General features: G+C 41.8%; 3 protein-coding genes and 2 long non-coding RNA genes across 5 annotated transcripts; 3 read left to right on the plus strand and 2 right to left on the minus strand.

Moving 5' to 3' along the window:
- The first annotated feature begins 83,914 nt into the window (after positions 1 to 83,914).
- fbrsl1 (fibrosin-like 1) lies at positions 83,915 to 424,352 on the plus strand. Its single transcript, XM_051950361.1, is given in 21 exon segments — positions 83,915 to 84,251; positions 198,496 to 198,720; positions 256,049 to 256,150; positions 260,564 to 260,599; positions 312,182 to 312,211; positions 328,195 to 328,224; positions 388,147 to 388,195; positions 407,328 to 407,748; positions 408,545 to 408,804; positions 410,693 to 410,943; positions 414,459 to 414,509; positions 414,709 to 414,804; positions 416,379 to 416,450; positions 416,701 to 416,730; positions 417,033 to 417,104; positions 417,872 to 418,004; positions 418,764 to 418,847; positions 420,075 to 420,158; positions 420,961 to 421,231; positions 421,864 to 423,106; positions 423,108 to 424,352. Coding segments are annotated over 21 exon segments (3,903 nt in total). The 5' UTR covers positions 83,915 to 83,945; the 3' UTR covers positions 423,165 to 424,352.
- On the plus strand, positions 227,889 to 229,416 carry LOC127534643 (uncharacterized). Its single transcript, XR_007942872.1, has 3 exons — positions 227,889 to 228,171; positions 228,900 to 229,008; positions 229,168 to 229,416. It is a non-coding gene; the product is annotated as an uncharacterized LOC127534643 (long non-coding RNA).
- On the minus strand, positions 234,860 to 259,076 carry LOC127534644 (uncharacterized). Its single transcript, XR_007942873.1, has 3 exons — positions 258,935 to 259,076; positions 258,143 to 258,236; positions 234,860 to 235,628 (listed from the first exon to the last, which is right to left on the minus strand). It is a non-coding gene; the product is annotated as an uncharacterized LOC127534644 (long non-coding RNA).
- Positions 424,353 to 454,715: 30,363 nt separating the features above from the next.
- On the plus strand, positions 454,716 to 470,510 carry chfr (checkpoint with forkhead and ring finger domains, E3 ubiquitin protein ligase). The gene is made up of 18 exons (XM_022192817.2): positions 454,716 to 454,859; positions 455,755 to 455,875; positions 456,585 to 456,684; positions 456,969 to 457,078; positions 457,175 to 457,234; positions 457,337 to 457,534; positions 460,251 to 460,334; positions 460,486 to 460,660; positions 461,396 to 461,550; positions 461,671 to 461,833; positions 463,008 to 463,207; positions 463,448 to 463,564; positions 463,859 to 463,942; positions 464,550 to 464,620; positions 465,763 to 465,850; positions 465,954 to 466,061; positions 466,187 to 466,259; positions 467,495 to 470,510. Exons 2-18 carry the CDS (start codon positions 455,770 to 455,772, stop codon positions 467,535 to 467,537), a joined length of 1,935 nt encoding a protein of 644 aa, XP_022048509.1. The 5' UTR covers positions 454,716 to 454,859; positions 455,755 to 455,769; the 3' UTR covers positions 467,538 to 470,510.
- A 331-nt stretch (positions 470,511 to 470,841) lies between these two features.
- Positions 470,842 to 498,155, minus strand: si:dkey-112e17.1 (uncharacterized). Its single transcript, XM_022192816.2, has 7 exons — positions 497,947 to 498,155; positions 485,177 to 486,141; positions 482,519 to 482,570; positions 479,313 to 479,430; positions 477,680 to 477,822; positions 472,849 to 473,091; positions 470,842 to 472,280 (listed from the first exon to the last, which is right to left on the minus strand). Exons 1-7 carry the CDS (start codon positions 498,025 to 498,027, stop codon positions 471,594 to 471,596), a joined length of 2,289 nt encoding a protein of 762 aa, XP_022048508.1. The 5' UTR covers positions 498,028 to 498,155; the 3' UTR covers positions 470,842 to 471,593.
- Between the last annotated feature and the right edge of the window lie 3,870 nt (positions 498,156 to 502,025).

Raw genomic sequence — 502,025 nt, forward strand, 5'->3', positions numbered from 1 at the left:
ATATACACATATCTGTGCTTTGCAATCAAACAACCGCCTCTCCTCATAGAGCTGAAACACACACACAAACACGCACGGCACTGCTTTCTCTGTGATTGGGAAAAAAAAACAAAGGGATCTCTATTGTTTTTTGCCTTTGAGTCTTATTTCCACATATATGATCACTCAGAGGAGACAATGTGTCTATTATGTGATGAGTGTGGAATAAGCAGAGAAGATCTACTTTCTTTTTTGTCTTTTATGAATGCAATTTAGTCTACAAACGGTATATGATTACCAACTAAGGGGCTAATATAACCACTGGAGACACCAGAGCAGATTTACATGCAAACATGCTTCCTCACATTGTCCCCATTTGACCTTCTCCATTACTGAGAATAACACAATGCAAGAGAGGCGCAAAAGACAATTCCATAGCCTTCAGCTGCCTTGCACTTGTTGTAAACAAATTTAGGAACACAGGGACAATATAAAATGCTCGTTACAGAGCAAAATGTTCCTTTTCCACTGCTTGTCCTTGTATGACCAATCTGCTACAGAGAATGAACAAGATGTTGACAAGAGAGCATAACAACATATTTTTCAGAGAAACAATAATATATCGGTGCTTGTCCCAACAATAAAACAGTTTGTTTTAGATCTCATAAATCCATCCTGACACAACATGTTGTTTCCTTGTGGTAAAATGCGAGCTCGTTGCTATTTCTCATTCATTCTCATTGCGATCAATGACAGCTCACTTGCATCAGCCAATTTTCCCCCCCCTCGTTTGGCAGGTTTAGTAGGTTGTAATTTTAAGCTCTGGCAACAGCTGATACAATTTTGTTTTGTTGACAATGGAGATTGAACAATGAAGTACTTCTGGTGAGTGGAAGCAGGGTGGAGGGACTCAGTGCTGCACCATGTTAAAGAGGAAGCAGATCATATCTAGCTTCTTGTCATTCTTGATTGGCATTAGGGAGCAACAGTGGTAGCACTAAGTTTTTCACTGGTGACCGGCTCTTTCTAACTCCTTAAAACATCAGTTCAGCATTTCTGAGCATCACTTCTAATTTCTTGCAGGTGTCAATTTTGCCAACTTTATTGGCAAATGTCTCTGTTAGCGAGGGGTGTCTTGATGAAAACACTGATTGTGTTTAGTTGGGCCCCAGTATCCCAGTTATGAAGCTCACAGAGAAGTTCATATCTCTGTATACATGAAAAATGACATTTTCACCTTGAAACTGATCCACAAATCTCGAAATCAGACAGTCAGGGTGTCACACTTAACAAACCTCAGGAACCAGTCCTGTCAACTTGCAGGATGGGACTGTCAGTATCTTCCCCAGAATCAGTTTCTGGTTTGAACATGTATGGCTGAAGGTGAGCTGGAATAGCAGAGCAATGGTGGGTGGAGAAACAGGCTTAGACCTGGTAGATCGGCAGTGTAGAGTTACATATAAGTCATTTTCAGGCATGAATGTGTTGATGATACACAGAGATGGGTTAAATCGATGCTTGAAGGTGAACCTAAATTGATTCTATTCTGGCTACTGAAAATAAGGCCACTTAGGTTTATAGCAGGTTTAGCACCATTAAAAGCCAACGTTGAGTTACAGGTTTGATTTATCCACCTTGTGACAAAGGATGACAGGATCAGGCAGGTTTTATAGACAGTGGAGCAATTAGCCAATCAAAGGCCACCATGCTCTGATTCTCTGCAGAGGAGCGCTCTAATTCCATGTTTGTGGAAGGTTCAGAAGAAGTGTTTATATCAAAAGTTCTCTTTTATTCATGTGCTAACATAATTGCACAAAGGTGTTCTAATCATCAATTAGCCTTTCAATGCGATTATTAGCTAACACAATGTAGCATTAGAACACAGGAGTTTTTATTTAATTTTATCTTCACTGAAAAAAACTGCTTTTCTTTCAAAAATAAGGACATTTCTAAGTGACAGCAAACTTTTCAACTATAGTATATACATATGTATGTATAGATGTTTTAGGTGTGTTGGCTGTGTCCCCTTTTCTTCAGTGTGCATGCATTTTCCAAAGCACACACACACATACAGCTTTGTTTTACTAAAGTGAAAGAGCAAAAAGGAACATCTTGTCTGCTTTCTAGTGCATTCTAAGTGATGTCCCTTGGAGGCTAAAATCTTATTCACCAGTTGTCATAACACACTTTATTGCCGGAAATGGAAGACAAGAGCAACAGGTAATATTAAACATGCCCCCCACTTTGACTAGTATGAGACTGTCAATGCCACTGCCACCACATGACAGGGGAGCCTTGGATGAAGATTTGCCACCGTGACTGGTGGAGTGGAAAGAAAATTTCCATGTAAGACAGGAATCCTTTTACCGGCTTTGTGCCACAGCTCAACCGTTCATAAGAACAGAGGAAGCAACAACACGAGCACCAGTTCTGTTTCTGTAGTTGTTAGCCATCAAAAACCAGGATAAGCCAGCATAACTGGCTTTTTAAAAGCCTCAATAAGGGCTTATCTAGGTTCTTGGAAATTATGTTACATACTCAAAAACAATAACAGAATTCTTTAAAAACCCCATCATTACTAGAGATATTTAACCCTTAAAAAGCCGGGACCGAGTATACTCGGTTCACGCTTACTCGTACACACAGCCGAAACCGAACATTCTCGGCTCAACACGTGTGACTTGTTTATGATTGCTAATTAACGTAAAATATGAACACACCCCTATGTTTGGTAAGATATAAACATTGGCCCCAAATTTGCTTATTTCAAACGATAAAGCCGTATGAGCCGTCGTAATGAAGCCGCAATTACGAAGCTCTTATCGGGGCCGCGTACCGGCCGAAATTCAATATGGCGAACGTTTACGACGATGCGACCTCGCAAGACTTGATCGATATTTTATAGATTGGGTGGTTTTAGTATATGTTTTAGGATATGTACTTCTCCAGAAACATGGCCTTGTAACGGTTAAGTCTATATAAACCCAGTCTATGTCCCTGAATGACTTCTTTCTATTGGACTCATTTGGGGGGAAAAAAAAGTCAAAAGACTGAAATTAAATTCCCAGGCAAATCATTTGCTTCTGGTCCTGGTAATAAGTCATAAAAAACTTTGTGACTAGTTCGTCGTACAATAGTAATATGGGAAACTGCAAGATCAGATGGGTATTTTGAGAGTTCACTCACTGCAAACGGATGGTCAGAGCACCGCTGGGATGTTGCAGGAAACTCGAGTTTAGCTGCCTGAACTAACTCACAGGGTGTGTTTTGCTTAATGATCGACCAGAGATATGGAAGTAACACTCTGTGGCTACAATAAGTGGGAAGCTAATTAGCTGGAAATGCCAACTGCTGCAACTTGCATCAGAGAAGATAAACACTTCTTTGTTTTGCCAATAAAAGACACCACTTTTACAACTCTTTAAATGTGGAGAAGTCCAAAGCTTGACAGGCCTCCTGTGTCTAAGGAATCTATGATCGGACTTTAAGAAGATCATAGGCTGCAACTTGCCCCATGTAGGCACGTATGGTGTTTAGCTAGAGTTATGTTGTGTGTGCACAAGTTATAATAACCTATAGTCAGTGGACAGAATAAGAGCCTTAGAGGAGACATCAAGTGGAAACAGATGAAAAAGGAAATGCTGAAATACATTTGTACTACTGCTGGGAAGTAAGCTGTTTTCATCCCTTGCTGAATGTATACTGATCCTGGTATCACTTACTGCTCTGTGTCTTATTACTGAGCAGGGGCTGAAAATGAGTTGCAACTCCACAGAAGCAAGATTTGAAAGCTACCAAGGAAATACCGTGGCAAAAACATTAGTATCGATCAGCTACCTGCTTCCTCTGCAGATATTTTACAATCAGTTTGTGTTACTGAGAAAGGGGAGACCAACTGTTCTGCTACAGGGAGACCTTTCAGGCACTGCACATTATTAAATGACATATATAGAACAGGACTCTGTGGGGTGGTGAAACTTCCAGGTCTGTGGTTCTGATGTTACAGATACGCCAGGCGGGCTTTGCCAGCCGAGTGGAGGAGAATAGCTGCTCATCATCTCGCGTCCTGGCCTCCTTTCTACAACTTGAGCTCAGACCAGCCAATCCCTGCAGTCTAATTGGCCTACTTTAACATTTACCTTCCTGTGGTAGCCACTGTGTTGCTGTGTGCACAGTCCGGCTCCTGTGAGGCATTACTCGATGATAGTAGATCCAAAAATGAGGATTTTTAGACGAGACAACCCCTCAAAACAATCCCCCTAACCTTTATTTCTCTGCCTGTAGTAGCTCCACTATCATTCCGGGGTATGTTAAATCCAAAAGAATATTGATTTGCTTTTTCCCTTTTTAACACTGCATTACTCGTTTCTGTTTGAATCTTTTTTGAATTGTCTTGGGTTTTCTGCTGGTTTTATCCTCATAAGAGGTGAACTCTGTATTTATGAATGAACTTAGCTGTAGGAAAGACATGGGGGAAAGATGATGCTTCCCTGGGGCGACGTGCAGAGAGGCTGTGTGTCTGTGCATCTGTCATGCTGCCAGCTGCTGCTCGAGATCAGCTAGATTGCAGTAATTGGTCTGGTCCTTTTTGATTTGTGCTTCCAGTATTTTTAGTCATGTATCAACCTTGTCTCCTGACATCATAAAGTAGATCTTGAAATGATGCTGCAGCTCCCACATAAGCTTGTGAAATTCTTAAGGCTCTTAAATCTTTTCTCTCTTGAGAAATGCAGTAAGAATCATCGCTGCTTTGTAGAGCTGCATTCATTACAAAATGCCAATTCATTTACAAACAATCCAAATATTATAGTTAATGATAATGTCTGCATGGCATTGCTTGTAGACTGGTCATATAAAAACACATAGAAACCTGAATGATATATTGCATTAGGCCACCTGTTGATCAGGATAACACTGGTCCAAGTAACTATGAATTCTTTGCATATTTTGCATGTGGTTCCCAGTGGATAAATCTTACTGGCTGTGTACTGACTTTCCCTCTGGTGCCACCAGCAGATTAACATTTTTGTTTTTTTGTGAAATGTCGACAGTGTTAGATAGATTGCTATGAAATCTGGTGCAGATACCCATGGTCCATTAACGGTGAATCACAATGATTACTGGTGATCTCCTGGGTGTTCTTCTTCCTGTCACTAGTAATTTTAAATTAAAGGTCTTCATAACTTCTTCTTGACATTTGGAGACATGAATTTCCCCTTAAGATGAACCAAGATCTTTTATCATTGGTTGAAAAGATATTCTTTTCTAGGATACTTTAATTTATAAGTTGTACCCTGTGTTTACCCTAGCTGGCATTATAATGCTAACACACTAAACTGGAGACCAATTTATGCATCTTGCAACCATGTGTCCCAAAGCGTCTGCATCATCCACCCGTGTTCAGGAGGTTACACGCAGATCCCCAAGAAGGTGTCCATGTGAGCCCAAAATTATGTCTGCACGGTAAGCTTTATTTGTAGAAGAGGTTGAGATTCTCAGTCATCCACACCGTAACAATCCATCATTAAAAGAGTTGTAAGTGAAGTAGTTGCTGCTGACCTTTAGAAGTGCTTTGATTTGTCCACAGTGGGAAGCTGTAAATTTGCTTAAATTCCTGTGTTATGTTCACTCACTGTGCTTGGCACACATCAGGAATAATAACATTGACATCACGCTGCAGCCCAAAGAGCTGTGTTCATTTTCTGCATTTTCTGTGTTTGCTGTGGAGGGCAATGTGACATCTGCACACAAACACGTAGCTATTGTAGTATGAATAAAATGTGTGCATTCAATATTTGCTGTCTGATGCCCCATTCAGTGTCTGCATCAGTCATGCAGAAACCATAAGATAGTCAATCTGTATGTTCATGTTAGCTTCATTATTTTGAACATCTTGGCTTGCTAACAAGCACTACTGTAAAAAAAAAAGCATGGAAAAAGACAAACAGTGATTATGAGGCTATAATAGGCTGCACAGACTAAACTTAGTGGGATGGATTGGTTGGCTTTAGTATAATTATTTAACAAAATATATGTGTGTGTGTGTGTGTGTGTGTGTATTGTTTGATTGTTTCCTGAATGAATGGACTTTTTTTTTTTTCTGAACTCACAAAATAAAAAATTATTTTATTGCAATGTAATCTTGTAATTGAATTCTACTGTAATTCATTCATTCATTCAAAATCCACACTGTCTCCTGCAGCTCTTCCCTCATCTTTCCCACCGTATAAGCAGGTACTTCAAACACATGAAGATAGTCAAATCAAAATTCCTTTGAACTTTCTGTCCCAAGTGAAAATCCTAGTTTAACCCACTGTACCACCATACCTTCTTGTCACCATGGATTTTATTGCTACTTTTACTGTCTTACCTGCTCTGGGCAAATACAAAAGTGATCGTTTAAAATCTCCTATCAGGGGCTACATTTTCTATTGCCTGAAACAGACTTAAGAGGAGATGTAGAAGTCTCGTTTTCTCTCAGGCCACTTGAATTATAATATGCTGACAAGTTACTATGGAATTTTTGCCATGTAATGCCATAGAAAACTGCCTACCCCAGATTTAATTTGCTTGCTGAGCACTGGAGTAAAATAGCTAAAATAGCAGCTAATCACATGGCTGAATATAGCTGTGGTTCAACACATGGAGACAGATTTTTAGGCAACGGTTTACCATTCAACATCTTTTTGTCCCCTTAGAGACACACACTGGAGTTAGGTCAAAGACCATGCCCGGTGCCCAGGGCCAAATTGAATTACTATGATTGCCTAGTCTTTTATAATTAATTTGCAAAGGGTTTAAGGGCCTTAATAGCTGTGAGGAGCACAGGCTTGAAGGACAAACACTAATTAAAAGTTGCCAAGGATCCGGAGTATGCCATGGTGCTGGATGACTTTTCTGTTAGAAAGAGCTGATTATAATTCTGCACTGGGCCTCCACTGCCTCTGCTATCATGAGGGCTCACACTTCCCTCCATAGACAACCGGGTATGTCTCATGAGTCAGGTTTAAAACGCGTACTGAATGGAAGATGGGCATACTTTGACCCATAAAGCTGATGTGGAAGGGTTTCCAGTTTAGGGCTTGAATAGGTGATCCTTCATATGGCAGGATGCTGGGAATGTGGAATTTAGCAACACACAAGCTTGAGTTTTACATGAGGCATTTACTAAATGCTCTTGTGCTGCTGCAATGAGCCCAGTACTAGAATTAGCATAAATTCCTGGATCGCATTGACGCCAGCTGAAAGGGTGGAGTGTTAAAACCAGGGTGACTCTTACAAGATCTAACTTTGTCCTGAATGTGCTAGAAAAGAGTCAGAAGAAAGTTTCAGGTTATGACAAGACTGACAAACTGCAGTGCCAACATCTTTTCTGCCTTATCTGATATGTGGTTGCAATTTATTGGTCTTACATGAAAAAACAGGCAGACAGGTGACATAAATACAGGTCAAAAGCAACAAACAGAAGTTACTGCATATATATACAACAAAACCTTTCCCTGGGATACTGCAGTATATTTCCAAAATGCCAGGAGGATGCTAAGATTTAGGCAAGCTGTTGGTCCAGTGAAATGTTCTCATATATATTCTTTGTCTGACTCAGAGTCCCAGAGCTCACAGTTATAAAATATAACTTAGCTTACATCTTCACCGCAGGAACAGATTGCCAAGCTAATGAAAAACTCCCACGGCAGTGTAGATTAACTTCTTCTAGGGTTTTGTAGAAGTCAAGTCCTCAATTGCTTTTCTGCTGCTGGAACTCTATCTCTTTCTTTTCTTCCTCTGTATTTCCTCCTGTTTTTCCCTCTCTTTTCACCTGTAGAGTAGCTGCTGCTGTCTCCAAGGGGAACAAAAACAACTTCTTGAGTCAATTGAAGCAAAGAGGAAATTAACAACTACTGGCTGGCTGGTTTTATTGTTTTGTTTGGAGACAAATGTGGCTATATCCTTGCTGGAGAATGGAAGGCTTGCTTTTCCAGAGCTCTCTCTGATTCACTTTGTGTTTTTACACGTACATCGCGGCCATTGTTCAGCTTTTTTTCCCCATGTCTGATCATTGAAGTTTCTTTTGGTAGAAACCAGCGGTCAGGCAGCCTGGAAGAACTTCTGAAGGTACAGTTTGAATTTTATTGCACCATATGCAAAGTCTGAAATCATTCAAATGCTCCAAGGGTAAAGAGGTGTAAAATACCTTTTGGAAACCCTTTTTAACCCATCATACACCGAGCTGCCACAACATTAAAAACAATGACAAGCAAAATGAATTATACTGATTATGGAATTACAATGGTGTCAGTCAGTGGGATATATCAAGAGAACAGTCAGTTCCTGAAGCTGACATTTTGAAGGCAGGAAAAAACAGGCAGCATAAGTATGTGAGCGATCAAATTGTGGTGGGTAAGCAACTAGGTCCAAAATGGCAGCTCTTGTGGGGTGTGCTAATTGTGTCCAGTGATTAATACTTGTCAAAAGTTCTCCAAGGAAGGATAGCCAAGAAACTGACAACCAGGGTCATGGGAAGTCAATTGAGGCACCAAGTCATATGGTCTGATTCCAACAAAAGGCTTCTGTAGCATAAATAGCTGAAACCCTTTATGCTTGCTATGATAGAAAGGTATTAGAACACACAGTGGATGACAGCTGTCTGCATATGGAGCTGTGTAACGGCAACATGTCCATACTGATCCCTGTCCGCCACCAAAAGTGTCTACAATGGGTACATGAGCATCACCAGTGGACTATGGATCAATGGCAGAAGGTTACATCATGTAATGAATCACATTGTTTTTCACATCGTGTGAACAGCCAGATTTGACACGTACCACCCACATAAACACAGTTGCAGACCACGTACACTCATCTATGACAACAGTATTAACTGAAGGCAGTCACTTCTTTCAGCAGGATGATGCTTCCTGCCACACTACACGCACTGACAAAGACTTCAAGGTGTTGACTTGGTCTCCTAATTACTCAGATCTCAGTCCAATCAAAAATCTATAGTAAATGCTTAAAAAGTAAACATGATGCTTGGACATCCCACCTCACAACTCACAGGAGTTACAGGATTTCTGCTGCTAGTGTCTTGATATCTGATACACAGAACACCTTCAAAGGTCTTGCTAAGCTCATGACTCAATGGGTCGGAGCTGTTTTGGCATGAAAGAAACAGACACAATTTTAGGCAGATGGTTTTAATTTTGTGGCTGATTGGTGAATGTCATAACAGAACTTGTGTTTTGGGAACTTCATCACTACTCAGTGGCATTTGAACTGGCTTTGTTGCAGTGAGGAGTGAAGTTACACGTTGACTAACCAAGTAAATTAGTTAAACCCACCCAGTGTTGTTGCAAGTGGTTTTGAAAAAGATGTCTATAACTGAGACTAGTTGCCCTGATGGCAGAAAGTTTGATTTTAAATATACAATAATTAAATCTGAGTTCTTATGTAGCAGCTTCTGATGAGCTGGTTGATGATAAGTTCTGTTGATTCAGGGTATTTTATCACAATGGACTCACACTCCATGGTATAATCAGCTTTGCTAAGATATTTATCATTTATAAGCCTGCTGCTGACATATTATAATCAACATGTTTTTCATCAATTTCCTTTATTCGATGTCCCCTGTCATCACTGTCATCTTAACAAGAAGAGGCGTCAGCCTCAGGAAGGCTTATTCACAGCCTAATCGAGTGAAGCCAGTTGAGATCATTTGAGGCTAACCACACTTTCACACAATGAGGTTTTGATGAGCTCAAATCAATGGTGGGCAGGGGAGAGAGTGTTGCATGTAGTCCTCATTAATTCAGTCTTCATACATCCCAGATGCTTGAGTCAGAATAAGAGGAACAGGGAGGCTATTGATCTTTCTTGGGCATTTGGCCAGACAACACAGCATGTCTGCATTTTCAGTTTAAAGAAACACACACACACACACACACACACACACACACACACACACACACACACACACACACACACACACACACACACACACACACACACACACACACACACACACACACACACACACACACACCGCAACTTACCTATGTTAAAGGAGAGCAGGCTTGCAACATCACTATGCATACTCCAAGTTTATATATGTGAAAATAAAGAAGAATAACAAAGAAATTTTTTGCAAAGAAACGCCGTCTTGTGGTTTTGCAACACGACGCTGCTTTACGTTCTTTGATTCTGCGAAATGCTTTATGTTACTTAACTCATGAGTGCTGAATGACGGACGTGCAAAAGGTTGAAGTTTCCTGCCCGGAGTCGCAAGAGACAGAGACAGCTACGCAGACAGCCCAAGAAGAAGCACTTTTACCGAAAAGAGGGGGTACATCTGTGATTTGGTTACATTTTGGGTTCAAGAGGTCCAACACGGAGCAGAAGACGGCCATATGCAAACTATGCTACAAGACTATTCCCGCACCCGATGCCAACACAACAAACCTCTTCTATCACCTAAAGAAGGATGAATGCCTGCAGCTGGAGGGCTGAATGGGCACAGCCGGGAACCTGTGCAGGCGGCAGCAGTGACCCGTTGGAGTTTGACAGCCTCCATTTGCCGTTCAGACTCACAGTGAGCTCCGTTACAGGAGAAAACACCAACAAAACTCTGGGAAACAAACACAAACTAATGCAAATAAAAACATGAACACACCATGTCATAGTTTAGGTTTGCTGTCATGCATGAGATCGTCTTCAAAAGTCAACTTTCGTGTATTTTAGGTTGTGTTTTCTGATAAGGGGCTTCCTTGTTTGTCACATGATGATGGCGTAGAGTCAGCTGACCACAGAGAGGAAGTTTAGGCGGTAAAAAAGTTAAGACATTTGTGTCATATTTTATTTATAGATTTTACATTTTTTTGTTAAACCTTTGCATAAAAATATGCATTTAAAAAAAACTATAAATCAACACATGTATTGATCCAGGTGTTAACTGTAAAAAAGGATCAAAACTGTAAATAATGTCCACATCTAAAAGCCGAATTATTAAATCCAAATAATTATTAAATGACTTACATATATTTGCCATTTTTTAAAAGCATGATGTATATGGAACATTTTTAAAAATGTACATGATTGTTTAAACTGTTATTTTACAGATTTCCCCATGGTTTGATTTAGTTAATTGCCGATAATATCTTGTAAAACCTCTGAAAAAGTATTAAATGACACTTAGAATGCACATATATATGTGTACATTACAAAATAAGTAATTTCTTGCAACATTTTGCCATGTTACACTATTTATCCCATAGTTAAATCAGCAAAACATTGGGAATTTAACCAATATTAGTGATCATTTTAAAGAAAGATTACCAGTATGAATGGATAAAAAGTAGAAAAATATTTTAAAACTGTGATTTTTCCTGTTCAGTCTAATTAAAGATAATAGTAAACATGTAATAAAATCTTAGAAAATAACAAATGACATGCTGACTGTGAAGAAAAAAACTATAACATCATATTTGCATAACTGTCATAACATCAACATCAAAGTCTGTATTTTTACATGGAGTAAAAGTAGAAAACTAAGAAGTAATACTAAGTCATAAAATATTACATACGATCACAAAATACTGCACATTATACTGTACATGAAAGTTAAATATGTTCCATGTGGTTAAAATATTTCCCCCAAAATTGAAAAATTACACATTTTACACATTAGACTGTGCAAATTGTTGCATTGTGGGTAATGTAGGCGTTGGGTTTTGACAAGGAAGAAAGACGTGTAGGATAAAAAAATAAGATATCTCTGGTTCAGCTTTATGGACTTTGGTTCTTTATTTTAAAAATCTCTCAATCATGAGCACAAAAATATTGCAGAAGTCTGTATTTTCATGATCAAATTTAGATTTTGGAGACTACAAGTGATGAACAAAACTGCCACAAAATACAAGAAAATGTAGACTTTTCCTAGCAGTAGCTGCGACTAATCACATACAGTAGATAAAGTCACATATAATCATAATACATGAGGTCAGAGTTTTATGAGGAAAACATGGTGGATTAATGTGTTTCTTTTTAATGTTATTGCTGAGAACTGACATTCTTTGATTTGCAGACATCAGTATATCTGCAAATAAGCTTTAATCCACATCACTGAAATAAAACAAGTGAATTAAAATACAATTAGAATAGAACAGTAAAAAGTAACGCTGGTAATTAAACTGAGGACATAAGTAACATGGAGGATATGCAGAAACATGAAGAATTTTTTTTTTTAATTTTAGGGATTTTTTGGGTAGGGGTATGGGATGAATAGAGGAGGTGATAGAGGAAAGGGGTGATGGGGTGAGGTAGAGAGAAGATAGGGTGAGGTTGAAGAGATGAAGAGGTAAAGTGCAGCTCACTGTACCTCCACCGCTCCTCTCGTCTCTGCGACTGCCGTTGCGGGCCCCCTTACATCACCTTCATTCGCACACATACCATAGACTGCATTTAGCACATGCAAAACCTCTATTGGCTGGATGCTGTTATCGTCCTCCAAGTGCAGATTGTAAATATTTGACTCAAATAACTGAGATGTTGACTTACTGTAGCACTTTTGGGTCTGAAATATTTTTCATGGGAGATTTAAATATTGATTGGATGTCCAAAAGCTGTTCAATGAGAGTAAAATTATGTGATACTACGACTGCAAATGGTCTTATACAATTAGTTAAAGTCCCAACAAGAATTTTCTCGAGAAATGATGATGTACTGCACTGTAATTATTATACTAACATCCAAAGTATGCATCAAAAATTAAACTGGCTAACGGTTCAGGACAGACTTAAACATTCTATACCGTGTTTGTGTAGGAAGGTTTTTCTGACAAAAACTCCTCTGACACTTTATCAAAAACTAATGTTAAGCTCTGACATACACTCCTATCCAACCAGACATGCCTTTGCAAACAAATTTACCTAAAATATCAAACAACTATATAAAAAGAACCTTTGCTTGGAGAGGCATGAAAGAATGGAATTTACTTCCCAAAGAAATTACATCAATTGAAAATGATTTAAAATTCAAAAGTGCACTGAAAAGGTTTCTTTCTGCAATATAATCACCAGCTCTGTGTTGAAATGCATGTCTGAACGAAGAACTGTTATTTGCTATTGTAATTTTCAGTGTCATTTTATGATGACACTTTGTTTATTTAAACTACAGTATGATTTAAATGTGAAATATTTTATTGTCTGATTGATTAATTGATTGATTTAAATGTGAAATATTTTATTGTTTGATTAATTGAGTGATTGTATTTTTAGAATTGTATGTCATTGTAATTTTTTTTAGGACCCCAGGAAGAATAGCTGCAGCTTACGCTGTCGCTAATGGGGATCCAAATGAATAAACATAAACATAGACTGTATATAAAGTCTATGACACATACACACACAGACACACACAAACCCTCATCAAGTAATGACCTCGTCTAAACATTCCATCTACACAGTGAAATACAATTTTATTATCTGCACTCGGTTGGTTGTAACTACTGGCTACAAAGTACAAACTCAAACTTGCATACTGAAATGATGATTTGCATAACCCAGGGGGTAAGAAGGATTCATATTACTGTACAATAGGTTTTGAAATTTGGAAAGGACATAATTTAGATCTTGTTCGTGCTCTCAGAATAGCATTCAGATGACTTCACAGGCTCTGAGCCAAACCAGGAAACCACAGATACGTCTTTCTGTTAGCACTGGAGAGGAAGAATAAGATGCTACATAGAATGCTCCCTTTGGAAGAAAATTCATTACTTGAAACTCATTATTATTTTCTAGCCTTAAAATACAGAGCTTCCAGGCTGTGAAGGCATTAGCTCAATATTAGCCAGCCACAACAAAAGAAGATCTTTTCTTTCTGTCCACAGTGCGAGTATCTTTCTAATGTACAATAGTCTGGTTCTTTAAAGCTTTTCTTGCTGGCTCTTCACACATCTGCACAAGGCTATGCCAGCGAGAGGAACTATTTAATTTACCGCGGGCCTTAAGATAATATTTACATAAGCAGTGTTGAAAAGAAACCTTCCAAGCCCGAAGGTTATTAACGGCAATTATGCCTCATAAATCCATGCCCTTCCCTTGCCAAACATACTTATGGCCCCGCGGCTCTTATTTGAAGTTTGCGTGCTTGATCGTAGAGAAGGGAACCATGTAGATATACAGATTAAGAGTCAGCAACATCCACCCACTTACCGGCTTAAAAGAGGACAGTGTTCCTGGGTGTATTCAGGCACATCAAAGCCTGGTTGTGCTATGAATGGAGTGATGCATTGTCTGAGCGATGGGATGTGACAGCGCAGATACAGACTGTCACTGACATGCCTTCCATCCTGGATTACCAGTGAGTCAGGCTGCGAGGAGTTTGCTTCTCGACTGCGCCTCTGGAAGGAAGCCAAGCTAAAATAACTTGCCCACCCTTGACACTCAGTACCCTGTAACATACTTCACTGTATGTTTATTTGCACTGGGGTTCCTGGCTTGGAGAAGGCTTTTCTCTCCTTACAGTTCAGCTTTTTGTACCTGAAGAGATTTTCCTGGAAAGTGTGAAAGTGAGAGACAGGGCTACCTAACAACCTGATTGCCATCCTTCCTCAAGCATTCAGGCTGACAAAAGAAGCACTTTACTCTCTATGTACACTATAGGCCAAAAGTTTGGAAGCAAGATCAAATTTGTGCAAAAAAAGATCATATTTTCATTGTCATACTTTGTCGCAAAATAAACGTGATTATTAAAGAGTCACTCATCAGATTATATTTCTACTATAATTGTCAGGCATTTGGGTTTTTCTTGCTTAGACTTTGCTTTCTTCAAAGTAACTCCCTCTGGCTTTAACAACAGCATAGCATATATAAGGTATACATTCCACAAGTTTTTGAAGGTATGTGCCAGGAACTGCATTCTAAGCCTTCTTAAGTTCATCAATTAGAGACTGCTGATTCGTGGGAAGCACTTTTCTGATTGATTGATCTAATTCGTCCCACACAAGCTCAAGTGGAGAGAGGTCTGGAGACTGAGGAGACCAAACCATCTTTCGAAGATCGCCTTCTTCTTTGTTTTTGTCTAGGTAACCCTGACAGAGCTTGGAAGAATGCTTAGGAACCTTATCTTGTTGCGAAACAAATTTTTGACACAAGTCTTAGTCCAGATGGAACTGCTTGATGCTGGAGGATGAAGTGGTACTGTTCCTTCTTCATGGTACCCTTTACTTCAAACCAATCTCCTACTCTATCGCCTGCAAAACGTCAACCTACCATGGCACTACCACTTTAATGTTTTATTGTGGGTGTTGCCCATGGAGCTTTAAGACGTTCACCGGTTTGTCTGCAGACGTAGATTTAGTGATTTGAACAAAATACTTCAAACTTGCTTTCATCTGTCCTGAGGACTTGTTTCCAGTCATCATAGGTCCAATTTTTGTGTGCTTTTGGCCACTCGTATCTCTTTTTCTTGTTTTTTGGACAAAGTAGTGTTTTTTGCAGATACGCAACCCGTCAGGCCAACCTTTCTCAAATGTCTTTTTGCAGTTGTTAGAGATATGGATTTTGACCTTGTCATGTTGATTCCTGCCCTTATTTGTGGTGCTGTTTTCCGCCAATCTCTCTTACTGGTGACAATGATATGTTTACCCTCTGCTTTTGTAGTAATGCCTTTTCTTCCAGACTTTTTTCTATCATCATAACTTCCAGTTTCTTCTAGTCTCTTCAGGGTGTAGCGAAGTCCTTTGTTGGACACCATGAGGTGTTGTGTAAATTCTCTGGCAGTGTATCCTTTTTTCTTTAATGTACAAATCTTTACTCATGTTACTTTACTCATCTGTTTCTTTCTAGTAATTTCTGTAGTAGTTTGTCAGAGATATTGACACAGTTGAGATTTGTTGGGATTTTTGTATGCAAACTCTCAAAAGCCAAAGAGCCAAAGTAAATAATGCAAACTGTTACTTTTGCACTGACGTTGTGACTCTTGTAAATCTTCTCAACCCTATAACCAAGCCCTTCTTTTCTTTTGTTCAGATTTATTCAGCAATTGTCTGGCAACTTCCGTTTATACCTAAAGGTACATTGAGGAAAATGGTGCACATCAATGAAAGCAAAGTCTGATCATGCAGTAAATACATCCTAAAATCCATGAAATTCCTGCTGGTTTTTAAGAAATGCACTGTGAACAGAAACTTGAAGTTGCTTCCATATGTTTCCCTTGTAGTGTAAACATGTATATAATCTATAATTTCCCACTGGTGAGATAACAGATATAAAGTTCAAATAGTGACCGACAAGTGTTGCACATGAGCAAAACATCTTTACTTACATGGGGAACTTCGGTGCCTCCTTCTCCTGACATGGATAAACCTGAAGGCATGCTAGACGCTCTGTAAGGCTGTACTTAAGCATAATGACCAAAGCTAAAATGGTAATATTTTGTTGATTAGATTTACCATGTTCACCATCTTTGTTTAGCAAGTTTGCATTTGCAAATTAGTGTTAAAGCTGAAGTTGTTGGAGATGTCATGGTGGAAGTCAAATAAACCCTACAGTGGCGCCAGGAATAAAGCCAGGTGTCGCCAGTATCATGAAAGACTTCGAACATTGGTAAGAAATGCTATCCCTGTCAAGATATTTCACTCAAAACTAAAGATGCCCACTACAGCGACGTTTTTAGTCGCAAATGGCGACCTGGCGACCGTCAAAATCGAGCGCTCCATCGAGCTGAACCGCCTATCATGTTTTCTTCATGGAGGCAGCCACTTTGTATGATGTCATCAACCTGCCATGATTCCCGGCGCTCGCGGCGACCTAGCGACCGTCTAAATTGAGCGCTGCAACTACAGGGTGACACTGGAGCCAAAGCCATGAGTCACTAGGATCTAGTTGGCATCAAGCTATTTCACTGAATCAGTAAAACGTAGGACTGATTGTGGAGTTATGGGGAACTCTGAGGATCACTATAGGTACTGGGATTCATCCAGTAGGGTCCTTGAATGTCTCCAGGGAATAAGACATACATGAACAAAAATGTCAACCTCACGGTGGTGTGCAAGAAAAAAAGAAGTCAGAGGATCACCGAAGGAGAAGTAGATGGATGCAGTAAATCTTTTCCCTACATTTCACCATGAACCACAAATGTCAACCTGCTTGTAGCACAAGAGAAAATGCCACCGAGTCACAAAAGTAATTCATCCTCTTGGGACCATGAATTAAAATTTCATGGCAGTCCATCCAATGGTTGTTGAGATAATTCACTCTGGACCAAAGTTGAGGATCAACCAACACTCACAGACTGCCATCCCCAGAGTCCTGCTGCTGACGGGGCTAAAAATCACTGCTTCCCATGAGAGACAACTATTTCTATAAGTCCAGACAGAAACTTTATTGTGTAAATTTGTGATGCTGAAAACATTTTTAATTTCCAAGTTGTGATTTTACGCACACTAGCTTCCACTTCAAAACAATGCGAGCATGATAACAGAAAAACAAGCACATCTGCCTGTACCATATGCTCTGTGTGGATAAGTGTGCTCCGCTCAGAGGTTGTGAAGGTCCTCAGTGTTTGACAAATATTAGCAAAAGAGCTGATAATAAAATACATTAACAGTTGCACTAATTGCACAGCCAAGGGACTGCAAAATCACCGGAAAACAGCAGTGGCAGCAAATTGACGATTACACAGTAAACATTAAAAAGTCCACTATAAGCATTGCATTTCCAGATACTCCACACAGATGTTTAAGGGCTCAATAAGTGAACAAATTCATGATTTATCTTTATTTACATTGTGCTTCTTATAGCAGATGACTGGAAATTATATTGATTTAGTGAATTCACATGATTTAAGTGAAATGATTCATATGTTTAGTTTTTTAAAGATTTTTTGGCATAGGTTTATTTAATTAAAAAAAAGGTAGATAAGAGATGAGACAAACATCACTTCTTCAAATATGCTTCTTTATTTTTCTTTAGTGCATACATGTTTCAAGCAAAACAATATCAACCTATACTTGTTACATGAGTTAATAAACCTTACAGTCGCTCTATACCTTTGTGAAAATCCCTGCAAAAATGTCTTTGGATGCTTTAATTTCATACATATATACACAGCATGACATGCTTCAGAAGTTTGGGTACTTTAGGTTCCTGTGTGCTATTGTTTCAAATCTTGCAATGCACAAAGCCACAAAAACAACACATGCAAGAATGACTGAGTGTAGATATATCTGAATGTGTGTGCACCTGCCTTTGTGCAGCTGCTTTATCAGCCCCACGTAAAGAACAGCACATGTGGACATCGCCTTTTCTCTGACAGCAAACCATGAGTCACTAACTCTGCTACTGTAGATCTTTCTATGCTGCAAGTGTAAAGCCTTGAATTGAGAGCTGATGAATAGGCAGGGAAGGCTCTTATCAGGGGCAGCTGCGAGAGTCATTTATCAGTGGAGAATAATGGAAACCAAAGGAGAAGAGTGGGACGGTCGGCCTATTGCGCCGCTGTATAAAAGGCCCTACATATTCTCAGTGTCCTGGAATAACTCTGTATCTCCATCTTTGTCACTGCTGGCATTGTGCAGCACTTGCCAAACAGGTATCAAGAGCCAAGAATCTGCCACAAGAAGAAAATGTTTCACATCCCCTGAGACAGCCTGTGAAAGGGGTAATTATTCATTTTACATCGTGGTTGTTGATGAAATAATGAACATTTTCTAAATTCTTGACAAGTCAGAGAAAGTGTCTGAATCACTGCCGAGCTGTTTTAATTATAAATTGTAGTACACATGCAGGAATTTATCTCAGTGACACATTGGTAAACTAAAGCTTTGTTGTCTATTGTGAGACTCTGAACAAGAAAAAACAGACTTCATGTACACAACAGGATGAACACCAAATTCTAAAGACCATCGTATACACACTAGGGATGTTGTAGCATATGGAATACATTTTATAAATTCTTCTAAGCAGTGATCTGACAACCAGAAGGTTTTTATTAGATTAAAAACTAGCACCACTTACTGTACATGCCTGAGAGTCTAAATGCAACAACATCTTAGAAACTGTGTGTTAAATGCAAATCACAGTAAAGTTTTGGATTCATTCATGATTCGAACATATTTGAGTGTAAAGCCTCAGCAGACATTGACACATTTGGGGTGTTCATTAAACTTTTAGGAGACTTGGTCTGTTCTTACGTGAAAACACATGACTCAGACATTCCTAGCGGTGAACCTCCACTCTGACAGGGTCCTGTCTCTGGAGCTCAGCAACAGCTCTGAGTAAGGTTTCTCCATTGGCCTCTGGAACAATGCCACCAACACATACCAGACGTGGTTTGCACGTCCCTCACATTGGCTGCTCGCTTGTAATTTGTTGCACAGTTTTCTACACTCAGCCACCAAGCTCAGCACTAAAACAGACCTGTTAGTTGTGCTTATCTCTAAATCCAATCTGACCCACTTTGACATATGATTTAGAATGATCACAGAGTTCAAATAGCTTGATTTTTCTTATGCACTCAAAACATGGAGAAACAAGCTAAAAGTATCAGTAACCAACTAATCATATCATTAATATGTGTTGGTCTCCTTTATGCTGCTAAAACTCCTCTGACCCAGTGGGACATGGACACAGGATGGTGGCAGTGAATTCTGTGGGCCCTGTGGGTTGCAGGGTGGGACCTACTTAGATGAGGTTTATCCTGGGACATCCCACAGATGCTCAATAAGATTTTCAATGCGGGGAGGGTGGAACCCAGGTGAACAGCTTAGCTCTGTCAAGTTACCTGAGCCACTCCTGAGCAGTTTTTGCAGTGTGTCGGGGTACATTGTCCTGCTGAGGGTGTCAACTGGTATCAAGGACTGCTGTTGCCTGGGAGGTTGGAGGGTTGGTTGACCTGCAGTGTTTAGGTGGGTGGTACATGTCAAACATTCACTTGAATGTCAGGAGTCAAAGCTTCCCAGCAGAACGTTGCATTACAACAAGAAGATCGATGTCATTTACTTCACCTGTCAGTGGTCATAATGTTGTGGCTTCTTCTAAATTGTTTTCCACAAAGTAATCCCTTCCTGCTTTAAGATATCTTAGATAAGACTCCACACTGTTGCTTCCTCTAGAATACACAAGTCTATGAAGTCCCAGCTTCTCTCTCCATCTGTCTCATCCCTCCCTGCTGGCTACACCTGGAGCACACCAGCTCACCTACAACTCTGTCCAAACACTGGAAAAACTAATCAATGTTGCACGATGACAGGTTGTAATAGAAGAGTAATTCAGCCATTTGTGCTTAAACTGGAAACTGACTCTGAAAGACTGGTTCCTCAGGTTTGTTTTGTGGAAAACCCCAGAAGTCTGAATCTGTTTTTGAGTCTGTCTTCTGCATACTGCAGTTTCAAGGTGGAAATGCTCTGTCACACTGCTGACAGTTTATTTGGCAGAGTCAATAACCAACTATGCCACTACTCACTATGCCGCTATTTTGTCACCCTTGAGATTTCTATGCAGAAAAAAGAAAATTGTCAGAAGTCCCTGGTTTACACTAGATTTTTCACAATTTGAAAACATCCAGGGAGATGTTTTGTCTTTACAACAGTACCTGATTTACATGTGAAAAACATGTAAAACACTGTCATTTTCATTGCACTTTTTTTTTTTTTTTTTACACAGATACCTGCTGAGTAATCAACCAGTGCAGGACTCTGCTGTGCAACATTTTACATTTTGTGCTTTCAATTGAGGTGATGATATTTTTTAAGATGGTGCGCTTGTAATGTCGACCTTCTATTGATTCAGGAAACTATGCGTGTTTATTGCAGGAGACCGGGATTCAGCATCACAAGAAAACATGTCATGTGTAAATGATGAAACAAGCATTCAAGTCTAAATTTGTCAATTCATGTCCACTATGAAAAGTGTGTTTGAGCTGTAGTTGAAGTACTTTTTGAATTGATCTTATTTAGTTTCTGGTTTGGTGATGGCTGTCTAATTTTCAGCATTCTATCAACTTGAAATTTCTTCCTTAAAACGCCCCGATAACATTGTGCAGCTAACCTTCAAACATGAGGTTTCAGTCAGATTACAGAATCAACAAGAAAAACACTCAGAGAGTGCAGTACGTATCATTTCCGATGGATAAGTCCCGTAGTGGTGGATTTGTAGTAGGATCGCAATCATGTAATCATCAGCAGCTGACGTCGTGTTCACTTGCTGTCATAGTTACAGTGACGCCGTGACGCTATCTTGCAATGTTACAGAAATCTTCAACAAATCCATGGATCCAGACTATAAGCTGCATCACTGGCAAAATCTAATCACTCGGTCCTTGCGTCATTTCTGACCTTCCCTGAAAATCTCATCCAAATCCATTTGTCCGTTTTTGAGTAATGTTGCTAACAGACAGACTAACAGACGGACAAACGTACGTCAATTATCATGTAACTTCGTGCACAAGACCTTCAGGTCGAATTCATCTATCCTAAATTCTGTGTTTGTGCTGCTCAGCATACAGTACTATGCTGCAAATATTTCCTCTTATGAGCTCTACTCTCCTCTGAACTGCAGAGCAAAATAACTGCAGGTCCCAAAGCTTCTTATCACTGAACGTGGTGCCAGTCACATGCTATTGCTTAAGTCAAAAACTGACACATTTCCGAGAAAAATAATGGGCACTGCTTGGTTCATATTTAATGGATTACAGCTTCCGACTTATAATGACAACTATCAGTGTGAGAACTGAGCCTGGCGCTTGTGCATTTAAAATGCATTACATTACAATTCAAGATACACCTCCACCAACCTCATGAAGGAACCAGAGAAAGAAATACCAGAGGCTTCTGTCTTTATTTTATCTTAATTTAAATGAAAAACTATATTTCCACACGGTTTAATAGAAAGTTTGCTTCTTTTTGGTGATTAAAACCAAACATTCTGATACTTTGTTATGAATGCCAAGTCTGCTTTTTCAGTTCTTACACTGGTGCTCCATTACGAATAAGGACCCTGCAAGTGGCACCATTAGACTTGTGCTTTCTCTAGTTTGCTTAATAAACCCTCCTCTGCCATATGATTTAGTGGAATAAACCCACCAAGACAGTCTATCTAAACACCATTAATCAAGGCCCCCATGCACTAGCAAGACAGCTATAAGTGATCACTTAGGTCTTTTCTATAGGAGGCAAAGAGGGGCAGGAGGTGCTCTGTTGTAAAGAGGAGAGCGGTCAGCTGTAGCCTGCACATGATCACACACACAAACATGACACTGAAACATAGCAAGGACAGTCATACACCAAACAGCTTTAGTAGCACAAACTCACCGCAAGTACACGCACACACTTTCTCCCTTCGCAGACATGATCACACAATGCAGGGAGATAATGGCCGCTGGCTGCTGCTGTCGGAGGCCCTGCTGCTTCATTGTTGCAGCCTCAGCAGCTTGTGCTCGGGGCCCCTTGGAGGAGCAGCCTGTCTGGAGGGGACGGCTTTGAGAAAGGCAGCAGAGACAGGCAGAGAGCCGACTGTCCTCACAGCCAGAGCAGCCATGTCCCCACTTTGTGTTCAAACGGGAGTCATTTGTAGCGAGCTGTTTGCATAGCAGGGAGACAATGAACGCCTCTGTCCCCGATCAGACTGTGTCCTCTTATACGGGTCATTCCAGAATTGGAGGACATTCGGGTTTCAAATGTTTTGAAAAGTAAACCTTCTCTTTCACAATTTTCTGCTCCATATTCATCAATAATAGGTAATAAACTATCGAAGGCTAGATTGGCTCAGCGTACACATCAATGGCACCATTTTTACTCCATGTTTTATTTGTTGTTCGCTAACCCTACTCTAATAATTGAAACAGGGTTGCTAATCCATGCTAATGTTAGCTTTTTCTCAGGAGTAGAATCTAGACAGTTAGCTAGCTGTTACTGCTGACCAAGAGGACAAACTGACTGACAGAAAAAAGTAAAGAAAAAGGTAAAAAATATTGATAACATGAATAGGGTTGCATGAGGTAGAGTGAGACATTCAGTTAAAGCTGATAATATGACAAAATTATGAAAAATAGAGGAAGAAAAGAAAAAAGAGAAGACAGAGTTTTGTTTTACCTATTTTTTTAAAAACTGTTTGATGACAGTAATTCCAGCATATCATGTGAATCACTGTTTTCTTCTTCTTTTACCAGCCAAAAAGGTTATGCTAACAGGGTTGTTGTGGGACACACGCTCCATGCATGATAATTATTATTTAAAATGTTGTGTTGATGAAAAAAATGTTCCCATAATTACAAGAGACATCAATGAAAAATGTAATAACAAAAAAAGAGAGATTTGAATTTCATTTTAACTGTTAAATTTGAGATTCAGTTTGGTCACTGGGAGGTGCGACAAAAGAAAATGACATTTTAGGAGGAACTCCAGATTTATTTGGTATTTTTAAAAACATTTGCAAATATCCATCCATCTATTATCTATACACTGCTCGATCCTCATTAGGGTCGCAGGAGGGCTGGAGCCTATCCCAGCTGACTTAGGGTGAAGGCAGGGGACACCCTGGACAGGTCGCCAGTTCATCGCAGGGCTACATATAGAGACAAACAGTCACACTGACATTCACACCTACGGGCAGTTAAAAAACATCAGTTAACCTCAGCATATTTTCAGACTGTGGGAGGAAGCCGGAGTACCTGGAGAAAAAGGAGAAAATGCAAACTCCATGCAGAATGATCCCGGGAAGGTCAGGACACGAACCAGGGAGCTTTTTGCTAACCACTACTCTACTGCGCAGCCCCATTTGCAAACATTCTTTTTTAAATACTTTTTTAAGGGTTTGGTCTCAGGACAAGAAAATGTACACAACAACTGCATGTTTTAGTATTTTGTACATGGATTATTTGAAATTTCATGGCTGGGAATGACTCATATGTGTCTCGAGGCCTGTGGTCAGTATGTTGCAGAGATGGAGCAAAGCTGAGCAGTAAACTTCATCCAGCTATGAACTGGTTCATCAGCCAGTCACATATGTAGTTAACACAGTATCATGAAGGATGTCTAAGTTGGCGCCTCATTGGTGATGCAATATTAAATATTCAAAAGGCTGAGTGTTTCTCCCCCAGTCATTTCTGCTGCAGATGTCAGTCTTTCTGTAAGATGACCATAATAAACACGTTAACACTGGGACAATACACAAACAGGTGTTATTACTGTCAGCAGCTTTGCAGATAACTTAGTTTTGTTTTGTTCTTTTGCTAAAATGCTGCGAGACTCAGACATGACTGCAACACTTCTTTTTCGAACCTCCTGTGCAAGAGTAATAGATGACCCACACACTTGCAGAGGCTGTCATCATGAGGCTATTTTTAAACCTACACCAATGCCCTGTCGGTATCAGATGCTTCAACTAAGCACAGCACAGACACTCATTCTGATAATTAGTTTCAGCACAAACAGAGCAGAAAAGTCTGCAAACTTTTCATCAGCTCCTGCTGTTTGTATTTCTTGACATCAACCGTGTGCTGACATCAGCTGAGAGAGAACCCATACTAGTGTGAGTCATGTTTTTTGGGTTTCTTCTTCTTGGAGATGGGTTACTGCGAGGTAGTCAGAGTCAGCTAGTTACCAGGAGTCAAGCTAGATCGGTGTGTAGTCTAACTATTTGTATGGTGGTTTATGAGACCGTTGCAGACAGTGAAGTGAGCAGTTGTGTTGAATAAAGGAGACTTTTCTCTGCACACTGTAATATCTTGATTTTTAGTTATTACAATATCAAACATCAGAACTGTTTGGGCTTTTTTTCTGTTTCCCTCAGTGCTTTAAACGATTACTTGTGAAATTGGAATTTGTAAGGAGGAGGAGCTCTTGTCTATTGACATTTGCATACCAAACTGCAGACTATTCCTCAGTGGAAAGTAGTTCTAGGTACAAGAAAAGTACACATTGTGCTCTGTAGGCCTGGATTCCAAAGTCAGATGTCTTGGATTAAATCTAACTACCTTAATATGCAGATACCACCAGGGAGAGGCCAGAGCACTCTCATTTTTGATTTATTTTATTTGTGTACTTTCTGGAACTTTTAGTAATCTGCGTGAAGCAACTTGTGAAATAAATAAATCTGCAGAAATAAAAAGGTTCACCCCTTCAAGCGCTGTGCAGTACAATAACACATCTCTCTGAACTTGCAAGTCTTTCTTGCACCCTCAAAATGTACCACCAGAAAACACGTCAATCTTCTTTAGCAACTTTTTAGCAACTTTTATTAATAGAAAAATCACTGGTTCAGTACAGGTTTATTTAGCTTTATCCTGCATACAGCATGTTTCTCTTACTCTCCTTAGTGCAACAGTTTTTCTCTTTCCACAGTCAGGTTTACAGGTGAGTACTATGTTTAAACATAAACATATTACTTGAATTAAGTACACACTGATATAAAACAAGAAAGACATGAAAATTATATGATAAAGTATGTTTGCATCTATATCCAAAATACACTGCAGTGGTTTATCATATGTTATTACTCTGCCAAGGAGACAGAGTCTTGGCGAAGTTATGTGATGATCGTGTTGGTTTCTGTCTGTCTGTCTGTCTGTTAGCAACATTACTCAAAACTGGACTAACGGATTTGGATGAAATTTTCAGGTAAGGTCAGAAATGACACAAGGAGAAAGTGGTTAGATTTTGATAGTGATGCAGCTTATAGTCTCAAATCATACTAGCAACCATTGATTAAATTGTGGGTGTGTTTCTGAGTCCCATCAATTCCCGTTGCCCGCTACATATTTCGGTATCCGTACATAACGTACACATACATAACACATGCCTGTGCTCATCTCAAGGTCATTTTGTTTGTAGGTACATCTATATTAAATGGCCACATTCTACCCTGCTGTGATTTCTGCCACAGTGTTTTTTCAAGATTTCATCCATTGGAAATGAAACAATGACTAAGCAGCCTTGGTGGAGTACTGCGCTCTCTGAATGCTTTTCTTGTTTACTTAAGTGATTATATCAATGGTGCCACTAATACAAATATTACATTTAAGCAACAAAAAATTTTAAAGTCTCTATAACACACATAATGCACCAGGTGTCCCGAAGAAACAGAATTTAGAATAGAATAGAATCACTTTATTCATCCCCAAAGGGAAATTCAGTATATGAAACAAAAATGTGTTCTGCACTTTCTGCAATTTATTTTGAACACGATAATTTTGTCCCCAATTATGTCACTGTAAGAATGTGTGCATCAATTCAGCTGTCAGGGTAGTACAGCGACATAATATCACAATGAGATGTCAGAAGAAATCATGGAAGTAATCAATGAATGCACGTGTGGAAAGTGTGCACAGCCCCTCTTTCAGCTTGAATCCCGCTGCTGAGTTTAATCATGGTAAATCAAAGAAACAGACATTCAGTCTGTGTTTGTTCAGTGAGGTACAATGTTTCTAAGCAGATTTCAAAATTTGCATGTGAGCTGTGAAACTCAAGAACATGAAGCTGAACTGGATAACAGGAGCTGGAGCCTTTAACCCCTGATAACGATGCATTACTTACTAAAGCGTTAAAGTAATGTGGTCATTTTTCCCCAGCTTTTCAATACAAGGTTACCAATCACAGGGCTGCTGTCTCTTGTACAGCTTTAGCTGCCCTAGCCAGGAGTCATCTGGATAAAATTGTCCACACACTAGTATCGATGTTCCTAAAAACATTTATTAAATTATTAACTCATGAGATAGGAATTTAATAAATGCTAATAAATGTCCTTGGAAGCATCTATGCTAGAAAGTAGACCATATTTTTCCAAATTCTGACTATTTGGGTCCAACACCTGGAACTCATCATATGAATGTGAGTGCTTTTGTTTTTTTTGTTTTTTTCCCCCAACTACATTTAGAGCTCACTTGGATTTCAGAGCATGTATCAGCCCTGCAGCTTCACTGTGAGGCTAAGCTATCTGTTGACAGACAGTAAACTGTAGGCCAGACCTGACGTTTTGTGAAAACACTAAATATGTGAAATGTGAGCATAGAGGCTTCAAGATGTGCTCATCTTAAAGTAGTTTAATGAGCATTTAACTAATTGCTTTTGTTGTGAGCAATGACAAATGTAATCATTTAAAACAGTCAGTAAGTCGATTTTTTTATACTGACATTTTTTAAGGTAACTTGCTTAAAGCTTGAAATGTGTGTTTGACGATGTCTGATCCATTAAATATACTTTAAAAACAGGAATAAGACAGATTGGGTGAAAAACATTGAAGCAAAGTATGAGTCTTTGTAGTACTCCATCATTAACACACACACACACACACACACACACACACACACACACACACACACACACACACACACACACACACACACACACACTGTTTCTTTATTACAAGAAACAAAGTTTGCTATCTCGGAATGACACGATAATTAATATGTGATCACAAGGAAAGAGCTTGTTATCTTAAGATAACAAGATAATTAAGCAGTGATTGTGAGATAACAGGGTTGAGAAAATCTGTGCGACCAAGGCAGCTCTCGGCTTCAGCAGATTTAAAAGGTTTCTTGTAATTATGTTGCTCACAAAAGAGGAGAACAACGGATCACAGCTGAATTGAAATAAGATGTTTAAGTTAAAAAGAAACAATTGGACCTGAACAAGTCATGCCATAGTGATAACTTGTATGATATTTGTATCCGCACCGTTATATTTATGATACACTCTGGCAGAATTTTCAAATAGCTGTTTGGAAGCACAAACACTGCTGGAGGAGCGTCTGTGAATAATGCCTGCAGCTCTCGGGTTAAGTATTCTTCTGTAGCTTGTTGTCGCTGAAGAGGTCGGGCAAGAATATTTTGTTTTTACTGTTTACTGCTTTCTACAGCTCTGCATTTCAAGGAGGCAGGTCAGCCATGCTTGTCTGTTATTTACTGGGGAAAAAAGGCCCCGCATATTTGTACACAGCTTAACATCTGCAAGCTTCTCAATACAATCCTGTTGGGTGTGAATTATGTGTCTGTATTAAAGGTATTTTCACAGTAACTGCTGAGGCTGGGGCTGTTGTTACTCTTTCCCTTGATCCATTTAAATGTTGGCTGGAGGACTGGGGATCTTCTGATCAGTCAGGTGAAAAAACAAAGTGCACCTCAGGCCAACGTTTGATCCTCTAGTGCTTATTAGTCCACCAAGGAACGGTGGAGTTATGTGACGATTAACATACGTCTGTCTGTCTGTCTGTCTGTCTGTCTGTCTGTTAGTAACGTTGCTCAAAAAGAGGCGAACGAATTTGGATGAAACTTTCAGGGAAGGTCAGAAATGCCACAAAGACCAAGTGATTAGATTTTGGCAGTGATGCAGCTTAGAGTTTGGATTTGTTAAGGATTTCTGTAGCATTGCGAGATAGCGTCACGGCATCACTGTAACTATGACGACAAGTGAACACTACGTCAGCTGCCTGCTGATGATCACATGACAACGATCCTACTACAAATCAAGCGTTGCAGATTTATCAGGACTTATCCATCAGAAATAATACAAGGAACAAGTGGTTAAACTGTAGGGGTGTTTCAGAGTCCCATCAATTCCTGCTGCCCAGTACTTATTTAGGTAAGGCGATTCGGTATCTGTACATCATGTACACATGCATAACGCACTCCTGTGCTCAGCGCAGGGTCATCGTGTTTGTGGGTGCATCTATGTTAAATGGCCACATTCTATGGTACTGTGATTTCTGCCACAATTTTTTTTTTCAGCATTTCAGCCGTCAGACATAATACAACGACTGAGCAGCCTTGGTGGAGTACTTCACCCTCTGAAAAGTGATATATTCAAGCAAATTACAATAAACTGACATTTTGTGGGCATTTTGTGATTCAAATTAAAAAAAACAGGTGTCTCACGAAGCATTAATCGCACATTCAAATCATTAAAACTGTACTGAGGGGTTTCAGATTAGGTACCAATGGTTAGAATCTTCCCAGGGAGTAACAGATGGCACCTGTCTCATTTAAACTTCTGATATCCAGGGTCTGCTCTTCTCTTTGCTATCAAAGTGTGGTGTCATCATGTCAAGATCTAAGGAGCCCTCTCAGTCTTTTGGAAAAGAGTTTTAGATGCCTCTGAGTCTGACAGTGTATTTAAAACCATCTCCAAATTATGTGAAAGAAATCACTCTGTGGAAACTCATCTACAGGTGGTGTGGATTTCAAACAACCTGCAATTTGTTCCTTTCAAGAGCAAGAGCACAATGCAAAAAGAAGTCTCCAAGAACCACAGAATTCCATCACCGGACTTGCAAGTAACTCTTGCAACTGATGGTGTCAAAGAGCATGTTTGCTGTCTGTTTGGAGCAGGCCTTTTGGAATAATGTGATTGGGACAGATGGGTCACAGTAACAGTAGCCGTGTTTGATCCAGACCAAACACAGCTGTTCAGGAGAAGAACTTCATACCAGCTGCGAAGCACGATGGTGGAAACATCCTGATTTGGACTTGCTTCACTGCTTCTAAGACTGGGTAGCTTGCAGTCATTGATTCTACTTTGAATTCTGCATCATATCAAAGAGTGCTTGAAGATAATGTAGTCCCATCTGTCTGAAAGTTGAAGATGATCCAGATGTGAACCTTTCAACAGGATAAGGATCCTAAACACTCCAGCAAATCTGCTGAACAATATCTCAGAAAGAAGAAATGGGGGGTTATGGAATGGCCAAATCAAAGATTAGTTTTGAATCCCATTGAAATGTTGTGGGGGATTTAAAACTGGCAGTACATGCAAGAAAACCCTTAAACATCTTGGAACTGAGGGAATTTTGCCTGGATGAGAGGCCCAATTTTTTCAACAAGCTGATGACAGAGACTGGAGAACAAAATGTAAAATGCCTACAAGGAGTTACTTCTAAAAAAGAAAAAAAAAAAAAAAGGGAATAGTGACTTCTGTGGATACTTACCTTTTACTCAGACTGCATTCTTTCAATGAATGACTGAGAAAGGTAATTTTCCTTTTTGTGTGGTCCCAGCGCACCTTTATCTGTAAGCACCGCTTCAAAGAGGATCAAATGTTTGCTTGTTCAAATATGCTGAAAAAGCCAACAATTTTCAAGGATGTTCCTATTTTCTGGTTTGAAAATGATGAAAATCGTACACTGATGAGAGGCTTGTGAATGACTCCTCTTCAGTATTTCATTCAGAAACCACACAGCATCAACCAGAAAAGGTCCACTCAACCTTGACTCAGTAAGAGCTTCATATCATGAATAGAAAATGAAGATTACAAAAGTACAAAAGAGACAAACAAGTGTCTGCATCCATTTAGAGCACAGTTCAATAAACCGCAGCAGTTCCACAGGCTGGATTTCATCCACAACATTAAGATAATCTTTATTACTGGCTGTATCCCATATACTTTATATCATATGTCTCTATTTCTCACTAAGTAAATGTTTTCCCTGCTTTGATAAATTTGCTGCATTACCTGCAAAATTCTAACCTCCAGGTGTTTTATAATGAATTACATTTACAAATAACACTGTAATAGGCACATTGAAAAGGAAAAAGCTGCTGTTCTTCACACCATTGTTACTGTTGCTGCTTACATTTAACTTTGCAGGAAACACATCACTCGACTTGTCAACACACCCAAGTGGCAGGAGCCATCACGGAAACCTCACTTTTGTGTGTGTTTAATATTTCATGATGCTGCATGTTGTGTGGTTGTCTGATTTTCTGTTTTGGTTTTAGTCTTATGGTGCTGTTACTGAACCTGTGCACTAAAAGTATTTACATTATTGATTGTGAATGGATTTCCTGCACTTGACTCAGCTATGTTTTCTTCTTTTGGCTACTGGTTTTTCGGCTCTCGCGCTTGTGGTTTCTATAGTGATGATATAGGAGTGCTGGTTCGTGGTGAAAGAATTTTTACCCAGAGTAGTTGAGATCACTTCATATTCAGCTCAGCGTTAGGCAAGATCCATGCTAATACATCCAGAAAAGTCTTCTAGCTGTTTTAGAAATAATCCTCATGCTAAGGCCTTCGACTCTGTTGATTACTGGATCCTCCTTCGCTGGCTCTGTAGCATTGGTCTGTCCAACACCTGCTGTGGCTGGCTTCCCAGCTACCTTACTGACCGTGTCCAGCAGGTGAAGACAGAAAATATCCTGTCCGATCCACTTACCGTTTCCAAAGGTGTACCTCAGGGCTCCATCTTAGGCCCAACCTTGATTTCCATCTACATTAACAATGCTGCAAAAGCTGCTGGCAGTTCCTGGATCCATTTGTATGCCGATTATACCATCTTATACTCAGTTGGTCCTTCACTCCACTCTGCAGCACTTTTCTGTTCAGCCTTACGTTTGTTGAGGAGTCCTTTCACGACCTCATCCGCTGCTTTAACATCAGTAAGACCATCATCTCTGACAGGAGAAATGTTGCATCCAGCGCCCTCACGATCAGCTGTAGAGATGTGGAGTACGTCAGGTCCTATAAATATCTAGGCTTCTGGTTGGATGCATCTCTGTCTGTCGCCTTATACATTATCAAACTTCAGACCAAACTCAAAGCCAGACAAGCTTTCCTCTTCCGTAACAAAACCACTTTCACTCATGCTCATACTCCCGATTCTGAATCATGGCGACATACTTTACAAAATGGTCCCAAGTACCGTGCTCAAAAATTGGACACTCTTTTATCACTCAGCCATCTGCTTTGCCACGAATGCACACTTTCACACTCACCACTGTGATTTCTAGAAATTGGTGAGATGGCCCTCCCTTCATACCCGGTAGTTTCACTACTAGTTTCACTTTGTTTATAAGTCAAATCTGGTCAAGACATTTCCCTAATTAGCTTCTCTTCTTCACCTCGCCCATAATTCATATTGCACTAGGTCTTGTGAATATTTCTACAGTTTTTGGCAGTAGTTCCTTTCACTTTGCAGCCGCTAACGACTGGAACATCTTAACTTGCAACTTTGACTTCACTCACCATCTTCAAGCTTAAACTCCAACAGATTGTAGTTGACTGTTGCTCCTGCTGATCACTTATATATACGCACACACTTTCTTGCACTTCATGCAGAGTTTCTTTACTCAAATGTATATGCTTCCATGCTTCTTACATGTTTACTTTTGTTGTATGTTATGTTTATATGTCTATTTGTGTCTGTAGTTTATATGTGTATTTGTTCCTGCTGGCGCCTCTTGGATAGGTCATGTTTGCAAATGAGAACTGGTTCTCAAACATTTTTACCTGGTAAAATAAATGTTAAAAAAAAACAGGCAAGGGTTGAACAATTTTTACAACCACTAATTGTCGATATATTAGATATGGTGTCTGACTAACAGTCTGATGGGATCAGCCAAGTGTCGTAGCACATAGCAACAACACTGGCATATTGATTTTCTATTATTTTTTAATATACAATGGAAAAAAAATCCTACTTTTTAGTTATTTTCTTCTCATTTTCTCAATTTCACATCTCCTCCTATCTGTGCATACTGAATCAAACATGTTCTTGAATTGTTGGTATCGTAAACATGAAATTTTCAGTTAACTGTAATAATTTGTTCATAACACAATACTGTGGAATCTTGGAGACCCAGCTGTTCAAAGAAAAATATTTTAAGCATGTAAGATGCCATTACACTTTTTCACAATGACCAGCTCCTCACCCTAGAAAGGAGACTTCTGCTTTTTGGCAAAAAAATGCATTTACGTTAGCCTCCTTCGGAGCTTTTCTGGTCAGAGAACATGGTCCATATAGCTTGGATAACTACTATGCTGAAATTTGGGCCTTTTTGCACACTTGTGACTTCAACTGCCATGTCTTATTAGTGCACGCTTTGAATTGCAGGTTAATTATTAATGAGCTAAAACCTCAAGGAAGTAAAAAACTTTTGTTTTTTGACAAAAGTACAAATTCAAAAAACTACCTTTGTTGTATACATACACTATCATTTAAAACTTTGGGGTCACCCAAACAATTTCATGTTCAATTCCATGAAAACTCACACTTTTATTCATGTGTTAACATAATTGCGCAAGGGTTTTCAAATTATCCGTTAGCCTTTAAACACCATTAGCTAACACAATGTAGCATTAGAACACAGGACTGATGGTTGCTGGAAATGTTCCTCTGTACCCCTATGGAGATATTCCGTTAAAAATCAGCCATTTCCAGCTAGAATAGTAATTTGCCACATTAACAACGTCTAGACTGTATTTCTGATTAATTTTATGCTATCTTCATTTTTTTTAAAAAAAACAAATTTTCTTTAAAAAATAAGGACATTTCCAAGTGACCCCAAACTTTTGAATGGTAGTGTATCATATGACCATTAACACACCCTGTGCATGCTGATGCTGTACGGCTTTCTTAGCATGGACAACAAGCTCAGACATACCTGTAATTTGTTATATTGGATCAGCCACTGGTAACTTATTTTAAAGGTTAATGTTTAAGTTTTTCTCTGCAAAACGATCACATAATAGGAGTGTGACTGATCAGGGAATGACACATTGTGACAGATAAGACCCATCCAGAAAGCAAACATGGCTGTTTGCATCATCATTTCAAAAAGTCTCCATTTTAGCAGTTCTACAACAGTGGAGGAGTTTGAGTTTGACTCAGTGTAAATGTACCAGAAGTTACACACGTGGACAAAATTGTTGGTACCCCTCAGTTAAAGAAGGAAAAACCCACAATTCTCACTGAAATCACTTGAAACTCACAAAAGTAACAATAAATAAAAATTTATTGAAAATTAAATAATCAAAAACAGCCATTACTTTTGAATTGTTGATTAACATAATTATTTAAAAAAACAAACTAATGAAACAGGCCTGGACAAAAATGATGGTACCTCTATAAAAGATTGAAAACTATTTGACCAGAGTGACATGATTAACTCAGGTGTGTCATTTAATTGACATCACAGGTGTTTCCAAACTCATAATCAGTCAGTCTGCCTATTTAAAGGGAGACAAGTAGTCACCCTGCTGTTTGGTGAAAAGGTGTGTACCACACTGAACATGGACAACAGAAAGCGAAGGAGAGAATTGTCCCAGGACATCCGAAAAAAAATTATAGACAAACATCTTAAAGGTAAAGGCTATAAGACCATCTCTAAACAGCTTGAAGTTCCTGTGACAACAGTGGCTCATATTATTCAGAAGTTCAAGACCCACGGGACAGTAGCCAACCTCCCTGGACGTGGCCGCAAGAGGAAAATTGATGACAAATTGAAGAGACGGATCGTTGGAATTGTATCCAAAGAGCCCAGAGCAACCTCAAAAGAAATTAAAGGTGAACTCCAAGGCCAAGGTACATCAGTGTCAGATCGCACCATTCGTCGTTGTTTGAGCCAAAGTGGACTTCATGGGAGACGACCAAGGAGGACACCACGGCTGAAAAAAAGTCATAAAAAAGCGAGACTGGAATTTGCAAAAATGCATGTTGACAAGCCACAAAGCTTCTGGGAGAATGTCCTTTGGACAGATGAGACCAAACTGGAGCTTTTTGGTAAGGCACATCAACTCTATGTTCATAGACTCAAAAACCAAGCATACGAAGAAAAGAACACTGTCCCTACGGTGAAACATGGAGGAGGCTCAGTAATGTTTTGGGGCTGCTTTGCTGCATCTGGCACAGGGTGTCTTGAAAGTGTGCAAGGTACGATGAAATCTGAAGACTATCAAGGCATTCTGAGAGAAATGTGCTGCCTAGTGTCAGAAAGCTTGGTCTCAGTCGCAGGTCATGGGTCTTCCAACAGGACAACCATCCAAAACACACAGCCAAAAACACCCAAGAATGGCTGAGAGAAAAGCGTTGGACTATTCTAAAGTGGCCTTCTATGAGCCCAGATCTGAATCCCATTGAACATATGTGGAAGGAGCTGAAACATGCCATTTGGAGAAGACACCCATCAAACCTGAGACAACTGGAGCTGTTTGCTCATGAGGAGTGGGCCAAAATACCTGTTGACAGCTGCAGAACGCTCATTGACAAATACAGAAATCGTTTAATTGCAGTGATTGCCTCAAAAGGTTGTGCAACAAAATATTAAGTTATGGGTACCATCATTTTTGTCCAGCCCTATTTCATTAGTTTGTTTTTTTAAATAATTATGTTAATCAACAATTCAAAAGTGATGGCTGATTTTGATTATTTAATTTTCAATAAATTTTTATTTATTGTTACTTTTGTGAGTTTCAAGTGATTTCAGTGAGAATTGTGGGTTTTTCCTTCTTTAACTGAGGGGTACCAACAATTTTGTCCACGTGTGTATGTGTTAAAATGAAAACATAGCAGTTGGCATGTATCTTGAGACAAACAGAGCATGTAGCTATAGAACAGCTTGCTTCTATTCCATGAATAAAACTGAAGCAGCTCATGTCTTAACATCCAGTTTACAACTGCATCCTAAACTCAAACTCACATTCACTTGTTGCTTATCAGTACTGCATTTGAAAGCCAGTATTTTCTGCCCTCAGGAGCCAGGAGTCTTGTGGTTACAACTCCAAAAACATTATCAGGTTGACCTTGCTTGCACCCTTCCAGCAGTCTGGCTCGTTTAAAAGCACATCGAGGAACTGGGCTTGATGGAGCGAAGGAGAAACTCAGAGGAAAAGAGCGACTGTTCAGGCTGGGCTTCAGATCACCAAGAATAATAGACCTGCTAAACTCCTCGCTGTCGCTCTTGAAGTGCTCGGATTCATCATCTCAATCATCATTATTATCGCTATCATCACCACTCGGCTCTGACTGAGCTGAGGAAGATTCCTCATGGGTTTCTCTTTCATTCATGGTCTCGGAGTGCCAAAGCTCTGCTGCCTGGAGTTCTCCAGCTGATTGCCGTTCACAAGACTCCCAACTGTCTGCAGCAGTGTGCTGAATTAGAGGCTTTCACTCATTCCTGTGTGTGTAGAAACTTATTGAAAGGAGCTATAGAAATTAGCATGCAGTGCCAGCTCTTTGAAAACGATGCATGGTTTCATTCCAAGGTACATAGTTTCACATTAATATTTCATCGTATCAGCAGAATGTGTTTAAATCTTATGTTACACTACAGATTTACATACAGCTTTGGTTGTACTATTTCTAATAAACAGACGCGCCAACAGAGTCACAGGAAATGCTCAGATAAAAGTCGTAATATGTCAGAGTCCAACAGAGAATCTCCTCAGTTTCTCCTCTCTCTGTTTCACAAGTGGCGTCTCAAAGTGACCCATTTCTCTCTGCAGGCTGAGCTTGTCTCTGTGAAGAGCAGAGAATATACAGCAGTGTATGAATAAAAAATTGGAAGATAAGGAAGAGGTCTTTCTCAGACACTCTGAGGGCTTATCTTGAAACTACAAAACGAGCTAACTCAGGCCCACTCTCACTCAATATTTCTGCCTGTCATTAAAGTACTTCATTCGATTTTGTGGCTAATATTCTTTGACAGTTCATAAATTTTGGGATGAAATGATGACTTCATTGTCCATTAAAACCTAATCTAGGTTTCATGAAGGATTTAATGTGAAACTTTTTATCTGCGGCCTCCTTGGAACGACTTAGTTTGTGTTGAAATGCATTTGTTGCAACTGGAAGACCCACTTCAACGAAATAACGTCTCATAAATGAAATAGTTGTGCTTGTATACGTACTTACGCATTCATGTATGAGCGACATATCCATAAAACGACACACTGACAGCATGTTCACGCAGACACACTTTCAATTATGATAAATACTCCACTAAAAACTGATGTTATGGTCCAAGTTACTGCCCATGCATCACTTATCGCATGTGCACTCAGCCTTTTGAAGTAGAGCTATTTGATTCTAATTCAAATGCAATACTTTTGCAAGCAGGCACCCAATAATTCATTGGTATATTAAACAGATATACTGCATTCCCATGCTTAACCCACTCCACCTCCCCTCGACTGAACGCCATTAACAGAACAACCACCTCCACCCTCGGTCGAATAAACCCTGTGTGTTTTGCTAAAGTCATCATTTACTCTGATTAGCACAGCTCCCCGCCGGAGCACGGCACCGTGATTTGCACTTAATAATTCCTCGCTCCTCTTGCTTCAGCTGTAACACTTTGCGAGGGCAGGGGCGACAGGACGGGTGTCATTGTGGGTTTTAATGGAGATCCCATGGCCATGAAAAACTATACACACCTCTCACCACACCAATTATACCGTCCAAAGGAATGAATGATGAAGCGCGTCAGGAGCCGTTTTCCCACACGGAGAGCAAGAAATGCCGAGACACATGCCTCAGCACTGCATGTATGAGCACATGTTCCTTCTTGCAATGAATTAAGAGCAGGTTGGTCAGCCGGCCAGGCTGCATTTTAATGGATCTCGAGCTGACGTTTTATACAGCTCATACACAATAGGCCCAGTGTGGCTGTAATACGCCCACAGGGGGCTATTTTTCAGCACCACTGGTCCTGTGAACTGTGTACATAGAGAGACTGTATATTACATGATAAAAATAAGAGTATTTTGGTCTGCGGTCATTCCTGCTGCAGTTGTGTATATTATGCTATGTTCCCATTGTGGCATAAAGAAGCCCACACTGGGATGTTACTCAACCGCAGCAGCAAACTGCAGGATGTGAAAGGAGCTGGACTGTGTACAACAAAAACTCCTCCACTATCATTTCACAAAGCTTTTTATTTAATGTGTTTTCAGGGTTGGAAATGCTATTAAATGTACACACGTGGACAAAATTGTTGGTACCCCTCAGTTAAAGAAGGAAAAACCCACAATTCTCACTGAAATCACTTGAAACTCACAAAAGTAACAATAAATAAAAATTTATTGAAAATTAAATAATCAAAATCAGCCATCACTTTTGAATTGTTGATTAACATAATTATTTAAAAAAACAAACTAATGAAATAGGGCTGGACAAAAATGATGGTACCCATAACTTAATATTTTGTTGCACAACCTTTTGAGGCAATCACTGCAATTAAACGATTTCTGTATTTGTCAATGAGCGTTCTGCAGCTGTCAACAGGTATTTTGGCCCACTCCTCATGAGCAAACAGCTCCAGTTGTCTCAGGTTTGATGGGTGTCTTCTCCAAATGGCGTGTTTCAGCTCCTTCCACATATGTTCAATGGGATTCAGATCTGGGCTCATAGAAGGCCACTTTAGAATAGTCCAACGCTTTTCTCTCAGCCATTCTTGGGTGTTTTTGGCTGTGTGTTTTGGATGGTTGTCCTGTTGGAAGACCCATGACCTGCGACTGAGACCAAGCTTTCTGACACTAGGCAGCACATTTCTCTCCAGAATGCCTTGATAGTCTTCAGATTTCATCGTACCTTGCACACTTTCAAGACACCCTGTGCCAGATGCAGCAAAGCAGCCCCAAAACATTACTGAGCCTCCTCCATGTTTCACCGTAGGGACAGTGTTCTTTTCTTCGTATGCTTGGTTTTTGAGTCTATGAACATAGAGTTGATGTGCCTTACCAAAAAGCTCCAGTTTGGTCTCATCTGTCCAAAGGACATTCTCCCAGAAGCTTTGTGGCTTGTCAACATGCATTTTTGCAAATTCCAGTCTCGCTTTTTTATGACTTTTTTTCAGCCGTGGTGTCCTCCTTGGTCGTCTCCCATGAAGTCCACTTTGGCTCAAACAACGACGAATGGTGCGATCTGACACTGATGTACCTTGGCCTTGGAGTTCACCTTTAATTTCTTTTGAGGTTGCTCTGGGCTCTTTGGATACAATTCCAACGATCCGTCTCTTCAATTTGTCATCAATTTTCCTCTTGCGGCCACGTCCAGGGAGGTTGGCTACTGTCCCGTGGGTCTTGAACTTCTGAATAATATGAGCCACTGTTGTCACAGGAACTTCAAGCTGTTTAGAGATGGTCTTATAGCCTTTACCTTTAAGATGTTTGTCTATAATTTTTTTTCGGATGTCCTGGGACAATTCTCTCCTTCGCTTTCTGTTGTCCATGTTCAGTGTGGTACACACCTTTTCACCAAACAGCAGGGTGACTACTTGTCTCCCTTTAAATAGGCAGACTGACTGATTATGAGTTTGGAAACACCTGTGATGTCAATTAAATGACACACCTGAGTTAATCATGTCACTCTGGTCAAATAGTTTTCAATCTTTTATAGAGGTACCATCATTTTTGTCCAGGCCTGTTTCATTAGTTTGTTTTTTTAAATAATTATGTTAATCAACAATTCAAAAGTAATGGCTGTTTTTGATTATTTAATTTTCAATAAATTTTTATTTATTGTTACTTTTGTGAGTTTCAAGTGATTTCAGTGAGAATTGTGGGTTTTTCCTTCTTTAACTGAGGGGTACCAACAATTTTGTCCACGTGTGTATTTCACACTTCAAATAAACTGGAAATCAAATGAGAGTTTGAACTCCTCAGAGTAAAGCTAGCATTTTCTCCCAGGGTTGCATGAAGGTGGAACAGGAGGGTGAGGCCACAGTCTTGGTCAGTTGATCCACCACTTTGCTTAGCATTGAAACGTTTAAACAACTATTGAAACAGCATGGAATCTTTGACCTTTCCTCTACTTCAACCTCTCTGCCTCAGTCGGTTTTCTCCAGGTTCTCCTTTTTCCTTCCACGGTCCCAGATATGCATGGTGGGTTTATCCAGACAGTCCACTGTGAACTTGGACTAAACAGAGATTCTTGTAACTGGTTTGCAGCACGCAGCTCAAACCTATTCATCTTGCTCTTCTGTTAGATCATGTCAAACCTGTTGCAAACAGTCTTGCTGTCTGCTTTGATAGAAGCACACCACAAAGCTTGTGCAATCAGGTTTTTATCATCTTAGAAATATCTCCAAAGCACGATCTGTCTAAACTTTTAAAGCCCCACAGACAACTGTACATTTATTTCATCATGCTTTGATTACTGAAGCAGCCTTTTTACCTGTCTGAATCAGACAGTTATCGATTGACTCCAGACTATACAGACCTCAGCTGCTGGGCTTTCAAGCAGAACCAAGAAACACAAGCACATCGCTCCTGTTTTACTCTGTGAACAGTGGCTGCTTTTAGGACAGATTTTGGTATTTTACTGATTACATGACCTCTCCTAGTGATATCTCTTTAGTACCTTATGTACTTTGAGATCCTTGAGCAGAGGTCTTTTGTCTGCTCCAGGGTCCCAGCCGATAACGGAAGGGGACAGGGCCCCGAGGCTCTGGAACAATCTGCCCGAGGATATCATGTCGGCTGAGTCACTGATGTCTTTTAAGTCTCTTCTTAAAAACATGCTTTTATCAGAGAGCCTTTCTTGGTTTTATTTAACTTTTGGTTTCCTTTGAATTGTCTTTTATATCTTTCAATTAAGTTTATACATTTTTGCAAACCGTGTTGGTTTTTGTGGTGCGTGTTTTCAACTGTTAAACCTCCTGTACATCTTTGAGCACTGAATATCAGCACAGGTGGCAGCGAAACCAAATTATTGATTTGTGCATATTTCTGAGACACAGGCAATTTTGACAAAACGGTAGAATTTGATGCTGTGGGAAAGAGAACTTTTTGACTGAGAGAGTAAAATTTTTCTGAAAACTCTGACTTGGCATTAAAATTGCAGAAGTAGCAGCAAAAGCAAGCATGGATGTCTCACAGCAGCCCATGTCCATGTTCTACAAGAAAAGCACTCAGAGAGCGCAGTACTCCTCCAAGGCTGCTCAGTTGTCGTCTCATTTCTGACGGCTGAAATCTTGAAGAAATTCTGGCAGAAATCACAGCAGGATAGAATGTGACCATTTAATATAGATGTACCAACAAACAAAATGACCTTGCACTGAGCACAGGCGTGTGGTTATGCATGTGAACGTTATGTATGGATACCAAATTGCGTGACCTAAATGTGTAGCAAGTGGTGGGAATTGATGGGACTCGGAAACAGCCGATTATTTAATCAAGGATTCCTTATAACATTCATGAGGATTATTAGACCGCTAAGGTTGTTTTGTTGTAGGATCGCAATCTTGTGATCATCAGCAGGCAGCTGTCGTAGTGTTCATTCGTTGTCATAGTTACGATGACACTGTGCCTCTATCTCACAATGATACAGAAATCTTTAACAAATCCATGGATCCAGACTATAAGCTGCACCACTGCCAAAATCTAATCAGATGATCCTTGTGTCATTTCTGACCTTCCCTGAAAATTTCGTTCAAATCTGTTAGACACTTTTTGAGTAATGTTGCCAACAGACAGACAGACAGACAAACATATGCCAATCGTCACATAACTGCACCTCCTTGATAGCGTGATAACAGTGTTACAGTGAACAGTCCAATATTTTCAACACATCTAGACACTTTGTTCAATTGCAATCCATTTTAGTGATTGTTATTTTTTTAAGTGCATAAATAAATGCATGTTTGTGTCTTTCCATTTAGTTTCTGCATTCATTAAGAAAACCCGAATCTCCAGTAATGAGTAGAAAACAGCAGCACCATATAATTGGCAGCTGCCATCTTGAGTTGCCCAAATGATGTGAATGCTTCCAAATGCTCCCCATCATTACCTTCCTTCCCATGTGACGCAACTGCGGCACATGCACAGCCTCACAGAGCTTCTAATGCTCCATGTCGTGTCACCCTCTGCACCAGTATAAAACTGCAGTAAAGAGCACTTTGTGTCAGAACTGGCTGCATTTGTTCTGCCGCTAACAACAAAGCTCCACAGTGTGAACTCGGCATTAGGCAGTGATGAAACAGAATTGCTTTTTAAACGCAGCTGTAGCCACTTTTGCCAACTTGGAGAGTTGGGTGCTTCATTTAATCACTTTACGGGCTCTGCAAATGTAGTAACCCTTTTATGAGAAGCAGTATATTATCAGTGTGTTAATTCCAAAAGCATTTACTGACAAAGCTCTGCGGCAATCCACTTCACATTTTGTATGCAGTGGAGTTGCCCAGATGTCTCTACAAAGACCAGAGCGCATGTAGCTGAAGTGTGAATAGAGGATGGTGATATGAACGAAGAGTAGAAAGAGGTGGTGCTTACTTTACCTACAACTCTCTGGCTTCTGTTTTAAAGAAAAATGCACAATAGTACTTTCCATGTTGTGATGTAGTTACACAGCACAACATTAATGCAGTCCTTTTCTCTCCTTTTTCACTGCTGTTGCTCACAGATAAGCTGTGTGTCCGAGCAGCTAAAAAACAAAACATCTGATAACAGAGGCATCACAGGATTTGTGTAAAATGCTGGACAAAAGGCAGCGATGTGATCTGTGACCTGAGAACAGCTCAGGGTTTCATACTTGTTTCTGGCACTCCGGACCGCAGAGCAGCTGCCAAGTGCTCTGCATTGGCCTCATTGTAAATATTAAGAGTTAATTCCCTCTGTAAAAGGCAGCTGTAAACCATCTGCACTGCTGTTAATCACAGAGGAATTGCCCCGCCAAGAATCTCCACTTGCCTTATTCAAATTGCAGCGCACAAGCCGCAAATATTCACGGGTTGCGAGCACATATGGACACGCACTCAAAGTTTAGATTCACTGCTTAATGTCCTTGGCAGGCAACGGTAGGCATCTCTCCAACTCCACGGGGTGTATTTTAAAGATATACACACAGAAGCACAGAAGTCAGGAGAGGTGTATTTATGATGTGTGATTTAATTAGCTGCCTCTTAAAGCTCGTAGATAATACATGGGGTTGGACTTTGGGCAGAGAGACAGAGAGAGAAGACACAGAGGAAGGCAGAGAGAGATACTCAGAAGGTGTGGAAGTCCATTGTGTCAGCGTTTTATCACAGCTGAGTAGCTGGAGGTTCAGAGGTCAATCCCATTCTGCTCTCAGCCACAGCCACCTTGCCATCCTGACAGAGCTATCTAAAGCAACATTGACTAAATCAGCCATCAGCCAACGCTGCAGAAGCTCTTAAATGGCTAATGGAGCCGCCAGACCAGCTGGGAATACAAACCAATGGATTTATTGAACATTCAGCATACAGCACTGCCAGCAATACAGACTTTACACATACACTGTGGGTTTCATTTACTGTGCTACACTTTTGAATATTTTTAGCTGTATTCTGTCGATGCAAACTGGTACTGCAAACCTGAAAATGTAGAAGTAACAGAAATCTGAAAACCCATTCCTTTTAAGGAAAGAAAAAAAACACCAGAGTAAAAAACTTTTTTTTAATCTTGTAAATGTGTCCATAAGGTGTTTTTTCTATATGCTGGAAAACTAAACATGAGCAACAAAAGCAGTTAATTTCACGGCCATATATTTATTCCATCAAGGAGGTGGAGCCTCGGCGGAGTTACGTGACTATTGGCGTTGGTTTGTCTGTTTATCTGTTCGCAACTTTTCTCAAAAACAAAATAACGGTTTTAGATGAAATTTTCAGGGAAGGTCATAAATTACACATGGACCAAGTGTTCAGATTTTGGCTTCGATGTGGCTTATAGTCTGGATCCACAGATTTGTTAAAGATTTCTGTATTGTTGCGAGTGAACACTACGCCAGCTGCCTGCTGACGATCACATGACTGTGATCCTACTAGAAATTGACCGCTGCAGACCGCAATTTTTTCAAGATTTCATCCGTCTGAAATGATGAAATGACTGAGCAGCCTTGGCGGAGTACTGCGGTCTCTGAGTGCTGTTCTTGTTTCACCTTGAAACTGCAGCGTACCAGTTCCCACTTTCAGGATTTCACATGTAACAAATCTAAAGAGCAAATTCTGTCAGTTTGCAGAGCAAGTCTCTCTAGATGATTGTACTTCAGAATTGGTTCCAGTTTAAACATGTGTGACTGAATTGCTCCAATATAACAACTAGTCACTGTGCAGTGTAGAGCAGTTTTATAGTGTTTAAAGAGAGTCACGCTGCAGAAAGAGACAAAAGTGAAGTTACAGCTAAGAACTTTTAAGGCAGGTAGGGAATACTTTCATGAAAAATAATCTTCTAAATATTGAACTTTGACATATAAAGAGGGATATTGAGAGGTGTAATCAATGACCAGAGAGGAACTTTAACCAGATTCTGAAAAACACGTTGTTCTGTTTTAAGGCTGTGTGTGCTTTTAAGATTTGTTAAGTTTTAAGTTGTATCGTTCATTCGTTTAATGTTTGCCATTTTCTTCCTGTTACATTGACCTTTTCGAGGTTGTAGTTTTCCCTTGAAAGTGATGCAGAGTTAAATTACAGCAAGCTGAAAGAAAACAGAGGGCTCTGAGAGCCTGTCCTCAAACAAAAAACGACCACATAGGTCGTCTGTACACGCCCGTATTACGACCCAGTGTTACGTTTTGACGTATGCGACCTCTAGCGGTTGAGTAAATATCAACACTCTGGAGTCGCAGGTGAAACGCCATCATGAACAAACTTTTATCTAACACTATTCCTGTCCCTATCCCTAACCCTATCCTTAACCATAACCCTAAAAACGTGTTGGGAAAGTGAGAAAAAAAACGTTTTGCGACGGAAAAGCCGTTTCGCGAATTAAATCCCTTAATGCGTTCGTTTTCCCCGTAGGGCCGCAAACGTTCATATGACCGCATAGGTCGTATTCCGGTGCACGGTGCAAACGACCGATGCGGTCGTATGAATTGGAGGACTTGTTGGGCTCTGATGACATAAGATGTTCAGTACACGGTTATCCTGACGGAAAGAACTGTATTGCAAAGTTTGCTGATTTTTTTTTGTAAATAATACTATGAGTCTAATTCATCTTAAACCTTGTTTATTGTGTGTTTTGTTGCTTTTTTGAGGTTATGGAGGTGGAAAGTCTCGATGCGATAGTCACTGCTGCTGAATTATTTCTGACATCACAAGTGTATTATTAGCATTATTTCAGTATTTCATTAATATTGGTATCCCATGACACAAGAATGAGCATATATTTTCCTTATATCCAATGGATTATATTATCTTCAAGTAAATACCCCATGTCTACGTGAGCCTGAGGGGGCACCAAGTCTAGATGTCACACTAATGCTAATCAAACAACAACTAACAGCATGCCAAGATCAGTTTGCAACTTTAAATTGAATACATATAAATAACTGAACCAAGAGCCGATTGAGCACAGGCACACATCAGTTTTAGAAAGAAGGTGAGAATAAGAATCGATGCCACTATAATAATCAGTATTGACACCAAAATCGATAAAATCTAAATCATCCCTGTTCCTGTAGATGTGCATGGAATCAAGTGGCAGCTCGGTCGGTCTAGGCAAATGACAAAAGGTGATTTGATTTACATAATTATGCATTTCGGTATTTCACTTTCAAATAACAAACTAGGATCAAAGCAGCGTTATTGGAGGTTTATCACTATTTGAGCTGGGCTTTTATGTCACCCCATTAACAGCAAATAAGCCTAAGAAGCACTGGCTTAAATCTGTGGAAAACCAGGGAATTATGACATTCACCGTATTCTTTTGCAATGCAAAAAAAAAAAAAAAAAAAAAAGAGAGAGAGAGAGAGAAAAGATGTGGGGAAAAAGACAACAAAATAAAAAAATAATACATGTGTGGACAACGCTAGTAAAAAAAAAAAACATTAAAGAATTAACATCTAAACAAACTCCCTACTGGTATTTCAGAACATCCAATTAAAATAACAATGAACTATGCAGGCCTGTGGGATAATACTAATACCATAACAATAATAAGTCCTACAGATAGCTTGATTATCAGACTTGATTTTGATTTTCAGCTTGATTATTTGCACTGCCTGTATATTGAGAAGAGCCCAGTGTGCATACCTCTATTTGTCTACCCTGTAGCTGTCCTGAAGCTTCCCTTCTGCAAGCTTAACATAAAAGTCAGCACATGACAAGCTGTACATCTCATTCTGTAGTGCGCTGAAAAATCGCTGCACCTATTCCATAATGGTCTCTGTGCCCGACATGGGAAAAGCCTTTTCCCTCGGCCGACGTGTCCGCGCTGTCTTTTACAGTACAGGACGTACTCTGTAAAGTCCCTCCAGTCCCGCAGTCCTGTGTGAGGAGAAAACCCAGGAGTTGTCATGGCAGCTGAACTGAGGCAGGAATGCACATTACCATACCAGAGAGAGAAAGAGGGAGAGGGAAATGTTGTGAAATGATATCATTTTGCTGCAACCGGAGCTGCTTTGAGTTTTTATTGGCATGACATTCAATCACATTAGGGAGGCAAATTGAGACTTTTAAGCGAAATGAGAATGACAGAAATAAATACGCCATAGCGGGGAAACACTAGAATTTAATGAATGTTGAATAAATTTGCGAACGTTATTGTTGGTTTTTGTTTAACGGCCTGTTGTTTTTGATACTACCTCACACACGCAGGCTTAAATAGTAGCAAAGTGACCTACGTGGAGCAGAGGGGGGGAAAGGGAGTGAAGGACGGCAGGCGACAGAGATGTGTGAGCACACTGAGGAGTCTGTTACTCTGAGGGCTTGTGCAGGAGAAGGCCGGCGCTGTGAATGCAGCGGAATGACAGGCAGGGATTAGAGAGGAGGTGGTGCCATTGAAAGGCAAGCTGATCCAGGGAGCCGAGCTGACACTTGAACACAGCCAGCTGACAAGACCAGCCAGCCCTGCTGCAGTCCTGCCGAGGCAGCTCCCCCCCCGTACACGCAACCCCTCACCCTCCAGGGACCGGGGGAGGAGGGGGGCTGCACTGGTTCATTAGTCATGACTGTGGAGACAGATGACGCAATGAAACAGAATTAATGGTCCGTGTACGATTTATCAGTTAAAGGTTATGATTCGGGATCCAAATTAAAAAAATGTAAATTCTGGCACATTACTCTGAAACCTCAGCGGGGACGTTTTTCATTTTAACACCACGAAACAATGACAGAAGAAAGAACACGGGCTGGAACTGCCTCTAATTGGTCAGTGAGTTATGAAGTGTTTCTCAGACAGAAAAGTATCAAATACCAATTTTTGTGTCTCTGTAATCAGGCATAAATATTCAACAGTAATTATACAATAACGGTGCATAAGAATTCAGCTTCACAGAACGCAGTGTGGAGGATGTGGACGAATTTAAGCTTATGTGAGGAAACAGAAGCGAACAAATTACAGCCCCTGCATCTGTCAAAGATAAAATCAGTGAAACAACATCTTCATGTGGTTAATGTGCTTCCTGTTGAAACAAAGTGCTGCGGTGCCGCTCGCACGAAAGTCACTGGAGATGTTTTTGTTTTATTACTGTCCCCCAACACAGTGAACTGAGAGGAGATGTTTCATGTGGATAAACTGTCACAGCAGTCATAAAGTGTGACAGAATGGCCTAATAAAGCAAAAAGGGAGGGAAAAAATGATGCTACCAGTAAAATGTGTTGACATAACAGTCACAGATGCGACTCAGCATATGCACTGCAAACTGCAGAGAGGAGCCGAATGTGTATGCAGCATAGGTGTCTCAAAGCTAAAGCATCATCAATACAAGAACTGGAATAACCTTGTGTGAGGATGCAACCCACTCACCAAACAGCATTCTGAGAGAAAAACACAGCCTTTGGTGCCTGAGGCAAACACATCTCCATATCCTCACTTTCTGCTGCTCTATATAAACAACAGTAGTTACTGAATTGGCACTGAACATTGACATGAGATGTAGATCATGCACTGGAAAATCATTTAACCTAAATGTGCTTGCTGTGGAGGGTAGCTGTGAATAGGTCAGTGTCACTGTTAGAATAGTTTGTGTGCCAAACATTTTGTGCAATTTAAGTATGTACAACGGTTAACGATTTTTTGTAACTAACATTATGTAACATGAAGAACATGACCTTTGATTTATGCTGGCAAACCCAACATAACATTGTAGAGTTAACTAGCATCAGCATGATTGTTGCATTACTTATTAAACCGACAGAGGGTGAAAAGGCCAGTCTGTCACTGCTCCCAGTTAGACTGAAACTCCATCACTCCTGCCCTGAGACAATATAAGCTAAATTCTGTATCATAATGTCCTCTCCTCTTTTAGCCAGTCCATCTCTTTTCAAAAAGTGTCCGCAGGAGGCAGCATGATATGTTTGTAAATGGATGTTAAGCAAGCTGTTACAAATCTGCGAGGTCAAGGGCTGGCTGTGCTGATGCCTGTCACACTCACAGACTGAACAGCTGGAAAATACTCCGGTCTCGCCATTACTTCTGAGCATTCGCATAGGCATAATTGTTTAACTATCTGAACTTGGGAGGCTCGGCTCATAATGTCGGCAGTATTTTAATCAGATATGCGACTCTTGAACGCACGACTCCCCACAAGGCTCGCAGAAGGCTCTGCTTTCCGGGAGTTACTTTGATTAATGCCCCTGACAAGTCAGCCCATTATTATGAATTAAAACGGCACAATTGCATGTGTCATATTATCTCCAGAGGCAGAAGGGACAAAGCCGGTGGCTTCTTGTGCAGGAGGCTGATTAGGAAGCACAAACACCTCTCGCCTCCTGCTGCGCTGCGTTGGGGATTGGTTTGACACTTTGATCCAAGAGCTCTCTCAAACACATAAACACACGCACACAGGCATATACACATGTTACTGTGAATGTCTCTGTGATGGGCTGAGGTTTCATGGGAATCAAAGTGGAGTTTCATTTAAAACCCAAAAACCAACCACAAATGCGATGCTCCCTGTGAGCACGATATGTACTGAATTCAGCTATATCCGCTGTATGTGTAACTGCATCTACATTATCGACTGTAGCTGATGGCAGCAATGCATATGTATAACTGCTTTATATGCATTACAAATGTATGCATGTTTACATTGATCTGGAGTGCTCACAAATCCACAGAACTCACCAGCCACAGCTGCACATAGCATTAAACAAGTGCAACATGCAGGGAGAAAAGAGCACTTCCAATGATCCATCAATTCCCATTGGTTTGGTGAGGGGGGGATTTATTGACTGGCAGAGTAAATTCAAGGCTTACTCACTGTCAACACAACCCAAGAGGCAGTCTGCTGGAAAATCTAGTGCTGTGGTGCCAGGTCGCTCCACATAATTCCCCTGTAGGGCTGCTGTCTGTGATGAGCCGTGCTCAGTGTGGTTGTGTGGCTGCTGAAAGGCCTGTCATTACAGCTGCACCCTGTGGCAAGGCAGCCAGATCCAATCCAAATAAGATCCCCTTTGACAAGTAGCTGCCCCACCTAAACCCACTTATCAGCCTTTAGGATTTTGTTAATATGTTATATGTAGGCAGGAATTAAACTAGCCATCAAACTATTTACTGTACATCAGCGTCTGCCAACACTGTTTTTTTTTTGTTTTTTTTGCAATCAGCCGAGAGCACTTCTTTGAAATGATGTCGTTGCATCGTTTAGCTGATTGCTTTTACACAGTTTCTGAATGAAAGCCCATAATTTCTCCCTTACTTTACTTCCACGTTGTGTGGATTCCACACACTGAATGGTAAGGCTATTATTAATGTCAGCAGCATTAGTCATAGCCCTGTCATTGTTATAATCCTATCATTTTATTGTCTGCATTAAACTGTTATGAGGTGTCAGCGGATCAGAGGCTTGTAATTCTACTCATTAAGTTTCAGAAAAAAATCAATTCATTCAACCACACACTGTATACTTTGGCTGCACTGTGTATTTGTATGGAGTCTTTTTGATAAAGTCGAACACATTTTGTTTCTGCATCAATTTGATATTGCCTGCTAATATAAATGTTTGTCTCTGATTATTTATTAAACCGCCAAAACTCAATTCTGTGCATTAATTTTACATATTAAGAACATGTTTTCCATTAAAAGAATCCCTTCCAGCGTAGATTTAACTCTGCATCATTGCCTGCTGTTGAGTGTGCATATCTATAAATTCCCAGCTTATACTGAGGTCTGACGTATTTTAATACACTGCTTGTCCAAAAAAAGTCGCCACCTGGATTTAACTCACCAAATAATTAAGAGCTTTCTATTGGATAATTACTGCAGTGGTGAATATGTTTCAGCTACAACAACTTATTTAACCCTAGCTGATGCAGTGAGGAGCTTCTCATTTCTGAAACAACCATGTAGGAAGACATATCCTGTGGTCATGGAAAAGATGTTAATCTGAAGGGTCAAATTATTGGCCTGCATCAAGCAGAGAAAACAACTAGGGAGACTTCTGACACTACTAAAACCAGGCTGAGAACTGTCCAACGCATTATTAAAACCTGGAAAGATAGTGGTGAACCATCATCTTTGAGGAAGAAATGTGGATGGAACAAATTTTTAGATGACCGTAGGAAATCAACAGTAGAACTCACAGCTGTTTAGTAGTAAAAATAAGAGCATTTCCACATGCACAATGTGAAGAAAACTCAAAGGATTGGCACTAAACAACTGTAGCTCTAAGAAACCCACTAATCAGTGAGACTAATCTGATAAAGAGGTTTCAGTTTGCTAGGTAGCATAAAGACTGGAGCAATGAAAGAAGGTCATGAGGTCTGATGAGTCCAGATTTACCCTGTTCCAAAGTGATGGGGGCATGAGGGTAAGAAGAGAAGCGGATGAAGTGATGCACTCATCATGGCTAGTGTCTACTAGCCTGTGGGGGTTAGGGTTATGATCTGGGGTTGGTCAGATTCAACAACATTGTTCCCAAAGAATGAGGTCAGCTGACTATCTGAATATACTGACTGACCAGGTCTTTATATCAATGGAGATTTTCTTCTCTGATGGCACGAGCATGTTCCAAGATGACGATGCCAGGATTGTGGATTCACATTGTGAATGAGTGGATCAGGGAGCATGAGACGTCATTTTCACACATGCATTGGCTCCACAGAGTCCAGACCTCAGCCCCATTGAGAATCTTTCTGGAGAAGACTTTGTGCACTGGTTCAACTCTCCCATCATCAATAAAAGATCTTGACAGAAAATTAATCCAACTCTGGACAGAAATCAATTCTGTGACATTGCAGAAGCTTATCTAAATGATGCCACAGTGAATGAGTTCCATACTCAGACTTAAAGGTAGTCCAACAAAATATTAGAATGTGTGAATTTTTTTGGGACAGGCAGTGTATTTTAATACTATAGCTTAGTAAATGTTGCCTAATGCAAACAATTGGAATGTGCTACATGGTAGAAACTATTTTCATCCTTAGCTGATTTGTGCTATTTTGATTAATCATGGAAAGTACAAAATGTCCAACACATGAAAACAGTACAAAAACACAATTTCTGAAAGCCCAAACTGACATCTTCAAACGTCTTGCATTTTGCATGTCAAACAGTCCAAAACCCAAAGTCTATTCCAGTCAGTGTGACACAGATTTCATCATCTCTCCAAATCTGCAGGACTTCATATAAACGCTTCCATGAACGCCCACGTGCAGCCCAAAATTTGTCCTTTTGCAGACAGCCTGTGTGCTGACTACACTCCAGGGCCAGTAGTGCACAAGCTCAGCATTAGTGTGCATGCACAGAATATGTCAGTGTCAACCTGCTGTGCATGTATGTTCAAGCAGACGTGAAAGCAATTGCAGTGTGTCTGTTGTGTCTGCAACAGTCTGTGTGTGTGTCCACAAGGAGGAGTAATCAAGGCTTTTGCTTTCCGCATCTGCGAGTATGCAAGGATCCACATCTGTAGCTTAAAATTTGCTACTATGCTACAAGGGCAGCAGTGTGCATTGTCAGCAGTAGTGTTTCATGAGCAGAATATGCGATTTCGGGCCATGCATGTATGAAATAGAGTCCTACCAGTGGACTAGAAAATAGCATAGCAACAATTGTGAGTGCGCAGTGTCTGTTGTGTGTTGGATGAAACTTTGATTGGAAGGCAGAATGAACAAGGCTTAAGGAGCCCAGAACATATCTACAATAATACAAATGATTATTCTTGACCGAAATGACAAAAATGGTATAAAAGTACAGTGACCCACTTATGGAAGAGTGTAGGGTCCAATCACTCATGCATTTAAAGGTTAAAAGGATATTAATCAGCTATCAAAATGAATTTAAATACATGGTGGTGGGTGAATAGCTTCTCATGATACATGTTCAGTTGCAGGTAGTGCCATATGTATCAGCATTTGCCTGTTTTACTTGTTTATTTAATTAAATCAGATATTTTTCTCTACACTGTCATTTATTCTGCTTATCCACATGTTCCCTTGTCTTTTTTCTACCACCGTGTCTTGCTTGTTTGCGACTGACGGTCAACAGGTTTGCTGTAACCATGCGAATGTTCTAGGACTGAAATATGCCTGTTTAATAACTGGAGCTGAATCCCATCTGTTAGCAAATTGTCGACTCAAACATGGCGTGTTTGCATGCAGCATTACATAACCCTGCTGCTCATGCGGCATCACACAGGCCTTTGCTCACTATTCATCCCATTCTGTTGCTTGTATGTACATCTCCATTATTATTTGCTAAATTTTCAGCATAAAGCACCTGAAGCTGGACTTTGGAGATGAAAATTCTGACAGTATTACAGATTTGTATTTGTATTTGCGTGTGATGCATGCATCCACACTAGCGTGAGGTTTGAAGGACAGTTGATTAAGACAACTGAGAAGGCCTGATTCATGTAAACGAACCCGGTCGTCTTTCTTGTGTTATTCTCTGGTCTTCTTCTCCTCTTGTCTTTTCTCTCGCTCACACACTCCCTCTTTGAAATCAATCAGTGATGGTCCCTCCACCCCCCTCACTGATGGATCTATTATTAATGAGAGCCCTTAGCACTAAACTAAATTTAGTGCATAAACTCCACTTGGTGAGCTAGAGAGGGGGATCAATAGGATGGCCGGGGCCACAGCAAGACTCTCATTTAGCTCTTTGTAAATGCAGGATGTGGAAAGGCTGACCCTGAGTGCCTCCTGACTAAAAGAGAGTTCGGGAGAGCGAGCAGTAAAGAGAGCAAGAGGTTCTGACAATACAAGGCAAATTTCAGCGCGGGTCGTTGCTCTTGAATTGCTACCTTGCAGTTAATCTATATATGAGATAGGGGATCGTTGATGGGGTGACGTTTGGTGTAATTAGGTTTATACAGGTTCTGGGTTATTGGCTATTCAGCTTGCAACTTATGCTGCATGAGTCACATCAGAATTTTCAGTCAGCGTGACACTGATAGCACTTGTCTCCTGTCAGGATCATCAAGGCTGTGATTAGTCTCTTTCAGTGTCACCACAGTCTTCAATATTTAATCATGGGCCCATTTCTATGGAAACAATCAATTACCCATGCACAATTTTCTCCATTAGAGAGTGGCAGGAGCATGCAATTGTTGTCTTTATGTTCTCTAGGAACAAGTCAATACACTACTCTCAAAATGGATGCTTAGCAAACACGTGGAAATGAAAAAATGCTGATAAGTGGTTTCATTAGTGGACCACTGACCCACATAGTCACTCCGGAGATGCATGCATGTCAATATATAGAAACAAATAACTTAATTTGCACATCATTTGTGAGACACAGATTTTTCATTAGGTCATCCAGTGTCTTAGTTTGAAATACATCACTATTCAAAAGTTTGGGGTCACCTAGGAAATTTCATGTTTTCTATGAAAACTCACACTTTTCTTCATGTGCTAACATAATTGTATAAAGGTTTTCTAATCATCAATGAGCCTTTCAACGCCACTAGCTAACACAATGTAGCATTAGAACACAGGAGTGATGGTTTCTGGAAATGTTCCTCTGTACCCCTATGGAGATATTCCATTAAAAATCAGCTGTTTCCAGCTAGAATAGTCATTTACCACATTAACAATGTCTAGGCTGGATTTCTTATTGAATTTATGCTATCTTCATAGAAAAAAAAAAAATTTTCTTTCAAAAATACGGACATTTCTAAGTGGCCCCAAACTTTTGAACAGTAGTGTGTGTACAGTAACAGTGTCTTGCTTGGTGCAAGTCAGCCCTTCAATGACGCTCTTGGGTGAAAATCTAGTATTTTGATTTATTAGCATGTACATATCATCATAGTATCATGAGATAAGTGGCCACTGGCATGGCTATGGATTTCCAATGTGACACTGCAATGTATCAATCTTCTAAGTGTCAAAACTGAGTCAGATTTGTATAATAAACCAAAGGAACCAAACCTGTCAACAGGGTGTGGATTTTGGGATCATTATTCTTCTTCAGAATCAGCTTTTGGTTTGAACATGTGTGGCTGAATTCCTCCAATATTACAACTTGCCATTGTGAAGCATAGAGTAGTTTTACAGTGTTTGAGCAGAGTCATAGGTGAGCTGTTATGCTGAGACGCAATCAGTGCTGGAAGGGGGGCAAAAAATGAAAAACACTTACGACTTCTTCCCTCCGACCTTAATCATTTCTCGTGTTTTTTTTAAATGGCTCTTGAAAATCTTAAAATGCATAAACATGACATATAAAATGTGCCTCAAGTGGTGCCACGTGTATAAGCAGCCCCATTACATCACATTACAAGGTAGCAACTTTAGTTCTCCACGTTTTAAAAGAAGCAAGAGAGTAGTTATATTCAAGTCATTTTAAGGCCAGAAGGGATTATTTTAATTCAAGAAAACCCCTAAATATTCAACTCCTACAAGGATGAGTTTTTAACACTTACTGACTGAAATATGGGTTAAGTGAAAATCCTGCCATCATATTTTGACTGCCATCGGCCCATTCTGAATCACTGTTTGACAGCACAAAGCCTCACTGTACCAACGGTGTAAACCATTTTACAACACTAATACCACAACAACAGCAGCAGTAGAAGAAGTAGTTCCACTGTATAATAAGACTGAGCACACAGCAAAACAGTATTTTCTCACTTCTTCAGTCATCTGCAGAGGCACATACTCGTTGAATCTCAATGTGCTGCAAGCTGTTTTCTCCATAAGAGGCCAACAAACAAAATGCTCCAAGCTTTCAGGCTCCATAAGTAAATAAAGGGATGAATGATAAGGAGTTAAGCAAAGCTGCACAAGAGGACGTGAGGTGACTGTTTGTATTGGACAGCTCCCAGGTGTTTAAGTCGGTGAGTATGAAGCAGGGCATTGCCGATAAAGATGTACGCACATAATACACAGGTCTCCTCAGCATGTCTGAAATCCCCGGTGGCCTAAAGACATAAATATGGTTTTTAAAGGGCACTTTATAAGGCACATGTTTACACGGAATCCTATACAGCCCCTGAGCACACACTGCTATTTTCGCCGTGAAAAATATATGATTCTTAAAAGAAAAACTGCAGCCTCTGAACCCTCAGAAAACAATGAGCTATATCAAGATTTGTGGTACCATAAGACCAACAATATCAAGGAAGTAAGATAAAGTCAAAGACAAAGAAATGATAAGCAGTGTAAGAAGGATAAAATAGCCACATAGAAGTGGTTTAACAGACTAATAATATAACTCACAATAGCTATAAAAAGCAAGATAAAAGAGAGTGCTAAAGTCTGCTGGTAACATTACTGAGCAGTATTATGCAAACAACAAGCTGTCTATTAGTCAGGAAGCCGGCTCTATAAAAATGTGTTTTGTAGCAGAGTTTAAATATTCAGCCAGCAGACTGCATACTTAATAGAGTGCTGTTCCAAAGACAAGGTAGAAAACAACAAAGGCTCAATCAGTGCTTGATTTTTAAGCTGGACTGCGGCCTGGCCTGTTGGGGCTGTAGGGAGTTCAAAGCTCATTGATGTGATCCACCACCTGGCCGTGTGAAGCCTTGCATGTAGTTAGCGAAAATGGATTTTAACAGAAACTGGCAACCAGTCCAGAGCAGCAAAATCAGGGTGTTGTGTGAAGCGTGTTTGTTCTTTATTTAAAAAAATATATAAATAAATAGCTTGGCTACAGATTTCTGCACGGCTTCAAGCTGAGTTGCAGCTACTGCATGTGGTCAGGTGTCACATTAGACGAGGCACATGTATGGTTTTTCTCAGTATTGCTGGAAGACAGCTTTGCTCTGATCATTCAAATATTGGAGTGAAAAGAAAAGCAAAGAGGTTGTATCAAAGCTAAAAACAATCAAAAAGGAGTCAAGTTCCAACAAGGGAGGCACACTGGTTCAGTGCTGAGCAATGTCGCCTTGCAGCTTGAAGATCCACAGTTTGAGTCCCGGCCTGGGCCTGGGATCTTTCTGCATGGACTTTGCATGTTCTGTGTATGTGTGGGTTTCTCCAGATACTCCAGCTTCCTCCCACAGTTTAAAACATGCTGAGGTTTATTGGTGTTTCTTGTCCGTAGGAGTGAATGTGACTGTGATTATTTGTCTTCATGTCATCCTGTGATAGACTGATGACCTGTCCAAGGTGTCTCCTGCCTTCACCGTAAGTTAGCTGGGACAGACTTCAACCCAATGTGACCCTGATGAGGATTAAGCGATGTATAGATAACACTGGGGAACACTCATTTTGTTGCATTTAAAAAAAGACATTTCTATAGGCAATTTGAGTGTGCTGATTTCAAATCTGAAGTCGGTTTTTGTCTGCGAGCTACAGATTTTATGCAATTTGACATTTTTATTTATTTTTTAACGTAAAAGAACCCACTTCTGACTGTGTTTTGAACTGTACAAAAAGAGTCTCCATTCAGCAGGACTATAGTAAGGTACACCCAGTTCTTTGAGAAGTCCTGGGATGTCATGGCAGTAAACAAACTGTCTTCTGAAAATAAGGTCACAAAAAGCTGGTCACGCTTTCTGAATACTTTAACAGAGTGATCAACAAGATAATCTTGTAATCTTGATGCGAGAAGCTCTGCTGCTTTCTTTGAAAGACCTAAATCCCGCACTAAATCATTCAGTTCAGCCTGGGGAAGAGGTTTACGCAAGTTCACATTTGTTCAATTTCATTCACCTCAAATTGCATACAAACTAGAGCTTGTAGAGAAAAACTAATTTCAGATTTGAAATCAGTGCCTAAAACTCCTTCAGAATCAGTTAAAATATCCAATGCAACTCAGAGTTACTGAAAAAGTGTTCACCTGTGTAATGGATGGATGGAAGCTCTAAGAAGTGCCTTCATGTTCCTGTTTACATATGACAGTATTGCACAAGATGCCAACATTTGCACGTAGAATTTATTAGTAATTATTTTCATTGTATTATATTTTATTTTATTCAATTTTTTCATTTCATTTTTATTTTATCTTATTTTATTTGTTATTTCAGTTGTGTGAAGGGAACTTGCTCAATAAGAATTTCATTACTCAGGGTAACCACTGTGTTTCTGCTGTGTGTATGACAGTAAAGTTCTTGAATCTTGAATTTTGAATCTTCATAGGATGTTAAGAATCCGTAAACCAATCTGTGGCAGATTCTGAGTCTTTACATTTACTCTGTTCTTGTTGTTTAGGCTTAGAATCTACATCTCGTCTCCACAGACTCAACAGATTCACCGCTTCACACTTGATGACACGATTAAGACGAGGATTGTGCCCTGAATTCCACACTAAATATATGAATTCCAACATGACGCCACTCTCCAATCCAAGGAAAATATGAGCTCCCTACCAAAGGAAACATTGAGGTTGGACCAATGCCTGCAGTCCTTTTCCAGTTTCTGTGTGGCTCAACTCCAGTTGCCTCTTGCCCATCAGAGCCTGTCTCTTGCATTATAGGAAGGTATCAAGATGTAAGCCTCAAGTAGGAATAATCAAAATTCTCTGTAATAAATAAACACATTCTTCACTGGCAGCAGACTAAGACCTTTAATCTGATAATGAAAATCCTACGTCATGTAGTGTGTCCTCTGCCCTGAGCGATGAAATGAATGCATGTCACGACAAGCTTGTCCCGATGGGAAGGCAAGTAGGAAGAAGTGAGTGGGTTCAATGACATGTCTCCACTTCCTCAGATTCAGACAGACTCGCATGAAGTGAATGAAAGTCAGTGTTGCCTTGTGCCCACAGGGGCTGGCGGTAATTACAATGGCGGATGCATCCTTCACCTCTAGCTGGGACCAAAGCATGGAGCACAGCAAGCCTTGCTGAGAGTCAGCATTCAGGGAGGGAAACCTAATTGTGAGACAGGGACTAGGGATGACTTTGGGAATTAAATAAGGGGGGTGAGGTATGAAGATGGAAGAGGGAGGGAGGTTTTTTTTTGTTCAACAAGTGGAAAAATAGCACAGAAAATACCATTTCTAACTTCTGATTGAATGGAAAGGCTGCAGTCCACTCACAAAGATGGCAACAGCGTCTCTAGCAAGTAAAAGCACAAACATAAACAAAAGAATCAAATATTGAAGCACATAACCTGGATTAAAACAATTTAGCTCAGTATTTGTTTAACCCTTCGATACAAGTGGGTCAAAAACGATCCAGTGAGGTCGTTCCATTTAAATTCTCAAGTTACCTTTTTTACTTTTAAGTAAAGAGCTTGAGGAAGTAATACAAATTGTATTACTTCCTCAAGCTCTTTATCACTGAAAATATCATACAAGAGGTGATGCAGTGCACAAGCATGGAGAGACGGAGAGAAACAACAGCTAGAGAAAAAGAATGGAAAAATGTCAACAAAGTGGAGGTTGACATTCTTCTATTGCTGTTCTGTGTAATATTCTACTTTTTTAGTTATGAAAATGTTCAAAATCTGTTATAAAGTGAAAAATAAACACATTTCAAACATGAAATCATTCTTGGATGGACTAAAATATCATACAAACAACAATACAAATATTGTTTTTAACAAAAAATGGCATAAAAACACATTGATTCTTATACATTCTTATACATATACGGTCATTTTTGACCCACTTATGGAAGAGTGTAGGTCCAATCAATAGTGTGTCTAAGGGTTAACTTAGGTTTCTCAGACCTATTTATGTCAGGAATCACACAAAGACACCAACAAATAGATGCCAGTATTTGCCTTATTCTGACTATTCCACCTGTCTAACCCCTGTGCTGCCCACCACCCAGACTGCCCACCCTGTATTTCAACCAGTGTAATATATCAGACTGGAATAAAGGGAGAGATGTGGTGGAAGGGGAATAACTATGCACTTGAGGGAGGAGAGAGAACCAAAGGGAAAGATTCATTTACCTGGCAGTGTATAAAACAGACACAACACAAGAGCTGATAGTAACTGAAATATCAAAGCCAGTAGTCTGCTGGATAGGCTGGGAAGTGGCGGCTGCTGCTGTTTGATCCATCACACAGCCGCTTGTTTTTTTACTAAAAGCTTTGGAGACGCCTCTGGGTGCCAGGGAGAAGTGAAGCGAGGTGGAGAATACATCCAATCTCTCTCTGCCTCCCTCTCTCTCTCTGTCAGTTTGCCTCTTCCTTTCCCTCCTTCTCTGCCTCTCATCTTGTACAAATTGTGAGAACTCCTTTAGGCACAGCGGGATGAGAAAGTATGCATTGCCGGGACAGCATGCGTGAAAGCATTTGCTCGGTCTATGAATGCGTGTCTACCTGTTTTCGCTTACGCTCGGATAAAAGTTAGATCTTTGTCTTGCTTGCTGTTTCACAAGACTCACAGGAGCTTCTTTTGAGACGGAGAGGGGGGGGAGAAAACGCTGAAGAAAGTGGGGAAAACGATTTCTCCATCTTCTCCGTGGCTGATCTCTTGTGCTTGGAGGTGAAGTGCATCTCAGGAGAGAGGAGATCAGCGAGCAGAGCCTGCAGCGGAACAGCCAGGAACTGTCAGCCACCTGGAAGCACACCAAATGGAAGCATCGCCACAAACTGCCATGTCCTCAATCCGTTGGACTCTGCTTGTTGACTGACTTTGAGGATTGCTTTGTTTCACAGACTCTATTTGAAGAGCTAGAAACTTCTCTTTTCATGAAACAGACGCTCAAAGCTGACCCATTATTGATTTTTCTGTTTCATTCAACTTTAATCGCAAAGACAAGATGTATGTACAAGAAAGCTTTAAGCCATGAGGAAAATGAAACGTGGCTTCCACAGTAGGCAGTAATTCCTTACATTTGATCCATTTTACTGATGCTTGAAATCAGGCGCATTTAATGAAGCGCTTGCAGCTCGCTGGGTAATCTGCCTGAAATGTCAAAAAGCTTATATTTAGTGTATCTCAGGCTGTAAGTAAACACTGAACATGAACCCACACGAGTAAACACACACTATAACCATAATCACTTGAGTCGGTGAAATCTTGCAAGGGTTTTGGACATATGAGCGCTCCCCGGGGAGCACTAGCTGAGGGAATCTCATCGGGGAAGCAGCAGAGAGTAACTCGATTTCTCTGTCTTTGTCTTCCTCCCTTCATCATTTCCTCCCACCGGAGATCTCTGAGAGATTAACTACAGATCAGCTGGGAGACAGCAGTGCAGAGACAGCCACTCACTAAATGGCAACAGAGAAAGGCACACTGTGGATGATGCGCGCTGTGTGTATATTTTGTGTGTTTTATAGACTGAGTAATACATGCACTAATAAGTGGGTTGAGGTTGCACACAGTAGATGCCTTGTTGAATGTAGGAAACATGCACAATCGGCTTGTTGGGTTTGGGAAATGCACACAGGACGCCGAGTTGGGTGTTTAGATTTGAGAAATACAGTAGCAGCTACTCAACATTATCCGAGATACAGACGTATCAGAGTCATGGAGATTATTATTGTTGGTTACTTCATATTAGGGCTATGAAAATATCAGATTTTCACTGGTATTAGAAAATGAATTACCCTCAAAATAATAGTCTATAACCATAATGTTATACAGATTAATAGTGTACTAGTTATATACAACATTATCATATGTGTGTTTATGTGTGTATCACAGTTATCGTAAAAAATGCTTAATTCTTCCTCTTCTAATCATTCCTTACTGTCATAGATAAACAGAATGTTGTTATGTTGAGGTGTCATTCACTTGTTTTTGAATTTCACGATCCATGTAGGATGTCTTTGTTTCCAGAATGCTATACAAACTAACGGTGAACTGTGTCAATAAATAAATATAATTTGCATCGTAGGGCCGAATGACTGGGGGAAAATATCGAATTGGGAAATTGGGATTTTTCCAATGATTTGTGACATAACTTTAGTCAAGCTTCAGTTTAGTATCCACTGTGAAATAATGTGTGACGGAGCATTTGCACATGAGATACCATCAAAAAGTACGGCTGTCACACAAGCAGGATGCGGCAAAATTGTGAAACCATGCTGTCAGGAGCGTGAATTCTAAATTACAGCCTTTGTGGTTTCCATCCATCCATTATCTATACGCGACTTAATCCTCCTTAGGTTTTCGGGGGCGGTAGAACGTACCCCAGCTGACTTAGGTTGAAGACAGGGGACATCCAGTCTATCGCAGAGCTACACAGAGAGACAATCACTCTCACCTTCACACCTTCTGTCAACTAGAATCACAATGTTTTTCAACTGTGGGAGGAAGCTGGAGTACCTGGAGAAAACCCTCGCATGCACAGGGAAAAAGATCCCAGGCCCTGGCCTGGATCTTCTAGCTGCAAGGCGATGGTGCTAACCACCGAGCAGCCCTCTCCTTTGTGGTTTGCTAATTTAAAACCAATTCATTGTTCAACCCTTATGTTGCACCAGGACATCCCCAACAGATCCTTTCAATCCCGTGGGTCCTTTCACATCCCACAGATCATCAGTTTTCCATTTGGGTAGTCTGGAGGTCACATTAATGCCTCAAGCTCTTTGTCGTGTTCTTCGAGTTGCTTCTAACAAGTTTCTGAGGTGTGACGTGCACAGCATCCTGCAAGAAGAGGCCTCTTGTTATAGTGCCAGTACAGAGACTCACACGCAGGGCAACAAAGAGATGAAAAGCCAGAGTACAGTTTTATTACATAACACAAACTGTTACAACAAATTATGCAGGCAATATGAAACTGGGAAGTGTAGTAACTAAGAAAACTAAAGAGCGCTTAGGAACAGGGGGCAGAACTACATACAAGACTATGGTCACAGGTTCATCACAACTGGATAACTGACCTGAACCTAATGCTACAAAGCGAGGAAAGCTAATGGAGTAACACAAGAGGCTAGCCGGGTAACTGAACTCCAAAACTGCGAATCTAACACTAGGCAAAAAGGTACACAGTAATACTGGAGAATACCGGAACTAAACACAGAGCCGAACACGGCGGAAACAGTATGGGGAAAATCTAATACTTAGTATGAATGCTAGAAGCACTACAAATGTCAAAACAGCAAGTCAAGTAACTAGAAATATCCTACACCAAAGATTAAACAATAGACTGCAACACTGGGATCGGCGATTGAGCAGGGAACCTAACTGACGATAGAATAGTGGTGGTAGGGAAAGGTGGAGAAGCGAGTAGTGGTGTGCAGCCGGCGTGATGGCGGAAACAAGATAGGTGTTGTGGCTGGGATGAGTTGAACGGGGATTTCCTGGAAGGTCCAAATGAGAGACGTTGAGCAGATGGAGATTTCTGGAGACGGGATTGCAGACAGGCAGGGATCCAGGATTAGACTGTTCAACGGGCCAGCGATGGGTGGTGAACTGCATCTGGTCTTTATGGGAGAGGAAAGTAGGTGGAGTTGATCTTTCCCACCTGGTCATAATCGGCTTGGGATTGCTGACAGGCAGCACTTGTTTCATGTTGCCACACACCACGTTTTATGCTTGTTGCGAGGTCCGTGTGCCTCTGTGCGGACGAATTCGGTCATTTTAGCAGCCACGCCCTCTGACACGCCTCTTCTCAAGCGGAAAATCGTGCACCTCCAGATTTTTCTAACTACGCTGACAGAGGCACATGGAAAACTGACAGAAGAACGGAAGCTCCTAGCAGCAGAAATTCAGAAATACAGGGATTTATACAATTCATCATACAGAGATCATTGCGGTAACCGGGTTATGAACAATTCATGATGTGAAATTAAAACTAACTGTTGAAATGCTACTATTCGGTAAAATGCCATGTTTGAAGTGGTGTAAGCAATGGCAAACTTCTTCTACTCTAGTTTATTACTTGAGTAGCCTAGGTGGAGGTCTGTTTGTGATACACTGCCCCCTGCAGTTTGGCAGCAGACACCGCATGAAGTTTAAAGTCACATACGCTCTCTCCAGTGGATTTCCAAGTGTTTCATTTCAACGCAGCTTGTTTCTGCGGAAAGCGTGACCAAGCCTTAACACCCCTGCCATTAGAAAGTGCTATTGCCATGAGGATGGTGTGCTTGATACGCATTTAAGTAACACCTATATGAATGCCAGGACCCATTGTTTTCCTGCAGAACGTGCAACAACATAATCAATGTTATTCATTTCTCATGTGAATGGTTGGTACTGACTGATGAACACTGATAGTTTTTCCACCAGAATGAGATCCATTTGGACGAGCGTCACACCAGCTCTTTTCTAAAAAGGCTGCAGCAGTTGAAGTTCGGATTTTACAGTAGAAACTGTCATTTATTCACTCAGTTCTCAGTTCAACTGGAGGTGCACTGCCACCTCAGCAGGTTGCCCACCGGTCAGTAGATGCATATTTAACGAGCTGTCTGCACCAATCTTTAGTTAAGGCTCCTCAAAATTTGGATGAAAGTCTGTATTTAGTGTGATGTATAAGACAAGTTCAACAAGCATAAAAATCAGATGAAAGGCTTCCACAGTTGGTATCGGTAAAGAAAGTCATGCTGAACTGACTACTTTGCTCTGGAGCTCTAAATTGAGTACTCCTCACAAATGAGATTCAGTCATTTGAATAGACGTGACATTTACTGTTAAATGAGAGTAGAACAAAATCTGCTTATCTTCTATAGTCTGGATCCTCTACATTTTACACGGATTAAATAATGGCCTTAAACTAATGATTTTAATGGATGCATGCACAGTATTGCAGAAGAAAATCCTTCAGTGTTATACCATCAAGCAAGAGGATAAACACTTTTTCATATTTGCCCAAATGCGTCTGTATCAATTTGCAAAAGAAAGCTGCTTAGCATAAAACCCGCTGTTAGAAACTCCCTCCATCTGTAACGATGAAAATCTACTGTCACACATAATCAGAGATATTACATTTCAGATCTACATAATTAATCAGCAAGTTGGTGAATAACTTATGATCCAAGTCATAAATTATATTGAACTAAGTCCTTACTGGGGTTGAACCCAGGAAGCGACTTCTGTTCTCATATGAAAGTAATATGCCAGGCTGCTGCTGCATGTCTTCATTTATAAACCACATTATCCATAGATTTGCTAGCAGTGTCTGACTCTTCATGCAAATCATCTTGAGGTACTTTTTAATCATCTCTTCATTATAAACATCTTGTATGAGTGCGCACAGTGGAGGCTGTAAGCTGGAGTGATGTGTGCAAACTGCTGCAGAGTCTGTTTCCCTGTTGTTCCAGTTTGCAGACCAGTAGGAGCCCGAGTCCTGCATGTAAATACTTAGGACCTGCATTATGTATGAATACAAATCCGGCTTGTACAAATATTATTTTACAAGCTAACAAAATGCACTCAATATTATGCAAACTTTTATTTTGGATCCACATTTCTCTTGTGTGCCAACTGTACGGGTAAACAAACATGACCTATAATTGTGAGTACAAATAAGCTGCTCGAGTTACTAATGTAGCACATCCAGAAGAAGAATGCAAAGGGCAGCACATCTTTACCGTGTACAGATTCAACATGCAAGATCGCAGAATGAAAACATATTGTCACTGTTTGGGTAATTAATTCGAGGCGACTAGAAATAAAAATCTGTCAAGAGGAAAAGTTGACCCGTAAGAATAAAAAACAAACCGGAGAATGGGACGCCTTCCTGTGAGAAGAAGCAGCATCTAATGCGCCATGTTCCCTCATTTGCCTCGAGTAGATGCATGCATGAAAAGATCCAAGTCTCTTTACATGCAAATCCAGTCTGTGTCTATGAGTGTGTTTTATCTCGGGGGCTGCTGTTTGCTAATCAAGAGCCTTGTGAAAGCCAGGGGAGCGTTATAAGAAGCCGAGTATAATACGCCCGCTCACAGCCTCTCTCTCTATTTGAACACACGCTCATTTTACAGCCTTTTAACTTTCAATCTGCCAGTCGTTGATTTTCTATTCTTCCCACTCGTTTGTTATTCCGCGAGCCTCTCGGTTGCTGTTCGAATGTATGAGCCGTATTAACACTTGAGATAATGCATATCAGCACTGCTCAAAGGGACAGAACAGTATGGCTTTATTTTTTTTGGTCGGAGGGAAGGAGGTGGGTTGTGTTTTTTTGTTTTGGAACAGATGCACACTCTGTACACTCTGCACAGCAACAGTGATCGGCATCAAAGAATAATGATGTACAATCTGTGACAAGATTTATGTCTTGAGTGAAAATTCGTCCACCACTACACAAGGTCCTTGACGGCATCAAGGAGAAAAACATAGCAGAGAAAAAGACACATTCTTTCCTTCAACAAGTGACATGCTATTGGTTCAATATTTAGTGCTTTAATATCAATGAATCCGTGTCTTCAGGTTTTGTTACATTAGACCTCGTACACTGTGGATGCACTTTTACATTCATGACAGGTCAAAGGTTTTAGGATGCCTCAATTTTACCAGTTTTTTATTAGAATTCAAGTAGTTCAGTCCAATGAATAGCTTGAAATGGTACAAAAGTAAGTGGTGACCTGCCAGAGGTTTAAAAAAAAAGATCAGATTACCCAAAACTGCAAAATGATGTACATTTCATAATTATACAAAAAGGCCTTTTTCAGAGAACAAGAAATGTGTTAACAACTTAAAGCTGTTCTGCAGCAACAGAGGTCGATCAAGCCTTGAAAGTTGCCAAATCCTACAAATGTCCCAACTTTTCTTGATTACTTAGAACCCCATCTGTCTGCATAAAAGTAATGTTGGAACACACCGTGGCACCATACCCTCCAGAGCATTATTTGAACAGTGTTGTACTGCAGGAGTACAGTGGTGTGTTACTATAAAAATGGAGAGGAAAAGACAATTAACAATAGAAGAGAGACAGACCATCATAACACTTAAAAATGTAGATCTTTCCGAAAGCCAAACCCACAACAGAATCAGAAGACAAGTTTCTGAGAGTCAACAGCTTGGTGATAGGCGGCTCAAAGAACAACAGCTTCAAGCTTAATAGTGGTCATAGTGAGCTTCTCAGTTTCAGCTGTGAAGAGAAGACTTAGAGTTGCAGGTTTGATAGGTGGAGTTGCAGCAAGAAAGCCTTTGTTAAGATGTTAGAATAAGAAAAAGAGGCTTGCCTGGACCATGAAACACCACCAATGGACTCCTGAAGACTGGAAGAAGGTATTATGGACTGATTAATCAAAATTTAAAATCCTTGGTTCATCACAGAATTTTTGTATGCTGTTGAGTAGGAGAAAGGATGGTTCCTCGGTGTGTGGCATCAACTGTCAAACATGGAGGAGGAAGCGTGATGGTCTGGGGCTGTTTTGCTGGATCTGGGTTCAATGACATACAGAGTGAGGTAACCTGAACCAAAATGGCTACCACAGCATTCTGCAGCACCATGCAGTACCCTCTGGTATGTTCCTAGTTGGTCAGTGGTTCATCCTACAGCAAGATAATGACTCAAAACATCAGTCCAAGCTACGCCGGAACTACCTTAGGAAAAAAGATTGAGATGGTAAGCTTGAAAACATGGAATGGCAGCATAGTCTCCAGACTTAAACGCCATGGAGCTGGTTTGGGATGAACTGGACAGAAGAATGAAAGCAAAGCAACACATTAAGGTGAACTTCTGAGAGAGTTGGGAGGAACTTCCTGAAGAACATTTGATTTCTATTGTGGAAAAAATGCCACAAGTGTGTTCAGCTGTTATATCTGTCAAAAGTGGTGCTCTGATGAGTCAAAGTTTACAATATATTTTGGCTTCTAAATAGATTTTTGGATTATGCTCATTTTGTCTTTTATTATTATAGGATAACGTTACTTTTTATACCAACAAATCGGTAAAGAAAAGACGGTTTTACAGATCTGTTACACCGGTCACCTAATAGAAAGGACACGTCATCACACATCAGATGACGCTCTGAAGAAGACTGCAGATGCAGTCGAAACATGTCAGCAAGGTAAAACCATCTTTTCCTGACTGATTTGTCGGTATAAAAAGTAACGATATCCTATAAAAACAGTTTTTTTAAACTTCATTCATTTATTTGCTCTATGCTTTCATTTAGAGTACAATAAGACATTAACATGCATAATTTCCAATTTAAAAATGTAAAAATTGTGCTGTTCTAAAACGTTTGACCGGTAGTGTATCTGTGAATACTTTGGCACTGAATTCTGTCTTTATACTAATAGCATGTTTAACAGCATAAGTAGTGTTTTTTCTTCAGCAAGTACTAATGGAGGGCTACTGAGGAAGGAATTTACCCCGAAGGGCTACTTACTTGTCAAACCTGTAAGAGTGTGAAGTAAAAAAATGGCCTCTAAGCTCTGTGGATAAATAAAATGAAATAAATGAAAGTTAAACTCCCATGATTTTTCATTGCATGCTCCATAAACAGACCACAGTTCTCAATCATGCGTACTCCAGACCAGGAGGAAGGATATAGGCTCTTCTCTGCTGCTCCCTCATTACACAGAACACAGACAGCCTTGACTTCTGCCTGCCGTCAGCCTGTTTATGCTGCCTTCTATGTTTACTCTCTCTGTTAACATTGTGCTCATTATACTGCGTAGCTGTAGATATGCGTGGAAAACAAGCTGAGAGAAGTGTCTCTTTCTCCCTCTCTCTCTGTCACTCTGTTTTGGTGTCACTCGCTCACTTATTCACGCGTTCTAACAAGCCAGGGTCCTGGGTGGGGGAAGCCCTCCCATGTGACAGTTTGTCACATTGTGTCAGCCTGTTCAGAGCCACTGAGAAAGCATCACCTCTGCTAATGTGGCATTGTGTGACACGGCCTTCGAGGTTGAAAAATCCGCCACTTGTGAACAGTTACGGGGTACATTACCGCATGGCTGCGTGTTTTAGAAACCCTGAGCGAGACCCAAGCAAACGTGAAAAGAGGGAGAATGGGCTTTGTGTGCGCGGGAGGTTTGGGGAGGTGGCTGTTTGGGGACTTGGCACAAGTGATGGCTGCAGTTTGTAGGGGTTTGGTGGCTCGGGTGCTAATTGCAGCGTGACCAGTGGGAATACTTGTCTGTGTCTCACAAAGCACCAGAGAAAAGAGCCGTTGCATATGTAAAAGAAACCACTCACACCCTGTCAATCTTTGCCTACACTCGAGTTACTTACCACTTTATATGCACGTGAACTGGGGTCAAACAATGGAGACCTCCTCTGGTGAAAATCAAGTTTTTTACTTCCCTACAGTGTTATATATATATATATATATATATATATATATATATATATATATATATATATATATGTATATATACACACACACACACACACATATATACACTCAACAAAAAAATAAAACGCAAGACTTTTGTTTTTGCTCCCATTTTTTGTGAGATGAACTCAAAGATCTAAAACTTGTTCCACATTCACAATATCACCATTTCTCTCAGATATTGTTGACAAATCTGTCTAAATCTGTGATAGTGAGCACTTCTCCTTTGCTGAGATAATCCATCCCACCTCACAGGTGTGCCATATCAAGATGCTGATTAGACACCATGATTAGTGCACAGGTGTGCCTTAGACTTGATGTTGTGCATGTTAATATCTTCACAATGGGTTTCCTATTTGGACATGTATGGCTGAATATGTCCGATATTTTACATGTCATTGTGTACAGCAGTTTTCCGGTGTTTGAGCAGAATTATAGGTGAGCTTGTGCGCTTGAGTTACATCGAGCAGTAGATGGTTGGGTGTTAAAAGAAGCATTGACTTCAAAGATCTGCACATTTTAGGGGAAGCAATAGTGTACAGTTCCATCTAAGGCATTTTGAGGCAGGAGGGATTATTTTCATTGAGAAAACTCTTAAATATGTAAGTTTTATACACAGAGATGAGATTTCAGAGGTTTAATTAATGACTAGAGGGGGCCTTTAAAAGAAAAGCTGTGATAGTTTCTGCCTTTTTTGTGTTTCTGCTGAACTGCAGGTCACAGACTCATCCAGTCACTTGTGCACCCTGTCATGCAAATCAAGCAAAATATATTAAAGTACTTTAAAAATTAATATTTTACACAACCCACTCTATTTTGCTTAAGGGAATGCATTGACCTTTAAGTGCACACGCTTGTTAATTAACTAAACTTTGTTTGATAAAGGCTTTCACCTGAGTGTTTGGTGCATTTTAAAATGAAGCAAAACTACAAACAAAGCATAGTTAAAAGAATGCATCAAGGGAGTTATAAGCGCTCCTGTTTTTGCTCAGAGTTAGATGATCATATTCATTAAATAGGAAGCCGGATCCATGAGGCTAGCTTAGTTTAGCACAATGGCTAGAAGAAGGAGAAAACAGGTAGCCAGAGTCTGCCCCACCAGTACCCCTGATATTTAGCAGTATGTGGTTCTGTTCATACAGCAACTGGTACGTGATGCTTTGTTCCACACATCAAGCTACAGAAACTGACAGGGCTCCCATGAATGTCTCGGAAAGTCTGTGATTTCCTATTTTGTATATATTATTGCCACTATATGCAGACTGTTCTGTATCACCGTGTCAGTGTGAACATTTCTGAGTTCTACCGAGCATAGCGAATGGACATAACACAAGATTTCAGCAGTATTTAGATCTTTACACAGTGTTTGGATGTCGTCAATGGAAATCAAAGCATCTACAAAGTCTGACAGCAACAACTTCGATCACAACTCTTTTAAAGATGAAAAATGTTGTTAATATGTATGAATGAGACAGTGTCTTTAATGTGTTTCTGAAAAATAAAGGCACCTTTCCACAAGAACCTACTCGGCCTGACCCAGCTCTACTCGGTTTAGGTCATTTCCATTACAACTGAGTACTACCTCATCGTGGGTGAAGTCATCATAGCATGGCGGCCCAGCCAACGAGACGATGGTATACCTGCTGCTCGGTCTATGGCTTTTTGTCAGATTCAAAGTAAATTAGGAGTGAGAGAAAGCTGAGGGCAGCAGGTTGAAACACTCAGGAGAACAGGAGAGTTTGGGAGGTGATACAGCAGTATCAAACCGGAGACAAGAGGATAAGAACTGGAAGACGTATGAGGGTAAGCTAATGCTAGTTTGCTACAGTTATCATATGTCAGTCTCTTGTACATCCCTGTAATGGCTGCAATTTATTGCTATTAAGTATTAAAATATGTATGCTGTGTAGTGTCGTCACTCCCTGTCCAATCAGTGGCCTGCACTCTGTGGACGTCACATTATTGTCATGACTCAGCACCTCTGGGCAAGTGGGTACTAAAATAGTAGCTGGTACCAAGTACTACGTCTTAATGGAAAACCTCACAAACCGAGTCGAGTTGAACCGAGTAGGCGCTAATGGAAAAGCACCATAAGCATTTCTTTCTATTGAAGCACAACACTGTCATAACCGTAATGACTGACAATCTTCACAGACACATTTGTTTTCTTGGCATGTGTGCAGTAACAGTGCTTACAGTCACATTGATTTGGGTGGATAACTATGGGGGTATTATTTATGGGGGTATTATTGTAGCAAAACTATTTGTCAATGCGAATCGAGAGTTGTCTGTCTGTATTTCAATCCATGTGTCCAAAGTGAGATTTGTCCATGTGTAAAAGAATTTGTCTATGTGAACTGAGATTTGTCAATGCGAACCGGAATCTTCAAAAGTCGTCTGAAAATTTGTCCGTCTGTCAATAGGTTTTCAAAAAATCTGCCAATCTGTATTAAAATTTGTACATGTAATAAGATTTGTCCATGCGTAAAAGGAGTCGTCAATGCATACAAAGACATTCGTAGTTGAAAAATTTACTTATCCCACTACACATCAGCAGAAAATACAGACAAATCACCAGTTGCGAGTCGTTCGGTTTCACAATTGGCTGTTTTATTTTCACGTGACTTTTGCTACACTTCTGCCGTGAGTGAGATTCATATCTGAAAAATGTTTGGGTTTTAGCTCCCTGACCTCAGGCTCACAGGCTTGTCCATGCTGGCTGCCTTCCGCTCTGCTGCCCTGTACCTTGGCAGTTCTCACCGTCTGCAAGGCATCAGGCGGTGCTATGCCCCAGAGTCTTTGAGCGTTCGCGACATTGTTTAGCAGGGTGTCTTCATGAAAGAGTTTGCTCAGCGACCTATAAACTCAGCAAATGTAAGTTGTTCACATGTACCTGCAATATTATATTTTTAGAAGGCTCAGCAATAGCCTGCCTAAATATAAAAACTGCAAAAACATTAACATGTACTCACTGTGTGCGATCGGGGCTCCATCTTGTCCACACCCTGCCCCACAATGTCGCGAACGCTCAAAGACTCTGAGGCATAACGCCGCCTGATGCCTTGCAGACGGCGAGAACTGCCGAGGTACTCCTCACTTCGGACACATGGATTAAAATACAGACAGACAACTCTGGATTCGCATTGACAAATAGTTTTGCTACAATAATACCCCCATATATTTTCTCCATATTTACTCTTTATGATAAGGTACACCAACCATCTCCGGGCTCCAACTTTATATTTCAAGGAACGTAAGAGTGTTAGCGATCTTCTCATCTAAATCAGTCAGTCTATTACCCAAGATGACAAACTATTTCCTCATCATTCAGGAAATGACCAGTCTGGTGACCATTTGCTTTGATTTCCCAGAATCATATACGCCTCCACAGCCTTTTTATTTCCTCAACCTTACCAGGTGCTACAGATTCTGAGTACAGTCGTCTCAGCGATGAACTCAAATGACATCCTCACTTAATCTTTCCCCCAACTGAGAGGAATCGAAGCACGGTTCTGGGGAAATATCGACTGCCTTTGAGGTCTTTTATGAAAAGCTCCGCTGTCACAACATCTGTTGATGCGATTTGGAGAGAACGGGAGCATTGTTACTTTAGCATCAGAGAGGGCACCAGACATGAAGGATCAATAAAAACCATTACGGCATTTTTCTCCAAATGTTGAGCAATGCCTGGAACCACAACAAGAAATGTGGGAATTCTTGACTGAGGGATCCTGGGAGTGAAAAGAGCAGAATAGCGAAAATAGAAAGGGAACAGAAACATATCCCCTCCTGGCTTATAATAATTCAAAGAAACATAGCTTTTTATGATGACATTTAACGTGACATTTATCCACATCAATCTCTTAACTCAATTTATTTCACTAAAATAGCAGGTCACATTGCTAATTTCGCCCTGAATGATGCCTGTAATAAAAGCCCTACTGCCTGTTCAAGGGCTGCCAATAAATTCAGCTCTCTCACCCACACAGCTCTGGGGCCAATCTCTCTGTTTGATTAAACTTTGCTCCCCAGTGGTATGAAATATCCAAAGGCACTTAGATTTACAACCTACTGCGTTAAATTATTGACATCTCACTGCTTTTGCTATCAGTTTCTCGACTAATCCCCTGTTGTTACCTGACTTATTTAAGTTGGTGACTTCCATTTGACTTTCAGTGATAAACTACTGTGGGATGATTCATTACGGCATGTTTACGTTACACATGCACTATCTGATAGGCTCATGCTAAGTCTGCCAGTCTATAAATACATTCCTGTGTTGAACATGAAACAAACAGCTGTTGTCTTTGAAGCAGAGATATGGAGCAGTGACTCTGCGACAGATCTAAATAACACAGGCTGTGCAGATAGCATGCAGGGAGAGATGAAGAGGGGAAGAAAGCACAAAAAGGACGGACAGAAAGAGACAGGAGGAGAGCATAAGAGGGCGAGAGATGAAGGGAGTTGTAAAAGAAGCTCTCAGGCAGGGAGGATGTGTAAGCTCTGTCTGTGGAGTGAGCAGGTTAATTTTTCATGCGGCGGTTTGCAGGGCCCGGCCCAGGCAGTCCTATGGCTGGCCATGGCTTCCCGGGAGAGAGCTTGTTGCTCTGAGGCCCCCAGGCAGGTTTCTTGTTGAGGCTGCCTGTAAATTGCCACCAAACTAGCGAATTACTCCGTGATGTGTCACAGAGGCAGCCCAAAGCCCTATAGGCATAAAACCACGGACTTATGTTTTCCCTCACAGTAATTCCTCGGTGACAGCTAGGGCAGGAAATTGAGATGTCTCAGTTAGAATCCAATGGCTTCCATATTCAAAACAGCTGGTTGTCACTGCTGCTAGAATTTCTGATGGATTGAATAGATGCGCATGCTGCTTGTGGTTTAACAAACAATTGCAAATCATTAGGGGAGAAATATTGAGATTGTTTGTCAGGAAAACTGCAAATTTGAGGCTTTCCTCCTGCTGTAAGCAAGTGCTTGCTCAAAAGGAGTTGTTGTGTTTCTCTGTATATATTGTAATTTTCAGAGGTGATGTGACGCATTTTCTACTTCAACTTAACGTTCTGAAATAAATGTTGATTGCACAATGGAATTTCTTGATAACAGTGACACAATCAGGTTCTTACGTCGGCTCCCTATAAGCCTCGCATTCACTAAATGATAGTTAAAATAACAAACAGAGTAACTGTGCTAAGTCTTCCTGGTAAAAGAAAAAGAGCTTTGCTGTCCTAGGAGGCCAGACAGTGAAGAGGAAAAGTGATAGAAAGTGGGGTAAAACAGGAGGGAATCTTAGACAATCGTTCAGTCGAAGGAGAGAGCTATGGGACTTGAGAAGGTTCAATATCGACATTCACTTGGCATTATTCCTCCTGGATCAGTCGTAACAAAACCTGCCTACTTATTAGTTCAACCTGGTGCTTTACTCTGCCTTTATAGCACTGAGATCATTTCAGGTCCTGTGCTGTTGGTGGTTGTGAGGCTCTGAGGAATAGAAGAAGCAATCTGGTCTTTGAGATAGCGAAAGGTGTTGTGAAATGGTGAAAAGCTTTTTCCAAGCACTTAAACATGTGACCTGCTCTTAGATTACTTATGCTGTGATTTGGTGCCCTATAAGTATATACAGAGTGTCCCTAAAGTCTGGACACACAGGAAATCTCATTAACATTTTTTTTTTGCCTCCATCCTTTACGTTCACTCAGAAGTACCAGTTCAACTCTTTCTTCTTTCAACAAAGCCATATTTAATCTGTGGAGGCAAAAAATTATAGTTAATGAGATTTCCGATATGTCCAGAAACTAAAATTTGAATTGAATTGAAGGAGAAGTGAACTGCCTTGCTAGCAGCTCTGTGTACTGATACACAGCAATGCTCAGTTTCAGTCTAACATGTCATCATTCTAATATATGCTAATAAATAAATACAGTCTATGCTGGGTTTATTCGTGTTGATAAGTGGTCATAGACCAAATCACTGGACAAATTGAAAATTTTGGCCTGATGATGGCCCTGAATAATAGCTAAGGGGATTACAAAGTGATTACTGTTCACCCTGAGGATAACATGGAGGCCTGTACAAAATTTCATGTAAATCCACTAAAAAGCTGTTATTAAAACATTGCACTCACCCAAACAACAACTGCCAGGCTCATGGAGGTATTGGAAAAGAGGTCGAAGATCATCTGTCATGAGGATTCACCATCTGGTTAAAATTCAGCTTTATTCATTTGAGCAGATGCTGAGATTTTCCACAGAACAAGTTCTGTGAATTTGACCTGTTTGTGATGTTTAAGATTTGCCCTCTGTGCACATGTAGATTTTTACATGAAACCATCCGGCAGTTATTGAGACTTTTTTACTAACAGCCAAAAATGTCAGCCAGTTGGTAGCCCAAGAGAAAAAACTCATCTGCCAGTCTGCAGGATTCCCCCTCTGGGCACCATGAACTACTGTAAATTACATGGCAGCCGAGTGAGTAGTTGTTGCTGTTTTACTTTGGAAGAAAATGGTAGATTGACAGGCTGACCGACTGACTAAGCAACTGACAGACTGAGGTTGCTATCATGTCGCTCACGTAGCTAAAAAAAAAAAAAAGAAGTTGTGAGGTGGAGAATCTCACTGGTGAGCATTTGTCTAAGTTAAGATCAAGTCGTCCTTCATCTTTGGGGTCTAATCCACTTCAAAGAATTGCAAACTCTTCCATCAGTTGTAGGTGATTCACAGTGAAGTCTTAGTAATACCCAGAGCAAACAGTATAAGTCAGAGGCATTGGTGGAAGAAGGAGAAGAATTCTTTTATTTCAATAAAAGCATCATTACCTGAATATATACGACCAGACAAAAGTTTGGACACACCTTCTCATTCAGTTGAATGGCAAAGTGTGTCCAAACTCTTGACTGGTAGTGTAAATAAAAGCACTAGCAGCAAAATGTAGGTAATGTATTGAAATAATAGCACTTGTTTGATCTCTGTGACTGATATGAAGCATCAGTGTGTCAACAGTTACTGTTGGAGCTGCTGCAGGCAGAGCTGGTTTGAGCTACTTTCTATACAGTTTTATATTCACTGACAGCAGATAAATCTGAGGGCTTAATCAGAGGAGAAAGAAACAAAAAAAGCAAAGCTCTGATCCACTACACACTGCTTTTTGTAAGACATCAGAAGCCAGAAAGGTTCGAAACCACTGGTTTAATTTTTAACAGTGTGTTGCACTCCAGCAGCGTGTTAAATTATTCATCGCAAAATCTTTTAAAAAGTAACTAAAGCTGTCAAATAGTGGGAGTATAAAGTAGCATAAAGCGGAAATATTTGAGTCAAATGCAAGTACATCAAAATCATACTCGAGTGAATGTACTTTCCACTACTTTTCAGAAACAATTGATGATGTTCTCACACTGTGGTTTACGGAAGATGCAGCCTGATATTCTTGAAACTACATCCATAGTAGACATCACACTTGCTCATACACACAGGTGTGTGTGTGTGTACCTCATCTAGATGTTCAAGCTAAAAACACCGTTTTTCCTATTACAGGGTGTTGTTTTGTTTTTGTTAAATTTTAACAATTCTCAATTAAGTAAATTAATTTTAAAATATGGTACTTAGGCTGTGATGCATCAGTCACCCCTCTGTGGTCTTTCATAATGTCCAACCCAAACCACTATGACTGGTGACAGTAAAAACCTGTTAATAATGAATGATAAATGCTGAAAGGTTCTTGTGCAATCAAACATATCTAAAACATAAATACATACAAAAACAAAGGCAATCCAACAAAGATTTGTGTTGGAGTTTGTGTTATTTCTCCACCAAGGAGGCGGAGCATCAGCAGAGTTATGTGACAATCAGTGTCTGTTTGTCTGTCTGTCAGCAACATTAATCAAAACTGAACAAATGGATTTGGATGAAATTTTCAGGGAAGGTCAGAAATGACACAAGGATCAACTGATTAGATTTTGGCAGTGATGCGGCTTATGATCCGCATCCATGAATGTGGTACAGATCATTGCAAGACAGCGGCACGATGTCACCGTAACTATGACAACAAACGAACGCTACGTCAACTACCTGCTGATAATCTGTGGACGGGTCTGGACTTATCCATGGGAAATGATACAAGTAACAATTGATTAAATTGTGGGGGTGTTTCCGAGTCCCATCAATTCCCTCCGCCCCCTACATATTTACAGGTCATGCAATTTGGTATCCATACATAACGTACAAATGCATAACACACACCTGTGCTCAGTGCAAGGTCATTACGTCTATTTTTAATGGCCACATTCTATGTTGCTGTGACTTTTGATCATCAATAACTAATAAACAAATTCTGCACTTCTACAAAAAATGCTGCATTTCTGACAATGCCATATGAGGAAATAAAGAGCCTTGGTGGAGTACTGAGCTCTCTACGTGCTTTTCTTGTTCTAAATTTTAACACTAAGATCTCCCTTTTCATTTTGAATGTATATCGATGTTGCACGGATTCCAGCTATAACCGCATTCTTTGCCTTACCTGAACCATACTTGCTGCTCATTGTAAGTGACAACTTGAAAAATACTGGCTATGGATGTCAAAAACGAAGAAAAAAAAGTTGGCAACAGTCTAATGTGGGTATTCTTGTCTGCCAAAAAGGTTAAAAGGCCACCCAGCAGAGCAAAAAGCCAGTTCAACTCTGCTTAAAGCATGGCAACAGACAGTTTCCAGAGCTGACGAAGGAAGTTCTAATATAGTGACTGTGCACAAACCATGTTGTGAAACCAGCAGAATTCATTTTCTTTACAACAGTATAGGGATTTGTGCATCTTACAGTTGTCTGGTGTTCTAGTGTGAAATCTTGCTGTATTGATTTCTGTGCGGCTATGTTCTTTACAAAGGATACGGTGTGTACTTCTTTTTTATTGCTTTCTTCGGCTCTCTCGCCTCTCAATCTCATGTCTACACCGCACGCTACACTCTTACAACTATCTCCACGGAAAATAACCTTCGGCGAGAAGCACCTTGACCCCCAACGACATCAAATGAATCCTTATCGTGATGGCAGAAGCAGAGAAAAACAATTCTGCCACTTAAACATCATAAAAGCGTGACAGGCCCCCTCCCCTTAGCTTCCAGTGCAGCCGGGGCTAAGCGTTTCAAAGAGACTAGTGTTTGAATGACTGCGATGTGGGAGCTCAGAGTCTGTAGCTGTGGATTAAGCTCACAGCAAATAGTAGCATGGAAGAAACAGAGGTAATCTCTTCCCTCTCCTCCACGGCCCTCTCACCGTACCTGTTCCCCCTTTTTTTAATCTCCTTACTGAATTAGTTCTTGCAAAGCTGCTCAAACAGAGAGGGGTTTATTCACAGCGGTTACAGCGGTTAAAGTAACATGAAAATGATACCGTCTCAAGTTCCCCAAAGGTCCACTGGCTCGAAGATTGATGTGCTGCTCACCTGGTTATTGTTCTCCAATGCAGCATTCACACGATACACTTGTTGCCTTCTGCAAATGTGGACAGAAACTAGTCAGGAACCTGGAAGTGTAGCCAGCTGTGAGCAAAGGCCAAGTGTAACATTTTGACATTTGCATGTACACAGGCCACAGCGTAACCTCGTGTATATCATAAAAACTTCATCGCCCTCACTAGCTTAGTGCAGTCCCAGGTTTAATCACCTACAGCGCTCTGGATAATTTACCCGGCAGCATGCTCTATTTGCATAAAAGTAGTTTCATTTTGCATTTTGATGTGTTGCTTTCCACTTTCACAGAAGATTCTCGCCACAAAAGAAAATTCCCACACCTGAGCCAACTGCCTAAATATTTCAGTCTGGCTCTCGCAGCTTTTGCTTTCACTGCTTCCTGTGCTGTGAAGATCAAATAATAAGCCAGAGGATTCCTATATGCAACGTTTCACACCGGGCTGAATGCTGTAATTGTTTTTGTTCAGCTCGCACACCTTCATATGAGATCATTACCAGTAAGTCTCTGATATTAAGCGTTCATCCCCATGCGCCCCCATCTGACTCTTACTAATGAGAACTGCAAATAGTCACGCCGTAGTTAATAGGCATCTTTTCTCTTTAGAGATCCAATAGGATGAGCTGTTGCTGCTGACTCAGTCCACTAAAGTGCTTTTTATGAGCGTGGATGCATCATTCAGTGTGGGAATTCACTTCATCTTCCACTTTGCACTTAACACTTCATCATTTTTCCTGTCATTTTAATTGTGTTTTGCAACATGCTTTAATAAATCTGAGTTATAGTACAGCAGCAGTCTAACAGAGGGGTTGTCAGGTACTGCAGTACGTCTCACGAAGTTGTAAAAAGTAATTAAGAGCATTAACTAAAGAGTTACCTGTATGTTACTAAAGTATTTCCATTTTTGACTGCTTTATACTTCAACTTCAGAGACGAATATTGCGCCACTGTATTTTTTCCCTGACTTTAATAATTTTGCAGATTTAGATTAAAAATGAAACTATACTCATCAAATAAATTCTGATGTAATATTATAAATTAAGGTAAAATTGTATTGATTCCTAAGTGGAAAAGAACAAACTAGCCAGCAGATAAACTACACAAAATAGTTATATCACCATTATTACCTGCAAATTTAAGGTGATGAACACATGAAAGTGTCAATAAAAATTATTCTCAAGTATACCATTCTGCACAAAGGAGGCTTTTACTTTTAATATGTAAAGTACACTATTGTTCAAAAGTTTGGTGTCACTGAGAAATATCTTTAGTTTTGAAGGAAAAGCATTTTTTTTCATTGAAGCTGATGTTAAGTTAATCAAAAATCCAGTCTAGACATTGTCATTGTGGTAAATGACTATTCTAGCTGGAAACAGCTGATTTTTAATGGAATATCTCCATAGGGGTACAGAGGAACATTTCCAGCAACCATCACTCCTGTGTTCTAATGCTACATTGTGTTAGCTAATGGTGTTGAAAGGCTAACTGATGGTTAGAAAACACTTGTGCAATTATGTTAGAACATAAATAAAAGTGTGAGTTTTTCACAGAAAGCATGAAAATCCCTGGGTGACCCCAGACTTTTGAATGGTGGTGCATATTTTGATGATTTGCTTCTGTACTTTTTCTTAAGTATACACTGAAATACGGGGCTGCACAGTGAAGTAGTGGTTAACACTTTCGCCTTGCAGCAAGAAGATCCCAGGTCCAAATCCCGGGGTGGGCCTGGGATCTTTCTGCATGGAGTTTGCATGTTCTCCCTGTACATGCGTGGGTTTTCTCCGGGTACTCCAGCTTCCTCCCACAGTCCAAAAATATGCTGAGGTTAATTGGTTATTCTAAATTGTCCGTAGGTGTGAATGTGAGTGTGATTGTTTGTCTGTATATGTAGCCCTGCGACAGACTGGCGACCTGTCCAGGGTGTCCCCTGCCTTCGCCCGAGTCAGCTGGGATAGACTCCAGCACCCCCCGCAACCCTATTGAGGATGAAGCGATGTATAGAGAATGGATGGATGGACACTGAAATGCACAACTGTTACTTGGCATATAGTTTTACAGGGGTTTTTGTCTGTGTTTCACATGTGACTTTAAAATGGTTTCACACATGTAAACCACCAAAATGTTCTAAAACCACATTCCCTGTGTACAAAGTGCATGTTTCACGTGTTCCACATATCTACATGCTTTAAATTTCACATGTGAATTTATGTAGACTTCACACATAAACACCACCATGCATTCCACATATTTCACATGTGCTTATTGACACCCTCTTCCAATATTGGTAATATTTTCAGGTTTTTCAGAAAACACAAGAAAATTTAACCACACCACATTGAACCTTGACGTAATCGCATGATCTGCTCAACTGAGCATGTAGGAGATTTCACCAGCATCATGAGGAGATGATTTAGGCATAACAATAACTTCTGTGAAAAAAAATGACTTCGGCTATTCTTTTAGGAAGGTGACGTTATGTGACGTCTGTGTGTTTCTTTTGTAAGGGCTGGTACCGGTACTTCCACTTAAGCACAACATCTGAGAATTTTTTTCCACCACTGATTCCACCTATTACATTACACCCAGTGTGGCAGCATACTGTACATTCTGTATTAAAGTGAAAATAACCTGAGCAGAGCAAAATTATAACTTTAAACACTGTCGTAACTTAAAGTTCTTATCTTTTGTATAATTACCTCAGAAATGTTCACCTGGAGTATTGCTAAGGAGAGAGCTGAAATATGAGCTATTTTCTTCATGTAACCACTCTAGCAACTCACTACATGTGTAGAGTTGTGAACAAAAGTTTACCTACACTTGTAAAGACCATGTGTATCATGGCAGTCTTGAGCTTCCAATGACTCCTATAACTCCTGATTTTCCATGCTGGAATCACTGAAACACATCTGTCTCGTCACAAAAAACAATCTTGCATTTTGGTACAGAATATGCTTTAAATTTCACATGTGAATTGACATAGACTTCACACATAAACACCACCATGTGTTGGACATATTTCACATGTGATTTTATCATGCTTTCACATTACACAGGTGTAAAGCCACACGTGTTGTTGCTTATGTGAATTCTGTGTGTTTCTTTTGTAAGGGCTGATATTGGTACTTCTACTAAAGTACAACACCTGAGCACTTGTTCCACCACTGGCTCCACCTATTCCATTACACCAGCAGTGTCAAACATGTGGGATGACTTTGTAAAGTGTAAAAATTACAGAGAAGATGTTACCTGCAAATAGTCAGTTTGTAAAACAAAAAATTTAAAATATTTTCTATACCTTGACAAGTTGTTTTGATCATAAAGTAAAATATTGTATGGCTTGTTATTCTATTGTCATTTCTTGTCTAATTTTTGTAATATTTTGTCTGGTTTTTGTTGTTTTTAGTCTTTTTTTTGTCGTTTCTCTTATGTTTTTGTTGTTTTGTTTCTCGTTTTTACTGTTTTGTGTTACCTTTTTGTGTCGCTTCTGTTTTTTGTCTTACTTTTGTCATTTTCTGTTTTGCTATATTTGTTGTTTTGTGTTTAGTTCATTTTGTCATTTTTGTCTTGTCTTTTTTTTTGTCATTTTGTTTCTCACGTTTGTCATTTTGTGTCTCATCTGTGTCATTTGTCTAACTTTTTGTCTTGTTTTTGTCACTGGATCTTTTTTTTGTCGCTTTGTAACTTTTTTGTCTCATTTTTTGTTTTGTTTCATGTCATTTGTCTCATTTTTTTGTCATTTCGTTTCTCGCTTTTGACGTTTTGTGTCTCGTTTTTTTAATTCCTGAAACGTGAAAATTTTCAGAACATGCTTTTTTGCACTGAAACAAAGGGAAAAATTAGAAGTTGTCGTTATTTATTGATTATTATGCTGTGATTTTACTGGTTTGGCCCACTTGAAATCAAATTGGCCTGACTGTGGCCCCTGAACTAAGATGAGTTTGACACTCCAGCATGCCACCCAGCATGACAGCATACTGTATATTCTGTAGTAAAGTGAAGCAGCGAGCTTTGTTTATTAAAGCCCAGAGCAAGAGAACAGAGTTTAAATGAAGCATTATGCAAATACTTAGCAGGTATTTACATACGAGGTACTACTTTCCTGACTTCTTTAGCTGGATATTAGATGCATTGATGGGATAATTTCCTGAGAACATGAACTGCATCTGCAATCAATAAATTATCTGTCTAGTTTATTATAAACTGGACTAATGGTTTCAGTGGTTATACCTTCCTTTAGGGATGATTTTACCGTGAATATATCCTGTATTATAGTGTTTCAAAAACACATGCTGTAGTGTTCAGTACAGCTTTCATCTAGCAGTGTTGTCCCCACACTTTTGCATACTTCGAACCTCTCCAGACCAGTAGCTATAATTTGCACTCAACCTCATGGGAAAAATATTTGTGTATTCATAAGGGTTTGCACGAGTGTCCACTGCGGTGTAGGTGGAGTCAGTGTAACAGTGTAGGGCCGGCGGATCCTATATTGGAAATAATTGTTACACAATGCCGCGATTATATAATGCCATTGCCCTGATTTCTGATGATCGAAAGCAGATAAATTAAGCTGTGTTCACTTTGTGAAGGATTCCCTGGATATCCCCGAGGGACCCCTGGAAGTCCCCCCCACCCACCCACCCCTTTCCACAGACAGGCTGCAGAGTGGGAAGCGACACCAATCCTGACACACAAAAAAGCCTAAACAACATCAAAAAAAGAGAGCCCGTGATGAGGCATATTTCAAATGTTGACTCTGCACCAGTGAAAGCGTGACCTTTATGTGGCAATGAAATGCAGCTTTACACTTTCTGTTGGTGAATTTGGAGAGAGTGTGTGTGTGTGTGTGTGTGGGGGGGGGGGGGGGGCAGCATGTGGACAGAATGAAGAGGCTGATGGATGTGTGTGTGTGTGTGTGTGTGTGTGTGTGTGTGTGTGTGTGTGTGTGTGTGTGTCCTGAATTTTCCACAAGTGCCAACACAAACTGTCAGTGGCATGATGTGGCATCAGCTCTGGCAGACAGACAGACTAAAATAGTGCCTTGTGTGACAAAGTGTGCCCAACAGAGACAGAGGGAGAGAGAAGAGAGAGAGAGAGAGAGAGAGAGAAGAGAGAGAGAGAGAGAATGATTTTCCTTTTCTTCTTTTTTTTTTTTTTTTTTTTTTTTTTACACCAGCTTCCTTCCTATGGTAAATTGTAGGCCAGAGGTGGCGGAAATACGTCAGTTATGTGGGTTCTCTGAAGCTTGACTGCGTCTCTTAATTTCGGATGAAGGGAATGAGAGGGGGGGAGAGGAGATTTTAATCACTCCTGTCGCTTTAAGGACACTTATCAAAGCCTTATTATGCGAATAGAAAATACCACGAGCCACTGAGCAACTGAGCGGCCAAAGGGACGGACTGGAGTGGATTGTATCTTTTTATTATTTACAATGTCTTTTTTCTTGAAGGAAACTCTGCCTTCTCCCAGCTGGAATAGACCGCCTTGTGGAGTTTGATTACGCGCTGGATGCTTGTCTTATTCGGACGGTTCGGGTCATTTGGGGAATATTGCGCATAAGTAGCTCTCAGACTTCCTCCAGCTCCCCTGAAAGCGCAGAGAGGAATATGGCTTAAAACTCATCCGACAGCCACGATCGATCCGTACTTGCTCACCAGGCTGGGTTTTTTTTTTTCTTTTTTTGGTGGGGGGGTTCCGGACGGATAGTATCCCGAGCTCTTGTGTTTGACAGCCTTGGATCATGGATCGGGGTGGTGGAAAACAACAACGGGCAGCGACATGATTTTCTGCGCTGTCTGCGGTATGCAGCGAGCTCCGGGCTTTAACTGCCGCTTCTTATTATTCCGATGCAACAAAAAGTTACAAAGCGGGTGTAATGCGTGGATTTGAACTGTTTGGCCGTTTTGCACCTGCTTTAACGGAGACCGCGTCGACATAGTGCAGATTCGTGACAGAATAACGTTGTGGATTCCGCGTCGCTTTTCTGCTCTCCGTGTGTCTCTCTGTCTCTCTCGCCAGCGTGGGATACTTGAACATTTGCTTATCGTAATGGAGATTGGGGAGGTTTACACTCAAGGTCATTGAGTGTTAGAAGGCTCTATTTGTTATTTACACGCACACACACTCACACACATACAAACACACACACAAACACACACAGCGCTATCTTCGTGTTATAGCGCAGCCGACAGCCCTCGGTCCGCTGTGTGTTATTTGTTATTCCGCGGTGCAGCGAGCGCTCCAGCGTACTGTGGAGTTTTTCTATTTATTATTTTTCTTTTTTTTCCTCCCCCTCGCGACATCGCAAGCTTCCTCCCCTCCCTCCCTCACCCCCTTCTCCCTCACCTCCCCCTCCTCCCCCCCTCTTCTCCGTGCTCTTGATACAAAAAAAAAAAAAAAAAAAAAAACATGGATGGGAAATTGAAGCAGGGTCGCAGATGCCGGTCCAAGCGGGAGAGGGTGCGGAGGTTGCGGGAGGCAGGGAGCAGAGACGCCCGCAGCCCCGACCCCAACTCCTCCTGCTCCGACAGGGAGGGACACCACAGTCCGGGGAGGGACGCCGCCTCCCTGGCCGGTAAAAAGGCGCCGCACCCCGCAGCCGCCGCCAGAGCCCCGCGTCCGCCCCGGCGGAAGAGACGGGAGTCCAGCTCGCAGGAGGAGGATATCATTGATGGATTTGCTATCGCCAGCTTCATCAGCCTGGACCGTCTGGAGGTAAGGAGGAATCATTATCACCTGTATGTGTATGTATGTGTGTGTGTGTGTGTCTCTGAATTCTCCATCTCCTGTCAAAGTGGGGCCCCCCACTCAGTCAGTCACTGATCTACTTGAGATGATGCTAATTAGAGGCTGGCTGTGATCGTGTTCTGGGGGTGTTGCGGGTTCGATCCCCCCCTCAAGGTTGTCCCTGACAGATGCACAGTTAGTTGTTTTTCCCTTCATGGAGCATCAGATCTGTGTTTGTCACCTCTGCACATTACAAGTTTTGTGGCTGAGGAGTTAATCATTGGCAGCATATGGCTGGTTGAGGTAAATAAACAGGTGCTGCTGTGTCACTCCTGTTTGTGTTGCCTTCTAAGAGTGAATCTCCTGACATGCTGCTCTTTGATAAACTGCCTTTTGCACCACTCATCTGCTACAGGCTGATACACCACGTGCTGATAACTCTGTTCCCGTCATTACTGTGTGTAATATGTCAGATGTCAGAGGTATGATTTCAGGGAGAAAGGAGCTCTTCATGTGACATCCTCCTTTATTTATCCCCTCCTTTTATCTCATTACTCTCCAAATGACAAATAAAACATTGCTCCCTGTGGGATGTTTGGCAGACTGACAAGGCAGAAAAGACTTGTTTTTCTCTCATTCTGGGAAAGGTAGCAGCACTACAGAATTCTGAATCACCACCTTTGATAAACATAATGTATTACACATCCACTGAGGTCTGTATATTTTAAGATGATGGCCTCATTTGAAAGCGACACATTTCAATCACAGCCTCCCATGTAGGCTTAACGCTGGTAGTAATCAGTCATGATTGACTCTCGCCTCCTACATTGTGCTTAGTCAGTAGAGTGGTGGAATGCAGATTTGCAGCATGAAATCTTAACCAGTTGTCTGCCCTCGCGTTGGAGCTGATAATCAGTTCTCCACCTCTCATCTGCTAACAAGTTTAACCCGTACGGGTCATCGGTAATTATATCGCTGTTCCATTTAGCTCGGACCTTCATGGAGGGTGTGAAGGCAGTTAGGAGAGGGACGAGGGTGGAAAGAGGATGCTCCCAAAGAAGATGTTTTGTTATCCTGTAATTGACATAAGAAGGATGGCAGCCTAAAAACAACTGGATTAAAACTTAATAATGTCCTATAATGACAGGAACACTGCTGACAGATTGAACTAGAATGGTACTTAAACATGGTGCAGTTGAACATATGTGGATATGTGATTGAATACAGATGTGTAGTAAAGACATTACACCTGTATAGAGAATATAAATAGACATGTATCCTCCTCTTTGAAGTAAAGACAGAGGATTGAATTGAGTCTCAAATGCTGGCTGCTGTCTTGTACATATATGCACTACTGTTCAAAAGTTTGGAGTCACCCAGGAAATTTCATGTTTTCCCTGAAAACTCACACTTTTAATCATGCGCTAACATAATTGCACAAGGGTTTTCTAATCATCAGTTAGCCTTCCAACACCATTAGCTAACACAATCTAGCATTAGAACACAGGAGTGATGGTTGCTGGAAATGTTCCTCTGTACCCCTATGGAGATATTCCATGAAAAATCAGCTGTTTCCGGCTAGAATAATCATTTAACACATTGACAATGTCTAGACCAGGGGCCAAAAGGTCCAATCTGGCCCAGGGGATGCCTTTGTAAACGTGTAAAAATTACAGAAAAGCCATTAACTGCAAGTTTGTAAAGTTGCAAATTGAAAATAATTTCAAGATCTTCTATATCGTTCAGCTACAGACACCTGTGACTAAATGTTTTGTGCCTTCATAGATACACTTTGATCTGTAAGTTGTATTGTGTAAATGACAAACTAAAGCGTAATATTATTGAAATTGCACTCATGTTTTCATCAGAAATTCCGGGTTGTCAATAATGTTTTGTAAAAACTAGTTCATTAAATGTGAACATTTTCAGAATTGTAGTTTTCTGCACTAAAGTCAAGGGAAAAATAGGACTTGTCGTTATTTGTAGGCTACTATGCTTTGATTTTACTGGTCTGGCCCACTTGAGATCAATTTGGGGAACTAAAATGAGTTTGACACCTCTGGTCAAGACTGTATTTTTGATCAATTTAATGTTATCTTGCCTGAAAAAATCTGCTTTTCTTTCAAAAATAAGGACATTTCTAAGTGACCCCAAACTTTTGAGCAGTAGTGTATGTATATATACGTGCATGTGTATGCAAAAACGAGAAAATTATTTAAAAAGAGATCAAATTAAAAGAACAAAGTCAAGACTGATAGCATAGGAGATTTCAGGAACATCATGAAATAGTAGAAATCCCAGTGTTAGTACCAGCTCCAGCAGTGCTTCCCCAAGATAAACTTCTTACATGTTACCAAATGTGCGTAACAGTTGTGTGTCGGTGCCCATTCTTCTCGATTTCCATGAGCGCAGTGCCCTGTGATGCTGTATTTGTGAGTATTTCTGCCCTTTGTGCTGCACGGCCGTCACTCCTGACAGCTGCTGACTGTGGAAGTCTTTGAAGATGTCACAGCAGCAAAGTGCTTCTTCGTGGCTTCTTCTGCCGGCGTGCTGGTGTCTCCGCTGCCCGTCAACGCAGCGTCCTGCCCTTAATGGCTTCTAGGAATATTCTCTTGTGTGTTGGGATGCGGGTCGTTTTAGTTTGCAAGTGTGTTGTTGCCGTGCTTCTAAACTAACTGTTTCTATCTTTGGGTGCTTCATCATAATAAAACATGCTGTCGCTTTGTGTTGGAGAGAGAAGTGAAGCCAGATAATTATCCGGTTTTTGTTTAATTTAACAGCAATAATAGTTTTCTTACTCAAGTGCTAAATCCATGTTGAGTGAGCACAGAGAGAAAAAAACTGTGTGCTCTCCATAGTAGCTTATGTTTCAAGGCTAAGCAAATGAGGCATGATATGGCTCTATGTGAAATGATACTCACATGCCAGCTACTTGTTGGTAATTGGTCTGATTTGCATGCAAATGGACTGCGCTTATTAAATGATGTTGGTGGATCTGGTACAATTACAAGAGCGGATGTGCACGGAGAGGGTTTTTTTTCTCTTTCCCATTGCTTTGCTCCTTGATTTCTGTGCTGAATGAAATAAGTGTGTTGACTTTATACTCATTTCATATACTGTTTGCAGTATGTGACAAGCATAATCACATTTGTTTACCGTTAATAAGCCTGCCTCAGCGTGTGTGAATTGGCCCGTTTGAATTTGCACTGGAAGCATCACATCATCAGTCGTGACTCATGCTTTCACCTACTTACTGTTTGCTTGAGTGGAGCTCGTGACCTGCGCTACCTGTGCTAATTACTCATCGATTATCATGAGGGAGACACGGCAGCCGGGGGAATGGCTCTGACCTATTGCGTCATGCCCTGATAACCAGCTCAGCCTCAGCGGAGCGAGCCTGTGGTCCTCTTGACCTCTTTCTAGTGACGGATGGCGTGTTCATGTCAGGCTACTGTCTCGTTAGCATTCTGCCAACATCCCATCCATTCTCGTTCAACGAGCCCATATGGCCCAAACGCTAATATTTACTCTGATTTAATCATACTTCTTTGAATCTCTCTGTAATCCTTTTTCTGTTCTGTAAAGCACCTCAGGATGAGCATGCTTGACAAAATCCATGTCACCTTTGGGTTACTATGACTTGATTGTCCCATTTTAGTCTGTGCTCAGCTGATGCTGTCTGTTCATAAGAGCCCAAGGTTATGGGTTTCTCCCACAGCACTTTGGCTCTAAACACGCTGGGGCCGCTCGGTGTTGTTGATATTCCATCTCGTGCGCTGATAGGATCAGACTCCCTTGATGAAGGCTTAGGCTGTGCGGTGGTCTCGCCCGCTCCCCCGTCACCCGTTTCATTACAGCCGAAAGCAATTTGCAGCCACAGCCGCATTTGATTACGGCATGTTTATTTGCTTTGAACCCCCTCGCTCCTCATAGGAAAGCCGCTTACTTACCTGTGCAAATCGACTGTACAAACACAGCCGTGCCGTTTTGTCACGGGCACCTTATCGTGATTAGAAAAATGTTAGGGATGATTCAAGCACAGTCAATCTGCTACTGTGGGCTTTTTGAAGGAGGAGAGGAAAACCTAGTATGTCCAGTTTGTGTGGTTTTTCTTCTTTGGTGTGAAGAATTAAACCATGCATGAGTGGGGAAATGTTTCGCTGTTCTCTCTGTGATGATGCTTTCAGAATGATTGGAGAGCTGACTAGAGAGAATAAATTACACCATGTCTTAGAGTGATTCACGTTTGGGAATTTGTTCAATTGCTGGAAGGCCAATTTCCTGGAGATAGAAGGTTTTCACCTGACAGCAGCGCTATAAAACAATTACCCGCTGCGGCTTAAACCCTCCAGAAGTCTCCCTGTGGGTATCGAACAAGTGAGCAGATAATAAAATGACACAATTATCCATCTGTCACAGTATTAATAAGATGTTTGATTTGCTCCATTTGCTCTGTGAGTGACGTCGGAGTGGCAAATCCCCTCTCGTTAATCCACAATCCTTCTGTTCATCTGCTTTAACATGAATTTACAGATTTGTTTGGCTTTTTCGTTCCGCAGCATGAGTTTCTAAATTCACTCTAATGGGGATTTAGTTGATTTAGTGATATTACAACGGTGTCAAGGGCAGGAGGCAAAGAGGTCGGAAATTCTGGCAAACAAAATGGGTTCACATATCAGAGTTCTTGATGGAATCTACAATCTGGTCTTTTTATTTATCCAGGGGCTTGCTCTTTTTTCTGCTCTGGTTCCTACAGATTTACACAGTAATCATCATTTGCTGTTGGCGACTGAGCAGCTCTAAGAGTGCAATATGGGGAAATTAAGTCCTTCGCCCTGGGGGAGCTTGACAGTAGTTGTTAGGGAAGCTGTGAGTTTCGCTGCTTCACTTTCTCCGCCTGCATTTTGGCAGATGGTTTGTGGATCGGAGCCAGCAACATTCCAGTTACAAGTATGTGTGGTTATATTTCATCAAGTGCTGTGATGAAACCCTCAAACAAAGCAGCAGTGAGAAGGATTTTCCGCTACAAATCTACACTTGGGTGTCTCATTGTTAGCACTCAGATAGAACCACCTTTTTAGAAATCATTAGTGAGGCTAACACTTGATTACTAGTGGATATACACTACTGCTCAAAAGTTTGGGGTGACCCAGACAATTTTATGTTTTCCATGAAAACTCACACTTTAGTTCATGTGCTAACATAACTGCACAAGGGTTTTCTAATCATCAGTTATCCTTTCAACACCATTAGCTAACACAATGTAGCATTAGAACACAGAGTGATGGTTGCTGGAAATGTTCCTCTGTACCCCTATGGAGATATTCCATTAAAAATCAGCCGTTTCCTGCTAAAATAGTCATTTACCACATTAGCAATGTCTAGACTGTATTTCTGATTCATTTAATGTTATCGTCATTAAATATTACTGTTTGTAAGAACATTTCTAAGCAACTGCAATCTTTTGAAAAGTAGTGTACATCAGTATTGGTCGGATTCCAGCTATAACCACATTTGTTGCCTTACCTGAACGCCGCTTACTGTAAGTGAGAGCTTGAGAAACGCTGGCTATGGATATAAAAAAACAAAACCAAAAAAAGTTGGCATCAGTCTAATGGTAGTATTCTTGTTTGCCAAAAAGGTTACAAGGCCTCCCAGCAGAACAAAAAACCAGTTCAACTCTGCTTTAAGCATGACAACAGTCGACAAATGAACTTCTAATATAGTGACTGTGCACAAACCATGTTGTGAAACCAGCAGAATTCATTTTCTTTACAACAGTATGGGGATTTGTGCATCTTACAGCTGTCTGGTGTTCTAATGTGAAACCTCGCCATATTGATTTCTAATGTAGCATTAGAACACAGGAGTGATGGTTGCTGGAAACGTTCCTCTGTACCCCTATGCAGATATTCCATTAAAAATCAGCCACTTCCAGCTAGAATTGTCATTGACCTCATTATTAATGTCTACACTGGATTTCTGATTAACTTAATGTTAAACAAAGACATTTCTAAGTGACCCCAAACTTCTGAACGGCAGTGTACATATTGTAATGGTAGCACTTATGCAGAGGACCTACTGACACCTTCTCAGCTGGAGCTCAGGAAATGCTTTCATGAGACCAATGGGTTATATAGGACTTTAAAAAAATCCCACATTTTCTCATCTTTTCCTCGTGGTCAGCCGAGTGTTTCTGCTCTGCCAATTGCCACTTGAGTAGCACCGTGCAAACTGATACCGACACTCGAAGCCACGGCAGTCTTTGCTGTAGTAAGATGTCTTGCTTCCATGGTGAGGCAGCAGATTTGTTGCAGGGGTTGCGGCAATCTTGCTTCGTGTTTTCACTTTCCCCCGACGGTGATAGCGCTGTGCATCATATGCCGGCACTGACAAACAACTCCGGCTTTAATTAACAAGGCAGCCCCCCGAGGCTCCGCTGCTCATTGGCTGACGCATCCCACAGAGAGAGCTTTCTTAATGCCAGTGGGACGTCCCCCGGTCCTGGCTCTCTCTCGCTGTCACACACTGTAGGCGACAGCATGGCAGATAAATGCATGGTCACTTTCGCAGTCCTCACGCTCACAAACATAGGATGGAACCTCCGCCGTGCATCTGTCCAAGCCATCGACCAGTGACCTAAATATATCCTCACAAGGAAGGTTCTAGTGTGTGGTGGGAGAGCGATGATGTGGATGTGGAAACATGGCAATCACCTCCCTCTTTTACTGCTGAACTGCACTTTTATTCTGTTATAAAAGATTTATGGGACACGAAAGGAAAGGCAACAGAAGGAAAACACTCCTTGACAATAAAACAAGTTTGACAACACAACTAACACATATTATATGTGGAAAGTGAATATTTCCATTGAAAGTGGGTAATTTCTAGAACGCCAGTAAAAAGTTTATTCAAGGTGTTCAGTTTGCCTTCATTAGGAAAACAAGCAAATCTTTATTTGTTGAGATGGTGTAACCAGTGATTTTTGCCATTTTTGTTTTAAAAAATTACCTCAAAGATTAATTTAAAACTGAAATTGAAGCCCAATCTGATCAGTTTATGTATTAATCCCGCTAATCATTTCAGTTCTAATGATGCTGATGTACACTACCATTTAAAAGTTGGAGGTCACTTAGAAATGTCATTATTTTTGAGTGAAAAGCAGCTTTTTTAATGAAGATAACATTAGATGAATCAGAAATACATTCTAGATATTGTTAATGTGGTAAATGACTATTGTAACTGGAAACGGCTGATTTTTAATGGAATATCTCCATAGGAGTACAGAGGAACATTTCCAGCAACCATCACTCCTGTGTTCTAATGCTACATTGTGTTAGCTAATGGTGTTGAAAGGCTAACTGATGATTAGAAAACCTTTGTGCAATTATGTTAGCACATGAACTAAAGTGTGAGTTCTCATGGAAAACATGGAATTGTCTGGGTGACTCCAAGCTTTTGACTGATAATGTATGAATGGAGTTCTTCCCATTGTGTTATCAACATAAACTTTAAGATGCTACTGCAGATTTGATCATTTATTTTGGAAACTAAAGTTTTTGACGTGTTGAGGATTCTGAACATGGTTTTCCTGCAAAGCCTTCCTTTTCTTTGAAAAAAGAAATCAAACATTTCAAATGTTAAATCACTTTCCGTCTCATTTAATTTCAGGAACTACACCAGTGAATGGATGTAAACACAGAATTAAATTGATAACTTGAAGATTTTGACCTTCTCAATTTTCCTGGTCTGCGCACAGTGATCCTTTCAAGGAACATATGTGGAACTTTGGCACCGAAGCAGCATAGATTGAAATTACAGGCAGATGGACAAAACATCTACTCTGGTTTATAGGTGGACTGTGGAGCTTTAGGCCACTGGTAATGCTGTGAAGTGATATTGTTACGAGTGATGCCTTGTTGTGTTTGAATCTAAGACCCACACAAGGATTCATGCATCAGGCAATGCAGGGTACATTTCTGCTGCCAGTTCCTTATTGTTCCTCTGATCAACAGTTGGTTGGTTGCAGCACCGTGCAGCAATGTGCCTCTAAAGGCACTAACAGAAGGGCAAGAAAGTAGCCTAGCACATATGGATGTCAACATGGATACTGAGTTAAAAGATTTTCAAAAATCTGCTGGCGTGCGCCACATTTCCTAGACATCAAGGACACACAGTGTATTTCAGATAGAATGCTGGCTTTAAAAGCAGCTTTTGTCTGTTTACAAGAACCCGCCATAGTACTTTTATGAACCTCTTTGCGAAGACGATCGTCGTGACAGTGGGTGAAACTGAGATTTAAATCAAATACTCTTTGATCCAACAATTTGTTTAAAAGAATTCAAATCTGAGCACATTTGATGCCAGCGTTTATTACTTGACAGTTTTGTCTTTAGTGGTAGAGACACATTTTAGTGAGTAGTAAGTAATAAAGAATCTCTGTGATGATCTAATAGCGCTGATCTGTATGTGTATTCTGTTAATTTCTAAGAGTACAAAAGCAGAAGAATTATTGCCGGCTTTCCCTGAAGAGCTCTTTTATGAAGTACTGTCACTTTTGAGGTATTACTCCACAATCTAAATGCAGCAGCGCTACGAAACGTCAGAATAAGTGCCTCTTTGTTTTCAGGTAGCGTGACTGCTGAGCGATGGCTGAAACGTGGAGACGGTGCGACACAGCTGACACATTTTAAGTGGCACATAAAAGCACGTGGGTAGCTTGTTGTAGGCATATATATCCATTTCCTGCCTGTCGTCCTGAGCCGTCTTCCATCTTCCTGTCTCAGTGTTTTCATTGCAGTGAATGACAGGATGTAATTATGCTGTGATTAAGATGCTGTCTCCGAGCCTGCGATGGATTAGGAGCTGCACTGTTAGAAGGTTTCCCCGGTAATTATCCGCTGCTGATTTGTCCCCCCACCCCTCTTTTATTTTTTTTTTTTGCCTTTCCCAACCCTTCTCCAGTTCCTCGACTGCTTGATTAATGTGTGTTATTAAACAATGTTAACAAAAGGCATTTCATTTGAGCAGTTTGAGAAAAAGAAATTATTTGGAGATAACTTCATAGTAATCATATTTGTCATTCAGCTGAGGTATTTTCCAGCCCTGTGATTGTGGTTAATATATAATGGCGTACTTGGCCGCAGACGCTCTGAATGAATGACTAGCTGACGAAGGCTGTGAAGGATTTACAATAAAAATAATGAAACCTAAATAGAGAGGGCACTCTTTAAGTGGCTCATTAAGTAATGACTGTTTCCTTTTCAGCCGTGTCCTTCGCTGACAGAGAGCAAAGAGAGAGCTCTGAAAGCCTGGCTTGCTTCAGCCTTCACATCACTTGAATCCCTTTTCAACATTTTGTTTGCGTGTGAGTGCAGGTCATATTTTCCAGCCTTGGAGACTCAGTGAGCACAAAGGTCTGTTGACTGGTCTTACCGAGTCCTGTGCGCGTGGGGGAAGTATTAAATGTGATGTCAGGAATGCTCTTCTGCACACCAAGGTGAATAGTTACTTCAAAAAAGAAACAAAAAAGCAGTTTTCGTGTGTCAAAGTACCAATTACACTCTCTAAAGTACAGATTAGGGTTGCCATGGTTTTGCAGGTATCAAACCTAAGAAACTAAACCTGCAGGTGGGACTTTCTGTATCATTAACCTTTCTCAGAACAGGTTCCGACTTGAATATGTGTGGCTGCAGCAAACAGTGGAGAAGGAAGTGGGGACTTCATAGATCTGTACATAAAGGAAGCAACAATGTTGAAGCCATTTTTGTCAATGCTGAAACAACTCATGTCTTTTCTTAACTTGATTCATAGTAAAATGTCTTTCTTTTTCAGCATCATTGTGTAATAGTTGTCTTATGAGGCCAATCTTTCTTGCCACTGGTCAGCTGCAATAAGTGCTACAGTTGAGACCATGGGTGTCAAACATACGGCCCGCAGGCCAAAACTGGCCAACCAGAGGGTCCAATCTGGCCTGGATGATTTCGCCAAGAAAAAATTGCCAAGTTGAAAATGAGTACTTACAGTGAAAATATTCAAAGACCTTGAACATTGTGCAATATAATGTGAGTCAGCAGCTTTAGTATGACTGAGTTTGGTTTGGTGGGACTCTATTGTTGATGCACTGTCACAACTTTAGAATCAGAATTCTGAGGCTGAAATGCAGCTCATTAAGACGACGTGTTAGTCAAACATCTGGTCTACTCTATTTACTTTGAGTTAAAGACACCAGCTTATCAGCACAACCATCCATTTGCTTTTATGAGTTAAGTTTTAAAACATGTATTTCGTGTGATTAAAAATCATTCTATATATATCATTGTATGCCTAGTACTATTTCTTTCATTATTTATTACAGTTTCTTTTCATGGCACCCACCATGAGTAGCATTTCTAATGTACTGGATGGAGCATTGACCCTTATAAACGTACTAATGAGCCTATTTGACTGCATTCCAGATAATCCTAGCTCAAACACTGGACACATCTGTTGTTTTGCATGCTTTAGGTTATTTATTACAGTCGAATCCTGACTTGTTTCAGCGTATTTGTTCATTTTATTGCCAGGTACAACTAAATCTAAAACTTTCAGAATTAAATAACACGTGAAAACATCAAATTAAAGCGTTAGCGCATGTTAAAACTCTCTGCAACTGAGACTGATAATTAAAATATTTAACTGTATTCATGCTGCCAGTTACATAATGCAATTTAAGGCTTTTATAGGCCCAGGGAGAATTCTGAAACATGTTAATGCTGGCACAAATCTCAAGTCATAGAAAACAGCGTTCGGATTACAAATCAGCCTGCAGTACATGTGGTCATGTTTTTAAGGAGGGCCTCATTTTCAAAGGCATGACTCACACAGTCGTGACATTGTGCCGAGGCTTTGCATGTTTTCTTAATAGATCGCTCTTGGTGTGAAAGCAATTAGCGTTAACAGTTGTCGACATGCTCTTCTGGTACCAGCACTCACTACCAACACCAGCTCTGAGGGGAATAGTCTTTACAGGCCAAGTCATGCTGACAATAATTGCTCAGCGCTCCGCTCCCTTATCTGAAATAAGATACAGTGATATGTTAGGCTGCAGTTTATTACATTGTTTGTTTGTATGTTGATTGTGTTCGCAGCATTTAGTCTTTTCTACGTGTCTGTGTGTTTTCTGAGTGGGTGCAGGCGAATCCAAATAAGGACTGTTGCTTCAGTGTTTTGTGTGATAGCTTTGGCAGCCGTATAACAAGCCGTGGCCAAGATAATAGAGCTTAGATAAGAGGTTGGTTATGTAATGTGGAATTTCTCTCTACCCCATTGCCACTTCAGCTCCATTCACTGTCTGGATGACATTTGCCTGACAACTCTGGGCTGAGCTGCCACGCTCGGTTTTCCTGTCGAAACGAAGCACCTTGTCGCTCATCCACACTTTGCTCATGGAGTCTGAATCACTGTTTGGCAGGTGGAGTCTATGAGGAGGAGTTTGTCATTGGTGACATACTGCAAGTGAAGGGAGACTAGTTTCACACACATCCACAAGTCCTTTAGACTGAATTAATTCTCCCCGCAGTGCAGTCTTGTTAAGTTTGCTCAGTGGCCTTTGGGCTTAGTGTCTTTTTTCAAGAGTTAGGTCCATCTGTTAGATTGTTATTTTCATTCACTATCTTGTGTCGTTTACATTAGAGGAAAGGTTCTGATTTTTTTAAGTCCATAAATACATATTACTCACATCCAAACTGTACATTGAAAGGACTGTGGGTGGCTGTAATAATCCATGTTCCACACACTGCCTGTGAACCAGTGTTGTAGCGTGCCTACACTGTGTGAAATTGAAGACAAAATCTGCAATCCTGTGCAAAAATACAGTCCATGAGTCCTGGAAAAAACATTTCGTTTTAGCTTGGGTTAGATTGGAGGAGCCAAACAAGTTAAAAGCCTGCTCCCTTTTCTAATAGAAAGTGTTAGGTGACCGACAGATACAGCACTTCTCCGGGTTAGGTGGGTTATCTCTCGTGCTGTAACCACGCTGGATAGTGGTCTGGCTTCACCCATTATCATTTTCTGTGGGGGAAAAAAACAACACTCAGGCTTGTTTGTATTCCTTCAAACCATTCACAATTGTCTTTGGCAGTGCTCCTGCAAAAGAGTGTCAGGAGGGAGAATTGTTTTGGTGGAATCACTGTCCATAAAAGGACTAATTTGGGCACCCAGATAGCTCAACTGGTTGAGCTGGCGACCCATAAACAGGGGGAGCGGCCTTGGTTTGGATCCAGCTCCTTTGCTGCAGGTCTTCTCAGCTACTTTCCCATCTGCCTCTCAACTTAGCCTGTCAAATAAAAGCCAAAAATGACCAAAAACATCACTTAAAAAGGACTAATTCAGTGAAAGAACCAAGCAGGCTTTATTGCACCTTCATCAAAACTTGCCATGACTACTGACTACTAGTCTGAGTCACAAGTTTTTTTTTCAAAGATATGCAAATGTATAAGATATCATCACGATTGGGCTGTACAGTGGATTGGTGGTTTGCACCTTTGCCTTGCAGCTAGAAGATCCCTGGTTCGTGTCAGAACCTGAGCCTGGGATCTTTCTGCATAGAGTTTGCACGTTCTCCCTATACATGCTTGGGTTTTCTCTGGGTACCCCGGCTTCCTCCCACAGTCCAAAAACATGCTGAGGTTAATTGGTGATTCTAAATTGTCCATAGGTGTCAATGTAAGTGTGCTTGTGTGTCTCTATATGTAGCCCTGTGACAGACTATTGACCTGTCCAGACTGTCTCCTGCCTTCACTCTAGGTCAGCTGGGATAGACTCTAGTCCCCTCATGGCCCCAATGAGGATTACTGGATGTAATCACGATCATAAAACATGAAAGAAGTTGATTCTACTGCTGCAGTTTGAAACAAACTGTCCAATCGCCAAGCTTAACATTTAATGTTGTGACCTACTGATGGCAGGTAGAAACTAAAAATTACATCGTTAAGAAAACCAAGGGGGGGCTTGCTCACAGTTTGAGCTCACTCCAGCTCTGATTGGTGCCTCTTAATGGCTTCCTCTCCATGGCAACCGCAGCTGAGGCTAAGTGTTATAGCAGCATGCAAAGACATCCACCATGCCAAACTGTTGGACATCAACCTGGTACAGTATCCAGGTGACTCATGCATTTCCACAAAGACATCCGCACTATTTGGCTAACTTATTTGATCCATTCCAGTACAATATTTCTGTATGTTTCACAGCTAATAGGACGAGAAAGAATGATTATAGCAACACATGTATGTAAGTGTCATATTATTATTTTCTCTCAAATCCCAGCCTGCTGTTTTAGAGTTATTACAGTGATATTTATTATAGCATTAGAAGCAGAGGTAGTCGTATAGTGATTTCTCTCTGGGTTTTAGTGGAGACTGTTTTGTGGTCTTCATGCTGTTTTAGAGGCTTTTCCTCCCTGCCAAGATGAAATTATAGGGGAAACACTAAACCCCTCTGGATTATTTATTATGTGTTCACTTGGCATGAAGAACGTTAATTTAAAATTCATATAAATACAGTATGAGGAATAACTTTTATACAACATGGGTATTACAATTCATATCCCCATAAAGTCATGCATTTGTTCAGGCAGCACTCTACCTGTATGGTTTAGTGTGTTTCTGTAGAAGATATCATCAGTTTTTTACAGGCTCGACCTGATGCCAACTCAGACATCTCTCTATGAATCCTTGGAGCGTCTATGAAAGTCAATGTTGCAGCTGTGTGCTCAGCAGAGTGAATAGGAAGAATGTGTTAGAAAATATAATGGGATATATAATAAGGCATATGTAACACAGTCGCTGCAGTAAAATCTGCAAGGGCAAGACGAGCTCTGTCAGCCAGAGTGATCTAGCTGGCAGATCTGCCAAAGAAAAGTATCGTCGGAATTAGTTTCTGCTCTCTGTGTGAACACCACCTACATCCACTTCCTTTTTTCTTCTTTTAATCCGCAGGTTGTTTACCCATAGATCAAAGGCAGTAAAATGCGTCTGCTCCCCTCTTGCAAACAGGCCACACAGCTCATTTCAGAGGGGCCACTTTGTCAGTGCGTCTGAAACGAGGACACACACCTTAGAACCGGCAGGGCTTTACCCAAGGCGTGGAATGAGATCAAAATTACACACACACACTCACAGTCTCTGAGTCTGAGCACAAGGCCAGTTGTTGAGTCAATAAAGAAAACAGGCAGCGTGTGAGAGCGAGAGAACATAAACAGAACTCTGCCAAGCTACTGTTTGCATTCCACATCTCTCGGCTTCGTAGCACAGCAGCTGCTTTAGCCGCGTGTAGTTTAAATACCACGCTATTCATAGCCACACTTATTTTATGATTTGTTGGCATGGCCTCGAATCAAACAAGCCAGTCAGTGTTATGATACAGATTGTGTAATTATATATCACGCAGCTGATTAAAACCACACTAGGGAGCTGTTAAATGGAGCTTCCTCTAATGAGAGATTGTACATTCATTGTCAGTGTAAATGTAGTTATGAACAGGAGTTAATGGCTGACAATAGAGGATTCTGTATGAAGCCTTAGATTTTTCTGAAAGCGTGAAATGGTTGTATTAATATGTGAACATCAACACAGAGTGTTCTAATGGCTGCAGTAACCTTCACAAACCCCGGATCTGTCTTCTTTTCCTCAGCACTCTAGTTCTCACTTGTAAAGCAGACAATGCATATTGCAGATGTAACGATGTAAACAGAGGCAGCGAGTTCCTCGTTTTCAAAAGTGAAACAGTTACTGATTGTTATTGATGGAGGCACTCGAATAATTGCTTTTCGAGGCTGCCGTCTGCAGCAAGAAGCATTTCTGTGGCATATTCAGCTTATTTTCTGCTATTGTGAATAAAGACAGACCACGCTTAACTCAATTTCCATTTCTCATTATTCCACTGAAAGGATCTGGCTGAGGGGCACATCATCGTGGCGGGTGTATACCAGGGCTGAGCTTAGACTCAACCAGGTTCAAACGGAGGGCATTCTGTGCTTGACCATCATGTCTAACCCTTATTAAAAGTTTGTGTTGGATATTTGCACATCAGCTGGCCAAACATTGAGAGGAGTGGCATGGAAATCATTGTTGGCCTCTGATGGATTTTTGTGGCCATTGTGTGTTCGTCTTCAGCCAAGAGTTTCATATCATCTGTAAACAAAATGCCAGACCTCATCATTAGAGAAGACCACAAGAATACCACAGGATACATAATACAGCTGCCTTATTTATTGTACACTACTGTGCTTGTGTGCTTGTTTGTTTTGTTGTATATCCTTTAGAGCCTGACAAGTTGACCCATTACGGTAATTTGGTGTTCAGCATCAGAACAGGTAGATAAAGAGCCACAGAAGACATTATACATTGGTTTTCCCAGGCTAGGTAGCTGACTCTAGCTACTGTGCAAAAAACTTTAATACTGCCATTTATTACTAGCTGACTAGTATGTTTTTTTAAGATCTTACAACTGATACCAAAAGTACATATGATACCACTTTTTCACACCAAGGCTCACCTTAACTTTGATCTAGGTCTGACTAAATAAAGGATAGTGATGATTGTTTGATAGAATGTTCAATTGTTCAATATCTGCCATCAAAAGACAAAACAAAGAGTTTGGTTCCATGAGCCAGCAGACCCTGCCTGTGGCTGCTCTAAAGGCAGATGGACTTGACATGATGGTACATGGTGGTTGGTGCAGGGTGCTGATCTGGTGCAACCTGGTTCTGGCCCACCACTTAGAACCTTAACCTCAATGCAGTGCTTCATTCTGGTCACCCTCTGTGTGTCTTCGAGTACCCAACCTTTACAAAACACTCTTCCAGTGGACACATATTGTAAGCAGTTTAAAAAATTCTGCAAAATCTACAGTAAAAGTTGGGTTTTTACCTTGTTCACATATCTATATGGGTTTTTTTAATTTGCTAAAAGACATCATGAGTATCATAAGCAGTCAACACCATGGCTGGGCATAATCCAACTTAAAACTGAAGTCTAGTGAAGACAGGTTCAGGTAGTGGGATTCTGACTTTCTGAGTTTCCTACGTGACAAACTTCAGGAACCAAATCAGTCATCTTGCAGGGTGGTGTGTTCTGTACCATTGGCCATGTATACATGAAGTTTTTGAATTCGGAATTACTAATTCGGACTCATTCAACTCATTTGGAATTAAAGTTTTGTGCTTCGCGTTTACATGGAAATATTAATTCCGAATTAAAGTTTACATGGTCCGCACGTTTATTCTCCTTCCTTAATTTCGGAAAGGATTCTGATTGGACAGGGAGCGGACGTGACGTATCCCTGTTTACCGGAAGATAACAAACTCCATTTCTTTTCCCCGACAACATGGAGGAACAACTAATAAGCATGCTTTTCGCTTTTCTTTTTATTGTCATTTTGAAACAGCAACTTGACAATGGCGTACTACTTCAGTCGCAGAACGTTTACGTCGCTACATCATCGCTACGCGAGGAGCTACGCATGCGCAGAATGACCAGAATTAACTAAAGCGGAATTAACTGTATACATGAATAGATCGTACACAGGAATTAGTTTATTCGGACTTAACATCGGAATAAACCAGGTGGTTTATTCTGAATTAAGTTTATTTGGAATTAACTTTTTAATTCGAAATTAAGTGTTTACAAGGAGATTTTAAAGCGGAATTAACTTTAATTCCGAATTAAAGAGGAATTAAAGGCCTCATGTAAACGTGGCAATTGTTGTTCTTCAGAATTGAGTTCTGGTTTGAACATGAATGGCTGAATTACTTTAATTACAACCTGTCATTGTGCAGCATAGAGTGGTTGTCGACTGCTTTAGCAGAATTGCGGGTGAGCTGGTGAGACTGATCTGCTTTGAGAGAGAAAGGTGCTTTATGCTACGTTCTATGGGAAGCATCCTATGAATTTGAGAGTATCCTGCAGTTTTTTTCTTGTTGAATTTATTGAAACTATTATCTCTGTGTGTCTCAATACAAACAGCGGTTACATTCACATATTTTTTTTGCTGGACCTTCAAAAAGAGATCATTAAAAGTTTTCAGTCATGATTGACGTTGACTAAAATGAAACATTTTACCACGATGAATTTTTCTTCCATATTGCTTAGCGCTACTTCGATCATTACATTCAGATTTTCACTCCTCTGAGGTCGCAGTAGGTAGCCAGAACGTGTTGCCTCACTGTAGCAACACGGGGGGTGAGCATCCATTGCTTCCCCCCCAACACACAGTCAAATGAGATCTCAACACTTCACAGATACTTTATCAGCTCATTAATGAGAGACATTGTGGGAATGAATACCTTCCTTCTCTTCCAAGTGGCCTTCCCCAAGGCTCGCTATCAGTTCTCTAAATGTACCACTGCAGACACACAGACAGAGACACAATGAGGGAGGCAGAGAGTTAAAACGCGATGGTGTTGCAGAAAGTAAGAGAGACTATGGGGTGTAGTATTCCAGCTTCCTGCTTAATTGTTTCCTGGCAGCAGAGGTAAGCTTGTTCTCAGAGCATAAATCCTCCTATTTTCATTTATCTGCTCCAGGTGTTGATGAAACAATTCCCCCGCTGGATAATCATATTTCCCCTTCCCGCTTGCCAAGACACTGAAAGGGAGATGGAGTCAGCCCCTCACACACACACCTCCCACCCATCACACACACTGCAAGCTCTCTCAGACTGTGTGTATGTGTGTGTGTCTGTGTGTGTGTGTGAATGGCTCTCCTTGGCGTTTCAATTTGCACAATAATGCAAGAGGTGGAAAACGGTTACACTCGCTGACAGGCTACACTGAAGGGTGTGTGTGTGTGTGTGGATGTGTGTGTGTGTGTGTGCAACCAGAGAACAGAGCAGCCAGTTCATTTGTAAGCCATACATTTAATCAGTCAGTCAGTCAATCAGTCAATCAATAAGTCAACTTGTCAGTGAGGCTGCTAGGTGGTTAGTAAAACAGTTAGTCAATTAATTAAGAGCGTTTTGAAATTAGTCTTCCAATCAGTCATCCAGCGACATCATCACAGGACGCTTTTGAAAGATTTAATTCTCCAATTTGACATTTTTATGAAAAGTGCTACTCAAAACGAAAGTTCCATATTCGGTTTCATGTGACAGTTCAAATGACACCGAAGAAGTAAATGAGTACTTTGAACATGAAACTTGATTTGTATCCTGTAAGTTTCTGCACCTCTGTTGAGTGATATGGCACGAAGCAGCGTTTTATGACTGGCAGAACAAGCCTTTTTTTTTTCGAGTAGCTGCCAGTCATTTGGTGGCCTGTGGCATTGCCTTTATCAGTTCTGAAGCCTGTAAATGTAACTGAGGGTCACATACCTCTGGAGGCCTCCCCCAAGCCTCTGTAGCTGCAGGCAGGAATGTTAAAACCAAGGGAAAGCTCTGCAGTATCTGTGCTGTCATCAAATAGAGATAGTGTCGCGAATCCACATAAAGCTGCAACATGCCTCCCTGCGGTCCTTTATTTTTGGTATAGGACTTCCTTGTGTACTGTTTTAGAGCATATCATTAAGGAAGCAGCAGTGTTATGATTTTAAAGCCTCCACTGGTCCACTCATTTATTAACTCAGGTGCTGGGAGGAAGATCAAAACACAGGCCAAGACCTGGAGAGCTGGAAGGGACTAGCTCAGGTGCTCTATCCACTTGACCTCATGTCATTAACCAGCCGAATCTTACTTACTGGCCCTGCAGCCAGATATATGACAGGAATGTACAGCAGAGAAAAAGGGCAAAGTGAGCTAATGTGTGTTTTTGACCCTCTTCAGCAAAACAGCAGGCATTGTTTGCAGCAGAAGGCACAATGGTGTTTCTGTTCAAAGCGTGTACAAGTGAAAGCTTGTCAGAGCTGAGGAGGGTGAAGAGATAGAGGGGGAGAGAAAAGCACTTGCTCACAAAAGCAACCTGTTTGAGTGCTGGCTGTGGTTATTTAACCTGGAAGCGACTGCTGTTAAGTGAATAAGCTGGGGTTTGAGCAGTCTTACTGTTTGTCATCTTTTCCGTCTCTAAATCTGTCTTTAGTGTTATTAATGGAAAAAGTACACTGAAATATGAAGCTTGTGGTAATAAAATACATGGGCTGACTGTTTGTCTTTCTCCACCAAGCCAGTGAGAGGCATGGCTTAGAGCCGGTGCCTAATTTTGAACCAGGTCTTCACCTTTCGACAGCCAAAGAAGTGACTCACAGCCAGAAAACTGGTTTGAGTGTGCTAGTCAGGCAGTCTTACTTAGAGAGGGTTGAAGTGGGATTATTGACCAACAGAACCAACTAAACCTTTGTAACCGTCATTTTTAGAACACCACAGATCATCATATCATTTTTTGCCTTGCAGCTAGAGGATCCCCGGCCTTCTAGGGATCTTTATGCATGGAGTTTGCATGTTCTTCCAGTGCATGCGTGGGTTTTCTCCAATTCCTCCCACAGTTCAAAAACATGCTGAGGTTAATTGGTACCTCTAAATTGTCTGTAGGTGTGAATATGAGTGTGGTTGTTTGTCTTGATATGTAGCCCTGTGATTGACTGGTGACCCGTCCAGGGTGTCCCCTGCCTTTGCCCTATCCAGCTGGGATAGACTTCAGCCCCCCCACGACCCTAATGAGGATTAAGCGGTGTATAGATCATGGATGGATGGATGGGTTTTCCCTGCTGCTTTGATGTTAAAAATGCTGGCAAACCCAGAGGCATTCACAAACACCAACAGCAATTACAAAGGCAATAAGCAATATTGAAGTCCCTTTCTGATCATAAAACTCATTTCTAAGGATCAAAGTTACATATTAAGATGGTTTCTTTCTGTAAAATAATCCCATCCTGCCTTCAAACAGCTTAGATGTAACTCTACACTGTTGAATCTATGAAGCACCTGCCTCTTTCTCTATGCACCCCTCTCCACTTGTCACTTGAGCACACCAGCTACACCATCGCCTACCACTGTGGTCAAACACTGTAAAACTACTTTGTGCTGCCCAATGACAAGTTGTAATATTGGAGAAATTTAGCCATACATTCTGAAACCAGAAACCGAAGAAAAATATTGATATGGGAAGCCTGCAAATTAACAGGATTGGTTCTGTTGGACTGTTACATTGGAAACCGTGGAAGTCTGAATCCGCATTTTTGAGGCTGTCATCAGTACAGTACAGTTTCAAGGTAACAATACTCAGGCATGGTGATGACTGTGAAGGAAAGAAATAAATTAATTGTCACTGGAGGTGGTTTTTAACATATCAAATGTCAGGGAAAATGAAACGAATGGAGACCTAGTCAGCTTGCAAACAGTAGTTGATGGGAGAGATAAACTCTGGTTATTTGATCAAAGTTCAGCATACACTAGAGGAAATGTCAAAACTGAAATTGGTGCTTGAACAGATGTATCCCTGGGCATAATGATGTGGCTTTGCAGTGGCTCTGTATCCCGTAGAGTGGTTCCTCGGATGTCTGCAAGTTGACCTCCGGACCAGCAGTAACACAGGTTAAAATAAAGCACCTGGTTTGTGTTGGTGGACTCCATTAATTGATTGTACCCTGGTTTGGCCCTTCAGCAGATTCCTCTTTCCTCTCTTGTTCACTATGCTCTTAAAATTTGAAAGGCCAAACAGTGAAAGTGCCGTGTTCGTCTGTTTTTGTTGTTGTTGGAGTCCTTCACTTCCTACACAACATATTGGTCTATTTTGTGGTACACGAACAGTGGTCACTTGAAATCATGCAAACACGTGTTTTCAGTTTAATAGAATTTCTCTTTTCCTTTTCATGTAGCAACAAATCAACCTCATTCTACTCAGAAATGATGCTGCATCATTATACTGCTGTCCACTGTGCTGGGAAAAGAGCTCAGACCACCGCTACTATCACCACCGCTACTGGTGCATCACCTGCTTCTCCATCTGTTTCATCCATCCCTCAGGCACCAGCCATGGTAGCCACATTGTTAGTACTGGAGGCTATCTTTTATCTGCTTTTAACACAGTAGCATCTGTAGGCAACAGAAGTTAATGCACTAAGTTTTTACAGTGGGAAGGGTCGCATCCCATCTGTTCAGTTTCTAAAGGTTTTTAAGTATTATCATTGCTCTGCTGTAGAAAAAGATAACACAAATATCAGCAGGGGTTGCTGAATGTTAACAAATGAAACCAGATAAACAACTTGCAGTGCTCCGTCCCTGGAGAAGGCTATAAAACACAGCAGCAGACTGGAGTTGTTTTAGCTGTTGTTTGAAGCCTGTTTTACCATACATGTACATGCTTAGCTTACAATCACAGTCCTCCATCAACTGTATGCTTTAGGTGACGTCTGGTAATTAGTTAGACAGGCGATACGGGCGACACAACTGATATTCTTTTGGCCATTTCCCTCCAAACAACGTATCTGAAGAGCAATTTGAACACATAAAGGCATTGGACAAAAACGTCTTAACAAGCAGCCAGTTGAATCTTGCACTTCTCAAATTAGCAAGCACTTGAAGTGATATCTGCTGTTTTAATTACCTGCAAAGCTGCCCTCATTTCTAGTTTGTAACAGCAATGCAGACAGTTTACTGATTCACGAGAAAAAAATTCAGGATGTCTTCACAATGTTTTCTTTGGAAGCGATGCAAAATGAAGAAATCCTGATTCCGCCGTCTGGCAGCTGTAGAAGTCAATACAGTGATTTTAGTTTAGTTTGAGTAGATTAATTGTTCAAAATTACCATAAAATTACCATAGCAGGGACCAGTCAAAGCTGCATGGGCAGACTCTTGTGCTTAGGAAAAGCTGCCTGGTTTCTTTACTGCTTGTGTTTGTGGTGGGTCTGAGAGGCAGCCTGTCAAAGTTAATCAGCCTGCAACGAGCAGCTAAAAGCAGACATCCTGACTGCAGTGCCGTTCACACACACACACACACACACACACACACACACACACACACACACACACACACACACACACACACACACACACACACACACACACACACACACACACACGTTTGTACTTCTATCTTAGTGAGGACATCCATAGGCGTAATGCATTTCCTAGAGCCTTACCCTAACCTTAACTATCACAACTGATTGCCTAAACTTAATCCTTACCCTAACCCTAACCAAACCTCAATTCATACCTGTTCTCTAAAAACAAGTCTTCACCCTCAAACATGGCTGTTTCAAAGTGAGGACCGGCCAAAATGTCCTTACTTTGTAAAAATGTCCTCACTTTGATAGTTAAATGCAGAAAATGGTCCTCACAATGTAGCAAGTACAAGAACACACACGCACACGCACACGCACACGCACACACACACACACACACACAAAAGCAGGCAGGCAGACAAACATGCAGCCTCTCACGTACATGTTGATGCTCATGTTCTGCTTGTATAAAGGGAGAAAAAAAGACTTGTTAACAGATTTTTCTTCCGCCGGCAAGTCATTAATGGAGCCTTGCTTAATGGAGGCTCTGACTGAACCTGCGAAGACACAATGCAGCCCTGCAGTCATTGAGCTAGGGCTTCAATAGATTTGGATGCCTGAAGACATTTATTCAAACAAGATGAACCGTTGATCCCTCTGCTTCCTCCCAGGTCCTCTTTATAGTGTAGTGTTGCTACAAGTGGAGGAAAGTGAGAAGGAAAAATCTTTTCTTGTCTGGCTCTTAGTACTTACAGCACCTAGCGTGAAGGAGGAATATACTAATGGTGAAATCACTTCTAGTTTCTTCCTCAGCACAGTGAAGCTATGGAGTTTATAGGGATTGTGCCATATGGACATTATAGCGCCACTCAGCAAGTAAGTTTGGCCACAACATACACTGATTATCCACAAAATTAAAACCACAGATTAATGAAGTGCATAACATTGATCATCTCATTACAAAGCTTGGCTCCTGGTATTCGTGCAAAGGCTAATGTACCACCGCAGACATAGTTTCAGACCCAGCACAAAGGCACTCCCCAACAGCAGAGGCTTGAGGAACATGACCAAGAGCCCACAGGCTTGACCAGCCCTCCAAACTTTGGTCAAACCAAACCCCATCTGGGTACTCACAGGGTCTGCTGTCAACATCAGATGCAAATTTTGCACGCTGCCTTCGTTTTGTCTTCAGTTAAACTGAAGAATTCCCAAACAGTGGAAGTCTTCGGCATCTTGTCTTGTGTTTATGCAACCAAGTGAAGCGTGACGTCAGTGTGGGCAGCCACCCAGCCATTCGGGGGGTAACAAACTCGAATGGATGAGCCGAGATGAGCCGAACACGCCGGGATGAGCTGAAGTGAGCCAAAGTGGGCCGAAGGCGAAGGGAAGAGACGAGCTCCGAATATTCCTATTTTCGTCTGGGGGGGAGTAGGGGGTGATCACATAGACATATGTGTATATGTTTATGTGATCACACAACGGAATGAGCCGATATGGGCAGATGTGGGCCAAAGGCGGAGGGAAGACAGTAACGCCCAATATTCGTTCCGCCCGGTAACATCCGACCAGGGGGGGAATGGGGGCGGGCCAAATATTCGGCTACCAAAATTAATATCCGGATACCTCCGTAGCGAACGAATATTCGAATATTCGTGATATTCGGCTCCAGCCCTAATGGACACCTCCAGAAGTGTCCATGTCTATCAAAGCAATTTTAGTGAGACAAAGTATCTACACAATATGAATTAGTTGGTTTTGAAGTTGTGACTGATTGGTGTACGCATAGATCTGTCTACCATGATAATAGAATATCAGAACAATTGTGGAGATTGCTATGAAATGTTGGACACTCATTTGATCCAGAGGATGAATGGTGGTCCTTTCTACTACCATGACCAGGCTGATGTATAGTTTTGTTGGGGTTTCAATGCTTATTAGCAAATTTTAACGTGCTAAACATTATACCTGCTTAATATTAGCATATTAACATTAGTACTGCAAATGTGTTAACATTCCACTGTGGGCAGTAGTACACAAAGAACAACATGTTAGTTCATTTTTAGTCAGATTTTTATTTTTATTTTTATTTATTTTTTTGCTTTAAAGGGACAGTTTGGTGTCTTGAAATGGATTGTATGAAGTACTTATCAATAGTCAGTGTACCTTTAGTAGATAGTGGTTGGTACACCCCCAGTTTGCAGAAACAGACTAGAGGATCATGATAGAAGCTAAGTAGTGAACTGCAGTGGATAAGGCAGCAGCAAGATGTATTTTAGCCACTAATCTAATAATCAGTATATCCCACATTTAGACTAGTTTCACTGTTGTATCTTGCTGTCACACAGTCATTTCCTGGCCACTCTCAATAGAGCCACCAGACTGGGTTGACAAAAGCAGTTATTTTGTCTTTCAGAAAATGTGAAAATGCGTTTTAATACATTAGTTTTGATTCAAACCTTACATGTTAAAACACCAAATTCATACAATATCAGAAGCAAACTGATCATTTGTGGTGGACCAGCAACTACTGTTTTCTACAAGGTAAAATTACAGCTTTTATCAAGAGTTTGTCGGATGTGAAGCGAGCATACAACTATATAAAAGCTTCAGCGCTCCATCAGAAAGGTAAAGCGGTGAAAACATTCCAAATATAGCATGCACTTAAAATGACATTGGATTTTTTAGAGGGTCAAAATATTGTTTTGCTGCCGTGGGAATCTACAGCAGTTCATTGCTTGGCTTCTGTGCTGGAACCACTGTCTGCTTATTCAAACTGAGGGATCGACATTTACTGTAGGAAATGCACTGTGGATAAGTACCTCATACAACCTCACGTCAAAAACACAAACTCTCTTTTTCAGCTGCTCGGGGTACCAACATTTGCAAAAGGTGTAAAAAGGGGCAATGAAGCAAGCAGTGTGTGTACATGCACAGCGCTGTGGCGTTCATGGCTGTCATTAATCACACGTTCACCTGGAATTGGCAAAGCGGCACACTGTAAATGGTTTTAAATCAGCTGTGGCCTCAGAGCAGGGCAGACATAATTGTTTCCATTAGCTCCAGACTGAGCGCTGCACTGGTGTGTGCTGAGGGAGTGTGCTGATACAGTAGTTCCCCTGCTTGTTCATACATGTCACTGTGCAAGGGCTGAGCAGCATGAACAATAAATAGCTCTAACCTGAGGCCTTGTGTGTTTATATATTCACCTCCGTGTGTGTTTGTGGATAAATCATCAGGTCGGTCTCGGCTCCAGAGGAGCAACCATCCCCCACCAGCTTCTGAAATGTCTCCTTGCGTTGCTGTTAATCAGTCTCTAATTGATATGTAGGCGGGGTGGAGGGAAGACTGGCATCAGCGGATTACACCGATGTAGACGCAGCAGCAGGAGATACGATGAGCCAATGTGATATGCAGATGTTGAGCCAATAATGCTGAAAACAGTAATGAGAGGCATTGCAATAATAGCTAGGAGCCACTCTGTGGACAATCAAACCTCTGCCAAGGCTGAATAATTATACTGTTTGTTTATTATTTGTTATCTGGTTTGACTGCCCAGCAATACATAAACATGATTTTCTTGCTGTTCAGCAGATGATTGGATACTAGACTTTCTCAGCAGCTCATTTGAAAGAACCATGGCCTGTGTAATGGTACAAATCTCAGTTATGGATTGTCCCCAAGAATAATTCTGGGCCAGCAAATTTCAACAAAATGTAATGTGGGCTCTACTTCATATACTGCTTAGGCTGGCTTTAAGTTAATCATTTAGTTCATAAAATGTCAAAATAAAGTGAAAAAATATTACAAAATTCTTGTTTTTTTTTCAAACAATCAAAGGAGGAAATTGAGTTTACATTGACAAACCTGTTACACTCCTAAACTGCATTTTCAGTTACATTTCTAGTTAAACATGTTTCTTCAAGATTCCATTTGTCCCCCATAAAATGGAGGAAATACTACAAATATGTAGTGAAAGAATCTTAATTTAACCCAAACTATATGTTCCTTAACCTCTCATGCCTAAACTTAACCAAGTTTCTATCATGTAGTCATCATTGTGAAAGTGTCAACTAAAGCGTGATATTATTGCTACACCTAACTATGCAGTCTTTACATAGACTTTAACAGAATGTAAGTTTCCTCAAATCGTAATTTGGAATGCAGGTTATTTGTATGGGAACGTAATTCTGTGGAGACAGAGTAGAGTACGATAAAAAGCAGAAAAACAGAGACTAACATTGTGAACAGTGACAGCCGCCCTCAAGCCCAGCAGATGTAGCTGATAAGAGCATACCGATATGGTGGGCTTTTCTTTTTATTGGTTGTGATAATTATTTGTGGTTCGTACTCTTGCCTCACAGCAAAACGGTTTCTATGTGAGGTGCTTGTGTGAGTTTTCTCAGGGTGCTCTGGCTTCCTCCTCCCACAGTCCAAAGACATGCAGGTTCATTGACAGAGGTGATTGTTATATAGGGACTGTGAGGTTTTCTTTTTGTGTCAGCCCTGTGATGGACTAGCAATCTGGGAGTACTCCACCTCTCAAGCAATTTTAGCTCAAATAGGCTTCAGACCCTCACAATTCTCCACAGGATACATCAGGTATAGCTAATGGATGGATTTTTTTTTGTGTGTGTGGTATAAATCATATCTTTCAGTTCAAACTGTCTGATTGCATCAAATCCTCTTATTGGATGGATCAAAAAAGTGTCCAAGAAGAATCTATTTTAGACCTTCTGCTTTAACTCTACTATTAATAAGGTGTATTTTCCAACCCAGCATTGCGCTGATGATACCATCCCTGCCTTGGATTTACCTGTTTTTGATAACCTTAAAACATCTTTTATGAATTTAAACCTTGTTTTTAACTCCAAACAGATCAAATTAATGCATTTTACAGGAGCACAGAGCTTTGATGTTCCTGCTGTGATTTCATATTGGGCAACTTTCTCAAAAATGGAGAAATCTAATTGGATTTTTGAACTGTAACAGTCTAACGAGAGTTTCTCTGAATAACATGAAAAATCTATTATGAAATCCATCTACTATATCTACAGTCGATTATGAGAATATCCTGTCTGATCAGACTGCCACTCTCCAAGCACTGGGCATATTTCAGTGCAACTGGATTCATTTCTCATTTTGATTTATTCATCGCTATCTACTTAGTCAAGTTACAAATGAAAAGCAATGACACTAAATCACAGAACAAGATAGCTATATCAAGTTTTACTTACTGGTAGAACTATTTCTAAATCTGTCTTAAAGCTATATGATAATTTGCTCTGTCAGTGGTTACTGCTCTGTGTGTCTGACTTGTGAGACTATCTCAGTTAGACTTCCTACATTACAATCCGTCTGTCAGTGCTGATTAACATCTACATCTATCTGCCTGACCAGTGGGATTTGAGATATCTGGCTATGGACCAAAGAGCTGGACTGTGGGGGAAAATGTACTGATGAAGTTGCTTGATGAATAATTATAAAAGGCTGTGAAATTAATTAGGAATCATTCTCCTAGAACCACAAATATCCATCCATCCATTGTCTATACACTACTTAATCCTCAGTAGGGTTGCGGAGGGCTGGAGTTTATCCCTGTAGGACGAAGGAAGGGAACAGCCTGGACAGGTGGCCAGTCTATTGCAAAGCAGAACCACAAACATCCACATTATATTACACAGAAGTCTGTTCTGTAGACATAAAATATTCCGACACTGAAATGCTTGAACAGCATTAAGTCCCAGTGCCAACAAGAGACGGGTTCTGCTCAAGGTTTCTTCCTGTTAAAAGGGTCGCCTTAGGGCTTGCTCTGGAGGTTCAGGCATATGGGCTCTGTAAAGCGTCTTGAGGCAATTTGAATTGTAATTGGTGCTCTACAAATAAAACTGAATTAAATTGGATTGAACAAATTATAAGGATGCCTTGTTAATGTCATTCAGCAGTGATTGATTTGAAACACTGTGTTTAACTGCATTATTACCATAGTCTGTCATCACACTTTTTAAAAGGCAAACCCTTAATTGAATACAATGAATGGAATCTCCATTCTGACATCCCAATACATGATATCATAATACACTCACTGAGGCAATCTGTTTCAACTCCCCTAATGTATAGTATGCAAATTGTGCTAATTAAAGCTAATAAATAATGCCTCTTTCAATCCAGCAACATTATTGCTTGTTTTCACCATGCACAAAAGAAATTAATTTGCACATTAATGATCATAAAACTAACAATTTGTATAACACTTCCCGACACTGTCACTTAATGATTTACAGAGAATGAAATGATAAAAATAAAATTCCATTAGATTAGATGAAACTTTAATGATCCTTGTGGGGAAACTGGGTCATCACAGCTGAGGAGAACAAGAAATATGAAGCGTTAAAGACATGAATAGTGAGTAAATCTTTCATGTTGAGATCAACAGCACATTAAAAAGTCAACAGAAAGAATCATCATCTGCAAAACTGAAATCTCAGATTACAGAAAACACCTGAAACATGAGCGTACGCATGTACTGAGACTAATCTGTGTTGTTATTTAGGGGTTTCTGTGGACGGGGAGCTGCTAGTTGTGATGTGGTAAAAGGATCATATTGCTTTATGCTGTTACTGTGATCGCCTCCTCAGTTATGTGGGAGACAAAGAGCAGCACTGATAGCACAGAACAGCCTGGAGTAAATCTTTATAATCCTCGAAGGACAATTTGCTTTACAGCAAGCAGTCATTAACACTCAGCAGAGATGTAACAGGTACACAGCACCTCAAAACAGAAACCAAGGAGCCGGTACGTGTTCCATTAAACCTGTGGGGAACAGCCACTGTAGACATGACTAGTGAAAGTGTTTTCATTATAGAGACTTTGTATTCACACAATCCAGGTCAGGATCTAAATTGTTGCACACATATTACCTTTAAATTACTTTTTTTATATCAAAGAGTAAATAGCGATTATACTATGTGAAGCACACTGATCAACCACAACATTACAACCATTCTTAATATTTTCTATGTCCTACTCATGCCTCCAAAACAGCTCTGACCTGCTGAGGCATGGACTCTGAATGACCTCTTAAGGTGTCCTGTGGTATCAGGCACCAACACGTTAGCAGCAGCTCCTTTAAATCACTGAAGTTATGAGGCAGGACGTGCACGAATCTGGCTTATTTTTGCTGCACATCCAACAGATGCTCGATTGGTTTCAGATCTGGGGAATTTGGGAGGCAATTTAACACCTTCAACTCTTTGTCATGTTTCTCAAACCATTCCTGAACAATGATTGTAGTGTGATAGAAAGCATTTTTCTGCTGAAAGAGGCCACTGCCATCAAGGACTGCTATTGGCTTGAAGAGGTGTGCAAGACCAGGAACAATGTTTAAGTGCGTAGCATTTGTCAAAGTAACCACAGGAATGCAGGCTCCTCTTTTATGAGAGGAAAGTATCTGCTCTTATTTTAACAAATGGAACTACACTTGACGCTTTGTGATTTGTTTCTCTTCATTTTCGCCCAGTTTCAGCCTGACATGTTTGGAATATTTGAAAACTTTCGGGTCTTGACAGAAAGCCACTAATTTTAAGTGTGTGCAGTGTGCTGTCACTGTCTCGTCAAAACATGCTGAGTGTTTACTCTCGACTAGCTTTGTGGTGGTTTTTGGGTAATTTCAGGCTTTGATGTGTTTGATGTTCAGTTGTGGCTTTACTGCACTTTTTCATTTGGATGTCTTGTGATAAAGGCATCATCTCTTTATTACACCTCCTCTGTGCTCCTCAGTAAGGCCGTACTAGCTTTAATGTTGCCATTGTTGGCGGTGTTGCTTTTGTTTCCCACGGTCCAGACTGCTATTTTGGACAAAGATCTCATCTGGTTTGGGATCAGTTTGCAGGCTGATAGCGGTTGCGGTTTTAGTAGCTGAACTTGTTGCTAGCTTGTGTCTGTCAGGTTGACTGACAGCACTCTAAAAAGTGTGGGCTAACAACAGTCTGAAACAGCACACAGACTTCTGTCTTTGTTGCGTTTTAATTACTGAGGCAGAAAAGCAGGAAATGACAGGAAATATTCATCAGGAATCAGTTTTGGAGAAGTTCCAAAATATGGGAGAGCACCGTTTCAAAATCACATCTATCTAGTTCCTGCTCTGTAAACCGCAGCCAAATGCCACTATAAGAAATGTCCTCTTGTAGAATGAGTTTGTACTTTGGCCACATTCAATAAAACACATTACAAGTGTGTTTTCAAGCAAGGAGAAGGTGACAAGTACAGAGTTTAAGGGTTGTATATCACTGGTTTTGGCAGTGCTTGCTTTACCCCATGTCAGGCTTTGGATCTGCAATGCACTTCCATTGGCTGAATGTAACTGGAAGTAGAGACAGAATCTTTTTTGTCAGATATGTGCTGATGTATTTTATCGAACATAATGTAGAGAAAGTTCTTCTTCAGCTGCCAGAGACTCCGTTGTTTATAATCCTCTGCAGCACATGCAGCACAGAATGCATCACAGCTGAGCCGATAGTGGTGCGGAGTCAAGCAGGTATTTCATGCTAACTACTGGGATATACATTGCTGGAAAGTTAATAAGCAATGACCCTGTTGTTTTTTTTCTTTTCAATATAACTCCAGCATGTATATATTGAATAAGACCTGTCATATCAATGTAAGAATTTCTTACTACCTAAAATCTATACTGGCATCAGTGTCAAAGATCAGACTGCAATGAAAACACTAATTTAAAACAAGAATATAAAAAAATGAACTGTGCTGGTTTGTTCTAATGATCCAACATAGATTTTACACTGTGCTTTCCATAATATTTTTCACTTCTTTCATCAGTACTTGTACTTAATTGGTAGCAGATGGTACCTTAATCGGCCACTGCTGGGTACATCGACCCACTTTTTGTAGCCCCGTTTTCATGACTTACTTTCCAGGTTACCCACCACTGTAAAGGTGGGAAGTTGAACAGCAGGATCTAGAAATCTCAAGAAATGAGAACTTCTTGTGCCGCAACACTCGATGCCTTCTGGTGCTGACTGAAATGTGGGCGAACAACTGAGAAATTGTACGATAACTGTAAGGGATCAAAATTTCCTCTCCATTCCTTGTTTCAGTTCATAGTCTTGTCATCCATTCTCTAATCGAATTTATTACTTTTCGCATTTAACGTATGCTATTTTTGGATTGTATTCTTAATTAGTTCTTTTATGGCTGCTTGTGTTCGGGCAGCATTCACCATCTTTAGTGCTACTCTGAAATTACTGGCTTCTCAGACTAATAATGTGGTAATAAAGCTGCTTGGAATGAATACAGAATGCTGCAGAACTTTAGTGATTTAGATGTTAAATCCAGCATGTTGTCCCTCTGTGGATGTAATAGTGTATTCACTGAGCTCAGTAAAATTCTATAGTCAGAGGTGAATGAGATCCCAACAGGATGCAATTATTTCCTCTGGTTTGGGTGTCTTTGTGTTTAAGGATTTGCTGATCTTGCTAATAAATTCCAGTCCACGGTGGAATCATTGGAAACTATGCAGTAGTTTCCAGTTGTATGAAGAAACATTATCCAGTTTTATCCATACTTAGTGTGAATATTTCATCTAGACCCAGACAGTGAAGTCTTAATAAGATATTTTCTCTCCTTTTCCATTTCCCTTTCCTACCTCTTACATACTCTCTCCCTCCATGCTCCCATCTTGCATTCTTCCCTCGAGCGTCCTTGTCAGTGTCACAGTCAACGGATGCTATAGAGAAAAGAGTGGAGGTCAATAGTTTGTCTCCCTGTCTTATAAATAATGTGACTCAGAGGCTGACAGAATGAGTGTGGATGGCAGCAGCAGGGATGAAATGGCTGGAGTATTTTCTAAACTACCAGCACCGCTGCCGCCGCCCCCCTCGCTCTGCAGCTTGACTTGTTTGATCTAGGTGACAAATGCTTGTCTGACCTTGTGCTGTGTTTCTTTTCTGCTTGTTCCCGTTCGGGCGAGTTTCTCTCCCTCTTTTCCTGCGTCACTGCCGGCGTTTTAGCTGAGCAAGGAAGTGTTTTCTTGTCAAAGAGCCATGTAATCGCATTACCGTCCACATGTGTTTCGGTGTAGAAAGTGTGTGTGTGCTGCGTCGGCTGCTGCCGGAACTTCAATGCAGGCAGATTACAGACACAGCAATGCACTTTACATGTGTATTAAGCAGCTCGGGTATGTGAAATGCATGCGTGCTTACGTGCTGACATTCTGTGCATACGTGCATGAACATGTCTGCAAGTGTTTGTGTTTACTGATGCCATGGGGTGCACACGCTCCACTGGGAGTTGTGTGTTCCAGTCCACTGCTAGCTGCTTCAGTCAAGGCCCGAGAGAGTTTTTTTTTGTGTTTTTTTTGCTGTGCTGTAACTGAGCAGCACAGGGGAGGGGAGTTGTGGGGGTGTTAGAGGGGGAGTAGAGATTTCCTGTGTTGCCCATACTGCTCGGGGTGAACGCCAGTGTCAAGCGTTGGGTTACAGCTCAGTGTGGTGGTTGTGAGCAAAGCGCTGCACATTCACCAGCAGCAGTGATTCTGTCTTTACATTTAGCTTGAGAAGTTAAGCCACAATCAGGAAAACTTACAAATGCTACGTATGTGTGAATATGTAGCCATTATGCAACTAACTGCATCTGGTAATGTAGTTATTTATTCAGTTCAAATAGTAAAACTGAGAAAATCCTCACTTTTGAGAAGCTGAAACAAGAAAATGTTTGGAGTTTTAGCTTTTGAACCCACTTATCCTATTATACACTGCCAAGATTTAACTAAGCAAATAGGTAGGAGCCTTCCATTGGATAATTACTGGACTGATGAATATGTTTCAGCTGCAGCAACTTATTTAACCCTAGCTGATGCAGTGAGGAGTTTCTCACTTCTTAAACAACCATGTTGGAAGACATATCCTGTGATCATGCAAAAGATGTTAATCTGTCTCTGAAGGGTCAAATTATTGGTCTGCATAAAAGCAAAGAAAACAACTAAGGAGATTTCTGAAACTACTAAAATCAGATTAAGAACCATTCAAAACATTATTAAAACCTAAAGGATAGTAGTGAACCATCATCTTAGAGGAGCAAATGTGGTTGGTCATGGTCTGATGAGTCCAGATTTACCCTGTTCCAAAGTGATGGGGGCATCAGGGTAAGAAGAGAGGCGGATGAAGTGATGCATTCATCATAACTAGTGTCTACCAGCCTGTAGGGGTTAGGGTTATGATCTGGGGTTGGTTAGATTCACCAACGTTATATTCCCAAAGAATGAGGTCAGCTGACTACCTAAGTATGCTAAAAAAAATACTAGGACTTTCCATTTATGGAGTTTTTCTTCCCTGATGAAATGGACATGTTCCAAGATGATGATGTCAGGATTCATGGGGCTCACATTGAGAATGAGTGGATCAGGGAGCATGAGACGTCATTTTCACACATGGATTGACCTCCACAAAGTCCAGACCTCAGCCCCACTGAGAATCTTTGGGATGTGCTGGAGAAGACTTTACGCAGCAGTCTGACTCTCCCACTCTCAATATAAGATCTTGACAAAAATTAGTGCAACAGAAATAAATGCTATGACTTTGCAGAAGCTTATCGAAACGATGTCACGGCGAATGTGTGCCGTTCTCAGAGCCAAAGGTAGTCCAATGAAGTATTATGACTTTTTTTTTGGACGGGCAGTGTACATTGAAAATATGCAGTCATTTTATGGCAAAGAACTTGTCACTTAGTCATTTAAACACTAAATAAAGAAGCCTGCAATGCAGCGTAACAGCACACCAATACATATCACTGCAAATGTTCAAATGAAGAAACAGTGGATAAAAATATATAAAAGTCTTAACCAGACTTGTGAATAAATGTGCAAATGCTACATTTACACATGTGGCAGCCAGTATTCAGATTCAATCATTGTCAGCAATCTGAAAAAGTGATGGCGGCGGTCTCATTCAATAACAGCTCTGTTAGGCATACCATCATTTTCAGTCGCTGAACACCATCTCAGGAAAAGCTGCCTTGCTTTTCGGAGCGAAGAGCTCCCAAAGCCCAGTTTGGTGTCTGATTGAATGGCTTTTTTCCCTCTCTCTAACATTTCAGTAGCAGGGTTTGAAATGCCACTCCAGCTCCAAATTGACTCTTCAGGGTTCCTCCGCTTTCTTATCTGTCATTCAGCATTAGGCTGAAGGGAGAAATTCAGAAGCTGCGCTCGCTGCCTGGACCCTGGAAAATACAAGTTGCTTAGTGAGGCAAATTATATGTGTCATTTTCATCTATGCAAATGTTATTTAATGAAGAGCTTTATTTTTTGAGGACCTGAGTAAGTAATGTGCTGTTTGTAAATCCTCACAGTGTTGAGCAGTGAGAGCAGATTGTGCTGCTTAAAGAGTCAGTGTCTCTGATAATCACAAGCATTGCTACACTATGGATTTCCTTCATGGTTATGGTCATATATTTTGTGTTTGTAACTGCTGGCTCCTGCTCCGGTTGCTCAGTGTGTATCACATTGCATGATTCACACTGTGCCTCATTTGATTACAGGCGCCAGAAAAAGGGGGTCAGAGGCAGATCTGATGACCATGCACTTCTGAAGCCTCTGCAGCGGTTTGTAGGACATCCGACAGAGTCTCTGCATAAGGCTCTGAATATAATGAATGGTCCAAAGTGTGATTTAAATGGGCTAGCCCTGATCCGTCTAATTGCTCCCCACTCAGTGTAATTACAACTTTGTGTGCACTTCGCCTGGGACTTCACAGTGACAGCAGCTACTGGGGGCTGCAGTTTTAGCATTGTTTCTACTCACGCTTGAATTCTCCATGTTAGGTTAGCAACAAGACGAGCATATTTTAAAGACTGGTTGCTTGATTGTTTGGTGTGCTACATTTCATCATTTTGATAATCTTTAAAAACTTTACAAAGCTACTTGGTCCACTTCATGTGTGGGACAGAAATAGAGATTTAAATAAAAATGGATGTTAATAAGTTTATTTGCCAAAGTAAAAATGATTCAGATTTTTATGGAATACAATTATGCTGCACAATTATTCAAATAATAATCTCGCTCAGCATTTTGGCTTCCCACAATTAAACATAGTTGACAGCAACGTTTTAAAATGTGTCCTCAGCTCATTGAAAATGTTGCATACCAAAGCAAATGCTTCCTAAAGCAGCAGCCAGGTAGCAGGGAGCGATTGAGATGTTTTGGTTTTACTCTGGTAGAGGCGTGATGCCTGCAGTGGCCGCCTGTGCAAAAGATTTCCTGTGCTGTTGCGGCTGCAGGCCAGAGTAGAGGATTAATATACAACAGAGCAGATGGGCAAAATGAAAATCTAATTTCTGGAGCAGAAGCTGAGGAGCCGGTCCCTCGAAACGGATCGTTATCCATTGTTTTGGAAGTGTTTTAGGGCAAATGGTGTTTACCAAGAATAAATAATTTGCAAAAAGTGCAAGAGAGTTGTTTCTGTGTCGCAATGCTACAGAACCAACTCATTCAACCGCCTGAGGAAGCACCGCAAACTGTTGTACCATAAATGTATGAAGGCCAAGAAGAATAACAAACGTAACACACTGAATCCTCTTCTGGTCAACTGAGATATCCATAGCAACAACAGAATGCAGTGTGTCACACACACACACACACACACACACACACACACACACACACACACACACACACACACACACACACACACACACACACACACACACCACACACACACACACACACACACACACACACACACACACACACACATACACTAATTTTTAATGCAAAGAACAGGGATGCAGCACATATCACATATCACAATGCAAACTCATAGATCTTTTCCCCGACCAGACCAAAGTCCTTGTTATCTTCCAAGATATTCCCTATATTCGCCCACAGTCTCTGCTATCCCATATAGATGAATGTAAGACTCAGTGTGCTCAATTTAAAACTGATTTATTTTTTCTCATCAGCAATCCAAAACACAAGCCCACATTCATTTCATTACTTCAAACTGAAAAAATGAGCAATTTGTTAATTTGCTAAATTTAAATTTTACTAAGTACATCTAAAAACACTAAAAATAGTTCATTCATGCATTCTGACACTCTGATCATTTGTATTTCTGTGTGTCAGTGATCTGTGTAAGAGTTGTAAATGTGTGCCTCCATACTTTCTACTGTATTATACAATAGTACTGTATTATAAACATACAGTATGTGGTTGTGTGTTGTAGCTCGGTGACACTGTGACTCTGTTGTGTATGTGTATGTTTATCCAGCTATGGATGAATGCTCCAGCAGGCAGGCCGCATGTGTATTGTCAGCACCGTCCCAGGAGACTTGCTCCAGGCAGGCGGAGTGTTAGTAATAGACTGATTTACCTACATACTGCTGCCTTACTTCCCTGCTGCTCCAGGGAGCCTCTACTGCTTGGCTGACTCTGCAGCCACGCGTGCGTACACACACACACACACACACACACACACACACACACACACACACACACACACACACACACACACACACACACACACACACACACACACACACACACACACACTTTGCAAGAAAGCAGGTGTCAAATACAAGTGGCACCTTTGTCAGTCTGTGTCACCCTGTGGAAATTGTGAGATACAAGGCAAGCATTTAGCGTCCTTAAAGCACTGAAGGTGGTGTCCGTTTGCAAATAAGCTGTTAAAAAAGGATTATTAGAAATGATTATTTTATTGCACCACCTGTTTATAGAGCAATTACTACACCTCAGCCAAAAGCGAGCCTCCTGGCCTTTGCTTTGCAATAAAGACGGAGTATATGTGTATTAAAATTGGGCTTTGAGTAGCTCACTCTTCCTTCATTCGCTTCTCTGGCAGAGCTGCTTTGCTACATTTGAAGTTCATGCACTCTGGGTTATGTTTGTTCCCAGATTAATCTGAGCCCGGTGGCTTTTAAGACGCCGTCAGATCGTTAGTGAAGACTGTGTCATGTATTCACAGCAGGGTGGATGAAACACGTGTCTCAATTTGTCATCGAGAGCCTGCAGCAGCGCCATCAAAGCAGCCTTTCAACGAGTCTGAATCAATCAGTTCGTCTTATCTGATGCCCCTTCACTCAGAAAATAAGAAAGAACTCGACTGATTTTAAGGCTGGATGAGACTGATCTCTCCTACTGAAACCCTCTGCTTAATACACTCTGCATGCATGTCATATACTGAGCTATTCTTCTCCTAATATGAGTTTATTATCCAGGAGATAGAAACACTAACCCACATTCTGCTCAGTCCTCATTCTAATTATAACATGCTACAGAAAGAAGTGCATCAGTTGCCTTAAGCCAGTTGTTAGATCTAATTGTGAACTCGCTATTATATGACCATCCTCAAGTAAAATTTACACGTAAATAAATGATCTGTGGTAGTAATAAATTAGAACTCTTCACATTTTAAACGCTACTCAAATACACTGATGAGCCATAATATTCAAACTGTCTGGCTTTTATTATGTCAGTCCTCCTAGTGCTGCCAAAACAGCTCTGACATGTCAATAGCTGGACTCCACAGAGCTCTGAAGATGTCCTGTAGTATCGGGCACAAGGCATGAGTAGCTGTAATGTGGGGCCTCTGTAGATCCAACTTGTTTTTTCCAGCTCATCCCACAGATGTCTGATTGCATTGAGATCTTTTGAGGACAAGTCAATGCCTTAAACTCTTTGTCAAGATTTCTCAAACTCTATCAAGTATTATTGTTTTCTCAACACAGTGTCAGACAACTGGTCTGTGGAAGATTACTTAGTACATGGATTCAGTTTTCCCAGTTCAGTCATGTGACCACAACTGTTGGCAACTTGATTCCAAATTAGATTTGACTCCCAGAGATTCAAATAGTGTCTCCCATTTCTTAAGAAGAAGTCCTTTAGTTGACATAGTGTTCTGGTCTTTTCTAAGCCACAATCTGAAAAATCAAAGATTTCCACATGAAATATGAGTGCTGTACCCACTTTAATAATATTTGTAGCACAGTGGAGTGGATTATCCTGCTGAAAGAAGCCACTGCCATCAGGGAATACTGTTCCAATGAAGGAGTGTGCGTGGTCTGCAACAATGAATGATGCACACATACTCAGCAGTCCACATGATGTAAAAGAAAAAGCGAGTCATCAGATGAAGCCGCCTTCTTCAGTGTCCCCATAGTCCAGCGCTGACACTCATGTACCCACGGTGGACACTTTTGGTGGTGGATGAAGTCAGCATGAGGACTCTGACTGGTCTGTGGTTACTGTGTTCCGACGCCTCTCTATCATTGCCAGCATTAAAGTTTCTTAGCAGTTTATGTGACAGTAGCAGGACCACACAGGCCAGCCTTTGGCCTCCTTCCTGCATCATTTTGCCTTGGGCAGTCTTGAACCTGTTTCTAGAACACCAGTTGTCCTTCAACGGACCACTTTTGCTTAGGGTTGTCAAAATTAATGGGTTAATGCGGATTAATCCATCTGATTAAAATTTTTTATTGCAATTAACACATCTGCAGCGCAGAATGACTCCCTGAAACGTCTCTGGCAACGCATATCTAGCAGTTTGTCCAAGTGTACGTGCCGTCGCGCAAGCCGCAGTGCATGCGCAAATTGGCAATTGATCTGGTAGTGGCAGAGCCAAGCAGCTCCACCTGGAAGATGGTAAACAGCAGGGCCCGGCTGATAAATCAGCCGGCCAATTAAATTGGTCGATTATAGCGCTTTTCAGAAATAATCCTCATCGCATCGAGTTTTGCCGATTAAGCGCCGATATAGTCTTAATTTCTCTTAAAACAGTAAATGCTGCTAAGTGTCGGAGTCACGCAGAATGACGTAGTGCGATGTTTAAGCTACAGCCAGACAACATTACAGGAGTGGGCTGAACCGACAGGTAAGTTTAAAACAACGTTGTGAAAATAACAGTGACTCAACATGTCTCCCATTTCAGTTAAGAGACAAAGTTAAAGTTAAAATGATTACCATTGCTGTCATGTCGCTCTTAGATTTACTTTGTCAGAAAATGCTATAACATGACTCACAATGTGTTGTTATGGAGGAATATTAGACCATTATATATTTAAAATGCAACTCTGTCAAACATGACATGTTTTACATCTGAGAAAGGCACCTCTGGTTTTTATTTTGGTTCATATGAGTTCTGACTTCATGGCAAAGAAAATAATGAAGCTGGGAAAATGTGATTTAACATTAAAGGGCATCAGAGGGCTGCAGAAATAATGTTTTACAGTAACTTCACTCATGTTGCTTACAGCTGTTATATATGTTATATATTAAACCTACCTCTAATTTGCAGCAACAAGAAGTACAAGACCAGAAGTACTTCATAACTCATTTACAGATTAACTCTTTTTTAAGGTTATATAATCTTGTCCTTTAGTATTTGTTTAACTTTACAACAGCGAAGAATTTTCCAGTTCAAAAACATGCAACAAAGTATTATAAAACAGTAAAATGTTCTGCCTGTAATTCATATCATTGTTGTAAGCGTTAAGGGACCAGAAAAGAAGTTATATATCTATTATATTATCTAAATTAATCGGCCGATTAATCCGTTATCAGAATTTTACTCTACAAAATATTGGATTTTTTTCTTGCTTCTAGCACTTACACTTCAAGAACTCAATGTTTACTTGCTGCCTAATATATTCCACGCTTTGACATATGCCATTGTAATGAGATAATCAATCTTATTTACTTTGCCTGCCAGTGGTATGATAGAAACCAGCTCACTGTCAATAGGTCAACAAGTAAAACCAGCCCAGTTGCAGCAGATTAGCAATGACTCAACAGGGCACAAGGTGAGGTCTGTGGTATTTATTGTACATTTTTTAGGCTTATCTTCTGAATGACAGACGCTTTACCTATGAACTCCACAACTGGCAGCATTTCAACTGCTGCTCTCAAACGTCTGGAAATATTTTTTCCTCCAGCTAAAAAAGGTTTTCTGTTTTGCCAAAGCACGCAGAGCAAACATGCTTAAGTGTGGATGTCAGGACAGTTTCATTTGCCAGCTCCATTATGAGTAGTAGCCTTGGCAGCTGACTTGTTCCAGATAATATGAGTGCACCCAGTAGGTGCTGGTAACTTGCTAATGTTTGGAGGTGGCCCCGTGGGTAGATCTCTAGTCCATTCAGCCAACATAAGCAGCATTTTCTACAGCTTGAATGGAAGTTAAAGGCATCTTTTGAATGGAGCTTCACAACTTGGCTGTGTTAGAAGATCATTACAAGCATTTGTGGATTCTGCTGCCAGAGCTGAGGTCACAATTGCTCGTCAAGTTTGAGCACCATGTTTCACACAGCTCATGTCAGTGGGTTTGCCATGTTGGATTTTAGAGGTTCCTTAAATGGAAAAAAAAAATGCAATGTGACTGGTGGAAAACTTCTGTTTCTTGCACTAAATGGCCACTAGGGATTAATCTATTTGATTTATTGATGGTAAAGCAATTATTCTTAGTCTGTGATGTGTAAACGACATAAATTTTATTGAGTTAAAAGTCCATCTTCTTTCAGTACTGATAGTTTAACTCTTTTCTCATGGAGTTATCACACTTGTGTGAAGTCCAACGATCCGCTCTGGACACATCTGCTCTGTACTCTAAATCAGTTTCTTCCACTCACCGTTTTCCCGACTGAACAGTAGATGCAGCAGTCAGAAGACACGAGGAGCTGATTAGTGGTGAGGAGCTACATTTGTGGTGAGGGCCAGGGGTGACTCAGAGACCATGATCAAAACCAAACAAAGAGAGGTGAGAGCTGCATGTAGGAGGAGATGAGTAAGACGAGATCACAGAAAGGCTAAGAGAGGAGAACAGAGGCACGGTGAGGACAAGAACTTGCTCTTTTTTGAGTCTTAAGTAGATCAATGCTGCAAAAAGGCAGAAAAACAGTGAAATGGTGTTTGTATTGCATCAAATTTAAAGTTTTATTTTAATTATCTTTAATTGCAGTGCTGCAATTTGTAATTTAATGGATGACAAAAACCCAGCAATAAATCTTTGTTGATGATGGTAATGTGGAAACACATTATGTAGATGCAGAGCATTATACTTTAAAATACAGTGTACCACCCAGCCGGAGTTGCAGGGGAGTCAGCAGCCACGTCCTGATCTGTGTGCTCAGTGTTGGGGAGCCCTGCTGCTCGGCTGCCTGCCCCGCAGCCCAACATCTGCTGAGCGCAGGAAGCATTTGAAGGATAATTAAAAGGACTGGCTTCCAACTCATTTCCCGCCTCCCATGGCTAAGCAGCAACATGCTGCTCAACAACAAGAACTGCAATTATTTTGGGAATTAAGACGAGAACACAAATATGAAATGTGAGCAACAAGCGGATGTCTTGGTCTTCTTGTGCTAGTAATAACGGGGGTTTGATTTTTTTCTCTCCTCTTGCTGGTGGGTCTGATTAGTCACCAGTCTATAGAGGTCAGTGTGAAAGCTGTGTTATTTTATATGACAGAGGAACACCGCGCTCTTGTTTAGTGCACTTTGAACATGCATTTGACTCGGGCGTGATTTGTGAGCACAGTCGTAGTGGTCTGTGAAGACAGCTGAAGCTCACGGAAGGCAGTAAATACGTGCATTCTTCACCCCTCACTAGGTCTTTTCAAGGAGATACTCAATAAAGCTTTCCATCACTTTAAAGGGGTTGTTAGCACGTGCTGTGAGACAGCCGAGGAGTGAAATATCACATCACCTGTAATGAGCTTTGAGTTGCCTGGATGACAATAATGAGTTGAAGCGACTATGAAGTGCCGGCTCACACTGAGATGTTAATATAGTCTGGTTCACTAAAGGCTCAAGGCTATGCTTTGTCTTCAGAGCAAACAGCAATAGTAAGAGGCGACATAAAAGTCTGATTTCATTTTTAGAAGGTGGTTAAGACGAGGGATTCATATTGCTTCCTGTAACACTTGAAAGCTGAAACCATTTTTTAAATATATATTTGACATTTTCTGCAGCCATTCTTTATGTGGATTCACATGGTTTGAGGAGATATTATGTCTTATATCTCTGTTAGTCACCAGAGACTTGCTAACTGCTCGCTCCTAAAATTTGAGATCATCCAGTTGTGTTATAATAACCCAGAGCCTGGGTGTGTAAGTGAAGTCTCTCCCAGCCTCTGGCCCTACAGCCTGCCTTCTTTGTGGGACATCAGTCATGTGAATATGGCCCAGAATGGAGAGCCAGCTGTTCTTTTCCTGCCAAGTCATGTGCAAGTCACAAAGCGGCAGCGCCACTTGAAAGAGAAAGCAATAATCAATTTTGCAGAGTTAGCCTCTGAAAGGCTTTTTTTGTTCTCCGGGCCTGACGATTTAGGAGCGAGAGGCCAGCGGTGGCGTTTGTCTTTCTAATGGAATACACTGCGCTCTATTGTCCAAAACCCCATGCTGCATTGCATAAAAGTCTTTTTTTTTGTATTTCTGTATAATCACAGAACATTTGAGAGCTGAAACTTTCCAGTCACATTATGTCTGAGCTTTTTTTGGCATGTCGCTAAAGTGGTTTGTTTACCACCCACTCTTCCAGGTTAAGACACTGGAGAAGAAACTTGCCTGGAACTGAATGAACCTTGACACTCTCATGGAGCATAGATTTTCAGGGGGGCAGCAGAATCCAAAGCTCTTTTGTTAAGCTGGTATCTGTTAGTATTTATGGCTGCCTCAATTGGCTTTTGTTGGCAAACATGGGAGGGTGGGGGGTGATTTGCACACTGGCTTTAAAGTCTTTTGTCAGAGCCAGGAGAGCATCACTCTGCTGCTGGGCTGCAGTGAGTAAGATGGGGTGGAACACAGCTTTTCTATTTCCCCAGGACTTTCTATATAGGCTGAGGATAGTGTCTGGGAGCTTAGAGGAACTGGCTCGAGCTGTATGAGGCTGGTACAAACCTAACAGGCATTTGCTTACCTAACCTCCTTCATATCTGTCTGGTAGACTGTCTTTAGGTAAAGTGCTCTGAAGTGTGATGTGTTTGTCTAGAGAAGAATGACTGAGCAGTGGTCTCTGTGTCAAACAACAGGAAAAAAATATTGCAAACCCACTGTTTAGCTGCTATAAAAACAGTGCCAATGCTAATGAGGACTTCTTTACAGTCCCTCTGTGGTTACTGATTAAACTACTGCAAACTTAACATGTATTATAGTCACATATATGGAGGTTTTTACCATGAAAGTAATCCTTTCCTGCCCTGAAATGGCTCAGATGTAACTCTCCATTGCTGTTTCCTCTATAATGTGCATATCTGAGTAGCCCCTGCCTGTGTCTCCTCTGGCCCCACCCATATTCGCTGCAGCTCAAACACACCAGATCGTGTACGTCTTTGCTCAAACAGTGTTAAACCACTCTGCTCCTTACTCCACTGCTCTAAATCTGTGCCTCTTGGACAGTCATTGGTATCCAGCAGCTTCAAGGTTGAAATCCTCAGCCATGGTGTTGACCGCTACCTTGTTTCTTTTGACTTTGTGTAATTCTTTAATCTAATAATTGGGGGCATACTTGACATTACATAAATCCTTTATTGTTATAAAATCATTAGGACATCAAAATTTAATTACATTTGGGTGTTATATTTGTTGACAAAAGCTGCATAAATGGACAGTTAGGGATATAATTGCTAACTATTATTAGATGAATTCCAACAGTGTTGTCATGTAAGCTGGATGACGATGAAAATATGTAAATGTGATTTTTGTGACAGATATTGGAATGAAATTTAATTTGCAGTCATGCTTCAGTTCAATGCCGAATGTGTAACAGATTTACAGAATGCAGTCGAGCATTACCACGAGATAGCATCAAAATATTAACGGTATTCTAATGCTATTAGAACTTCATATGAATTGCTTTTAATAAGTCATATCATGTCAAACCATCTTTTATTTGCATAGCACCTTTCAAAACACATTGTTACAAATTGCTTTACAGTAAAAGAAATAAAAACAAGAAAACATTTTAGAAACAGTAAGAGCCTGTAGGAACACAGTAATGCAGTAAAATTGTGTAAGTTAAAGCAGAAGTTAAGAAAAAAACAAAGTGAGGTTGCCTGCCTGCCTGAGCTCCTCAGGAGCTTTCTGTAAGCACTCTCTGACAGTGAAATAGGAAGCATTTCACTACTTACAGCTCAGGAACAGTATCTAAGTATTGCAAACTCTGGGTCAGACCTGCTACATGACATGTACACTGTCTTTCAGCTTTTGGGATTTGCTAAGTGCATGTTTGAAGTCGATGAATTGCTCAGTTCTTGTTTGCAGCTCTGCACGCTAGCTTGCTGCTTCAGTCAATGTTTGCCTCAGATTATCAACACAAAATGATTGACGACGTTGAATCCTGCTCAGTCTCATTTCAGAACTTTGTTCATGATAAGCTATTTGATTGTTGCTGTTTTCCAAATCACACTGCACGGTGGTTCGGTGGTTAGAACTGTCGCCTCACAGTCAGAAGATCCTGGTTAGCATCCCAGCCTGGGCCTGGGATCTTTCTGCATGGAGTTTGCACGTTCTCCCTGTGCATGCGTGGGTTTTCTTCGGGTTCTCCAGCTTCCTTCAACAGTCCTAAAACATGCTGAGGTTAACTGGTGATTCTAAATTGTTTGTAGGTGTAAATGTGAGTGTGATTGTTTGTCTCTATGTGTAGCCCTGCGATAGACTGGCGACCTGTCCAGGGTGGCCCCTACCTTCACCCTAAGTCACCTTGGGATAGACTTCAGACCCCCCACGACCCTAGTGAGGATTAAGCAGTGTTCAGATAATGGATGTATGAATGGAAGATTCACTGTTTGGCTTTAACATATGAAGCTACTGGCTCTATTGCAAACAATTTTCACTCTTGATCTATTATTTTGCGAGATATTAACTTAATGCTTTGTGTAGAAATGCCACAAATATTTAGACAAGGCTGTCACTAGTTTTAACAGCTACAGGCATAACATTTCTCATATTTTGATTCAGTTATTATCTATCAACAGTCTGTAACCAGGAGTCTGCAAATGCTTGTTATATGACCTTAAAGAGTAACTAATTGTCTTTTTTTAATGTTTAACTCAGTGATTGATCCAATTAGTTTCACTAAGGCTTAGTTGACAGCTTCAAGCATTTTAATGACCCCACCACATTCATGTTCCATGTTGACTTTCCCCTTTCTGTTTCCACACGCGGACATTTAGCATTCACTGACCCGTGACCAATTGCCTCTATTTAATTACCGTGATCACACATGCAGTGTGTCTTTGGCTGGATGACACAGGGTTCCCCAGGGAACAGCAACAGGATCACATAGGTCAGTGTCGTGTTGAAGGTTGTCTCCCCTCCTCCACTCCTCCAGACAGATGCCTCGCCCCCAGGCCAGCTGGATCCTGTGAACCCGCGACAGACACACACACACACACACACACACACACACACACACACACACACACACACACACACACACACACACACACACACACACACTGCGACCACCTCATATACCAACTTTCTTTGCTATGTCATATTTGCCCTTCCCCACTTTTCACTCTTCCACTCTCCTTGCTGCAATAACACTTGCAATGGGTTCAATTAACACGTGGCTCGACCTCCTCGCCTCGCTGCCATCCCCCAGGAGATAGCTGGGATTGTGCTCGGCCCGAAGATGTCCTCTTAGTGGGATGGAATGAGAATACACTCAGCAGCCCACTATGGCTCCATTCCAGGACGTGCCATGTACAATAAAGCTCGGCGCTGCTCAATATGATGGGCTCTGAGGAAGCCTCTTCGGAATGTAGTAATTGAGAGAGGGGGTGTAGTGGAAAATGTTGCGATTGTAGAGCATGTTTTTTCCTGTAGTGCATGCTCCTTTTGAAAAATGGATCCGCTGGCCAAGAACAAACGCCGCCTCGCAGACCTCCACTTGTTTTCAGCTTCTCTGCGAGAGAGACAGAGTTATTTTCAAAAGCAATTTATTGAAGGCTTTTGACTCTTCTCCCCCTTACCTTCTCTTCCTCTTTACCGTCCGTTATTGGCAGGCATTCTTGTTTCATCGAGCAGACTGTTCTGAAGAATGGCAGTCTCATTTGACATGTAGGCGGACGAGTTTCCATTGAATCACACAGTGCAGTTCACTTCCACTGAGTTTTTATTTCCAGTTAGTTAAACGTATTAAGCCTTGCACAGCCCTCCCTCTCTCCCTGAACCACTGCACTGCCTGTGGATTGTCAAAAGCAAGTCTCTAAATCTGCAAATATATATATACCTCATTCCTTTTGATTCTCCCTCTCGACTGCTGATTTAGTGAAATGCATATTTAATGTCTTGCGTTGAATGGGTTAGCCATCCCTCATCAGGTTCAGAGGCTCAGCTGGTCTTGCTCAGTGATTCTGCTAATCCTCTACCTGCTGAGTTGACCTTTTTATAAACCAAAGGCAGCTTTGCTCAGGCTGGATCTAAATACTAATAATTTCTGCAAGCCTTCTTGTTGGGAGTAACGCTGTGTCCTTATAAGTGAGTGCAACACATTTGTTTATAGAGCTCAAAGAATGAGAACCATATGGTGTTATAATATCTATATTTGGAGAAACATTCTTAAGCAGCACATGCTTGGGGCAAAGAGTTTTGCTTGGTAATCCAAGAGAGCATAACCATCCTCCATCTGTGTGCACCTTGGCAACCACCCACTTAATACCGTTTGGGGGTAAATGACAGATAAACACAACTTTCTCTGCTGTCATATTTGTCTTTCTGCCCACCCAATAAACTGACCTTATCTAAAAGGCATAACATTGTTCAAGTATAAATCTGCCTCTCAAAATACAGAGAAAACAATGCAGGCAATTTTAAGTTCTTTTTTCATAGCTTGACTCGTCTTGATATACACTACCGTTCAAAAGTTCAGGGTCACTTAAAAATCTCCTTATTTTTGAAGAAAGACAGTTGTTTCAATGAAAAATAACATTAAATTAGTCAGAAATGCAGTCTCGACATTGTTAATGTGCTAAATGACTATTCTAGCTGAAAGTGACTGATTTTTAATAGAATATCTCCACAGGGGTACAGAGAAACATTTCCAGCAGCCATCACTCCTGTGTTCTAATGCTACATTCTGTTAGCTAATGGTGGTGAACGGCTAACTGATGATTAGAAAACCCTTGTGCAATTATGCTAGCACATTAATAAAAGTGTGAGTTTTCATGGAAAACAGGAAATTGTCTGGGTGACCCCAAACTTTTTAACGGTAGTGTATAAATGAAGTTATAAAATAATTACTACCAAAAATTATGCTTGACTGATATGTTTTTTCAGGGCTGACACCAGTACTGATTACTGCTAATCAATGAGACCAACAGACTATATGAAACTGATATACTGCACATTTGCAGTAAACATTCTACATTCATTGGCATAATTTAGCACAAACACTAATAGAAAGCTTTGTTGAAAAGCCTTTGCATCTTTCCAGCATGTGTTTAATGAAAAGAGAGCTTTTACAAATGCATCCTCCAGTGTTAATAGGCTGTTTCGAATGATGTGAAACCAATCAGACAGTGCTGTCTGCGGGACATTGTTCATGAACACAGAGTGGTGATGACAGATAAAGAGAGGCAGCTGCATAACACTGAAATTAGGGCATCTATAGATGTATTTATTTGATGAGAAGTCACTTAAAAATGCAATCAAAATGTAGTTAGTCAGATAAATGCTGAATTATCCAATAAGGCGACCTATACAACTGAACTGCATTCTCAGTCACCTTTTTCAGTGTTTGCAACTGTTGCTCCCTGTCCACCATCAAGTAATATATATGATATAGATGAGATAGACTCATCACCTTGGTTACTAAGAAAATGGTGGAGTAGTTTTAAACATGTTGTATTTTCACCCATAAGCACAATATCTTTCCAAACCTAACCAGCTAGTTTTGTTGCCTAAATCCAACCAAACAACTAATGAATGAAACTTTCGTCTAAGAGTAATGCACCGACACACAGTGTCAACATGTCTAATCAGTGAAAGTCCTATTGCTGACTTCCTTCTTATTTAGACTTTGTGGCTCTTCCTATATCACAGTTTTACCCTTTAGAGAGAAAATGCATTTCTTTCAAATTGTAAACGGGAATGCAGTTGTATAGAAACATAGTATCTGCGAGACAGAGTTGAAATAAAAGAAGCACATTGTATTCATTAGGGAAGACAGATTTCAGATGATTATCACAATCCAGTGCAATTACTGCAATAAGAAATGTTTCATGTTCAGTTTTTGTTGAGACTGTGAAGAGAACACAGCCTACACTCTGTATTATACCCATTATTCAGTCAGTGTTTTTCTGGTGACATTTCAACAACAAAATGATCAGCTTTACAGAAGAATTACTTGTTACGGTTGACTTGTACTGCTGAATAATTATATAAGTGTTCATAATATTGCATCTGCACCAACCTCTTATCAACTGTCTCTGGTTCTTTTCCAAGGATGTGTTCAGTGATGGTTGACAGTTGCAGTGAGTGAACTGGACCAAGTGCTTGGGGCAATGTCAAGTTTTTAAATGAGTATACTGGAAATACAACATTTTGAATATCCTTATGCATTTTCTGCTGTTTAGAGGGAGATTAATCCAACCCTACGAATTACATTCACTGTTAGTCATTCAGTGTAACATTAGAAACACTATGCTTTGACTTCACTTCATAGAACTTTAGTCTTCTACCCAGCTGAGGCTATTGTGAAAAAATGTAGTAAATCTTCATGTTTGACTCCCTAACTGAGAGACCAGATTGTTTCCATTGTCAGTATTTTATAAGCATGAATAACTGAATCAAGATTTGATTGTGCAGTGTGGTTAGCCCATTTGCGATTTCTAGAAAGTATCAGCTATTTGGACTCTCAGCAGTGCCACATTCTCTGTCTCCGTAAAAAGTTAAAGGTTAATGCTGCAAAAATAACATGAACTGTTCACGCTCAAAACAGCAGCACAAAGCGGCATGCTGCGCTCGCTGGGCTGGTGGAAAGATAATTATGTAGCCGGGAGCAGTTCTATTACAGTCTCTCTTCAGAGCTAGTATAGGTAGGCATTAAGAGGAGGACTGTGTCTGTCTGCTGAATGAGTCAGCACTGAGTGTTCGGTGACTACCATTCTGTCAGACAGAGCAGCAGAAAGTGTCACACAGGACCATTTCCATCTACCACTTTCTTCTGGGAAAGCATTTGTATGTCACATTTAATACATATGGTGACTGGAAGTGTTATAGTTTGTGTTATACAAGTGTAAGAACAAGATTCAAATGGATGCCAGAGGCTAGACAGAATTTGTCATATGTCACTGATCTGTTGACGTAAGCTTCAGCTTGAAGCAGGTAATCATTTGCTGTGAGTAATGCTTTTGTACTGATGTAAAAAACATGTTGATGTGTTTCGTGTTCCCTTTAGTTTGGGTTAAGCAGGGATTTATCTGCAGGAAGACATGGCCTTAAGCCTTTTTCACACATGAACTTCCTTCTGGTAATTTCAACGCACGTGAACATGTCGGTTTCATGTCTGAATGAGCACTCTGCTTAGCCTAGCCGTGCTAGACAACCCATGGCAACGAATTTAATTCTCTGCCAGGGTGGGTCTAGTTACCCTCGGTAAGCCTCGAGGTTGGATGCTCCTAAAACTGGCCGACAAATCACCTCGAAGTGTAGAGTCAGAAGGCGGGCGTAACTAAGTGACGACCGAGGTGCGACGATTCTAACAGAAACAACCGGAAACAACTAGCCTAGCCGCGCTAGACAACCCACAGCAACGAATTTAATTCTCTGCCAGGGTCGACAACAAAAACGACAACAGTCATTGAGCTCCATTAGCACCGACTCTGAATAATCTTTCTGTTAACATGTCTGTAAAATACTTGAACTTCACCCATTGACTGTATAAATAAGGCTTCACCGAACTACCGCATCCTCTGATTTCCGGCACTCTAGGAACTACGTCAGCCTATTCGTTGCACTGATTGGTTGTACACCTACCCAATTGCTGCAGAGGGATTTGAAAGACAACCTTTTAGCCCGCCTCCCTCCCTGTTGAGAGTTCCTAGACCCTTGTGTCTTCAGAGCTGGGTCTAGCGCGGCTAGGCTACACTCTGCTCACTTTTACCTAAAAGTTATGGTGACAGTCTCACAAGGTTGGACCTATGGGGATACTTGTGCTTTTTTGGGCTAGTTTTCCTGTTCATAGACACTGAGATGAGACTGACAGAGAATCATGTCGATGTCTGTTTTGTTGATGTCACCTAATAACTGTATTGGCATTATTAGACGTAATTAACACTTGAAAACCAAGAATATTATCGTGGGTGTATTCCCATGCTGAAATTGTGCCTTTGCCAACTATATCTGAAGAAAGTTATCGTGCCAATATAATACATGAAAAGCACTCAGAGAATCACAATCATGTGATTGTCAGCAGTCAGTAGTCACTCGTTGTCATAGTTACAGTGACACCGTGTAGCTATCTTTCTATGATACAGAAATCTTAAACAAATCTGGGGATCCAAACTATTAGCACATCACGGCCAAAACCTAATTAGTTAGGCCTTGCGTCATTTCTGACCTTCCCTGAAAACTTCATCCAAATTTGTTAGTCTGTTTTTGAAGAATGTTGCTAACAGACAAACAGACAATCAAACCAACATCAATCATCACGAACCTCTGCTAAGGCTCCGCCTCCTTAGCAGAGTAAAAATACTTACCTGTGGTGTTTGATTTGGTCGATCTGTGGTAGTGAGTAATCTGCTGAACCTGTATATACAGTAAGTACCTGTAAGGGAGCTGTCAAAAACCAGACTGACCTCATATTCTTCTCTAGCAAATTGCCAGGAAGCCAATGTGCTTTGGGATTCGTATTATTAATTGTAGCTATTGTAGTACAAAATACAGACACTGATGTATGTAATGAGTGGAATACATATAATAGGCACTGGAGGGCAGGAGTGGATGAACTCAGCTAGACAGTAACTGTACGAAGATAGGGATGATTTAATTGGACAACTTCATACTTGGCATTCTGTAGGTTGAGAGATCTGACAAAGTTTCATCACAATGATCCAAGAGCGAGAGCACAAATCAGAGAGCTGAAATTTCGCAAGTGCACAGCAGCGGTCTAAGTGCACAGTGCTCTCAAAGTGATACACAGGAAATTTGTGCAGCAACAGTATATCTGAATGCAGACAAACAGCTTTGAAATAAAACAGATTTACACCAGAGCAGGAGCTACTGCAGAGAGAGGGCATGGTTTAGAGGAAAAGTGCTACAAAGTCTCAATAGAAAATGAAGAAATAGTGGTCTCTAATTGAAAGACCGCACTCCTGAATGAAGGCAAGGAAAGTAACTCCATATGTACCTAGGGACATTCCCATATCACTTTCAACACGGCAAGTCTGAACTGCATGCCATCGCATTAATGGATAGCCACTCAGAGGGAATGTACTCTGGCTTGTGTAAAGCGATTTGAGGAAAGTTTTTTTTTCCACATTTAATGGTTTCCGAAACATCACAGGGAGCAAAAGGCGCAGTTTGAGGTCCAAATCAGAAAACACCTTTCTGATTCATTTTGCCATACTCATCCACATCCATTACAACAGCCATAAAAAAATAAACCCTTATTGCAGTAAAGGCTGGAACAGGTCAGAATAATGTGACTCATAATGAATGTAATTCGAGTTTTGACAAAGCATCAACAAGAGCTGGAAGTTGTTGCTTCCAACTGTTTGTAGGAATCTTCCCTCTGAGCTTATCAAATACCTGCAGCATCAGACAGCAGCAGGATCCATGTAGACATCGCCAAAGTGACAGAGTTGTGTGCTTTTACATTTACAGTTTTCTGGCTTATAGTTATTATATCCCTGGCATGGACAAAGGATCAGTCAGGACCTAACAGCAAATTACATTACGTGCTTCAGACTGGTGAGCTGTAACACAGAGTCACAGTATATCAGCTACAGGGGAGTCAAACTCACTTTAGTTCAGCGGCCACATACAGGATCGGCCCAGTAAAATCCCAGCGTAATCACCTATAAATAACCACAACTCCAAATATTTCTCTTTGTTTTAGTGAAATAAAGTACATTCTGAAAATGTTCACATTTAATGAACTATCTTTTAATTGAATTTTTAATGAACAATAAGCGCAATACAATATGATACCTCCGTTTATCATTTACACGTTACACCTTACAGATCATAATGTATCTACAAAGGCACAGAGCATTCAGCCGCAGCTATCTGGAACTAAATAATATAGTAGTTTACTTTATGATCGAAACAACTTGTCAAGATGTAGAAATGATTTTTAATCTATGTTAATTTCCACATCTGTGTAGTAATCCTGACCTCCTGAACTGACTTACTATGAAGGGAAAGGTTAAATTGTCCCCTTGTCTTGCAAATGTATAAAATTTATACAGAAAAAATACATAAAAGTTGTGTCAGTGCATGACTAATAGGCTTCCACCAAACCAAACTCTTTTTTACCGAAGCTGCTGACTGACATTACGCTATATTTTAAATATTTTCATAGTAAGGATTCATTTACACCTTTGTAATTTATACACGTTGCAAAGTCAGCCTTATGTTTGACACCTCTGAGCCACAGGAAACTGATTTGTTACACTCTCCACAGGTTGAGTCTTGAGCTCCATCAGAGCTGTCAGGTTGATTTTACTTAACTGTTTTTCAAGTAGTATTTAGATTATCATCCCATGTGTCCTTTTGCTTAATAGTGCATTATTATGCATCACTCATCGCTTGATGTCTCATCTTGCATGTGTGACAACTATGACACCTCTGTACGACCTGTGTCTCAATGACAGACACTTTAACAGCTCCATGAAGCCAGCGATGCATTCCATGTCTGAAAATGGCTTCAGATATTTAGCAGATGCTCATACTGAGACTAAGTTAAAGCCGTGTGCCACCAACACTGCCGACAGCCAAATTAGACGCTAATATACAACTGAGATTATGTAATAATCAAGTTTTCAGAATCAAATTAAGCACAAGAGCCGACTATTTGCTCGATCCATGGTCTTACACATACAAATTTGCAACCTGTAATTACTTTTTAATTCCGGTTTAAGGCTTGCCTGCACACACACACACACTGAGTGAATGGTTCAAAGAAGCCCAAATGCAGCCTTAATTGAAAGTCTAAACATGTGTCGAGGGATGGATGAGACCAATTGCGATAAACTATTTGCTCCGTCAGTTGCGTCCAGATTCAGCTACCCAAACAGTGTCATCTTTGTTGTGTGTAAAGAGGTTTAAAGAAAGAAAGTTTTATAGCCCTCTACAAGAAAAACACTTAGGAAGAGACAAATATGCTTGGCTGGGAAAAAATGAAATGGTTTAAAATGCCCGAGGACGAATAAAAGCACGCAGAGCCATGTGCGAGTCGATAGCCCTCAACTCTGCTGAATCAGTTATAATTAAAGTTTTGTCAGAGAGGCGGCTGGAAAAAGTGGCCGAAATCTGTCTGCTGTAAACACACAATGAAACAACATTTTTTGCCTCGCCAGCAACGAGAGGCTTGTATGACACTCCCTGTCTATTTTCAACTGATCATTGCACCTAATGTTAATGCCATGTTTCTGACAAATCTCAATCCTCCCACAAAGTATCTGCTCTTCTATAGAGAAGAAGAGGGGGAGAAAAAAGCAGACAGCTGTTGGGTGGAGAGTGTGAAGTCGTTTATCATGGCTGTGGGTGGTGCAGGGGAAGGTGGAGAGGAGTTGGGGGTCGGGAGTTGTCTCCGGGGACTCCTGTGGCGGCTCTGATCTTGTCTCGTAGCAGGCTGGGTTGGGATAATAAAACCTTTACAGCCATTAACCGAGTGAGTCACAGTGGGCTATTCTTAATGCCTGGCTTGTCTGGGGCTCTGCAGATCCAATGAGAGGGACGAGGCTCCACTGCAGCATGTAGACCCACTACCAGCTGAGCCTCTGCAGCCGTCACTCACTGAAATGACTACGACCTCTTGACCCCACCTATGCCGGTTTGTTGTATTTGGCAGTTTGCTTGCCTTGCCTTTTTGAAAAACTGTTAAGGGCTGCGGGGGTTTGCAGCAGCACTAGTTGAGCTACATGCTTAGCTGTCACAGACTTCATATGCTTGACAGAATTGGGTATTTCAGATAACATCAAACCAGGAATGGGGACTTCAGAAAAGTTCATCTGAGTGTGTAATCCATACGAAACGAGACTTATACATGCCTCAAAGTAATGGAATTTCAGTGTGGTTTGAGGGTTTGACATATTTCCAAGTGAGGAGAGAGAGGAAATACTTTGAACAAGCTTCTAATAGAGGAAGACGGAGGAGGGAAGATCGACACAGCTATGCAGTACTATTGAAAACAATTAGTTTTTCAGAAAAAAGAGAAATAACCCAGCAGATAGTGTTTACCAAATAGCCTGACAGCATTACAGTGTTGAAAATGATAACAAACCCAGCATGAGGCAGAGCTATTCTATCATCCAGCCTACTACAGTGTGGACTGCTGAAGCCCCCTCAGTCCTTCACTACCTCCAGGACAGTGACTCATCTTTTCTTGTGTCGTAGGATGCAGCTGTAGTGTTGGTTCATATAAACTAGAGTTTTTCTGGGGTCTGGTGTCCAAAGCCATAGGTTTGTACAAAGTTTCCATTCATATGAGGGGTTTGCAGGATTAGCTAAATAAACAGTTTAACATTACCACCCCTTATAGTTGCCACCAGAATTACTTGCCACTTTAACTAATCATTAATGTTTTGTTTTTGTACATTGGCGGTTAACTGACGAAGATGTTACGCAGCCGCCTACCATTAGCAAGGTGTCACAAACCACCAAGATGGAAAGCTGGGCAGATGACATCTCGTAAAAACAGCACAGGTTGGCAGTATTATGGTCTAGAAAATTAATATGAGGTGATATGTAGGCTGTATCAGAATGAACACAGATCTATGGACTTTAACATGTAAAGTGTCTATTCAGGTGTTGCTTAACTTCTGTTTAGTGTGTTGTATGACAATGTGTAATGCCATGTGAAATTCACGTTTTGTTTTGTTGTTTTACCGCATTATCAGTTGATGGATTTGTTAGTTTTAGTTTGTTTGTTTTTTACTCTGGAAGATATATACGAAGTGAAATAAGCAGTCGTCACCATGACTGAACACTTTCACTTTGAAACTATAGCGTAAAAGTGAAAGTCATATAAATACAGTTTCAGACTTACAGACTTTCATCCATTACAAACCTAAGAAGCCAATCCTATCTACTTGCAGGGTGGAGCTTTCTGTATCATTAGTCTTCTTTATTATTCTTCCAGTTTGAACATGTTTGGCTGAATTATTTCAACATTACAAGCTATTGTGTAGCTTTTTTTTTGGGCTTTTTGCCTCCACTATATAAGACAATGGAGAGACAGACAGGAAACATGGGTAGAAAAGTGGGGGAATGACATGTAGCTTATGGCCATGAGCTGGATTCGAACCCATGGCCACTGCATCGGGGACCAGCCAAGCCATCTGGGCGTCCAACATTGTACAATTTTACTGAGTTTGAGCAGAGTCGTACCTGAGCTGGTGTGTTCAAGCTGTACTTCGCTGCAGACGGATGAATGGAGATAAAGGTGGACTTCACAGATCTACACATTCTGAAGCAAAAGTGTTGAGTTAATCCAAGCTGTTTTATGGTATGAAAGGCTTATTTTCATGGGGAAAAAAATCCTTTTTATGTAGTTTTGATACACACAGATACGATGCTAGGGGTAAAATCCTCATGGGACTTTAAATTGTGATTTGGTTGTTATAAAATGTTCCCAATGGTTCCTAAATACTTCATTTTTAAGCAACGTGTAACCTAATAGAATAAATAGTGTTTAATTGTCACTGTCCTTGAGTTCTTCCTTACTTTAAATTTAAATTTCTGTTTAATCAAAAGTGAAATTATCCGTTGGGAACTTCCATCACCGCTTAATCCTCAGTAGGGTCGTGGGGAGGCTGGAGTCTATCCCAGGTGACTTAGGTCGAAGGCCTGGACAGTCTATCAGTGGTACCGAGGACAATTTAGAGTTACCAAATAAAGCCGGAGTCCCCCGACAAAACCCACACATGCACATGCAGAACATGCAAACTCCATGCAGAAAGATCCCGGGATGCAAACTGGGGATGTTCTCGCTGCAAGGCAAAGGTGCTAACCACCAAGCCACCGTGCAGCCCCCATTGGAAACATCCCGAATTCAAATCTCTTTAAAGATGTGAAGCAGATAATTATTGAACAAACTGAAACTTTTGGTCTCAGTTGGTTGCTCTAAAATGCGACCACTGCATATTCAAATCACTGATATGAACTACAAATGAAAACAATGCACTATTCAGAATTCATTCATAATCAAACAGAGGGCTGAACAATATTGGGAAAAAATGACAAAATGTGATACTTTGTTTTTCTGAAGTACACTGCATATTGCAACATGACAAGACAGCTTAGTATACATAACATTGGCATAACTTTGAAACTGAAAGATAACGTCTTTGGCCAAAGCACTGCAGTCTGATCCCCGTGCTCAGAGCAGCAGCCCTCATAATGTTCACTGCATGGTCTGTTGTTATACAGATTGACATCTCACATCAAGGCCGCAGGAAACCGGTGCTTCTGTCATCTCTGTTGCGATGTTTTTGATCATGGTGTATGATCATTCGGGAAAAATGCTGTTTGCAAACAGCAGCTTTTCAGTTGGAAATCCTCTTTAATAAAGTGAATGCTAACATTAAGGTCTCCACTGTCTGACCAGACCACAAATTCATCGTAGCTGCAGAATATTTCGCTTTTGACAGCATGTTTTTCATACAGCTCTGGGGTTGCAACTTGAGAAAAATGACTGCGTGGTGATGTTACATCCTACTTGTGAAGCGACTGGATTATATTTTTGAGCCCCTCTTTGATAACTTTGTTAATTGGTATCATGTCTTGTGAGGTGAAAAGTTGTCACATGAGTGATTTCTCTCTGCCATTTGGAACTTTGCTCATGATGATGTAACCCTGAGAAAAGCTTTGGATGGCATTAAGCTCTGGCTTTGTACTCTTCATACAGAGCTTTGTGGTGCTGGTTTAAATAGTCAGTCACATTGCCTCGTTTAGTGGCCACAATCACAAAACACTGCTTTTAGAATACCTGTTTTTGGTCAATGTCATCCTTTCTGTAGCTAAAATGTCTTTTTGTTTGCAACCAAACCCTCCATTTCAGTGTTTCCTTGCTCATTTTGCCGTGTGGAGCCTGCATGTTCACAAATTCATTCACATTTACTCGAAAAATTAAGTTAAAAAAACTTGGTGTATCTGGGAACTCCTAAATCTAAATAAATAAATTCTATCAGACAGACTTCCCTTGTAGTTTAATCCTGGAAAATGGGAAGCATGTGAATTTTCTTTTCATGTCAAGCAGTACAAAAAAACACTTATTTAATTGCTTCACTTCCTCTACTGTGACTGTTGCACATCCCAGGGTCCATGCTCAAATTATATATCATGCAGCCCTAATTTATAGTATCTCAACCCAACCTTATGGCCTACTCTACTAGTTACAATCTTGCATACAAGATCTAATTAAGGCTGAGAAAAGCACTCCGATAGCACAGTACACCGCCATGGCTGCTCAGTCGTTGTATTATTTCTGACGGCTGAAATCTTGAAAAGACTGGTGGCAAAAATCACGGCATTATAGAGTACAGCCATTTAATTTAGATGTAACCACAAATAAAATGAACTTACGCTGAGGACAGGTGTGTGTACATTATGTGTGGATACCGAGTCGTGTGACCTAAATATGTAGCGGGCAGCAGGAATTGATGGGATTCAGAATTAAGCTACAATTTATTCACTTGTTCCTTAGCTATCATTTCCGACCGATAAGTCCTGATAAGTCTGCAACGGTCAATTTGTAGTAGAATCGCAATCGTGTGAGCATCAGCCCTCAGCTGAAATAGTGTTCACTTGTTGTCATGGTTACAGTGACGCCGTGCCGCTATCTCACAATGATACGGAAATCTTTAGCAAATCTGTGGATCCAGACTATAAGCTGCATCACTGCTAAAATCTAATCAATTGGTTCTTGTGTCATTTCTGAAAGTTTCATCCAAATCCATTAGTGCGTTTTTGAGTGATGTTGCGAACAGACAGACAGACAGACAGACAGACAGACAGCCGCCGATTATCACATAACTCTGCCGTTCCTTGGCAGAGTAATAATACCACATGTACAGTAGTAGGAATACTTTGCAGTACAGCTCTGGTTGGTACTATGAGCATCGTTAGCAGATGCTTTTCTTTTGGATTCTAATGGGTTAACAGTTGTCTAACTGTGTATACAATCTGATTGAGATGCACATGTATTACACACCACAAAGAGTAGACTTTGGCTCCAGAATGAATGCAAAATAAGAACTTGAATTTTTTTCCCCAGCATTTGGATTTGTAGTTTTGCTCTCTGGCACCACATCAAACATCCCATGAAGCCTCATCTGTATTTATTAAGTAAAATATGCAGGGCTTTATTTAAAGCAAAGAGAAGATAAAATGTTGTGGAAATTTATTTTGAAACCCACTTGGAGTAAGATTCAGAGGCTAACTGGGTGGAAAATGTTTCATTTTATTCTGACAAATAACAATTTGCAAACATAATTTTTTTTTTCTTGGTGTGACACCTCCCAAATGTGACGGATACATTTGTTGAAACAGCACTTAGCTCTGAGCGCTGTGTTTTTACATTATCTCAAAGCTGCAAGTGGCTTTGACAGAAAGACTAATGAGCTATGACTTTGCCCTCTCAGGCATGTTGCCTTAAGAAATGCATGCCCAGTATGTTTTGATAAGATCTTATCTGCTTCAGTTTCTTATCACTCTCATTTCAGCTGATAATCATCAGATCTGTCATTTGGGTTTCTGTCACTGTGCAGCCATGGTAACGGCACAGAGGCTTAATGTTGGAGCCCAAAGAGGATTTCAAAGAGAGCTTTTTTTTCGAGGAATCGGGAGAGACACTTTGCTCCCGGTGTTAGCTGTGGATTGTAGGAATTATGGTGAGAGTGTACAGGTTCAGAAAGAAATAATACCTTGTTCCAGTGACTGAATATATGACAAAAGAGACCACTTGTGGGTTTTCTTCCCCACAGCTGCTATTATCTGCATAGTCTTTATGCTGCGATGCACACAAAAAAAACCAGGCTGCTGGGAGAACTGGGTCTCTAATTCACATGTCATGTACGATATCAGGTTACCGCAAAAAAAAACAAAACAAAAAAACAACACCACAATAAACCCAAAATAACTTAAGCACCTGAGTGTTTCCCTAATGTGCAGAGAGAACACGCTCTTTCAGATAGTTTCCTCTGTGTACTCTATATTTAACGCTGCAGCATTAAATTTTAACCACGAGCCTTGATTGCTTACATTGTGAAAGGCTCTCATCTCCTTCAGCAAAGATGCATTGCTCAGGATATCATGTCCCCTGGTGTGAATAAGATATGATATTGCACAGGCTTTTTGAAACTGAGACAGAATAAGAAAAAGAGGATGTGGGCAGCAGCATTGTGATGCTTAGAATTCCATTCATGAGATGACAAGAGAAAATATTCAGTGGTAAGTTGACGGCTTAATAGGCTTAAAAGCATTTAGTGTATTTGAGTGTTTGGATATGAGCTTTGGATATGTCATCTCCCGTGTTTCCCATCTTTCATCTCACAGCACTCATTGAGTTATTTCCCTGAAATGTTCCAAAATGACGAGTTTAGCAGATGTGAGTTTATTCTCTCTGCAGAGAGTATCAACTGTGTTTAGATGTAATCACTTCTTCGTATTGCTGTTTGATGAATAACCACAAGAGCCACACGAGCACCAGAGAGGTTAACGCTGCAAACTGCAACCTGGTTTTCCTCCCAGTTTACAGACCAGCTGCATGCAGGTTTGTCTTCCCTTTTGTTTCCTTCACTGAAATACAACTCGGAGTACTTCTCAGAGATTAGCTCTGCTGCATGCTAATGTTTAGCCTTTAAAAGTCATTTCCTCCTGTAGTTTTATTGTTCACACTTTCCTACACAAGTGTGCTTGCTGAATCATTTTGTAGGGTATTAACCTTAATTTTAACATAAATTGGGTAATTTGATATAATATATAACACTCTTGGTTCTTAACCTACCATTTAGGGCAGGTTAATATGTATTATGTTGGATATTGTAGGGTTTTAACCTAAATTTTTACACTTGTTCAGCAAATTTCCAACACTAATTACTCCGCCAAGAAACACGGCAGAGCTATGTGACAATCGGCGTCTGTCTGTCTGTCTGTCTGTCTGTTGGCAACATTACTTAAAAAGGGCCCAACGGATTTGGATGAAATTTTCAGGGAAGGTCAGAAATGACACATGGACCAAGGGATTAGATTTTGGTAGTGATGCAGCTTATAGTCTGGATCCACGGATTTGTTAAAGATTTCTGATAGCAGTATGGCGTCACTGTAGCTATGACAACAAGTGAACACTACATCAGCTCCCAGCTGATGATCACATGATTACTACTACAAATCCACCGCTGCAGACTTATCAGGACTTATCAGTCCAAAATGATCCAAGGAACAATTGATTGAATTGTGGGGGTGTTTCCGAGTGCCATCAATTCCCGCCGCCTGCTACATATTTAGGTCAAGTGATTCAATATCCATACATAACGTACTCGTGTATAACAAACGCCTGTGATCACCCCAAGGTAATTTTTTATGTAAGATTTCATCTGTCTGAAATGATACGACTGAGCAGTCTCTGAGTGCTTTTCTTATCTTGTTTTTTTTTATAGTTAAAGCACTTTCTAGGCAACACTTGCTGTTTTCCATGGCCCGTCGAAATAATGGTGATTTGATACTGTGGAACTTTTGTGGAACTGATTTAACAGATCTGGAGCGAGAGGTTTAGGCATGGATGGGGTTGCAATTAATTTAGGCTCAGTGGCTTTTAAATTCTTATTGAACTGTGTTTAATATTTCAAATGATATTCTGTTGCAACAATTCATTGATTGATTGGTTTGTTGTTGCTATTACATTAATCAGTGGCTATTTTGAAAGTTGATTAATTGGTTTGAGTAATGAAAAAAAATTTAATTCTCTGATTATGCCTTATTAAATATAAATCATGTGTGGTTTCTTTATTTCTCACTGACAAAATATTTTTGACTTGTGGACCAAAAAAAAAAACATAGTGGCTTTTGGGAAACAATGGTTGACAATTTTCGTAATGTTTGTTCACATTTTTTAAGATTTTATACACCAAACATCTAATCAGTTAATTGACAACATAATCGATTATGACAATAATCATTTAGTTACAATAGGTTGCAGGATTACTTTGAAGAAAAAAAACCTGCATGGTATGGTGTGACAGGTATAGGTGTCCTCCCCTGGAAACTAAGAGCTTCAAAATCTTCATTTCCTACATTCTGGCAATTTTTATGCTGCATGTTTTTTTTTCCATTCATTTATTTATGTACTTATGAGTGTGTTTGGTGGGAATAAGTGTGTATTCCACAAAGGTTTCAGTGGCTATGTAGGTCATTATTCTTACTATAACGTAAAAAAACAATGCTTGTCTCAGAGGTCAAGTCTTCTGCTTCTTTCATGTTTTTGTTGGTGGTACAAATACACATTTTACTATTGAGAGACACACATCGTCTGTGTCCACACCTGCACAAAAAAATCTAATTCAGTGTATTTTGCATAGACGAACAGGTGTTGCATTTATTTTCATTTTTTTCACAAACTACTTGCTCTGAGTCAGATCAATTCGACTGATAACCTGAATTTTTTTTACAGATCCTTTATTTAGAGAAGTCTCCCCACTCTTGGTTGTGTTGTGCAAAAGAAGCCAGTTCACAGTAGCTAGAGTGATAATACTGTGAGTGACTGATACGAAATATGGTCCAGATAGAAGCGGCAGAGAGCACAGTAACCACAGACCTGTTGTTGGAGTTTTTATGAGGCTTATCAGCTTAGTGAAAGCTATAAAAATAAAAAAGGCTGCTAATGCTAGCTGATTTATTACATATTATATTTGCTGCTTTAATCTTTACACAGCGTACGTCACTGCTTCAGTCCTGTTCACCGGTGATGCTGTGGTTGATTTTCAGAGCAAAGTCAATAGAGAATGTAAATGTGTTCACACTAAGCCAGTTGATGCATTTCCTCTGCCCTGTGTGGCTGAACCTGGATTGGATTTGGGCTGCTACCAAGGCTGCTCAACACTGGGAGCAACCCAGCAACAGCCATTTCTCTCCCTCTCTGCCTCCCCCTCTGTCTGTTTGTCCTTCTCTCCCAGCGGCTGACAGAAAGCCACAGGAAGCTGCTGTCAGCTGCCTCAGGAGCAGAGTGAGCGATGCAGGAAGTGACCATCAATCCCTCCTCATTTCCTCCGCTCTGGTCCCTGGCTGCTGGTTTTGGACGGCGCTCTCCCCGAGCTGCACGCCATCAATATGCACTAATGATAGGAATTAGTAATGAACCACTGGACGCTGACATTACGCAGATCAACAAGATGCTTGTTCCTCGATTTAATGGCACATGGCAAGCTGCTAGAGCCTCGGAGCTGCAGCCTGCACAGATTAGGACCAGATTGAATTAGCTGTGGCTGGACAAGTATGAGAGAAGCCTTTAGTGGTTTGTATGGTATGAGAGTACATGTGGTAAGGCTTAGAGATTTGAATGGCAGAGGAAACGGAACAGAGTTTACAGTGGATTGAAAAGCCCCAAGTGGTCTGCAAAGCACATTTTTCCATGATCGTCTCTTTGTCCTGCAACAAAGACAGGAAACATCAGAAGATGTCTGGCATTTTACAACAGCACAGAGTAGACTGCTTCTAACAGTGTTTAGTAAAAGTACAGAGTTCTATGTTTAGAAAGTAGCTGATCCACTTGTGAGTCGAGAACGTGTCCAGTCAATATGTGACATAGTGTATTGTGCGTCTGTTGAGGAGGGATGCAAATACAAAGACAACTTTTGGCACATAAAGCAAAACTACTTTTTAGTATCTTCATGAATATAGACATGAATTATTTTCTCTTATTCTTGCATTTTCTTTGTTCATTTACCAAAACATTAAAATTCTGATGCACAGTGTTTATTGTTCAGACACAAGTAGTCCTAAAGGAATTTCGCTAAAATATAGTAGTAAATACTGGTAAATATATGACTTAAATTTGTGGTAGCTGATTTTTTTTGTAGCCAATTAAGGGCAGCAGAAACAATCTGTAAACATAACCCTAGCATTTATCATCTTTTATTTAGAGCGTCTTTAATGTAGCTGCAAGGGGACACAAGCCAGTGTCTTATTGTACCGGTCCCAAGCCCGGATAAATACAGAGGGTTGTGGCAGGAAGGGCATCCGACGTAAAACTTTGGCCAAATCAAACATGCGAATCAAATGTATGACTTCCATACCGGATCGGTTGAGTCCCGGGTTAACAACGACTGCCATCGGTGCTGTCGACCTACAGGGTGCCGGTGGAAAATGGACGACTGTTGGTCGAAGAAGGAGGGGAGGAAGGTGTGTTCGTAGGAAGAGAGAGAAGATGGATGTGGTTAAAGAGGACATGAAGGTAGTTGGTGTGAGAGAAGAGGATGCAGCAGACAGGGTTAGATGGAGGCAACTGATTCGCTGTGGCGACCCCTGAAGGGAAAAGCCGAAAGGAAAAGAAGAAGATTTAGAGCGTCTTTGTTGTTTAAAAACTTCAGTTACAGGCTAGATTTAAAAAAAACAAAAAAAAAACAAGGGCTAAAAGCAGGTGCAGAAGTCTAGTTTCCTCTGAGGCCACATGAATTACAACATGTTGAAATGTTTGTGTGGAATTTCTACCCAATGACGCCAAGAGAAAAAAGAATATTGGCCACCCCAGCTTTAAATAGTCATAGATCTTTTCAAGCACAGCAGGTCCATGACAACAGTAGGATGTGGTGTGTTAGATGGAGGATGTAAATTCAAGAGAGCCATAATCGAATCCTGAATTGAGCTCAAATGAATGTCGACATTCATCTTGACTGTCCTGGTTTGTTTGGAGCACATGTTAATTTCATGGATCAGTTGGGACCAAGTGTTACAAACTTGTAAGCTGTTGATAGCAACAGATGCTAACATGTAATCCAGAGATACAATTCAAGACCGCCTCCTTGTTGGTTGTGGGTTATGCTTCTCACTGTATATGATGTAAATAACTTCAATGCTCATTCTTCTTTTAGCTCTTTTTTGGGTGCCACCAGCTCCTGAGATACACCGATTTCTTTACCAGCTAAATGCTCTGCTGTGTTTTCTGGCTAGTTGCTAACCATCTGTTGTTTGGTGCTGTAGATGTAGCATACTGTGGTTTATCAGAGCTGTTGGAAGTAATTATGATGAGACAGCTAACAGTTCAACCAAAACATTAAAGTTGTGGACCACAAAGCAAAACAATGAGCTGAAAGACACATAAACCTGAAGTGAACTGCAGGGCCAGATGACAGTTTTCTGATGATCTGTCAGCACGAGTGACCACTTTCCCATTAAAAAAATGCACTACCATTCAAAAATTTGGGGTCACCCAGACAATTTCATGTTTTCCATGAAAACTCACATTTTTATTCATGTGCTAACATAATTGCACAAGAGTTTTCTAATCATCAATTAGCCTTTCAACACCATTAGCTAACACAATGTAGCATTAGCGCACAGAAGTGATGGTTGCTGGAAATGTTCCTCTGTACCCCTATGGAGATATTCTATTAAAAATCAGCCGTTTCCAGCTAGAATAATCATTTAGCACATTAACAATGTCTAGACTGTGTTTCTGATTCATTTAATGTTAACTTCACTGATAAAAACTGCCTTTCTTTCAAAAATAAGGACATTTCTAAGTGACCCCAAACTTTTAAATGGTAGTGTATGTAACTTTAAAAACTGCATATCAATTATAGCAGCTTTAACAAAGCCCAGCAAGGCACTTGAGTTTTCCATGTTAGCTAAAAGAAACAAATTTTGGTGTGAATGTGGGCTACACAGTGGCTTAGTGGTTAGCACTGTCTCATCGCAGCTAGAAGATCCCCAGTTTGTGTCTTCTCAATCTCATTAGGGTCGTGGGCGACTGGAGCCTATCGCAACTGACTTAGAGTGAAGACAGGGGACGCCATGGACAGGTCGCCAGTCTATCACAGAGTTACACATAGAGACAAACAATCACACTCACATTCACCCCTATGGACAGTTTAGATTTACCAGTTACCCTGAGCATGTGTTTGTACTGGGGAAGTTGGAGAACCTGCATGCACAGGGTGAACATGCAAACTCCATGCAGAAAGATCCCAGGACGGCGGGGATGTGAACTGGTGATCTTCTGGCTGCAAGGCCACCACTAATAAAAATGACGCATTCCTTTTTTTGTCTGAAATGGATTTATGAGCCAATGCTATTTCATCCTTTCAGCTCCAGTCCAAATGTGGTTCCTGGATAAAGAGACATTTCTACTCCTGATGATCATGTCAGCTCTCTGTCAGTCAGTAGCATTGACCTCATGCTGACCCGCAGTTGCTGTGGATGTTGTAGCCTGAGGCAAAAGACGACCACTGTGAGCAAATTCTCTGGTATTTCTCTTTATTTAGTTTACCAGGGAATTTCTGTGAGAGGGAATGGCACATGCCCTTAAGGCAAGCAGTGGAGCCGCCTAACTGTGAGGGCTGAAATTGTAAATGCACTGCTGGGAAGTGACCAGTATACCTATGCTGTGTATATGACATGTTTTGCTCTGCCTTTTTTCTTTCACCATCTTTTCGCTCTGCTGCTCTAATAGCCCAGACGTTGACCCTTCAGGAGTGGCTCTAGCAGCTGGGATTGATTTCTCCAGACCGCAGCCCCATGTTATCCTCCTTCCCTCCTCCAGTACATTCTCATACTGGGCAGTTACTGTCTCGCCGTCACTGAACGACTCCCTCTCTCTCCTGTGATAAATATTGCAGGCTTTTGCCAGTCGAGGCCAGACATTGTCAGGATATTGCTCTGCTTTTAGCACCAGAAGGACTTCCGTTTCCCGGCTCTTTGAACCAGGCGGTGCAGAAGACAAGAGACAAGGGTGTAATTGCCAGGGTGGAATGTGCTGTGCACCAATTAATGGCAGCCTCCTTTGAAAGGGGAGTATTGTAGGGGTGGGGATGACTTTCAGCTGCCATTGTTGCCTCCTGACTGAGGCCGCTGTAAAAGAGGGAGGCAGTCAGCTTGTTGAAACATCTTAAAGCTGAGGCTCTGCACAGCGCCGAGAACACCAAGAGCTCTGGGCACTGGGAGAGCCATATACTCACTAGTGATACTCTTAAAAGATACCGCTGGCACATCATTTCCACTTTCTTCATTTTGACTTTCATTATTAAAATTGGACGAGATATCTTTACCCTCAGATGCTTCAATTCAAATCTTTTGACATCCTTTTATTGTTAATCAGAGTAGAGTGTCTGATTTAAAAGGGAGTATTCTTTGAACCTTTTTCTTTTTTTGTCAGTGTCTACCCTTTGAATCCTGCACAGCCGTTACATCACACACAGCTTGTTCGGTTGAGTTTACATCTCAGACCTTCAAAGCTGGTGCAGCCCAATTTCCAGGCTTTCTCCTGTTCCAGAGAAAGCCTGTCAGTTCTCACTGATGCAGGAGTCTCATGAAAGCCTCATGACCCACATCAAACACTTAGATGGCCACAGAAAACATGTGGGTTGCTTTATAAATTTGCTAGTTGCAGCATGTACGGACAGATTGCATTGTTTCCCATAATCACACCTACGTACAGCGTGCATAGCTTTCAGGCTTGCACCAAAGTGATTTCATATTAAAATTCCCCGAACAGCATGAGGGTGTATGGCACAAGCATGATTTGTTTTCTTTGACATCTAACAGATGATTGATCTCTGATTCTTTCTCCGCCGTGCTCGGCAGTATTGTGTTTCATATAATTCAGACCGCCTTTGATAATTCAATGAAACACATCAAACATATCTCAAACAGAGAATTCTGTCTGACACCCCCTGTTAAACCCGTCTTCTGTGAGTCAGTGGGTTACGAACCCACCAGCATCCTTCTGTATATCAACAGAACAGCCGCAAATGTAAAAAAATAAATAAATAAGAATAATTTTCTTCCCACTAGGGACACAGCATGTCTTTGCACTGTAGGCCTTTCTGTTTGAAACCATACATTCCTGTTGATGAATGCGGCTGCTGGTAAAAACAAAGACATGGGGATCAAGCTCACTGTGTTTTTAAGCGTGTGGAAAGAAAGGAAGAGGAATGTATGAACCCTACAACTGCTTCTAGCCTGCCATGGTCTTTCATTACCCAGCTTGCTGAAGGAAAGGGGAATTGAAAGGGCTGTTCAGGAAACTCAGCCGACAGAAGGCAGACTACATGTCAAGTGAGCCGCAGCTGTTTTGTGGGGTAGTTAATCTGTTCTTCACGGCTTCATGAACCACTCTGCCTTCCAGCCATGATTTCAGAGCAGAGTTGTATTTACAATGGTGATCATATATAAAATAGTAATTGTTGGAAGATTACAGCATATTGCTTTAAGTTACACTAATCCCATTTACAGTGTTCCTCTCCATCACAGGCTTTAAACGGCTTATTGAGAAATCAGCACGGGCCTGAAGAAGAACGAGGAAGAAGCCAGTATGAAGTTAAGATAGGAGGCTGTATTTTAACCGTGAACTGTGTTTTAGAACAATGTGAATGATATTTCACTGCAAACTCCAGCATTTATCTGTTCCGTGCGAAGCTGGACTGTCTGTTCGTGTAGCATAGCGTAAAGACTGGAAACAGAGTTGAATTGCAAGGCGAAAAAAAAAGATTTTCTCACAATCAAGACCGCTAGTGTCAAATTTAGATGAACAACTATGCACTAAGAGGTCCAAACAGGCTGGAGCCGCACCACGCGATGTCATTGAGCAGTGTGAAATTGTGAACGTGTTGTTGTGGGAGAAACTGAGCAACACCAGGAGCAACAGCAGCCCGGTTACAGTGAGATGTAGCGACAGCGCTGACAGGGATGCAGCTAATTTTTAAAGCCGTTGTGTGCCTCCACGCTTGCTGCTGAGCTCAGGCAGCCACGGAGAGCCGCAAACATCAGGCTCCCAGAGACAAGGGCATGTTCAGCAGCCAAGCTACACCAAATCTTCAAAGGGAGGATTTGTATGAAGACATCCGCTGTATATTTAGGAGGTGGTCTCAGGGTGACACAAGGAAAACCTCAGTTTCTTTTTTCACTTTATCGGTGAAGCTAACTCCCACCTTTTATTTGCTTTAGCTATTAGTGGAATTACATAGACATGCTGACATTATGTGCAGTCTTTTAAAATAAAGTTGTTTTTCAAAAGAAATGATGTAAATACATAAACAGTATATATAAAAATGCTGTATGCAGAGTGTAGAATGTCAGTGTTTCAAGATAGTGATGTGATTGATGCTGATGGCCTATCTGAAGCCAAAACAGAAAAAAATCTAACAACAATGGATTTAGTGACTTTTCAATGTTATGTCTGTGAGGCTGCAGTTCACATAATGTAATACTCAGTGGAAATCTGGACTCAACTGGAAGTTTGTAGAAACCAAACTTGTTTTCCTTTTTATCTAATATTTTGTGACATTACAGAGACATTCATATTTGAATAGCTGAGGTTATGCTAAAAGAAAAAAAAAAGACTGGCTTGAATCCTACAGTGCTAATTTTATGTAACTTTGGATACTGTCAGTGGCCTAAGGCTCCAGTAAAAGGATAACCTCAGCCAAGACCCCAAATAGTTAATACAGTTAGTAAGATCAGGCAGACATGCTGTGCATCATGTGCTGTGTTGGCGTTAGAAATCAAAGTTTTGCAAAGAAAAAAAAAAAGGAACATAAGCCAGTTTCAATAGTTTGAGGTTTTTGCTTATGTGTCCACAGAGTAACCTTAAAGGAGAGTGTCAGTGTTCAAGGATAAGGTAATATGAAATAAAAAGGTAATATGATTGATTATATAATGGGGAAAAGTCTATCTTTAGTGGATATTGTTAGTGTTGTCTGTTATTTCCAAGTTATGATTGTGGTTATACAGTTCCCATGATGCCGTGTGGGAATTCATAAGTGTAATGTATGAGTTGTCTGTGGGATGTATAATGAGACTTTTTTTCTCTATTGTTTGTTTCTGTCTCTGAATTTGACATTTTTGCAAATTTGCTCAAATTAGGAACTAGCGCTTGTATTGCAACCTCGGATATACACACAGCCTGCAATAAATTCATTTTGAAACTGAAGAACTCTCCCAAAGTTTATGCTTCGAATTTTAAACTGGTGGATTTATGGGTATTTATCCATTAAGGACACTGAAATGTTGGACATTGTCAATTAAGTTGTCATTCTAAGAGTGATTTTCGAAGCAAACTGCCTCAGAAATTTGGGTGCTGAGGCTTATTCTGGTCCTTAATGGCATCTTCAAATCCATTTAGACAAGCTCACCAACAAAGCAATTTGAAATGTACCACTTGACCATTTACTCAATTCCCCATCATGATTGCTGAATGACATTTCCCTTATAGAAATTCAAACAGCACCAATTAATCACATTACGCGACTGTCTGTTGTTTGCCAAGACTGGGAGTTGTTATGCCAGCTCTGTGCTGGCAGCACTGTAATTAAATTATATTAAAGCCAAATACTGTGCTTTTTAAGTTGTGTCAAATAAAGCATCTCAATGTCTCGTGTGATCCGAACAATGTCGCCGCGACGCTGATTAAAGCACACTCAGAAAGAGAGCTGTGTGCTTTGTTGTCATTAAAAGCTGCGTTATTGCCTTGCTGCAGGAGGATTTTCATTTCTTCTCTCTTTTATGGACTAAAATGCCTGTGGCCTATTTTCAGCTAATGTACTCTTGGGTACTGGAGGCCTATTGTGTTTCCTGTAGACAATCTTTTTAGTTACACAGCCTTTTGCTCCGATTATACTACTTCCACTCTGTCTGTATGATCTGCTGTCATGGCAAACTGCTCTGCTTGATATCAACACAAAGAAAAGACCCACAATGCACCTCAACCTGGAAAGAGAAAACTCTTAAGGCTTGTTTGCCGTGCCAAGCTTTTCACACCCCGCCGATGTCTGAACTCATCAGTTAACATATTGGCTCCACTTCCCCTATTATGTGCCTGATGTAAACTGCCAGCCGTGTGCTGTTAGCTGTTGAAACATGTAAGAGGCTGGCTGATGGAGGAGATGAGCATCCTAAACAGACTGCATTATTAGGTACACAGCTGGAAGCTTGCAAGCCTCTCATTTGTAGTGCCGCGACGGGAGCATAAACAACGGTGTAATCTCCCCAACTTCAATGATGTAATCAGCGGTAAAAACTGATGATAGTCTGCTCTGAATGAGCTGGTCGCCGCGCTGATGCAACGCGGCTTGTTGTGATGGTGGAGCTGCTCAGCATTGTGTCCTTTCTTTGTGCGCGCTGTCAATGTGAATGAACTATGTTCTACAGCCATGTGGGGCCACTTAAGCTCAGATAAATGGTTATATCTGGATTAGCAAAGGGTTCGTGTTGAAAGACGTTTATTGATCTCCACTTGGAAATTGGATAATGTGTTGTGGCGGCTGTGCACTGTACTGTTGATTGTAGGCCAGCACACATTTATCTCCACAAATAGCCCCTTAGGGTGTCTCCAGGGATGCACGACTGGAAAAGTTAACTGGCTGGAAATTACTAATAGGTATGATGCAACATTACAGAAACCCAAAGGTTGTGCTGACGATATGACATACTGCTATCTATAGTACTTTTTTCTGTGCAGTGAAATATCTGAGGCATAAAGCGGCCCAAACCTCAAATGGTTAATACAGTTAACTGCACTACTTAGAGTTCCAGCATACAGTATATCGTCCAAGGCCAGATTCTCGCTCTCAGCATGTTGTTTGGAAAAGCTTTATTTTGGCTGCATGTCAGTATTTAGACTGCAGTACCTGTGATTGGCTGTTTAGGAGCCCACTGAGCTGTGTGGACAAACAGCCGAGTCTCAGATTAATAAGGGGTGAACGGCAGACTGCAGGGCTATTACCGTTACTGAGCTCATTAACTTGCCTGCTGCGCTTGATCACTTATACATAAAGCGGTTATGATCAGTTTTTGAAATATTTTAAGTTAATGGGACGGCAGTTTCCCAACCTAAGTCAGGTCAGTAGCCATAGTCATAATAATGTTGTTAGCGGTTATAATAAAGTCAGACTGATTATACAAACTTGCCTGCACAAATGGTATGCTGTCTTTCACAGACTGGGATATGAGTATTATTTATGTATACATCGATTTGCATAACCACATTTCTCTGTGTTCTCTATAAACATCATACAACCCAAATATGCATATCAAAGTCAGGAAAAGTCTTGTGTCCATGTAAACACAATCACTGCATAGTACATTAACACTACTGTTCAAAACTTTGGGGTCACTTAAAAATGTCCTTATTTTTGACAGAAAGGCAGTTTTTTTCAACTAAGGTAACATTAAATTAATCAGAAATATAGTCTAGACATTGTTAATGTGCTAAATGACTATTCTAGCTGGAAATGGCTGATTTTTAATGGAATATCTCCATAGGGGTACAGAGGAACATTTCCAGCAACCATCACTCCTGTGTTCTAATGCTACATTGTGTTAGCTAATGGTGTTGAAAGGCTAATTGATGATTAGAAAACCTTGTGCTATTATGTTAGCACATGAACTAAAGTATGAGTTTTCATGGAAAGCATGAAATTGTCTGGGTGACAACAAACTTTTGCATGGGAGTGCAAACACAATCACTGCATTCAATACACTGCCTACATACACACCAGTCAGGCATTCCATTAAAACCACTGACAGACAAAGTGAATAACATTGATTATCTCATTACGGTGGCACCTGTCAGGGGGTGGGACATATCAGACAGCAAGAGAACAGTGAGTTCTTGAAGCTGATGTGTTTGAAAAAGGGAAAAATGGGCAGCAAAAGGATCTGAGGAACTTTGACAAGGACCGAACTGTGATGCTCAGATGACTGGGTCAGAGCATTTCCAAAACGGCAGCTCTTGTGGACTGTTCTTGGTATGCAGTGATTAGAACCTGCCAAAAGTGCTCTGAAGAAAGTGACAGGGTCATGGACGCACACGGTTTATTGATGGCTGGCCTGTGTGGTTCACTGCCACACAGGAGCTACTGCAGAATGAACTGCTGAAACCTTTAACACTGGTGATGATAGAAAGGTGATGCTACTTTGACACCTACTGCCTACCTAGACATTGTTGCAGACCGCGCACACTCCTTCATGACAGCAGTATTGCTGTGCAGTGTGTGACATGCTCTGAACGAAATGTCATTGTTTTATTGACAATGGCAATAAAAGATTGAATTGAATTGGTGTCAGCGGCCTCATTCAACAGGATAATGCTTTGTGCTACATTGTAAACATTGTTCAGGAACGGTTTGAGGAACATGACAAACAGTTCAAGGTGTTGAACTGGTCTCCAAATTCTCTCGATTTCGATCCAATCAAGCTTTTGTAGGATGCACTGGGAAATTGAGTCCGATCCCTGTTGGTCTTACCTCAAAACTTACCAGACTTAAAGGATCTGCTGCCAACATCTTGGTGCCTGATACCACAGAACACCTTCAGAAGTCTGTGGCTCGACAGGTCAGAGGTGTTTTGGCATCTATACGATATTAGATATGTGGTTTAATTTTCTAGCTGATCAGCGTGTATAACATGTTTTGTCAGTCTGTCATGCTATATTCATATTGCGGTTAAAGGATTGCAATTTTCTTCTGGCTCATCAGTTCAAAGCCTTATTTCTTATACATGAGATGTGTCAGTCGCTAACAACCGATCTATACAGATCCATTCCATTTAAAATGAGCTTCCAGCTGTGTACAAAATGCATTTCATCTCATATTTTCGGCTTGCAGATTTTCAAAACACATGGAAAAATATGAAAGGACCTGAAATAAAGATGTCTGAGACATTTGCACATGAACAAATTTCTATTCTCCCACGGTGTAAGATTCTAAAAGTTCAGGAAAACTCATCTTTCCTGGGTCAAATAGAAGAAAAGCTTTGCAGAGTAGGCTGTTAAACTAACTGAAGAGAGGGAAAGATGACCCACATCATCAGGTGTTAATGGGCTATTGACCTACTCCTTAAAATACAAACAGATCTTACTACTTAGCACCAGAAATGCCAATAAGAAGACACAGAATAGACACCCATTAATGAATGCTGTCATAATGTATATTTATGTTTCTTTAGCATACTGCTAGTAAGCTGCTATTCTTTTCTCACCAAAAAATAAAGTAGTGCGTGAAAAATACCAAATTTAATATACTGAAGAAACTATAAATGACATCAACCAGCTGTTGCAGCATATATTTTCTGCACCCAAACAATCATCCAGGACCCAACATTCACTTCGTCCTATTCTACAGAGTCTCTACTCCAACCTACTGAAGCACTCTATTTTACCAAACCGATGCTGCCTTCAGATGGGCAGAGTACATTTATGACACTCTAGTTGTCACGAAGCAGACTTTCACTTTCAAGTATGAAAGTCATGAATGTAAATATAGGAGAGTTAAGAGGATTTTCCAGGGTTCTTTTTCATTGTAAACTTAAGGGAGTCACAGAAATCTCATATAACACTGTATCTGCTTATATTATATCACTGAATCATTGTGCAAATCCCTTCATTTTATGACCCTAAATGCCCAGATATCGTACAGTCTTTTAAGTGTATTGTTATTGTTGTTGAGATAGCAAAGTGTCCAGGCTTTTATTTAGACTGTTTAAAGTACTACAGTGACAGAAATAGGTATTTATGTTCTTAAATTAAATAAAAGTACCATTAGAACAATGTAATAATATTACATTACAAATAAAAGTCCTGCATGAAAAATACAACAAAAGTAGAAGTACACAAGTATTAACAGCAAAATGTAGTTAAATTATTCGAATAAAGTACTGATTTTGACTGATATATTGTTACTCCACCAGGAAATGTGGTGGAGTTATGTGACGAAGGGCGTATGTTTGTCTGTCTGTCTGTCTGTTCGCAACATTACTCAAAAACTGACCAATGGATTTGGACGAAATTTTCAGGGAAGGTCAGAAATGATAGAATGACCAAGTGATTAGATTTTGGCAGTGTTACAACTTATAGTCTGGATCCACGAATTTGCTAAAGATTTCTGTGTTATTGCGAGATAGCGACACGGCGTCACTGTAACTGTGACAAGTGAACTCTACATCAGCAGCCTGCTGACGATCACATGATTGCGATCCTACTACAAATCGACTGTTGCGGACTTATCGGGACTAATCCATCTGAAATCATACAATGACTGAACAGCCTTGGTGGAGCACAATGCTCACGGAGTGCTTTTCTTGTTGTATATGACATCATTAGATTGTTATAAGTAAAGCATCGGTGTGTCAGGATGTTACTGTTGGAGCTGCAGGTAGAGCTAGTGTCAACTACTTTTTATAGAAATTTATTTACAGGGACAGCAGATACCTCTGTGAGATTGTCACGTGATTAAATGGAGAGGAGAAAAGAAAGAAACAAGCTTTTGATACACAGATGTATTTCCAGTTTTTGGACTTGTTCTTTAATCTTTAAGTGTTTGTAAGATACTGGATAATGTGATTCCTTTCTGAAGTGAAACAAAATGTGAGAAGCTTCGAGGGAAAAGAAATCATTATTTTTTGGAGTTTTTAACAACTCATCAACATCTGAAATGTGAAACTGACTATATACTACTTTCTGTGAGACATCAGCAGCCAAAAAGTTTCAATCACTCGTTTAATCTTTAAATATACATATATACATTTTCTTCTTCATCTTAAAAGTAACTACATTTGTCACATAAATGTAATAAGGCTGAATGTAAAATATTTCTGTCTTAGATGTAGTGGAGTGACAGTATAAAGTAGTATAAAATGGAAATACGCTCAAGTACCTCAAAATTGCGCTGAAGTACAGTTCTTGGGTAAATGTGCTAATGTACTTACCACCACTGTAGTACTTAGACATGACGTGCATGTATGCAATAAACATTGAATTACCAGGAATGACATGTATGAAGGTAAACTCAGTGATATAATGGACATTTTAACTACTCTTTAGATTGAACTTGTTCCGCTGCCTGGCAACAAAGCATAGCTTTCCCTTTTTCTGACTTTCCACATTACATTTCGTCATATGAGTCTATAAAGAGAAAGCGTGACATGTTGTTTAAGTGGCATTGAGTTCATTATTATGCCGCTGTTTTGACTGTGTGGCCCTCATGTCATCCAGCACATACTTTATATTACACATGAAGCACGTTGCTGCATAGTACAGCACGATTATCCAGCTTTCTCTCTATTAAGTTTCCATGACAGTGGAATGCGAAGGCCGGGAAGGTCGCAGAAGAGATAAGTACTACTTACCATATTCATCGTCGTTTGAACTAGGTAATTATATTCAGCCAGAGACGTCTCTCCTCCTTCTCCCCCACAGTTCCTCTCTCTCTGTTTCTTCACGGCTAGTTTAAGCGCTGGTGTTGAGCTTTAACAAGGCCGCTTTTGTCCCAGATAAAGCTTCTAGACAGCACTCATCAGTGCAGTGTAAGATCCTTGCCTGCCGGAGCACAGAACGCTGCCCCGGGGGCATCTTATCACTCCGCTGGCAATCACAAATACCCACTGAGATAGATGGGCTTCTCAGTTCTCTCTGTGGGGAGCCCTTCAGCTGAGAAAGATGGCTTTTCTCTTTCTGCAAACACTTCTGACTGGCAGCTTGGCAGACAGACAAACATAAAAATACACAGAGAAAGCAAGAGCTATTGACAGGCAGATGCCTGCAACCCACACAGAGAAGTACTGGTCTCTTTCTACACATGCACTGATTGACAGATTGGCAGGCAAGATGGAGATGAAGGCAGACAGAAAGCTGACATATGCATATAACACACATACGGATACATTTATGCAATTGTCCATGCACACAGACACACACATTCCACACTCCCACACAACAGCGCTGTGTGTCGACATTCCTGCCATATTTTTCTTGGAGCCCAAGAATGGTGAGTTCCACACATGGATTTTTATACGTTATGTTGTTGACTACAGCACCAGTGCCGAGTGGCATCCTCACATCTCCAGACTGCCTGTCATTTTTACTCACCCGTTGTGCTTCCCCAGCAAAATGACCGCAGCTTTAGACAAGCAGCACATTCATGGGATTCATATGAGGATTGGCAGAGGATTCGTCTATAAGCATAGAGCCAGGAAGCTACTACCACAAAGTTGTGTCTATGATGACTGCTGGGCCAGATTGTATTGGAGGAGAGCCAGTTTAGCAGTTTGGCTTCCTGTCAATGTATCATAAAGGTCACCCTTATTACTGACTGGTTGCTTCCACTTATAGAGACATCACCATCTATTTCATTAGTTAGTAAAACAACATGGTGTTAGTGTCATGTAATTACATACACTCACTCTGTACTGTATGATGAATGTATACCACTTAGTGCTTCGGGGTTGGGAGGGGGGGGTGGGGGGGGGGGCAGATGGCCTGTTGTTATGCTGTCAATGATTCAGGCGGAACAGACAAGCCATTTGTCTCCATATTGTAATGAGTCAATGTTTCGAAACAGTAATTACCTTTTCGACCAGTTGACAAATGACAAGAATAGTAGCTTATGCACCATGTGTACACACCATCAGGTACTCGATAAACACAAATATGCACACACATCTCATGACTGAGCCAGGTTTGTGTTGACCTTCAACCCTTGCTGACACTCCACCATTGATTCTTTCTAGTTCAGACTTCATTATGTGTGCAACAGCCAGAGGCTCGTCCCTGCTCAATCCACCGATGTCATCTTCAGTCTTGATTGTGTTGTGACTTATATTGATCACATTTACACCTGCAATAAACAGGCATCTCCAGGATATCGACAGATATCTTATTTGACCTTGTAAAGCTTGTAACACAAGTCCTCTTACATTCATCACTGGTTTCCCCTGTCTTTACCTCATAAAAGTAAATAAAATTCTATTTTCTTCTAAAAGAAAATATGAGTTAAGGCAGACTATTATAAGTCACTTGGAGTAGAGATGAATTTGTTTTAAAAGAGTCTATATTATGCTCATTTATAGGTTCATAATTTTATTTTTCAGGTCCAATGGAGTATCTTAATATGCTTTTATGGTAAAAAAAAAAAATGTATATACATACAGTACCTATCCATCCATCCATCCATTCTTTATCCTCAATAGGGTTGCGGGGGGTGCTAGAGTCTAACCCAGCTGACTCGGCCGAAGGCAGGGGACACCCTGGACAGGTCGCCAGTCTGTTGCAGGGCTACATATACAGACAAACAATCACACTCCCATTCACACTTACGGGCAATTTAGAGTAATCGGTTAACCTCAGCATATTTTTGGACTGTGGGAGGAAGCTGGAGTACCCGGAGAAAACCCACGCATGCACAGGGAGAACATGCAAACTCCATGCAGAAAGATCCCAGGCCCACCCCGGGATTTGAACCAGGATCTTCTTGCTGCAAGGCGAAAGTGCTAACCAGTACACCACTGTGCAGCCCTACAGTACCTATATATATACATAATATATATGTATGTATATATTATTGTTTTCATTCTGTATGTTACTGAGACTGTGTCTGAAACACTCTGTTTTAGCCCCTGTCTCTTTATGACCTTAAAAGCTCAGTCTGATTGGTCAGATTTTGCACTAGTTTGAACCAGTTTATGACTTTTCAACAAAGAGTTGTTGTTTGTAATCAGTGATGGAAAACACATTTTCAAATTAGTTTTGACACAGCAAACATTTAGCTGATGTGGCTGATGAACTGTTTCTTCTTCTTCTATTATGTAGTAATAATGATGTAAGAATTACAACTTTCCCAAATGAAGCGAATTCCTGCAGACTTCTCTCCATTTCTAGCTCATGCTTCTACTTTTTCCACAAGGTACCGACTGTTTCATGGAGTATGCTTACAACTGGGTCTCACTACTTCTTCATAATAAGAGACCTTAAACTTTCGCCTTTGTGAGCTTCATTTCAAAATGTGCTGACATCTGTCTGTGCATCCCTACCAGGTCAGCGTGTTTACACCGTGATGTATGCAACATAGTCTGCACAGAGGATTGTGGGTCAGATGGCCAGAAAAGCGTACTTCCACACTACAAAACCTGACTGGACGTAGTAGGACATCTAGTTATTTTTAGCTTACGGCATTTTTCATACTATGTGTTGTTTCCGGCTTCTTTTTCTACTCTTATTACAGCCATGCATGAAGTACCAAATACTACCACCTTTGCAACACTGTGGACTCTATGACACCTAGTTTATTCACTCCATAGCTTTTGATGGAAACTGGTCCGATTTACATTTTCTTTTTGCATTTTAAATGTTTGCTTAAATGTTCTCTCTGCATAAACATCATCTTGAAACATTAGCTGGAAACATAGCTTACTGCCAAACCAGCTGTTGGGCAGGAATTCTGCAAATGTGTTACATGCTGATGTAAATAAGTGATGGCAGAAAAACCTGCACTTCAAACGAGGCATTTCAGGCAGCTAAGCGGCTGTGAGTAACTCGCTTTGGTGTTGACATGGATTTGTAACTTTGTAGACTTTACACATACACAAAGGAAATACCAAAAACCACAGAATAGAGTCTTTCAAAATTTTCTAGACATGTAGTTGAAGTTTCCATAAAGAAAATTTCAAAGGGAATTTCTGACCTTGGTGAAGGTAGTTTAAAGGTAACAAGGTCAGTGAATGTTGTGTGCATCTACAACTATATTCCATGTGCTTTTTATGGTTTTTGCTTGGTCCAAATGAAGTGCAGTCATGCAGGGTGCCTGTTAAAGTGAGGTTTAACAAGACTCTCAGAGACTCCCAGCTCCACACAGCAGACTCAGAGGAAACAATAAAAAGCCATTGTGTGCATAACCTCCATCAGAAAAAGAAGGTAGCATTTAAAAAGAGTGAGTGAAGGATGGAGGAGGATTTACTTAAAGGAAAGTCAGAATGCTGCAGTGTTTAGATTTGAGGTAAATGCCACAGTAATGTCAGCTGTTCCGATCCATAAAAAGAGGAGAGGAAGGTGAAGTTGTTTTTGTTTGGGGAGAGGCTGTGGTTTGTGAGTGGGACTATACCATCAGGGTAAATGTGAATTATAATCTTTATTCTTCGCAGATGAAATTGTTAAGCTGGTGAGATAATGGAGAGCTATGAATTACAAGGAAGGTTTAGTTGTGGTGAAGAGAGCTTGTATTTTTGCTTTTAACTTTAAGGAAGGTCAGCCATTCACACATCTCCAGTCGGCGGAGTGCAATCAATATTACACGTGTGCTCTTTTCACTGCTGAGATCCTGACTTTCTTACAGGGCGCTTGTGTGTTTTTAACATCTTCAGCACTGAATCAGTCTGTATTTACCGTTTATATATTTGGTATAAAGCTTCAGTAACACATACACCAATAAGAGTACTGGCTCAAATAACCACAGCTGCCGCCGAACAATGGTTTTGTAGTCAAATAGTTTCTGATAATTTAAACCATCAGTCGAATAGTTGTAGCACATTTGTAAACAAGAAAACACTCAGAGAGTGCAGTACTCTGCCAAGGCTGCTCAGTGGTTGTATCACTTCTGACAGATGAAATCTTTATTAAAAAATGACCTTGCGCTGAGCACAGGCATGTGTTATGCATGTGTACATTATGTACGGATACCGGATCCCATGACCTAAATACGTAATTTTCAATTTAGTTCAATTTAGTTTATGTAGCACCAGTTACAACTAAAGTTGTGTCAAGATGCTTTACACCATATGCCTGAAACCCCAGAGCAAGTCCTCAGGCGACAGTGGCAAGAAAAAAAAATCTAAGATAGATACATTCAACATGATGAAATAGTTTTCAAAAGTGTAATGTGAAAAACATCAAGTTTGTTGTAAATCATCTATATATTGAATTACCGTGTTTTCTCTGGTATTGGTAACAGATGAGTTTACTTTTTAAAAAGTATATGCTGAGTCCATTTTTTTGTTGCATTTTTTATTAAATAAATAATCAAATAAGGTAAGCTTTTTAAAAATGTATAATTTATGACATATCTTTCTTATACTGCTCAGAAGACATGTTTGAGTTCACTTCTAGTGATGGGTTTCCATAGAGGCGCAGGACTTCAGGATATCAGCTCAAAATAAGCGAACACTGAGTAAAAATGTACCCGGAGCAAAAAGAAGAAAACAGCCCAGAAACTGCTTGGGGTTCAGAGGGTTAATCTGCTCTCTCTTTCTGCTGCCATTCAGTCTGTCATATGTCTGAGTATTAGAGTGCAGCCCTACAAATCTTTACAAATAAAGTGTGTGTTTAAAGCAGTTGTCTGGAGCACTAGGACCGGACACATCCTGAAAAATATATAAGATATTAACTGTTAAATTATCTGTAATATATGAATAGTTGTAAATTGTCCCATGAACTCATTTTTGATAGGCTTGTGATTCCTGTGGACCTGGAGCTGAGGGAATGACACCAATATGTGGACTGAACATCTATGCATCAGGAGTCCACGCCATCGTAGTTGTACAAATGCTTGATGAAACTGAACAGAGTCTCAAATATTGTAACAGTAAACCTTCTGAACCCCAAGAGGTGTTTTTTGTTCCTGTTTGTCTTTTACATATGCTTATTTTTCGCAGCAATTGAAAGTCCTTCACCTCTATGCAAGCATTTTAACCATGGCTCAAAGTAGAGAGAACTCAGAAATGTCTTTTGTGCAGTAGCCTATAGCAACTGGAAAAAAATCTTAAGAATGGAATTTACATGTACGGCATTATTCTAAGTGGTCAAAGGTGTTACTAATACCTAAAAAAGGCAACTCTACATACTATAGAAAATTGCGTTTTCAATAGGGGTCCTCGGTTTATGACGTCCTCAACCTACGGCGTTTTGTCGTTATGTTGGAACTGATTATTTTGAATTAGTTGGTGAGTGGAGCGGAAAAATACATTGTCACGCAGTGCTATAAGACGGCTTTGTTGACATTCTTTGGTTGTACGCCATCTTGGATTGTGCTACATTCACAAACTTTTTACCCTTCATTATGGCTCCTAAGTGCAAGTCAGACTCTTCTGATGGCAGTGCTTCGAAGAAAAGGAAAGCCATCTCCTTGGAATTGAAATTAGATATAATAAAATGCTCAAGCTGAAAAAGCATTGCAGCATATTGTGTTATCTTCTTGTAAAATGACTCATACATGCATGGAAGTCATTGACTTTTCCACAGACCTAATTAATATCGTGATGCACGTAACAGCTTTGTTTACATTTTTGCTGGAGTTCCGATTTATGGCGTAAATCGACTCGTAGGATCCATAGGAATGGAACTTCGACATAAGTTGAGGACCCCCTGTACTATTATTTTATCTTTGCTGTGTAAACACAACCTACAGTTCAGCTAAACTGCCAAAAAAGCTGAGTCACTCATGGCGTCCATATTGTGCTGAGGAGCAGAGAATATTTCACCATTTACAGAGTCTGGTTAAAGCAAACAGTTTGTTTTTGGCACATTTTTTGAATGAGAGATATAGAGTGACGTGAAAATATCGCACTTTTAAGCACATTTGTTTCAGTTTCCAGACTGACAGGCACGTCATGAATGACTCGTTTGAGACTCATACACTTGCTGGCCAATGCAATGTTGGCCATTTTGTAAGGATATTCATGCATTTCAAACTTGCTGGCAGGTTTCACACTTCAGAGAGTTTATATACTTTTAACAATCCCTGAACTTGAAGTACCCCATGTTGCAAAACCCACCCATCTCGAACCCCAAGCAGCCTAACGAAAACCCTTCAAATATTTGACTTCGGTCTGCAAAGGATGCAGCAACACATGGAAAAATCACTTCTCTGGGTTCAGTATGCCTAACAGGGCATGAGAGCTTTGGCCTCATCTATTTCCAGCTGCGTAGCATTGATTTGTGGGCTGTATCTCCAGCAATAGGTCTGGCAGGAGTCAACCATACAGGTATTTATGATACGAGCAGCAGATTGCTATGAACGGATGGCTTCCCTGGCTGTGAGAGGACTCGGGGAATGGGAGGCGGGGTTACATCACTCCATCAGAATGTAATAGGGATAAAATGAGGTGCTAGTCGGCGGAAAAATGGGGACAGGATTGGCAGTGTGCGTTTATAAGGCCGTTTGAATATTAAGTCGCTGGACATGAGGGGGAATAGACCTCTTAAAAGTCAATGCCCTGATGTCATTAACCAGGCTGAGGGAGGCTGGGAGGGACTGAATGGATGAGGGCAGGAGCAGGTCCCCAGAAAGTCGACGAAGATATATGTTTCACTTCATTTAATGGTCTTTGAACTTAAGTATGTGTGTGTGATATTACTTTTTATAGAGGCTGTAAAAAGTTTTGTTGTGCAAAGAGACACAAATCCGGGTCAGCTGAGGCCTGGGCTTGTATTGGCAGGCCCAGGCTCACTGCGGCTGCCAGCTTTCCCTGTGAAAACGTAAACAGACAGTCACAACTAGCACACAGCGCGCTGATCCACTGCTCTGTGCATAATGCCCGTGGAAAGACTGAAGCAAAACCTGGCAGCACGAGCGATTTGGAGGCTAAGGACGCATTTTCCTCCATATAAAGTGATTGCGCGGGCAGCGTTTTCATGCAAAACATCAAACTCTTGGCAGCCGCTGGTGCAGTGATGGAGTTTATGTGTCACCAGATGGGTGTCACACCCCGGTGGTGAAGGATTTTTTTGGGTGGGGGACATCTCATGTGAAACCTGCTGGATCAGAGAGCACATGCAGAGACAAATACATGAGCTGTAGATAAGTTGAGGGATTTGATCTTGGGTAGTTTTGGAATCTGAGAATATCCACACACTTGCTCTTGCCGCTAGTAAGCTTTACACATTAAAAACTAAAGCCTGCCTTTGTAACACAGTGTAACAGTTGAACCCATTCTCATTTCTTTGCACACGTTTTACCCCACACCTGAATGTTGTTTTGCATACTCTATTCTCTCCCTCTACTTATCCCACATTCAGAGCCGTCCAAATGAAAATTCATTTCTTTCACTTAATTGACTCACAGCGTCTTTTCCCTGAGCTCCGTCAGAGTTGTGAGGCAGAGTCAGCTGTCAATTCCAGATTACAGCGTGCTGTTGCTGGAGAGAGGAGCCCATTGTGTTTATCTGCAGTGACAGCTGGCTGGAGGCAGCAGGGGAATAGATCTGTCACTGTGCCTAGTATGTCTGTGATCTGGCATCTGCCCAGACACTCCACCTTTGGCAGGGCTGGCTCTAGTACGTCTCTACTCTGTCTTCACATACTCCACCTTCACTTTCCTTCCCTTTCCGTCTCTGTTCACCTGTTCCAGGCTCGCTCTTTCCCAGCTGTAGATGTGTGGTCTTATGACCTACTTCGACTGAGGGTAACTAGTGCTAATGGGTATTCACTGGCTTTGCGGTGACACATCTTGTTAATTTCACATGTACTTATTGAGGCCCAGGCAGTTTGGCTCCCTCTGACCCAGGTTATACAGCAGGTGGGCCAAATCTCGCTTCCTTCTTCTGTTTGCCAATTACTGCTCCTGGCCTTCGGCATACAGATTCCCTGATGTCCCGCTGTGATGGAGTGCCTATTCACTGCGATTATTTCATCATGCTAGCGGTTCAGCTGAAATAGAAAAGGCAGCGAGATGAATCACAGTTAGCCCTGCGCTCTGATTCCACTCTTAATTTTCACAGAGGGGGGGCTCTTGTAATGAATCGCTGCTCCCGCAACAAACCTGCTCTCCTGTCACGCAGGGCTTCACGGGGGCTGCCCGACTTGGCAGCTGCACTGTTTCTGCTAGTTGTGGGGCAGTTTTCTGTTAAAGCTCTGCAATACGTGTCAGAACTGGCCCGATTCGGCTCCCCTCTTTAATGTGCTGCAGGGCAGGAAAGCTCGATCCTCCACTGGAGCTGAACCAGGGTCTGCACAGAGGAAATTCCTCTATTTGTAAACTCAAAGGTTTGTTTGTTTTTAGCCGATTCACTAAGCGCTAGCCGTCTGTTCACACTCTTGCTGCTGCGTTTGATGTGTCTCTTTGCTACTTGCACGGCGTTGTGTTGACATTTGACCAGAGTGCTTCTGTAATCTGTTTTTCTCCTCTCGCTGCCTGTGAGCAGGAGCTATATAAACACGTCCTTCCTCCGCGGGAGGCGAATGGATCACTCCTCATTACAGGGAAAGCAGGGAGACAAGAGGCACACAGCCACTGCTGCTCTGTTTGATCCTACTGAGCAGAAGCAGGCATGACACGGACACACAGGTACAATGTTTACATGCACATATGCACAAAATACACACAACGGAAGACCGGGCAGGAGGTGTAGCATCTAAAATAAGGTGGATAACGACTGAATCCTCGACTGAAATTGTGTTTCTTTTCTTCGTCCACAAACCAAAGCTCACCAAACTCACTCTTGCATCCAGATTTTATTCATCCGTTTTCAGATGAAGTGGGTTCACAGGCCTGTTACGCAAATGCAGCCAATTCAGCTCACTGTCTTGGCTTGGAGACGTGTTAGCATCTCAGTCCCGTCTCACCACACCTGACAGCACAGCGACGTAGCGCCTGAGTGGGCGCCGTGTAACCCGCCCAGCACCTCGGCCTCGCACCGCTGCTCTGACACTGCAGTAGCTGATGAGAAATCATTCAGACCCACCGGACTCCTCAGACCGGGCCACCGCTGCTGTACTTTTACATGCCCCGCTGGATGACTGACAGGCTGCGGCCTACAGGGAGGCAGCATGCGGGTTTCCTCCCAGCAGCACAGGGTTCAGGTTTAGCTGGTCCTCATACTTTGATTTGTTCTGTTTGGCAGTTTTTCATTCGTTATTGTGATTCCATCCAGCTACCGTCTGCTGCTGACTTGTTGCTGATTGCTTCCTCCACCATCCAGCCTCCTACCATTTGGTGTCTCATTAATCAGTCTACTCACAATGTTATCTTTTTCTTGTGGAGTTGTTCATCATGTCTCAGTAGTGTGTGCATGCTGAGCTGTGGTGTGAGGTTTTGCATTCGGATCAAGCTTAGTCTTTAAACATTTGAGTTCTTTCAAGGAGTGCATCACTGAACCAACACCTGAACGCACCACAACATCCTGAAAACCAAGCTCCCAGTCTGTACCAACACCTGAAGGCACCACAAGGCCTGTGACACAGCAGGCCGTCTGACATGACCAAGCACTATCCTGCAGCTGGTGGAAGCATGACACGGCGCTTTGTACTGCTGTCAATCTGCTGATTTCTAAGCATTTGAGTCTTGTTTCCTTTTCAGCGACAGCTGTAATGAAACTGAGATTTCCAACACATAATTAAACTCACCACATTCACACCCTGATCTGACAAAGCCGCTCTTGGAAAAATAAAGGTTCTTAAATGGTCTGCAAAAAGCTCTCACCAACTGAGGAACTTCTTTGCTTACATGATGCTTCTTCATTCTGTGGTTCTTTAAGGTTTTTCATGTTTGTTGGAATTGTTTGGTTTTCAGGTACCGGCGTAAAATCAAAGCTGCAGCTGAGCACTGTTTTGTTCTGGATGAATCATTTGGTTGATAAATCATCGGAGGGCAGAGGAATGTTCTTCACAGTTTCACAAATCACAAACTGACATCTAGAAACGTGTTAACGCTTAAATAATGGAAGTTAATAGTGAAATATTTATAATATGTAGAGCCATTATTTTCTCCAGTGTTGGTAATGTTTGTGGACGCTACAAATGTCGGAGCTACATTTTGAGTCCAGGTTTAAATTTTTGTTCAGTTTATTTTATTTTTTCTGTTTTAAATGTTTAACATTATACATTTTTATACCACACCGAAGACATGTTTGGGTTCTCTGTGCTTCTCTCTTTGGCTGTGCTGTTTAAACCGAGGCGCAGGACTTTATATTGCAGTGAAAAATGAGCCCACAGTGAGTAAATATGTGACAGGAGCGGAAATGGCCTGTGGTTAAGAGAGTTAAATACTTTTTATAGTTTTTTTGTACAAAGAAGATTAAACTTAAAAACCAAAAAGACTGAAATACCATCCACTAGAACCCTGCCACCAAAAATCCCATTAAAAGAACAAATCATCCTTTTCTTTTAGTAACTGCCAGAATTCAGTGTCATTTGAACTTCATACCGTTAAAGAAATTCCCTTCACTTTCGACTCCACAGTGAAAAATGAGTCTTTCGCAAAGATTGAGATAAAACTTTAATGATCCCTATTGGGAAATTGGGTCATTGGAGTGGCAAAATCATTTAAAGAACTTGCAAAGAGGAAGAGAGAAAGATTATAAATGAAAGTTAAGCAAATGAGCGACATTAAACATAACAGAACTGGGATTTACCTCACAGAAGGCCATATTAGAGGCAAAATAATGAGAATTAAATATTTAAATAACAGTATTTATGTACAGAAACCTCAGATATGCACACTTGGATATTAGTCTTTCTCAGAGATGATGAACTGTGTATGGATTCATACATCATAGTACATGAGAATTACTAGTTGCTCGTGTAATAATGTCCGGAAGGAAAAAGGAAAGTGATAATATGCAACGTGACACACTGTCTACCGAAGGAAAATTGCCCCTTCACTTATCTCGGAATTTTTCATTCAACACACTCGTTCTTTTATCTCAGTGCCCTGTTTGGCTTTTTGCTCTCACAGCATTTCTTTGCAGTGCCACAGGTGAAACTAGGTGAAAACCAAATAACAAAAAAAAAAAAAAAATCAATAATGCAACAACCTTGTTCAATTCGCATTATAATACCATCTGCAGCCCAAACACTCTTCATTGTTCCCTTTTGCTATTATTTTCATTTTCGTGGACTCCATGATTACAGCCCAGTATCAGTACCTAGAAAGTGTAATTGATGACTCTCTTTAACACCTCTTTTATTCAAGTATTAAGTCTTGCCTATCTAAAAGAGGCTTGTTGCCACTATTGTCATGCCTGTGTTGGATTATGGTTATGTCATATACATCTATATGACCTTACAATGTTGACATGCATTGGATGCAGACTGACAGACTAAGGTTTATTACACAGCTTTAACATCTTACTCATCGTTGTGTGCTATAGGCATGCAGTTAAGGCATTTTCCACTAGCACCTAACTTGGCTCAAATCACCTTGACTCTATACGACTCGACTCGGTTTAGGTTGCTTTCCGTTACAATTGAGTCATCATGGGTGGAGTCACAAAACACTGACCGTCTCGAATAGTGCAGCGGCAGAGTCAACGCCACTCTACCTCACATTGCTCGCTGCAAGTGCCTGTAAATGGCGTCCATTTGGCTAAACCACTTCCAACACCTCCGGTTTGACCCACTCCGGCCATTGTGATCCTTGATGGACTGACAGTCACTTTTGACCTTTTTCAGCTTCTCCCGACACAGCTTCATTGTCCTGCTGTATCCGTGGGTGGCCCCCTGATATACTTTCTCGTTGCGAGTCACACCGACCAGCTATTTTTTGGTCCGCCACCAAAGATAGAAAAGTCTTGACATCTTCATTCGCCCATGGTACAGGTCTCATGTGTCGTAACTCCCTGTCCAATCAGTGGCCTGCAATCTGTGGACGTCACATTATCAGCTCGATTCAGCTCACTTGGAATCCCGGCCAAGTAGGTACTAAAATAGTACCTGGTACCAGGTACTACGTCCTAATGGAAAACCTCACAAACCAAGTAGAGTTGAGCCGAGTCAAGCTAAGTAGGTGCTAGTGGAAAAGCGCCATTAGATAATCTGCATTGTCTTGAATCTTAAAGACCCCTTCTGCTTATTTTTTCTTTACCTTGTCAATGTGCTCAAAGAGTGTTTTTTATTTGTTAGGAGAAACATCATAAGTGAAAAAAAAATCAGTCCACTCCATGGAGGAACATTTCCACCTTAAAACTACTGTTTACTGATGACATCTTAAAAACTTTTATTCCAACCAATCCTGTCAATTTGCAGAGTGGAGCTTTACATATAGCAACCCTGACCCAACTGACATTTTATTTTTTGCAACATTTGAAAAGTTTGCTTCACAATCACTTGGCAGTTATGTTATTAGTTATTAGTTATTATGTGTGACTTGTGTAATTGTGAACCAGCTTCTCCTGGCTAGGACACACTCATCAATCTCAATAAGACTTTTTTCTGGCTAAATAAACACACACACACACACACACACACACACACACACACACACACACACTCAACAAAAATATAAATGCAACAGTTTTGTTTTTGCTCCCATTTTTTATGAGATGAACTCAAAGATCTAAAACCTTTTCCACATACACAATATCACCATTTCTCTCAAATATTGTTGACAAATCTGTCTAAATGTGTGATAGTGAGCACTTCTCCTTTGCTGAGATAATCCATCCCACCTCACAGGTGTGCCATATCAAGATGCTGATTAGACACCATGATTAGTGCACAGGTGTGCCTTAGACTGCCCACAATAAAAGACCACTCTGAAAGGTGCAGTTTTGTTTTATTGGGGGTGTGTGTGGGGGGGTCCATTCTGTTTCTGAGTCGCATTATTTCCCGCCACCCGCTTCATATTTAGGTCAGGCAATTCGGTGTCCATACATAACATATGCATGCATAACACACACCTGTGTGCAGTGCAAGATCATTTAGTTTGTGGGTACATCTACATTAAATGGCCACATTCTATGGTGCCGCAATTTCTGCCACGATTTTTTTTTTTCAAGATTTCAGCCATTGGAAATGATACGACTGAGCAGCCTTGGTGGAGTACTGCACTCTCTGAATTCTTATCTTTTTCTAAGGTGTCTTCACCAGAAGAAAACTCTCCAATACATTAAACAAAAGGAAATTTACTCATATTAAACCAGTGTTATACCAGTGGTCCTTCCAAATTCTATTTTAATTCTGTCTTTATTAAAGGGGTGATTGAATGGGTTTTATAGCCGTTTTACATCAGAAATATTTCTGGCTCATTCTACAGTAAATGGTCATGAGACGCATATGAGAGATTTAAGGGTACATCGTAATTTCCTTCACACTACCATCCATCCAGCCATCCTCTATACACCGCTTTATCCTCACTAGGGTCGCGGGGGGGTTGCTGGAGTCTATCCCAGCTGACTCGGGCGAAGGCAGGGGACACCCAGGACAGGTCGCCAGTCTGTCACAGGGCTACATATACAGACAAACAATCACACTCACATTCACACCTACGGGCAATTTAGAGTAGTCACTTAACCTCAGCATGTTTTTGGACTGTGGGAGGAAGCCGGAGTACCCGGAGAAAACCCACGCATGCTCAGGGAGAACATGCAAACTCCATGCAGAAAGATCCCAGGCCCACCCCGGGATTCGAACCAGGGATCTTCTTGCTGCAAGGCGAAAGTGCTAACCACCACGCCACTGAGCAGCCCCTTCACACTACCATTTACACTAATTATTTATCTTCAGGCGAGAGTTGTCAGGCTGTATTGCCAACCTTGACTGCAGGAAAATCACTCTGAGTTCACCTTTCTCATACCATCAGTTCTATATCTCTCTCTGTCTTCCTCCTGGTGAAGTGATGTGATGGCCAGGCCTTAGGTAAGGCCTAATGGACCCCTCTTCCCCTGTCTCTCACTTTCTCTTCCCCTCAGCACTACTCGGTACCTGTTAAACACAGGATTAAAGTGCACTCGGCAGGGTGCAATTATACAGCAAGCACCGCTACATCCAGAGTTAAACACAGCCCTCTCTCTCTGCTCACTTGTCTGCGGCAGGCTGCTGCAGCCTCGAGATAATTGTATTGCTGTCAGCCCTTGGTTGATGAGTTGCCAGTGTAATTGCTTTACGGTTTGACCTCTGGTTTTTCAAACAAGCGCCCTGGTCAAGGATCTGCACCGGGCAGATGAGGGATGAGAGTGAGGCTGCATGTGTTCCTGCTTTTGTGTGTGTGTGTGTGTGTGTGTGTGTGTGTGTGTGTGTGTGTGTGTGTGTGTGTGTGTGTGTGTGTGTGTGTGTGTGTGTGTGTGTGTGTGTGTGTGTGTGTGGTTGTTGGTGGCAGGATAAATATGTTAGTCCTCCAGTGCTCAGTGTTGCCCCCGTGTCCTCTGTTATTCTTTACTGTGTCTTAAAGTGCAGTTCTCTGCCTCAATTTAAAACCAGCTTCTCAGTCAATTGAATTGTTAGCTGTATTAAATGTACAGGGATTTGTCTTGCTGGTAGTAGAACAAAGGCAGCAAGGCATGCCACAGAGCACAGTCACAATGCCAGACACAACACACATTAGACTGTTCAGCTCTTGACGTGTTTTTCGTAACTTGCTATTTTCATTGTTCTTGTCAGCCCAGAAGTCTACACCATTTACATTATAGGAATAATCCATCATGTTGAACTACAAAAAAAAAAAAGCTTTCGTTCAGTCTGTCTTGCCCTCCTTAAATCATTTCTTCAATTTTTGTCAAAGATTTTTAATTGGATTGTGACACACACTGTGAACAATACCTCAACAAGCTGTAGGATGTGATGGAATTATTCAGCAGCCATTGATTTTTCTGGCAGTAATCACAAATGTTTCCAGCTGTAACTAATCAACAGTAACCCTGTGAGCTGAACTAATTGCAGAATAAAAAGTTTGACTGTCAGGGGTCTGGCCAAAGATGGATTTGTCAAGAAAAACAACCAATTTATTTAGCTTTGATTGAAATACAATATTGTTGGCATTCAAAAAGACCAAGAAAGTGGGTCTTTCTCCTTCAGGATTACATAATTTTCAGATAACCAGTTAAGTTAGCATGTTAGTGATGGTTAGTGCACAAATTACCAACTAGTAGTCAGTATCTCCCAGTTATATGTTAAAGACATCATATCATATGTTTTATATGTATCATTTTAAAGTAGCAGTAGTAATTTTTGGTCATTAGGAGATAGCAAAACAAGGTGTAAATACAACATTAGCATATAAGGTGGACAATATCACCAAATGTGTTAGCAAATAGTTGCTTATTTTCACACCAAGAATATATGTAGCATGATTAGCATTCATTTGGAGGTATGTTTGAAGTTACATGCCAAGCAATACTGATTGTCATTTTAGCTTGTTTGGTATGGTGGCTCTCTCGCTGCTAAATACTCAAGTATGCCAGTTAGCTAGTTGCTAACTGTATCTACTGTGTGGTGGTGTGAAAATAGTGTATCTGAGTTTTTGGGGGATTTTTTGTCTTTTAATTTCGAAAAACTGCTGCTGCCTTTGATAGCAAAATTTTAAGAGAAAACTTGAGGTTTAAAACCAGACGAATGCACAAAAAATGCCCCGTAGAGCTTATAGTCAGGTGATAATTTTGTGTGAATAGCAGCTAAACTTGCATTAGCTGAAGCAGTTAAAGTGCATAGCTGTCAAAGTTTTCAGTGGGAGTCATCAGTCTGATCTCAGAACTGTCAGTTATACTGTCATGCTTGACTAAACAAATGTCAGTAGTGTCAAAATTGGGCAAATATGTAAAAAGTAAACACATTTTGAGTGGCATGTTCATTTTTTCATAAAAGCATGAAACTTGGGACACTTTGGTGCCCTGGACATCGTCAGAAACTGAACCATCACAGAAAATGGAAAGCACTGTGGTCAACTCTTCTAAAGGCGAGCCAGTCCATCCTTAAACTCTTAAGTCGTGGCTGCATGAAAGGCTGACGGGGGCGTTGCAAATGAAAAAAAGAAAAAAACCTCCTTAAAGTGCACAACTCTGTGTGAATGTGGAGGAGATATGAAGGAGACAGTAAAGAATAGCTTCAGTAACAACAAAAAAACATTTCTCTGAAGTTACCTTTTAAAGTAAATCTCTGTGTGTGACACAGAGATTTACTTCAAAAATGTGAACTTTTTTTAGCTAAGAAGTTCACATTCAAAGTTGCACTGTAGTCACTGGATCGGCAGGGTTATTGAACAGAAGGACTGACCATTAAAACTTTAATCTTTGACAACCAACACATGAGCAGACAATTATCTTTTCCTGTGTGATCATGGGGTCTCATGCAAAATAAAGAATTCAGTTATGGGAGAAAGTAAAATGGCTGCCATGGCCGCCACGAGGTTTTTATATTAAGTTTCACGCTTATAAGAAAAGCTCAATTTTCACATATCACCTGGAATAGCAGCATAAAATCATTAAAAGGATACGTGCATGCGGCTGTCCAGTTTAGCTAGTTGGTTGATGTTGATGTTAGCGCTACACTAGGATTTTCAAACACTAAAGTTTAGCTGAGCAGCTGTGTTGTGCAGCTGGACTGCTGTTAACTACAGTGTATGAGTTGGTCATCGTGTCGATCAGGTATGAGGATTATTTTGAAATAAAACTGTTTTGACTCCATCTGCTCAACCCACTGGAATTAGTAATGTTGCAGCTTATTTGCTGCGAATGACTGCAGCTCATTTGCTGTGTTTAATACTTTGGACATTACCAGGCTTTTCGTTGAATGATAATTTTGAATGAAGTCCTTTTTTTTGCCATTTTGTTTACAAGTCATGCAACCAGGTGTTTGCTTTATGTGGCCTATTAATTCCTAATGTAATCAAGCTGATTTTTTGGCAAAAATTAAGTGTCACTGATTAAAAACGGTTTTATCAATGTCAAATGTTATTCACTTATTGCAACAATTAGTTGATTTATTCTTAATGTGATTAACCTCTGGTTTAGGAAATAGTTAAAAAATCTGCATTATTAATTAGTTTTTTTTTTTTACATGGAAGGCTTGGTTCTTACAGCGGTGAAGATAACAACACCAACATTAAGCTACAGAAAAATGTCCTTTGAATATTTTAAACCTTGTCTCCACAAAATTACATTCATATACAGCTCAACTGCACTCTCAGTGAATGTATTTTCTCACCTGTGACGTCATAAGAGCGGCATCCACTTTGAAACTGTCACTAAAACCTCTCAATGGAGGTGTAAGTCAGTGTCCAAACTTTCACTCAGGAGACTGGGGTTACATTAGCCTCGCCGCGCTAGACCCAGCTCTTAAGACACAAGGGTCTAGGAACGCACGACAGGGAGGGAGGCGGGCTAAAAGGTTGTCTTTCAAATCACTCTGCAGCAATTGGGTAGGTATACAACCAATCAGCGCAACGAATAGGCTGATGTAGTTCCTAGAGCGCCGGCGGATTGTGGCTAAGTCCCATTAGCTTCCCAACCAGCGGAGCCAACTGGTATATTAAGGATTTGCCATATCCCGTCGGCATAAGTCCAAATACGTCTTTCTTCTCAATGAAACACTTCAGTGCCGTCCTTTGTTTATCTTTCAAGTTGAATTTTAGCTTCAAATCTTTAAGGGCTGTGGCCAAAACTGAGTCGAAAGATAACTGTTTATTGTGCGCCGCTTGTTTCTGTCAGAATCGTCGCACCTCTGTCGTCACTTAGTTACGCCCGCCTTCTGACTCTACACTTCATGGTGATTCGTCCGGCCAGTTTTAGGAGCATCCAACCTCGAGCCTTATGGAGGGTAACTAGACCCACCCTGGCAGAGAATTAAATTCGATGCCGTGGGTTGTCTAGCGCGGCTAGGCTAGGGTTACATGTTAGTCATAAACATAAGTTTTGTTTTCACTTGTTGTATACTTCAGGATTTCAGCCACTTTCTGACTAGATTTAGGCACCAAAACGAGGTGAACAGGTTTAGAAAGGGGTTACAATACAATCCTTTAACAACATATTTGAGGATTCTCAATTTTCTGGGTCATTAGGGTGATAAGTCCTGCTCCTTTCAATTAAGACTACAATTGACAAAAGCTTATATTAACACTGCTGGGACTACATGGAAGATCAGGTCTTGAGTTATATATTTCAGGTTTTCCTTCGTGCCTCCAGTGTTTTGATAGAAGATAAAAGATTTGATGAAAGAACAGGAGCGCAGCCTTTATATTGAACAACACGATACACATGCCAGTGTGTGTGTCATGTACAGAGGCGGCAGGGTTGACCACATGAAGCTGTTGAGAGGTGGAGGAGGAGATGTGGGAGAAATTTCCTGCTGACATCTGAAGAAGCGAGAGATGGAAGTGTGAGAGAGAGTCCAGTGTTAAGTGGATGTGTGGACATTCATGTGGCTGTGTGTGTGTGACAGGGAGAGAGAATGAAGGGGTGGGGAGCTCCATTGTGTGCATGTGTTTGTGAGTGATATTTCACCTTGTGTATTGCATGGGAAAGAAATAAGGTTGCTGCACTGTGTATTTATGTGTGTGGACGGGGTGTATGAAATGAAAAAGAGACGTGAATGGAAGTGAAACAAGTGCAAGAACAAGTTCAGACAGTGTATTTCAAATAAAGATGACTTTTAAGAAAAAAAAGAAAGGAAAAAACAAGAAAGCAGTGTGCTGAGATAGACATGACCACAATAGGGATACATGAGTGTGTGTGTGTGTGTGTGTGTGTGTGTGTGTGTGTGTGTGTGTGTGTGTGTGTGTGTGTGTGTGTGTGTGTGTGTGTGTGTGTGTGTGTGTGTGTGTGTGTGTGTGTGTGTGTGTGTGGAGAGGAAGCACGCACGCTGAATAAGCTTTGGCTAAATGTTTGTGTTTGTGCTTGTGAGTGCAAACGCCGCATCATTCTCATTCATCTAGCCCAGAGTGTGACGGCATCAGTTCAGGCTGACTCAGTGGTTGTTGGAGAGCGCTCTGGGGTGGCTTTTAGCGCCACACAGGAGCGTTTGTTTTCATTGCCGCCGACATGTTGCCTCACTCTCTCTGTGGCAGCTCGTTTTCCTCCCTGTCAAACAAAATCACCATGATTTCTCTTTTGGTAATTGTCTGAATAGTCAAACATTTAACAAACACTCAGATGACAGCTTGTGTCCCTGTGAACCAGGACCATTTTACTGACCAGGGAGATGGCTGTTGTCATGTTTTTTACTCAAAGCCTCAAGTCTGTGATGGTGTGGAGAGATTCAGTAACATCCATCATCATCAGGCCGAGGGCAGATTTAGTGTGGTTCTTATCTTTAGAAAAGAGTATTGCATTTTGGAGATAGGTGTTGCTACGACTGCAGTGATACATTGCGAGGCTGCTGGCAGATCTGAGCTTCCTCCTCTCCTGTCAGTTGTCTCCGGCTGGGATTCCTCTAGCGCTGTCAGCCTCCTGCTGTGTGAACAAAGCCAACTCCTCACACCGGTTCAGCTCGCAGCAGGACGTGCTCAAAAATTCGGCTGACTCAAAACACTCCTGCCATCTTCTGAGTGAGTTAGTCAGGAGAGGGGGAAAAAAAACTAATTTTGGTAATTTGTGTTTTGTGTAATGAGAAGACCAAGAGAATAACTGTCAAATAGTGAGTGTTCAGTAACGCACACTGGAAAACAAGTTTGTTAGCACCGAAAAGCTTGTTGTTTTTCTCCTTGAAGAGGCCTGCCATTAACGTCCCTGGTGTGTTTTTAGCAGCTTCACCCGTGGAAAACCCACTCAACAGTTGGTACAGGAAATATGTTGGGCTGATTTGTTGACAGTGTGAGACCAACGTTACACATTTATAGGAGTTTATTTGTTATTCTGCTCCACCAATGGGGATAGCTGTTGCCGAGGCAACACTTCCTCTCTCTCTCTGGAGAGTGTGAGGATAGGAAAAACCCAAAGAATGACACCCGGTTGTATTTTGGGCTGCAGTGTGTGGGCTGAGCAGCAGAAATCAGGGAGCTTCCTGTGACAATAGGTGGGAGGTTCACAGGACATATTAGCCCCTGTAGAAACCTCTCTCTTGTCAGGCAATCTACTTATTAGTCTCTGGAAGAGCATGTGGGAGGTGAGATCTGTGATATCTGGTAGTATGTGATCTCTGGTTTAGGCCTCGGTTTCTGCTATCACCGTATTTGTTACTTTGGTCAGTAATCCTCCAACAGCTGATTGAGCTGTAAAAATGTCTCCCTTTCACCTTAGACTCAGTAGATGCAAAGCAGTATTTCAGTCAGACAACTGTTTTTTTTTATTGAGAGTAAATGTAAGTTTTTAGCTTGACACCTTAGGAACAGCAGATCAGAAGCTGGCAGAGATCAATGCACCCAGCTGTGAGGAACCGTAAAGAAACAGAGCCTGTGGAAGCATGCTGGGTTGGCAGTGGGATGAGAGATGCATCAGCTGCAGCAGCAAAGAGATCAACAGCAGAGGCTGAGCAAGTGAGTTTGACAGCAGAAATAAACTGCTCAATTGGTGGCAGCCAAATCAGCCAACACATAAGCTGATGCAGAACGCAACACCACTTAAGTCTTTTCTGATGTGATGTTAACACTGTCAAGATTACATTCTCTTTCAAATTCAAGCGAGCAAAACACGTCTCCTCAGATGATAGTCCACTTTAGCTTATTTAACACTTAATGCTGCATAGCGACACCTTCAGAAACACCGACATTATTAATAAAACAAGCAGTATGTTTGTCAAACAAAACATCAAATATGGCGATTATTAACAAGTTTTTAATATAGTTAGTATAGCTTGGAACAATGAATCAACCCATGCAGCAATTGCATTAGCTGTAAAAGTGAATTGTTTTAATTTTGTGACTAATCATCTCTCACCTCATTAATCCTGTTAATTCGTTGTTTTATTACCTATTTAATATTTGGATGCATTCCTAATGGGATTTTAAAGATCCCTTTTGATGAAAATTAAGGATTTTACCTCAGCTGAGCATTTTCATCTTGAAGCTGCAGTGTGCCGATGACAGTCTCAAAAACATGGATTTACACTTTCAGGGTTTCCCATGTAACACACCGAAGGAACCAGTCCTGTTATTTTGTATGGTGGAGCTTCCTAGTTCCCAGTTTGAACATGTTTGGCTGAATTACTCTGATAGTGCAGTTTGCCATTGTGCTGTGTCGAGGAGTTTTACTGTGTTTATCGGTGAACTGGCGTGCTCGAGCTGCAGTGAGTGGCACACTAATGTCTATTATTTTGTTATGAAGAGTTTTTATGGGTCCACAATTGTCTTGGGTGTAGTTGATCCAGGGATGCAGCAACTATGTCGCCTAAAATGATGAGCGGGGAGAGTTGCTTTGGTGGAACATTTGAATGCTTGGAGCCAAGCACTGTCAATAAAATGGCTGGATTGCCTTATTTCCAGTATGGTAACTTTCTAGACCAGAGGTTGGAAGTCTGAAAACAGGAATATGTAGGTTATGCATAGGGTGGAAATGTGATCTGTGCAGCCAGTGGAAGACATACTTGCAATCTACATCTGATGAATCTGACTCGCTAGACAGCTGTGCACTTAGTTAATGCAGCACAAACAGGTTTCTAACCAAAAATTACATTGATCAGCATGAAAGAAGGTGCTTCATTGTGAGATTTACTCATATTCAAACAAAATGATTATTTCTACATGGACTGTTGTCTAGTAGAAGTATTTTCTACGAGCAGAACAAACATTTTAAATGTCAGTATCACAGTCAATTTGTTTATTTGTAGGAAGCCAAAAATCATGATCGTAATTAGTAGTTCGTTAATTTTGCAGGCCATGCTAGCAGTAGTTCAACACATAATGTGAATGGAAGGAATAACTGTGAAAACACTTACAACATACAGTACATCCTTTCAAACAAAGATGTCACATGCACTTTGAGCACATACCGTGCTTGGAAATGAGGATAAATCTTGATCTGACTCCACCTGTCTTCCTTTGTCTTGCCTCCAGTGTCTTGTACCTGAAATGTGGAGCGTGTGTGTCTCTCTGCTCCGTTGTTTCCTTTGTGTTTGTCAGAACTGTTAAACAGATTTAAAGCCTGTGTTTATTGTTGTGCTGCACCACCCTGTTATCGCTGGATTCCCTCTATTCTCCTCCCCTCGGCACCCGCTGGCCAGATGGTGTCACTCCAGGAGCTAATTCAGCCCTTGCACATGTGTGCTGCACAAACACTCACAATCTCACGACACACACTTCAAACGACGTACACTACTTCGGATTTACTTTGATGCACAAGCACACACACACACACACACACATTGGAACATACTCTGACTGTGAATAGCTACTTGAAATAACTGCATGCACTCACACAAATGGATAAACACAGATGCAGCAACACAAACACTCACAGGTAGCCTTGGCATACACACTGACAGCATATACAGCCCTGCAGATGATTAAGACACCTAAACAAATGCTGCATTCACTTATTAATTAACCTATGTGCACACATAGAACAGGCACATAAACTTTTCATATACTGCATATGTTTACATCCACACATAAACAAGCAGCAGGTTACCCAGCCATAAGAACACTTAAAGGGTAATAAAATCAGCAGTTTCATTCTGTCTTCATACACTCCACTAGCTGAAAAAATGCAATCAAATGGGTGTAGAGAGCAATAAAAGAAGGGAGAGGGTAAAAGAGAAAGAAGGAAGGTTTATCACCACCTGCATATTCACTATAGCAACATTACAGTCAAGAGGAAATCTTCAGGCCCAGAGCCACTGGAAAACCACCGACCAGGCTCCAAAACTATCAAAAACATCCAGATACTAGAGCTCCCTCTTGGTCCTGTTTGCCTTCATATTCTCCTTTTGCTCTTCCAAGTTTGACTGCAGCTGGTTTTAGTTAATATCAAACTGAGACCTTCAGTGGTCTCGTCTAGATTTGCTTTCTAAGTAGTCCATTTGTGTGGTGAAGCAGAGCTGGCAACCCTAATGTAACTCCAGATATGATTCAAATGTGATCCAAAATCTATACCTGCTTTGCCCATGATGCTCATTTGTCAAGGCTTTTGGCAGATGAGAGCCATCATCATGGATTTTTCTGTTGTAATCCTAGTGGCAGTTTGGAAAGCTATGATGTATAATCATGCTCAAGTCAGGAGTTCTATCTCTGTGCTTAAAAAGGAATGACTATTTGTCACACAAAATACTGTCATTTTAACAAAGATTCTTTTTATATTTCTACTTTATTGTACACCGATGTGCATCTAATGTAGACTTTATACTGTGACATCCAGTCAGCATTTTCTTTTGTACCTTTCTTTATTGGAGGAAGGATTATCTAAGAGGTATAAAACTATAGGGAAGGGATGCTATACTTAGACAGACTGACTCATACCATCTAGAAACCTGCTTCATTGTTTACATGCAATTTTAGAAAGTGTCTTTTATGGCCTAGAGTAGTAATCGATGCGTGATAAAATTGGAAAAAAGTGCTTTCTTTCTCTTTGACACTCTCGGTAGTTGTATTTATGTGTGCTATGTCTTCAATAGTAGCAATGAGTTGGCTTATTGGGTGCTAAACAAATTTGACCTGCCCATGTTTCAGATAAGCAGTGTACTGCAAACACCTACCTTTTATCTACTCAGACCTGATGATGCATTTGAACCGTTAGTCACACAAGTTGAACACATGTAGCTTCATGTCTTGCAATGCCTTTTCTGAAGACATCATGAGTGCAATATTATTCTCTGTTAAATAGAGAGTCAGAAGTTTTAATCTTACACAGTTTGTGTCAAAATCAGTAGGGCTGGACCCGAATATCTGAATATTCGGTCGTTATGGTGGTATCAGAATGTTTATTTTGAGATCCGAATATTTGAATTTCTCCTACCCCGTCGGACAATGTCGCGCGATCAGTTTTTGACTCGTCCCTTTATCTGCCCGTCCATCCGTCGCTCCCCCTCCCACCCTCATCGGACGTTACGATCCGATCCGAATATTCGGATATTTGTCATTAATTGGGGCTGAGTATCCGGAGCCCAGAAATTGCTATTTGGGCGAGCCCTAAAAATTATTAAATATCTCTTCACGGTCCACAATCTCTCCAATCTGTATGTGATACGACATAAATTTTGTCATCCACCAAAGTCTATAAGGGTTTGTGGACAATGATGTCAAGATGCAAAATGTTTGACTGCAAAAGTGCCAACTGTAAAGAAATGGTGCCTAAAATGTTTGAAATTCTCCAGAAATCCCATATCATGTCTATCCACTTTGCTCAGCAAACCTCAGAAATAATCACATTGACACAGTTCCAATCTGTAACCAGCTGCTGTATCCTGTACAACATGAAGAGACAGCCAGTCTTTCAGAAACACCCATGTGTATTTTTCTGTGTTAAATACGAGGGGTAAAGCAACCGTCTGTGTAGTAGACCAATGTGTACATATTGTAGCATGACGTAAAATATCAACTGAGTTTGCTTTGAGATTCCACAGGGTCATGTGGAAACAATGAATTGGCCTTAAGTAGGAAATAAAGTGCCGTGTCTGGTGCCTGTTGGTGCTCATGAACAGGAAAAAGGGGGCAGGCAAGGGAACAGATAATCAGGAAAACATTCGATGGTATTGAAAGTAAAAGAAAAGAATGTAGAAAAACGTCTTCTGCAACTACTGTACTATAATACAATGTATTATAGATTATTAATACTCATCCATTCATGTAAAAGCAGGATTTTACTGTTGTAGTGACTCTAACCAACTGCCCCTTAAAGAATTGTAAAATCATCCACACACTAACAATAGCCAACTCTAAATACTACAGAAAATATTTTGATGTAGGCTTTAAAGACGTGTCATAGCTTCTTCAAAACTTTTCCCTTAAATCCTCCTGACCCTTATTCTCAAATTCGGTCTTGTGTGCACTGGTGCAAAAAGCACGGTGACAAAGTGAACAGCAGCATGTGTTGCAGAAAGAGAAGGAAGTGACAAAGGGAGGGAGGAGGCCTGCCTGCATGTTGGCTCCTGTTAGCTGGGCGAGTGTGGCAGCAAGCGTACCTGCCAGGGATTAACACCCCACATCTCCTGTTCACATTCCCCTGCTCTCCCATAACACATACGGCAACACCGCCAAAAAACTAGCTTACACTCACAAAGGATTAGGCCTTTAACCGTGAAGCCAAATGAACAGGAAAAATACACCACATCGATTAACAAAAGGTGAAAAGGATGCGGTTCATCTAATCCATGCACTAGCCAATTATGCAACATTGATCACTTTAGAAATGTGCGCTCTCTCTTGTTCACTGCCTGATAAGCTCCTTGGCACACAATGTGTTCTCATTTCTGTCTTCGAGGCAGGAGCCCTCTGATTATATGCTCCGAGAGAAACAGGAAGGCTGAGCAAATGAGTGTGCGCTCCAAGTTAATCGAAGGTGTGTTTGATGTAGCTGACGGCAGCATTAGAAGGAAGGTGTATGATCTGTTGTCTCTGCGGAGCGTCGCATGCACAACACTGCTAAAAGCTAGCGGGCACTGCGTGATTAAATCAATCCAGTATACATCACGACACGTCAGAGTGATTTATCTGACGTGTCAAGAGCCGCGGCAGTGCGTACAGAATCAGTCTGACAACTGAGCAATAAATCTGCACACAACCACACCTCAGCCAGCTTAAACGGAGCTAAAAACCGCTAAAGTGGTGCAACAAATGACTGCTCTGCTGCTTTTACATCGTATGTAAAGATGAAAGAGGTGAACTTTTGAATACCTCTCACATTACTGGAAATCGCACAAACTGACACTAGCAAAAGCTAAATACAAGTCAAAATACAGCTCAACTCAGCCTTCAGGTGGTTAATGCTTACTTGAAATGAGTTTGGTGATAAACTTTGTGACTCCAACCTTCTAAAAGCTGAATGTCAGCCAACAAGGACATGCTGTAGCTACATTAGTGCTTTCATGGCCCAGAAAAACGATGCTGCGAGGTCATAAAATATGCTGAATAGGTTCATCATTATGTTTAAAGGACTTACATAGTGCTTAGAGGTCCAATTAAATTTCACTACTGCTTCCTTTAATGTGATGTAAATAGTTCTGAGGAAGAATGTTGCTACAGGATACTAGCAATGGATCAGTCATGCAGGAAATGTAAACCCAACAGTTTGATTTGATGAAACAGGCACAAAGCTTGGTTTAAAAAAAAAAAAAAGACCTTTTTGTTTTATTTTACCTTTACAGTTCTACACATGGTGCAGGGTCACAACTGAGGCTTTTTTTTCAATCAGAAAATTGAATGATATTTCCAGGGGATTTTTAGAGTCATTGTGTGTTTGCTTGAAGTGTAGTGACCATGTTGCATTCCCTTCCAGATAATACATTTGCAAAGACTCGGTATTTTAATTTGTGCCAGATTTAGATCCACGTTTTCTTGCTTAAAGTCGTCATCCCCATAACTGGGCATAAATCTTGCCACATACACACTTACATGATACAAAGTGTTTACTCCATTGCAAAAATACAGTTCCATAGTGTAATTTTTATTTTATTATTTTTAATGCCATGGTGTCTCACAAAAACTACAGTATTATAGAAGTAAAGTGAATGCACTTACACTATCGTTTAAAAGTTTGGGGTCACACAGACAAATCCTCCACTTTTATTCTTGTGCTGACATAATTGCATGAGGGTTTTCTAGTCATTAATTAACCTTTCAACACCATTAGCTAACACAGTGTAGCATCAGAACACAGGAGTGATGGTTGCTGGAAATGTTCCTCTGTACCCCTATGGAGATATTCCATTAAAAATCAGCCGTTTCCAGCTAGAATAGTCATTTACCACATTAACAATGTCTAGGCTGTTCTTCTGATTCATTTACTGTTATCTTCATTGAAGAAAACTGCCTTTCTGTCAGAATTAAGGACACTTCTAAGTAACCCCACACTTTTGAACGGTAGCGCATGTATTTAAAGAAGGTGACATATAAAGCTTCTGGGTTTTCAGGAAGCCGTGAAATTTGCATAAGTCAACAACAGGTCTGTCACCCAGGAGACTGTGATTCACGTCCCATGTGGGACTCTTATTTTTAAACAAAAGTTTCATTTTCACTTGTTTTCTTTTGGTTTTCGGTCACTGTTTGGCTAGCTTTAGGAGAATACCGCGCTTTGACACTAGTTTCAGAACAATAACGACTGTCTTGAAACTTGATCACATACAGGCATCCAAACTACTTTGTTTAAAGTGCCTCCGCTATTTTCTGGTTTACTATGGGGTTACGGTCTTGGTCCATCTAATAGGCTATATGATAGGTGGCTAAAAATGAGTGACAGTAAAACAATAAAAGTAAGTTAAGATCCATTTGTAATACATCACAAATATTGCCAGAAACAAATATTTCTTTCAAAAAGTATCTGAGAGTGCAGTTTAGTTGTATAGAAGTGTAAGTTTTCAGAGACAGTTACTCCTGCAAACATAGACTGATGACAGGAATGAAAATCCACCAGATTCAGATGGATTTATTTCCATTGCACTCCTTTTTAGCATTTATTTCTGCCACGTTGACTAATTTTCACAAAGTAATGTTTAACTGACTGTCATAGTGCTGAATTAGGCCTCATATTTCAGATTAATCCCACTCTATAATCTTATGACTCATTTCAGTCCTTTTTATTATTGCCTTTGTAGCACCTTCTGTTAAACCTACGTTCAGAAGTATGTAATTGACAGTTTTGCTACAACTCCGTTGGTGAGCAGCAGAACAGTAGCAAATTTTTAAGACAGCTCTGTAATCTCACCGTGGCACCGCTTAATGTCAAGGGAGGTGTATCCTGCAGAGCTCTTTGTGTCTCCTAAATAATTACTGGCCTTAGAAAGAAGAGAGCGCAGTGGAGAAAGTACGATGATGTGCATTAGACACCACCATCTGTCTTTATCTCCCTCTTTCTTTACCCACCCAGTCTATTTTTCTGCACTCCGGGCTCCATTTGTGAAACTGCTTTGCCTTCTGGTTTCTGCATGCCTCACAGAGACCCCCTTACCCTTTGCATGAAACTTCAGGGTTGCTGACATTCCTCTGTGCAGAATGCATAAACCTTCCTTTGGGAACTGAATGCACTTCCACGGTGGATCTCAAGGCCCCGGCAGAACCACGTAAAGCCATGCACTTTATTGTTGCCGGCAAGGAAACCTGTGTTGGATTTTATGCACTCGTCCCCACACACACAGTTGCGCACACACACGCGCACACACACACACACACACACACACACACACACACACACACACGCACACACGCACACATGCACACACGCACACGCACACTCTACTCCCCATGCAACCTGGAACAGCAACAAAGCTTTCCTGTACTGTTGCCAGGGTAACGTGGTCGGGTCAAACTAGTCGAGCGGTCCTCTCCTGTTCCAGGCTTAGACCCCCCCAACACACCCCTCACCCGATCGTCTTCCCTTTCCGTTTTTATGTCCATCCTCCTTATCTTCTCCTCTTTCCCCCTCGGCTCATCATATCTGAAGACACTCCTCCTCTACTGCTTGGTCACCGTCACACGTCTGCCTCAGGTTGAACAGGATAAAATGAGGGAGATCCACCACTTTGCACACGTCATCTTCTTAAAAATCATGCAGATGGATGTCAGTACTGTGAATAGAAACCACTTACTGGGGGACCAAACACAAACACGTTTTATTCTAATGATGCAGCTTGCAGTGACTCTAAAGGTGAACAAACATCATCTTAATATAAAAATTAAATTTGTGCGTTTCACATATGAGAGCCTCAGACCTTACTTAGCATATGCTGCAATGTACATTTTTACCAGAAACAAAGCTGCTATTTGCATTGTTTTGATTTGTAGATGAGCTTTTGATAATACAGAGTGCGATAAGACTGATTCATTATCTGTAAAAAAATATTTGTAACTGTTATCTAAAAGAAAAACTCCACTTCAGGCGTTTGGCATATGGAAATTCTATCACAACTAAGCTGTTGCTGGCAGCCACAGTGATGAATTACCCTTCTTCTCCTGCAGCTATTATAGATCTGGCATCTGAGTCGTGGACTGTGAATGAATGGAAACAACACATATACACAATTAAAATCTGTTTATTACTGATAGAACCCAGCAGACACGAGGCAGCAAAGAGAACAGGTGAAAATGAATTAAACTGAGTCCAACTACTTTCTAGTGCTGAAGCTGTGATAATGTAATTAATGGTAGCTGAAATGCTGACGAATACACAAGCAGACTGACAGGCATGACACATTTTTACTCCTAGACATACAGCGCTTTCACTAACTGTGGCAACGTGTGTTGCGTTTTGTCCCTGGAGCTGGTCTGTAAATTCCAGCAGGGACATGTTTACACTTGAGGTCACAGAAATATGACTATGCTGATATGCTTCCAAAATCTAATTATTGCGTATCCCCCTGGTGTCGAGTGGTGTTTTCTTTAGGGTGGCAGCTGCTCCACAGGCCACCCTGGAGGCTTCAGCACAACCTGCCTCCGTACATTAGCACAAGTGTGAGTTCTCAACAGCTGATTTTCATTTCTTTACTCCTGACATTTGCTTATATTTGTGCTTTACTAGACTGTTTGCATTTGAGGTGAAATGCAATAGCCGTGTAGCATGAAGGCCAGAGTGAGGGTGGTGACATGAATGAAGGGTCACCAGAGTCAACTGGATTTAAATTAGTTGCAGTTGCTTGAATGGTTTAACCCATTTACACCATTAAAAGGAATCTATGTCATATCTGGCTTGTCAGTGTGAGGCCTAAATGCATGCAGAACACATTGGGTTGGGAATTCATTTGGAGTCAAACCACATATGTGATCAGAACTCAGCTAAGTGCAATCAATGTTATCTGTACAGCATAAAGGCATTTTTAACAACAATTTTAAAAAAAAAAACATCTGAATTTGAAAGGTCATATGACTCAGTGTGACACTGAATCTTCTCCTTTTGAGAGATGTCTTTCTATGACACATTCAGGGTCTGGAATTGCCATACACACGTGGACAAAATTGTTGGTACCCCTCAGTTAAAGAAGGAAAAACCCACAATTCTCACTGAAATCACTTGAAACTCACAAAAGTAACAATAAATAAAAATTTATTGAAAATTAAATAATCAAAATCAGCCATCACTTTTGAATTGTTGATTAACATAATTATTTAAAAAAACAAACTAATGAAATAGGGCTGGACAAAAATGATGGTACCCATAACTTAATATTTTGTTGCACAACCTTTTGAGGCAATCACTGCAATTAAACGATTTCTGTATTTGTCAATGAGCGTTCTGCAGCTGTCAACAGGTATTTTGGCCCACTCCTCATGAGCAAACAGCTCCAGTTGTCTCAGGTTTGATGGGTGTCTTCTCCAAATGGCATGTTTCAGCTCCTTCCACATATGTTCAATGGGATTCAGATCTGGGCTCATAGAAGGCCACTTTAGAATAGTCCAACGCTTTTCTCTCAGCCATTCTTGGGTGCTTTTGGCTGTGTGTTTTGGATCGTTGTCCTGTTGGAAGACCCATGACCTGCGACTGAGACCAAGCTTTCTGACACTAGGCAGCACATTTCTCTCCAGAATGCCTTGATAGTCTTCAGATTTCATCGTACCTTGCACACTTTCAAGACACCCTGTGCCAGATGCAGCAAAGCAGCCCCAAAACATTACTGAGCCTCCTCCATGTTTCACCGTAGGGACAGTGTTCTTTTCTTCGTATGCTTGGTTTTTGAGTCTATGAACATAGAGTTGATGTGCCTTACCAAAAAGCTCCAGTTTGGTCTCATCTGTCCAAAGGACATTCTCCCAGAAGCTTTGTGGCTTGTCAACATGCATTTTTGCAAATTCCAGTCTGGCTTTTTTATGAGTTTTTTTCAGCAGTGGTGTCCTCCTTGGTCGTCTCCCATGAAGTCCACTTTGGCTCAAACAACGACGAATGGTGCGATCTGACACTGATGTACCTTGGCCTTGGAGTTCACCTTTAATTTCTTTGGAGGTTGCTCTGGGCTCTTTGGATACAATTCCAACGATCCGTCTCTTCAATTTGTCATCAATTTTCCTCTTGCGGCCACGTCCAGGGAGGTTGGCTACTGTCCCGTGGGTCTTGAACTTCTGAATAATATGAGCCACTGTTGTCACAGGAACTTCAAGCTGTTTAGAGATGGTCTTATAGCCTTTACCTTTAAGATGTTTGTCTGTAATTTTTTTTTCCGGATGTACTGGGACAATTCTCTCCTTCGCTTTCTGTTGTCCATGTTCAGTGTGGTACACACCTTTTCACCAAACAGCAGGGTGACTACTTGTCTCCCTTTAAATAGGCAGACTGACTGATTATGAGTTTGGAAACACCTGTGATGTCAATTAAATGACACACCTGAGTTAATCATGTCACTCTGGTCAAATAGTTTTCAATCTTTTATAGAGGTACCATCATTTTTGTCCAGGCCTGTTTCATTAGTTTGTTTTTTTAAATAATTATGTTAATCAACAATTCAAAAGTAATGGCTGTTTTTGATGATTTAATTTTCAATAAATATTTATTTATTGTTACTTTTGTGAGTTTCAAGTGATTTCAGTGAGAATTGTGGGTTTTTCCTTCTTTAACTGAGGGGTACCAACAATTTTGTCCACGTGTGTAAATGATATAAATTTTGACTCTGATTGGCAGGTGGATAAATCTGACTTCTCTGCATAATGCGAACTTAAGTTGCAGTTAGAGAATGTGTTTGGGTGTCAAAATCAGGAGGGATTGACAAGATTTTAATATCCAGATAATATTTGCACCAAAGAAAAGAACTGATTGATGGTTAGGTGGTGATAAAAAGGATAATATGTGGAGATAGTTTAAGCTACAACTGTGTCACCGTTGGTTGAATGTTCAAAATCGGATATACATTACTGTTCAAAAGTTTGGGGTCACCCAGGCAACTTCAAGTTTTCCATGAAAACTCCCACTTTTATTCATGTGCTAACATAATTGCATGAGGGCTTTCTAATCATCAATTAGCTTTTCAACACATTAGCTAACACAATGTAGCATTAGAACACAGGAGTGATGGCTGCTGGAAATGTTCCTCTGTACTCCTGTGTATATACTCCATAAAAAATCAGCCGTTTCCAGCTAGAACAGTCATTTATCGCATTAACACTGTCTAGAATGTATTTCTGATTCATTTTATGTCATCTTAATTGAAAAAAAATACTTTTCTTTCACAAATATGGACATTTCTAAGTGACCCCAAACTTTTGAACAGTAATGTACTTAATAAATCATTATAAGTAGGGATGTCCAAAAATTTCGGCCCACCGATATTATATGCCTGATATTGGCAAAAAAAAATGTAATATCGGTCAGTATCGTTATCGCTTTTTTTTTACTATTATGAAAACCAATAAAATAATGCCTGGATATCGCTGGCATTTACCGGCGCACAGATGATCACATCATACAACTGCATCGTGAAGCGTGTAAACAAGTGTGGCTGCAGTAACAAGCTTGCTGTGCCTGACTAACAATATGTCTGTGGTTTGGAATTATTTCCAAACCCACATATATCGGTATTGGAATCGGAAATTGAGCGTTAGACAATATTGGCACATCGGTTTTTGGCAAAAAAGCCAGTATTGGACATCTCTAATTATAATCAATAAATGCATGACAGTGGCAGACAGAGATTTAGATTTTGGTTTCCTAAGATCTTAGACCGTACAATAAAAGTCCATTTCATTTTTTGTTTGCTTTAAATTATATCTCTCCTTGGGAAAATGTAATCTCATATCATTGCTAAATGAAAAGGTATTAGCTCACACACTGTCATCCAAACCCTCAAAGATGATGCCAATCCTCTTTTGATGTTCAGCACAATCACAGATGATTATGTCAAACTGTCAAAATAGTCCGCGTAGCTGCTTTGTCTCGCTGTGTGTTTTCTACGTGAGCCGAGTGAAACAGATGATAACTCACAGGGATGTCCTCCAGAATGCTAATCAAGCTTCAAAATTCCTCCAAGTTTATTCTTAATTGACCCAGCCATTCACAGCAGGTTTGTTCAAAAAGACCAGTTTCTATTAATACCGAAGGAGATGGAAAAAAATGCAATCCATCTCCTGTCATAATGATTATTGATGGACAGTCATATTTTCAGCTCAGCCTTAAGGCAGGAAAATACCTGCTCCTGCTCCCAGCGTCCTCTGTTGTCACACTACAGCTGCTTTGTCCTGGTAACAGCTCTTTAAAAATGGCTCTATAGGTAATGAATGACACGACAAGTTGCCCGTTAATACCGTCTGCTTCCTCGTGAGAAATGAATGTGTTTCCTCGCGAGGGGAGAAGAGCTGTGGTGTGATGTCAGCGAGATAACATTAAATCCTTCTGTCAAGTGGTGTCAACTCGTGAGCAGGGTTAGCTTAGCAACCTTTTGTCATGAGGTAAAAGTGTATCCCGGAGGAATATGATGAGATAAGCCTGATAAATTAATTGCTGTCACCACTACAAAGCTCTGTTGGTTTCCTTCAGCTCTGTATTAATCTGCTTTAAAAGGTACCAGTTGCACAGAGGAGATCTATATTCCGATTGAGTCTGCTGAGGTAAAACTAGTTTGGCACAGCGCGGAAGTAACTGTTTTTCCTTTCTCAATTAGCAAAAATCAATCACCCCACAGTCAGCGTGTGTCATTCCCAGCCCTTAAAAGTGTTAAGGTACATTTTTTTCCTCCAAACTAGAGAGAAGAAAATCTCATAAACACAAACACTTCATGCGTTTCCAAACAGCTTCTCCAGGGAGACTGGGAATTGTACCAGCAAGTAAGCAAAGAAACAGTTCAGCTACAAGCATGTTCAGTGTAGCACAAAATAATTTATGCAAGAATCTGGGAGTAGAACATTGTTATGAAGGTGTTTGTGTGGGTGTTTTTAGGATCTTTGCTCTTACAGATTCAATTTTGGCCTACACTTGAATTGCATTTTGTCATGGAAACCCTCCGTCTGTCCATGACCAGTGGCTAACACACTAACACCTTTTGTCGCGGAAGGTGTCATTCATTAGCAGTTATGGGGCTAATGTGCTACCCATCTGCTAACCTCCCACCCTCGGAGCTGATAATTTGATTATTCATATGGAGCACTGAGCTGACTGCGGTTCGGCTGAGTGCTGCTGGCTGTGAACAGATGTTGAAACGTGAACTAGCAGCCCTCTGGCCTCAACTATGTGCGGCGTCAAGCGGCGGTGTGTCGTCCTTTGCCGTTCAAACATGCAGAGATGTCCACCGATGGGCTTTGCCAAGCTGCAGCCCTATCTTATTTTCAGATTTGACAATAAGAGGCAGCTAGAAGCCCAGGAGGAGGATACAATTCAATCACGAGACACACAAAGAGGGCTGCCAGGCAGTCGTCACTGTTCTCCACCGTATGGCAGACGTATGTGTGCACCAGTGTGTGTGTGCTTCTTCACCATATGGGTCATTCCAGAATTGGAGGACATTTGTGCTTCAAATTTTTTGAAAAATAAACCTTCTCTTTTACAATTTTGTGCTCCATATTCATCAGTAGTAGGCACTAAACTATCAAAGGCTTGATTAGCATGCTGTATTTGTTCTTTGCTAACCCTACTCTAATCACAGTAACAGGGTTGCTAATCCATGCTAATGTTAGCTTTTTAGAAGCTAGATATTTAGCGAGCTGTTGCTCCTGACCAAGAGTACAAACTTACTGATGGAAAACAGTCAAGAAAAGAGTAAAAATAATTTGTCTTATCGTGATAATATGCATAACAGGGTTGCATGAAGTAGAGTGGGACATTCAATGAAGGCTGACCATGTTAGGAAAATATGAAAAATAGAAGAGAGGACACAGCTTTGCTCTACCCATTCTTCTGGAAAATGTTCAATGATGTTAATTCCAGCGTTTCATGTGATTCGCTGTCTTCTTCTTCTACCTGCTAAAAAGGTTAAGCTAACAGGCTTTCGTGCATGTTGTGGGACACATGTTCTATGCATGAGAATTATTATTTAAAATATCATGCTGATTAAAAAAAATGTTCCCAATATTATAAAAGATATCAAAGAAAAGAATAATACAAAAAAGGAGATTCAATTTCATTGTAATTGTTTTATTTGAGGTTCAATTTGATCATCAGGGGGGTGGGACGAGAAAAATCGCATTTTAGGGGGAACTCCAGACTAATTTGGTATTTTTGAAAATATTTTCAGACATTCTTTTCTCCTAGTCTTTTTTAGATTTGGTCTCAAGACAGATACATTTACACAACAACTGCATGTTTTAGTATTTCGTAGATGGATTATTTGAAATTTGATGGGTGAGACGTAAAATGTCCTCCGATTTGGGAATGACCCATAATACATTGGCCATGTCTTTAACCTTGCCCACACTGCCAGTGCAACAAATTACTTATTCATGTTGTGTCATGGGAGATGAACGCAGCAAATGAGAACAAAATTTAAAAAAAAACACAACAGACATTAGATATAATAAAAAGTAGAGATCGTATGGTCAGTGGTATTAGAGGGATTTAAAGCCAGTTGGAGCTCAGAGTGCAGCTCCTTATAGTGCACAATTGTAGCATAGGTTGATATCATCAATGGTCCCCAGTTGGCATTGTTTACTGCCAGCCTTTTCAAAAAATCTGGTTTTCTTTGAACTTGGAGACACAGAGAATTAACCATCATGGTCTATGTTGTTCATTAAATATCGCTGTCAATTAAAGTCAGTTTGGAACCTTGAGTGAAGTGGTAAGGTTCAAATTACAGTAATTACTTGTTAGTTTTCAGAACATTTTCCAAATTAACGGATCAATCTGTTGAACTATGAAACATCTGAAAACATTTAAATATACCTGTCAATATTTGCAATGACACAAAGCAAGGAGAACCAACACTTGAAATGATAGAAGCAATTAATCTTTGCTTGAAAAAATACTTTGTGTCGATAAATTGACACATTGGAGGCAGTTGGAGATTTTTTTTGTAATGACTCAAATAATCATTCTTGCCTATCTCTGTAGGAAATCAGTGACACATGTCAGCATAAACTGATCCTGATGCTGATCAAGTGTAGACGCCCAACAACAAGACATTAGTGTAATAAAATTGCTCTGTGAGAAATGTCAGCCATCTGATGTTGAGTACAGTGTATGATCATTACATTACATTAGCATTTTACAAATGAGACACCAGTGTTATGCTGCTTTTTCAGACACTTTCATAACATCAAGTGAAAAATTGGTTATATCACAGCTTTCAGAGAAATACAAGGTTTTTAATTACGACTTGGGTGCAGACTTTAACCGGATTCAAATGTCAGACACGGGTAATTATGATAATTTATGAAATCTGCACAAGACAAGTTGCTGTCTCACAGGAAACAGTGAGTCAAGATTTATTTATTTTTTTGTGCTGCACACTAACAGAAGTTGTCAGGCTTGAGGACCACTTTGATACATTACAGTGGCTGTAACACTACAGTACAGCAGGCTAACGTTTTTGTCACTCTGGTTGGGGTTGAATTGAGGGAGGAGGTGAGAATAAACCACTGAGTAAGATAGCAGGCCGTTATGAATTGTGTTTGAATTCCAATAAACAAACAGCAGTTCTATATAGGCTGTAGCCGAGGCATGAAAAGAATGATTAGTTAAAGGGAGAAATTGCTTGGTCATAGTGTAAATGTAAAGCGACTATATTTTCTCCAGTGTGTGTTAAAGCAGCACTTCATATCATAAGCTCATTATATCTGAGCCATAAAGTGATTATGGGCTCCAGTAAGGCATTGTTCTGCTGTTGACAGGATTAAAGATGACTTTACAGAGAGCGAGTGAGCGTCACTGCTCTCTGCTCAAGTGTTTGTTTGCATTTTAAAAGCCAGAAGTGAAAGGGGCCACTAGCTGCAACACACCCTCCGTCCTTTCTTTCATACATTCATCACCTGCGAGTCTGTCTATCCATCAAGAGCTGTCTGCTTTGTTCGACGTGGAATGACATTTTTCATCGATGACTTGTCACTTGCTGTACAACTGTTTCAAGGATTTTTAAGTAAATCCTTGGGATCCATGAGTGCGAGTGCAGAATTCCAATGACTTTTTTTTTTTTTAAATGTTAACAGCAAGGTCTTGTGACCACCAAAGTGATTTTTGCCAGTTGAAAACAAAGCGCCCTCTTCTGAAGAGCCCCGCTGGGAGGACTTGGGGGCGCTTTGGAGGTGTTTTTGCAGTTGAGACGCTTCGGTTGCTATGATACAGAATATCTGTAGATGTAATGCGTTGCAAGTACAGATCGACTGACTCACTCAACAGACTCTAGGTCCATAGTGAACAAAATGTTCCTCCAAGCACTGTTTTTTTTCATTTTGATAATGTGGTAATTAACTTCTCCATTGTTGTTTAGCTGTATAAGTAGAATGTGGCGGTTGGTGTTGTATTTGACCCGCCCATCCTCGACTGTGACTGGACGGCTGGGTAAAAAGTGAGAGAGGCTTTTTACCAAAATGTTAACATCTTCTAGCAAACAGAAAGAAAAGCACCAAACTCGCAGCACTTAGGGTGGAATAGATGCTCAGGGTTTGAAAGGCTGCCAGGGCTTTCAACAAGGTGTAATTACATGGTTTTCTCTTTGTCACAAGTTGAAAAAATATGTTAGTCTCAGGATAAAACACTCACGCAAGTTTGATGGCACCCACTAACACTGACTTGTTGAATTTTAAATAATACTTTTAATTGAGTTTATCTAATTTGTTTATTACTCCACCAAGGAGTGCGGTGGAGTTGTGTGACGATCAGCATTGGTATATCTGTCTTTCTGTTTGTCTGTTAGCAACATTACCCAACAACGGACTAACGTATTTGGCTGAAATTTTCCGGGAAGCTCAGAAATGACACAAGGACACCAGTGTTTCGATTTTGGCAGTGACAGAGTCTGGATGTACGTATTTGTTAAAGATTCTAGTATCATTGCAAAATAGTGTCACGGTGTCACTGTAACTATGACAACACGTGAACACTACATCAGCTGCCTGCTGACAATCACACGAATGTGATCCTACTACAAACAATTGCTGCGGACTTATCGGGACTTATCAGAAATGAGACAAGGAACAACTGATTAAACTGTGGGTGGGGGTGTTTCCGAATCCCATCAATTCCCACCGCCTGCTGCATATTTAGGTCACATGATTCGGTATCCATACATAACGTACACATGCATAACACACGCCTGTGCTCAGAGCAAGGTCAGTTTGTTTGTGGGTACGTCTATATTAAATGGCCACATTCTATGTTGCCGTGATTTCTGATCATCAATAACTAATAAACAAATGCTGCTTTTCCGACAATGCCATATGGGAGAATAAACAGCTTTGGCGGAGTACTGCGCTGTCTGAGTGCTTTTCTTGTTGTGAATTTTATTAAGAAGATCTCATCAGTGCATGCAGCTGCAGTGTATATTCTCACTGCATCAACAGCCCTACCGTATGTATAATCTCTCTGACAAGCTCTGTTTTTCTGCCCGCAGAAGAAGACGGGAGTGGTGAAGACACAAGAGAAGAAGGAGCGGTGGAAGGAGAAAAAGGTGGCGAAGCGGCAGAAGAAGGACGACGAGGAGGTGGAGGAGGAAGAGGAGAATGTCCAGCCGGTGGTGGATCCTCTGGAGAACGGCTTCCTTCATCACGCCCAGCGGGAGCAGGAGAGGATGAACGAGAGGCTGCTGAAGAAGACTTACTCCAAGAAGAACAAAATGGTCAGTGCCTACCTGCATGTTGCGTTTGAAGTCAGAATATCTCACTGGACAGGCGTTGGAGATCAGTTACAAATGTTACAGATATGTTGCATGGGCTGCTGGTTTGTGTTTGTGTGTGTTTTGCTAACAACAAAGGAGAGGTGTGCACTGGCAGTGGGCATGAAGGCAGAGGAGGCAGCATGTGGATCCAGTCTATGAAGCTGCTCGGCCTTTTTCTCCTGCATTTTTCATCCATATCAAAATGCACCGGAGAATTGATGGAAAAGGATGAATTGATGAGTCATGTCAGACTTTTTTAACACAGTGAGACACCTAAACTTCATCTGAGAGACACTTTAGTCCTCTCTATCAACACACCATCAAATCACATCCTGGAGTTTCATTCAAATTGTAAAGGTTGTCATGTGGAGTTTTGGCCTATTTAGATCTGTCTGAAATTGACTTTGTATTGCCTGAGTCATTTTGAAAAATAGTTTGTGTGATTATGTTTTGCTTATGTTTTTCTTGGTTTTGTGAAGTAGAGCATTTTCACGTAACTCCCATTGTCCTGGGCCACAAAAGCAGAGCAGGATAAACAGAATCTTTATTTGCTAAAGGTTTGGTAAACCTGTGGTTAGTGGTGATGTTTCCCACATTGTGCTAGCTGGTGAATTAGTGCGCTGACCTTTCTCTGACTGCTGCTCAACGTGACTTTTTAATGCTGTCAGATCACTGTGTTTGACTTGCTTCTGCGCTAGCTCCTTTTCCAGCGAGACTCTTCTCCTTCTCCTACTAGGTGCTTCAAAGGAAAGCTCCTTTGTTATGTTAGCACTTGAGTATTTTTGTTCATCCCTTGATGCTGTTGACAAGCACGATGGATTTGCACTGTGGTCTCTCCATCACTAAATGATTGGTGGATGGTTGGTCTTGTTTATGTGCTAATGTGTTTGCTTGGTGGTGATAGCAGCTTGTTTAATTGTTGAGGGAGTTTCTGCAAAACTATTGGCACAGCAATGACACTGCAGTAAAGACAGCAGCCAATATGGAGGTGTGGACACATAACAGGAGCCTGTCAGGACGGCTGTTTGGGGACTGCAGCGCTCTGTGGATTTCACTTGCTGAAACAAAAGAAGGAAACAGACAAGTTAGAAGTGTGTCATGGGGGATGGTTTTTGGGAAATCACTCAAACAGCTTTTGGATCTCACTGCAGGGCTGTGACTTTGGATACACCAATGAGCCTTTTTTGTTGTTGTGGAAAACTGTTTATATCTCATCAACAAATTGATAGTGTGCTGCCTTCAGGTGGGTTTACCCTGCCATCCTATTCTTGTTTTCCTTCATGGCTGCAGAAGTGGTTTTGTGTTTGTTTATGCAGCTAGAGGACTGCCAATATGCCCGGCTTCAAGCACACTGCTGAGCCCACAGTCTCTGAGTCTGTCCCACTGAGATAGCCCATCTATGTGTTAACAGTTTGTTTAAATGGGCGGATGTTTTTATGCTCCTGTCCGAGGCCAAGATCCACCGTAGTGCTGGTGAGGATAAGAGGGGAAATGTAGTCAGGAAGCCAAACTAAATAATGAGGCTATGTAGCCCGGAGGCCTCCTCCACAGACAAAAATATCTCTGTTAGATAAGATTTCCTGAGGAAGTTAACATGCCTGAAAATGAGTTTGGCTGTGATATTTAGTTTGCTAAGAGACAGTCAGAAATTATGTATTTAGCCGATGCTCTTATCCAGAGTGTAAGTGCAATAGTCTGCAATTACTGAAGCAGATCTACATTCCAGTGCAGATAATAACTCTATAATATCAGCAAACTGCTGCTGTCATGTTAGAGCCCTGCAACTCCTGCTGCGCTGAATAGCATGTTCAACAGTATTTTCATCTGAGGATTTATACTTCTAATGCTTCCACAGAGGTTAAGCTAAATACAGTTGTAATTTTTCTTCCTTTTCCTACATTTTTTCTTTTCTGCACATGACTTGGTCCCCAGGAAAACTCATAGTCATTGATCTTTAAACACTTAATCTTGTTTCTTAAATGATGTATTGGAGATGCATCAATAACTACTATAACCATCAGAAAGTAGCTTATTTTACTGCTCTCTGCCAAACCACAAAATCACAGCTTGTTTAAGGAATAGAAAACAATGTGCCCATATGGTCACTGACTGGTTGACTATGGGCTAGTTTGGGAATTTTCCTGGGGGGTCATGCTTGGGTGGGTCAATCTTTATTTTCCAACCCCGGCATTATAGCCTCCATACAGATATTGTGTAGGTCATGCTGCAATGACATGGCTGTAATATCAAGTAGCAGCTGTCATCACAACTGATAGTGTCTAACAGCGATCTTCACGCAAACAGAGATAAAGAGAGGAAATCCACGGTTAATGGTGCAGAAAAGGTGCAGCAGAAGAAAAAAAAGGCTTTGTGTTTAACGTTGTGAAGTGTTCTAAGATGTGCACAGTGTCTTGGTGGTTAGTACCGTCACCTTGCAGCAAGAAGATCCCCGGTTCACGTCCCGGAATGAGCCTGGGATCTTTAGGCATGGAGTTTGCATGTTCTCCCTGTGCATGTGTGGGATTTCTCTAGGTTCTCTAGCTCTTTCCCACAGTCCAAAAACATGCTGAGGTTAATTAATAATTCTAAATTGTCCATAGGTGTAAATGTGAGTGTGATTGTGTGTCTCTGTCCAGGGTGTCCCCTACCTTCACCCTATGTCAGCTGGGATAGACTGTAGCTCCCACCACAACCCCTATGAGAATTACGCGATGTATAGGTAATAGATGGATGGATGTCTATTAGCCATATATTTCAATGCTAGCCAGGCAATGAAAATTGTCTGTTAGATATTATACAGGTGAACATGGCTCTGGGAAGAAGGAGGGAGGATGGAGAAGAAAGGATCAGGAACGAGCGGAGACACATTTAGAGGTGCACTTGTAAAAGTTATTCTGAATTACCAATAAATTTCAGCACACTGCAACCACATTCATATGATCAAGTTGGACTAAATTCAAAACATTACTCTGCCAAGGAACGCAGCGGAGTTATGTGATGATTGGCGCTGGTTTGTCCGTCTGTCTGTCTGTCTGTTAGCAACATTACTCAAATGGATTAATGGATTTGTATGAAATTTTCAGGGAAGGTCAGAAATAACACAAGGACCAACTGATTAGATTTTGGCAGTGATGCATGTTATAGTGTGGATCCACAGTTTTGTTCAGGATTTCCGTATCGTTGCGAGACAGCAGCACGCATCGCTGTTACTAAGACAAGTGAACACTACGTCTGCTATTAGCAATACAGTTAATACAATGAATGACAAATGTGTTGCGTTATTTAAAAAGTCTGGAAATACAAGCAGACTATGAAGTCAGCTTTTTCCTTTTTGTGTACACAACAATAAGAGGCAAAGCTCAGAAATTAGTTTCAGCTTTTTATACTTTAGCCTGCCACAAACAGTACAAATCAACACTTACATAGCATGCTCTGTATGTTTGAGTTCTGTGTATCACATTGGAGCTGCTTTATAGTAAATTCCTGGGTTGCTTCTCATTGCCAGTCTGGTATCGATCACTGAGGTGCATATATTTAGAGGGAACTATGATGGTCACAAGCCTGAATACAGTCTTCTTGAACACTGCAACAGTCATGAGGTCAACACACATGCCAGAAATTCTCCAAAACTGCGGTTTTGTGGTCTATATGTGACAGCAGCCACATTACTTCAGAGGCTATCGGTGTCAGTGAACCATTGTAATGATTGACTCTTTAGCAGCTTGGCGACTTGGACTTTTTGGGCGTTTTGGGCTGGTTAAAGCGCATTGATCTCACTCATGCATTATTAAAGTCCCTTGAAAACACCTCGGCTCTGTGATCCATAGATAACAGGAAGCATCTTTCTTCCCAGCTGGATAGATCTATGAAGTACTGCTGGCTGCCTCTGTCCTGGTGGTTCCCTGTTGCTCTTGCTTAGCTTTTAAACATTCCAATCCCTTCCTTTTTTCTTGTGTTAGTTGCTTTCTTTAATCTCGGTATCTGGCTAAGGCGTTGTCAGTCCGTCTCAGCGCCGGAGAACAAGCAGCTAAAGCGTCTTTCAGCCAGCCTTGACTTCAGTTCAGAACTAAAGTACGCCTTGAATACGTAACTACAACTCCCAATTCCCAGTTACATTATTACAGTTTTGAGCACTAACAATTATTCTGTGTTCACTTTCTGTGGGAAACAACGACATCCGAGTGCAAATCACAGTGCAGATGAGTGAATCTCACGACATGATCATGCTGCATGACTAATGAATTATAGAAAACACCATGAAATATGAAGCAGCTCATCTTCACCTTTGTAATAAGCATTTAGAAGGCTGCTGAACAGATCATGTGTGCTTTATTTATAATTACAACTTGTTCTTAAGATCACACCTGCCTGCTGCTTCTCCTTTTTTTATCCAATCCCACCTCCTATTAAGATTCCTAAATTATTCCCAATAGGAATTTGTGCATTTGTCGACACATTTACACACATCTGTGCATATTTGACCACATTCTTGGGGGAATAAAATCTGTATCGTGGAAGCCTATAAGCAGTCGGATTGTTTTCATTCCCATTTATCTGCACACTTCCTCTGGTTATTGCGTTATGGGATGTAGGTAGTGATATCAGTCAAGATAGATCAAGTGCTTGCTCATTCACTATCTCTTCTGATGTTTTTATGAGTCTCTGTGACTCTATTCTGCACATTTCCAGGGACTGCGACTGCCTTTTCTAGAGTGGCTTACAAAGATTACAGCAGCTGTAAAAGTTTAACATCAAACCTTCATTTTATTTTTGTGACTCCGGTGTCACCATGTGAGAGGAAGCGCTGGGAATATAAGAGAGCAGCAGATAGAGGAATCTGTTCTCACTCTGGGATGTTTGCCTGGGCCTATCTCTGTTTCTGATAGATGGAATTCAATGCATATAAAACACATCCACTTCAGATGGGCTGGGCTTCAGTGAGGGGAGCTTTGTAGATTTTCATCTCACAGAAAACATCACAGACAACAGCATCAATAAATTCTACAGTGGGGGAGATTTAGATCCTTTACTGAAGTAAAAGGACGAATACCACACTTTAAAAAATGTCTTTTTTTTTTGTCTTTTAAAGCAGTCAGTGCAACAAAATGTTCCATGTGACTGTCACACGAATACATAATTTGATTAAAAGAAGAACTTCACTGCTGTAGTTGGTTTAGGTAGGGCATATTTTGAACAATTTTTTAAAATCCAGCTGTAACTAATGATTGTTTTCATTATGTGCTAATCTGCTGATCACCTTGTTCCTTAATCAGTTGTTTGCTTTGTAAAAAGTCTAAAAATACTGACAAAATGTCATTACAGTTACCCAGCACCCAAAGTGACACCTTCTCTATTCTTGCCGTGCAACCAATGGTCTACACCCCAAAATGCTCAAAAATGCATTGAAATAATTAGAATTCTTAAAAGAAACAGCAGAAAATCTCCACCTTTACAAAGCTGGGTCTTTTAACATGGCAAATTACTTGAGCAAAATTAGCACGATAGCAATAGCCACGATTCTCTCAGTGGACTAGTTTATTAATTGACAAATTGTGTTAGCTGAACTTGTTTGAACTGTTTTTAATAAATGATAAAACCTTGTTTTATAAGCTTGACATATGTTTTATCTTAATTTATAAAGTAACTAGTAACTTAAACTGTCTAAAAAGATACAAAAACTACAAACGAGCCGCTGCCCTCAGAAATGTAGACGAGTAGAAATAAATTGTGTCATGAAAGACTCAAGGAAAGTAGAAGTACATCAGTACTTAAGTACAGTACTTCAGTACATGCACTTTCTGCCACTGGAACATTCATATGGTTGCTTAGTATCAAAATTGTCTTTAACTTGGCTTAACAGTGCCTTGAGTGCACTTAATCTGACTTGTATGAGAACATACTGTAAATGTTTTCATGCAACAAAACAGACCAAAGCAGATGGGAATACATACATAAATGTAGTAACAGTGGGGTAAAAGGGAAAATAGAGCAGCTATCTTGGTTTTAACGTAGGTGATTCTGTAGTTGTGATTTTACTTTTTAAAGGAGAGAGACTTGCTCAGAGTTTTTACATTTTATGCTCTAATGTGCTTTTCTTTTAGGATGCTTCCCATCACAAAGATCACCATAAATATGCTGTTTTTTTTCCCCTTGTCCTTCAGTCTGCCCTCCTTTCCTAGTGTCCAGCTTAGTTTGTCCACATTTCTTTCTGTGGTACTGTCTAGCAGAGGAGGTGTCCCTAGTGTATGTCACACACTGTGATCTGCAGGCAAGGTGATGTGTTGGACTCCTCGAGGCACCCTGGGGTGCCAGAAGCCCGCCAGAGGACAGAAGCTGCGGTGTCAGAGCAGAGTTTGTCACAGGGTAGTGGTGGGGCGATGACACTTGATCCAATTAGACGACTCACCAGGACCTCAGGAATGGCTGAATGTGTGTGTGGTACTGTGTATATACACACCAAGGTCTAAGGGCTGCTCTGAGCCATTTCCTGCCGTGCTCACATGCTGTTTGGAGATGTTTGTGAAGGCCAGTACTGGCATTGTTTGAATTGGATCACTTTGTTATGTGGCAAAAAAAGAAAAAAAAAAAGAATCGTAGTTTCATTTGATTGCTCTTTTTGGCAAGAAATTCAGCCCTGAAATCCAGACTAATGAAATCCTCAGTCATTATCAGATCACTTTCTTTGCTGAAAGTCAAAAATAATAAAAACACAAAACATAACTCCTTTACTCATCCACATTCAAACCCAACACAAGACACATGCATATACACATAGAACTGTCTAAGGCAATGCGAAGAAATAAACTAAACAAGGCATTTGTGTTATATACAGGGTGTTCCTAAAGTCTTGACACATCGGAAATCTCATTAACTATATATTATTTTGCCTCCACAGATTAAATATGATTTGAAAGAGTTAAACTGGTACTTCTCAGTGGATGTGAAAGATGGACATTTCGAAGAACAACAGATGAATTTCATGCTTGTCATCCAAAGAGGATTCCACTTGGTTTTTCCACGGTGGCAGAGGTGGTTTAAATGTTTTAAAAAAATGGGCAGTGTCATGGACAAACCTCGTTCTGGACGACTAAATGTATCAGATGAAACTAAAGAATTGGTTGTGGCTAAAATTCATACTAGCCCCAAAAAATCACTTGACTAACCCTAACCCTAGGATGTTAACCACCTTCACCACTAACTCTAAAGCTAACCTTAACCCTAAAACTGAAGCCCAGACCTGACTATAACACTAACCTCAACCCCTAATCCTAAACTTAACTGTAAAATCTACCCCTAACCTCAACCATTAGCCCTAAAGGACAACTTTTACCGTTAAAAAGTCTAGCCCTGTCTACAATCCCAATCTCAACGCCCTAAATCCAACTTTAATCTTAAAATCTAACCCTGACCTTAAACTCCCGGGAAGGAAATGACTGGACATAAAAACGATTTATATTGTAAGGAGTAAAACCAGTCAGGAATGAAAAAGCCCAGCAAGGGAATGACTGGACATCACTGACGTAAAAACAATCCAGAGGGTAATGTGGGATCAGGCAGATCCTGATAATGTGCATCAGCCCATGTCTTGCCTTTGACTTCCCATACCAAAGTGCTTAGTTGTCTGATGAAGCGGGAGGTTTTATCAAGATAACTTCAACAAACCTAACCCTATCTTTCGATATGTTCATCCTTCATGTCCACTGAGAAGCACCAGTTCACCTCTTTCTTCTTTTGGCAAAACCACATTTAATGTCTGGAGGCAAAAACATTCTACTTAATGAGATTTCCTATGTGTCCAGACTTTAGGGACACTGTATTTCTGCAAAAGGCTAATATAGCTAAACCCGTACAGCTGACCTGTGTTGTTTTTATCTGTCATTCTCTGCTGTACGACATCAGGAAAGCAGCTTGCAGGTTTCCCAGCAACATGATTTGACCTTCAGTGTGCTTCGAATGGGGGTCATGAATAACACATAATGCTGACTTGCTCAAGCAACACGCTGATAGCTGAGCACAACCACACACACACATCCCCATCCCTGTCCATTAGTGCAGTGCTTCACCCTGTGCTCCACAAACAATGTCATATAAGAAAGCATCTCTGGAAACTCTATTATTAGTTAGCATCCCCCAGTCAGCCCTTCACTATCACGCCAGCCTGTGGACATGAAGCCAGCATCCTGCATGCCCCCTGTCATACTGTAGCTGCTTCAGGATTACTTCCCCAGCTTCATATCTAGGTGTGTTTATAAGCAGTAAGCCAGCTGGAGACAGATCAGATTAGCTGGGGCATTAACAGTGCAGTGGAGCATAGTTCAGGGGCAGCCTGAGAGCTGCGATAGACGCAAGAGCACCACTGCCCATCAGCGGTGGTGCGGTGGTAATGGGCGGGCGATCAGGATGACTGATAACGGCAGGCTGGTTGTTATCTGGGGAGCAGCGACCCTGAGCGGTAGCGGCTCTGCTCAGGAGACGCCCGGCACACAGTATCTCTCTGGGCTAACTTTGCTTCCAGCTCATTTACGCTGGAGATCAAGGTGAATCCTCTCCAACTGAGTCACCCCGGGACAGTCGCCGACCTGCAATTTATTAGTGTTGGCAATTTTCATGTCACTGAACTTAATTTTATTCTAAACTGCCGCTGGATCCAACACAACAGCTTAATATCAGCAAAGAAGCTGTTTGTTTAGGCGACAGGGTACAAGATTTTTCATTTAACTGACATTTGTTTTGCACTAAAAATATATTTATTCCATTCATTCTCCCCCGAGGCTTAGACCCTTTTTTTTTTTACTTTACCACGATCTGCTTTAGAAGCTGTGCTTGATTGAGGAACTGTTGCACTTTTAATGAGATCAGCCTTAAAATATGAAATCCTTGACATAATTATAGGGTTGGAAAGCCTGTAAGTGGGAACATGATAGAAAATGTCTTTACTTCTGTTACTCAGGTTAATGCTGCAATTTAACAAAGAGCATTATTAGATGAGTGGATAATGAGGTTTGCTGTGGAGGTGTCTGCAGGAGCATTGCATGCAGGAGTACTTTGTGTGCTCGAGTGTGTGTGTGTGTGTGTGTGTGTGTGTGTGTGTGTGTGTGTGTGTGTGTGTGTGTGTGTGTGTGTGTGTGTGTGTGTGTGTGTGTGTGTGTGTGTGTGTGTGTGTGTGTGTGTGTGTGTGTGTGTGTTTGTGTTTGTGTGGGAGAATGACAGGGATGAGTGGAGGACCATGACTTGTAACAGACCTTGACAGATGAATTACTTAGCTGCTTGTAACTCGAACATGTATCCGCAATCACACGGCAGATAATTTGTCTCAACCGCATCAAAGACAAGTTAGCAGATGAGCACACGCAGGCCTGTACGAGAGAGATTAATGACGTCATGAAGAGTTTCATTCAGTCATTAGATATCAGATTATTCAAAAAAAAAAAATAATGCACGTCATCTGATAATCTGATTGCTGTCAGTAGAAATTCCCCTGAGATCTGAGCTCTCCTTCCTGTGAATTCCAAACATTAAAGTGACTTTAATGGTGTGTCTTTTGGTGGAGATACATTTTCATTTTAAAATGTGCTTTCCTGAATTAAAACTCTTATTTCCCGGCGCCTGATAACAGAGATGATAGTATTTTACAGCATGTTATTAAGCACTATAAAACCCACAGAAATGCAAAATGAGCCACATTAGCTGTGACTAAAGCTTGTGCAAACTCTCACTCCAATAGGTTAATTGCTCTGAACTTTATTCAACAATTTCAACATTTTTACTCCGCCAAGGAACGCAGCGCAGTTATAGGAAGATTGGCATACACGACCAGTCAAAAGTTTGGACACACATTCTCATTTAGTGCTCTTGATGTATTTGTGTTATTTTCTATATTGTAGATTAATACTGAAGATTAACACTTTTTTGTTTACAACATATTTCCATATGTGTTCTTTTATATTTTTGATGTCTTCAGTATTATTCTACAATGTATAAAATAATTAGATAAAAACTATTGAATGAGAAGGTGTGTCCAAACATTTGACTGGTTCTGTCTGTCTGTCTGTCTGTCTGTCTGTCCGCAGCATTACTCAAAAATAGACCAACAGATTTCGATGAAATTTTCAGGGAAGGTCAGAAATGACACAAGGACCACAAGGATTTCTGTATCATTTCGAGATAGCAACACAGTGTCATTGTAACTGTGCCAACAAGTAAACGCTACGTCAGCTGCCTGCTGATGGTCACATGACAGCGATCCTACTACAAATCCACCACTGTGGACTTATCGGTACTTATCTGACGTAAATCATACAACGACTGAGCAGCCTTGGTGGAGTACTGTGCTCTCTGAGTGCTTTTCTTGTTTTTTATTGTGAAAAAAAGATTATAAATTTACACTTATAGTTAAGCATTCAGATTACAACACTTTAGTGCTTCGCTACAGGGCACATCGGTCAATAGTAGTGATTAATAAGAGAAGAAGGATTATTTTGCCTACAACACAGCTTCCCAGTTGAGCCTGGAGTTTTGACCAATAACTTTATTCCGATCGTTTTCATAAAAATCATTATTTCTCTCATGCAGTTTGCCAGTGGGAAACGTGATTTAAAAGGCAACATTTTTAGACAGAAGACATCTTATTTTGAATGTGTGTGAAACTACATATTGAGAATGTTTAAAATGACAGATTCATTCTGTTCAATAGCTGACCAAGGAATTACACAACAGCACATCTGCTCAGTTTATGGCACAGTTTTTCAGTAGTTAGAATCACATGAAGAAGAAGCTCACATTTACCCAGTAGAGAACAGTTAAGTCAGTTAATTAGAAAAGAGATCAGACAGGGAATGCTTTGTTGACAGGTAATATATCACCATAATGCAGCACTATTAATACTGCTGTGTTAATTGACAAATGAGGCTTTATACAGATGAAAACTGTTGTGTAAAAGCAGTCACTTACATTACACTTGAAAGCACAAATGGCTGTTTTATAAGCTAATTGAAAACTGAATAAGGAAAGTCAAGAAGCAATCCGGTACTTATAACTGTAAGTGATAGAAGAGACAAGATATTCTATGGATATTATGTAAATAATTAAAACTGATGTTAAAAAAGTAAATGCAGAAATTCTTCAGGTAAAACTGGCACATTTCAAATTTTTGGTAAGGTCAGTGAACTTGAGAGTCTCCTTTACCTTAGGTGATTTTCCTATATGAATAAGCGTCTTGGAGAGCGTACCTTTCCCTGTGTGCGTTTTCAAGTTTCCTAAATGCCATCTATTTTTGCTCAGCAGACAGCCTGACCGCAGTGGATTTAGTCAGAGGAGCCAAACTCGTCCCCATGGGTTTCCACTGGGGCTGGCGGTGTTGACTTTGCCAGGGATGCCAGGGGATGGCTGGGAAAGGATGAGAGAACAGTCCCATCGGTGTTAAGACAGAGGTGGAGGGGGGACAGAGAATGATTTCGAGCCTGCTGCTCCAGTCCCAGGGGCTGATTTCGTAGTTGAACTGGGTCCCAGTCAGAACTGGCCCCAGATGGTTGAACTTAAGAATGTCTAAAACTCAGAGGTGGCAGACATTCCTGTTATGACTGGTCTGTCAAAATGGATACAAGGTCCACAGATGGATGTGGCTGTGATAAATGTGTCCCACAGGAGAAATCTCAGCAAACCAGAAATTCATCAGCTAGTTCAACTGCTACCTCCAGGAACATTGTAGCCCTCGCAGGATTTCTCCTCCAGATCCATCACCCCTCTGCTCCCGAAGGCCACGGGCTTCCGACTCTTTAAACAGGGAGAGAAGAAGAGAGAAGAGAGAGAGACAGGAAAGACAGAGAGAGACTGAAATAGAACTGGAAATAAAGAGAGGGGAATGACAAAGAACGGCCGAACCCAGACAACCTCTGTGCCCGCTGTGCTCAGCCAGGTGAATATTGCATGGGACAGTGCACAGTGATTAATGTCAGGCCATGTAAGGTGCTTGGCCGGGTTGCTGCACTGTAGGTCCAGACACACACACACAAACACACATGCAGACACACACACCCCATCACTTTTAACAAGTCATAGTCATTGAGATACAGCAGGGCGACTTCAGAGCAACCACTCTGGGGACAATTAGGCCTGGGAACATTAAATTAGCATGCTCTGTTGGAGATGGGGCTATTGCATGCTGGGATTGGACTAGAAGCTCCCACTGAATACAGTGTGCTCTGTCTGATGTTGCTGCATGTGGTAAGAGCATTGTTACAGAGAGACGGTTAATTTTGCATCATGGCTGTTTTTTCTGTGCGTTCATTAGGTTTTATACTCAGGAGCCATGCGTTGTTAGCTATAATAAATTTGTCCGGACATTATTTCTCTGTGGTTTCCAAGCTGGGTACTTGTGATTGCTTTCTTTTTTTAATGTAATTTATTAAAGTGGGACCTCCCTTGCTACATCATCTTCCAGTTTTGCATCTACTGGAGAATCTGTAGCTATAGCAACAGATATATTGCTCCGGGTAGATGTTTAACTAGAGCAGACAGCAGGGAGAGACACTTTATTACACCTTGTGCTTTATGATTTACAGTATCACTGCGGTTTATATTACAGTAATGTTTAGGGAGCAGTTCAGAAATGTGTGTTCCAGGAAAGCATGAGTGTCTGGAGTCATCTTCCTCCAGCTACAGCTTTCTGCAAAGTAGAGTTTCATAGTTTGAGCCGCAAGTCATGTGAGGTCGGGTTTATTGTGCAACACGTTTATCAAACAGGCTTATCAAAAAGGTGTTGTACAGATGTAAACAAGAACGAAGATTGCCAACTGTACGATACAAGGCCAGCTGCGTGTGCGATGATGTGTGCATGTGCAGTTTGCACAGCTCACTTTTAACAACAAAAAAAAAAGCCTCCTCTAAATCGACTTCTTTCTTCAGGTGTCACAGGAAGCACACTGTCGCTTTGAACCTGAGCAGACTTTAACAGACACCGAACACCACATTTCAGGGGAACAGAGAACAAAGTGTTAGAAATGAGGTCGCTCAGCCCAGATTCTCAGATTGTGCTGCCTTTTATGCCACTTTCAGCACCGATATGTTGGAGTCAACCGATATCGACCTTAGAATGAGAATGAGATTGCAAGTGTCACCTATCTTTGTTATGATAAAGATTTCTTTGCATTAATGTGCATTTGCATTTTCCTCTTTTTGCATTTTAACGTAAGATCTGGGGCTTCACAGTAGCTTGGTGGTTAACACTTTCACCTTGCAGTTACAAGATCTGTGGTTTACGTCCCGACCTTTCTGCGATCTTTCTCCATGGAGTTTGCATGTTCTCCCTGTGCATGTGTGGGTTTTCTCCAGCTTCCTCCCTCAGTCCAAAAACATGCGGAGGTTAATTGGTGGTTCTAAATTGTCCGTAGGTGTAAATGTGAGCGTGCTTGTTTGTCTCTATGTGTTTTTACAAAGCCTGCTTGTCATCTATACAGTGTGGCAGGTGACAGCTTCATTTGTCAACGTACATTTTTTGACCAATTTTCTGCAGGTGGCACTCTTTTACTCATTTACCCAACCATTATGATGCATCTTATTTACCACATGAATGTATCTAATACACATAAAATGGCAGCAAGTGTCTGCAAATAAGAAAAACCTTTCTGATGTGTGTTGAATCACGAGTGACAATTATAAAAATATCAAATTTTCCAATTGTTAAATAAATGATTTGTAGCTTTAATGCACGTACGAGAGAAAAAATAAGGCAATTCTTATATTGGCTTTACATTAACCGCTTTGAGTATGTAGAATGTCAGAGAAAAATGACAGCCTCAGGGTAAAATAATGGTATCGGCCTTGAAAATCACATATTAGTTAAACCCTAGAAGCAGGACTGTAACTCAGCACGGTCAGGGGTCAGATTTCCTGGCAAACGCTCTGTCCGGAGGCTGGCAGCCGTCTTGTGTGCGGTGCTGTGTTACATAGGCAGCTTTAAGGACAGAGGGATCTGGTGTTTGTTAGAGAGAATGGAAGTGGGTGGCAGTCCTGAGCCTTTACTAAAAAGAGAAGCCTCCTGTACTTGTGAGAGGTCTTTTGTTTGGAGGCCTGTGTGTTTTGACAGGCCTGAGAGGGGGTAAGACAATAGAGAGGCCACGCTGTATCATGCAGCCGGCTGCTACATTCCACTCGTATTGTTCTCCTTTCATCATTTACAAATGCCTCATTCTCTCCTTGTCACAGTCGTATCAATTTGTTTTAGTTCATTAGCGCTTCAATTAGCACCTATTTAATTAGATTCCATTTAATCTGCGCTTGGCTTGAGGAATGTGTTTTTGCGTGTGTATGGGGATGTGTGGTGCATCTTGTTTACTTGAGTTTGCTGAATCTGTGTGTGCTCCTCTGTGGGGTTGGGGTGCATATATCTATGTACGTCTTTGGATTTTCGCATGTGGGCTTGTGTATGTGTAGATTATAGTGTGTGTGTGTGTGTGTGTGTGTGCGCGCAATGAAGCGAATGCCTGCGTGACTGCATCTGAGCGTTTAAGTGCCTAAGTGTGATCTTTGCCACTTTAGTCCATTAGGGTCACTACATTAATGGGATCTGTTGAGGCCCCCTGCCCCTGTTTTCATAGCCCTGAGCCTGGTGGGGTGGAGGGGGCCGGGGGAGGGTGGTGGCGACTAGCAAAGCTGGACATTAACTCAGACGGATTAAATGGGATTAGTGTTGTCACTGAGACAGATGTGATCTTTGCAGAAACAGCTTTGCTTTCTAGACGTGCTCTGTTTTGCCGCGGTGCAACACTGACCCCTGCTGCATCACGCCGCCATTGCAGCCACATATAGGAATAGGTGCCGCCGTTAACCCTTTGGAAGACTGCATTGCATCGTCCATTGGGGGTCACTGTTCCCATTTGAAAAAGAAAGTAGGAGGCCTCTGCTTCTCCTCTTCTGCCATTTTGATTGCCTAATGTAAAAGCATATCAGGGGGTTGCAATTTTGAGCCCGGGCGGTGGATTGCTTTGCAGGTTCCATCAAAGTTTCGTGCAGTGTCTTTTAATGTCTGCTTAATGCGGCTTTGAAAATATTGCGATGAAAACAGCGTCGTCCAATAATGAAGTGTCGTTACCGAGGCTCATGTGCGGCTCGTAAATGCAAGACTGTCGCTCATTACAACAGCAAGTAGCACTGCTAAACAAGGTCAAATGAAACCACATCAGTCGCAAATCTCCGTGCGTCAAGCACGTCCTACAATTAGCACCACCGATGTACGGAGCGTAGCAGAAATGTTCTCACTCAGAATGAGGCTCAGTATGTTTTAATGGGTTGTGATTTAAGGGATATTGTTCAGACTTATGTGCCTTCAAGCGGGCAGCATGTGTTTGGTTCCTTTTTGCGTCTTTTAAAGGCCATTCACACAGTAGCAATTGAACCAAGGGCTATAATTGTGTTTTCATGTACTATAGATCCTGTCATTAGGCCCCTGGGTCTGCAGGCAGTTATGTGATGACAGCTGACAAGGGGGTGCGGCTCCTTTGAGGAAGAAGGGGAGGGGGCAAAGGAGAGGGGGGGGACCACACGCACAAAAGCCACAATTACTTCCTGGACGGTCCCCAGAGCTCGGTGGTTGGAGTGTGTATGTAAAATGATGTGGGAGAGGCCATTTGCAAAACAAAGAAAGGGGAGGCGGGTGGGTGAGAATGATTGCTTTTGCACGATAGCGCATGTATACCCTGAGGCGGGGGGGGGGTTAAAGTGGCAGACTGGGGGTTGACACTCCCCCTAGCAATGAAGAGCGGGATCCAGATGGAGGTGTGATGTTCTTGTGGTTGACCCCCTTGGAGGGAAGAGGGTCAGGGCTTGTTCCCCCCGGCCCTGAGGGGAGGAGATGGCCCAAGGGGTGGAACTCATGCGCATATGGACATGAAGTGTCCAGTATGATCAGTTTGAAGTCCGCGGGGCAGAAATACTGTTTTACAAGTTTAAGTTAGAATGTAGTGCTGAGAACTATCAGAATGTGTGATAATTTGTGTTCTTATGGAATCTTAACAGCAAAGCTTACTCTTGAATTTAAGCATGTGGGAGCAGGTGTCAATTTTTCAAACACTTGATTATTCATTTGGAAAGAAAACTTTTGTTTGGTAGGCTTCCTATACGGACCAAATGACTCACACTCTGACTCAAAGAGTCTTTCAAAAATGATTTGAAGCGCTTTCACATTATTAGACCACCGCACATTGCAGAACATCAGGGAATAATTGGAACACGTGATGTGATTGAAGTCAAAGGCCAGGCTCGAGCTGTGACACTCAATTGTAGTCATAACAACATCACCAATTAGCAGTGAGTCGCTGCAGTACTGATTGGATAATATCTTAGTGGTGCAGTGAGCTGTGAGAATGTTTTGCAGGGTCACAAAGCTGAATTAGCCTGGTCGCGTTCAGTTTAATTAATGGCCCGATAGTGGTAGTATAATTGCTCTTCAAAGTGGGGTCCCCTCTGACACTGATGTAGAGCAGCTCCGTACGTAGCAGGCTAGCTTCAAATGCCCAGGTCAGCTCCCGCAGGTCTCGTCTTTGCCAGCTCCCCCCCACGCCCCCAAACCACCAGCCCCCGGCCTCCTGCGCTCCCGCAGCCACACATGGATAGATATGACTTGTACTGGTGAGCATGAAATATTCAGCAGCAATTTCCTCCGCGTTTGAAATAATACCTTGAAATGTTAATGCGCTCCCACTGCTTGTTTTAAGTGGAAGGCATCCTGAGGTGGCTGTGTTTGGACTGAGCCGGTGCGGGGGAGGGTGGGAGGGGAGGATGGAGGGGGACCTCTGTGCTTAAACTGCTGTTGGCGTGAAAGTAATATGCCGCACTGGAGAATTGCCACAGCCGGGCACTTGGGTCAAGAGGAGAATGCTATTCTTAGTAGCAGTACCTCGACCTCCCCAACACTTGTAGACACACATGCTGAAAAGTCTTCGCATCACTTGCACAGACCTACATATACAAATACACACATATGGAAAGGCATGGATGCACACATGGTCACATAAACGCTGTGTACACACGTCAGCTCTGACATTGATTTTCGTTAGATTCACAGTGGTTGGCATGTTGACAGGTTCACCTGCGTCCTTGGTTCTAAATGTGTCTATTACCGGAGGATTACACAAGCCCAGGGTTTATACACTGACAGGCCATGATCTGATATCCGCTGCCATTAGCTGGGCCTCACCCACTAGGTGCCTCTTCAACCTGATCCTGCCAGAGACATTGCGATGCTATCGGGCTCAGTGATGCCTCCATCAACTGATACACCCCCGTGGATTAGGAGGGGACTTGCCACCGGCTGTTCTGTGGTGAGGAAGCATCGCGGTGTGTCTGCAGAAGCTGACACGGCTCAGTAAAAATGCTAATGCTGTGAGCTAAAAAAAAAAAAAAAAAAAAAAGTCGAGGTAGTGAAGTTTGCATATCAGGCAAATCTAGGTTGTTGTCTTCTTGTTTGTCGGCTAGAAGCACACACAGAAATATGCAAACACACACACTCCTGTTCAGATTTTCTTTCCGCTCACAGTCAGATGCAGTGAGGCTTGCAGGGGAACGCACACTTGGTTGCACAGGTCCTCCATGTGCTTGTGCCCTTCAGACCTGACAGCAAGGCATTAAATATTAGTGGCGTTTTACGGCGGGTTTGTAACATGGTTATTCCAGTCACTGGGCTTGCCTGTCCAGTGTCTGTGTCCACTGTAGGGGCCTTGGTTTGACAAAGCTGGGGCAAAAGGCTATAGCTAGAGAGAGGCCAAACTGCCTGTGAGCCTTGGGCTGTGAATACACACACACACACACACACACACACACACACACACACACACACACACACACACACACACACACACACACACACACACACACACACACACACACACACACACACACACAAGCATACACATAAGGTTGAAATGCATGATTGTGCACATGAAATTTCACAGAGACTTGCTGCAGAAATGCCTGCACATGCCTGTACAGCAGCAGTGACACATGGGACATATGCATAAAGCTACTGTTTAGGTAATCCACATGTTGTGAACAGGCAGAAGCACATGTCACATATGTAACACACAGGATGTACCGCAGGTGAGTCCAAAAAACAACGTCTCTGCAGTAAGGTGCAGTGCAAAACAGCTTTGCAACAGTCCTACTTTTTTAACCTGGGTAGTTTTTTGTTTTTTTTAAGTAGTTTGTCATGTTGTGTGTGTTTGTACCGTATTATAAAGTGGTTCATTAATTGTCACCACTAAAGGAGATGAAAAGACAATGAATATAGTGGGTTATAGTTTAGTAACAAATAGCATGGAAACAATGCTTTTTCCTACCCTGATGTTCACTTCATAATGAGAGTTTCTTTGAATATTTTATAAAGCAAACACCAGGTTACTTTTATTTGAAATTAATAACACAAAATGAGTCATGTTTGTCACCATGTGATGATTGGCCTGACACAACCCAAAACGAAGACCTGCGGATGAAAATCAAGTTTGTCTTGTTAACATGTCCATATGCTGTATGACCAAATTACTCCAATATTTCAATTTAACATTGTGTAGCATAGATAAATTTTACACTGTCTGAGTAGAGTCTCAGGTGAGGTGCTGTGCTTGAACTGCTCTAAATCGTAAAAGGGTGACTGGAGAGAGAGCAGTGACTTTATAGATCTGCACACAGTAGAAGAACAGTGTCCAGTTTCATCTAAGGAATTTTAAGACATGAAGGGAAAATTTTATGTGGAAAAACTTTGTCAGTATACAACTTTGACATACAAAGCAGAGTTTTTAGCAGTTGAATAAATGGCTGGAGAGGGATTTAAACTGCTGCACGTCTCTGAGGCTTCTTCTGAGGATGTAAATTAGATCTGACAAGATGTGTTGGACACATCTAACAAATAAAGTCTGACCCAGTTCTCTTTTCAACAACAGGGCTGTAGTCCTTAAATAATCTTAAATTGCCTGTAACATTACGAAATCCAACTTGAGTCATGATGGTATTATATAAAATATTATTCACATCTCATCTACATGCTGCCAGTGACTTGTAGTGATGGGAGTCCCTGTAGCTAATGCTAGTCCAGCTGCTGAAAACAGCTGCTCAGCTAGAGCAGATATCTATATAAATGGTCACATCAAATTTATCAATCCAGGAAATCTTTCATTACTTACTGCTAATGTATACTCAAAGCAGGGGAGTGTCATTGATAAAATTAATGAATTTTTCATTCATGAAGTTGAGCTAGCAGGTTCTGGAAATTAGCAGTGCAGTTACAATGTGACTTTTTACTTCCGTAGACAGCAGGAAGTTTAATTTTACAATTTGTCCAGGCCTTACAGATGGTCAGCAAACATCCATAACTCTATCTTATTAAATAGTAAATAACTAGTGGCCCAATTGGATACTGCATCAATTCTACAGGACATTTGCATCACATGTCCCTGATTTTCTGCATCAGTAGTAAATTTAATTTAAATTGTTGAATAAGTAGTCATTAACATCTTAAGTTAAGATTTACTAGATGACTATGGGATTATTTTACATCAGTCAGGCACTATTGGCGTGCTGCTGCCTTTTTTATGTAAGTTATTCAGAGAATCCAGGCCAGGCCAGGTCCTAGCATGTTTGTCTAGAGAGTTTAGAAAGCTGAGCGCTGCCACCTTTAGTCTGTATCGCAAGTTTCTCAATTAACACCAACAATGGAGCAAGAGGTGACAGTACAGGCAGGGGCAGCCGGGATATTAGTTTGCTATTCAGCGAGGATCCCTTTGCATGTCTTGCCACATGACAACCTCGCTGACACGTCTGGCCTTTGGGTGGCGCAGAGGGGTTTGTCGCAGCAAATGACAGTGACCTCCCCAGTGCCCCGCTCCTCCACCATCCCCTGGTGGAATTGATTAGGCATAATTGGAGGGAGTCAGAAGCTGAGGCAAGTGGCGCTAAATAAATTTGGGTAGTGTTAATTGCAGATTCCACTGTGTCTGTGTGTGGCAGTGTGAGGGGTAGAGAAACACTTAGCCACTGGCTGACAATGGAGGATTAATTGGTCTCCTCCAATGAACATAATTAGACTGATTGTTGGGAGAGATAAAGCAAAGGTTTTATGAGTGCAGCAGCACTGTCAGCGCTAAGAATATCATCCCTCCTCCTCCTGCTTTCCAATTCCCCTTCTGTGCCATAGTCTCCTGTACAAAGTTAATGCTCCTTATTCCTCTTTTAGCTGTAAGGGAGTTGAAATCCCTGCACACAGGGTAGGAGTAGATCACAGGTTCACGGTTACTGAGCCTTATAGTGATAACATCTCTTTAGGGGAACACTGCAATCTTCTGTTCCAGCTACAGTGCAGTCGATGTATCCATGTTCTCTGATTACATTAGTTATTGAGCTTTTATTGGCCATAAATACAAAGAGCAAGAGTATCCTCTGCCTGATGGGGGAGCTGCCACGCATTTAAATGTTGGGAGGGATTCTTGTCCTCCGTCCAGACCATGCGAATCCAATTGTAGCCGGGGTTCATTCCTGCTCCAAGTGGAAATGATTTGGGAGCCCCAGAGCATTACTCAGGCTTGGCCAAGACAATCGGCAGCAACAACAGCAGTGACTTGAGGGACTCAGGGCCCCATCGCCACCCCAGAAACCCGGTGAACGAGAGCTGAGCTGCACAGAGCTCCGACAGAGCCCTCTTGGATGGTGCCCAGGTCTCAAACAGAGAGGAGGCCTCCGCAGACTGCTTCAAAGGGGAGGGCGGAGAGAGAAGAACAATACATTTGACAAGATTCATCAGCAGAGGTTAACCACAAACGGCTGCATGCTAGCTGCTACTATAAATATGACATGAGAAGATAAGATGAAGAACAGCAAATGGAGGAATCAAAGAACATGTCAGAGGCTTTCAGAATTTATGCCTCGCACTCCACAGGATCATGGTTTGACAAGGCGGGTGTTGGGTTTCTTGGAGAGAAAAAAAAAAGATAAAAGATGGTCTTGAAAGTGAGAGACACTCTTAATTCTTTCATTAATTGGCTAGAATTTAGAACATAGGTTGACTGGTTAAAATGAAATGTGTGCAGTAAAGACCCTAAACAATGTTTGGGGAGATTCAACTACATTTTATGCTTTTAAAAAAAGGGTGAAGTTGCCGTGAGTTCTTTACATTTACATGTATTGATTTCACCCGCTGCCATTTTTAATATATTACATTAGACTGCACATTTTGTATTTTGATCCTGCCTTTTGTGTTTAACTATCTGTCTTCTACCGTTCAACATTCATTAAATCATCATTGATTTACCCATCTTTCTTTGTGGCTGATACATTCTATCTCTGCTTGAGCTTAATGTTAAATCTAATTAACAGATACATATTTTCATGGCTGCATCCATCATTTTCCACCCTGTTCGATTAAGTCGTGCGTCTAACCTCCCTTTTCCGCCCGAGAGGTAAAGCAGCACAGTGAAAACTGACCTTTCTTGTTAAAAACATCGTCTGAAATCTTCAAAGAACTGGAAACATCTGCACAAATGTTGTTTCCATGGACACCTGTCATGTTTCTGCCTAGCTCTGAATGAGAAAACAATGTTGGGTTTCTGACCTGAACCAAAGACTAAAAAAGTCAGCAAGCTTTCCTGACTGACAAGCAGGCAGCCTGGGGGGTTGGCTGAGCTGAGCAGGGCTGCCAAGGGCTGGGGGTTGAAGACCTTGACTCCTGCACCCGTGGTGTGATGGAGAGACTTGGCCTTCCAGCAAAAAAGAGACGGAGGCTTCTGCTCAAAGCCGAGGTACCTCAGGGAGACATTTTGATGCATGATGGGTGGAATAAAATAAAATAAAATGGGATCAACCCTAGCAGCAGCAGCAGTTATTGGTGGAGGGGAGGCGTTTGCTGTAGCCCTCTGGCAACACTCAACCTAAGGCTAGCTTTGCCTTCTATCTTCAATGTTTTACTATATGGAACTCCCACTGGTGCCCTGAGAGAAAACGGCCTGTTTTAAGATGTTCAGAAGAAATACTAGCACATCGACATATCCGTTTTAACTCAGCTGGGCATAAAATAGGGAAGTGGCTCCCTTTTGAGGAGAACTCACTGACCTTGGCAGGAACTCTGAAAGAATACAGCCAGATTTTTGGCTTTAGTGTTTCCTTTTGTGGCTTATTTTTACCATGCACGTTGGAGGGGGGCGGGGTTTGGTCACTGACTTCATCATATCAGAACATTATTAGTACAACACTTGGTCATTTCCCCAGCGTGCTTATGCCATTAATTGTCAGTCTAGCAGACTGCTTCTTTTCTTTTTTCTGCTTTAATTTAATCCATCGCTTTCGGTAGTTTGCTATGAACGCCAGATTCTGTAATGAGTGAGTGCACTATGACAAACTGTTTCTCTCATGGATACTTTATGAACTTGCTGGCTAATAGAGGGAGCTACATTGTTGCATCAGTTCCAACTGAACCTCCATGATAGATTGTTGCTCCCTTTGCAACTCTTTCTACCAGAGAAGAGAGGCGGGGAAACAAGGGAGAGGTGGTGAGCTGACACGTTCGCAAGAGAAGGCCATCTCATCGGTTTGTCTCACAAGTTGTTTTACCTTGGCCGCCGGGTGGCTCCCACCTGGCCCCACTGGGGTTGTGACTGCAGAGGGTTGGCCAAGAAGTCATGGCCACAGATTAACTCTGCTATTTATGGCCCAAGCCCGTCTAACTGCTGCCCCAGAGATGGGAAATATTGCTCACTTAGCAGGATTACTGGGTGCCGTAATGCCCCAAAGGCCTGCTTTATGGCAGGTCATAAATGTTCCCAGGGAGAGGCAGCGAGAGTCGGATTGATTAGCGCTCCGGAGGAAAGTCGATCTGTTACCCACGCCCCACTGGGGAACGCTGTGATGGATGTTTCCGGGAGGTGGAGAGAGGCACTGAAAGGGAGGGGAGGGCACTTTGCTGTGCACAACGCCAGTCCTAGACATCCCCACAGTGACACAAGATGGAGGGTTCCTATTGCTTGCAGGGCCACGGGAGGTTGTCAGGCAGTCACAGAGCTATAGCCACTCAATGCAACAGCCCTTTGCCATCCCACTGGCAGACAAATGGAGAGGCGACCTTGCCACATGCTGCCATTTACCAACGTCCCCCTTGACACCTTGCGTCCCCCAGACATCTGTCATTTCAAAAGATAGACCCCACCTACACCCACACCCCCCTCTGGGGCATTCATTTGCGGCAGTACAAGGTCTGATATACAAGCTACCGTGAACCCTTTTTTACCTTCACTGGATGTCACTACTGTTTTAGTTCAGATTATGTTAATAGTGTAGCAAACTGGATATCATCATGATTTCTCTCCTGTCTATATGTACTGCATATACTGAATACATAGCCCAGTGAGAGGATCACCTCTGATCCTGAAAGTGTTGGTGGTGAATATATAGGTGCAGATTCATGTTAGTCACATAAAATAGTAACATTTGAAAGAATAAAAAATTGAATTGACTTTTTATATTACATGTTGGTATTCAGTTATGTGACATCCTCAGTTCTGGAAGTGAAGATACTAATTCTTTTTGAGAAACCAACTTTGTTCATTTTGCTGGATGACGATGTGTTCGAGGACATCTGCCCAGCAGAGGACCATCATCCTCCTTTCAGGTGCTGCCCCTTTTCCAGGTTTAGAAACGTATTTACTGCTGTTAAAGCACTGGAAGCATAGAGTAATATGTGTGTGTCTAATATAGTTCTCCTTCAATTTCACCGCTCTGTGTACAGTAATGGAATGGACAAACAATAAGAAACACATTTTAATATAATGTAGTCCAGTGTAATACAACCTATTAAGGTTTTAGTGATTAATGGAAAGTAGAATTATCACTTTTTGGATGCTGTCAACAAAAACCTAATATATATAGGCTTCATTAAAGTAGAATTTAGAATTGAGCTGTTGTTTTTAGTGGATTGAACAGTATTGCACAGCATTGCTAATAACGTGTGTGGTGAGTGTATATCTATCTGTATGTGTGTTCTTAAACCTTCCTATTTCCTTACTTAGGCAGTGGTGCTGCATTTAATGTGGCATTTGATTGTAGCTCAGTCCACCTTTAAACAATGTACTTAAAATATGAGCTGCAGTGGTTAGTATAAATGGTATATATTGCTTTCTTTTTGGCATTATTTGCTCATTTGTAAAAATCAGCATTACGATTTACTGTCATCTATAAATTAATTTGAGAGTTTAGCATCTACCAGCACCGTTAACACAGCATCCGTAACAACTCGGTGCCAGAGGCAATAAATACTACAAAATAACAGCATGAAAGCTAAGTGGTAGGACATAATGTACCAGCGCTCTCTCCCCAGGTAGTACTGATTTCTTTCAACATGGTGCTATGCTCGCTACACCTCTCACCTCATCCTTCTGGCTCCCTGCTGTTCTTCAGTCTCCCTGACATGCCTACACAGTTGGACTGCAGCTGCCCTTATACAGGCCTTTCACTGGCTTAGATATTTTCCAGATGCCTGACTTGGAATATTGGCTGCATGTGTGTGTGTGCTTTTGATGTATGAGATTTGCAAGTGTTTATTTATGTGCAAACGGTCAAAATGTGCACATTTGCACATGCATGTACTGTATGTACTGACACAAATCGATATGCAAATGACCATGCATGTGTGTAAAGTACAAGAGAGTGTGCTGCAGCATCTGCAACCATTTCTCATTTTATTAGGCACGGAGGTACACAGCACGATGAAAGGGATCATCAAAATGACCCAACTGCTGATGGAGCGCTGCTCTTGGAATTTATGTGTGCCTTTGTCTGCTGTTTCAACTAACGCGAAAGTGTGTTAGGTTATTTAGGAGACTGGAAGCTCTGGGGAGCCTGCCTTTCATTCTAATACAAAGTCCCTATGACGTATATCTGCTGTAGGATTACTAAAGGAACCACATCAGCAGGTGTTTTCATTTTGTCTCAAACTGTGCTCATGTGCCGGCTTTTGTCCATGCAAAATTGGTGGAGTCCTCTTCTGTATTGCACTAGCCCTTATAATCTCACATTTACCTACATACATCACCGGTACAGGGAAGATCGTCATTTTATGGCTCTTTACTTCATACCGTTTCGTCTTCCTTTGTCTCTGCAACTGACAACCCAAGCTTGTGTTTTTGCCACCGTGCTGGGAAGGAGTTGCTTTTCTTGTTTAACGTGTTAAATCACAAGAGAGGAAAAATGCCTGTCACCCAGATAAAGCTGATTACAACGCTTATCAGATACATGCAGATAATTATGGTCGTAATGCAAATGGAACAGCAGTCAAGATAACACGAAGCCTCTCCACCATCAAAAAGCATAGCAGGTGATGAAAAGATAGCGGATGATAGAACAAATGCCCGGCAACTGTTTTTGGTAAGACAAAGCGAGCATGTCATGAGTTTACAAAGCATGCCACATACCAGAAATAGATGGTCAATAAGCATGGAAATCCCCTGAGTGTCTGCCGCTATATCTGAATGCATCTGGACTTTTTGTAGAATGATAAGCAGCTATGACGTTTTTTGTTTGTTTTTGTTTTTTCCATTTTTATAGTCTCTGCCAACTGGTTTGAGTTTATTTATGCATTGTGAAAGGTTTGCTCAACCTTGTTTGTTTTTCTGGTAACTGTTGACTCAGCATTGGTAGTACTGTAGAACAGGGCTCTTGGACGGCAGCTATAAGCCTACAGAAGCCTCTGTAAGCTTCTAAAAGCCTCCTTCTCCTCGGCTTACAGGTATGATGTATCCTTTCTTAGTGCTCCACTGTTGTTAGCCTCATCTTATGGAGTACAATGGGCCGGCCCTGTGCTATCGCTCATCTCATACCACACCACAACGTCAGCCTAGGCACAGATAGGAATAGATTATTAAACTAAGAACAGATGACATTAAATGGATATTTATTTGATGTCCTGCTTGAAAAAAAAATCTCCTTGTTTGCAGTTAGCCACCAAAGCTACAGTCATTATTTCATACTTTGACGGGTTGGTTTGGATTTATCCATTTATTGCATCTTAAAGCTATCGATTTAAGATATGATAGCTTTAGAAATTATGTTTGCTTTGGTGTTTGTGTTTGCATTGGACTTGGGCACCTCCTACATAATACCATTTGCATTATCTAACATGGAGGGAAACCTGTACAAACCAGATGAGATAGGGCCGCAGTCCGTCAAACCAAGCTCTGTGGGATCATACCAGACTAAGCCAGATCAAACCAGGCAAGAACAGACTAGACTGTGTTTAGCAAGCCTACTGTATTGTTTTTTGTAACGTCAGTTGCTCATGGTGGTTACACCAACAGAAGCCCGTCAGATCGATCAAGATAAAGGGAAGCATTTATCAAAGTTCATGCCGCAATCTTACACAAAACTAAGATAAAACTCTCACGTCTGTTCAGCTTGCAACCTGTTTGGTAGGTTCACAAGAGCAAATCCAGTGTTCCAAATAAAACAAACACTGCTGAGAAAGTACATCTAGTCTCTGAGTCACCCTGCATCATCCCGGATGTCAGCTGAATAGACTGACATGGCCATTTGCATAGTTTATTTTACTTGTCTTACTCACTTGCTCTGTTCTGCTGCTGTTTATCACCACTCCTCTACACTGCACACTCAGTTCCCCTGTCAAGAAAATAGGGTCAGTTTTAGTTACCACCTGGCAAATAAGAAGGTTAAAAGACATGTATGTTTAAATAAATTGGCAGCCAAAGTTTAAATCTATTTTACTGTGCAAATGTCTGTTTTATATTCATGTAATTGTAATATAACTGACTGGTGAAAGACAGTTTAATAAGATAATGTCACAATATGCACAATATTCCCAGGGATTCGAAATTACAATTAAATTACTGACTTGACCAAGTAATAAAGTTTTTGCAAACTTGGATTTTACACCAAGCTGTCAAACAGGCAAGTAATAACAAAGCACCTAATAATCACACAGTATCATATGAACACGTGTATTTAGCTGTATATCATGATAGAACACTTGTGTTGATGTTTTATGCCCCATCTAGGGGACACAACTTGAACAAAGCCCATCTTTCCCAAATCCCAAAGCAGCCATAGACAGACTGCCGAGATTTAACAACTGAGTCACTTATTTACAATGTGTTTTGGAGCAGATGGAGCTAAGAATTGACTTCAGGGTGGGCAAAGGCTAAAATACCAAACAAACACATTTATCAAGTAAGGTACAATAAACAGAACCTAACAAAATCAAATAAATAAATTACAACTGAATAAAACACCCCAACTAAAATAAACAGGTGAAAGAAGATAGCTGAAATGGCAGACTGCTCCTTCACACTCCTGGTGAACGAAAACCACCAGCATGGCAAAGATCCCATAAACCACAAGGCTCGCTATTGCAGTGGAAACACGTTTGGCTAGTTGGGAAGGAGAGAGATGAGTTCTGAGCACACAAAGAGCCGCTGCCATCTTGAAGTATTTTTGTTGCATGTGGATGCAGTCAGGCAGCGTTTTACAGGAACAGCTTTCCTCCTCTGATGCTGCAAAGCACTCGGCTTTGCAGAATGGTGAATTCGTGGTTTAACTACTTCTGACAAGAAATGAATACTGAAGTATCAAATTCATGTATTAAATCAGGGGTTTAATGCATCTTAGCCAAACCATTTTTCCCCCCGCTGTGTTCCCAGTGATAACACTAGCAAATCAGTTGGGAAAGCCAAAGCCAACAAGCATTAAGTGGTGAAGTCAGGGCCTGGCGTATGCTGGACACTGACTTCCGTTCTCCATCAGAAACCATAGAGGGAGATCTCTTGACATTTTGCCCCTCACTGCGGTGTTATTGCTGCTAAGCGGGCCTTGATGTGCCATCGATCTGACCCAGACGACCAAGCATTCACATCCCTGTAAAAACACACTGGGGATGGAGATGTAGAGCAATGCGCCATGTTGTGTTTGCTTTGTGAGCTCCCTAAGGCCTGGCCTCCCAGCTCCATTTATCAGAAGTGTTTGCACAAGGGGGTAATTTGTAATATTCACTCAGGGCTTTAGAGATAGAGCAGTGGCACAAAGGGTTGAAAGGAGACCAGCAGTTTGTTTTCTTTGATCCAAACTGTAGTGGAAGTTTTTTTTTGAGCATTATTCCATTTGGTGTGTTTACGCTCATCCTGCCAAGTTGACGGAAGTTATGTGTACCCACAAATGACTTGTTCACAGATTTAGGCGAAATGTACTTGTACAGATGTTTGGGATATTTGGCTAAAAGTTTACATTTAGACTGAAATATTTACTGCATGCAGTTGGTAATGTGCTACTTTGCAGAAGATAGTGGCTGTCATCATCTTGAACACACTTCAGTCCTTTGAAAACACGTAAAAAAAATTATATATATATATATATATATATATAATTTTTTTGAGCATTGCAATTTTGATAGACCGATCCACCACAGGGTGCACAAGCTCCTGAACTGCCCGCTCCACGGACTGCCGCACACATTGCTTCAGCTGAGGATGAGCCTGTAGCAGTGGGATGTTGACATTTATATTGATGTGTGAAATGTGTGATTATATATATATATAATTTTTTTTTACGTGTTTTCAAAGGACTGAAGTGTGTTCAAGATGATGACATTTATTTATAATGTATGTATATATATATATATATATATATATATATATGTATATATATATATATATATATATATATATATATATATATATATATGTATATTATGGCATGCCGTTTAGGAAATTATATATATAATGAAAGTCGATATATATATAATGAAACTTGATATATATATAATGAAACTTGATATATATATAATGAAACTTGATATATATATAATGAAAGTCGATATATATATAATGAAACTTGATATATATATAATGAAACTTGATATATATATAATGAAAGTCGATATATATATAATGAAACTTGATATATATATAATGAAAGTTGATATATATATATATATCAACTTTCATTATATATATATCGACTTTCATTATATATATATATCAACTTTCATTATATATATATCTCGACTTTCATTATATATATATATATCGACTTTCATTATATATATATATCGACTTTCACTATATATATATCAACTTTCATTATATATATATCAAGTTTCATTATATATATATATCAACTTTCATTATATATATATCAAGTTTCATTATATATATATCGACTTTCATTATATATATATATCAACTTTCATTATATATATATCAAATCTTTTTTTCCTACCGAGCCCCGGAAGGGACATGTCCGTATGGCGAAGCGACAACGAAGGACACTCACCCGGACGAGAATTTTATTGAGTTTTATTTTAAAATCGGCCTGAAACACACAGACATTCAAGCAGTGCGATGCGCTAAGAGTCTGCCATGCAGACCAGCGATCCTGATAATGGTAAGTTTTATTTCTCCAACATCCTGCTGTTATCCTACTATGAATACGCTAGCTACAACAGTCCCACATCAGTATTATGAACGTTCCGCCAGCTAACGCGGTCCGGACACCGGATCAGTGATTAGAGGTTGGCGTTCAACTATTGTTTGCCAGCCAGTTAGCCGCTGGTAAGCTAACAAGCTATGAAACAACTCCTTATAAAACCGGAGGAAAGCAGCAGCAATATTTCAGTCCAAGACCTGTATTCAGAACCTCCCACGCTGTTGCACAATGACCCATTAATCATATTACTGAACTATATGGTTATCATTGAAATTTCCCTTGAAGAACCAGTGAACTCTTTGCGAACACATTTTAATTTATGTGTTGATTATGTTTCGTATCAGTAATACAAGTCTAAAAAACTGATTGAAATGATCAAGTTAACACAATGAAGTAAAGAGTACTGGTAATCTGCAGCTATTTTCATAATTTCAAGGTGAAATTCTGATGTGTGATTTTCTAGCTTTGCAGATGTGGAAATCCAATGCACTGATTTCTTATACACAGATGCTTTTGGTGTTTTTTGTTGTAAAATAAAACAAGGCATTTATCACTGTTGGAAATTATTACAGGTATTATTTGTAACACTTTCTAACATTGTATGGACAAAGCAATAAATCAGTTAATGGATAAAATCATTTGTATTACAGATGCTATCAACAGCATGTCTTGTTCATTTTATTTAGTTGTCGGCCTTGGATGATGAGGTCCAGTTACCAGGAGCACTAGTCTGCAGCTTACTGGTTCCGTCCTGCAGCTCCTCCACGCTGTCCTCCTCTCTACAGACCAAATCAAGTAAGATCTGTTTAGACTATGCAGACATCAACATGATCAGTATGTTATCTTTTGACCCATCCTAAAATCACAAAATAGAACATTTACTTTAAGTTAACTGTGTTTATGAAAATAGAAAATAATTACTGACAACTAGTACTTTTTGGTGCTTTTATGCAGGAAAAGGGAACCAGGAAGCTGCTGTGGATCCTCTGCAGTATCTGGAGAGGTCAGAGGAACGGTTCTTGGAACAGATCGGAAGACACCAAGACGTGACCTCTGCCATGCTCCAGAACATCCAGAAGATGAATGAAAACCTTGGTTGCACTGATGGGACGCATGGTGTCGGTGCTGGAGCAACTGTCCCAGAATTAAACTGCATTGTTGACTATTGGCTTTTCTAGAAAATAAATCTTTTTTAGTACTTCACCTGTTTTGTATTTTACTCATGCACTTTGGATGAATGAACAGAAATTTGTGATGAGAGATGCAAATTTTGTCTATAATCTACAGAGACTTTATTCAGTGTTCAGTGCACACTTTTGTTACACACATTTTGACAGATAAGCAGTTGTGCTTTTCAAGCAGATTTTAGTCAGAAACATCAGTAGCATACGTTGTTGTTTTTTTACTGTTACACCAATCTAGGTAGATAAACTGCACTACTGCAGCAGACATATTATTGAAATGTGCTTCTATTATGTGTCTACATACACTGCTCACAAATAGTTATTCAACTTTTGGGTGAAATTGATGGAAAATATAAAAAGTGCATGCTGTAGTGATATATCATAAAAGTAGGGTATTTAACTAGAAACATGCAATAGTGATTTCCTCATCTCAAAAAAAATTATTGAATCAAAAGCTAACAACAGTGGAGGGTATGTCACAATAAAAATGTCTCAGTTTGGACAGAACAGCAGCCTTCAGCTGAAATCCAGTACAATTGTGTCCCACCAGTGGCGTGATCATGGATGTGTCCAGGCAGCAGCTGACCTCTGCCTCGTAATTAGCCTTAAGACCAGCTATAAAGATAAACATAGATATTATCATTATCATCAACATATGGTGCATGTGTTTAACCTTTAAGCTATGTAGGGATGCAAATGTAGTCGAAGCTAAGTAGCTAAGCTAATGCTAACACGTTCAGTGTTCAGAATCAAAACATCTCTAAAAATTACCTGTTTTCTCAAACGTAGTCGCCATTCCCTGTGACAACCATGAAGACAGATAGATAATCACAGAAGAGCTCATCTGAAGAGCAAATGTCCAATAAGGTTCCTGTTTTTGTTTGCCATGTCCTTCCAGGGCTCAGTAGGAAAAAGTCTGAATATATGGAATGAAACTTTGAATAGATGGAATGAAAATCTGAACATTCTATATTCCGACTTTCATTATATATATATCAAGTTTCATTATATATATATCAACTTTCATTATATATATATATCAACTTTCATTATATATATATCAATTTTCATTATATATATATCAAGTTTCATTATATATATATCGACTTTCATTATATATATATCAACTTTCATTATATATATATATATATATCAACTTTCATTATATATATATCAACTTTCATTATATATATATCAACTTTCATTATATATATATATCAACTTTCATTATATATATATCAATTTTCATTATATATATATCAAGTTTCATTATATATATATCGAGTTTCATTATATATATATCAAGTTTCATTATATATATATCGAGTTTCATTATATATATATCAAGTTTCATTATATATATAATTTCCTAAACGGCATGCCATAGTATATATATATATATATATATATATATATATATATACACATTATAAATAAAATTAATAATTAATAATAAATAAATATTTTATATACAGTGGGTACGGAAAGTATTCAGACCCCTTGAAATTTTTCACTCTCTGTGTCATTGCAGCCATTTGCCAAAATAAAAAAGTTCATTTTATTTCTCATTAATGTACACTCAGCACCCCATATTGACAGAAAAAAACAGAAATGTAGAATTTTTTTTCAAATGTATTAAAAAAGAAAAACTGAAATATTAGCCTAGCCGGGCTAGACAACCCACGGCAACGAATTTAATTCTCTGCCAGGGTGGGTCTAGTTACCCTCGGTAAGCCTCGAGGTTGGATGCTCCTAAAACTGGCCGGACCAATCACCATGAAGTGTAGAGTCAGAAGGCGGGCGTAACTAAGTGACGACAGAGGCGTGACGATTCTGACAGAAACAACCATAGAAACAAGGATAGACAAGAAGATGGCTGCGCACAATTAACAGTTATCTTTCGACAGTCGTTGAGCTCCATTCGCACTGACTCTGAATAATCTTTCCGTTAACATGTCTGTAATATACTTGAGCTTCACCCATTGACTGTATAAATAAGGCTTCACCGAACTCCCGCATCCTCTGATTTCCGGCGCTCTAGGAACTACGTCAGCCTATTCGTTGCGCTGATTGGTTGTATACCTACCCAGTTGCTGCAGAGTGATTTGAAAGACAACCTTTTAGCCCGCCTCCCTCCCTGTCGAGAGTTCCTCGACCCTTGTCTCTTCAGACCTGGGTCTAGCGCGGCTAGGCTACTGAAATATCACATGGTCATAAGTATTCAGACCCTGTGCTCAGTATTGAGTAGAAGCACCCTTTTCAGCTAGTGCAGCCATGAGTCTTCTTGGGAATGATGCAACAAGTCCTCATGGCTCCGATTCTCCACCATTAGTTGCATCTTTTACCACTTTTGGTAAAGCAATAATAATTGGGATTATCTAAGTTGTGTGTTGCTAAAGAATACACATTATATTAATGAGTAAATAAGGAATACAAGACACAACATCTAACTGTATGCCACTGAAAACACGAGGTTAAATTTAGCTTGGAATATAGAGCTCTCCACTCTGCCAGCTAGGAATGTTTCAGATGGTGTATAGCACTGAATGGACTTGGAGAAGATTGGCCCTACATTTCCATTTAGGACTTTACACTGTGGGACCTGTGAGTGAATCTAGACATTTGACCTTGAAGTAAGAACACTGCTGTGAAGAGGTCAAGGGAAGATGAAAGCAGACATTGCACATGGCCTGCAAGATACTCTACGGTGTCACTTCTCTTTGGAGTCCAATTCAGTCTAATCTGAGCTGTATTCAGAGGCCTATTCACAGACACTGCAGAGTAGTGTGCTGTACCATGCTGTAAACACAATACACAAACATACAGTATGTTTTTTGACCTCCACACTGTAGGGTTTTCAGACTATTTACATCCTCAACACTGCTGCTCCTGAGCATAAATCTGAGATGAAAATGCCTCATTAGGTCTAGCTTTTTCATTTTGCAGCATTTCCTCTCTGACATAAAAGTCTGTGTAGGTTTCAAGTGTGTCAGATCTGTATGTGGACCACTCGGTCTCGTGGATAGTTTGCATTGTTCAAAAGCAGAATGGATGTGAAGCTTAGATCGCTAAGTGTCTATCTGTTCATAGCCTCAGTAATTCACACACACTGCCAAATAGACTGCATTTTGATTCTTTGTGACTTGACAAGCACTTGGTATAGATACGACACAAGGTCACTGTGGTGGAATATATCGTAATTTTATTATGGAAATACCCACACATGTCACTGCTTAAGTCAGATTATTGGCCTTTTACTGACAACATCCACTGCTGAAAGGCTAAAGCACACGGTTTTGCTGCACCCCAACCTTGACAGGTAAACATACATCTACAGCAATCATACAGATGTATCTACAGTGAAAATACTGGCATTGGTATTGCTAAGAAAAACACAACTGCTGCCATTTATGGGCCCATATAGCGTCCTGGAAAATAGTCTTGTGGCGTTTTGATCACCGTGAGATGTTGCAATCAAAGTAACTTCACTCAATAGTGAAATGCAAGGCAGACGTGGTCTCTGGCCTTGCAGCTGCTGCAATATAAAAGGATGGAGCGAATGAAAGAGAGTGGAGGATAAAAAGCCTTTCCATCCGTGGAAGGTCAAGTAGATAGGCAGTTTTACTATATCTCTGTGACAATGGTTCGAGCAGAGATTCACTGAACAGCAGTGTGATAGAAATCACAGAAAGGTAATGGCGGAGGTAGAGGAATAGTGGGGTCTTGTGGGAGCAGTTTTCCTCACACTACTGCTGCACTATAGATTTATGTGATTTGAGCCCACCCTCTCTCTCCCTTTGATGAAATTCAATAGCTAGACTTATGGTAAAGTGGTTCTAAGCTTTAAGATGATTGCTGACCGTCTCCAAAGGTGGACACAACTGAACAGTCAAAGAATGCACGCATCTGTGTCAAAACATCTGAAAGCACAATGGCACACCACAACTGATTTTACGGTGGCCGACAGGTGCAAACGCGCTGCAAAGGGGAAAAAGCGCTGCAAACACAGAAATGATCCAAAACCAAAAACTCACAAACACATAAAACACATGCAAGAAAAAAATGCTGGAAGAGAAACATGCTGCAATCACAGAAACGATGCAGAAGCAAAGACTTACAAAATCACAAAACAGATGCAAATGAAAAATGCTGCAAATATATAAAAACACACACAAACCCCCAGAACAACCGCAAGAGAAAAACGTTGCAAATTCAATCCACAACAAGTGCACCAGGTCACTCCACAACGGAAGTGCACCAGACACAAAGAAGAAGAAGAAGGAGAAGAAGAAGAAGAAGAAGGCGAGAAGAAGAAGAAGATGCCAGCCAAGTTAGCCGAGTAAAACATAAAGGAAAACGCACCTTTTCAAACTGAAAGAAATTGCACGCCTTCTTTTTCTTCTTCTTCTTCGTGTCTGGTGCACTTCCGTTGTGGATTGAATCTGCAGTGTTTTTCTCTTGCGGTTGTTCTGGGGATTTGTGTGTGTTTTTATGTATTTGCAGCTTTTTTCGTTTGCATCTGTTTTGTGATTTTGTAAGACTGCTTCTGCGTTGTTTCCGTGATTGCAGCATGTTTCTCTTGCAGCATTTTTTTTGCATGTGTTTTATGTGTTTGTGAGCTTTTGGTTTTGGATCATTTCTGTCTTTGCGGCACTTTTGCCATTTGCAGCACATTTGCACCTGTCGGCCACCGTATGATTTATCCTAAAAAAAACCATCTGAGCACACAATATAGTTGTGTGTTTCTAAACAGCATTTGCGTCATTAAATTTCCCAGAGAATGCCTTGATGCATCTTATTACGTAAACCATCATCACTGGACTTTTTGTAAGTGATATCCATAATCATCCATTACTTGTGACCAATAGGAGTATTAGTCCTGTGGCTTGGCCATTTTGCAGCATAGCGTTAAGCAACAGCGTTGGGACTCTCTTGTCAAGGGTTTGCTTGATTGTTGACATAGCATAGTCCAGGTAAATGTCAAGCAGAATGAGACTTCCAAGCCTGTAGTCATTCCCCTCATCACTGCTTTAGTATTGATCTGTGGTCTCTTGTAGATAGAGGCTTGGGTATCTGGCAGATGAGGTTAGCTGTGATTTGAATAAAAGGCAATTCTTGTTCAAACAGCCCCAGAAAAACCCTCTGGTAGATCAGTCACACTCCTGCATCTGCATCTGACTCACAAATGTCTAAACATAAAGCACCATACCTACATGGTAGACTGTGTTACTTGAGATGCTTGTTTTGGTCCAAAAATAGTCCCATTTGGATTCCAGGATCTTATTTGTTCTGCCTCTACTCCCAGCCTCCATGTTCTTGTTGTTCTTTTCTGTGTAACTAGAGGCATGCAATTGACTTTCAATAAAAGTTCAAGGAGTTTGGAATACCCATTTAATTTAATGGGTTTATTTTGTTGTGTAATCAGCATAGCAGTGAAAATGAAGAGAAGTTACCACATCAGATTTACTATGGCTTATTTATTTGCACAGAAATCCCAAATCAAAACAAAGTTACTTCACCAAACAGCTGTGTAGAAGCGGACAGAAACACAGGTGTTTCCTCCCTCAAAGAGCAGAGTCAAATCATGAAATCAAAAGAAAGCTGAGGGACCAACGAAAAGCATTAAGTGAAAAAAAGTTCTGTACATGTAAAGGCAAAATGCAAATGGTGAATAGCAAGTGTACAATCCAGTCAAAATATGGTTAAGTCATACTGTTGGATATGGTCAGATTGCATTGAAGCCAAATCAAAGTTGTTACAAGGAAGATATCATTCACTAATTTTGTGTTTCAGAGTTTCGGTTGTCAATACAATGAATATGTGAGGTCAGCCTGAATATTAAGTTCCTCTCAGGCAAAACTTGAGGTTGGAGCTGCAAGTTTAATGTTGCAAGTTATTAAACTGATGCACAGATCGTCAGCATTCCTTCTTTTACGTGCATGGCAAATCCTCCTCCTGCTACCTCCCTACTTTTGTGTTTTGACTCTTAAAGACCTCCATTAATAGCAACAGGGCAGCGGATCAGACCTTTGTTGCCTTCTTCAGGAGCTCTGGTCCTGCTGGTTGTTGCGGTTGTCTAGTTGACAGATCCTCCTCCACCATCCTCCAGGCCTCCCTCCAGCTCCTGGTCCGGGCTGAGTCTTTGAAGGCTAGCTGTTGAGATTCAGCAGACAGACGCCTCCTCTGGGGAGCTGACATCATTAGAGAGGAGAGCAGATCCCAGCTCCTCTTCTGCTTCAGCGAGGGAAGGAGAGAGATAAAGAAAGAGAGAAGGATTGAGAAAGGAGGAGTGGAGGGCGAGTTTAAGCAATGCAAGGTCAAGATCGCGGCACAATTACCCTGGCACCAATGTGCCCTGGGAGGCCAAAGCCCCTGACTTCTCACCCAGCCAAGGTCAGCTGGGCTGCTCCTCAAGACAATTAGCCTCCCAATATTTTCCTGTCATTTCCTCATTCACCGCTCACCTCCCTCTCTCTTCCCCAGCTACTTCTCCTCCTGCCCTGAGAAGTAGTTCATGTGCTGAGAGCTTGTGGCAGTCATTTCCATGCTGTGGACACCGTCTTCTACAACTTTACATGTGTGTATTTCTGCGTATATATCACAGTTACATTGTGCCATCAAATAGGGTTGCAAAAGTCCAAACAAGGGCTTTTGACAAATACAGAAGCATTACACTGTGTTTTCTTGGGCAATGAAAGTGGCAGAGTTTCAGTCCAGGAGCTGTAATATTCAGTGTTGGAAGGTGGATGGGGTTTGAGTGGGTGGTTTGCTGAGCACGGATAAACTCACAACAGTGAGACAGATAGCTGTGAATATGGCTTCATTTTTGTGTCTTTATGCCCTGAATGTAAGACTTGATGTCCATGGCTACATTTCAGCCTGTGTTGTACTGAAGAAAAGGTTAGTAACAGTTCATGTCAAGTGGTTGATTTTGGCGTCCAAGACCAAAACGGATATCAAAATATTTTAAATAATCTTTCATTGTTGAGGTTCTTTGACGTTCTTGCATTAACACTTGCCAAACCAAGACCTTCAGGGTAAGTGACAGTTTAAAAATGTATCATCTATTCCATCCGAACATCTAAATTAAGCTGCTAGAAACAAGACAGCAGCACTGTAATAAAACAGAGAATGTTTCTTAATGTTTTCTACCCCAGTTGCCAAATATTTGCCATGGTTCAATTTGCTCTGTCCAAGAAATTAACAAAACCAGACTATGCCATTGTAGAAATACACCAAGAGGAAAGGCAGTATATTTTTCAGCATATGCTGTAACTCATACTGTATGCATGTACTGTTTATTTTCTCTGCAATTATAACATCAGTAGTTACATTATTAAATTTCAATGGCATAAATGAATTCAGCCGTGGCAGCACATTGTTAACCAAACAGCTGCTGGCATCACTAAGTTCCACAACAAGGAATGGTCTAAATGTGAGATTAAGTCACTGGTTAATTAAGTCATGTTACTTAAATGGTGTTAACATTCTACTGTTTTAAGTTACACAGATTTACATTTCGGCTTTGTTTATCTCCTGGACTGTTCCATGCGTTCCCCGTCGTGGGGGGATACAGGAGACGGCTTCATCTGAGGGGCCTTGCCAATTAGAATGCACAGTGAATCCCCCTGTAAGCTTATTAAATCACTATTATCCCTATTAACACAATGGACATGATCCTCTTCTTCCGAATGCAACCTCATTTTATGTAGTGTACGTCGCAACAAGCAGCGCCTGTCAGATCATCTAACGCCGTGAATATGCTCGCACGCACACACACACACACACACAAGACACGCATAATTGTACGCAAGCACTCGCAGAAAGCGAGGCTCAAATCCCAGCACATGTCAGCGTTTTGAGGGATCATATAGATGCAAATGCAGCCATGTAATTGCACAAGCAGTAGATCCGCGCTCTCAAGGCAGGATGCTGTCATGTCAACGGCTGATTCCATCTGCTTTTCATCGTTTCTTTTTTTTATCCTTTCCGAGACCTGATTTCCATACCAGCCCAGCGCTTTAGAATCCTCTCATTTTATCTCCTCTCCGCCTCCCTTCTCCTCCTCCTTCACCACCTCCTCCCCGTCCTCCTGTTCCAACTCAACCTGTTTCTTCAGGTCCAAGCAGAAGTGATGGAGCTGACAGCAAAGAGGCAGATGTCATAGCCAAACACCAGAATGACAGGGAGGAGGCCTCCTGCAAAGTCTCTGTTCTCCTCTTCCCTCCTCTCCTCTCATCTCCACTCCTGAAGGTTCCGACTATCCTTGCCTCATGTCTCTATGTCTGACATGTACAAACTCTTTTCATGGATGCACTTTGCAGTTTTATACGGAGAGATCCATCAATCCTTGAAACCCCAGCCCTGCCGCTCTACCCCAAACAAGTCTACTGTTGGTCTCTCCTCCAGTTTGCTTCTTTTTCAGCAGCTTCTCTGTCTTCTCACTGCCTCTTTTGACCTCCTATTATTCGCAGCAGGCATAATATTTTTGCATGTCAGGTGCGCGAGCTGCATGCTTTCTGCATCTGGGCTTATAGGGATTTAAGACATTCCTTATGCAGGCCTGCATATAGAGATAGATAAAAGCCAGTGTGACGGCAGAGTGATGCGTTACCAATCTACCAATTTGCTGCAAGTCAAAGGAGCGATGATCCTGTGCTTGGGAAAAACGACTTGGCTAGAGGGGAATCTGAGCAGTAGGGTGTGCCAAGTCTTTTTTTTTTTTTTTAATTGTGTTTATTCCTAGGATTGAGGTGGATATTGCATATGTAAACCACCTGATTTTCCTTTTGTATTTGGTACAAAAATCCCCCTCTTATTTACATTTCATTCGACCATTTAGGAATACATGTGAAAATCAACAAAATGCCTTCTTTTCAGGTAATGCATCTTCATTTGGAGTTTAACATTTATATTCACTAATATTGTTATTCCATACTACATTGTAACTTAAAATCTGGCATTATAAAAAGGGCTATCCAGAGTTTTTCATCATGAATCAATGAGTCTTTTATCTTATTTGACAGAAATCATTACATTTTTCTGTTATTTCTGACCATTTGATAAATAAAAGTATATCTGATATGCTTGAGTAAATGAAACCCCAACTAGGAAGACAGGTTCAAAATATATGTATTTTTATTTTGACACTTATCAATATGGCGCTTATGATTTTCCCGTTGAAGCTGGCTGATAAAAATTCCTTAATGCAGGATAAAAAACAAACATGAAAAATCTATTGTGGAAGATTGTGATGTCAAATATTGTTAGCAAACATGCAAGATATCCACAGAAATGTCTTTTAGCTTCACACTTGTGTTGTGCAACAACAACAGGGTGGGAAATTGACAAAATGAGATTCAAGAATTTTCTCAGAATAATGACAAAATGTTAAACCGCCTCTGTCTACATACGTGCTTTTTGTGTCTTTGTGTTTTATTTAACTTTATTTTGCAAAGAAAAGCAGCTTGCAGGCTTCAAGAATGTGTACATCTAACAATGGTAAATACAAGGAGCCAAGTGCTTACTGCTACTTAGCACCAGTCTGAATCACTTTGACCGTCAAACTCTGCTGCAAAATTGTGTTGTTTACAGACAGGTAAAACATTAAACAGCACCCATTTCAATAGCAGAAAAGACACAGGTGGAACTAATGCCATTAATGGTCTATTTGCTCCATTAAGAGCCACAGTGAACAATTCCTCTGCTCATCTATTTGTCAGTTTTGTTTACTGGTCTGAATAGTAGTCATTACAGCCTCCCAGGGAGGATAGTTTTGCTATAGACTGCCTTGTTGGCATTTATAAATAGGAAAAGTTGCTCTTTTGGTGAGCATTGCCAGTCTGCATGTTAACATTCCAATGATTCATTAAGTGCAGTGTAGAAACACGAGGCTCCTGACAGTAGGAGTCGGCTCTTAACCTTCTGTAATGTATAGTAGCTACACACGTGGACAAAATTGTTGGTACCCCTCAGTTAAAGAAGGAAAAACCCACAATTCTCACTGAAATCACTTGAAACTCACAAAAGTAACAATAAATAAAAATTTATTGAAAATTAAATAATCAAAATCAGCCATCACTTTTGAATTGTTGATTAACATAATTATTTAAAAAAACAAACTAATGAAACAGGCCTGGACAAAAATGATGGTACCCATAACTTAATATTTTGTTGCACAACCTTTTGAGGCAATCACTGCAATTAAACGATTTCTGTATTTGTCAATGAGCGTTCTGCAGCTGTCAACAGGTATTTTGGCCCACTCCTCATGAGCAAACAGCTCCAGTTGTCTCAGGTTTGATGGGTGTCTTCTCCAAATGGCATGTTTCAGCTCCTTCCACATATGTTCAATGGGATTCAGATCTGGGCTCATAGAAGGCCACTTTAGAATAGTCCAACGCTTTTCTCTCAGCCATTCTTGGGTGTTTTTGGCTGTGTGTTTTGGATGGTTGTCCTGTTGGAAGACCCATGACCTGCGACTGAGACCAAGCTTTCTGACACTAGGCAGCACATTTCTCTCCAGAATGCCTTGATAGTCTTCAGATTTCATCGTACCTTGCACACTTTCAAGACACCCTGTGCCAGATGCAGCAAAGCAGCCCCAAAACATTACTGAGCCTCCTCCATGTTTCACCGTAGGGACAGTGTTCTTTTCTTCGTATGCTTGGTTTTTGAGTCTATGAACATAGAGTTGATGTGCCTTACCAAAAAGCTCCAGTTTGGTCTCATCTGTCCAAAGGACATTCTCCCAGAAGCTTTGTGGCTTGTCAACATGCATTTTTGCAAATTCCAGTCTCGCTTTTTTATGAGTTTTTTTCAGCAGTGGTGTCCTCCTTGGTCGTCTCCCATGAAGTCCACTTTGGCTCAAACAACGACGAATGGTGCCATCTGACACTGATGTACCTTGGCCTTGGAGTTCACCTTTAATTTCTTTGGAGGTTGCTCTGGGCTCTTTGGATACAATTCCAACGATCCGTCTCTTCAATTTGTCATCAATTTTCCTCTTGCGGCCACGTCCAGGGAGGTTGGCTACTGTCCCGTGGGTCTTGAACTTCTGAATAATATGAGCCACTGTTGTCACAGGAACTTCAAGCTGTTTAGAGATGGTCTTATAGCCTTTACCTTTAAGATGTTTGTCTATCATTTTTTTTCGGATGTCCTGGGACAATTCTCTCCTTCGCTTTCTGTTGTCCATGTTCAGTGTGGTACACACCTTTTCACCAAACAGCAGGGTGACTACTTGTCTCCCTTTAAATAGGCAGACTGACTGATTATGAGTTTGGAAACACCTGTGATGTCAATTAAATGACACACCTGAGTTAATCATGTCACTCTGGTCAAATAGTTTTCAATCTTTTATAGAGGTACCATCATTTTTGTCCAGGCCTGTTTCATTAGTTTGTTTTTTTAAATAATTATGTTAATCAACAATTCAAAAGTGATGGCTGTTTTTGATTATTTAATTTTCAATAAATTTTTATTTATTGTTACTTTTGTGAGTTTCAAGTGATTTCAGTGAGAATTGTGGGTTTTTCCTTCTTTAGCTGAGGGGTACCAACAATTTTGTCCACGTGTGTATGAATAGGATGCATTTACATATAGATACACATTGGGACTGTGCAATTATTTTCATCAATATTGAGATCATAAATATTTATCATGACATTGATTTTAAAGAGAAAAAAACATTTATTGCGCTTTCACATCATCCCACGTTGTACTATATTTTTGCTCTTCTTCACAAGAATTAGGTACATCTGTAGAAGCAAAATGCAAACAATATTGCACCCAAACATCACTTGCCAATCATTTGCTTACAGACAGTGAGTACCACACTTAATCACGTTCATTTTATTGCTAGAAGCCAAAATAGTGGTTGTGATTCATATTTGATTCACTGGACAGCCCTAATACACGTATAGTTACATGCATAACTGTACATATACAGAAATATGTAAAGTCTTTTGCAAAATGTAGTCTGCCTTTATGATTTTTAAACTTACCAGAAATTTGCATCTTATGGTGAATCATGTGAAGTCGTAGTCTTTCTCTTCATCTACACCTACACCCTGGAAAGCATTCTTGATTTCTGTGCAGACATAAATGTTTTTTCTTCCCCAAACAAATGATTTTGCCATCACTTATTCTTCTCAGTCTGCTATTTAAACGTTAACTTACCATTCTTTGCTATTTTGTGCAGTTCTCCTGTGTGTACACCCTTTTTTTTTAAAAAAAAAAGAATGAACCTCGCTGCTGAATTTGGCAAAACAACAGCCTTTGATTGATTTTTGCATCATTATTATCTGCTTCATTCTTCACTCCTCATATTGACAGACAGCTCCACCTCAGTCTAAATGACATCTCTCCGCTTTCCATCAATTCTGAGCCACGTGTGAGCTTTGTTCTGCGTGGAATTCAGCTCACGAACTCAGCTACCCAAGGAGCATTTAGTGGCAAGTATCCAAATAGTTTTGAACCTCTGTAATTTGGGCATAATATGTTGAAGTTCTTTAGATCACTTGCAGGTCTTTCAATATGGATGTAAACCTATTTGAAGAAAAGTCAGACTTACCACTTATTTTATTTCAAATCAAATGCAGTGCAGCACTGAACCTGTCCAAATACTTATGGTCTGGAATGTACATTGTTACCTTCCAGCCAAACACGCACACACACACAGATAAATGCATATGCACCACACCACACATACACACACTTCAGCTCTCCTGCCTCCCTCCTCCCCTCCTTCATCTAACACATAACATTTCCTCCAAAATTTACTGGTACTGTGTGCTGTGCAGGCATGAGATAACGTCCCAGAAGTTTTCCAAGGGCAGGACGAGAGCTCAGACATCAGAGGGAAGCCGCGTCGAGCCGAAGCTGATTCATTACATGTGTTGCATCTGCCTCCTATTAAAAAGCCCAGAGCACTCTGGCTGTCTCTCCTGGTCTCTCTCACTCACTCTCTGACTGCAAACTACCTCCTGACTCCTTGCCTAGACCTCATCATTCTCTCTCTCTCTCTCTTGAAAACTCCATCTTTCTGTCTCTTTCCTCTAAACTTTGAGTTTCTTTTGATGACAGGCTTCAGCTCCTAAGTTTTGCGGATTAGCTGTAGCATGCACTACCAAACTAGACCAGTATGAGAGTCTCCAAGGATCAGGCAAATATTTTAGGAATAAATCTCTCTGTAGAAGAAACACCGTGCTTTTAAAAGTGACCATTCTGTGCCTGATATCCAAAAATAATAATAGTCTGTAGTCAGTTTAGAGTTAAATTTCCAATATGGAACAATTTTATTTAACCACAGATTTATGTTGACTGCTATGTTGAAGGAATTGCACTGAAAACATAGCAAAGATGTGTTTGAGATCATTTAGTCAACAAAATGTCTGTGCAGAACAATTTAGTCGATTGTTCTTTGTATCATTTCCGACAGATAAGTCCTGATAAGTCCACAGTGGTGGATTTGTAGTGGGATCGCAATCATGTGATCGTCAACAGGCAGTTGGCGTAGTGTTCACTTGTCATAGTTGTAATGACGCCATGCCGCTATATCTTGCAACGATGCAGAAATCTTTAACAAATCCGTGGATCCAGAGGATAAGCCACATTGCTGCCAAATTTAATAACTTGGTCCTTGTGTCATTTCTGACCTTTCCTGAAAATTTCATGTAAATTAGTTGATCCGTTTTTGAGTATTGTTGCTAACAGACAGGCAGACAGAAGCAGATTGTCACATAACTCCGCTGCAGAGTAACAAAGGCATTTCAACACAGTTTTGTGTTGGAGTTTGTGTTTTTCTAAATTTTCAGTTTTACTGCAAATCTGTATCTCTTTCAAACATCGGTCATCACACTCTTTGGTTACTAATAATTGTCTATCAGCAGCATCTCTGATAAAACAATATTTCCTACCCCCACTTTAGTTGTTTGTGGCATTTTTATCACCTTAAAATCACCTCGGTGTTTGGCTCTAACAGCACATTCCTGGCATATATTCTTAACAAGCACTGCTTCTGTTGGCTGAAGTGTAAAATGCATCATATCCTGTTTGCCACTGAATGTTTCCGACAATGGCAGATTCTCACCCAGGCAGAAAGCTGTCATTAACTGGCACAGTTCTATCATTCATTTGCCATATGGACCCCAGAAATATAGACCCTGAGGAGGAGTAGATGCTGCTGCCAAGATAGCAACTAATGGGAATCGAAATAAACAATAATTTAATCAGAAACAGGCAATCGGTTGGGTCTCTGTTGCCAACTGTTACCGTCACTATAATGACGGAAACCTCAAGTGGAATGAGACACAAATGTGAGCTTAATGTGAAGGCTTTTACAATAAGCCTTTATTATCCATCGTTGTAGAATCTGACATAAATAGTCTGCATAGTTTCTAGAAATTTCGTTGATCTCTTGGTTTATTCTTGGCTTACAGGTGTTATGGTTTAGTTGTGTTTCAGCCGCTGGTGATCACTGGTGGATAGCTTTGCATCAGTAAGCGTTAAAGCAGCAGCATATTGATTAGAAAACATGATTTTACCCAGACATTCCCATTACAGACACATTTCCTTACCTGACTGAAGAACATTGTCTAAAGTTGAACCAATTGGAAGTTTCAGACTGTCTTCAGCTACCTTTTTTTTTTAATCACTTGCTCATTTCCTTTTACCCCACAATCTCATCTTCAGTTTTAATTATGTCGCGGTGAATGATAGCTGGTTTTGAGGTGTGTGTCTTTGGTGGACCTGTTAAAAGGAGCCTTTTCGCGGCGCGTACGTCGGCTTCAGCTGATAATTATTTCAGATTACATTAGAGGAAATTAAACATTTCTTAAAGAACGTGTGAGGGCGACAAAGTTATCAAGTGCAGACGCGGGGTGGGGGAGTGGTGGTGGTGGTGTGAATGTTGCACTTCCAAAAATGTAATTTTTTCTGACTGCTAATAAGATCATTTTCAAGTGTTAAGAAATAATTAATGGTGTTACAACAGTTAAACCGAACTTTTATAATTTTTGTACACGGTGCCCAACGTAATTGGTGGTAAAAAAAAAAAGTGTGTAAATTATCAGAGCCAAAGTGACATTCCTCATCATTTATACAAACATGATGTGTGAAGTGTTTGAAACTGGGGTTGGGCTGATATTAGTGGAACCACGCTTCTATTAGCCGCTTGATAAATTTAAAGTTCATGACAATATCTGCATTTTAATTATTCTATGACCTACTTATGGATTTGTTGAGGATAGTGTTTTGTTGTGAGTTCAATCTCTGTCATTTCGACATCTGTCTGGACCGCTGATCTGTCCCACCGACACACTTTTATCAACTGATAAGAGTGTTTACGCCAGCCTTATCTCTGTCCATTTAAGGGTTGTGGAGTTGAGAGCCATAAATGATAAATCCTTTCCACGTGAAACTGTTGCAGAATTTCTGATAGATTCGGCATGCCTACAGTTATTATTGTCACAGTGTCGAACGCAAAACACTTTGACCTGCATGTAGCAGGCAAAGTTTATCTCACGCTGTCAGACATCTGAAAGATATAATCAGTACTCTGGTTGATGTATCGCTACATGTCGCAGATATTCTGAAAAATAAATGTATTTTGATGCTTCAGGTCAGTGTTGATGATTAGTTATTTTTTTAAAGACTACATGGTAATTCTGGGAAAAATAGAGAGCACTGCACTGGGTCAAGAACAATTGTGTTGTTTTTTTAAAACTGAGGAAAATACAAAGTCAAGTGCTCTTTTAAGGACAGAGCCAGCAGTCAGGGGGAAAAAAAAACAAAGAACAGTTTTACTTTTTATTAATATGCGTCTTCAGATTAGAAGTTTAAAAAAAAAAGAGATCCCTTCTTGCCCTCCTTACCGCAAGCAATTTCTGGTCATTTTCTTTGCTCCTGTCCCAGTTTTGGTCAACATGGACTGCAATACAAAGTCCTGCTCGTTTATAGAAGCAATACAGCCATGGCTAGAAGTAGAGAGACCTCAAATATATTTTTTCTAGCACATGATACAATTATATTGCCATCAGTGATGATGGTTAAAATGATCAAAGATTAAACAAAAGTTGGATTTCTTTGATTTCTTACTTTACAAATAGCCTGCAGTTCAGCTGAATGTTTGTCAAATGACTGTTGGTCATGGCTGAGTTATTAATGACCTTATGGTTACTGAGTGCTGATCATGAGTGCTGATTGGTTTTTTTTTTTAGGTTTTCACAGAATCTTGATGACTGGAAACATTTTGTTTTTGGCAAAACTTTCAATGAAACATGAAGAATCATGTGATTTTGATGAAATTTCACAATTTTAAAGATAAATTTGGTTACATTTTCTGACAGAATGACACATCACACATGAGAAGTTCAGAGACCATCGGCAATGGTTGTTTCAGTTTTCACAGTTTGTTTTTAACATACACTACCATTCAAAAGCTTGGGGTCACTTAGAAATGTCCTTGTTTCTGAAAGAAAAGCATTTCTTTTTAATGACGATATCATTAAATTAATCCGAAACACAGTCTAGACATTGCTAATGTGGTAAATGACTATTCTAGCTGGAAACGGCAGATTTTTAATGGAATATCTCCATAGGGGTACAGAGGAACATTTCCAGCAACCATCACTCCTGTGTTCTAATGTTACATTGTGTTAGCTAATGGTGTTGAAAGGCTAATTGATGAATAGAAAACCCTTGTGCAATTATGTTAGCACATGAATAAAAGTGTGAGTTTTCATGGAAAACATGAAATTGTCTGGGTACAAAAAAACCCCACATATGTGTAATTGTCATGCAAGTAATGATAAATGTTTCAATAAACAAATTAAGAAAAAAAAAAGAAATTGTCTGGGTGACCCCAAACGTTTAAAAAGTAGTGCAGGTAGTTTAATTTTGGTGATTTTTTTAAATTCAGAAATCTACACATGAATAAACTAACGTCTTTTGACTCAGAAAAACTTCATCAGGGTGCAGGGCACATTAAGAACAGATGGTGCATTTCAAATTCATAAAGCAGTCATGTGCCCTCACCTGATGTGTGAATTCTATGACTTAAAAACCATGCACAGCTTGAGGAAATGTAAGTAACATTTACTATGCTGAGCTCACATTAGGGGCTGCACAGTGACTCGGTGGTTAGCACTGTCACCTTGAACCTAGAAGATCGCTGGTTTGCATCCCGGCCTTTCTGGGATCTTTCTGCATGGAGTTTGCATGTTCTCCCTACTCCGGCTTCCTCCCACAGGCCAAAACATGCTCAGGTTAATTGGTTACTCTAAACTGTCTGTAGGTATGAATGGGAGTGTGATTGTCTCTCTGTGTAGCCCTGAGACAGACTGGTGACCTGTCCAGCGTCTCCCTTGCCTTCACCCTAAAGGCTGGGTTATGCTTTCCGTACGAACATGACACACGGAAATGAGGTGCTTGGAAATGTGCCTGAGAAAACATGTAGAACTGTACGCTCCATGCGGCGTCTGCTCCCTAACTGCAGGGCAGTGTATCGCAAACACACGTCTACTAGTACTAAACCAGAGTAGAAGAAGTTTGCCATTGGTTACACCAGTTACAATATGCCATTTTACCGAATAGTTGCATTTCAGCAGTTATAGTGCCTTGTGAAAGTATTTGGCCCCCTTGAACTTTTCAACCTTTCGCCACATTTCAGGCTTCAAACATAAAGATATAAAATTTTAATTTTTGTCAAGAATCAACAACAATTGGAACACAATCGTGAAGTGGAACAAAATTTATTGGATATTTTAAACTTTTTTAACAAATAAAAAACTGAAAAGTGGGGTGTGCGATATTATTCGGCCCCTTTACTTTCAGTGCAGCAAACTCACTCCAGAAATTCAGTGAGGATCTCTGAATGATCCAATGTTGTCCTAAATGACTGATGATGATAAATAGAATCCACCTGTGTGTAATCAAGTCTCCGTATAAATGCACCTGCTCTGTGATAGTCTCAGGGTTCTGTTTAAAGTGCAGAGAGCATCATGAAGACCAAGGAACACACCAGGCAGGTCCCAGATACTGTTGTGGAGAAGTTTAAAGCTGGATTTGGATACAAAAAGATTTCCCAAGCTTTAAGCATCTCAAGGAGCACTGTGCAAGCAATCATATTGAAATGGAAGGAGTATCAGACCACTGCAAATCTACCAAGACCCGGCCGTCCCTCTAAACTTTCACCTCGAACAAGGAGAAGACTGATCAGATATGCAGCCAAGAGGCCCATGATCACTCTGGATGAACTGCAGAGATCTACAGCTGAGGTGGGAGAGTCTGTCCATAGGACAACAATCAGTCGTACACTGCACAAATCTGGCCTTTATGGAAGAGTGGCAAGAAGAAAGCCATTTCTCAAAGATATCCATAAAAAGTCTCGTTTGAAGTTTGCCACAAGCCACCTGGGAGACACACCAAACATGTGGAAGAAGGTGCTCTGGTCAGATGGAACCAAAATGGAACTTTTTGGCCACAATGCAAAACTATATGTTTGGCGTAAAAGCAACACAGCTCATCACCCTGAACACACCATCCCCACTGTCAAACATGGTGGTGGCAGCCTCATGGTTTGGGCCTGCTTTTCTTCAGCAGGGACAGGGAAGATGGTTAAAATTGATGGGAAGATGAATGGAGCCAAATACAGGACCATTCTGAAAGAAAACCTGCTGGAGTCTGCAAAAGACCTGAGACTGGGACGGAGATTTATCTTCCAACAGGACAATGATCCAAAACATAAAGCCAAATCTACAATGGAATGGTTCACAAATAAACGTATCCAGGTGTTAGAATGGCCAAGTCAAAGTCCAGACCTGAATCCAATGGAGAATCTGTGGGCAGAGCTGAAGACTGCTGTTCACAAACGCTCTCCATCCAACCTCACTGAGCTGGAGCTGTTTTGCAAGGAAGAATGGGCAAGAATTTCAGTCTCTCGATACGCAAAACTGATAGAGACATACCCCAAGCGACTTGCAGCTGTAATTGCAGCAAAAGGTGGCGCTACAAAGTATTAATGCAAGGGGGCCGAATAATATTGCATGCCCCACTTTTCAAGTTTTTATTTGTTAAAAAAGTTTAAAATATCCAATAAATTTCGTTCCACTTCACGATTGTGTCCCACTTGTTGTTGATTCTTGACAAAAAATTAAAATTTTATATCTTTATGTTTGAAGCCTGAAATGTGGCGAAAGGTTGAAAAGTTCAAGGGGGCCGAATGCTTTCACAGGGCACTGTAGTTTTAATATCAGGTCATGAATTGTTCATAACCCGATTATCACAGTGATCTCTGTGTGATGAATCATGTAAATGCCTGTATTGCTGAACTTCTGCTGCTAGGAGCTCCTGTTCTTCCGCCAGTTTTGCACGTCTCCGTCCGCCTTGTTAGAAAAATTTGGAGGTGCACGACGCAAAAATTTTTTGCTTGAGGAAGGTGGTATTAGGGGGCGTGGCTGCTAAAATTATGTAATTTGTCCGCACCAACGGTCCTCGCAGACGTGTCAAGCATGAAACAAGCTTAAGTCAGCTGGGATGGGTTCCAGCCCCAAACAACCCTAATAAGGATTAAGCGGTGTATAGATAATGGATGGATGGACCTCACATTACAGACAAACCATGCATCTATAATCAAAGTTTATTAGCACAATCTGGACATGAATTAACAAAAAATATAATCATCTCAAACATCAGAAAACAGTTAAAAAGATATTTTATTGTATTGCCCTCTACATCTGATCAAGACTCACTGAGTAGAAACACATGGTTTATCTATGGATTATTAAAGGATCTGTATTTGTAAAATCAGTTTTAGTGACGCTTTGGATGGCGGCCCAATACTAAGGATAGCCATTAATTAGTGGTGGTAGTCATATATCTTTTCAATATCTTTTCATCTTCACTACATGGTCAATATTTTACATTCACCCATCATCGTGACAAATATTAACTTGGCAAAACATGTTTGCATTATTATTGTCATTATTATTAGAATAGCAGTGATGAGAAGGAGTGGCAGACAGCACTCGCCTAATTGGACCTTAACTAGTGTGCTAATAGCATTCAATTATTTTTTATTTCTGCAACAGCAGTCATCATTAGTGTTACAGGTAACGCCAGAAACACCTCTTTGTTTGACAGACATGGATATGGAGTAAGACTGAGGTCAGAAAGTTGTGTGTAAACACCATTAATTATGAAAGAACGTTGTTTTTGGTCTATGTAAAAAGTAATCATGCACAATCAAGTGAACTGAAATTAACAAGTATGTTATATGTATAAATAACACTTACTTTTGCTCTAACTCCGTAGTTTAAAGAATATACATATATTGTGTATTTTTCATGATTCTGCCATCACCTTGACAAGTGATTGAAAGGTCTGTTGAAGTAATTATCGAATTGAGAAATACTCTCTTACTCTCCAACAGGGTTTTGCTGCCCACGAAGTGCAAATGTGGCATTTCCAACAGCATGCACCACAACCTGGAGTTATTTTACTGAGGTTTTTGAACATGCCCTCTTTTTTTGAAAGCCAAAGCGAACTTTGACTTGCAAATAATCCGAGTTTAAAAAAAAAATTTAAAGCACAGCCTCGTGTTGCAAGTGTGCATAAATCTTTTGCAAAACTCAACTCTAATAGCGTGCACAAAAATCAATGCTGCACGAGAAACAACACTTTGAATATCTGCATAATGCTGGCTTCAGAAATAAAGAGCAAAACGCAGACCCACAACACTGCAACCTTGCTTTCCTTCCAATAACATCATTAGCATTTTGACATCATCGGCCTAATTGTTGTTTGGTAGCTTTGAGAAATGGCTGCCTTGGAGTGGGAGTTGAGAGGGAGTGGAGGGGGGGCTGGGGTGTTTCTGCTGTAAGGCCTTATGCTTATCAGTGCAGGACAGATACTGTTCCTATGGTTCTGGCTGACAGGTGAGGTGTGTGTGTGTGTGTGTGTGTGTGTGTGTGTGTGTGTGTGTGTATGTGTGTGTTGGTTGCAGTTGTCAGTGAACCCCCGGGACAGGTGCTGAGGGATGGGCTCGTATTTGGGAGCAGGTGCACCTCCTCTTCTCCCCTTCCTTCTCTCTTGCCTTGTTCCTTCACTCCCCCAGGAGGCATATGGTGAGAGTGATTGGAGAGACCCGAGGCCCGCGGGGAGCGCTCTTCTCCCCAGTTCATCTGTTGTAGACGAGGCCCTGCGGGACAGTCAGCCTCTCCTGAGGTCCCTGTTGGCCGGGAATCAGGCCGAGGAAGGCAGCTTCGCTTTCAGGTTGACTGCTTTGTTACAGTGTTGGGCGGTCGCGGTGGCCACCCCAGTTAGCTTTACACTCCGCGGCATTCTACACTGCAATTTTGTGCGGAGGATGCATGCCAAATGGTTAATAGGTCACACCCTCTAATTTGTTTTCACCGTACCTCATTTGTACGCAGTGTTGCTTTTAATCTGCCAACTCTTGTCATGTCCTGGTCTCATTGCTTGGAATTGAAACACCATCCTACTGCAGTTTCACTGGCTCATATTTGTAAACCAGCTTACAAATGTGGTGCAGTTCTAAGTGCAGCAGGAGGGAGAGTTATGGGGGCATTTTAGGACTTGTATAATATGTGTATCCCTTTTTATGTGGTCATTTATTATAAGGCGAGCTCTATGAATAATGTATGATTAAAAGCCGTAATGGATACACTGGGACTCGTCAAAATAAAAGCAAAAATCCATTTGCTCTCCCTGTAGTAAATCCACTAGCTTGTCCTTGGGCTAATTTCCAACTTGGGACTTGGTGGAGGAGTGAGTGCATGTCTTGATAGCAATTTCAAGAAAGGGAGGTGTTGGTTGTGCTGTAAAGTGAGAGAGAAAAAAGGAGGGAGGAGGAGGAAAAGTGAAATGACACATGGATGAGGAACAAAGCCAGGAACACCTCTCTCTCCTGATGCATCCCTCCTTTCTCTCACTCCATCTCTGACTCTCTCTTTCTCTCCTTCCCTCACTCCTGTCTCTGTCTCTCACCATCTTATAGCTCCTTCCCCCTGCCTCCAAGCAGCTGCCACTTCTGAGCCTGAAGAAAATGAAGGCAGATGAATCAATTTGGCCTGTGGCCCTAAAGTGCACTTGTCTGCGCCCCAGCTTGGGCGGGGGGGATAATGAGCCGATAGATTGAGCCGGTGCCGGAGCCCGGCACTGAGCGCCGAGGTGCCTCCGCCTGCCGCACCACCGGGCCACCCTCACACACACACACACACACACACACACACACACACACACACACTGCTGATGCCTCCCTGAGCAGCGGTAGCAGCCTGTCGCTGGGTTAATGGGGGTGAGGGTCCTTTGCGCAGGACACTTTTCAGAACAAATTAGAGGAAGGATCTGTATCCGTCATCTTCAGCCCTCCCTGTATTGCCCCTCGTCTCCTCCTCGTCCTGCCCAGAGAGGAGAATGCAACATGGTAGTGTGGAGCAGGAGAGCATCGAGACAGAAAGGGAGGAGCGGGCAGGGGGCAATGTCCAATATCCTCGGGTAATGAGGATTGACACCGGGACAAGGTTGAGGCACAGCCTCCCTCAGCGCTGTTGACAGGTGACGGTAGGCGAGGGAGAGACAAGGCAGAGTGAAAGGAGCTGGACCAAGGAGAGGAAGCGAGGTCAGAACTAACAGCTTCTCTGATTCAAAGAGGAAAAAGGTGGGAGACTGTGCAGCCATTTGATGCCCCCCTGAAACCCCTGTAAGGTGAAGAGGGAGGGAGGATCAAAGGAGCAGGACAACAAAGCAGCACCCGCCAGCCTCTAGCCAGCTCCCTGCTGACAAGCGCCAGATTGATCGACACTGCCAGGGAGTGAGGAAGAGTGAAAGGAAAAGGAAAGTTAGCCAAGCCTAGCATGAACTGATGTGAACCACTGCTGCCTCCGTCTATGCCTAGACTAGCCCTTTCTAAGCAGGGGAGCTGTGTGACTTCACACAGGGTTAGAGTAGTATAAATGAGCAGACCCAAGTCGACACTACTCAACTTGGGGGGAAATTAAGATGCTGGAGGGCCCTTTGAAGATAATTAAAGAGCACAGAGCGGCAGCCTCTAGAGACGGACTGCAGACATGTTCAATACCGAGACTAATGGAGCTAATTTCCAGTACATTATTCATGTAAAACACAGGCCCTTACTTAGCCATGTATTTTCTATTTCTCTTCTATCTGTCGTCTTAAGTCATCGTCTGTGCCCCACCTCCCCCTCCCACACACAGAGATTACTTACTTTCACTTGCTGCTTCCTCCTGATTAACCTTGCCCCAATACTGCACACCCCAAACCTCCAATGTAAAGAAATTGTACCCACATAAAGTAATCTCTTTAAAACTGTTCCCTCAGGGCAGCCCAGAGTGCATTTCAAAGGCATTACCTGGCAATGGACAGGTGTTGTGACCTTGGACTTGGTCACAAATCGGAAGCAATCACATTTCAGAGTAGACCATTAGCCCCACTCTCAAGTTCACTGACTTGTCCTTTGACATAAATGAATAGACAAAAAGAAAAGAAAACAACACATGAAAGCTGTACAGTTGGGAGCTTAGGACCAATTAAGAACCTCCCCAGACAGGAAATTAGTCCCTACTTTAATCACAGGCAGTCAGGGCTGCCAATCTTTTGTCAGAGTTGGTGAATTCCTGCCTAGATCAATTGCTATTCTGTCCCATTGAACAGCAGCTTGGGGAACGGTCCTTGCACGCTGCATCATTAACCTAGGTGCCTAATTAGACGCTGTGCTCTGATCAATAGCCAAATTGATTGCTGACTGGGTAATGTAGCCCTCAAGCCCCGGAGGAGACGGAAACACTTTGGGGCGCCTTCAGGAATTTGTCAGCAACACTGATGCTGGGTAAACAAAGTAATCAACGGCAGCACTTGACGGCTACGCGACGGCGACTGTACGTCGACGCTCTGTCTCTGCTGCCGTGCCTGCCAGCCTGCCAAGAAGGATCGCTCTCTTTGTGCTCTCCTCGAGAGGAAGAAATCAAAAGGGCCACCATCTATTTTGAGATTCAAGGAGTGATTAGGCTGACAGCTAGTCGAGAGAGAGTGAGAGAGGCAGAGGGAGAGGCGGGTAGAGGTGGAAGTCAAACCTGATTAGGCCCACCTGCCAGGTTTCTCTTCCTTCCATCTCTACACCCTGATTGCTAGTCGGCAGCTCCCCCCTCTTTTCTGTCACACTCACCCCACCCAACCCTTATCCTGTCACTATTGACCTCAGCGCACCGCTAATGCCCCTTGGCCAATCAGCATGCTTGCCCTGGCGGCGGCAGGGTAATTAAAAGGGAATTGTGTCTACTTGGCATGTGAGCTGTTGGGCACAAGGGTAGACAAACACTCTCTCTCTGCCGCCCTGCCTCCCTCCCTCTCTCCCAGCCAGGTGGTAGCGTACAGGACCTGTCAGATTAGCTGATGACCCTTTTAATTCTAGCCCAGCCGGGGGCCATAATTGATATTTACCGGGAAAGGTTAATTGTAGCAGTGATCTGCTTAAATTACAGTGGAGATCAGGAGACCAGGGCCAGACACCACACTTGCCACCGGGGGAGCTGCTACACGCAAACTGCTAGTCAAATGGATTACACCCCGCGGCCATCGCTGCTGCACTCCAAGGTGGGGAAGCAGCCCGGGACGATGTGATTGGCTGGTGCTGCACCAGCACTGAGTCTTCCTTGCTGAGCTCGCCAACCTCCCATCTGGTTGGGAATTTGAATGCATGCCAACTGTGGGACTTGATGGCCTGTAATAAAACAAACCATCCATGTTGGCATTAGGGTTACCGTGACGTTGGGAGCAGAGCATGCATGCTGGCTTTTGCACATTTAAGTTTCTAATTGCGCATATTTTGTCAACAATAAAGACTTTTTCTCTAATATATTGCTTGGTGAAGGTGGGAGTATGCATATTACTTAGTTTTGTCTACTTGCAGTTGACGCTACAAATTTCACTTTTTTCACTGGCCTCAAGCTGTGTTTAGCCTTCCAAAGTTAGCTAATGAATGTTCCTGAGCTGACTGAGGGAGGGCACTGGATTGAGATTTTAGTTCAGCAGCATTTGCATATTTTTTTAGCAAATGCTAAGGTCGTATGTGCACACTTTTTTTAATGTGCAAAATGTAAGGAAGGGCATTTTATACTCATAGTAGAATAATAAGCAGCCCCTTAAATCTGTCAAAGTCAACACAATAGGACTGAATTTGCACTGATGCCCTAAATGAAGGAAACCCAGCACAGATGGGTTTACTTAATTTGCTCTGCTGTGTTCCTGTTCCTGGCTGATACATCTAGCACCAGTTGGTTGAGGTTTTTGGGTTCCAGGTGTTTTTGCTACAGCCAGTTCTACTTTGCATTTAGCCAAAGTACAAACTGACTCTGAGCCGCGAGACACCACACCAACTTTGTGTTTCCTTTCAGGCTGAGAAAATAAAGCATATGGCCTGCTGAAAGTCAGTGGAACCTATTGTTTTTATACTGTATTGTTAGACATAGTTAGCAGCCTATAGGTAATGATGAGCGACAGAACATGAGATCATCTGGAGCATGAGAGACTGTTGTCTTACTGATTGTTTAGTTTTGCACTGTGATTATTTGCAGTGTCCGGACTTTTGTTTTGGTCCCAAGGCTGTGTGCGGTTTGAAGCTCTTGCAATTTTGCCAATAAAAACAAACTTGTGTCAGAGGTCGTGTAAACATCAGTACACAATCCAAAAAAAAAAAAAAACCCACTACTTTAACTCATTTTTTAAACAAGTGAATTATAACATTTAGTTTTTTAATTATTACAAAAGTATATGTGTCATATCGCATGTAAATAATATTAGCCGCTCAGCCAGAAAAACAGCTGTACTGTTGTGTTTGCCTGTGTAGGCAGCCCAGAGTTTTCATATGTCGTTATATGGGGTTCTTTTTCATCCAGCATGCTCTATGCAGTCAGTTTTCTCTTCATTTCAGTCTCATATGAAAGCTGGTAATGTGCCATAGCTGAAATCATTCTCAGTTGTATTAAAGCTTTGTCAGTAGTTCAGTACATCATGGGCTGACACTGGATTAGAAAAGATAGTAAATTCAATCCCTTCATGTGCAACATCCAGAACTAAAAGACAATCAACAGGCAACAATAGCACAGGATTATGTACATTGTGGTTTCTTGATTTTGTAGCATTACATAGTAAATATGAGATGTCTTTGGTACCGCTTGACTCCTACAACAGCACCTACATGTATAAAATTAGAATTTGTTAATCATTCCTTTTCAGCCATGCAAGATTAGTGTCACTTTAGCAAAGATAGTAGCAAACATTATGGTTACTATATTATGAAGCACATTTAATTCTACCTATGGTTTTCAAAAAATAAAAAGAAAGAAAACCCAGCATCACTGGTGTAGTCTTTTATATATGGTCTTTTATATAACAATTTTAATCATTCTTCTTGGCATTTTATTAAAGAAAAAAAAGCCTCCCGGTGGTGATTTACAGTTATATCAGAGCCACTTTTTTATTTTATGTCTCTCAAATGTCTGAAAAGTAGCCATAAATCACTGCCTGTCAGACTATACTGCTCGGCCATAGACAGAGTGGTTTGGTTCATTAGAAAAGTACATTATTTGATGATAGCCTCTTGTCTTGTGCAGATCAAACCCTTGGCGTTACGTCCAGTCAAAGTCAGTGAGGACGAGACGGTGCAGGAGCTCGGTCGGCCACACAGGAGCAACTCCAAGGAGCAGCTCAGCGAGGTAAGTCCACGGACAAGATCTTTCCCCTTTCCACTGACCTGTTGCTGAGAGCCAGGTTATCCGTTTTCACCGACCAAGGCAGGGAACCCCAAAGTTGGGATATAGAGAAGAGGCAGACGAAAGCAGCACTGAGACTGAGATCAGAGGGCAGCTGTTGCAGTAGCTCCTGCTGTTCCCACCTCGCACTTCGTAAAGCCCCTGTGCGCTGTGAAGAAGCCCGGCTGGCTGGCTGACTGGCTGGCAGCAGACAGACAGGAAATGATTCGGCTGGTCACACAGCATCACCTAGCTGGCCTGGCATTACTTAAAGCACGGCACGGTTAAATGTAGACATGACCTAACACGGCTCAGCCGTGTGTGGACTGACCTTGCCAACCCCAGAATGGAACGAGTTAAAGAAAGTGTTCCAATTATTGCTGCGCCGGCATCCATATGCCAGCCCATTTAGAGGATGAGTAGGTGGCAAAGCAAAATGGAAGCCAGACATTGGTTCAGCATAAGGGATGAAATAATGCAATTTAGATACAGGGGAAGTAATGAGAATTTATGCAAAATCCCGAGCGGCTCATTTTGAATGAATGTAGAAATATGCTTCCTAACTAACGCCTGTCAAGCAGGCCTCCCAAACCTAACTAAATTCAATCAGACTGTTCATTTAGCTGACGAAAGCAGGAGGAGAGAGAGAGAGAGAGAGAGAGAGAGAGAGAGAGAGAGAGAGAGAGAGAGAAAAAGAAGAGGAAGGAAAATATGCAGCTTCCTTCTCCAGCCGTGGTAAAATGATGGAAAGAAAAAGATTTTAATGAACTTATTAAACACATTGTTTTAAGCTATTCAGCATTCCAATTGAAAATCCAGCCTGATGAAAAAAAAAAATCTCCAAGCCTAATTTTTTCCCATCTTCATGCTCTTTTTTTCCCCCTAAGCTTCGCTGCTCACTTTCTCTTGTGCGCTGTCCCCCTCCACACCCCCTCCTTCCCCCTCGTACTATTTCTCTTGAATTTGTGTAAAAGGCTGTCTTTTAATGAAAAAGTCAGGAGGAAGAGGCGGGCTTGTCAGATAAAAGACCGACGCTTGTTGACAGCTCTGACAGGGATATACGACAAGCACTAAGAAGGAGGGGGCACGAATGGAGGGGGTGGTGGTGGAGGTGGCGGTGGTTGCGGTGATGGCGACGGGGGAGGGAGAAGAAGAGGTGTGTGGGGGGGGCACTGTTGAAAATTGCACGCTGTAATCGCCGACGGTGTTAGATGTGGCATGTCTCTCTAATCTGCTGCCAAATAAATGGTGCACAGACGCTGATCGCTGTAGCCGCACCATCTATATCTATCCATCTCTCGCTGCCTGCCTTTACCTCTCTCTGTATTTCCATATGTGTCTGTCCTTCTCTCTGCTGGCTCTATTCCACTCAGTGAAGGCCTGGACGTGACACACACACTGCAAGATTCTTCAGCAACACCATGTCACCCTCTCCCTTCTATTTCTTATATTTTCAGCTCCATGAAATCTCCACCACCGCACTGAGAGCACTGCTAATTTTCGTAAAATACGCTCCACCACATCAAAGTGGCTCCCCAGCTTTAAGAGCTCTTAACTAATGATGCCGCGTCGGCAACGAGTAAAATGGATTTCTCTTGTCTTACCGCCAAAGGAAATAGAGACAAATGCGACATGCGGACGCGCCCGCCTGCCCGCCTGTAAAAACAGTCATGCATCAATTTGGGAGCAGGGGGTAAAAAAAAATTGCAGGGGATGCTGTTTGTTCATTGCCATGGTTGAGTCTTTATCTGTTTATTTTGACTAGGTAATTGCGCCTGCAGTGCAGCAGGGCCCCGGCACTAAGCCACACAGGGATTAGGGAAATGTGAGGTGGTAGAGGGGGGTGGGTTCCACTGCATCTGTGTCCTGCGGAGGAGAGGGTGGCAGTTGTGTTCCTGTCAGGGTCTCTAACACCCTCCTGTATTCTCTAGTGTCTACCCAAACCCACCCACCTACCTGATCCTCCTGCCACAGAGGGCAGACATGTCTGCATCCCTTTTCCTCCTCAGCGTGGTCCATCATGCTCTGATTGGCCCGCCTCTTGGCATCCCTGCGACGACAAAAACCAATAGTCTGGGTTAGGAGGAGATGGACTGGACCCTCCCCTCTTATCGCCATGTTTTTCTTTTCTTTCATTTTTTTTGTAAGGAGAGTGGAGGAGGGGGCATGGAAATGGGGAGAGGATTAGGGGGTGGATTTAGCAACATTTCTCTTCTCCGGGGCTGTTTAGTTAACCCTTAAATGCCGCCAGCATCCGCCCCATCCCTCTCGCCACCAACCGCCATAACCACCACACACATACACACACTTGTCCTCCTCCCTCCCCCACACTCCCCCTCTGGGGCGGGTTCTTAAATCCTTTTGAAGTCCTAAGCGCTGCAGAAATCCATTGAGAGCCATGTATAATGGCTTTTAAGAGAGAGTGTTTAGCTGTATGCCGACCCTATGGCTTATGAACCGCTGGCGTTTTAATGGATCCCCCCTTTCCCTCCCCTCTTTTCCTCCCCTCACCAGAACTAAATCCAATGGATTGTCCCTCATTATCATTTAAATAAGCCTCTCTTTCTATTCAGAATGCTTCAAGTTGAATGAACTCTACATAGTAAGGCTAATTCCAAATGGCCTTGGCCTCCCTCCACCTATACACATTTGCACTTACACACACAAACACATGCATATACGCACATTTAAATGCACTCACAACATGCACACATTCAAACAACAGACCGCATTCTCCCTGGAACACACTTTTGGCCCTTTTGTATCCACAGATTTTTGCCTTCTGTGCAGCTCTTCCTCCAGCCTCCTCTCTGGTCGCGGTAGTGAAGGAGCAGAGAGGTTGAGCAGAGTGGGAATAGCCTTTTGATTCCCACAGAGCCTGCTTTCCGGTTCGCGGCAGGACTCCTCCCTAATCGTCACCACAGGAGCCGTCCTGCGAATCAGAGGGGCACACAGGCGTTGATGAGGGCTGATGCCTAGAGCAGGTGTGGGAGAATGGATGAGGGGCACTGGGAGGGTGCAAAACAAGGGAGGCAGCAGTGGCGAAGGTGTGGGGGTGGTCGTTTTGGATTGAAGGTGGACCTATGGATGAAATTGGTCTAGCAGAAAAGTCCCCTCCAGAGACCGGGCGGGGGGAGAAATTGCCAATCTAGACAGAGGAATAAAAGCAGTGAAAAGTGGAAGTGGAGGGAGGGATTTGGAGATTGGTATTCGTGCTGGGCGCTGACAGACAGAGCCAGAGAACAGAACAAAACCCGGCGTTTTCTGTTCTCCATCCTGCTCTTGTTCAGCATTAAGAGGGCTGCATTAGAAAACACAGGAGGGGTTTGATGGGCCAAAACACCTCCCTAAATGCATGAGGAGATATTTATCCTGAAGAGACTAATGAAACATAATAATGATTGGTTTGGCTCCAAGGAGAGAAAAAAATCCTCTTCAATAAAGATCCCACAAAACAATGGCAAACCAGATAAACAGCATTTAATGAAGGGCAGTGTGTATATCTTTACAGACTGGATTGCGGAATTTAAATGAACGTCATAAACTATCTTTGTCAATATACAATATAAAATAAAATCCACTATGTTAGCAGATTATATGTTGAAATATCCGCCCATAAATCCACAAATGCTTGTTGATGCTACTTCTAATCAAGTGGAAGGACGAATTTGTTATGAGCACAAAGCAAAGACTTGATGAATTATGAGACGGAATAAGAACAGAAGCCAACATCTTTAGCTAGTGGGACATCTGAGCTGTCACTCACTCTTGAAACAACATTTTGTATATCAAGGTGTGTTTTATCACTTTATCTGCTGATGCAAGTGATGGATTCCTTTCCATGTGTCTGTCAATGTCAAATGGCACTTTTGAAGGCACAGAAGCAAGTAAATTCAAACCAAACGATAGTGACACTTATTTCTGACCTACACTGCAACACACTACCACTGTCACCCAACCAGCCATGAGTAGATTAGAAATAATGTCGTCAACAAAAAGTCAGGATGCATTATAGAAACATAGCCGCTTCATAAAGGCGACCAAGCACCCCAGAGCCTTAGAATCAATTCAGTATGCTTACCATGCATTTCCACAGACTTACGCCTATTGTGCACAATTATAATTTTACCAAGACAACCCAAATTAAGTCCCTCAGCAGGACATGAGTGATTGTTTTCAGAGCGAGTGCCACTCACCTACCCCCACTGTGCGTCCCAGAATGAATGGGAGTGATGTGTGCAGGCGCGGGGTACATGGCAGGGCGGGTAAAAGGTTAACGTGAATATTGATATTAAAGCGACGCTGCTTCATCATGTCTGTGTGAGCGAGTGAAACGCTCCTTAAAGGTCATCCCTGTTCTCCTCTCTCTCCCTACAGAGCTCCACTCACTCGCTGTCAGGCCGCGGCTACTCGGTAAGTGACATTTTCATGCTTCATAGCTTTACGGCAGAATTACAATCTCCAACGACCCGCTTTATGGCCCCGGCGCTCGACATTTTAATTATGTTAAATAGAGTAATGGAGAAATCATGATATTAGGAACATTAATTCTGGCTGACTGACTGATTAAATTGCGGGAAGGTGTCCTACGCTACCTTGGCGAAAAGAGCCTCGTTTTATTGGCATCGATCAGCGCCGTTCGCCAGTGCTGCAATTTGGCTGTCAATGTTTTATATCTTCCTCCGGTGACTGTCAGTGGAGGATCCTTTTGCTCACATATCTGACAATATGCCTAAAAGCCTCTTGCTTTCCATCCTATAAATACAAATCCTCACCGCCACAGACATGCATATACATCTACACTTTAAGGAAGATCCATAGCCGTTAAAAGTGTACTGTGATTTGTTAGGACTGACTGTGCATTAATAGGAGTCAGTGAGATGTTTTTTTTTAATCATGCAACATGCAGAGTGTTGTTCAAGGTAAATGCGCCCGAGAGAAATATTTAATGATGCCTTGCAAAACGTCAGCCCAATCCTTTCGAACGTAGACTAGCTCACAAATTGTCATCGCAGGACTATTTTTATCCCTTGAAAGCATCTGTTGCCTTGCCCCAGTGCGTTCTCGAACTGTAAATTTGTGCTCTTCCCTTCCCATTGTTTCAATGATGTGTCTAGTCTCTGGGTAATACAGACAGCGGTCGTCCTTTATGTCCTTTGCTTAAAGGGGAACTGGTAAGAGGAACATTCTTTAAAGTGTGCTACTTTTAGCTGATGAGTGGCATATGGCAGTTCTTATTGCAGCTTGGAAGCAATCATCCCGACAAACAAAACAACTATAAATGGTTTGTCATCCTTAATCTGCCTCAAAGGACTGCAGTTAAAGCACTGAACAAAGCTTAACTTCAAAAGACATTGATCTCTGTGCGATCTCTTTTTTTTATGTTGTTTTAATAGAACATGTCACATTCCTATTCCCCAGCGGCCACATACTCACAGATGGATGAAAACAAACAAGACCTTCCAAAAAAGCTTGTGGAGCCCTTTGGCTCGAGCTGTCAGTTTGAGTCGGCAGGGAACGAGGCCTTCTCTTTATCTGAAAGGAAGAAGGAGGGAGTCAGAGAGGGAGAGGGCAGAAATGGAGGTCTAGTTGGCTTGGAGGTGGTGGTGTGGGAGGCAGGGGCATTGTGCAAGCAAAGGAAAGTCCAGTAAGCAGGGCAGGAAGTTTCATGTTGTCTGGCTCCCCTCTCTGGCTATCCGATGGTGCTATCTGCAGCGTTTGTAGCCCCCAGGCACCTCCTGGGTACTGAGCTCTGACTCTCAATCTGCTCTGCTGCTGGGCCCGCTTGATTTCTGGGGGCTGCTTATCTGTAAGTGCTTCAGGCTTTACAGTATGATGGTTTCGAAGGCGGGGGCATGGGGTATGGGGTCAGGGGGGGCTCCAGGGAGCTGCCAGGCAGAGGCTGAGTGGGTGTGGGAGGAGGGGTAAGGCGAGGAGAAGACCAGGGGCTTTATAGAGTGTTATGGCTGCTGGAAGAGGAAGACAGTGGCTATGTTTGTAGGTGGAGGGCTGGTTGTAGGGGTAAAGGGTCAACGAGGCGGACACACAGGCACAGTCAGTGCTACCGGCCACCAATAGCACGGATGAATTGTTTGAATGTTGGCCTCAGGTGCCAATCACCATCTACTGGTTTGATTTTACACAAACAATAAAAAGAATCAAGCTAGTGGATGTGGTCAGGCTATCTGTCACAAGGCACTAAGAGTTAAAAAGGAGAATCTCTTTTGACAGCTTGTTTTTTTAAAATTCTATGGGAGATACCTCCTCTTCTTGTTTATGCTTCCATATGTCTCCCCTCCTATGTTGCCTGCCAGGCTTGAATGGCCTCATTTGAATGGTTTACACAAGAATGGAATGGAAGTTTATGTGTTTCATGTACAAGTGGAACTGAAGCCCCTGGAACCATTGCAGGGTGTTTTTGGACATTAAAAGTACCATTATGTCTTAAATGCTTTGGCTGTTGCATGCAGATCTCATTGTTTGTTGGCTTAATTCATCTAATTCATCCGTGTATTTGCAGATGCAAACATGTTATGTATAATGTATATAAGTCAGATGCCTCTTTCTCTTTGTTCTACTTTTCGACCTGAGACAAAGGTGACAAAAGAGTAAGCATTAACTAACGCTTCTTCAGTTACAGTGAAAAAAAATGCTAATGGGTTTATTAATTCTAATATAATCCATATTTTAAGTGCTTCCAGTTTGTTGACTAATTGAGTTTCTGAGTTGATGCAAATATGTTTTAAAACTAGGCCGTTCTTGACAGATCATTTTTGCAGACGTGCGTTCATGTTTTAGGATTTTAGTGGCAAATAGTAGTAGAAAAATGCATAGTTGGGTTTTTGTCTTTTTTCTTTCTTTCTTTCTTTTTTTTTTTTTTTGCTTGACAGGCTTCTGCAGGGGTGCTAAAAATAAAGATACTAGCTTTTCACTTTTTTTTCTTGCTAAGATGAATACAGTTAAACACAGGAAAACTATGGTTCCTTTTGTTAGTCTTCCTTCATACATTTTGTCTATAGATAGATAGATAGATATACACACAACAATGGGAATATAATGAACGTGTTAATATCAATTTAATTCATTTTCCCATCATGAGTGGTAAGTAATGACTTGCTGATATCTGACTGAGTTAACTGCAGACTGTCTCAGGTTGCTTACACGGTATGTTGATCCAGTCATTTTCAACCTCCTGCCCTTCACTAACCCTTCATCCCCCACATTCAGGAGTGAGGACTAATCTCTGAAGCGTTGAGTCCAGCACTGATATGCAGCAGGAGGACTGAGACTTGCTATCTACCTCTCTGTGGAAGACTGGATATGGGATTGTTTATCAGGCCAGCTCTCTCCTGTCTGCTTTGTGCAGGCTTCATTATAGCCTCGGCTATGTTTGGGAGACAATATCTGTGGCTTGTTTCCTGCGCCGCTACCTGCTTGTTGTTCCAGTGGAGATGGGTCTGGGCTCTGGCGATTTATCATCCTCTCAGGGGCTCCTTGATAAAGAACCCAACATCCCCCTCTGCGCCTGGGAGATACGTGCTGCAAGAGACGGGAAAAATGTCAAAAAATCTCACTGCATATCTGCCCATCCTGCCGCTACCCCTGGGCTGGATATATTGTATAGAGGAGGAGACGTTTTAGCTAAGCGAAAAAGACAACACACCACCCTTTCCTTTCAGATGAAGTGATTGAGCCTCAGTCTCCCACCCCCCACCTTTTGAAACCACCCAAGGCCAAGCTGTGGCTCATGTTTTCACGGACGATAAAAGCATAGAGCTTTGTCTGTGACAGTTTAATCTGACTAGTCTGTTTTGGGAAGGTTTATCTGTGCGATGTCAGAGAGTAAAACCTTAACCGGAGCGTATGGTTTGAGCAAGAGTGCTTGGAGCTCTCAGATACACCCGTTCTTCATTTCCCCTGCTCTGGTTGTCATAATCACGTTAAACGCTAAATGAGTCTACAGAGCAGTCTCCGAGTCATGTGTGCATTCTTAAATAGCCTTGTTTTAATTGATTTGGCATTCGCGACCTCCACATTGTGACAAATACACTTCCTTGTCTGAGTGACGAGGCTTTTCACGAGATCTTTATCAAATACAAGGATTATGTCACTTAATTATAATGGAAGCCATTAAAAGCTTCACGCTTTATTTAACAAAGCGACACAGATTCACTGGATTAAATTCTAAACAGAGCAACTGAAAGGAAATTGGGTGTAAATTATATCTTATACTTGGAATCATTTTTGTAGCAGGATTTCATTTTTTGATTTTGATTTTTTCCTACAACAGGAAGGCTTCTTCGCCTGCAGTAAATGAAATCTCTTAACTGCCCCATTGTGAGTATCTCTGTGACTCTCTGCATATCTCTCCATCTGCCGCTCCTTGTCTGTCTGGCTCTGCTTACTTTTCAGTGGGCTGTGCAGGTGTCTCCGTACCACCGGCTCTGCACATGGTGAAAATTAGTAGAAGAAACCAAGAGCCCAGCAGGAGTGGGCTGGAGCCCTGACATTGTCCTGGCCTTGGGGTGGGGCGCTGCCTGTCAGGGGCCTCTCTATGAGGGCTGTCCGCCTTAAAAAAACCTATTTGTTTATCCCCGTGTGCGGTCCGGCTTCAGATCCTGGGCCCTGCTGCTCTCTGCGCACCAGGGACCTGAGCTGTTGCCGCTAGCAACTGATAAAAATTGCTGTTAACCACAGCAGGGCCCACAACACATCAATCAACGGGTCTGCAGATAAAGGCTGCAGGCTTCTGGGGCCCCGGCTGAATGGCACGGTTGAAAATCCTTTTCCAGTGGCTGAGCACACAGAGCTCTGATGATAGAGGCCTGCTATCATTCAGAGTTGAGCAGGGAAACTTCATTTTCAGGAATGCAGCTCAGGTTTTGTTTTAATGGAGATGCATTAGAACGGCACCAAACACAAATGGGACTCTGGGAGAGGTCATTTGAATAAAAAAGCGACACTGTGAATTAGTGTTGACCAGGTCTAAAAAAAACCCAGCCCCAGCATCGTTCAGTTTCTCTAAATGAACTCTTAATTGGTTTTGCCACTTGGCTTTGCTCTTAAGACTGCTTAAAAGCTGGGACGTTCAGCTTCACCGCATTCCACATACCCCGTTTGTTAAGACTGAATTGAGATCAACGACTGGAATTTACCAGAAGCTGTACCCGAATGGCCCAAACTGACATTAGTACAAAATATTTTTTCACCGGCGGAGACTTTAATGGTTCATTCTAACCTTTTTCTGTCAGCTTCCACCATCCTTAAAGCAAATGCATGGTGATGACTTTGGTGGCTGGTAATAAAAAAGAACAATACTGATCTTTTCTTATATTAAATCCAGTTAATGTATTCCCAGACGAAGCTCTGCGCTATCACCCGAGTTAGTCCAAATGAAACACAGGCTCTCATGGGTAAAAGCATTACTTTTATCCCCCTAAGCACAACCTTGATTATCATCATTCTTAGTTTGTCCTGGATGCACTGTCCCCTAACTCACATTTGCCCCACTTTAAACAAATAGCCCTATAATGTAACAATCAAACAATGCTCTGAGGATTTGTTTACTGCAGGCTTTCTCCCCATTAAGTTTCACGGACACTGTAGACAAATAAAGTGGTAATTCCACTTTATCATATGTTACATATACCACAATCAAGCAGCAATTACATGCTCCTTCCATTTGTAAGAGCTCCCAGTGCCGACATGGATGTTTTAATGAGGGCTGTAATGAACGCTCAGGGTGTTTGGCAAGTCTCCGAGATGTTGCTGGGGCTTTTATGGCTCCCCATTATAACGTACAATTTGCATCAGCAAATTACAATGCTCCATATCATTATCCTGCACCAAGGCCCGATCATAAATTAGAGCTCCAATTACAAACATCTATCTGGGAACGGGGAATGAAAACGATGGCAGCCCCCCAGAAGCAGACAGGAGGGAAAGAAAGCCTCCTGTGGATTGTGGGATGAGACTTCCATAGAGGTGTGATATTCTTATAAACCGTGCTTATGGGGAATTCATGCTTCAAAAAGAAATAGATCATTTTTTGAGGGGGAAAAGAACGTCAACTACTCCTGTTTTGGCAGTTCCATATGTCAAATTTCACGGCACACTGCACATTGAACTTTTTGGTATTTTAATCGCCGTGGTGCTGCTAAACACAACACCCACTGATTTAGGTGGCTGACTGTTTCACACTTCTCATTCAAAGCTATGTAAGCCTGTCCATTCAGCTGTGCAGAGGAAGGACCTCGTCTTGCGCGTCTCAATTGAGAACAAGCTCTGTCCCTTCCAATCTGATTCCGTCTGACTCTCTCCCTTTCAGCATCATTATACACTGGAGGGAACATAATAAATCATGGAGATGTATCATGCTGCAGCTTATTAATTTTGCACCACAAGTGTAATATTAGTCTGTGTCGTTTAAAAAAGCATTGCAACATTGCCAATGACCCTCAAGAAAATCAGTTTTAGTTTAGTTTGTATTTTAGGTAGGGGCATATTTTTGCAAGCAGTTGGTTGTTTTTCCCTCGTTCTTCTTCATAACACCTCTCTTTGCTTGGCTCATATTCCGCCTCTCTCCTGAGCTGACAGTTGTTGAAGGGGAAGCAAACAGCGGTGTACCTGTGATAGCTGTGTTGCCTGTAATCTGCGACCTGTGGCCAAATCTTGCATGGAGAGTTAGAACAAAAGGCGTGCGCAGGTTCGCTGCAGGCGCCAAGCAGAAACCACCTTTACTGATGAGACAAAAGGCCTGCGGGTCTCCCACAAACCCACAAGAGCTCCCAAATGCTGCACAAACAAAGCCTGAAATTAAGAAGAGCCAGAGGCAGGCCCATTCCTACAGCAGAGCTAAAGTGTTCCTTTTTCATGGCCTCGGTGGATTTCCAGTATACGGGATTGTAATAGGGCAGAGAAGTGAAACAATGCTTTGCCATTTGCAGTCACAGATTTTCAGAAAGCAGGTTTCTCTTTCTTTTTTTTTTCTCCTGTCTCTTCTCTTTTCCAGCTCTCTCTGCATTCGCACTTCCTACCTCACTTTGTGGGTTAATTTTAAAGGTACTAAATCCTCCTCTTGTAGCCTTTGGAGGGTGTGAGATGATGTTTTATTCATATTTTGTTTTGCATTTTAACCTTTCATGTCTGCAGGATCATATGCATCCATCTTTGCTTTTTGTTTGCAGAGCCAGAGCAGACAGAATGACTGCAAGCCCTTGTTTGAGTTTGAGAGGTCATGAGATGAAGAGACTTTCTTCCATATTCACAAACACCCCCTGGCAATTATTACCGCTATCTTTAATGTTTCTATGAATCCATTAGGGTTAAACCCCCCACCTGCCTCTCTAGCTCTACCTACATGAGTAGCATTTCTGAAACCTGTACAAAAAAGTTGTACTAAGTAGGTCATGTTCTGCCACTCGTCTTCTAATCACTCAACGAGAAGAACACGATTTCCCTCCATCGGAGCCCCTCAGCCTTGCTCCTGGGATTTCAGTGAGCAACACACACTCATTTGATTTTCTGGCATGTGTTTTCTCCTTTTCCTTTCTCTCTTTACCACCCCCCACCACCCCCACTTTTTTTTAACTTTGCTTGTGTCTGACAGTACGCAAGCAACACCTACCCTGCCTCCAACTTCACCGCACACACATATGCACCACATCTCCTCCTCCCCCCTTGTCTCTCTCTCTCTCTCTCTCTCTCTCTCTCTCTCTCTGTCTTTCCGTCTCTCTCAGTGGAGAAGGTGTCTGACAGTAACAGCAGGTAAGGTATAAGATTACAGGAGAAGCAGGGGCAATTATACCTCCAGCTGATGCCAGTGTGTTTATGAGGAGAGTAACTGTTAATGACAGTGTTGTGGTTTCTCCAGAGGCCGGAGCGCAGCTTAAGAAAACCTGCTGTTTTTGTCAGCCTAGCTTCCTGCCATGTTGTTGTAGATGAGTTTTTTTTCTCTCCCTTTTTTTTCTGTCCGCCTATCAGATTTTTGTTCTTTCTCTTTCACTCTCCCACGCCTTGCCAACACTGAGAGCCTTCATTTTGGGCTGATGCGCCTCTGTGTTGCGGCACCAAGTAGGTACACAGTTCCTGTAATGTGCTCAACTCGCATTTGGTTGCAGACTGGATTGCAAACAAAAAAATGGCCTCTTAAAGTCATAGCAGCTTGGTTTGGTAAAGCATATTGGTAAACACACAACCACACTGACACTGACACACACACAGCCGGGTGTTTGCAACTGCAGGTCTGTCAACAGGGTTTTGGCTGCCTTGCCACTTCCCCCCTACGTGCTTTCACACACGGCAAGCAGATCGCAGCGATTGGAGAGGAGTTTGTGTTTAGATAAAGGAGCTTAATCATAATTGCATGGGGTTTCCAGTGTCTAGCACTGGCACTCTCCCAGTTGCTGTTCTCCTTGGCCCGATGCTTGGCTCGCAGCAAGAGGTTTCAGAGGAGCTACTGTGGAGACATATCAAAACGTACAACAGTAATTTAATGGCGCTGCAGATCTGGTTATTATAAAGTGGGAGAAATTCATTTGTTAAATATATTTAAGTATAAAACAATTATATGCAGTTGTCCGGTATGCTTTTAAATCTGTTGTGCTGCTGTTCCTCACAGTTGTATTTTCCCATGTTTGACCACATGTAGATTCTTATGCCCTTCTGTCTATGCCAGATGGTGCTAAGGCACTATTTGTCTTTTGTTTCCTCTGAGGCTGCACCTGTTGTGGTTGTATCTACCTGTTTAACAATGTGTATTCTCTGACATATGTTTGACGAAGTTGCACCCTGAGGAAGATATCATTTTTATCTCTTATATTACTGGAGAAGTCGTGGATCAAAGTATTAACAAGAAAAACAATCAGAGAGGACAGTACTCCACCAAGGCTGCTCAGTCATATCATTTTGAACAGATGAAATCTTGAAAAAATTTGTGGCAGAAATCGCGGCACCGCAGAATGTGGACATTTAATATAGATGTACCCACAAACAAAATGACCTTGTGTTGAGCACAGGCATGTGTTATGCAAGCATTAAGTAAGGATACCAAGTCGTATGACCTAAATATGTAGCAGGCATGGATGGGCCTCGGAAACACCCCCACGATTTAATCAATTGTTCCTTGCATCATTAAGTAAGTCCTGGTAAGTCTGCAGTGGTCGATTTGTAGTAGGATCACAATCATGTGATCGTCAGCAGGTAGCTGATGTTCTGTTCACTTGTAGTCATAGTTACAGTGATGCCATGCCCCTGTCTGGCAATGATACAGAAATCTTTAGCAATTGTGTGGATCTGGACTATAAGCTGCCAAAATCTAATCACTTGGTCCTTGTGTCGTTTCTGACTTTCCCTGAAAATTTCATCCAAATCCGTTAGTCTGTTTTTGAGTAATGTTGCTAACAGACAGACAGACGGACAGACAGACAGACAAGCATACGCCGATCGTCACATAACTCCGCCAAGGAACGTGGCGGAGTAATAAGACATTTACTCACAATCACTGTAACCATGCACATGGATGTTGTTTACTCTTCTATGTCCCTCATGGCTGAGGAGCTTTTTCACAACACAAAACATCTCTTGAGTCCACTATACGCCCAGTTGGAGTTATGTTTTGGAAGTTTTAGATTAACCTGAGCCTCTTGCTGATTGATTGCTTTTTATCATCCTCCCAGTTTGTCTTTTGTCGGTCTTCAGAACAAAGGTTATTTTATTCATTGTCGCTATGCATAGGAGAGTCAGCTAAATGCCAGAAAATGTAAATGAATGCCACACTCACCCTCCAGTCTTCTGCCCACAACCATCCACACTCCAGACCCCATGCTCTGTGCCCTCAGCGTGTGGTTGGCCTTGGCCCCGTTCACACCGGGGCACATGGGAGATTAACTGGGCTGGCTTACTCACTCAGCAGGTTCCCCGACTCCCCTCCACTCATCCTGGCCCAATCTGCCAGCTAACCTCCTGCTCCGCCGAGCCATGGCAGCAGGGCACCACAAGCCCGGCCCGCCTTCATTACGCCTGCCAGATGGGCTGAGAATTAGATTCGAACTCCCACCATGGAGGGAGGGAGTGGAGAGAGATTGAAAAGGGAGGAAGGGAGAGAGGTGGTGGAGGAGAAGGGAGGAGGGAAGAAAGTTGTGGGGGAAGAAAGTAATGGTTTTTGTTTTCATTTATGTTGCAAGTTATTACATTTTAATGTAACACCCCTGGGACCTGGCAGCATTAAATGCCTGTTCTTGAATAATCGACACTAACTGCAAGCAAATGCTAGGGAGAAATGAAATTAGCGAGCGCAGCAATTTGGCATAGTGATTATCGGCTCCTTGGAGGCACTTCCTGATGATTTAAGAATGCTAACATTTAAGCAAGTCAGATCTCATTACTCTTCAAGGTTAAATCGAGCTGTGTCGGAGGGGAGGCAGATGCCTGATTGGAAATAGTGCTTCCTTGTCTCTCTGTCTCCCTTCATCTCTCTTTGTTCATGCTGATGTTTCTCACTTTTGCGGCAGCTCACTGCAAGCAGAACAGACTCACGGCTGAAATCTGTCAGACCCTGATGAACCTTTTGCCAGCTCTTAATTAGATCAGCAATACTCGGTTTCCAAGGTATAATTTGTCCTTTGCCAAAGATCATCACTCGCGCTGCTCTTTAGCCTTGTTCTGAATGTCGGTGCACCACGCATTCCCTCACACTCACATATATGGCTGGGCTCCTCCATGAATAAAAGAAAATAGGGAGCTCTTTGAATCTACACCAAAGGGAAAGTGTTTATTACTTTTCAGGCTGTGCCACAAATGTTCTTTTATACTGTATTTGTCTCTGCTATTCTCACTCGTTCTATGGAGGCAGAAACGATTTTCAAAGCAATTTCAGCCCTGGCATCTTCTGGTCCAGTGTTTACCTCAGCCAGCCATACACATCTGTTCTCCACACAAACTTGATCCAATTAGGTGACACCAGACAATGGCTTACTCCTTCACAAGCCCAGCACAGCGCCAGGGCTCCCGAACAATACGGAAGTGTTTTTTCTTCCATTACGGGGCGTCAGATCCTTTTAAAGGTGTTTACCCGCTGTCGATGTGTCAGCCCCTGTTTCCAAAAGGGGGCTCAGCTGGGGAAGTGATAGGCGATGAGGATAATGATGTGAGTGGGAGCAGTGTGGCGGATGCAGATGCACTTTACCGTGCTGCGTGTTATAAATCCTTCTCTCCGCCGCGCTGCACCCCACAAAGTTTAGGGACAGATGGGTTGGACTTTTGTCTCCGCTTTCTAGATTCCGATGAAATCAAAGCATTTTTCGCCGCGGTGACGAGATTTATTTAAAGCAAGGCAGGAGCAACAAAGCTACTTTGGGGAATATGTCTATTAGTTTTTCCAAGCTGTTGTTTTGTCATGCAGGGGGGGAAATCATTGCAAGTCAAATGTAATCATTCCACTGTTGGGTTATGCTCCGTCTCGAATAATAATAATATTAGTTTGGTCCCTGGCATTGCTTATATCAGGCTTGTAATTTGAATTTCTGAGACACAAGTAAGAAGGCTGATGTTAATCACAACCAATCACTGATGTTATCGTCGTTGTTTTCTTTTTTCTTCTTGTTTATAACAGCTTTATCTTTTGGCACATCTAGAAATTTGGCAGTCTGAATTCATTATCTTCAGCGTTTCATGTAGTCGACAAACATGGTGTCTGCAATGTGGGATTCTGCTTCCTCCTACTTACATGCTGTGTGCACTGTACCGCATCTGATGTCTTCGCATCACATTTCATTTTTGTTGTGGCCAAAAGGATTTCTGGATTGTAGCAGGGTAACCCCAGGAATGAGGAAAAAGCCTCTAAATTGTAACCAGGCATTTCCACATGAAACATTCATGCTTAAGTATGATTAGCAGAGATTAAGGTGGGTTTGTTTTGCCTCTTAGAAGGCCCCGTGACAATTTGGAAATGGATTGAGTGCAGCTTTTGCAAGCACAGCCTTCTTAATCCTGTGCCAAGAGTTCTCACCCACCTTTGCTGAATTATTTACATTAAAGTTCTCACGTCAGCTTTGGAGCCAAGGACCTAGAGGTACTATGTGTTAAACTGCCTAAACCTCAAAGCATTGGAAGGATGGAAAATATTATGTTAAGTATTTCCAGGACTTTTAATGGAACATGTTTTGCAAAGAGAGAGATTTGTCAGTGCCACTTGAGGGGCTATTCAGTAGGTAGTAGTAGACAAAAAATGATGTGTTGCACTAAGTTAAGAGGGACAGGGCCCATTGTAATTGGTGCAGTAGCTTGTACATTTTTCTATTTCCAAGACTGAACAAACAGATTAAATAGTGGTCTGTTATCCCAGCCAGTGATGTGATGTCTCTCCATTCAAGCCATTCTACGATCATGTATCCTATTTCCATATCGTCTCCCTAGCATGTATATGAGATGGAGCCCTCCCATGTGCTGGATGATGTGATCCCCAGAAAGATTCATTCATACATAATGATAAAAGATGGGTTTGGACAGGGCTACTTATTTGACAATCATTGAAGTGCCATTGTGATGGATGGCAAGGAGGACCTCCACCGTCTCTCCTCCCACCCCATAACCATGGCTCCCTCTTCTGATCCCACCTTATTTATTTCCCCTGGTCTAGCTCAAGGTCTTGTCTCACTTTAAAAGAGAAATATCAAATTGAATTAAAATTGCTCGCTCACCCAAAACAGAGGCCCGTTCGCCTTAAAAATCACACATCTGTTCCCACAATTCATTGTTGCAAAGTCAATCACCACCCCCACCCCACCCCACCCCTCTCTGGGTGCGTGGTAATGTGAATTATTCATGCCAGCGGGGCCACAGCGTGCTTCATCATGTTAAAGTGCCCATGACATTACTGATGGAGCCACCGATGCCCTCGCACTGCTAGCTATGCTAATGCATCTGGAAGGAGGAAAGAAAAGACATGGGAGCACCTCCAGGGATCAGAAGGACAAGAACTGATCACCTACTAGAAATTAACACTTGAAAGTCCAAGTCCTAGACCAACCAAAAACGATTTTTTACCTTGTGAAGGGCCGTGAATAAGAAAGCCAAATATTGGTTTCACAGCTTCAGATCAGGCAGTCAACCTTCACCATAGAGTCATCAGCCCATGAGGAGACCAAATGGCTCAGCGGTTAGGATGCTGGCTATGAACCACACTGTCCCCAGGTTGAGTCTGACTGGGGACTTCTGTAGCATCTCTTCCTCTCTCAACTCTATAGTGTCTACATTTAATAGTCATAAAATGCTCAAGAGATAATCAATCATTCAATCAATCAATCAATCAAAATTTATTTATATAGCACTTTACAACACTCAAGGTGACCAAAGTGCTTTCCAGTTAAAAACAAATAGTAAAATAAGAAATAAAAGCAGATTAAAAGAAAGCAACAATAGAACACATATCAGGAAAATAAAATCAGATAAAATAAGACAAAATAAATTGTCACTACATTACTGTGTATTAAAAGCCAGTCTGAAAAAATACGTTTTGAGCCGGGCTTTGAAAAGGCCAAAGTCAGTGATAATTCAGATTATGAACTATTACAGACTCTACAATAATATACTACATAATTTCATTGTAATGAAAATAGCAATTAGGTGTTGACTGTATATAAAGATGGAAGAACCCTCCATAATACCCCCAACTAATCCAAAAATGGTCAAAGAGGTGAAGTGTTAGAGGAGCTGAGGTAGGCCATGCAAACATCTCTAGGCTATGGGCTCTCCTGTGACAGTACCCACCATATTAAGCCTTAATGCAATTTAAACCAGGAAACTGCATGGAAGAATTCACTCCTTGAGCAGTTATCATAAACAGGAAAATTAGCAATAGAGACGAAGACAGTTTTTTTGTACCAGGTTGGATGCAAGTTCATTTCTGCTGGGAAGTTGGGCATTGTAAAATTGAGGTCTATGCAGATTGAACCGCCTTTGAAGGCAGCCTCAAGTGGACATTTGAGGAACTGCAGGTTTCCAGCTACTCTAAAAGAGTATCATTTTATAAGAAGTCATTAGTTGGAAAAGTATTAGGAGTGTTGTATCTTTCCGTACAAATCTCCCTCTTTGTCCTGGAACTGTGGCCGCAAACGAAACGAAACCGTAACTGATTTAATGAGCCATTCGTAGTTTCACTGTACCGGCCGTGTGTACTTAGACTTGCATGGCTAAAGTGGGAACACAAAACCATGCTCGACCTGTGACGTGATTACTGGGTTATATGTGTTATCAGAGGTCTTGGAAATAACTGGTGCAGTGTAATGCAGTGGGTTGTGTTACAATCTATCACAATCTGCATGAGTTGTTTGTCTTTTGAGAATTCAAATACGCATAACAAGATTTTTTTTTTTATCTTTTGCGTTTGTATGGAAAAACTGAGAGCAGTCAGACAAGTGGTTAAGTTTCACTCATGCCTTTCACCGCCCACACTTTACCAGCTCATGCTGAGATTCAGAGTTTTTGATCACAACCCCACTTCTCAGATGGATTACCTTTCTGCTCACTGAGAGAGTGTGTCTCAGTAGCACCCAGGGGATTACTTTGTGTTAGTGTGCGTCAGTGATGGGTGCTCTAATGATTTGCTGCATTTATTGGAACCCTGAAATTTAATCAGCCAGCTCAATTGTAAGTGCAAAGAATTAACTTTGATCGTGGTATTGAATGGAGGGCATCAGTTTAGCTTGCAGAAGAATATACTTGAATGGTGAATGACACTGTAATACACATAATGTGGGCCCAGGGGAAGAGGCCATCATTCAGCTCCACTTTTTGTCCTTCAGGTGTGTGCATTCATGCCTAAGAATGGTCTGATTGATAGGGATTTCTAAGCCAGCATACTATCACATTTTGCATCTCTTCTCCATATCTGCTCAGCAGATTCATACAAATGCAGGCTTCTTCCTAAATGTTATTTCTTGATGTCGTAAATCGATCTACCAATGATCCGGTGCAGTCTGGCGGTGTTGGTATGTAAACAAGCACAGAACAGGGGGGAAGCGGAGAGAAGAGGTTGAACAGGGTATGAAAGTATTTCCACTGTCAGTTTGTGTTAAACCGGTCTCAGATATGCTCTTTGTGAAGCTTTTCTCGCCTTTTCAGAAACCGCCCGCGCCTCTGTAAAGGTGCTGGGCGAGATGAGCATAACTGATACTGTGGTTCCCACACGCTTTGCCTTCTGAAATTTCACAACCGATAGCGGTTACTGACAGAGGGGGCCTGATAAAATCTCACCTGATTAGAAAAAAAATAGAGCGAGAGAGGCAGCGAGAAAGAGTTGAGGCAAGGTGAGTAAAAACTAGAAGAGATAGCAGGCTTCATCGGGTCTCTGAGGTTGTGTCTAGGTTTCAGTTGACACATCGCTGGCTGGCTCTGAGTGCACCACGCTCTCCACAAATGAGTGGGTTGAGTCAAGACTGACGGATTACAAACCACACTGGCATTGCTTTATCTACTGATTGCAAATTTGAGACACAGATTCTTGAAGTATGATTATGACTTTTTGCCTTTCAGATTTGTTCATAGCAAACAAAGGCAACACTTTATGTGCCTCTCAAAGTATAACTCTATAAGCTTTAATAAGTCAAACACACATACATATACACCCAAAAAAATGTATCTGTGTATGTACTGTATGTATAGAAAGTATCTTTTTTTAATCTTATGGTTAATGTATAAAAGCAGCATGTGTGCCACTTTGTCAGTGGTCTGTAGTTGGCTAGATGATGATGAATCGCTGGAACTGTGTCCTACTAAGGTCTACCGTTTACTCCAAGGGCCGAATGATGAGCCCAGCACCACGTAGGCAGGAGGTTTGGCCCCAAAATAACTCAGCTGCCTGACTCCTGGGAGCTGCTATGCTGAAACTGAACTGCTGAAAGAGATACTATCACAGTCAACCGGGCCTTCTTGCTGTTGAGAAGACGAAAAAGGAAGGAAGGCAGTAGATGGCATCATCCTGTTTGTTCTCTTTCAGACTTAGCCTGCCATGATTATGCTCTTTATCTCTGATCATCTCTGATTTAATGTGCTCCATTCCGTTGCTGTCATTCAAGCTGAGGTGATATGATGGAGTGTCTGAGTTATTACCTAACAAACAGAGTGATTTGACTCGCTCAACAACATGTGGGAGATGTGACCAAAGAAAATTGTTCCCAAACAGAGCACTCAACTGGGAAATGTATTCACATTTCACAAACACTGTAACTAGAACATATTTTTTGTGTGTGACACTTTCAAATTTCACTACATTGACACATGTCACGAAAGGTCCGCCCGGCTCCCCCCTCCTCCACCCTTTCCAAATGCTTGTTAGCAGAGCTGCCATAGGCCCACATCGCTGTGACGGCTCAGTCATAATCTATTACACTAACTGGGAACCTACGCATCTCATAACTGGCACCAAATATTGGTTTTGCTGAAAATTCCTGAAAAAAATGACACATTAATGATGAGAAAAATAAACAGGAGGCTTGTCGGCAGAATGTGGGTGGCTGTCCCATGGGAGAGGAATCTCGGGGATATAGAAATAGTAACAGCACCACCCAACAGGGGTTCCACTGCCTCCCCCTCACAATCCTTCCTATGCTCCCAGTGCCTTGCAGCTATCGAGGCACTTGCGCGGCTGTAGTAAGACAGCAAAGTTTTCATTTACCATCTACAGAGATCCCTCTCCGAAAGCAAGCCTTCAGGGTAATGTTAGGTCTTTTCATAAGTTACAAAGATGTAATTAGACAAATTAGCTCAGCAGACACTCTGGGTTGCGTTTTTAATGGCTGCATGTTGCCTAGGTTGGTAATTAGCAGGCAGCCGCTGCTCCAAAATCACACATTGCACCCGAGGCCTTGCATCCGTAACCTGACAACCAGTGGCAGCGCGGTAATGAAGGCTTATGTATCCCACAGGCTTGGTTTGCCTCACTTCCCAGCCAGGTTTGATGTTGGAATTCACGCTGTGCCACTGTGCAAATCTCTTGTTTATTCCCATGTATCATTTTCTTCCAGGTTGAGCATGTCGTCCTTTCGGCACGGTGATGTATTCAAATCAAACTGATGTGTTTTTGCCTCAGAGGCGCAGACTTTCATTTCAGCCAATCACCTTTATGGCTCAATTCATCAGGGCCGCGGTCTACGTGTCCAGGTCTCTTGTTGTGAGTAGCACCCGAGGAGCCGATCAGCCATTTCCACACACTCGGCTCCTCTCACACTTTTAATGACTTGCCGATGGTGATTTTGACCAAGCGCCTGTTTTTTATTAACTCGGAATAAATTCCTCTTCTCTCTGACACTAGACATTCTCTTTAAATTGGATTGAGGGGGCTGAATGCCAAATCGGAAATGACCTAGCAAAATGCAGATTAACTTGCAAGTGCATTTATTTGTCTATTTACTGCATGTGTCCGTATTAAATTTGTGACACTCTGTTTATCACAAATATGAAGTTGGGAGCTTTTCACAGTCACAATGAGTCTTCATATGCAGCGACAAATTGATTTTCTCTCAGTTTTCCATTCATTTTATGTATAATGTCAAGATCTAAGGCATGTCTTTATCTGAAAAGACATCACATTCAAGTGCTTTCAGTAGGTTTGAATGTGTCATAGTTCACTTCATTCAGCAGCAATTCCCCACATTTAGTCTATTGCAATCAACTGTGGTTCTGTGTATCTGATGTTCACTCCATACAAAGAAAAGCAAGGCAAGATGTGTCTTCAAAAATCATACTTCTATCTCCTTATTATAATCAATTCATAGTTAACATCTCAATGAGAAAAAGCAAACTTATTGAAACCAAGTGAAAAACATTGGTTCCTGTACATATATAGGACTCTTGTTGTTTGCTGTAACCTGTCAAAGTCTCAGTGGCTTTGCACCACACACTGTCTTTCTGTCCTATTTGTGGGGGCAAGTTGGCACAACGTTCTGCCTTCACTGACGTGGGAAGGAGATGATTGGAACAACGTGCTGCGAGTGGATAGCAGCACACATCCACAGGAGCTTTGTGGACCAAGGAGATAAGGCTGGAGCCCACAGCATGACAGGGAGAGCAGGACTGGGGAATGGAGGACAAGAGACTGCAGCCTTAAGGCCAAAATACTCAGCAGAGAGTAATGAGGGCCAGCTCTCACCAAGGATACCACTGAAACTGCCAGAGAGAAGGGGGGAAAGCAGAGGAGGAGAGGTGGAATAACAACCTTGGAGGGCAAATTAGCTGCCTCGCCATAGTGGCTGACATGGTGGAATGTTTAAAGAAAAGGCACAAATGACAAGGAACAAATTTCAAGGTAGCTTTGATTCCAAGTGCAGGAATCTGAGCCCTGCTGGGACAGGCACAATTACACAAACACCAGACTCGAATGCCTCAACATAACACCGTTAGTCACAACATAAGTATACAGCCATGTATCAGGTAGTTTAGTAGCATGCCAATTTGTATTAAGGTGATTACATGTCATGTTCTTAGGTTATAATGTGATGGATTAAGTAAGAAAATGAAAAAAAGATAGTAGATGGTAGTAGAAATATATGTGTTGCATATGATGTATTAAGGAGTCCTGCAGTTTAGCGTATGCTTAGCAGTTGTGTCCTTAAAAAGTTGTGAAAGGCTGAAAATACTGTTGTCAGAACTGACGACTATAAATCCAGGATGCTTGAATGCAACCATGCAAATACATTTCATAGCTTCTATGCACAATGCTCTAGAGATCGTATGTTGGTATGTCAGTCTGTTCGTCTGTCTATCTGATGTTAGGGGGCCGCTATACTCCCTATACTTGCTTGTCAGATGGTCAGATTGCTTCATTCACCTCTTTCTCTCACAGCTTTCTGACAATATATTATGAATGCTGTATGGCCAACTACAGACAGGGGACAAATTAAAAGAAAAACTAAAATGAAGTGTCTCAATAAGTTGTTGGTCCATCATGTGCTGCCAGAACAGTTTCAATGCGTCTTAAGGGTTGATTCCCCAAGTCTTTGGATCTCTTTCAAATATATGACCTTATTGGATGTTTTGAAATGGTTGTCGAGAGCGCTGTCTAACAAATCAGTCCAAAATTCCACATAGGTGTTCGACTGAGTGGAGATCAAGCCACAACATATGGTTAAGATCATTTTTACACTCATCAAACCATTTAGCGACCCCACGTGCCCTATAGATGAGAGCATTGCCTTACAGGAAAAGGCAGCTCATACAAGGATAGAAATGTTTCATCATGTAACAACAACTATCGGTCTGCAGTGACTCATTCCTCTAAGGGGACAAGTGGACCCAAACCATACCAGCAAAATGCCGCTCACAGCATGAAAGAGTCACCAGATCCCCTCACTGTTGCGGTCACGGTCTCAGGATTTGCTTTTAATTTGTCACAGATCTGTATGTGGTGGTACACTGGCTCTGAACTTTTTATCGTTTCTCAGTCTTCATCTGTCACCCTGCTGTTTTTGCCACTTTTTATGTGAACAACCAAGTGTAGCCACACAATCTTCCTGGAGAGACTGTCTGAAAGTGCTACTCATTATCTCCACATTTAAATGATATAGCATCTACCGCTGCTATATGGTGGCTGGCTTTTTATTCTGCTTTCAAGTGGGGCTGTTGGGAACAACTATAAACATTTTTGATATCTGGCATTATCCAGACCGAAATAGCTCAACAACAATTGCATGGGTTATAGTGAAGTTTGCCACACGCACATTCCTGTTCCCCCCAGGATGAAGTGGAATCGCTGTGAAAACTTTTCATGCAGGATGTGAGCATGCTAAACTAAGATAGTCAACATGGTAAACATCATACCTTCAAAGCAACAAGATGTTAGCATTCCTAGACTAGCAATTAGCTTTAGCTCCCTGTGTAGAGTGTAAGGCATTACAGTAATTGCTCCTACAGACTGGCTTTTACATGCTTTGCATAATATCTTACAGACCCATACAGTACAAAAGCCTTTAGAGAATACAAGTACTAATCAGTTACGGGGTCAGTGAGAGTTAGTTCACTGCCATCTTAAAAGAAATGGCTGTTATCTCACAGGGGCCATGTGAAGATCCTTTGAGAACACAATCTGAGCTGAAAAATGCTTTTAATTTCTCAGGTGTGGATTGTGACCTATCAATTCTGCATGATGCCTTTAGAATCCTCTAAGTGAATTTTGCTATTTTCTATTTAGCTCTCTGTTCTCTTTTGCTTTTCTTCCCCCCTCCCCTCTCTCTCTCTCTCTCTCATGTCATACACCCACTGAGTTTCTCTGTGCTGGGCCTGCCTGTGGCTCAAGACGTGTTGGATCATTTGATTCCAGCTAATAACCGGAGGTCGCCCAGAGAAAGGCATAAATGAGTTGTGGCCTCCCTGGGCTCCTCCTGCTGTCTGTCTGAAGTGTGAGACGGCTGGAGGCTCTCAGCCAGTCGGCTCTCTGGATGGAGGCTGATTGTGTCACTGGGGTCCAGATATCTACGTTCTTCTATAGGAGGATGCTAAAAGAAGGAAAGCTGTTACAGTTTGGCTGCAAAAAAAAATATCTGTATTTGCTGTGGTTTTGCTTTAATACCTATCATCTTGTCTTTTTCTGTTTTTCATTTTTTACATAATTAACTAACTTGCTATAAACTCTCCACATGACAGACTTTTCGGTTGGTTGGTCATTCAGTGATGTGAATAACTCGTTAAGTCAGTCATATTTTGTAGGTTCATGTGAAAATACGCTGCTGCGCACATGCAAACAAACACCTTCCTAACCGCATACAGCCTGCATCCTCACACATAGTCACACACGTACGTATACCCAATACAATATCCACCCCCCCTCCTTCTTTCACAAACACACACACAAAAAACACAGACAAATATATATTCTCAGTAAAAATGAAAACACTTCCTTGTTGACACATTTTAGTGCCTTGCGTTTTGATTAGCGAGAGAAGGGAAGTGGTAATGAACTGTGAACATGCTGTTTCCTTCCATTTGGAGACCAAGCATCAGCTCGTTCTCCCCGCCAAACGCGGTAATACTATTCTGTCCTTACACCGCTCTCAATTAACTCTGGCATCTCTCTCATCCTCTTTTTGTTGATATTCGGTGTCAGAAAGGCTATTTTCTTACCACGCTGGTGATGATGATATGCCTGCCTATGGGTGAGTGACATTAGATAGATAGATAGATAGATAGATAGATAGATAGATAGATAGATAGATAGATAGAAGGACGGATGGACAGACAGACATTATTTTCCTCCAAGCAATTAAGCATTTTCCAACGTTCACAACATCGTTTGCACCCAAACATGTCATACACCCCCCCCCCCTTTTTTGTTGTTTAACACAACATCTCATTGCTCCAGCTCTGAGAAACAAAAGTGTGAAATCACATTTCTCTTCTATCTCGCCTGTAGAATCTGCAATAACAGCCCTGCCCTCGCCTGCTTCGCGTACACTGGTAGATATGGCGCACGACTTGTGTGTGTGTATCAATCTTTTGTCATTTTTAATACTGCAGTCTTATCAGGAGATATGACAAGCTCAAATGAGCCAGCATGGCAATTACCGCAGCGCGAATAAATGTGAGTGTGTACGTGAGTGTGTGTTTACGTGTGTGTGTAGCCGTGATTGTGTTGGCTAGGTAGAGACGGGGGGGGGGGGGACTATTTACAGCTTGCTGATGAGACACCCCGCTGCTCTCCTCATCACCCCTTCCTCCTCATCTGTCTCATTCAACACACCCCAAACACACATTTACACTCACTCACACACACACCGCAGGACACCTGTAATTAGGCAGTTAAGTGTCACACAAATAGTCATACAATGGTTAGGGCAATGTCCAATATATATCTGCTCCTAACGCCTCTGGAAGCATTAGCAACAAATTACAAACTAAAAGTTTGACACTATTAGAAAAGTTATACTCCAAAAATATTTTATTTGGATGTGGACATTTGCATTTATAATTCACAGAAAACACCGGATGACCTTCTTTGAAAGTAGTCAATAAAATAAAAGAGCTGAATTGCTAAGTGCACTGCACACACACTTTGTTCCTCGCACACCAACGGCTTCATCTTCCTTTGCTTGCACCGACAACCACGCACCCACGCACGCTCGTATAGATCCGTCGTCCTCTAAAACGGTCGAGGGACACATCAACACAGCGAGAAAAGCCTGCGGAGGCCACAACGTGCAGAGGGATGTGGAGGTGTCAAACATGGAAGTGTCAAACAGTGCCCACTCACCATCCCAAACCTTTCCTCATCCCTCACTACGTGTGCGTGTGTGTGTGTGTGTGTGTTCTTGTACTTGCTACATTGTGAGAACCATTTTCTGAATTTAACTATCAAAGTGAGGACATTTTTACAAAGTGAGGACATTTTGGCCGGTCCTCACTTTGAAACAGCCATGTTTGAGGGTGAAGACTTGTTTTTAGAGAACAGGTATGAATTGAGGTTTGGTTAGGGTTAGGGTAAGGATTAAGTTTAGGCAATCAGTTGTGATGGTTAGGGTAAGGCTCTAGGAAATGCATTATGCCTATGGATGTCCTCACTAAGATAGAAGTACAAACGTGTGTGTGTGTGTGTGTGTGTGTGTGTGTGTGTGTGTGTGTGTGTGTGTGTGTGTGTGTGTGTGTGTGTGTGTGTGTGTGTGTGTGTTCTTGTACTTGCTACATTGTGAGAACCATTTTCTGCATTTAACTATCAAAGTGAGGACATTTTTACAAAGTGAGGACATTTTGGCCGGTCCTCACTTTGAAACAGCCATGTTTGAGGGTGAAGACTTGTTTTTAGAGAACAGGTATGAATTGAGGTTTGGTTAGGGTTAGGGTAAGGATTAGGGTTAGGCGATCAGTTGTGATGGTTAAGGTTAGGGTAAGGCTCTAGGAAATGCATTACGCCTATGGATGTCCTCACTAAGATAGAAGTACAAACATGTGTGTGTGTGTGTGTGTGTGTGTGTGTGTGTGTGTGTGTGTGTGTGTGTGTGTGTGTGTGTGTGTGTGTGTGTAGGGCTGCAAAGTGTGTACAGTGTGTATCCGTGGGCGGCTGTCACCTCTAAACAGCAAAGTTTCAAAATGACAGGGCCAGGCGATGACAGTTCAGCTACTGCCACTGGGCAGGTTAGAGATGGAGCCTCCCTCCATCTAACACCCCACCACCACCCACTCCCTCTCTCTCCCCATTCCTCTCACTCATTCTATCACTCTCTCTCTTTCTCTCCCTGTTTCTCCCACTCAGTTCTGTGTTGTGACTGCTTGTGACAGGGCTTGCCGGTTTCTTGCTGTTTATTCCATGTGGTTTTCTTGCTACAATGTGTCTGTGTTGTGCATTTCCTCCCAGCATGTTCATAAGTGTGACACTGAGCCTTTAGTGAGTTTGCAGAAGATCAGGTATGTTATATGTACATACAGTATATGTATATATTTCTGTATTTGTGCAGCAGCTAAGAGCGTTCACACAATAACAATGGCAAGGAGTTAATTCAGTGGTGTGTGCATGTGTAATCTTCCAAAGAATGCAATTTTTAAGTCACATACAGAGTGGTAAAACATAATCGTCTCAAAATAAATCTGGACGCGAATAATCATGAATGGAACTTTTTTTTCTGCTTGTCTTCCGTTTGGCTAAAGGCCAGTTTATGGTTCCTGCTTCTGTGGACAGCTGTGGACTAAAACAATAGAAAACACTTGAAAACACGATGGTAACCTCCTGATAACAGAAGAAGAGCAGCTTTGTTTAGTGTGTTTGGCTGGGCAATGTGAAAAATCAAAAAGAGAAAATATTGTGTGCAATTGCTTGAAGCTAGAGTGTGGGGATTTTATTTATAAATCAACATCCGTTACACTCAAGTCCAACAACTTCACACAGTGTTGATTAGACCTATCAGCACCAAATATATCTCTCTGTTTTTCACGATATCCTGCGATTTTTAAATTTGGTTTCTGTGGTGACATTCCTGTGCTGAATTACTGGCAGCAATGAATTTTACATCAACCAAAAGTGAATGATTTGCCACAGCTGAAGAGTCACAGCGATGTAGACGAAGCAGGCTGCTGCTGCCACAAATATGGAGGAAGCTATGACCTGGGATGAACCAAAGACAAGTTCACGATGCTGCAGATGAAAGGGAAACGCAGTGATCATAGGAAGGACGACAGTTTAAGACAAACGACAATTAGTGGGGACGCATACGTCAAAAGCACCGTGTTTGTGCAATTACTTTCACAATCCGAAAGGAGGAGACAAAAATTCATTACTGCAGGTTTAAACGTAAGGGTGAAAGGCCGTGTAAACCAGTACAAACATCAATAAATATTTAAATAGTAATGATAATAGTAACAATACTTACTGAGCCCAAAACAACGGTCCAGTGCTGACACTCCCTAGTAGAGTCATGCAAATCACAAAATTTGCATCATGCTAACCATACATATATATATCGATCGGGCAAAACATTATGACCACCTGCCTAATATTGCGTTTTTTCCCCCTTTTGCTGCCAAAACAACCCTTACCCATTGAGGCATGGACTCAGCTACACATTAAAGGAGTGCTGTTGGTCTCTAGCACCAAGATGTTAGCAGCAGATCCTTTAAGTCCTGGAAGTTGCGAGGTGGGGCATCCGTGGATCAGACTTGTTTGTCCAGCACATCCCACAGATGTTCAATTGGATTGAGGTCTGGGGAATTTGGAGGTCAAGTCAACACCTCAAACTGGTTGGTGTGCTCCTCAAACCATTCCTGAACCAGTTTTGTTTTGTGGCACGTCGCATTATCCTGCTGAAAGAGGCCACAGTGATCAGAAAATACAGTTTCATACAGGGTGTACATGGTCTGCAACAATGAAAGGTAGCACATGTTAAAATAACATCTACATGAATGGCAGGACCCAAAGTTTCCCAGCAGAACATTGCCCAAAGAATCACACTGACTCTGCCGGCTGGCCTTCCTCCCATAGTGCATCCTGGTGCCATGTGTCCCTAAGGTATGCAACGCACACACACACGGCCATCCAAGTGATGTAAAAGAAAATGCGATTCATCAGACCAGGCCGCCTTTTTCCATTGTGCAGTGGTCTAGTTCTGATGCTCACATGCCCATCGATGGCATGGACACCCTGACTGGTCTGCAGCTATGCAGCTCCGTATGCATCAAACTGCAATGCAGTGTGTATTCTGACAGCTTTTTATCAGAGCCACCATTAACTTCTTCAGCAATTTGAGCAACAGTAGCTCATCTGTTGGATCAAACTACACAGTGCAGCCTCCCTTCCCACGTGCGTCAATGACCCTCGGCCTACAATGACCATGTCGCCGGTTCACTACTGTTCCTTCCTTGAACCACTTTTGATAGATACTGACTACTGCAAACCGGGAACACCCCACAAGAGCTGCAGTTTTGTCAAACTGGGTCAATATATCAAATCCACTAACAGGTGCTATGATTAAGAGATTATAAGCACAGGTCTTGCAGATTTACCTGTAGCATATCTTTAAAAAAATACATTATATGAAGACGTTCTTGTGTTTCATCATCAAACTTTATAAATTATATGGTGAAAGCTTTAAAGTGTTAAAACAGAATTTTTCCTAAATTAAAAAAAAAACAGTTGGATAGCATTTTTCACCAAAAAAACTAAGTACAAGTCCTTCAACCTCAGTGAAAAATCCAAGAGAATATGAATAATCAATTATGTTTTAATTCAAAACTTCTAGACAGCTTCAGCATTACACATGTCTAAACTGCATATTCAATCATTACTGGTGTTCAGGCCAGTCGTGGTGTCATAAAATTCTGCTTGTATGTCTTGAACTCAGTTATAAAGTAGCAACAAAATCTTTCATTCTTCATTGAATGATTGTGGAAACTTGAGTGTCAGATTCTGAATATGCATCATTTTGCACAGATTAGTCAAACATCCCAGTGAGGTAACAAGGAGCAAAACTCATTTCTGAGAGGAGAGAGGCTGCTATTACTAAAAAGGAATATGTCAAGTGGCTTTGTTTTGACTAGTTGTAAACTTAATGTACGTTTTTCACCTTGCTGATATACTCTCCTTGCATCTATGCTCTATGTTTGGCTGTTTTACCTGATCTAAGTTCAGTTCATGATTATGAAATTTCCCACTGAAGCTCCTTTAATCAATATGATACAACTGTGTGCCCTGTAATCACAATTTGAACTCTTTGTATTACCTGTTTCCAGTCTTGACCTTTCACATACAAGTTTGAGATTGCGTTTTGAAAGTGTACCTTGTGGTGGTTTAATTCAGAGATGTGGCTTATTGAACCAGTCCCGGGATGTGTCATTTTGCGTTGGAGGAGCAATCCCTCTCGTGTGGATAGGGTTCCGTTTAATTTAACAGCCTGCAACAGCTCATCGATAGTTTGTCCCGCAGCACAAAGAGATGAAATCGGAAGTGACAGCATATAGAAGCCTTTGTAGGTTATATCTTTATAAACAGACCTCGCACAGGAAGAGATGAAAATAGATTTAATCTCGAACACACTCCAGAGAAATACATTTGTGTTGTGTACAGGTGGCATGTTGAGTAAATTTCAAAGTGCATGGTGACCTCTAAGTTAATCCTTACCAAGTTTGTCGCTCAGGAGACTAATGGACACAGTGTAGCGCTGTGACTCAGCATGGGAAACTTGAATCTATCTCATAACCTCAGTCACATGTTACAGCTTGTTATTTTTTTGGCACCTTTCTTATGTGTTTTTCTAAAGAAGCAGGAAAAAAAACAGCACGACGAACTTTGTTTATGGTGTCTTAACTGTGCCCATATGGAAGGTGGAATGTATGCTTGCACAACAGCAACAGTGGTGTTATCATTACCCGTGACAATTGTAGGCTTAAGCATGCATGTGTGCGTTTACTAGCCATATTACCATATATTTACATTTCAGTGTTTAATATACGGTTTTAAATGCTTGTCAAACATGACACATTTTGTTTTGCCTATTTGCATATGTTCAGAGAATTCCTCAGGGAGCTCTGCAGGATATCATGACAAGCATCATTGTGTGTTTGGGGGTTTTTTTCAGCCAGTGACACCACTCTAATTGTATAGCTTGATGAAGCTGTAGCTCATATGTCAGTTACAAGACTCAGTCACAGAAATTACAAGTAATGTCAGTGTATTGATAGTTTGGCCAAATGTTATTGTGGGAAAACGTGTGTCTGAAATCAGTCTGTGTTTTGTTTTTTTTAATGATTATTTAACGATGTCATTACACCTGTACAATTTTGTCAGTTTATCAAGTCAATCATCAATTGATTTTATTATGATCGCATTGTATGTCAAGACCAAATAAATCAGCAGTTTAATTAGGAAAAAAAATCCTCAGACTGCCAAAGTTGCAGTTAACATTCTATTGTACCTTCTAGTGTATCAACCACAAGGAAGCACCTGAGGAAAATCCCGGCCCTCCCTTTGACTTCCTCTGCTTATTCACGCTGCCAGTCATCCATATGCTCACATAAGCATATATATATATATATATATATATATATATATATATAGAGAGAGAGAGAGAGAGAGAGAGAGAGAGAGAGAGACACTCCGACAAACACAGCAGCACCACTTCACAGCACCCAGGCAGATGGAAACCATTATTCGATTCTTAACTCAAAAGGAAATCACTTCATATCACAAAAAGCAAATTACCAGTCGTCCAAATATTTAGAGAATGAGATGAATTGAGACCTCCTCCTCTGCATTCGCTTCCTGCACGGAAACTCCAATTTGGGGTTTAAACAAAGCCGGAAAAAGAAAATAAATATGGGGCGGCGGGGAGACAGCCCTGTTGTTGACCTCGGTGACACGACAGGCGAGACGGCAGAGGCGTTTATGGAAGTGTGCTCTTTGATTTTAGAGCAGGCCTCGCTCTCTGCACAGGATGCCATGTGTCAAACAAGGACCTTGGGCCTCAAAGAGGAGGAAGTGTCTCCTTTATGGCACTTTGCAGAGTAACTGCCAATGTAGTATTTGCCAGATGGCCTGTGATGGATAGGGAAGCAATCCAATACACGTCATTTCTTGTTCCTCTTGTGTTCTTAATCATGACTGGACAGTCTGTTTACCTTCTATAACTGTAACACAAGGCACTGTTTGTGTAACAAAGTCTACAATATTAATACAATGCAAATAATACGCTGAGTGAATTACTAAAATAAGGTTGGTGACATGCTCAAGAACTCATAAACTTGTAATTTTAAGACCAGTAATTGGTGGTAAGAATTGTAGTTGTTATTTTCTTTCTTTAACTGTGCTGCAGAGTAGATTTTAAAATCTCATTAAATCTCAACGTCGTGGCAATTCTCAATGTAATGCTCCGTTTTGTCTAGGCTACAGAAGCTTATGAAGAATCTGCATTAGTCAGCCTTTCTTTAGCTCAAAATGGATTAAAGACACATCTTAAAATCTTACTTGTGTTCAAGATTTCAGTGATTGTAGTACCTGTAGTTGTTGCTATGGAAGCAGGTATTTTATTTCCAAATTTCTAAATCTGCAACAGAAGAACATTTATTTAGGGCCTAGTTGTTCCTCCCTCCCTTTTCTCCTTCTCCCACCTTTTGACCTAACCCATCTTTGATTATCCCTGAGAAAAATGGCTCTTTTGACTCACAGGGAGCTCAGGAACAAAAAATGTGCTTGAGCTATTTGTCTTGCTGCTTTTGTCTCCCAACACTTGTGCACCAAGCACTGTCAGCCGAAGCTTTCATTCGATTCTTCCTTCCTTCCTCCCCTTTGCTCCTTTTCTCCTCCCTGTGCAGTGCATCAAAACAGCTGGGTTTCTGTTTGTGGTCCATTCATAATTGTACCAGCGTAATTAAGAGCTTTCTGTAAAATGATAGCTTTGTCAGGCTTTTCAGATGTTACCTAACAAGGCAGTCTACAAAGGTGTTAGTGTACCACATCCATCACTGTCATCTGGGCCTAATTACCAGCCTATAAATCACTTCTCTGACCTGGACCAGCCACAACTGAAAGGTTGTAGACTCTGTTAAGGTGGATCAGAACCTCAATCCTGTGTTAAATCTTTTGATCAATTTCATCATTTTGCTAAATGATTATCAATAAGTTAATGATTTGATTTGCTGTGTCGCACGATCCCATCTCTTCCCATCTTATTATACTGCACACTCATTTAGTACTCAAAGAAGCTGAGTGAGATAACATTCTCTGCAGCAGACAGGGCTTAAAGTGTCCTCACCCTGACTTTTACAATGATAGGAAGGTTAAGTTAGCACTGTGTTAGATTTATGCTGCCTTTCAAGCATCCTTCATTTCCACTTACTTACCAGATCAAGCATTCCCCGGCCAGTCTATAAAATCCCACAGCTTACTTTTCTTTAATTAAATGCCACTCGTAATGCTCCCCGGTGCACCCCGTATATCTGCGGCCATAGCTGATGCTTTAAAAAGCAAAGAGCCACCTTTAATGCGGTGTGCCGTCTGCAGCTCAGCTGCACCAAGGGGACAGAGCAACCAGACATCCATCTTAACAAGGTCACACCGTTTGATTTTTAATATAACGGTCAGTGCTCGGGCCCTACGTCCTCCTTTGAAATATTAGCGCTCATTAATGATGTGGAAGCTGCCCCGCCCCTCCCCTCCTCACAAAAACCCATCAGCAATCATTCTCCACACGAGGGTGAGCACAGTCAGATCTGTGCTTAGACCTGCTCCCACTCACTGCCAGGGGCTGGCCAAAAGCCTGCTTTATAGGCCAGCTTTATGGCATTCATTATGCACACTTAACAGCCACTGTAATTCTCTCAGATGGGTTGGGGAAGTGAGGCGATTAGCTGTTGGGTCTAAACGTGGGTTGCCTGAGACTTTGACCTTTTGTTTTGGACATGAAAGATGATGTCTCTGGCTCATGCAGGGAAATTTCCTCTGCGCTATGTGGCTTGTACTCTGTATTATGTTTTTTCTTCATTTTCGCATGTCTGCTTTGAAGAATGACATCCAATCAGGAGGAAGCAGGATGAGATAAGGTCTCGTCTTATAGAAGAACTTTAATTATTTTCCTTTAGGCTTGTATAAGTGTTATTGCATTCTCCTTTTTTGTTAAGGATCTATTCCACTGGGCTTCTGGCACAAAAGCCGAGTTAAAATGACTGGAAGATGTATTCACTTTGCTGCATGTGAAATGTAAAAATGAGGCTCAGAGGGTCAGGGTCGAAAACATCTCACACTCCTACGCAAACAGCTTATTAGAGACAAGCTTTTGTAGAAAGGTTTAACTTTTCTGTGCTTCTTGTTTTTTGCTTCCCACTCATTTAATGTTGTGCAGTGGAAAAAGGGGACGAACATTAACAGCAGCGCTCTACAATAATAATAACCTTTGTTGTCCAAATTCAGAGCTTTAAATCACGTCTTCAGAGAAAGCTCTGAATCATGGCCTGATCGGTCTGCTGGATGACGTGTTATTCTTGCTCGCTCTCTGTTTGTTTATTGCCCAACTGCTGGGCTGAATCTTCCATGTGAAGCACAGCTTACACAAGCACTACACCCATAACAAATTGCACTAGCACCTCCCCTCGACATGACTTATCCTCCTGTTTAGATGGAGATGCAAGACTTTCCATAAGTTACCGTGCTCTGTGCCCTTGAAGCTGGTGGCATGTTTGCACAGTCCATATTCCTCTTTGCCTCCTCCTTGGCTCTGTTCCCTAAGAGAGATTTCCAGGTCACAATCTGACCAAACCGTAAGAGCACATTTCTCTGAACTGCGCTGTTTAGATGCACAAAGCACTGGCCGCTGTCATGGGAAATTTAGGTAATAAATCTGCAGACGGCGACCTCATAAAGTGCGCTTGACCTCCAGGATGAGGAGCCTGAATGGGCCACGCACCATTAAGTTCACACACGCCATCCAGATTAGATTTCAATTCTCCAACTGTATACGGTCAGAGTCAGTGGTACTTTGAAAAGTCACCAAATCGATGACCTGCACCGCCAACCAAAGGGACATGGATTTATTGGAGCAGTTTCATTGACATTGTTTCATCTGGAAATAAAAACTCAACCTCGCCACTGATATAGAAAATGTGTGTGTAAAGTTGAAGTAAATGGCTAGCCAGGAATTTGTATACGTCGCTCCATTAATAGCAATTTAGCGTGTAGTACATAAGAGGTTTTATAGACATTCATCACACACTGTTTAGCTTATGTGAAGACTGATTATCCACTTTGTGAGTAGATGGAGTAATATAATAAAGAAAAAAGCACTGACTTGTTGGTCATTATGTTTGCATAAAGGCAAAATTTGATTTACTATTTGGTTTTTTTGACTAATGCAAAATATGGGGAACAACATTATTTTTCCTTGACTGCATTTCTCATAAAAAAAGAGAAGTTTAGTTTTCTCTGAAGTTGCTGCACATCAAGAAGGGTTAAAGCCCGCCAGAGTCTGCTTTGCCGGTTCTTTTTAAGAGCCCCACTTAAGGTCTCTTTTGTGGCTCCAGATGTTTTGTGTAGCTATTTATTTAGCTTGTAAACAGGCCGACAAAAAGCAGCAAGCATAATGATGGAGAGGGAGAACCGCAGTGACATTGTTGCAGGGCCTCACAAAAGATAGCTGTATGCTTAATGTGATTTAGAGCCGAGGTTGGGGCGGGGGACTTTATCGCCTTTGAGAGGGAGGTTACCAAATTGAAATGCAAATCTTAACATTTTGGAATTCATTAGGGTTGACACGGCCCCTTGGAACAACAACAACAAAAATGAACATGCATTGTGGATGGGGGTTGGGAGAGTTCTCATTTCTTGCAATTCATTTCTCTGAAAGGAAATGGAAAGAAATGAGTCCGACCTTCTGACTTTGTTCATTTCATTGCAACGTCATCCTTCTCTAATTTTTCTTTTGAAGAAAGCTATCATCGGCTGCCTTGCTAGCTGCCAAGTTCCCATATGGAGCAGGTGGATTGTCCCTTGTTGTACTAACGCTACAACACTTGAGAACATCTGCCAAGTAGTCAAGTAGCACGCTAACCCCTCTAGGTATGAGAAACAGACGTTGGAATTATGATGACAATATGACTTGTCATAATTATCTTATATAAATGTTGTCTGCAGCAAACTTTGCCTGTGTTTGCCAAGCTACAACTCCAAGTTGCAGTAGAGACTAGTAGGAACTTTAGCTTTTGAGGAATTAAAAGTTAAGGAGTTTGGTGAGGAATCCAATTTTTTTTTAGAGATGAATGCTGTTAGAAAAACCTTTTATGCCTTCTCATTCTTTGACAGTTTCTATCAGTCAGTCATTCAAACATTCTCACAAACAAGCCTGTGCACAAGCGTCCAACACACACAGACGTGTGCATATCTTTCACTGACGTATGGCAAGTCCTGATCTGTATCTCCCACACACACTTCCCCAGAGAATTGATTAAAATCAGAGAAAGACAGGCCTTGAACATAGCTGCTTTTGTGTGAACAAACAAAGGCTGCCGGTAATTGGATTCACATTGAGAGAGGTATTTAAAACAGTCTGATAACTAATACAAGCTGCTGGCTGTTGCGGGGCGTTCTGTGACCCAGTCGCCTTTACTGGTCTAGAGCACAGTTATGTCAAGCAGCTCCCTTTCAACCCTGCGGATTACGATTACAGGAAATCTATCAGGCAGAATAGGTTCAGAGGTCTTTTACCTCCATTTCCGCTACGTTTCCTCCTTTTCGGGCACTTAAATGCACCATAAATTCACTCCAATTCTAAAGCTACAAGTAGTTGATTTGCAGTACATTTAGGATAAAAGTTCACTTTCTATGTTTGATGTTTGACATGTTTAAATGCGACTTAAGGATAAAGAGGCCCAGCCGGAGGCTGACGTGACCTATGGAAGTGTAATCCAAGCAGGCCAAATACCACAAGTTACAGATAATTAAACCAGTGAAGGGCTGATTAGAGGCAGCGAGACAAGAAATCAATGAAACATGGCCAGACAAAGTGTGTCTGATTGTTTACATACCTCGAACTGGGAGGGAGAGAAGGAAGGAGAGAGAAAGCGAGCGAGAGAAATGACTGCCATTTTATGTCGAGGTTTGAGGTGAACAAGATAGAGATCAACTCCAGATGGCTGCAGTCAGAGGGCTTAGGGCTCAGGGGACACCACTGCCTCACAATCCATCGCTCACCCAGACACAGACACTCCATTACGCTGGTTCTGAACCTGGATTAAATCCCATCCCGACCCTGATTGTCTTTCCACCTCTACTCCATCGTGTTGACATTGGCCTCCCCGGGCTGAGGAGGGAGCTCTACCGGATGTCTTGTGCTGAATCACAGCCCAGTCTGCCAGGTCCAGGAGGATTAGCCCAAGTGAGCGAAGGGGTAGATGATTGCATCAAACCCTCAGAGATCTCTGGCTGTTTAAAGTGTATTTGCACAGTTGTCGCAGTATGGTGATAAGCATAGTGAAGGCTCATAATCAGCCCAGGGATGTTGAGTAATGTTTTGCTTATATGAGTGTCTTATCTGGGTTTGGCTACATATTATACCATCGTGTGTTTACATTTTAATGTTGGCGTGTGTGTTATAGTAATATTTACCTTTTGTGTTGGTTGTTCGAGGGCAAGGAAAGTTCAGCCTGGTCACAGTTTCACTTGAGTGATGGCCAGCATTTGGGCTACATGTAAAAGTGTGCCAAATTGATAAACAATGTGTGTAGCTCTTCACTGTGGTAATGGTTTTGATTGCAAGGTAACAATGAAGCCATCTGATTAGCATTGTTTTGTCTCTAAGAGCGATAAGAGCCACTTCTGGGATTATTTCTTGTGTTTTTCCTGTGAAAGAAGTATCTAAAACTACTTTGGCAGGGCAGACAGAAGTAATATCCATATTATTATATTTGATAGGAAATGGCACACAGCAAATGTATTTTTATTAGTGGCCTTCATACACTGAATTTATGGAAGGATCGGTCATTTCACATTAGCTGTTGAGGTTCAGAATAACACACATATAGAAACATATCTCGACACACGAGAACGATTCCTTCATGAAAACCAAACTCGCATTTTTTTTTTAAACTGACAACAGCAACAGTGCACATTGCTCTTTACAGAACTTGGCAAAATTTCAATATGGCAACAAGATCTGTACCGTGAGTCAATGAAGAGGTCCTCCATTGTTGTGTTACGTTTGTGTGGCACACAAATGACATTTAAGGACTTACACGCCGCCATGCTATGACAGCTCCACCCATGATGAGGTGGTACTCAGTTGTAAGGTAAAACAACCTAAACCGAGTTGAGTTGAGTAGGGTCGAGCCGAGTAGGTGCTAGTGGAAAAGCGCCTGTAGTTACAGTGATGCTGTGCCGCTATCTTGCAGTGATACAGAAATCTTTAACAAATCCATGGATCCCGACTAAAAGCCACATCACTGGCAAAATCTAATCACTTGATCCTTATGTCATTTCTGACCTTCCCTGAAAATTTCATCCAAATCTGGTAGTCTGTTTTTAAGTAATGTTGCTATCAGACAAACAGACAAACAGACATTAATCATTACATATCTCCACTGTTCCTAGATGGAGTAATATTTTCTGCAATGTAGCATTTCTCAACAGGACATTGGTGTCTAACAATCCCCTAAACTGGATCACATTTAGAAATTTCAAAGTTCCAAATGAGCAGCCCAAGATGTTTTAACCCTGATATGTCACAACATTGAAGCCATTAGTGGGTTACATTGATCACCTCATTACAGTGCAATGTTCTGCTGGGAAACTTTGTTTTCTGGCACTAATGTGGATGTCACAAAAACATTTCTAACACAGATCTCGCTGTTGATAGCACATCTTGACACGCTCACTGTACACTCACCACAGTCTCTTTTTGATAAACCTTCATATTAGGCAGGTGGTTTTAATGTGGTGGCTGATCTTTATTTACTGCAATTGTTATAGCTCAGACTCTACTAATTTAGGAATGGCAGATTCAGTTTGAAAGTCCCACGCACAAGGTAGCTTGCCAAGTAACTGCACAGGCCAAACATTATGCGAAACAACTGTTCAGAAATAAGATTGTTTTTGTTAAGTTTTAAGTGATTGCACTCATGAAGCTTGTATTCATCTCAGAATGTAGAGTTGATATTGGCACTGCGACTGCTGCAAGTTAGCTTAATCAGTCAGTACATTAAAAATCAGCAAAAAAGATCCAATGAGTGAATCCAAATGTGTGCCTGATTGGGATTTAATACATGAATTACAGTATAAACATAGCAAACGTGCACTGTTGTGCTTCTGCGCTGCACAGTCAATAGGCTTGTCTGCACTCACCACCGCCTATACGAGACAGACGCACTAAATGATAAATATTTATGTTTCTGATTATGCTGTGTGCATTATTAATTGTACCAAAATACCCCTCCAAGTGGATCTCATTAGGGTAGGAAATTAGTCAAAGCTAATAACGCTCATAGTTGAAAAAGCATTTTTGAACATCATTCTACATTTCCTGTCTCAGTTCGCCACTGCTGAACTTCATAAACTGCACTGTGAATGCGTTCATTAGAATTAGTATTTCCTCAAACTGAGTTGACTGGGGAAATTGTGTGTGATTAAATATTAGCTTGAATATAATTAGCATTTATTAGCAAACTCTGCTATGGCAGATAATGAAAATCTTAATGAAATGCTTTGTTGAATTTTGTGTCAGGGGGGTTTGATTTTTTTTTCTCTTGGATTTGCAGTGAGCACGGCTGAGCTCAAAGCACAATATACATTTTTTATTGAGTTATAATGTAGACAGCTGCTGTAATTGTAACATCCTGCTACTGGGTGACAGCATTTGAGGCTTTCTGCTCCATACAGCAGCCTACAGTTAGTTTAATAGGCTCCTCAGTCTGGTAGAGCTATTACCAAATCCAACACAGACCATTAGGCCGCATGGGCTTAATTGCACATTAATTGGATAATTAGTCCTGCACTTTGTTTTTTTCCCATTTTCTTCTTCTTCCTCATTTTGGCAAGCAGTCGGTCATTCGGTAGATTTCCCTTTTGTTGTTATGTGTTTCAGCACAGTGGAAAAAATATGCTCGTTGGTGTCGTCATCGTGGGGCTGGAAATCTCCCATTGGGGGGCGATTGCTCCTCGTGGGCGGGAGGCCGAGGCTGAGAGGATTGATGGAGCCCCATGTTGTCTTCCTCCTGTGCTGTCATGTTGACCCACAATACATGCTGTGTTTGTGTCTCTGCCAGCAGAGGAACCAGGAAGAGGCATGCATAGTTAAATAGGCAACAACTCTCTAGTCCGCAAGGTGCATTATTTATGAACTTTTTAAAGAGATTTTATTCATCCCTTCCTCGTATTTCTCACCGCCATTATTGTCTGCGCTTTAGGCATGTGCCTCAGCACTCTCAGATTGCTGCCATTAAACCCAGGGAGCCATCTGATGGAGTTATCAAAGTAAATGTTTGGCACATTTGATAGCGTTTGAAATCTCCTCCTGTAATAAAGCTCTCCGGGGAGAAAGAGGGACAGGCTTTTCATGCAAATAGCCGGTTTTCTATATCACACGGTGTTGAAATATCCACATTTATCTCAGTGCTGTCAACAAATACACGGAGCACCTCCTGATATGGTGGTTGATGTTTGGCTGGATGAGAGACGATGGAAAAGTGTTCACTATATGACATCGGGCCAGACGGAACGTAATGAAATCATTATTTTTAATTTACAAGCAATGAATCTGCCAAGCTGCAGTCTGAGTTTGGGGGGATTTTATTGCGCGTATGCTACACATATGGAACTCAGACCATTAGAAAAGCAAAAGATGTGGATGAAGACATAAAATGATACATTAATGTTGGAATGTAAAGGCTATGATTGTTCATATATATGTTCAGATGCCTGATGTGTTGGACTGTATAAATGACTGTCGAGAACAGAAAATCAGTGAAAATGCAAATGCAGTGATGGAGTGTGAGCTGCTCTGCCTTAATGAGCAAAGCATCGCCGTCCTCTGCCAGACCCTGATAGGTCTCCTACTGATTAGACGAGTTAAAGCTCAGTCCTTTATTATTCCCAGAAGAAGCAGCGCTCGCTTTTGTCTCTGTGCTAATAATAGCCATAAAGTGTGATCATTCCAAAGTGTTAAAATGCTCCCTATAAACATTGGTCTGTTTTCGTTTTGTTTATTATTCATCTCGTCCAATTACCATTCTAAAGGGGGAGTGTTTCTTGCCAGGCGCTGAGGGAATAAGAGATTAAAAGGCAATGAGGAAACATCTGTGTCTCTGCTTTGCCACAAATCTGCATCTCATTCCTACCACTAGCATTCAAATAGACAGCGCCTACAATGCAGGGAAAAAAGTAAAACGCCAAGGCGCATAGGGCTAGCGAATAGAAGGAAGGGTTACCATAGAAACACATACCTCACATGGGTTTATGGGCTGCATCCTATCACATGCTATCAGGAATTACCATAAATCTTCTGGCACCTCAGCAGTGAATGACAATGTGTTGATCTCCACATATCTGGAGAGATGCATCCAGGCTCTTTAAATCAAGAGGAAAATGGCATCAGATTTAGCTTGTGACAATAGAAAGATGGAGAGTGCCTCTAATGCATTTCCTTTCATGAGCCTGTGGGCAAACAGATACTGAAAATCAGAGAGAAGATCCTGCTCGCTTTTCCTTTATATTCATGTCTTTGTGGAGATGAATGATTGCAAAATCAAAACTTAGCGGAAAAGCATAATGCGCCACAGAGCCATGCATTTATGGCTGATAATCTTTGACTGGGTGTCATCACGCTTATTCCATTCATTCGCCGTACAGCTGTCTGCACCGAGCCAACGCCAGCAGTGAGAATTGTGTCAGCACGCAGCGGTACATCAGTGCAATTTCCACAAATGGCATCTTTCCCCAAGCTCCCATCCACTCGACCTCTGGCGCCGAGCGACGACGCTGAGAGCATTATCAGATGTGTTTGAGCAGCTCCCGTCAGCACGACCCCGGTGGGCGGTGCAGATATCGAGTGACCTTTTCTGCATGGCTCCCTGATATTAACGCAATCTCCCCGCCTTATTACCATGGGAACATTTCACAGAGTATTAGACTTAATAAATGACTTTTTCCTTCGGTTCCATCTCTCTTCTCCCTTCACCATTTTTCTCCCCCGTTCTCTCCTGCTCTGCTCCCCTTGTCCTCCCTGCTCCTGAGCCGATAACCCGACCTCCCCAGGGGCTCGGCCTCCATAATCGCGTCAGTTCATGGCCCTCTTATTCCAGCAGAATTGCTTAATTGGTATGTGTTCTACATAACTGTTGGAGTATTAGACTCACAAATGAAGGTTAGAACCTCAGTGCTTGTAATCGACTGAAAGAAATTGATTTGTGCTCAGCTGCCCTTCTGGGACGAGACTTTATGGTTCTCTGAAGAAATTGAAGCTTTTATAATTGTGTGTTCTTTCCCCCTCTCCTCTCCCGTTCTCTCTCTCTTTTTCTCATTTCCTCCCTGGTAACTGCTTTGTTGACATTCATCAAAAGGCAAGCCACCAGTAACTTAAAGGTGATACGTCTGTTCCTCCATGTTCCAGTCCATTGGGCGTACACAACGCAAGATGCCAAGTGCAGAGTGCTGAATAGTGAATATCTCTCCTTCTTTTTAATCATAGTTTAGGCGCTCTGTCGATGGAAATCTGATTGCATTATGTGTGATCATGCAGAAGGCGTGAAGTGGCATCATATTAACCAAACCTGACCAACATAAATTGTCTTATGATTGATCTCTTTGAATTGTGTAGTGTTTTAAGGTTTTGAATCAATAGCTCAGTGTGTGTGATTAACAAGGGTCTAGTAATGATAGCCAGATAAAAATGAAAAAGGCCACATGCAAACACAGATTTTGCATTTACAAGGATTGTACTTCAGTCCATCATGCAGTTCTAAAAATACAAGGAAGCATTTATATTTTCTTTGTCTCTCAACCATGCAATGCCTAGCGTTTTCATTACATTTTATTAGCTTGTGTTTCTGCTCCTATAATGTGTCTCCAGGATAATAGTTCACTTGGTTGCTTGAGTCGAATAAAATACACAGAAGGAGACAACACCGAATTAATGCAACAAAAATCCCTCGTCCAAATCAGTGAGGATGAAATCAACTGGACTTAACAGTTTATCCTGCAGGACTGTGTTGCTGCAGCTGTCTGGCTAGTGTCTTATGCATGACAACTCCCTCTGACTTAGGTCACCGTAGATTATTTATGCCTGCTTTCCAGGTGGGCAGACTCAGATGTGCTTAGCGCAGAGGTTCGCTCAACGCAAAATCACATTTCACGCTTGTGCTAATGTCGCCCGACGAGTGAAGAGGAGTGAGAACTGGCAGGTGGTGTTTACAAATCAGAACACCCTGAACCACAAGCCACCCTGACACCAGATGCTGATTTGATTATGGGGCGGCATGTAAGAGTGTATGAATGTATATAGCGGGTGAGCTGGTGCATTCAAAGTCGATTAAGTGAAACAGAGATGAGTGGCGCATTTATTTATTCTGTTTGGTCCAAATGGAGGTGTCATCCTGGAGATTGATGAAGGCTTTTCACCACATGGGAGTGGTTTCAGGGAGAGATGGAGTGTGTTTGCTCACTTTGGATTTATTTTTGCAAGATAAGACCATGTTTGTTGCTTTTTTTTTCTTGGGGCACATGCTTCCTTGTGAAGATGCTCTTTCAGTGCGTTTTACGAGCGGCTGCTTTGCTTTAGGTGCTATCTGTTTGTGTTGAGATAAGTTTAGCAGAAAATGAACACATTCACTAGTTCACTACTTTGATGTATCTGCCCCTCAGTGATGTAAATTGTAACAAAGAAACTTTCTTGAACACTGATAGTGTGTCATTATTGCAGCATGTTAAAACTGCACTTCTTTAAAATTATCATTTCTGGAGAACTTTCAAGAAAGTCATTTTTTCTTTTGTCAAATTTAGGTTTATTATACGTTAACCTTTTGAAATCCAACCAGTTTCTGAGCATTTTTGGTCCCTTCACATTATTCCCCACTGTGGTTCATTTCACAGAAACAGCACTGACATGTCTAGAAGTCGAGAGAACTCAAACATGTATTTTGTGCAATATAATAAAGTAATAATTGCAAAACTGAACTATTATTTTTACAGAAATGTAAAAAAAAATGGAATCAACATGTATAATAATTTTCAATGTGATCACAAATGTTACCAATACTGGATTTTTTTTTTTTTTTAAAAAGGGAGGTCTACATGCTATAGATAGTTTACTAGTACATTATTACAAACTCTACAAGTTATCCATTTTTCATACTACTCTGCACATCAAATCTCAAAGGGCATTTAACCACGCTGAATGTATCTTTCAACAATTTGCTGACAAGTTGCACCCAGACGTTGTTCAGTTACTATTTGTAATAACATAAAATAATATTATACATTTTGGGGCTGCACAGTGGATCGGTGGTTAACACTGTTGCCTTGCAGCTAGAAGATCCCCGGTTCCAGTCCTGACCTGGGCCTGGGATCTTTCTGCATGGAGTTTGCATGTTCTCCCTGTACAGGTGTGGATTTTCACCAGGCACTCTGGCCTCCTCTCACAGTCTACAAACATGCTGAGGTGAATTGATATTTCTAAATTGTCCGTAGGTGTGAATGTGACTGTGCTTGTTTGTCTCTCTGTGTAGTCCTGTGATAGACTGGTGACCTGAGCGTTCCCTGCCCTAAGACAGCTGGGATACACTCCAGCACCCCCATGACCCTAATGAGGATTAAGCAATGTATAGATAATGAATGGACGGATTATACATTTCTACACCCGATAACCTATATATGTGTAAACACATTGTTGGTATACAGAAGAGAGAAACCAATCCCCTCAGCAGCCTGGGGGCCCATAAAGACATATGAACTCAGTACTAAACAAAGCAACAAACTGTGTGGGTATGTACACTACCATTGAAAAGTTTGGGATCACTTAGAAATGTTCTTATTTTTGAAAGAAAAGCATTTTTAAAAAAATGAAGATAACCTTAAATTGATCAGAAAAACAGTGTAGACATTGTTAATGTGGTAAATGACTGTTCTAGCTGGAAACGGCTGATTTTTAATGGAATATCTCCATAGTGGTACAGAGGAACATTTCCAGCAACCATCACTCCTGTGTTCTAATGCTACATTGTGTTAGCTAATGGTGTTGAAAGGCTCATTGATGATCAGAAAACCCTTGTGCAATTATGCTAGCACATGAAGAAAAGTGTCAGTTATCGTAGGAAGCATGAAATTGTCTGTGTGACCCCAAACTTTTGAACGGTACTGTATGTGCAATGCAAAATCTTCAACATGAAACAAATATGCAGTGAGGATCTGTAGTTGTAATACTCATTGCTTTCAGGTTTGTTGAAATCATCACTTTGCCTGCCTTTGGGTAGCACACACACTATATATAGTGTAGCATAATCTACTGCTAATAGTTTTCTTGACTATTGGTGGCATTGATTGGACTTGACCTGCAGTTGTAGAGCCATTGGCACCACAACTCTTCAGTTGGATGATGTTGTCTGAGGCTGTTTTCAAAGGCTTTTTATGTAGATTAAGTGATAAAGCCGTAGACACAGAGCCATAGCGTATAGAAAGATATTTTTTTCATGGTGAGCACAAATGAATGACAGATGACGACAAGCTGATGCAGAACGGAACGTTGTGGTTTCTAGATAGTGTGGTTTCTCGATGGTCATGAGCAATAAGAGTCTGCATGCTGAATGCGATTACAATGCATCTCAAATGGAACGCCACTTAGTATGTGATTCATTTATTTATCTGTCTTCCAATCTGAAACTACTCAAATCAAAAAGATTAAATAAAACGATACTTTTCTTCTCTATTGGGGATTTTTCTTGGTGAAGTGCATCCGGTGAGTAATGTGTGCGTCACAGATTATGTTGATGATGTGTCTTTGGTTTTGGCTTAAAATGTCACAGTCCAGAATTTTCTATATGCAGAGTTTTCTTATTCTACAATTCTTGATAATTGCTAGCAGATGCAAATTGAGCTTTGCAGCAGTTCCACTCAAATCCAACCCCCTAATCAACTCTGTGTGATTTAACAGTGCATCCTAAGCATTAGTATTCCAGAGCCGGATCCCTCTTGGATCCAGGCTAGGATTATCCAAGCTCTTAACATCTTAGCTAAGCTGGTTAACACCTGTTTTTATTGACATCTGAACACCATTCTAGGCGCCTCGTCTTCTGTGGTTTTAAAAGATCTTCTTTTGCTCTCTCCACAAGGGTAGTCACCACTCTCCATCTCAGCTACAGCCCACATAAATGACTGTTTTTCCCACCACAAGCATTTGTAGCAGCTCAGCAGCTTCACTGAGGAGATTAGGTGTTAAATCAGTAAATTTACATTCTCACAAGCATTCTTACTGCGGCCTCTATTTATAATATGGCTGCATAAGAGGAAATTCACTTTGATATAGATATAAATCACTTGTTTCGAACAAGGTCTAGTGAGCCCAGAGTATTTTTTCCAGGCCCAGGTCTAGACATGAGCTACAGTTTCAAGAATCCCCTTCTTTACTGTACATTCTTGCTCAAATGCTTTAGAGTAATTTGCCAGGGAAAGAAGAAAACAAGCTCTCTTTATGTGTTTATTAGGCTTAATATTTCCATTGGGGCCCACATTTGCCCCAGTGTAACTGATTTAATATTCTATAAAATCCACTTAGGCTGTTGATACAGCCTGGGGGATTGTAGTTAGCAATGGCTGTGTAGACCCAGAGAAATCCTCAGACTTCTGTGTGTCTCTTCAAAGACTCTTGCCAAGGTCAGTGGGGGAAACTTTGAAGAATGTCCCAGGATTTGTCTAAATCATGAGGTATGGATCCTCTTAAGCATTGCAGGCATTAGAGCTGAGCTCTATCAATGATTCCATTAACCTAAATTCCAAACCAGGCTTCACAACATGACCATATTAACCCCACGGATTTTGCCAAGCTCTTGATCCCTCGCTATTTAGATAGACAGGAATGAATGGTCACTCACATTTGTCTGGCTACCGGCTATGTTTCCTGCCCCAGGCGGGGAATTATCTGTAATGTGACCCCATGTTTATCTTTGGCCTTCATGTGTCCACATGTTTTCTGGTTATTTTTTCCAGCCCTATAACTGTAGCAGAAGCTGATTAGGCAGTGACGGCGGTGATGTGAGATGATAAGGTATTTAGAGCAGACAAGGACAGAATCCCAATCTGCTGATTTTTTACCTTTCCTAGATGAACAATAATCATTTCAGACTGAAGACGCTGGAACAAGCAGAGAAGAGAAAGAAACGAGTGCCTGCCTTCATTAGGACAAAGGGAGGGTGAGCAGGAGAGCGTCTGACAAGCCAGTAACGCCTCATTGTCCCTGATCTCAAGTTTCATAAATTTCCACGGCTCTCGTTAAAGGACGTGTCGCTGCTGTCACCAGGCGCTAACTCGTTATCTCCTCAATGCCGTAAAACGCTGTAATTAACATTCAACAACTGTAACCGATCCAGCATTCCTCCTCTCTAGCCGCTAATTGCCACACTATTGTGCTTGCTCATAAGTGGGCCTTTTGTGTGTGTGTGCTTGTGGGTACACTTTTCTGTGGTTCATTTTGATTGTAAATAGAGGTGAGAAAGCAGTCCATCTGAGTTTAAAGGTGAACACGGCTCTCTCTGCTTTCCTTGCTGGACTCATTGAGTTTCGGCGGCAGACAAAGACTCATTTAAGTAGTTTTTCAGAATATTTTCACAGATATATGGGCATTTTAAATGTCTTCTGCCCAAGGCTGAAATTAAAGCTTTGTTGGCGGATGATTGTAGTTGACTCTTCATGGGCAACACAACCTATATTTTTACCGTTGAAGACCGTATTGGAGGCTGCTTTTGTCGAAATCGCAATTACTGTAATTACAAATTTCAAGGCAATGCCTGCCTGTGGTTGTAAGGATACCAAGGATACTATTATTTAACAAGATGCCCAATTCTCCTTTCAGCCACACATGAATGCTTCTTTTAATTCCTCCATTCAGTCAAATATAACCCCTAGTTGGGAACGTATAGCTGTCACCCTGCTATCCGCTTGCTACTATTAGTGATGTTTTTTCCTTTTGAGGCACTGGATTTTCTTTTATTGGTTTCTTGTAGATCTCCAGCAGTGTCAGCTCTGTTTTAGAAGGAAGTGTTTTTGTTTTCCCCTCAGCTGCTCCTGCCTGACCTTACTGGAGCAGCAGCCATCACAACAAGGCCTTATGAATAATTAGTCTGGGTCAACTGATACTCTCCGGCTCCACACACCGCTGTCATCTACCCTGCCAGCGCCAGCCAAAAGCCAATAAACTGTGTGCAATTCTGCTCAATTGAATCAGTTGATGCAGCTCTTGTTATTTGAAGGTAACTGGCTAGATGTAAGTGGATACTCTCGCTACCCTCGAGGCCAAGTGCAGAGCGGGAGAAGGGACGTCAAATTAGCGGTGTCGCAGGGGCCACGTTCAGAAGCTACTACGGTGGTCTGTCACAGATATGCAATCACCTGGCGCTTCATATGTATGCTGCTGGCTCTGCTTTTCATTCTCTGGGGATTAGAGTGAATGCCAGGCTAAGGTTTCCGAGAGCCAAGACGGCCCAGGAGGACAAACAAAACCAAACGGCTGCATAGTGTTTCTTGTCCCGGTTTCATGTTCGGGTCAAAGGAGATGTAGTGCAGGTGTCTGGGGATTCATGTGTGTATACGGATGAGCCAAAAGCTTTACTGTCAAGCACATGATGTACTTGCCTGCTGTTTGTGGAATTGTTTCTTTTTTGGCAAAAGAAGACATTTTGGTAACGGAAAGTTTCTCATCGTTTACAGGTATCGAGAACAATTTTCCTGTCAAAGTCTCTGGACGTCTTCTTGTGAGATTACTACCTTTATTTCTTATAGTGTTTTGATCATGGTGAGGAAGATTTTTGAGTGATTCCAAAATCATTACAAGATGCTCTATAAATACAGATTTTATACTCATCAGGTTAGTTTGATGTCTTGTGCTCTGGTGGAAGGATCTGCTTTCATTGTTTCATTTCTCATTTATCAGGTTTTTCCACTGTGTACGTGCCGCTGTCACAAGCTACAAAACGAAACGTATGTGTGTATTTCACAGGACTAAGCTTCAGTTTGTGTTGGGCTGTGGCTGAACCCCATATATAGATAACCTGTTCTTTTAGCGACTCACAGCACCCTTTGTGGTTTCACATGTTTGCACAATAGTCACATAGGCTGTGGTTTTTCTCTCATTTTCACAACGGCTCACCACCAACGAAACTGCTGTAGCTGCAGAGTTTGAACTCTCACTGCCTCTTCTCTCCTTCCTGTTAGAGTTCTTTAGAAATGGGCACTGCACTATCTCAAATTAAATACCAGTTATTCAAATAGAGGGCTACAATCAAGGGAACCTCTCTTTTGGCACTCCTTTTGCTGTCAGACATTTGGAGGTCACAGGATGTATTTTTGACTAAATAACAAACACGTTTAGTTGTTTGCCTTGTGATAAAATGATGCATGCTTCTATTCATTAGAAATTCAGTACATGGAAGATCCCTTCCTTTTTAGGTTGTTATCAGCGTAATACCCTTAGGCTCAATGAGGAATCAATGTCAGCTGATGTGCAGCAAAGACACAAAGACTTGCCTTCATCTAAAGTCCTAAATTGTGTGCTTAATTCATTTTCATGCTCATATCGGCTCTAATTTGACCTACAACATCAACGAGACTGTCAGAAGTCTCCACACTGTCTTGATTGGACATAGATCTGGAAAAATCATCTCTGACTGTGGTGAATTTTAGATAAAGATGCTGGAACACCACTGGAGCAGAAAGGTCCCTTCAGAAGCACCGTGAACAAAGAAGCATTTATTCTCCACAGGGGTTTGCAGATGAGAAGATGGAAGCATAAATGAGGGAAAGTGTCATCAGATGGCTTTTTTTTTTTATTAAATTGTTAAGGATAGAGCTAATTTTAATTTAGGCTAATGCGAGGAACACTATCAGCCATTTACCAAGGGTATCTTATGACTTACTTGACGTACTTTGCTCAGCGGTCTTGTGCTTTTACTCTGCAGTTTCAGCTCACAGAGTGGGCCAAGTGCAGAGACAGGGTAATTTTAAGAGCTCCTGTACTCCCTGTTTAGTTCATGAACTTCAGCGCCCCGCCTCCATCCTTCCCTTCAGCTCCTTAAAGTACAGCTATATTAGTATCTCCCAGAGAGCGTCAAGCAAGTCTGCTGCTTCTGTTTACAGGCTATTCAATCACTCTAAGTACTAGTGGCAGACTGATTTTCTTGGAAACACATTTGCCACAGTCCCCCCTGGCTCTTTACATGCAAGGTATTTATCATATGAAAATTTGGAACTGTCTGACTTGCCTGTTTTACTAGCCTTGTCCTAGAGCTGACTGGTAAAACATTGTAATATATGCACCGCAGTCAAAATGGAGCATAAAAATATCCCAGAATACTGTGAGATTTACACTCTGTCAGAGGGAAGCGGTTACTTTTATAACACCGTTGCACTGGAGGTAACATCTCACAGCTTACAAGAAGTCTTCGGCTAAAAATGGGTCATTTCTTTTATTTGTTTTTTTCAGTTCTCATTAACACACACAGAAAACAGTTGTGTACTTGAAGCAACAATCCAGATGAAAACAAAGTCAGTTTATTGTCAGGTGTAATGTGTAGCTGCTGGAAATACTGCAGTGTGCCACCTCATCTCGAGCATTTTATAACCACATAGAGCCTCAGTGTGTGTGTGTGTGTGTGTGTGTGCATGTGTGTGTGCATGTGTGTGTGTATGCACTGGTGACCTCAAACCTGGCGACAGCCCCTGTTAACAGCTGGTTTTCTGCCAGTTTTTCTGCAAGGCTATGAGAAAATTAGCTGAGCTATGTGGTGGCTTGTAGCACCCTAATATAACATTAAGCAGGGTGACCGAGCTCACGCAAGATTGATGACTGTTGTCTATCCCGCTGCACTTTGCATCTTTAGCAGTGAGGTCCTTGTTCTCAAGGGCAGAGGTCACAGGTCACATTCATAAGCTGACACACATGAAGCCTTTTTCACACCGCGGTGTGTTCAATCCCCTTGGTTAAACTGAGGGTAAGGTATTTCTAATAATAACGCTATGTAGGTTATTCTAAGGAGATCTAGTGCAACCATTTAGAATTGCAATTTCACATTCATGGTGTCTGTAACCATTATCCCATTATAGCTGAAATGTCTATTCAAGTCATTGCTGACCTCTAACAAAAGGTCAACCTGTGAGACCATCCCAGCATCCATGTAATAAACAACACCATGAGGACTGAGTGTCAGCATGTTTTTAATCATGCCTCCTCTGTCCTCAACACTTTCAGGCTTTGCTCTTTTCCTTTTCTCGGCCTCCCTCTGACCTGTCTGTTTACCCAGCATCCCCCTCTGTAGTGAGGAGCGTTCGTTCATCAGCCATGTTTAAACTGCAGACAGGATTAACTCAGCTAAAGACTTAATGCACATGCACAGTCACCCCATGCTCTGTTTGCTGTTTCCAGGCCACAGATCGTCAAGCGGCTCTGTTAGGCTTTCCTCTCCTCTCATTCTCTGTCTCTCTGGGCTCCTGAGGCCTCCGCCTCCTCCTCCCTCGTCCTCATTTCGCCTGAATTAATTGAGTTCTCATTTTTGTGAGAAAGCTCACAGGAGGGCTGTGTGAGGAGAGAGAGAAGAGTGATAGAAAGAACAAGAGAGACAGAGGAAGATCAGTGGCAGAAGCCTAGGGGGCATCGTTTTCCCAGAGGTAGGCAGTCACCAGTTTCCTGGGGGATGCAGAGACCCCTCTACTGTGACTTATATCTTTATCCTCTCTGCAGTCATCTCTCAGCACTTTAGGGAAAAGACCCGTAGGCTGGTGGTCAGGGTCAGGCCGATGTGCTTCTTCAACCCCTGGACTCATGGGAGGTTTCCACCTAATTTAAGCTCTTTGTGTCTGTAAAGAAGAAGTAGACAAAATGGAACAATTTCTGGTAAAATAAAACAATCACCAGTGAATGACTTCACACAGACACCTTCGCTCACGTACACCACTGTGTTTCTCACGCTGCTAGCTAAAAAACTATCAAGCTCAGCAACAACCACACCGAATCACACACAAAAAAAAAAAACAACCAAGCAGACACTTTACTTAAGCGAAAGTAATTTTTGGAAAACACCGTCCTTTGTCAGCGAAGCACATTGTGCAGGGTTGACGTGATGCTTCCCGACAATAAATAGAAACTAAATGTGTGACCCAGTGACTAACTGGTGTCACTGCTATTGAAACAAGCTGGTTTATAGTCATTACAAACATTAGAGATACAAATAGCGCATGATGTGCACCCGTGGGCTCCACCTTGGCCTGAACCCTTTCAATTATAAACCATTACAACTTCTTCCTCTGCAATATTCATGCACAGGCAGATAACTCCTTCTGATGTCTTAGGTTGCTGTAAGTTGAGATAAACACTTGCAGAGTTGTTGCAGCCAATCACCCGCCTCTATTCCTCAATGTCACTGCCGTAGCACTCAATAATTCAAAGCTTGGCGGTAATGAGCTCCCCGTAGGCCCTGTCCCCAAGGAGCCTCCCCACTGTGCCTCCACTGTAATGTAGTTATATCTCATGTCAGCTTTCAAATCAATTACATTTCTATCTGATGGCTATGTAATTGCGCCTGATTGAGTTTTTGGCACACCAGCCAAGTGTGTGGTTCCCAAACTCCAGCCAGTCAAAACAGGAAGCTTCATCAAATGAAACTGTATTTCATCCTGATTGAGGCTGCTTGCATGATAAGCACAACTGTAATTATGATAATAATAACAATAGCAATCTGTGTTTTCTCAGCTTTGTTGTTTTTTTCCGTGCTCTCCAGATGAAGTTTTGCCCTAAGGACTACGAACAACGTTTACTTTACTCAAGATGCAAAGGCTGATTTGATTGTTTGTAGCATGTGCAATTTAGTAGATTAAATGCGAACCATAATGCCTTTGTGCAAATGTGGAGTTTCAGTTTGTTATAATGCAGTAGATGTTTTCCGCAGGACTACACTCCACACTGTGCCTAGGGTTATTTACATGTTGCTTATATTCTGATGTCGAACATACAGTGCACCACTGCCAGCAGAAGTCGTACTGTTTTGGCACAATGCCTGGAGATAACAAGCCAACCTCTTACCTGCAGCATCCAGCTGACAGCTAAGGTCAGAGCAGCGTTGTTGTACATGTCAGATCTTTCGAGGCTAAATTTTATTTACACAGATTGGATGGATTGATAGACTGATGGACAGATAGACGGACCGTCAACAGACAAATAACAGAAAATGAATGGGTGGATAGATGAATGTACACATGGATAAAAGAAAAGGCGGACATACAGTTGGATGGGAGGATGAATGACTGGACAAACGCATACATGGATGGATGGACAACTGGACATTGGGATGGATAGATGGGACAACACAATACATGCCTGGATGGACAGAGGAATTCTCTAATGGAGTGGTATTGAGATAGATGAGGGGGTGGATGCTGTGGTTAGGTGCATCAGCAACTAAATAGTGATGAATTGTGGCTGCTGTCAGCAGCACTAAGTATAACAGACATAGTAAAGCAGCCTGGCTCATCCATAATCAGCAGACACAGATGATTGTCTTCATGCCAGAAGAGAACTTCTCTGGAAATAAAGCACTCAGAGCATCTACCAATCTGTCTTTCTATCCTCACTTCATCATCCCTTTTCTTTTTATATCCCCTTACTCTTGGTGTTCTTGCCCTTTAAATCTCTTCACTTGTATTATTCTCTCCTCATTTCTCTTCTTAAGGCCCTGCATCTCTCTCTGTCTGTCTCTCTCGCTCACTCCGACACTGTCTTTTGTGTTAACAGCCTTCCATTTTTTTTGCAGTGGAGGAGCCACTGGGTGCACATCTACAATCTTGCCTTTCATTTCATGGCTTCTGGAAATGGATGTTTTACTGCCTTCATTAAGGCATGCAGCAGTCAGCGCTGTGTTTTCCCTCTGAAGTTTAGCTCCATGAACCTCGCCATTAGAGGACATTATGGCCCCAGATTTCAGGGCACAGTGGAACACTGTATAATTTGATTAGTGTTATTAATCAAGTGGAATACCGTTCCTTTCGCCCCCATCTCCCTCCCCTCCTCCTCCTCCTTTTTGCCATTTCACTTCTGCTTTCCAACCCTTCAGACGCTCCCTTTCCTCTTCCGCCTCCTCTTATCCGTGCACCACTGTCGCCTGCACTACAACACACATGCAGTGAAAGTGACAAAAGGCCCCTACTCCTTCCCTTTTAAAAACAATGATTTACCACTTGTTTTTTCTCCCCCTTCACCACCCACCACCCCTCCAAGACATGCCCCCCTCTCTTTTTACCCAGGACATAAATCAATTGAGATGAAAGTTCCATAATTGTGCTTGCTGGGAGGGATTTGAGCAAAATTGCACTATGAATTTTTTAAAGGGAATTTTTACTAGCTGTTCAGCGAGACTTGGGCGGCGGAGGAAGGTGAGGCCATGAGGATTTATGGGCCTGGATTCTTCATTACTGAAGTAATTTTCCTGCAAATGATAGTGCAGGACCCTGGAGGGGGGAGCGCTGCCCGCCTGGGAGAGTACAAACCTGCTTAATCTCTCGTGGAGAGAGAGCAGCTCAGAGCACTAATATCATCTGTAAGGGACTGAGGCTCCATTTGTTCACATCTAAACCACAGCCAGTGTATTTATGATTCACAGTAATTGATTGCTCAGATTTGTTCCAAGAGTAGCATTACAAGTTGATTGCATTATAAAGGATAGTTTTGTTAGAACTGCAAGGAAGTGCCCCTGTTATGGTACACCGTTTTCACCAGACATTTTAGTTTTCGGTACACAAAGATCAGTGATGGAAATATTCAGCCCTTTCACTGAAGTAAAAACTCCAATCCAACAATGTAAACTTACTTGATGATGAGTAAAAGTCCTGCATAAAAAAATCCTACTCAAATTAAAGTAGATTTAAATTATCAGCAAAATGTAGTTAAAGTATTAAAATAGAAATACAGGTTTGGTCTGTCTGACTGATATGTTATTATATATGACATCATTGGATTATTAATAGCACACCAGCACCATGTTACTGTTGGAGCTGCTGGAGGTGGAGCAGGTTTGAACCACTTTATATCCGGTTTTATATACAGGGACAGCAGATAAATCACTTTATTAATGGGAAAGGAGAGGAGAAGAGGAAGTGTTCTGATCCACAAATCTGTTTTCGGTTTTTAGACGCTTCCTCTAATCTTTGATTTTTGCTGATGTATTGGATCATTTCAACATTTTTTGAAATAAAACCATGTGAGAAGTTTAGAGGCAAAACTCACTATTTGGTGGAGCTTTTAACAACTCATAGACATCTGAAATGTCACTCCAACTGCACGTGGCTTTCTCCAAGAATCCAAAAGGGCTGGAAACCACTGACTTCCTTTTTTACAAGGTGTTGTATTTTAAAAGCTTGAATGTTATCCATTGTATAAAATCTGCATCTCAAAAGTAACTTAAGCTTGTACGAAAGTAAAAAGAACAATATCTCCTGCTGAAATAGTGGTGAAGAAGTAGCAGAAAACAGAAGTACAGTACTTGAGTAAATGTACTAAGTTACTTTTCACTGCTGGCAAAGGTTCAAACTGCAGAGCTTCATAGGTATGCTAGCCGTGTACTTGCACTGCAGTAGCTGAGAGACTGTGCCACTGCTTCCTCCATTTTTTTTTCATCCTGTGGTTGATTCGCTGTAGTCTGTTTGTAGATTGTATGTTCATCCTCATGCTGCTTTACACCTGCTTTGCCAAGCTGTCATATTGTCTCTTCAGCAAGGGTTTCTGCCTTTCTCTCTGCCTTTGGTCTTTCCTCCCTCCTCATTTTAACCTTTCTCAGTCCAATATGGCTGATGTTCTGTCTCCATCTCTTTAGGTGCAGCCAGCTGCAGTGGCCCTCCTCAAGGTTAGTGCGTCCACGATGCCAGGTCTCATTCTGTATACTGCCTGCTGTCCAGTCAATTTTACAGCTCAGTAGCTTGAGAAGCAGAGGGGCTAAATCTGCTGCAAGAGGGAAAAAGAGAGAGAGGGGAGGAGGAAAGGAGAAACAAAATTATTGTGCACCCTGTCACCGATTGAAGTGGATCTCATTCCAGGCACACTAACAACTCAAGACAATTAGTCACTTCTCACTAAGCCAGACCTGAGACTCACTTGAGGGCCAAAAAGAGGCAGGGAATAGAGGACTCAGTAGCATGCCTAAGCACTGCAGCTACAGGAGTGACTCAATGGAGAGTGTGGCAACTTAGGAATGAAATGATTCTGCAGAAGTTTTGCTGGAAATGTCTTATTGGGGCTTTTTGTGCAACAGAAAGATAGAAATGTGATTACAGAACATGACACTGGGATTAATATAGAGATAAGTCCTAAAGATCTGGACAAAGTACTGCACCTTAATCGTGTCTCTGAAAATGAATTACGATTCTTTTTATGGGCTCGTGCTTCATTAATCGTTCCATGGCTAAAGATATTTACTACGTTAGTTATAAATATCTATCTTGATCTATATCAATGTCATGCATGTCAGTTGTTCAGAACTTCTTTAAGAAGACAGCAAGCCAGTAGCCCGTTACATTCCACCTATTAGTCCGTCCAAGGTAGTTGCCAGAGATGAGCTCTGAAGCTTCGGCCACCACATGCTCCTGGACAACACTGAAGCATGACTGAGGTGGGTGGTGCGTGGATGATCAGGGAGTGGAAAGAGAGAAAAGTTTGTCCTGGGCCCTCTGTGGAGACGCAGCGTGACCAATTGAGGTGAAGGGGATGAATGAGGCCATTCACTGGGCCTAATGAAAGAGCTCCTGCTGGGCCTTGAATGAGGGTGGGCCCATCTGCACCACATAGGCGTGCACAAACCAGTGACCTCGAAAATTACCCAGGAAGCACTTTGGGGCAGTCACCCCAGCAACAGGCTGGGGTTTGCATAGTTACCAGGCGCTTCAATCAGTGCCTGGCAGCTTCTTAAACAGGGCAAATTTTCTCTCTGTATTGAAGAAGTCCGTGTGAAATCAACTTTGAGGGGCATCCCCCAGTTGTGTTTTTTTGTTTGTTTTGTGTTTTTTTAAAGGGAGGAACCGCCACCGATTGTTCCATGTGAAAACCTTCAGCAGCTCTCACCATTTCTGAGAGGTGTGGACTGCTGCCCCACAGGACTTTTTCCCCTTAAAACACAAAGGCCTGTTTGTCTTAGCTACATATGTATATGAGCTGTCTAGCTGCATATGCAGTGCTATGTGTGGGCCAATTAGGTTTGCTGGGTGTAGAGTAACAGGTTTAGAAGGATTTGAAATACATCTGATTGCAAGGATTATAGATGAGCAGAGAGATTCCTTCAACACCCCTGGGGACTGGACATTAAGTTTACAAGCATCTTCAAGGATCTGGTTCATTGGGCTTTATCTGTGTTATTTGGTTTAATGTATTCAGTCTTGATGAGCCAGAGGCATGCAGGTCATTGAAGTTCTGTTGCCGTCTCCGTTCCCTCATGGAACTTTTGACAGCGTGAAATGACAATCCGCCCCTGCACGCATCTCCCACGTCAAAAAGTAATGAGATTGTGCTGCTGGAAATATCACTACAAAGCATCAGGCCTGCACTCGGGTCTGACTGCACCTTCAAACAGCGCTGCCTGCCAGCTCGCCTGCCTCGCCTGCCTGCTGTAAAAGAAACGAACAAAAACAATCAGAATCAGAGACAGAGAAACGGCAAGGGAAGCTCCCCACGCTGAGACAAACGAACACGCCAGGGCCTTTCATCCTGAGAGTGATTAGCCATCCGAAACGTTTTAAAACCCCGCTTTGAGTGTGTTCCTCAAACGAAAGAGTTCCATTGAGGAGTGGTGGTGAGATGTTTCTCGCTGGGAAGCGCCAGTGATCTAGTCTCTAATTGTGGCGTCGCTGACAAGGCTGGTATGGCTGGGAGCTTTTTAAGCGGGGCTTTTTGCTACGCTCTTGTTCCCTTCCTGTCAGATCCACCACCAAAGGCACCAAGGAACAAAAGGGCCCCTCAGATTCTGTTCTTACATCCATCTGCCTATCGCTTTGTGCATAAATACAGGCCTAATTTAACACACTAATAGCCCCTGATGCTGGCCTAATGTGACCAAAATGACAATAGTTGCTGTAAATGTGGTGTCTAGTTTCAGATATGCAACAAAATCGAGCAAAGTTTTCAGTCCGTACAGTTGCTGCTTTTGTCTTTCTTGTGCTCTTTCATATATCACCGATCGAATTCTCAGCTTCAGAGGAGATGTGAAGATCCTGACACATTGGCAATAGTGTTACCCTTCTTCTGCAGTGTAGCAGGAACAAAGTCATGCTCAAGGTCTTTGAGCAGCGTTCAGCAGAGCTGGTAGGAGCTTTCAGAATTTGGCATGAAAAACTTTCCCGGATCCTCTACTGTTCAGAAGCCAGGTTGTCGAAGGTGCAAGGAATGGAGGAGAGGCAGTTGGAAGAATCAAAGAATCAGTCAGGGTAGGGGGAGCAAAGAGGAGGAGTTGGAGGGGTAGAAAAAAAATAGGAAAGGAGTTAAACCCGAGCTCATAAAAATCAGTATTATAACAACATTAATTGATGCTGCTGAGTGCCATATGTGACGCCATATGGAATAGCTGCCCCAGAGGCCTGCTATAATAGACAGCCTGCAGTGGTGCACACAACTTGGCACATTTACAAACAAGGGACGTCCCATTAATATCAGCCACACAGACTGAGCAGGAGACAGTGAGAGAGGGAGTGAGAGGGTGTTGGAGGGAGGGAAGGAGGGAGGGAGGGAGAGAGGGAGGGAGGGGGTGAGAAAATAAGAGATGTTTTGTTTGGTTGCTGTCTTTAGATCTCCTTTTTTTTTTACCACTTGCGTCCTGTTGTTATTTTTACCAAATTAAGAGATTTATAATATGTGCATATAAATGTGCATTTACAATCTGAGCTTCTCTACTCCCACGTTTCTGTAATTACTGTAATAAATGGCCCCTCCCTTCTGGGTTGATCAGACCGCCCTCTGTCCGCCCAACTGTCACTCCCACCACAGATGCCCAGTGGCTCTTTCTCCTCGTGCACACACACACACACAGACACACACTTCGGCAGGTGAGATGATTCATGGCATTCTGACAAAGGTGGCATGAATGATCTCTGTTTCACCTCGCTGTGCCTAATTGTGGGGCAGTTGGTATTTACTGCTGCAGTCTACGGTTTCCAGTTCTTGTCGCTCTCCGCAGTGGTCCTCCTTTACGCTGCATTGTGTCCGATGACGTGTGTTCATGTGGGCAGGAGGGCACTAAAAACATACCTCCGCCTTGTCAGAGGCATGTTTTTGTCTGTTTGTTTGTCAGACTGAATTTCGTGAAACTTAGCGGAGAGGTGTAGTGTGGGCAAAGGACAAGGCTCACTTTCTTTAAAACTGCAAGATACTGCAGTGGCCTTGGCAGAGGACTGAGTGCATGTCTAGCTGGAAATATCGCTAAAAAAATTATTAATAGATACATTGTAAGCAGTTTTGTAATTTCTACTCTTAAAATACAGTGGGCAAAATGTTTTGGAAGTGGCAAAATATATTAAAATTAATAAATTGCCAAGTATATGAGTTTTCAAAACTGAACAAGCTATTGATTTTTGTTCCTATTAATAACTGTAAAAGCTGAAAAATGTCCATCATAATGCCTCTAGTCAAGATACGTTATCAAATTCACCTACCAGCACTCAAAAACCTACAATATTCTCAGTCAACAAAGGCATGTGATAAAATAAAAGCCGCAAATCATGACATTTAGGTGGAGAAAGTTGATCTAATCAATCATTACAACTAATAAACATCCGAACACCTGTAGAGTGTTAAAATTGACACGTGAAGGCAGCAAAGTGGCTCAAATCAAATCTGAAGTGTTTGAAGTTGATCCTTTCATCCCGTTAAGTTGCACAAATGTTCCCTGTGATAATATATGGCGGTGTCCTTAGCCCTGCGTGTGCCAGGAGGATCCTGTATCCTCTTTGATGGCCTCGTAGAGCCTGGACGTACATGTATCCTTTTTGCACGAGGCTCTTCTGTCTCCTCTGACATGCTCAGAGCAGCGAGGTAGAGGGAACCTTATGAAACAGAGTTGTCATCCATTCTGTTGAGTTTCATAGAATGTGAGGCGAAACAAGAAAAGTGTACAGCTGTTTCCTCCCCGACACAGAGGGAGGCAGATGAAGAGCAAAAGAGGGAAAAGAGAAAGAGGGAGGGAGGACGAGGGAGAGCTCTCCGCTCTGTGATGTGCACTGATGTAGCTGCAGCTCTAGGTCAAACGCTGCCAGTGTTTTGTGTTCATCTTCGTCTCGTCTCCCCAGTGCTCCTTTAAATTATTCACAGCCTGAAGTGTGCAATGTGGCTGCCTCCTTCTTTCCTCTCTCCTCCTTCACTCTGCATAGCTCCCTGTCTCTCTTTTCCTGTTTCCCATCCCTTCCTTTCTCTCTCATGTGACGGCTTGTTTCAGAATCCCCCCAAACCCATCCCACATCCACTCATCTACCATCACCCACCCAGCTTTCATTACTGACTCCATCTCTCACACTCCTCCTTTCATCCCCGCTCGTCTCTCGCTTGATTCTCCTGACTGCCAGACTAGAGCCAGCCGTGCCTTTTTTTAGGGGGGAGGCTGCCAGCTGTTAGCATCAACTCGGTACTTCGTAGCGCCTGCTCTCCCCTTTTCTACCTCTCTCACTTTCTCTAATTTCATCCGAGATGTAGAGGTTTTGAACTGACAGTGTGTTCTGCCCCTCTGCTCTTTTTTCCTCTCGTCTCAGCTCTTGATTTGCATTGACTTTATGCTCATTTTATCTAGGTGAGTTGTGAGATAAATCCCAAGTGCACACCAAATCCTCAGGCCAGTCAATGCCACTGATTAAAGAAGTGCCCGTCAGTCATTTCACCTCTAACAGACCGCCAGTCCTGCAAAGATGAAGGGAATGGCAAGAAACCAAGGACGTGGCAGGACCAGGGTTAGGCAACATGACGACATATTCTGTAAGACAGTCAGAGTTTGTCAGCCGTCAGAGATTTGGTCACATGAGGTGTCTGTCCTTTGTGAGGGTTTCAGACTATTGCAGGCAGTGTTTAATTGGCAGGAGTATCAAATAGGATTGTTCCTGTTTGCGTATTTCATTTATACATAGTGTCACATTTGAGTTTCCAAAATATACTGTCACAATATGTACAGAATATGTATTAAACTAACAGGGACGGAGATTAAGAATGTATCCATATTGCTCCCAAAAAGGGACATTCCAATGCAGTTAAATTCATTTATATTTTGAATTTTCAACATAAATGCATTTTTCCACCAAAGGTAAGACCTTGATATAGTGGCAAAGGCTTCTATTTTGAATGAATTGTGGGACAGTTTTTCTTAAATTTGGTTTCCACTCACTTGCGTTTAGTTTTCATTCACTGTTTAGTTAGGTTTAGCAACCAGTACGACATGGATAGGTTTACACAAACATCACGCTTTGTTTGACAGTGTTAACCACATGTTCCAAAATTGTGTGTCTAAAGAAAAAAATACAGTTCAGGGTAGTATAAAACCCTTTCACAGAAAGTTCAAAGCTTCTCCTCCGTTCTCTGAGTTACCAGGGGTGTGATGTGTTGCTTGGCAAAAAAGTGGCATATCGTAAAGAAATAAAAATAAATGACAAAAACATATTGATTTGAAATGTATATGTGATGCATCACAGCTAATCAAAGTCCAGCATAAAATACATCATTAAAAATGCAGTTTAGTTGTATAGACATGTCATTTTTGGGAGAGAGAGTTGATATTTCCAAGACCGAAGACAGATGCACCACCGCTGTGTTTGAATTTGTGGGTTTATAACCCCCCCTGCTTTTGTAACAGATTATTATTGTCATTTTGACTAAAAAGATGCAACTACCAGTCAAATCCTGTTTGGACAGCAGGAGTTGGAGGATGAGGCGTGCCCCTCGTGGCCACCTGAGGAGAGAATAGAGCGAAGAGAGTATCTGAGTCTGGTTCCAGCCGTTGCCACAGGACACTCATTTGTAATTCTGTACCCTGCCTACGATAACGTTTGATCATTGCAGAGGGGGGACAGGAGGTACAGGGAGGGGCAAGGGAGCTGAAGCTTTTACCCTCTCCCTTTGCTCCCCCTCCCCAAAGTCCTTACCCACCCTCTCGCAATTGCTGTCACCCAGTATGAATGCCCCCTCTGGCCCGATGACAAGTCTAGCGTGAAACGCTTGGCTGCCCCCTGAAATTAGCAGTAGAGCCCCCCGGCGGCACATGCTTCTCATGACCAGCACACAGTGGGCCGCCGCCAGATTCTTTTCATTATGGCTGTGGCCTGCCAGCCCCCTGACTCTACCCCCTTCTGCCGCTTCCTCTGTCCCACCCTCCCTCTCCTCCTCCTTCCCCCTGTGCGTCGGCCAGAGCTCAGTAAACAGCATCTGTAGTGCTCATCACATTACTGTCGTAGGGAGGAGAAGGAAGGAGGGAGCCAAGTTCTCTGTGGGTGTTGCTGTTATTTCTGTGTATCTAAGTGTCATTAGGAGTGCATACAGTACGTCATTTTGTGTGAACACATATAGTATGTATATGCATATGCACTGTGTGTACATGTCTCTGTGTGTTGGCTTGACAGGATTAGTGAGGGAGAGAGTTAGTAGTAGCAGCACAGAGAGTGAGAAAGAGCTAGAGAGAAGGGGAGTAGCAGTACAGAGCAATGCCTGGAGGCTCAATCTGTTCCTCACTGAGCTACATCAGTGTTAGAGACGGCGGCTCGGGCCGCGGGGAAGCCTCCACTCGCTCCATCAAACTGTCAGGCAGCCAGCGGAGCTGCACAGGGAGACTCTCAGCTGCCCCCAGGGCCAGTTCAAGTCAACATCCCATTTCCTTGCCTCCTCGCCTAATTTCTCCTACGCCCCGACTTAAATTTCCAATGCCCAGTGTCTGCTGCTGCAGCTCAGCAGCAGCGGGCCTGGGGCCATGTCAAAACACTGGGAGGTGCTGAGGGTAGTACATGTGTGTATATGTGTGTGCGCTCACCTCTGAAGGCGAGATAGCGAACTAGCTCCAGTCACGCAGTCAGCAGAGACTAGAAAAAGCTGGGGGGGCCATATGAAAGACAAGGTGCAAAAAAAACATAAATCAGTAGGTCTTTTTTTTCCTCTCTTTCTCTCTTACCTATGTCCCCATTTTTCTTCCTCGACTATATTCATAACACAGTTGTGTATTTCCTGTCCCTTCAGGTTTCTGGCAGTTTTCTTCTTTCTCTCTGAGCTGAATAAATGCTCCCGGTTCTCTCATACATCTGCCATTACTGTCTGTTTTTCCCTCACCAAACTGCTCCAAGGATCGCACCAGCAGCCCAGCCAGCTCTGTCACTCCCCCAGGGTTTCACTGAAAGCAAAGGTTGAGGGATTTCTAGTTGGAGAGGACAAGGCAGTCCTTTAATTTAGTGAGGAACAGAGACAACTCTTCAAGTTTATCCACAGTGCTATCACCATCAATCTGTCTGTGTACCACACCCCCTCACCCCACTTTCCTCCTTGACCTCACCACCTACTTTGCATGGAAGTGAACAGAGTGCAGCTCGGTCTCACTACTGTTTACATGGATTCTGGTTAATGTTGAAGTCTGCTTAGCTTGGCCCCGGGTCAAAACTATATCTTTCCTCACCCTGTCTTGATTTACATGGCCCCCGCTGACTCTTCCCTTAAGTGTGTCAGCTCTAAACCAGAGGCCTCTGTGTGTCTGCCTAATGCAAAGAGCATTTCTTTGAGCTTGTCTTCTTCAATCCTCCTTCTCTCTCATTCTCTCTCTGTCCTCTCTCAATGGGCCTCTGTGAAAGAAGCTTTTGCTGAAGCCGTCTCTGTTTGCACAGCCAACTCCGAGGTCCCAAGCTCAAATATGGTTTTGCGTGAGAGCCTGTCTAGGCCTGCTGGTCGATATCATTTCTGCCCGGCAGAGCTTTTTCTCTCAATCTCATTCCCTGTGGGCTCTACATCTTCACTGGGATCAATACTTTCCTAATCCAGAGCTCCTAGGCTGACCCTGGGTAATCAGCTGACTTCCCATGCTGCCTGCTGGGGAGGTGAAGGGTCAAATGGCTGTATGGATTTGATCCTGTGATCAAATCAGTTTGCTTGGTGTTGCTTTCACATACAGCTAGTGGGGTCAAGAGCAATCACTTGATTTTTTTTCTCTCTGGTTGAGAGAGTTAAATGCAGTAGCGCATTTGTTGCCATGTGAGCCAGATAAACCCTAATATTAATACAGCAAGTTCCCAAAGCTTTTTTTAGTGTAACCCCATTTAGGTGCACAGTAGGCATGAAATTGTAATTTTATGTGAAGCATTAAAGGGATTTATTTATTTATATGACTATTTTGATGTTTTTTCAGCCCACTTATATGTTTACACACTCGTAAGCACACGTAAACACACCGCCTCCACAGATTTGCAGTGACTCACTGCAGAAGGTGAGAACATAAGAACATGCAACAACCAAAAAATCCCGCTGATAAATTATTGAGGATGAGTTGAAGTAATGCTTCACCCTTTGCCACGAAGCCAAAGAGACTTTCAGGTACCCCGCTGATGATCAAGCCTAGCAGGAGGTCCCCCCAGTGGACCTGACTCTCTGCATCCACGCCCCATCAGAATGGCCACGGTGCTTACGTCCCCACACCTCATCCCAGCATCTGCAGGAGGGAAATTGCGGGAGAAAATTGGTGTTGTTCCACCAGTATCCGGCACTGCTTTGGTCCTCGACTATCTAAATGGACCATTACCCCCTCTGTGTGCTCTCACTCTAGGAGATCTGGGTTTGTCAGAACTCTTCTTTTACAATCAGAGGTATCTCAGTATATGTCCCTGGAGATTTTTTTTTTCTAGATTGAAGTCATTTCTTCCATCAGTAGGAAGATGTCTGCATTGGTGGCTCTGCACTTTAGTCACTTGAATAGCGGATCAAGCGAAGTAGCTGCTGTCTCACTGTTATCAGGATCTAATAACCATATCCAAGTCAATTCAGTGTCGACATTGTTTTGGCCATGAATGGGAAACAATAGGTAAATTATCAGCAGAATGCTGCTTGTACCCTTTCTGTGTTTTCCTTTTCTGTTGCATATAAAGTCAAGTAATTTAACACTAAAAGGCCTCACATTGACTTTGATAATCACAAATTGCATTGACAGAATAGAAGCATAAACTTTTTAGCGTATATTTTTTTCTGCTTTTATTTATTTCATTTATTACTTTATATATTTTGAGAACGAGCTGACACTTAAATGCCAGCAGCTCTTGTTTTGGTTGTTTTTTCTGCATTTCTTGCAGCAAGTACAGGGTTGCGATCAGTATTCAGGAAGACAGTCTTTGACGCCATGCCAGCATTTGCGTAGCCCGGCAAGTTCCTCTTCTGCTCCTCTCTCTATCTCTGAGGCAGAATTCATGGCAGACTGTCTTCCGAGTGTGACAAGTGGAACTGTGTGATTAATTTGGCCAGTCGTTTTAATGTGCTCCGGGATGCGCAACGCTTATTGTCTTCCCCTTGCACGTCTATCGGAATCTGCCAGAAAATGTCCAGGAGAATCTAGACATCCATCCCTCCCGCTTTCTGTTTTTTTTTTTTTCTTTTTCTCTCATGCTCCCCCCTTCTCAGACCTGCCTCATTTCAGGGCTGAGCTATGGGGTCGTCATGGGGGCCAGCCCAGGTCGAGGCCCGGCTCCAGCCAGGGCCGCTGGCGGAATAAATCTCCTGTCTCTGAAGTGTTGAAAGCTGTGTAAATGTCAAACGCGTCCGTCTGATGTGCTGGCTGAGGGGAGGAGGGCTTGGAGAGGAGGTGGGAAGCTGGGAGGGAGGGTTGTGGATGAGCCATCCGCTGAAGCTGGTCCCCTGTTACCCTTCGTAGCTGGCGGTTGCCAGGTGCAGATGTTGATGCTTGCTCCCTGCCTCTGAACAGCTAGCCAGATTTTTTTCTTTTTTCCTCTATTTTTTTTTTTTTTTTACGGAGGGAGGTGCGGTGGTGGTGGAGGGGTTTGGTTTGTGAACATCTATGAGAGACACAATCCACTGGGGGCTTGGCTCCTGTCAGGCAGCTTAGTGAGCAGCATATCTCTCCGATTTTAACAATGTCCCTTCTGACCACCAGACGTGCTGTTTGGGGAGGCTTCTGTTTGGGGTTGTGGTTTTGCATTTTCACCATTTGGCTTTCTTGTATAGTCTTGCTGAAAATTGTTTCCCTGGCGCTGATAGGCAAAGAAGAATAGGGTGCTAAACGATGTGGTCCTCTTCCAACCACATCTATGCACTTCCAAACATGAGCCAATCTTGTTCTTTTATTGTATTCCCTCCTTTGACTGGACTAACTGTAATAGCCCAAGAGGGCAATCACATACAGTACTGACAAAAACTGCTCTAACACCACTTCCATCCGCCCATCCCTTCATCTCTATAGCATCCCCCCTGCCTGTTCTTGCTGTTGTTTTGTTCCCCCTTTCCACCTGCCTCTCTGTCCCCTGCTGTGCTGTCTCTGTCTGTGTCTGTCTGAGCCATAGCCAGTATTCGTCTTTACGCTCTGCTGCAGTGCTTGCTTCTTGTAAAAGGATAAGCACCATGCTGTGCTCTTTTGATATTATTTTTCCTCCTCGCCAGCTTCAGCCTTGTGAGGCCTCATCTCTAGTGTCATGGCTTCTGCTGCAACAACAAGGCCAAGCATGCACCCAGGGAATAGACCGAACCAGTTGTTCATCTCTATCACCTAGGGTTTAAACTTGTCCTCAGCATTAGAGTGGAGCTCACCACCGCTGTGAGATGGAAGTCATCCGTTCAGCCGCATGCTAAAAATATATTTACACCAATTTCCTGAGGGTATAACGACGCTGGAGATTGGATCAATTTTCGGTCTTTTGCTTTTTGTTGTAATTCATAGAGCAAGATAAAGAGAGACATTGTTTTGAATGCGATTTCGCTTTCACGTAAATATCCAGAGTGGTGAGGGAACAAATGGGTGATGATAACAGGTTGTGATGTACTGTCTCACTAGCAGTATAAAAGTGGTTGGCAATTCAGTCTGAATGGGGACCTGATTGGCTAGAAATCTAAGCCACTTTCTTTTCTTAATGCCCTGCACTCTGTAATGACTGTCTCGTGACAAACAGAAGTCCAAAAATTAAGGTTTGTGAATATTCCCGAAGAGAAAAAAGAGGACATGTTGTATAGAAATGCAGCCAATATTTTGTTTTCAATTTTCCAGTACACGCAATTAATAAAAGCTAGTAAAGAATTTTAATTTCCTTTTTATTGTTTGTTGTCATTACTGGGGCTGCTATTGGGAATTTGACTGTCCATTGTGATGATTTGATTATTCATTCCTTTTTTTTTTCATATCTGGCAATCATAAAATCTGTTGGCTTGAATTTCAGGAATGACTTCGACCACATTAAAATGGTCAAATTGCTTCAGAGTCTTGGAAACATACTTCTGAGCATTTTAAAAATCAATAAAAGACAGCTGCACATGATGCAAGATTTGAATTGCAGCCTATTTGAAATGCTGATATATTTCAAAGGACACCATATCAGAATAATGAGACAACAAGCACACAGATGTTTAAATATTACAACAATGTGTAAACGAATAAATAAATGAAACAGACTTTTAAAATGTATAATATCCCATGCTTTGGAACACCATTTAAAACTTTGCCTGTTTCAGCGCTTTGCTTTGTTAAATGCTGTTGAATTATCAGCAAATTTTTGCATTCACAATTTGTATTTAACTTAAGGTTATTATTTGAAGGTTCAAAATAGGACAATACCATTTTTTATTGTTTTGGCTTCTCTTGAGATATATCTATAGCTACCTTGCGTTATAAAACATGCATTTTCATAAACAAATACCATCTGTTTCACGCTGTTATTGTGATGCACATTGACAGATCAAAGAAAACCTGTCAAATTTTAGTCGACTGACACCTCCAGCAGATGATTTAACTAATTGTCTTAGGTTGCTTTTTTTTAAAAGTTATTTTTCAGGAATGATCATATAGGGCAGTGGAGAGAGAAAGATGGGAAACATGGTGAGGAGAACCTGGATTTGAACCCATGACCACTGAGACAGCCCCTGTTTATGGGTTTCCAGCTCAACCTGTTGAGCTACCAGGTGCCCCTAACTTAGGTTCCTTTTGAGTATGTCTTGATTCTTTTGTACATGTGGAACAAAGACACTACATCATTTTGTATGACATTTTAAATATTATATTAAATACTCTCACTTTCAGGCATACTCCCAACAAAGATTTTTGCTGTCAGGCCATTCATTTTTGCCATTTTCAGGGACATTATCTATAATATGCTAATAGACAAGAATAACATCAGCTAGTAGACAGTCTGGTACTTGAATTTTTCTGTATTCAGTCATGTGCAGCGTAACTAAATCTCAAGGAAGATGTTGGCTTTATTTTAACATATAATATATGGACAAGCAAACATTTGGTGCTCAATCCTTTTTTTTTCATCTTTCAACTAAATTTCAAGGGTTCAAGATTAGATGCCAATGATTTGAACCTCCTCAGACAGTTGACAGGTGGTAGCTGTGTTATTTAAATGTCTGACATCCAGGGCCTGCTGTTCTTGGTTGCTGAAGTAGGTGGTGTCATCATGTCAGGATCTACAGAGATCTCTAAGGTTTCAAAATAAAAGTATGGATGCCTGTGAGTCTGGTGAAGGATTATTTGAATATATCATCCCACCGTACGGAAAATCCTCTAGAAGTGGCATAGATTTCAGGTGGCGGGCAATTTGGTGAGTTCAAGAGGAAGAGCAGACGAATACAAATCTCCAGGAACCTCACATTTCAGCACAGGATCTTCAGGCAGCTCTAGAAACTGTTGGTGTCAAAGTGCATGTGTCTACAACCAGGAAGAGATTAAAGAAATTTGACTTCTATTGAACGTGTGGTGAAAAAACCTAAATCTGTCCAAAAAGACCATGAGGGCAAAACCGAAGTTTGTCATTGAACATGTACGCTAAAAGCAGACTTTTTAGAAACAATATCATGGACATAGAGATAGAATCAAAGATGGAGTAGTTTGACTACAGTAACAGCAGATGTGTTTACTGGGGACCAAAGACAACTATTCCAGAGAAAAAACCCTCACATAGTAGTGGGAATTATGAGGCTTAAAGCTGCTGTCTGGCCTCAGGAGCTGGGCAAGGAATGACTCAGAAAGAAGAAATGAAAGATTATGGAACGGCGCAGTCAAATCCCAGAAGTCCATTGAAATTAGATTTGGAAGGGGCAGTACATGTAAGAAAACCCTCAAACAGCTCACACAGTAGGAATGGTCAAAATTTTTCGTAAGCCAAAGACAGGTAGACAAGTATTCACAGAGGGGTATTCTGTATATTGGTATTTTCATTAAATCAGTGAAAAAAAGTTATTTTCAAATTATTCACGTGCAAAGTACAATTAAGCAATTTTGAGAGTATGAACAGGGCTGCACAATGGAGTGGTGGTTAGTGCTTTCATCTTGCAGCTAGAAGATCCGTGGTTCGCGTCTCAGCCTTCCCAGGATCTTTCTGCATGGAGTTTGCTTGTTCTCTCTGTGCATGCGTGGGTTTTCTGCTGGTACTCCAGCTTCCTCCCACAGTCCAACTATATGCTGAGGTTAATTGATTTTTAGAAATTGCCTGAATGTGTTAATGTGAGTGTGATTGTTTGTCTGTATATGTAGCATCAGGTCAAGTGCACAACCAACAGCATCATTCACAGGGTTGTTCCCCAGGGTCAGATTGTCAATACTAAGTTTTGCACAAGTGATCTGAGGTATGGCACATGCCATTGTGCCAACACTTTCACATTTGTTGGACATATGGTCACTTTTTAGCTGCATCAATAATCTTTCCCGAAACAAAATCCAAGTTGAAGAGTCACCATTTTGACACAGTGGAGGGGAGCCATGCCTGCCGATGATACTGTTTGACACGAAAACAGAACAGGGCTTCCAAGCAGTGTTCCAAATGTGGCAGGAGTGCTGGGAGCGGTGTGTCACTACACAGGAAGACTAGAGTGAAGGGGAGCTTCCAAATTTAGATTAGGTACGGTCTCCAATCTTCTTGATAACACCCTTTATCTGTAGACACTGTTTTACTTGTCCAAATCTGTCATAAAGCCAACACTTTCTACCTACGTTTTCTTATGATTATTTGTCCTTCCACAGGTGTACTTTCTTGTTCCTTGTCTTTTTTCAGAATACTTAAATATGAACAATAGGAGCCCAACCGTTTCTTGGAGTTGTTATGCTGTTGCTAGCGATGCAAGCACAATACCCCCTCCTAGAGGGTTGAGTCACATTGTTTTTCACTTCAAACTTCTGCCAGTGAGGACTCCTGCTGTATCTCTTGTCTTTGTATGGGAGGATGAATCATGGGGCAGGAACCCCCCTACTCACACACATGCCCCCATTCTCCTCTCCTGAGAGATCTTGGCCACTGAGCCCTTGCTCTGATTACTCTCGTTACTTAATTATACATTTGGACCCACCGCACTCACAACAAAGGGCCGCTGTGCCTCCATTGACCCAGCTCCCTCCTCATTGTACCCGGCTCTGAAAGGGAGTCAAACAAAATAAAGAGGGTCCACTTAAATATGTTGCCACAGGGACTTAATTGACAGATTGAAGGTAGTTTTTCAGTGGAGACCATCTCTCCCTCTCTCTCCCTCTCTCTCTCTCTCTGTCGCTCTTTGCTTGAATTGCTTTGCCCCTCATGCATCCTGCTGTGAGGTCCAGGGGGACTAGCCTGTAGCTCGACCACTCCTGTTTCCACAACTTCACAATCTATTGTCTCGGGAGGGAGAGTTACCAGCCAAGAGCATTTAGCGACAAATGAATGTGAGAAACGGAAGCAAGGGTCTTGTGAGTAGGATTTAAGTTGTGGAATGTGGTAATAAAAGTCCCACAAAAACTGTTAGTTAGGGTTATTGACTTTATCTAAACTTAACACATTCTTTTAGACCAGAGGTGAATATAATTTCCAGCATTTGTGTGAGTTTAATCATGTTTTTATTATTTGCTGAAAAGAGATTTCTGCCAATGAACATACCTGGAATGAAAGGCCAGGGCTCTCAGCATCTGCAGCATTCTCCTCGTCTGTTTGACAGTGGCAAGGGTTGACTTTTTTTTCTCACTTTTTTTGTTTTCTTTCTTCTTTTCTCTCCTGGAGATATTTGAGCCTGATCGCTGCATATTTGAATGGTGAAACTACATAAAAATTTGAAGTGCTGAAGACAAACCATTTCCCTTCTTGACTGAATAGAAGCTGATTTGGCCTTCGGCCCTGCTAGACAAGGCATATTTCAGAATGCAACCTCTCTTGTTATTCATTTCCTTTATCCCTGTAGAAGTCTGACATACAAATTAAAGACCGGTTTGTCATGAGGCGGATTTGAAATACCACACTTAATAGGCACTGCATTGGAGAATTCAAAGAACCTAAGCTCTCTGTGTCCTTGAGATGCTATCGTCCAATTTTAAAGCACACTTAAAAGGCTAAATGACAAGCTGCAGCTGAATACAGAGTCACTGAACAGGCTCCTTATAATAAAACCCTGTGTATAGTATTATTCTTTTTTTTATCTTTTTCAAATTTACAGCATTGAATTTGCAACAGAAACACCAGAATGGCGTTCTGTGCGGCTGGGCTCCTTTTCAAACTTGAAAAACTCTCTTAGACTACCATACTCTCCTTTCCCTCTTCATCCTCTGCCGTTTGCACTGAAAGCTGACAGTGAAAGAGAGGTTGCACACAAAAATAACATCTGCACTGATTATGCTACTGGGGGGAGCCAAATGAATAATTCCTTATATTTCCTGTGTCTGTCTCTTTTCTGTTACAGTGTGACAGCGAGAGTGACATTGACGACAAGGTAGGACTGCTTTTCCTGTGTTTATTCACCCGCCACATGAAGTGGCTGGGAGTTGTGAATAACAAATTTGAGCTCTCAACTAAAGAAGGGAGACAGTCATAGTGTGTTGTTCGAGAAAAAAGATCGGGGGTAAAAGACACTCTGCCGGTCGCTCCGCTGTTGATCATTTGCATCGTACAGAGCAAGAAAGTGACAAGGAAAAATGCAGCACAGGAACAAACTGATTTTCAGTGCTCGTTCGCTGTTTTGTGCGAAAAAAAAGGCACCTATTATTTTTGGAACATTTTGTGCCGGAATATGCCATACACATGCCTTCGAGCCTAGATCATAGCATGTCTAAATACAGTAACCACAGTGTCTTCGCCTTAATCTTATCACATGGCACATATCAGCTCTATCAGCCTGTTTGTCTAATATACTAGATAGCAATATGTAAACTCAAGATTGTGCTTCTTATGTGGTCATTTCAGTTTAACATGACTGAGTTTTGAACTTAAAAGCCCGGAAGGTTCTTCAACAGTGTGAAGTGCAGTTTGTTTCAAAATCGAGGTGGAAAGATTTGCAGTGTTGAGTAGTTGTCCGCTAATAAATTAACTGACAACTATTTTTCATTAATCCTGGGGGATGTATTAATCTAAACTCTGTAAATATTTTCTGAATATTTACTGTTGTCTTTCTTTACTCCTATATGACTTTGGTGTAAAAAACAAATATGTCATCTTGAACTGTAGGGAACATTTTTCACCATTTTCTGACATTTCATACACCAGACAACCAACCATCTTTGAGAAAATAATCGCTAAATAAATATTATGATTGTTGGTAATTGCAACATTGTTTGACAAAGTGCCTCTGTTCCCTAAATTATTCAAAGATGGCAACCAGAAATGTCAGCTGCTCACTTGTGTGGCTTCAATTTCTGGGTGGGTGAATTCGTGGAGAACAACCCGATGAGACAGTGTGTAACACTGATGAATATTTCTTTAAAAACATTTGCTAACAGTGAGTGAATGTGGCATCACCTTTGAAAGTCTCAAATCATCATCAGCAACTCAATGTGCTTCAAGAACTGCATGCAATTTTCACAGCGATGTCATCAAGTTAAGCATTTGACAATCCGACAGATGTAGTCTATCAGTTTCACCTCTGTGTATTTGTTTGTCGCAGACTTAGAGGTGGTTGGCTGATGGCAGCCACCTGGTTACAAGATGAAACGCCTTTGGGGAACCTCACGCATCCTAATTCCTGCACAGTTTAGCAATTACTCCCTGGTAAATGAATGAGATAGCATGCCTAATCTCCTGTAAGCTTAGCTCCCAGTTCTGTGGAAATGTCTCCAGCTCTCCCTATAAATAATACATTGATAGCAGGCCCAATTTGCATTAACTGTAGCCTGGCAAGTCAATAGGCTTTTATCTCTTCATTGAAGCGAGAAGGAACCGAGGGCGCTTGCTAGTTGACACGACAGAGAGACGTAGCGGGCCTGTCAGTCTCCATACGGCTCTCTGGCATCACTGTGGGGGGTAGAGAGGGAAGTAAAGTCGGAGGGAAGCTCTCCGAGTGTTTCCTTTTCAGGGTTTTGTTTTCCCCTCTGCACAGTTACTTGAGACTTATAACAGTTCTATATAGTGTCACAAATTTTGACATTTAATATTATAAAAGTTTGATAGTACGATGCTGAACAACACCACTAAAAGAAAGAGAAGACAAAAAACAAGCAGTGCTTTGGCAGTTTTGCAGAAACTCAGCTGTGTTGTTGGTAACGTGTCAGCCAGTCTGTTCAGAGAAGCAGCTCCATATTTGGTGTTTGGCACCAGTTCTTTTAGCCAGTTTAGGTGGACTGGGATGCATTTCAAGACATGGTGGACTATTAGACACTGCAGCCAAGTTTTCAGCTGTCCGATCGTTGAGTTGTGTGCCAATTCCTACACAGTCCAAGAGCCTGATTGCAGCTTCACATTCCTTTCATACTCTTGTAATTAGTGTGTCATGAAGCAGTATTGTTAGCTTGTGAAACAGCTTTTAAAAACACTGTCATAATGTCACTGTTATTACAAGGTACTTTGTACTTACTGTGAGTAACACACTCATTGCACTGTACTGTAAGTATTAAAAAAACAATTAACTCAGCATGATACCTGAACCATTAATCCCAAACCACAGACAGAAAAAATGATGCTGCAAATGAATTACATTTTTAAAACAACACAAATCACCAAATCATCCTGTGTGGAACTATTGATTTCCGCTTCTAGATCTCTTACGTCCTTTTTCGTGTCCCTTTTGGGCTGTTCTCTCAGTTCTTATGTTCATTCTCACTTCACTCATGATGCCCATTTTTTCAAGTTTACCTCAAAACAATACTGACCTATCCTCATGTATACCAACAGAGTTATGGGTCACTATAATTATTCCTCTTGTCTGTATACTGAAAACTGAAAGTGGCTGTAAAACTGTTTCAGTGGAAGTGAAAAGGAACCAATTCCACATTATATTAAAATGACTTCAGGAAGCAATCTATGAACAGGAAGAACCTTTTGCAACAATCACAAGATAATAATTAAATGAACATATAAGCACATTAGTACTATTTTAAGATAGATTTGAAACAATAAACTGGTTTTCACTGTAGGATTTTGTGGGCTGTTTTATGGCGGTCCAAACCCATTTGCGTGTTCTGACTTCAGGAACTGCCCTGTAGAACATCTTTTAGGCTGTTTTTTGTTTGGGGTGTGAAAAAGGTACCAACTCCAGGTTAGATACTTCTGAGCTGCCCTGAGAAACTGTTGAGGACAACAAGCACCTTTTTTTTTGCCTTTTCGATGCACTCATTCAGTAATAGTCTTCTCCTCTCAAACATCACATCAACAACATAGAATTCTCCATATTGGCTAACATAGTAAATCTCTCTTGTTCTATATTTGCTCATAAACTGGAGGTACGTCCAGGAAACAGAATTTATCGTTGCTTTGGCATGCTTGGCCACAGACAAAGCTGTCGGATGGTAGACCACACTAGAAACAGAAAGTCTGAAAGGACTGATTATGGCACCGTTCCTGAAAAATATTGTCAGTAACTGGCCCCTGCAATGAGCTCCTGCAGTGCAAAACCACCTAATGTGAACCTAAACTTTCGGGTCCATCGAAGAAGTAATAAATACAGGTCTGTAATGGAGCTTAAACATGATTTGTTTTCATAATGCCCATATACAGTGCATCCAGAAAGTATTCACAGCGTTTCACTTTTTCCACATTTTGTTATGTTACAGCCTTATTCCAAATCGGATTCAATTATTTTTTTCCCTTAAAATTCTACACATAACACCCCATAATGACAAAATGAAAAAAGTTTTTTTGAGAGTCTTGCAAATTTATTAAAAATAAAAAACAAAGAAATTACATGTACATAAGTATTCACAGCCTTTGCCATGAAGCTCTAAATTGAGCTCATGTGCATCCTGTTTCCACTGATCATCCTTGAGACGCTTCTACTGCTTAATTGGAGTCCACCTGTGGCAAATTCAGTTGATTGGACATGATTTGGAAAGGCACACACCTGTCTATATAAGGTTCCACAGTTGGCAGTGCATGTCAGAGCATAAACCAAGCATGAAGTCAAAGGAATTGTCTGTAGACCTCCGAAACAGGATTGTGATGAGGCACAAGTCTGGGGAAGGGTACAGAAAAATTTCTGCTGCTTTGAAGGTCCCAATGAGCACGGTGGCCTCCATCATCCGTAAATGGAAGACATTTGGAACCACCAGGACTCTTCCTAGAGCCGGCCGGCCATCTAAACTGAGCAATCGGGGGAGAAGGGCCTTAGTCAGAGAGGTGACTAAGAACCCCATGGTCACTTTGTCAGAGCTCCAGCGTTCCTCTGTGGAGAGAGGAGAACCTTCCAGAAGGACAACCATCTCTGCAGCAATCCACAAATCAGGCCTGTTTGGTAGAGTGGCCAGACGGAAGCCACTTCTTAGTAAAAGGCACATGGCAGCCCGCCTGGAGTTTGCCAAAAGGCACCTGAAGGACTCTCAGACCATCAGCAAAAAAATTCTCTGGTCTGATGAGACAAAGATTGAACTCTTTGGTGTGAATGCTAGGCGTTTTGTTTGGAGGAAACCAGGCACTGCTCATCACCAGGCCAATACCATCCCTACAGTGAAGCATGGTGGCGGTAGCATCATGCTGTGGGGATGTTTTTCAGCAGCAGGAACTGGGAAACTAGTCAAGATAGAGGGGAAGATGAATGCAGCAATGTACAGAGACATCCTGGATGAAAACCTGCTCCAGAGCGCTCTTGACCTCAAACTGGGGCGGCGGTTCATCTTTCAGCAGGACAACGACCCTAAGCACACAGCCAAGATAGCAAAGAAGTGGCTTCAGGACAACTCTGTGAATGTCCTTGAGTGGCCCAGCCAGAGCCCGGACTTGAATCCAATTGAGCATCTCTGGAGAGATCTGAAAATGGCTGTGCACCGGCGCTCCCCATCCAACTTGATGGAGCTTGAGAGGTGTTGCAAAGAGGAATGGGCAAAACTGCCCAAAGATAGGTGTGCCAAGCTTGTGGCATCATATTCAAAAAGACTTGAGGCTGTAATTGCTGCCAAAGGTGCATCAACAAAGTATTAAGCAAAGGCTGTGAATACTTATGTACATGTGGTCTCTTAGTTTTTTATTTTTAATAAATTTTCAAGAATCTCAAAAAAACTTTTTTCATGTTGTCATTATGGGGTGTTGTGTGTAGAATTTTAAGGGAAAAAATGAATTGAATCCGATTTGGTATAAGACTGTAACATAACAAAATGTGGAAAAGGTAACGCGCTGTGAATACTTTCCGGATGCACTGTATAAGCTTAAATATTTCTCTTAGGTTGCTGCTAGCTAACATTAGCTTAGCATCAGTCAGCAATATGTGACAAGATTGAGACAATGGAACACAAGAACATAACGTGCATGAGGGCAATCAGTGTAAAATAGCACTAGTAGAAAACCCACCAGCTAAATATTTAATTGAAGACAGTACTAACATTGTAAATATTTCAAATTAAATCTTTGAAATCTAAGTTAAAATGGAGGCCCAAAGGTAAGTTGATATTTCCTAGCAATTTAGTGATGTATTAAATAAAAGTTTTCACTTGCAGCCAATATGAAATTTAACTGAACGACATCAGAATTCCAAAACAAGTTTCACTATCGTGGATTCTTTGAAGAGACACTCTTGATATGCAGGTATTCTACAAGAGTGCAAGAAGAAAATAACATCTGGATAAAGGCTACAGCAGTGCTGACCCTCACATTCCCTCAGAGACACATATTACCATAATCAAGGTGATGAGAGTTGCAAATCATCCATATCAAATTGCAGAGGAAAAGGAGAAGAATGGGGGAAAAAATAATTTGACAGGCCATCACCAAAAGCAGGGGGAAAAAAGGCGGCGGTGTTAAAATTGGGTTCCATGAGGAGAAAGACAAACACTGTCATTTGTAATTGCCTGCACTCAGGATAACTCGACAGTGATAATTTTCTGCAACATTTTAGCAAAACAGGTGCCAGCTCCTCCCGTATCTTTCCAGTGAAAACAAAGACTCCTTTCACATCAGATTACCAGCCACCTGAACACCCACATTGTCAGGATTTCACAGATTAACTTAATTAGAATATTGCTTCCAGGTGTGTCCCCGGGGTGCAATCAGTTACACTGTATTTGAATAACACCGACGAGTTGCTACAGCAAAGTCAGTTTAAATTGCTGCGGCTTGTGAAGCTCGCTCGTATCAAAGCAAACGCGCGAGATAGCATGTGGTGATCTGTTTCCAGAACATGTCAGACTTGAATTCTTTGGAGATTACCAGGTCACCTGTGGTTCGGTGCGTGGCTGCTGTGATGGGAAGCTTTATGTAGATGGGCTAGCCTCAAACGAAACAAGCCATCAGTATCTTGGTCATGTGTTCTCATCACCGGAATTCATGAGAAGCCTGTCATCTGAGGTCCAAGATTATATTATGTTTGACTCTGAGGAGTATTGAGGATATCCTTAAAAATATTGCCTTGGCCTTGGTCTGCCTCGTGTCTACCCCTTTTAGGAAGATTCACATAATTAAGAATTCCTTATAGAGAACAATGTTTGCTCTGTTTTTGCTGTTTTTTAAGCAGCACTTGGTGTGCTTGTGCAGAGCTACGCTAAATTAGATGCTCAAGAAAGAACTAACCACATATTACATCGTAAATGGCTTGGCAATGGAGAAACTGTGTCTATTCAAGTCAGGCTTTGGAAGTGGTGACGCCATTTATTTTCTAGTCTTGATCCAAATACTGGGAAATACTAAATGTCTCTGTGTGACTGTCAAGTGATTAAAATGTACTTACTTGCCCCAGGACATGCGGTAGCCGTACAGTCCCTCACAGAACAAAACGTCCAATGAATGGTTGTTCTTGTGTAATGGTGACATCTGTCCAGCGTCACAAGTTCAGTATTTGATGTAACTGATGTGATAAGATGTATTCTTTGAGATAAACTGTAGCTATTTTTATTTGTTTTATGTGAATGTTCAGGAGGGTAAGTTCACTGGTTTTATGTCAACTATTCATTATTTCTCGTTGCTGGTTTATAGTTTGACATAAGCTGGAAGTCGTTCTTTTCACTTCATTTCAACTTACACTAACAAACTTCACAATCGGTTTCATTGCAGTGGATATGTTTCTAAAAGTGTATTTTCAACTGCCACAAATGTAGAGAATGTTTCCATCCATCCGTTTTCCACCTATAATCTATGAAGCAGTCAACCCTGCGAACCCCTGACATGTCTGCGATACTCCAAGTCAAGACGGTCATTTTCTTTCATTGAAGGGGCACAGAAAGAAATAGAGTGGGATTTATCCCTTCTCGGTTTGCTCATGCACTCTCCTGGAGTGTCATCCTATCTCCATTAGGACCCACTTTGCCATCCTTGCCGGCTCCTCCAATTTCCTCTGTATTCTTTCTCCTGTGCAAATATTACAGTGGCTGTCTGTATGCGAAGCGCTAACGCAGCGGCCTTGTGTCAGGTGAGTTGCCAGCGCCGCATCACCATAGCCACAGTGGAGGACACCCAGGTCGGCTAATTCTATTTGGTCCTATTTGCCGTGCAGTCACTCAGCAGAAAGTGTATCTGTCTCCGGGGGAGTCTCCAAGGACCATTACCACATCCTGTCTATGAGCTCTTTTATGGCTCTGGTATACTCATCTGCCAGGGCAGCACACAGGCTCTGATTGACACATTAATTCCTCCTCTAGCTCCTTATCTCCCTGCAGTTTGCAGAATGAATGCCATATCACCACGTCCGAGCGTCTCTACCGGCTTATCAGTAATAGCTCGTCAGCTTGTGGTATCCTCCCAACTGATGTATTGGGGGTGCGCCTTGTAAAGCTAGCAGTGCACCCGCAACGAAAAACAAGGATGCTGTGGGGATTTAAACATATCTGTTAACACCACCACTGCCGTCACCTCTCTGTTTTTTTAAACTTTAAATCTCATGCTCTCTTGTATCTGCTTTATTTACAGCCTGCTTCCTATTTGTCAGCACCAGTGTTGTCATCCTTTACCTCTTCTCCTCTGTCGCCATTTTGGAAAATGAAAAAGCCAATAGTTATAGACAGTATATTCATGTAGATATTTACCCCCTCCTACGTACCCCTCCTCAACCCCTGCTGCTTTGCAAGATCCAGATTGGTCTCCCAGAGTCATCATATTCAATAACAAATAGGCCACCCACCAGGCCGCTGACAACCTTAACATTTTTTTATGGATGGAAAAAACGGACTGGCTTAATGTTTCGACACAAGTGATCATCCGTCCTCATCTCTTTAATGAAATTAGATTAAGTGCACCTGGGAAAGAGCTGAGAAAGCAGAATGCCTCGCCACCTCCTTTAATCTAAAACCAATTTGCCAGTAATATTCCTTTCCCCCCAGCTTGGGATTCGTCGGCCCTGATTCAAAATGGAGGAGGAACGAGATGAGACCAGAGCTGACTGGTTGCATTCAGCTCCCCACAGGCACTGTGAAATTAGAACTGACACTGGCAACACAGGCCTTAATATGGAGATGTCATTTTTCTCCTCTTGCCTTTGTCTTTCTCTCTCCTTCCTCCCTTCTCTCCTTTTTTTTTCTCTTACTCAGTTCCTTCCTCTTTTCACCACCGTTTTCACTTTCTGGCTGAGCCTGGAAGTAAAACAAAGCAAAAAAGGGGAAGAAGAAAGTGTGAAATGCAAAGATTTACTATCCCTCCCCTAATTTCAGTAATGTTTGGATACAAGGCTTCCTGTAAGTTTGATGATTACAGTTGAGATTAGTTATGCTGTAATCAACTGCTTTCGGAAAAATAATGGTGATTTTTCCCTTTGTAGATCAGCCAGGAACAAACATGTTGTCCATCAGGTGGTCTCATGATGTTCTTCACATCTAGCCATTACAATGAACCTGGAAACACTTATCTCTTTGATTTATATTGGGCTGTTTGCAACATGCTGTCATTTATGGTCAGCTCCAACTCATGTGTGCTCTGCAGGCTAATGTTATTTTTTTCCCTTTGTGTGGTTGTCAAGCAGTGCATCTGTTGTACATTTAGCGCACAAGTATGCTGTGATCAGGGAGCACATTTGGATTTGCCTCTGAAGTGAAGACGGACGCCCTTAGTCATAGCAACATGTGATGTGTGCATTTGTGTACAAGCTCGGAGGCAAGTGAGTGTAAGGGCACGCTCAGCGGTGAAAACCAGCCCCAGTGCATGTTGGGAAGAAGAGGCGTGATGACAGAGAAAGACTTGGAGCTTCTGCAGGGCCAGCCAGCAGACACAGCCAACTGACATCAGCAACGACAGCTTGTCACTAGCAATGCACGTCATACAGCAACGCGGGGACAGTCAACATGGCCGTGGCGTCATTGATGGCACAGCATCCAATAACCGGGTCTAGATTCCTTCTTAAAGGTTAGCGCTGATGTTGGCATCGCAGATGAAAATAAAAGGGTTCTGGCAAGCAGAACCACGCCAGCCACTCAGAGCAAGGGAGGTGTGAAAATATAGCATGGCATCAAGACTATAATCTTCTTTCACTTACTGCCGTCTTTCAGGGAGGCTGTTTGTGGTGGCAGAGAGTGTTAATAGAACAAATAGTCGTCCCTTTGTTCTGTTAAAATCATAACACACACCCAACCCTTCTGTCGTTGAAACACCAGTGCTCTGCTAACTCTTTGAGAAAATCCTGTCACCACTCAGCCATGCTCAACAGCTTGTGATCATTGTTATTGAGGGAGTTATTGTTGCCTCAATGAACACCAGGTTTTGGTATGTGTTTTTCCTCCACCTGGACTAGATCCATTTTTAGAGGTGGTTTTCTTCAAACACTGTTTTTCTCACCTGAGAGCCCTGGTTCTGTAATAGGAGAGTTTTCAGCAACGGTCAGGTGAAACGCTCGATTGAGCAATTTTCTGCTAGAGATCTCGTCAGTTCAATGATACGGTGATAGAGAAAGCATGGCAGGCCATATCAAACCAGACATGCGAGGTCCTACACCAGCTGTGGTGCCGCAATGTGTCGCATCTGTTGAACATTGGAGGAGAATTACACAAGTACATTAAATTATTTTCAGACACCATGTTTTTTTTGGTGTCTCCACTGTTAACAAATGATTTGTAGTAATTCAGATTAAAGTATGCATCTGCTTTCATTAATTGCTGCCTGTCCAATAATAACAAAGAATAAATGACTGTACAATGTGAAGAGCGTTTTATTGGTAGCAAAACTTCATCCACCTTTCAAAATAATTACACTAGAACATATAATATCAAATATAAAACCTTCTTAATGTCGTTAACGTGAAGTGTCTTTATGGACAATACCCTTGGATTGGCGCACTCTCACAGAAGTTAATGCACATCCATGTAATTGCAAGTAAAGCATAGCACATCATGCAGGCAGTAGTCTCAATGTAAATGTGTGTCACGATGTTAAACAGGCAAATACACTGACTAACCCCATGCAAAGTGTGTGTCCACTGAGCTACAAGCCAGCACGGCACAGCTTTCATTGTTTTTCAAGTGGCCTGTGTTTGAATAACAATCCAAGCACTATATACATTTTTCCACATGAGTAATAAAAGTAAAATTGACTCCATATTGGGTGCAGATGTTCTGTGGAAAGAGAAAAAGACACAAATGTTTTTGTGTACGTTGATGTAAGATTTGAGTGTTTCTGATGGTGCATAAACATAATGCCTAAGTGGGTTTTTATTCAATAAACATGGTTGGACTGTAATTACTTACACATTTCTTCTGGCTGGAAATGGAAGACAGACTTTTTGTGCGTTTAGAGCTGGCACACCAAGACTCATGTCTGTCCCAGCCTTGGCTTGTCTGCATAAGACTTCTTAATGCAAGAGGACTTGCTTTTCCTCCACAACAAATGGCATATGCAATCAGGAATAAATATAGAATTCCCTGTTGTTATTAGGAATCAGTGCCATCCTGGATAATGTTTCCCTGAAGAAGTGTTGCTTCCTCTTTGGCCAGAAATACATCAGTAAATGGAGTTTAGGTCCACTGTGGCTGCAAAAAGAATGTTTAGAGAGCCTCAATTCCCCTCTCAGACAAAGAGGCCAGTCAGCAGTGTAGAATGCTCGTCATATTTTTTGGAGAAATTTTATAAGAAACATCAATACACATTAATCATAAAATCATAGGCCATAATCATTTTTTCAAGCTTTGTATTTTGCCTCCAGTTGCCAAATATTTCCTACTGAGACCAAGTTTCACAACCTTGCATCTTTACAGAAAGGATCATCTGCAGTCCTCGTAATGGTGATGATGGACAATAAAGGCAGTGAGCACTGAGCTTCTCTCCCACCCACTGAGAGAAGCATATTTCATCTTTCTTTTGCAAACCACTTGAGCATCTCCACGTCATTCTAAACACTCAGATGCCTGTGGATGGGCTGGCGACTGCCAGACCTCAAGCCCTGCAGGTCCTCGCGTCACTTGGGCTATGGAGGGAACTTTCCGTGGGCGAATGTGTATGCGATGTGGAAAGCTGAGAACCCTGGAGAGCATGCTGAGATGAGGCCCAAACACACACAGGGGCCAGCTGCCTTCAATTAAACCAGAAACCCCAGCCACGGCAGTCCCTTATGCACAAAACCAGCTTGCTTTGATCTGTGCCAGCCAGGGGAAAAGGTACAGGGCTTCAAAGATTACAGGAAAAAAATAATTATTGTGTCCTCCATAAAAGTTAACAGGGATTTTTAGGCTCAGGGGCAGAGGGAAGCACATATTAATGATGGCTGTCATTCATGTGCTCATTGCCAGTTATTTTTCCCTTCTCCCCATCGTTTCAGTGAGCTTTAATTAGTGAGCACACCTGGCCTCTCTCTCCAAAGTTAGCTGCAGAACTCTCTCTGCAATAGTTTCTATGAGCGCTGAAGACCAATTCTGAGTCATGCAGGGCACATTGGCGCAACTGAAGCTGATATGCTTGTCAGTTTCAGCTTGACACACAGAAGAGGTATAGCAGCTCTTGGATATGTATGAGGTTTGGAACCACAGACAGAGACCAGCATTAAAACGGTCCCCCTGCCAAGCACCACAGACGCAGGCGGCATGGGCATCCATTAAATTAATTTGACTTCATTAGTGCAGACCTGCTAGGCCTGGGGTGCCCACAGAGATGCCAGAGGGTGGGAGGTAGGGGGGTGGTGGTTGAGTGGCATCAGCCGCTGTGCTCTGAGGAGAGCGAACACATGGCACTGACAGGCGGAATATGGCCCCAGTTCTTACACCGGGACGGCTGCCAAACAAAGGCAACATGCGTCACTGGCTTTAGGGGAGCTCAATCAACACCCGGTCGGAGCATTAACGCCATGCGCACTGCGCCACATCAGTGAGGAGGCCGCGGGTCGCTGGGCAGCCTGCAAGTCAAGCATGTGCACACAGTGAATGTGGCAGCGTGATATGATACAGAGACACTGCCAATGGTTCGACCCACTGCCATCACCTTTGTGTCTGCTGCCAAAAACCCTCGTTGTTAGGTTCCAAAGCTCACGTTTATCTCTCGTTAGTGACTTACAGCGATGATGATTTTAAATATTTGTTGTTGTTACTTTTGGCATGCATATGATTGTTTCATTCTGTACTCATTTACAGTCCTGCAGTGTTGTTGTGTTTGTGCGCTATTGGTGTTTTTATGGGCAGGACTGAAATCCTGCACACAAGGAGTGTACACGTTCTTGTCAAAATTTCAGTCTAATGAGTATATTTGCAGACAAAATATTATCAGTAATGGGCATAAGTAGTGCATTTTCATCATGCATCTCTTTGCATGATTGATAGCAATATAATTGATGTTTCTTTTTAAGCAAATGGATGAAGTATTGGAAATAAATTACTGCTTTTAACTTGAAAGTTTATTTTAGTCTGTGCCGTTGGATGTGGATCATAGAAACTTTTCAGCCAAGTTTCATGCAGCCACCAGAAATAGGCTTTGCTGTCTTGTTATTTCCTTTTAGCCATCTACTTGCAGTTGACATGAACTTCAGCAGTTTGTTTGGCGAGGTTACATGCTTTGATTAACAGCACCTCTAGCAGCATTTCTAGCCCGCAACCTCCCTGCCCCAAGTCTGCTGCTGTAACCTCTAGGTAAGCACCAACGGCTTCTGGAGCTGACCTGAACTCTGCTGGGAGTGGTGCACCTGATAAATACAGAAGTGTGGAAATAAATAAATAATGGGAGGCATTAAGTCCAGATAGGACTGGAAGGTAGCCTGGGGGTGGTAAGTGTTCTGCCTGACAGCAGCGAACACTTTGATCAGAGGGCCCCGTCTGAAGATCGCTTCCACATCTGCACAGGGGGAACGAGCTGTAAACTGCCAAGAAGCATTTTAATGACAGTTGGATTATAAAATGAAAGAGGGCTCCAGATGGCAGGCAGTGCAGCGGCTGCAGTTCGGGGGGGGAGGCTGTTTAAACTGCTTTTTTATTGATAAAATATGGGGTGAAAAATTGCGCAAGGCTTATTAGGCATCCCGCTGTGATGTTGCTCAGCTGGCCAAGCTGTTCACCGTGGCCCTCGTCCAAACATGCCTCCATAAATTTTTAGCAGTACCTTTAAATCTGTAAGATCCCTGCTTGTTAAGTTCACCCTGGCTCCCCCGAAACCCCCCACACTGTATTTGTCCTTTGAAAGACTTGCTTGTGTCTTTTGTTTGTGGACCGGCAGGATGAAAGCAGTGTTAGTAGCTCAGCATAGACTTGGGGGGGTTGGAGCGGGGTTCCCACATAGCATGCTCATTATCGTTCGCCAAGAACCAGAGTTTAGCCCTTAAACAACTTAATTCCTGCATGATTTCATTAGCTTTGCTCTCCTAGTGATAAAATGAGGCCAATTTTATTAATTCAAGACTCTGTGGTTATGCTTTTCACCTAGATACAGAGAGCTCTGTTGAAGGCAGAAACAGTCATCTGGGCATTGACATTTAGTAACTTGCTGCAATAGCAGTCAGGAAGGAGAAACAGTCGGCCTTAGAGTGAATCAAGTATCCAGTGAAAGCTCAACGTGCATGAATAGTAATCTCTATCAGTACAGTTATAAGAGCGGTCCATTCAGTGGAAAGACATGGGCTTGCTCAGTAATGAATTCCCTTTCAGAGGTGCTAACCTTAAGCATTATAAATGCACTTGTTGGAGAGAAGCCATGATGATTTATACAGGTAAAAGGTCAAATAATTACATTTTTATGTGATTTGTAGTGATGTTACTTAAACTGATTGTCATCTTTTAAATAAGTATCTCCCAGGTAATATTACCTTACACTAAAGTGGTCCCATGCACATCTTTGATCTGGAGCTCAAATTGAATTTACTTGAACGGTGAATAGGCCTGATTCAAAAGCTGGGAAAAAAAATCATGGTATCAATAAAAGAGATCAGTAAAAGCCATCTTGACTCCATCAAAATCTATACATGTCACACGTATGCCTTTCACTCTGCAGAGTGCGCTCTTTACAGCTGAGATATGTTGTTAGGCATGCTCTCACTGCTAATTTAAAATCCATTTAAGCTGATAGGGTGGTTGACTAAAACACCGCCTTGATGCCCTTGCAAAAATGGGCGCATATATTGTTTTTCCTACCTTCTGAAAACAGGCAGCCCCAATTTATATTCCATAACTACCACTTCAAGGCCAACCCGCTGCGCCCCCATTCCACCCTCGCGCCTACCCATGGCATCAAAGACAATTACTGTCGACATCACATCAAATTACAACTGTTGGTTTGCTTGTTTGTCTCGTTATGTGACTTGAAAACTGCCGTCTTCCACCCAGGGAAGGTCCCCTCCCATCTGCTCTCCTCCCTCTGCCCACCCTTATGGGCCTACACACATAAATCCCCTCCCAGCACCGGGAAGAGAAAGGACAGGCAGCCGACAGCCTAATGGACTAATTTGTAATTGCGAACGAGAAAAAGCTGAGTTGTTGGACGTGTTATAATTTGACAGAGAGTGGCAGCTCTGAGCCGGACCATGACGCTTCAACCACAAATCTTTTCCTCCCTCCTCCCTTCTCTCCCTCTCCTTCAAATGCTTTCTTTCTTCCCCTCCGTGGAGAATAGTCAGAAAGGAAGGTGATGGAAGAGATGCTTTCGGCACATTCTGCTGCTCAAAGCTCCTGGCTCTGTCATATTCCTTTTCTTTCCTCTCCACCCAGCCCCCCCCCATATCCCTGCCTCCCCTCCTTCTCTACCTTCACATGGATCCCTCAGGATAGAGTAGGGAAAGTATCTCAGAGCATTCAGATGCGTTTGAAGTGCAGGACAGATGGGGGGCTCGGGGGACTGTAAAAAATGAATCGAGGCTAGTAATAGGAGAGATGTTTTGAATCCTCTCCCCCATAAGTTATTTATCAGGGGCCCTTAGTGGTGGAGGAAGACTTCAGAGTGCTCCCTTAATGTAGCATCTGATGACTAGTAGGGGGGCTGTTCCAGGAAGTACTGTTGTAAAACAGGAGGAGAACATTAGCGGGGAAGTCTCTCAGGGCCAAGGAGGCAAAAGAGAGGAACAACACACAGGGCGGCTCTTTCCCAGCATGCAACACAGGTCAGAGTAGAGAGGTGTACAAGAAGATGTCCCGGAGCCCCCAACCAGCCAGCGATATCACACAACGTAGAGAGCGAGATGTTCTGTACTACGATTCCCAGCAGGGAGGGATGTCTGAGTAGACAAGCAACTTCAAATATCGTATTTCCTCAAATAGTGACCATGGCCTTTATTTTCCTTAACTGCAGAACATAACAGGCCTTTATTTTAACTAAAAGTATATCCGGTAACATTTTTCTACAAAGTCTCATTTGATTCGCTCCTGGCTGTCCTGTAATTGTTACTGCATTGTGCTGTTAATGCGAACTCCAGGCTCCTTGTAAGTATTTCAAACTAAAAGCCGATCAGTGTTTCGATTCACAGAAATCTTTCATTTATTAACAGGACAATAATGCGTTACATGAGTAATCTACGTAAGCAAAGGGTTGGAAATAACATCAGTATATTGTTGAATTAATAAAGTTAATGTGGAATAAGTATACTTTATGCTTAGCTGGCATGCACATTATGTTGACAGGCACCAGGAGTGCATCCACCCATGTTTTTTGCCCTATCTATATTTGAAGACTGGTCTTTATTTGCTTGTGTCAACTACACCAATACCAGAGCACAAGATGCCTTTTATTTGAGGAATTGTGCTCAGTTCAGTGCTCCCCCTTTGAATTGTCTGCTGAGTTAACTGGTTTCTTGCTTGGCCTATTACTGGTACTATTGTTGAAATGAATTAAATCATTTACAAGAGAAAATAGCCAATCATAATGAAAAACCTTCTGCACTGAATTGTAATGTAGTAAATAAGCTAATAGCACATGCCAAGAAAAACTTGAAAATTACTACTTAAGTAATCAGAAGTCACAGCCTTCTGGTCACTTGGTTCTGCTCTGTGTTATTTATTTCCACAACTATCACACTAATGTCGCTCTTTAGACGCAGACATCAACTATGACCTTCTTTGAACTATTCAGTTGGGAAAAAAATAATTTTCTTTGCTACTATTTAGTTGAAAGCGATGAAAATATGGAGTTTCTACAAATCTAGAAATGATCCTTGTGTATTATATCATGTTTACAACCCAGAAAAAAAAAAACGGAAACTACTAGAAGTACAAACCCTTACATGGCTTGTTATCAGTTATCAATTGAATGTCACCCAGTATTGTGGTGTTCTTGCTCTTCAGTGTGTCAAACTGCATCATGTTCATACTATCAGAGATGAGCATCAGTAATCAGCTGATGTTTAATTTTAATGAATGGAAAGCAATACACGAGTTTCACCACCATGAAACACTGTACATCACAAACACGCCAGTAATGGTCCGAGCCAACCAGGGTAGTCTCAGATCACAGGAGACTAATGGCCTCTGAACTGATCACTGAGGCTAATAAAGACCAGCTAATGACATAGCCGCTTCGTTTGTGCTAATTGCTCTCCCTGGACCTCCGCCGTGGCCCGTGTCTCCCAAGCATCTGTCATGAGGCATATTCCCCGACACAGCTCAGACCCTGGCCTCGGCCTCAAAGCCAGGCACAATGCCAGAAACAATTGTCCTCTGGTGTCCTTTTACCATACTACAGCGAGGTGTGAAAAAAAACATTGTCTAGTTATATTGTTGTGTCAGACTGACATCTTGATAGAACTGAATGTGTCTGTGTGTGTGTAGATGTCAGACCTGGATTGTCAAATTAGAATTCAGCAACTGTTATATCTATAATTCCTCAAGTTAAAATTGATTTTATTGATGACTTCTCCCATAGATGTTTGTATTGATCTTCAGCACATTAAAGCTCTTTGTACAGCCAGATCAATATAGCTGTCAATAAAAACATACAAATATTACTTAACTTACAGAATACCGTAAAAATATGGAGCACAAACAGAAAATCACTAGTAAAGCTTAATTTATCCCCAAGTGGTCTTAGGTATTTAATTCTAAGTAGCATGTAAATGTTTCTACTATGCTGAGTCCAGAATTGACATTTTTCAAATGACTTATTTTATTCATTGGTCTATCAAAAAAGCCTATGATTTGTGAGAACAATAAATATCAACCTATGGAAGCACGGTCCAGTTATTGGAAAATTATTTACAAAATGCTGTCACCAGCTGTCCAGGCAAAGATTCTGGCAGTGGCAGAGTGTAAGGGGACTAACACTGCCAATTGTAAGACTTTATGCTGCAGATTGAGACACAGTCCGATGTGCATTCTAGTACTCTGCAGCTGTTTCAGGCACAAGAAGTAAAGTGAGGATGCTTTCAAACAGAAAACGTAGATAGTTTTTATTTATCATGTCAATTAATACAAAGTGCAGTATCCAGAAAAAACAATGTCAAGATAATATTTGTTGGGATCAATCCTCTCAGTCGATCTCTGGTCATTGAATAAATCCCTAAAACCTTGACAGGACTGGTTCCTTTAGGAAAGTCTAAATATTTATTTTTGAGACTACTATTGGTACACTGCAAGTAAAAACTGCATATCTTGATTTTCATCTTAAAACAAGTTCTTTGGCAGGCAGTTTGTTCCAAGCATCTTGGAGAAGTTGCCACAGTTCTCCTGTGGATTCAGGCTGTCTCCGTTTCTTGTGTCTCTTCATGCAACACAGACTGACTCCATGATGTTGAGATCAGGGCACTGTGGGCGCCATACCATCTGTCACTAGACTCAATGTTCTTGTCATTGAAGATGGTCATAGCTTACACTGTAGATGCAAGGACCAAATATTATCATGACAGTAGGGCAGGTGCCGAAATGTTATTGCTTTATTCCTGTTCATTAGGCAATTTTAGAAACAAACTAATCTTCCTAGTTTCCAGTGTTTGCAGATATATTTTGAATAAATCAAGACTTTAGCTCTCTTCTGAACCACTTTTCACCTCTGCAATCCTTTGTGACCAAATGAATTCAAGTTAGGAACAGCAACCGTTCGCCATCAACGAGCACAAACTATTTCACAAACTTCTTTCAAGTTTGCAAGACATTAGAAGATATATTTTGCATCTTGTATTACCTGAAATAAGATGGCACACATATGCAAACAATATTTTTTACTCCACACCATCATAATTGACAGTAGTTGACAGTTGCCTCTGGGCTCTTATCTACAATATCTACACCATACAATATGTCTTGAAGTTTACCATATAAGCACTTATCAAATAAAATGCATATATATTGCAGTCAGTTTTGAGATCAGCTACAGTTTCATGTGGAGGGAAGACAGAGCGCATATATTTTTTCACTGTGCTGAACTTGTGATGTAGATGCCGCAGTGGCCATTTTGAAGCACTGGCGCATGGTGCAGCATTACAATGGGCAGCAATTTGCATATCATTTCATGTTGGGGATATTAGATTAATGGCTTGTGACTAGTGTGATGAATACTAATTTAGCCTTAAATCATGTCACCGTTCAGACATCAACAGCCTGCCCAACAGGCAGCAGAGCAGCTGAGCAGCCAGACATTTTATAAGGTCAGCTAACTTCTCTGGCCAAGTTCTCTTCCTCATTCGTTCTAGTCCGTTATGGCCCTTGTAAATGTTTGCTATTCCAGGGACTGTTGCCTTCCCTGTTCAGGCTATATGGGCCCACCACAGGGGTTAATGCCATCTCCATTTACTCTCGCAGACAATAAAATCTGCTGATAGCATCAGGCCAGCAGTGAAGACAAAGCTGTGTCTGATGAAAATCATAAATGTTGTGTGTGTGGCCCAACCCTTCCCCCCACCGGCCCCAATTTGACTCCCAGCGTGCTGGTCCCTGGCGCAGGCAGCTTTTGTGGCCATGAGGCATAATGATGTTAATGTTGTGTGAAAAGGCTACAGAGATAGGTACGATAGCACATCATCATGCAGTGTTTTAATGTCATCAGAGACTGTTTTGACTTGTTCCAACAGGTTTTGCAGTGGAACAACATGTAGGATTTGGACCCAAATTAAAGGAAAGACCAAAATTGTGGTCAGTACCACTGACTGTCCATTAGTTTCATCAGAACTTTATAGTCATTTTAGATTATTTCTAAATTAAGTTTGAATCAGGTGAACAGAAAATGGTGGCTTATTGTCCATTACCGACAAGGTTACATTTAATGTGCACTTGTGTGACAATCACGATCCTAATACTGATAGTTTAGCTTAAAACGGTATGGTGTAATATATTGTGCTAGAATCAATTTATATCATGTGTCAGCCGTGGACATCCAGTGTAGAATTCATGACTCTAAAACATAACAAGTTCATTATTTGTCATTGGGTGGATGATGGTCGCAATATAGAATTCAATAAAAGAATATATTGGTGTCATTTCAAACCTCTCTGTCTCTGGACAGTTTTAAAATTCAGAACCAGCTTGAGAATAAACAAATTATGTATACAGACACGCAAGACTTTATGTTATCAACGACCCTGTACGCTAGAATGTTAATGATGAAAACCAAAATGGCATAGTCGTGCTTGTTCTCCTGGTGGGCACTTAAACTGATGAATATCCACATTGGTTTGTCAGGAATATTACCATCATGAACTACTACAAGAAACCGCCATTGAACTACAACAGTACTGTGTTGGTTCGTATTTTATGGGTCTCAATAGTGCCGTAAAGCGTGACTGCGGATTCTAATATATAGTAATAATTTCATTATTTTATTCTACTGTATTAGCCATCATACCCATTCTGCATAAATTTCCAAATGATATGCTAAACCATTCTGTAGTAGTGCGAGGAGATTTTTTTCACATGCGGAAGTGTGTGTGTGTGTGTCACTTCATACACTCTCCTGAGAGTAGATGGCTAGCCAGGAGTATGGAGGGAGGGGGTGGGAGAGCGTCCAGAGGGAGCTGTTTGATTGATGTGTTTTGGGGTAGAGGAGGTATGGGGGGTGGTGCTGAGGATGAGGAGGAGATGGGAGCTTGATGGGACTCTGCCGCAAGAGGGAGGCACGGCTCTTAAGTGGGGGAGGAGGGAGCCTTAACAAGCCCTAGATTGTTAGTGACAGGCAGATACTTCAACACTTAAAGTAGAAGGTTTGATTTAATCACAGAGCTGTCATTTGTTATTTGTCTGGTTTGCTCCACCGAGGCCATGGCTGATCAACTGCCTGGTCCCAAGAGAGCCCCTTTTCCCCCTGTAATGTCTAAATCCCCTGCACAAATTACAGGCCTGCACCACCTCCCGTCCCCACCCCCATCCACTCCCCTCCTCACTTCAATCCTGCCACGTTAGGAGATGAAGGCCAGAATTGGGGATTCACAAAGAAAGGGGAGTGGGTTGGCAGGATGTGAGCAGGGGATGGAGACAGGTACGGGAAAGCGAGAGAGGGAGATGGAATGGCCTGAGGGCCACTAAAGATCATTAATAGGACTGTCAGGGAGGTTGCCAGTTGGTTAGCTTCTCATAAATAAGAAATGAGCTCCTCCCTCCTCGCCCATTCGAGTTCATTAATAATGCCTGCTGCGGCTATTTTGTTGCATCGTACTTTGTAGGGAGGAGAGAAAGAGAGAGATAAAGGGACGATGAAAAGGAATTTAGCGATAGAGGGCCTCACTTTTCTGCTCTCTGTGTTAATCTGATAGGACAGCCTTCCAAATAAGCAATAAGACCCCAATACCACAGCACAGAGTCAATTAATCCAACAACCATCAAGAATGATTGGACCAACAGGAAGGATTGGTGACGAAAGAAGATAGAGAATGAGACTTGACTTGTCTAAAAGCTGCATCTACTCTGCCTCCATGTGACTACTGAGTGTGTATTTGCCCCTGTTTCTAGTACTTGTTGGTGAAAGGATATGAATGGCCCAACTCACCATTCTCTTGGGATCTGGATAGAACAAAAAAGAAACCACCAGTTGGAAAGATTGAAAGTGATGAGAGAGGCGGGTTGGTTGTTAAAGAGAGAGGGGAAGCAAGTTCAGTAGGGTCACCCTCTAGGTAAAAGCATTGCCTTTTAATTAGGGTGAAAAGATATGATTCTTTTATAAAGGCCAGGGGCCTGGGCGCTGTTGAGGCTGATAGCAGTCAATGCCGCTCATTAACCCTCCTTCCTGCTCTCCACTCTCGACATGACTTCTTATGAGAAGGTATAGATAAAAGGCTCAGCCAGGCCACAAATGACAGGAGGGCTTCTCAGTTTCTGTACTTGTGACTGCTCTCTTTTCTTCCCCCTCTTCTCATTCTATCTTACCGCCATTTATCCCTGGCTTCTTTCAGCCACCAGCATCTTAAGTCTTCTGCTTGTCTTGGATTATGCTCCATCTCTCCGAGGTTAACAACCTTGTAGAAAGGGTGTTGTGTTACAATCAGCAGAGTCTTACTTCCATTGGGGGTTTTGTTATGAGGACAACCACAGATCAGTTTCTCCATTGGCACTTTAATTTACTTGCTTGCAGTACTCCAGACCCATTCATCTGACTGGGAAAAACTATTACTACTTTCAGGTGTTCAGGTCAAAACAAAAAGACAGATTTGTTACAGATTGCTTCTGACAGGATAATTTGCATGAGGACCATTTGCAGGTTTTTCTTTGACCCCATAGCTTCTCCCTCTGGTTATTTCTGGATATCACACACACTCATGAGAGTGTCAGGGGAAAGAGAGAGGAAGCATGGCAAAGAGCATAGCAGAGACTAGCGGGAGGCCAGCAGCCAGAAAGCCACGATGTATGATTTTATTCATTCTACCTTCCTGTTCCTGATTAGGGGCCTTTAAACTGTGATCGATTGACCCTCAGACCAGCCTCAAATCAAAGGCAGATACTGTATGTGCTGGATGAGAGGGAAACACGTGGAGGCATTAGAGGCCTATGGCTCTGTGGTGCACAGCAAGAGGTTGATTCACTTTGTGCAGGCCAGCTCGGGAGTAGAAGAATGAGGATGGGGTTGTGGGGCAATGAAAGACCATGGCACACACTTAGATGCTGACAGGTAGAAATGCATGTCTGTACTCACTGTCAGTGCATACAAAGCTGTGGACACCGATAAGCTTGACCTCCTTCAACTGCTGTCTAGTTTACGTGTTGCCAGAGTGGTCATGCCTCCAAATAAAGAAAAGGACGAAGAAGCAAGCACGTTTAGATGTCACTTTTACCCGGCCGCTTTAACTCCCCGTCATTCAGCCCACCACATCCACATTTTACTTGAGCTCATCTCGGCTTTTTCTCCAACACCTCCCCTCCTCACAGTCCTAATCCCCTTGAGATGAGCCCCAGTCTTCAAGAGATGAACACACTGCAAACAATTTATGATGCCTTTCTAAGGAAGTCAGATCTGGCCTCCATACCTTGGGGATCTTTTTTTCCCCCCTCTCTCTTTTGCGGTGCTGCCAAAAGAACATTCTGATATGTAATCTCTGGCTGGAGGAATGGCAGACAGACAGACACATGTGCACAGTGCACATTTGTTTTCCTGCTCTTGACCTACGATCGACTGTGGAGCTGCAGAGAGAGAGAGAGTGAAAGAAAGGCTGCCTTACAACAGATGGTTCTCCTTAAGGAGCTGAGATGAAACTCTTTGTGTTACAAGTGCTCTTTGGTCTTTTTTGAGACTCCAATCGGTTCAGGCTCCCCTGCTGGGCTTCGTTCCAATGTGCTGAGGCCAAATGAGTGCATAGGCATGCATGCACAGACACACAATTGGATATCTGATGAATTGTCTCACCTGTCTACTCACTTTGAATTACTGAACAAACTGAGTTCCAGTCAAGGCTAATAAATTGTCCTTGGAATTGTTCTGGAATGAGACTGAAATTGCTGGTGCTATCATTCGACATTTTGGATGATTGCATTGGGACCATGAATTTTCCTTAACAATTCAATACAGCACAGATTAAGAGGATACATATGCATGAAGTGTATAAAGTTGTTCGCATTGCTGCAAGTAATGACAAATCCATTGTTCTATTTGAGTGCAATAGAGCACGTATAATCAAAATTTAATCATATGTATCCAGGTTATCAAAGATGATGTAAGTGACCTTTTTTGCCCTTTGAAAGCAGATACGTTCAAAGATGAGCTACTGAGTAGTCCACTTTTGTTATTATGGTGGCTCTAAATGAGTGATCACTGCACGTCTCACAAAGCAGTTTGTTAAGACTGATATCTGGAGCCTCCAACAGATTGATGTTGAATCTGAATAGGAAATGGAGTGCATCTAGCAGTCGAGGCCTGTCTCACAAGGAGGTGGGGATAGGAGGGGGGATTGCATCCCAGCCAGAGTGATGGCATCACTTCTCAAAGCGCACACGCTCGTGACAAGTAAACTGAAATCATCATTGATGTTATTTATTTTCAAATGCTCCCCGCTTGACAGGCGACATCTTGTTCGGCACGCATCCCAAGGGAGGCCGCGGTGCTCAGCATTTCTCGGCTCCATCACGCGCAGACAGCCGCTCGGTGCTGACACCAAAGCAGTGGGACTCACTAGAGACTTGCTCTGGAATTTGTCACAATCCTGCACCACACGACGAAAACACAAATGCACTCAGCTCCTTGTTTACACACATATCCAGATCTGTCGCAATACTTGTCTCCCACCTCAGCATCTGCCACCACACTAGAAAACAAGAGATTGTTTGGCAAAAAAAAGGAAAGTCTGTTAAAGATTTGATTTTTTTGTGCTAGATAAATGTCAACAAAAGTTTAAAAGGAAGGCTGCTGCAAATGCCAGAGCGCCGACATCCTTTCTCTGTCTGATTTCAACATGACATGTGCAATTCAGGACTAAATTAACATCTGTCTAAACAAAACCTGAAAATGTGTTCCAAAAACCTCACTGAATCTCAGTAAATTGTTGTTATTTTAGGTTATTTTGCTTAATCAAACATTTACCCACATATTAACTAATGACCAAGGCTAATTACAGTACATTACATTTAGCTCTTTTTGTTAGCCTATTTTCCAAAGATAGTGCAAGTGTTTCGTTGCCAGCTTTCCACTGTAATCCATCACAGACATCATAGCAGTGGCTCCAACTACACAATTCCCCTCTACTAACAACATCAGCCCTCGAGCACTGCCTATCTCAGCACAGTCGGGCTCAGTGTCTGTGTCTGTGTATGCGTGCATGCAGGGTTGTGTGTCTTCGGTAGCCTGGCCCATCCATTCATGTGTACATGGCCTCATTATCAGTCAGTAGCTGTCGGAGCTCAGGGGAGGTGGTGCAGATGAAGAAGCGAGCATGGCGGTGGGCAGGTAAACCAGCCATGAGCCAACACCAGAGCCCAGATACCCTCGGCACAGCTCCGCTAAAGGAGTCCATTTGTCAAATGTGCCTCCACCGGGGCCCGCCAGGGAGTACATTACTGGCTGAGGCCCCTGCAGGGAGCGGTCCTCTGACTCCCAGCCACACACTCACCAGGCTGGCCGCCCAAGGTGCTTCCTGAAGTCAGCAGTGACCAGCCCCCAGCCTGCACTCATTCGATTGGCTCATTAATAAAACAGCCCCCACTCGAGAGCAGGGGACATGCTCCAATGCTCTGGACATCGCTCTCTCCAGCTAATGGGCCAGCAGGGAGAGGCCTTTGTCTGCACCTGACTCCCTCACATCCTTCAACGTGTCAGACAAGACAATGCAAGGAAGGATGGAGGGCTTTGACTGTGTAAAGCCCAGATCATGTTGTATGTGAGCCTCGGCCGTGGCTCAGTATTCACCGTAGACCTCAATGTGTCTTCAGTCTGGACAAGCGCCTGAGCTGACCTCCATCAATTCCACTTAGTCTCACTTGGCCAAACCCCCTCAATTGTGTTTCCTCTCAAAATGATTATGGACTGACTTGCATGTGTCAGCTCCATAACACTATCTCACCATTCTGCAATGATGTCCACCACCATCCACTGACTCTTGTACCTCCTCCTACATTGCTTAACCCAGACGTTGTGAATTTAGCTAGTTTTTCTTTTTCTCTCCCTCTTTCCTGTTTTGCATGTTGAGCTCTGATAGAAGCTGCTCTGATTCACAGCTGGGCTCCTGGGGGAGAAGCAAGAGTTTTGTTTGTGTTGTTGTAGGACGTAAATCTAACAAGAGAGGTGGAGATGGAGCACTAAGGCTTATGGATCCCTCAGGGGTCTTACTGAGCCCCTCACTAAATAAATCTGAATCGAAAATACATATGGAGCTGTAAACTGTTCACATAAAGGAGCGCTTGTTCTCCTCAAGGAGAGTATCAGATTTACGGGCTCCACAGTCTGTCTACTGGATCCCACCCTCAGCACATTAACCCAGAGAAGACATGCGAGACAGACACAGACATAGTGAGTGTACATAAAATTCATTGACTGGAATGTTTTTGTGATGCATCAAGCCAGAGTGTAGGAGAAGTAGATATCCATTGTTGCACCTCTGTATTAGGTGGCTGTCTGCATTTCCTAGAACTCAACAGCTAGCTTTCCCCACCAGTTCTAAAATGAATTCTCCATAGGACCTAAAGCTGGGGTTGTTCATGGAGCTTTTTTGTTACTGCCATTACCATAGATGTGTACCTCCTGTTTGGCGGGGAAAGAGACACAGCAAGGTAAAAGTGCAGAATCATTGCCATAATACGGCCAGACGCAACTCAGACGGAGAGGTGGCTCTCCCCAATTATTAGCTTAAGGAAGCAGTGTAGAGATTTATGAATATCCCCAGTTGACTTAGAACAGCTCTAGTCACTTCCATATGTGACCCTGAGGCCGAGCAGTTGACAAGGCCCTTCCAGGCCGATTAGGCCTTAGCTGAGAGGCCTGCCTTGTTGGCAGCTGGGGGCCAGGGGAGCACAGCCTCTTGAGCTCAATTGGTAAAGATCACAGATGTAGAGGCCCAAAGAGGGCAGCCAGTTACTGGGTCGCCACAGCCAGTGAGGCCCTCTTCCTCAACACTGGGTTTACTGTTACCCTCAGTCCCTTGAAGAGGAAATAACAGAGGCGCCAATTAAAGCTTTAAGACATTAAATAAAAACCCTCTGTTGTTGCCTTTAAAACATCCCAGTTAATGCTTGTTTGTCTTTACGATGGAACCCCAGTCAGCTGCCATCACTCTGCTTTCTATTAAAGTGGGATCGAGTGGTTTTGTGTTGAGTTTTTTTTCCTCCCCCTTCTACAATCTTTCCCTTGCTTTCCAGCTTGTGGCGTGATTGCTGTATAAACAACCTTTTTTATTGCTGAAATACATACTGTTAGAGGGGAGGAAGTCTAGATTTTGTAGACTTTTGAGGCAGTGAACAGCTCACCTCTGTGAACATCTGCAGGCTGTAATAAGTACATCGTCTGGACTGTGATTTTAAAGTGATTTTGCTAATCAGAATAGATTTGTAAACTGAAAAGCCTCCCTGATAGGGGTCTCATGATGAGCCTTGAGACATCCTGATGTTGGAAAGTTGTGTTTAATGAATCTAGTCATTTCAGGAATCCCAGGAATTTTATAAGCCTTTCTCAAATTAAACAGGATTTAAGGCAGAGAATAGTAAAGAGCTTTAAGTTGGAGGAAAAAGTATATCCCACATGGCAGTCTTAAATACTCCCTCACAAAGTCCTAGCAAAAATTTTTGTACTTTTAATGCAATTAGAATGGTTAGATGTATTTTTCATAGTGATTTCACTGATCTTTTCAATATTGGATTTTTTTTATAGCTGCACAGTTAGATGTCTGCTTTTACCTTTTCCTTCTTTTCTGTGTGTCACCGTCACTCTAATGCAGCGCAGCATGCACACACTTAGTTTGGGAATTTCTGTGTTATTAAATTTAGACAACCTGTAAAGTAGAAAGTCCTGTTGGACAGAGCGACATCATCATGTTCTGCCTATGTGTGAGGGAAAGGAAATAATAAGCTCAAATAAATTACATTCATTGCATGTTTGAACACCAAACGCAGTGTGTTCTTTGAGTGTGAAAGTGGTTGGCTTTATGCAGCCAGTCCCTGCTCAGTCTGTCGAATGAAGCACAGGAAAGCAGGAAGTTATGATCGACGCCCCTGCAGCGAGTCTACAAAGGCGCCATGGAACAAAGGAACAAAAGACCAATATGAAACCGATGTCAAAGGCTCTCAGCTTCTGTCTCTGGAGCTGTATTGGTGTAATTAGCGAGGAAGGCCCTCGCCCTTGCGCTGGTCTCCTATCAACCCCACCCCCATCCCCACTGGCTCTGGCATGAGGAGGACCAAGGCAGCTTACTTGGGGGAATGGAAGAAGTGGTTGTGCAGGGTCTGTCCCAGGGGAGGACGAAGGTTAGAAGTCATGGCTGGCCAGTGGCCTGATGAACGATGGAGCTGCGATGCAAAGAGGCTTTTCTGGCATCATGACTGAGCTCCCTGAGAGCTAAGTGCCTAATCCATATTACATGCACAAAGGCCCCACAGATTAGCCGACATCTTCATCAAAATGAATTAAAACTTATCAATTTGGGAAAGGGGGGACATAAGAGTCTAAAGAGGAAATGGGCTTTTATCAAGAAATGCTGAGAAGACATTTCCTTCAAAGGTTCTTTGTAGGTTAAGATATTCAAGTTGAGAACCTTAACCTCTGATGTGGAAGCCATTAGTTTGGAGGGCAAGGGTCCTCTGGCTAAGAATATGGGATTTAAGGTACTGACACACACAATTGTAGGCTAAAATGGAAACCATCTGACTGGTGTTAATGTCCTAACTCATTTGCAGTGACTCTTTTTCACGCAGCCTGAGGTTTGGTAACTAGGCTAACAGTAAAGTGTGTTTCTTGTCTCACTGTTACTTGCCAAAGCCCTCACATACAAACTCAATATTAAGTAATAACGTGGCCTTTTGGCATGGCCTCAGTTGGACTGAACTCTATATAATAATGAGATCGAATTGAATGAAGGCAATTTTCTGCTGATGTGCTGCAAGTGGTCAAAATCTAATTTCAGTGATTTTCTTGTTCTCTTCACCATTAATTTGTCATTAGCTTCAGATTATTACAGGAATTCTCACTGCTAACTTACAGTATGAGCTGGCTATTATCAGATAAAAAGTCCAAACAAAGGGGGAAAAAAAAGAAAAAAATGATTTTCAGCAGGAAATGGCAGCTCTGGTTGCCAGAATAGTATTGTAAAAAATACAGTAAAAATATAGTCAACTTTACAGAGCAATCTGAAAATTTAACATTGTAAAACTGTTGCACCAACCAAACGACCAGTAAGTTCAAAAGCCTGTTGGTGCTGAATAACAATGAAAACACTGATATTAAACCATCTTTTGTGAGATTTAAATGCCGTTGTTAGTTATTGTACATTAAACCCCCTTACACTGAACAAAAACACACAAACAGCATTGTTTTACTGTAAAAGTCTCATTATAAGACTAGAATTTGAACACATGAAAAAGGGATGTGGATGCTGTCTACACTTTTGTGCCTTTCTATATGTTAATGGGATAAAACAGCAAAAAAAAAATTAACAACAACTACAAAAAAAATCAAACCTTAAAGCTATTATTGTAATGTCACTTTTAATTGCAAAACATAAAATGACAAGTCCTCTAACTCCCAGTCCCTGCAGCAGCAGCTACTTTAGATTTGTGTCAGTTCAATAAAGTGAAAATGTTGGATAAAGTCAATCCAAAAAGGCCCACCTCTGCAGAAACTCCAGGGTCAATGCCAATTCTGATGAGTAATGGATGTTGAAGCAATAATAGCTCCCAAAAATCCTACTCAGGGCAGAAATGAAGGATGTTGTCGTGTTCATTGTTTCAATCCATACTCAGTATGAACCGTCTTGAAGAATAGCAGGATCGTGCAAACAAATTAAGACAAAACTCATGTTTCTGAAACATTTCACAAAACAGTTGGAGCATATGTTTCTCAAGGTCACTTAAATGGCTTACCATCGTGACAGAAAACAGTTTGTGTGCAGGTTCAGAAAAGAGAACTGTTGTTTTTAAGGCCTTTTTGACGAACCATAAGAACTTACAGTAAACAAAAACATTGTGCAATGTGAATTTTCAAGTAGAAAGGAACAAAAGAAAAGGAAGACAGAAGAAAAATATTCAAAAGAGAAAATGAAAAAAAGATGCAGAAAGAACAAAATGTTAACTTACCATTACCATATGTTACCAATGTTAACTTACCACTTACCATACACAACAATGGTGGGAGTCGAGTGAACTTGGTCCATCTGTGTTTCTGCTGCCAGGCATGTGTCCTCCGCATAACAAAACATCTCGTCTTCCTTCTCATCAAAGTCAGACAGCAGGATCAGCATCATCTCTGTGACGTCTTCAGAGAAACCGCTCAGCTCTTCTCTCGTCACTTTGAATTTTTTTCAGCCTGTAGAAACCTTTTGTTTTTGTTCACATAAACTGTTCCCCTTCAGATCCGTACAATCTGAAAGTTTCGTTAAGCCCAATTCCAGTCAGCTCTTGAACTCTGTCAACTTTGTCAAACTAAACCAGCCACTGTTCTTGGAGGTATTTTATATTATTCGTTCCTTCTGGTTTGACTTGTTTATGCTGCGTGTAGAAAGTCAGCTTCATTAGCAGTTTGACCTCCTCCGGATTTGCATCAGCTTGCTGAGGCATCATTTTCAGTTTCTCTTTCTTCTCCTGCTGGCTCTCTGTGGTCATGCCAAGCAAGGCGCAGGGATATTAAATCCCACTTAATTCACACAGTAAGTATCCTGGATTGCTGCTCTCCATTGTTAAGGGGCTTCATCTGTGTCAGACTCATCAGTGAAATGCTTCTGTTTTCTTTCTTCTTACTGGACATACATTGCTTCACATTCTTTTGCACTTACTTGACTAAAGACTGCTCTGCGACAGACTGGCGACCTGTCAGAGAGGATAAAGCAGTGTATAGAGGATGGATGGATGGATGGATGACTACAGACTGATAAATTTTGGACATTTTGCCACCATCTTTTTCGCAATTTCTGTAGAGTTCCTTTTTCCGAGGCAAGGACTTTATAGCGTCTTTTTTGTTTTTCATTCATAGTTTTGGTTATTTTCCTCTCCCTACTTACTGCATTGGTTTCTCAGGGAACTTATCTTACACAGCGTAAATGTTTTAATGTTTCTGACTGATATTTTGTACGTGTTACTGTGGCCACTGGTCACATCCTGTACAATACTTGGTGCTCATCTAAACTCCCAAGCAGCAGAGACTTCTTTTGGCTTGAATTGTCCTCAACACCTAATATTGTTTTCTACAAAAGTCAAAATCGCTTATCATATTTTTACTTCTATCACCGTGAAGGTGAAGGTTAAATGTACAGCTGTCTTTGACTTGTAGAAGCTTACTGCATCCTGGTCCAGCTAAAAGACAAACCTGAAAGATTCATTGTCTTTTGGATAAAGTGAGGCAGATGTTTTTAGCGTTTTTAGAGACCAGTCACATCTCTTGAAGTAGCTGTGTTTACTTTAAAAAAGCATTATTTATAATCTGATCAACTCCCCCTGATGGACTCCCTAGAAATGGATAATTTCTTGATTTCAAATATTCTTGAGTTATAATGTCAAGATAAGCAACCCACCAACAAAATCCTTGGCACAGAAATCATATAAACATTGTCTAATTACCCTGCATGATCTTCTTGGCTTTGGACTTTGTCACCAGTCAGAACAGACAGCAACGTTCAGAAATTCAGTTTCTGAATGACTTGACCTCAGCCACGAAGGACTTTGTGATGTTGTGAAGAGCATCATCTGCATTGTTCTTGAACTGCTTGATGTGCTAGATCAAAAGTGAACATATAAGCCAGTTCTTTTTCTAAATGTAATACTTGCAACATCGTGGAATAAGACATCTTCGAATGGCCTAAACAAAGTGGCAGACCTGGTTGGCAGTTGTGAAAAGACTTCATAGCCCTGAAATTACCTTTATGCCTTTGCTGTCTTGACTCGTTTTGCTAGATCACCTCTCAAGGCTACACTGTGGACCACATACTGTACAATTGGATCATAACGCTGACACTCACTGTGCGTACAAGCAACAGTGCTGAGAACTAGTGAAGATTTCAGTAAACCCACTAATGTTGTGGGAAACAGAAATTATTACTGTCAAACACATACAGAGCTCCTTTTACTGTTTTTAATTCAATCTTCCTCCAAGACCTTTTAAATCTACTTACATCTCTGAGAAAACCTTGGCGCTTCCAAATAGTTTTAGGTCATTCTCACCCCACAATAAGATGAGGGGCATGTGATTAGTATCAGCACATTAGCAGATGAATTTGCCACAGAAAGATAGACTGTGTTCTTTCTGAGCAGAACACAGGGGACTGACAATTTCAAAAGCATCCTCGTACAGAATTTGCCTCAGGGATTCTGGATTCATAGTGAAGAACTGGTTGGACTTACGCACGTCAGCAAAAGCATCAGTTCACAAGACTGTTGTGACAGAGGTTTTTCAGAATTCCAAATTTTATACACAGACCACATATGAAAAAACATTTGTTCCTATATACTGTACATTGCAGCAGAAAATTCTTCAATGTGTCTGGTGTTCTACCTTCCTCAGATGTCACTGCAAAGCTGCAGTTCGACTGACAACATGGAACAAATGAAGTAACAGGCTTGAGAATTACGCCTGAAACCCACCAAGCAAATGAACGCCTGGTCAGTCAGAGTTTGAATTATGAATGCAAAATGTACCTCATGTCAGAGGCTACATCTTTATTGACGACTAACGGTGATGTATTTCAAGTTTGGATGAAATTAATGATTAACTTCCTAGTGCTGGTGATTCTCCATGGACATCTGAACTTTGCCAAACTGGCTGCTCCCACTGCAATTAAGTAGTCAGATGAAAGAACGGAAACAAGTGGTACTGCTCAGTGAGTTCATTGCAAACATCACAGTGTGTAGTTTTGTGTAAATGTAAAATGTACATTGGTAGAAAACATTACTGTTATATTAAGGCCTAAAGACAATATAAAATATTATGAAATGGCATTTTTCTGTAATGGCTAATCTGAAACTTTTTATTCTATCATTTATATATTGTATAAAAATAAAGATCAGATGTACATTTATGGAACAGAGGAGCAGCTAACTGTCCATTTTCATCTTAAGTCACTTTGTATGTAAACATCTACAAACCTGAAAGATTTTTTATGGCATCACAAGAAAAGCGCTGCATCAAACACATTTTGGTTTGTCTGGTGAATATAAATAGAAAAGTGACATTTCAATGTAGAACTCAATTCTAAAATCAGTTGTCCATTAGCAGCCCTTAAGTATGAGTTCTCTGATCAACGAGGTTATAAAACTGGTACATAAAGGTAAATGTAGTGTGATTTTTTTTTTTCCCATGACCGACTACAATAATAGTTAGACTCATGACCTGTTTGCTTAAAGCCTTCATAATGACATAATGTTGCTGCTTTTGCACATATTCGTATTTTAAAACATAACATAGCATGTTGCCTCTTTTTAGGATTTTACATTAGCTCTGTCTTCAGTTAATCTGTTGGCGGTGTCGGGATCCTTAGTTCACCTGACTGCAATTAGGTGAGTTTAATTTGTTTACACTCAGTTTCTCATGTAGACTCTATTAAGAGCAACTATGAAGTTTGTCACCAGTTCTGTAAAGAGCTCAGAGTAAACATTTGGCCTCTTACCCCCTAATTAAATCTGAAATACTGTTGGAAATTTTATTTTGGATGATAATGTGATATTCCTAACTAGATTTAAGCTAATTACCTGCTGTTGATTTGTATTTTGCGAGGGGATTTTTCGACCATTTTCCTTTTTGATGGAGGCTTGTTTTCCTTGACATGAGCTGATATTAAATTACTTACGCCGCATTCAGAAACCAAGCAGCTTCGTGGAGTCTATCATGAGAAAGTCATTTAAATCGTGTTGTTCGGGCAGCAGTCTGCACACGCTGTAATGGGTTGAAAACATTTCGTAATCACTTGATGTGACTTGCTAACTTTATCAACCAACCTTGTCTTTGAGCTTCTACACTGGAAACACTCCTCTAGAAGCCTGAAAATCGGCCAAGGTCGCAGTTATCCAGAGAAACCTCCAGCAGATCCTTTTTTTTTCTGAGGAAGGAATAGGCTATACACACAGAATGAATAGCACAATGTTCCCGTTTCACATCTCCTATGAGACAAAACTGTGAATCAATAAAACTGTACAGGGCATAGTCTACCCACCACCATCTTAGCCTCTATTTTGAGCATGAGGGAAGCCGGCAGCCATTTTGTTTTCCTGAATGGCTCCTGTGAAAAGCAGGCGCCTGTGCATGGAGTTAATTAAGCCATAGTTTTAGAGCCATAATTGATTGAATCATAGAGTCATAATAGAAATTGCGGGGCCTCAGCAGCTGTGTCTTACTGAATTAAAACCAGTGGCATCCTCTGCTGGTGAATGGATATGTTAATAAGGCCTTGAATGCAATCAGATTTTGTTGTTTTTGTCCTTTTTTAGGCTTGGGCGCTTCTTTTTTTCCCTAACACTTTTCCTCAAGGGGTCTTATTATACACTTCTGTAACACTAGAGGGTTAGTGTGCAACGCAGTGGGAAGCCAAAAGACCCTCCCCCAGCTCCCTTAAATCTGTCAAAGCATCTGCCTCATCCACCCTGGCAAATCCTTTGACGTGTGGGGCTAAAGAGCAGGCCTTGTATCATTCATGAATGCTGGTGGATTTCCATATCTGACACTACGCTGACTTACTGCTGGGAGCACTTGTGTCCACATTCAATCCACCACCAAAATGTGGCAGCATATGGTGACCATGGAGATGTCGCATGTGCACAACTGTGCTCCATCTACAACCGCGATTACACACACGGCTTCATTCAGTTTCTCTTTTTCTTTCTTTACAGGAGGACGCGTATGATGATATTGCACACGTGGAATCAAAAATGGGAAATTGGAATTTGCAAGAAACACATACAGCAATTGATACGATATGTACTATACATCCTCTGTGGTTTCTATCATCTCTCTTATTCGCGCTCCTTCGTGCACCCGCTCCCTCTGCTATTTTCCCTGGCTGACCCTATCTCTGCAGTGCTATAGTGCAGGGAGGTAATGATGAGAAATGGAGTTATAATGCTAGTTGTTAAACCTCAGGCCGCACAACAAATGTGCTTCAGAGACCCTGCATTTGTCTCTGAATGGATTAGGTCTTTGCTCTGGTAACCCTATATTTAATCTCACTCCAGTCTCTGCCGGCAACTCTTTGTTTCTCATGGTAACAAATATTCTGTCATTTTCTCCTTCTTATGACTTTAACCATTGTTGCACCTGCACAGCTGCAGACTCCTTGTTTGCTCTCAGTTATCTGTTGTTTTCCGATACAGAAGGAATGGAGAGTAAAATAGTTATCTGTGAGAGAATGCGTTATCTGTGCGACTTGGCCGTGAATGTCAGACTTGCATTAAAAAACATCTTTTCTAGCCGTGCAAGTTGTTCTTAGCCAGCACCTGGACGCCATTACTCACCTTGCTCTGCCTTATCGCCTTTTAAGAGTCTTCTGTTGGCTCAGACATTATGCATCTTTCCCAACAGCTCAGTGTCGCCTTATTAGTTATTTTCTGCACATTGCTGTGCGGTTCTTCAGCTTTCCACTACTCCATTACGGGAGGTCACAATGCAGTCGATATTTTTTTCTTTTCAGGAGAATATTGTGCAATTAAATTCATTGTTCTTTTATGGTTTTGTTATGATATCAGATCCACTTACAGGATTTTATTTCACAGCAACACCCTTTGACCACCTGATCAGGCACCAGTGGTGGTTCCTCTAAAGTGCCACAGATTATATAGTGATTATTCTCAGAGAAGAAGAGAAGTCATAGAATGTTAATAAACTGGTGCCAGTCTGTATTAAATTATCAATGTGCATGAAAAATTCATCTCCAAACGTCTTTCACACTTTCTGAGTCGGAGCACAATTCACTTTTATCTTGTTAAAGGAATGGAAATTTTATTACAAGGGAAAATAACACCACTTGTTTTTCATTTTCCGTTTCACATCCCAAGCAGTGGGTTAGACGTGAGATAGCTCTGATTATTGCGAACAGTTTCAGTATTCACGCATAATTTGCCAGGGTTCGGTTGTCCTGTATGTAGGCTTCACTACTCTGGAGCAAGTGGCATGGCTGTCCTTTCAGAATGCAATGCTGCAGTGAAGCATATCAGAGGCTGTTTTTGCAGGCACCCTGCTAAGTGCCCAGAAATTACTTGCTAATCTCACTTCTACGATTTCCATCTTTTTTTCTTAGTGTAAATTATACCCTGGTAGAGGCAAATCAGCAGCAAGACCACACAAGGGTGTGCCTTCTGTTTTCATGTTTTCTAGACAAGCGCAGGAAAGTGTAGTTTTTGCTTCCGTCAATCTTCCAAACAGCTCAGAAGGAGGTGAAATGAAAGCTGTGGGTCCATAAACAATTGTGTATCAAATGCAGGATCTAGTTTGCACATTTTCTCCTGCCAGCACTGTGAAGAAGATAAAGAATGTCAAGGTGACATGTGCATGCTTTTGGAGGGAGAATAAAGACAGCAATGTCCTTGCTGATTCTATCAGTGGGAGCCATTCTTTACCTTGTTCATTGAAAGAGGAGGGAGTGGGGGAGGAAGGCCATGAGAGGGTGATGCTGTGCAAGAATAAAAGCAAGAGAGAGCATAACATCCCTCCCAGAAATGCCAGTATAACGTAGCGCTGTTATCAGCTCCCAACTGCTTTTCCTTGCTGATCGATCTGTGGTGTTGGGCAATGCAAATGGCTGCCGCTAGCCCTGGGTGTTCTACCATCAATGGAGAGTAATTATCTTCGGCAACAACTAATATTGGATTGTTAAGCCTCAGGATAAGGTAGCCGCCGGAGCCTTCAAACAGTCACTCACCTCTGTGGGCTTGAAGGCTGATGGATGGATCAGCTGGGACTAGCTGCTTGAGGGGCTCCCGAGGCAAACTAGCAGAGTTACCAGCTCTCATCTCCCTCTGCCCTAGCAGCGCAGCCCTTTGAATCCCAGAGAAAATTCATTTTTAATGTGCCTGGCGGAGGGCACTTTTTGTTCTACATCGCCTCGATCAATCAGGATGACTTTTCATGTCGAACAGGAACCTCCAGAAACATTTGCCAAGAGGGCTTTGATGAGAACTTTCAACACAGTTAAAAACGAGCTCTTTGACAAGCCCTATACATGCAGTGCATTCAGAGATATGACTGCAAAGAGTTGCAGACTATCAGCAGTACCAGAATCATCTGCGTATTTTGTTTCTATATCTTATTCCGTTGCTTGTGCATCTCTGGAGCTGCTCTTTTACTGTAAAGTCCTTTACTTTTAGCCGGGTCTCCTGAGAGTCCTACAAAGTGTCTGACATTCTCTGGCCTCTGTTCTCGGTAGCGCTACTCGTATTCTGGAGTACGCTTGTGCTCCAAATGGATGACCTAGAAATGTTGTGTGTGTATTGAAAGATGGGAGTCATTGAATAAGGTGCTCATTCTCACATCGTTGGTCTATGCTACTCGAGCCCCCGTAATGAATAAATCATGGATTCTGCAAGGCACTCTCCAGATAAAAATTACAATGTACAGCTGCAGAAATAAAATGGAATAAACATGACTGTGTTCCGTTTTGGCGGTGACAGCCTATGTTGTGCTTCTCCACCATCATTACTAGTAATGACGAGTATTCAAAGTGGAGATTCTGGGATTCAAACTTACTGCGCAGCTCTCTGACTCTAGCTAGAGTATCTGCAAATGATTTTACTGCTCTGATTAGCTAAAACTTTAAAGGCTGTATCATATAAGGCATTTGTCAATTCAGTAAATGCCCTGTGCTTGTGTCACCCTCTCTTAAGAAAGTAAGCATTAATACTGTAAATAAAATGTCAATACTTTCAGCCGCATTAAAAGCATTAAACTAAATCTCTGTTACCTCTAATTTGAAATGAGCTACTGAGCTAATTTGTATTTTGTCTGCCAGTGCCTTCAGGCTTTGATATCATTTATTTAAAGGATGGTATTTTCTCTTTATAAAGTCTCAATTTCCAAAACAGGATGATGAGCTGTTAGCTGAATATGATCCTCCCAGAAATATTTGCCTTCTAGCTTCATATTAAATTTGCTTTTTGTGGTCAATATTAACACTTCTGTCAACATCCGATCTGCAATTAACATACTACTGCCTACGCTCCTGCCTTCTCTCTTTACATAACAGCTTTTACTGTACATGCACCTATTTTAGGAAGCCGTTGAGGAGGGAGGTATTGTATGCCAGATGCTATTTCCACAAGGCAGATATTTGGACCAGGCCTCTAGATCCACTCAGTCAGCGCAGGCTTACCTGAGATTAACTGTTCTCCTGGCTGAAGCTGGCAGCATTAGTGGCCCACCGCTGAATGGACGTGAAGCCGAAAGCTGGCTGTTAAAGTGCTGAAGGACAGAAAATACACCCAACCTTTCTCCCAGAGGTAATGTAGTGGTTAGAGCCCTGCCTTGGGAACTATGTGGCCCTGCTAGTTTAAGACTAAATCCTAGCAGAGCTTCTGTTATGTCTCCATCTTAGCCGCCTGAAAAATATTTAAAGACGTCTCTGGCATTTTTAAAAATGGATTTTTTAGCGTCAGTGTTGCCAACTGGAAATTAAAAGTACAAAGCATGAAGGGCATCTTCCTTTAAAAGCATGATAGGTATTACAAAGGCACACAAATTGGGAACAAAATACTATGACACACTTTAAGGTGGGCTGAACCTTTGTGCATGTTCCGACTGTTAGAACTTCTCCCGCTGAATCTCTTTCAGGGTCGGGGAGAGAAAGGTAAGCAGTTTTGAGCAGCACTTATGGTTTCAGCACTTGGTTAAGCTCAGAAAGCCCAACAGGCACCATTTTCTGCCCTGCAAAGTCCGCCTTGAGTTGTCCTCTCTTTCATTGCCGTCGGTAGTATATACTTCAATCTATATACTTACAGAACAAGCCCTTGATTCTTCTATTTCATAAATGCTCATAGAGCCACAGTTGTGTCCATTTCTCATTGCTTTGTTGCACATAGAATTGACACCAAAGCTGTTGGCTCCTATGCCACAGTGGGGGTTATGGGGTCATTCTTGAAGACATTTAAGCAACCTTGTTCTTGCCCCAAGCTCCTGAAGTGGGAAACACCAATTGTCTTTTTAAAAATCAATGCTCATACATTGGAATAATATGCTGAGCAATAGCAGCTGTGTTGAGTTCTTCTGTGCTGCATCACAGGAATCCTGTACACATCGTGAAGTTCCAGATTTGCACAATGTTGCAACTCCGAAAAAAAACCTCAGTAAGTCTTAGATGTATTGGCGACTGCTTTGTAGTTCACAAAAAATAACCAACAAAAAGACTTTTATGAAACTCCTAAAAGAAATGTTTTCTTTTTTGATTGCTAGAGATATTATTTTGAAGCATTCCTTAAAGGGAAAAGACTGCATACTGTTCATGCAAAACAAAAACAGTGAGCCAGATCTCAGTGTTTGCTCCAGTTTTTTTCTTTAATGGGAAAGAAGAGAAATGGGGGAAAGCAGATACAATACGACCCGAGGAGTTATGGTGCCTTCATGGCGTAAACATCTGTTGTTTCCTTTCCTAGCTTCTATGAGTTTCGTTTTCCGAGATGCATTGCATGGGCCAGCATCATCCTGGGATGTTTATTTAGGTTTAGCATCACATTTTTCGCTCATTTTAGTGTTGAGTTCATTTTAGGATTAATAAAATCACAGTCACTTGCTTGAGTTGCCAAAGTTAAATCTAATCTCTCACCTGTTTGGGTGGAGTAGTAGGCTGATGTGTTTTTGTGTCTGTATCTGCGATGCCTTGTGTTTTTTAGAAAAAGTCTGTAGGCCCTGAGATGACCCTTAATCACAGTCAGCTGGATAATAATTGCAAGTCTTGCATTCCTTACACAAACCTGCAGAGTATGCCATGACTCTCGTTGTTGTTGCACACGAGACAGTGCCTCACCTATAGGCGAAATGTGTAAATGCCCGGTTTGGGGCGGGTATCACAGTGTATTATTTCTCCATCCACAATACTGTGTTTATCATTTTTTCTAAAGAGGATTTGCTTCACATAACAGAGCTGCCATTCTCTCAGGGGTATCTGTGGAGTATAACACAGCATGGCAGAAAGTAAACACCAATCTTCTACTTGTCTCCAGAAAGCTCCACAGGGAGGTAGAGTTGTGAAGGAGCCCCTTACTCTGCCTTGGCATTTTGCAAGCATAAGCCTCTTTCAACCTGACTTCAATCATGGCTAACTTAAGCAGGTCATAAGAGTGAACAGGATAACCACAGGGCTAACTTTGTAGGAGACGTCAAAGCTCTATCCTCCTCCTCTTTAGCCTCCGAGAGTTCTCCTCTAAAGCGCATTTTAAGAATAACATCTTCACTGTGGAAAAGGAGCAGATGGATAGCCGTGCTCGGGCAGGACTGATGCCAATCCATACTCCCCAGGCTACGGAGAGTTTTAGGGAATTGTTGCAGACTGGAGGGGTCAACAGGGGGCAGGGGGCTTAGTTTCTTTTTGTGCCAACTGTACACATTTTTATGCATGGTGGAGGTGTATAAATCCAGTTGACGATCACCTTTACAGAGTAAGATTTTAAAAATGAACAAAAATACTTTTTTTTTCCCGAAAGATTCTTCCCTGATACAATGCCGGAGACTTAACATCACTGTATGATGTCTTATAAATTTGGCTCATGAAAAAGATCAGTCAAAAAACATGGATTATCTATTTCTTCTGCCAGACAAGAGGAAAAATGTATTGTTTCTTATTTAACATACACTATTCTCCATACAGTATACACACACAGTAGGCGGGAAAAACCTGCTCAAGTAATATATAACCCATATGAAAGGAGGATGGAGCCTGTATGAAGAAAAAAATCCTCGTGGAAATCTGGTTCAGCCTCGCAGAAAGTATGGATTAAAACCACTGTGCAAAACGGTGTGATGGATAAAAAAAAACGGGGGGGAAAACGGGTCCATTATTGGAAATAGTGTTAACAAATCAGATCAAGTCCTCGTACATTGATTGCTCTGGTCTCGTCCTGTCCTCATTTTCAACAGCTGCTGCCACACACACAGAGAGAGAGACACACACACACACTCACACAGAAACACACACACGCAGACACACACACACACCCCGGCTGACGCGCAGCGCAGCCCCAGTCTCTCGCTCTGTTGCGCGCGGAGAGCAGGTCGGAGAGGAGCGGAGCGCACTGCGTTTTTCGGGACTTCTCATCTCACTAAACGCGTCGGGATCTTGTGGATAACCGTCAAGTGATATTCCTCATGTTCGACGAAGCATCCGCACGCCTCTTGGATTTGTATTTCGTCGTGTTTTACGCTTGAAATCGACAGATACTTTGGGGAATCTATTGTGGACGATCTGTCATCGGCGCTTTCACTATCCGACTTGGAATCATATGAGCGGTGCTCTGGCTTGACAAAGATTCGCTGTGTTCTCGCAAGGAGCCCGAATAATTGCCCGCAGAACTTTAGTGAAGTGAAATAAACTGCGTTTTCATACTGTTTCTTGAAGGTCTCGACGCTTTTTTTCTTTCGAGAGACGGAGGGGGGAAAAATCCCCTCAGTGAAGATTTATTGTTCCGGCAGGTTATTCTGTGTTTAGAGATTTTTCTCATCGTGTAGCCTTTGGACAGTCAGATTTTGTCTAAATTGGAATTAACCCCAGTAAGGCTTGCTCCGATATCTTTATGAATGCGTGTTCTTATTTGCTCCAGCCTGGCTGATTTGGATATCCTCCGCGACCGATCTCAGCGCATTTGAACTCGGTAAGGTTTAATGCAATTCCACCAATGCCTTTTGTTGTTTTCATTGCTTTTTTCCAGGTGAAATATTCAACTCTGGTGATTAAAAAAATAACATGCATCGTCTTTTGGTCGAATTTAAACATTGTAGTATTTGAATAAGCTGCTCGTTGTGAGGATTTTCTTCTTATAGCCCGTCTCCGCCGGTGGCAGGCGCATTTTCCTTTCCAACGAGGCGCCTCGCTCGTAAGATGTAGTGGAGGCTCGAAAAACAGCCGAACTTACTTTACCCGTTTTTAATTCCACGTTTGACAGGGTTGCCGTAATTCTTTATGGACTTTTGAGGGCGGTAATTAGTAGAAACTGATGAAAGTTATGTAAAACTGGTGGGTGTTTAGGGAAAAATAAGATTTTCCAAAAAAAAAAAAAAAGTCACCATTTGTGCGCACTGTGGGTTGTAGTACTGGTATTTTAATGAGAACAAATGATATTCTAATTTAGCTGCAATTGTATTTTTACGCACGGCATCTCTGCTTTTATGGGCCACCTTCCCAATCTTTAAAGTGTTTTATAGGTCGCCGTCTTGTTATTGCAGCACAATGCAGGCACGCACTCTTAAATCCAGCACGCAGGACATCCACACAATACGAGTCTGTCCCGTGTCTGACTTCCACAGCTACGGGAGGAGCTGTTTAATTAGGTTTTCTTCCTCCATCGCGCCCAAGAATCTCAACCATCAAGGTCAGACTGGCTCACATGTCGCCCGTTAATATTAGTTCAACACTTAGGTCACGCGTCTGTCACTTTGTCATCGCGCTCCCACGAATCTATTATTGTTTATGGCTTTTAGAAGAACATTATAACATTTCCATAATAATCCTATAGGGGCTCAGACGCGCGTCCCAATTGTGAGCTTATAGTGATTTGCCCTACTTTGCTATCTCCCGGGGTATTACTGTAATATTTCCATAGGGAACTACAAGGGTTGTTCTTTAGTGACGCAACCCTCCGTTAATCTGGGCTGTATTTTAGTCTCTAATATCCCTGCAATAAGAAATAGCTTTGAAAAGTGCAAATATCCCACATTGTGGCAAATTCTGTCTACCCGGGCATGATTCTGACGGGCTCTTTTCTGTGTCATTTGTAGTGAATTTTGCAACAATTCAGAAAAATAAAACAATGTCAGCATAGTCACTGGTTAAAATTTGAACCTCTGTTAGAAATCCATATATATTGGAACAGCAAAAGTTAAAATCTATATTTTGATGTATTCTAAAATAAGTGTGTGTATTTATCATAGCATTTTGCCTAAATTCTGTTGTATTTGTGGCATGCTACTGCACTAACTTCAATCTCAGTATTAATAATAATTCTTATATTGTGATGTATTTCAAGTGTTAAATTGAAATCATTGTCAATAAGATAGATTAAAGTAGCTTTGGCTTGGAAATGTGAAAATCCCTCTTATTTTACTAAATGTCCCAAACCTTTCCCCTTTCATAAGACACACAGAGAAGTGTGTGTTTGTATTGATTGTTATGCTTGTCAGTCACTGTCGTTCACTGTGCTGCGAGCTCCACATAATCTACACTGAAAATGTCATTTTGCTCTCATCAGGGCTGGTGCGGAAGCAGCAGTGTAACTGATGCGGCCAATGATGAAGTTTCCATAGAATATTCTCCCTCCGTCCATTATCTCGTCTCATTGCCTGTTAGTTCTGCATGTCTTTGGCTTGTATAGTGTGTGACGCTGTAATACCAGTCGCTCCTCAACCTGATACTTCCACCACCTTCGTATTAAAATATGTATCTTCCTCCGCTCCCTGGTACCTATCTGTAATCTACTGCAGATGGGGCTCTGGAATTAGCTTGCATAAAAAATAAAAAATAAAAACCTCTCTTATTCCTATCTTCAAAAGCCCATTTATCTCTAGCGGAAAGTTGATAAGAGACAGGCCTGCTTGGCAAATGTGATAAGAGGGTGAAAAATCCTCCAGCTATTTGTAATGTAAGAGTTCAGGCAGATCACAGCTGGGGAAGACACGACAAACCCAGCATCATGAGACTAATGCCTTGTGCCCCCTGAAGCCTGGATACAAGATAGAAGAAGAAATGGAGATTTATTCTGGATCTATGCTTTAAAAAAATGAGGTAAAGAGACAGTCAAAAAAATAGCCCAAGCATTTACATGCAACACCATATTCTCAATAGTGACGACAATACCTGAAACCTCAGAATGTTATCGGTCTGTATTTTAAAGTAATACTTCAGCCTGCTGAGCCGGTTTGAATAGAGTGTTGTCTAACTCTGAATATTTAACAGTCTTAGAAATAACAGAGAGGAGAAGAGGAAGAAAAAAAAACATGTCAGTTAAATATGTTGCTGATGCATTTAGGGTTAAAGCTGTGCTTAGGGAGGGCCGTGTTCGAAAAGTATTGTAAATCCCAACTGGAACCTGTCTAAAATGTGGAGCTAATCCAAATTGGCTTACACTCCGAGACTTAAGCTGCCCTCTGCGAGAAACTCCCAAGAATTATGAAAGTGAGTTGTGTTGTAGATTTGCAAAACAACGCAGCACTCACTCTGCAGGCCAGTTAAGGCCAACAGTGCTACAGCTGCACTCACACAGTGCTGGTGCTCCAGTGTTGCCTGGTGTTTCTTGATGATTTGCTGGACAGAGAGCAGGTTCATCCCCGGTCCTTGACTATAGCCACTCCACTGCATTAAAACTGACAAATGTTTCCCTGCTGCTGGGTCTGATATCTGTAAATCCACTGACTCAGCTTCACCCATGGTGCATGTAACAGCGAGCAGTCATTTGTCAGTGCAAATCGAGATTTCATATGAAAAATAGAGTGACACATTAACTGTATTTATTTGAACAGACATAATGTGTATGGAATTTCACAAAATTCACAGAGAGGAAAGCAAATTCATTCATGGACTTATGAGCCACAGGAGATGCGGATTGTTCTGAGGACATGTCATTACTGTATAACAGATGACACATAGCATGTGATGTTATTCATACTTCAAGGACAGTCCCTGAGCTCCACTACTTGTGGGTCCACAGTGGGAGATGAAGAATTTATGCTCGTCCCTGTGGCACTTGGATCTACATCTTAATCCTGACAAGGGACTTGCCATAAAACACTCTCTCTACACCGAAAGCAGAGGGAGACTTTACAGAAGAGGAAGCTTCTGTGGAGCAAGGCGTTTGGCAGACTTGTCTTTTAATGCACACTGCAGAGACGTCTCTGTTTTTAACATTTAAGTTATAAATAACGCAAGGGGCTGCACAAGGCCAGTGGCTGTAAAGGGACAGGGAGGTGTTGGCAAAACAAAATAAATTTTTTTCTCTCCTCTTTTTATTGCATTGCAGTTCCTTCAAAGCTGGCTGTGTTATTAACTGCACCGGACAGCGGGGGATTTATGTGCAGGTCCAAATGGAAGTGACCAGTGACCTTTCCTGTGGCGTTATCCAGCTCTCAAACTGCCACACAATGGACTGCCTCGACAATGAGCCGTGGCTCTTTGTCCTCATCTCTTCCTATCTGATGTTATTTCCTAAATGTGGGCATCTGCTCACTGAGAGACCTGGGGCTTGTGTCTCTGCTCGTGTTTTTTTCTCTTTTTAATTTGTTTTTTTCTCTCAGCTCAAAATGTCAACTGTGTGCAGCACAAAGCAGCCATCCAAGGTCTTTTGAATACCTCCAGGTACTACTGAAGTCATAGGTCAGCCAGTCACTCAGTCAGTGGGTAATGTGCGTTTTATGCTCTGGGCTAAATGTGGCGAGTTTTTTTCTCTCTTTTTTTTGCAGAGGCTGATGAGCAACACAGCGCCTCAGAGGCGAGGTGGAAGTGGAGCGGCAGGCCATAGTGCTGCTGCATTCTCCTGTGATGTTGTTTTTGTTGCTTTCTCTGTCCCTCCCGACAAAGAAGTCCCTCTTCACTTCAAACAGCTGCTAAATCCCGTACATATTTCAAAAGAGCTCTCCCTTTAATCCCCCCAGTCCTTCTGCAATTAGCCATTGATAGCAGCGTCTAGTGGAGTTCATGATCTAATAGAAGATGGGGAGACAAACTAGAGCTGCTTTGATTCCCAGCTACCGAGCTTCTCCTGCACTCAGTCTGCTCATTGGAACCCATCTCAAGGAGAGGTGGGGACACTTGAGTGAATTCCCCTCTTTTGAAGCTGCCGACCTGGGTCAACCTGTAATTCTGGCAGCTAGCCAGGTCCTCACCTTCCCCTCATCGCTCTCTGTCTCTCTCTCTTTCCGATTTCCAAACAGTGCTTCCCCGAGAGCGGGCTGTGTCTTTTGTTACCTTTATGAGGCGTAATTAAATGTGCACGGCGTGGCATAGTGTTTGAGCAGGAACCCCAGGCGTGCCATTAGCCAGATGTGGCTGCTCAATCCTTAATGATAGAGGAACAGAGGCGGAGGAGACAGGCCCAGGAGTCCTTCATCACGCCATCCCGAGGTGTCGTGTGGGCCTAATTGCCCCATCGTTTTGTGCACCATACGAGCCCCCGTGACACCTAGCTTCGTGCATTCATTATGTAGTCTCCCAGTGCTACTTCAGGCAGTGGTGTTCATGTAGAACTGGAGGTGGGTGGTACACTGCAGCTAGGCTTTTAGCCAGCAAGTATGATTCATGAGGGGAGTTCTCAACACCTTTGTTTTGAACATTGCACGCAAGAAGTGGGGTGATGTACTGTGTAATGCGTTGCATTAAGAGTTTACAGTGTCTGACTGAAGAGGGTTTTACTGTCATGTACTGCCATCATATGAGAGGGATAAAGGACAAGTTTTTATGTGCATCTACATGTTCAGAAAATATCACCAAAGTTGTGCAATTAATATTTTATTTAGTTTTGGTGGGATCATAAGGTGTTTTTGGTGTTTAGAGTGGGCCTGTGGAGTTGTGTCAGACTGTGCTCCAGTTGAGAATTGATGTACATGTCCTTGGAAGTTGGAGCAAACAGGAGTGTTAAGAAGCCACTTTTCTAGAAAACAACCTGCTTGTCTGTCTCTGCCTGGGGGCTTTGGAAGTGCTAAGGGATCAGACTGACAAACGCTGACTGATCGGCTCACTTTCACACAGCGTTTCCTTCCAGCCTTGCCTGGGATCTTACTATAGAGACTTCTCATATTTCCTCCTAAGCCCTTTCACTTGCAGTGTATTAAAGCCCCCCAACCCACTCCACCGCTTACTCGGTCTTTTAATCCAGCCCGCGTGTTTTTTCCCCCTTAGTAAGCAGATTTGAGTCGGGAGCTTTAATTAGATGCATCTTCTCCGGGATGTGGATGTGTCGGGTGGTCCGTGCGCAGCCTAGGGAGCGTTGGGTGGAAATAGGCCTACATACCAAACATACGGCACCCTCGCTGGAAAGCAGGCCCCTTCGTTAGTGAGGAACTGACGAGCTGCCGCTCACATTTGGGTAATTAACACTGCCACAGATTGTGGAACAGCTGTGCAATTTAGCACTGTGGCAACACCAGCGAGTCAAGAGAGACTCTGCAAACACAGGACGGCTATGAAGTAGATTCATAGAGCACCTCACTCAGGCCTCATCCAAGCTCTCTCCAGTGGCCAAACATAACACATATCTTCAGCTGCTTGGCAGGATGGCATGACAAATTATTAAAATCACATTGTTTAAGGGAATTTTAGGTGATGGATACATGATGAAAAATATCCCTATAATTTGTATTTTCTAACTGTGTGTGCCATAAAAGACACATATTTTAAAGAGAAACCGTTTTAGTGAGGCGGCAGTCAGCGTATTTCAACACCTTTCTTCCAGTCATGGCATGCTGAACTGCTTAGATCAAGCATGGCCACATCTAAGGTCTGTGTCCATGGACAATTTACAGCACGGTTTTGGGGCAAGTCATCAGCCTTGTCTGCAATTGTGGAGAATAGATGGACCGTGTGTATAAAACCTCTGCACTTTCTTTCCATGTAATTTAAAATGCTTTTCATCTTTCTTTTCTGGGTAGTGCCTGGCTTACCCCCACAAAACCAAATTATATGTGAGAAGTAATTAAAGCGTCCTGGTCTCCTTTTTGTTTCTTTTTGATTATAGTTAATGCATACCATTCCGTCCTCCGCTTTTATTTGCCTTGTTTTTTATCCCCACTGATCCGCAACATCTGGTTTTCGGTTTAACCATCGGGGAGTGGTGAGAGTGTGGGGGGAAAAATGCTCGTACACATGCAGTTTAAGCCGGAGTATTTCTCTGCTGGCTTCTACCTGATTATTACTGAAAAAACACAAACATCCTGGGATATTTGGCTTTCTGTCAAGTTGAAAATATTTTACAGTGACAGCCCAAAGACAGGCTTTTGCAGAATAATGCAAATGAAGGAAACTTGTGTCCGATTAAAACCAGCTACATTTAGTGACTTTTCTAACAGTTCCTATTTTTATGCCTGAATTAGATTAGTAATATATAGCTGTGTAGTTAAGTGTGAATCCTGCTGGCTCGAGCCTTCTTGCCTTTCCCCTCTCCTCTCCTATCAAGTGTCAGTGACAGTGACATGCCCAGGGCTGTCAGCAGGCCATGTCCTGGCTCCGTGTTCCGTCAGAGAGTGAATGGAGAGAGCCCAGGGAACTTGTTAAATTTCTGCTAAGCTAGGCTATGCTGACTTTGACAAGAGACATTTCCTTCCAATCTCCTCAGGTCCTCTGCCGACATCATCAACCACAACTCACTGAGTGAACAGGGCAACAGAGACGATGCAACGATAATAATGTGAAAAATGTCTATCTGCAGTAATGCCAGGTGAAGGCAAACGGACAGGCAGGCAGCCAGCCTCTGCAATGTATTCTGGGAGGCTGGGCCAAGCCCCCGTGGGCCTGTCATTTATTTATCTATGTGAAGTGTCTTGAGAGGTGAGGAGAGGAGAGATGGCAGAGGCTTCGCTCTACCAGAGGGGGCTGGCCTGCTCTTGAGGGATAGGAAATATAATTGGGCTGCTCTCACTCTTGGCTATGGCACCAATCAGACGTTTCTCCCTCCCTCTCTCACCCTCCCACCCACCTTGCTTGCAGACATAGCTGAGGAGATGAGGCAGTGCTGGCCTTTCAGGCCCTGAGCAGGGACGACCCCAAACAAGACTTGTCACTTGTGCTTACAGTGGCATTTATTTGATCGGAGGAGTTTTTTTTCCCCTTCCTTCCCTTCCCCCAGCCCTTTCCTGCATTCTGCCACTGCCTCTCTCTTTGGCCTGAGCTGTAATACTGGAAACCTGAATGCAGCTTGGCTGAGGCTACCCGTGACTAGTGCTGTGCAAGGCAAATGACTTTGCTGTGAGGGACAGGCCACCTGTTAGTGACAGGGTGAGGGCTGAGCTGATAGAACAAGTGTAACTGTCAGAGAGGCAGGTTAAAGTCTGTCCCAGCAGGAGGAACAGGGAGAGAGGAGAACATTTTCCAGTGACCCATCATCACCACATAGGCCCACACATGCCACATGCGTTCTCCCACTGTGGCCCATTACTCTGGAAGCCTTGCTATGCTAGCACTGGATATTCGCTGAGAGAACTGGGTTCCCAGGCTGCCTGTGTTTTTTTTTTTGTTTTTTTCTGAGCTTGCAGGCATGTGTGTATATGTGTTTCTTTGAAGCAAGCGGTGTCACAGCGGTTGATAGTGTAGGTAGAGCACTGAACCCTGTGAGCGCATCTGTTTCAGAGTGTCTGTGTATGGAGGTATTGATCTGTGGTGGGTGCAAGGGCAGTGTACCAAGAGATCTTGCCTCCCTATGCTGGCATCCCGCCAGGGTTCTGTCAATCACGGATGTGGGTGACGGCCTGGGCAAAGATCTCAGCATTCAGGGAGCCGTTACAGGGGTGCAGCAAAGCGTACTAGGGTTCCAATTACGTGCTGTTGGGTGGCATTGGGTGGAATGCGGTGTCAATTCCATGAGGCCAGCTGGGAGCCCCTGCTGCAGTGCACCTGAGCATGTTTAAAAACATTAACAGCAGAAAAGAGTAAATGTGGCTGGTAAACAGGGCTGCACTGGGCCCGCAACAGGCATGTTTCTGTAGCACTGTCTGTGAGTCCTTCACTGAGTGAGGGAATAACAAGAACACTATGAGTAGGGCATGACTGGAGATAAGACCCCACACCCATCACCGTCCTACTGGGCTCAACTTCACAGCTGTTAACACTTGATTAAAGCCTCTTCTCTCAACTCAGTCCTTAATTGTACTGGCAGGAATAGTGTCAGGGGAAAGATTTTTCTTGTGGATCCTGCATGATGGATCATGCAGGCTCTACTGGCTATATTGTTCATTTATTTCACTTGCGACTCTGTGTGCTTTGACTTCTGCAGTTCAGCTACCTGCATCTTTACCACTGACAGACATGCAATGCAAACACACTTTTGTCCTCCTCTGCTGAATGAATAGCATGCAGTATAAAGGCCTCGGAGCCCCGGACCATCTAATCCAAGGATTCTCTCAAATGTGAGAAAAGGCTGCTTGAGCACACAAGCTGCTGCCTTGACTTCATCTGTTTGCATATCTCTTATTCAAATACAGGCAGGAGCCACCTGAGCCAGGCAGAGTGTTTCTGGACCTGCAGATGCTGAAATAAAGTTGAAGGAAATAGAGGTTTCCATGGAATTACTGCAGAAAACAAGCACATGTTTTTGTATGCCTTGGCTAATTAAATCAGTCGTCAGCATGGCTTTAGACAGTTGGTAGCTAAAGCAGGTTTCCGTTAAAAAATGCAGACACCTCAACATTACGGAGGTGTAATTGTCAGGTTTTTCTAGTTTGTTAAGGCAATCTGGCATTGCGGTAATGAACTGTTAAACATCACCACTTCCCAGACACTGCAAAAACAAAAAAAATACAAAAAAGATCAATCAATTCAGTGCATTATGTTACTTCAGTAATGTCACTGGAGCCAGTGTGCTGGAAATGGAAATGGCTGGCCTTTGCATGTGATTTCGCGTCCTTTTGGCTCATTTATTCTGCTCATACACAGAGACTCACAAGAAAAACAAAGCTTTTAACAAGTGCTAAGATATTCATTGTTGCCATCATGAACAAGCCCAGAAAAGGGTATTAGTGCTCCAGGGAATGTTCCTTGCCTGTTGTTTTTTCTTTACACTTGAATAATTTAAGCAGTTGCATGTAAGACAAAGTTGCATTCACTTGCTTCATTATATTTTAATCCAGAGCAAATGATGCTCTGCATACACTTGGCATGGCCAACAACGTTTAATAGTCATCTCTGCAGTGATTGCTCATAAATCTGCACTGGCAATGCAAACACATTAAATATATCCTCCTCACTCTGCTTTTCTCTTCCGTCCAGGGATTTGTGCTCAGATGGATGCCAGATCAAATTCCTCCACAGGTGCTATGTTATTATCAGCGATAACAACCGGTGGGTTTACACAGAGTTCACCAGGGCTCATAAAAGAAGCACAGCTCACAGAACAGACAATTACAACGCATTAGCATGTTATAATTGTGCAATTACTAGATTACCGGGTTGTTGGAAGTTCTCCATAATGATTGAACTTATCTTGATTTTAATAAAACTGACCTCTAGCCCAGCATTCATAGGCTGTCATCACTGTTTGTGACACTGTAAACCACATATATCTGAAGTCTGTGTGATTTATAACTATATCCTATACAGCTGCAGTAAGTTGTGATCATAGGAATTGAAAACCATCACAAACATGACCATTGTCAAGGTCAGGTCACAGTGTGGTGTGCTAGAATGATGTTACACAGTAAGTGTCAAGTCTAAAGCCATAAGCTCTCTCACAAGATCTCTGCAGTTGTCACGTTGGCGTTAAACTGGCTTGTGCTGGATTCCCAAATGGTACAGAGTTAGCTCAGCACCTCCTCCATCATCTCCTCCCGTACAGAGCAAAGCTCCTGGCATGTCCCACTGATATGTCCTGATATGTCATCATGGTTATTTATACGCGCCCACCTACCCCACATTAAGTCACACATCTGGACTGTCGGTGACAGAAGAGCTTGGTCGCTGTGTCGTGTTCTGAAAGGGGAGTATGGAACAGTTACAGCTTAGTTCCATAATAAAGGCTCATGGCATGCCTGACTCCAAACACTCCAGTTCACTTAATACAAATGGCAATGATTTGTTCACATCAAAATCTAAAGGTGCATTGCTATGACAAAGCAGTAGGCGTACTGTGGACTACTAGAGTCTGCATTATATATCAAGCACATTCAGTCCAATGACAGACCAGATCTCAGAAGGGGCTCATATCCTAGATACTTAATGTAAGAAAAGCATCAAACAACAGCTTATCTCTGTGTTTGGTAAAGACATGAAGGTCTGTCTGTTGTCACCAGTGCTTTATAGTGGACACAGTGACCCCCAACAACCATCACCGGCATTCTCCTCCCTTTAGAAAGGCAGCTGAGCGGTGAAGGCATTTCTAAAGGTGACTGCCTGAGCGTTGGGTGTCCTGTCTAACCCTGCAGTGAGGCCTCAGGGAGAAGCTTAAGTTACAGCTGCCAGAAACCTGAGGCCTGATGTCTGCATCAAAAGTAAATTCCACTTAACGTGCCACATCCCTTTCCAACACGACCTGGGGGCTTTAGAGGTTGGAGACTCCTTTATATAGTGCATACCATGTTTGTTTATGCTAGCAGGGTGGATAGTGTGCCTTAAAGTAGGATGGTAGTGTGAGACCAAAAGGATATTTGGCAATGGGTGCCAATCTCTCCCACCGCATTTCCAGTTTTCCATTCCACCACTTGCCACCTCCTGCCCTCCCCTACCTCCCCCGTCATTCCTGTGCAGGACAAGTGGCCTTATTGATCTTAAGAGGCCGCTCGACTTTTATGGTTGCAGCTGACATGAGCAGGATACCAAGAAGAATTCCTAAATGGTCTTTAAGTCATTTGTTTTGGTTTTTGTAATTTAAGAGAGTTGCTGTTATTGAGCCTGCCACCCCCACCCCCAAACCATTGATAAATTGTGAGCTCAGCAGATAGCAAGCTGAAAAGTCAGAGGTCACAGGCTTCTAGTGTACGTGCGGTTTAGGGATTAGTAAACAGTGGGATGCAAAATGACTGTTGTGTTGTATGGAGGCTGGTGTGTAGAGCCTAGAACCCCCATAGTTTTCCTAGCCCAGAGTCAGAATTAAACTCCCACTGGTATTAGAACAATATTTATTTGTGTTAGAGGGGAGGTGATTCATATTACTCAAAATCACTGGCATAGTACGAGCGAGATCTGCCTCTTGCTGCGCATTTTTTCCTCTCATTAAAGGTGTCCGTGCCCAGAGGAGCAAACCAATGCCTACCACACATTTCCATGTAGTGCCAGCTCTGCCTTTTCTTCTCTTTGTGTGCCGTCTTTCGCTGCAGAAGAAATTCGCCATGTGTGGGTTGAGGCAAGGGAAAGGGTCACAGCTTTTTTATCGCTGCATTATTTAAGATCCTGCCGAGTTTGTTTTTTTTCCCTCTTAGCAAATTCATCCAAGTCAAAAGCACACTGCAATCTTAAGAGAGAGGAAGAAAGGAAGAATGTAACTTGTGTAGCCTGAGGTGGGCTATGACTCACCTAGACATTGTTCAGATGGAGTGAAAAAAAAAAAGAAAACAAGTTCAATAGGAGTTTCTATTGAGCAGTGCTTAAAGCCACCTTTCTCTTAACAAGCTGCAGTGAGAGGTGGTTTGCCTACCAAGCTTGCCTGCAGCTCTCCGCAGGGCGATTATGTCACGGCGGGCCAGTCAGAATGATGTGTATCTCTCTGTTAGAAGGCAGCTCTACTGCAGCAAAGGCTCTGACTAGGAATATTATTATTATCTCCTCCAGGATCCTCTCCACAGCAACAACGGTGCCGCATTGTGAGAGCTCTGGAGGAAGCTGTTTTTGAAATAATCCGCCTGTCTGTTATCCTGCCTCTCAGACAATAACATCCAGAAAGGCTTTTTTACTTTCCACCACCCACACTGACAATGGTGTAAAGGCTTTACAACAAAAGGATGATGTGGATATGGGGAGAGTGAGTTTCCGTGTCCTGTCCTATCGTACCTTCTCACAGCGGCCCAGAGGGAGTCGGGATTTGGTTGTGGCTGTTGACCAGCCAATCAGGGAGCAGTGAGCCGTGTCTTAAAGGGATATCTGCCATCTCTGCTGCCGCGAAGCCTGGAGAGCCAAGAGAAGCTATCGGTGCTCAGATCTATATCAGGGCCAGGGAGTAATGACGAACAGCCCCCTGATTCCGCTGGGAGATTTCCTGGGGTTCTTATCGCCGCTGGCACACATTTTGACATTAAAAAGGAAAGGAGGCCACGCCCTTTTCTCAGTCAGCTGTGCTGTGCCAAACAGAACTAGCGCTATCTCCTGCTTTTGTTTTTCTGTCTGCCATTGCCTTTATCTCTCTGTCTTTCTCTGTCCATGTCCGTGGTCTCAAGCAGGACTTAACAACCCCACTGCCTGACCAACGAGGGGAGCCACACACGCTTTTAAACCACTGAGCTCAGATCTGGTGTTGCATTAATTGAGTTAAATGGATTGCGAGGGTCGAGATGATTTGTCTGTCGGCTTTTATTGCTGCAATTTAGACTGTGCCTCATTGCATTATGCCACTTAATGAGAGCCCTTAGCAGCTGTTTTGTCTCTGCTGGCATTAACATGCACAGGTTCACTTAACAGGAGAAAGTGGGAATGTGCTAGCCCTAATTTCCAGCAATTTGTAGTTGTTAATCAACGGGAGCCACTTTTATAAATGGAATTTCTATCCCATGCCTGTTTTACATGTCCTTTGTTACTGTGCAGGCTTGAGATTGGGATTTGTGACTTCTTCCATCCTTATACCCCCACCAACAGCCCACCTCCATCCTTCATTCTGGGCCCTCGCGGGGAGTTTTAGCAGGTCTGGATCCTCTCTGGTGAAATATGCCTTGTCCTTTTTCCTTCATTTCTCCTTATCTGGTTAGTGCTGGCTGTGGGCCTGCTGCGGCGTTGATTTGTGACCCTCTCTGTCTGCAGCATCGAGAGGCTTTAATGCAATGCGTGCCTCTGCCCTTCTCCCTACTGATGAAACAGGCCCCTGCATTCCCCTGATAGACTGCTAATTTGTATACTAAACTGACAGGCAGCCGTGATAAGGGCTAGCAACTGCTGCGAAGCGAGGGAGGGGAGGGAGGAGTGGTAGCGCGGGGTGCAGTAAGCGAGACGAAGGGTAATATTTTACACAAAGCTCAAGCCCCCCTGCTCCTCTCGGCATTCATTTCCCTGCGTCTGTTGCTAGGGGGAGAGGGAGCAGGAGTTTTCAGACCTGGCCCTCTGTCGTACACACACGTGTGTTATATGTGGCGATGAAAATGGCACTCGGGTCTAAGCAGAAAAAAGGTTTGTGTTTGTTCTGCGTGCATGCAAGGGGGAGACCACTCGAATTTACACGGTCACCATGGAATTCATTATCATCTTAATGATGCTCCACTTGAGGCGAGTATCTGCTGGTTGACAGTTGCGTGGGACGTTTCATCTCTCTTCTCCGTGTATCCCATCATGCTCGCTGGGGGTTTGCAGTCTTGCTGGCCCCGCACCTGTTCTGACAAGCAGGCGGTGGTGGCCGTGGTGATGGTGGTGGGTGGGAATTGGAGTAAAAGGTAGACAGCGCCTGTTCTCTGCCCCGCGAATGCATAGCACCGCTGCGACTTATAATAAACGACCGCTCAGGAGGTCATTAAGTTTCTGGAATGGCACGAGGACAAATGCAGGGGAGATAATTAATTTGGTGTCTCCCTTTGCAGCCTGGGAGCTGTAGGCCCACTGTGCATGTCTAATGCAGCATTTATTGCAAAAGGAGCTTTAGCGGACATCTGGGGTGAAAAGGTGATAGCAGTTGAGGACTCTTGGTGGGTGCTGATAGAAGTCTTTATTGATGCTGCTCCGATATGAGGACGGAACTCACACCCCTGCTGCTGTTTGACTGATGGGTGTTTTTGCCATATGTTCACAGATACGCTTCAACATTTATGTGCTCAAGATCACCGTGTGACTTTTATGCACAGAACAAGTCAAAACAAACAAATCAGTAGACATGTTCAAGTGTTTATTTATTTATTGTAGCAATAATTGTGTACTGAAACAAAATGCATCATCAGCAGTGGTTGAATTCTCCCACAAAGTTTTGCCCAAAACAAAAAATATATGTGTAGCACCCTGAAGAGAGATGGAATACAGGACGTCAGGTGACAGTGAGTGGAAAATTGAAAGAGAGGGCAATGAAGGAGGAAGGTGACAGTGATGAAACACCAAGCAGGGAAGCAAATTAACTGTGTGTGTGTGTGTGTGTATGTGTGTGAGTGTAGGTGGGAGATATGGTTAAGTGTGGACCCACAGACAGACAGGTTCAGCCAGGATAATTGAGATCCTGATCATCCATGCCAGGATGCCTGCCCTCTTGCCCACTCCCTTTTCTTCTTCTTTTTCTCGTCTGTTTTATCCCACCCGTTAAGACCTTTAGTACCATTTCATGTCACGTCGATACACCACAAAGTAGCTGTGTTGCCTCCACCAAGACATTTTACCCAATCGTCTGTCAGAGAAGCATGGATAACAGCGTGCTGTGTTTGTTTCCTTTTTCTCTATTACCCATGATTATGCAGTAGGACAACATTCTTTCTAGCTGTAGCTGCACCAATAGGTGCTAAGATGATTTTCACTTGTGTGTACGTTTTGTTTTAAATAAGTGATCATCTTTTGCACTGCCCATTAAATTGGTCTTGGTATTGAGCTGCCAATCATTTTACAACAGTTGTCTCTTTAAGGGAGGGAACTGTCATTTTGAGATCTTGCTGGTTCACATTTGGTTTGTGGTCTATACGTGTTAAGATTAGCCGCCTTACCACTTGTCCTGCAACAGTCTGTCAAGAACATAGCATGTGCCAAATGACTCAGAACTAAATTGTAATTATAGTCTTTACAGGCATAAGCCCACAACAAAGCCTACTAGCAGGTTTCTTTGTTTTCACACCACAGCTGTTGTGATAGCACTGCCAGCTTGTTTAAAAATCATATCTCTACCAAGGAAGGGAAGGGCTGTATCTTCTTTACAGGCATGGGAGGAGACTTTATTAGGAATTTGCAAGTATTTAGTCTAGGTTTACCTAACCTGGCTGCAGGATTTCTTCCTGTTTGTAGATCATTTGCTCGGCTCCAAGGAATGCAGAGCGTGCAATAGGAGCTCTCGGATCAAAGGTACATGGAAGACCTGGGGTTGGTTTGATAAAAAAGCAGTAGAGGGGTTTGGTGGGCGAGGGGGAGTTGTGGGGAGAGAAACTGGTCTCTCAGCAGTCTTTACTAAATGAGGTTAATTGAATCTGGGTAATTGCTGACCTTCCTGTCTCGGTGAAATCACAGCCTTAACTGATCAATGCTTTTCATAAATTTATGCCTCAAGGTCATTCAGTTGATTATACTGCCCTCCCTTCCTGCCTGCATCGCCTCGCTCAGTTGGCCCATTGTGCAAAAATTAAGCGTGGCAGCATTTTAACACTAAAAGAATGCAATTACGCTTGTCTCAGATTTTCTAAATTAATTAGCTTGCTGTGTTGTTCAGTAAAAGCAATGTGGACATGGAAAATTTTCAAAGATTTTTTTTTCAACCCTTGCTGTGAAAGCAAATGCATTTCGCCTCGCAACGAATGTCTCACTTACTGCTTGCAAGGTTTTCTACTTCTCTGCTCTCCCACCGCGGCTGATGCTATTATCTGGAGATTTATGTAGCCAATAAGTCACTGGTGTTCAGGGAAGTTGGGGACTTTTTAAAACAAACAGCAGCGTAATTTGTAATTTGGCATTCCCTAAATCTGGGAATTATGGTTCTGCATGAGGCTCTTCAGGGAATTTGCACTCTGACGGAGGGTTTACTGGCCCAGCTTCCTCCCTGGACTCCTTCTCTTTCTTTCTCCCTCTTGTTCCTTTTACGCCTGCCGAGGAAACGGGAGGATTTCACAGCTGCTGAGAGCTGGGCCCCGGCTGGGTCCTATGACCTCCTTCTTGCTTTTTCCCCCTCCCTCAGTCTCACTCCCTTTTTTCTCCCTCTCTCCAGCAGTCTCTTTCCTCAGGGAGCTCTTGTGTGGCTCAGAGGAAGCTGAATCATAAAGCATGGCTAATGAATAGAATAGGGAAGGAAAGCTGAGGCCTGCTGACGGCCCTCCAGAGAGGAGGCCAGGCCCCTGAAGCCCCAGGCTCAAATAGCAGACGGCCTCCTCAAAGGTCAGGCTTCCTGCGGCCCGCTCCAAGGGCTTTTGGCTCCCAGGCAATGTGGCTTGAATTTCCCCCATCGCTTTTTTTTTAATGGTTAAATTTCCCTGTTTCCTTTGGAAAACCTGGCCTTTGCTCCTCTTGTTTTTCATTGTCTTCTCTTTCTCTATATATATATTTCCCCTCTGTCTCATCTTTCCCTGTCTGTTTTTAATGGCAGCCAGGGTTGCCTCAACAAAGAGAGTGTGAAGAATTTGTTATACATGACCTCTGCACACCACAACCGCAGGCAGCTCAGACTGCCAGCAGCACAGCCCCGTGAAAAAATGTCAACTTGACCAGCGAAACCCAGAAAGTTCTACAAAAACAACAGCTAGCCAGATCGGGGCTGTGCTTTGACATGCCTTTTTAAGAAGTGCTTTTGCAAGCCGACCTTGTAATTGTGGATTATACGACTGACTCATGCAGACTTGGCAGGTGCAAAACACGGCATTAAAACCTAAATATTGGTTGTTGATGTTACTTGGAATACATTTGGAATATAAAACAGCTCGCTGCACACTGAAAATGGCTGGAATAGAAATGAGGAGATCTAGGTCATCTTGGCACATGGTAAACACGGCGTTTTCTGTCCGCTTTCTCAGGAACATGTTATGTCTGTCTGGCTCTCTGGATAACCACTGGGGTCATAACAATTGTTTTAACTGTTACAGTGAGTTATGGCATTACCTACCCTGTCTTTTTCGGTTTTGTGACCCTGTGCCACACTAAGCAAGTCCCTGAGCCAGCTCCCGTGTCCATTTGACAAGCTTCATTTCATTCTGAGCCCATATTTTTCTTCCAGGGCCTCCGGGGCCATGATTCAAGGCTGAGGTTGTGCTGTTGCAGTGCTGAGGCTTGGTACTGGAGCGTTTAATATCGTCTAAAGCTAACAAAGAGCCTGTGTTGTAGCCTGGCGCTCCGGTTATGGGAGACTGAAAGAGGGCAATGCACAACACTCTGTCTTTCCTCTGTAGTCTTTCACTTTGTCTACTGTAAGAGGAAACAGGAAATATTTCAGTTCAGCTGAGTGTTGGCCCTCTTTTGACTGTTCCGCTTATCTAGCCTCAACTAAAGAGGTGTTATTGACATTTTCTTCTATATTTGCATTAGATTAGTGAGGTATCTTAAACACTGTAGTTGGCCATTTTTTCCAAAAATACTGTAATTTATTAATCCGGTAAAACAAACCAAAAAAAAAACTACTCTCTTCAAGAATCTAATAATATCATGTGACCATGATTTAAATGCAGAATCTCAGTCTGACAACAGAAACTTAAAGCAACTGATTGTTGTATCTATTGTTGTATCACTATTACTGACTTTACTTGATGTGTAGATGCTGCAGAACTTGACTGGAGTCAAGATGCAACTTGCATAGATGCAACTGTTTACATCGACTTTCAGATCTTCTCTTAAAGTCCCATACCTGTGTTTTATGTGCCTTCTGTGTCAATAACGCAAATTAGTGAGAGAATCTGTGCTCTCTGTGGGTGCTGTTGTGGTTAATGCCGAGACGAGACATCAAACATTGTTCAGAACAGTAACACAGTGGCAGTGAAGGAGAAATTGGGAGGTCTTGGAAAGAAGAGGACGTCCTCAAAACACTTTGGAAGAACTAACAGGGATGCCAAGGACGGCCATCTGTGTTTACAAAATCATTTGCTTTCTCTTTCTGTCTCTGTCTCTCTTGTGCTCACTCTGATTCACTGTTCATTCTTTACATATGCTCCCTTTGTGCCGCATAAAATACAAGCATGCCAGTTAAGGACACTCGGGCCCTTTGGGTGGAACATATGTTCAGCTCTTGCAGCTTTTTACAAGTCTGCAGATCTCAGATGAGAGGAGCTAGAGCAAAGGGAAGTCGTGGCTTTAAACAAAGCCCCTATATGGGCTGATATTACAGGCCGGGGAGGATTTTCATTGTTAATATTATCTGCCGAGTATACAGACTTTTTTGCCGCAGTATTTTTGAACCATGTGTGGATTTACTGCTTTTCAGTCATACTGTTTAAAAAATTTCCTCTCTGGTCAGTGAGCGTGTCTTTTTTTTTTCCTTTTTTTTTTTTGTTGCAAAAATGTATGGTGTGTTTAGATTTTGATGGTCTTTGCCAGAATCTACATATCCATCTAACGCACAGAGGAACATACCTTGCAGTGTTTAGTCTAGAAGTCTCCTCTATCACCGTATAGTCGGATGCCTTTCTCCTGCGTGCAACCACCATTTGGTTTCCACTGCTCGCTGTCAGTCACATCAGCCAGCTCTGTAAGTGTCAGAGCATCGGTGTACTTCCTATGTGTGCTGATATTATCTTTAATGTTTAATTAATGAAAGAAATATACAGCTTTTAGGGTGGAATTGTTTTCTATTCATGAGATATGCAGTTCCTTTAAAAATAATGCAGAATAAAATGCGATTTCTGAGCGACTTCGTGTATGCAGGAGCCTTTGTGCTCTAATGCTGTATAGCCATCTTACTGACTTCCTTGTCTTTGACAGCATTTCTTTTAAGGGTTTTCAGGTGGCACAACAGTGCCACCTAATGTTACCTCATCAGGAACGAGCCAGACAGGGACCATCTGGTACAGAGGGAGTTCTTCTCGTTGGCTGATTTGAGACTGTTGATTGACTGTATAATGCTGTGTGTGGGAGCTGAACTTTACCTCCAAGCACTTGTAACCACATTTGTGGCTGAATAAGCCTTTTACTGAGCAGGCAAAGTATGTGCCTGTGCCTGCATTGGTTTTGATGAATTACCTTAAATTATATGAGTCAGTTTTCCTAATAGGAGTGACTAGTTTGTCAGTGGCTCTGCTCATCAAACAAATCCGCTAAAGGTCTGCTTTCTTGTTTTTCCAGGTGTCTGATGTAGGATCGGAGAAGCTCTTTTCCCCTACCACACCCAAAGGTAAGAGCCCGATCTGTTTTCTGCTGTGTCCTTCCAGTCCTCTCTCTTCTGTCTTGTTCATACACAAAACAACAACTGGGCTTTGCAAATGAGTCCAATTCTTCCTCGCTCTAATCCTGCAGCTCCCATTCAGATTTAAATGTCAGCAGACATAAACAAGGTCTGGTGACTACATATGCATACATTTTTGCCTGGGTGCAGAGTGGCGTTTCTTGGACGACCCCGCCAAAGGCTTAGCCCTCCTACATATTGGTTCATTAGAGGGGATTTAGAGCCTCCCTGCCACATGCTCCCACAAATGGGAACTTCCCCTCAGGCAATACAAGCTCTCTGACAGCAGGCCTGGACCATAATGGATGCCAAAGGAAAGCGAGAGAAAGAGCTTTGTCAGCCCCCAGACAACACAAACTGTGTGTGTGCATTCACATATGCACATTTGAGGATTATAAGTCCCTTTCTTTTTGTGTGGTATGATCATGCATGATTTCACATGATTTAGTGCATTTTTGTATTTGTGTGCACACAGTGACATACATGTGTGGGTGTATTTGGCATGTCACTGACTCCATGTGGGCATAGACTATAGGCTGCACCTGTGTATTTGCTACATGCAACGATGCTTGGCAGGTCAGAGCAGGCAGAAAGGTGTCAAGCTGTGTATGCAGGGAGGCGGAGAAGAGAGGAGAGGCTCCATCAGCCTGGTAGTGACAGATAGCAGCATGGAGACCACGTCCCCCCAGGGCAGGACCCAGGAAGGAGGCCCATTAACACAAGCTGAGGGAGAAGGCAGTGGATCTGCTGAACAGCGTAAAATATGGCCGTGTTAGGAGAGTTTTGGAGGGGGGTCATGTTTGCAGGACGCTACAGTTCGATTGTTAAAAATGTTGTCCTAATGTCACAAATATATTTCACTCGGTGTACCTTTTTTGATAAATATTTCTGGAAAATGTTTAGATAAAGTCTTTTGTAGACATGACAGAAATCAGTGCAGCCGGTTCTGTATCTTGGTTGTGACACAGCTCTGATCATCACAAATGAGAGTTTTTTTCTGTATCTCCATTTCATTCACCTCCACATCAGAGCATCCACTCTGAAAACTATGTGTATTCCCTCTCAACAGCATATAAAGGTGTTGCTTGGTTTAGCACTTTAGCTTTGACTGCTGACTGGAAAAGCATGGCTGACAAGCAGAGAGAAACCAGGCCTGCTGGCTCTATGATGTAGATGACCTGTGACCAGCGTCGGCCTCGCGAAACCTGCATTCACAATGACAATGACTTCCAGACTTGCATGGTTTAGAAAACAACTAGACCGCGTCCAACTCCATCTATTCTCCACCGGGCTGCTGAACTGCTGCTGTTGTCAGCTGTCAGCATGTTGACTTATTTTCCCTGCATGCTTGTACAAAACATGGCTGTATATAAGCAGACCCGGCCATGGACAGCTGATAGTGCAGGCACATGCACAGCCACTGTCACACACCCCTTTCTATTTCAGTGGGTGAAGGAAGGCCTGTGTGGGTCTTGCTAACGTGCACAGGGCTGAGGATTAGATCCCTGGGATTACATCCTGACAATCCAATCAGAGTCTCTCCTGATTATCACACAGATCAACCAGATCCTGTTTGGATGATGTAGTAGAAGGGCACCAGATTAGAGTTGGGGGTTACAAAGGGTGAGGCAGAAAAGAAATCAGCAGTTTGATGAGGTGATTTGGTGACGATGAGGAAGATGTTGCCACTCTAGAAGGGCAGAGCTGCCAGCCAGCTCTCATCTCCCATTCCAATGTTGTTGTTTGGAGCTGTAATGGATTCTAGGACAGTGTTTGTTTTTGGCTTGGACTGGTTTTTCTGTGTGTGTGTATAATGTGTGTGCAATACTGAGCAGCCCACAGGCTGTTTTCCTCTGGTTTAGAATGCAGCGTATGTGTCCCATTACCGGTCTCGCTCATGGTCCTGTGGGACTGATGAAAAGCCCGCGTTCCTCTGATCACCAGGCCTGTCGAGCTGTTGGCTAGGAGAGTCTCAGACAGATGCATGCCCCCCCCCCCCCCCCCCCCCCCCGCGCACACACACATAAACATTATGGTACACATAAATATATAATGCTGTGACCATGTTTGGCTTGTACAATTCACCAGATAATGAGTGTTTCTTTTACTTTTACCTCGTCCTTGCATTTCAACGCTATGCTCCCTTTTGAACTTTATTTTGGTGAGCAGTTAGGAGTACAAACAGTTAGGGTTAAGTCCAAATTGTACACAGGCCCACAGTCTGTCATGTTAATGAAACGGTTCAGGGTTAATAGAGGAGAGGAAAGACCAACATTGTAATCAGTGACGGCAGAGCACTGTAATTATGCACACAGAACAGGGTTTTGGGCAAAACCCAGACACCCAAGCCTTCTTTCTCTCATATTTACTTTTCATCATCTCGGCATCGCTTGCCTGTTGACAACCTGTTATAGATGCAAGCCGACGGTACTGATAATAGCACAAACTAATAGTATCTGTAATAGCACAGCACACACTGTGCAATTCTCTTTGGGTGTTGTTACCCAAGAGCAACCACAAGTTCTGCTGAATGTCTGTCTGTGTTGGTGGTTATAATGTAGGAAGGTGCAGCACAGGGCAAGCATTATCTAACAGTTATTGGTTTTTGTTTATTTCCTGTCTTAAACCTCCTGCAAATTATTGATTTCCTGGAGGATGGCATGTTTAAGTAAAAGCGCTGTGAAGCCTTGTGCTCCACTCAGGGCTACTCTTATTGAATCGCAGGTCAGAGTTTACTGTTGTCACTTGCTAGAAGGCGAATGAGAAGCTAAATGTAGCTGCTGAGCATGTACAGGGCACCTCCACAGAGCACAGATAAACACTTCGCTGGTAGGCCTTCTTATGACATTTCACAAAGCTGGGCCTATGGATGTGGTGGGGAGTTATCACCCAGCTGTCAGCAGCTAGAAATATCTGAGAAGAACACTTAGGAATCTGCTCTGGCTATGTTGAATGTTGCATCTGTGGGTTTTAGAGCAATAAGTACAATCGAGGAACCCTCTTTTTCCGCCCCTTCTCGTCTCTGAAGCCCTGTTGTCTCAGCTAAATGCAACCTGCCATGGTGTGATGGTAAACCCATGTGGTGTGCTGTCCACTGGAGAAACCTGGGGCATCTTGGGATAGCAGGAGAAAGATTGGTAGAAAACCCATTTCTGAAGTGGATTTGTGCCCTTGTAATCCTGATTAATTTTGACCCGTTGTGCTCATTTTAAACAGAGCATTACAGTAAGCGTGAACACAGCAAGCTCCAGGGCGAAACCAGGAGCTTAGCGGCTTTGGGAGGCTTAGCTGCAGATGGCATTTTAAGCCGGACTTAATAAATTGTTTCCATTAAACTTACCGGCCCACACATACTGGATTAGACCAGTGGAACAAAGGAAGAGGAGAGCGTGCAGACGAAGAAGAGGGGGGGGGGAGAAAAAGCACACAGAACTGCCATCATGCACATCTGAGTCTGTTAACATCTCTCTGAGGCCAAATGAAAGGTGAAGATGAGGTTACTGTAGTGTTAAGGGAGAGAGAGAAGCTTTTGGACATGAATGCAAAATACACTCACTTTAGATCTCGTGCTCGTCAGGGATGTCGGACCAATTTGCTTAAATGGCATAGATGTAAACAAACAAAAAAGATGCATAAACCATTTAGCTTGGCAGTGGATTTAAGGCTTATCCTCTGACTGTTTATATATAAACACATTAACAGTGCTGTAGCTTAAGGATTTAGGATCTGCCCATACCCTTGCTTATTTTTTTCTATGGAAGCTTTTTACTCATATCCATCTGCTATTGTGGGAAATCAATTCCTTATGGTAGAACCCCGCCTCTCGCCTCTTCTATCCTCAGCCCGCCTCCGCCATACCTCCTTCCCCCATCGGCTCACGGCTTGCTCCCTAAGCTCTCATTATGTGCTACACAGTCCAGGGTCCCTGTGTCGAATCGCTAATCAACCACCCTGTCTGCAGGCCTGCTCTCTCAATAGGTGCTGAGTGGCCTTTGTTCCACCGCTGCTGTTTGCTGCATGTCAATAAAAGAGCTACGGTCTCCTCTACCTCCCTCCTCCGCCTCGCCTTCCGTTACCTGGGCCAGCAGGAGCTACAGGCCTGCCGTGGAAGCTTACATAAAAATGAAACACGTCTCACCTGCTGGATTGTGAATGCCGGAGAAGGAGAGGAAGGATGGTGATTGGAGTGGGAGCAGCAAGGTCAGGGGCAGAGGGATTGAGGGCAGCTCAGGCATAGTGAAGTAGATGAGAGAGCATGTTTGTATTCGGCCGAGCAGCTCTCCTCTGGCCAGGTCAGTGTAATGTATCACTAACCTCAGTGGCCGGCCTGACTGTTTGCAGCCTCTCACCCATTAAATAATGAATGGAGGTTGACCCTCTGACCAACTAATCAGCTTTTCGCCGCCGTTGAATCAGGATGGAGGGGAGGTAGACGGAGAGTGTGGCTGGCTGGCTGGCTTTCTAGCAGGCTGGCTAGATGACTGCAGGGCAGACATGACATTGGAAAAACATAAGGGATGCAAAAGGCTTCACACAGCCAGATTAGCAAAGGCTAGGAATTGAAAGCCGCCATCACCACTGTGGAATCTAAGCCTGGTTAAGCTCACCTCGAGTACCTGCTGTGATTTGTTTGACAAATTCCAGACAGCTTACAGGAAATACTTTCGTTATCAGAGAGAGACCAATGTTCCTGTATTGACACAGCACTTATTTTGAAGCTCTGTTGTTTTGAGGGTTCATATATGACAGACACATGTGCAGACGGGAGTTGAGAGGTGGTAGTTTAGAACACAGAAAATAAACTGCCTCTCTTGCTTCTAACATCGTCCCACTTGTTAATGAGCTTGAACAGCAGCTCATGTGTTCCCTCATTTGTTTTAAATATTAAAAAAAGTGCAAACTCCTCGCAGAATACAGAAGGCAGATGGGTTAGCTAACACTCGGAGTTCAGGGAGACAAAATACTTAGGAGGAATTGAGAAAACCAAAACATGACTTGTTTCTTTATTAATCTTTGGGTTATTACTGTTCACAGCCACAGGACAGCTTATGAGCTGAGTGATTTGTTTTTGGAGAAAAGGGCTGATATTAATGCTCCCTTTATTGATAGTGCTAATGCTGTTTGTGCAGCCATCCTTGTCGGAAAGATGAAAATAAATAGGGGGAGCTCAGCGGAGATAAGACACGTGTTTAATTATTAATTGAGCCATTACTGACAGAGATTGCCTTTTTTGATTTAAAGCAGGAAGGCCTGCTTCAGGGACAGAAAAAGCAATTACAGAATTCCCAGCTTGCACCGCCGCTGCCCATCGTTCAACATACGCTGCAAGAGAGGAGTGAAAGGAGACAAAACGCTCGCGCACACACGTACGCTCACACACATCCTGTCACACTGCGGTGTTCCATAAATTATTTTAATTCTTCTTCAATATTTATAGCTTTTTAAATTACGATTACGTCGTCATGTAGTATTTATGTAGAGTGGCAGGCAGTCAAAAGGACCAAACCACATTACCCACAACCCCTCTGTGGTCTGGCACCTGGAAAAGCTGACTGGAAGGGATTGTTGGAGTTTCTGTGATGCAAGAAGTGATGTCAAAATGCACCGTCTTTTACAAGCTGCCTGTTTTCAAAGGCAGTGCTGATTTTCTATGCATGGCAATTAACTGGCTTGTCAAGTCATTGCTGATATGTCATGCTAACCCCCTGTGCACTCTGTAGACCCTTTAGAGTACTATTGCGTCCATTAGAAAAGTGTCTTCTCTGTGCAGAGAGCCTAGTGCGCATGAAATATTAACTTGGCCCCCCTTCAGAGCGTTTGGTCACTGCTGGTTGAGTTTCGTTCGTGAAACAGACACTCTGTTGGATACTCCGTCTATTTCCCTCTCTTGTCTGCGTTAACTGTGATACGTGAGGACGCTTGACACCTGTCAGTCAGTGCTATCAGTCCCCGTCATCTGCGTCAGCGAGGCCGTGGGTGGTGATCAGCTATTGTGACAGAAAATTGGAGTCACACTGAAGTCTGTATGTGTGGCTTTGTGTTCATCGACTGAATATGGATTCCACTTTAGCTGTGGAAAGGCAGGAACTCCAAAATCAGTAAAGGCCATGAGGGACATTTAGGATAAGTTGTCAGGGACATGACCAGCATTTTGGGCGTGCCATCTCTAGTTTGGTGTTTGTGTTGCCTCAGATAAAGTCAAGAGTTAATGTAGTGAATCACTTCAGTACTGTGCAGCCTCAAAACTACCACCTCTCACTTTCAGAGTTGTTCAGTTCAGGTTAAATGTTAATATTTGCAGTTTATTCTGGTCTTTCATGTGCAGGATTCCTCTCACCTGCTACACCTCAGCTACCCTGCCATCAGCGTTGTGCACACCATGCTCTGGAAAAAAAAAAAAAGCACATGAATTTTTTGTTGTGGCTGCGACCCGGAGGTGACACCTCAGGCAACGTTTTTCGTGGAAGCCTTCAATAGCAAGCACACAGCAGGAAGAGGGCATTCACAGCGCTGAAACCTGGAACAGGACTACTGTCGTCAAGCAAAAAGGTTTAGATATTATTTGATATGGTGATATTTTTGAGCAAGCTCAGGGCCCAAAACATTACAGAGAAGAAATATTTCAATAAATGGCTATTGATTGAAATAGCTGCAAACTGGCATGCTGAACCAGAACATCTTACTGTGGTTTAGTTCAGCTTCACTATGAACCAAGCTCTTCAGCATGTATTCTGAGCTGATTGTGAAACACAGGTTGACTGTCATCGTGACATAGTAGCAACTCTGGATAAAATAAATGTAGGCTACTTGTTGTTTTTTGGGGGGGGTTGAGGTTGTTTTGTTCAGGGGCAGGAAAGAATTTAGAGAGGAATAACTCTAGAGAGCAGCAGCAGCTCTCATCACATCTTCTGTCTAATCTTAATCCTCCTCCTCCTCCAAAGAAAACACAGCCAACTGCATTGTGGAAAGCCTTTTCATTGTTTACTTATGAGAATACATGACCAGCGTCTTGTCAGTACTGTCAAGCCTGAAATGTAAAGCGTGTCGGCTCTGATCACTTGCAGGTTTTCTTGCTTTTAATCCTTTATTCCCAGCTCCAGTCACTCTGCCAGAGAGAGTGGGTTTTTCCCCCACCCAGCATTTGTTTGAAGATCCCAGTTCCTCGCTATGTGCGTTTTAAGCTCATCTGTGTTGAGAGGTTCCGAGCCAATGTTGTTTGCAGATGAGGCTGTAACGCTCATTGACAAAGCCAGATGGTAGGCGATTGTGGCCAAACACGACGCTTGGATAATGTACAATCGCTGGCAAGGGGACAGTCGTCAGCCTAGATGGATATTACAAACATGCTTGTAATGGATTGGACATTTTGGGAAGCAGTTCACACGGGCTTGTAAAGATGGAAAAAGCAACGCCAGGAACAGAACGGATGTAAAATGCTTCAGATTCCATGACAGACAAGGACATCCAAGTATCAGAAGAATGTGCCAGAGTATTGAGGGGAGAAAGGAGATGAACCCAGGAAACCAGATCCCAAATCAAACAGAAGTATTAGCAAGCCGTATAAAGTATTTTCCAAGTATTTCCAGATGGGTGGTCCTCCCCGAGTGTTTGTTCAGTTTTTCTGAGCCCTTTACCATTCTAGTGGCCGCATATTAGCATCCGTGTTTCTGTCAGTGGCTTAGCAGAGCCGCTCTGTCTACAAGCAGTACAGCAGGCTTGGACTGCAACAGTACGGCTAAGTCTGGAGATAGAGTCTGGCTATTAGCCTTGACCCCAGCACACGGTGAAAGATGGAACTTGACACATACTGCTGAGAAAGCGCTTGTGTTCACTCGTGTATTTTACTGGACATGAGCACCCTGTTTGTTAACAGACACACTGTAATTCACGGAGGCAGATGAGGGGGACGGCATTTTTACGGATGGTTTGGGGAAAAAAAGGAACATGCACAGTGTGGTCTCCTCCAATATTCAAGCGGTCATCTGTTTGGCTGTTGTTTTTGGCTACCGGTGAATTCCCTGCACTGGGCCCTATTGGTGGGGCCCCTCATGGCCTCTGACTGACTGCAATACCCCATTCAGCAGAGCATGGGCTCCAACCTCCCTGGCTGTTGGGTTAGTGCTGCTGTGTTGAGGGGGTGAGCAGCAGGCCTGGGATTTCACTGCTGTTTGTTTTGGGAAGGAGCAAGAGGGATTGTTCCAATGTCACACGAGCCATGGAGACATGTGTACGGAGTACTAACAGCAGCACTGACTGGGGTTAGACTGACACATGGTGTTCCTGACCTTTGCATTTTGGTTCAGATATGAGTGAAATACTCAAAAAATTTATATTTAAAAAGTACTCTTAAATTTATCCACTCCTATATAAAACTGGATATGTTGCAGTATTGTGGTAATAACATGACACACACACACTCTCACACACACACACACTCTCTCACACACACACACACACACACACACACACACACACACACACACACTCTCACACACACACACACACACACACACACACACACACACACACACATATGTTGATAGATAGATAGATAGTATCATAATTGTATATTTGAACGGCTTTTAATACATAATACAAACTTACTTTTATGATGTATTTTATGACTTGTTTTCTCTATTTTTAATGTTTGATGATTTTTATGTAAAATGTCCTTGAGAGTTTTGAAAAGTGTTATACACATAAAATGTATTATTTTAGTATGTCTTAGATTTATAAATTCAAACTGCATATTATATAAATATTTTGAAAACTGGAAATTATCAATTAATAATTTATGGAAAAGAGGTGGGATTAAATAAATGTTTACGTCTTCTTGCTCCTTTTCAGATATGTAGACCTAGTCCAGAATTGTGGACTATATAGAAATGTGTGTGTATATATATATATATATATATATATATATATATATAATGTTAATTCCTTGTTTATTTGGTACTTGTCCTTACAAATTCAAAATAAATATTCAATCAATCAAGCACTTTAATATTCAATATTATTATTATTAGCACTTACAGTAGCTCTTAATTTAGTCTTACTTTCTTTCATCTGTAAAATCTTTAAATACTCCAGCAATATTGACACAGGAACGGAATATTTAAATACATTTGTATCATAGTGAAAAGCCATTTATCTTGAATATTTGCCAAACATTGCAATCGCTGATATTCGCATTCAAAAGGACACATCTGTTAAAGCCTAACTGTGACAAACTGCATCAGAATCATGTCTGCTGCCTGTGTTTTTGGAAAAGATCAATATATAGCGATCACTATCACTAATGATACAGGTATCGACTCATCAACTGTTGCATGCAGGGTAGGCGCTGAAGTGCCCGGGGCTTCTTATCAGCTGTGGCACACTGTATTAGTGTGCCGCGTTGGCGTGTACTGACCTAATCCTGGTAGCAGGTGCCACTGGAGCCGAGGTAGAGTGGACATGTTTTTCAGGGAGGATGAGCCATCTGGGTCTTGATACTTTATGGTGCTTAAAACACACTCTCAAGTGTGACACTCCCAGCACTTACCTTTTAGCTGCGCACAATAATCAAAGCGCTGGCTGCTAAAGGGAGAGAGAGGAGGCTTTCAGGAGAATTTACAGGGTTTGATGTGGTGTGGAGTCTCTGTTTCGACATGGTTTCATGAAACAGTCAGACACGCTTGGCGGTTTGATTTTGATTCCTCTAACTCCTTCAGTGTTGTTTTTGTCATATGCAGTCTGAAATATGTCGAGCAGAAAAGAAAGTGTGTTAGTTTTGTTTTGTTTCTGTGTTGTTGTTTTTTTTGCTATTGTGCCAGCCTGCCTTGCTCAACACTTTTCTGGGGCCTTGTGTTGTTTTGTTTTTTTGTTTCTTTTCTTTTTCCTTTTTTTTTCCTGGTGTAGTCTGTTTCATCTCGCAAGCGATTTGGCTCGTTTCAGAGTCCAATTTCGCTGTTGTTTCACCGTGCACCCCCCCCTCGCAGACATACTCACATTCACACATTTCCCCAAACTGACACGCTGCCTTCACACTCCAAACAAATCAATTCTTCACTTGCCGCACTTGGAACACCAGACTGAAATGCGGCAGCTCATAGCAGCCCTGAAAACGTGCAGGCTGTTGTTAATGTTCCTTGTCCACTGCGGATCAGGCAGGCCAAACTCAGATCCTCCTGCCTCTGCGTGTGTGTTGCTGCCTGCTTGTATGTGTGGCCCGGGCTCAGCGGAGATGGGAGCAGACGGTCAGTGGTGGGTTTGGGTTAGCAGCAGTCCCACAGGTCAGGATCCAGGCCTTGTCTCCATTAGTTTACTTGACACAACTCTGTCCCCTCTGCTCCCTCTTCCCTCTCCTCTGCCTTATTAACTAACCCCTCTCACTCCCTCTTTCTCCCCCAGTCTGGGTCACTTTATCCTCTTCCTCTGTCATGCTCTCTCCCTCCAATCAAGAATGATGAATGAGGTGCAAGGAAGGACGGCGAGTGTTTGCGAACCTGATACACCCTCCAATTGTCACTCTTCCTGCGGTGTTGAAGAACATGGTGGTTGGGGATACGGCGGGGAAGGGAGGGCTTTCGAGAAGGCTTTTGTGTGTGTTTGTCTAACTAAGCTCAGTATGAGAGCTATTTCAAACATCTCTACCTCGGCCCGCTAAGTGTGTCATCAGTCTTGACATGTAATTTATCGACCCTCACTTCCCCACCAAAACATAGAAGACTCAAACTACAGAAAACACTTTTTCAAAGTCTTCACTTTTGGATATCATAAGCTCTGACTGCTGCAGAAAAAGAAGACTTGTAACTCTTAACAACACAGCTCTTTTGGCATGTAGCCATTAGCAGGGGGAAATGGCAGCTCTAGTCTAGTCTTCAACAGCTGCTGGGTTTCCATCTGTAAGCCTAATTACCCAGCAGCACCCCAGGAGCAGCTCTGCGGCAGGATCCTCCTATAGACGTGGCATTGATTACATCAGTGGGTCTATAGTGGACATTGTGTTTCCCTAGAGGCCTGCAGATATGTGAAACTTTACCCCACGCACTTTGATGCACACTGGGGTGCTATCTTTAGATAAATACTCAACTAAGATCTTAAGTCCCCATTGCGTGCACGCGTCCTGTGAAGGAAATTTGACATATATCAAGTTCATTTACAGATATTCTATTGCTGAGTGTATGAAATGGTCAGTGGCAAATTAAATAGATTTTAAGAGGTCAATATTAAGGTGACTGGGGCGGCTGTGGCTCAGGTGGTACAGCAGGTTGTACACTCATAAGGTTGGAGGTTCAATCCTCGGTTCCTCCACATGCCATGGTGTCCTTGGGCAAGACACTGAACCTTAAAATGCATCGCAGCTCTGCCACCATTAGTGTGTAAGTGTGCAAATATAAAATACTGTGAAGCACTTTGAGTACCACTGAGGTAGAAAAGCGCTTTAAAAGTGCAGACTATTTGCCATTGAAGGCCAAATTGCCAAACTGCTGGTAAATTATAGCTCAGGATGTGAATATGTGTTGCTTTACATCATGGTTAATTGAGTATCTTTGAGTTTTGAAGTGTGATTCAGAGAAAGATGCAACATTTAAAGCACAGCTAATGAAAAAAAATGTATCAACAGATTACTCAATAATAGAAAATGCTTGGTATTTAAGGCTGCAGTAGTCAATGCTCTCAACGGTGCATTAGAAAAATGTCCGTCTTTGTTCGACTGAATCACCTGCATTAAACTTGTTTTGAGATTTTGAAGATGATACAATACTTTCAAATGTTTGGTGATGCTTGGATTTTCAATGGATTGGTAGTTGGGCTACAATGTACAATAATCACGCTACAAGAAGAACGGCAGAAGTAACTCAAGCCAAACAAATGCTGTGACTTTTTTTACTGCTTGATACTAAAAGAAAACTTGCACAGTTCTCATTGTACACAACTAATCTACAAGAGAAGTCTGTCTGATAAAACACAATTTACTTCAATTTATGGGTTCGTAGATACACGGAGTTGTTTCTAACTTTATTTACAAGACATAGTGTTCGGTATTATACAGCGAAATGAGGTTTGAACAGGAGACTGCAGAAATGTATCATTAGTTGAATGTAAATAATTTAGCCACAGAAAAGACAGTGTTGACCAAAAACAGACACTCTGTCAACATCTTCCCATTGCTGCCACCTCACGATGTAACACAGCTTTTTAGTTTGACGATTTAAATCAGCACTGTAAAGCTCTGTATGATGAATGCCAACTAAAATGCCTCTGCCAGGGTTAAACCAAATTTTTAAAAAAAAGGTTCCAAAGAGCTATTTTCAGCTTTTATTAGATCTTTTTTTAAATTTCAATTATTATTTTAATTATTCGAGAATAATTAAATCTTCCCAAATAGAAAAATATCAGGTAGTCTGGTAAATGTTCTTCTGTAGAAAAACAAAATATCACAGTGTCAGTTTTTTCCAATCAACCTTTGATTGCTTCAGTGTGAGATTCCTGAGGCATGCTGTAATGTACAAAGTAAGAGTTGTCACACTGATGGGCTCCTGAATGATTGGAGCAGCAGCCCTGGGCTTTGATCATCGTGGTGACGACGAGAAGCTCTGGCCTGTAATAACAGGACACTTCAACATGTAAACACGACAGGACAAAGAAATGTGGTGGCTGATTGATGATGTAGCTCTCTGGCAGTTGTACATGAGGAGGTATTTGTTTTTAGCCATCCATAGAACACCACCACTTGACAAAGCTAGCTGCCTCAGCATTCTTGGCCGTCGGAGGGTGTTATTTGGCATTATGAAAATGGCTGCTGCATTTGCATGAAGCAGGTGAGCAGCTCGGGCAACATCTCAGTCTAAACCACAGCTTTTGATACTCACACCGACAAACCCCTGTATCTGAAAAACACTTGAGGAAATGTGATATGTCGGCAAAGATGTTTGGCCTGCCCCTTTCATTGCACTAAACTGCAGCGGCTGCCTATGTCAAAACAGTGAATGAGGTATGGTGAACGGTTTGGAGCTGTCAGCCTCCAATTGTTGCTTTGCTTTCAGAGTGGGGAGTGAAAATGGAGATGGAGGAGGAGGAGAAGAAAAACATGCAGGCGCTTTCAGCCTACTGTCATGCCACTTAAGATTTGTTGAAGGATTTTCACCCAGCCATTTCCATCCCATTGAGAAGTAATCAGTACGGCACTGAAAGATAATATTATATCCACTTAGAGGCATGTGGGCTTCATGCATGTTCATACATGAAATGAGGCTGGGAAGCAGCGCCTCTGTTTACATTGCTGAGCACTCACTCCCTGCATTTCTGCTTGGACTTGACGCTTCCTGGCAAAAGCTCCCCGTCTTTGTTTCTCTCACATTCTTTCTCCTTCTCTCTTTCATTCCTACCTCCTTCCCTTCCATTCTCTGTGGATTGTGAGCCAGCTGGTGGGCTAATAGAGGATGCTTTCCTGTGGGGCACCAAAGTGATACTGTTCAGGCGTTATGCGAGCTTAAGTAAAGCTGACACGCTGCTCAAGAACTACAGCCCACACTGAGCTCCACGGCAGCCTGTGGAGAGATTCTGAAAAGGTCTTAAAGGTATGGGAGACACAGGGAGGCTGCCACTGTCCTCCCACCGCCGCGCTGTGATGTGGGAAGCAGGAGTTAAGTCCTTTATTAGAAGTGGCAGGCGTTGTCTCCAGTCACCTCGATAATTGCAGCACCACGTCCACCGCTATAATCAATTGAGACAGCTGCCGCTGCGGCGTTCAAGTCCATCAGGCAGGCGTGTCGTGCTAATTAATGAAATGATAAGGCTAGTGCTTGCAGCATTGCACAAATAACTCCTGAAGGCTCCCCTGCTTTTCAATGCAAAATCCAGCCTTAAAGTTCACATCCCTCCTCCCTTTACCCTGCATGTTGACTGTCTGTCCACAGTGGCCTCGGGGTAAGAAGGGTCACCGGGGTTGGTGATGGGTCAGTGACAGTGAAAGGGGTCAAATTCCAGGCTGGCAGGGTGGGCCGTGTCAGAGGAGCCATTAGACTTGAGCTTTTCTGTTGAAAGTTCCAAGATGTCCACCCTTTTATTTAGGAGAACCCAGTGGCACTGACCTTAGACGACCCAGCTGTGTTCATAAGAAGCTGAGACTGATGGCTGTCCCAGAGCACAGGAGCTCTGCTGGAAACAGCTCAGCAGGGGGATGGGCATGATGCACACTCAAGGAACTGGAGGAAGTGTGAGCGGGAAGGCGTCTTGCTTGTCTGCAGCACATTATAGCCAGGGGTTAATGACGGCTTAGTGTTGCTTTTGAAGCACCACTGGACCATGTATGACATAAAAGGATTTGGACAGTCAACATCTAGGCCTCTGTTGTTCCTTCTCTCTCACTTTTCTTTCCAATTTAAATATGTGCTCCCAGCCATTTGCCTCCCATCCACAATAATGGCATATGTGCCATGAGAGGTGACTGGCATATGCGGTCCTGCACCATATGGCTGGAGTTTGAATTGGGATCTGATATGCACAGGAAAAATGGATTCATCCCTCAGCTTGAGCTGCCAGCTCTCTGAAATGAACATTAGGTTCTCGATTTATGCCTGGACTTTGACTGTAAACGTGTTACAGCTTAACACCCGTTCCCGTTCTGGTGCCATCCACTCCTTTGTCAGCTGCAGCAAAGAGACAGAGAGAAATAATTGAAACGTGCCAGCTGTCCCCACTCTTTAGCTGTCTTGGCCAGCTTTCTCCTCGTCCACTCCCCCATTAACATCTCTGAGTGATTTGCAAAAACGTCGCCTTGGCTCCCCTCGTTACCAGCTTGGAGATGCTTGAGGCAGATTAAATAGTGTGAGGGAAAGCAAGCCGTTGCAAATTTCTCCTATGATTTTATTATTAGCACAGTGATTCAACACTGTGCAGTCCTTCTGTTCCTCTCATACAAAATCATTTTGTTGAAATCACCCCGCCTTTTTTTTATGACTGAGTACCTCACGGCAATGAAGTGTTGATTGGCACGACTGCGGTTTCCTGCCTTCTGCCAGTATCTGTTATAGCCATCTTCCACAGTCACTCACTCGTGAGCTAAGCCTTGGCTCTGTGCAGATTGCTTGTCTAGAGAGGTACAAAAACCAAATCATTGTGAGCTCAACCGTCAAGAGCAGCAGAATATTCTGTCATCCAGAGCCAGCAGGAGACGGATCAAGGCAGCATGCATTCTCACATACCTTCTGCATCCTCTAACGTCTTTCAGCAGATATGCTGCTTTATTTAAATATCTGTCTGTTCATGTCCTTATTTTATCAGTGCCCTGACTGTTTATGCTTTGGCAAAGCCGTGAAGGGAGTGAACCGCAGTGTTTGCCTAGTAAATGAGACCACCCAGTGGCCTTAAGCTTCTTGTAGCCCCAGACATCTCCTTGTCAGAGGGAGAATTTGCATATTCTCATATCTAATCTGAAAAAGCTTTTTGCATACAGGTTCTGTTTCCCTGGCTGTTGTATACAGTGGCATCGGTGTCAGCAGTGAGCAGGTAATTTATGTAGCACACCTATTTGCATTCACAGCATTAGTTTGTTGAGGGTTTTAGTTGGAGGCCAAATGAGAATATTCTCTAGAGCCCTCGTCTCATTCACACGGTCGTCGGGTCTTTTTGCAGGTAGCCAGGTGTGTGTTTAAAATGGTTCAATAAAAGCTTCAAAGTCAATGATTTTGAAAGGCTTGTTTTGCAACGCAAAGCATTAGAGAGCGAGTGTGTGCATTGTTTTTCTTCAGGGTTTCCCATTGTGTTTTCTGCACGGCATGTGTCAACACACCCTGCTTTAGAGGGATATCCTCGTCACACGGAGGAGCTTTGCTTTCCTTGGATGGTGACAACCAACTTCATCCTAGTCCAGCACAGGGCTAAGCAATTCCAGACTGATCCAAGCCATTCCAAGCTGGGCCATCTGGCTGCGTAAAGGCCACATAGGACCTGAGCAGTGCCAGCTCTCCAGATGTTCCACAGGGACAAACAGGGTCACATGTGAAGGATATCGACGGCAGGAACAGCTGTGTAGCGACACCGTGTTCACCCTGGATTCCCCGCTGGACACATCAGTCATCACCAGCAAATCCAAGCGGCTTGTTGTCCGTCTGCTAGCTTAGTCCCTGTGTCTCTCTCTCTCTCTCTCTCTCTCTCTCTCTCTCTCTCTCTCTCTCTCTCTCTCTCTCTCTCTCTCTCTCTCTCTCTCTCTCTCTCTCTCTCTCTCTCTCTCTCTCTCTCTCTCTCTCTCTCTCTCTCTCTCTCTCTCTCTCTCCTCTCTCTCTCTCTCTCTCTCCCTGCCCCTCCAACTCCTGAACCTGTATCACAGCAAAGCGAGGCACGTGCACACAAGATGACGCCCAGTTCCCCTGAGTAAGCAGGGCCACAGGAACAACTATAAAAAGATCAATACTGGGATGAGATGTCATCTGGTGAGCAGACCTGCCAACACCCCCCTAGGGAATGTCCCTGTCCCCCCAGCGCACTAACCCAGCTAACAGGAGAGGGGTGCCACCCCCCACCACTGGGCTGCCCTCCAACCTCCCTGACTCAGTCACACCATCTGCTCAGGTTTGCAGGGCAGGGCTTCAGGACAGCACTTTTTTTTTTCCTTTTTTTTGTACAGACACTCGTATGGCATTTGTTTCACATGACTGCCTGTGGCTTGCCTACTGTTTCCCTCAGCATGTGACTGCAGGGAAAGTGTATTCTATGTCCTGAGGAAAAGAAGAACTAAACAATGCAGAATTTGGCAGTTTGCTGAAATGTTTGAAACTCCCGTTGACAGTTCTGTGGCTTTGCGGTGAGGAGATGGTATTTGTTGAAAAACCACAATGATTTTGATACATATAGCCCTTAGGTGACATGTGTCAGAGAGGCATTCCTGTTGTATTGTCACTGCATGCTACTTTACACTCAAAATGGCTGCTGTTGGAACAGCATCTATGAGATGAAGGTGTTCAGAATGAGAGCTTTAATATGAATTGTTCACTTCTCTGGAGAGCTATAGATGCTGGAACACCTGCAGTTTAAAGAGCTGTCACACAGTAACTCTGCATTTATTCTTAGTACCACATGTACCACAAACACGCTTAAGCATGTTGCCATCTGATTTGAAGCAAAGGAGCTATTGAAATGATGTATCCTTCTGCATTCTCTCACAAATGTGGCCTGAGTTTTCTCACTTTGTGCTGCCCTTCACTAAAATGAAGATGCTGGGGCTTCTGTTGTGTGTGAAAACTTTTTGTGTGTGTGTCCATCTTCTGTTGTGTTCACTCGTGTGTATGTGTGTGTGTAGCATTCGCAGTGATTTTAATGAGGGATGGGTTGGTTTGAGCTGATACCTCCCTGCCTCCATTAGAGCCCATTAGAATCATCATTAAGATAACCCGTCGCTCGCTGTGGCCCTGGCTTACCAGCATTAGTATGAAAAGCCCCCCTCTATTTCCTAGTGGTCGTAGTGAGACTTCCTTCAGTATCGCTCGCCTCGCATTGTGTCTGGGAGAACCGGTTGCCATGGCAACATCACCCAACGGCGACATTTCGACTGTGGATATTTGCTTCTTCGCCTCTGTTTGTCTGTCGGTGCCTGTCTCTCTGTCTCTGCCTCGAGTCTTTCTCTTTCTCTTTCGCTTGCAGGGACGAGAGCCTGACAGTTTAATCCAAGTCGCAGACCCCTATAAATCTGGAGGTCTATATACGCCTGGACCCCGGAATTCATTTGAAAATCGTGACACCTTAGCCAGCCCCAGTTCTCCCATAAATGCAAGGAGCGAGGGAGGGGGAGCTGAGCAAATAAAAAAATAAAAGCTCTGCCCTGCCTTTTTATTGGCCTTTTTTATGGGTGTTAGGATCCTTGAAAGATTAAGCAGGCTGTTAATAGGGACTGGATATTCCATTAGTGGGCTGCATGTTGAGTTCTCACTGGCTTGACAGCAGCTCCCAGCTCTTCTCATTTTTTTGTTACCGTCGAGAGTGCCCGTGGAGCTTTTTTAATTGAGCCGCTCGTAAGCCTTTTGACTGATGTACTGCTGCATCTCAGCTGTAGATTAGAGCCGCTAAGAGAGCGTCATGACCACCGGGCTCTCTTCCTCTGCCTCTATGCATGTGTGAATACCTTCTATCTGTAATTTTTCAGTGCATGCGCTTAAAAATGAATTCCACCAGTAGCCGTTTGATTAGCACAGAAGCCATAATAGTAATTTTACTAGTGCAGTTGCTGCACCACCATCTCCTCAAACTCAATTTCTTTTAGGTCCGTTTTGCTTTTGATTTTACTCTGAGCGAAGTAGAAGATTGCCAGGCGTCTTGTCTTTTTCATTAAGATGCATAAGTGCTTCGAGATTCTTGGTACGTGAAAAGGTGTCGAGATGCTGCGTTTTCTGCCGCTTTTATTTCTCTGCTACAACAGCATGTAATTACAGTCATTAAACTGCAACAGCCTAAGTATGAAAAGTCGTTGTTCAGTGGAATGCTGATTATAAAAGCGTCTTGTGTGTTGAAAGGACCCTTGATGAATGGTAAAGACAAAGTGGCCGAGTTCAGAGTGCTTTGCTGTGGTTTCCCATATCCCCTGAAAGACCAGGAAGGGAGGATGGAGAGACGCAGTGGCAGAGAGGCCAAGATAAGGGGCCACGATCTCTCTTCACAGCACAATTGAAACATAATTATTTCATGCCAGATTGTGTGCTCAGCAAAGCCCTGAATGGGGGCCGACATTTAACTTTAATTAGCTGTGATTTATTCATACTGACTGGATCGCGGGAAGAAATTGGATCATCTGATTATAGTCAAGCATGAAAATGACCTGATTAAACACTTAATGGAACCTAGGGAGAGGGAAACAAGAGGAACCTTGGGTAGAAAACACTAGGACAACATTGTAAAGGAGGAAAGGGAGCTATTTTTTGCTTTATCATTGAAAATCATTGAACCTGAACACTGAATACACTCAGTAGCTAACAGCTATCCTTCTGGTGCTTTTGTAGCCAAAACAGGATGTTGCTTTAACACTTAGGAAGGTTCATTTACGCAGATGGATTTCAGGTTGGACATTTATTCTTACATTTTGCTGTTTTTTTTTTTCCTTTCTCAGGTGTGCCAACGAATGAGAGTCCCGAGTCCAAGACTTGTAGCTCAGCCAAAGTCTCAGGGCTCCAGCGCAGCCAGGAGCAGAGCAACAGTGAGGTGCCCTTTGCGCCTCCCGTGCCCAGCCCCACCCCGGCTTCGGCACCCACGGGCTCCCCTGCCCCCGCAGCGGCGGCGGCACCCCCAGAGCCTCCTAGGTCGCGCCTTCCCACCCCGACTCCTCTCAGTGTCAAGAAGGAGCAGCAGCCTCCACCCCCTGTCCCTACCCCTCCCCTGCTGAGGCTGCCACCCCACCCCCAGCCCCACCCTCCTCATCCACACGTGCACCAGGAGCCCCGTATTCTTCCGCCTCCGCAGCACCATGCGCGGCCAGTAATCTCCCACCAGGTGCATCACCCGCTGCAGTACAACAGCCTCCACGACATCAGGTAATTTGTGACACCAGCATATTTGGTTACTGGGCAGCTACGTATAAAACAGGCCAGCCAATAAGCATTTGGAGTGAAAACCTGCCAACAATAACACACACTGGAGCTGTGTTAGTAGCATATTCAGCAGCATTTTATCCTCAGCTGAGCAGCTGAGATATGTGTGTAGGTCCACTAGAGATCTCTGTGCCGCTGACGTAACAATAAGGGAACAGAAATTCGGCATCCAGAGAGCTGTCTTCACTTCCACTGTTTCACCTTTTGTACCTGATCAAGGTGTCGTATTGCAGAAATCACCACTTTCCTTTAATGTGTTCCTGCCAGTCTAGTGAGAGCAACCTGCAAGAGTTTTCTAAATTAATATAATGTAGTTCAATGTACAATTCTGTATTCTACACAATATTGACTGTTTTCATGTGGATATTGATTTTCCACCTCACAAACTTGCAATAACCAGCTGTCAGATTTACTGTTTTTCATCGAGCAGCTCTGCAGCACAAACAGCACAGGCGACTATTTCCCATTTCACCTCATCTTTTCAGATTATACCCTCACCTATTTTTTTTAGTTCAATATAAAAGGCGTTATTAGAAAATCATTCTTATGTTGTCAAAGCAAAGTGTCAAACTTCATCAGTATAGCTGAAGTAACACTCAGCTACCAACAAAGAAGCAGACATTCTGCGTGAATGCTTTAAAACACAGTCTATGCATGTATTTGCAGAATGCATTGATAAATGTAAATGATCATTGTTTTCATGAAATATGTTTTTCCTTGTATTTCATTTCATCTTCAGCCACAGCAGCAGTCCAGTGGGTCTTCCCAAGCAACACCTACCCCCGTCCCCCCACCACCACATCAGTGGGCTCCCCTCTTCAGCCCCTGCTTTGCCTCTGTCCATAGCCAATCTCTCTACCTCGCACTATTCCTCCCTACGGAGCCCGGCCCATCGCCATTCGGCCATGTTTGCAACCCCAGCCACACTGCCGCCACCACCGACCTTACCGACCAACAGTTTAGTGGTGCCTGGGCACCCCGCCGGCACCCCCTATCCAGGTAAAGCCGCGCACCTCAAATGCTAGATGGCAGCTTCAGTGCAGACACAAAGATACATGGGAGCTATAGAAGTAATGACACTGGCTTTCAGTGCTGCTCCTTTTTGATTTGATTAGTTATCTTTTATAACATATCTTGGCAAAAACCAAAATACCACAAACATTAGTGGTATTTAGTAGGAATCATTTTAGATTTCTTTATCGTCATTGAAGATTTACATTTACACATTGAACGGCATATTCATAGTATACCATATACGCTCTGAACACAGGCTATGCAAAGGTTTGCATACTGTAATTGCCACTTTATATTCCAGAGTGTATTTTATGCTCTGTTTTACAAGACTTGGCTGCACAGCTCGTCTGTTGTCACGTTATAATTGCCGTTCTATAAAAAGCATTATATATGCATGAAATGCTGCACTTTGCACGACTAGTCTTCAGTCTAGACTGATTAGTTGATGATTTTTCTAGTGTTGATGTCATGTAATATGCTATATGATGTTGAAACTAGTGTTCATGTATGATTTGCTGATCTGGTAAGTGCTCATTTACATTTTTACTCACTTATCCTTTGATACTGCATAAAACATTAAATCCAAGCTTATATTTTTATATCACTAATGATGCATGTGATCATTTTTAACATGCTAAATCTATTCATGTATGTCTCTCCTTTACTAATTTTATTCCAAAGGGCTATTGCATTAGTTTAGAAGGTCACACTGATGTCCTTTATTGTGAAAGAAAAGCACATTTGGGTTAATAAGGGCTTTGCCTGATGATGAAAAGATTGCTTCTAGTATTCTTTGCACACCCCATTATTTCAAATCAGTTTTTAACTATGTCTCTGCTTAGTGTGTAGTGATCTCTAAAGCACTGTATGTAGCACACGAGATATTAATGCTGATAACACAGTGGGTAGTTGTAGAAAGTAAGACATATCCAGCTGTTTCCTGGAAGTCAGCATATTTTTGAATGTTAAGGCTGTAAATATGAGGAATGCAGTCCAGTTAGTCCAGCAGCTACAGATAGCTCAAATAGCAAAGAAAATCTCACTTGGGCATTACACAGTAGAAAGGAATCTTAAATGAAAATAAATGGGCTTGGTGGTGACTGGTAGAGAGCACCATAAGTCACTTTCTAAGATGGCCTGTATTTAAGGCAGTGTAGAAATTTTTCAAAGGTCACAAGGTCACTGTAAGAGGGCTTTGATGCATCACTGGAAAATGTCAGGTAATAACTGGACAGCCATCACAGCTGGAGACATCTTCAGCACGTTGAAAGCAGCACTTGCAATAATGGTGCACACAGTCCCAAGTCTGCTGCACCCTCAGAGTTATGTATTCTCTTGCCGACAATATGTGATTTGCAACAGTTTATGTTACGTTCAACAATTTCATCAAAACAGTGCTGCAATATAAGATTAAAAATGTCTCCAGCGATGATGGGTGTCTCCAAAATATGTAACAAATATGCCAGGTGTGCATTGACTTTCTAATAGAGGGCAAGAGTGTGTGTGTTTTCTGCTGGGATGACTCTTGGTTCTCTCTTGTCTTTAGATACCAGCCTGTTGATATCATTCAACCAACCAATCATGTATTGCCAGCCTCATTCGGGGATTCTGATTGGCACATTGTCACAGGCAACTCTCTTACCACCACCAATGAGTCCCCACGTAGAAAACCCTCACAGCATGAGCTGGAGAAACAGAGAATGCCAGGTGACTATTTTCTTTCTTCTCTTTTCCTTGTTGTGAAAACTGACTGGGCGCCCGTGCCTTTTTTTTTCTTGTGTCCTCCCCTTCCCTCCCCCATCCCCCTTTTTTCTTTCTTTCCTTTTTTTTTTGTTTTTTTTGTTTTGGTTTTCCTCGCTCTCCTTTCTTGCAGAGCATGACCTCCTGAGGCAGGAGCTGAACAACCGCTTCCTGGTTCAGAGTTCAGAGCGGGGCCGGGGGCCGTCCGCTTCGCCGCTGGCCCCTGTGTCACTCCTGAGGGCCGAGTTTCACCAACACCAGCACATGCACCAGCACCAACACACCCACCAGCACACCTTCACGCCCTTCCCCGCCAGTCTGCCCCCGGCCGCCATCCTCACCCCGCCCACCGCACCCCCCATGGTGCGTACCCAAGCCAGAAATGTGAGGATAAGTAAAAAGAAATACAAGCTCCCGTAACTTCCCACCAACTCACCTGTCACCCCTCCCGATCTCCTCTTCAATCAGCTCCTCCCTTTTTTTTTTCTTTACCCCCAAATTTACCAAACATGTCCCGTAGCTGTAGGAACCCCTACCTTCGAAAAATATGACACATTCAGTTTGACTTTTGCTCTTTGATTTCTGCATACTGTCCTGCTGACAACAAGCTGGGAGCATGACATCCGCTCACTTTAATTAGGCCAAATGCTGGGCTTATTCAGCTCACCGACTGCCACCTACTGCTGCACAGACCCACACACTAGCATGTCTACTAGTTTGTCCTGATACATGCTAGTTTTTCTCAGATTGGTCAGATCTGATTGTGCTCTGCAGCAGCCATAGTGGAATTATATGCAACCATACATCCACAGTGTGAGATCTTGTCATAGAGGCCATTTTCTGAGTCATGGCACGTGTGCCAACAGGCCGATTACCAAATTTCATTTAAATTATTCACAAACATCTTAACTTTCACATGGATTTTGCTGTTCAGTGTTTGCTGATGATCAAAAAGGGGAATTGCCTGAAGGCAGGCTTTTCAATTGTTTGCATATGGATGTGTTTCAAATGGTTTTAAATGTTTTCATTTGCCTGTTCACAAAGAACTACAAAGGCGCCGTCAAACAGATGTGCGTGTGGGTGCATTCTTCCAGACTTATATATATTTGTGTGCGTTGTGTGCTAGTTCTTTGCCACGTATGTGTGATTGTGTGTGTGTGAGTGCACAGCCCAGAGACGACCATACTTTCCAATGACAAATTCAAAGCTTTGCAGTCGATCAAATGACTTCATTGCGGATAAAGGGGGTGGATGACATCACTGTAAAACTGTTTTGATAATGTTTCTAATTGCTTCCGTGCTTTGACTGCCATCAAGTCTGGAGGGAAGGGCTGGTGGGGGGTTCAACAGCTCTCAGATTAGCACAGAGGAAAAAAGGTTATGACTATTCATCCATCATTTCAAATGCACAGCAATCTCTGACAGTCCATTCAGACGGGTCCCCATTTGTAGCTTTTTGGCATTAGACTAATAGATCTAATCCATCATGTCATGACCTCTGATTAAGAGCCTGTGGTCCCATTAAAGCCCCGCTCCAAGATTATCCCCATCCTGTACAGTAGAAATCAAAGCTCTGGTATTTATGGCATAGTCTCAGATAAGTATAGAGAGAGTTTAGATGGTTTATCTGGTCGGCTGTTCATTCCTGACATGGTAGGAATTATATACAGAACACAGGCCTCTCTTTGAAGATGAAAGAGGCGATTTTCCCCATTTCACTAATTCTGGCATTATTGTAGCCCGTGATGCGCGCGCACACACACACACACACACACACACACACACACACACACACACACACACACACACACACACACACCCACACACCCGTCTCTTGTTGTGTTGTTTCAGTGGGATTTCAGACTGACATTAATGTCCTCTGCCGTTGTTTTTTTTTTGTTCTTCTTTGTTACTTATCTTATGCCTTTTTCCCTCCCTCCTTCCCCTCAGTAACAATGCTGTTTTTCTTCTCTTTGGTGCTTGCTTAGAGAAGCAGGAGTAATGATGATGTTGTGGTTGTTTTTACTGTTCTGTCGTGAAAAGGCAGACCAAGTATTTCCCAGTTGTGCATCGTGTCCCTCTCTCTCTCTCTCTCTCTCTCTCTCTCTCTCTCTGCTACTTTTATTTTCTCCTGCTCTCTGGACGCCCTGTGTCATTTCAACTATGTAACAGCCCTTGGCTAATGGCTGTAATTAATGAAATTATGAAGCCTCTATATTTGTTTATTGTTTTACGCCCTCAAGCAGCTGGCTTGCCAAATGGCAGCACTGAACGCCCGCCCCCTTGCCCCAGCCATGTCTTTATACAAGGAACATCCTTAATTGTTATAAGATGAAATATTAAGCTTTAATTAACCAAAGCTGTTTACTATAAAACTGTGACAGCCACCATAAATTATAAAGGGAAGAGTTTGTGTGTTTTTTTTCTTTTTCTTTTTTTTACGAGGCCATAAAGCGGCCAAAATCCCTTTCCCAGTGTCAGACATTAAACAGGCCGCGCCTTCAGAAATGCAGAGGAGCTGTTTAATGAGCTCGGAAGCTGGCTCGGCGTTTCCTCTCAATAGGCTGTCTGTCTTTGATTTGGGCCCATTATCGCCCACAAACAGGGCCGCCGACACCATCGCTGCCGCTCCTGCCATTTTGTGTGCAGATGTGAACGTCCCTGCTTCACCAGAGGGCCCCCTGACCCTAACCCCCACTGCATCTCCACCGGCAGCTTAGCCAGCCCCCCCCCCCCCCCCCCCCCCAACCCGCCCACCCGCTCTCAACCACCACCCGTGTCGCAGCACACGCGCACACAGAAAATCTGATTCATACTCATTCGTTTTCCCGTTTTTAAGTAAACCCCAAAACATCTTCGCCTGCCGAGAGGCCTTTGTGAAAACACTCGCAAAAAGTACCTGCGAATGGTTTGTGTATTTACGGAACAGGAATAAGTTACTGTCACTTGTAATTAGCCGTTTTCAAAATAGAGAAGCAGTATTGGCTTGCGAACAGACACACAAAGTCCCCATTCATACGCAGAGCAACATTCTCTGTTCTCTCTCTCTCCCTCCTCTCCTTCTCAGCTTACTGACTGGATTCACATGTGTTCAGGGCATGATCGGAAACATTTTTCAGCATAACCGCACAGTTTTTATATGGCAAATTCCAGCTGAAATTATTCTGATGCACATACGTTCTGCCACGGAAAAGGTTTCCTCTCGTCTGTTCGCCATGTTAAGATGGTGTCAGTTTCATTAGGATCAGCCCTAAATTAGGTCCTAACTGTTGCAAATGCCTTCTGCTCAATTCAGTGTCAACAGGCTTTATAAATTCACTCCATGATTTAGCACACAGACCTGCTTTTTTGACTAAATCTCTTTTAGAGTCTGGTTTTCTAACACTGAAAACAAGCTATACGTCTCCCTTCCTGTCTGTACTATCGGGGCTTGTTTTAAGAAGAAAAAAAATGTCTTAGCAGTCAAAAGCAATTAGATTCACATTTCTGCAAATTTTCCAGTGAATAGAAACAACTGGTCTGGTTTTAAAATGGTCTGATTCCTAAGCCGGGCCTCCACGCCCAATGTCTGTATGCTCAATTGGAAAATCATGCAGGCTGTCTTCATCTTGGCAGTCTGCTAAAGCGGTCGTATTGTTAGCGATTTAACTGCCTATCTGACCATGCTGTTTAAGTAAACCCATGACCAGTGCGAGCCAGCTGCTTTACCCTGGGGCTTATTATTCTGGATCAAACCCTGCTTATTACCAGCTACAGATGTTCATCATGTGTTTTGTTTTTGTGATGTAGAAATAATGAGACGTTATTATTAAAGAAAGCTTTTACATGGAGGATTTTGGTTAAGGAGATCATTTCGGGGGCTTTTGTTTCCTAATTTATTGCTTTCTTGTCTTTTCCAGTTCGACAAATACACCCCCAAACTGGACAATCCATTCATCAGACATTCAAACGTGAGTTGCGTTTGTCTTTCTAATTTAAATGTGTTATTTGCATTTGGCAAATCAAATATTTGACATATTTGAATGTTGCCGTGAGAGCATTTACTGTGGCCGTGGCTTTGTGTGTGCATATGCTTGAGTCCTGTACGTATCTCTGTATGATCTTGTTCTGTGTCTTTTTGTGTCTCCCATCCTCCTCTTCTCTTCCCAGTTCTTCCCCTCCTATCCCCCAACCATGCCAGGCATGCCCCCGCTGCTCCCACACTCAGGACCCTTCAGCTCGCTGCAAGGAGCTTTCCAGCCCAAGGTCAGACCCACATCCCTATCCTCTACCAGCAAACAGAGAAGCAGAGAGTTTAGGGAAGCAAGTGATAAAAGAAAGCACAAAAGCATGTACACAGTTGAAACAAAAAGTTGAAAGTAACGCACAAAGAGCAAATCAGAAGTTATGATGCAAATTTGCTATTTTCTTCTTAAAGTAGACGAGTCACCATTTGCCAGAGTAAAAACAACCTAAATTCTTAATGGTATATGATACATAAAGAGAACCAAGACACTGACTATAGAAAATAGTTAAGGGGATATTTAACAAACTACACAAAATACAAAAACCTAATAGTAACTTAGATGAGAAGCACAATGCTGCGGTTTTTGGTTGGGATTTTTTTTTTACGTAAACATTCAGCATCAAAATTGAAATAAGAAATATCCTTAAAGGTTATATTTTTAGAAGAAATGACAAATAAAAAGGTGGTTAATTACTGCAGTTACCCGCCACAGTACATCAGATATTTACCACAGGAAACTCCTTGTGCTGTCTGTCTTGGGTCAGAAAAGCAGCACATCTCATTAAAGCCATTTTAATACCCTATCAGACTAGACTGGGCCTCAACCAGAGTCGGAGCTGCATGCTGAACCAAGTCATGACAGGCCATGCTAGAGATAAGAGCGGGATGTGTGTCCGTTCAGGAGAGCGGAGGAGAGAAGATGCAGGGCATGTGATGGGGTGGGAGGGTGTGAGTCTGTCTGGCAGATGCTCAGGGGCTGTGACCTGGAGTAAGCCACCAATCAAAGCTGGCCTAAATCCCCTGGCCCTATTCCCAATAGGCTCTGTCGTGGAGGGGCCCTTTTGTCAAAGGCCCCTCCAGATGGTTCAAGGAACACTCTTATGCATCCAAAGCCCCTGCTAAGTATTCTTGGAAATAAGCTTGGGGATGAGGGTGGATGGATTGGGATGTATGTTTGTTTGTGGGGGCTGGCAACCCAGGTCACCCTACAGAATCTTCCAATCCCTGATGTGGGATTGACTAATAAGGCTGATCTAGACGCTTGTACTCCAAAGACTTAAAGAGAGATGAGAAGATCAGAGATGTGAGACTCTGGCATGGCTGTGTGCCTACAGCATCACTGCAGTCTTATCTGCACCAGTTATATAGTGTCAGTAGATGATTAGTTATTAGAGTGATTGATGCAGGCATCACTAGCTGGAGGATCTTCTAGTGGCTTTAGAACTGCTTTTTTCTCCATGCTTCTATGCTACAAACGTATATCTAGAACAGTGACGCAAGGCAGAAGATTTAGTCCTGTACCAGTAGTTTGTATGCGAGGACAGAAGTGAAAACTCATTCTTATTCATTCTAGGGCAATATTTAAAAACAAATTAAAAAGAAAAATGCAATTAAAAAGCCTCTACAAATGATGCTCTAGAGGATGCTTCAGGACCCCATTTGAGAATTATTATGAGGGCATTTTTTTGCATACAAAATCTAACAGGGTCAGTTTCTTTCTTAGTCTACATAGATGTTGTATACATGTTTGAACTGATGTAGATTTGTCTGCTCACCATGTTTGTCTTTCTCTTTGTCTCTCTCTCTCCGTCAGGCATCTAATCCTATCGACGTAGCAGCACGTCCTGGAGCAGTACCTCACACACTCCTACAGAAGGATCCACGGGTAAGCATCAGGCTGCCTGTCTGCTCTGTACTTTGCGGTGAAAGCCACACACATGCTGTACATATGTGCGTCAGACAGAAGTGAATGCTTGTCTTTGCATTAATATGTTTCCAAGAAAAGGGATTTCTGCTCATTAATCTCTATGGACACGTGTATCCAAAGCACCTGGAAACAAAACGGACACACATTTTTACATTCTGACTATTTATGTCTGTCTCTGGTGATAATGATTATCTGTTTGTCCATACAGATAACAGATCCGTTCAGGACATCTGTTAGGGTAAGTACACACCTCATCCGTTTGTCGTTAAATGCTTCATCTCTCTGGCCAGGCCACAAAGTCTAAAACTGCAAATTCTTCACCATCAAGCAAATGCAGGGTTTTGGCTGCATTTACAGTTAGCTTTGAGGTCTGTATTGGGTTAAAGTCAGGGTTAGATTTTCTTAATCCGTTGCCTGGTTGAAAATTCTGACGAGTTCCCACTTTGTAGTTTGGCCAGAAAACTCTCAATGCCAAATTCCATTTTTAGCTCCCCATATCAAAGCCAGCAGGCTAACCTCAGTTTCTCTCTAAATTTTTAGAAACCTGGCAAGTGGTGCGCAGTGCATGTCCAGATCGCATGGCAGATCTACCACCACCAGCAGAAAATGAAGGTGCGTGAGATGGATAATGACGTCTTGCAGGGATCTTGCTGTCATGTAAAATCAGATTATGGTTGGTTATGGAATAATGACACAAATAGCTCACTTACTGGATACACAGTAGGACCGATCATGTCATAGTTGGATCATTACCTGTAAAATAATCGCATTACTAGATTCAATAGGACCATGTGTGTAGGAAAAAGCAGATAATGACAACAGAGGGCCCTTAAGGAAACCAACTCCAGCAAAAATGTTACCTCCTCTTGTTAAGTCTTCTATCTTTCAGAGAGTATTTATTAAAGTAACGCACTCTCAAACATAAAGAAGGTTGTACTTTGTAGGCATAGCTAACGATTATATGCATGACTGTCTCCATCTCTATAAGAGAAGAGATAGATCGTAAACTACATTTATAGCATGTACCAAAATGCAACATGTGAAAACAGACTCAAAATGCTTGTGTGGAAATACTCCTCTCACTGACAGAGGATGACGTGGCCTCGCCATGGAGATCCTCTGCTAATGCTACTAGCCCTGTGCTGTCAGTTCTTCTCGGGCCCTGAACCTCCGTTACCAAGGATTTAGCATCCCTAATCAGCTTACATATATTTGTTATAACACAGCTGGGCAGAATTGGAGACACAGAGCCATTGTTGATTCTCTGTCCTCCTCTGATCTCTCACCCAGTGTAGCTGAGGATAAATCCCCCTCACTCTGCTGCTGGAAATGTTGTGTACCAACCTAATTTTCTTTGTCTCTGCCTCTCTCGACTGTAGCAAATGCAGGTGGATCCTCACAAACTAGACATGAATGGGAAGCTGGACTTGTTCAGTCGACCCCCGGCTCCAGGAGTCTTCCCGGGGTTCCCTTACCCTCATGATCTGGCGCGACCCCTCTTCTCCTCCACAGGTCAGTTCCAGTATCCAGCAAATGTATGCAGCTTCCACACAAAGTGAAGCCATTTAAAACACTCAAACTATCCCATTCTCAAAGCCTTTCAACGGCGTTTTTAACTTCATGCAAATCAGCATGTATAACCGCATGTCAGAAAAACACTGTAATGAAATGGCACTGGTTTTTTCCCCTCTCATGTAATGTTCACTTAATTATAGTGCTTTCGTAGCAAATGTTTTGCCAGTAAAGCGAGTCAGATATGTCTATGAATATGCATGACTCTCAGTTAGGTAATTGACTGATTTGCCCTGCGTTGGAGGGCAACAGAGAGGAGAACGGCCTTTGACTGGTAATTATGCAGTGGTGTGTCGGAGGCACTCATGTAATTGGTTCTTTCATTAACGATTCATGGAATATGGGTGATGGTTGTGGTGTTTTGTGAAAGAGCCGAGCTTGTTGCACATTCGAGAGCTGACCTCCCTAAACTGCTGTAGCTTCGTGCACAAACAGTTGCAGTAAAAGCAAAATATCAATGGCATTAGTCAGCCATCCTTTGTCTTATCCAGCCAGCATGCATATTCAACCACTTCTCGATGCTCTAGCAGGCACACACTTGTTAATATTTACATTTTTTTAAAGTCGGACTGATTACAGGGAGCAGAATTAAAGTTGTTTTTAATGGAGAAATGCTTTGTCTTTGCATGGCTTCTTAGAGAGCTTATTGCGGTCTGATTGGATAATAATAACACTATTTTATCATCTCTGCTCTGATAGGCTCCGGACACCCAGCGCCCTCCCCGTATGGCCCCGCCCCCCACCCCAGCGGCTTCCTGCCTCCTAGCCATTTGGCAGGTAAGTGTAAGTAACCCCAAGTTTACCATTTTTTATACATTTATCTCCTCTTTCTGCCCATTTATCTGTCACTCACTCTCTCTCTCTTTTGCACTCATGTTTCAAACACATTACAAGTCACCAGGGTGCAAGTTGAATCATTGATATTTCTAATTTTTGATCTCGGGTTCACCTCAAGGTTAATGTAGAATCCGGTTTGCCACAGCCAGCTGCAGCACTTTCTTGAGCGCATTTGTAGTTTACGATAATAGAGTGTAGCCATCCTGTAATCAGCCAGCGTGATTCATAACTCAGTTTTTAAATAACTCTGTCTGGGGTTATTAAAAAGGACGTAGCTTTCAACCTCCAGACCTATTTGTCAACCCTCATTTATTTGGGCAAACTAAATGCACTGCAGCAGCATATATGGCACTGTTTTCTCTCAGCTTGCAAAGGGGAATAATGGAGGGTACTTCATGGTGTTAGACTGATTTGTGCATTTAATTGTTTGCTTTTTACTTTTTCATTTATTTTCCACTATTCTCTCAGAAACACTGTTTTGAGTGGCAAGTTGATTTCATGGAATAAATCCTTGAACCAATCCATTTAGTGCTTATGAATACATGGTAGGAGGGAGATTTAGTCAACGAAATGTTCCCACTAAGGGAATTCATGTGTGAGGCAGAGGAGATTTCTCAATTGTTGTCTGTTGTGATGTATTAAGAAGCCCCACAACTACAAATCCTTGAACCCTAATCTGTTATTAACTTCCCGATGAATTATCCCTGATTTAAAATGGGACCGCAAATTACCATTTGACGAATGTTGTTGATTGACTTTGTGTTATTCCTGTAAATTTGGAGGCTGTGACAGCGGAGTCCATCAGGCACTGATTCTCCAGTTAAATCACTGCACTCTGTCTAGGCTAATTTTTACAGCTCCTAATTCCCCTGTCCTACCACAGTCCATTTTCAGCACAGCTCCGAGAACTCAAAACTAATTCCCCCAAACAAACAGTGTTGTTCCACGAGCCCAAACAGGGTCAGAGGCACTCCACTCCCGATAGTGGCAGTGAATCCAGCATCCAGTCGACCTGGCTACTGCAGGCTTACCCAGGCACAGAGCTAGGGTGGCAGCGCTAAAAAAAACCACAGCTCGCTTGTAAGAGAAAAGCTGAGTGAAACGGGTTGGTGTTGGGGGTGAGCACCGCTAGCCAGCCCCCCCTTTTGCTAATCCCTGTTTGGCATTTTGCAGATCCTTTCAGTCGCTCCAGTTCCTTTGGCGGCCTCGGCAACCTTTCAAGCAGTGCCTTCGGAGGATTAGGCAACCCCTCGCTTGGTAAGCGCTGGCCCCCTCTCCTCCTCCACCGCTCCCCCCTTCAATCTGGCCCCTATGGCCAGTAACAGAACAGAGCAGGACAGCGTTAGACCACAGGGAGAGCCAGGAGGGGAGGAAAAAAATCAAGACACTTAGCTCTAGTTTCTGTGTCAAAACAGCCTTAGCCCAGGGAGGCCCAACAAGGCAGTACAACACACCACAGCAAACCTCCTCCCTGCCTCCACTTCATCTACCAACCATGTCCCAGCAGCCTGGCTTTAATCTGGCTGTGCCGCTGCCAACAGGCACTCTCAGGTCTGCTGTTTGGTGGCAATTCATCTATTAATTATTTGACAAGCCCCTTCTGCACCACCATGGAGGCCTTTCTCTTCTCCCTCTGCATCCTCCTCTTTATGCCTTTCTCTCTTTCTCTTCATCCCTCCTATTTTTGTGTGCCAAATCGGTCACCCTGTTGTGAAAATGGATGTGATTGGAATAGACATGCCGTGGAATGCTAAGGTCTCCCTTGGCTTTTCACAGCCCTCAACTCCAGAGGGCAAGTGAGTCTCCCCTGTTCATCCGGTGCAGAAAAGGGAGGGGGGGGGCCCTTTAGTCTAAAAGCAAATGAGTAGAGTTTTTTTTCTCTGGTGGGGGGAGCCATTAACCTCTAACTCTTTCAAACAGCTTCAGTGAGAGAACCTCCAGAGACAAAGACAAAAGCAGCTTTTGTTGTTGAGTCTTTCTCATCTTATGTGTCCTCAAGAAGGTTTTGTGCCCAATTAACTTACAGTGGGTCCCACGCCTGTCTCCTTCTTTCCTTCAGGGTCCAACAGTGTGTTTGGCAGCAAGGAGGGGCCAGGAGGACTGCCCACATTTGGCAGCCCCCACCACGACACCTGGAACAGGCTTCGGCGCACCCCACCATCTTTCCCCACCCCACCGCAGTGGCCCAAAACCGCAGACGCTGAGAGAAGCAGCTCAGCCAACAGCCACGAGAGAGAGCGGGAGAGAGAACGGGAAAGAGAGAGGGAAAGGGAGAGGGAAAGAGAGAAAAGAGATTCGTCCATCGGCAAAGAAGAGAAGGATAAAGACAGGTGAGTTCAGGCAAAACAATCAGTGTTTGTTTTAGACACTTTTTAAGTAATATTTAGAGAATAATAGCTTTCAGTGTATCCTATGTCACCCAGATGGATATAAATTGTGCATATTTGCATACAAATTAAAAAAAACTGTCCACATAAGTGCGAAAATATTTGATAACAACTCCAAAAATATATCCAAAATAATGAGCCCTTTTTCAGCTTACATTAGCATATATACAAGATGATCAACTTACATTCGGGCAAAACAACAACACTTGAGTCACCCAAATCACAGAAAAGAAAAAAAAAATGTGACATTTCTCCAGTTAGTCATTAGTAGTATCCATGGAAACTGAAATAAATTTAATTCATGTATCCAACAAGGAAACAGACACAAATCAAACAGGCAACAAGCAGCTTTGAGAGAAGCTATTTGTCAAGAATTAATTGGATGAATCTCTGTGGATGGTATTCTAGCAGAGCGTAGGGGTTACTGTCAAATTTAAAAGCAGTAAACATCATAGGAAGAGCTTGGTAACTTGTAATTTTTGAAGAGATTTACAACAGAAAATTAGTCAATGTAAATCATAACCAAACACAGTCTACTGAGGGACTAACAAAGCTGTTAAATTGTGTCATTACAGGGATTCTGTGGATCGCAACCGTCACTCCAACCGTTCATCTCCAGCCTCAGCACCGGTCAGCTACCAGATCAGCAGCCTGATTCGCTCAAACAGCCAGAACTCTAGTGATTCAGGTCGGCATCACAGTGGCAGCGTGGACCGGGTCCGTGAGGCGGAGAAGGAGCTGCTAGAGCGCCACAGAGAATCTTCCACACTCGCCGATGTGAAGGTGAAGGAGAGTCGCTCACCAGGCAAGGAGATGCTTGAGAGGAGACCCTCGGAAGACTCCATCAAACCGGCTCAGCGTTCTCCTTCTCCGTACTCCAAGGCCGTGATCAGTGAGCAGGGTCTGAAGATGGCAGGTGGGCCTCCGTGCACACTGAAGGACAGCGAGAGGAAAGAGCCTCCACCAGCAGATCTGCTCCACAAGGTGAAAAATGACATGAAGATAAAGGAGGAGAGGAAGGAGGAGCAGGAGGTCATGGTGGTGAGTTCGGAGCCAGCTCCTCAACCACAGGCCCAAGCACTTCCTGTCCCCATCAGCCAACCAGGAAACCCACACCACCACCATCCACCGTTGTCCCAGCAGCCCCCTCTTCCCTCGCCCCGTGGTAGTGACATCCCAGCACCAGGCCTGCATGGTGTCCCCATGGCACACTCCCTGCCACTTTCAATGAGTGCCATGCCCCAGATGGGAAGCCTCAATGTGCTCGACCGGGCTCGTATGGCACCCTTCATGGGAGTGAGCCCACTGGCGGGCAGAGAGCGCTTGCCCCACACAGCCTTCCCTTGGGACCCTCTTAGAGAGGCCTACCGCAGCCTAGACCTGCAGCGGCGCATGGACTTCCAGCTCAGGGCCGAGCAAGGACATCGCTTCCCCAGTGTGTACGACCAGGAGCGAGCCTACCGCGAGAGGGAGGCTCACGACTACTCCCACCACGAGCACCTGTTGGAGGTGCGCAGGGAGCACGAGAGGATGCGACAGCAGGCAGAGGAGCGAGAGCGCCTCCACCTGAGGGAGGAGTTAGACAGAGCGCGCCTCCACCAGCTTCACCAGTCCCCTATGGAGGGCCATCTACCCCACATGCCCCCCTTTATGCCCCACCTAGGCGGCATGCCCTACCCCAGACTCAGCCCCTCCACCGGCCATAACGGCCCTCTGAACAGAACACCTCCTACTGCAGCACTGAGTGCGCCCCCACCCCTTGTGCCAGCTGGCAGTGCCAGGCCAGCCTCGCCCCGGAGGACTACCCCCCTCACCACCACCAGGACCACGGGACTACTCCCCATCTCGCAACCCCAAAGAGGTAGAGGCTCGGTAGCTTCTTGGAAAACGTGCACAAAGTCTTACTGGGCGCACTCACAGGCCCTCCACCCCCTAATTTGAAATGTTGTGAACAAAATGCACTGCTCTTCACCAGAGAGGAGCACAACTTCCTAAGGGAAAGGGTATGATTGTACAAAGTAAAGGTGTGTAAGGCTGATTAAGCACATGCCATGACTTTATTTTTAGTGGACTGGAGGTTGAATAATGTCGGTAAAGAGAACACAAATATGTGTATGTTTATTTCCGACTTAAATATTTGATAATTATTAATATATTAATCCAATACCTTTTTTCAGCTTTGTGCGAAAAGAGAGGTCCTGAAACGAGTTTGTACATTTCCTATCCTTGTTCCATGTATAGATATCATTTCTATGAATTTTATGTATTTTGTGCATTAGTCACGCCTTTTACAATATTTATCCCAGTTGATTGTGAGACATATCCCTTATGACCCACTGTAAAGACTGGATTTGGTTTCAACCTTCAGTAATTTAACCTCATGGTACCAGGATATCCTCAACGATGACAATGTACAATGCTACATTACGGATTTGTTTTGTTCATTTGTTTTGCCTTTGAGATATGCAGATAAATATATATTATGAGGTCTCTGTTCAGTCTCTGTAAAGAATACTGATGTAAATAACTTGTTGATATTCCTTCGCTGCAAGATTACCATGTAAATTTATTAGGCTTTTAACCATTTCTAGAAAAACAAAATTAAATGAAACATGGGGAATCGCTTGCCTGTTGAGCATCGTGTTAACAGACAAGCCTGGCCAATGGATGGGAAGTATGAAGGGAGGGTGTTGTAAGGAGGCCTAGATGGATCATCTGCAATCTATGCAAAGCAGCACACAGCACCCTAATGAAGAATTCACCTGGAGGGAGCAGACGATGCTGGTGATACTGAGAGAAACTTGGATTAACACGTGTTTATATTTACCAATGAAATAATGATGGAATTAAAAGACTTCCAAGTCACAAACTGGACCAGCCCCAGACAGAAAAGGACACTATTCAGTGGATGGCAAACGGACATTCTCTGTCAACCTTGTGGTGTTGTGCAGTTGTTTTTCTTAGACTCTTGTATACAAACAAGTAGAGTTTAGGCGTGCAAAAAATGAAAATGAACATTCATGGTTTAAATGTACGGAATAAAGTTTGGACCTAATGTCAAACATTTCCTGCTTATCTTTCATCCTGTTATTCATTGTCAGCGCTGAGTGCAAGCAGTGAACTTGTCTGTGAGCCAAAGCTACTGAGTGGTATGTTTATGTGAGCTTGATAGTTTTCCAATAACGCTTGTGCCTCCGTTTTCAGCATTTAGAGTATTTGCTCATCTGATACCAAGCTATTACTTTGAAATCATAAAGGCAACTGACTTGGCTGGCAGAGTAGCCTAAGCCATCAGATCATTTGACCATAATCTGTCATACATGGGCTGCAGAGCTCTTCAGAGGGAATCGATGAGATTGGGCCAAGGCAATACAGGGATGGACTAATAGAACATTGATTTTGTATGAAAGCAGGTTTTGAGTGTTTGTGTTGCAGGTAACCGGTATTGACTGGCAGCCCAGCGGCATATTGACCCGCGGTCTGGACTCATTAAGAGGAGCAATGCCTGGGAGGCAGGCTATCGGATGGTGGAAGAGAGGCTCCTCTCCCTTCTCATACGCCTGCTCTCCTCATGCACAGCACTCATCTGCTTTTCTAATGAGGCCGGAAGGCACTCTGGAGTGGGCCGCCAAGGGAGCCCTGAGGTGCCCCGTCCTGTTATTGACAAGACCGTGGCTGTGCTTGCCGCCTGTCCAGAGACTGCCAATTCATCCTGATAATGCCCTGACTACTCATCTTGCTGCTGTGTGCCGTGAGGCCCACCAATCCCGTCCCATGGTATCAGCCCATAATGACAGCGTGGATCAAACCATGGCCAGGTCATTAGGGGATGTTATTGAAAATCAATGGCGCTCCTGTGTCTCACACACTCCAGCAGGGGTTTTTGAAAGGGCTCCTTGAAAAGACTGTTTGCCAGAATGTGGCTGGCGTATTGGGAAGACTTAAATCACTATCACTTTCAATTTAGGCTCCTGGTAATTGAAGCACATATTCCTCCTACGGGTAGCATCTGTCAGTGGCCAGCCTCACTTTACCTTTGTGTGCTTTTAGTCCCAATAATCTAGTCAACAACAGGTACTTAACCCCTGTACTTGTTACTGCATAGAGATTTTTCCTGTAACTATTATTTACCAAGCCAGCTTTGGCAGAAGAAAAAACACACACCTTAAATTTCCCCCCGACTCAATCACTCTGTCCTGTGCTCTATCCATTTTACGCCTGAGTGTGGAACGGCCCTCCGGAGATGAAAAGCTCCATCAATTTCACTCATCGTCTAGCAAGGTCAATTTATTTCAGCACACAGTCCATCATCAGATGGGAATCAATTGACACATTGCCTAGCATATCCAACCCAAGGTGGATTATTACAGCGTCTGCAATTGTCAGCTCCTTTCCAGAGCTATTCTTCATGCATCCAGGCCTTTTTTGTTGCTTTTCTATATTTACTTGCTCATAATTTCCTATTTGATGGAACATTGTGACTATGACAGGACTTCATGTAGCAGCTTGTCACCAAAAAGCGACTTTTTTTTTTACACATTTCTCCGCTATAATCCCAATTAATAGGATACGGTGGTATCTGAGGTAAGACATTGTTTTATTGTTCCACTAATCCCCTTCATTTATCTGTGAGAAACCTCAATGCTGAGGGTTTGGGATTGAATTTTCATGGTCTCAAATACCTCCAAAAAGCGCTTGGCACAGAGCTCACCCCAGATTCAGCGAACAGTGGAACAGGCCTAAGGGGCTTTTATAGAGCACAATGGCAGCTAATAACACAGTGCCAAGCTAATAAGATGGGCAACAAATGAATGGTTCGGTCCAAGCTCCTTTTCTCTCTTGCTCACTCTTCCCCGCTGATAAAACATGTATGAAAGCGTTTTTGAGCCGCTATGTAGTGGCTCCCTAGACTTTTTTCCCCAGCGAGAGCTAATGCATTAGTTCCCATTTGAAGGCTGTTTTGAAATGGAGATTGGTAATGAGACGGGAGGCCCCCGCCATGATCACATTTGGATTGCCGGGGCCTCCGCTGGGCCTGGTAATTTGGGAGACCGTGGCTCTGCTCGGAGTTCAAGCCCATCTCTCTGCGGGGGTTAGCAAACCCTGACGAGAGCCATTCTGAACCACTAAACTATATCTGAACTGTGAATTTAGGGAGCGAGCACCAAGTCAAGGGCTTTGGCAGTGGATCCCTGTCACAGCGCTCTTTGTAGACTGCATGTTGTTTTGACCACCTAAAAAGGCTAGCAGCATACATGCTTCCATGCTGCCATCTTTTTTTAGCTCTCAATGTCAACAGAGCGGCAGCTGACAGAAACCAGGCCAGTCAGTGGTTAAGGAGCTGACTTGGAAACAGCCAAATGGTGTGAATTCCAGACCCTGGTGACAAAGTGCTGTCTAATGTCTTTGCACCTCTGGACCTATGACAAATATTCCGGCTGTCTCACACCAGCACCACTATTGCTGTGCAAGGAGACCAGCCAACACAGCCTAGCAGAAGGAGTATACTGTAAATCCCTCACAGAGGAACCTCAGAGAGCACCATGTGAGACAGGGAGGAGTAAAAGAGAATTAAGGGAAATGGAAAAGGAGGAGGTCCAGAACAGCCACCAGCCAAAATAAGTTTTCCACTTTGATTCAATTTTGAGGATTTTTCCAGCCTTTAGTGGAACCTCACAATCTCCCACACTGGCCATATTATGTACACAAGCCATAAAAAATGAATAACATTTATGCAGCTGGGTGCATCTGGCAGTGATAGTCCTCTCATTCAGGGACCCACAGGATGGCACGGTGCCGCCACACCACCCTCTCTGTTCTATGTATGGACACCAGACAAGAGAAGACTTAGGGGGGGGTGGGTGGTGTAAAGGGAGGCTCTCAAATGCTTCGAATGAGTTTTTTTTTTTTTTTTTAAAAAGGAGAGATTTCAAGGCAAATGGAGGCCATACGTGGCTCGTCCAATTTGGCACAGCCAACGCACATGATTAGCCGTAGAGACGTTAATCAAAAGTGGCTCAGCATTTGAAGGGGCGGTGAGAGGCACTGCCAGCTGGTGACAACATGGCTTGTGTGCACGGGCCAAGAGTGAAGTTTATTTGAATATGGATCTTGCCGTGACCGTATTTCTCCAGAGCTCAGTTAGCAGAGCGTTCCTGGCTCATCACTGGGATCGCCTCAGAGCCGTGGCACATAGAAAGGCGGAAGTTTTTCCAAGCCGCAGAATGAGAATTACGATTTAGTTCCATCCCCTCTGGTGGTGTGGGCATACTCATAAGCATTTATTTCAGTTTGACGCTGGCAAAGATGCAGCACCTAGTTCTTGGCGTCCATGTGTGAGGATTCCTTTCCAATATGAAATTATGAAATTGACAAAAAAAAAAGGTTGTTTTTTACATCCCATGAATTAATAACGCGTTTAAAAATAAAGCATCTATCTTTCCACATAAAACCATAAAGCCGTTTACTGAAAACACGGAGCTTAAATATTTAACTGTCAGTGCTCTTTTAGAGCCAAGCCTCAGGACCACCAGCACCTTAAACCAACAACAGCACAGCATCTGCATTCAGCTTTCATGAGTAATGGATAGTATTTGTTTGACTTACTGGATAATTTCCAATGTGAGCATGTTTTTAACTTATCATTGGGCTTTGGGTAGGGTTGTTAGAGGGAGTTAACAGTTACCTTTAGTATTAGGACAAAATGTTCTGTGTTCTACTTGTTTGTGTGTATGTTACAGCAAGATACTGAAGCTTGATATTATGAGATTATGAAATACGCATTGCTCGCAGCGAGATTATGTTTCACCACAACAAGCATGATCGAAAACAAGCACAGCCCTTGAACAAAAGAAACTATCTGAGTTCAATCCCTGTAACACTAGCAGGGGAAATGTGGCTAAGTAAAGTGAATGAACAATAGCAAGAAATCACAAGTATCACTGATTCACATTTTAGCAACCTAAGATTTGACCTACAGCAAAAGATTTTGGTCTAATTTTTTGGTTTTATGGCTGATTTGAACATGTCTTGGAAACTGGCTAGTCAATATTGATGAGTCAGTTTTGAATTCTGTCACCAAAGGTTTCACATTTGCATGTAAAAGAAATGATGAAGTTATTCTTATGCAAGCTGTGGTTTCATCACATAGTCAATCCTATTTCAAATAGACAGACAGTGTTGGAGCGCTTGCATTAACAAAAGATAAATACAAGCTGAATTTTCACTCACATTATCTCTGAGAGTCCTGAAGGTCACAACAGTTTTAAACTCTACAATGACGACTACAGATAGACACGCTGGAAACAAACTTTGTTTCCTCCTTTAGCTTGATGACAAATTCTTATTTGAGAAAAGTGATTATTTCAGATTTTATAATACCAGCATTCAAGCTCAGCTGATTGTAGTATCTGACCTGTGAGGCCAGACGTGTCGTTAGACGTGATTCTTATGACCTGAGACATGTGATGTTGGACGTGTTGCTAGGCATGGGCTATATGTTAGAATGGAGTGTATCTTCTTGCTGAAAGAACTCAGTGTTGTATTAGTAGTTCCTGTGTCTAGGAAATTATCCTATGGATTCTGCAACAGGGTTTATCAATGAGGCTCTTGTTTTTTGGTCTTCTAATACAAATCACATGTTGTCACATGGTTCCACTTGTTTAAAACATATAAAAGGGGACCTCCGTTTGCTGTTCGGGGATTCTCCCAGACAGTCTCTCTGTCTGATCGATGCTGTTTCTTCCTTACAATAAACTTATTATTAAGCAAGTCAGTGGTCAACAGACATTTCTTCTCCGCCTGCAACATAACGGACATCAGAGAAACTACGACAATTTGTGGCGTCACGAACAGGATTCGAACCCACACAGGTTCTTTCAGTGGTTTTAATGTTGTTGTTGATCAGTGTACACCTCCTGTCAAAAGTTTTAGGACACTTTCTCATTCAAGTAAAGTAGAACCTGTCCGACAACTTTTGACGGGGTGTATTTCATCATATGGATGTGATCAGAGCAGGACTCTGATCATACATGTAAGTTTCAGGCAGATTGGAGCATTTCAGGGCATTTACACAGCATTTGAAATTTCATGGCAAAGGATCAAAATTCCAAGGCCACCATGGACACGCCCTTTGACTTTGGAAAAAGTTTTAATAACTTTGGATCATTAAGGCCTCCTGTATGTACTGGCCAAATTTGAGGTGATTGAGTTTCCCCCTAGGAGGAGTTTGCTCTAGATAAAAATGAAGAATGGGCAAAATCTGACATTCAACGCAAAATAGCTTACTTCCTGTTGGGCTTGGAATGTGGCTGTCACTGACTTTTTTTGTTCTGCCTGATGTGCTGCATATGTGTACCAAATTTGGTAGATACACCCCCTGTAAAAGTTTTAGGACAGGTTCTACTTTATTTGAATGAGAAAGTGTCCTAAACCTTTTGACAGTGGGTGTATGTTGTACAAACATGACCGTCCTTATTTTAAAAGAAAAGCATTTTTTTCAATGAAGATAACAATAAATTAAATAGAAATCCAAGCTAGACATTGTTAATGTGGTAAATGACTATTCGAGCTGGGAAAGTTCTGCTTTTTAATGGAATATCTCCATAGGGGTACAGAGGAACATTTCCAGCAACCATCAACTCCTGTGTTCTAATGCTACATTGTGTTAGCTAATGGTGTTGAAAGGGTAATTGATGATTAGAAAACCCTTTTACAATTATGCTAGCACATGAATGAAAGTGTGAGTTTTCATGGAAAACATGAAATTGCCTGGGTGACCCCAAACTTTTGAACAAGAAATTTCAACATTTATCCTTTTGGGCCGACGGGCTTTTACTTGGAACATGTAACCCATCAGATAGTGCTGTCAGTAGGACATTGCTCAAGACCACAGACTTGCTCTCAGTTGATGTGCTGCTCAGTAAACATTTTTCCAATGAGTTTATGGTCTCAAACACAAGTTTCAAGACTTTATGAATTCAGCATGGCTTGTATTTTGTAAGGTATGGTCTCATTTAGAGTAAAATAGTCGATAAAATGGTGTGTGTTTTAAGAGGGGATGTACTTGTATTGATAGGTAGGTACCATATCACTATGCATAATGTGCTCAAGTTCTCTGTCAGATCCATTTCTTGCTTCTTTCTTGATTTCTTTAAAACAATAGTCCACAAACCAGTGGGAGACATCACAGGGATAACATCTATCTTATATATACAATCTTGAATCAGAGCCATAATTGCACAGTTTCAAATGGCATCCATCCATTATCTACATACCGCTTCATCCTCTGTAGGGTACAGGGAGGCATCGGAGTCTATCCCAGCCGACTCAGGTCGAAGGCAGGAGCAGTTTTAAATGATTTTTGTAAATCAAAATTCCTTTTTTGAAATAACAATATTGATAACCAAAACAATGGAATATATTGGGTAGGATACTTGACCAGGCCAATGATTGGTCACCTCCTAACCAACATCATATGTGTACTTTTGTACCTGTTGTCAATAAACAAAATTTGTTATGCAGACAACAGGGGAAAATGTTTATTTGTACAATGTGTATCAAGGACATAATTTATTGCCCCTGTGACAAGTGTACAAAATTACTGGCAGTTCCTATTTTTATGATTTTTTTTCCCCCCAGTTTGATGCTTTATTAAGGTACTCGACATCCTTGTGTGTAGTTGATCTCATGATGCATGCTGGACTCTCATTACCTCTTTCAGCACAGGAAGCTCCACGGTGTTGTGCACAGAATGGCTGCTGGTTTTCAGCTGCATTTATATCATCATCAAGCTATAATGTTCACTCAAAAATAGCAAAGGAGGCTATGATAAGGTGGAAAAGGGCAGAGGGATCATATTCTTCATAACATTGGCTTCAACAGAGCTCCTCAGCATTCCAGGCCTGACTTTGCCCCGCCTCTCGTACTTCTTTGGAAATGTGTCTGGCAGCAAACATGCTTTGAAAGGCTCTTATCTCCTATCTGGGCTGGAGTTCTATGCACCAAGATAACAAACCCTATCTTATCTTGCTGTGTTCGTTAATGTCACAGCTTAAGGGGCTTGTTCTTCCACTTGCAGGGCGGATTGTTTGCAGATTAGTCAATGCAAGCCTCCGGAGGTTTTGGAGCATATGCAAAACACCTGACTTGCCCCTGAGATGTTCTTGTCTGCACACCTTAACATTGTGGCCTCCTGTGTCAAATGGCAGTAGTGCCACAACATGGTTGGTAGACATCATTGCATGCAGCAAGCTCTACATATCAGACAAACCGGTGATGCAAGCCTAAACAAAAGTGCCCATGATAGCCACCCAAGGCCAGGTCTGTTTTGAATGCTTTGGGAATGACTTATTATTATTCTGTTGCTGATTAGCACAAAGCCTGAAACTGCAATACATTTCAAAGCAACATCTACATGAGCTTATCAACCCAGGAAACACAGAGGTTGTGATAGTTGGTGTATTTTGTCTAGTCTGTGTGGCCATGTTCATGATGATCCCTCTGTGACACGAGAGACCAGGCAAAGCTCCACTGGCTTCAGCCATCTGGCTATCTCACACAACCCTTGGCTACACAGTGGCTCACTCAGCGGCTGATTGGGGTGTTGAAGGCCAGCTATTTAACACATCAGAACAACAAGTACTGCTATCATGCTGGCTCCTTCTCATGTCTCGTTTCTGTGCCGCCCAGAATGTCTCTTATCTCTTCCCTTCTGCTTGTTGGTTTAAGCCAGACAGCATATGCCCACATTCCCCCCGTAATAAACTGATGTGCTTTTGGTGCAACCCTGACAGACAGACAGGTTGCAGCTGAGCTATGATGGGGATTTAACCCTTGTGCTGCTTCGCAGGAATCAACCCTGTAAAAGAAAGAACAATAAAATCTGCTTCCATATTGCCGTCTCTGAGAGGAATTTTCCAACACGCTCCGCTGTTGTTGCACCGAAAGACTGACAGATGAAAATAAAGCCCTATGTTCCATATCATTAAATCCCACTCTCTCACCTGATTACATTCTTATTAATGTCTCCATTCTTCTCCCATTATTGTTACTTCTAGTGAAATAGGGCTGATAATGTGCGCTCACTCGCTGGATGCACAACCTGCTCTTTCCCATCTCTGATTCTTTGTTGTCACCGAATGGTTTTAAATGAAAGTGTGGCTGCGGTGTAATTATAATTCTGGGGGTATTATGAAATCAAATATCACAATGAATGTAATTTTATTGCTTGTAATCTCCCTCACCCAGGCTAATAGGCGCCTTCAAAGGGCATGCTCAGGGGGTTTAAACAGCGGACCATCTCTAAATAGAATGGCTGCTCTGCTCCCTTACTCTCCGGCTCTGTTCTTTTGTCTTTGATATGCAGGCAAAGAGCTTGACAGTCTGGGAGACGTGGGAGATTTGTCGGCCTGTGATCTCCATGCCTCTCTGACAAATGAGCGCCTTTGGCAGGGCTGCTGGAGGTATGGCTTCTCTGCCCTGCTGGAATCCTGATGAGACTGCTCTGGAGCTGCTGGTAATGAAGTCAGGGTAGAGGGCCAACCTGCTGCCAGAAATGACCTTTAATCGACACAGATGCAGGTCATTTGGCATGAGATAACTCAAAATTGTATGTACAGCTTTGTGCTATTACATCAAGCGCATTTTTCGAGGAGAATTTCCCAAAATTGGCCATTTAAATCCTTCTACAAATGCATTCTACTCATTTTTAAAATGAACTAAAATGACTAATTTGCTAATCTCTGCTGCTAGTTATGGCAAATAGTTTACATTTTATGCTTCCAAACAATCTTTTCAGCGGATGTTTTCTGCACTCATATTTGACTTGCGGGGTAATTTGGGATGCAATCACCATTCAGTCAATCTTCATTACATCGGACTCAACTGCTCCACCAAGCACACAATTGCCTGACATTGATTTTGCAGATTCTTTCAGTCCATGTAATGTATGGCAAAGACCTTTCCTTTGGTGTCTCTGAGCAAAATAAGATGTTAACAAATTGCAACCTAAAAATTTTAGTCCCCTAAGGATAAATACACTCATTTCAGCTTCGCCCTGAGTAGCAAATAGTTGATATTGACTGTGGACATTCCCATTCCACACCGAGGAATTGCAAACCCTCAATCCAGTCCAACATGGTTGCCTTTGATTTCAGCTCGCAGCTTCAAGGGGGCTGGGTAATGATTCATTGGAAGAACAAGCACTACCCCTTGTGGCCCAGTTGGCCCAGTGCACCATGGGTGAATGGCACCTCCAGCTGCTTCTGGGCCCCTCCTGATAAGTTAACCTTGTGATAACATGCTAATGCCTGATTAATGTTGCAGTAATTAGACACAGCTTTTCACACTCAGTTAAGAGGACATCCTCCAGCAATTAGCCTGAGCCGGGGAGAGATAATTTCAGAGAACATAGCCGAATCACGTTCCTCAGCTCGCCTCCATTCCCACTTGGCAACATTAAGGTTTATTTTCTCATTATTCCATTTAATTACTCGTTTGATGTTTTATACAGCTGCCACAAGTAATCTTTGATCCAATTAGGAAATTGCTGATTGACGTGAGCGTAGGCGTGGGATTCAATAAGCTGCATTCAATTTGCTGTTGTGACCTTATCAGCAGATCTGTGGAGGTTCTCCAATGAATGCCATCTAAAAGTCTAATAATTTACCTTAAAGCATATTCTACATTGATGGCACACCTTTGTGTTTGTGTGTGTTTGCATGTGTTCCTGTAGGTAGGAGTCTGTGAGAAGACAGCATGTGTGTGCATTTTCCACACCACACATCTAACAATGAGGAATGAACACATTAGTGAGGAGAGGCCCCTGTGCTCACCAGCCTCCGCACTGCCCATTAATAATGCACTTCCAGGGAGTAGATGGTGGTTTGCTGAGATTAGTCCTGCATTAAGGACTCATTTGCTATTTCTATTAGAGACACGTTGGTCTTTCTTAAACAAGAAAGATCAGCCCACTTGTAATTGGACTGTGAAATCCTATATCAAAATTGTCAGTGGTCCCATGAAGCCAGCTGTGTAATTTATTTTCACTGTGAACAGTGACCACAACCAGGTTCTTCTGTGTGAACATACTGAATTCTCATTCATTAACCACGCCTGACGTACGTCAGTGGGGTTACTGCATTCGCTTCGGTATCTGGCTGGGTAAGTATGTATGTGTGTGTATGTGTGTATGTCCGGTCAGATATCTCTGCAAGTGCTGAAGTCAGGATAATCAAACTTGGCACTGAAGATCAGTCTAAGGTCCCTGCTCAGTTGTGGAGTTAGAGGTCAGCAGATCAAGTAGGAAGGGATATACGTAGGATGATCAAAATTGAAAGCTCCATGTGTAACGGTAGGGGCTGCACAGTGGCAGCCAGTAGATGGCGTGGTTCTGCCATCTACTGAGGGCTTGTCTAGTTAAATATATGTCTATAAATGCATAACTGCAAGATAAAACAGGAATTGATAAATGATGAAGAAATAATCTAATTTTGCATTTCAAAATAGCGCACAAAACTCTTGATAGTTTGCACAAATTGCTAAATGAGGATGTGTAAAAAGACCAAATGCAGTTAATTGTTCTTTTCCGCAAAATGTGTTTGCTAAAATTGATCAATTCCTAGAAGCAAGTACATCTAAGTAAAAGCACTAAGGAAATGTGCTAGATAGTCAGCTACTTCCTATTCAGTCAGGTAGTTTCGCCCAGTGCTTCCAGTCCCAAGGCCCTCCAAAGATAAACCTGCCACATTGATATGCATGCATTGACTGGGCTTCTTTCTAATATTTGCTGTTTTGAGAAAATGTTTTTAAAAAATCAAGTCCTTTACTTTTTTATATGCTAGAAGACACAATATAAGCCCAATAAGCAGTCAATGCCATGGCATCATAGCAGTCTCAAAAACACTAATTCAGACTCCTAGGGTTTCATACGTACGTAACGAATACAGGAACAATCCTGTTTATTTGCAGGGTGGGACTTTCTGTATCATGATTCTTCTTCAGAATCCGTTTCTCTTTCTATTATGTATGGCTGAATTACTCCAGACAGTAATAGTATGAAAATAGTATGAAAATTGCGAAAATTATTCCGATGTGTAAATCTGGTGATAAACATAGTTTTAACAACTATCGCCCTGTATCTCTGTTGCCGCAGTTCTCCAAAATACTAGAAAAATTATTTGATAAAAGATTGCGTAATTTTATTGATAAATGTAATTTATTATCTGAAAGTCAATATGGATTTAGAAAAGGTAGGTCAACATCTCTTGCCTTAATTGATTTAATGGAGGAAATCTCAAATTGTATGGATGCTAATAAATTTGTAGTAGGAATTTTTATAGATTTACAAACAGCATTCGACACCATCGATCATCAAATCTTAATTTAAAAAATGGAGAGCTACAGCATCAGAGGAATAGTCAAACAATGGTTACAAAGTTATTTGAGTGAGAGACTCCAATATGTACATATGGACCAAAATAAATCAGGGTATAGGAATGTAACATGCGGGGTTCCACAAGGATCAATACTGGGTCCCACTTTATTCATAATGTATATTAATGACATGGTTAAAATATCCAAATTGTTTAAATTTGTACTTTTTGCAGATGATACAAATATAATATGTTCAGGGCATGATATGAAATAACTTTTGGTGCAGATAACGGTTGAAATAGTTAAACTAAAGAAGTGGTTTAATGCCAATAAATTATCCTTGAATTTAAAAAAGACAAAACTTATGTCATTTGGTCAAAAAAGACATGACATACCTGTACAAATTATCACTGACAACATCACTATTGAGAGAGTGAAACAAAATGTATTTTTAGGTGTTGTAATTGATGAAAAGATATCATGGAAACCACATATTAGTTATTTGCAAACAAAAGTTGCCAAATGTGTCGGCATTATGAGGAGAGCTAGTCATGCTCTTAATCATGGTGCACTACTCATTTTATATAATTCATTTGTAATGTCATATCTAAATTACTGTGTTGAAGTCTGGGGTAACTGTTATAAAACCAATTTACTTCCTCTGATTGTATTACAAAAGAGGGCAATAAGAGTTGTGCATGGTGTACAGTATTATGACCACACTAATCCTCTTTTTCTAAAATCGTCTGATCTGAAATTATATGATTTGGTGGATTTTAAAACAGCACAAATAATGTTTAAGGCATCTAGAAACTCTCTTCCTGCAAACATACAAGGTCTTTTTCAAGATAGAAATAGCCTCATTCTTATTATTTGAGAGGAACTAATATGCTTTATCAACCAAAAGTAAGAAGTACTTTAAAATCAATGTGTATTTCTCTTCGTGGAGTTCAATTATGGAATAAACTTACAGAAGATGATAGAGCTTGCAAAAATATTAATCAGTTTAAAAAAGCATTTGAAAGGAATGTTATGTTGAAATATTTGCAACAAAGAGACTGATGCCTTTGGCTGTGTGGATGTGTGCGGGCACTGGAAAAGTGCTTACACACACTCGATGATGATGATGAGGATGATGATGATGGTGATGATGATGTTGATGATGAGTTGGGTGGGGGTTGGAGTCAGAGAAGGTGGGCCCGTCTGTCTTTGTATGTTTATCTCTGTAGTTTTTTTTCTTGTATTGTTGTATTGTAATGTTTTTGTGATGGTGAGTGGGGGATTGGAAATTTAAAAGCTTTTGCTTCATCCATCCCCTTTTCAAACCAAGATATATTTTTATGTCTGTTGTCAAAAGAGCTGTGTGCAGGTTTGAAATAAATTTACTGAACTGAACTGAACTGAACTGAACTAATACAACTTGATATCCTGTAGTATAGAGTAGTTTTACAATGTTGGAGTAGAGCGGTAGTTGAGCTGCTGTGCTCCATTCTAGAGGAAGCAACAGTGTAGAGTTACATCTTTAAGATAGAAGATGAATATTCTCATTTTTAAAAAATCCAAATATGTAGCTTTGATGCACAGAGATGAGTTTTTAGTGGTTTAATCAATGACTGGAGGGACTTTAATAAACTGGGTTGACATGTTGGTGTTGTGGTTAGCACTGTCTTCTCACAGCAGCAAGGTTCTGAGTTCAAACCTACTGATTGTTGGGGTCGTTCTGTGTCGGGTTTGTGTGTTCTCCCTGTGCCCATGTGCGTTTTCATTGGGTGCTCCATTTTTCTCCAAGGATGTACATGGTGTGTTAAGTGGTGATTCTAAACTGGCTGTAGGTGTGAATGTGAGTGGAAGCATGGTTGTCCTTTGTGTTCAGAGTTACTCCACTTCTTGCTCAATGTCACCTGGAAAATACTCTGCAGGAGCTAGTGAAGCCAGGGAAGCTAGTACAGTATATGCATGGATGGATCTTAATCTTGAAAATTTGAGTGAGTTCACCTGTCATTTCAATATAGTGGGTTTAAGAGTACAATATTTACCTCTGAAGTGTAGTTAAGAATTAAGTGCATAAAATGAAAATGCTCAAGTACCTCACTGGAATTGAAATAAAATGATGGAGTATATATGTTTATTCAGTTTCTACTAATGTTTGAAAATTAGCACCAGAATAGACTACATTCATTCCTTAAGCTGCCTAGTGAGAGTTGAAGAACATAGAATACAACCTCATTCTGTTATCATTAATTCATACCTGTCATTTGTGACGTTTTCTACCTTCAGTCAGTATATGTGAACGTGTTACATTTTCTCCTGAAAGCAGAAAAAAGTATGATTTTAGCCTATTATGTTATTAGCATTCAGACAGCGAATCAGTGTTTCATTTTCATGAACTGGTTGATGGTTTGTTTTACTTCTGTTTGTTGTATCAGACATATTTCAAAGCGCGCTATTGTAGTCCGTGATTTATTTAATTATATTCCCAAAGCTCCAGGGAGGAATTGGCTTGTATTAATTCACTCTGCTTTTAAAATGCACTTGAACCTCACATTGTGTTGGTAAGTATGGAGCTGAAAAGGCTGAAAACACCTAAACCAACAATTAATTGGTCCTCCTGACGAGCACTGAGCAAGTATTGAACACTGTGTTTCCTGTGACCAACAAAATGTAGTATATATTGAGCTGTGTGCTGTTACATCCCAGCTGTGTGCTTAATTTAAGTGGTGTGTGTGCATAATTTCTAAAGTGTTTGTGCATGATCTCACACAGATATATTTTATAGATATTTACAGATAATGAGGTACAAACAAATACAAATGGTGAAGTCTGCCTCACTTTTTCCAGACTTATTGTGAGTGTTTCTCAACATACACATGGCGAAAGTAACTCAATTCACAATGTCTTTCTTTCAAATAATTCTAAAATCACTATTTATGTCATCTCACTGAGATACATAAATAGTGTGGTGAATGTTTTAATCATATGTTTATCTTGATAACGTGTCCACATGGTGTTTTTTGTGTATGTTAGAAGCCACATCGTTCACTAAATAAGCAATCAGCACCATAGCTGAGTATTTTCATCAGGGTCATTCCACCCCACGTCTAACCATTTTCAATTTGACTGATTTTGTTTATGCTTAATATTGACTGACTTGACCACACATCAATGTCAGCATTAAATCTCTGTTTCAAAGTAGTTTGTGCCCAATTATTTGTGGAAAATTGGTTTCCCAGTTTACTGCCTCTTTGTGCAATATTAAAGCCCACGTTGTAACTATGTGGATGGATTTGCCGCGATATTCCAAACAATGCTGATGTCGAACAATTTGGGTGTAGATTTTGTGAATATCTGTCATTAAGCAAAATGGCTTCAGCAGGGAAGGTGATGTTGTAAACATTGTTTTAAAATGCTAATTGTACAATAACCATGATCCTGGGCTGAACAAGGAATGTTTTTCTTGTTATTACGAGCATAAAATAAATCTAACTGAGCATGAACGTGACTGCTTATGGTACCACTTAACGCTGACATCAAAACATCATGTATTACTGCTCCCGACATTTCCAACAGAACGTTCCTATGTGACTAACTCATTGCTAACAAGGGTGGAATGAATTAACACTGGTCTTGATAAAGAAATACAAAACAAATGCATGTCTGACATAAACATTGCCCAACGGGACTACTTTTCATGAAATTATTGGAAGCACTATGAGTTGGAAAACAATGATTTTTCTTTTAGCCCAGTAACAACATTATTCAATTCAATTTTATCTATATAGCGCCAAGTACAGGTCAAATTGTCTCAAGACACTTTACAGAACCCATTTGCCTGAACCCCAAAGGAAGCCTTAAGGTGACAGTGGCAAGAAAAAAAACTCCCTTTTAACAGGAAGAAACCTTGAGCAGAAAGCGACTCTTTATATAGGGGGATCCATCTGCCTGCTGGCCACAATGGATGGCCTCTCTTCCAGTTGGGATCACTTACCGAGTGGTTTAGCTTATCACACATGCTCAGTGCATGTTCAAATATTGGCCATAAATGCAAAAAACATGTTTTTTATATTTTTTCTTCTCATATAGTATGCCTCTGGCTGGCACCATACTCATACATACATTTTTAAATCTCCTATATTGGTACCAATCACAGGAAGGAAAAAAAAATCTGCCTCGTAGGGTAGAAAATAAAAGGTTTTCACCTCTAAAGGTAACTGGTTTGTATATTCTGTCAAAGCAGGGTCGTACCATTGAAGACCACATGTACATGCCAATGAGCCTACAAAATGTTTGGACTTGAGCTACATTATTTCTGAAATTATGGCACTTCAAACATTGCTCCACTAGCCTAGCCACGCTAGACAACCCACGGCAACTAATTTAATTCTCTGCCAAGGTGGGTCTAGTTACCCTCCATAAGGCTCGAGGTTGGATGCTCCTAAAACTGGCCGGACCAATCACCATGAAGTGTAGAGTCAGAAGGCGGGCGTAACGAAGTGACGACAGAGGCGCGACAATTCTGACAGAAACAACCAGCGCACAATAAACAGTTATTTTTCGACTCGGCTTTGGCCACAGCCCTTAAAGATTTGAAGCTAAAATTCATCTTGAAAGATAAACAAAGGACGGCACTGAAGTGTTTCATTGAGAAGAAAGACGTATTTGGACTTATGCCGATGGGATATGGCAAATCCTTAATATACCAGTTGGCTCCGCTAGTTGGGAAGCTAATGGGACTTAGCCACAATCCGGCGCTCTAGGAACTACGTCAGCCTATTCGTTGCGCTGATTGGTTGTATACCTACCCAATTGCTGCAGAGTGATTTGAAAGACAACCTTTTAGCCCACGTCCCTCCCTGTCGAGCGTTCCTAGACCCTTGTGTCTTAAGAGCTAGGTCTAGCACGGCTAGGCTATTGCTCCACAGTTGGCACGAAGAAAACAGTACGAAAATTGGCCCACCTTCTATGAGAATTTTACACTCAAAAACTAATACCCCAATGTTACACAGGTTTTACTTTATAACACATGTATACACAAAAAAATAAATGAACAAATCACCTTTTATTAAATTTGGTAAACTGAGGTGGAATGATTCACTTTGAAACTGCAGTGTATCTCAAAAACCCTAATTCACTTTTCACAGGTTTCGTTTGTAACAAATTGATGAAACCAATCCTATCAACTCGTAGGGTGGGACACTATAGCGTCAAATTTGGGTCAAAAGTCGCGCGCAGAAAGACACCGGCAGTTGGAGATCCGGGCTCAGTTCTGTGTGTGTTCGGCGGAGCTGCAGAACAGCGGCAGCAGCATCAAAGGGGCTCCAGCCGACTGTGTCATTTCCTCTTTTGTATACAGTGGCATCCCACGTGGGGGGGGTGAGTTCTTGCTGTCGCAGACAGCCAATCATAGGGAGATTGTGGCGAGCACTGGTATCCGCCCACAAAGGGTCAAAAGTCTTCTCCCCACGCGCGTAAATCAGAGCTCCACGGATAATTATGGCACCATACACGGACGAGTACCAATGTCTCCACGCGAGTAAGAGGCTCCTCGCACGTGGAGACATTGCCACGCACGCGCAGAGTGTTTTTTGCGCCCGTGGAGACTTTTTTCAGCTCGCGCGGGGTACGTATTTCGCACGCACGAGAGAGTGTTGCTCGCGCGCGACTTTTGACCCAAATTTGACGCCATAGGACACTCTGTATTATTATTCTTAAGAATCGGTTTCTAGTCTGAACATGTATGACTAAATTACTCCAATATTACAACTTGCCACTATGTAGTGTAAAGTAGTTTTACAGTGTTTGAACAGAGTTGTAGGTGAGCTGGTGTGCTCGAGCTGCAGGGAGCGAGGAGGAGTGGGTGCAGAAGGAGGCAGGAACTCAACAGATTCATACATACTCCAATGAGGTGACAGTGTGGCATTACATCTGAGGCATTTTAAAACAAATAAGTAATTTTGATACATGAAAGTAAGATTTAATCAGTCAATAGAGAGAGACATTTGTGTGCATTTATAGACCCTTTAATGACCCACGTCACAAATGACGTCACAGCTTTAGCTGGAGGCAAAAGAGGAAGCCCGCGGCCGTGACCGAAAGGCGAAAGACTGAGGGACTACGCTCTATCAACTTTTCTAAAATGTCGTCCTGCTGTGTTTTTGGATGCCAGAATAGGAGGAATGACATTGGCGAATGCAAATTAAAGTTTTATAGGATTCCACCGAACACTCGTGCTCAGAGGGAACGAAGACAGTTGTGGTTAAATGCACTGAGGCGAAAAGACTGGACAGAGACGATCAGCTGCAGTCAATTCCAGCCATTTTCAGTACAAAAAATCGCTAATATTCTATTTGTAAATAAAAAATATTCAATTCAATTCAATTCAATTCAGCTTTATTCCAGACACTGGGTCCAAATACACACACCATAAGAACAAGGACACAACAAGACACAGAAAAAATACAATCAAAAACAATAACCCGTTAAATATGACGAGAAATACAGGGAATATTGGACGCGCATCGCGAGGTGCATTTCCTTGAAAACGACCGATTCGTGGATTATATACCGACTTCAAGACATGTTTTGGACAAAATATGTTACTGGCTTGTGTCGTCTGGATGTCCAAAGTTGGATTATGGCCGTTTTTTTGTGGAATATTTTCATCTGTGTGTAATAATGAACCCGGAAATGTGAGTCGCGCTGTGTACGTTAAAGCCGTGTACAGGGAAAGGATGGATGGATATTCGTTGTTTGTTGGACAAATGTGTTTATATTACCCGTTGTGGTAATGACATCTGAAAGTGGTTTATACCGGCGGATTCATGAGAATCTAAGCTTTCCATCGGCGTATGGTGTTTATATAATCGCGTTTGCAGCCTTCGGACATTCTTTAAATTCCTATGCAAATTAGTAAGTGTACCGCCGGCGGTACACTTAAGTTTAACGGGTTAAAAATGCTCGAGTTTGCAGCGCAGACTCCCAGCGCAAACTATACTCCCAGTCCTGCTTGACTTCTCGCTCCGCTTTTACCTCCAGCCTAAGCCCCGCCCACAAAAAACGTCACAATGTTTGTAAACAATAAAGGGTCTATTTGGTCAGGCATTTGAAGAGTGACAGATATTTTGTAATGTACAAGCTAACATAATTTTAAATATAAGGATTATTTTTAACTACAAAGTCCACTCTTAGTTTGAGGTCTTTAATCCACTTAATTTGCCATAAAATAATGAAAAACAGGTCACACATGGCCATGCAACTGCTCATCAATCAACTGTCGATTTATATATGAGCCTCTGAAAAAGTAAGGACTATATTAAAAGGGAATGATTCCTTAAGCGCTGCAACATTTGTGTTCAGCTCCTGAGTGAAAATTGAAAGTCTACACATTGATCACAGTGTGATTGTTTCATATTAAATCCATTGTGGTGGTGTAGAGAGGCAAAATTATTAAACATGTCTCATTGTCCAATACTCTTAGATTAAAGTGTACATTTTCTCATTGCAAAGGTGACATGAAGCCAGTAGTGCAATCAAGGATTAGGTTTATTTGATCATTAAATAATCTGTTTTATATTCAACTGTTGTTGATGTTTGAACTGGAAAACTCAATACCTGTCTTGTCATTTTTATACTAAATATAGAAGAGAAAGGAGGAAGAAAGTGAAATTTACTTCTCCATCAGCTCCTTAGTCAAATTCTGAGAGGAACTTCATAAACAACAGGATCAAAAACAAGTCACATCAGAAGAATCTTGTTTTGTTTTAGGAGAAGCCAGACTCCTCCGTCAGGAAAAAAGAATGTCAAACTGCCACAAAAACATCCACCAGGATGCGAGCCAAGACAGGGAAGGATGAGAGACAGTCGCCTCTTTTAAGATGAATGAAGCAGAGGCTATCTCCAGTGCTTCAGGCACTCAGAGAAGCGCTAAGCAAAGGGTGAACCAGTCGGACCCTCCACACCTGCTCTGCCTTGTGCGGAGAAACCTCTTCAGCTTGATTAAAACTATTCTCAGCAGACTCGCTACTGAGACATTTCAGGAGTTGATGGCATAGCAGACTGCTCATTTCGAAGAGTAAATTATTTGCACATGCTGTTCACTTTATAATATTTTCAGGAATATGTTTCTGTTTTGCATATTCATGGGCATGTTGCGCACAGAGAATGTTCCTGAGCTATCGACAAAATAGTCTCATTACAAAATCCACCAAGAAACTTTTTTCCTCTAAAAGACCAGTTGCCATGGCATTGCAGTTGTTCACTCTTTTTTTTCTAAAAAACTTTAAGGACTGAGTGTAACACACTGCTTAGTTTTGGAAATGTCTTCTGGAGCAAAGTGAACACAGGGTCAGGCTGTATTTATAACAAAAAAAATCTGGCTGAATGAGACTGTCTTCGCTTTATTGATTAATCGATTACTTCATGAAATTCTAACACAGACCACAGTCAAATACTCATGTTTATGGGTGCAGCCAAATGTAGCCAAGACATTTGGCTTGCAAATATTAAATCAAAATCCGGCTGCTGGAGAACGCTATTAGTCAGGCCTACATTAGTCAATTTCTGAGCAAAGGTGAGCAGAGGTTTCTGGAGTATCTTATCCATTTCATCAGCATCAACAGCCAACAGCTGGAGCTGGTGACAGCCAAGTGCTGAATTGATGGATATTTTTAAGACCTGGATGAGGTTGTAAGGATATAACAGACCTCATCCAGACACAGTCAGAAAGGAGGAATTAGGTTCCAAACAGAGACGAAGCGTTAGGCCAGTTTTCCTTTCAGTCTGGGGCTCCAGACTTGGTGGAAGAACCTGCTCCACTGGACACACTGAACACTCAAGCTGTGCTGCTCTATAACCAGCTGTAAACCTAACAGAACTTAAGACACTGAGGGATCAGCTGGACTGCTCTGACAGTGAAGAACATGATGATGACAGTGTACCTCCTCTGGACAACAGTGTCTCCTCTCTCTCCTGTGCTCCTGTTGGATGATTCCAACTCAGAAGATATGGAGACGGCTTTAGAGGAAAAAATCAGGAGCTACCTGTGGTGTGTGGTGGACTTAAGCAATAAATCAGTGCTTCCTGCCTTTCTGACTGTCACAAAGAATACATGACCACCTTGCAGACCCTGAAACATCTTCATCTGCCTCGATGTTTTGGAGGACATTGAGGCAGATGTGCCAGAAGTTTGGCTCCAGCTGGTAGACGTCATTACCCTGACGATGGATGAGAGCAGGATCCCCATGACAGAGCTGCTGAACCTCGTGAAGGCCTTTGTGACTCATGGGACGTATGATGGTTTGGAAACAAACAACACCAATTCACTGAGCCTCATTCACATCTGGAGATTAGACCACATGAGCCCATTGCCACCAACAACCAGCTGATACGTTTCTTCTGAAATATTAATAAAATCAGTGATTTTTTTTTTTTTTGCTCAAATTAGCAAGGATTTAAATTTTAGGAGGCTATGTTGCACTGAATGTGCAGTGTGTGTGATGCTCTTGTGTCACAAATCCATGTGGACTTGAAAATTGCAATACTGTATTTTGTACCACACGATACAAAAGCATTGACTGATAACCTTTGAGCTAATTTAATCAAAGAAATAAACATTTGAGAGCAAGGTCATCATTTACAATGGTGACCTGGAAACACATATTGAATATAATTAAAGAAGTACAAAAAATGTAGAATCGACATTTAACATGGAGTACATTACATAAGAACAACACAGGAATATTTAAAAAGCAAAAACTGTTGCAAGGTTAAAAAACAGTCAAATTTAATAAAGTCCTGAAGTTTATTCTACCTAAAGCAGTTCTTGCATGTATGTGTTCAGAAGGAAATCCGATGTGTGTATGGTAACAAATAATTCTGACGCTTTTTCACAGTGATGAAAGATAACATAGTGATTTATTTGGGATAGCCTGGAAAATGTGAAAATAAAAATGACAGTTTCAGTAGCAAACAGTGCCTTGGGGAAATATTCCCTTGAGGTTTCTTAAACATTCTGTTAAGGTTACTTTATGGAATAATAAGCAAAGATTCCTTGGATGTCTTTTTTATACTTGAGAGGACTTTCAGGAAGTGTTTAAAGACAGCTTTCTGTTCAGTTTTAAATTATATCTGACTGCTTTAAATACAGGGTGTCCCAAAAAAAATGTATACACACTTTAAATAATTGTTAATTAGGTTTTTATTGTAATTTGTTTAATTTTTAACATGTAAAAGAATTTACAAACATCATTCTATTGTTTTGTCACCGCCTGTTCTCAAACTGATGTCCGTTCTGGTCCAGACACTGACAACAACGCGAAGAGATGGAATAGCACACATTATGAAACAATTCCCTTGGTATTTGCGTGTATTGACGTTCAGTGGTTGCTCTCAATTCAGTGACTGTCAGGATTCAGCCCTCTGGCTGCCTCTTGCCCCACTTCTCCTCCCTTTTCCTTCCTCCCCTCGTTTGAATTTTGACCCTTTGTGGACTCTGTTGTTTTCTGTTTAATATGTGTGCCTGTTTGTTCCTTCTGTGTTGGTTGCTTGTCTGTGTGCGTTTTGCTGGTGTGTCTTTGTCTCCCTCTTTCTGTGGCCCTTCTCTCCTGTCACTTCTCCTGGCTTGTCACCTGCTTTGATTACGGCACGAGCGTCAGCTGCTACCAATTAGTTAATCCTAATCACCTGTCTCCTGTTATTTAAGCTCTGCCATTCCCCTCAGTCTTCGCTGGCGCATAGTTAGACTAACATGCATTTTCCTCTGCACTCCCCACAACCCTCCTCCGCTGGATTCTCTGTTGTTGGACTTTGCCATTTTTCATCCCTTTTCTGGATTACCCTCACTGGACTTGTTACTCGTTGAGACTCTTGTTTGTTCTTGTGTTTGCTGTTCGTTCTCCTCTGTAAGTACCTCTAAGTCTAGCTGTTGCTTTTGTCTAGTTTAGTTTTTGTCTCCTCTTTTTAGTCTTGCTATGGTCTTTGTCTAGTTTAGTTTTGTCCTTCCTTTTTGTCCGTCCCTCCTGAGTCCCCCTCCTGAGTTCCCTCCTGAGTCTGCTGTTCTATTAGTTTTGGTCCACCTAGTCTCGTTTTCAGTTGTTAATGGTTTTTGATTATGTTAATAAATTCTTTAATTATGCCTAACGTTTTGTCGGTGATGTCTGCACCTGGGTTCTCCACATCCACCAATCCTAACATTATGCGCCAGCCAAATTGAACCCAGCAGGCACCATTTGTTTTTCCAGTGTTGTAGTTTAGGGCACGATGGCGATGTTTGACTATGACAAGTATGATCCTTTTGTGGGAACTCGTTTGGCCATCAAGTTGCCATCGAGGGGACGACGTGGTTCCCGAAGGAGGAATTCCCAGCCATCCGCTAGGTTTTGTGACTATAACGGCTTTTGGGAGGACGGAACTTCTGACCCCGACGATTTAGACTGCTACTTGGATTATTTTTTGCCGGAATCTGAACTTTCGTTTCCTGATAAGCCTTCTTTCTCGGGAGGTTCTAGACAGAAGCGGGGTTCAGGGAAACCGCGGACTTTGCTGCAGTATCTGAACGACTCCGTAACGCTGCCCCAGTCGCAGCTTTTGAGTGGGTCGTCACTCCGGCCACAGTCCCCGAGTGGGGTTGATAGTTCCCACCCCAGCCAGGACAATCCTCTGCCGGATTCCGTACTTCAGTCTTCTGACAAGCCCCCCTCCCGAAAGAAGTCTCGACGGAAGCGGGGCTCAAAGAACCCCCAAACCTCGCCGCTCCCCAGCGTCGCGGAGTTCCTGCCGCCAAGCGACCCAGGACGGCCCAGCCGCAGTTCCCGAGCAGGTCGACCCTTCCGCCTCGGACGGCTCAGCCTTGGTTCCCGAGCGGGTCGACCCTTCCGCCTCGGACGGCTCAGCCTTGGTTCCCGAGCGGGTCGCCGCCGCCACCTCAGCCTTGGTTCCCGAGCGGGTCGCCGCCGCCACCTCAGCCTTGGTTCCCGAGCGGGTCGCCGCCGCCACCTCAGCCTTGGTTCCCGAGCGGGTCGACACCGTCAACCCCGCCTTTGACTCCGCTGCGGCAGCTCCAGAGCGGGCCTACTACGACGACTCCGAGTGGGATTACTACGACGACTCCGAGTGGGTCGTGGACTCCAACCCCGTCACAGTAGCCGCAGTCCAGAGGGTCTACAGTGTCTACGCCGCGGCAGCCGCACTTCAGAGTGTCTTCGCAGCCGCCTCTCCAGACGGCCTTTGGAGTGTCTTCGCAGCCACCTCTCCAGACGGCCTTCAGAGTGTCTTCGCAGCCGCCGGCCTTCCTCCAGAGGAATCCTCTGTTCCTGTGATAACTGGGGGATTCCTACGCCTCCGGCCACCAGAGGGTCCTCGTCTCGTCCACCGCCGCCGGCCTCCAGCCCGGCCGCCAGAGGGTCCTCGTCTCGTCCACCGCCGCCGGCCTCCAGCCCGGCCGCCAGAGGGTCCTCGTCTCGTCCACCGCCGCCGGCCTCCAGCCTCCAGCAAGGCCGCCAGAGGGTCCTTGTCTCGTCGTCCGCCGCCGCCGTCACAGACGGCCTCCAGAGTGGTTTCGCCGCCGTCTCCGGCCAGGACGGCCTCCAGAGTGGTTTCGCCGCCGTCTCCAGCCAGGACGGCCTCCAGAGTGGTTTCGCCGCCGCCTTCGCCGCCGCCTCCGGCCGGCCTTCGCCGCCGTCGCCTGACGGCCTTCGCCGCCGTCGCCGCCGTCGCCTGACGGCCTTCGCCAGAGCGCCTTCATAATCCCTTTGGGAATATGTTTTTTGGTTTTGTTTGGACTTGCTCTTTGTTGCGCGCCTTCGTGCCGCCCAGGACTACTGTGGACTTGTTGTTTTTTGCCCTCCGTCCTTACCCCCTCCACCCACCCGTCTCATCTTTCTCGTCTCTGTTAACAATTCAAAATAGTGATCTCACTGAGCATGAGGATATGGCACCACCTTATGGAATGTTAACAATGAAAACACAAGCCAAATGAAATTATAAGCAATATTTCAGAATAATTCCCACCAACAGAGTACATACTGGGGGGATGTCTTAGAAGTGCCATATCGTATCTTATAAGTGCTACCAGCGATTGTTTCCTTGATAAAAATGAGTTACCCCCCTCTAAAATAAATTAATATAACAGTGAGTCAGACTTTTGAATGGCTCTTTGACAGGAACAAATCCTGAAGATCCAGCTATCTTCAAAGGGCCATAAATACCATCTCCATTACACGTATTGAATAAAGCTACATGTGATGTCTTTTTTTTTTAATATTTTGTTTTCCATATGTGTCAGATTGTCATTTTTTCTTTATTATTTTCAATTACCTACCGAGAATAATTGCTGGCATTATGGGATTAAGGTTATGCAAGTTTCATACATAGTTTCATACGTCTTTCTGATGCTCGTCTTTCTGACGAGCTTCAGAAAGACGCCTGTGAACCGCATGTTACACATTAAAATCATCTTGATCTGTAATCAATGATGTTCTTGTTCGGTGACAAACATTGAGACCTTTTTTAAATAACGCCGGAATAACCGTGAATCAAACTATATCATATTACACTACACATTTTGTCACAGTGTGCAACTGTGGATCAGTGGTTAGAGTGTAGTTAAGTAGATTAAATGTGGTTTTACTTCTCATTGCGCCGTGGGTTTGAATCCACCAGCGGTAAATTCTTGGATACAACTGATTTTCTTTCTTCTTTCACCCTCAAAGTGTAGTCAACACGTAACAGGAATAGGCACAGATTGTCTTAAAATAAGCAGGACACAACAGCCACAGTTTTCCATAAAGAATACCTTCCTTTTACCAGCAGTCCAATCTGATCATGATGATAATCCAAAGGTGATGCCAAATGATGAGATAACTATTTTGTGTACAAGCTCATTTGTGTCTTCTCCCTTATTTAAATGTAGGGCACAGTAGCACTATCATCTCTAATAAAAATGACATCTCCTCTATAGGCCTACATGTTTTTTTCTGCTTTTTTATTCAAAGTTTGTGTGTTTGATGAAACATCTCCACATGAAGTTGCCCCTTTTTTCCCAAAGTATTCCTACTTTGGTATTAGGTGTTACCTATGTTGCTGCTTTATTCATCTATGGTGGATATATATTTGTCAAATCAAGAACATGAATTAGGCCTACCAGAGTAACAAGTGAAAACCACCATCACATTACAAAACCAGGCTATGTTGTAGCCTCTTTCTCTCATATATATATATGCATATATATGTTTATACACACATAAAAAAATGTCTTCAATGGGCTTTGAAAAGCTTTATTTCATCAACATTGATCTCCTCTGGGCCACAGTAGTGTGACAAACTTCAGGGTGAGGAAAAAAAAGTCATCAACCACTGCAGTTGTGGGTTATCCCTAATCAGTGTCAAAAACTTGCCCTCTGAAAATTAAATTTTCAGACGTGTGCGTGTGTACGCTCAGACTAAGTGCTTCATTAAAAAGAAAATAAACACTTAAGCATTTAAACGGTCGGCAATGCTTTGCCATGCAGCGTCTCAAGCTTTATTTATCGCAACCATGTTGCCTTTTCTTGTGATAATCTCCCTGTAGTCCTCGTACAACTCCGTGAGAAGTTTCTGCTCCGCCGAAGAGAAAGTCTCCGCTCTGTTTTTAGACATAATGTCATCATTTCGACGATCAACAAGTCGGGGCTTTTTATCTCCCCCGGACGCGCGCTCAGCCGCAGCTTGGATCAGCCTGGCTTGAATAAGCGTCTCTGAAAAACAGCTGAGCCTCGTTCGTGGAATTACTTGCAGCTGAGATTAGAGTTGCCGCTTATTCAAACCATGCTTAGCGGCGTAAGTCCAGCCTGTTTTAGCCAGCTTCGTGGAATACCCCCCTGGTCTGTGCAGACACAAAATATTAAATGACTCGCATCTGATCAAGAATGAAAAATAAACTTGATTGGGACATCCCTACTGGAGACTAGAGTGATATCAGCTAAAATGGACCACTTTTTGGTAAATCGCTTGAAGCACTAACAAAAACAATGCATTCTATTAAAATGTGGTTTTATGGCTAGTAATGGTTGTTTTCTTTTAATTTTGCATTGAAATTATCTAGTAAATAGGATTGTTTAGTTCCTACAGGTCTTGATACATCAGCTGTGCCAATTTTTTTACGCAAGCAAAGTTCAGGTAAAATGGGCCAGCTGATCAGGTAAGGTGAGGCAGTCCAACTGCAAAGGGATAGTCATCAATTTTTATTGTAAAAAAACTGTCAATATGGCAACATACTGTGTAAGAACAATTTAATAATATCAGGACAATTCATTACATTGTAAACTGATCTGCTCATGGCAAATGTATTGAATCCACATGGCACTGTGAACTTGGGTATAAAACACATAATGATAAAAAAAAAAAAAACAACTGCAACCTACTAGGCCTACAAATGGGATGAATGCCTCAATAATATCTAAATAGTCAAAATTTTAAAATGTGTGTGTGTGCTTGGGTAGGTACATATGTCATGGCCAAGGCTACAGTGCCCTGTGAAAGTATTCGCCCCCCTTGAACTTTTCAACCTTTCGCCACATTTCAGGCTTCAAACAGAAAGATAAAAAATTTAAATTTTTTGTCAAGAATCAACAACAAGTGGGACACAATCGTGAAGTGGAATGAAATTTATTGGCTATTTTAAACTTTTTTAACAAATAAAAACCTGAAAAGTGGGGCGTGCAATATTATTCGGCCCCCTTGCATTAATACTTTGTAGCGCCACCTTTTGCTGCAATTACAGCTGCAAGTCGCTTGGGGTATGTCTATCAGTTTTGCACATCGAGAGACTGAAATTCTTGCCCATTCTTCCTTGCTAAACAGCTGGAGCTCAGTGAGGTTGGATGGAGAGCGTTTGTGAACAGCAGTCTTCAGCTCTGCCCACAGATTCTCCATTGGATTCAGGTCTGGACTTTGACTTGGCCATTCTAACACCTGGATACATTTATTTGTGAACCATTCCATTGTAGATTTAGCTTTATGTTTTGGATCATTGTCCTGTTGGAGGATAATCTCCGTCCCAGTCTCAGGTCTTTTGCAGACTCCAACAGGTTTTCTTCCAGAATGCTCCTGTATTTGGCTCCATTCATCTTCCCATCAATTTTAACCATCTTCCCTGTCCCTGCTGAAGAAAAGCAGGCCCAAACCATGAGGCTGCCACCACCATGTTTGACAGTGGGGATGGTGTATTCAGGGTGATGAGCTGTGTTGCTTTTACGCCAAACATATCGTTTTGCATTGTGGCCAAAAAGTTCGATTTTGGTTTCGTCTGACCAGAACACCTTCTTCCACATGTTTGGTGTGTCTCCCAGGTGGCTTGTGGCAAACTTCAAACGAGACTTTTTATGGATATCTTTGAGAAATGGCTTTCTTCTTGCCACTCTTCCATAAAGGCCAGATTTGTGCAGTGTACGACTGATTGTTGTCCTATGGACAGACTCTCCCACCTCAGCTGTAGATCTCTGCAGTTCATCCAGAGTGATCATGGGCCTCTTGGCTGCATCTCTGATCAGTCTTCTCCTTGTTGGAGGTGAAAGTTTAGAGGGACGGCCGGGTCTTGGTAGATTTGCAGTGGTCTGATACTCCTTCCATTTCAATATGATTGCTTGCACAGTGCTCCTTGAGATGTTTAAAGCTTGGGAAATCTTTTTGTATCCAAATCCTGCTTTAAACTTCTCCACAACAGTATCTCGGACCTGCCTGGTGTGTTCCTTGGTCTTCATGATGCTCTCTGCACTTTAAACAGAACCCTGAGACTATCACAGAGCAGGTGCATTTATACGGAGACTTGATTACACACAGGTGGATTCTATTTATCATCATCAGTCATTTAGGACAACATTGGATCATTCAGAGATCCTCACTGAACTTCCGGAGTGAGTTTGCTGCACTGAAAGTAAAGGGGCCGAATAATATTGCACACCCCGCTTTTCAGTTTTTTATTTGTTAAAAAAGTATAAAATATCCAATAAATTTCATTCCACTTCACGATTGTGTCCCAATTGTTGTTGATTCTTGACAAAAAATTTAAATTTTTTATCTTTATGTTTGAAGCCTGAAATGTGGCGAAGGGTTAAAAGTTCAAGGGGGCCGAATACTTTCACAAGGCACTGTACTTAAACCACAAATTTAAATACAGTCCTGACAGGTGAAGCCGTCATCATCATAGATGCCGTTCTCTTCGCCACAGCTCTCATGGCACCAGTTTGAACACTGTAGACCAGTGGTCGGCAACTGGCGGCCTGGCGGGCCAAAACTGGCCCGTCAGGAATAATATCTGGCCCGCCAGATGATTATGAAAATTTGATTTGGCACGGAGCCAAGCCAGTCCATCACCGCAACACGAAACTCGCGTGGTCGGCTGCTGCCGGGCATTTCCGCGTTTGCGCTACTGGTCGGACACGGTTGTACCAGTCAGATTTCACTGAGCAACAGTGTGTGCAAAACGTGTGTGTCTTGGGAGTCATTTTTAATACATCTGTGATCACAATTGTGATCACAGATGTATTAATCCCCCCCCCCCCGACTTTTGCTTCTTTCTGGCTCTGGCTGGGTTGCTAAACATTACTCCAGACGCGCTGTGCTCAGCACAGCAGCACGTCTCCTGTGGAACACCTGCGTTAGCATGCGCTCATGGTGCATTCAAAGACGGCTCGGGAAAACACGTTACTGGATGCTAATAACGGGTGAAGCTGTTGTAACGGCTGAAAAAAGTGCGGGGGACATGTCCCACGCGTACCCCGCGTCCGTTACGCCCATGTGACCAACTACCTATCAGATCTGGGGTGGCCGCAGGGGTGGCCAATGAGATTTCAAGGGTGGCCCCGGCCACCCCAGGCCACCCCTTAAAATCGCCATTGCTCTCAGTCCCTCTCTCTTTTCCTCTCACTTGCTTCTTGTTTGCCGTAGTCACTGCAGATAAAGTCAGTGGATTGTTACTAAAAACACTGATCATCATTATTTTTAGTCAGATGCATCCTTTTTACATAAATGCCTACTCCATTCCCGTCAAATGTGTACATGTGTGCATGTGTGACTGACAAAAAGGGTGGCCCATTTTAGCTGAAACCAGGGGGCCCAAGGTACCTGAATAGGTTCAGCTAAATTGGGCCACTAACAAAAATGTTGATCTTTGGAAAAAAAAAAAAAGTCCAAATACCAAACTTTAAGCATTATTTCTGATAGGTGTCATCAAGACATATATTATACATCAAAAATTATATATATACACGTTTCTTTAATTTACTTATCATCCTTATAATTTTTATCAGAAATTCTTATGTCATTCCACTCACCATGCAATTTTCCAGTGCAGTGTGGATTTGAATCTTATCTCCGCCCACAAAAACAACCACAGACCAATAAAATCTGTTGTTTCATGTTAAGTAAAGTTGTGGCAAACATTTGAGACCATTTGCTGTCATTGGCTCTAAAAATCAGAGGGGCTAGGACATCCAAAGCTTAAATGGCCCATTTTACCTGATATCACCCTATACATTTGTGTAATGAGGCTGTAGGTCTTTCTAGAAAGCTATCCAAAATGATAATGGGAATGCTTGCTAAAGATTGGAGAGGTAAGTGATGCTTCCACTATCTTATTATTGAGGATCAATGATGGGTTCTGAAACTAACACCTTTAATCAATTTATTTTTGATTTTGATTTTTATGCACTAGCTTTTAGATGTATGTTTTTGTGTTGTATTATTGCTGTTTATTTTTTTATTCTTTTTACTGCTCTCTGTTTTAAGTTACTGCATTGTTTTTAAGCTATTCTCTTGTTTTACTGTAAAGCACCTTGCTCACCCTTCGGGCTGTTGTAAAGGGCTATATAAATAAACTTCGATTGATTGCTTTGATTGAAAGTAAGAAACAACACTAACTGTGTTCCCGTAATAACTGCTCTGACATTTGTGTACATTTAGGGCACCAGATGAAATGCCTATATACAGGCCAAATGTTTTATTATGTTGTTTTTTCCCCCCATGAAATTGCGTGTTTGAACCCTCCCAGCTGATGGTATGAGCCCAGTGACCCTCACCCTGAGCTCCCCTCCTCCATCAGCTGATGACGGTATATAATGTCAACCACGGCTCGGCAGGAAGTGCGTCTGGTGCCTTGAGCTAGCTGGAACATGAAGAGGAGAACCTGTTTTATACAGAGCTATCGCGACAACAAACTCAGCTTTTGACGGTAAACAAACCGTTTCGGACACGAGATCAGAACAACGTTACAGAAATGCTCGTACTTGGAGTGAAATAGCTTCGTTTTTCTCTTGGACGCACAGTATGATGTTGTTGCTATTGCTAGCAGTCGCGTTAGCTTCGTGTTACTGAGCGAAGTTGTGTGTGTTAGCTGTGATGATAGCCCGCAGCATGAGCATTATTAAACACTTTGCTACACTTACGGCTGACAATTGAAACAACTTTGTATGTTTACAGCTTGTCAAGAAGCAAATGGGGCTTGTAGCTTAACACCAGATGGCTAGTAAGCACAGAAATACCAAGCTAGGGCAGGTCTCGTTAGGTTTTCCCCCAGTGGGTTTCTTACCAAACTTAATTAGAAACTTTCGGTTTAATGTAGCCTCTCTTGTTTGGCAGTTTGTATCGTAACGTTGCTAATATTAATTTGTGAGTCTGTAAAGTTTGTTTGTGTACTTGGCATACAAGAAACTCAGCTCAGGCTTTTAACTAGCTGCTAAGTATTCAGTTTCCTTTTTGTGGTGTATTATGGTTTAAAAGAACTGTGGTATTTAATAGCTGAAGGGTTACGGAACTTACAATCTTACCTGAAGCAAGGATCGCTGTGTTTTTGGTGATTCACATTTAAGAATATGACTTCCTAGAATTGACGTGTCTTTAAATCTCAGCTTGTTGATAATAATTTGGCATTTGAGACTGGCTGGCAGCAATAAGTAGTAAGAAAGGCAGGAAGAAATCAAAGTTAATTTCGCTTTCTCTTTTCCAGAGAAAAGACAAAGTGATGTTATGTTGCGAAGAAGTCAATCCAGAAATGCCACAAGCTTGGGGGGGAAATAGTGTTTGATTTAAATTAACTGTTTTTTTTCACTCTCTCCATATTTTCTTAGAATAAACTTCAGGACATGGACAGTAACAGAAGAGGACGACCATGGGGGAAGCTAGTCAAAGTGGACTCCAGTGAAACTATCATGCTTTTCAGCAGAGAATGCACAGTTGGCAGAAAAAAAGGTAAGTTTGTTTGTGTGTTCTGAATGAACAATAATGATTCGTCTTGGACTTAAATCGAATGTTAAAAAATGTGGTTAACATTTTTATCCAGTTTTATAATGCGCTAAACGTGGCGATGCCTCTGAACAAAAGACAGTCCTGTCGTAGACATGGCTGTCAATGTCTGGAGCTTTTAAAACCTCCCCCTTGAAAACACAAAGACTTCTTTAGTGCACCAAACTTAGACAGCCTCTTGTGATGAGAACAAAAGGCGTCCATTGAGAACATGTGTGCAGAATATTAAGTAGATTTTTTTTGTTTGGATTTTGCGAAAAGGTTAGGTCTATATTTCCCCCCCTGTGTCTGCTTTGTTGTTGAGAGCTTTTTAGGGTCTGCTTTTCCACAATGCAGAGCTACTCGGCTTAATTGGTTAGCTTATGTCTGGGCAATGAAAGATTTAAAAAATGTCATGGCAGCACAGTTTCACATAAGAGGCTGACATTTTAAAGTAATTATATAAAAAAATAAGCTGAGGGTGTAGAAATGCCTTATTGGCCAGAATTTCTGAGACTTTTTCTGAGAATTTTAGACCTGTGTACATCTATCTATCTATCTATCTATCTATCTATCTATCTATCTATCTATCTATCTATCGAACCCATCATGTTGTGTGGACTGCATTTAGTCTTTTCTGTGTTTTCATAGTGTGTTCTTATTTTGTTGTTTCCAGGATGCTATCTGTCCTTTCCAGCCAGTAAACTTGTCTCAGGGGAGCACTGCAAGATTGTGAAAGATGAAAGTTCAGGGCTGGTGTGGCTGGAAGACATGAGGTACTGTAAGCTGAAACCTTCATCACTGAATTGTAGCTGCAGAACAAAACCTTGCATGTATCATATACTTGTTTCCCCAGTGGGCCAGGCTAAATAATAGCTAAGATCTGTGGTATGGAGGGTTTTAAATGCTTGAAGGACTGGGCTTTGATTATTATTTTTTTATTATTTTTTTTAGAGCTGTTCAAGTGTGTATTCATGCCTGTACTTGTCGTCTCAGCACACACATAAAATGCTTGCAGTGTATAGTGAAGCGTCCAGTTGTGCCTTTTGTTTGTCTACAGCACTAATGGCACGGTGATCAACATGTCCAAACTGGTCAAGAAGCAAACTCACATGCTGCAGAGTGGAGATGTCATCTACTTTGTGTACAGGAAGAGCGAGCCAGAACAGAGTGAGTTGTTAATTTTGTGAGGCATGCAAATTTTATGTTTGTATGAATTTCTAAGAGGAAAAGATGGAAACTATATCTCCTCTTGTCATCCTGCAGACATCGCCTATGTTTACCACTCAATCAAACCAGAGCAAGCTGCTTCACCACACAGCTTTGGTAAGTGGTCACACCTCATTCGTCAAATGCAACCACTGCTATTCCGCACTTTATTTACTTTGTCCCTCATTAGTAACCTCCCACTCTGTATCCAAACTGCAGACACTGAGAGATCAGCCCACAGTCCTTCTCCTGTTCCAGCCTCAGAGATGTCTCTTTCAGTTGAGCCTGTAATGCTCGCAAAGCCTCCTCGAGATCCAACGCAGGAGGAACCTCAGCCATCCACCTCCGCTTCACACTTCTGTATTGAAAGCCCTTCCTCTTCTGGTCCCATGGCAACCGCTGCCTCTCCTGCCTCTGGTAGGTTCTCTGTTAACAAACTGAAGAGGATGAATCATTGTATTGAGGAAAAAAAAACTTTCTTTTAGCATTTCCTTTGGAAAGTAACAGAGAATCATTTTTTGATAGCTTACCTTTTATATATTTAGGATGTGACACAGTCATAAATGATGAACTAATAGTAGATAGTTAATTATTAACTACCGCATCTTTGAGTTCTTTTGGTGGGAAGACGGTTCTGTGTTCATGTTTCTCAGGGACTTCCTGGTCTCTTTGCTGGCTGTCTGATATCCTCACAGGGTTGACAAGACTCCATCAATGAGCTTTTGGTCAAGAACTAGTCCAGTGTGAAAGTCCTTGTAACGACACGACTTGTTGGTTTTACTGACAGAAGAAATAGTTAGATATGCGTTATTTAGTGAGCATTAGAGATGCTGGTAGCTGAATTTTGTTACCTGTGGACAGAGCAAGGCTTGCAGTTTCCCCTTGTTTTCAATGTTTGTGCTAAGCTGAGCGGCTCATGGCTCCAACTTCATATTTAATGGATAGGTGGGAGAGTGATATTGATCGTCTTGGCAAGAAATGCTATGGGCATGTTTCGATTTCTGCCTAATTCCTTTGAAGAGCAGGTCATGTGAAAATGAACCTATAGGTAGTTTATTTTGACTGTCTAAAGAAAGGGTGGTTGATATGGCATTAAAATAATATAATGAAAACAAAGTGTTTGTTTATTAGAATGTAATTGAGATGAAAGACTTTCAGCTGGTTGTGGTCAGACTTCCACAGCCAGTCCCTGTGATAGTTAATTTTGCATGATGTTGGTTAAGCAGCCAGAAAGACTGAGCTGTGGTAACTCAGTGCTTTTCTTCAAATTAACCCTCTGATCATGGTCAGTGATGGAAACAGCTCTGTTGCTGTTGGTCAACTTAATACAGCTGATCAATATTGAAAAATGTAAAAATGGGGGTTGAACTGTGTTTTTTAGGGTTGATTTGATTACTACTAATCAAGGACACCAGTAATGGATGTTTGGAGCAAATATGTGTAAAAATGGAAATTGTGATATCAAAGTTTAGAATAACACAAATTCCAACACAAAACTTTATTATTAAAATGCATCTTTTATGCTTTATAGATGTACAGAGCTGCAGATTGCAACTACACTACTCACAATAAGTGTTTGTTTCACTTCAGTGATTTTGGGGATATGGAGGCAATTGTATTAGGATACTAGACACACCTCATTTTATGTTTTCCACATAATGGTCTCCCTGTGTACAGTGCGCCTTACAGATTGAGGCCAATACGAAAATATCCAAAAAGACAACCCCTTTCAATGTGGCATCAATTTCAACATTCTGGGGGTATAAAAAGCTGGAATTGTGCGACACCTTGGCATGACAGTGCTTTGGTTGGTTTTCCCTCTCTTTTAATCAGTGCTACTCAGAAACCTTCCTAAGGATGTCTCATTTGATTGGTTTGATTAATTGAGCACCCACATCTGTTTTACCTGAGTCTGTTACCTACTTGACTTTATCAGTGCCACTGGGGTTCACTTTCTTTTGCATATACTTCTGATTCCCTGTTTCACTTAGTCTGCTGGCTACTGACACAGTTCCCTTGAAACAAGTCTGTGGGATTGATGAACGTGTATCTGACATTTCATATGTAAAAACATGTGATGATATAATAAGACCATGGTGAAACAACAGAAAAATCTAAAATATTCAAGGGCTTCTCAAACTTTCAAGCAGCATTGTATGCAAGGATATTTTTATTTTTTATTTTTAATCAGAGTTCAAGTTAAATTTTTACTTTGTTGCAGAAGTTTGAGGGCATGAAACTGTTTTGGTGCTGCTTGTGCCAGCATAAGTCGCTACTGTGCTTGCTATTCTGTTTAAAAGCAGTACTTTTTCATTTTTACTTGTATTTCTCAGTCATCTCCTGCACACACTCTCCCTGCCTGCCATGTGAAGCAGTCTGTTTAGCTGTTGCCACGTTTCAAAGGTGATCATCTCAGGACACAATCATGTGCTGGTGAGAAGTTTGGTAGCAAAAGTCCTGTCAGTGGAAAAGTTAGGATAGATCCCTGTTAACGGAACAGGGCTTCTTGTCAAAATGTATTGTTTCGTGTTGATAAACGATGACTTGTTACATGTACCCAGTCAGATGCTGTGGGCAGCTCAGTGTTACAGAGCAGTGACCACAGATGGAGAGAGGCGGCTGCAGCAAAGCCAGAATTCTGCGTTTTTACATTAAAAATTGTATACATCAGGAATTGGTTTTAAAAATGTATACTAATTATTAGGAAAATGATGAATATTACGTCTAAAAATTGTCTTAAGCAATAATTGGTTGACCCCTAGTGTAAAACCACCTGATGTCTCTCATTTCTTTCCATTCTGTCAACACTGTCGGTTCTTTTATGCTGTCACAGTGACGTTTTCCTCCTAAATACTCACCAGATTTTTCCCAACCTTGAAAATCTCAAATTTTTTTTGGGATATGCTGCTCTTACTTTAATGGTATTTTACTTTTGCTTTTAGTCACGTGTTTTGCTTCTATACAGAATCGTTAAAAGTAGTAACTCCATCACCACTTCTGTCATCACAGACTATATCGCCTTATACATTTCCAGTCAAAACCTTCTCAGCTGGATTCTCTCAACACCTCTGTGCATTTAAACGAGGAGTATTAATGTCATTATTTGACCCAGGACTGTTGTTCCTCTTCTCAGGTCACACTAAAGATGCTTCCACTGCAGCGGAAAAAGACACAGACAACCTGGAGCCAGAGAGCAAGAAGAGGAAAACTGATGATGGTTAGTTTTTTTTTTTTTTTTTTTTTTTTTTTAAACTTGAGGAATAACCTGTCTTTTCTTAACAAAGCTACTTCAACCCTAATACATTTTTTAGATAAAAGGTTTTTGAAAGCCAAACTGAGGACTCATTAAAGAGTGACTGTGTTTACAGGAAAAGATTATGATTTGGGCTTGCCACACACCTCCAGAATAGAAGCGGTTGGCTCAACTAAGGGAAGTCTTGGGAATCTTTTGTCTAAACCACCAGTGGAAGGGACGAAAACTGACAAGATGGAGGAAAGCCTGACGTGTGTTATTTGCCAGGACCTGCTGCATGACTGTGTCAGGTAAGATCTCAAAGGATGTGGTGTCTGCATTTAGCTTTGAAAATCCAAACTGAATCTCCATGTAATCTCCTATCTCCATGTTAGGAGATACAGGAGAATCAGTTAGGCATTGGGCGAATTGAATCGCGTTTCCCTCCCGGGAAAGTTTGGTACAACCAATCATAGTACGGGAGGCGGGAGTTAATGCTGCGTCATCTTCCCATAAAACACCTGCGCACCTCCCGTAACCAAACACAAACGTTAACAAAGTTATTCCTAACACCGCTAATCGTTCGGAAGGAGTCTTTTGTGGCGTAGCCTTTTCAAAAATAAGTGTTGTACTTGAGACTACCCCATGTATTCGCAGATTTTGTGACAAAAACGGCAGTAATCGTTCACCGCGACGCTTTCTCGGCTGCATGCCATTGTTGTTTGGACTACATGGACTTCAAGGTCGATTTGTTTGTGCGTCACGTCCGTGTTACGCTGATTGGTTCTTTCTCGTTCAAGCTGCATTCGTTAGCCCCTCCTTTTTGAAATCGTCTCCTATCATCACAATGCCAGACTGCCTTTATTTGTATTTAAATTAATACATAAACAAAGTCAGTCTGGATTTTCCAGACAAGTCTGCATTGGTATCTACACAGACATAAGGTTAGGGACTTGAACTAGTTTTTGTGGTTTTGTAAGCACCAAGTCTAAGAAATGCCAGTACTTTGTGTGTTTTTATTTGCGAGTCTCCTGTTCTTGCATTAGCTTGCAGCCTTGCATGCACGTCTTCTGTGCTGCCTGCTACTCAGGCTGGATGGAGCGTTCTTCTCTGTGCCCCACCTGCCGCTGCCCTGTGGAAAGGATCCGTAAGAACCACATCCTCAACAACCTGGTGGAGGCCTATCTCATCCAGCACCCAGGTTTGCACAGATAAAGATCATTTTAATAGCCTCTGTAAATCATTACACAAAGCTGACCTGCTCATTGTAGCGTTTAATTAACTAGCTCCAAAAAAACGACGGTTTGTTTGTGTCCTACAGAAAAATGTCGCAGTGAAGAGGACCTGAAAAGCATGGACAGCCGTAACAAGATAACTCAGGACATGTTGCAGCCAAAAGTTGAGCGGTCTTTCTCTGATGAGGAGGGCAGTTCAGATTACCTCTTCGAGCTCTCTGACAATGACAGTGACTCCTCAGACAACAGGTAAAATCAACGCCAATTTTGGCACCGGATTTAGTTATTTTTCTCTTTTTCTTTCAAGACATAGAAACTTACATTTTTTTTTCTTTTAGTCAAGTTTTTGCTTTGCAGTGTTAACATTTTTTTTTTTCTAAAGCATTTTGAGGCTACTTCTGTCGTCATATTTGTGCACCTCTAAGATGATACCAAGCAATTCTAGTCTCTCATGACCTTACTTGAAAAAGAACACCTTCCATGTCACTCTGCTCTGACATGACACAACTGGCTGACACTTCAGAGTGAATTCAGTGATCCGTTTCCAACCCTGGCTGTTACAGAACCACTGTCTGTTTCCTCCCTGCTTACCCAGCATTACCAAAGTCACATGTTCTTTCCACTGCAGAGCAGGATTCACTCACTTGTTTACTGAAATACCGTTCATTGTTTGATTGTAGTTTGAGAAAGGAGGTTAAATGGTTGCTTAACACGGTGTTCTTCTGCAAACATCAGAGAAAGATTTTAACAGTTGACTGCCAACATTCCAGGAATTTATTTATGTAATCAGATGACAGCAAACTGCTAGTAATGCTGACTTTGAGAAATGAAGTACTCAATAACATTACATCACTTTACCTGGTGATGAATGTTGGTGTGCTTCATGCGAATTATCATGGCACATTTTTTGCTTCCCTTACTTTCTTCTACTTACTTACTTTCTCTTACTGAATGCAATACATTTCTTATAAATATTGGTGACATGAGACAGCTACCTCAGCTTCTGAACAGAAAATATTTTTGGCCAACTGAGGATACTTCTGTTAATCAGGAACTAGAGGCTACAGTGAGAGTTATTCCACAGATGCAAGAAGTTGACTAAGACTTTCTTAAACAGTGAATCCATTTGGTTTTTTTTAATCTTTTGTTTATTTGTTGAAGAAAAGAGTTTCATAATTTATTTTTTAATGTTACTGTTTATTAGCTTGTAGCCTCATCAGATTTTACTTGATCGTGTTTCTTTATGAAATTAGAAAGCATGCTATAAAATGTTTATTTTGTTGCATTAACATTTTTTTTTTGAGAAATAAATGCTAAAAAATGTCTAAAGTCATACACATTTTTAACGATCTGAAAGTAAATAGGTTGTTGTAGTAAATAAAATCTTCATGTTCTGATCTTTCTTTGTGTTTTCTGTCCCCAGTCAGCCTCTGGTGATGTGCAGACAGTGTCCTGGCTACAGGAGGGACGTCAGCCAAATGCTGTTTTCCACAACTTCAAACTACTGGTTCCCTGGTCTGCCATCTCTACCACCTGTACCTCCACCGCCCAAAGCAGCAACTGATGAGGGAGCTGTGAAGCCTGCAGGGGAGCAGCCCTCAACATCCTCTGATATTCCTTCAGGTGATAATGACTGTAGCTTAGACAAGAAGACTTGGCTAAAGTGCAGAGTGCAGCCTCTAGTTCATGTTCATACCAAAACAATAAGCTAGAATTTGTGTGTTTGTTTTTTTTTTATATATATATGGAAAATACCGCTGGAAGCTCACTTTTACACAGTTGTGTAGTTCCTCCTACCTTCCTTTGAGATGTCTAGTCTCAGCTCCAGTCGAAAACCTTTTCCTGCCCACTTCCTATCTGCAGCTCCTCAGGAGTACCGCTGCTCCCCTCAGGGATTCCATCTCATTTGCACCTGCTGCCTCCAGCCGATGCCAGACAGACGCGCCGAACTAAACAACCAGCAGGTTATTGCTCAACAATGTGAGTGGTCCCAGCACCTGTTTGTCCTTCTGCACAAAATGAAACGTCTGTGTTGACTGAATTTGGGCAATTAAAGTGATGCTATCTCAGACATTTACATGTGAATGCAGTGAAATGAAAAGGGAGTTAATATATTAAACTAAAACCCCTAAATAATGAGTCAGTCAGTGTTGGTATGCTGCAAACTGTATACAACTATATTTAGTATACATTTTTTTAGCATGTAAAGTCATAGTATCTGTTCACATGTATGCATAGATTACTACAAATACATGATGTGTCGTGTGCTGGCAGGTGTGCTGTGCCAGCGACCTTTCTGTCATATGTACTGGGGCTGCCAGAGGATTGGCTGTCAAGGCTGTCTGGTTCGATTTAGTGGTATGTATGAGCAAAACAGCCCCAGGGGCATCTCTACTCGTAGTTAAGTTTGACCATTATGATGTTTTGTTTTTTTGGCTAATAGTCTTCAATTGAAAGCGCTTGAATCCTGAATGGTATCCAAACACAGTACCTGCATTTATCATGATTGTTGTCTGCAGATTTTAAGCAGTGTGCTGTTTACTTTGTAATCAGCTAAAGATCATCTGAATTATCTGTGAAACAAACAAAAATAAAGTTCTGCATATTTGTCTGAATAATCCACCATTATTCCATAAAATATACACGTTTACTTACTGTATAATTCATGAACATTGATCATCTTTTGAGGTATCCGACCTTCGGTGATAGTTTAGTAACAGGAAGACAGTATTACATGAAAAGCTGCATACACAATATTAGAGGTGACACTGATTTGGTTCAATGTAGAGGAAACATTTGTTGTAGCAGCTGATATAAATTTGCATTATAGCTAGTTCTTGTTACTTTGAACCACAACACTAAAAATGCTATGGGACATAGACTATCAGATATATTGCTACTGTTTGTTTGCTTCTGTGTTTGCTAAATGATTGGTAGTTAAAATTTACTGTCTGTTTTTTTTCAGAGCTCAATCTGACTGACAAATGTCTGGATGGTGTCCTGAACAACAATAACTACGAATCAGAAGTCCTCCAAGTAAGACGGATTTTATGTGAAATGTTGTATTAGAGCTGCTGTCCGGAGTTTCCGTTTGTTTTCAATTTATGTATCATTTTTTAACAAAGCTTAAATGTGTTAGTCTAGTTCGATACTATAATATAAAGTTAGTATAACGCGATATGAAAATTTATTCCTTCCTCTCATAGACCCCCATGTTATTCCAAAAAGCGCCGGTCGCTGCCGACCAATCAAGTTCGAGCTTCCGCTTTGTCATGCTGTCAATCAACGGTTACGCGCACAGCAAGCAAGCCCATGCAGAGGTGGGCGAGCTACGCACTACGCAACCGCGCGCACATTTGTTTTGCTTGTGGAGGAGAGAGCATCAGGGCTCAGCAACTTCCAGAAAAGTTACCAATCCCACGGCTTGTCAGGCCAAGAGACTGCAGGACGTTTTTTGGCTCGGGGTGCTCGCGTCGCTCCCCGACCACGGCCTCCATAGCCCGCCTGACGGCTTCGTTTAGATGCCCGACCTCTGGAGGAAGATGTTGGGGCGTCTGGGACATACTCTTCATCAGAGGAGTCATGCAATTCTGAACTCTAGATAGAAATAAATAAACAATGTAACACATATACACGCGTAAATGCACTAAGTTAGATAAACAACGTCATCGAGAGGGATACACGAGTGTAATCACATATTGAAACTTTACTCGTTCGTCCTAGCAGATTCATGTTATTTTGGTATTAGGACAAGTTAGACTCAATACAGCATTCTAACGTAATTCCTTTATTATTTACTAAATGTACTAAATGTAGAAGAGGGGAAAACAGCAAAACAGGCGAGATGCTGCAGCACTCCGGGCACTTCTCTCAGGTACAGCGTGCGTGTACAAATAAAGGGGCGAAATCAGAGGGAGGGACCAACAGTGTTTTGGGAGACGCTGCGATTCAAACTCTGGACAGCAGCTTTAATACTCATAATTTGTTGTTCACCTGTAATTTTATTGCAATGCGGTACTTGCTGTGTTCCTCCTGGATGACTGTTCTGATTGACACAGCTGTAACATATTTACATTCATCATACTCTTACTGAAAACTCTGAAGGAGCTCGAGATTCTGGAAATGCATATACATTTAATATGATAAGATGTTTGTGTGTGCTTCCATTCCTCCATCAGAACTACCTGTCCTCCAAGGGAAAGTCATGGAAAGATCTGCTCAAAGAGTCTCTGCAAGGCTTACAGCAGGGAAGCTACTTTTTGACAGGTGAACTCTCAGATCGCACTTCAAATATCCATTGTAATACTCAAACACACCAACACTGTCACCTGAAAAAAGAGCAGTAATACTCTTACCTTACGTCCGTCAGATCGTCGTATATCTGCAAACACTATCCTGTGCTTCTGCTGCGGCCTGGGGGCCTTCAAAGAGCTGGCCTACAAGTACAGACAGAACATCCCTGCGTCTGAACTACCAGGTCAGAACCTTGTGCTTTGCTTTGGTGAATTTCAGACTTGCACACAGGAACAAAAGCATGCCTGTTGTTTAACATGCAGGTTTTCACTGTTGCATAATATGTAATGTAATAACTTCTGTCCTCAGCTGGCGTAACGTCTCGCCCCGACTGTTACTGGGGGCGCAACTGTCGTACGCAGGTGAAGGCACATCATGCAGTGTAAGTCTTACTAAATGCAAAATGTAACATTTAGGCTCAGGTAGCTGCTCCCCAGTGGCTGTATTTTGGAACTGCAGTTACTACTGACAATCACTCAATCCAATCACTGACACTGTTTCTTTATAGATTAGCATTATCTGTATTACAGTGTATTTCTTCTCTTTTGTGTGGTAATGTGATTTACAGTGCTGGCTCATCAGTAGTGATTGTGTATTATAGTATATTGTGAATAAAAAGTGCCAACCCATGTTAAACTACAAACACACAATGGGCCCCAGTGGCATGAATCAGTCACTCAAATATTTGTCGCTTTTTATAAATGGCATTATATATATCTATGAATATACATTAACCCTCCTGTTGTTTTCATTTACGGGCACCAAAAAATATTGTTTCCTGGTCTGAAAAAAAATCTGAAAATTCAGCAAAAAAAATTCCCCAAATTTCAGAAAATTTGCAGAACCTTCGCAAAGAAAATTCCAGTAATTCCTTAAGTTTCTCTTTAAAAAAATCTACCAAATTTGACAAGAAAATTGTTGTAAATATTTTCAAAAAATGAGTAAAAATCTTCCAAAAAAATTCCTAAAAATATCTAAAGTGATTACATATACATCAGTAAAACTTCTATTTTCTTTAAGAACATTCGCAAAAAAAATCAACCAATAATTTTTTTGCGAATGTTCTTAAAGAAACATTTTTTTAACATTTCTTTTTTTTTCCCCCCACAAAAAAATGTTCAAAAATGTTGAATGTGGACATCAGAAGTTTCACTGTGAAAATATATGTATTTTCCCACGTTTGCAAACTTTAAAACGGGTCCGTTTGACCCACAGAACAACACAAGGGTAAAGTGTTGCATTGACTCGTCTTAAATGACACTTTTTTTTTTAAAAACTATTCGTGACACGCTGAGCTCGAGTAGACATTTGTTTTGAAAAGCCACTACTTGGATAAATACCAGTTAATTTTTTTTTTGGTAGGGTCATAAATTTGTTGTTTTTGCTGTACTTGGAACAAACATGACAGAGCTGTGAGCCACTGGGTGCCTGCATTGTGTTTTTTCCGTGTTTTACCACTAGAAGGAGCCCTTGCATAAATAGTGTCCTATAGTACCTCGTGCCAACAGTTTGAGTATCTATGCGAGATTGTTGAGGTCATCCCATCTCTTCGGTTTTGTACTTTTATATGAAGCACTTCATTCATGTGTGCTCTTTTCCTCTTTTTTGTCATTTTAGGAAGTTCAACCACATATGTGAGCAGACACGTTTCAAGAGCTGAAGGAGCCCTGCTAAATGTGTCATGCGGAAAACTGAACATCTCATAAATTTGTGATACAGGATCTTGTTATTTTTGTTGTGTACACTATAACTAACTGCCTTATGCAATAACCTAATGCAGAAATTACAATCAGCATCCATTTCCAGTAGTTGCCAGGGTTTCCACAGGGCTGTGTGACATAACGCTATGCACATTTAGATTAAAAGTTTCAAGCTGCTCTTTAGATTTAAATCCTACATGGGCAATTATAACCATCCACTGCTTATATCGTCTGTTGTTGATGCATTTATCTTGCTTACCCGAGTAATCGACCATCTTTTGACAGATTAATTCACTTATTTGTACCGAGAAATGGTTACAGGTGCTTCCTGATCTGTCTGTCCTCCAGCCTGTGGAACATAAATGTTAGTTTTCTTCTCAGAGTGAGAGCGAGAAAGGCAATCTGTGTGGATTAAGGCCATTATATGTGTGCTTACGAATGGTGGTGAGCACGCTTTCTATCATGTCCTCCTCTAGCCTCGGTAATTGAGGCTTAAAAGGCCTGATATGCATTTACATCCTGAGCTATTGATGTCTTTTAGCAGTCTGTCAAGTTCAGAATCAGAGCTTCTGATCTGTTGAGTATCATGAGAGTAACAGTAAAATAATAACATTACAGTAATAGTAGTAATCCAAACTGCACTTGAAAATACATGGAAATGTAAACATCTCACCTCCAGTAGACTTTCAGTGTTTCGCCTGGGCATTACTGTGTTCCCAAGCAAGGGCAGAAAGCTGCGTCGAAAGCCCCCCATGCACGTACTAGGGTAGATTTGTAATCTCATGTGATATTTGTATAGGATTTTATGTCTGTGGGAAGGGGATCATTGTGTTGTAATGCTGTCGGAGGGCATGGGGGCCTCTGTTGTATTGTTGTATGCTTTGCTCTGGATAATAATCTCCAAGGTGATTAAAGTAGTGTGGAAGGGACACTTTCGCAGAGCCTCGTAGTAAGGGCTAATCTGTGATGAAATGCACGGTTTACTCCATGTAGACTCTACAGAGGAAAACAGACTGCAGTCCAAACAGCCAGTAATATTAGTGACAATGGCCCATGGAGAAGCGTTCTGAAATGCTGTTTTTTTTCAGCATACACTTACAGAACCATTTAGAGAATTGTGCCAATACACACACAACAGCAGAATCTGTTGTTGTCATTTGTTTTCCAGTTGTATATGGTATAGTTCATTTTAGTTGGATTTTCTCCGGTTCCTCAGGTACACAAAGCTGCTGTTTTGTTGTTTTAACTGCAGTTTAAACCACACTTGGTGGTTTGTGTCAAAACGTAAAAGCTCTCACTGAGCAGTGATTTTTCAATCTGATGACCTCTCATTTATGACTCTTTCACCCAAGTGTCAGAAAGTTCCTATCATGAAACATGCACAGCAAATACTGATGTCTTCTATAAAAATCTGACAAATCAAGCAGTTTTTTTCTTTTGCCTTATTTAGCCTAGTCAAATTACAAGAGCCAGTTGCTACTTTCAAGAGATCTTCTATATGAAACATGATAATGAAGTAGTAATTTTGATGTAACCCCTCTTTTTAATAGGGTTACTATTATTGTTGTGTAGAAAATGCTGATGTAAGTGAAGAATGGAGGAATAGAAAATGTTATAGCCAGTCCTTAGCTGGTGTCCAGTGCACTTAGTGTGATTTCACACATAAACACTGGTCTTATTTTTCATCGTTTATGTAGTATTTCAGGTGATTTAGAAGAAAACTTACTGAAGATGTCTAGAAAATGATAGATGTTTATATTGTAAATATGAGGATATTTGCACATATTTGTCTCTCACATTTAAAGGCTTCTTTTAAATCTACACAATTATATCAAACATCCATGAAAGGCTGTCTGTATCCATGGATGTCAATAGTCTGACTCACAATATTTGAATTGTAATCATGTGAAGCGTTTCATTCCAAAAGGAAATGTACATGATCAAACAGAAAAAATGTAATGAGGGGGAAAAAGGATTTCTGTGCTATTTTGAGAAAAAAAAAAACATTTTTGATACATACTTAATTATACAGGTGATATTTGCCATGAATGTGGATACCATACACGTTGTTTTGGAATGTAACTCGTCATGTTTGCAGAGGTGGAAAAATGGGGTTGTGAATGGGCACTTTGCTGGCCTCAGCCTGAGCTCCTGAGTTAATTTGTGGTGTTAGCAAGGTGATTTAGGTGTTTATCCTTTTATTAATTTTTTTGTTTTACCCACTCATTCATGGTGGGTCCACGTTGGCATTCCTTAGCAGCTCAGGCCCTCAGCACAAGCCTGGTCGATCCCCCGACAGAGTGGCTGAGTTTTAATTATTCCCTACAGGAGATCTGGGCACCCTAAGCCAACAACAGTCCCAAGCCGCTCCAATCAGGAATTGGTATTAGAGGCTTTGGAGGAGTGCTTTGCATTCTCCCTGGGGTTGTGTGTGTGCGTTGGAGAGTGGAGGGGGGACGGTTTGTGTTGTATACTAAGGCAAATATTTACTCATTTTGTGTGCAAAAGTCTGGACCAAGCTGCTCAGCAGTATGGAAGAGGCAGGTTTCATTCTACCTCATCACAGCTCCCACAATTTAGGGACTGTATGGGCATCAGTCTCATTCACATCAGTTAAAAAGCAGGGCGTGCATCTCTCTGTGTGAGGGGTGGACGTCCTCACTGATGCCTGCAAAGTCTGTATGCAATGCACTATTTTAACAATTAGTCTAGACTATAATCAACTTCTAGGTAAATCACCATAGAGTAGCACCATAGAGTTGTCGGTGGACTCTGAGTTTGACAAATATGTTTGAGTTTGATCAGTATCGCTTTCCCCTCAATGTTGTATTAGCAATGCTAAAATTGTCTTTGAAATGCATACGTTTTGCCTGTTTCTTAACAAATTAAAAGACTGATAAAGCTGTAAGTAAAAACGGACTTGCTTTTGTCAACACCTGAAAGTCTCCTTTCACTTTCACTTTGCTTCCTCTTATTTGGAAAGAGTTGACGTGTTTTTACAGAAATTTAACTAAAGAACTGAACTTCATTGTGGATACACTATTTGAAGTTTAAAGTCTGTGTACGTTTTTGTGATGTACATGAAAACACAACTTCATGTGTGAGTATAGGAATTATTATACCTGTAATGTGAACTAGTGCAAGTAGTGTTCACATTTTTTCAGTTCCTCAGAATTTCTTTTCATTTATTTCAAATGGCTTCCTTTGTAATCGTATTTCCAGTCAGCACGAGTTAACATTTTCTGTCAGATCAAGGACGCAAGATGTGAATGACTTGCCTTTATTAAAACTTTACATAAATTTATACCAACTTATTTAAATACTACATTGAGTGCTAGTTCTTTCTATAGAATATATAATGGTGTGTATTAGTACTTGATATGCTTTTATTTTGATTTCCCTTTTTATAATCCAGTATTAGTCTTAGGATTAGATACTGTATGTTGTAACATTGATATAAATGTATGATCTATGCTTTGCAGAATACTTTTGGGTAATATGTATGGAATAAGTGTGTATTAACCAGCACTAAAATGACCACATGACAAACCACATTAAAGAAGAAGCAGAATGCTGGAAGGAGGAGCATGAAATCCACAATGAAAGAGCTATTGAAAGCAAAGTGCAATGGTTGGAGTATTATAACTCTGAATAGCATCAAACTACTTAATAAATCTGATTAAAGGTGCTCCTAGCAGTTGAAGGTTATGGAGTACACACTCAAAAATACTTTTTGTTCATGTTTGCAATCAGTCTTCTTTTTGAAACGCATACCACAGCAGTCATGGTATATTAAGCAGCATATTATTCCTTCTTTGTTCAAACGCAACTTTATAAAAATAGAAAAACTAAAGTGAGAAGTATATTTGACAACAGGGAGCTACAGAGTATGTAGTAATAATTTCATAAAGTTGATTTCAGAAATTAAAGAAATAGGTTATATATTTCACAGTGACACTAATAGAGTTCAGAAATGCATAAGCGGCCCACCAGAGTCCGTGCTCTTCACCATCTTGTCACATCTGGTTGGTCACACTGCACAGCCCTGTAGACAGACTGAGAGGTGGCTGGCTGTCACTGACTGGGGTTGACTCGGTGACAGCGCTGGAAGGGAGTGGACCGACCCCTCCAGACGCCTGGCTCCCCCATGGCCTCCACTCTGGTCTGGCCCTCTGTGGGCTGAGGCTGGTGCTTTCTACAGCAGGCCTCTTCCCCTCATATGTCCCCCGAATCAGTCCATTCAGCACAGCAGAGGCAGCGGTCTGGTCCAGGTGCTCAGCTGATACCAGAGGCTGCCGATCCTCCTCCTCAGAGATAGCAAACACAGGCACACTAATGTGATCAGCCTCGCCTGGGAAATCGCGCCTCTTGCCAGCCTGGTTATTCTCGATCTGGCAATGTGGGGACGAAGGAGAGCCAGAGCTGGGCTCTGAGGGGGATCCTGGAGCACGAAGAACCCCAGAGGCCTTCGCTTGGTCTGCGGTCCCAGAGAGCAAGCCAAAGCAAGGCCCCGTGAAGCGTGAGCGTCGCAGGTTGCTGGTGGAGTTGAGACGGCGCTGCCTTTGGGCGGCCTGTGTCAGCGGGTAGGAGGCATTGGATGAGTCAGAGATGGTGCTGGTGTCTGGATTGGTGTCGAGGTGAACATCAGAGAAGACCTTCCTGCTGTCACCTGCTCTACAGTCAGCTACCAAAGTGGATGGAGCCTGGAATGATACACATGATATAGTTTGTGGTCTAATAAACCTTTTTCATAACAGACTGTATGACTCAGTAAAAAAAAAAAAAAAAAAAACACCCTGGGTTAACCATTTAGTGACAGTCAAAATCTGTTTCAGTAAGCTGTGATAGATATCCAGCAAGCACAATATCAGCACCATGTAATCACAACAACCCAGCAGAAGACGCTGCTATGCGATACAACTGCATTCTAGACTGGGACCTGAAAATGCTCTAATCATGTTGCTGCTGAAAACAGGTTGAGTGATATTCATCTGAAATATCTGCATTTAGCTCATCAAAATTAAAGTAAGTTTTATATGTACAATTTAAAGCAGTTTTTCACAAACAACGTTCTGGTAATGTGGGATAATGTTCACAATGTGTTGTGTAAATGTTGCAACATCAAAATAATCGGCATGGTTAACATTTTTATGCTGACCTTTTGAGTTACACTAAAACAAACACCCTGACCACTAACACCTGCCACTCATTAACTTTCAATGTCAGAAATGTCCCTGAGTGTGAAAACACTGCAAAGGTTCTAATACTGACGCTGTCCACGAGCTTGGTGAAGGGACTGGTGGAATTCCAGCTGCACCACTTCTTATGAAGCTGGGGCAATGGAGGGAGGAAGTCCTGGAAGGTGCGTACGCTCCACGCTCTTGGTCTGGCACAGCCACTGCTGCTGTCCTTGATGGACCTGGCACCAGTAGGTGAGGTGTTGGAGTCTGGCGAGGGCCAATCACCTGAAGGACCGGGGCCAGTGTCGCTGTGTCGGAGAAACCTTTCCCGCTGCTGCGAGACACAGAGCCAGGAAAATAAAATGATAAAATATCAGCAGCTGCATGCACTGGGCAGTGGAGTGTTGTCTGATGAAAACTGCATGTTCACCAGCAGCCTTGGTGGTCTTCAGCTGTGTCAGCAGATTATACTAATAGCTGTGATGCATATAATCTCCACCTGCTCAGTGACCAGAAACTGAAAATGTCTTCATTTCTGGAGACCAAATATGGAGATGCTGAATACATGTATTGGCAATAAACTCCTTGGAAGAACAAAGGTTATAAGACAAGAATGGCCTAGAGAGGACAAACAAACTAGTGATGACCACATAACATTAATAGTTCACATATCAGAGGTGGCATTATGTTCAAGCACTCAGCTGCAGCTACAATGGTCAGTGACCTGCACTGAGCAGCAGCCTTGTCATTGGATCAAGCACGCATCTTTGGTATTGAGCTCTGATTGAAAGACTCAGATAGCAGCAAAAGCACTACTTCATCTCACTGTAAATGTAAACAAACTGAGAGGGATGATACTGTCAGGTAGCAAGGGAAAGGCTTCAGATCTGTGGACTTCAATATTTGTCTGACACAAACAGGTAAAACGATTGTCTAACCAAATAGCTACTGCTCAAACAGTCAGGAAAATATTCTTTAATGCCTAAGAATTAAAATTAATTGCCGTCAAGCGGAATCAGCATTCAAATAGTGTCACTGCGTCCAACCACATAGTCCTCTGGGGTAGGGATATTAGCAACTGACTGGCTGCCAGACTGCTGGCTGCACCTGCTACATTTTCTCCTCGCACCTGAATTTATCCCTACAGATTTTGTTGTGTACTACATTAATGGATTAAAAAGAAGGAAATGTGCTGATTAGCTTAGCCTGCTCAGCCACACAGCCAGGCAGCCAGCATCATTATTTATTAAGTATATTAAAGCTGTCAAGAGAACAGCAGGGGCTTTGGAATGATTTCAGTCACATTTGTGATGTTGTGTTTGCACACACTCTTACTATTTTCAAAGTACATTAGAGGTCCATAACAAAGAGCCATTTGAAGGGACTTTACAGTGCATTGAGCCTTGTACGGGTCTTTCTTGCTTCAGCAAATCAGAGAGGCTAAATGTGTTTGGCAGCTTAGATGCTCAAAGGTCACTATATCATTTCTGATCAGTCAGCTGCTGTCGGATCAGAGAAGGGGGAAGGTTAAAGAGGCTGCACTCATCAGAGAGACAGATAATCCTTCCCACAGAGTCACTAGCAGCTAGCTTTGTCTAGACAAGAATTAGCTAGGGGTTTAAATAAAATGTTCTTTTGCTCACTAAAGCCCAGCGAACACAATGGCAACTTTTCAATTTGACACATTTGACAAGAAATCAGCCACATAATGCAGTCGCTTACAGTTCAAAAGGTGGAGTTAGGGACCCTTTGGGTATGCCTGGAGAAGCCCGACATGGTACCCAGAAAACAGAAGTAGTTGAGTGAAGTGTGTTGATTTTCAGACAGACCGTAAGAAAAACTGGATTTAAAACCAGACTTCCTGTGTTGATCTCATCACCTTGTCTAGAGCAGGATAGATTTTCAGCACTTTTCATTGCTACAAACTGAAGCTCGTCTCAGAAGGGGCCCTTTGCAGCAAACGTTATCACGTGGTTGTTCATGGCTAACCTGGGGGTTTACCTGGCACTGACACCGAGAAGATGAATTTAGCATTTCTTAATGACCTTTGGTAGCCTATGCAATATTTCCCAAACATTATTTACACGGATGTCTGCATTGAGGACACACACAGGCAGACCACACACTGTGCGCCAAAGTGCCCCACACACAAACACACACACACGCACAATTGGAGCTGGGAATCTGGCTCTGTAGATAATACTCCATTAGCCTAGGCTGCAGAAAAGCTTGCCAGTCCTTCAAAAAGCTGCCAGAGTTGTTTTATGCCAACTCTTATTCTAAGAGAATACAAAAGAGAGAAGAGAAAAAAAAAACGCTTGGTTGAACCATTGGTCCTTCAACGCTCCTCCCATCTTTTAATTATCGTCATTTTCCAATTTATGTTGTCATAGTTTTCATAGTTTCAGACAGTACCATGTGTAAGCCAGTATAACGGTGTCAGTCTTATTAGGTCAATTCGAGGCAGTGAATGCCTTGGCACCTCTGATGTCCACTAGTTCAAGAATCATGTGCCCAAAGCAAGGAGATCACCCATTGAGTTTGGCCTTGAGATGAAACGAACGGTTTCACCATTTACTGTGTGGCGTCAAGGCTACTTTCAGAAAGAACTTTTCTCACATGTATTCAGAGAAGTGAGGAAAGCAGATGCAACAAGAACATGCAAACATGTTCACAGTGACAATGCCAGCATGCCCATATTTACCAGGGATCATAATGTTCAGTTTCTTCACTATCTCACTTATCAGGTTAGAATGCTAAGATTTGCAAATCAGCACCAAAAGAGGCTGATGGGGATGAGTGGGAATGCCATTTGTTTAGTGGGTTCATTGCTTCTTTTTGAGGACTCCCATTAGCACTGCCCTAAAGCACTGCTAGTCTTCCTAGGGTCCACATTGGGCTGTTTTTCTCTGCACTTGCAAGCCAACTTGGAGGCTATTTCAGGGCTGCCTGAACCTGTGAGAATGTTCTCACTGCAGACACTGTCTCTGTAGAATATTGAGACGACAACAAGAAGCGCTGAACTGCAGTCTTCTCCTTTCTAACCTCACAATCAACAATGTAAAATTCACTACTAACCTAACATAAACCTGCATTGTTCTAGCATGGTGACAGTAGTCACATTGGTCTGTTCTGTTCTCAACTACTATTTGTCGTTGTGTTGCTGCACTTGCAGTTGATGTTACAGTTGAAGCTGTTGGACCCTACACCACAGAAGAAACAGAAAGACTATCAAGACCGATGACAGGGCTGTTCTGTAAGCCTTCACATCAACCTTGGCCTGCCCTACGTTCCAGCAGTAGAAAACTGTTGTATGTACAAAAACAGGAATGAAACACTCTAATTTGTGTTAGACTTCTCAGTAGAAATCAATTTTTGATCTCTTTGATAGTGTTTAATATATTGTCCTATGGAGAAAATTGTTTATATAGAAGAGCTCTTGTCTTATAATTACTTTGAGGACTTGGTATTATCAGCTGGCCAGTACTCACTTGATGAGTTGTATATGCATGACTACAGCGTATTGTTGACTACACAAGGCATGTCATTGGGAAATTACCAAATAAGTGAATCCTTGGAAGCGAGGGAGCGGAGCGACCGAGCCGGGGGGAGGATTTGGGAGGGGGCCCCCCTCCCATGCAAGAAACTTTTGAAATTTAAAGGCTGAAAAGGTGCATTCTGGTGAACTCTGACACCTAGAATTCTTTAAACATGAAGGCTTAAAAAATGTCTGTATGGGACCTTCTAGGCACCCCCCAAAAACAGCACAAAGTCATGTTAATGTGATGAAACCAAATATTTATACTGGATTCAAATTTGAATGAGCCACATGAAGTCATCACTATGTGTGCTTTCCGATCGACCATGGGAGTGAGCCTCTTCTGTTGAGGAACTTGTGGGGCAATGCCACTGGGTTGTTGCAAGTACACACTACTGATCCCATATGTTTGGTCCTGTTGTCGCGTCTCTTCCCTCCGCCGGGTGAAAAAATGCCCGGGTGGGCATTTGGTGGTTAGAGTGCTTTTCGTACAATTTCCTGGCATGATTTTTCGTTTTCATGTGGTCTATCAGCGCTTGGCATCCTCTGTCGCTGTATTTTGTCTCATCGTCGCACACCATGCACCTCGCTTTCAAAGCTATATCTAACTTTCGATAATGCTCTTCAATCGTTGTTTCCAACTCGTGCTTTTGCCAGCGCACTGTTGACAACTACGTGCGATCCAACCCTATACCCCTTACACCCCTTTTTTTTTTTCTCATCAAATTTGGGCGATTCACGTTGGGTCTCAAAATTGATACCTCGATACGCGAATTTTCGCATATCCGCGACCAAATAACATGCCTGGACTACAAGTGCAGCTCTAGTAGAGGACTCTGGTCTGAAAGCACGACGTGCTAATATAAAGAGACCATTCTGACTGAAATAATTTAGCATTGTATTGAAAATGGTCTCCTTAAGTAACTCGTTCAGCACACGGTAGGTGGTCAATAAACAGAAGAATTGGACAAATGAAAGTTGTTGATACAGAGTTGATCCAATTCATCAAGAGTGGGCAAAAATGTCAGTACCAAATTTAATGTCAATCCTTTTAACAGTTGTTGAGACATTTCATTTAAAACCACACACCAAACCTATTGTTGGCACTATAAGGAAAATTTCAGGTAATCACCAAAGGAAGGAGGCTTCATCTTCCAATGATTGTGAATTTGTAGATTAGATTTCAAGTAAATTCCACCAAACAGTTACTTTGATATTTCAGTCTGAATCAAGGTGGTAGACCAAACAATGGACTGAAATTGTCATGCAAACACAGGAACGCCAGCATGCAGATTTTCTGTTTAGAATGTTTAGATTTGGATAATGTAATATCATAATTATGTGATATTAAACACAAGTGAACTGTCATGAAACTGGTTCTTACTGTGTGAGGTGAGAAGGGCAATCCACTTGGGCTAGGAGCTGAGGATACAATGAAGACCTCATCCGCACCAAGGTCGAGTTCAGTCAAACCGCTGCAGGACAAGTCCACCTCTGCATTCTGAGAAACTTCAGCTCCAGCACTGGCTATAGAAACACAGAAAGACACAAAATACACATGGGTGACAAAATAAAGGAAAAATTTTGGAAGTGCCTTAGCACAGTGTTGAGCCACCACATGCTGCTAAACAACTTCAGTGGTCATTGGTATTATTCTCCAAGTTTCTGGAACTCTAGTGGAGGAATGAACACTATTTTTTCAATAAGTATTCTCTCATTTGGCGTTTTGGTTGATGCTGGTGGAGAGTCCTTTCTGACATGTAGGTCCAAAAACTTCCATTGGTTCTTAAATGGGGTTGAGATATGGTGAATGTTAAAACCATAGCATTTTTCATACTCATGAATGGGGACACTGACTTCCTGGAAGAGGCCACTCCCATCAGGACTGAAATGTTGCATCACAGAATGAAGATGATGCCTCACAGCAACTTCACAGTGATTCATTGTGACCCTTTTCTAAAAAGGGACAAACGGACACAAACCATGCCAGCAAAATGTTCTTACTACTAAAATTAGAGTTAGTGCAGTGGTCCACATTGACTTCATGCTGCCTGCTTCTTTAAGTAAGGATTGCTTGCTATTCAAAAAGTAGTAGAACTTAGGATCGTTGTACTGTAAGTTAAATAGTTCAATGAAACAACATTCAGAGTAGGATAATCTTAACTCCCTCACTGTTTATAAGCTGTGTGTTTTGGTGTAAACTCTGCGGCTGCAGCATACAGAGAGGGGGACTGTACTCCCCTGTTGTTCAAACTACTCCCAGGCTGCTTTGTGGGTTAAATGCCACCACCCACAAATCTCTCAGCCTGAGTTCAGTCACACTGAGAGGGTGAGTCTGTGAATTGTTCCCGGACCAAGCCTGTGTCCTGCTCCAAAACTAATGCAATTTTGGTTTTCATTGAAAACTCACCCAGGGTCCACAGAGCGTTTCTCATTGCTGTTTATTTTTGAGTAATAATTTACAACATACGTGATGAGTCAATTAAATCCTGTGCATGAAAGCTTGCTCGGAAAACTCTGATGAAAACAGGAAAGATTTTCTATTTCCAGTGACAGCTGCAGTATTTTTGCTTGGAATAAATAGAAGCAAGACAACCACTATAGATAAGCATACAAAGAAAATATAACCAATTGGGATACTCTGGAAAAAATCCAAACCCACACTGATTTGATTGACAAATCATCTCCTGACAAATGAATTAATGGCAGATTTATATTCCTGAAGGTGTCATTATCATTCCTGAAATTATACTCGTCAAATGCTTTAACGCATTGTGTAGATATAAATCTTAATGAATGATATCTGCAGTAATGTGCTATTCATGGGCTTTGGGCTTGCTGTAATGCTTTTGGTGCATTCCTAGTCATAAAATCCTTTCTCAGTACATGAAGTAAGCAGAATTTAGCTGTTTTGATTCTCAGCATGATACATTTTATATTTTTAATGACCAAAATAAGCATTCCGATCTACCAGTCTATCCTTTGTGGGTGTGCATTCATGTGTGTGTTCTCGAAACCTGTGTGTGGTGGGCTGTCGTTGTCCTGCTCTGTGGTCATATCCAGGTTGGCTTGATTCTCAGCCATCAGCTGCAGCTCACTGACCTCGGCCCTGGTGTTCTGGACTCCCTCTTGCACCTACAACATAGCACAGTACTGTTCACTTTATCTTCAGAGCTTTATCACAGTACCAGCAGGACAAACAAGTTCAGTACAGGTGTTAGATAAAACCCCAGAGCCAGCTGTGGAAATGTCTTCTAACACACAGAGACACGGCACAGCACCAATTCATGGTCAAAGGCTGAGACATCAAATAAAGTATAGTTGTTTTTATTTTTAATGAAGTAGATAGTGTACAAATCACCCTCATATGACTTCTTATTTCAAGTATTCTCTTGTAGTAAAACTACTTATTAGCTATTAGTCAAATCTAATGTTTTCCTTTGGCTGTTCGTGCAACTTCTGTATATTTTTTTAATATATGGTTTTAAAATACACCTTTAGGTTTGCAAATGGTGTCATAAACATGCAAATACCACTAATATTCCCTATATTGTTGTGTGCATTTTGCAAACATGTAGAAAATGTTCATATAGATTCTTAATGAACCAATCAGACATCTTTAAAGGATAATTTTATTTTAATTTTGTCACTGACTGTTGTCACTCTTTCAGGTTTCAAACCAAAACCATCTGCATGCATTGAAAAAAATAAGTTTTCGTCAGTGGGGTTAAATGAGCCCTCAAAACTAACTTAGCCTATTCTGTTCATACTGTCCTATCACTGTTTGTCTTATCATGGACAGGTTAAAAGAAATGTTAGGGATCCAGAAAGATTTTCTTTTTGTTATACTTTTTTGTTCCACTCTTTATTAATTTCTTTTTAACCCTATGCAAAATGTGATTCTATGCTCTAATTGCACACTCTAAGAGACACTCTGCAACAGGCCACTTCAGAGGAGCCTGACCATCCAATCAGAAGTTAAAAACAGTCCTGTGCTATTTTTCCACTGGCTGAGCAAAAAAAAAACCAAAAAGGTTTTTTCTTAACTTCTGTTGAATGAGCCAGATCAGATGTTAAGTCCACCCCAGCGCATACCAGACACTAGCAATCCATTAATCACAAGGTAGCCCCACCCCCCAAAAAACAACACTCTGTTTTATTATCTCTAAAAAGACCAATAATTCATTAGGAAAACGCTAAATGAGGTAAAAGATGAAGTTAGAAGTATGCCGTTTTTGTCATAGACTTCTATACAATGGAATTTCTTTAGAAGATGGCCCCCTTCTGGCCGTTCAGAGACTCTTTCCATATTTTCGACAGTCCCTGTTCAGCCATGACTGACATTGACATAATTTAAGTAAATATATTGGATTTTGCACAGACTTTCAATGTGTAAAAACAGTGGCATAAAAATCGTCATTTAGTTAAAAAGTATTTATGTAGAAGCAGACAAAAACTTGTTGATCAGGTTTTGCATTGGTGAAGAAGAGGAAAGTACAGCGTTTTATGATATGACAACTGTCACTAAAACACATCTGCCTTAATATCATTAACAGACTTGGTTTCAAATCTGTGTGACCACCCGTGAAGCTGAGCTGGTATGGCTCTGCAGGGCACAGTGGACAGTGCTGGCTACAGTGGCAAAGTATATTAAAAAAAAAAAAGGTTCACTGATCCCAGATAAAGCTCTGTTTTCAGAGGAATGTCTGAAAGACAAACAAGGCAGCAAAAACAAGAAGAAAGGTAAGAGATATGAGAGAGTCACCTGTAGAGAAAGCAAAAGGAGAAGACATGGGAATAATACACAGTCCTAAAGAATTGTTTGGTTTTTGGAAATTTGGACATTTGATCCTCTTTAAAACAGTGCCTGCAGATAAAGGTGGTATATTTGAACACCACAAAGAAAACTAGATATATTAATCAATTATTTACCTAAAATATCAACAGATGTGATATTCTTCAGCAGAAAAAGTAAAGAAGCCTTAGAAGCTGGTAGTGTCCTCCTAACTGTACACTGTCCCCCAGACTCTGACACCAGCTCGTGAAAGTTTTTGACTGCTCTTCCACTTACTATTTTCTTCAGCTGCGAGATGTTTAAGGGTGTTCTCGCATGTACTGCTCGTTCCAAATCTGGGCTTTGACTAGGCCGTTCCATAATCCTCCATTTCCTATTTTTGAGCTGTTCCTTGGGGGATTTGATGGTGTGCTTATGATCATTATCCTTTTGAAAAGTCCACTTCAGCTTCACTTTGAACTTTCAGACAGATGGCCTCTCATAATCTTTAAGCACTTTTTGATATGAAGCAGAATTCATAGTTGAATCAATAACTGCAAGCAGCCCAGTGTCAGAGGCAGTGAAGCAACTCCAAACCAGAACATTTCCACCATCATGCTTCACAGCTGGTATGAGGTTCTTCTCCTAAACAGCTGTCTTTGGTCTGCGCCAAACACGTCTACTGTTACTGTGTCCAAACAACTCTGATTCATCTGTCCAGAGCACACTATTCCAAAAGGCCTGTTCTGTGTCTCTATATTCAGTGACCAACTAAAGTTTTGCTCTAATGTTCTTTTTGGGCAGCAAAGGTTCCTCTGGCATGCCTGTAGGACAAGTTTGTGCAGCCTCTCTGACTGTGGGTACATGAATGCTGACACCAACAGTTCCGAGAGTTACCTTCAGAACCTGTGATTAAGGATGGGGGTTCTTGGGAGACAAACTTTTGCATCAAATGAGCTCCTTTCGAGGTGAAATGTCTTGGACAATCAGTCCTGGACAAAGTGGCACTCATTTGGCACTTGTAGATGACTTTCCTCAGAGTGGAATGATTTATTTCAAATAATGTGGAGATCATTTTCAATCCCCTACCAGACTCAAAGGCATCCATCATACTTTTTCTGAATTCCTGGAAAAGCTCTTTAGATCTTGGCATGATTACACTACACAGTTAAAAAGCACAGACAACACCAGACACTGTACATCAGAGGTTTAAGTAAGACAGGCCACACCTGTCACTCCCTATGGAGGTTTGAATTATTGCATCTACTATGTAAACCCAGAATGTTCGTATTCATGTGTCATTATACGAGTGCACCACCATTATTAACAAGAATTGTTGAAAAGATGGTCAAATGTTTGTTAGGTCAAATACGCCAAAAGAAAACACTCACACAAACACAAACTATTTCCATGTGCTAGTATTTCATAGTGCTGTAGTAGAGTCTGTACCTCAGAGTTGCTGGATGCGCAGGAGCTGGCTCTCTTTGGACACAGTTTGGGTCTGGAAAACATGAAGTGCCACAGCAATTCAATTGATAATTATGGACATATCCAAAAAACACTTTTTATGAATGTCCTCAGTTTTCTTCCCACTCTTGAGAGTGTTTTCTCAAGAATACAAGCCCCTGTGGTGTTCACAACTTAAACAGAAATATAAAAATGATCACCATCCCATACTGTACTGAAATGGAAACTTTGACACAGCAACCACCTCACTCGATATATGACAGCTCCAACATATCTGTGGCTATTTCCACTCAATAGTTGCTCTGTTGTGGTGTTGGATGATGGAGTAGGATGCACCACAGTCTTGCACTCACACAAACATCCTATTTTACTCTGTTGCTGAGGTGTTGCTCTGCAGGAATATCCACTAATTCACTGTTGACACTCATTTCAAGTATGTGTGATGGCAAATTCTGATGACATCCAACACTAACCCTAACGCTAACAGACATGGTAGCTGCTCAAGGAGGGATAGTGATACACATTCATTTTTCTTCAGTACACATTCTCCACAGTCATGTGGCTATAGTCATTTGATTTTTCTGAAACTGCACCGATTAGGTCTGTTTATCTGTTTATCATCATACTTTTTAAAACATCTGTCTGGCAGTATTATATCATTTACGCTTTTCTGTCCTGTTTTTCAGTTCATGTGAACCAGCAAAGCATGCAAAAATGCTTGAGCAATTGCCCTCTTATTAAAAATTACTCTTACAGCTGAATGAGTTCATTTCCAGCCACCAGTCAACTGAGGGCAACCCCTGCTGGGACTCTCATCCACCTTTGGCTGTTTACTGACCAGAGGGGACCTTGGCAGTTAAAGTCACTGCTGCTTTAAACTTGCACGATCTCGCCTGACTCGCCAGGCTAGTTGTTTTCCAATGGTTTCTTCGAACTCATTTAAATTAATAGGGAACAACTGAATAAGAAAAAAACGGCTACTGTGGCTGCTCATGAGTTTGATGTTTCATGGTCATGCATTTCCTGGCTTCTGAATGACTTGTGTTGTTGTTCTTGCTAATTACACTTTCACTTTATTGAACACGTGTTTCCAATTTCCCTGTCATTAATAGGGAGAACCTGCAGAGTTATTGTGCCTGACGGATGAGTTGGAGACGCCGAGCTGCAGTTGAAACTAACACAAATCATATTAAACTGTTTCTCACAGAAAGCTGAACAGTGAGACAGGCACAAATCCAAGCCATACCAAATTTTGAATCCATCTGGAACAGTAGGGTAGAACAGTCAGCTTGTCAGAACGGATAGTATTACAAATCTCCAAGCTTAACCCTGTAGTTCGTGTTCATTGTCTCCTGGGATGGACAGGGAACAGCTTGTAAATTACACCTTTTGATTGCCGGACAATGCTGTCGGTACCAAACTCACATTGAGTTTTACCTCTCCTTGTTGTCCCTTTTTCCCCATTTCCCCGCCCATCACTTTCATGCAGCCTCTGTGTTTTTGTGCACTGGAATTGATGCCAGGTGCTGTACCTTGAATACCCCGTCGTCTATGGTGAGAATTATGCACTTCAAGGAAGCCGCACAGTTAGAGCCAAACCCAACTAATCACCAAGGGTTACCACATCAGGGACTGAGGCTTCCAGCTGAGTCAACATAACAAAGTCATGACTGTGTAGGTATAAGTGTGTGCATCTATATCTGTGTGCGTGTGTGTGTGTGTGCGTGTGCGTGTGCGCATTTTCTGTCAGTCTAGCCCATTTTCATTCAAAGGAGAAACTGAAGATAAAACTTGGAAATTTTCTTAAGAGCGTATTTACGAAAACCCAGTCAAATGTGGTTTATGGTCAAATACAAAGCAAAAAAGAGAAATCTTCAGGTCTAATCTTTGCACATTTGTTCACAGCAATGCTTCAAGCTACAGGAACATCAGCATGCTAATATGATCACAAGGACAACATTAACATATTGATTATTTGCGAGTTTATCTTAGTTTAGCATGCGTACTTATGCTAATAAACTCTACAGGTGAAGCTGACAAAAAAGCAACTTGTTCATCAGGCTGTTGGTCAAGAATCAAAGTAGTGGATAGTTAAAATGTCAGCCTTATGTTGGGAGTAGATAAAATGAAATGGAAAGATACATCCTCTGCTGTGTCAATTCATCAATTAGATGCTCAGATATTTTACTCTAGAATGGGAAAAAATGACCAGGTGCTGATGCTACATCAAAGATCTGGGGATAACTTAACTAAAACTAAGGATACAAGTCGGGAGTGTTTACATATCTAACAAATTTCACTTAAAATCTGAGTGCAGTCTAAAGAAAGCAAAGAAACATTAATGACAAACGCCTTTCCCATCTTTAAGAAAGTCTGTGTCTGACCATCTCAAAAATTTCAAAGCACTCATTCATTTCATGACTTACAAATGAAAAAAATTAATCGACTAGAAATAATTTCAGCCCTTGATATGAACAAGATTCACATCAGCTACTAGACCAGTTTGCAACCATAATATGATCCAGAAATTTCACATAGTTGTTACAGTTCAGCAGTGACAAACGTAAGTCAATAACCAACCAACCAACTTATTTTTGTTTCTTTTGCTTTGCTCAAATAAAATCATTCAACTTCTATTACCTGAAAATGATGCAGAAGGCACTTGTGAGTATCAAAGCGAAGAAGGCAGCTCCACTCACTGCAGCCAGCAGAGAGTCAACCTTGCTGGCTGTAGGGGCCATGGCCCGTCGGTCTCCTCCTGGCTTGGTCAGGTTGTGGTAGTGGAAGAGAAGAGCGAAACCACGTCCCCAGTGGGTGGTAGTGATGAGCTCCATGATTACCTCCACCATCTCCTGACTAGAGCCGAAAACCAGCTGGCTGCTGGGAGGCCGATTGGAACCGCAGAACCTGGAGGAGAAGGTGATGAGGTCTGAGATGTAGAGGACATCGTGAGGACAGGCGTCAAGCACAGACTGCTGGGTTTCTGGGCTCACAGCTGTAGTGTCAGTGGAGTGTGGCGATGCAAGAGTGGTTTCTTCCACAGCTGTGCTTGGATTGGAATCAGGGTTGAGATCTCCCCTTAGGTGAGGTGAGGAGGCAGAGTTGACAGCCTTGTCACCTGGAGGCACACCTCCAGGTAGGAGGAGAAGAGAGGGAGAAGGCGGAGAAGACAGACTAGAAGAGGCATCTGCAGATCTTTTGGCAGAATTTAAGACTTTGGCAATCTCCATTTTTGTGGACTGTTCCTGGACCACAACTTGCTTGACCTCACCATCTTGGGAGGACTGCTGAGTCTTTGAGGCACTCTGAAGCACAGGATCTTTAGCCTCTGAAGAGGTTTCATCTGCTGCTAAGCTACCAGGAATAAAAGTCTCCTCTTCATCCACTTCTTCCTCCTCAAAATCAGAGATAGCAGAGTATTGTGCAGAGTCATGGCTTTCAAATATGTCAAAGTCAAATATTTCCAGAATAAGCTGGTAATCAATGGGCACAACAAACTGCCAAACACAGTGAGTCCCAGAAGAGTAGTTGTAAGGAAAGCCAGGAGACAGAATGAGGCCTTGGACATCCACCACGTCCACTTTGGCACCACAGTCAAAGTACACCTGCAACAGGAATTACACGAAGTCAGCTGTGTCACAAATATGAATCTGTTTTTAAGGCAGATACAAGAATCTCATATTTCATTTCAGAAATTTACTGGCACTTTGTCTCAAAGTGACAATTAACATGCCTCATACAGCACAACATGCTGAGTAAAGCACAAGTACTGCAAAGGTGAGGGCTTGAGACTCACCATCCATGCTGGCATTCTTGCTATTCTTTGGTACTGTGCTTAAAAGAGCTGACCAGTATTATATTACACTCTGCCTACATTCTGAACCGAGTCATCCTCTCAGATAATGGCCACTAACTTATTTAGTTTCCTGTGTCAAAGGTACCAACAACGAAGGCAAATAATTCACTCGACTTGTGTTCTGATTACTCACTGACATAAACCAGCTTGAAGCTGAACTATTCAACTCTGTTGTTCTGCCTTTATATCAAAGCCTGTGTTTTGCCTGTACTGCTAGCCTGGGTAAACTTGGGGGCAGCGGGGATATTTCTTCAAACAAGCTGGCTGTAATTTTTCCCAGGTGTACGGGGATGTAAGGGGGACCTTGGCCCTAAGCAGAGGCAGATGTGTGGTTGGGCCAGGGAGCTGAAGACCAGACCTTTGTAGGGGGCCGGTGTGTTTATGAGCTTTCCCGTTGGCCTCAGTTCTGGATTGTGGGAATGCCCCAGACTGGCAGACCCCCTTGCCAGACAGGTAACAAACCAACACCCGCAGGCGATGCTTGTGCTCTGGACTGGGCTAAAAACAAACAAGATCTCTTTGAGATTGCAGTTTAGATGGGAGGGAGTAAAAAGGGCATCAGGGACACACACTTTGTGGAGCTAAAATCTGTGGAGCCAGACAGGCACTTTGATTGCTCCACGGACCATGTATCCCCATCCATATCCAAAATGCATTTATCAAAGGCATTCCTCAGCCTGTGTATTTTAAGTAGCAAAACCTCCATGTAATTCTGACTACAAGAATGAATCACTTGCTCGGGCCTCGGGGATCAAACTAAAAACTTTCTCCATAGTTAATACAGCTGACTTACCTTTCAGCAAGGCCATAGCATGTTACACACACACTGGAGGTCAGGCAGTGCAGCCTGACCTATATAAGTAAAGAAAATATATGTCTGTGCTTTCTGGGTGTTAGATGTACAGCAAAAATCACCATCTGCCTTCAACCATGACAAACACCAAAAATTCCATAAGTGGCAGGTCCATTGCTAAACTCTCATTTTGTCCCGCTCTCTTTACATATTTACGTGATCAAATCTAGTAGCAGTCTTGCAGAGTTTTGCTTGGCCTCATTTGTGATCTTAGCACTTTTTATGCTACTTGGTCACATAATGTTTCCTACAAAAACCTTAATATTATTTTTTTCTCAGTTGCACCGAAGTCGGTTTCAACATTATTTTCATTTTCTCACATGTCTACTTTCTTCCCAGAATAATAAAATATTTCCCTGGGGCAAAAACAGCATTAACATCTGCTATTTCCACAAACGGTGCTGGACTATTCGTTTACACTGGAACAGACATGCTTCTCAGTGCATGCCAGTGGCTGTCACGGTTTGTGGAAATACAGCATTGAAATTTTGGTAATGTCCTCGTCAAGTATTTATGTTTCAGGACAGACAGTAGTCTGTTGGGTTATGAGATTACCTTTGAGAAAGTGATAGACTGATTAATCAGTCAGTCAATTAAATGCCATTTTGAGATAACTGGCATTGTTCCATTACTGCTACTACTTCACAGGGCTGGTAAACAGAAAATGTCTGCATCTACTCACTTGAAATATCAAATTATGTTTCCAATGAGTCTGTGGGTGCTTCAGTGGCAAAAAAGTATTGCAAAATTTCAAAATTAGCCATTACAAAGACAGATTTATTGTTATTAGATGCTGTAAGATACAGAGTATAAGCTATGATAAATCCATAAACAGCTGCACAGTGCCTTGGCAACAGGACGTGACACAATACCACGATGTCAGATGTCCCAAGCTGCAATAACACTGCAACAGGATCTTTACTGCTCATCCTAAGAGGTAAAACCGGTACCCCTTCCTTCACCAAAAACCAGGAGCCAGGGGATGAAAAAGCTAAAAGACTGGTGGGAGAGAATTGTTCATCCATCAGGAATGGAACGTGGAACAAACATGCACAGAAAAAAAATTGCTTGTTACAACCAGGAAGATATGACTGGATCAAAGGTTTACATGGTTGCTAAGTGCTAATATTGTCGTACTGAATCCATTACCAAAAGGTTTACAACATCCCTCTCCATCTGATCCAGGGCCGGATCTGCTTAAGAACTTTTACTTTTTTATTTTCATAAAGGTAGATTTTGATTACTTGTGGACATTTATTTAGTTGATACATTTATTAACTTAAAATAAGTGCACTGCAGACAGACGGCAGGACAGCAGCTCTATTCAGGGAAAGAAAATGCAGACGATAGTAGTGTTAAATTTTGAAGCTCAGCAATTGTATGTCTTCTTGTTAGGGCTCCAGACTGCGACTAAATGGTTGCATTTTGCGACCAAAATTTGAGCGAGTGCGAGTAAATTTTTCATCTACTCGCGCATGTGCGACCAGTAAATATGCGGATTTTTTAAAATTACTATTGAATATTTTTTGTTGCCGACAAACTTCTGCTCCACACTTCAGCCCAGTAGACAGTAATGCGCAAATGAGCTGGTTTAACCGACATTAAAGCTCGTGTCCGGAGTTTGAATCGTAGCGTCTCCCAAAACACTGTTGGTCCCTCCCTCTGATTTCGCCCCTTTATTTGTGCACGCGCGCAGTACCTGAGAGGAGTGCCCGGAGTGCTGCAGCATCTTGCCTGTTTTGCTGTTTTCCACTCTTCTACATTTAGTACATTTAGTAAATAATAAAGGAATTACGTTAGAATGCTGTATTGAGTCTAACTTGTCCTAATACCAAAATAACATGAATCTGCTAGGACGAACGAGTAAAGTTTCAATATGTGATTACACTCGTGTATCCCTCTCGATGACGCTGTTTATCAAACTTAGTGCATTTACGAGTGTATATGTGTTACGTTGTTTATTTATGTCTATCTAGAGTTCAGAATTGCATGACTCCTCTGATGAAGAGTATGTCCCAGACGCCCCAGCATCTTCCTCCAGAGGTCGGGCATCTAAACGAAGCCGTCAGGCGGGCTATGGAGGCCGTGGTCGGGGAGCGACGCGAGCACCCCGAGCCAAAAAACGTCCTGCAGTCTCTTGGCCTGACAAGCCGTGGGATTGGTAACTTTTCTGGAAGTTGCTGATCCCTGATGCTCTCTCCTCCACAAGCAAAACAAATGTGCGCGCGGTTGCGTAGTGCGTAGCTCGCCCACCTCTGCATGGGCTTGCTTGCTGTGCGCGTAACCGTTGATTGGCAGCATGACAAAGCTGAAGCTCGAACTTGATTGGTCGGCAGCAACCGGCACATGGGGGTCTATGAGAGGAAGGCGGAGCTCATGAATAAATTTTCATATCGCGTCATACTAACATTATATTATAGTATCGAACTAGACTAACACATTTAAGCTTTGTTAAACAATGATACATAAATTGAAAACAAACGGAAACTCCGGACACGAGCTTTAACTCCAAAAGAAGAAGAAAGTAGACGAACACCAACGAAGAAGATGGCGGGCCAATGTGTGTGAGAGCAAGGGGCGAATGACGGTGAAGCCTTTGATGTTTCAAAAAGCCTTTATTTACGTTCAGCCTTATTTTGAACACAAATTCACCTTTCTGCCCTTCCCTCCTTTCTTGTCTCCATTCCAGCTGCTTCTAAGTTTAGACACATCCTTGTGGAACCATTTTCTTTCATCTTTACGTGGATTTTCGGACTTTTCGGCAGCGTCTTTGTCATGTCAAGAAGCCTCTTCTTAGAGAAACACTTCCTGTGCCACTGAAATGGTCACAAAATAAAAGCCTGTACCATTAAAAATGCGCCTTTAAAATAAAAGCCTGGAGGAAACAGTTATTTTAACACTAGCAAAACAAAGGCTTGCCAAAATTGATGGACTGATCAACAGAGTAATTTACACGTGATTCAGTATAAATACATAGCGTGCACATGCATAACACATGCCTGTGCTCAGCACAAGGTCATTTTTATTAAAGATTTCATCCGTCGGAAATTATCCATCATCTGAACAGCCTTGGTGGAGTACTGCACTCTCTGAGTGCTTTTCTTGTTATGTTGTGTCAACTGCTGCACAATAAATTGTGAATTGAAAACATAGTTTCTGCATTTATTGTGCAAGTATTTATACAGTGAAAATGAGAGGAAATGTGAATATGTAGCCCTGCGACAGACTGGCGACCTGTCCAGGGTGTCCCCTGCCTTCACCTGAGTCAGCTGGGATAGACTCCAGCACCCCCCGCGACCCTAGTGAGGATAAAGCGGTGTATAGAGAATGGATGGATGGATGGATGGATGCGAATATGTACTTTACAAGTCGATTTTGTTGTGTGCCCCTAAATTTTCTGGTTGCGCTCCTAAAATTTTAAGTTAGGGGCCACTGTTCTCCTAGGAAAAAAGTTAGTCTGGAGCCCTGAGATGTACATTATATTTCCCTACATGAGTAATCTTTTTAACTGTATTCAATCAGATGGAGAAAAACATAAAATCGGTATTGTATTGGGTCTCTAAATATTGAAGAGCCCATAATGGTCAAACACTACTTAGAAGGCTGCTTTAAAACAACATTTTTATCTTAGGGCCGTAGAGTTGTGTATGAAACATTACTGCATGTGATTAAATCATAGCATTTGGAGTCCTGAGGTCACACATGGGACTACGTTTCAGGGAACAACAACACAGGTCTCAGCCATGACATGGCTTAAGACATGTTTGCCAGTCCCTTTTGCATTTCTAGGACATGCAAAGTGAAAGTGTGTGGCTGACCAAATACGAAACAAATTAAGTAGCTTATACGCATACGTTACATAGTATCCCAATTACATTTACAAACACTACTACTGTTGTCAAAGACACTGAACTGTTGCTGGCACATGGGTGACATTACACTCAATTAAATGTAGCTTACTCTTATATTTTTAAAAGAGTTCTATTTTTTTGTTCAAGTTACCACTATTCTGACATTGTATTTGTAGTGTTTTGCTGTTTTTCTCTAGAACTGACATTTGGAGGTCTTTACATTAGGGCATGACATGCTACACTGGCGCTGCCTACACACTTACTAGAAATTAATGTGATACAGCAAAGAATTACACGGATGACATTTGAACGAGCCAAGTGCCATTCCTGCTGAGGTTAGAGAGTAAGCCGATTTGGGGTTCACAGTGTGCAGCGAGGTTGCGCAATGAGGGGAACCACATTACAATACGGGGGCATAACAGGGGGAACAGAAAGACAGCGTGTCCCCTTTTAGGGCAAAAATGACCAGTGGTGAGAGAATGTATGCTTCTTTATAATCTTGCCATGATGTTGTTTTGTTGGGCTTTTCTCGGCCTCTCATAAAGAACTGTTCTGCCCCATTTTTCACTCTAAAAGAAATATATCATTTTAGGTTGAAAAGGTAAACAATCGCAAATTATGCTCAACTGTAAATGAATAATGCCGACAAGAGAACTGTGTCATGGACGGACACTGTGTCATCTCTCCCACCAGGGTGAGGCGACCCGGAGGTCCCCTGCACCCTGGGATGTACATGCTAGACTACACATGAAAGGGCCCCAAAAGTGCCACAGTGTCGAATGGAAATAGGACATTCTTATAATGCCAAACATCTCAGTTCGTTTACATCACAGACCGCTCCACTGACAGGCCGCTAATTATTCAAGGATGCCTTTTCTCATGGCGGAACAATGGGCCACGGAGGCGTTTTGGTGAGCCACTACGCAAATGGGGAGGGCAAATAATATTTTTATGACGTTACGCTTATAAGTACAAGGCCAGCTCAAAGTTTACATAAGAGCCGGCTGGTCACTGCGCCCCAGTTGTGACAGGGGCTTCCCTGGACATAAGTAGATCAACTGAGCACATAATTGTCTGAAATGACTTGTTCAGTGAAACATCAGACCAGCTGCTGTCATTACTGAGAGGCCCCCAACAAATGGCTTTGTTCTATCGTGTTCCCTTTGCATCAGGATATGTAAAAGAAAAAAAACTCAATCACATTCCATGATGGGGTTTATACATCTGTCTAATTAGTCCAGAGGCAGCTTTAACCCCACTGACTATGTGAAACTGATTTGTATATGTGCTACAAATACCTCTTATTATAAAAAATATATCCACCATTAAATCAGAATATTATTATTAAGTTAATTAAAAATTTAACAATCATATTTTTCCATAAAAAAACAAGTTTAACCACAGTGTTGTTTTCTATTTGGATGTTGCATCCTGTGCTTTAATTTATTTAAAAAAAAAACATTTCATTTTTAGACCCATGTTTGCAGTGAAAAAGTCAAACGTGTCAAGTCACTTGTCAGTTCACCTTTATTTGACAAAACAGAGGTGTGCAGTCCGATCAAACTGTTCGCTGCAACATGGATTTTTTTTTAAACCACCCAGGCTGACGACACCGCTGTGAAAACTCTGCAACACGAGCTGGCTTCTACTGAAGTACTGTTAACACACACACACACACACACAACACACACACAGTGCCTCTCATGCACACGCGGCCCCGGACTGGCTCATAAACAGGCAGGCAGGCCCCTCAAAAGGGGGCAGGAATCCTCACCAACCCTGTTTACTGGAGGAGAAAAGTGACACTGCTTCACAGGCTAGCGCTCCGGTAGCAGCAGTTCACTCAGGATGCATTGCAATCACACTCAATTTCTGGACCAGTATCAACATAGTAAGACTGTGGACAAGTAGTACGCACTGTGTGTGAAAACATCTCTTTAAAAAAACATTTTATTTTTCCTTGTTTTTAATCTAATCAGGTGTATTGACTACATGTGATGTCGAGTCACACGAGCCTAATGACCAAAGGATGCAGCAGGAAGGTGACACAGCTACACATTCAGAGCCACATAACAGACATAAAAGTGGATTTCTAAAATAGAAAATGCAAGAATTCATGCTGTAAAACCCTAAATGAGCGAGGATGAGGAAAATCTTACCACAAATCAAATGAAAGCTGCAGTTTAACGAGATTAGGAGTGCCGCTAATTCAATTTGAATAAAAAGCGCTTTTTTCCCCTCAAAGTTCAACAAACGTACAAGAATTTCCAGAAGTTGCACAAGTGGAGGAAAATACAAGACCTCACACAGCGTACTATGGGAGAGAAACTGCAGGGTAGCATAATGGGATAGTGATAAGTTAAATGTTGTTGAAAAGTATTGATTTCCCAAAGCATTTCAGTGGGAGAGATGCAGGTATGCAAGCAAAGCAGATTTGTGTGGTATGACCAGTTTCTGAAAAAAAAAAAACAACAACAACTCCATTTGCATTTTTACATTTTGCACAGTTGCCTACAAATTCACAGACAGAAAAGATGTGGCTTGCAGTCATTGTGCACAGCTGTGAAAAGGTGCTAATACTCCAACCTGGAATTAGTCACATCTCCCATGTGTCCCCGTCTCTCCTGGTGGGATCAGCGGCTGCACAGCCAACCCACGGTCAGCTTACAAACAACTGGCGTGGCGGCCTGATTAAGCTCGGGCATTTCTAGGGTCGCCCCTGTTGGCCACTGCTGCACTGGCTCAGCACATTTTCACCACCGTGTGCATTATGGTCGCTTATGAAAGACCTCTTTGAGCCCAATGATGTTTGATCAACATTTTATTTACAGAGCCATCTTGGAGACGTTAACTGTAGCCTACATGGAAAAGTGGAGCGCTGTAAACTGCGGTCCTCCAACTTGCACAGATATGTGACTGGGTGGGCGAGAGAACAGGAAGATGCAGGCGCTCTTTTCCATGTTTGTGGTGCAAAACCTATTAACATATTTCCTCTAAAAAGAGCTGCTGTGGTAGCTGTTAAAGTGAGCCTGTGAAACCCTGCGGTGAAACATGACCTTATCTCCACAGCGGTTCCAACCAGTTTGGAGAAATCATTTCCAGATTTTGGAGTGAGATCCAGTGAATGCGACCATGATAATTAGTCTTTGGGCAGCATCTCAGTGACAAGCACAATCCTGTGGGCTGTACTGACACAGATAACTGCAATCAATCAGAATCTAAATGACTACAACAATATTTCCAAGTGTAACCACGACATCAAAATTGCCAGAAAAGCTTATTTTGTTGTCAAAGCTGTCACAGCTCTCCGCTATAGTAGACGATTAACCGCTTGATGCTCCAGAATGTAATGATTTATCTCTATCTTGAGAAAATACTGTAATTTAAATTCTTTAATAAAATTATGTATGTTAATTTGTCTTATTATATCTTTTAATTCACTGAGGGTTTTTGACTCAGTCCCAGTGTGTGCCTTTAGCATTATATTCACAAAGACACAGAACTAAACATCTGATTTTAAAAGATTAAAAATAAAACCCAAAAGTCGGGGCAGGAATGATAGTCAAGTGATGAGGGCACATGGGTACACATGGCTTCAGGCAGCGAGTCTCCTGCTCGACTCTCTTTCCTCATGTCCCCATGTTCCTTGGTGTGACTCTATTAAGCCATTTTTAAGCACCACAAAAAATGAAAAGTTTGTTTAGATTGAAAATGCTAGACAGAAACATTGTACAGTCTAAAAATTGGCATTCAATATGTATACCGAATTTCAATTCAACATATTATACAGCTTTGTTTTGGGGTTGAAAACAGAAAACATACATAAAACTGGAGTATTTTTGTGCAGAATGAAATGCAAACAAAATCATGTTGTGGATAATTTTAGCAGAAAATGCAATACAAGTCATGATTTTTGAGGAAAAGGTAATTTTTCATTTTTTTCCACTGAAAAGAGGGCCAGGATATCTCTGTTACACCACAATACTTCATTGGAAATGGTATTTTGTGACATATTTGACCTTTTTTGAGAAACTTCAGCTTCTACAATTTAGATATTGCGCTTTAATTATTTAAAGAGTTGAAAAAATACATTCAGAATAGTGTTAAGCCTTCTGGGCTTTTTAGAGATTTCCTGGAACTGACGTTTCAGAAAAATCAGATACTTATCTTTGAGACCATGACCATTTTGGATCTTCAACAAGCCAAAAAAAAAAAACTTTCTATACCTCTTAATCTGCAGTAGTGTGGTGCTTCCATACCTGAAAAAAGAGTAAAGTACAACAAATGCAGTATATACCCAATGTGCCTACTGATGCTTTAATTTTGAAGGTTAAAACATTTTATCAGCAATTATTTCAGTGTTGTTTGGCTTCTCCACCTGAAAGTCTCATCCAGTGGAAGTAGCAACATCAGCATTTTACAGTTTTGATACTATCACAGACAAATGTTTTGAAGCTTCCAATCACCCTCTGCCTAAATCTTTGTTCATTTCTCCATTCCGGGACCTTTCATCCCACCTCAATCCACCACATTTCACTGACACAACGTGACATTTTTCCCTGTTGACAGACTGTGTGTATCTGTTGTCAGATAATTCAGGGGAGAAATAAGTAAATTTGCTGGTCGCACTACTTATTTCCGTTAGAGATGAATGTCTGCTCATTCCATCACAGATAAAACCTCCAGAAACACAGAGCGCCGCACCACAACAACGATCAAATTTATTCTCCCTCATCCACAGAGCTGAATTGTGGACCAGCAGACTTGGATGCTTCCCATTTTTTTCCGAGGGGGATAGAATAAATTCCAAGCTTGTTTATGCTGTTCCAAAAATCAACTTAATACAAAAGGGGAGCGGAGGACAAAGCCATCATTTACCGTGCCCCCTCAGGCAGATAATTGCAAAGATAGTGAGCACCCAAACACACAGGAACTAAAGCTGGAGACGCTGACAATTCACTATACCAAGAGCTTTTGTTGTCTAATTCTGAGAATTATGCTGCTGAGCCGTCATTCTCCATGAGTGGAAGAGGACGACTCCTGACAGTGGAAGCTACGGAGCTTCTCCTGGCTGACAGTATGGTCTTGATGTCCTGGGAGATCTGAGTCTGATCTGAGTCTGATCTGTGTCAAGGGTTTCCCTTTTAAATTAGGATGACACCAGCCTCTGTCACACATGGACACATTATGCTGCATCATACAGAAACTGGAAACAGATGAATACGGGATCAGAAGACTGAGTGTAGATCCCTCTCGTTTTAAGATAATTGCTTTTTAATTGCATTTCCAACACAAAAAGCAATAATATATAGACTTCACTATATTGCTTGCAGTATTTTCTGAGTACTGACACATCACATCAACATTTCCTAGCTTTAGGAACAAATAGCAATGTGCCTGTCTGAACACGACTGTTCAAGGCTACTCACAATTTGGATCAACGGGTCCTGTCATCCTTAATGGCACATTTTTCTGATGCATTTATCCACATTAACACCTCACTGGCATCTCTGCTTTTTGCCTCAAAACAATTTCAACACCTCAAACAATCACCCCTCAAGCACCCACCAACATGTGTGAGCCTCTCTAACCTGACAGGGGCCACAGGAGAAGTCAAAACAAGTCCAACATGAATGACAGCCTGACTGAATGGAAAAACATGTCTGAGAAGCAGCCCTTCCGACTGTTTGCGTTCCAGGTCAACAAAGACAAACTCCTGATCGTAAACTCCTTCCATGTCAGAGGGGAAGCTTGAGAAGTCATATTCTGCGAGTATGAAAAGTAAAACATAAGGTTAACATGTTCCCAATGTGGTTCTCATTTCAGCAGTTTGGACTCTGCATGCCATTCTCTCAAAGTCTGTGAAGTGCAGTAACATCAAAACATGCCTGTGCCATCAAAACATCCCTTTGAAAGCCCCAGAGGATATAATGTGCCACAGAGTTTGGAAGTTTAAAAATACAGACCAAAACTTTGAGAACTTTTTGGAAAAGGTATATGAGAGTCTCTCAGCATGATGCAAAGTGAGTAATAAAGTCTGGCTAACATGATGTTGTGAATATTGTGTTTAAATCTACAGTGTCAAAAAGCCACATGGCATATTTTAATACAATAAACTACAACTACTTTTACTTTTTAAAAAAACCCGAAATGGTTGATTTTGCCTTCTTGAGGTGGACGTGCTGTCTAAATAGAATGGGCAGACACTGTTTCAAACCCCACACTGACCATTCTCATAACCTGTTTATGCAGTATGGTTTATTTCCTTCAAAACTTTCGCAATATCAGATGCAGCGCTTTGAGAGAGGGTCACGGTTACGTCCTGCTGTTACCAAACAGCAAAACTCCACTGTAAAAACTGTCAATTTAAAAGTCCATCGCTAACGGCAGACCTGCTCTGTATTGTAATACGGGAGCTTACACGATTTTCCAAGTAGAGTGGTGTTGTGATATGGTCGGCTGAAATTTTAGCAAACAGAAAGCGTTGAAAGTTTTAAAATGTCAAGTTTTAAAACATAGTTCACACTACGCACCGCTTCTGGCTGTCGCCTTCAACTGTGTATTGTGGTTTGGTGGTAACAGAAGAACATTTAAATTTAAAATGTAGCCAAAATAAGTCTTCCTTTATGCTACACATATATGCCGAAATGACTGCTAACATTTATTTTTTCGTAAAATAACTTACTTCAGGTCTATAAGAGTCAGAGTATTTGCCACGAAGCAGACAACTATTGAATATCAATGTTTACGAACGGACTCCGGGGTTCGGCTCTCTCCATACAAGTGAGCTCGACACTCAGCAGAGCTTGAGATAAAGAATTATTTTTGCAGCAAACAAATGTCAACTTACTTTCTGTGCAACGCATCCCACAACGAAGAGGAGATAAGCTGTCATAAAAACATGCGCTCCAAGCGACGTAGCACAACTCATTTTCTTCTAATTGTTCCTTTTTATTGCGACGCACCGTGAACCGTGTCCCGCTCCTCTGCTTCCCTCTCATTCACCTGAAGTGTCGGGAGCGCGCTTCCATCGTTCATGGGCGACCTCGAACACAGGACCAGACCATCACTGAAACCTCTCTTATTCTCCACCACCAACACACTAAAAAACAGATCATATGACTTTAGCTCCCTCCAGTCCAGTTTTAAGATACCAATAAACTTATGTCCCCTAATCTATTTCCTAACATTGACCTCTTCACTATGTTGCACATGGCTGTCATTTAACTCTGCAGGTTTGCCTCACGCAGTCACTGCACAGTATTGAAGTTTGGTAGAAAAGTAAGCAAAATCATGAAATAGGCATGTCTTTTCAGCTTGTGTCACAGAGGGTAAATCAGTTTTTTTGTGAGTGAGTGTTTTCCTTATGAAATCTTCCATATTTACTGACATGTCACCCTTAGAATGTGACTTATTTTATTTTGGTGAGTTCTGAACCAACACTTGAATGTCAGTAATTTGGAAGGTCAGCACTCACAGGAACATAACAAGCCAAATAGTTATTGGAATTATGGCAGGTTTTTTTTACGGTGAAGACATCAGCATTTGGACTAAATAGCAGCCAGCATCTTGAGTAGTTTGTCACAATGACTTCAGACCAAAGGACCTATATCCATTGTGTTTGTTAAATTATTTTCTTCAGGGACTGAACTGAGTTTCAAAATAATTTATAATGGAAAAATACCCATGTAGGCCATAGTTTTGGTTGCATGTAAGAGAGTATCAAATCTCAGGAAGTCAAATTGCTAAATCTGATTTCCACACATCTAAACAAAACACTTTTGTCACTGACATTAAATATGGTAACTAAGTCTGGTAGATGCACTCAGTTCAGTTTAATCCACAGCTTAACTCTGTCATCCACCCTCACCTGTAGGCTATCTTTTACTGTTGTGTACTTGTTTGCATATGAAAAACCATCTGCTGTTGTTAAGCCAGTGAATCTGACGTCTATGTCTCAAAGATACCAATAGATGGCGCCAAAGTAATCTGTATTGAAATACAGTGTACTGGAAGCGTATGTAAATAAAATGTGACGTTTGCCTTGACTTTGTGGCTCTGTTCTTTTGTTTGATGTGGTTCAGAAGTTGGTCTCATTTACTATTTCAGTGCAGGTCCCCTTATTAGATTAAGACAGATTTTAACTTGCACTTACAGCATCCATGTGACTGGACACATGGATGTAATCTTCCTAACAGCTCATACCTTACATATGGGTTTCCTGCAGACAGGTTCCAGTGCGAGCTCTGCTGTGATCTTAGCTGCTGAATTTGATTAAGTAGTACCTGCATTTGGAAATGAAACGCTTTTGATGTGCATGTTGTCAGACATACACTTTGTCTGTGGCCAGAGTCTGCAGCCATTGACTGTATTGCATCCAGGAGTGTCTGGTGTCTTGGTAGTCTTCATTCTCAAGACATTAAAAACTTCAGACCGCATTCATGTACTATTGGTTGCACTTTGAGTACTCGAAAAATGCGCATACTGGGGCTGAACAAAAAAATTACATTGACTGACAATTAATTCATGATTCACAATTTTATTATGAAAGCATTTCTTATAAAATTAAACACATAAATATGTTGAAGTGATCTTTGTAGCGGTCAGTACCAGATAAGATGACTGGATAAATGATTCATAGGCTATACAACATCTATACAACACCACAATGCTTCATTTATGTATAATGGAATGTTCTGATACTTTTATCATCAAATTTCAACTCCTGTGATTGGAATATTTCACTTCACCACACTGCAGTTTTGATAATATTTTGATCAACTGTTCAGCCCTAGTGTTTACTGATTTTATTGATGTGATAGTCAGATTTTTAAATCCACCTGTGGGTCAGTCCAGGACAGCTCAGACAGAATTCAGGGAATATGTTGCTTTATAGTCTTAGATTTTGTTCAGAGTTATCTATTTGTTATTTGGGACCAAAAACTATCCATCCATCCATCCATTCTCAATACACCACTTTATCCTCACTAGGGTCGCGGGGGGTGCTGGAGCCTATCCCAGCTGACTCAGGCGAAGGCAGGGGACACCCTGGACAGGTCGCCAGTCTGTCGCAGGGCTACATATACAGACAAACAATCACATTCACACCTACGGGCAATTTAGAGTTACTAATTAACCAGGTTAATTGAAACAAATGAGGTTAATTTAACCTCAGCATATTTTTGGACTGTGGGAGGAAGCCGGAGTGCCCGGAGAAAACCCACGCATGCACAGGGTGAACATGCAAACTCGATGCAGAAAGATCCCAGGCCCACCCCAGGATTCGAACCGGGGATCTTCTTGCTGCAAGGCAAAAGTGCTAACCACTACACCGCTGTGCAGCGACCAAAAACTAAGTACAGTAAAAAAAAAAAAAATGTCTGGCTGGGAAGCAATTTTAGGGGTTTAATAGCTCTAGAAATGTAATTCCCAGAGCCGTGAAGTTTGGTGAGAACAGGGTGAGGTGAAGAAAATTATTTCCAGCAGATCCAAATAGCTGCTCCGAATAGCTCCTCCAGAGGCCAATTTCTTCTTCTTCTTCTTCTTTTTTTAACAGACCTTTTTGGTCAACATTTCAGAAACTTGTTAGGCTTCTTGTGTTAGTGGAATTTGTGTGTGGCAAATATTGGGAACCAAGATTACATTTTTTCTATGTTGATATCAAAATGGTGATGTTGCTTTGTTTGTAGGATCATACAAACTGGTGTGGATGGGGGTTTATGTATGGTCATTATATGTGCAAAGTAACAAGCTGCTTTCATTATGTCTCATGCTGAAATTTAGCAACATATGGGGTTTATTTTGCCTTTCCAAATGATCCTATGCATATCCTTGAAATGAACACTGAACAGAGAAACTGATAATAATTCAACCCACGTCATAATAAATCTCATGTTTATTGTCATACATAGTGGTAAGTGCTATAACAACAACACTAGTGAAATAGGAGATCCATGCTGTACCAAAAGCAACAAAAGAAATCAATGCAAACAAGTAATCATTCCTCAGTAGATATATCCATCCATCCATCCTCTATACACCGCTTTATCTTCACTAGGGTCGTGGGGGTGCTGGAGCCTTTCCCAGCTGACTCGGGCGAAGGCAGGGGACACCCTGGACAGGTTGCCAGTCTGTCGCAGGGCTACATATACAGACGAATAAGCACACTCACATTCACACCTACGGGCAATTTAGAGTAACCAGTTCACCTCAGCATATTTTTGGACTGTGGGAGGAAGCCGGAGTGCCCGGAGGAAACCCACACATGCACAGGGAGAACATGCAAACTCCATGCAGAAAGATTCCAGGCTCAGGCTGGGACTCGAACCAGGGATCTTCTTGCTGCAAGGCGACAGTGCTAACCACTACCCACTGTGCAGCCCTCAGTCGACATACATTTTGTGGAGTTTAATATATTTATAATTTTTAACATACTTATTTCAAACAGGAATACAGTGCAAGAAAGTAGATTTACATTTTATTTATTTTCAGAAGGGAAATTCTCAAAAGCCATTTTAATTCATCTGTTGGTGTTAATGTTAACTTTGTACTGTCTTCCCCTTCTCTGTAGTTGGAGCTGGGATGAGTGACAGCAAATTTCATCGAATGGAGGCCACTTGAAAGACGTAGATGGCCAACTTGGGTGCATGAAGTTCACCCACACATCCTGCTCCTATTCAATCAAGTCACCTCTACACACAGGCTGATTTGTTCATATGGCCTCCATCTGATATCTGTTTGGTGCCAGTAACACATGGTCTGCCATTTCTCCCAGCTCCAACTACTATGGATTGCTTGTTCAAGAACAGATTATTGTGCATCATGTTTCACGTGTTATCAGAATATGCAATTGATTTTAAAAAATGAAATAAACGTGCAACATATTCATATTTTCTTGTGGTAGCAGTGCTGTGCTAAAACCTATTTGTA

The sequence above is a fragment of the Acanthochromis polyacanthus genome, chromosome 7 (assembly GCF_021347895.1).
Source record: "Acanthochromis polyacanthus isolate Apoly-LR-REF ecotype Palm Island chromosome 7, KAUST_Apoly_ChrSc, whole genome shotgun sequence".
In the NCBI taxonomy this organism is placed as follows: Eukaryota; Metazoa; Chordata; class Actinopteri; family Pomacentridae; genus Acanthochromis; species Acanthochromis polyacanthus.

What these genes read in the sequence shown, in the direction of transcription:
- chfr (XM_022192817.2), top strand. Translation starts at nt 455,770, where the DNA reads ATGGACAGTAACAGAAGAGGACGACCATGGGGGAAGCTAGTCAAAGTG. An exon ending in CTGCTGCATGACTGTGTCAG is followed by an intron (nt 460,661 to 461,395) that starts GTAAGATCTCAA and finishes TTCTTGCATTAG; the next exon opens with CTTGCAGCCTTGCATGCACG. An exon ending in AGTGACTCCTCAGACAACAG is followed by an intron (nt 461,834 to 463,007) that starts GTAAAATCAACG and finishes TTCTGTCCCCAG; the next exon opens with TCAGCCTCTGGTGATGTGCA.
- si:dkey-112e17.1 (XM_022192816.2), bottom strand. Translation starts at nt 498,027, where the DNA reads ATGAGTTGTGCTACGTCGCTTGGAGCGCATGTTTTTATGACAGCTTAT. An exon ending in TGGGATGCGTTGCACAGAAA is followed by an intron (nt 486,142 to 497,946) that starts GTAAGTTGACAT and finishes TTCCTGTTGCAG; the next exon opens with GTGTACTTTGACTGTGGTGC. An exon ending in GCGCATCCAGCAACTCTGAG is followed by an intron (nt 479,431 to 482,518) that starts GTACAGACTCTA and finishes GCTATGTTGTAG; the next exon opens with GTGCAAGAGGGAGTCCAGAA.